This window comes from Anser brachyrhynchus, assembly GCF_964034855.1.
Source record: "Anser brachyrhynchus genome assembly, chromosome: 14".
Lineage (NCBI taxonomy): Eukaryota > Metazoa > Chordata > Aves > Anseriformes > Anatidae > Anser > Anser brachyrhynchus.
In genome coordinates, this window is record NC_137709.1 from 8,774,189 (window position 1) to 9,261,775 (window position 487,587).

The window sequence follows — 487,587 nt, forward strand, 5'->3', positions numbered from 1 at the left end:
GCAGCACTATCATCTCCTGGTGGGGACCTGGTTATCAGACAAAGGTCCCAAGTTACCCGGATTTTATTTCCAAAAGCCATATGTTGCAGTCATCTTGTAGAAGGCATTAAAACCCAACAAATGCCCCTGGCCGTTCGGCACAGGCCAGAGGTACGACCACTTCACTAACAGACTGCATGCAGGTGCAGCAGGGTTACCACCACAGCCTCTCCCCTAAGGCCTGAGAACCTCTCCAGGAGCCAAGGTGGGTCAGTCACCCCACAGGCCACCCTGCCCCAAATCTCCTCCTGCACCAATGTTCCATGGCCAGTGCTGTGTTCCCTCCACTCCTCGCAGCAGCCTGCCTTACAGCCCTTCTATATTTAGGGACATCCTGTGCCCAAAGAGAGGTTTTATCAATCCCAAGTCCACTTTTTAAAGTCAATATTCAGTCAAGTTTCTTTCTTCCAAAGAAACCTTGCAGAGAATTTCACCCTAAGTCACAGTCTGATCTTTCAAGCTGGTTGGCAGCTATTGCCTATAATGAAGGGATTATTAATTTCTGTTTCAGAGGGATAGAAGATCAGGATATGGACACGGCATGACTGTACCATCTGTGCGGTTGACATATATTGATTCATACCATCTTCCCATCTGTCCTTGACACTACAGAGCATCAGAGGTCACAATCAACTCTTTGCTGGAATTTCCCCAAAAAACAAGTTTTCATACAAGTTCCCTGTCAAAAAACACTTCGAGCCACTTTTACAGAAATGGATCACCTCTTCATCGTCTTATGAAAACCTACACGTTGTCAGCAGTTTGGTCTTCAAAGTATATACCAAGCAAGAGGTATAATAATGACCAAACAATGACAAATAGGATCTTCTGCGTCCCATAATGAAAAAGTCAGGGTAAAATATAGCTCTTGAAACAACAAGGGGTTGAAGAAGCTAAATTACTAAGGCTCTCGAGATTTACATACATACATTGCATTAGGGACTATAAGCAATCAAACCAGAATGTTGGGAAATGCGAAGTTTGGTTGCATGTGCTTATGGAAAGTGGTGGGGAAAAAATGAAAACCTGCAGCTGAGTAAATCATGAAGTATACCAAAGTCTCTGGAGAGGACCTAGTTTTGTTTTCATGATAGGTATCTTTTTTTCTGTCATTCTATGCAAATTGCTAATAGCTAAGAAATGAAAATTTTTGAAACGGCCATTTCTGGCTTTTGTCAGTGTATTTCATCTGACATAGCCCACAATATAACTGGCAGCATCAGGTGTAATCTAGGCTTAAACAGTGCTCATGTGAAACTATATTTTTAGTGAGTTACAACCGCCCCAGAAGACCCTTGGGTTAAAACATGTCAAGCTTTTTTCTCACTCCGAAGAACTGGTTGAAGAAAATCCAACCAGTTTGAACAAGGCTGGAGTTTTAAAAAGTCTGTGGTAGAAAGGAATGGCAATTACACAATGACTTTTTTTTTTCCTGTTGCTGCAGCAATGAATGCACAAGTTGATAATCAAACAATAATAAAATTTAGCCTTCGTGCAGTGGTCTTCTCTTCAGGCTATGTTACCAAGCTAAACCAAGTAAAATCACAAACACCCTCCCATTTTTTTTCACATGTAAAAATAGGAAGGCAAGAGGACAACTTGGTATGCCTGCATATCAAAACTGAGGTTTTAAGCCATGTTTTGATTTATGGCCATAGCTAACACTACTGAACTCCACCAGCATCTGTTTCGTTACTCAAAGTGTTAGCAAAATCTGAAGTTTCTCTACTGTCGTTGGAGTGTAATAGCGAGTGAATGAAAGCCAGTCAAAGAGTTCACACGAGATCCAACTTGCTAGGCCAACATGGCAACCTCAGGTGCTTGGCCAACGGCAACTTGCCAAAAAAGCAATGTATCTGGCTAGCTAGGAACTCTCGGGTGACAACAGCATCTTGGCAGGCATATCTCTACCTGATTACCTGTCCCCATTTACCAGGACAGTCTGTATCAGCCAAGAACAAGTTTACATACTTTACGGAAGCCATTCAGGCACTTTTTTTTTTTTTTTTTTTTAAAAAAAAGACACCACAAGCCAGCTCCTGAAACCTCAATGCAGTGTGCCATTGTTGTGGTTTGTACTTGATACCTCACATCTGCATCAGCTGTGCTTACCCAACTGATGAATTTTGTGTATTACCTTTTGAGCACATGGATCCAAAGCAGGTGACAGCACACTGGGGCCATGCTGCCAGCCTGCCCTGACTTTTGTCTGTACCAGACATCTTCTTTTACTCACTCGCCCCTGCCTTGAGCACGTGGTGGCTACACCTAGCATTTCTCCACATCTTTTTCTCTTCTGGGTAGGGCCACACGCTGCCCCCCACAGCGCCCCTATGACAGAGCCACCGCCTTCATGGCGCTCAGGGACTTATGAGAAGACCCTGAAAACACAACAGGGAATCTCCTTGGGCACACAGAGCACTTATACTTTCTGTGGAACAAACAACAGTAAAAGATGGGCGTTGGAGTGAGGGAAAACGAAGGAACTGCCTGAACGAAGGCACGTTAGCGCAGAAAAAAGGGTCTGACAGCACTCGAGGGAGCCACCACAACATGGCGCCTCAGCCAGGCTCCGGCGGAAGATTCCGGTCCCCGCGGCCAATGGGGCAGCTGCGGTGGCGCGAAACCGCAGTGCGCTGCCACCTTGCGGCCTCCTCCGCGCACTGCGGCCGGCAGCTCCCCGGCCGGGGCCGAGTCCCCGCACACAAAAAAGTTCCCCACACACACTAAAACAAAACCGCCACCCACGCGTTTCTGTTGTCCCTCCAACGCCAGACACTCGCGGTGGTGAGGGCTGGTGGGGTTTATACAGTCTTGAAGTGTTTCTGGATAAGAGAAGAGATTATAAACATGGGCACAGACCAACTTGCTCACAGGCTTCCTCACCCCTGTTCAGCCCCTGAGGCCTCACAGGGTGAGGGCAAACGCTTAAAATGGGAAGTAATGGTATTAATGTGAGGTAAAATATTAACAATAATGCGGCAATCTTTTAATAAGTGCATTGGAAGCTAGATACCATCCCTTAATAACTGCCCTGGAGTCGGGATATTAGAAGACAAGGTATCTCCACATTAATTTACTGTGTCCTATTCAGGTAGTGAAAGGATATCGTCAAGCAGCCAGCTTAAAAGTACACATACAAAACGAGGCTTTGGGATTTACAGTTTGACTCCCTGCCAACTGTTGAGGTTTCACAATCACATTCCTCTTCTGTGCTTTTTATTTTTTCCTCACAAATCCTTTTTTCCTCCACTCCCACTGTGGCATGTGAAAGAGGCGTACCAAGAAACAAGGAAGAGTGGAACCTTGGTCCATCTCCCATGAAAGCTCTGTGTAAAATCAGACACTGTATAAGGCTCTACTTGTATTAAACAGAGAACTTATCTAAAATGAAATGTTCTGAAAGTACTAGGTGGTTAAGTACCTTGAAAATTGTGTTTCAAGGGTATACCAGGGGATTTGTCATTGCTGAAGTAGATGAGAAGCCAGTCCTTTCAACATATTTGCTGTAGACATCACAAGAAATCAAAGTCTTGGAGCCTATAGGAGCTGAGACACTATAGTGGCTGATCAGAACCATGGGGATTTACAGTCACAACAGTTACCGACAATGAATTTTAGGTGCTGTGCAAATCCCCACGCTTTGACTAGCAAGTGGTGGCTGATAGACAAGCGAAGTACGGGGGTTATTGTGCAGTGTAAAGCCAATAAGACTGTCTGAAATTATAGCAAACAAACCAAACAAATACCCATTAAAAGGGGGTAAACCAAATGGGTCAGCTCCTGTTATTTCTCATACCTGAGTCCTTGTTATTTGACTTTGTAATAAGAGGAGACCTTTGTATTTGTTTTACTGAGATCGGAGAGGGATACATGCATCTCGAACAGCCTTCAAAAGCAAGCAGCAGGAGCATTACTGATCATCTCAGAGCTCACCTGAGGGGAGAAGCCTGAATTTGATACCAGTTACTTAGTAAATCTGTTATGACGTCTGCTGGTTCAGTCTACTAGTTTGGGTATGGCTTTTACCTGTTCGGTCTCATGTCTTTATTCTGTATGTACTTTATTCTGTCTCCTTAATGCAAGTGCTTGTGTATGTGGTTTTAAATAAAATATGAGTAAGCACGAAGACACGGATTTCTGTGAATAGGAATTCATTTTTACCTTTCCTCTACCTCAAAAGCAATAGGTCTGTCCAGCAATCAACCATCACCGATCCTTGTAACTTCCTGTAACCTTCCTGTCTGGGCACAGAAAAGATAACCTCTGCCCCAGAAGGCTCAGAGTCTAAAGTGTTTTGTCCCTTATGACCTCATTGCAGTAACCCTTTCTGCATCTTCTTTCTCCATCTCTTTGCCCTGCATGCTTTAAGAAATAATCTGAAAAGCTTCCCTACCGTCCTCTTTTGCAATTCAAAGGGAAGCAAAGACGTTTTGTGCGTGGTCAACAAGTGAATCTAGCAGAATCACAGTATCTAATGCTTGCATCTAGAACAAAAGTATCTCTGGTATCTTCCTGCTTGCTTTAAGCCAACAAGACATTCCTACAGAATCTCATGAGCACTGCTTCATAAGACAACAAAATCAGTTGACACGAGCAGGCTAAGCAACCGTAACACTGTTTTGCCTTCCTTGCAGACCTTTGAGCAGTTGAAACTGGCAGAAACTAAAACACATAATTCTGTTAAATAGGTTACTAGAAAATAAAAATAGATAGAAGTCTCATTACTTAGCATATTCATCCCCACATCTGGATGATAAAATATAATTCTTATGGAAAAAAATATAATTTTTAGGCGCTATGTTCCCTATCTGCAATTACATCAAAATCACATTAATTGAGCTATAACACTGTCAGGCCCGGCAGCTGGGAGGCACATCCATACATTCTAAAGAGATGGCCATTAATTCAGCACTTCGCAGTGTGGCAATGAAGCTGGGATGTCCGCTCCCCAACGTGATTTACTGTCTTTCAAGCTGCTTAAGTGGGAACCTCTACAAAAAGATTTAAGTTAAGTGACTCTTATGCCGAGCTGGAGCTCATTTATTATTGAATTAAGTTTTCATTTCTTTTAAAGGGAAAGAGAAATATAGTTTTATTTGAAACAAGGTAAAACAGTTCAAAGAAAAACTATTACAATTCAGAAAGCAAGAATATATATCTGTGGGTGACAGTGTCATTTCGGTTTTGCATTGGTGTAAAGATAAAATTAAAAATTTTATATATATACACTGTCTTAAAAATGCATGTGTATATGGTTTATGCACATGACCGCTTTTAGGTATATTTATGTATGCATATATTTCCAGATGCATATATATATAATACACATCTATATAATTACAAACATAAGTACATACAGATTACATGTAATACATTTATGAGCCGAGATCCTGAAACTAAACACATGCTTAATTTTAAGTCTAGGAAGTAAACTACTTTATAGGGCAATGGGGCGGTTCTGCATATAGAGCTTGCTACAACATTCATCTCTATAAATTGTATTTTGCCTCTTACCTTAGCACCATTTTTCATATTCTAGCACTTGTCTCTCTTTAAAGAATGTATTTAATAAAGATCTATTTCTGAAATTACATTAAATGTGTTTTATTCCTTAAAAAAAAAGCAGAGAAAAAGTGTTATATCTGACATTGAAGCACCTTGGTCAAATAGGGTAGAAACGGTGGTTGTGTTTCTGTGTCCTGTACTAAGGACTGGGTCTGACAGAGAAACAAATTTATCCTATTCAAACAGCAGGTACACAATTTCTGCCCTGAAATTAGAACATCAGAACACAGCAATCGATGCAATATTTGGCCCCTGTCCTCTAACCACATGAAGAAAATATATTGAGCTAAGTTTTCTGCCAGCTTAATTTTATTGAAATTAGTGGAGATTATCCAACAAAATACTTGGCACGTTGCATATGATGGGTAAAATGTGCCAGTGCAGGGACGGGGATTTGAGGGAAGGCAGTTAGTCTGCATACTTAAATTGGCTAAATATTTCTGAGTAAAATATATTTTAAAAATAAATAATTAAAGTTTGCCTGGACTCCCCATAATGGTGTCATTTACACTCCAGTCACATGAGTCTACAGCACAAGACCCTTTCATAATTAGGAATGTACACTATATAAGCTCCCTCCCTAATTAGCAAATTATGTTGAAAATAGCATCCTGCTAATTAACGGTTATTATGGCATTTCTGAAGCTGAAACTTTAATTATCACCAACCTAATGATTGTGTACAGAAAAAAACAACTTTTTTTTTCTTAAATTATCAATAAGGGCAGGAGATTATTATCAGGCGAATCTGCTGACGGCTGATTAATTTGTTTGATGCAAAGTTGCTGTGTGTTTCATATTATTTTATCGGAGTTGCAGGAAAAAGGTACATAATTTGGTTTCATTAGCAACTACTGCTATTTATCACTAGAAGATACCCCTCCCTTTTTAGTTGTTTGTTCAATTCCCTCTGTGTTTTTGCCTGCACCAGCATCAAAGTCAAGAGCAGGAAGTTTTAATTAAGTGACACTAATGAGGTCGTTGAAAATGATACTTCAGCAATTCAGCATGCTGTTAAATGTGTTTATTCTATAATGTCATCAAAGGTGATTGTTTTCCCTTGTAATAGATAAAATTCATTACCATAAGCATTGTACTTTTGAGCGTTAGAGATACAAAATGTGAGTTAGTCAGGTGTATCTGTCGCACATTTCATCTCATCTACCTCTGTAAATGAATTTGCATCTAAAACTATCTAGAAGGAAATGTACCATGAGCTGTAGTTTTAAGGTGGGTTTTTTTGTTGTTCGGAAATAGCGAGATTTGACTAACCAACTCGGTTATGATGAGTATAGCCCTGCTTTTCTGATCACCAATCCATTCACAAGTGCATCCTGAAATTCTGCTTGCAGTCTATTTTACAAGTCCTAATGAAACAACTTGTATGAATCATTTCCATCCTGTAAAATATCTGTAAACTAGTAGTACAGTTAATACTATGACTATATGAATCAAAGCGTTATAAAGATGTGATCACGATGGGCTAAGGTTATAGTAAGGCATAGTTTGTAAGGAGAGGTTGCATCTGTCATTGTACCGACTGAACGAGGTGGAAGAAACACCTTTGGGCCTGAACCAGGAGCAGTTTAGAAGCCTTGCTGCTCTCCACTGATAATTTGGCTATATAGGAATATTCTTTTAGTCCCACATCTGAACACACACACACAAAAAAAGAAAGGCCTGGAAATATTTTTTATAAGATACTGATCCTACAAAATGCACACACACACGAAAAAAAAAACAACAAACAAACAAAAAAAACACTAAACCTGCAAAACAGTGCTAGTGGATATGTATACTCATGCGTATACAATTTGGCAGAAAGTGGAGCAAGAATTCACAGTTGTACATCTTTCTTCGGTGGAGGCAGGGGTTGTTCAATAGACACCATTTATGCCAGTGCAACATCTGGGTGGATACGTCCTCAAATTGTTTGATTTCTTGACAAGTGCATTTCAGACTTCAGAAACAAACATACTAATCTTAAATTCGTTTTGCAGAACTGTGTTCACAACAGCAGCTGACTTAAATAATCTCAGCAAAGTAATGGAGCAGTTAGCACACTACATGTGCTTCGTCTGTCCTACAGCCCTGCAGTAGGTTAAAGACACGGATATTCAGCTTTACTCAGAATATAATATAGACCACAGTACTTCCTGGCAACCCACTTCAAACTCCAAAATTCACTCATATGATTAAGAAAAAGGTCAAAATGTTACTTTTCTGCTCTTGTATGCTGAAAAATAAGGAACTAAGTACATGTTAATTCTATGGCCAGTAAAAATGTAGCTAGTATTTACAGTGAATATGTTCTTTATAAACTACTACAGTTCTAAGATTATAAAAAGTTTCCCTTATTTAGATTAGCATGAAACCAAAAACTAGGAAAATGAATTTTATGGGAAAAATATTTTCTTCACTACAGAATAGAGGCAATAATTTGTTTTAAATTAAATTAATTTTTAAAAAATCAGTTTGTTTCTAAGAAAAAAAAAAAGAGTCAGATGAGGCAAACCAAACAAACTTCAAATTATTCAGTAAAGCCAAAGCACCACAAAATATTTCGCAGTGGAAAAAGTCCACTGTTTTCAATAAATAGCATTTGGACACTACTCAATTGTTAAGTGAAATACAGCATGGCACGTGCAGGCATAATACTGGAAATCTTTACTTAGAGTTCAAATTTAGAGCTTCCATTCAAAGTTTTGGTCTCTAGTCAGATCCCATTTCAGACAACTGGCCCATCCTGTATTGCTTACCATCATGTTGGATGGAGAATTCTTAAGCTTAACCAGCATTAGCTTGGCTAAGTCACCAAAGCCACCAAATTCACCTTGTCCTTTGGCCCTTCCCTTCAGGGTGATAAAGGCAGCCATGGCCATTTGTATCTGTTGCTCAGAGCATAGCCTCTGGACAACCCAAAGAGCACAGCATTCCCTGATGCGATATTACAGAAAGATGCTCCATCTCGGGAATACGATTTGTTTCTCATGGTGTAAGTCACTCACTTCCCACAGTTATTACCCCTTGCATTTTCTAACACTGTAATGTGAATACCCTGGAGGTAGGTGTTTCATCCTAACTCCTTGAAGGCAATGGCAAAACTGTTGATTTCAATGGGGCAGCACTAGATCTTTAATAAGGACTTAAACAGTCCCCAAAGTGATTTTTAGGAATACTATCTACAATGGCACCATCCAACAATCATAGCTTGTTTGTAAGACACTAAAATAATTTTTGGTTTACAGTCAGAAGGAGGGAATTAGAAATTGCCTGCAAGCTCACCCACCCACCCCCAAGGCAGGAGCCATAAATCATCATTTTGTTCACACAGAGCAAAAACCAGGAATCGTAGCAAGATATGGGGAGAGCCGCCCTTCACGCGGACAGCAGGGGACACGTCTGGGTCACATGACCCCTAACCTTATCTTTATTTTTCCATCAAGCTCCGTGACATTTGTCCTTTTTCATTCAATAAGATGCAGGACTATTTGCCATTTTCAAGTAACCACATTATACAGTATTTCCCATTGACAGACGCATCCCCTCAGTGCAAGGTGCTTTAACTCTTTCTAATAGGTTTCTTACTGGCTTCTGTTTCCCGAGTGGGATTTTATGTTTTGTTTGCTGTGACAAAAAGAAGAAAGGAAAAAAAGAAAGAAAGAAACATACCCCCTGGGAAAGTTAACCTCAAAACATAACATTTCTAAAGCAGGATAAACCACTATCGTAACTGCAGAGGACAACATAATTACAGGCAAAAGCATAGAAAAACAGATGTACTGAGCAAGCAGTCTTGGCAGTCTAAAGTTAGAAGGTCAATAGGTTGGGTTGCCAAAATTGTACCTTTTTAAAGCAGGCATTAGTTTCTTTCTGCAGATTAGCCACTTGCTGAATTTATGCTTTGTCTGAAATCACAGACACCTTCTCAACCACGAATACAACTTCTCTAGAAATGTAAGAGATGAAACAAAACCTTACCCTATCTAATACAAAATGCTAGGATGAACTACGTTTTGAAATTAATAGTTTGCATCTCCAGAAGGTTTCCACCAGCTCCACAAAATGCCTGTAAGCGATGCTTGGAGCTGCGTTGTTCCGCAGCCTTCCTAAGGTACCCATCCTAGTGTCAGCCTTCCCAGTGGCAGAGGACATCCCCTTCTATCCCTCATCTGCCCTCTGCAGATTAGGTTTGTCCTCACGAGACACAACACCTTGGTGTCCGAGTTCTGACACATTTTCCTTGAAAACCAGAGGATGTACCTACCAACGCTTCCCGTGGTGCTTAAAATTTCCCCACCAGCCCTACTTTAGAGCAGTGCCACTGCCAATTTTAGTGCATAACAGTTAGTAAAGAAGGGCTACTCTTCCTATTTTAATGGTAAGAAACTGAGCGCCAGGGAAGCTGTGTGTAAAGAAGGTATCCTAGCAAAGCAGGACATTGAAGATGGGTCTTTCAACTCACTGGTCAGCAGCCTCATTACTTTTAGCAACTTTCCTCTAACTCGACATCAAACACATCCAGCCTTCCTGCACATAAATGTCATGGATGGCTTGAAGATGGAACGTCACCTTTGCCAAGACTTGGCAGCAGACTCTTGAATAAAAGACACAATATTTTGAGCAAATCCTTTGGTACCTGCTCTCACTGGTTTGAACCATACGCTTGCTCGTAATAGATATTCAACTATTCCATTTCAGGATGCTACTGGTAAACAAGAATAGCGTTGTATCACAGGCATTCTAAGAGCATCTCCAAATCACTAAAGAGCTTTTAAAACCCCATGATGTAAACCTCACTTACTGTATTAAAGTCACGTACTCTACCTCTACAGAAAAGACTGAAGACTGGAGAAGGGATCACACACATGTATGGCACAAGACCTGATGGAGCAGAGGTGCAGTTGACATCCACAAACACTCAAGAGTGCTTCAGCCATTGCCTCTGAAGGCTAAATGCCCTCTAGCCATTGCTTGGCTCCCCTCCAGTCTCACCTCTGCCCACTGCCCCCACCCTACCAAGAAGGGAGAAAAGCATCGCTGCGCAGCCTGCTGAGCACAGAGGTGTGCTCAACACAGTCTGCTCTTCTCCCACACACACAGTAACCATAGGTCACAGAGGAGACAGGATTTCAGCCTGAATGCAAACATGAGATGTCGACCAAGAAAATGCCCCGCTGGTTTCTCCCTCCCCCCCATGTGATTATAGTCACATTCAGATTCTCTGAGAAAGGTGACACTCTGTTTAGTCACTGCAGAAAGGAAAGCACCACTGGAGGCAGCGTCACTGGGGTGTCCAAACCACATATTCAAAGAGCAGAAGTTTAGTCATTTATAGCTGACTTCTAGCACATTGCTCTGCTCATGTGAGTAGATCCACCTCTGTGGCCAGATTCATACAAATAAGGCCAATTCTGGTTCTGCTCTTTACTTAGCTTATATTTGACACATCGCAGCCTCAAATGTGAACTTACATCATGTACTGTAACACAAGAGATTACGACAGCTATGGTAAAAGGCTTACCACTAATTCTCAGTGCTCATTCTGTGCCAGTCCTTTCCAGTACCCTCCTGAAAAGTGACTGATTTGCATTAGCAACAGCTCCTAATGAGGCCACAAAGGTGGACTTGAAATAAGAAATACTAAGAGAAGCACAACTCCAGATCATGCATGATACCAATAACTAAAAGCTCTCAATGATAACAGCTAGCAAATCCATCCCATATGCTACACGTCGTAACATTTTCTGGAGGACAGTTGATGCATGCGTGCACCTGGAACAACTGTCAGTGTGATGACTTCCAGAGGAACTTGTGAGATGCTGTAAGGTCCCTGTACTGCTAGTGGACAGCAAATTAAACATGCGATACGGCTACAAAACAATCACTGAGTTGAAGCCAGATGTACAAAGGTGCCACATGATGATAAAATGGCACTGATGGGTGTGCACCTACAGCACTATGTTATCCCTGAACAACAAGGTTAGAGAAGTAGTATTGGCGAATTAGAGGGAGATGAGAGAAAAGTGACCAAAGTTTTCAATGACATTCAAGGGAAAAATAGATAAGGTGAAGTGCCAGATAAGCTGCAGAGTTGTAGGCATTCGTTTATTTTTCTGGTGATACTAATTGAATTTGTAGACTTCTTTTACAATTAAAAATGTCATAAATATAACTGTTTTTATGAGAACGGAGGCCTCAATGTATGAACTGTTAAGTAATGTTGGAGCCATTAAGAAATGTTCTCAGAGGAAGACTGTAATGTCTTTATTCTCATCAACTCTGACTGCAGCTCAATGGTTGTGCAGCACTGTAGAGCAAATATAATGCAGCCTACTCACAGGATGCTCACCAGCTACATCGAGCTGTCGGAAGACAGTCTACACTGCTTATCCCATGGTCATCAGAATTAAAGACTTGTAGGAGCATCCATCTGCTGCTCACCTTGCCCATAGGAAATCAATGTATGTTGAGGTTTTGTGCTGACATACACACAGGACTCGTCCATAACATGGTCCCCAAGAACGAGGCAGAGCACAAAACTGCCTCACAGTGGAGACAGTCCTACTAGAGTCAGCGTGACCCTCAGTCATTCAACGTGCACCAGATATTCAAAATGCAGGTCAGATTCTCAACTGATCAGTGACATTTCACATTAGTGAGTGAACATTTCTTGATGGCACTTCTTGCAAATCCTTCTTCAAATTTTTCATACCCTGGACAAAGATCTTTGAAGCAATAACAAGGCACTCTGCCTAGAATAGCTACGGGGTTGAGGACTGCAGTGCAAAATGTTTAAGAGCTGGATTCAAATCCTTGATCTTAGACACAGCAAAGACTAGTGTCACAATGAACTGTGCTCCAGGGCAGTTTACTACCACAAAGGTGTGATCTATTTTCGTATTCTTGAAATTGTTTCTTCATTAAAAAAAAAAGTTTTCATCCAAAGTAGAAGACAATTAAATGGGAAACCTTCACCTTTACGTAGAGTGTAATTCTTGTTTTTCCAGTCAACACTACTGAACTTGGCTAGTAGAGTCAAGCCTTTCCAAGGAGCTCTGGAACCAGTTGTTCATGCTGAAGCTCTTATGACCCCATTCCCAGAAGCCAACTGTATCAGATATATGTTCAGAATGCACAGCTCTTAAAAGAATGTGGTACCACACATGGATGGCAAGTCCTCTCGTAAGTTCAAATGCATCCCTCAAAAGAATGTCAGTGTCCAGTCCCAGGCCAGAGGAATGCACAGCTTGCATCCATCTAATTTCTTCGCGTCTTAATTTCCTGTCCCTCATTTTTAAGTTTTATTTTCTCTCAACTTCCTGTCATGTTCTCAGCTTGCAAAAGACAGGATGCCATTTGCATTCATGAGCTATGGTCAGATTTTTATTGAACTGTAAAAGTTATGCTGTTTGATATCATTTGGACTATATTGGCACTGGTTTGATATTTAAAGTTGAAGCTTATTATACAAGATTAGGTTTGGCCCTTTCTGGTACTTGGTATCCACGTAGGAAAAGCTAGCGCATAGGCCAGGAATCCAGAATCAAATCAGAATATTAAAGGATGCCGACATGAAGAAACTCAAATTACTCTGGATGGGAAAAGCTTTCAAATAGGAAACATACACAGATACATTCACTAGCCGTGTTTTTATTTTATTTATATTCAAATGTTAAGACCTATGTTGCACAGTAACTGTGCTTCATTTCCACAGTTACTAGTGACTTTACTACATGCAAGTCAAAGGCAAAATAATAATGTACCATATCAAGTTTGTAACTAATGCAGCTGCAGTAGTAATACCAATAGCTCAGGCTCCACGTGCACTTTGTACAAACAGTGCTTGCCTGTAATGAAAATGGTTTTAAAAATCGTGAACAGCTAAAAGTCAAAGCTTGGAGAAGACTTTTCTTTCCAAGATTAAACATGATTTTCAAGGTGGGATGTTTTTTTTTTCCTGAACCATAAGGACTAGAAACTCTTATAAGTAAGGATTGGTAACACTGCAACCAAACAACTTCTTTGTAGTCTAGCAAAAAGTAGATTTTACTCTAAACCAAACATTTGATACTGATAAAGGGCTAAGATACTGTGACTGAGAAGACCAAAAATAAGAACCTAGCATTTTAAAATAACTCTTACAAATGGGTCATGCTTCAGTGGCTTGAAATGCCTTATTTGTATAATTTTCCCCACTGGGTTAATACAATTTTAAGAGGAAATGAAGCATCATAATATAAGCTACACACTACCTATATGCTTTGTGCTTGGATGTGGGCATTATAAATATTATCAGCTGCCAAAAAAGCACCCGATGGTTTTCCAAAGCAAGACGACATTTTTTGTTTCATTCTTTCTTGATCTATTGTTGTGACCCTCCCTTTGATTGACAGGTGGCATTCTTCTCTTTATGGATGGAGAAGCAAAGCCCTTGATGGTTATCGACATAAGGAAATGTCATGTCTGAATATGTTTCAACAGGACCTTTTCCCCCCTCATTTCCTGCTCCTTCCCCTCACTTAGTTTATTATATTTAATGCCACGAAATTTCTCAAATATGAATTCATAATCCAAACACTTAATTGCAGTCAGGAATCCAAAGCTGGTATTTAATCGTTATTTGGTATTAAAAGTCACATTTGCAACAAAAGTGTCCTTACAGGGTAAAGTTGACCACATTCCCATTTCCTTTACACCTATGCAACCAAAGCACCTCATGGCCTCAGCCCTTCAATACAGTGGCAGAAGTGTGCTGTTGAGTGATGGGAGTAGCTCTGTAACCAACACATCATTGTAAATTACACATCAGGTATAATTCATTCAGAAACCAGAAGTCAGTGGGTGGAAGTGGTAAAATAGCTCAATTTGCACTGGTCTGACATAGTGCAAGTGCAACGCAAGGACAATTTGTGCTCAGTGGCAATACACTCAGTCCTTGCAAAAAGGGGGTACCACCCCCTTTTATATCCAAAATAACTCTCCAGTACTCCATCAGCAAGAGGCCTGACGCAAAACCAGAGCTGAGTTCGTGGACTGTGCCCTCCCACGAAGCCTAGGTTTGGCTGCATGATGCCAGGGTGTTGAGGTCCTTTGATTTTTATTTCTTCTCTTTTCCACTGTTCTCTTGCAGATGTAAATTATATATTATTGCAGGATGCCACACTCATCTGCTTCTACTTCTAGTCACTTTACCCCTCCACACATACACGCTTTTTGCCGGTGACACCAACCTGTACCTGCCATTAGTCCATCTCTGCTCGTTCTGCCACAGTATCAGTAACATGGACCATCCTTCCTGTCTGATCCTAAAGAACATTCCTTATTTAAAAAAAAAAAAAGTTTCTTCATGCTATGCACGAGCTTCACACTAACTTTTTCTTCGCAGTTATTCTTATTCCCCTTTTACACCCTACCTCTCCTTGCTTTGTCCTCTGAAATTAATTTGTCAATCATCATTTCAGTGAACATCTTTTTATCTGTATTGTAATGTGTCCTAACAGAACAGGAGTTGCATCTTTGGTGATGCCAAATAATAAATAACAAAAGGGCAGATTAGAATATTTTGTCTGGGATGGTGTGTCATTGCTCTGTCATGACCCTGCTTCATCTGCATAAATTTCCACGTATTTTATACACATGAGGCTGACATTCTGACCAAAAAAATTTTACTTAGGAGCTGGTGTTGTGCAGCCAAAAATAAGCATCTCTAATTTAAAAAAAAAAAAGGGAGGAAACTACTCCCAAGGACATGTTTGTACTTACAAGTGGATTCACGTCCCATACCAGGTGGAGAACCCAAAGGCAGATTTCACTTGTTACTCCATGAATAGCTTACTTCTTACCATGAGCAGACTTTAGCTTAGTGAATTGCCCTCCATCTGCTGCTTTCACTCAGTTTCACAGCAAGGTAAATTTTTGTCCATTTTCAAATTAATGCTTGTACCTGGCTTCTGTTTAATGGACAATGCTTGGGGGTGTAATGTGTTTTGGGTGTCCCTCTACTGTGCCCAGAAACAAGGGAGCCAGTCCTTCATGCCAGCCATTGATAGCCGGTCGTCTTGCAAGCTTTAGCACTCAGGTTGGTGTTACATGGAATCATTTTATCCCCACCTGGGGAGCAGATGCTGCAGGTGGTACCAATGGTACCTGTCAAAGCTCTTGAGCACAGGTGGACTTTCCTCCCCAGCTCATTGTCATATATTCCCTGACTTTTTAATCCATATGCTTTTAGGCATGCACCGGGCAGATGCTTCTCCTAGAAGACTGAATAAAGAACACCCAGGTAATAAATTATATTACTTCTGGCCTTATCTGCCATTGGATCCAATTTCATAAATGTAAGGGGAACAGGGGAGAGAAGAGCCTGTCATGCTGCTGCTACTCCATAGCAGGGGAGCAGAAAGCAAGTTCAGAGCCAGACCTGCCCAGTCTGCAGTTAGAAGGTTTGCCACAGATGCCAAAAGAATCCTCCAAACAGCACAACAGAGAGGGAGAGGGACTCAAGCCAGCTCTGAAACAATTACATTACCTCAATTGAAAGAGTATTTGGGAAGACAATCAGATGTAGGATGCATGAGCATTCCTATTTCTTCTAGTTAAGTACTTCTGGTTTTCCCTCATCTTGTCTCTGAATACATTTCTACTCCTTTATAGCCAGCCAAGCTATAAAATTCAGCATGAAGTATCCTACATGCTAATTTTGCATCGCCCTAATAATGCTCAGATTTACTGGGATCTGTTCTCTCACTGATGCATATTTGTAAGTACTATTAACGTTAATGGGACTTACCAACTAATTAGAAAGGAGAACAAAATCTAGGCTATAGGATGCAAATTAGAATAGCGCATATGTCACTTATCTTCACACTGAGGAAACAGTAGAGCAAAAGCAAGGACAGTGACTCTAAATGCTGTTGACTATCGTCTAATATCTTGCGCAAACAAAACAAAATATTTGAAAAGAAATAGCCAGCCAGGTTACTGAAATCTGTTGCATAATAGCAAGATCTCCAAGCTAGTTCTCAAAAAGAAAGATTTAAAAAAGTTTCCGCCTTGTTCACTTAAATACACTCAAAGCTCAGTTGTGAGGTGTAGCCAACAATTAATATTTTTAACAAGCTGGTCAAGAGAGCGCAGCTCAGAGTCTGTGTATTAAGAGGGCATTGTTAGCACACTGCTTGGCTTTTATTAGGTGAAACAATCCAAACCTACTTCAGCGCGTGAAGAGGTTTGGAGGGGTTTTATTTTCATCCTTAAAGTCCAGGGTGGCTTTGGCATAATAAAGGTCATATCTCCTAATCATGGTAATGTTCGCACACAGCAATATGAGCTCATTGCAGAGAGCTCCAGCACTCAGAAATCCCCGGTTAGAAGGTGTCACCGATTAAACTATCGCATTTCAAAGGCTTCCATACAGTAAATAGGAAAGAAAAGAAGAAAAGGAACCATGGCCTTTTGTTATTCAAAAAGCTACGGAGAGCGATAATTAACCCATTTTTGTTGAGAAATCATTTGGACAAAAGTCAAGGGATTGCCACCCTGTCAATTGTTAAGTCTAGATAAGGACATTATATTCCACTGTACAAAGAGTGACTGAAGAGAGTGAATAGAAAGTAGGCCACTACTATGACTTTCCCTAGTCCATCGAAAAAGAGTTCTATTTTTTTCCACAAAAGAAGTAATGTAGTAAGGGATCTCTTCCTACATTAAAAACATAACTACAGTGATTGTTTTTGCGTTTTGTTAAATATTCAAAGGTACCATGCAATTAGCATGTCATTAATGAATTATTAATTACTGCTAAAACAGCCTTCAGATTTTTTTGCAACTAAATTATTTAAAGAGCAAATAAAATAATGGAATACAGCCCCACTCCCCCACCCCCTTAACTCTGTGTTTTCATCAGCGCACTGGATTTGTAGATGAACAGGGGTTTATTAACTAAAAACAAAAAAAAAGTATTTTGGATCATGGAAAGACTCAGCTTTCCCCTCCTGTTCCACTGCTCTCATCTTCTCAAAGAAAACCAAGGCAACAAAGTGTTGTGGTCCTTGTTAGGAGTCAAAATACCCGAGATATGCTTTAGAATACTGTATTTGGACATGCCCTGCCAAAAAAAAAAAACAAAAAAACCACACACACTTTTTAAAGACTGGTCCTACCACTACTTCACAGCAGCGTACCCCAAGATTTAGGGAAAGCAATGTATTTTTGTTAATCGTTATCCACCAACTCTAAAGATGGGTCTGTTGTCAAAGTCTACTTCACCATACAGCCAAGAGTTAAAGAGAAAGTAATTTGTTGCCACTTGCAGATATACATCACTAGTAAGACGTTAGTTTATATTTATAAGCTGCACATCTGTGAATCAGTTGGCCTACCCATCTGTTAACTGCACCAGTAAACAGTAAGTCTGTGAGCTGCGTATTCCTGCATCCATCACAAATTCTTTCTTTAATTGTATGTTTATGCAACAAACCTCCACTTAAGTGTATTTGAGAATGTTTTGAACAGTGATAATTAGTTTTTATGACTCAATACTACTCTTCCTAACACTGATTCAACACTTATTTTAAATAAAGACAGCACTTTTCTCTGACAGTGTCAAAGCAGGTTTTCTCCATGGAGCTGAATTTGCCCCACAAAGATACACTGGGAAAAAAAAATCTCTTCCCAGCGTTCCCAAGCTCCCATTGTGGTATACATTTGTGCCACCTCAACTCTTCATAAACTTTTCTTTTAGAAGATGGAACCTGAAATCCATTAAGAGCTACCAGCCCAGCACAAGAAGCTGTGAAAAAGCTTGGGTTGCACTAGACTGGGTAGCAGGGGGGTGAAAATTGTAATGTTGGACACACATTCAGCAAGGTGCAGTGCAATTAAGACATGCCGGTCTTCATGCTCATAAGTTTGAACAGGTGAATGGGCTCATTGACTCAAGATAGCCACTTACATGTACTGTTGATCCCAAGTGCCGTCTCAATTCCAAGCAGATTTATGCTTGGGTACTTCACCTAATTTCTGTAAACAAAAAGCTAATGGAAGGAAAGAAAGAGCGATGAAGTTATACCTCTTACTGTATCTCATTTTACTCAGGAAATATTGCATGCACCTTTTTGCATAATAGGGGATTTTCACAGTGTTTTTTCTAATGGCCTCACAGTGAAGTTGTGTACAATATGATGTTCAACTTCATAAAGCATTTAGTTACAGCATTTATTTTGTTTGAGGAACTGAAAGTACACTTATCTATGTATCATTGTGCTGATGCAAATGGCAAAATTTTCCACATGATTAAACATCATTTTCTCAGGGTATTCTGTGTCCAACTGCCTGCTACTCAGTAAATGTTTAGATCAATGCATGGTTGATCCCAAGTCTTGCAAGCCTAAAATCCTTCCATATCTAAATAAACACATAGGTTTACTTAAGGCCAAAAAAAAAAGGACTTAGGCAGGATCTGGAAAGAATCAGCTGGGTTAAGAAAATGCTAATTTAAAAAAACACATATGCTTGCAATAATATTTTAAACAGTGAGTTACGTTTATGCGCATCTCTTTATTTACTCCTTGCCAGGAAGGTGTTTCACTTAGCGGCTCTCGGAGCAAGAAGTGCCGACCAGTGAATGACGGTGCTCTGCAGAAATCGCCATTGACTGACAGTAGTGACGCCTACTGGCACTGGTGGCCCCAGTAGCTGCCAGAAGCTCCCCTGTAGTTGGTCTTCAGCCACCAAGCTGCTCACAAGTCCAGCATCTGTTCTTTGCTTAACATGACTGGGAGCCGTATGGACACAGTCCTCCTCTCTCATTCCTAGGGGCAAATGCCAGCGTGGTCTTATGTCACTTCCAAGAGAAAGAGCCCTGACCTACACAGTAGCCGACAGACAAACCGCAATCTTCAAAAACAGCAGGCATAGCAAACTATGATAATAGTTTGTAGAGAATGCGGCAGCTCAAAGAGAGACTTTTCTCTGTAAATATTATTGTGATTTTCTACGATTACAGATATTGAGAAGTCAGATTGAAATAAGCTTACTGAGCACTTGCAGAAATAAAGAGAAGAGGAGAAAAAAAGGAATCACTCTTTTCCCATCTCCTAAATCCTTGGCCAGCCCAGCACTCCCAAATACCCCAGCAGGAAGCTTGGCAGGTCACTGGAGCTCAGTGCTAAAAATCACGCAGTCCCCAGCTTCCCTATGAAACCGATGACAAGGGCATCAAATTGATGCTTCTGCCAGAACTGGCCAGAGTACAAAATCTCATTCCTGAGCAGATGTCAGGTAGGGCGAACATTCAATCTCCACGAGGCTTGGACAAAAATGTAGGACAGCAGCACAGAGGTGAAAGAGGTTTGGTGAAAAGAACAGACCCCAAAGCTTCAGCCAAAATATTTCAAAGCGACTTCTGCCGAGGAGACACAATCCACAATTGCATTGGGAAAGAATGTCGGCTTCAGCACACACAAAAATCCTTCCACTAACATCCCCAAATGGAAAAGATACTATAAACAATGTTCACCTCACTCTCCTCCCTCTCTGTCACAGAAATGACCATGATTCTTTACTACATACCTTCAAAAACTGTCCTTTGCAGATAAAAAAAATAAAATCTAACCCTAAGAAGTACATTCAGAGACCTCCTTTATGCTACCGCTCTGTGTTACGGAAAAATGAAGGTAGAAATCTGTTGAAAAACATTTCCCTGCTGTATTGTGATTGACATCTGACAGTGCTCAGTGGTGTCCTAACTTGGATGAATTTAAATGACAAGCTTTCCTTTATAAGTAACAGAGCTCTTTTTACAATAGAACAGCACGATTACTTCATGGAAAGGAAAAAAAGGAAGAATCAAAGTTTTCCTTCAATCCCTAGGGGCACCCCTGACCTGTCACCAGGCTACGACCTTCCCTCGTTAATCCATGCAAATTGGATGGCTCTAATTTGCAGCACCGGTCGCTTTGCCACACCTTTAAATTCAGGGATCAGCTATGGGATGACGCCCACATCACACGGAGTTCAGATCACCTTCATGTTGCTGGCGTTTTCAATACGATGACAGATGACTTCCCCACCATTCTGGGACAAGGCAGACCACCTAGCCCTCCAGACTACTTTTTGATTAACATCGAGACAAAAGCCAGCGGTATTTTGCTTCTTGATACGGGATTAGCAGCATTGCTGCCATAAGCATTCCTAAGCAAGAACCCCTGGGAAGAGTATCAGATCCCAGGTCAAGGCACAGACTGCCAATATCACGGCTTCGCTAACAGTCACCCAATCGCTTTTATGGACATGAAAAAAAAAGTATTCACTGTAATAAGCACCGGTTCCAACTGCGAGATATTATGTCAGACTCTAAGGCCTGTTTCAAAACTTTCTCCATTCACGTAACTTAATACAGTTTGTAAGCCAGAGAGGGCAATATCACAGAAGATGCTCTATGTTCACCTTCCACGTCACACAAAGGCCATGGAAGCTGTTTTGTCTGGGTTAGTGCAGTATGGGAGTTAAACTTTTTGCTTTAAATTGGGTCCTTGTCAAGGATATACTTTTTTGATTTAACCCTAGCCTAACTTGTGTATAATTTTATCCCTTTTCTCCTCTGAGACTCTTGTCTTCATAGTGAAGAAAAACCGGAGATTTTCCTTTACAATGAAAAAATGCCTTAGTTATTTCTAATATCCACATATATGTGCATATCTATCCACTCAGAAAGTAAGCGACTGGAGAGAAAACTTGAAAACCATTTTCATGGAAACGAAAAAGCACAGGGGAGTGTCATTATTAATAAAACATTCAAAGAGTTTAATACATGGCCTATGTGATACATCCGTTTAGCGCATCTAACAATACACTCCATGCGTAATAATCTTATTTGCTTATGCCTTGCAATTCTGATGATGCTCAAACCTGTTAACCATCTTTTCAAACAAACACTGAAGGTTGCCAGTTGTGACAGATTTGGACTAATGTTGATGGTAGCATGGGAGTTAGTTAAAGTGATTTGATAAGCTTGTAGCAGCTTGAGGGGCGGCGTCACTCCAAATATGTAAACAACATTGTCAACAACATAGCCCATCAATAAATGCAGCCTCAATCTCACACAGTCATTATTAAGAAGAGGGGAAAAAAGAAAGAAAAGAAAAAATGGGAAGGAAGGAAGAAAGAGGAAAAAAAGAAAAGATTTTCTTTGTCTGTAGCTGCAAGTCGATGACATATAGCATCAGGGTTCACTGAAACACTGACAAATATGTCAGGAACAGTTGTTTTTTAGCATTGCTTTACTCTTTACAACTATTAGGAACCAAGTACAAGGTTATTATAGGCAACAGGGGCTAAACATACAGTGACATATTTCACAAGCTCACTCATGCTTTGCATCAAAGCTTTCACTTGCTATAGAAGTGGATTATCCCATTTTCCCATGCTGATCCAAGTGATCTCATTACTTACAGAAGAATCCTGCATACAAGGATCATTTTGCCAACCATCACTTACAACATCCCAACAGACTTTTTTAAAGAAAAACTCTCATAGTTCCCTTCTAATGGCTCTTCTATTGCAAATAAAAATAAAAACTGAAAATAGCTTCCATAGGGATCACAGCTTCCACCACTAAGGAGGCCAAATGCAATTACGAAGCCAAAATTTTTAACAGCTCCCTCTCTGATGGCCAATGAAAAACTTGGTATTCCCCCATCTCCATCCCCTAAGCAAATTGCTATATATAATCACTGGTGGGCTGCCAGAGGCTTTGCACCACAAGCATGCTCAGTGAATCCTGGCCATCTGGTTAGCTGGCTGGACCCCTGCCTCCACAGGCTGCATCTTTGGTCAGAACCAGCCCCCAGACTATCTGGGTATGGGGGAGAACCATTTTAGGGGACAATCTACCATGCTGATTGACAAGTGACCTGTTCCTTCCCTCCGTCCTCAAGAGCTTTTATCAGGGAGTGGCTCCCGAAGGTCTTTCATTGTCTTCTGACATACAGAAGCCCTTTCCATAAGGTAGGACTTTCCATAGCGGATCTCAAGAACAGACCTGTAAATTAGCAGGGGAAAGTGCTTTAAAATAAACAACAGCTCTCAAAACAAACCTAAAAGCATCCAGGCCCCAATCCAACAAAACACTTAAACACTTGCGTAGCTCTAGAGAGGGAAAGCGGCTCACCAAATACACAGAGATGCTCAATAGCCAGATTCACTTTTCACAGCTCTGCTACAAACTCATCTGTAACCTCGCACAACTGATTCAAGCCCTGCCCTGCTTCATTTCCTCCAGCTGTAAAACTGGGAAAGTAATCCTGGGTTTCATCACTACAAGTATAAGCCACTGGGTGTTTATGCAGTGACCAGATACTGGAGTAATGAATCACAGAGATGCTTATACATTTAGCTACATACAAATCCAAATTTCCCAAATACATGGACCACCACCCCTGCCAAATAGACCCCCTTGAATTTCAGTGAAATTTCCTCTCTGCAAAAGGGTTTGCTGGGTCTTTAACTCTTACAGGACATTAAGACATCATGGTTTAAATTGGCTAGGAAAGAAAGATAATTATAGAATTCTTTCTGTAATGGGCAATCCTCAGATTCTTTAGGGTTCTACAAAGTGGTTTAAAGCAAACTTTAGGGGAATTATTCCTTTAAATTCAAGGGACTTTTCACTAAGAACACAAACCATATTGGTTTCCTCCTTTTTTAGGATGCATAAAATGTCCTCAAAATATTCATTAGAGAAAGGGTGATCCTGTTAGGTTTAGGAGATAACTTGGAAAAAAAGTGATTTCTAAAGGATTAGCTTCAGTGTCAATTAGTATTCAAAGGGGAAGATCTGGTGGATAGGGAACTGGCCAGGGATTCGGGCAATGTGGGATCTGGTAAAGGGTACTGGCTTAAATACAGACCTCTTTGAAGAAAGGGTTTCATCTCACCTGTAAAATCTCAATAAAATAGCTCATCACTACAGAGGGGACAAAATCTATCAAAATATCCCAGGTGGATTTTAGATTAAAACCGAAGTAACAGGTGGTTCATCTGTGATACTCTCACTTTCTTTTCCCAGCTTGCAAACTGCACAAACCCCACCGATTCCCAGACCTCTGCCCAGACTGTCAGTAAGGTCACCTTGACAGTGCAATGACAGGATAAAGACACCTGCTGATGCCAAAAGAGCAGACAGCCCACATTGCCATAAGGGTTTAGAGTCACCAATAAGGAGCATTGGCCAAAGATGGTTCAGGAAAAGCAGAGCTAAATCACAGCTAAAGCAGCCTCCCAACAGCAGCAATGGAGAGACAGACGTACACAGTAAAAGCCAACCGTGCAACTGAATAATGCTGCCTAACGCAGCTGCCAAAAACTACTCAAGAAGCAGCAAAATTTACCATCACAGACTGGAGCAACAACGCCTGTTTCCTGCAATCAAATGATTAATCCCGATTCCAAGCTAGGGCTGCGGCCAAAGCACTCACACTGCCAGTGCAGCTCCAGAAAGCAATCCAAGGGGGGACAGACACATCCCCTGTGCCCCACTGTCCCCCAGCACTCCACTGTCGTGCCCTCTGATAACGCAGTCCTCCATCTGCGTTTTGCAGGCACCCGCACAGAAACCACCGCTGGTACCAAAGGTATCGCTGCGATCCGCACATGGAAAAACATTGTGATTTAAGCAGCGGTGATTAATTGGTATGAAGCTGTGTTCCTGCCCCTCCCATGGCATCTGAGCTGTTCTTACCTTTGAAATAGCAAGGGGTTAAGATTTGCCACGAACGTACCACCTACGTTTTTAAGGTTATAAAAATGGGGTGCTTACACTTTTCCTAACCCCTCGCCAATGACCAGACCCATATGTAAATTTCACACAGTAGTATTTAGTAGCATAATTAATCCCTACTTTATGTTATGAGTAATATTTCCTATTCCCGACCCTGCAACGTCCTTTAAGAAGATCCATGTTCCAATTAGACTAGCCCATCGGCACTCTTTTAATGAGCAGATTAATCATTCAGATGGGTACAATGGTGTCATCACAGGTTTTAAATATGATAATCTACATCCTAATGGTGCTGCAAAAGCCTTGGCTCACAGCAAAAAAAGGTAGGCAAAAATTGGTGATACTTTCTTTTTTGTTCTCTTTCTTTCTCACATGACACGAGACATGAGAATACTTCGGCAATGCAGGAAGTGCAGCAAGAAGGCAGCTCGGAGAAAGGGGCTGCTGAGCAGCGTGGTAATTCAGGTGTAATAATTGTTTTGCAAGGACAGACAGATCTTCTGGTCCCTGAAGAATCTTCTGCCATGAGAAGCAAAGATTTCAGGTCTTTCCTGTAAGCCTAAGACATCAGCTCTGCCCTTACAGCTTCTTCTCAATGCTTATTTAAAACAGATCCAAAAATGTAATGTTATCATGCAGAAAGTCATTTAGATTTTAATAAAAATAAAGGTCTTTTAGATACTCTACCATTTCCAAAAGGCAGCCTGGATATTTTTTTTAAAGCCAAAGAGAATCTATTATATTAAAGAAGTTAATTTTTTAAAATACCAGACTTCTAAACTGCATACTGTGGACTTAGTTCCATGCAAAAAAAAAAAAAAGGCGTGCACTGGTATGGATACTCTTATTTAAGTGCAATCCACAAAAAGGATTGCAGTATCCTACCACACCACCACCCTCAATACCAAAAGTGCCAGGATTGGAAAAGCAAACCATACTCCATCCCCACTCTTCATGCAACTGTTACAAATCTACGTGCTGCACCACTCCTGAACTGCGTCTGTGTACTCTTGGGGCTTGTTTTAGCAACAGGTAGGAGTTAAATTGGTTTTTCAACTCTTAGTAAGACAAGCCCTGCAGAACACCAACTGCTTTGCAGACACATTGATTTACATGGTGGTTGACTTTAATGTAGCCAGAAGATAAACCAGCAATTTCTGGTTCTTTAAAGGTTGCCTTTTAAACCCAGCAAGAAAGGGATGGTGGTGGATCCCTGTCCGTGAAAATGCCAACTATACCCAGTGAACCAGTTCTGAGAACTGTCCTCTTGTGAACAGTCCCCATGAAGTCACGGCTGAAGTCTGAGTAATTCTTTCATCACTGTCTGAGGAAGAACTGAGTAAGGGATGTAAAATTTGGACTTATCTCTAGTATGTCCCTCCCGTTCCCCCCCCCCCCCCCCCCCCCCCCCGAAGGCAACTAAGTTCTGCCTCAAAATGCCGTCATTAAAACATGTTTCTGGTACAGAGGCATCTTTATTTTGTATCATTAAAGCAAAATCTCCTCTTCAGCAGCCAAAAATCTACTCTCCAAAGTCACTGTCAACAGTGTGTCATTGTATTTTTCAAACCACATTTTTCAGCTAATTTTTCGTCCAAAGCCTCCTTGTTTTACTTGGATATGTAACTGTAGGAATCAGTCGTGCTACTCACTCAGTTAAATTGTATCCATCTTGGCCCTTCATCTTTTAGGACCTGATCCAGCTCTCCTCGACTACGAAGACTATTGGATCAGAGCCATTTTGCATGAAATCAGGAGAGGATTAGGTATTTAAGACAGGTCTTCAGGTGTGCTGCCTGAACTCAGTCTGAAATTGCCTGCATCAGATAGGCTGATACAGAAAACTGTTTGCATATAGGAGGAAGTACTGAAATTATAAAGAGCTGTCTTGTGCACATGTACTTTCTGGGCCAGGAGACATTACTCTTGCTAATGCACCTTTGCTAATGTCCACATCACAAGGATTTATATTTTTTTTTTTTAAGCATAACACTAATGTTAGTTGTCCATTAAGGTACCTGGAGTCATAATGGGCAAGGAGCCCCTACAGTGAAGGAGCCAAAGGAACAACATTCAGAAATGAACTCCTACATTGGTTATGGGGATATTGCTACAACAATTTTTATTTTAAAAAAAAAAAAAAAAACCTCTTTGCGGTGCGTTATTTTCCACTCATTTTTCAAATTCAGCAAAATTTCCACAAGGAAGCATTTTAGAAACATAGGAAAACCAGCACCAGCTGTCAGATGGTCCCCACAATGTCCCTTTTAGAGGGACCCCCTTATGCTCACCCTAGTGGGCTTTTCCACAGAGCCACAATACCGGTAAGCAACCCATCCTTCTGCACCTGACACGAGAAACTGATTTTGGCTGTCACTCTCTACTGAGGCTTTAACTAACACTATCTATGCAACTCTAGAAACCACATCAAATTGCATTTTTTCCTGATTTTATAGTAATTTGCATAACAGGTCACTGTTAACATGCTGTGCTGAAGGAGAAACAGGTAAACTGAAATCTACCTTGAACATTTCCATTAAAATGTATTTAGATTTTTCCATCTACCCTCAGTTCTGCCAGCGCAGGATTGAATTAAGGAAATACACGTGTAAACAGCTATAAAAAATGCAAAAAAATAATTATAAAATTAGTTCTAGATGCATAATCCAGTGTGATTCATGTTATGTTCCCACCGTGATCCCAGTTCCAGAAGAGTTAATCAACCATAGCAACCTTCTAATCAGAGCAGTGAACTAATGATCCTATTTCTGAGTAATACCAGTCAGATAAGGCTCTCAAAAGGTAGTTAACATCACTTTGGTGGAAAGGCATGACAAGTGCAAGTTCTAGCAGTGGGTAATGCATCATTCATGCCCCCTCTCGTTCTGACATTTTAACGTTATCTTGTTTTACTGTGTCGGCCTAACACTGCCACTGCTGGCAAATTAAACTGTGAACTTACAAAGTGGGTGGCAATAAATACAAATTATGAGAGTTCAAAAGATGTCCCTGGAGGTGTACTGCCAGACATGGAATGTCTCTGGCTTTTCTGTCACATAGCAATAGACAAGACAAAGTGTAGCACAAGCTGAAAAAAAGAATTAACTCCATCATGATGAAAAATGAGTCGAAAATGAAAAGAAAAAAGAAAAAACAAATAAAAGGGAGATGTACAGAAAGGATAGGAATGAGCAAGAGAGCACATCCTTAAAATATAAAACACAACCGTTTTGCCTTGCAGAATGAAAGCTATGTAAATTAGGAATCAACAAATGCCTCTTAAAAATACAGAATAACTATAAAATGCTGTCAGTATTATTACAAAAATAAGCGGTTCTTCCTAAAGAAACTGCAGCACAGAAGCGGTATCAGCACGACGTTACAGTGTTTGTATTTCTAGCAGAAATTCTGAATCTCGCCCTGCACTTTCCCACACTACCGAAGATTTCACATTTTCTGTTGACTTAAATATACAGGGCAAAATCCTGCTCCCATAGTCAAGAAAAAAAATACAGAGAACTGCCTGAGGTGACAACAAGGAAATCACAGACAACACAAGCACCTTGTACAGCTCTGTACCAGCCTTTCTATTTTGCACAGGGAGTAGGCAGAGAGCGGGGAAAGTGGGGTGACCCCCACACACCCCCCACTCTCAAGAGGCTGGTGACCCACTCAGCCCCCAGCGCCAGGACCCACTGCACACCACATCGATCGCGCTGCAGATTTAACATAGACAAAACAGCAAAAAATTAACGTTTCTTCCTTTCCTCAGAAAGATAAAACTTTGCATGCTATTACTGAGGTCAAAAAAAAAAACAGATTTTTAATATACCCAAGCTGTGAAGCTTATTCAACTTGGTCTAACACCACTAATGAATCTTATAAAACATTTTATCTCCCCCTCCCACATTCGCAAACCACTCACATGAGGCTTGAAAATCACAATAATATCTTCCCAAAGTGCAGATATCACTCACACCATATGCAGCACAACTCTGTTTATTTTTCCCTATAAACCATTGGTTTCATTGAAACTCATTAGCATCACCTGTGTTAATTACACTAGCAAACCAATCAACAGCTCCTTCTTAATTAGGTTTTCTTTATTAAAGCCGGAAATTGCCAAGGAGACAAAAGTCAACTGGGGAAATTATGTGAAAAGGAGTGTTTATGCCAAATTACCATACAAAATATAATAAGGAAAGGAAACTCAGTTTGTTTACAGGAATAACAAACAATATTAATTTTCAAGGTCACTGGCACAATTATTTATTACCTGTCGTATGTAGTATTGTGATAGTTTATTCTGCAAGCATAGGGTGTCTCATAAGAAATCATTCAGTGTGTGGTTGCGTTGCATTTCAGCTGCCCTGGTCGCTTATGATGACATGCGCAGTGTTTTAGGAAGTTACTTTCATGATGGAAACTCTGAAAGGTACATAAAAAGCTACAAGGTTTGACTGCTACTTTCCTCAGAGATCCCGCAGGAAGCAAGAACTCAGCTGGTGAAATCCGGGTTGTTCTTCCCTGGTGGGAGGCATTTGGGGGTGCAGGAATGTACCATGAGAAACCCCACCGCAGATCATAAGGCCCCACAGAGGTGCCATGCCCCCTCCCTTTATGTCCCCTGCTACCAGTTAAAATGAATCCCACAGCCCTGGCGATCAGAGCTGGCACGGCCTGAAAGAAAACTGAGTTTTCTGAGGCTCGGAGGGGAACACCGTAAGTCAACCCCAGTGCAGGGGAAACCTGTTGGCGCGCCCAACCTTGGCCCCTGCGCTGCCACTAGCGGGCTGCCAGGCTTCGCTTCCACCTTGAGGGTCGGGAGCTGGGGCCAACCGCATCCTGCTCGGGCTGGGTGGGATTGGGCTGATGCCAAGATGAGGTCAGGGTGCTGGGCTGCGGAGCAAACACTGTGGCTGTTACCAGAGGAAGTTTGCCAGCTGCTGTCTCTTAATGTGCCCACCTACCAGGAGAGCCCCCTTTGAGAGTTCATTACCACACTGTATCTTCTCTGAGTGTTTTCCTACGTGCCTACACGCGTGCACGCTCCTCTGTGGGACCATTAGGTGGTTCTCTGAAGAACCACTAGATGTTACCACCACAGCACTCGTCTATCGACAAGTCTCCAGACTTGCAACCATGATGAAACTTTTCAAGACCAACTGCATTAGAAGAGCATCATGCAAGCTTTTGGGCTCCTCCAAAGCTACATGGTCTCTTCAGATTGAACATCATGCAACATATACTGATTTTTCAGCTGACCAATGTGAAAACCAGTGCTTGAGCTCCACATTCTTGACCCGTCATGTCAAAGGGAACTACTAAAATAAGCTGTTTGTGAACTGTATATTATCTGATGTCAATTCACCTGGAAATGTATTTCCAAGTAACTCGCTGTGCTGCACAATTCAGTTTAGCTTTCTAAAAATGAGATGACTTTTCCCAGCCTTGCAGTGTTTGACGCATGTCTACAACTTTACAGAACCCTACTTAGGAAACACCTTATTGATTCCATTGAAAGCTCACATCCTGCATCGTCCTCATCTTCACATTTTGTTTCCGAAATGGCCATGAACATGTTCTTTGGAAATTCACTGCAGAGTTAGTGCAGGGTAACAGGCATACATGCTGCTGCCATATTATATCAGGTGTCATTCTGTTGTCTTGCAATCACTTCTACACTGACTGCAAAAATATATCTATTTTTTAATTAATCTTTATATTCTGTCCTACTATTTTGGTGCATGCATCCTTACTTAATTCCTCATCAGTTCTATTTAATCTGTTAATACTTATCCTTGGGAAGAATAATTTTCTGTAGCTTTGCAAACATCCAACATCTTAGACAAAAACTAGTCTACTTCTCAGAATAACTTTCCTTTAACCCAGTTATCTATTATACCACAAACACCTCAGTCTTCAGTAAGTCCAATTATTAACTGTTCAAATGCACATAACGTTAGTTTTATTGCACAGATCTATCACATAATAGGCAATTATCTCATTTCACAGATAGCTGCTTGTAAACTAAGAAAATTTGCTTTTCCCATGAATTATTCTTGTATGGATCATGGTTTCCTGTATGTTTTGTGAGCCTTGCTCTTACAGTTTGCAGTCCCCCAGTGACACTGCTGGAACATGCAGCAGTCACCAGTGCCAGGACACCTGCCACATCTGCTCCCTGCTTGTACAGTATCTGGCACACCAGGGCTTCAGTGCTCGACTGGGGTCCCAGACGTGATCACAGTACAAATATTTCACCTTCTCCAGTTTCTTTGCATTGCTACTTCTTTCCACCAGCAAAATTTGGAAAAGGTACAACCCCTTCTCACATGTGGTGGTGAGCGTGGTGCTGGCCGGAAGGTATCTGTGTAATTGAGGACATCTCACACAGTAGAAGCTTTCTCCTCTCCCCACTCCCTGTGGACATTTCCATTCAGCTAATCCCATTCCTGACTCTAATGAAAGCAACACCTAGAGTCTGCATTCAAATCATGCTTTCTAGTGAACCAGCTTCAGTCAGATGATAAATCCATCCCTACTTAGATCTTCACCATAGGTTGCTGGAGATTAGGCATCGTCCTGAATCGTCCTGACTTTTGGAGCACAAGAATAAGAGGGCGTGCATATGCCAAGAAGCTGGCTGGAAGAGCCCCCCAGGAAAACATCCTACTTGTGGAAGTGTCCACATAACGTTGCAGTGGCTCTCTAGGCCTTTTTCACACCCTGTGTTACAAGGGAATAACTTGTCAATGCAGACAAGTTCCTACTCAGCCTTTCTGATCAATGAACACCAACAATAGTCCAAAAAATAATAAGATGTTGCCTCTTACATCACCTGTAGTACCAAGCTGTTGCAAGACAGGGTTAACGTTTTGCACTGTAAGGAGGCTGTCTCAGGAAAGAGTTATACATCAGCAGCCCCTTATAATGGACTATTTTAGAAAAGCATATTACACCCTAAAGGTGGAGTTTCCAAGCTTTGACCGTTTAAACAGACCATCACATTCTGTTTTAGAAAGAGACGAGCATGTAGAAATGTTCATTTCTTACATGTTAGTTGGGGGGAAAGGAAATACTGCAGAAAATAAATCCTCTCTGTTAGAAATGCATCATAGTTGCAACAACTCCAGAATGTGTATTTAAAAGACAATTTAAAAAAAAAAAAAAGTATGCGATTTCCCTGATAAATCATAATGGCTCTTCAGAACCCATCATTGTCTACCATAAAAAATCATATTTAAAACATTTTTAAAATATGTATTATAAAGACTTTTTTTTTTTAAATGAACATTATTTACCCAAAAGGCCATAATGGATGTGAAATGTATTTTGTAAATCTGTATGCAGGGACTTTTTTTGTTAAAAAGGATTTTTTTTTTCTTGGCCCAAGAGATCTTAAGCAGCTTCTATGGAGCTATCAGAATTTATTGTTTTAATAGGGCTGAAACGCAGTTTGGAGCAGGCAAAATGAGAAAAGGGAAAAAGGAGGAAAGGAAGTAGAAGCGGAAGACAGAAAGGAAATGGAAAGGGGAGCTGAGAAGATGGGAGAGTGTCCACAGGACTAACGCCTAAGCTGCTCAGGCACAGAGGAGCCACAGTCTTGGCAGAAGGGCAGTGAGGGGGAGCTCCAAAATTTGCAGGGAGTTTGGGCCAGGGGGGTTAATTCTCAGGGGGACTAATTCTCACTGCTCCTGCAGAGTGCTGCAATACGACACACCAGCTATGAAGGAAATAAAAGAAATGAAAAGGTCAATTTGGGTGAGCAGGAGCTGCAAACCTGACAGCTACCCTGGGTAAATGCTGTAAATTCCTGCACAAGAGCATCTTGAGTTTAAATAGCTGGGGCTCTTAGTCTTCTCCTGTGCCCGTTAGGCAGACAGCCCACACACCGGTCCATACCGCAAACTAATGATTTAAAAGGAGGGAAAGTGAAAGGCAGAGCAGACAGCACAGGGAGCCTGTCCACGTCAGAGTGAAGGGACCAGTTCCTGATCCTTAGAAACATTCTCCAGCTGATCACTCTTAATCGTAATGATAACAACTGCGTGGTGCTTCATATCTTCAAAGCACAGCAGCAGAGATATTAACCGATCTGTCTTCAAAGTCAGACTCCAGCAAACCCCCAAGAGGAACTTATGGAGGGGATAAAGACCCTCACAGAAAAAATAGTTGTGGCTGCACAAAAAATCCTGCAGCAAATAGCAAGTTTTGCACATGCACACGTATGCACTACCCCACACACACATATACACACCCAGCACAGATTCCAGGAACCATAGCTGGTGCTACCAGATGACTTTGAGACACTGCTTTTGATTTCTGTTATCTCAGTATGTTAATTCTCACTTAGGAAGAAAATATTGTGCCTGGAATGAGACTTGGGGCTGAAGAGCCAACTACTTCCTTACACATGAATCGGACTCCAGTTGAAGCACTAAGAATGGTCCTCACTCAGTGCAGCCTTCCAGTGACAAAAGAAACTTTGCTCTGCTTAGAAAAGCCAGAAATCCAAACGTCCAGGACAGCAAGTGGCCGTGATTGTAACGCTGCTGTAGGCATAGTGTGTGACCAGAGCACTGGTCACAGCACCAAATCTAAATCAGTTCTAAAATGTTAGGTGTCATCCTTACACTTTTTTATTTAATAACTGGAATTGAATAGCAACTAAAAGCTAGCAAACATGGTACATGTTAGATATGAGTACAGTAGATATCTGTAACTCAGTGCAGTAAGATTTTCGGTGCCTGATCCTCTCCTCACATTAGTGTATTGCTACTGGTAAGGAGGTGGCTGCTACTGGTGTACACTGGTGGAAATCACCCTGCTGGAGTCACTGCGAACGTGTATTCACATGAGGGGTCCAGCTGACCTACCACTGAAATACCCACATGTCCTCCTAAGAGACAGTCTGGTTAGGTTCAGGGCAGATGGGGGAGCGAAACCGTGACTGTCCCTGGAAGGGTCGGAGCTGAAGGTCAGATGTCTCACCCGTGGTCTCTTCCAGACTTCAATTCTCTACGCCCATGACCCAGGATAACTGGTGTTATCAGACGAAATTTGGAGTGCTCTGCACCTGCAGGCCTGGTGAACTTCTCCTCCCTCTTCCGAGGGACTGGAGGGCCATGCACCTGCAGAGGGGAGACTTCTTTGGCCAGAAGCAGCCTATCTGGCTTAAATTCACAAAAGACAATTTTTGTAGCCAGTCTTCCCCATAATGCTCCAAGAGCTTAAAATACACTTTGAGGAGGGTTTCAAACACTTTTTTCCCTCTCAAATCTGTCTATGCTTTTTCACTGTGGATTCCAGAGGGATGACCTGGATTTCCTTGCACACTTTCAAACCAAATTATATCAGTCCCAATTAGGTCATCTTCTAGCTACACCTACAGCTCAGACTGCAAAATTTCTTCTGTGTATCTCCCCCCAGTTAGGACTCTGGACAGGGAAACCTTCTGTGTTAGAATAACTACTATAAAACCATATAATGCAGCCTAAAAATGTAATTATAATTGCAATGCCAAAAGCAAGCCAGTCAATATCTTCAAGATTCTAATAGTTTCAAGCACTATTACCTTAACGGTCTCACATCACAGTACTGATTAAAGAAACATTTTGTCTTTTTATCTGTATTCAATGGAGAGTGTAATCATTGGAGCGTGGAGAGCTAAAACATTTATTAGGAAGTATACATCTCGGGTCAGGCAGCAGAAGACAACTCCGAAGTGGCGAGCTGCAGCTCAGCATCCAGCCCGATTCACAGCCCCGTCCCGTCACCTTGGGACCACCTGCTGTGCATGGACCAGCGCCCATGGGGAGACTGCCCTCAGGAGTTTCAGTCGTCAGCATCGCTCGTGGAAGAGGGATGCTCAGTGAAGTCGCTAAGACTGGCACATGGAGATGAGATAGATAACTGGTCTCAAATCAGGAAAATACGTTTGTTTGTGTGGGTTTAGTTTATCGTATTTTTTTCTTAAGTGAGCAAATCTACCTTTATTGAAACTAGCACTGCTTTTCCTCCAGAATGAAAATAATGAGGCTGTGCTCCCGTTCTCATACTGATAAATTTGTTTTTTCTCTTTGCCTAATTGCTTAACAATAAATCCACACACACTCTATTATCCATAGCCTAGTGCAATATTCCTCAGGGCACATGATCAGCAATCAGAAAGCTTGAAAGATGGCCAACATAATCTTAAATATCCCAGTGTATTACCAAATCAGTATTTCAAATTTAGTGGACATACTCAGATATGTTTTCCTCTCTGCAAGAGGCATCATGTAAGTGGCAAACAAGATACAGAAGATCGATTATTTAGCATAATTGCACAATCTAATTGTATGGATTTTAAATGGAACAAGGAGGAGAAAGATTAAAATCATACAGCACAGCAGTATACTTTCACAGAGTGCATGAAATATATTTTCTCCAATTAGTGGAACAATGGAAATATTTACTGTCAATTCAGTGAAAATATTCTGAAACAAGAGTCAAGCAAAATCCAAATCAGTGCAGGGCAGGGGCAAATCATTTTATCATAAAAAAAAAAGGAGGGGGGGGGGTAAGAAAAAAAGAAAAAAGAAAACTTGCATGTTCTGCTCTCTGGGATGCTTCATTTAAGAAGCACATTAGGGGACCTTAAGAACACAGGGTCATGCTGACTTCCCAGAAGAAAGTAAAACATCCATGCCATATGCGTGAAATTTTTACATGCGTGTGCCTGTGCCCAGCCTGACTCCTGTGCATTTTGGCACCAGTTACCAAAACTGAGCCAGCGCAGTATATTCTGCAGATTAACCAAGGTGGGAAAGGCTATCTAGTCTCAGAAATTAAGTGAAAATGCTAACCTTGTCACACGCATCGGGCAAACAAAGGCAGGGGAAGTGCGGCTTCACTCTGCCGTACCATGGGTTAACTGGCATTTCTAATACTTTTCACCTAGCCCGGCTTGACAGATGCCTAACCTTCGCTGCGGAGTGGAGACAGCCTGATGGGCCTCGGCCATACAGGGGGAAAATTTTTGATGCTTCCCACTTATGACATGATTGATTTTCTTTCAGCGGCCCTTCACTTTTGGCTGTGGCGAAGGCTGCCTGCCTGAGCCCCCGCGCGCCCTGACCTCGACATATGGCCGCTGCGAGGCTGAAAACTGATGACGGCAGAAACCTAAAAAATCAATAGGCCCTGTCAGTCAGTGGGGAGGCGAACGTCTTTTAAAAACCCAATCACGACATGTACTTGCTGCATGGTGTGGATCTACTGCACACTTGAGAACACACTGAATTTCCAATTTTTTTATTTTATTTTATTTTTATTTCTGTGTTAACACACCGTTTACCTATTTATTCCTTAACCTCTTATGCTGCAAGAAAAGTGAGCAAAGCATCTTGTTAGGATCAAATCTCCATGATATTAGTAAGAAAAAAAAATCCCTGGGAATAGTATGAAATAAATAAAGAACACCTTTCCATTGCCAATATAAACACTGACATCATTATTTTTGACATTATCTGGAAAGAATTTAGATATAGGGAGTTCTGGAGTCTAAAAACATATGAGTATGAAACTGTTTTAATTTTCTTTGCAGGGGGTGAAGCATTGTTTTGGTTTGTTATTATTTTTGTGTTGTTTTGTTTTTTCTAAAATATATAAGAAAAAATTGAATTCACCATTGGTTCTACATCTCACAGACCATGTCATCCTCCCGCACACCAGAGAGAGGAAGTTATTAGGTGCACTGACATCAGCTGGAGATCCTGGTGCTCTGTGCACTGCACTTGGCCATTGGCACCCCACAGGACTGGGCCAACAACACACAACTGAATCACTTTGCTCCTGCCAGTTCATGAAAAGCAAGCATTTTATGAGAGAGACAAGCAATATAGCATACACTGATTTGATTTCTATATATTGCCCAGAAACAATCTGCTGAAAAGCCAACAAACAAACAAAAATCCAACCAAGAGAGTTAAAGAAATATGTTACCAGTGGATAGAACCAGTTTACTTTGCACTCTTGACTGGAGATGATAACGTCCAAACAGTTAACATCTCTGTGTGATTTACCTAACCTTGCTGAAGGTTTAAGGAGATGGTCATTGTTTGAAAACCATGTCTTCATGGAGAGAAAGAGAGAGGGAAAGAGAGGGAAAGAGAGGGAAAGAGAGGGAAAGAGAGGGAAAGAGAGGGAAAGAGAGGGAAAGAGAGGGAAAGAGAGGGAAAGAGAGGGAAAGAGAGGGAAAGAGAGGGAAAGAAAACCAAATGGATGAGAAATCAATATATTGCTAAGTTGCATTTTTTTAAATCCGTCAAAAGCCAGGAATATTTAAAAAAATATAATCAAACAAATAAACAAAATCTAATGCTGAATTCCCAAACTAAGACCAATTAAAGCGTTCTTTATGACTGCAAACCTGACAAGCTTACAATTTCGCCCTGTTGCAGTGGTGTGTGTGTGTGTGTTTTAATGTAATATTAATGAGCCAGGATGGAGGGTCATAAAAAGTGATAGGTTTTTGCGATGGTAAATTATAAATCGGTATTGATTTTTCCCGGCACTAATGCAGCCAGCTTATTGTAAGACACCACAGGCAAAGTGCACTTTATCAGATTAGACTGGAGCCTGGTATCAAATATACATGAGAAAAAGGATGCATTTGTGACTTAGACTAGACTTTTTTTTTTTAATGATACATGAAATTTTTAAGGAAAAAAGTCTCAGAATATTAAGAAATTAAATACCATTTTAAAAGATCTCAGATGGTAGCAAATAGATATTAATGTCACATTAGGGTAATTTGTTTTTGCACTGATGGAGTATAGGCTTATATAGGAACATCGGAATAAGTATGCGAACTAAATCCTGCTCAGATTTAACCATGTGCTTAATCAGTCCAATTTATGATTATCTCAACTGTTAATGATAAAAGAGTCCCTGATTTGCATAACATGCCTGAAGAATCAGGCCCTGCATCTGCTTATGGGTATACGTAACAAAGTCACACATATATACATCTATCTGGTGAGTATCGATTCTGCCTGTGTTACATTTTACATCCTCCACTGCTTTGAAGAAATTGTTTGCTTTTTTCCCCCATACGTATCACCCCGTTATGCCAGCTAAAGAATATGAAAGAGCTTTTCCTTGTAGCACTTTTATTGCTTAAACGCTGTGAAGCTTTCCTTTCCCTTTCATCTCAAAACGCACTGGGAGTTGGCCGCACAGTAAAACTGGGCGTTATTTTTAAAATCTGCTCTGCTTTTCATCTCCCGACCTTCCTGCAGTCGGGATTTCCTCATTAAAACATTTTGATGACGTGGATAATTGAAAAAAAAAAACCTTTTTTTTGGGGGGGGTGGGGAGAGGAAGGGAGAGGAAGGGAGAGAAGAGAAGAGAAGAGAAGAGAAGAGAAGAGAAGAGAAGAGAAGAGAAGAGAAGAGAAGAGAAGAGAAGAGAAGAGAAGAGAAGAGAAGAGAAGAGAAGAGAAGAGAAGAGAAGAGAAGAGAAGAGAAGAGAAGAGAAGAGAAGAGAAGAGAAGAGAAGAGAAGAGAAGAGAAGAGAAGAGAAGAGAAGAGAAGAGAAGAGAAGAGAAGAGAAGAGAAGAGAAGAGAAGAGAAGAGAAGAGAAGAGAAGAGAAGAGAAGAGAAGAGAAGAGAAGAGAAGAGAAGAGAAGAGAAGAGAAGAGAAGAGAAGAGAAGAGAAGAGAAGAGAAGAGAAGAGGAGGAGAAGAGAGGAGAGGAGAGAAAAGTGCTAACAATAAAAACCAGGGTTAATTTCTTCAAAGTTGCTGTGAATAGGGTACAAGCCACCTTAGCCAGCATGTCACAGCTCCCGAGATGGTAAGGGAAGGGCTTGGGCTTGCACAAGAGCACACACAAACTCATCCCTCCTCAGCAATGCCTTGAGCCAGGCCCTGAGGCCTCTGACTGCCCTCACTGCCCTGAGCAGCCTCTGTGCAAAACTCACCCTTTTTCCCCCAAGACCTTGTGTTTTGGGGCAGCTCATTAGCAAACAGCCCTGGCGCAGGCACTGAAGTGAAGAAGTGTGAAACTAAATGAGTGACAGAGGAAGGATGGGGAGGAAGCAGCTGGGTGGGTTCGGGGAGAGTTTTCTGTCGGGAAGGTGCGTGCTCAGGGTGACAGGGGCCTGCAAACCCCCGGGAGGTGCACGTGAAGGACATGGTGGCCATGTCCCACGGAGAGGCAGGTGCTCCCGCTACCGAAATCCCTCCACCAGCCATCACCACACGGCCCCACAGGAGCTTTTGTATTTCAGTTGCCAAAAGCAATGTTGAGCATCAAAATGTTTCTGAAACTATTTGCCTTCCCATATTTCAGTTTTATTATTTCTGTAAGCAAGATAAGGAACAGATGAGGGCCCAAGAGAAGGAGAGAGGGGATGCTGATTTTAATTTCTGATATACGGGTACAAAAAGTCCCCCAGAAGCACAAACCACTCAGCTGGAGCCCACAGGAGCCTAGTCCACACCTCTCTGAGCACAGACACACAGGTTGGGCCCACAGGAGCCGGCCCCACAGAGCACAACCCTTGCTGACACCACGAATTGAGCCCACAGCAAGCTATGGGGTCTTGTAAAAAATACTTATGATTAAAACAACAAAGCCACACAAACACAAAGAGTCTCATTAGCAGATTGCCAGCAACCCTGTTTGTCTTGCAGTGACGCATTATATCACAGGAGAAAAATTTGAGGCCTGATCTTAACAATCCTTTCTCAGACAGAATTACTATAAACTCCAATGGAAATTTTCTCTCTCTCAGGACTGGCTGGGCTTTCTCCTTGCAACTCTTCATACACTTGAAGTAATAAGAGGAAACTCTTTTTTTTTTTTTTTTTGACAAGACCTCATCAGGTAAAACCTAATAAAGCCAAAAAGGAAATTAGGAAAATGGACGGTTATTCCCAGAGCAGCCTGATCCTGCCTCAGCTAAAGCTCTGGCCTGAACAAGCCAGACTCCCACTACCACCCCAAGCTGCCACCCATGGGGTAAATCAGCAGTGTAAATCAGTGCTGCACCACGGCAAAGCCTGGGATGCAACAAACAGGAGCACAGGGCTGTGCTGAGGAGAAGATAAACCACAGCATCAAAATCTGGTCCTCCCCTGCCTCAGTGCAAGCTCAGTGCACTCCCAACAAAAGCAGCACCTTTAGAGTTATCGCTATAAATGTTATTAAAGTGAAACAACCCATTTTTTAAATGTATGCTAATTCCACTTTATTAGTGATGCCAAAGCCCTCATTTACATTTTTCATAAGAATCACACAGAGGTTTTTGCTGCTTTAGGGATAAAACTAATAAACAAATACATAAATTAGTATATTTTAATTAAATGTTATCCCGTGAAGTAATATTGTATCCTATTGTCTAAAACAACAACAAAAAGAAAAACTAAAAAAGCACCTCTAACTTGAAAATTTGTGTTGTATTAAAATATTAGAACTCATTAAAAACTAATTTGAAAATTGCTTTACCTAACAACCATAAAAAATTTTGAGTTCTGTATTCTAATATGTGTTATTTGTTTTCGTACAGGAGATTATCACTGTAGCATGCATTACTATTAGAATACACATACATTAGAGGCATCAAAGCGCACCCAGATTCTCCTAGGAAATAACAAAGTCAAATGTTACCTGCAAATGTATCACCACACCATTTCCATTTTAAATACCATATTATTTCCATTCTGTAACATCAGAGACCGTACATAGCAAACATAGACCCACAGCAGCACACATGTTAATTTCACTTTAGGTGCATATATCCCATTAGAATACATAAAGAATGTATGTGTTTTGGGGTGGGATATTGCATGCTATTATTATTTTAGAACGTTGCTCACATTACAAGAAATGGGACAGTTTAAGCAGTAAGGTGTGGCTGGAACTGCAGGGGGAAGTCCAACAGGCAGAAAACAATCACATCTCATTTCAAATTATTAAAGTAGTCTGCAATAATAGCTTGATTATTAAAAAAAAATCAAATGTGCTTTAGAACATGTTCACCTCATTAGGAGGGTTTCCATAACCCTGCTTTTCCTCAGAAGGGGCGCACAGACCTAGACTCCACAATCTCATTACTCTATCCCCCATTGTTGGTTTTTTTCTAAATGTAAGAATATTGCTTTTCAAGGCAGGTATTTAAACAAAACAGGCACTCCATTTAGCAGTTTCACTCAAAAAAATCTTTGTCTCCTACTTGGTTATATTTTCTGGAAATTGAAAGTTTTAATAATTAAAAAAAAAAAAAAGAACCATGAAGAGTTTTTCTGTACATAAATGTGCTTTCTGAAAAGGTACACTCATTTATTAGCCTTCCTGAAAGTGTAATTTTTACTAAAACCATCTTAGAGTACAACCTAAACCACTCGGCATCTACACCTTAAGGAATCTGTTTCCAATAGCAGTGAGTGATACAGATTGCATAGCGATGGGAAGCAAAGGGACAAAACTAAAGTAATTAAGCAGTAGGCTTGAAGACTACTTATCTTCAATACTCTTCGAAGGCACAGTTAATTATCATGTGGATGCAACAACATGGAGCCATTCAGGCGAAGGGACCACAGTGCATGGGAGGGAGGACAGATTCCCCAGCAAGGTTAACCTCCTTGAAGCATCCAAAGGAAAAGTAAACAGAGTAGTTCTGAATCCGTGGGGAGAAATCTCAGATCATTCAGGTGTGTGTTGTTTGTTTTGTTTTGGTTTTTCCCTATGAAACTTAGGGGTTTCTTATCTGCCTCAAAAGAGAAGTTTCCAGCAGCTTAAACTCCCTGAATCCTCCCCTTCTAGGGAGCTTCAGGTATTCCATCAGGGAACATGTGTTTCTGGTGGTACAACCAGCAGGTGAAAACCTGTCCAATTCCCTGCTGAATAGTAATAATAAAAATAAATAAACAATGATAATAATAAAAAGCTGTCTCCTGAACTTCTCCAGGCACTTCAAAGGCTTTAAAAATATTTTCAAAATGTTCCTTTTAAACTGGGGAGGCTCATAAGCCACTGTAAGACCAGTCTTAATGTGGAGATGTGACTCATCTGCAGTGACATCAGAAAGAGTCCAATGTCCTCTCTCACTTTACAGTCAGCCTTATCACCCCCTTGCCTCACCCTGAGTCTTCTCCATAAATATTTAAACAAGAAGCAAAGTGATACATTATGGATATCATATTCAAAACCGCCTGAGTGACTTGCTTTGAGCCAAGATCAACAAAGGTATTTAGATACCTAAACTTCAGTTTAGATGCTTAACTTTCTTTTCAAAGCAATAGGAAAGCAGCTCCTGCAGAGCGTCTAAGATCCTCGCATTTTTGTGAATTTGGCATTAGATTACTCACTAACACAGCATTTAACATCTTAGTCATCACCTCCAGAGCTGTGAACGGACAGGCTAGCAACATCACCCCAGCAGAGGCGTAGCTGCCTGGTAGAGCAATGCTGAAGGTGCATAAGGAAGATCAGCCCCAAGCATCCGATGCTTTTAAAAGCCTGCTCCTGTGGTACTGAGTCCTGAATTTCCTTTCCCCAAATGCAGTGCAGCTGGATCAGCAGCCACACAGCTGTCTGGCATCAGAAACTACCCCCTACAGCTCCTCAGGGTGGAAATCCTGGATCACAGCTCACGCTGCTCCAAGTTTTATGTGGAGGAGCTCCCAGGGGATGTGCTGCACTCACAGCAGCTACTCTGAGGTGGTCAGGTCTCCCTAAAGCTTTGTGAAGCCTATAACAGGAGTGAGGATTGCCAGATTCTTGCCGGTAGTTGTGAGTTATCCCCCCATTTCACGCAAAGATTTCACGCCGGCAATCCGCCTTTCCTCTCCCTCTGTCCACATGGCAGAGCTTTAGGGCCCTTATCACAGACAAGGCAAAAAGAAGGAAAAGGCTCCAACTGTGCTATTGCCACCAAGAAGTCCGCTCTACCACAAACTTCTTGAACATAGAGGAAATGCAAAAAGTCTCATTCCTTCCTCTCATGCCCTCATTGATTCCCATGGGATCACTCATGCACTAGGCACATAGTAGATGACTGCGTTCAGCTGTGCTTGTGTTCAGCCCTGGCCACCTCATCCCAATGACAGCGGTTGGTGCTGAACCGAGAAAAATGGAGGATTAAGCCAGGCCCTCTACTCAAAAATCATTCATGTCAAACTGAACTTCTTTGCAAAAATAGGTAGCTTTAAGCTTTCTGGACTTTCTGTAGTCCAATGTCCTTATGTCTTTCCAACTCCAAAAACAAGAGAATAGTCTCACAGCAAAAATCAGACTCCAGCAAGACATCTCTTGTCATCTGCACAGTGCTGATTTTGTAATCAGTCTGGAAGTTTTATTTTTAACTGCTGTTTCAAGGCTTTACAGAGACACAATTGTTCTTTTGAAACCTTGCTAATAGGGCTGATCACTAATACTATTACTATATACAGAGCAGAAAAGCACAGTATAATGAAACTGTACTATGAGAAACTATGAACGAAATATTCTTTCCATAAAATGAATTTTTAATAAAATATGCAAGAATTCCAGAAATTGCTCATCACACTGAGATGAAGAGACTGATTCTGCAATCGGTGGGTGCTTGAAACCTCCCCAACTCCTTCGGGCCCCCCGCTGCTATTATTCCCCTCTGAAAGAGTGCATTTGAGAAACTGAAGATGGGGATTTTTCCAACCTACTTTCACATTGAACACATGCTTTAAAACTCAGAGCCTGTTCCAAGGAACAAAGTGAGTAGAAATGCTCCCTCAGTCACTCAGGTCAAAGTGACAAGCCAATGACACATTTAGGTATTCTGTGCAGATTGCTGTGATTTATAAATTCAGTACCAGGATCAGAAATTGAGATGTGGATTTCCACAATTTGCATGCATCCTCTGCAAACCATCATTTCCCTAAACACACTACCTAAAAGCTGATTTACAAAAGCAGTTCTCAATATGGCATGCATACAAACCGAAGCCTACAAGCAAACACAGACTTTTGTGGTGTGTGATCATTTGAGGAAAGTCCATAGTTTCTCTCCCCTGAGAAGTTTGTTCTGGAGGACCCACTTCAAAATGGAGATTGTGTTTCCTGCCATGTCTTAAAATACATAGGAAAAGTCAATACTGTGAGACAGTGTTCTCTGCTGGGACAAAATTTAATATCAGTGGCTGGTTTATCAAAGGTGCCAGGCAAGCCCTTTTGTCCAGCTTCTATGCTTTATGACATGACAACTCCAAAGAGAATGAGCTAAATAATTCACATTTCCAAATTAACTCTAGAAAGCAAGAAATAAGCTAGAGTTGCCCATTGATACACGGACCAAGCTCCAAAGTTGTTTGCAGGTGATAGGGTGCTCATCGTCCTGAGCCATAAGATTTACACTTGTTTCCCTACAAGAAATTTTGCCCCATGAACTTTAGAAATTTCCTACCTCTTGTCTGCTAAATCTTCCTGAAAAACTAAGAAATTTGTATGTATATGACTCAACTCTCAGTGCAGGAATGGGAGCAGAGTCTAAAAGCCTTAATGGCTTAGACCATATCTATATTTTTTCCTTGTTACCATTGTCTAGAGTTACTGAACAGAATAGTCTCTGCTGCCAATTCAACATTTCTTAAGAATTTAAAGAAGATTAAAAAGTTTAAAAGTATTTGGAAAAGTTTAAAAAGTGTTAGAAAACTTTGCAGACAGCGCACAATTTAAATCCCTTGCTAGACTTTGCGTATCTTTCTAGGTATTTCTCTGATCCTCACCACTATGCCATGCAAGCACTTCACAGTGATTAGTGGATTTTAACCTCATAGCAATGAGGTGGAGGCACAAAAAGATTCAATGACTTGCCTGCATCCATGCCAGAAGCCTGTGGCAGAGCAATGAGTCACACACAGGACAGCTAGCTTCACTGGGCAGTGACCTAGCCATAAAAGCAATGTTCCTTGTCACAGAGAAATTATTTTTTTTCAAGTTATATTGGGAGGGGTCAAGAAAAAAATGTTATTATTTAGCACGACTGTAAAAGGGCACAGCCAGTGACCCCAAAAGTTTTCTTTTTAAAAATCACTACATTTTGAATCTGAATTTATATATTAAAAAGTCATCCCGTATATAATCCGTTTAAAAACACCCTGTATTTGCCACTGCTGTTTTTCAAGGAGGGGGGAGAGGAGAAACAGACTGAATTGTTTTGTTGTCAAGAAAAATACATCTAGCATAAAATGTTAAGGTTGCCAAGAGATGACAGTATTTGGCAGCATCCTAAAATGTTTGTCATTTTAAAAGTATTTATGCTAAGGCAGAAAATAAACTATCCAACATTTTAGTCACTTTAAGTGATTAAAACAAGTCATTAGAATTTTAGTTTAAAATACTCTTAGATAAAATTTTCCCTTACCTAACTAGCCAGCTTTCCTTCCTTACAGAATAATAACTACTTGCAGTTCTTTGCTCTTAAAGCTTGCGTCTTAGCTTTAAGTGCTCTTGTGCGATGTAGGTAAAACAAAATGTGGTAGAATATCATTTTCATTTTTATTGGAAACATTTTCAATTATTACACTGCTGAATAGAAACAACAGGAAAAAAATGGTTAGGAAAACTTTAAATGCTCACCAAAAATGCAAGAACAAGTTTCTTCGCCTTACAAAAGTAAGAGCACTTGGTTGTCTAAGTTTATATTCCAACACGAATTTGGCAAGTTTTCCTGATAGCGACTTGCTTTACTTCTATTTCTTGTACTGTGTTCAGAGTATTTACAAATGCACATTTCTCATGAAGTTGGAAGTAAGTTTGGATCTATTTTTTCATTTTATAAAGACATTGATGTGTTTTTTCTGACATGCCTCATGAACTCAGTCAATCACAAGTCTTTCTTAATGGAAACCACATGTCTGCCCAGAACTGTGTAATTACAATGCTAGGATTCTTGGCACTGCCAGGAAAAGGGGCATTGTCAAACCAATTACAGTTTATTTATTTACATACCATTTCTGGATGAGAATGTTCTTTCTTTTATGCTGATGCTGAGAAAATATATATTTCATCGAGTAGCTGTAATTTTCGCTAGATACTGTTACATTTTGTAGCAATTACATCTCTAGTTTTCAGTTAGTTTGCACGTAAGGAAACTTTCCTTTAAACAAAACAGCTGGGAATAGCATCATGAATTTTATCGGCCCAGTTTTCATTTGTTTCAGATGATGAAGGAGATGTGAGGGCAGCTGTTTCCCTAAGCTCAACGGAGTCACTATTTCCACCCACTTCCACCCTACTATGAGTTTTTCAGCGGACCAGACACGGCATCGGTGCATTCATCCTAACCCCCTGTAAGCCACTACCTGCAGCTGGCCCTGGTGAAGACACACAGTGTGTCTCAGCAGAAAGGAGCAAGGCTCCAGAAGGTGATCTGCTATACTTTTCTAAGGTACAGAGCTCTGGACAACAGGAAAAAATAAAAATAAAAATAAAAATAAAAATAAAAATAAAAATAAAAATAAAAATAAAAATAAAAATAAAAATAAAAATAAAAATAAAAATAAAAATAAAAATAAAAATAAAAATAAAAATAAAAATAAAAATAAAAATAAAATTAAAATTAAAATTAAAATTAAAATTAATAAAAGTTTTATTATGCCTCAGGAAAGCCAATTACAGTCCCATGGCAATGCAGCTATAACCTCACACCCTGCAGTGTGGCCAGAGCAATGTAGGGCTGGGTTTGGGGATGCAAACCCCTCACCCAGGCATCATTTGCCCCTCATGGGGCAGAAGGCATCACAATGCCATGTGAGACCAGAAGGTATTTAGTAATGGAGATGTACTGGGCCAAAACTCAGCCAGCTGAACCAAAGCAGTCCCTGCTGGGATGCTCCGGTCACAGGCGGCACCTCCTACCCTGAGGTTGTGTTAAGCTCTTCCACTGAAAATGCAGAGGAAGGGAAACAGCTGTAAAAATCTCCTATTTAAAGCTCCTGAATCTTCAGATCCTTCTATGAAAACCCTTCTATGGGACTCTTTCTTTTTTTCTTTTTTTTTTTTTTTATTTGTTTTTAATTGCTGCTCCAACTTTTCACGACTTCCTTGTCTTTGGAAAGTTCCAAAGCATTAAAAGGAAACATTAAGTTCTGACGCCCTGCGACATTATTTTTCAGTTTAATCATTTTTCCCCATTTTCCTCCTCTTTCTCTGTGCTGAGTGAGGGTGGGAAAGAGACAATTAAGGGAAACTCAAAACTCTCAGATGTTTCAAAAATGAAAAAGTTCAATAAAAGTTTTCCCACACATCAGCAGAGAAGTAGGCAAAACTGTTTTCTTATGAAATTCTCAAAGCCAAAATGACTGAAACATTCCTGGGTTTTGTATTCACCACTCCCTCCTCCATTTCTTGAGCCAGAAGAGTCTGTTTTATCTTGTGTTCATGCCCAAGTGCAGAGCCCTGCCCTGATGATCTTACAGCTTATGGTGAGCAGACAGATGCAGGGTGAGGGCTGAAACAGCAGCACAGAGAGGGGAAATGACTTGCCCAAGGTCGTACAGCGGGGCAATGACTCAAGTGATTTCTAATAACATAGTTGTTTCTGTAAAGGTTTAAGGAAAATGGAGCTTGATTCACTGCCACGCAGCCCCTGCCCTGCACTGCTGAATAGCACAGCCCCAACGGCTCGACAGGAGCTGCAGGCACTGTTGGACCAAGCCTTCAAGCAAAAGTTGGCCTTGGTTCATCCAGGAAAGGAGAGGGATGGGTACCTGGGTTTTGAACTATAGGTCCTGAAGAGAGAGCCATGGTACAGGCATCTAGGTGGCTACTGAAGAAGTGGCAGAGGTCACCCATGTCCTCCAGACAGAGCAAGTGTGGGTGAAGATGAGTTGACATGGGGCAGTGGTCAAAATGCTCTTCTTCTATGTTAGGCGACTGCCTTTATTCCCACTGCGGTCTGGGACCCATGACATCCTGCCAGCTGGCTTTGGGTATCCACATCCCTCCGTCCTCCGTACGTTGGGTAGCTCATCACCCTGCTCTTGTTACCACCACCTCCCCCTGGGAGGGGGAACCTGGCAGCTTATCTCTGCTGGAAGCAAGTTGCCCAGAAAGATGAGAAAGGCAAGAAAAAGATGTCCTTGGGGAGGATAAACTGCCCCGTGGAAAAGGGGCAAGAGATTTTCTGCCTTCACAAAACAGGGGACACCAGGGAGAGACTGGATCATGACCCAAGTGATATTTTCATCTCTGCTCTGTTCACAAGGTGCTGCAGCCCTCAGGTGAGCTGCTCTGAAGCAAGGTGCATCATCTCTTCACCAGGAGGTATGAAGAAGACAACCAACTTGCACAGCAAAACCTCGAAAACAATGCTGCGGTGGCTGGATTTCAACTCTAACTTCGAATTACAAAGCACAGGAGCAACTTTCCGCACGCAATTTCTGATTCTGCTTTCTATTCCTGTCTAGTTACAGCCAGAGTTTTGCCAGTGAAAAGTGCTATAAACAGCCTGGCCTAGCTGAAAAAAGCAATATGCCGTCAGTCTGACATCTACCTCGCTTTTCCGCTCATTGTCAGCACTTTGATTGATGGTGTTGTTCATTAATGTGGGACGATTGTCAGCTTTTCCTGAATAAATATAAAAAGAAACAAAGAAATCCCCACCCTTTTCAAGCCAGAGTGAATTATTTCCTATTTTCCTTTGCTGAATTCAAGCATGTAACAGTACACTGCCCTCAAAATATACTGGAGCTTTAACCACAAAGTAGGAAATTGGACTTTGGATAAGGGAACCAAAACTTTACTTAAGTAGTAGGTATAGTAATTAAATTTTACTATTATTTATTTTCCAAAAGGAAAAAAACAAGGGTATGCCCTAAAGGCTTCTGCTTTAATACAGTACTTCAATTTCGTGCAAAAGCTAAAAAAAAATCTATTTGGTGAAGACTAAAATGACATGTGAAAAGCAGAGGCAATCAGAAGCACTGCAAAAGATAGGCAGATTCAATTTAGTACAAGGCTGCATCTTAATTCTTGCTGGGGAGAAGGGAAAAAACGTCATGAAAATTCCAATACGTTTGAAGTATTTAAAAGCTGGGTAAGTTTTGTTGGGCTCCCAGTGCCCCCCAAATACAGCTCATGGCTTTTTGGCTGCTCATGAATCTCTGAGACATTTGTGAAGTTGGACATCCCTACATCCCTGTTGTCTTCTCTGTGTTCCCATAGGCAAACTACGAGAGGGGAGGGAGACACCATAAAGCCCGTCCTAAACTCTGCCTTACCATTTGCCATTTTCACTATACATTTCCTCTCCGTGACTTTTCCTTGCACTGGCACCCTTAGCTTTCTGCTTGATGGAGTCTTTCTAATCAGGTCATTGCTTACATCGTTAGCGATAGGATCATTGCTCAACATCTTTTTCAAATTGTACATTGCATCAGTGTGTATGAAACACAACAACAACAACAGCGATTACAAAATAGTAACTGGGCGTGGGGGGGGAAAAAGGGGAGAGGAATGTAAATGGGTGACCAATGATGAATTCAGCAAATTAGGCTTTGGCACAGATTTTCTTTAGAAGCAACGCGCTAACAATACTAATATTCTCGGCAAGTGCTACATTTGTAGAGTTGAATGGCAAATTATTTTGAATACCTCTGTAAAGAACAGGAAACTGAGAACTGTGGAAAAACTGGCATTATGCCACAGATTGAAGATTCAATCTGACTGTAATAGAAGGTGATTATTGGGGACTAGCAGGCAGATGATGGATGATTTCCTCCTAAAATGACAGCTCTGCTGTGTATCAGCAATCCTCATACAGCACAAATGTACAGGTCGGCTTTTGTGGCTTTTTAATTCTTACCATTGTGGGAAATGGATTTCAAACCTGTGGCGAGCTATTTCAGGCTGGCAGGGCACATTTGGATTGTTCCATGCCTTTCTCTTTCCCCTTCTTTTTTTTTTTTTCCTTTTTTTTTTTCTTTTTTTTTTCCCTTTTTGCAAACCTAACGCCAGACGCTCACTGAAGTTTGCCAGCCGTTCCCCTCAGGCGGTGGGGAACAAAGGGCAGCGCCGTGCAGCTCAAGCTCCGGCCAGCCCCGGCTCCCACCCCGCAGCACACCCGGGAGAGCCACGCAGGACGGGCAGAGGGGCTCATGGCCACCTTCCCCCCACCACAGCCCCAGTTCTGGGGCGTTCTGAAAACTAAAACATCCTCCAAGTGTGCCGTGCCTTGTTTAGCTCCCACCCTTATCTGCTTTGGTTGAAAACACACACACAGAGTGCAATCCATGTGCTAAAATCTGATGCTCTGTACCCTATCTTATTTCAGAAACATTACGGTTTCCCAGCATGTGAGCAGCCCACCAGCAAGAGCTGCACTGGGGCCCAGTACGGCCACCACACCAGCACATCTTCCTTGTTCCACTGCAGAAAAAGCAGCCCGGAAAGTCTGACAAGGTTAAAAGACAAAATATTTTAAGTTCCTTGCATGAAGCTGTAAGCTCTGTACAACTCCGTTTTAAAAGACAAGCTAATCAATAACCCCATCTTTTATTGCTGTGCCCCTCCACGCACTCCATTAATAACCATGCAGCACTTTTAGCACATCACGAAGTCACACAGAGCAGCAATAGGAAAGGCTGGCTTCAAGGAGGAAGCAGTGCCACCCGGCAAAGCACAGCCTCCTGCTCCGTGTCACGGTGGGCTGGTGCCTGACAATACCCCGGCTCCCTGGCCCTCACAGCAAATTAGGCCGGACATATGTTCTGGTGTCTGTCAAGACCCAATCCTGACACTCTGCCAGTCCTGCACAAAAGGACGGGCTAATCCACAAGAGCAGTAAATTTATCAATCAAATCCCGTAAGTGTTCCTCGCTGATAACACCAGCCCTCTTTCGAATTTAACAGGAAAGCGCGGCCTAGCTCAGTGGGACGTCACAGGCATGTTCCGCCTACCAAGAAGCCCTTGTCAATATTTCACAATGTGTTTGTCACTCTCCTGTCTATAGTCCATCCAATACTAGATGGGGCCCTCTTTTAAAGATGTGGTGTTTCTATGCCAAAGGGGAGAAAAAAGAAAAAAAAATTATTCTACCTACAGCTGGTTAATACTGGGCCTTTTTTCAAGTAGGCTGCAAAGGAAAAATCATATTTTGGCCTTTATTTAGGTCTCAGCAATGGGCAGGTAATTAATTATTAATTTTATATTTGTGTGCAATCTGCCCCATTTTTCAGTTTCTAAATGCAATTAGGGATGATGGAATAAAACAAGTAGGCCAAAGATGCTGCATAAGAACTGTGAATTAAAAATGATGCATTTTTGCTTCTCTTGTATCGCAGGTTGCGGGCACTCATTTTTTGCAACAAAACCAAGAGTATGATCTGCTGCAGTTTGGAGTCATGTTGTTGCACAAAATGATATGCCAATAGAGTAGTAGCTAGTGTTTATAGTAAAGTAGAGCAAACCATTATCAGTATGCAATGTCAATTTAAATTTTACTGGAACAGAAACCTTTTGACCCCTTCCAAACTTGATCCATTACTAGGTTTATACATGAAAGCTTAGGAGAGAATTAAATTAGAAGGAACATTGCAAGAGAACTGTATTTGCATCTATTGCACTTAAGACTGGAGATTAGTTGACCTTTGGAAAAGGGGATTAAAGCAGTTTCACCATCAAGAGAAGACAATCTGTGTTCTTAAAGCAATCAGATTGGGAAGGGTAACAACCTCTGAAAGATGAATTGAACTGAGGAAGAATCCATGCTAATTTGCATGGTTTACATGTCACTTACAAATGAATTTTGCAGTGATTTCTGCAAAAGGAATTGTACAGTGTTTGAATTATTCCACAAGTTCTTCAGTGCTGGCATGTAAATGTGGTAACTGTGTCCATTTTTACAATCTAATTTTACAATAGATTAACCTCGGAAAGGGTATCAGTAGATAGTAAAGATGCTGTGCAGTGCATTTGCCTGGAACAGCAAAATGTAGTCACAAGGAAGTTTCTTCTTTTCCATGAAGAAAAATGTCAAGAACAATAATCACCAAACCACAGCATCGCAGAAGTGCCTGCTCCAAGATAATCCGGGGCCAGACAACAAATAACGCCCGTGCTGCAAGAGGGCCTAATGTGGGGCATAAAATGAGGCTTATCACACAGGTAGCAAGCATATCTTGAAAAATATATGAAGCTGTACACATTCTCTGACAGCGTGGTCCCTGGTGAGTGATGGAGAAGAATTTGAAAAAAAAAAAAAAGGAAAAGGTGAAATGATGTTCTCTATTAAGTGTCATTAACGCTGTGGTTATACACAGGGAAAGTCTGTTCTTTCCCCAGGTCAGGAAGATACCTGTTAGCCTTATTATCTATGCCATGAAATTTCACAGGAGAGCTCATCAATTAAAGCGTAATCATATTCTCATTGAAAATTAATGACAGAAAAACCATCAAAGTTGGCTTCTTTCTTACTTTCTCATAACCAGGAAAAAGGAGCAGTGAACGCAGGTGTCTTACAACCTTTGTGTATCTGTCCAAAGTTGCACGTCTTCTGAACACCACTGCCAGGGAGAAGCCCCTTCAAATGCCTTAGGATGGATATCATTTTCTATCAACTGTATTTGGGGGTTGGGAATATAATAGGCTCTAAAATGACCAGTGCCAATACAATTTGTGCACAATTACAAGAACCAAGCAATGAGGCTGCTAAAGAAGATACCATCAATGCCATAAAGCATCATGGCACTCATCACCACGCAAATCAAGAGCAAGCAGGGGTAAAGAGCAAGAGACAAGCAGATCTCTTGGGAATCTTTGCTAAAATAAAATATCCCCATTTTCAGATATAGAGACAGACGCAACCAGACATGCTTAGGAAGCCATTTCCCAGTGTAAAGCTATTCGTCAGCAGGCTTTTAAGAAATGAGACAGAACTTTCTGTGCTGAGTATTTTTAATTTAAAGGGGTATTTCACATTGTCTTAAAGGCAGATTGCCCTGTTCCATGCCCGTAGTTACACCACCTCAAAAATAACGTCAATAATCTGGATGACAACACAATTTGCAACTTTATGTCATGAAAATCTTACATTTTGTTTATGAAATTTGGGTTGCTTTGTGTGAGGAAGAGAGCAGAGTGCTCTTTGAGAGCAAAGCAAGATACAGGTCAGAAAAGCATTTGTTAAATACATTTTTCCCCCTGAATGACCAAATGGCCATTGCTTTGATACCTGAGGGAGTACATAAACCAAATAAAACAGAAAGAGCATAAAATGAAACACTCATACCTTGAAGAGGAAAATATGTGTCAATGAAAAAAATGTCTCTTTTAACAACAAAAAAATTTCCTTCATTAAGGAAGGTTGCTGGGGACAGGCTACTTACACGGTAACATTCCTATGCAAGCTGAACACAGCTGGGAAATCAAGTATTTGGGGCTTGTTTAAAATTTTAACCACAGCATTCCTGGTTTGTAAGGAGAAAACTGGTCTGGACATGGGTCACTACCGGTCTTGCACCTGTGCACTCGTGGATCCATCAGCGAGGTGCATGGCTGGGGCTGGCCCACTCCAGGACATCAGCCTGGAGAGAGGGATGAATCCAGGGACAGATTTCCAAGAGCTCGGGCACAGCAGCCACCTCAAGCCTTTGGCAGTTCTCAATGCTTTGAGTTCCCCATCTTTTCAGAAGTTGGCATCCAAAATCCTAAGATTTTCTCAGGAAAACCTGAGGGCAACTATCTGCAGCCTAGCAGAAAAACTAGAGCAGGTATAAGAGGACATCTCCAGAGTCCTGGGCTTCATGGCACATCCACTGTCCCCTTCCAGCAAAGATTCACTCATCAAAACCCTCTGCACTGAGGACACAGGCATAAGACTTAAGGTAAAAGCAAGCCCTAAAATGCACAAACCATTCCAGAGCCACAATTTCTTCTATTAAAATGACTCCTGTCTTCTAAAAGCAAAATTATTCAGTGGCCGTAACTTTGCTCTTAGAAAATTTTAATAGAAAATGGTTAAGAGAAAAATGATAGGGAAAAGTGTCATTTTAGAAACCTACGAAGTGATGGCTTTCTCAGCCTATTTATTAAATTATTCCCTGAATGCTCAGAGAATTCACAAAGAGGCACTCAGTTGTCCTTTGCAGTACTGGCCCCTACATAAGTTTTACAGCAGCTGCAATCATATGATGAGTCCAGCTCCAGGCCAAATGAACAAATAAATAAAATAAAGATGCACCCCTAGGCTGTGTCTGACTTTTCCCATATAACTATCTCCAGGATGCCACCTCCAAAGAACCTCAGTGTTTCTTTTATATTCACCTACAGAAAACCCCTTCCTCTCCTTGCATTAAAGATTCAGCCTGCTCACAAAGACACACAGAAGGGGTCTCGCACACACACACATACACGCCGCTTTTTCAGTTGCTGATTTACAGCTTGGTAGCACAACGGGCTTAGTCTGACACTTTTAAAGGACCTGGGAACCTAACCCCTTCAGCCTCCTTGGAAAATCACAGCAATGTCCCTAACAATAACAACACACACTTGCTCAGCACCCCAAACCATTTATTACACTTGGAAAATAGGCTGGGGGAAACCAATTAGAAGCCCAGTTCAGCATCCAGGTAAAGCATCAGCAGCAAACCCAGGCTCTGTAGGTAGGTTTGCATGTCAGCTTCTTCCCAGGGGAAAAAATTATAAATTTTAAGCACTGCCAACTGCCCCTTGTTTGTGGCTGATAGGTCGCAGCTGATAGACTGGGAGCTGAGCTGGCAACCGCTCGCGGACCCTGCAGGGTGATGCTCAGGGCTGGTGGAGCAGCACGTGGGCTGGGGCTGAGCAGCCCAGCGGGTGATGTGCCATCCACACAGCTGGCCCGGGCCTGCCCCGGCTCCTCCCCGCTGCAGCACATCCCAAATTCACAGAAAGGCTGGCGCTAAGAAGGTGTGCATCTCTGAGAAAGGATGGGTGGATGGATGGATGGATGTGGACCGACAACCGACTGATGGATTTTGAAAACAAAGCTTTTGTGATCTAGACTGCTCACACCAAAAGGAACAGGCAACAATTACAGCTGCTAAACATGAGTTAAAGGGAACAGTAAGCTGGTTCGTACTGCAAAAAAAGCCGTGCCAACTTTCAAATCTGTTTTCCCTCTCTGGCCGCTTATTAAATAAATGTCCTAAATACCCACTAAATCCCTTTTTCTAATATTAATTTGAGACCACCTGGAAACACAGGGCAGCCTTTTCTATTCCTTCCATTTCCTTCTCCCCTCCTGTTCACCTCAGGATGTTCCTGCAGGGGTTGCATCAGCACATCATTTTTAGAAGTGCTTCGGCAGCATCCACAGACCGGCAGCATCCACAGACCGTCCCCTGCAAACCTCTGCCAGGGATCCCTGGGCAGAGCACCCAGGGACTCACTGTCGCCCTCAATCTGTCAGCCCCATAACTTGGGATCTGCTGTTGCTCTCTGGTTAATTGTGCCCAGATATGAGCAGCTGGGGCTGGGAAATTGGTCATTTTGGGTCCATGGCTCCCAGCACTGGAATGCTCTTTGACCATCAGCCCCTTGGTGAGGGGGGTTGAGTTTAGGACTCAGCTACTTGCCTCGGTCCAATTCTGGGGAGAGACAAAAGGGCTGGGTGTTGTGTTTTATCCACAGGTGGGAGCACTTGGGTAGACAGCTGTCAAAAGTTATGCTTGTTGTTTTAAATATTGGTATACAGGAGTATATTTCTCACATTTACATTACTTTTTGATTAAAGGGCTGGAGGAGGGGAGTAGGGGGGGAAAGCATTTAGCATTTCTAAAAAGACATGTCTGCATCCACAAGGTAAACTCCCCTTGAAAAATGTTCAGTGCCTGAATTTAAACCTTTGCATATTATTCCACTGAACATCTGTTGACCATGAAACTTCAGATAACCAACATTAACATATACAGACTGTTTGAAAAAAAAAAAAAAAAAAAGATTATTTAAAGATTATTCACACTGAATCAGCAAAGCTCCTAAAGAACTATTTTTCTGGTTTTGTTGTTGTTGTTTTTTGTTTTGTTTTGTTTTTTTTTATCCCAACAACATTTAAAAGGAGAAAAAAAAAAGAAACTTTCAGAAACAAAAAATATTTTTTAATGTAAGAAAAATGAGGCTTTTGGATTACAACTGGAATTCCACATGGCATTCAAGATCGCGTTATCAGTTTTGTGGCACCCTATTAATCTGTTACAATAAAATAAGTTGTTTTTTTAAAGGGAAACTGTCTTTCAAAAAGGGAAAGCAAAAGGTCCAACCTTGGTAGTAAAGCTTGTGCTTACTGAAAGTAACAGGAAGATCCGTGTCATCTGGTCATCTAATTGAAGAAAGATGCTAAACACAGCGCAGAACCAAGCATAATAAACATGATTTTTCTTCTAACTGAGTGTGGAAATGTTTTATAGATTTTTTTCCTCCTTTCTGTAGGTGTGTGTATGCCTATCCAGACATATATATCTATTTTATAAATATTATTTAGTACATATATAAAGCTGTCAAAGAACACTAACAAACCAGCAGGATTCAATTAGCTTGCACTTTTTAAAAACGGCCCGAAATCAGCGCGTGCCCCTGCTCCATCCCAGTGCCCGTTCCCAGCGCATAATTTCAGCCTGTGCTCGGGACAGAACACGGCTTTATAAAAGAGAACCTGAAATATTAATGCGTGTTTTGCTAAGGAAGTGGAAGTCGAATCAACTTCCTGATACCCAGAGTATCTGATTTCTAAAACGGTCTGACACTGATTGTCACGGCCCCTCCAGATGTGGGGCGAAGCACTGTAACGGAAGCCCAGGTTTGCAGCCCACTGCTGCGTCGGACGCCGAGCTCAGCGGACTGCATCCTCCCAGAGTATATTTTTGTTAGCTGGCTGCCCGGAAGCCCTCCACTGCTCGATTTGTTTTGTGATCCTGCAAGGGCCTTCCCGGCACCGATGACAGCCCTGAAATCAAGAGCGTGTTTGCTTTGGTGGGTCTGGGGACCGGTGAATGCCTGGCGATTTAATTTGTCCTGTGCAAGAGAGGTATCAGGGCCGCGTCCTGAAGGATGGGGTCTATTTTGAGAACTTGTCGTTGCAGCCTGTTGTTCACCACATACTGAAAACAATGCCTTTTTGTTACCAATCCCTCCTTCTTTTATTGCTTTGTTTATTGACATTTTCAGTGTGGGACTTTTTAGGAGCATTTCATCATATGAGGAGCAAATGTCACAAATACCAAAATTCGAGAGAGGGAGCGAGAGAAATCCCAAGAGCACTACTGATTTCATTACCTCAATTTTGGCAAAGAAATTGGAAAGGAAAACTTCTGCATTTTACTTCATTTTGTCCCCTGCCTTTCTTACACTGAAAATGTACTGGGGGGGAAACACACACACAAAAAAAAAATACAAAGACGTTTGCTTATTTCATCCCCTAAAACACAAACATTTTTAGGAGTTGGAGAGCAGAAGAGGCAATGTCCATAAAAAGAAAACACCAAATACAAAAACTATCCTCTCGCCCCTTCTCCCAGTTTGGAGCTGAAATGCCAGCCACTGTTACAGGGAACAGCCTGTCTGCTCCAGGGAGAATTACCAGTGCAGCAACGTCCTGGCAAACCAGTCCTTGTGTCAAGCTGCAGACTGGTGCACGCTGCCTTTCTTGAGTTTTCACTGAACTGTGCCTTAAATTTCATGTTTTAACTCTTTTTGTGTTTATATTCAAAAATTACCATATGTCACGCATGTTGCTCACAGAAGGCTGTGCAGAATTAGTCCTGCCTCAGTCATACAGAAGTTACTGAACTTTTATTTGTATGCCTTTTTTTTTTTTTGAGGAGTTAAAATGTATCGTTGTCTACTTAAGCATTTCTGATGGCCTTATCACTGTTAGTTCTATGCAGTGACACTTTTTTGGAGCTCATTAAAAGGGATGAAATTCTTCTCCCCGTTTTAGCCCACGCCTCAAGCCGTGTAAAGCAGAGCCAGCTGTCTCTGCAGATGCTCAGCCACCCATAGCACTGGAACACCCACCAGCACGGCAGAGACGCACCAAACTTTGGGGTGAACGCAATCTAGCCGTCTACCACCTCATCTACCGGACGAATGCTGCATGTGGAAGAATAGGAGGAGAAGATGCTGCAGGAAGAACTCGGATCAAAAAATTTGGCAGCTCACTTCTAGACTCATGCAACCCCACGGCAGCAAATCCCTCCCCACGCCTCCCCCTGTCCTCCTCTGTTCAGACTCACTTTGCAAGACCAGGACATGTGTTTGTGCAGCTCTCTTCCCACCTCGCTTGCACAAGCACTGGTCTTTCGCTTGGCAGGAAAGACAGTAATCAGAATAAAAATGTATTCCATATTCATATGTCTTGCTCCATAAATACTTAGGAGTGAATTCCTCCTCCACTTTCCAGACCCCCCAAAGAGAACAGTGACTGCTCTAGCAATAACGCAGGTCAGGTTTTGTCACTTTGCAATCTCTGAAGATGACGCAGTTCAAGCTGGTTAAAAGTCAATACATGAAATGACACAGCAGTACATGGCATGACAACAGAATCCAATTTAACACAATGTAACGTATCAGAAATGTAATTTTTCCCCTTTTCAGATTGGCTGTCTGATGGCATTTCGAGTATCAAATAGCCAACAAAAATGTTTTTAGATCGGGGAGCTGTTCCATTAGCATTGTCTGCAGCACTTTGGTATCCGCTCACCGCAGCGTTCTTGTTACTGACGACACAAAGCATATGTGCATGAGTACGCGGCTAGCAGCGGTTTCAATTTCCAAAAGAGAAAAGAAGCTTTTTTCCAAACTTTTGCCCTTTTTCATTGCAACATATAAAGTAAATCTGGTTACTATTTTACTTATATGGTTTAAATATATTCAACTTGAACACACTGTTCATATTCTCAGCTAATAAACTCATTTAAACCCTAGTGTGTGCCGTCCGGAGCACACGCATTTAAGGAAGCCACTGATTAACAAGATAACATGAATAAACCACATTTCTCAGTTATTTAAATGTCTTCCTACAACTATTGAACATCCATCATGTGGAAAAATACAGATTTACATGGAACGGCAGACTCAGAAAAACAGGTTATTCTTGATTATCACTAAAACAATACAGTAAAATTAGTGAAGTGCTATAAAAAAAATCCACCAGACCACCGTGCCAAAAAGGCTTTTGCTCGTATGCTAAATCCACAGATCAAATAAGGACAAGAAGGACTGAATTTCCAGATAACCTCCAGAAGCACGTCCGTAGCAAACGGGGGAATCTGCACACCCAGACACACCAGCACGGCCAGGTCATTGCAGCCTTCTCCTCAGCTCTGCCCTCACTGACTCAGACAGGGTATTTAGCAAACGAAAAAAAAAAAAATAGAGAAAGGCTTCTGTGTGTTTTATTTGAAGAATTTGGAGTATTTCCTGAAGTACTGCATACAAAATCAGAAAGGTACACTGAGTGGCGAAGCACTTCAAACAAGGCCTTGGGAAGCAGAGGAGATGGGGCTGAACACGCCACCCCGGTGACATACTGGACTGTGCATACTGGTCTCCATCCGTGCATATTGGTCTCGGCCATGGGACTGCCCTGGGCTTGCACTGATGTATATCTGATGTCCACCAGTGTGAAGAAGAGAAAAATCTAACTACTATCCTTAGCCCTCCACAGCCACGTAAAGATGGACTTATATTTCTTAGACCAAAATAATGCTATTTCTTCTCCTGCTCCAAAAATGCACTTTATTAAAAACTTATTAGGCCCAATTCATTTATATTTACCTAATTCTCCCACAAAGACATTAATCTTTGCACAGTTCCTCCAAGCATTTACCAGACGACTATTTGAAACAAGAGATGTCTTGTGACCATAAATGTCATGCTTATTTGTGTTGTATAACTAATTAATATCTCAGACTTCCTGCATGTATCTGGATAATGGTACTGTAAATATAAATGAAAAATAAGTAATAATTTATGAAAACCGATTTGCATTTTCAAATATAAATGTGCAAAATCCAACTAATTAGCAAGAGTGAAGGCCAAGGTGTTTCTATAGCAACTATAAAAATGCTTTAAAAATGTTTTATATCAGGCTCATTAATGTTTGTGCTCCTCACTCGTTTTGTGGGTATTCCCTCAGACACAGATTCTGCTTCGCTGTTGTGTTCTGATCAGGGAGTACCATTTAATACGTTTGGCAGAGCTCTGATACTCCTTATTTATGCTGACATTTCTGTCACATTCTTAACAAAATATTTGGTGTGCAGTACAAAAAGCATAATATAATGAGAATGGGATCCACCGGCACAGGGGAAACAGCCCAGAAAACTGAGAAACAACCCCTGAACTCATCCTCTTTCTCCCTTCTTCAAATACACCTTTTTAAATCCGACCTGCCACACGTTACAGACAGACAGACAGCGAAGTTTCTCACAGCATCCCACTCTGGGCCACTGCCAGAGCTACTCCTAGCTCAGCGCACAGCACCATCCAGCTTAACTGCTAAGCAATTCGGATTTCCCCTTCCCGAACCCTGCCTTGCAACTTTCTTACTTCGCAAATTGAAATTGAGAGTCTCATTTCCATCCACATTGTACGCGGCTCCCGGGCAGATCGGTTTCCCCGGGGGAGCGCGGCCTGGAGGTGGCAAGGCCTACCAACCGTCCCCCGGCAGCCGCGCTCGGCTGGGCCCCGCCAGCTGCTGCCGAAAGGTGCAGAGGTGACAAATGTCCTCCTAACACCGGGAGAGGGGGGACGGCGGCAAGCCATTCTTCTGGGGTTTAATTACTGAAAATCATTTGAAACCGAGGAAAAGCCCATCACTTCCACGTGGGTTATCTGAATGCAAAATAAACTTGTGCTGAATGGCACGGAGAGAGGCCACCAAATAGCATTTATTTCCAAGCCGGCTTTAATCAAATGCTAATTCCCAGCCCCTCTGCTGGGTATTAGTAATATTTCATGAAAAAGTACACAGCATTAAGTCTAAATTATCACAAACAATTGAGATAGTCGTGAAGTACTGCAGTGTTGACAGAAAAGCACACACAGTGGCTGCTCGCAGTCGTGGGCATTAACTTGTAGTGCCACATGTGTGATCCCTGTAATAATTTAATACCATCAGACTGCATCGCAACTTTAAATGGCCTTAATGGACCCGATAGTGTTTTTCAATTATAGATACTGGGAGAAGTCTAGTCGGCTCCCATTACTGATGCTAATTGTAAAATACTTGTATTTTATACACTGAGGGCACTAAAATTAGTGTTTTTAGTTAACATCCAAACCAGCACATCCAGGGTACCAGAGTACCAGTGCATTTTAAAGAGGCCTTTTTTTTTACAGTGTTATTTCAATTGCAGCACGGGGCAGAATATTGCAACGTTGAAAGGCACCTGATCTGCATATCGCGCTTGCAACAAAGCCCCATTTCTTCCCAACTTGTTAACACAAATCTCCTCAAAGGCTTTATTTTGATAGTTCCTGAATGGTGTTGTCGTGCAGCTCAATTAGAGGCTGCAGAACCAGCAGCGAAGCACGCTTCAGTGCCACCGCTCCCCTGCGCCCACCACTTCCCGCAGGACGAGCTCGGAGTGACCAGCTGCTTCCCCAAATTTGACATCAGGCACACAGAGGAAAGGCAGCCTGGGGGTACCGAGCTCCAGGGAGCCATCTCTGAGGATCAGCAGCTCTGCCTCTGCACCAAAGCCACAGCCATACCCACCGCCACGCCAAGCATCCTGCACGCAATAAAACTTGCGGGGAACCAGCTCAAGTGAAACTCTTTAAGATATATGATGAGGATTAGCCATAAAACACTAATTAAGGATGTGCTGAAGAATTAACGGGAACCTATCAGGCTCTGCGTTTTATTTCCCCATCTAAAAGTGTTGCTGCTCTCCATGTAATGAAAAGAGAAGTTGACCAAATGGATTTTTTTTTCTCTTTTCTTTTCTTTTTTTTTTATTATATTTTTTTCCTTAGCTTATTTTGTAAGGGCAGGTCATTAAAGAAGGAACACAGCCAGAAAAATCTCTTAGTGAAGGCTCATTACATTTTTCAAGCACAAATAAAGTGTCACTTTAAAAGGAAATCCAGTTACTCTGAAACATTTGTCGCTTTACTTCAGTGCGTGTGAAATGAATACAGGGCCCAATGCTGCCCTCGGCTTCTGTAATTTCCGAGCAGCTAGACGCTCAGAGACAGCGCTATGTAAAAATATGTACATTGTTTAATTTATTGCAGTACGTTACCATTTTTCTCATGAAAACAAACAAACAAAAAATTCTAGCAGCTGGTTCCAATACCGCCCACTTTGTTTAAATTTATAGCGAAAACCAGCAGCATCATTAAAAACAAACATATTGCTCTCCTCCAAGCATCCTATAGGCACAGCTCGCAGGGAGATGTGTAACTATTGTAAGAGGTCCAGGAGCAACCGGCCAGCTTGGAGCTCAGATCTGAACCTCAAGCTAGGTTTTCCAGGACAGAAATAACTGAAATTTTATTCATCAAAACAGTTTTCTGGAAAAGAACGTTTTGGACAGAAAATAACATCTTGACAGAAAATTTTCCATTTGCTGAAATGTTCCAATTTTCAGCTGAAAACTAACAATGCATCCTGTAATTGGGTTTGGGAAGCCTGTGCACTGAAGGGCTGCTCCCCACCGCCAGTCCTTGCCCCGCCAGCCCTCCTTCCCTGCGGGGAGGACGAGAGGACAGGAGGACGGATGGAGGAGGGAGAGAAGGGAAGCAAATGAAAACAAACATATTTTTTGCTTTCAGTTCCCTCCTCCAAACTGATAAATGATGTGAACATTTTCCAACGCTGTTTCAGTCGGGCTATTAATCAGATGTCTTTGAATGAGATAGATCCTCAGGCTCCTTCATGGAGGAAATAAACACGGTCTTTTCCTCATTCTTTCCTCACTGAAACTCCCTTCCACCGAATCAGTCTCCACGGACAGGAACCCTGGCAAAAGCAAAGAGATGGCTCACACAAAATTTTGGGGGAAGGGGGCAGAATCTTCCTGCAGCTGCAAAAATACCCAAAAATACCCATCGCTCTGCAGGGCCCTGCCTACAGTAGGGAGCCGCTCACACCGGGTGCACCTAAGGGCTGTCTGCAGCCTCATGCTCCCAACAAACAGCATTTGAGATCAACCATCACCTGCCTGCTGGCCAACCCAGCAGCCAAAAAGCCAAAGCAGATTTCCTTCTTGTTTCAATTTTTTCTTATCGATTCTCAAACTGACACCTGACTGTCGATAGTCTGCAAGCAACCATGAGAGGACTGACCAAGGGTTCTCAGGAAAACAAAAACAATTTGAATGCTTTCATGGGTATTCTGGCAAGGAAGCAGAATGGGGAAAAGCAAATGGAAAAGGAAAAGTTTAAAGTTTAGTGCAGCTGGTACTTGGCTGTGAGTAAAAACTTTTTGGCAACTATTCATAGGATGGTCCCTTGGACTAATATTTATTTCCAGACAAGACAGGTGGAGCTAGAACTGAAAAGGTTGAGCACCACTACTTTAAAAGGCAAAATAACATGCTCTCAAGCTCTTCAACGTTGGCTAAAGCAACAAATCAATGAGCCTTCCCAACAGAAGGAGTAACTCCCTGATTGCACTTGCAATGGAAAGGCAGATCACCCTGAGAACAGCTGTGAGACCCACCAGCAAGTGCACCAAAGTCTCAGTACCCACCGAGCACACAGATGAAAGCTAAGCCTTTTTGCAGCTCTCACCTGCAAACGTTTCCTTCAGCCTTAACTTTAGACAAGGGAATACTGATCTCTTGGAACAACTGAGTGCACAGAAATGAAGCCTAAGGATGAAGGAGAGCCTGTACGTAAAGACTGGCAAAACTCAGTCCTGACTCATAAAACACATAGAAAATTCCTAAGCAAGAAAAAAAAAAAAAAAGAAAAAAAAAGCTTTAAAGGTCCCTCCTTAACAGTGATCTAGCAGGTCAAAATTAAGATAAGTGTTAGAAACTACTAGAAATAATTTGTAATGTGAGCTTCAAGTTCTACCTTTTTCTTTTTTTTCTTTTTTTTTTTAAATTATAGGTACAAAGTACTTCAGAATTCAGGTACAAAAAAAGCACTAAAGCTCAAACCATCTCAGAGGACAATGTCAAAACACGGTTCATATCTAACTCCAGGTGCTTTGCTCCTGTTCCTGAAGTTCTCTTATTTAATTAATTAGTTCATGTATGCACTTATTCACTCATTTGCATCCCTTCATTTATATTTAGAACATTTGGGGGATTCAACTGCAAAGCTTTTTTTTTTTTTTTCCCCAGATATCTTTGGGAAAAAGTGGAATTCAGTTGCGCTATGCAACCAGCATCACACGCTGCATGAAGTTAGCCATATCACCAGTACAAATGACTTAACTTCGTATTATCCTGCTTCGCATTTCTGCAGCTGCTTTGCTCCCAAGTTACGACATTAGTTTCCTCCCTGATATGCCATCCTTTATTTATTACACCATATTTATCCATGTTTTTTTTATTATTATTATTTTTTTATTGTTGGCCTGGCTTTTACTTCTTCTTTAACCTTATTAACCCTTGCCAGTATTTGACAGCTTAACACCCTCCATTACTCCACAACATTCGCTATAAGAACTGACATGGAACTAACAGCAGCCTTTTTATATCCAATCTACGAGGTCACATGAAACTGCCCTCGTCTGAACCCTGCAAGATTTCCTATAGGAGGTTCTTCTTTTTTGTGGATTTCCCACTTAATATGTCTTTACAGATCTGTCTGAATGTAAAAAATGGAATCAGATTCCTGCTAACTTTCGTCACTGACAATATATACCTTAGAATAGGAGTTAGTTTTCCCTTTGCTGAAAGCTCCCGATAATGTGATTTGAACAACTTTGTGATATTCTTTTCAAGCATTATGTACCACTTTTTAAAGGCACACCCACAGATCTCCCACATAAAGGGGGCTTTGATTTTCCCAGCAAAGTGGTCATACCCATCCCCTGAACCTCGGCTCTAAGTAGATTAAAGCAGCAGCACGTAAGGTTGAGGTGTCTAGCTCAGTTGTTCAGCAGGTTGATTAAATGTAACGAATTTAGGCCTGGATCTTCAGGGGACACTCATCACACTGCACTGTGCAATACCAAGCTGTTGTTTATCCTCATTACTGGGTCTGTTGGAGCTTTCCCCCAGCCTGCAGAGTTGACTCTGCACTAAAATTCATGACAAGATTCTTCAGATGCAGGAGGATCCGTGTCATCAACACATCAGTGCAAAACAGCTCAAGTACTGCGTGGAGCAACAGCAGACGAGAGAGGTAAAACAAACTTCTGGGGCACTATTGCTCAGAAGAGATGCAATGAAAATACCAGTTATTTCTCTAGTTTTCTTCCTAATGGGACCTAAACAGCAGGAAATGGGGCTTTTTTTTCTTTCTTTTTTTTTTCATGCATTTATCCTTTGCCAGCATTAATGCAATTAATTTTTGCAGAAAAGAAAAGAAAAGAAAAGAAAAGAAAAGAAAAGAAAAGAAAAGAAAAGAAAAGAAAAGAAAAGAAAAGAAAAGAAAAGAAAAGAAAAGAAAAGAAAAGAAAAGAAAAGAAAAGAAAAGAAAAGAAAAGAAAAGAAAAGAAAAGAAAAGAAAAGAAAAGAAAAGAAAAGAAAAGAAAAGAAAAGAAAAGAAAAAAGAAAAAAGAAAAAAGAAAAAAAAAAAGAAAAAAGAAAAAAGAAAAGAATGATGAGATCTACAAAGCTGAGCAAAGAAATACATGGAGGATAAATTGAAATTTGGGAGACTAGGTTTTAACAGCCTTTCTTGCAGATGTAATACCTGCTTATACTAGTCTCCGATTATCTATATTAAAATTAAAAAAAAAAAAAAAGTATTCCTTCTGTGCAAATTCATCACCCTTGTTATTGCTATTCTAAGTGCAGCAAAGACCCTGGGAACTAAATTCTTCACTTGAAACTTCTTTGGGGAATGGTTCTTAGTTCAGAAGTCCACTGTTTCCCCACCCAATTTCAATTTAATAGCATGTACAGTGATAAAGTGGGAAGAGACAGACATCTGGTAGAGCTAACTAGTCATTTGCTGGTTCTGTGAAAGTTTGTGCTTCCCAGTCAGTGTCACATATGAGAAATACAGATGGTCCCAAGATAGAAAAAAAGAAGTGTTGAAACATATACAAATGTTATGAGGACTTCAAGTGCAAAATGTTAACCAGCTGTGAATGTGACATCTCTAGTTTTACTAAATCTACTGAGATACATCATTACTGCACATGAAATCTATATATTTTCTGTACTGATGGCAATTTCCCTGTTTTCCATTTGTTTCTCATTTGGGGCCAAAACCATCCAGATGAGAATATTAAAAAGATAAGAGTCCAAAAAGAAAAAGCAAAGTGCTCTCCATTTCGAAGTGCTGTTTGTAACAGCCCCAACCATTTCCTGTGATATAAGCTGTTTACTGGGGGGAGGACAGAAGTCACAAACATCTAGAGTTAAAAATATTATATAAACGTTAAAAAAAAATTTAAAAGGTTACTAATTCACACAAAGTCCTAAAGATTTAGAGTCATCCATTCTATATACAGTTCAGTAATGCATGGAATGCAATAAGACATTTAAACCACAACACAGCAGTGATCTTGCCCTGTTGCTGGCAGTATCAGTTGTTTCCCACACAAGGGCCTAAATCTGACCCTTTTATGAAAGTTTTACATTTGTAAAAATAGAACAGTTGGGAAATCTTGGGCACTTCTAGTTAAATTGCAAACAAAATAACCCTCTCTCTGCTGCTGCTTAAGCTCTGGATAATCACCGCATATCAAGACAATTACTTTTTCCCCTCATATGAGCTGTTTTGACAGAGCTTTTCAAATGTTATGTACAATGCAACCTAAAAGGAAAAGAAAATGTATGCTTCAGGATGCATTAAGGTGTACGAGGAGGAGGAGAGGCAGGGAAGCAGGCGGCGTTCCCCTCCCTTCTCCGTGGACAAAAGCGCCAAATTGCAACTCCTGACTTGGGCATCTCGCACCAGTGCGCAGCATCGCAATTGACACAGGGCAAAGAAATCACCCGTGAAAAAAACAGACAGATGCATTGCGACCTGTGAGGGGGAAAAGCAGCCGTCGCAAGGCACTGGCCACATCCCCTGCACGTGTGGTGCATTGCCCACCTCGCCCCATCCCATCCAGGGCCTCCTGGGAGAAGGGAGATGGAAAGGATCTCATGTCTGGTGACGGCACGGGCAGGAGCTCTCGGCAGGAAGGTAGGAGGGCTGCTCTCAGCCTTCCACCCCTGCTCCTCTCCTGCTCGGCTGGAAGGAACCACTCCTTCCCCAGCAGCGGGTGGCACTGAGCAGGGAGCCGCTTTGGGGTTTTTTCTCTGGTTTGTTTGTTTGGTTTTGCTAGGGGTGGAGCAGCGCTGGAAGAAAGTCAGATTCCTTGTGCCCCTTCCTAAAATGTAACTGGGAGCAGGGATCAGTCTCTTTCACCCTGAACTGCCGGGAGGCTTTTCTTTTCTATTTTTGTTTTTCCTTTTTATTTTTTTCCACAGAGGGCAGAGAATTAAAAAAAAAAAAAAAAGAGAGAGAGAGAGAAAAGAGAAAGAGAGAAAGAAAGTCCCATTTTTAACTGAACTGGTAAAATATTATACTTTTGGTGGAGTTTTACACCCACCATGGACCAGCTTAGGTGACTGCAGACCACGGAGCCCTAAGCCAGGACCAGGACATTGTGGCTTCGATGCAAGGGACAAGGAGAGTTCCCAGATGGAACAGGGCTGGGGCTTCAACTGTGATGCAAACCCCATTTCTGCAGGGAACAGAGCTGCCGGTTTGGGATCCTCTCATTAATGGATTGTTTGCCTGTTCTTATGGACTTTATTATGACATTAACTTGCTTTAAAATGTTATTTGTACAATTAGCTTTCCAAATGAGACTGTTCAGCTAACATATTTCTTTCAACACCCACAGCAAAATTATCCTGAAATGACATCATAAACTTTTTTAGATCATTTTCCTAGTGATTTGTGCATCCGAGCCAGGAAGTTTTAACCTGAACAAAGGGATGGTAGCACAGGAAGAGGTGAATTTGCCTTTTCCTATCAGTCACAGAAAGACGCATTTCTTAATCCGTCTCTGTCATGTGGTAAGGCAGCATCCAAGTGACACCAGTTAACAGCAGGAAAACACACTGGGACATCCCTTGAAGGAATAAACCCCTTTAAAGCAAACTGGGTGCATAAACACATCTGTGTGCATGAAGTTTAGCCAAAGGCCAACTTTGTGCAGGTTATTTCTGCACCTAACAACAGGAATGAATGCCTGCCAGGGTGCTGCCACCTCTTGCAGCCACTTGGGAAGCTCCACCAGCTGCCAAATCCCTCTGCAGACTTCACCCACGGGCTCAGCTCCCACCAGCAGCTTCCAGCTGGGTTTAACATGGGGAATGACCCCGCTGAACTGAGCAGCCCAGGAGGGGGGACAGCAGCCTGGGCTGCTGCTGAGCCCTGGCGGGCACCCGCTGAGGTGGGCTCCACTCCCCGAGACCAAGGCAGAGCTCGCAGCCAGACGGAGCCGCTTCCCGGCAGCGCGCAGGCGCTCCAGCAGGCCCGTTATCCTCTGGAGGTTGGGATGGAAGCCAGCTCAGCCCTCCCCGTGTGCCCAGCTTCCCCTGTTGCCCTCCTCAGCATGCATTACCCCAGGGACGGGCCGGGATGAGCTTCGAGCTCCCTGAGACGAGTTGAGGTCTGCAACGTGCTCAGTGCTGCTGCCACCGTTCACTCGGGGCTCAGGAAGCTGGCCACCTGGGTAAACGTTAGAGGATCTCGTACATATTATATCCCCATTATTTTCTGACAGACTTTTCCTTCCATTATGCGATACAGGAAAAGAGGTTTAGTATTATAACACCGAGAACACGGGTTACAAGCTCCCGCTAACTACAAGCCCAGATCCTGGATACAGACACACATAGCTATCAACAAAACAAGGTAGCACTGAGATCACATTAGGTTTTTCCTTTACATTTCATTAAAAAGAAAAAAGAAAAAAAAAAAAGAAAAACACCAAAAAAAAAGCTTCACATAGCTTCCTCCTCTTGACCTAACACAAATTCCATCAAACTTCAAAAACAATACTTTGAGATGCTGGAGGATGCAGGCCGGAAACTGAGGAAAGACTTTACACAAAGTTAGGAAATCTTTTTTGGAGGGAATACTTCAAGCTACTGAACAATTTTATCTGGATGACTAGATCTCATGGTAAATGAGTATATAATTAAATTTAAGAGCTGCGCTATTGTCTTTGAGGTATATCAGCTCATCAACAAAAGAAGGGCTGTTTAGCTATGCTAAAAGCAATATGTAAATACCATCCTCTGATAAATAATTGATTATTGCCTTAATGTTTGACAAAGCCATAAAATGCCCTGCAGATTATGTCCAAAACATTTTAAGGTGATGCGAAATCATTTTTATTGTAATGACAGTGAGCTGTCCATGGTTGACTGGTTTAAATTTTATCTTTTCATGTTAGGAAAGGTTTCTGTTTTCTTTGAGAATTTAATTATCAGAGGGTGTTTAATATGATGGGAAGATTTATGGCCTTCAGGAGCTATCCAAAAATAGTGCTATAAAAATGGACTGAGATCCCATCACAAGCAATGAAGCTGTTACACAGACTTGATGTTTGCAGGGAAAACTTTGCACATGAATGTATTTCGCTATTGTGCATAAAAGTTCCGTTTGGAGGATTTGAATTTTGACCCTAAGAGCTGACCCGAACTATGGGGTGAGAATTAAAAAAAAAAAAAGAAAAAAAAAAAAGGCTTTACAAAAGAAAGCCAAGTTATGCTAGTACGGATGTGTTAGTGTTTATTTTGGAAAATGCTCCTCACTATCAATAAATATTTCTTTTAACTTGTTGCCATTAAGATGCAGCGGGGATGAAGTTTTCCAGGAGGAGATAAAAAGAACAACAAAGATACTCTCCTATTGTGTAATAATCAGTTCACATTTCAATGAATAAGTAATATTTCTCACAAACCAAAGTTAGATAGTGGATTTATTTAACCTCTGAGGGTCAGGTAATAAATACTAAGTGAATTATTCAGACCAATGGCTAATCAATACAATTCAGTGATATATTTTTTGTGTTTCATAAAAGGTTGTACACTAAAGGCAGTGAGCAATTATGGAAATTGGGCCCGAGCGGCACTCAATTCTTCTCTTACTTGAAACCCCAGCACCACTACCTTGACAGCAAATCGATTAGTGTGCTAGTGAAGCAGCTCAGCAACCTCTGACCCCTTCCAGCTCTGTCCAACAGCCTGGAGAGTATTTTATATTTATTTTATTGAATTAACCCCCTCTTGCCTGCACAGTGTTTTACACATACGGTTACGCCACGAGAGGAAAACGACAGGCGTCTCTCATTTAAATGCTTCTCTGTAGGTTGGAGCAAGGCAAACCAAACAGACGCCTTTGTTCTAGCTTCAAAAAGGCAGATTTTGCCACAGCATAGGGTTTTCAAGTCCATCCCAAAACTAACATAATTAACAGGATGCGAAGAAGTGTAGCACAGACATTCAATCGCTCCCATTCGTGCCAGCCCTTGTGCACAGCTACCAACTTCATAAAATGTTGGAGTCACTGTTTTGCCCCCAAAATAAAAGCTCCTCAATAAAAGTGAGTTAATATTGCTATAGGTATAATATCCTGTTTTACACAGTGTAAGGGAGAACACTAGAGATTAATGGCATTTTCCACCAGGAAATTAAAACTAACATAAAGCCACATAAAGCACTTTTTTTGGACGTTTAACTCTCTAGGCACTGCGCCTGCATCCTTTGCCCACCTAAACCCCGTCTGGTCCCAGTGGGAATTTGCAGATATGCAAGGCAATCCAAGACAAGGCAATTTGAGGTCCAAGATCTGCAGGCTTTCATTTGGAAAGCACTGTGCAGGGTGTTTGCCAGTGCCATGTACCAGAAGCCCTTGCCCAGCCATGGTCACCAAGGTGTCACCTCCCTGTAGCTTTCTGCCCAGACTTCCAGGTGGAAACAGAAGCACAGAGAGCAGCCCTGAAAAAACAAACAAACAAACAAAAAAAAAGCATCTTCCTTGCCCAGCAAGCATCTGCTTAAATGCCATCTGCCTCATGTCTCCTTCTTATATATGACCAACTGAAAGTTATGTACCATCTTCATTTCCAAAAAACAGTAGCAGAAACACACAGAAAACGTGCTGAAACTAGTGCCATCCTACCCAGCCTCAAGCACATGAATAAGAACCTGACTTTTTGTGTCCTTAGCTGGAAACACAAGTACTGCAGCCCTCAGAAGGGCTCTGGATAAGACATCCATCCAAAGTACAAGTCTGTTTACCTTCTCAACAATATCCATAGGAATAAGCTGCAGTTGCAGCTATTTGAATGCTCCCCATATCACAACAGAAAAAAAAAATCCCCTGTTTCTAGGGAATTTATTTATAATGTACACTGGTATAGCTGAGAGAAGGCTCGGATCCCCAAACCCTTAAATCAGGTTTCATTAGTGCTCCAATAACAAGAAGATCTAAACCACAGGTAAATGCTCCAGGACTTGCCAGTATTACATCCCATCTGTATTACGAACTGTAAGCTGAAACATATAACAGCAAACTGTATGCAAATAACAGAACGAGAGATTTCAGGGGCAGAAATCAGAAAAAAAAAAAGAGTGAAGACATGATGCTGATCTCATTGAGGCTAAGAGGAACCAGATAAGATTTCAAATGCAGCCAGCCTGTGCCACTCCAAACGATGATAATCAAAGAAAAAACGGCATTTAGTAAGAGTCCAGAAGCTCGTGTGCTCTGTCTACAGGTCAGATTCTGTCACTTCAAGGCTGAATAAAGACTTTGTGCAAGGTACATCACTTTTAATAAGACCATTCACAGAAGAAGGTACCACTCAAAGTTCACCACATCTGACTGTGAGCAGATATCCAGCATCATCTCGAGCAGTGTATTTTATAAAACCCATATATGCTTTTATATAACACTGCATTGAGTTCTGAATTATTCTTTTCGTCTCTTTTGCTCTCAGATTCCATACAAAAGTGATTACTTCAGTCATTTTTCAATATTACTTTCATTCCTGGAAAATGCATTTTCAAAAGTTATTTATTTTTCACAGCATGTCATGTTGTTATATTATACTAGTTAAAATAAAACCACTGTAGACTTCGGCATGCATTTATGTTTCTCTTTCAATGGTGTGATGTAGGATTTTCAGTTTTTATGCTGAATGTATTCTACATATTACATTATCAATCCTTTATCTTAGGTTCGGTGTAGATTTAAAAAACAAGCTGTTAAATCAAGTTACTAAAGTAATTGAGCTATAAAACTGCCTTCTTATTTATAATCACCATTTCCCTCCGAAAAAGAGTTTTTAAAGATCAGCTGCGGTTTCTGTTATGCAATTTTTTACACAAGTTTATGCCACTGCTTCCACTTAAAACCTAATTAAAATACTGAAGCAGATGTATGGCTCCTACGCAGGCAGTGGACTGGCTCTATCAGCACTGTGGGGGCTGTGGCCTGGGGTCCCTGCCCTAGATCTTCACCCCAGGGCTGCTGGCCATGATGCTCCACCACAATTCCCGAACCCGAGCACCTCTGTCCCCCCCCAGCCCGACCACAACGATGAGAAGCTGCACTGGGACCTTCTCACCTGTGTCCCACCTCCGTCCACCAAGCCCAGCATCCCCACAGCCAGGTGTATGTCTGAGTGGGAAAGGGTCCGAAACGTAACTTATTTGGAGACCAGGTCTTTGCTTGCCATAGCTGACAGGCGATAGTAAGCACCCAGCCCCTTCTGGATGGTGACTTCTTTATAACCAACTCCATCAAACATCATGAAAATGACTGTCCAGATCTTTGCCCCCCCCCAAAAAAAAATAAAAAAAATTAAAAACCTATAGTCCTCTGGCTCTGTGGAGTGCTACCTAAGCAAAGCACAATGGCATCACAGCCCCAGCACTGATTTTCCAGGGGGGGCACAGCCAGAGCTGGGGGACACCTTCCCCCATGCAAGTGCCGCCGCCTGTAAAACCAGAACCGGGTGAAAATCCCACACCCTCGGGGCCAGGACTGCTTCAGGAACAAGATGCTCAATTTTCTTCAGGACACTTGATCCTCTAGAAAATCCTGCTTTCATTCCGGCAGGGCTGAATTAGAGGCAGGGGAAAAAAAAATAAAAAGGAAAAGCTTAAATATTTAATAAACAGTTCCACAAAAACTCTGAGTGCAGCTCTGAAATTACTATCTGCTCTACACCCACAGAGGTGGCCAGGAAAATGGCTGAGGTCCAGATTACAGGGGACTTTTTTTCTGAAATAGCGCTGGCAGAGGCCTATCAGGAAATCTTTCAGAATTGCTTTAATCTTTCATTTTAGTTTGGTCTCTGGCCACACAAGTGTGTCCAGCCCTCAGAGACCCTGGAGGTCACTATCTGCGAGTGTTTAAAAACAGGAAAGCCATTACAGAAAAATCAGAAGAGCGAGGGGAAAAAAAAGTGCTCGCTGTAAATATGTACATTTTTAATACAACACAATGGTGGTTACATTTTTCGTTCTGCTATTGCTTTTAACTAAAAAGGAAGGGAACCTGGAATGTTATAAACACCTCTGAGTTTTTAGCTCTCTGCCAAAGAATTTATCCATTAAACGCAACATGAACTATAAATCTGAATTTCAGATCCTTCTCACAGCATATGAATCTATTCTCCCCTTTGATATGCATGTGAAGTTCTCATTGACACTAATGGGAGTTACACGTGCTTATTACGGGATAACTAGACCTCTCAGTGTGAATATATACCTCTAGACAGACAGCTCTGCTCAAGTTTAAAAAAAAAAAAAAAAAAAAGAGAGAGAAGATACCAGTGGGGGGAAAAATCCATTACGGGTGTTTTGAAAACAAAAGTACCACTCTGTGCATTTTTGATCAGCAGGCAGCTTTGAGAAAACAGACATCTACAGAAACACATGCAGGTATGCGGTTGCATACACGTACCTCGTCCTCCCAGCACGCGGGGATGCTTTCGGAGACGTTCACAAGCGCACGTGGACCCACGAGGAGGGGAGAAAGGCTTCGCTCTGACCTGGTGAGGCTCCCGCTCACTGCCAATCCCAACCCTCTCAAACCAACCCAACCTCATGATTTCGGCCGAACCAGCCCATTGCCACCAGCGGAGGGCTGGCACGGGGCTGTGGGAGGGCTGGGAGCCCTGGGTCTCGCCTATGGAGCGGGCGTAACGTGGCCACCGCGCTGGCTGCTGATGGGGCAGGGAGCACCGCTATCAGCAGTTATGTCTTTTATGGGAACGCTTCCTTAGATGTGTATTTATTTTTCAGCTTGCTGGCTAGAGGTGCTCCCAGGGACGGCAAATAGAGAGGGAGAGTCATGTTAAATTCATAAACACACGCTGTAGAAAGTAAGCGAGCGTAGAAGGATAACATACGAGTGCACGCACACTATGCCCGTGTTTTATAGCACAAACGGGTGTGTGTATCTACACACGTCTGTCCCTGAAACACATGTGCAATAAACTTTAACAGTAATAGAATATTGGCACTTAATGTCAAATTTATAAATTGACCTACCAGACCAGATATACTCAGTATTTTATTTTTTTATCGAGACCCTTTACTGGAAATATTAGTAAAGGGTCAATTCCCTTCCGTGCCCCATGTGACACTTTTGAATAACTGTGCTATGCACAACGCCTTAGGAAGACTTATAGGACTGTCACAATATTTAACTACTCATTTTTGCTTGCATGATTGTGGTTGATATGACCACAGAATACTGATCTATCCAAAAGAGAAAAATTATAGAGTGGAACAGTGGGATTTATGAATGAGATATCTTTGGCTGCAAAGCATTCCCATTTATAGCACTCAGCCACCACAAAACTGCTGTGTAATTGGAAGAGAAATTTTTCCCATGTACTGAAGCTACAGTCAAACTGCCAAACAATACGAGACAGCCTCGTCTGAATTGGAGGAGTCACATACCTGATTTTTCTCCCACTCATTTAGAACCAGACCTTATTTCCCATCTCCTCCCCTCTTATGCTATGACTGGGGGTAGGAAGGCTGCATTTTGCAAGTGCCAGAGCCGAAAGCTGATTCCATTTAAGCATCTTCTCAGAATAAATGTGTGGACAAATCAGTAGGACTAGTCAGAGCTGCCAATTTTAACTTCCTGAGTATCTGCATGTGAAAACTCTTATTTTCCCAAGGAGGCACATGGGCTATTGTTATGATTATTTATTTCTGCTATAACAGGCCAGGGAAGCCACCACGAGGGCCCTGTAATGTGAGAGGACACACACGGCATCGCTGCCCCAGGGCACTTGGGAGGCGGAGGGACGCCCCCAAGGACAGATGGAAGCTCCCAGGACAGGCTGACACTCACCCACCCACTGCCTTCACACGAAGGAGCCTGGTGAGTCCCGCTGTGCCCTTGCAGCTTGCTGCAAGCCCCGGGCTCCTGCTTGCACAGCCCACCGGGGTACACCACGCTGGCTGGTGATGCGGCCCCAGAGCACTGCCTGGATGGAAAAAAGGACACACACGCACGAGCTGCTTTGCCACCTCCCCGTGGTGCCATCTCTATCCTCCCCATCTCTGCTGCCCAGCCAGGCTCTGCAGGGTCACCGCAAGGTCCCTGCCGGCACCCGCAACAGCCACCTGACGGCATCACGGCCACGTCTGTTTTCAGGAAAGGAGAGATCTCGGGCAGCCCTCTCTATGAACAGGGTGGAAAGTGGCACAGAGTGAAATCTCATCACGAGCTCCTGCCGGGAAGCACGTGGAAAGTGCTACGGAGCAGCCCTGCAGCCTTACACCCCCAACGGAAAGGAGAAGTCAGGAAGCAGGTTTACTTGCACCGTTACGGCGTGATTGCTGCTGGAAACACCTTCCTGTCGAGGTCCCTGCGACCGCATCCCTAAGCACACACGCTGCTCCGCATGGCCATCAGACCACAGCACCTCGGGAGGCAGCGTGGCCGTGGCACTGCTCCCCAGCGAGTGGGACAAATGCTCAATTAAGTGACTGCAGCTCTGCAGGGGAGCAAACACCTCCCCAGAGAGGTCCAGGTTGGGTCCCTCCAGCACGAAGGCCTTTACGCTGCACCCCTGGGTGAGGGGTGCTGGTCGCCGCTTCTGCTCCCCGACCGGCTCCTTCGGGGGTCTCGGTGTCTCTGGGAGCCAATTTGCAAAATATGGACCATGGGAAGGAAATCTCCTCTCCAGAGCTCAGGACCCCACACAAAGCTCAGGGCTGGGCACCCAGATAAATCAAGCACCCCAGTCACAAGGTGCGGGACAACATTGTCTGCGGATGAGCAATGAGGCCCAGGACAGTTCTTCTCCCTGCCTGCCAATATGTCATCTCAGTTCACGTTTTCTCTTTTCACCTCATCCACAAAGAAAATCAAAATACCAGAGAACAAATGTAACACAACTTTATGTTTTAAAGGGTTTCATGGTTTGTCAAGAGTTCTCCATTTCAAATCCCCTTTTCAAATCCATTTCAAATTCCCTTTTAACAACGGGATTTCATCTATTTTTGCATTTGAACTGTGGCGATTAACAACAAGCAGCAGAAAATTAATATGTTAAATGCAAAGCCACAAAAACACAGATAATCTCATTGCCTGGTGAGAATCCCAGGAATCTTTGAGTTTCCAGGAACAAAAGCTGCAGCTCACTCAGACTTAGGTCTTAGCGGAATTAAAGTTGCTCAACAGTAAGCACTGACTGTGGGTATTTTTACTAACCTACAATGCAGAACTTGGCTAATAGTTAAATAAATAAATAAACCTTATTTATATTAAACAAAAAAAAAATAGAGAGAGGTCACATGTCACAGGAAGCAATGAATGCTTTGGATTCAGAACCACATCTGAAAACCTCTTCAAGGTCCCCAGAGAGATTCCCAGGACGCTTTTCTGAGTCCCTTCCGCCGACCAGTCAAATTATAAATGCAAACAGTGACTTTGGCTTTTCTGCTAAACCACGCTGCTTCTACCACCCTGTCCTCCTGGTCTGTGCACCCTCTGCTCTGCTGCCTGGTGTGTGGACACCTCGGGGGCTCTCCCTTTGTTGTGCTTCTCCATTTGCCTTGCACATCGACACTCTCGTGAGTAAAGGGCAAAGTATTTCCTTCTCCAGCTCAGTGGCACGTGCTCACAGTGCAACAGAGCTCCAAGGCCTGACCAAGATCCTCTTGACGTAACGAGAAGATTTTCCTCTGTGTAATGACACGATGAGCATACCTCCTCGATGGAAATATATGGGCAAGGTGGAGGGACAAGGACCTGAAGGAGCTCAGATGCTGGCAGAAGTGATCCCAACTATTTATTTGGGGAAAAAAAATAAAAAACAAAGTGACTAACAAGTTTCTGGAATTCCTCTATCTGAAAACTCCCCTTCCTTTATATCCCTACCACAGTGCCCCATGGGTCCAGAAGGTTCATAGGGGGAAAAGGCAGAGAGGGGGCCCCAATTCCCCTTCTCAGAGCAATGAGCTCAGGGCACTTTCCTGCTTTGGGTGGAGAGAGGAGCTGGGGACTCACCACTGACAGGAGCAGGGAATCCGCTAATCCCTGGGCAGGAAGAGCACATGAAGCACATCAGGGGCAGGAGAGTCCCTCGCACATGCTATGCCCAAACAGAAATCCACAAACATGAGTCTCAATCAGCCTCCAGATAATTAATATTATCGCTGGAGCAGCCTCATAGCTCCTGCTTTGAGCTCAGCCCTGCCATCCATAGCAGCCAGGCACAAAGCTGACAGCCAAAGCAATAACATACACCAATTTCCATACGTATCCCTTGAATGCCCTATTGATGTCCCTGTGAGAAAGGACTCGGTAAAACACTGCAAATTAATGACATAAGAAACAAAATACATTCTACATCGCATGGTTTAAACAAAAAATAGCCTCAGACAGGGAGACACGAAGCAACAATATAAAGGCAGAATGAAACATTTTGATCTGCTGAACGCCTTTATAAATATTTGAGTATCATTTATTTATGTTTTCCTTCTTTTCATTGTAAAGCAAGGTTTTCTGACAAAAGCCCTCGTTTGGAGAACACTGTGCTTTATTATTTAACTTCCTAAAAGCAACATCAAAGGCTTGAGTTTAAAGCTTTAAAACAAATGAACTATTTGCAATATTTTAAAGATTTAGAGATGAGAAGAGCCGGAGTTCTCCACTGCTCAGATCTAAAGGCCTCTGCGGTCTGTGCTGGATGGGAAGACACGACAGCCCTGCCAAATGCTGGGGAACAAAATCCCTGAGATCCTTTCGCAAGCACCAGCTGCAGCATGTGCCCAGAACTGCCAAGATGCTTCAAGTGCAGCCGTCCTCCTTCAGACCATGGCATTTCACCACTCTGCTGCAATCGCCCTGCTCTCCTCTTCCAGCCTTCCCACCGTAACTGATGGGAACCACGTGCGGGTGCTGGGAGTTACCTGAGCCACCGGCAGCGGTCCCCAGCAAGGATGCTTCACGTCCCTTGCATTGCTCACACCCTGATCGCTTCCTGTCCTGGCACTGCTGTCCTTCAGACTGAACCATCCTGCCAGAAGAGAACTGGCCCACGCCAGGTCTGGCACCTGTACGCATCACAGGAACATGTGGGCGTTACTGGCATTCACACAATAAATAATGCGACAAATTGCTCCTGGTTTTCAAGGTGTCGAGACAAAGTCTGGACACTCTGCTCCAAGAAGCTTCAAATGCCACCCTGAGCCAGTCCGTGAGACAAGGGATAAGAGGGGCAAAAAAATATATATGTCATGCCTCTAACAATCAACCAGCCCAAGAAACCTTTCTTCATGAGAGGCCTGATAACCTCAAGGGGACTGCACCCAGGAGAAGGAGCCGTGCTGGAGCCCAAAGCTTTCATCCCCTCACACCTACCCCAGCTCCATCTGTTTGAGACCCTTTGCACCTGGACCCAGCATCACTCATCTAAGCTCACAGCTAATAAAATGGCGAGAAGCAGAATTTGTTCTTTGGTAGCACTTCGGACCACAGCTACAGCAAGTGTAAATCTGCGCAGCTCTATCAGTTTCAATTTTATATACAATATGAAAAAAAAAAAAAAAAAACATTTTCATTAGGTGTTAAGCTGTTTTCAAGAAAATCCCCAAATTAATTTATTCTGGGAAAAAAAATCTCTTTAAGAGAATATTAATTTTTAACCCTACGCCAAGACTGTTTCCTTACTGGTTTGCACTGAGACAACCTACTTCAGGTTCTACAAAATTAACCCCCCCTCAAACACAGTTATGGATATATTAAATTCCACCTAAACTGGCTGAAATTATGCAGGCACCTTTAAAAAAAAAAAAAAAAGAAAAAAAACAGTTTGTGTTTTAAAGCAGAATGGACTCAGCCATCCATTAAATATGACAAGGTCTGCATTTTATTTAGACATTGCCATTAATAATGAAATGATGTATGATTTCCATTCCTGCAGTTCTTCCTTCCCTACACAATCAATTATGCATTTAAGAAAATATTTACTTGATATAGAACTATTCTAATTAAGCATTACTGGTATACTAATGCGAGTTTGAGCAAATCAAGAGATGATCTCCAAGACTCACGAAAGAATAAGATACTCCAAAGAAGCATTAATTCCTGTCTGGCAGGAAAAAGAAATCCTTACAAGTTGGAGCCACACAAGGTTCAGTGCAACGCTGCAGATACAACCATCTTTTGACGTAAAGAGGCAAATCCTGCTCGCGAGAGGCTCCTTGGGGCTACTCACATTGCTAAAGCAAATAGAATTTGACCCAAGAAAAATCCCACGTGAAAATACGTGGATATGCATGCTGACAAGGAGTTCCAAAGACTCAGGTATTTCCAAGTTGCTCCAGGGTGAAGAAAGAGATCCCCAAAGCCAATTTAAGAGCAGTGAGATCATTGCTATTGTGGGGACTGCGAGCTGCAGCTCGGGGCTGCCTTTCACCCCCAGGGTGACTGTCAGGGACACCTCTCAAATTCCTCTCCCAAATACAAAAGTAACCGCCTGATTCCTGGTTCATTGATGCACAGGGGTCTTACTGTTGGTGAGGAAAACACCAAGGGAGCCCAGCAGCGCAGGTGGCCCAACTGTGCCCCAAATTCCTAGCACGAGCAGCAAGCCCACAGCATTTCCAGCTCCAATCTGTTCCCCAGGGTTCACCGGAGGCCCCAGAAAGCAGAGCTCAAATCACAGCAGATTTGGGAAAAACCTCTCTTTTCCAGCACCCTGCCCAGCCATAAACCTGTGGGGCCTAATCCTGGATCACCAAGGTGGCAGCCGAGGTACGAAGAGAAATGGAGAGAAAGTGGCTGGGGGCCAGAAAGCGGCAGCCAAGGAGATAGCAATTAGGATGCAGGAGCAGCCAGAGATATGGCATCACTGGAGATTTACTGTGCGCACACACCTCCCTCTCTGCTCCCAATGTACTCGCTCTTTCTTGCTGTCCATATACATCCAGTAAATCTTCAGTGACTCCTTATCTCCCAGTCTGCTTCTCGATCCTAATTGCTATCTATCTCTGTCTGTCTGCCTGCTGCTGCCAGGGCTCCCACCCCCAGCAGCCTCCCAGGCTCTGCCTCCCCTCCTCTTCCTCCGCCTGCATGTGGCACTCGGCCGGGCAGCGCCGTGCTGAGCCCCGGTGTGCTGGGACACCAGGCATGGGTCACGACACAAAACTCCCCCAAAGGCGTCCACCCAAGCTGCCTCCTCCTCTGGAGGAAGAAGCTTTCCTGAAGCCAACACAAAAGGTAGAACCTCAGCCAAAACTCCCCCTTCTCAACTCAACGCTATGCCCCAAGAGACACAGGGAAACGCTCTGCTCTCGGCAGTGTGACGACACCTGACCTGGTCAAAAAGGGACTCCTGGGGCTGCAGCACAGGGGGACGAGGCTGTGCAGAGGAGACAAGGCTCTGCTGCTACTTGGCCTCTCGCCGTGACGTCCCAGTGCCACCCCACCGAGCTGTCCCTGTCCCCTGACCCCGCTCTGCCAGGTGAAGGGTGCCTTCCACGAGGCTCAGCACGCCGCTCGCTGTATTTCATTTTTATTTACTACTATTCTTCACTACCACTTATTTATTCAATCCTATTTTTATTTCACTTTGAACATGGCCAGCTGTGTCATCTTGGTTTTGCTGAAAATGTAAACAAAAAGCTGCATTCAAATGCAGCCTTTCATTGCCTGAATACGTTTCCCATCCAACACAGTTCCAATGCTCCCACCCTGAAATTAAAACTTTAAAAAAAAAGGCAACATCATCACTGTACATTCCCCCCTGACGTTTTCTTTATGCACGCTATTTATTCTTTTCGAAAAACAAACATATCGAGAGTTTTAATAGCTCAGTTTGCTCTCCGCAAAGCAGGAGAAAAGAAATAAATGTAAATAAAGCTAATTTTATATTCCATACGGTAACAAACCTGAATGCCTCTGCTTTTCCCTAGCAAAATATCATGCCTGGTTTTACAGTCTGTGACACATAATTGGTCACCAATTTTTTTTTTTTAAGTACTGACTTCAGTTTTTGTCTGGTGAAATGTAACTTTAGTGATCTCTAACCCTGAGGCTTTTTGGTTTGGCTTAACAGTAATTATATGGATGTTGAGAAAGGGAAAAAGTGTTATACGCTCCTTACACTTAGCATTTTTCCATGCTTCTCAGCTTCTAACAGGGCAGGAGTATTTTCTCTTTCGCAGAGATGACGATCCAAGAGGAAGATACAGAACATACTGTGCAGAAGAAAACACCCCCGAAGAATGCCATAAACCGCAGTGCCAAAGCAGCATTTTTAATTCTGTCTTTGGCTTTTAGCAAGGGAACAATTAGAGAAAGGGGGAGAGCGAGCGGAGAGAAGACGAGGAAAAAAGAAACGAGAAAGGAGAGAGAAAGAAAAGAGAAAAGGAAAGAAGAGAGGGCGAGAAAGATTGAAAGAAAAGAGAGGAAGGAAGAAAAGAGAGGAAGGAAGAAAAGAGAGGAAGGAAGAAAAGAGAGAGAGAAGGTATAGGAAGAGGCCGTGATGCACAAGTGCCCCCGGCGCTGCTTGTTGCGACGCTGCCCACGCGGCCGCTGCCTCCCCGAGCCACGCGCCGGCAGCGAGCGCATCCCCAGCCGCAGGCAGGGCCAGCTCTCCCCGCACGCCCGGCTTCTGTTTCTGCTTTCGCTGGCGACAATCTGGAGCCAGCGCTTTTCCGTTCAGGAGGAGCTCTGCTACGTGTCGCTAACAACACCACCCCCAGCGCCTGCCCCGCGCCCCGCTGCCCGCGGTGAGCGCAGCCCCGCGGCCGGGATTTATAGCGAGGAGACAGCGATCTGAGCCTTAATTCATGGCTACCTACAATGCCACTACTGAGAAGAGAGAGGGGGGGAGGAAACACAGCCGCGTGTTCCCAGGGCTGCTGCCCTTCTCCTAAAATCCTCACCCGCTCCCTCCGCGTCGCGCACCGATGGCTTTGCGCACACAGCGGGAACTTAGAATGGAGCGCGCTCCCAAATTAGCTCTGCCATAAATCTTTTAGGCGTTTAAGTAAATAAATAAATAAATGCCATCGCTCCCTTTTGCCCTCTGTTGTTTTTTTTTTTTTTTTTCCTAACTTACAGCTCTTCACCAGCTTCAAGCTGTTGGACTTTCCCGACAGCGGTAACAGGAGACCCGTTGATTTTTTTTAAATATATATATTTTTTTTTTTTCTCAGCAGCAACATGCTGCTTTCAAACTTTTCACAGGGCTTTGGGTTTGTTTGTTTCCTCGCTTTCAAATGACATTATGATTTTAATCAAAACAGACTGGTTTTTGGAGAAGGCCAGCACAGGCTGGGGCTGGGAGGCAGATCGCTCGGGCGGTTTATAGCAGTTCAGAAGGAGGTTTTGTAAACACATGCAGCTCGGAGGTAGAAAAGCAAATACGGTGGGTGAAATCTTGGCCTCCACCGAAGGCAGTGTCACAGCTCAGCGAGGCCACTAGTTTCACATCCACACAGAACTTTTCCTCCAGCAAACACAAAGCTGACAGAGATGCAGGTAACAGAAAACAGCTCCAAATCGGTATTATTGTTGTCTAAACAGCTTGATGCTGTCAGAGGCTGGAGAGAGCAACAGAAACGTAAGCGTCGAGTGTGTACAGGGAGCAAACACCCTAAAGAGCTTTCTGGCTAACGGAGAGCTGCTGCTGCTGCCATCTGCCCCAGGCACAGGGCAGCACCATGGCCCCCGACCTCAGGCATCGCCCCTGGTGCCAGCCAGGCATCCTGCAGGGCTCCTGCACACCAAAACCTCAGAGGGGCTGAAAACAAGGGTTCAGTGTCCTGTTATTCCAGGCAGTTCACTTGTGAAGCCTGGGGAAAAAAAAAAATAGAAAATAGGGGAGAACTCAGGGAGGGGTGGGAGGCTGCAGGACTGGGGAAGTAAGCCAGAAAAGTTCACCCAGAGTCAGCGTTAGCCAAATGAGGGCACCCCAACATGTCAGAGCTCCTCAGGCTTTTCCTGCCGGCACTGAGAGCCAGCTGGCCATAGCCCACAGGTCATTACGGGAGCTGGGACCCGAGGCACGGCTGTGCTGCACGCGGGTGCTCGCCTGGCGCAGCTGCAGCACCCCGGGGTGCTGCTCGTGCAGGTGCGAGGCCCGGAGCAGCTGCAGCAAGGAGCTGCTGTGCCCCGCAGAGAGACGCCTGAGTGACAAAGATAAGGTTCTCCCAGGAGAAAGGAGGGCACTTTCTTATTAAAAAGTAGACTTTAAAGTCCCTCTGCCTGGGATAAGCCTGCCCCGTTTATTTTCCATGCCACCTAAGTGCATTAAAACACACTAAAGAACTGATGCTGTTGTAAAAAAAGGGCCAAACCATGAACCCTAAGAGACCTCACCGCATGAACAACTCACCAAGCTGTGAAGGGCTCCCAAGGCAGTCCCCAAGCCTACGTCAGGTCCAGGGTGAGGAGAAAGGTAAGGCCAGAACTCCCAAAAAGTGTGTGGTGGATCCTTACGGTGCTTCCATGATGCAGGGCAGGAACAGGGAGCTCCAGCCCTTGCATCACTGCTCTCTCAACTCTTTCTGCTGGCCCTTATGGGCTAAACAAGCTGAGCCCTGAGCCTTTCACCACACACACAGCTGCTCAGAGCCCAGGTGTGGGTGCCCACCCCTGGGTGCTGCTGGCAGGGGGTGCCTCAGAGCCAGGGAGATCCCTCCAGGCAGGGGCAGCCACAGCACGATGGTTTTCGGCACCAGCACCATACCCCATCTACATTTGTCCCCTCCTTACTACAGCATGGGAGCATCAGATTTAAAAAAAAAAAATCAAAGGGAAAACATTAATAAATAATAATCAAGATCATCTGCAGTTTTAATGATAAGCTATTTAATGAATTATAAAGTACCTATAACTCAAAGTATGAGACTGTACATTGTCAAAACTGGCATTAAAGTGTATGGAGATAATTAAGCAATAATGACCTCCGCAGAGGGCTTTTCCTGGGAATTAATGACCAGTCGGGAGGAGCTGATGGCTGAAGGCACAAGCAAGGGCCATTAACCCCAGCTGGTCATTAATACTCAGGAAATGCCCCACGCTAAGGTTGTTATTGTGAGTATATGATAAAATAAAGGGGGAGCAATTATAAATGCCTGAATCTGGGGGCCGCTCGGAGAGGTGATGGTTTGGGGTACTCAGCTTCACGCCTGCTGGGTCAGCCACCCCTGGTGCCCCCACACCAGCAGCACTTAGGGGTGCATCTCCCAAACCAGCCCACTCTGGACCCCCTGGCACCAGCACTGGGGGATCCCCCCAGCATGCAGAGCCCGCAAGGCATCTTTGTGACCAGAGCAAAGGCAAAGCATCCCAAGGGCAAGGTAAAAACAGAGGTTTTGTTTCAAGTCCTATTTTGGATTTGCAATCCTCACACTATAGCAGCAACAGAGTCGGAGTCGCGGGCTCATGGTTGAGCAACACCAGCCAGCCTTTAGGGGTGTCACAACCAGCCCCAGCCCCTATCCCGGCCTCAAGCTACCCACTGCTTGCAGCGGGAGCCCCCAGGCTCAACCCAAAAGCCTAGGCACAGAATAGCCTCTTTTCAGCTCAAACCTGCAGGCGTCTCTCCCCAGCCTCACAATGACCTCAGGGGGACTTGGAGGAGCAGGACTGTCACCTTTTGGTGGGCAGAACAGCTAAGGCCAAGATGCCTCTATGCTGGAACACAGCTGCTTTTCCGCAGGGTTGTTTTAAATGAACCTGTGAGCAGCGAAGGAACTTGAGTTCCCCACCGTAGGCCCTCTGGCCATTTATTTACCCCAGTGCTGTCTTCTTGAGCTGAAAATGCGTAAATGTGCTTGGAGGCGGCAGTCGTGTAAGGCTTTGCCCTGCAGGATCACAGCATATGTACGTTTTCACCTACACAAACAAACTCATGATGGTTGTAAACATTCCCAAATTATTGTCTGTAGCGGCCAGAGCAGGTTGCACTGTCTGTGAGAGCACAGCGGCAATGCTTGTTGGCAAAATAAAGGATCACTTTAAGTTTCCTGCAATCTGGAAAGCAACCCAGCGCAGCTCCTCCGTTGCAGCATCTCTCCTGAGCTGTTTACAGTCCCTCAGAAGAAAAATTAAGTGCCTCGCTGGCAATACGGAGTTTCCAACAATTATATTTTAAAAAACAGCTACTGGTTAGCAGAATAAAATCACTACATAAGGAAAATTAGCGCTTGTTAGTACACGTAATATTCAGAATCATGAGTAGAATAAAGGCAGCAGTGCAGAAACTGTTATCAGCAGAGAGAAAATTATTCAAGTATGCATTTGAGTAATTCTGCATTTTAATTTAACCCTTTGAAACATTAATCAAACCACGGCTAATTATAGGAATTAAGGAATTAAACGATGGAATCTTCTAAAAGATATTATTTAAAAGGCAGTTTACACAATTACTTGTATAGATGTTTGCTTTAAAGAGGGAAACATTTCTACTGTAATGAAAAGGGTCTTAGAAAATTAAATTAACAAGGGGGGACCAGGCTGATATGAAACTAAATTAGCATCAAATGCAAATTACAGGGTACTTAATGGTAGAAACAGGTGCAGAGCAGGTCCCTAAATGAGATAAATGAATAAAACATCCCTCTGCACAAATGTGGAAGCTGACACAAAGTCAATGATATGAATAATTCAGCAGCCTCAACACTGCTGTTGAGGTCAGCTTTCCTTGACCTTTGAAACAGGAAGTAAAATTCTGTCCAAATTTGAGTGACTGGAAATGCAGCAGTTATTTGTTGAAAGAAAAAAAATAGAAAATCCAGATTAAAAAAAAAAATACAAAACCACACTGAGTATGTGTATACATACATATAAGACAATAAATTGAAACACTGAATAAATGTATCAGCAGGAGAAAGTGCAGAACTGAAAACCTATAAAATGCTAGATTGACAGTGGCTGCAGAATGTTTGTTTCAGCCTAAAACCCTAAAACAACGTGTGTGTGATACACGAGCGTATTTAGGTCATGGTATGATCTAAGCATGTTCAGAGCTAAATGGTTTCATCTTTCAAAAAAATAATTTAGTTGTGCTAAAGGGGATATTAATAGAGTCAAAGTCATTATATTTCAGGCATTACAGAAATCAAATCATATAAAAGTATCTGTTCAAAGCTGAGCAATCAATCATTTCCTTTCCTATAAACTTTTTTTTTCTTTAAAATAAAGGAACTGGAAGACTTCTTTTCTGGACTTTCAACATGAGCTACCGATTGAGTCACTACTTCATTTCAAAAATTAAAAAGTCACACTATGGGACTATTTGAAATGTAAACCATCCCAACAACAGTTTGCAGCAAAGCACAGACTGTTTGCATGTGTGGCAGTGTGAGAGAACCCTTAAATGAAGAAACTTTATAGATATATCTGTATTTTATACAAATTTTTAATATGTAAATAAACTATAAATACAAATTCTTGTATTCCAAAGAATGAACGAATCTGTCTCTTAAAAAGATGGAAATCCAGAGCAGCTACCTTAAATCCAGTGAAGTATCTCCAATTTTACATCCTCATAACCAAATGAAGATTTCTGCACCTTTCCCTGTGACAGAATACTCAGCTGAAATCATAGGTCATATAATTTCTGACTAGATGTATGGTCCTAATTTCAAATTGAATTTGGCACTAAAACAGATTAATAAGGTATGACAAATAAGTAATTTCTCCAAGCTGGAATGAAAGGAAGAGCATCACCCCTGCAGCTTGTCTTCTATGGCAACAAAAGATGTTAGATAAGAGAAGTTCTCTCTGCTGCCTCTTTTGTTGTATCAATCACTTTAGGAGTTTACCTGCTTACCTGTCATCTGCAGAACACATGCCTGATATGTCTTACTGGGGGGTTAATTTTATTTTATACATTTTAGGCAGGTGGAGCCCAGCAATGCCCCTGGCAGGGCAAGTTTTTGCACCAAGTTTTGCGAGGCGCTAAGGCGAGCTCTGGCAGCAGCCACCCCGAAGATGCACGTTGATGCGCTAAACAAAATCAGCCCCAATATTGCATAATAACATGTGGCAAACGCAACGGCACTTATCTGGGGGCTGGGTTCAGGGCTGCGCTCAGCGCCGGGCTGGTGTGCAGCGTGGCTCCCTCCAAACGCCAGCGATGAGAACCCAGCTGGTTCTCATTTTGAAACAACCAGTTTCTCTATCCCCAAGTGCTAAAGAAAATAATCCCAACAATCCATGACTACACGCTTTCACAGGGACAGCAGTGAGAATTTGATTGTGGAGATAATTAAAGTCATTCCTGAAACTTCCAAGGAAAAGCAGCCGGGGGGAGGGGGCAACAGGGGCACTGATGCTTAAATTGAGCCAAGCAACCAGTTTGGCTTGGGAAATGGGGCTGGGGGGCTCCACTTTGGGGGAATTTGTTTTCCTGAAAATTCTCTCTCCTGCACTCTATTGGTTACGATATTTGCAAAGAAAATGTAATAGACTGCGGTGAGTAGGAAGATTAGAGCGAGGTTTGGAGCCTGGATGTTCCTAATTTGGCAAGAGCATCCAGAGGGAAATGCTTTCGCATTCTGGTAAACTTGAATAAAATTATGTACAGCCACTTCGATTAGAAGGGTTTAAAGGGAAATGATACCATAAAAGCAATAAAACCAACTGCTATCTGCTTCAAACACTGAAAACATCTTTTTAAAATTAATGTTTCCTGCAGCCCTGCCATGAGTTAGGTCTGAAATAATTTTAATATTAACAACACTCAGGAGCAGGTCAATCTAGAGCCAGCCATGCGACTGGGTTAGTCCTCTCCATCGTTCCAAAAACGGTGGAGCAATTTACACCACCCTGGCTGGTGTAAATCAGTAGGGCATTGCTGGCATCAGGAGAGATGCTCGGATCTGTGGATCTGGCAGCCCTAAGAAATAATCATAATGATGATGACAAAAATAAATAAATAAATAAAACACCTCGCTCCAAGCAAAGCTAATTGTACAGCCTCTGTGTCACACATCTGCTCTGACCCTGGTCATCCTGAAATGGGTGTGAAATTCGGAGATGGCAAGAAAGAGTTTAAGGCACTTGTAATCTCTCCGTCTGCACTATCTGCCTTGAGCAGGAAGGAGGGATCTGCTCAATGAGAGCTATTCAGGGCCTCTCAATTAACCTGATTAGTTCAGCACGCCGCTCTCATGAATGACACCTTATCTTGGAAACCAAGGGAAAAAAACTTCCTTCCTCCTGGAGACACCCGCGTGCCCGAAAGCCGGAGAGCGGCACCACGGGGTCGGCTCCCCCAGCCCCATGGGTGCCCGGGGACCTGCGGGTGGGTGGTGGAGTCCGGCCCCCAGGTGGCCCCGAGCTGGGGGGAACCCCACTTTTTGGGAGCCAACCATGCACACGATGGAGTCTGTGGGAGCGGGCTGCAGCCCTTAACCCCTGCAGTGCTGTCAGCAGGTTAAAGGGAGCGCAGGCGAGGAGGCGAAGCCCCCGGGACCGCCGCCGTGCTGAAGTGTGTTGTAGTCTGGAACTTGTTCCATACGTGACAGATTAATGAGCGATAACTGTGTTTCCATGGCAAAAAGCATTCCCAAAATTCTCTTTTGTTTCCCTGAGAACAGTCTCCTGTATTTTTTTTTTTTAAATCACGCCACTTTACAATAACGCAAATATTAACTAACGGCATGTTATTCTTTCAAGTGCGGGTGGCTGCGAATGTCAACAATGCTGACTGTTATATACCGACTCCAAGAATTAATCACGGAAAATAGGTGTCTCAATTACAATTATCATACTGAAAACTCAAATTTATGAATGCCCAGCCGACTTTGAAGGCATTTATTAGAAAAACTCCGATGACTCGGGAAGTATTAATGCACTAATGACGCATTAGGGCATGATGTATTAATGTTCTTGTAATTTCTGACAAATTAAGTTACCATTGTCACAGCAGGGCAATCCTTTGGAAAGAAAAAGAGAAGTTCCTCTCTCCTGCCACGCGGGATACAAGACGACAATTTGCGTGCACATAATGGGGTTTTGTGAGGAGTTTTCCTCCTACGCCGTGGTACAGTTTATTTCTTTTTTCAGAATGCCAGAACTATTGTTGAGCTCACTATGCTTTAAAGTAAATAAATGCACAGATAGATAGATTAGAAGATAGATAAAAGGCATGAGTAGCCAAGGTCTTGCCTTTCCTGATGAGGTCCTTAGGGCACAGACCGCCTCTCAATACCGCTGCGCAGCCCCTCTTGCAGCATCAGTGGAAGCCTGACCAGCCCAGCAGGGCCTCCAGACCCAACAGTGGCACCAGCCCATGGTGCCAACAGAAACCCAAGACCACGAGATAAGAGAAAAAAGGAAAAAAAAAAAAGTTTCTGTCAGAAACCTCATCTTGAGAAATAAATTCTGCCCCAGAGCCCAGAAAAGTCCCAGGTTACACAGGGAACTCCGCTGTAATGCATGGGACTCCCTTGTTTTTCTCAAAAAAGCACCAAATCCTGACACTGACAGTGGGGCACAAAACATGGCCAGATCCTTTCTCTCTCCCCCAGCCAAAACATGCCACAGGGCAGGCACATGTCTACGGCCAAATCCTGGCTCGCGCAGGAACGTGCAAGCGATGCAGAGGCGCACAGAGCAGGCTGGGGGACACGCTAACATCAGGTCTTAATAGCTCTGAGTGTGGCTAATTTTCTTCTTCTTTTAGAGCAAAGAACTTTATAATGAATACAGAATACATTTCTCCTCTTCTTGTGTCATCTTTCTACAAAATCTGAGCTAGGTAAAGTGGTTTTTAACATCCACTTATCAAAGTGACTTAACATCTGGGAAGGCAGCCAATGGTTATGTAGTGATGCAGATGCCAAAAAATCCAACTGAAAGATTATATTCAGGGAGATTACGGAGAAGACCTGACTCAACTGGGTGGAAGTGGATGGTTATCCTGGTCAGGAAAGCCTGAGAGGCTCCCAGCAAAATCTTGGAGAAAATTATGGAAAATGATTACATTTTGAATGCAGTTTCCTTTTAACCCACTATAGCCCCTGCCTGTGTCCGGTACCAAGTAGTTTTTCCAAAGCCAAGTTCTGGAGTCAGTAAATGAACAGCTTTTCTCTCTCCAACAGTCATTGAGACAGCACTAACAAGAAGCAAATCCTTTTTTACTGCTGGTCACTCACAGGGGGATACTAATTCTTCCTAACGTTTACTTTAGATAATGTTTAGCCTTTCCAGGGTCAAAATCATGTCACTTGGGGTCTCTCTCTTTTTTCCCTTTTTTTGAAAAAATGAAAAAAAATTAATCTTCGAAAAATGACCTAACCATTGAATGATGTGATTAGCTGAACCAGTCTGCAACTCTGATGAGAGAGTCAAGGTAAGAGGAGAGCCAAGAAAACCCAAGTGGCGTGCAGCTGGCTTTTGGACCCTACAGCACTAAGGCATTGCAGAATCACCTTTTTTTAACTCCATTTTTCATCTCTTTCTGGCCTGGTATAGGCACTGGAAGAGTTAAAGAAAACAATAAAAGAACAACTGAGTGTACAGGGTAGGATTTACTGGCATTTACTTTTAATCTATGGTCCTTTGCTCTGTGGCTTATCAGCCCTATGTCAGCCCTTTTTCCTCCTTTATATTTCACGAGGGGACCCACATGCTGGTACTGAGAGACAGAGCCCAAGTGTCTGTAAGCTTTTTGTCAGGTAAAAAGAGAAGAAAAAGGAAAGGAACAAGAGGAAAAGCAAAGCTAAGAGGCATCTATTAGATGTCACTAGGCTTTTGTATTCATGTCAATGATTCAGGATTAGAGTATTTGAAATAATCTTATTGAGAGAACTCAAAAGCCCCACAGAGGGAAAGCCTGCTCGGGAGCATATGGCAGAGCAGCGGACAATATCTTATTAAGGATGTGTTAGCTAACACCATTACTTTTTATATTACATTACAGAACTATTGTGCCTCAGACGGTTAGCAAGATGCCGTAGTTGAGGAATGCCACTTTGGACATCACCGCATCGGTACAAAGCCAGCCGGACCCATCCGGGTGCCTGCTGCGGGCTGTGGCTCGGCTGCCCCCCTGCCCCGACCACCAGGCAGGGGATGGGGACCCCGCTCCTCACCACGCAGGGACACCAGATCCCAGACCCCATTGTCCCATCACAGCAGGGGGCACGGGGCAGCTCCTGCTGGCTCTCCATCCAAAAATCCCAGCCCAGTGCCAAACTGGCTTCTTGTCAGATTAAAGGAATTTAATTTTGTTATAGTGAATGCTGCTAGCCTAAAAAAAATAATAATAATAAGTCTCTCTTTTCTCTTGGACAAAAGCTTGTAATTGGAGAAATCACTCTTTTTAAAGTTATCTTCATCTGCCTACACCTTTAGAGGCAGCAAGAAACCAAAGACAAAACAGCACTGTTCATAGCGCTTCAGCGGCTGCAGTGAAAGCCTCTATATCTGGGTCACCTTACGACTGTCCAGTATGTAATTTCAGTGACTTGAAATAAAGACTTGTAATAACTAAATTTATATAATTCGCATATTAACTGCACCAGAAAATATGTTTTCACATTTCCTATTTCCCAACACTATTTTTAAAAAGTGGGTAGGAAATTATTCGTTCTGCTTTAAAAACCTCTAAAATACTGTCCTTAGCAAAAAAAAAAAAAAAAGTAAACATTCATTTGATACAGTAATATATTCTGATCACAAACTACCTATGCAAAGTTGCTAATGGGACACACTGGGAACTTTGTATGGATTTCTGTACTTTTCCAGAACTGTTACAAAAAAAAAAACCACCTTGATGCTACAGAGAAAATTCATACCAGTATTTACCATTACTGCTACAGGGACGGGTGCTCTCTGAGGACAACGTAAAATCCATTTCTAGAAAATTTTCTCAGTCATGATTTACACAGAAACCTACAATTGTTTCCTCCTCTCTTTTAACTTTATTGGTCGCTATATTAAAAATATTTACTTTCAGCAGGCAAAAGCAAACTTGAATTTAGCATAGATATTTTGGTAGATGTGGCCAATTACTTATAAGAATACATTTCAGCAGCTAGAGCATGCAAACATTTATGACTGCTCACGGGAAGAAAACCACTCATACACCCGAGCTCCAACAGAACAGAGCGGGTTAGGTTCTCACCCAGTAAATGCCATGGTAGATATAAGACACTTATTTCACGTTCAGAACAATTTCAGCTAATCTGCATTAAAACTGAGGATGATCTTTGAAAGTACCTTTTCCTATTGCTCTTACTTGGCTAGTTATGTGTGCATTACCATTGCAACAGCAAATGCAAAAATAAATCAGGTGTTAAGATGAGACAGTAAATTTGCCCACACTAGAAACGGTGTGTACATCCATAGGAGGAAAAAGCCAGTATTTTTTCCCCAAAGAAATCCCCACTCTTGAAAACAGAAAATCTGACCCTGAGCTGTGCAGGGAGGTCTGTGCACCAAGCACAGCCACCCTGCTTCAAGACACAGGTGGAACTGATATTAAGGCACAGTACACAAATAGTACCCTTTGTGAGCAAAGGCAAACATGGCCCAGCCCATGCCCAAATTCATAAGGTCTTCACAATCACCTTCAAACGCAGCAGGTCCAGCACATCCCACGCACACCCAAATAACCTCTCCGGACTGACAGAGCGCGGGAAGCACGGCTGGCCTAGTCCCCAGGAGCTCTCGGTAGGCACTAAAGATGACAGCCCAATGCCAAAAGCAATCGAGTAAACTGGTCTTCAGCTTCCCTAATCCCCAGAAATTCAATGCAAGACTAAGTTTTTTGTTCTCCACAGAAAAATTTGTAAACTGTGTCAGGAGAGCCACTTCGGGTATGGGCTCATCAACCTGCCTCGGGAGCGCACAGTGCCCAGCACAATGAGCCTCCTGTGTGACAGGAGCCCCTGTCAGAGCACCACCATATTAAATAGTAATAATCAGGCATAGCATCACAGTGAAATAAAGCCCAAAACGCTAGCTGCAGATTCAAAAGGCATCACTGAGAGAAGCAAGCAACTATTAGAGTAGTGTGAAATGTTTGCAGTGAAACCCAAAACCGCATAAAACTTGCCTGGTTTGGGGTTTTATAACAAACTGAAAACTCAGAACAGGTTTTCTGAGAAATTCACAAACCTCCTGAAGTGAAGCTGAGACCAAATTAAGGTTTTGCATAATAGTTTTGAAATTATATAAAAATTCCTATACTCGGGGGTGGGGGAGGAGAAATGAAGCAAACAATAAGTGGGAGCTGTTCTGACCCTGACCAAGTTCACTCAACCCCAAGAGCAAAATAAATGAATTTTGGAGCGGCAGAAGTACGTGCCAACCCGCAGAGACTGAAACCGAGAGGGATTTTTGCAAGGGCCCTCGCAAAGTTATCCCCAGCTCTGGTGATTTCTTCACCAGGAAGAGGACGGACACTATTAGGAGCCCTGGAAGAGGCGCGAGCATTTCGGCCCGATTCACCATGTGAGAAGCATCTACTGATCAGAGTCCCCCATGTATCTCACAGAGTCTCAAAGTGCCTTTGGCTGCCTAAGTCATGTGGGAACTGTTTAGGGTAATGCTTTTCAGATGCGTCAATCATAACCAAGTCCTCGAGGATGTTTGCTGGCGTCCCTCCCCTCTCAGCAATGCACGGGTTCACAGGCTCCGGGAGCTCGCGTGAAATGCTGGAGGCCAAATTCTGCCCATCCTCTGTAGGGGCCCAGAGGGTTTCACCAGCACAGCTGTGAGACACAGCCCCACGCGGTGCCCAGGGACCGAGGTGGGATGCTACCCCCAGCCTCCTGCAGCCCCATCCCCGGGGGGGGAGCAGGACACCAGCACCTGCCCCCACCCCACCACGGCTGGGTTCAGCCACCTGGGCACAGAAAGCTGCTGCAGGAGGCAGTGATTGCCACATCCGCCCAACAAGTGCCTTCAGGGGGAGGATGCAGAGAGGGGGATGCAGCCCTGCATGTCACTTTTCCACCTGCCTGCTATTTAGGATGAAAAGATGATCGGGCCTGTAAAATACAATCCACTGCACAATGACTTGTAAAGCAGTATAACGGAGACATTGAAAGTCATTCACGCCTCTTTTCATGCCATTGCACAATGAAATCCTACCCACAAACATAAAATTTGTCAGGTTAAGGCCTGAAAGATCTCAAAAACATCTGTAGGAAAGTCAGCTCCCTCTGTAGCCGCAGCGGGTGGATGTGCTGGGGAGGGATCACAGGCAGCCCGGCCGAGCATCCTGTACAGCAGGTGTCGAAAATGCACAAGCCTTCCCGACACGTGCAGCAGGCCGTGCATTAAAACCCCTCCGTGTGATCTGATAATAAAGCAGAAAGAATATCACAGCCTGCAGTCTGTAAGTTCCCACCCCTGCTCCATTGACAAGAGCTCTGATCACCCTGGAAATGCATCAGCCACTTCTGCAAAGCCAGAGGGAGCCTTATTCCTTAGCAGCAGCACTAGAATTGGCATATGAAGAGCTTCAATGCCTTGGCTAGACCAGGGCCAGGAGGGCCCCTCGCCCTTCCCATGCTGGGCACAGAGCCCCTGGGCAGCTCCAGCACAAAGCCCAGCATCCTGCACCCTGAGGGCATCTGTCCAAGAGAGAGATTCCTGAAGTAGGTCTCATCCGTATCGATAAACCTCAGCAAAGTCGATTTCAGGTCACAGCATCAGCCTACTCACGTACGGTGGGACGAAGCAAGATCTGGGATGGAGCAGCAGTTGCCACACGGGCTGCTCACAGCCCCTCGTCCCTGCAGCATCGCGCCCTGGGGTGCAGGGTCGGGGGGCAAAGCACGATCCTCAACGCGGAGCCTTTTCCGCCACTATATTTGGGATTGCGGTGCTCATTTCTATTTTATCAGTCAATAGGGCTCCTGTTTTACTGGATCCAGCCATAAAAGGTAAGGAATCCCCCACAGGCATGGGTAACACCACTAAATACTGGTCCCCACAGTGGTAAATTGGGTTTAAGAGTTTGGAACAGAACGGCGAGAGAGGAGCCTCTTTCCTGAACCAAGGAATAATCTAAAGCCCCACTTTCTCCCCTATGTGACTTTTGTCATTATCATCTTTTCTGATTCTTACAAAGCAAACCTAATTAGGAAGCTCTCTCATTAGTCTTCCAGAAAAATTAGCACAGCTTATGCTAATTACTCCTGTAAAATTTAATAAACTCGTTGAAATGGGAATAGTCTAATGAGGTTTTATTTATTGAACTAAGATAACTATAAGGAAAAAGGTTAGGACACCAGGATATCCAGAGTGGTAATAAAACTACAATTTATTCAATTTCTTCACAGGAATTTTATTGCAAACCTTTTAAATTCAAATATGAGTTACAATTTGAATGTTAAATCAATCTAGAATTTAATTTAATAACAGGAAGTGCTCTGTGTTTTCTTTAAGTATGATTACAATACAGCCCTGCTACTGTACTTGTAGGAGGAATTGTGCATTTGTATTGTGACAATAATACCCCTTTTAAAATGAGTTCCTGTTCATCAGAGCTTCATCTGAACACATGTAACTGGATTAGTGATAAAATATACAGGCTATGCTAAGCAGATGATTCAGATACACACAGGTTTCCAAGAAACTTCCTTGAAATGACTGCTCTCTATAAGCATAAGAGATTTATTTTGTTCTCCAGAGAAAATTTAGATCGCTCTACGAGTATAAATTTCTTTAGGTCCCTTTCACTGCTATATCCGCTGATACTATAATGGGGCAAACTATAAAGCAATTTTACAAAGGATAAAGTCATATCCTGTTTCAAACGCAACTACAGATTTTTTTTTTAAATCCCACATTTTGATTAAATAAAAATATGCGATTTACTTTTCATATACATCTAGGGTTTGAAAAAGAACACAACACATGTAACTTTGAAGTTGCCAGAGAGCCTCTTCACCAAGTTAACTAAACCACCACAAAGACTGAGCTCCCTCTATCCCAAGTTTCTCTAGCCTCATCAAAGAGAATTAATCAATCCAAAATAGTATTCTGGCATGTAAGAAGAGGATAGCATTTCCATGTAAGTACATATGTCAAAAATCCCATAGATAGATTTTATTGTAAATTCTATGTTAGGTCAGACTCTGTGGATTTGTAGGATTTGATGCAAGAGTTAGATTAAATCCATAGGCAAGGCTTTATCAGACTGTAAGGCATGTGGGAGTGCTTTAGCCCAAATGGTAAATGAATTCTGTAAGCTCACATGCAAATAAAAATAGCTAAATATGGTTTTGCATATCAATTGACATAATAGGTTAAAATTGTGTGCATGCAGAAGTGACAATAGAGTACAACTAAACACATGTGCTGACTTGTGCAGGCGTTTTACTGTTAGAACAATTTCAACGGACTCATTTTAAGGTAAAAAGGCTCCACATAGATCGCTTCATCCTTTCCAAACCAAAAGGGAGGAAAAAAATGAATAGGATAAATGTCACAAGAAGCATCACTAAAGCCACTAACTGTATAAAGCACATACTTATTTGGCCTAAATTGTTTGAACTAGCCCTGGCCAAGAAAAGGTTTTAAGTACCCTACTGGGACAGATGCGAAGCGGCAACAATAGAAGCCACACTAATGCAATCCAGGTAACACAATCCTGTTTCAAAAACACGGGGAGGGCTAATTACAGTACTGCTGAGTCAAATTTCTTATACCACTGCAACCCACAGGAACAGGTCAAAATCAAATGTTATTCAAACCACAGTCATATCAACCTTCTGTATCAAAGTCACAATTTAAAACCAAGTGAAGAACTTAAAAGCTTAACCCATTCACCAGCCAAATGTGATTTAGTACAGGTGGTGAAGTAAGGCTTGTAAGATGAGCTTTAAATCATGTTTAGTTGTGTTTTAAATATAATCTTCAGAATTTGAATCTTTTGCATCGATTAATGTAAATACTGATAAATTGATCACTGCTAGGAAGTTAAACCTGATTTTTCATGTAAGAGGTTCCCTCTTTTTATAAGAAGCATGTAACAGACTGCATCTCTGGCTTTCATAATTTTAAATGATTTGCAACTAGCAGTTTTGCATACTAGATAGTTAAACAAAATATTTCTGTAAACCTGCCATTAGCATCTTAACATCTCACTTTCCAGTACAATGAAAAATTCATGTGAATTTTGTAGCTTTCATGTCGCTCAAAATGCCACTCTAACACCATGTTTATAGTGTTCAAGTCTGCAGCATGCTTATAAAACACATCTCTATACAGATTTCACAGTGGGTTTTTTTCCCCCAGCTTTCCCTGGTGCTACCTAATGCTCACAGAAGATGAAAATGCGCCTAGTTAAAATAGGTAGATACATCTTCTGAGATTTAAACATTCTCGGGATTACTGATTATAGCTAATCAAAACATCTGCAATAAGCTTCCAATGTATGCACTTTCTTAACAAATTCAACCCAGAGCTATCAATCTGGCAGCCTGCAGCAGCACAGTGCCCAGCCAGGCTCTGCCACCCCCCTCCTCCCTGCCTGGCACTCCGCGCACCGAACCCCTTCACCTTTTGTCATAAAACCGCACACACTGGCACGGAAGGCACTTTGAACCTCATATAGCAAACATTAACTCAGACAATAATGCCAGGAGAAGCACACCACTCTATACTCCCGCTCCTGTATGCATAGATAGTTTCCCTTCAGGGTCCCTGTATGCGCAGATTAGCGCAGTGGTATTGCTTGCGCCAGCTGATGACAGACAGATTCAGTACTTCATGGCCATTTAACTCTTATAGAGTAATGCTGCATAATAACCTGGTTATTGCGCACGGCTTCGTACAATGATTTTTGACAATTAAAATGTAAAAATGACTATTTGGTACCATTTTGCATAATTTGCAAGCACAGAAACTGCACATGGCTCAGAACAACTAAAATAGATGTATTGTGCTACAGTGATTTACTCGGTGATGTCAGATTAGCAATATGGATCTGTTTAAAAACACAATAATTAAGATGGGCAAAAACGAATTAATCAACTGACAATACAGTCAAAATAGTATTCCAACCAAAGAAAATCACAGGAGAAAAAACCCTTAGTTTGCAGATCTATTTTTTTAACTGTTTTTATGCATAAATAAAAACCTTAAAATGTAGATGGATTGCACCCAACAGAACTACTGTAGCTAAAAGTGATAATGATTCAAACATTTTTCAAATAAAAGTTAAATATTTATAAGCACCCAACCACATTTCATAAATCACAAACTATTATTATTTTATTCCTGAAGCTTCCCTGGCACAGCATGTGAATTGAGCCACAGAAAGTCAGAAAGAAAAATCTCTTCTTTATGCACATGAATCAGTTGCAAGCACTGGAGCCCTCCAACGAGCAGGTCGCTCCGTTAGCCTCCATATGGCCCTTCCATGGCAATCGCGATTGCAAAGCACAACTAATTTGGTATCAAAAACAAAATTTCCTCCATATATACTCCTAATTCTTCCCCATTAGCAACACAGGGCAGGTGTTTCATTCTAATGAGGAGGAAAAGGAAAAAAAAAAAAAAAAAAAAGCAAATCGAAGGAAACAATAGCAGTCCTTACCTGTCAATTATCACTGGATCTGATGGAGTCTCATTTCTGTTGCCACAGCTTTTCTTGTCACAACAGCGGCTACAGAGCAAAAGTGAAAGGATTTAGTGCGACCATTACACTGTAAAATCATCATTACGAACATGGTGGGTTCAAATTGCCGGCTAGAGTTACCGCTCCGTCCCTGCCTGGAAATCAGTCAAATGCAGTGGGTCACATATGGGTTAATTACTGTGTTTAACTTCTTGCACAGCTGGTTAACAATGGAAAATATAAAAAGAGAGGGGTTTTGCCCCTTTCACAAATAATAATTCAAGGATCATCCGAAACAGGGAGACCTGTCTTATTTGTGGTCTCTTATCCAGGGGGTTTAACAGTTGTCCCATATGCATATGCACTCAGAATAAGGTGCCTTTTCTTTCATGAACACAGCTTTTACATTTGCTTACCACTTACGTTATGTGGCCGCACAGTATTCCTACTTTTAGACAGAGCTGAAGTCTCAGCTGCTGGGAAATCTCTCCCCAAAATCCAAAAGCACAATTATTCTCCCTCTAAGAAATATTTCTGTTAAGTGGGGAGCTAAAACACAAGCACCACCGGGCTGTTATGTGGGAGTGTGCCTGTTTTCCTGTTTTTTGGAGCATGCTGATGCCTGCTCGTGCCAGGAGAGCACCGTGCTGCGGCTGGTGCCCGCAGCGGGTCGGGTGCGAAGCCGGCACTTGAAGCACCAGCTCCGTCTGCCAGAGCCTGGCGCCATCGCTGCCCTCAAGGCTCAGACTTTGAACGAAGGTGGCTCGGCGTTTCTGCAGACATGTTAAATGGTTGGGATGAGCCCTTGTTGTGGGGACTGGCCATCAGAGCCTGGCTCCTGCAGGGAGCAGAGACCCCGGGCATGTGGATGGCACCCTGTGGTGGCACCAAGTGGCAGGGCACGGGGCCACCCCCTCGGCTCTCCCTGGCTGGACGTGGGTACACTTCGCTGCTCAACAGAATCCCTGGAGAACCCAAGCCCTGTGCCACATGCCTTTGGGAATCACCGTGCTCATTCCAAGTGGTGTCCCAGGGCCTGCACATCGCCGTGTCAGCAGTTGGCTTTGTGCATCCAGCAGCAGTCGCCCGCTGCTCGCCCTCCCGCTCGGGTGGACTATTTTCTTTTCCCCAAAAGATGGAAGAACATCAGCGCAGGAAGAAGCCCGCAGAAGTGCCACACTATATAAATAGCCCTGTTGGGAGTATGACAAAGGTTCTCTTGTGTTGCTGAACAATAGAGTGAATAATATACAGTTACCCACCAAGATTAGCAATAAAGCAACTAACCACACTAAAGATAACAAAAAAAAAAGGGGGGGGGGGGGCCTTTTACAAAAACAGACTGTTTAAACATGGTTTCCAAAAGAAAAAAAAATTGTTTTCAAAGAGAGGAAAATACATAATTCTTTTCACCGCAAAAAGCTTCAAGGCAACTATTCAGGGCTGAAACTTTTCACAGTTAACACATGTGCGGTATCTTCATTTCGGTGGAAGTTACATTGTTTAGGATTGCCAAAAAAAACTGCTTAATTTTACAGCACAATACCACAATTGATCCACCAAAAAAATGCAAGAGCCTTGGCACCCAGAAAGCATTAAAATTTAGGAAGGAATAAAATATGCTGTAGGTAAATAGTCATGTGGACGTTCGGGGGGCTTTTTTGCCTATAAAAGGACTTGTCATTGGAGTGCAGCTAGAATGTGTGGGGTGAGAAAATTTACCCACAAACAAGGCAATAAAAACTGCTAATCATTTTTAAATGATTAAAATGTAATTAGAAACAGAGTTGGCACAAGTTAAGACAATGCAGTTCTTGTGACTGAAGCGAATCAGGGCTAGTCCTGACATTCTCCCAGCAGACTGCAGGGACAGAAATTGCCACACTAACGCAGGCGAGCGAAGGTTCCCAGGCTCCCCGCTGCGCCGGGCAGACCCCCGCATCCCCCCGCACCTTCCCGGGTGCTGGCCCAGAGGGAGAAGGGGCTGGGGATGCTCCAGCCCCAAGTGGGACAGAGCCACGAGGTGGCCGCTGGGGACAGTCTGGCTTGGAGAGCAGGGAGGACACGGCGCTGCTCATGGGGTGGCCTCTTTGCTTGGCTCGGGTGTCCCAAGAGGATGCCCCAGTAGGCCTGAGCCATAGCAAGAGGTCTTTTAAAAATAAAAAGTCAAGCTAAGGTTTATTAACTTACTAGTAGCAGTAGTCTCCCCGTCACCAGCAGAATTTGAGGCTTCATCTACCTTTGTTTTTCTATGCATAAAAGCAAGGCATCACACAAACCCTGAGTTTTAGATCACTTCTCATGGCACAATAAGCGTTCAGCTTGCTTCGGAAGCTTTGGCTTTTAGTGTTTGCTGAACACTTGGAAAAAGTTCCTAAACGTTCAGTGCCCTTTTTCTCCTTTCCCCAAAGGAATCTTAAAACTCCCAGGAGTTTCTCCATGTTTCCAAGAAGCCCTCCAGCTCCCCACAGGATCTGAAGGTGCAGCGAGAGGCTCCAACTGCCAGCTCCTGCACTGTCCCTCTGGGATGTCCCTCCCTGGGTGGGACAAGGAGCCAGGGCTCAGGCAACATGTCACTCTGGCTCACAATAAGAAACTGCAAAAACTGCTTGGTTTGTTTTTAAAACAAATAGTCCTCAATAGTAACGCAGCCCTCTGGGGACCTGCTGCCCTCCTGCTGCCTTGCTCCACATCTTCCTCCTCCCTTTCCCTTCCCCACGCCGGAGCATCCCTTTTCCATGCCACCTGGTCCCCACTATGGACACACAGGAGTTTGCCACCTCACCCTGGCACCCTGCACCCCAAAACCTCCCCATCCCCAAGCCAGCACAGCAGCCAGGAGCATCACTGCCCAGAGGAGCCCTGCTTTGTGTATCTGCGCGCTCGGGCTTTCTGCGGGGACAATGAACAATGAGAAATTACGGGGCGATGGCACGTGGCCAGCGCAAATGCGACTTTCCGATCATTTAGCTGCCAGGCTCTAACAAGTCGTTAGCGAGTCCGCGTGGGACATCTTGCAGCAGCTCCCGGCGAGGCGGGCTGCAGCCCACAGCCATGCGGCCCCTGCCCCAGATGGGCTCCTCGCTCCCGAGCGCGGAGGTGCGGGAGGTTCTCGACAAAACAGCTGTTAAGATTTTATTTTGCAAAGACAAAAACCATATTTTACTCCGACCTCATTCTCAGAAATCACTGAACCATTTTAGCTGAAACTTTCCAAAGAAAGTCAGCCTCGGGCTGACACCCTGCAAAGGACATTTCAGCCAGAACAGTTTAAGTTTGGCAAAGCTGTAAGCCACTGAAGGTTTCATAATGGAAATTGTTGAGGCAATATTAACTATAGATGTCCCTCCCCATGCTCCTACAATACTAATAAATTCCACCGAGGCTGTGAATTCTCCCCAGCTATTAGCATTTTTGCCAACAGCATAGATTTTATATTTGACAAAATACAATGAAAGCCTTTGAAATAAACAGCCACCTGAAGCAAACCTCAGCCCCGCTTCCCTACCACAGCCAGGACGCTCCTGTACATTTGAATTCTTTGTCTTATCCGTGCCATAGTTGGAGTATACTATAAATACCCAGCTTTGTCACATAAATGCAAAGTTTTATTGTGCAGTTAGCCTTGATAGAAAGCACTGCTGAAAGTTGTTTAGAAATTAAATATCTAAAACAAGCTATTTTAAAATACAGAGCCCTCACTATTTCATGTCTGAAATGAAGAAATTTCATCTTAGGGAGAGCAAGCTGTCTTTCACACCATATGGCTAATGGTAGTGCATAGCAATTAGCTGGGCTGATTAATGGGGAACAGACTCTAATTTTATGCTTATAATTGAGGCTGCATTTGCACCCCTGGTGCAAATTCAGCACATCCCAACTTCCACTTACAACAGGCAAGAAATCAAGAGAAACAGAATGGTGTGGAGAGAGATTTTTTTTTCCCCTTCTAGACCCCTAAAGAGCATCAGATTTGCAATTTAAAAGAGTGTTAGCAGCACAATAGATGACAGATTTGTGCAATAGGGTCAAGCGGCCTGGTAAACAAACAGCACCCTCTTACAAATGTATAGGCAGAAGAGGAAATGGGGAATATCTAATATGAGCTGTAAGAAATTTGAATACATCTCCCCCACCCCGTCAGACACACATTTGCCTACCGTGGTCAGATTTTTTTTTTTTTTTCTTGCTACCCCTCCACCTTATGCTCGCGAAATACAAAGCCAGGACTGGCAGCAAACAAATCCAAGGAGAGGAATAAAGCTCCTGATTAAGCGAATTTTAAGAACGAAAAAAAGCATAAAGTGCTTTAATAAAGGGAAAGACGGCTCCAAATGACGTAGCACATCTTTCCATGTTCCCAGAACGGAAATAATTTTATCTCAGTCAAACTATATTGACACGGCTGTAAATCTTTGATGTAGCTCTTCTGGTTAAAACTCAGCCTCCTATGTAAAGTTTCCATTTATTTATTACTCTTGATGTTTCTAAAGTATTTGTAATAAAATTAATGCATTACATAGGTAAGCCTTCCTGCTGCACTAGGGCTCGGTGAGAACGTCCCGGTGCTGGCAGGGGCTGCTGCAGGGACGGATGCTCCTCTCCTCGCTGCTGGGCTCCGACCGCTCTGCAGAGCTGCAAAAGCTCCGCTCCTAAGTTTGGGTGCTCAGCCAGAGTCGCAGGCAGATTAATTCCTACCTCAAAACCTTGTGGTCTAAGAGCCAACAGAGCACATCACCCAAGGCTAAGAGCACATTCAGGCCCCAATGCCACAGGCACTTGTGCTTAATTTCACCCACTGTTTCACTGGGCTTCTTACACCAGAAAAGCAAAGCGTGCACTTCAGCCTTATCAGGTCAGGGGCCTCCTTTAATATTTCCATGAATTGTTCCTAGCTAGGTATCTAGTGCGAAAGTGGTGCTAATTGGGCCAATGAATTTTAGGGCAATTATAAGTTGTCAGCGTGACTGGGTTTCCATTTGGAAAGGGAGAACTGGCCGGGAGTCCTTAGCAAAGCAACGCCCCCGCTCCCAGCAGCGGCAGCAGCTCCAGCACCTCTTGAAGGTCCCCATCTGCTCTCAGATGGCTCTCAACGGGCTCTCTGGTTTCCCAGAAAAAGCCAAACCTGCTGAACGAAGCAGCCTGGAAAAATAGGATATGGAAACTAAAAATCCCTCAAGTCCTGCAAGTTGTGGGGTTGCGTGGGGTTGGCAAAGCAAGAAGAGCAGCTCCCTCCTCTGCTGGCATTGCAGGGAGCTGCCCTCGAGCTGGGTTTTATCAGAGAGGAGCTGTTGGGAAGGACCAAACATGCAGATCCCCAAGAATGAAGAAACATAACTAAAAAAAAATAATAATAAAAAAATCAACCAGCAGAGAAGTTTCCATCTGAATATTTTGTCTAAGACTCTCCCCCACCAGGAAGCCCTCATCCAAGTTTATTCTCTTAGAAGTGGGTACCAGTTTTTACCCTCAAGTTACTCCTTTTTAGTAAATGTGTTTTGTAAAAGTTACAACGCATGCAATGGCATTTTTACAGTCTTAAAACAACTGATTGTAACAATGAGCTTATGCAAGAACGCCTCGTCTTCCACCAGGGAATTATTTTCTGCCATCGAATAACATGTAACAAATGAGTTTTTCAGACATGCAAAAACACCCACTAACTTTAATGAGACTGCAAGGTCAAGCTCTCCTAGGTGTCGGAGGGGTCTTTGAGAAGATGCTGCCTTCCCTGCAGCGGAAAGGAAGCAGAAGAGGCTTCACCTATTGCTACCAGCCAGAAAGGAGAAGGAAGTAGCTGCCTGCCGCAGAAGCGCCGCACCCGGGGAAGAAGATATTTGACTGTCCCGAATTTAAGCGGCCAGCCCCAGGCGGGAACGTTCAGGGGAACATAGCGCAGGGCAGGGCCAGATTTGCCTGGGGAAGTTTGATGAAAAGCAAAAAACAGCCGGTGCTGGGCTGGGGGAACATCGCCTGCTTGGCTTGGGCTGCATGGGCAGTGGGCGAGCAGCCGGAGGGGCAGCGGGCTGCAGGGCAGCCTAGCCTCGGCCACCAGCCCAAAAGCCTCCTGGCTTCCCGTCCTCCTGCACATCCACAGGCAAACAGAAATGACTGCTTTGTCATTTTTCTGGGGATGTTTTCTTAGGAATATTGGGGGGGGGGGGGGGGGGGGGGCGGGGATTGGGAGAGGCTATAAGTGACTCTTAATTTTGGTGAGGAGACCTTTCGTGGGCTACAGAGCCTAAATGCAAACCAGTAGCGTGCTGTTAAGGAAAACTCTTTATAAATTGAAAACTGCTGTGACGACTGAGACCTTGCTGCTAATTACACACACCGAACTGTGTTATTTTGGGATTGTTTAATGCAAGAAAGATAAATTTAAGTCCTAAAATAGCTGCAGGTTCAACCTAGATTTTGAGAGACAGATTCATCTTCTAATCACTAATTAGCTGGAAGCAGGGTAGCTCTTACCTGCACATTATTTCATGCGTGAGCAGAACTCGGCACATTTCTGGGTTCTTGTCTTGGCCTTCATACACTATCGCCTAGAAACAAAACACATTTTTAGCTGTGCATCAAGTGGAGTTTGGAGAAAACAAAAAAGGCATCGCAGTAACTGAGCGCGCAGCCGGCATTGCAAGCTAAGTCGCAGGGTAGGGAGACGGCGTCACCGCTGAACCTGCTAAAGATTTGTGGTTGGAAAACAACACAAGCTGAGTACAGCTAAATTCCCTCCTCGCCGTTGCACATCTCTCAAGCTGTGTGTAGGATGGGTTTTTTTAGTAGTCAAGACAACCACAATTTTCTTTTCAATTCAGAATAAAATATAAACCTAATAGCATTAAAAGAAAGGGGGGAAAAAAAAAAAGAAACAACAGCAAGGCTTGGCATACTTTGGGTCCTATTCATTAAAAAAAAAAAAAAAAAGGACAGAAAGAGAGAGCTCATGCATTTTTAATTCCAAAAGCTGCACACTGCGCAGCCCAGGCACTTTCCTGGTAGCTCCTGGAAGCGCTTGGGCCTGATTCTGCCCCTGAAGCTCACAATCCAGAGCGCAGCTCTGGAGCTGCAGGGATATAAATAAGTGAGAGGCAGGCCCTGCCAGAGGATACCAAAACAAACAGAGGATAAACCAGCCTGGGAAGTTTGACTCTGAGATAGCACGGGGAGAAGGCTTTGAGTTAAAACTATGGAAAGATGGTGCGTTCGCCTTTCAAAAAGAGTCGATTTTTGCAGCCCTCCCACCAGCAGGACCGGGAGCGACGGCGAGGGATCGGCGTCACATACCAGCAGAGTTACCACTCGCTCTAGAGAGTTTCCATCCGACTGGGACAGAGTTTTGCTTTCTGCCCACACACACACACAGCCCTGGCTTGTCACTGCTGATTCACCCCCAAAATACCAGCAGCTGGGCAGTATCTGCTCCAGGTTGTCCCATTGCCTCCAGCAGCAAATCAAGACAGAAAAGAAATTGCCTTTGCAACAGCAACTTTTGATGGCACTGAGGATCCTGAATCTTTCAGGGTGCCAGTGCACAGCTGGGATCAGATCAATGAGCCTGCTTCCCAGCGTCAGCCCTGCCCTCAGCCCGTGGAGGGACCCTGCCAGCCTCTAAAACACAGACTTAGGAAGAAGAAATCGGGGAAACAAACCCTGCAGGTAAAATGACATCTGATATGGGTATCCTTAAAGCTAACATTAAATTAGTTTTTGAAAGTTAAAAAAAAAAATAGGAGGTTATATGGAGGAAATATATTTTATGGAATGAGACAGTTCTGATAAGGAAGTGTGGAAAATACCTTTTTTTTTCTCATTAGTATCTTGATACATAATGAAGTGAGATCATGTGAACTGCTTTCCCAGTCCTTGCAAATATAACCCGCTAAAGGTAAGAGGTGTCGTACCTACAACGGAGGCATGAGTCCCAGGACACGCAAATCTGAAGAGGCAGGAGCTGATTTTTAACACTATGGTATTAGTAATGCTCAATCTTAATAATATGCATTATAAAATGATTTAGCAATTCTATAAACAATATCAGGAATGGCTCCGTGTTGTCTCTGCTAATTTAAATCCTTCCCTTTCAGTTTTGCTGCATGCATTTCCCCACAACCTGGGAGCCAGTATAATTTTGCTGCTGATGAGATAGAACAGAGAGCTCTGGTGCCATTGCGCCGGTACAGAGCATCACCAGCTTCTGCCCTCAGTCCAACCAGCAAGGGACACAAGCTGTGAACCCAGCACATGCAGGGAACACAAATGTGGCTGTAGGACACATGCAAAGCCCTCGCAGCACAGCCACCAGTAAAAGCCCTGACCCACGCTGGGACCTCGCTTCCCTGGCAGCTGCTGGATGAAGCACATAGGGATGCTTTCCCAGCAGTGCCCAGGGGCTACAGCTGATTTGGAAGATGCCCGTACAGACGTGCATGGGGATGTACGTCAGGAACTGGGACAAATTCAGAAGATCTGTATTTCCATGCCTTAAAAGAGAAGACGGGATGAAGATTCTAGCCAAAACCAGGGAACCAAAGGAACCAGCTGACAACAGTGGGATCAGCAGGGACATTGCAAAGACTCCAGAAAACCCCAGACCAGGTTGTACCTGGCAGTGAGACCGGCCAGGTACAGGCAAAGCTCAGGGCTCTTGTTGGACCTAATCAACAAATAATCAAAGAATAATCTGCTTCTGAGAACGCAGAGCAGATCTGCTTCTGAGGCCTTTAGTGTAGACATACACCTCTGGTCCCCCCTCACCTGGCACAGCATGAGATGGTGCCCAAGAGAGGACTGCTGGGCTTGGCTCCCTGTTCTTAGAATTCCAAACCTTAAAATAAATTTGCCCAGCCTGGGATACTTTGTTGCCAGTGAATTCAAGGCAGCAGTAGAAATGACCAAGCAGAACACAAAACCTACTTTCTTTTCTCCCCTGCTCTCTCTCTTCCCCTTCTCTTCCTGCTGCTATGCTTACTTAACCTCCAGGTACCCGCTTAAATAACTCAACTAAATAGCAATAATGAACGGGCAGAGTCAACACTGTGGTACATAATCACCTTGTCTGTTGTGTTTAACGTCAGTGATCCCTTCTTTGCGTGCATGACATTCTTCAGCCTTCGTCTACGTTAAGGATTTGCTTTTCACTTTGTTTGCATTTGACTACTAATATAGCACCGATGCACACCGCGGGTTCTCACTGTTAAGTGCAGGTCCTTCCATACATCCTATTCCACCAGGAATTTCTGGGGAATTTTAGGAAGCAGGAGGAATTGCCGAGTTCACTTCTCGTCCCCAACTCCCATTCCTATTTCCCAATTTGCTTGTGCAAACGGGTGTGCAAAGCACCAGCTGTTTACTCCCGTGAATGACTCCCTGAGAGCGTTACAGACCCTCTACCGCCTTTCAAACTGCACTGCTCTAAAACACTAATTCTACAATTAGTTGCAAAAGGGAAACAGGAACTGCTAAAGTTTCACATCTTTATAGCTGCCAGAAGTATTTTTACAGGAAGGGTCTACGATGTTACCGTTGTGAAAATATTTAACTTTAAGATTTGAAAAGATACTCTTTTAACAAAGCAATCTGATTTTTTTTTTAATTAATGTTCAGGCTTTGACGCAGGCTGACTGTGGCAGGAGTCCCCGCAGCACGAACATCATTGCAATTTTGTCAAATAGGGATCGCATTAATAAGAGATAAAGTGAAAGTTACAGTGTATAAACTTAGACCACAGCAGAGCTAAAAATAAGCCTGCAAATACACATCAGAGTTGCACAACAAAACACCAGCAAAGGAAATGAAAATTATAGACTTTGTTTTTCCTTTTTGTTTACTTCTTGTAGTTTTGACTCGGTGCATCCCATAAGCATTTCGAAATAGATTTTCTTCTCCTGAACTTAAATATTTCCCCGCAAAACTCAGCTTACATTTGTAAACCATTACTCACGTAAGTAACCTTTCTACAAGAAGCCCCAGTGAGTAACGATCACTCATGCACAAATGGATTTCAAAATCAGGCCCTGAAAAACTAATGTCGAAATATAAGACTCCTCACTTCCATTTAAATAAAGCTGCATTAAAAAAAAAAAAAAAGTTAAATCAAATGCAATTCACTACTTGCCAGCACATAAAAATTACTAAATTGAGCACATCCCAGTCATTTCTAGACAAGTGCATCCAACAATTTGAAAAACTTTTCAGTGAGAGTTCATAAAAAATAAAATAAAGGGGAGGGGGGTAATATAAAAGCCAAGACTACAGTTCTCATTTAAACCAGTTTTTTGCAAGTAAAGACGGCAGGATAAAGCAGTAAAATAGTTGATGAGTAAGTTGGAAAAATATAAAGGCAGATTCCATCCTTCGCTATTCCTGAATAAATCCAGATTTATGCTGGTACAACTGTGGGCAGAATCGCCTCGTAGCGTCAAGTTGCCAGTCAGGCAATCCTGCTCTCTGAGCTGGATGAGAAACAAGCTTGAAGGACTGAGCTCATGGCCATTATAGTATTCAGTTATGTCACAGCCTTGATTTTAAAAGAGGGAGAGAATGAGAGAAATCACCAGCATGCATCTAAATCCACTCGCTTTCAAATTCCTCATCTGTTTCGCAAAACAAACTATCTCCTTTACTGAAATAAAGGAGGAAAAAAAAAAACACTCATTAGAATGAGGGTCTTTTCAAAACAGAACTAAAATGATTTGCAGTGACGTATACAGACATACACACAGAGAGAAAATAAAATCCTGGCCCCACCGAATTCAATAGGAGTTTTGCAATTGACTTCAGATGGGCCAGGATTTCACCCAGCGAGGATTAGGCTTGTATCCGCTATATATCTACACAGAGAACGCTGCAAATTCAGTGCATTGCATTTATTTGGCTTCGAGTGCTTAACCCCTAATTACCCAAGTTTTTCACTCCTCGCCCAGGCAGAATTTCTACTCTTCCCAGTACGGTTTATGCCGGACAAGCAGCACAGCACTGGGTCCCCAGGAGAGGACGTTTAGTTCGTGCTGCGTCTCAGCGCACAATTCAGTAGCATCTAATTATTTTATCCGGTCTCCCCCTGCCTTTGATACACAGCCTGCTTATCGACGTATTCACACAAATTAAATAAATTTATCTCTCCTAATATGTTCATTTTTAATGGTTTTCAAACATTCACATGGAAACAGCTCTAGCGTAAATATCCCAGAACAAATGGCTGTATATTATACAGGAGGGAGCAGTTGGGCTGCCAGACTGGGAATGCACCAGGCCATCTGGCTCAGGCAGTCTCTCCAAAATCCTCAGCTTTGTTTTCACCCTCAGACTCCAAACAACACATTTTCCACTGTGATGAGTTTACATTTTCCCAAACACAGGTCCTGATCATGCATGCAAATTCCAAACTTCTCCGTTCCTCTCTGTACAAGAAAATTAAAATCACCTGCGCTTCTGACATCTCACCAAAGGAACAAGAAAGCTGCTAAAATCTGGCGCAATGTAAACTTTCCCCGTCACAGGGGTTAGGTTTTGTTTTATGTTTGTGTGAAATTTCTCTGAGTCTGCTGAGGCTCCTCTGAACTTATTGAAAACATTTTTTTCCCATGCGTGTAGCTGCCAGAGAAGGGCCAGGCTATGCACAGAATAGAGAGCTGATCAAATATCTGCATACATCAGAGAATATCATAGCGAAAGCAACAGAAAAACCATTTGCATCCAGAGTTACAGTACTGAAAAAAAAGCAAAACATAAACAGAGCTCAAGTCTGAAGGAAGGATTTTTGACTCATGAGGGTTCTCAACAATAGACAATAACTATCTTGCAAAACTTATGATTTTTAAGATGCCTGAGCCATATTACCATCCGTTATATCTTATGAATGAGAAAGGCTGAAGGAAAAATGGGTGGGGAACAAGTATTTCAGATTTATTTCCTCCATCTTTCCTAATAGTGAAATATCTCAAATTTATGAAAATACAGCTGAAGAAGTGGAAGGCATCTCTTCTCTGTAAATATATTAAAATCCTCAGACTTGCCTAAAAACTCTGCTTTTATTTGAGCAGACATATTTCACATTTTTCAGGCAATTTCAAAATGCATCATTGTTAACGCCAGACCTACTGCAGTAGAAGCTGCCGGTTTACGGATAGCAACAGCTATAAAGTTTGGGATCCTACGGGGTTTTGAACGCATTAGGAATGTGAACCCAACATAAAATGAGGTGCCAAGATAACATAAAAGAAAATTTAATTAAGACAGCATTGACGCTGAGTGTTGTTACCCTAACTGAAGAGAACTTCCCCCAACATAAACGATTTATGCGCAGTATTTACAATTTTAAAATGACGGGCATGCATTTTAGAGTCGGAGCAAGACTCCTCAAAGGCAGGCAATTACCATCGTACCCAGCACTTCTCTGGGGCCACCACCAAAGGCCAAGCACGTTACCCGGGATATAACTGGAAACGATGCATTTTGAGCCCAGTACTGCCCGAGTTTCCCGTTCAGAAGTCCCACAGCCCAGACCACCAAGGAGCACGCGTGCAACAAAAGCTCGTGTTTTGAGGGAGCGCATGCATAGTTAATACCTACACCCTAGACCTGCCCTGGGATGTAGTCGGTGACAAAATTTGTGGTTAGTTCAGTAACGCCACTACCCAGCCCCGCTTCCCATAGTGCATCGCAGCCGGGAGAAAACGTACACACGCGGCAGCACACGGCCCTCCCCGTGCTACACCTATGGCAAGGCTCGTGGACTAGTTTCTTAGTTGGGCATAGCCACATGAACAATGATAAATCCTGATTTATTCAGATCAAGAACTCCATAGAACAAGGAATATCTACTATTTATTACACACACAGCATCCAGCACAGTGCAGTCCTGCCTGTCTACCTGCTGATATAATGCATGCTGCTAATGGGACATTTAAGTTAAATCTACGAGCGGTCCAACACAGAGAAAGCTAGGTCTGATTTGCAGAATAGATTTTATTTTATCTTACCTAACTTAATAATCCACAGCTGTGCAAAACTTTGCAATTTATAATTGTGAGACAAAGAGAATATAGTTAAATCTGATATGTCCATATATATATATATATATGTGTATATATATATATGCATACTATAAGGAAAGAGCCACAGATACTTTCCTGTACGATCTGGGGAACCTAACTCATTCAAGCTTTGCTTCTGTGGGATTTTTAATTTGCCACCAAAAACCTCAGAGTAGCTGTAATTTCAGTCTGGGAATTCACAATTATTGAGTGTGTGAACGTGCGTGTGTGAGTATTGAGAAGCTACTTGCCAGCTGAAACATGTATGCTTCTGCAACAGTTTCATTTAAAAGTAATCATTTCATTATCCAATTTGTTCTGAGCGTCATGAACTAAAATACTACACCTTCAAGTAGGCTGACAATATATATTTAACTTTCATTAAAAATTAAAGAATTTTCAGACAGTCTTTGCAATATTTAATTACAGTTTGATGATTTGAAAGTTACTTGAGATTCTTCTATATAATTCACTGTCGTAAAATATAAATGATACATTCAACATTTGGGTGAGCTTCTGTCATGTGTTCACTTCACTTCCTAATAAGCATTCAGTAACCGAAGCGATCACAACTCAGAAATAATTTCACTTTTAAAAAAGAAAGAAAGAAAGAAAAAAAAAAAGAAGAAGACAGGAGGGGATTTTAGCCCCTGGCTCCCCAAAAAATATGGACAGGCACATGTCACAGTTTTGACATGACAATGCCCTATTTTTCACAAGCAATTATAGACATGCCTAAAGAAATTATATTTGTGAAACTAATGTTTGTTTAAAACATCCCTTCGCTCCCTGCTTTCTAATATAAGTTCAGAGAGCTTTTGTTCTCAAATCCTCGCTTCTCAACTCCCTTACACTTTACCCAAAATCTTTAATTTGTACTAACTTTGTTTTTGTAAGACTTCCTGAAATCAGAGAGATTTTTTCATTGTGAATGTGCTTTAAAGCTACACGGTATGTTTTACAAATAAACTGTATCTCGGGGTTTCTTTTCCCCTTTCTCTCCAAAGACCCTCTGATGACTTGATAATAATGAGAGACCAAGAGGTCAAACAGTGCCTTAGGATGAACTCTTCATATGCAAGATGCCTTTGTTAAGAAAATTATTTTGAAACCATTGCTCTACATGAGTTCAGGGATCTGTTTTCAACAGGATTATGAACAGAGGCTTTTGCATTTCCGTAATGATAGGAAAGCTATTTAAAGATAATATTTATTGATGGTCTCTCTCATATGGTCTGCAGTGAAATACCCAAGCTCCAAAAGAACTAAAGAGAGTTCACATATCAGAAAGATTTTGTTACTTTTAAGACAAACTAGACAAATCTGTGCCTGAAAAACAAGGAACGGCAGCAAACACTTTCCAAGGCTTGCTGTGGAAAAGGGTTTATTGCTGCTGTTTTAATTCCTACAGGGACTGGGCTCTGTTTGGAAGTGTATGGTTTAACAGAGTTCAGATGCATAGTGGATTGTCCAGTAAAATTCATCCAAGGTCCCCCCCCCTCCTTTTTTTCCCCCTCTCTGTTGAAAGACGGTCTTCAATAGCAGGAAAAGATGTTTTGGGACCATCAAAGAGAGTTTTCTAAAACAAACTTAGCCCTTGGAGCTTTATGTTTTGCTGTAGAAAAAGAAACCCAAGTAGAAGCCAGGAGTTTTTTCCCCTGCAGACAACTGGGTTTGAACATACAGAGATTTACTTTCTATCGGTGAAAAAAAAAAAAAAAAAAGAAAAGAAAAAAGAAAAAAAAAGCTTATTGTTTTCCTTTTTCTTAGATGATATAAAATTTAAGAAATATTTTTTTACAAGCAAAACAGATTTAGGAAAACAACACATCTTAAGGATAAAAGGGTTTAAAAACGTCCCCACTATTCAAAAGAAATGCATTACAAGGCAAAAAGATTCTGACAGAAGCAGAAGGGAAAGCTAGAGCGACGTTTTTTTAAAAAAAGAAGGGAGAATCGATTTGTTCAGACAGTCCCTTTGTAAAAACCCTGCTTTCATACCGAAAAGTGTGGGTTTTTTTACAGGTAGACGCGCACGTTATTACTCTGGAAAGCTAAAGAGCAAGCTCCAAATTCGGGTTAATCCGTTTACAAGCACTGCTGCCCTACAGCCCTGCTCGAAGCCGCCCAAGGCGCTCGCCGCTCCCCGCGCAGCTTTTTCGGGGGGCTCTTCCGACATGCAAATCCGCCCCGAGCTCCTCGCTCCTCCTTTACACCCGAGCCCCAGCGCAACTGAAGCAAAGGCAAATCCGAGCCCCGGCGCCCGAGCAGCGGCTTGTGCTCCCAGCGCTTGGTGGGCTGGGGAAAGGGGAGGGGGGGCCGGGAGGTTAATTCTGACAATTAAGCGGCTAAACAGCCCCCGGCTCGGGCCGGCTGGAGAGCCGCCAGGGTTTTTTTTTTTGCGGAGCTTCCCCCACAGCCCGGCTCCGGGCTGCTCCCCGCGGGGACCCTCCTCGCCTGCCCCGCAGCCCCGCCGTCGGGGTCGGGCTCCCCCCCAGCCCGGCCCTAAAACCCCCGGCGCTGCTCGGGTGCGGAGCGGGGAGCTCGGGCAGCCCCTTTACAATCCAGGGAGGAGCCGCTCCGCACCGCTCAGCACCGGGGGAGGGTTTTTCACCTCCTCGGGCCGCCCCGCCGAGCCCCGCCGGCCGCCCCCGCAGCACCCACCTGCTTGGTCATGGAGTCGATGAGGCGAACGTAGAAATCCTGCTCCGTCCTGATCCCTGAAACAAGGCAGAGGAGTGAGGAGCGGGGCCGGCCGGCGGCAGTGGGACCGCTCCGGGGCTCGCCCGAGGGCTCGGAGCCGTCGGGGGTCCCGGCCGGAGCCCCCCGCCCCAGCCGGGCACAGGGAGCGGGGATGCGCGGAGCGGAGGGAGCCGGGACGGCGGCTCCCCGGGTCCCCGTGGGGTTTTGCAGCCCGGGTTCCCCGAGGTGGCGGTGTCGGGGCTGCCCCCGGGGGCTCCCAGCCCTTACCGTTGCTGTAGAGCAGCTGCAGGCGGTAGTGGATCCCGTTGTTGGTCTTTTCGCTGTTGGCTTCCTGAATTCGAAGAAGACAAGGGAGATGGGGAAAGGGGGGGAGAGAAATAATAAATACATGGCGGGAAGTTTCACCAGCGCTTGGGTGCCGGGCAGCCCCGGGGCTGGACGAGGCAGCTCTCGGCCCCTTCCCCTGCCCCGGACACACGGGGGGGGATAAGAGGAGACCCCCCCCCGGCTGCCCTCTGGGCCGAGGGGAGAGAGAGGCGGCCGGGAGGCGGCGGAGGCTCCCGGGACGAGCCGGTGCCGAGGCCCCGGGGGAACGGAGCGGGGAGGGCCCGGGAGAGGCGGCCGGCTCCCCGCGGGGCCCCGGGCTACTCACCTTCTCCTTCTCCACGAAGCCCACGAAGGCGGTGCGCTCGATCTCCACGGGCTGCCCCTGCCGGTCGTACAGAGCCAGGACGAAGTGGAAAAAGTTGGATTTCCTCAGGTTGGAAGGAGGCTGCTTCTCGAAGTGAGCCCGGGCCAGACCCACTCCGCTGGGACCACAAAGAGCCGGGTTAGCGGCAGCCCCGACGGCGCGGCCTCACGCCCCCCGGCCCGCTCCCGGCCCAATGCCTTCCCCCGCAGGGGCCCTGCGGGACCCCCTTGGGTTCCCCCGGGGACCGAGCATCCCTCCCTAACCCCCCCAGGGCTCTTCCCTCCGGGCCGGGGCAAAGTGATGCTCCGGCGCGGCCACGTCGGAGCCCCGCGGGGCCGGGAGCGCGGCACGGCCCCGACCCCATCCCGCCCTGCGGGCAGCCCGGAGCCCCGAGCAGCCCCCCCGGCACCCCCAGCCGGCACCCACCAACCCTCCCCGGGGGCCGTGGCGGCTCGCGGCCGGCCCTGCATGGCGGGGAGCGCTCAGCCCCGGCGGTGCGTTGCCCCGCGGAGCGGCATGCTCCTGCCACTTCTCAAAGTCGGCTCGAAGCTGTCACCGGAGCGCCCATGTGCCTTATCTTTCAGTTTCAGTCCTGCTGAGCCTTTCCTCCCCTCGCCGGAGCGGTGGGTAAACACCGCGAGGGCAGCCGAGGAGACAACTTGAAATATTTCAGGGTTGTCCCTGCACAACTTTCCCTTCCTTAGAGGGCTCCAAAGGGAGGGGTGCGGGGCGAGGTGGGAGACACCGGGAGATGTCAACACCAAACTTCTGGGCTGCTGCCGGCTCCAGGGCTCAGGCTGCGATTCCAGCATCGGTTTTTATTTTTCCCGGGGAAGTGGATGGGGAGAAGGAGAAACGAGAGAGAAGGCGAGGCTGGGTGCAGCTCCGCCAAATCCACCTCCCGGTTGAAGGGATTTCTTTTTTAGAAATCTAAGATAAGTGGCAGTGGTTTTACAAAGAGGCTTCGAATTTAATTTCTCCTCGAGAAAGCTTCGCAAAACTCCCCGCTTATCGGGGGAGAAGGAGGGAAGCTGCTGATGCTGACGAGGATAAGAAAGAGAAGTAAAGAAATATATTTTGGAGACATTCGTGCACAACTCGGGGCTTATCGGAGGAGGAAAGTGTCATTTGGAGATCTTAAGACTAAATCAGCAGCAAACATAGTTTTGAAAACTCCTTCCTCCGCGCGAACACAAGAGACTCGAGAGATTAAAACCTATCTATCCCTACCTAGCAGGACTCGCCGCTTCCTTTATTGTTACGATGCTGATTTTTTTTTTTTTTAATAAAAAAAGTCCTTCCTACGGGACGAGAGGGAGAAATATTTAACTGGCCGCATCTACGCGCGACTCCCTGCTGGCAGCAGAGCTCCGGAGCCGGCTTTTTGGTGGTGCCGGGGGGGGGGGAAGGCGATGCCCGGGGGAAGCAGCGCTGCAGGAGCCCCGGGGTGCGGAGCGGGGCGCGGGCGCGGAGCCTGCCTACCTCTGAGCGGCCGTGCTGGCGTCCAGGACGCCGGCTCCCTGCATCCACGTCCGCACCGCGTTCATCCCCGCGCCGAGGGGCTCTTCCTTCATGCTGCTCCCACTCCGCTGGATGCTTTCCTGAATCCCAAACATGAATCAGAAACAAGAGCGCAAATCTTCCTTCTTTACTCGAAAAAAAAAAAAAAATATATATATATAGTGATGAAATCGCCAGGCGGACTGTTATGTGTGTTTTTGTTTCTCTCTCTCTCTTTCTCTCTCTGCAGCTGATCTCGGGAATCAAAGCAAGTCAGAGAAAGCAAACACAGGCACGCACATTTAAAAAAAAAAAAAAATCCAGAGGCAATCAGAGCCCGGTTTTGTTGCTGCTGTTTGCTGCGTGTGCAGTTTGTTTGGGTGCTTGGAGGGGCTTGCGGGGTGCTGGGGGCTGGCTGCAGCGCTCACAAGCCGGAGGAGTACTTGAAGTCCCTTTTGTATGAAGACACCCCTCGGATGGCAGCAGGCAAAGAGGAAAAAAAAAAAAAAAAAAGAAAAAAAAAATCTCGGCTGGCAGTTTAAGAAACAATAGGACGGACGGGAGCTGCGGCAGGCTCTGCTACATCAAGTGTCATTTTCCAGTGACAAGAGAGGCAAGTTTCCCCCCCCTCTCTCTCCCTCTCCTTTCCCCCTCTCTCTTTTCTTTCTTTCTTTTCTCCCTCTTTTCTTCTCTTCTCTCCCAGCCGAAGCGCTCTCTCCTCCCTCCTTCAGCAGCGCAGGAAGCGACTTGCCGGAGCCGGGCGCGCGCCGGGAAGGGAGCGAGAGGGGCGCACCCGCGGCGGCACGGACGGACGGACGGACGGACGGACGGAGGAAGGGAGACCCTGGGGCTCCCGGTGCCCGCGCCCCCTCCCTCCCTCTCCCGCAGCGCCGGCCCGGACCCGCCGCCTCTCCCTATGGGAGCCACTTTGACTGGCCCCGCCGCCCGACACGAGCCCCGCAGCCCCGGCGCCCGGGGGGCGGGGCCTGGGGGGAGACACGCCCCCTCCTCATTTGCATCGCGTCACCACTCCCCCCGCCCTCCCTTTCCCTTCAACCAATGGCCGCCCGCGAGGCGCAGCCGCGGGGGCGAGGACACGCCCCCTTCGTTAGCATAGCCACGCCCCCTCCCGCCCGGCCCGCACGGCCCGGGGGAAAGTTGCCCCGCGCCCCCCCCACCCCCGGGGGGGGGGTAATTAACACAGACGCGATCGCGCCTTTGTTCAGCGAGGAGGCGGCGGCGCTGCCGGCCGGGCCCCCCCCCCGCTGCCGGGTACCGGCGCTGGGACACCCTGGGGGGGGGGAGTCGGGGACACACAGGAAGGACACAGCCCCCCACACTGCCCCCACCCCGGGACCCCCCGCCCAAAGCCGGCGGTGCCCGAGCGAGGCACGGAGCGGCCCCCCCTTGGGGCATCCCCGCCCCCTGTCCCGGCACCTTCCCCAGCTGCAAACCGCCCCCCCCCGGCCCCTCCGCGTCCCCCCCCCCATCGGCCATCCCTCTCCCTGTCTCCATCCCCGGGCAGGGCGCGATGGGAGCGCACCGCTTCCCAACGGGACGGCCCGGGGGAAAAAGTCCGCTTGGAGGCGGTTTGTTTTCCTAGGGGAAACAAGAACATCATCATCATCATCATTAAAGGCAGCCCTGCCCGCACCTCTCGGCAGGGGTCCCCGCACGACCCCCCGGTGCCCACTCGGTTCGCTTCGGAGCCGCTCCCCCGGCGGGTGGCTGCTGCCGCCGGGGGGGCGCCGCCCACGCGGGCTCTCGCCGTGGAAGGGAGCTCGCTGTGCCGCCTGAGCGGGTGGTGCCTCCCCCGGCACAGCCCTGTGCGGTGCTGGAGCAAGAGATAAGGTAAAAATCCCTGCTCGCCCCCCCTCCCGGGGCAGCGTCACCTGGAGGAGATGGGAGTGGGACCCCCCCAGCCCCGCTTTGGGGTGGGTAGTCTGGGAGTTGTCCGGGTTAGGTCTGAGCTTTGGCTTTGCCTGCTGCCCCCTTTGACTCCCTAAGGTGCTGGTGATGCTGCTGGGGAGCAGAATGGGTCTGGGGGGAGGAAATGGAAGGATGCCACTGCTGCTGCCCTTCCCGACCCAGCTAAGGGTCTCGGAGCTGCCCCCCAGGACAGGCAGCCCGGCTACAAGGCACTATAGACACTGGTACGCATCCCCATAGGCGCCCCGATAGCCCTATAGGACCTGCTTCCAGCTGCCTGTACATCACCTGGTGGACAAGGGGCACTAAACCTCGCCCCGGGAGCTCTGGCTCAAAAGCAGGCACCCAGCACCTGCCAGCACCGCACTGGCACTAAAAACTGTGCCTGCCTGATCCTCTGCTGTAGGTGAGTCCACTCACAAAACACTCGCGTCCGAAATATGCCACGTTCTCATGCATGAACTGCCACAGAAAGCAAGTTTTCACATTCCCTGCAGCTGATATTTGAATTTTCACATAATCCGACTGTGGTACAGCCCAGGGATAGGTGGAAGAACACAGCCAGCCAGGCAGACGTGAATATTTACGCCATAGGTATTGCATAGGAGCAGTTTGGCCCCTGCAGTGCTCTGGCTTATTGGGCTTCTCCAGGCTGCTGCTCTATCAGTTGTATCATATCCAGCCTAAATGCCTCCGTGGTGAGATACATTTTGCAATTAAAAGCTATTTGCACCTGCACGGATTGCTCCTTTCCCAGGGCAGGGATCTGCCGAGGGAGGAATTATGCATTTGAATCAACAGACCGAGCAGTTGGCGGATTTTGCCCTCCAAATCTGTTCGGGGGATCGGGGAACCGATTCCATGCCTTCTCCTGGCTGTGCAGGGAGCAGCATCCCAGCAGCAGGCTGAGGGCACCTCTGTGGGACAGGGACAGCCACACCAGGAGTGACAAGTTCCTCGTTACTTTCTTCCTCGCATGTGCCTCTCTGCCCAACGTGCGGGCACCGGGCTGGGGAAACGCCTCACGGGCCGTCTCACAGCCACTAACTAATTGCTGCAAGGACGAAAGGGTTAAACACTGGCTCGACCCCCACAGGGGGTGTGAAAGAAAAGCAGAGCTGAAACGAGGAGAGGGTGAGAAAGTCAGGACTTTGGGAAAAGAAAAAAAAAAGGGGGGGGGGGCTGGCGGCAGGCGATGAGACTTCTGTTCTCCATCCACCCCACCGAGGCCAACCACTGTGTACTAGGGCTTTATTTTAAAGGATTCCCGGCTGCATTCAGCTCTCACTTTCCCCACAGGGGCCGGACTAAGCCCACCTCACGCCATGGGCAGGCTCAGGTGGGTAGCTGGGCTTGTCCTTCCCTTTGTATGGCAAACCAAGCGGGAGGAGGCAGCCACGTGCCAGGGGGGGTTCCTGGCATAGCTAGTCGGGACCTCAAACCTAAGCGTTCAGAAGGAAGCCCCGTCATGGCATGGCATGGCACAGAGAGGCTTCCTGCAGCCCCACACGGAGCTCTCGAGGCACAGCACGGAATAAAACACACAGACTCGCAGGCTGCCATTTGCTCCCGTGGTGGGTAAAGGCTTTGCTCAGAAAACGAGCAACCTGGTCGAGCTGTGGGTTTCATCCCCACAACACAAACCCATGAGATACAACTTCACAGCAACAGCATGAGGGGCTTAAAAACAGGGCCAGGAGGGGAGGTGGTCGCGGTGCCCCCAGTTGTGGCGGATAACAGGGAGGCCTTTGAAGGAGGGGGCCGTGGAAGGAGGCTGCACGCCGGAGGGCACACATGAGCCCTGTGAGGCTGGAGACAGAGGTCCCGGAGCACAGGAGGCTCCTGTGTGGGGAGAGGCCTCTCCCCTTCCTGACCCCATTCCCAAGTGGGCCCAAGGCCCCTTGAGCATAGCCAGGGTGTGTCCCCCACCTGCTCCCGCTGCCCCGGCACCTCAAGCAGGCCCTGAGAGGGGAAGGAGGGGTTGGAAATGGGAACTGCTGACAGAAAAGCCTTCAGCTCCCTCCTCCTGGCCCTCACAGCCGGACGGGGCACCCCTAAGGGACCGTGTGCCTTCCTGCCCTTGGCAGAAGGGTGAGCACGGATCTATGCCGATGGGGGGATAAGGGAGAAGCAGCCTCTGGCTTCAGGGCAGGTCTGAGGACAGCAGAGCACCGGGGGCTGAGCACTTACCCGCACTTTCTGCTGCTGTGGAGGAGAAAGGGGCTCGGGAACTGTTTGCTTGCATCCTCCCAGCAGAGATGCTTTGCCTGAGTGTTTTTCTTCCAGCCACGGTCTTGTTGTGACCTTTGCAGGCACAGACCAACCCAGTGCCTGCCCCCAGCAGGTGAGGGCACCGTTCAGCTACCTGGGGCCTTTCATTCCTCCTGCCTGCCTTTCTCCTGAGGAGAAGGAAAGAAAAAGACTCAGGGGACTGAGGACTGGGATGCAATGCCCTGCTCACTCTGTGAGGGGGAAGAAGCCTAGGTGCCTCCAGGACCAAACAGAAGGGTGCCGAGAGCTCACCTTGACCCTGGGTGCTGTGAAGCAGGAGCAGGAGACATGGATGGAAATGCTGCGTCCAGGAGCTTTCTCCTGATGCCCCCACTGCCCCTTGGGGACTGGGGAGGCCCCGGTGTGTCCCTGGCTGCGATGGGGGCACTGGGGCTCTCCCCCCGGGCCCGTTAACCCATACGGGTGGGAAGCAGCTGGGCACTAGGGGAAGCATTTGCTGGGGAGAGGGACACCTCAGGGTGGGGGTGCGGGACCCCAGGGTGATGCCAGGCCTCCGGAAGACCCCAGCAGATCAGACCCTTTCTGGGGGGGGTCTCACCACAACCAGACAGGACAGGACGGGGGGGGGGGGACGGGGGGGGGCAGGGAGAGCCCCCAAGAGCTCAGCCCCTCCCGCTGCCCCCCACAGCCGCCCGGGACGGGGAGGCGGCGAGAAGAGCCGTGCAGCCCCGACGGGGCAGAGGGGGGAGCCCCCAGCCCCTCACTGTACCGGGCACAGCCCCCCGCTGCCCCCAGCGCCCCCCAAGTCCTACCGGGGAGGGGGGGGGCGGAAACGGGACCGGGGGCGCCGCGCCGCGGGGTCACGGCGCCACCTGGCGGCCAAGGGGGGGGCTCCCGCCGGCGGCTGCGGGGACCCGGTGCCGTGAGCTCCGGGAGGAGGCGGCTCGGGCTCTTCCCTCCCCAAAACCCAACCGGGCAGCCGGGTTAGGGCCAGAACTGCAAAGGGTCCCCGCAAAGGGAGAGCCCCCCCCCCCCCCCCCCAGCCCCGGGCCGGTAGGAGCTGCGGAGGGGGGGCTCCGTGCAGCACTCACCCCAGCTTGCAATAGATTTAATGCAAGCTTCTATTTATTCGCTTGTTCTGGCAGGCACGGGGCATACACTACGGTTATTTTATCGCACAAAAGTTTCGCCGTGATTTCTCCTATCGTCAGTTCGGCAACGTGTTTAAAACATCGAATCAGCTGCTAGCAACCCCAGGGGGATGCAAGCGCACATCTCCGGCTCAGCAGGTGAGGGAGAAAGCCAGAGGTACTCACTCGCTGCCTCCGAGAGGAGGAGTTTAAACATGGAACGGATTTAAACAGCTCCCAAAGTTGTCACTTGCTTTACTGAACCAAGGCTGATTATTACCAAAAGTCTTGCAGTGATTCAGGAATCTATATCTGCTTCTAAACACTTACATAATCTGAGAACTTTACCTTTCGGGATTTTTGACCTTAAAGGTACACAAGCCCTTTTGAGCCATCTACTCCAAAATCTTAGAATCCCCCTTCACATAGGGGAGGGAGGAGAGACACGTGAACTTGCCGGCTTGGCAGGCATTAATTTCATTACTTCTAGGACTTAGTGGCTCAGGATTTGGCTGCTCGGTTTGTGCTGACCATTTTGAAACCTGTTTTCTCTGGAGTCCATGTTAACATCAAGAGGCCTCATGAATTCTGCAGGAGCAGAACCGAGTTCATCGTCTGGGCTCAGACATTTTGCCTGGAGCTGGATGCACATCCGCAACTAGCGAGATTTTGCCAGACTAGAGCATAGAAGCACCTTGGTTGCAAAGAAGTTTAAGATATAAAGAGGTACTCACTTATCTGTGTGCTTTCCTGGGCTTTAGACAACTCAAAGTTCAAGTTCCTGCTTTGCCAATTTAGAACAGGGAATTTCCTTGGTTTTGCCTGTTTGGGATCTCTGTGAGTTAACACAGACCAAGGACATCCACCTGGGCTTCCGATGCTCCTTCTCAGGAACTTTTCTCAAAAATACTCAGCCTGTGAGAAAAAGTTAAAAAAAATAAAAATAAAAAAGTTGTTTTGGTAAAGAGACAACCAGACAGTGCCTATGGCATGGGGAGGATGCACCACTTCCTTTAGGAATGCTGCGTTATCCCATGTTAGTTACAAAGTCTATTTCAAAGCCTGCCTTTCGTCAGAGCTAAAACGGGCTTAAACACTGACCAGAGATCTTTTGGAAGGCATTCTTCGCTACCTACCATTTGCAGAGGGAACAAGACATTGTAGTCCTTATTCAAGCACAACTCCCCGTGACTTCCATAGGAAAAGAGTAGCCTGTGTGAGCAGGCATCTGTGTATTCGTTCCATATGCACACCCATTCATTATGGATGATATACAAATGCTGCTCGTGCTTCCCGAGCAGATTGTTATGGTAAGGCTCACATCCCACTGATCTCACTGCAGGGCTTAGGAAGCATTCAGAAGCCTCCCAAAATGTGTTATAAACGATGTATGGAGAAATTACTTCCTCCAGCCCTGAAACACAGTCATTGTCATGGTGTGATGAAGGAACTGTTAAACAGACACGGCAACAAAACCGGAGCTGGATTCTAGCCAGGGCATTTCAAGCAACTTGTAAAAAGTTCCCTGATTCTTTAATGACTCCACCTGGTTCGAGCAGGACCTCTGTTTTATGTGCCTTCCAGAAGATATGTTGCAAGAGAAGTGTGTCGTAGATGATATGAATCAAACCGGTTCTTCTAACATCATGTTGGTCTGGAATAGCTGTTGACCTGATGGAGTGTTAATGGGAACATTTATTTGTTTCTTTATCACTACAAAGATGTCATATATACTTACCCCGCTGCTGCCACTGTTCCCAAAGGGCTGTCAGCACAAGAACCATTATAACATGACTGCCGGAGGTAATTTTTTTTTTCCACGCATTATTTCTTCAAATGATTCTGTAAACAGAGAAAGAACTTGGATATAAAAATTGCTGGTAAAAGGACAGTGCAGCGCAATGTAAGCCAGAGAAGCTTTTCTAATGCCTGTCGGTCTCCTCTGCTGCTGCTTTTGGCACAGGGTGTGCATGCTGCAGGGGGCAGGAGGCTGCAGTGTGCCGCTGGGATGTCCTGAGCGAGGACAGTGCCCGGTGAACAACCAGGTTGGTTTCACGTGGTGCTGCCAGAGGGCGAGGTGCTCTGTGGGTGACACGCTCTGCTTCTGTATTGCCCTGCATTGCTGGATTATGTGAGAGCACAAACGGTTTAAAACTGTTTTGGTAACACAGTCATTAGTAAATAAAAATCAGACAGAAGCTGCTGCTTTCACCTGTGGACAAAAATTTCCCGTTGCATTTCATTTGTGTTATGCAATGACTTGACAGTTTAAGGAAATTGCTAATGGGACCTTTTACTGCTAGGTCACTGGTTCAAATCTGGCTCTGTCAGTAATGACCAAGAGTATCTGATGAATGTTTGATGACGTGAGATTAAAATATGGGTCTCAATCAATTTATCAGTAGAAAAACCCTTCAACAAGTTAATGCTAATCTCGATAGCAAAGCCTGCAACGGTGGAGCACGACTGAGCCCTCTGCAGCCCTACGGTAGATCAAGGTCAGGGTGGGGGCATGCAGATGGAAAAGCTTACAGCACTGATGTCTGGGCCGAACCTTTCTGCACAAAAACAAATCTACTATTTAATGCACTGAACTCCCCCAGTAACAGTACGGTGCAAGAGAGCCAAATCCGGTATTGTTCTCCAAGGGAAAATGATCCTGGCGTATAGAGGAAGATGCAAACATTAGGAAATCCAGGATCAAGAAGTGGTTTTAACTAGTGCCAAAACTGAGAAATTCACAGTTTTGCAAGCCGAAAAGCTGTCTGGATTTCTCAATATTATAACACTACCAAAGTTGAAACACAAATGTCAAAAGTAATGGGTAAGTTACTAAATGTCTTTTTTTTTGAGACAAACTGATCCAACAGAAAAATAAGTTATTGCCTAATTCTGTACCTTCCAAACCATCCCGTGCTCTGAGAAAGCCTAAAGCCCTGGCAGAATTGGGCAGCTGCTGACAGGCAAAGGCCAGGGGCTGGTGTGTGACCAAGAGCCAGCTGCCTGCCCTGCTGAGCCCAGCCTGCTTCCAAAGCAGCGCGGGGCCAGGTGCACGCACTGGACAGGGTCTGTAGCACACGTGTGTGAGGAGCTGCCCCATAACACCTTCAGGACCCGCTCTGCACCCTGCTGACACCCACCAGCACCCTGCTTTCAAGGCTCGACCCAGTAAACAGGGGCACCACCACCAGAGACAAGGGGAGCACCCACGAGGTGCTGGCACAGCCCGGGGGGGGCCGCGCTGCACGTTCAGAAATAAAGGGGTAAGGGAAGACTCACATCCCTTGCAAAGTCACCAGGCGCTTGCAGAGCGCTTTCCAGCCGCTCAGAGAAAAATTTTAAAAGCATGAGAGCCATCTGGTGGGAGCAGGGAGGGGGTTTGACTTCATCTCGTCGTTCACTGCGCTTTTGCCACGGGCTGCCGAGCCCGCGGCAGGGTGCTGAGAAACTGGGGAAGGCTGGGGACGGGCTTGCTGGTATCCCTTACCTCGGCATCACCCCTCGCAACTCAAAGCATCCTTCTGGGGGGAATTAGGTCTATGACAACCATGTCAGTGCCAAAGCACAACACGCTTCTGCGTAAGAGACAGAGGCAGCCGCTGGGCTGGGGCACAGGGGGGACCGTGCCTGTGCCAGCACCTGAGCGATGGCTGCAGTGTGGTCACCAGCAGCTAAAGGAATGAAAAATCTGGTGAAAAATCTCCACACGTTTTGCAGGACAGGAGCAGGGCTTTTTCTGCCCAGTAGAGCTCAGCACTCACTCACTGAAGTCAGCAGCACGGCCACTGGAAATCCTGAGGGACTGGGGCTCAGCCAGAGGCTGGAGCACTGACCACCACCTGGCATCCTGCCTGCAAAGGCAGATCCAAAAGTTTTGGCATCATCCAGGAGTAGCATGGTCTGCTGCCAACAGCCCTGATCCTGCTCTGTGAGTGCTACTGCTCACCTCGGGCACCGTGCAGCCGTCTGGGGGCACCGCCTGCAAGCTGGGAAGCCGGTGCTTCGCTCTGCGCCAACGGTTCGGACCTTGGCGTTTGTAAGTAGTGGGCTCACTTTTTTTTTTTTGACCTCAATACTTTCCAGGTGGAAAATTAAAAAGAAGGCAAACAACTTCTTTCGTTATTCCAGGAGTCTCGTATACACTAGGGAAGTGCTGGACAAAGCGTGCTGGTCCTGCCGTGCCGAGGGTCAGCCCCACAGCGTCCCTACACCAGGAGCAGGCAGCACACACGCAGAACATGTTTTATCGCGTACAGTACTTTTGCTGCGCAATAGAGAATATTTTGTCCAGCTCTGCAAAGTGCACTCACCCAAATCACAGCCCACCACTTTCCCAGCCACAGCCTTCGAATGAATCAAAACCCAGAGTAAAAGAAAATAAAGATGCTGCCCTGACCCTCCAGCTACACCACATTGCTTCAGCAGTCCACCAGGCCTTGGGGTTGCAAGTATAACTACATTTTAACTATAATTTAAACTTGAATATTTTTTTCCCAGTTACACACCTTATTTTTTCCCCCACAGAACTCTGTTTCTGTGCACCTTTTCACTTTCCTGGATTTGATCCATATTGATCCGCACCTGCTTCTTCTAGGATCTTTGAAGACTGCAGAAATGACAATTTCCACACTAGTTACAAAATAATTACCCATGATAATTTAATAATGAGCTTTCCCTTTAAATTATTAACATAGGTAGCCAAGAAAATTGACAATTTTAGCAAGTTTAAATTCAAATGATAAATGCCAGATCTGTGTTAAATGACACCAGCAAATTAGCAATTAAAATATTTATGCAAGGCGGCAAAAAGATATTGTATGCAAGGGGCTGCAGAGCAGTCTCCCATTGGAGTATTTGACAATGCCTGTGTTTGCATATCTCAGCTTTAAACCCTGTGCAAAGGGAAGAGGAAGAACTATCTGAAGCTATAATTGAAGCTGGACAGTGTTGATTGGCACCCAGTGGGATTTCACCAGAATCCCAGCAATTCTCAAAACACCCCTGGGTTATATTCAGGAGAAATCCCGACCCCAATCAAATTATTTCTATCACATAAGTCTTTATCTGGGGGAAGGTCCAAAGAAAGAAATTGCTTCGTGGCCTCTAATTGCTTTGTCACTGAGAACAGACTTCCCTTTGCTGTCTGGCTTTTAAGGAAAAAAAAACTCTTTCAAGCTGAAAGAAAAATACCAGTGTCAGAGCAGGTCTCCCATCCCTGCTAAATGCAAATCCTGTTTTTCCCAGCACACTTTGTGGACGTGAACTGTTAACGGAGCATCAGCATCGTGGGGAACGTGCTGGAGCAGAGTTTCACTTGCTGTTGAGCTGGTGAATTCAAAAACAGAGGATTTTATTGCTGCTATTTCTCCTCCCCTCCGTGGCGCTCCCTGCCTGTAGCCACAGCCCCGCCGTGCCCCCCGCCTGCCTCCACACCTCCCCACTTCTCCCACTGGTTTGTAGCCCTTTTTCCCATCCTCCCGCCTCCGTCCTGCCCAGCCTGGCCATATCTGTAACTGAAAAGGAGGAAGCTCAGCCCTTTGGGACGAGGTTTTGTAGCCATCCCCATGCTTTTGGGAAGCTCGGAGTCAGCGCTGTTGCGCAGGACCCTGAGGGGCGAAGTCTAAGCATGGGACATAATTTCATCCAGACGCTTATGCAAGGGTCCAAACATCTTTGGGACATGTGTTAAAGGGCTGGATCCTCAGGAGGAGCAAAGCACAGGTTTGGTGCTGGTTTCTGCCCAGGGAAAGGTTTGGTCCCAGCCTGACCGAGAGCAGCACCGGCAGAGGAGCACGAGCCTGCTGCAGATGCCAAGCAGCCAGGGCCACCTTCTCCTTCAGATAGATACAGAGCCCACTTGTGCCTGAAACCAGCGGGAACAATCCAGGGCCCCATCAACGCACAACTAATAAAACCCCAAAAGAACAGCACCTGTATTTCTTGTCAAGAACAATCCTGGGGGCGTTGACTGCAGCACGATAACGCCCCAGACCCAACACCTGCCGTCACGGCCAGGCAGTTCCCAGAGCCCAGCTTATTTTCTTCATCCATACCAAGGGGAAAAGTGGCCCGGCAGCTGCCTTTAATTGTTCTCTCCAGCTCCAAACCTTTGGAAGAAAATCGGGAACACGCCCAGAGCAGAATGCCCCGCATGCCACCTGCACCAGGGAGCTCACACACGTGGCCACATCTTCTGCAGTGCTCAAGGAATCAAAGCCCGAAGCCTAGCGAACAATTCCAGCAGTGTTCAACAGTTTGGTCTGGGTTTCCCCCACTGGTTGCTTCTTGCCACCTGTGCAAATAAAGGTCATTTCCGGCCTCTTTTTCAGCAAGATGATCCGATCGGCTGTACCCGACACATGGACGCACGCATGCAAAGATTTTATCTTGAGGACAAGTTGTATCTTAGCAGGCTACAATTCCTCATTTCTCTTTACCTATCAACGCGCACTTTCTAACACGGAGGGCCTTTGAGAAATTAATTTCCATCTGAAAACAAACAAGGGCTGAAGCGGTTTACAGAGGAACCCATCTTTCAAGGACGTTTCCTTTTAAATTGCACAATATGGCTCTTAGCAAGGAAAATAAATAAAACTTAATCCCTCCGCATTCCAGCTGGCATTTTTTCCCCAAGCTAGCAGCAAACAATCAATTTAAAGAAAACTCAGACTATGGTCAATTAAGGAACTGTATATCATTTCATTTATAAATAGCAGATACCTATTCCGTTGATTATTTTTATCCAATTAGGCCAGTCTTACATTTTAAATTCCTCCGAATTAAGTCATTTATCCACTTCCCAGTCCTGGGCTTTTCACATCTGTTGCTGCAAAATTTTGCAGCTCTTCTGGTCTTTGGCTGTTGGTAGCTGAAACCCTCTCAGCTAATACAGATTTACTTAAGGACGTGGATTATAAGCCTCCAGGAAATGGCAACCACTGGGAAAATATGGTGCCTAATTGCTTGCAACGCTAAGAATTTTTTATTATTTTTAATTTGGGTTGATTGCTTATGCATGCAAATTGTTTCCTTTTACAGCTTGCCTATTTAGTCAAGACAGTCATCTTTAGGTTTGTGTGTGCAGACACACACTTCAGCGTTGTGTAAGATACTTGCTCCAAGTTGTAGAGACCTCCAAGTTTTGCAGGCTACCTGTTTCTCTAAAAGCCAGCTGGTGCCTTTTTTCAATAAAAAAAACAATACCTCAGAGCCACAAAATACATTGAGCGAATTGTTGATCAACTAAATGACAATTTCCTTTATGAAAAGACACGCAGCTTGCCCGGCCAGAGTCTCTGCATCAGCACCAGCTGCAGCACCGAGCTGCACGAAGGAAAGAAGTCCCCACACCTTTCCCCTTGGGCTCTGGGAGGATGCTAACCAGTAAAATGGCCATAGTCAGGTGAAAAACTAGGCATTGTCAGAAAGAAAACTGGTACCTTGGGAAGGGGAAGTGGTAAGGGAGCCATGGTGTTTAACGTGATTGAAGATGCGTATCACAGAAACTAGGAGCAGGTCGTATCTGAACTCACTCTGTAACACTGAGAAAAGTGGAGTTCAAATCGAATTAACTGCCACTTTTACAAGCGCAAGTGAAGCCAAAGATTAGGAGGGAAAGGTCTCTGTCAGCCTTTCCCACAGATGTTTCTGGGGGCGAGGTCACAGGTAAGACTTCGAATGTCTCTTCCACACAATCCTCACAGGGTGGACTTTGCAACACCTCCGGACACCAAAAGTAGCACTGGAAAATTACGTAAAGGTCTCTTCATAGACATTTAGCATACTGGAGGGGGAAAATAACCAGCACCAATCACTCTGCTTTCACAGCCCCTTTCGAAGCAGCATGGACCGGCAGCGGCCCAGAGACCATTCCCTTTGGAGGACTCCCATGGCGCTGAGTGGCGCTGTGCTGTGCTGTGCTCCCACGGACTGCCTGCTTCGAGCCAGGCGTGCTTCCCATGGGTTGCTCTCCTGACCCACACAAGGTCCAGCACCATCAGTTTCCCTCTAATTTGGTCACTTCCATTCTCAACACAGCTGCCTTCCCCCAAATATAAGGTGCTTTGAACAGCCGGTTCCACTGCCCAAGCATTTTTATTTTAGACACACAACTTTCTTGGCTTTTCTGTCTTATTTGCTAGAGATAATTTGAATTTTGAACCAAATGACTTCAAACTCCTTCACTTTCCCTTAACTTCACAGGTTTTCTCCCAGACTTATAAAACATTACGAGTTTGTTTTCAAACCTTCAGATAGTTTAAGCACAAACTCTGGCCTGCTTTAGGAAAAGGGTTAAGGTAACTTAGAAACTGAATATAAAATAAATCAGTAAAGGTTACTTGGAATAAAGAGGTTTTCCCGTGCTGGAAAACCTTCTGCATTTTAAGAACTGTCTGCCTGGGCATAAAACAAAGTGCTTCGTCTAGAACAAGGAAGGAAACAGATCCTTCGGCTGCAAAATAACCAATAGCCAAGGGAGCTGGGAGCTCTGCCATCCAAACCAAGGCTCTCGGTGAAAATTCCTAGCCACAGACTTGTTTGCTCTTCTCATGGAGTCACCTCACCTTGTGTAAATACATTCCCCTGAGCCCAGAGCAACAGACTCCATAAATCAGTGGCACTAGGATGCTCCATGAGGTTGACTAGGCACACACTATCGCACCATGCGATCAGTGCTCCCATCTCCAACAAAAACCACCCAGCCACGAAATTCCCACCTGTTCCCATTATATCACCTAGCTGGAAGCATCTTCTGGAGTCTAAATGTTCGTCAATCACACCACCATCAGGAGGAAGTCCACACGAAGACAATTTCAAGCCTCAGCCTACGGTTATACCCCCGAATTTGCATTTACTCATGCACAGCTGCAGACAAAAGACAACCAAAGCAAGCGGTGTCCAGGAGGGAGCTCTGCCCCAGATGAACCCCAGAAGCCAGGAGTGTTTGCCCAGGTGCTCTACAGCATCAAGGCAGAGGGAACGTTTCATTCCTTACCTCCCTGCTCCTCCATTGCAGCCTTCCCCCTTTTTCTCCCGTTCTCTTTCAAGCTGCACGGTTTACTTCTTCTGCAAGATCCAACTCAGCTCAAGTTTTGGCCGTTCTCGCTTCATCCCTGCACTTCCCGGCCCGTAGGACGCAGCTCGCCTGGCTTATCAGTATTTCTTTCCCACCCACCCTCATTCCGTGCAAGCTGATTTCCAAATTATTTCTAGAGCTAGCTGTGTCCTTGGTTTGGTCCAGAGCAGCATGTCTGAGTTGGGGGGGGGGGGGGAATCAAACATTACCGAGCAGTCACCTCCGCCCTGCAGTACTGCACACGCTCCCCCTCAGCTTGCTCTCTGCAGCCAACTGTTTGTAACAGTGTTGGTATCTAACAGAGGTAAGTTTGAAGTGGTACCATAGGTTCGATGACTACCTGAAGAAGTGAGGTCTCACCTGTGGTTATCTCTGAATTTTTTCTTTGACCCGTGCCATCCCTCCATCACGTTATGCCTGGAAGTTAAACCATTCATCTTTCACGAGTATTCTTGGTTGTTTCACTGCCCACAGCTCAACCAAATCAAGCACCGTCCTTGCACCCTTGAATGCTCTACTTGTCAGTGCTTTCCCATTGCTACTCATGTCATTCACTCCCACTTCCTCAGTCTGTCATCAACAGCCACCCTAGACTGTTAAAAGCCCACGTATCCACATTACTCAGTTTGAAACTCCTTTGACCAGCTGTGCCAGGCTCGATCACTAAAGATTACATCCCAGATACTCCACCTGAATCTATCTTTCAAGAGTTTCCAATGTACTCTTTAAGCTAGCAGCATCCTCTCTCCTTCCCCTCCTCTCCCTCTTGCAAATAACCTTCTTACAGTAAAAAGAAAAAAAAAAATGCATCTGAGATGCTTTCATCTCATCACACCCCTCTTACCAGGATGCAGAAACTCAGATTGCCTGAACTTCCACATCTTTGAGCGCCTTCTCCAGAGAATAATTGGTTTTGGTCCGCTCCAGTGGGAATCGTGCAGCATCATTTCTGCTAGAAGACAGCACACACCTTCCTAGCTTTTCAGGCTCCTTTCCAGTGCCACATCCGTGGCTCCGACCCACGTTCCTGGCACAGTGCATTTGTTGAATCTACTGCAGGCCTGTTGTTCTTAATGAGCAGTCCCTAGGTACACTTACCTCTTACTGACGTTGGTGCGAATCCATAGTTCTTTCCTCTAGCTTTTGCATTACCAATTAGCAGTGAATAATTTATTGGAGAAATTAAAAGGTTCATTGCCAGGAGATCAGTCAGGCTGAGAAACAGCTTCTCAGCGTAAGCAGTGAAGGCAAACTTTTTTTCTTGTTATTTTTAAACATCTCCTATGCTCATGAAAGTGATGACATGACATACTCTCTGGGACAGTGGTGAACTGAAGCTGATGATGCCTGTGATTCCCTTCTGCCCTGCTGCTCATGAGAATACTGTAAGCAAGAACAAGTTCCCCTCCTCCCTTTCTTGCATTTAACCAGAGGTGTTTGTATAGCAGCCACAACCTCCCCAGCCTTCATTTCACAAGGCTGACCAAGTCTAGCTCTTCTCACCTCCTCTTCCCAATCACTTGTGGTACCACTTGCTCCCTACCATGGAAGGGAGGTGACCTTACACAAAGGAAAAATTTCACATCACTGTCATCTTTCAGCACCCAGGGGACAGCAAGCAGGGTTACCAGAATATCCTTCACAAACATCCTCTGTGAACTAAGGGAAAGTCTTTGTTTCACAACACTCAACAGCACCCCATAACAGTGCTGCCCCAAAATAACCTACTTCCTGCCTTCACAGACTTTTAATTATGTGGCTAGAACTGAAACACTCTATATTATTATATAAGTTAAAAGCTTGGATGCATACAGAACATCTTTTTGAGAGAGATTTGATTTCAGGGAAAAACAGGTGTGGAGTACCAAGACCCAGACCACTGCAGCAGCGAAGATTTCAAAGGGAATTTTCTCACTATTTTTCCTTGTCAACACTCCCAGCTTTTAACAGCAGCTTTGCAACGGTCACTGAAGCTCGTGGCAAAGCTAAATTTCTAAAGATGCAGGGAAACAAGACTGAGATACAGAATCACAGGATAAAGCAACTGATACTCCATCCTGTCGGGTTTTGCGTGGGGCTCAGTCACAGCAGGCAGCCTGCATGGCTTCCAGGAGCAAACGTGCCTTAGCATTCTTCTGCTGGTCTCTACCAGCCAATATCTGGTGGCAAGGACAGGCGTTAAAGACCAGACCCGTCTCCGACCAGGAGGTGCCACCAGAACACACAGCAATGCAATGGAAATAGGGAAGAGAGCGAGCAAGCATCAGAAGGTCCACTGATCTCCAAGGGGAGTAGAGTGCTACTATTGCGTAAAAGCCTCTCAACACATTCTTAATCCTTGGAATTTCAGTACAAGAACCACATAACCAGGTGTAAAAATCTTCAAATGTAATTTATTAAGACATTCAGCTATGTCTGTCAGTCTACATCCAAAGTTACTACTAAAAATAAAATAGTATCACATTTCACATTAGGAATACCGACTTTGAAAAACACTTGAGTCAAGCCTATCGTATAAATAAGTGACTAATTTCTCTTCATATCAAAATTCACATAAAAAAATTGCCTGCCCCCCTACTCCCACCTATTTCCCCACCCTAGTCCCCAGTTCTACTTGAAGCCATGATGAATGTAAAAATTTAGGTATGGACATGTCCTTGTCAAAGAAAAAAGGTGCAAACCTATTAACAGCTTTAAAAGTGGCATTTGCGGAGTCTGATCATACACAATAATGTACTCATTCCCAAAGTGCAAATATCGCCAGAGTTTAATACTGTTTTAATTCAGCTGCAAGAATTAAACATTATACAGCACAGTACTGCGAGGCTTCTCTCTGTGCCCTAAAACTCATCCCACTTTCCTCCTGCACGTGGTGGCAGAGGCCAAAGTGTTCATTAGAGCTTTAGTTTACTTCATGCAGCCCAGACTGTGCCATTATTAGCAAAAGTTTCATATACATCAAAATATTGAAGACTCCGTCATAAAAGTCAAGAGTCACTATAGATTACATGAATTCAAATGCAATTGCCCCACCAAGAATACCCAAAGCATACACATGACGTATTAAGAGTGCTTCCATCTTCTAGTACAATCACCGATGTTATATCTTTGATTTTTTGCTTACGTGCCATAAAAAATTGTCAGAAACCAAAGCTGCACCTCGGTCAGAGACTAGCAAGTCACTGCATTTAACACCTCTCTGGTACCCTGGGACATGGCTGTATTCGATGCCCTCCTCCTGGCCAAAACAAAAGCTAGCGTTTTGTCCATCTGCCTACCGCCTCTCACGGACCTCCCGTTCTTCTCATCCCTCATCTACGTATTGAAAACACTCTTCCACTTCAATCTATTTCCAGACATCCTTCCTATGCCCACAGTTCAGAGAGCTTCTGGAGTCATTTTTTACTACATCTCACTGGAATTACCGCTACCAAGCAGCCCACAAAAATCAGCATGGGATATTACATTTTGACCAGCATTAACAGCTAAACTTCTTTCACAGATGCGGAAGGACAGGTTTTCTTCTGAGTCAAACTTGAATCTCTGAAATGTGTTTGTTCCTGCGTCGTCCTCTGTCACCTCAGAGCTGGATGCTAACCCTCGGGTCTCGAGCAGGGCACCTCTCTGGGGCTGCCATTAGTTCTGCAGCACAGGCTGCTCCCTGGCTGGCCTCGCACGGGCTCGTGTCCCTGTCCATGCCCCGGGACCCCTCAGTCTCAGCAGAGGCCTCCAGGCTGTCCTGTCCGTCAGCAACCTGTCCGCTGCTCAGGCTAGGGTTGTCGTCCGTGTTTGGCCCATTGTCGTGTTCAACACCAGGGGGCTCGGCTGCATCTCCAGGTCTGGTATTTTGCTCTGCACCAGGATTTGGCTGTTGAACTGGCTCCGGTCCCAGTCCTGGTAGCTGTGAAGGGCTCTTAAGTTGGCAGTGGCACAGAGGGCAGGTTTCTTGCACATACAGCCATTTCTTAAGACAGCCCGCATGAAAAAAGTGGCTACATGGTGTGATTACAGCAGTTTTCATGTCCTGAAAGACACACAAAGAAGACAGATCATATTATTTGCAGTTCCATTTCTCTCCTCTCACCCTGTATCTGCCTTGCCTCACCTAATGGGAGCAGTAGCCACAGAGCTGGCAGAAGCAGTCCACAGGCAAGTAGGAGGAACGTTTCTTCCTTCGTACTTACAAGCCTCCACATTCAAGTACACACACACCAAATACAGGCCACGGCTGACTGTTTATACTACAGGAATTAGAAATTAGGCTAAAGTCTTGTTTACAAGATATTACTACACTTAAATGAAAAGGTTTTGTAGGATGAGTGTTGCAGGATTAGTTGGCTTAGGAAAATTGTGCAAGTCAAAAACAGCACGCTTGCAGGTATAACATGTACCAAACAAGTAAGAAATTAAATAACACCTTCTCTCAGATGAGACACATGTATTACCTGTCTGGTGTTTTAAACACTGCCATTCATTCTGGCAATAGCAGTTTTACTCCTCAAAGAATTTGCATCAAGTTTGGAGTCAATCCAATTGTACCCTATTAATCCTAGGGTGGTTCTTTCTTTGTCATACATAACTACAATTTCTATCCAAGAGAAAGAGACTTTGAAGCTGGAGGTGTGATAAAGATATTACTTTCAGCATTAATTTCTAAGGTCCTTCCTTCTGCTGTCTTATGTTAGACAGACCCTTAACCTTTTGATAATTAGGTTTCTGTTATAAAACTGACATTGTACATGAGTGGAAGTAGCAGTGCCTGTGGAGACTGAGCTGCTTCTAAGGATGAATAACAAATCGGCTACTGAGTACGCATTGTCTTTCAGAATCATCCACTAATGAAGAAAGGGCACACTTGCTATTGCTATTGATACCAGCTCAACCCAAACACAAAAAGTTTCAAAGAAAGTCAAGGGCGGTTTGTTGCGTACAACTGGAGAGAAAAGTTAAAGATTGAACATACCCAAATAGTTTTTATACATTAAAAAAAAAAAAAATCAATGCCAGCACTCTAAATCAATTTACATAAAGCAGAAAAATGGGTAATTCAAATAACTTATTAAGCACAAATGTTACTCATTAAACATAATTCAAGTAACTTATTTTACTAGATGCAGATTGAGCTTGACAGACAGTCCGGAGCTATTTAAATTCAAGTCAATCTTTTGACATTTCTATTCCTACCTGGTAGCAGATGGCACAGATATCATTGTGTTGCTCCAGCTGCTCTTTTGTGGCAATGGGCAGCGATTTGATCTTGTTCACTGCATCTCTGCGAAGAAGGAAACTTTTCCACCCCAGCTGGGCCCGCAACCACACATTGTAATAGGAGTGAATGAAGATGATCACAGAACCCATCACAGTCCATTCGCCAAAGACAGTTTCTGAGACACCGTATGCCACCACACAGAGAGCAACAAGGAATTCCAGCAGCCGGTACGTGCCATTTACGTAATAAATCACATCATCCATATTTTCTACTGGTTCTTTCCTGAACTCTTCCACCATGAACAAAACATAAATGAAGAGCGTCCCAAGCACCTGTAACACAAGACCATTAGCTTAACATGCAGTTCTGAATTGGAGCTGAAGTTGTTCAGCATTGTCCATCAAGCTCTGTATATATCATGCTTCTAAATCAGACAGAGGCAGGCAAGCCCCAAAGCAGCAAAACTGTTGCTGAACCTCAAGACAAATAAAAGTCACTTCTTATCACAAAGCATTTGAGCTTTTTCGAAAAAGTGCTTCCTCTTCCAAGTACTTTCCTGAGTTGAAAACATAGTTGAGTTGATTAAACCAAAGTGCTAAGCACCATGAGGAGAGGGGGTTAGAAATTAATTATAAAAAAGTTATAACAAACACTCATAGCGCAAAACATTTCCTGTGTTTACGCTTCTATGTTTTGAGCATCAAGTTACTTCCAAATAACCATAGCTAGACTTTTTTTTCCTACTGTGATACTTAAGCCCTCAAAAGCCTCCTAGCTTTACAATTTGAAATAAACTTCCATTCACCTATGCCCTCAGCCCACCCTTAGGAGCTCCTTAGCCGCAGATACAAGGAAATTTTACATCATATCTTGTACTTCTGCCCTTTTGTCATCCTCGTTCTATTCCAATCATGTATTCCCCCCCCCTCGAGAAACAGATCACAGTTTAAGCAGGGATTCACAGTCACTACAGGGCTAATGTTCTTACCTGAAGAGAGGTTAGAATACTGCTGGAGATAATGATCAACAGCCAGAAATCCATGTGGAAAAATTGACAAATCATGTAGGCCATGTACGCGGGGAACACAAGTAAGAACAAACAGAGGCTGACTGCTCGGAAGTGCTTCCACAGACTCCTGCAAACACCACAACACGTTTTTATTTTTTAAGTCAGATGTGAGTGTCAGAATAAGAAGAGGTTCACTGCTGGACATAGGCATGTTAGATCGTTGCTGAAGGCTTTAACTTTTTGAAAGGAGTTTTTGTTTTACTTGGGCACAAACTCATCCCCAGCATGCATGTCTAGAGTATATGCGCTCTGAAAAATTCCCTCACATCTGACCTCTGCTGTTTTCAACACAAAGATTATGTGCAAATATACAGTAATTGCTATAATTGGTCAAGATAGAGGTTAAACAAATTAAGTACCTAAGATACTGGATGTCTCAGATAAAAGTCCATTAAACTAAAGGAAACTATTAAATATGTATGTAACTGTTTATACGCTTTCCTATATAAATGGGGTTCTTCTAGATTATATATTTATTACAACGATTCTACATCTTTTTGCTAACATACATGGGGCAAAGGTATTTCCTTTCATCGCCAGACTTAGCCCTCCTGCCTTTGGAAGTATATTCCCCAGTTTGGAGATCACAAGAAAAGAATCTAGTGGGACTTGAACATTTATCTCTGCCACTTCTTCCTCTGCTCCTCTATCACTTACTTCTTCCTAATCTCCCTCCCAACCTAAACACGCCATCAATCTCTTACACGCACCCCTTTGCAAAAGCTTTCAGAGCATCTCCAACAATTACTATACTACTCTTATATGTTCTTCAGGTTGTATTTTAACTTCATTTAGCTCTGGCAATGAGGTACAGAGAAAGTGAAAGTACTGGGGAGGACAGTAGCAGAAACTGAGTAATTTAATACAATCTGAAGAAACATCAGAATGCTACTGTAAGGTTTGCAATTCTCTGTGGACCAGGGAGAATGGGAGAGCTGAAGTGGAATTTATCCTGATCCTAGTTAATTTAGAACTGCCTGAAAAATTTGGCAGAAGAGAGTTAAAAATTGCTGTCACCACAGGCTGCTTGTTTAAGCTGGGCAGATGGTCATATCCTGGCTCTACTCCTCTTCCCTCTGCCAGTATATTTAAAGTTAACATTGCTGCAGGACACTGGGTACAAGTAGCCTCTAAGCCAAACAAACTCTCTGCACATAAATAAACCTCCTTTTATTTCCTCACTTACAGGCTACAGAAAGGGGAAAAAACACAAGCAATTAACAAAGATGCAAACAAACAGATTAATACAAGAAAACCAGTACCAATTAAGCTCTTTGAAACAGAAATTAAACTTAACAACAACCCCACATGATCAAAACATCTGTTACACTAATACAAAGTCTTCCGCCTCTTACTTCTTGCTAGCAAACTCTATCATTTTGGGATCAGTGTCACAAAAAAATGGGTTTCCCAATATCTAAGGTCACCCCTCGATACATCCCATCTTCAATAGCTGTTCCGAGACCACTGCATGAGGGGGAACCCTACCCAACTGCAGAAGAGGTTAAGCAAAACCTGCAAATTCTGCAAATCCACACAATAGAGCGTGGCGGGGCAAGCACAGGCACTGGAGTCCTGGATTTGCTTAACTGAGACCCACAGGGGGAGTAACCACCACGCAGTGCAGTACTCAAGAGTAGGCAGCCAGCAGCTGCAGATCAGCACGGTCTTGCACAGGCTGGATGGACACACTCCTGAGCAAGAGCAGGTGACCCAAGTCACCCTCATTTGGCAGCATACACCATGCTGAAAAGCATTGCTGTGTGCACTAGAGGGAGCAGGATGGCAAGAGGAAAAACTACAGAATTAACTAAAGATCTGCAAAGATAAGATGTGATAGCTTTACAAGCTACTAAAATCTGAATCAGGCCATTAACTACCAGTTTACCGCTTCCTAAAACGGCACTGAATAACTTTCAGTTTAGGAAACCAGTCTCTTACTTGTCTCTTGAGGCTCCCAATGCCAAGACAATGGGATCGGCAATTTCCAGCATAGACTGAAGGATGGATGCCACCACAATGAAAAGAATAATACTGAGCAGGAATGCCCGATGCACAACTTGGAGCTCAATCAAACCCGTTTGCACAGCCAGGATCAGGAGTGTGACTCCTTCAGTCATTCCCCTGCAGATCAACAAAGAAGAGAGAAAAAGAAAATCATTTTTCTGTGTGTCATTGTTGGTTCAAAAACACATCCAGAAATGCCAGGAAATAAGCTGTTTCTGCCATAACCCTGCATTGTCACTGTTTTTGACTTTTATTGATGTAACCATTAAAGCTTTAACCAGACAGGAATGTTTTCAGAAACACTGAAGTGCTGGGGCTTAGGAACTACCAAATTTCAGAAGCTTGCTCCTGAACCAGCAGCGGGTAAGGTTATACCCAGCCGAGCAGACACCACTCCTTGACAGAGTTCCCCCAGTACTGCACTGTCCCAGAGGCAGTCTCAGAGAAGGAACCTGCAGCCTCAGTGCTGCCTACACGAGTCTGAAGCAGCACTGCTAGGTCTACAGCTGGGTACAGCCAGCCTCATTCCTAGATTACCATGAAGCCCCTCTCCACCTGGTATGTTTCCCCATCACCACACTCCTGTCTGCCCTTTGGTCCTGGGGCACCCCAACTCACGTCCCCACCAACCCCCAAGCTTTAGGAAAATTAGCAGTTTGTTAATTTTCCAGTTTATTCTCTCTGTGCCTATGTTGAATACAGGAGGAAACACTGAATTTCTCCAAACGCAGCTGTCTGTTTCACTTCTTTTTGGTTAGGAAAAACCAGACTGCATTTCATGCCTCCAGACAGTGCATTTCAGCACCACTACTCGAAGCGACCACAGTACAGAGCACCTGGAACCACACAGTTCCCCAGAGGAAGCTTTTATGTAGGCTACTCTTAAGCAAGCCCAGTTCATACCCATTCTCACTTCTACATTTTGGAATCCAAAATGTAAAACATTCTTTTGCATATGGTTTGAACTTTGGCCCTTAGGTACCGGCTGGAATAACTAAAAAACACACACAGGATCCCAACCCCATTTTAGAAAAGTTGAGATGAGCATTACGAAAGAATCGGCTCCTATATTCTGGTTATTTCTCATAGTTACTTATAGGTGATCCATACAATGTTGTGTTTTAAGACTCCAAGATTAGTCATGTTTCACACATGACTGCAGGGTAAATGAGGAAGTGTGAATGTGAATTGTTTATATTATCCAAGCAAGTGGCAATTTTCCAGTGACTCACATTGATTGTCCTTAGTACCTTCATTAAACTCTGTAATTTTAAATCCCAAATAACAGCCCTGCACTTCTTACAAAAACTAACCATCTCCCAAGAAATTCTGTGACAAGCTGCATTTCACCTTGTGTCCTTCCAATGCACGTGCAGACTGGCATACAAAAAGTCTGTCACGGATACCCATGAGTTCATAAGTTTAAAAAAAAAAAGAAAAAATACAAGCTGTATCATTTCTGTATAAATACTTTTTTGTCTTGTTTAGACCCTAGACACAACGAGGCACTTACCTGTTCATAGCAGGGTCATTCATGAATGCTCGGTAACCCTGCAAGTAAAACTTGCAGAGAGTCAGAACTCCCAGAGCAACGAAGGAGACTGTGAAGACCAAGCCCAGCAATGAGTATGGAGTGCTACAGCATTCTGCAATACTGGGAGGAGAAAGAGGGAAAGAGGCAAAAAGAAAAGAACCATTAATCAAAAGCAATGTGAGGAACTCTCCCCTTGTCCTGTTAATGATGCAAGCTGGTTTTAAAGCACAATTAGACTGGCTTAATGAGAGTTAAAACCTCTACGCCACCATGGAGCCCTCCTCTTAGTTTTTTTGTTTGTTTGTTTTCTTTGCGTTTTAACACTTCTTTTTAAGCCAAAACTACAGCACAGCTCCACAGCTAGTAATGCCTTCAGGCTGGAGCTGTGGCCATGCAGTGTGGTCTTCCCGTTCCCTCCTGTCCTTCTCTGCTGCTGTGCCACACGGTGGCACTGTCCTGCCTGCATACGGTTTTCACAGCCAGAATGCACTTGGGTTATTTGCTGAAATTTCAGCCAGCTACCAGAACCACAGAGTTAAAGCAGATGGATTCACTAAGGCACTTTCCACACAGACCTGCAATAGTGAAAACAAATGTCAGACTGATAAACACTGTTAGAAGACTGGAATTTTTTTGGCAGCGTTCCCATCAAGTTGAGGTAGGCAACACCTGTCTTTCAAAAACCTGAGTCAGAAGCAAAACAATGAAGAATGTTCTCCCTCAGCTGGGTTTTTCCTTTCTTTTTCTACAGCTGTAAAGTATCAAAAGATTGAGACTTCAGAATACATTGATGACACTGAGAAAAGCTGAGTTACTACAGCTCCCTTACCTTAGGACTGCTCTTGTGCTGATCCTGGCACTGCGTTATTCGGAGCAGCCTAAGCCTCGGATGCCTTGGGCACCTGAGGAACAAGGCTGCCAGCACAAGGGGAGCACAGCGCAACGTAACACGTGTGCCAACACTCTGTAAAGAACTAGCTGTCAGCCAGGGATTAAACACCTGAAAATTCTCAGATACGTAATCCAACATAATACACTGGCACCTCCATTCCTTAAAAAAAAAAAAATCTTAGCTTGTCTAACAGGACAGTAGTCTTTTATGAGAGAAATGATAGTGGGCAAAAATGTGTCGCGCTAATTAACCAACTAAGAGTGCACCAGGCTAGCAGTCTGAAAAAACAAGTGTTTTGAGGAAAATCCTTCAAAAATTGAAGGATTTTGAAAATGCTTCAAAAATAAACAAAGCACAACCAAGAGATATTTACTTTGTCTCTTCTAATGACTACCTGGACAGGAAAACTCCTTTGAAAGCAATTCACAACTAAATTCTGAAGTGTTTATGTATACTATTGGCAGTGTTTCCAGTAAACCTTCAAATTCAGCCTATTTACTAACCTGAGCAGGGCTGATAAAGCTTTCAAATGTTCCTGCCAGTCAAGGTAGCAAGAAATATAGTATTTAAATAAGCTATTTCTGTAGAATCTTTGAGGAACTCTAATTCAAAATAAGTTATCTTGGCCTTACAACTGATGTCCAACCTTTCTTTCCTTGTCAGTTATTATAGGATTCTTCTTAAACTTTTTTCCCGATGATCTGCCGCCATGCAAGGGTCCCACAGGAGCCTAAGAGCTCCAAGAGCCTCCTGAAGAGAGCTCTGAGTGTTATACTTACGTCTCGAACACAAGTTTACAAATTGTCCTGAAGAGCTGAACACTTCAACATATCTCAAAAGTCACAGCAGTTACATACTCAAGGAAGAGATTTTGAGAGGAACAATAAGGACAATAAATGTACAGAACAGTCTTCAAACAGCAAATCAGCGAGCAAGAGCCCTCCAAGTCTGTGAAGAACAGACCTGCTGCCTCTCCCATTTTTATAGAAAAGCTAAGAACCATTTGCTCTTTTCTTTCCCCAATACGAGAATTGGGGTGCACTGAATGAGATTATATGGATTCAAACAACCAAAATGTTGTTTTCGTTATACAGACCAAGCTGAGCTGTGAAACTACTTGTGTAGGATCTTTCAAACAACATAAACACACATGGGTTCACAGGCAGACAGCAAAAACTGATGGAAGAGAAGTCTTTTGAGGATTACTGAACAGTTATTAACCATACTGCAGCTTTACTTATGAAGCCGCATGTGGGATTGGAAGAATCCAAGGAAGCGTCCAGTTTGTTGAGTTATGGGTGGGTATCTTTCCAGGCACTCATTTGTGACCACCGCTGGAAACTGGATCCTGGGCTAGATCAGTATTTGGGCTGACCCAGCGCAGCCACTCTGGTGTTCTTGTCAATATCTGACACTGCTATAAAGCACACTCCAACTGCTCTCACCTGAACTCCAGCTACACTATTTTAAGTTGTCAGTACACTCAAAGGGCACAGGTGCAGAAGTCACTCACTTTCATGGAAGAGGATGTCTGTTCCATTTTGGTGAGCAGCCAGCACTATGGTGGCTGTTGTGGCTGAACTGGGAATTTTCATGAACTGTCGTGACCTGGTACTTCAGCTCCCCCCCTGAGGAGTGAGAGGCTGTCAGTGGTACTACCCGAGTTTGTGTTTTTAAGGTGACTACGCTTGGATTTTTTTTTTTTCTACTGTGACAGAACAAACACAAAGACCATTTTCACAGTTCTTCTGTGTTTTTGCAATTGCAGGTAGAACTTCAGAGATCAACCTGTACTTACTCACTCATGGAACAAGCTAATACAAGTCTGCAAGGCAGGCTTCCTGTTTTGCCATAAATAAGAGAAGTCTAACGATTTTGGCACAGGAATAAACTCAGTTACTAGGAAAAGGATAGCTTGCCTCACCTCTGCTAACTGCTAAATGCAGTGCTCTGTTGCAGCAAAATTAAAATTGCAGCAGAGATGAACAAGAGGAACAAACTTCAGACACCATTAGTTCAGCTGACAATCAGATAACACAGTTGGTGCTTTTACATAATGCAGTATGACAATGTAAGCAATTTTAATAGTACACGCAGTAAGATCTCTGGCTTTTCTCCTTAATGACAATGAATTTTGAGAGCTTAACACTATGACATCATATATGCACGCACAAAGGCAGGCAAAAATTAAGCAGCTGGAAAGCCTGATTGGAAAACTGTAGTGATGAGTAAGTTACTCAAGCAAGTTGCTACCCAAACAGCAGAACTAATGATGTATGGCCTCTAAAGGATATGTCCTGTTACCTGCGTGTTCAGACACCATCCCTTTTCTCCCCATCCCAGCATTACACAATGTAATTTGCCTCACCCACCTTCTCCCGCAATATACCCAGTTCCTCTCTGCCCTACATGCCCCCTCCCTTTTGTATGTGGTGATCTCTAGTTAGACGAGAGTCAGCACAGGCACGTACAGCCTGGCCAGAATCCCTCAAATGCTGCCTTTCTCTCAGTGACAGCACTAACACACGCCTCTCCCCCTATAGCCAGTTTTTACCAGGCTTTTAGCAAATTGGTATTTTTAAGAGATTTACGCCTCTGCCAGATTAACCACTGGGCTCAAAAGTTACTTTAGGAGTTGGTTACTTCAGCTGACTGGATGAACTCGAGAACACGTCCCACAACAGAATGAAGAAGCAAGACATACAGGGATCAGAAAAGAACATAATCACAAATAAGGTACTGAACTAAATAACTTCAGCTGAGATATCTCAGACTTAAAAACGATTCGTATACTGAAAACAAACTTCTGGACCAAAGCTCTAATTACAGCTATTCCCTCATCAAAGAAACGTTTTGCTTTCTTTGGGAACTCCCCACGGTTGAACTAATGCTGCCTGAATGGAATCCATGCCTCTGAAGCTTAACAGGGTTTGCACACATGGTTGCTGAGATAAGGACAGGTATTTGCCTGGCACCCAAATTCAGTAAAAGCTGATCTACCTATTTAGTCTCTAAAAGAGCACACATTTCAGAACATAGTCAAAACCTAAAAACAATTATTTGCAGACTAGTAAGTTACCTTGTCAAGAAGAGGAAGAGGAGCCTCTCTCTCGAGGCAGGCTGGTCCCGTGTACTGAAATAGGAATAGATCTGAAGAGCAAACAAGACGAGCCAAAACACCATGAAAAGAACCGGGACCACCAGCTGGTTCCACAAAGACATTCCCAGAGCCAGGAGACCATATACTTCCACCACCTGGGCAAGACAGAAAAAAACGCAGTTTGTTATTAGTTCGTGTCATCTGTAGTTTGATAACAAAAGGCTGTTCACCAATAAACCACAACAAAGGTAGGGTTAATTCACACGGCATTAGCCATCTCAAAGGAGAAGAGGGAAAGCCCAGACTCAGCAGTGACACGCTACCATCTGATCATCTATTTTACTTGAAGTACGAAGTACCTGACTGTGCACCGAACCACCAGAACAGCTGACTGCCCCTTCCTGTGAATAACTGGCTCGGAGCTGCTGACTGCAGCCCTCTCACAGCAAGAGGAACGAGGACACGCGCCTCCGGTCCACGTACAACCCACTCGGACCTTTTGCCCAGCTCAAGTCACAGCGGTGTTGTCTTCTCTATAGCTACTGCCAACTCACCACACATGCTAGATAATGAAATGAGCCACACCACTTCAGCATAGTAAATCTGCTTTGCTGATCTGTTTTAAAGGAAAATATAAAATGTCTGATGTATTTAGCGTTAAGTACATCAGAACGAACATGTACCAAACTCCTGACTGCTCCTAATCAACCAAGGGTTTTGAAGTTCACAGTTAAAAGCTATTTCAAAAGACTTTGAAGCTCAATTACATTTTTTGTATTGCAAAGACTAAGTTACAATGCAGTGATTTTCAAGAAGCTGGAGCTTCATATAGCTGGACTTAATATAAAACATCAAAAGGAAATCACTCAACTGCTTTTTCTTTATCATCTCCTTCCCACAACGATGGAATATTTGCAATAGCTAGCAAACACATGAAAAAGTCTGTATTTCAACAAAACGTTAGAGAGTTGTCTACTTAGTCTTTCATGACCAGCATGAGGGATATTAACGTTCACGGGACCTGCTGCAGCATCTGCTGTGGCTGATGGACAAGCAGTATGCTGCTGGCAGGGATATGGTGCCAGGCTCCTGCTTTTAGCTTTGTGCAGACTTGTCAAGGAACTGTGTTTGCCCTCAGGAGACTCCCTTGGCCTCTCCCTTGGCCTGGGACCAATCCAAGCAATCCCACGCAGCTCCTGGCACAGCACTCCATCACATCAGAGACAGGTCAGCTATGCTCATAACGTAGGTTCATAACCATGAGGTATTTCTGGCATCTTCTGCAAGTAGGCAGCCAAGCTTCTAGACCTGCTTTTAAATTATACCGTCAGCTATAGTTTGAAATACACACACATGCAAAAAGCTGCTTTGGCCCACCTGGTAGAGCCATCCCCCCCGTGGTGCTCCATTCAACAAACACTCCTGGTGTTTAACATCCTAATATTCAGTAAGTTTTGCCGCTGATATCAAAACAGCAATCAATTCCAGCCTGCAACAGTAGTGAACTCACGAACACATCACTGAAGACTAACCACCACGCAAAGTTACAGCAATGGAATCACATAGAGGAGAACGTTCAACACAAAACAAGACAATATCCTTCTTTGGAATAAACACACTTAACTTCATTTGTAATCCCCTGCAGGCAGTTATACAAACACACACAGCGCCAACATTTTTTTTTCAGCTGTGTTTCAAGACCATATGCGAAGAGCAACAAGCGCTTTAAAAACAAAACTTTTGTTATCCCATTTCACCAATGCAAAACAAAAAACACTTGTACACAACTTTCCATTCCAATACACTCTCTACAATGTGCACTCAAAAAAGCATCATATGACTAATCAGTCTATTATAAATCCAGTGGCACTTTACGAACCCTGTCATTTTCTATGTATTTACAGGGAAGAAAAAAAACTTATGCCCTCTGCATAAGCAATTGGGAGAAAGAGTATTATCAGCATCCAAAGGCCATGCATACGGAATATTTCTTCCTCACGATTACAATCATGTAAGAGAGCCCAGCAAGATTTGAAATACCAGGAGAGGAGAAAAAAAAGGAAAATAAAATCAGAGACAAGCGATCCTAGAGATGAGAAGGCTTGTATAGCAACTTGACTTAGAATACAATTCTGACCCCAAGAAAAAAAGAAACTGTTCTCTCCCAAAATTTATTTGCAACTAAAACCTCCATATGAAGAAGTGTTTTAAACTTAAGTGTCTAATAAAAAACACTTACATGACTCAAATCCACATCATATTTTAATTTGACATCAAGAAGCCAAACTGCAAGTGTCCATGCAAATGGAAAATCGAAGTGCTGGTTTTACCCTGTTGTGAGCCTTCAAACTCTATAGAAGAGGAGGAGCATCTATTTCACACCACGTTAGTGAGTGCTCTCTCTTTAAAAGGAAATGGTAAGCATTATTTTTATATTCTCCCTGGAAAACATGGATATTGAAGCCTTGCCAGTCAGCTCCTGAATTTGTTCTTATCAGCAAATCTACAAGCTGGTTATGGGCAAGATCAGACCATGTTAGGTGCTGTACAAGCACAGAAGGATAATCTTGCTCCAAAGACCAATTACACGCAAAATAAATAACTAGACAATAATGATCAAGATGACAGGCTGAGGCCTTGGCACTCCAGACACCTCCTGCTGCCAAGTTTTTGTTTGTGTATGACAGATATGACAGCAACGAAGAGATTTAAAGAGGGCTTTGAAAGAGCTTAGCAAGTTAGTTTTCAGGCTGCTTCTGGAATGAAGAAGCAAGTCAGAAAACCAAAGGCTTGGTCTGAAAAAAAAAATCAGCAACTGGTGAGAGGAGAACTAGCGGGTCAGTCAAAATCCTCAAAATCCAGTAAGCATCAATCTTTTACACTGAGATATATGGAAGGAGACATTATCTGTATAAAAATAAGATGCGTGTATGTGAGGCATGATGTTTCTCTAACGTTAACAAAGCGTCTTTTCAAACAAATATACATTAGATGTCAAAGTGTTAACAAAATGGATACGTGTCAGATCAGTCTTCTCTGTTTCTGGTAACTCAGAGATCCTAGCAATGCTGCTGTTCTAAACCAAATGCTACAGACCTTTCAACCTTTCACATCACAGCCCCAGCCACAGTCAAGATCAGCTTCACTGTTACTCCCAACTGAACACTACCATTACAAATGCTTTTTATACAAAATATATTTCTTAAAATGAACAGCTAATGTAATTAATGCACAGGTAGTACCTTACTCATTTAATGAAGCACTAATTCCATTCTACCACAATCCTGTCTTTTAGCCTGGATTTCAAGAAGGACTAAGTGAAATCCAAGCAAAGTGGACATGCTCAGCTAGCCAGGAGCATAACTCAGGCTAATGAATTGTGCTGAATGCCTGAACTGCTTACCCATATCAATTGTAAGCTAACAAAAGTTAAAGAAAGGGGATGCTATGGATAGGAACACATTTGTTTTTCTAAGAAAACATGAGTTAGCAGACAAAAACAGATGCACAGGAAATAGTCAAACTACTTATTTTATTACTTCTTTTCTGCAAAAAAAAGCTCAGGCCAAGGACAATAAAATCGTTCCACTCAGTCTTACCTGGACAAGCTCTCTGTATGCAGACTTTGCCAAGTTATAGGGCACCAGAAGATTTGATGCCAGAAAGTAGAGAACTTCCAAACCAGTGAAAATCATGGCAAATTTGTTGATGACGACGATGGTTTCCAACGGGACAAGGCAGAGCCGTGCCAGCAGAGGGAGCATGTGGGCAGAGAAGAGCCAGATCTGTTTTGTTTTCATGACGCAGGAGCAGAGCGTACATACCACCAGCTGACCTGAAAACGAGACAGAGTCTTTTATAATCAAGCTGATTATCCCCTTCAGGAAAAACGTATTTTAATTCGTTATCTTCCCCTAACACAGTTATCAACATCCAGCATATTATGACAGCTCTAACTAGGACATATCTGTTAGAAACTGGGCTCCTCTGCATCTTCTGCTGGGTCATAAAACTTACAATTTTCAAACTATGTGAAGTGTATGCTTTCACTATACAGATTAGTGAGATGTTAACCCAAAACACGCAGAATCATATTCAGATTAATACGAAGTCCCAGGAGTAAATCATGCTGTGGATGACTTGACAAGTCACCCCTTTTTTTTTCCCCATAACATCCGAGCTCAGCCTAAATCCCACCAGTATCTTTGTGCACAGCAGAGGCTTTTCTGAAGCCCAGCTATATGACTATTTCATCCTGATCCATGCAAAACAGTAATCAGAGGTCCCAAATGGCTTTTGGAACAACAATATTTATACTGTCAAGAGGAATTACAGGCCAAGAACACTAACAGGAGACAGCCAGGTCAGCAGCTGAGACTTCAATAATTTCATAATGCCCTGGGGCAGTTGCTCAAAATTATCAGTGAAGCTTGCAAGTGACAGATAATTAACACCTAAATTCTCTTTAACAGTTGGTGGGGGCACAAGAATGTCTTTCTCACACACAGAGAGATTTGGAGGATGGTATTTCTAGAGCAGACCCCTCCCGTATAACTGCTCCCATTACAGTCAGTGGAACCTGCACCCTTTATCTCAGAGGAAGCAGACTGGAGCCAAATTTACATTGTCTGGGTAAGAACATTTCTCACTCATCATTTTGCAGTAAGAGAAATGCTTGTTTCACTGTTTAAAAGCAGAACCTTGTGAACTGACACAGGTGGTGAACATCTGGAAGCCATGCTACATGGTACCAAACCCAAGTGTTTATGGGCTGCTTTGGACCCCCCCCGCCCCCCCAACACTAATCTGTGTGTTTCGCAGCTCTTGGCGGAACCAGGAGCTAGCCTTAGCAAAGCACAGCGTAACAAAGCCAAGACCAGAACATCTCTAGGCCTCAGCTAACTCCATGTGCTCACATAACCTTATGGACCTTGTAAGCCCTTCTGGACGCCTTAGGGAGGGAAATTGGGAGAGGAGAAATAGAACCAGCATTTCTCTCATCCTGCCCAACTTCCCCACCCAGTAAAGGCCTTCTGCTTTCAAAATAACTGGAGCCAAACTGAAAGCAGACCTCTAAACTCTACCACTTAAACATACAAAGGTCTTCCTCCTTCACACTGTCCTCTTTCAAGTTTAAATCCTACCCTCAATTTGCTAGGTGTAGTTTTGAATTACCTTGAGTCTTTTCAGAACAAGCACGCTTGCTTTCAGCAAGATATATTACCGGTATTTTGGGTCATGAGCCTCTGAGAAAGTTACTCTACTCATCATTCAACAGACTCCAGCTCTGAAGCACTCTCTCTGCTCTGTTGTTCTCTGCCCACACGCAGGTTGCTACAACCCCAGTTAAGACACCACCAGCACGCTGCTGTGCCGTAACGTTCGGGGCCTGGCACAATCGGCCAGCAAGGATTTCTGCGACTCATGGTAACTAAGGCAACCCAGCTTCACACACAAAGGGACACCAACACCAGCTTCTGATATGTTCTTCAGGATTTAGTAAGCGTCGTCATCTGAAACGGAATGCTGTAACCCACCACACTTAACAATCCGGTGCTCCCTGGGATAACTGTGGGGTTCTCCAGTCACGAAATAGGACCTCTGGTTCCAGTCTCACCTCATGGAAGAGCAACCCCTGCTTTCCTCCAGGTGTGACGTGCCAAGGGTGCTGGTCATGTCTGCTAAGCATTCTCTGCTTCCCACCTCTTCAGTCTAAACACTGCTTGGAAGTCACTTGTCAGGGAAAAGAGACCTGTGCACCATCAAGTGAAACACATGGAGCACTTGCTCTTGAGGCCTTGAGCTCCCTCCCAAAGCTTGCCTTGCTGATTCTCAGCCCTTTCAGGAAGGGCCCAAACAGGCAACGGAGCTTTTAGTGACAGGTACTTCTCATTTTTAACGGGGTAGCAGCACCTTCCTTCAGGACAACCTCTCTGTGCCGTACATCATAGCTTATCTCCAAGTAGGGCTGTACACGGTGCGAGATTGCATACATGGCTGCAGTTCCAGTCAGAAGAAATTACCTTGTAACTCATACCACGTCACCAAAAAACTTAAATCCTCAAGCTACCTGCTGAGACTAGTAAATCCAGCTGAACAGTTGCACTCTGTAAACTGCGATGCTGTGGACTGAAGACTGCCAGACAGAGCTAATGAGCCCAACATCTGGAACCCTGCTGCAGGACACCAGGCTCCTCTGCTAGGGAATGAAGCAATAAGGAAGAAATCTATTGCCTTAAGTTCCTGCCTGTTCTTTTCCCTTCCCCAAACCTCCACAAATACATTAAACCGTGCTGACAGACAGCTGAAGCCTCTCAGCTAGTAAGCTAATGGAAAATGTGCGGTAAGCCAGCCGATGTGGTAGAGTCACTCCCACTTTTAGAAGGGAGCTCTTTACTTCACTCTCCGTTTTAAAAAGCTGATGTTACCAAATTCCCTGGTTACCACATTAACTGCCTGACAAAAAGCAGGATGTCTCCAAGTTAATATACGCTCCCACTACTGTGCACTAAGAACTAAGAAAAAAAAATCTTCAGGGTAGCATCACTTCGAAACCACGCAGCTTTGCAACATAACAGCTGATGTTCTCACAAGGTGGAACACTCATCCAAGAGGCAGTCTTCTCAGCTGTTTATTTCTTCCATCCAGCATGACGAGCAACTTCAGAGCATATTAGTAACCCTAGTTAATAGTTATTGGACTGAATTAGATCTGGGGGAAGAACTGACCGAGAGTGCCCATCCAAAAAGCACTAACGAATATAACCATTATTAAAGATTAAATTTGAGACCCAAGTGGCGTACTGTACTCCACCCTTTTAATTCTGACCACAGCTTTTGGGTGACAGATCTCTATCAGCAGCATGATTATTCCCCATGCACCTGCCTCAGTGCCTTTGTCAACAATGCTACACAACAATGCTCTGGCAGAACACACAAGAAAAAGATGGAGCAAGGCACCCATATGTATTAATTTTGCTGCAAAGATGACAGTTCAGTGCAGTACACTCCCGAGACATGGCAGACTGCACTGGATAAACACCTCAGTGTGTAACAAATTTGAGAAAGTATTTCATATTTACATAAAACTGTCAAGCCTCAAAGCCCACTTACGTAGGACTTCCCCAAAGAAGACCATTTGCCATCAAGACTAGAATTAGACTTTCAAGTTGACTTTAAAAGAACAGGAAAAATTAATAATGAGGACATTATTAAAAATTAATAATTTATTATTATAAAATTAATAATGAGGATACACACACTTGCTAGTACAGTCAAGCACCTATTTTTGAAAAACAATTACAATAAGCAGACACTTCAGTCTGCCCCCCAGTACAACCCGACACTGAATTGGACAAATACAGCTGTATCATCTTTTTCTAGCTCACACATAATCCACACGAAACCTGAATGATGCATCCTGGGATACTGATGGGCTACGACTCCCGGTTTAGTTTCTGCATAACCGTTACTGAATGGCATAACGCCTCCTGACCTCTTCCTGCCCGGTCCTGCCTGCTGCTTTGTGAAGCTCTCTGAGGGATTCTGCTTTAGCACGGGACCCTGCATCGCACCTGAGAGAGATTCAAAGAACTAATTACAAACATTTTCTCGCTGAAACATACTAAAGGCTTTCGCTGTACTTTGGTGTCATTCCACAAGACAGCAAAATTTAGCATACCTAGAAATTCAGAAGAGAGGCAAAGTGATCTCTAAATATTTCCTTTTCTTGGAAAACACCAACGTTATTTCTATATAAAAATATTAAAAGCAACGACAAATCCCAAATTTAAAAGTGGGGATGAAGTGGGGATGCTGGCAGGCAGGGAATGTATATATTCTGCTAGACCTAACATACTGGAAAGAAGTAAGCTCATTTAAATCTCTCAGTAGCAGCTGCAAGTAAACAGGAAGCAGCTGAGTTTTGTCAACAGTCCACGGCTGACTAAATCTGTCAATAATCTGATGAAAACCATAGACCTTAGTGAAAGGAATTAGAGAAGGTTTTTCTTCTGACTTTGTCTTTGGCTTATTTTTAAAATACAGCGCGTGCATTCCAATATCCTCTCAGCAGAGCATATGGTACGGTGTAGCAACCTTAACACTGAATTTATTCTCTTCCAAAATCCATTTGAGAGGGGAGGGTAAGGGAAGAGCGTAGAAAGCCCAATTCTTCAGGACTTTACCTAAACATCTCAAAGAAGTAGTCATCTCTGCCTTTCATGAAACACAATTTAAATGTAGTTTTGAGCTGTTACTCCTTAATGCTTTCGTTAGAAACAGCCCCGGAAGTCGATTTAAAAATAAACAGAAGTAGCCTGTAGGCCCATGCACACATCCACAAACCTATTGCACCTGGTTTTTTTTGTAAGAGCGTGAAAACACTTATCTATAAAGACAATACAGAATAAATGCCTGTACAACGCTTCCAAAGATAAAAATACTATTGAAATTTCTACAGGACTTTCCATCCAAGGAGTTTTCCAGACAGACAATCCAGTCATGCTGAACCAGACTGCGAGTCTCAGAAGAACACGGAGGCAGAATGCTGTATTTAGGAAGCGTAATTCTAGAAATAGTAAATACAGAAGTACTAAACAATCTCAGTACTATTTGTTGAAAGAAATTATATGCTATCAGAAGTGTCCTGCTACTACAAACTGAAGTGATTGCTTACACGAGATCCTTGGATCTTTCTCCTTTCATTCCTTATGCCTTGATGCTATCATAGGGATAGACAGGGATACAGAGAAAAAAAAAGCTTTCTTTTAAAAATACCTGATGTGCCTACTGGGGTAAACTAACTCCTTTAAGAACTTCTGATTTCACCCAAACTCCTGGGCATGAATTTAAAGTGCGTCTATAAGAAAATATACACAATCTACTTTCCCTACTCTACCAATTTACAACACATTTCTAATTTCAGATCCACAGTTAGGAAGAACACAGCACAGACAAGCATGAATTTCAATAAAGTGCACCTTTACAAAAGTGTAATGGGTTGATTAGGAAGCCCGTATAAATCTGAAAGATTTAAGTCTAACATTAAATTTTAAAAAACTCCAAAACAGATCTAAAGTAAGGAATTGTTGGTAAATTAATGGCACATACAGAGCCAAGCAGGACACATCTACCCTTCCATACTTCTTGCAATATTAATGAGGATCACAGCTACTAAAAGTGACACAGAAATTTGAAACCAAGAGGTGAAACATGCACAGGTTTCAATGAAGAGAATTAGGCAGATCTCTCCCCTGCATCACAAATATCTAAATCACTTACCTACTAAAGCAGTCATGAAACGATTCATTGAGAGAGGCTCCAAGTACATTGGCCCTTCATACCCTGATTCCAATTCACTTCTCACGTAATCCCTAAAAAAAAATAAAACCACAAAAATATTAAGATCCTTCTGACCAGACAAGAAGCAATTCACTCATTCCACAGACACGTAACCTCAGTGTATGTTACAGTCAATTAAGTAAATTACGAAAAGCAATATTAACACTACTGTTATGGCAGCCTCAGTGATCAAAGGATCTAACCGAAGCATGACTTTAGCGAGAGATGTATTATCTGTAATTAGACTCACTGTCACAGCTGTAAAAGTCCTTTGGGACACCCAAGCTGCTCTTCAGAAGGTGGCCTGAAACTGCTTATTGACAAAGCCTCTTAAGCACATTCCATTTTTAAGTTCCCTTATTAAGTGGTTCTTCTTCCTAATCTTAATTTCTTTTCCCACCAGCTTCATGTGAAAAGGTCTTCCAACGTAATGGTCACAGTGTTTTGCACCAATCTCTTTGCACTGTTTTAAAAAATAGCTATGAAGGCAAAGTGACAATCACAGAAGACCAGGGACAGGGTTGCTTCATAATCCTTATATCCAACAAGATTTCAAAAATTTGACTGTATCCTAGGGAAATCAGGGGGACCAACTGGATGCCCTCAAACCAAGGGACCACAAGTGGCAAAGTCTGAAAATCTGACGGGACATCTGTAACTTCTCTCAGAAGAGGTGGGCTAGGAGGGGGGGGCTCAGGAAATCAAAGAAAAAAGTAAGAACCCTAGGAGAGCGGGCACTCTGCCTGCTGTTGGTGATCATCTCATCTCCACTTTCGAGCAGGCTAACCTGTGTAACAGCAATGCAAGTCAAATACAAACTTCACACAAAGAGCAAACATTTTGCACTTTCAGAAGATAATCCTGGAACAGCAGGGCAGTAATTCTCCAATGGCTCGTTAATCCCCTGCCATGAGACAGCGGGCGATCCTCGTGACCCTGCGGATCCGCATCTTCAGCCCCTTTTTCTGCCTCGTCTTGAGACCCTCCGGTACCCACTCCTCGCATGGCTGCTGCTGCACCTCGTTGTGACCCTGCCAACTCTGCCGGCAGCAGCACCACAGCCCCTGCTCCCATCTGGCCGAGACTGTCCGGCCGTTCGCGTCCAGCTGCAGCACGTCCCAGGAATGCCAGACACACACACATTCAGCTGACCCCGCGTGGAGCTAGCAGAGTCTATTTGCTCGAGGGGCATGGCACGACAGAATTACGTATTTATTTACATCAGTCAGGCAATCCACACCTGCTGCAAACAGATGCAGGCAAAGCAAAGCAAGCAAGACTGGAAATGACAACCAATGTACGAATTGCTCTTTATACTTCAAGTGGAAAAAAAAATGCAAGGCAGTGCTACTGGAAGCATCCGCTTTTCCCCAGAAATGTGGAAAAACACTCTGGTTCTAGCATCATCTCGCTACTCCAAGCTAAGGTATTCGCATTTTCATTTGCAAAAACTCTCTGGAATTCAAGACATAAATCTCAAAGTACTAAAACAAACACTTCAAAGCCTGTTCTTCATAGCTGACAACGCTGCCTACTCACAGCAGCTTTTCAAGTGTCATAGTATATGCGAGGTATGTCGACATGGGCTCTTTAGTCTGTAACCTACAATTAAAAACACATGAAGATGGAAAAGGCAGCTAAGATGACTGATTCTGCATAGAACATTTCCCCTTGTTATCAAGCCAAAGATAAGCACAAGGGGTTTTTTCAACCTTTAAACACGCAAAAGGATGTAATCTTTGGGACGAAGTTGTGTATTTTTGTTTACGCGAATCTGCAGAAAACACTTTCTGACAGCATTTGCAAAGCAGACAGGATAATCCATCAGAGTTGGAGAGAGGAAAAAAAAAAAAAGCCCCACCACAGATTTTCTCTGAATTTGCAACATGCTGAAGATGGCTTTTTGTATTAGCAATATCATGCTCCATCCTCAAATTGAAGGTGAAAATGCTGGCTATTTCTAAATTGCTAGAAGGAAAGCAGTGAAGACATCGAGCTTTTTCTACATCTGTCAGGAAACAGGTTACAAAATCATCCAGAATACCAACTGTAGCGAGAAAACCTTGCACAACTTAGCCAAGATGTACCACCAAAGCTGCACGTATAGTTGGTTCCTTTACAGCAGGAACGTGTCTGGAGACGACCCAAATCCTCCCAAGCTACATTTCTTGCCCTTGTCTGATTCAGTCATCTGCACAGAGGACTATACTTGGCTTCACTCTTTAAGTACCTTTCTTTAATTGAGAGTTTAAGGCCTGCCAGCCTAGAGAAGCAATGCTTTAAGGTCTCCTAAATTTTTTAAACAGTATTTGTAGATGATGTCTAAATAAGAAAAAGCAGTGATTCTCTTACTACGAGTGCAAACACAAGGATCTTTTGGCACAGACACCAATCAGAAGATGCCTGGAACAGCTGCAGTGCCATACAAGATGCTGAGAAGAGCAAGTGCATGCACTCAATTTTGATCAATTAAAACTGTATTAAGCTGCAGCTTTTACATCGGGGAATTGTTCACTTTACTGCAGCAATGTAAGAAAACAAGAATGCTAAAATCATTATTTACTAGTTAATGAAATGACTGAAACTACGTTATTACTTCAGAAAATTAGGGCGTAAGAATAAAGCTGAGATCAGATCGCCTGCTGTTTATTCTGTGGATGCACTCCCAGCCTCATTTAATCAAACTGCTGGACTGTTAACATATAATCACAGCCAGCCACGACTAGCATTGCTCTGAAAAGGTAAAGAGATACAGTGCCTCACACATGACCCCTTTTTTGTTACTGAAAGCACAGGAAGGTTTTCTGTTACTAAAGATGTGCTTTGTAATTGACAGGCATAAGGAACTGGGGTTATCTGACCTGAGTCATATTGCCGGCATTTACTGTGGCTGATTAATCTTCGCTGTTAACATCAAACACACACAGTCGTAGGTATTGAATGGCTACAGATATCCTTAAAATTAAAAACATCTTTAAAGATTATCCATAAGTAATGATTCAGTCCCTCGCTCCCTGCCTTCTCCTCCTTCTCCCCCTCCCACTCCCTCTCCTCAAATCTTCTCACCCTAAGCTCTATCAGGTTCAACATCTGGAATGTAATCATAACAAAACAGCAAAACATGAAATAATCTAAGAATGTTTTTTTTTTTTAAGCATAAACAGCATGTTTAATTGCATCGTTTCTTTTCTGCACGATAACTGCATCATTTCTTTTCCCCAGTTTTATTGTTGCAACTGGGGAGAAGAAATGTGATCCTTTTAAGCAAGACATTCATGCAGCTACATAAAAAAAAGAAAAAAAATACATTTTCCTTGTCAAGAGCGGCAGGATTTTATTTTCTAAAGCTGACTTCTCCTTTTTCCATAAACAGATGGTGAATTATCTCTACCCAAATTGCCAGGCTAACATGTCACATATAAACGCAGCGCCGCCTTGGACTCTCCCAAGTGCTCATGAGCATTAGCTAATCAATCCGCACACATTAAGGTAAGTCCCAGTTTTGCAGATGAGGAAGCAAACGCTAAGAAGTTAAGTGATTGTCAAGGTCACACAGACCTGGAAGTCTGAAGTCAGAGCTTAACTATAAAATTCAGATCTTCTTATTCCTAGACTTGCAGCTGAACCACAAGCTATTTCTGGGTGGAAAAACAGCACTGAAAGCTGCAGTCTTTCAACAGCTCAGAATTTCCAGGACACTGCAGAGTCACAAGTGCCAGCTGATTTTGGTCTTGTTCTATAATTTGCATTAACCAAACTGGCCTCAATATGGGATCTCTTCATCCGTCTTAAATAGCATCCCGACTGGTAGCGTACGAGCAGTGCACTGCAAGTTTTCAGTTCTAAGCAGATTTATTAACAACAACAAAAATCAGGAACAGTTTGCACATGTGATTTCTGTATGTCTTACCATGATCAGTCTGCTAAATAGAGACGTCAGCTGGAATTGGATAGCCTCATCAATAAGAGGTACAGCTCCAGTAACAGAGTTCATCTGTGTTAGTTACACTTCACTATTTTCAGTATGAAAACTAATTGGATTCAAAAATTCTTTTGAAAAGCTAATTCAAGTGTCACTCCCTGCATTATACAAAGGCTGGTGCTGAGATCCCCTTGAACAGTGCTTCCTTCCAAACCAAGTCAGTTTTATATTTAGGGAATGGGTAAGCACACTCTAAAGTGCTAGAAGCTGCATTTGCTATGCAAAATAGCTAGGGAATACTGCTGGACTATTTGAATCTCAGACATCTTTTAATTAAATATTTTTGTGCCAGTTGATGCAAGATTTAATTAAAGTCTTTATTAACACACTCCAGAAGTATCAAGTAGAGGAAGTTTAGTAAGAGCACACCAAACAGTCCAAGCAATAGTTATCCAACATGTTTCAATGAAGCCTGTAATTCTCAAAGCGATACCAGTTATAATTCACATTACGGAGAAAAGCAAACAATAAAGAACTATTAAAATCAAATAATGTTATTCTTTAATGTATCAACCGAAATCCATACCATCTTCCTTTCTTTTGAAAGATTTAAAGATCCAAAATGGCTTAAGGATCTCTAGCTATAAATATTCTGGACCAAACCCTGTATCTGATGGGCATCTGTTACCAGCTTTACTTTTATTTCAACACAAGCTCTTAAATAACGTTTAGGCTGCTTTTTCTAATAAGTAAGCCTTTAACTCTAAGAGAAACACCCACAAACTGTATCTATAAAAACTCAGGACTCCCCTGAGGATGATAAAAAAACCCTTTCCTTCCTACCCAGTAAATAAGAGGCCATAATTCCTCTCTTGCATCCTCATCCATTCAAGAAATCATTAACTGAAACTCTGACAGCCACAACATTGACATGTCAAGTCACCACAAAGCCTTCCTTAACACTCCCCTGAGCTGCAACGTACTGCATAAGAGATATTCCAGCAAATGCTTTGGAACAACAATTTTGATGCAGAAATAGCAAACCTATTACTTCACTTAAATCAATCAAAAGCACATTTTTAAATGTTTCCCATCAGCAGGCACCAAAATAAATCAGGCTCAAGTCCACATTTTCAAAACTTCCCATGTAAAGACATTAATGTGAGGGTACTCTCTTTGGTTCCAATTAAACATCTTGTCAGTACGAAAGTTTACATTGGCTTTCAACAGATTTGGCTGGAGCCAAACAAAGGAAGATGATCTACTTTGTCCTGCCTTTCTCACAGTTTTCCAGCCTCTTGCTTTGTGTTTTAAATCCAAATACCTTTCTTTTTGTTTTCACTGTAAAATATATTACACAAAGATGAATTTAGGAATCAATTCCACCGTTACTTTACTTTTACCAACTTCCACAGCTATTTTCTCCCTCCTCCTAGGTGCCAGGAAATTGAAGGTAACATCCTGTCTGCTTTGTAAAACAGTCCAGTGTTGAAAGCATGTAAACCGAGCCATTGAGTAAGTCAGATTACTACATCAGAGACAACATTGCGTCCTGTAGTGCTTTCTCTTAGATTAATGGGCATTACACTCCACACAAAAGCAGCTCAAAACTCCTTTAAGTCAACAAAAATACACCAGAACTACTTGACAGCACATTTAATTCCATGAACTTTTTCACAATAAACGGCATGATATATTTAGGTGTCTGGCATAGAAAAAAGTGCCTCCATAAAACCAGACCTAACCCACTTGCAGAAGATATTAACAAAGTATCAGTTACATTTTTAAATCCCAAATAAAACTAACAAATCTAACCCATTTATTCCTACCTGGAAATCTGGTGCCCAGCATACAGCAGCAATGCGGTCAGAAAGTACAGGTAAAGCTGAACAAGGTGTTGCCTTGGTAAAGTGAGGAGCACAACACTTAAGATGTAACCTGTAACAGAAAGCAGAGGTTGACGTTTCCAAAAACACTATTTAACCTCAAGTCTCTTGAAATATGAACTAACAGTCAAGTTATTCAGATCTCTTTAATTGCCTTTGATTTCATTTGGTTTTAAAACTCAGGTACCTATATTTTCCTCTTATCAAAACAGCACACAATATATTTTTTTTTTTTGGTCATGAACAGAAATAGCTCTACCAGCTTCTGTAAAATTACATCTAGGTATCAAGCAGTGAATTTGACCTCCAGTATTTAAAGCCGACAATTATCATAACCCATGTAACTAGGGCAAAAGGCCTAGGTGTCTCTCTTGCTAGTGAAAATGAGCTTCGGTGTTAACAGGAAGAAAAAAAGGCCTATCCCACCTAACAGCCTCAGTTATGTGATGTAAAAAATCTTTTTATTACTTTTTAAGCAAAGGACACACAGAACACTTATCCATGCTGATTATCATTACATATTTTTTATTCTTCCACTGCAGCTTCATGGCATTAAGACATTTCACATGCCCATGATTTGAGGTAGACACAGGCTCATCTCCACAGCAGCAACGTTCGAGCACATTTTAAAGCACATTGAAGCCATCAGGATGCTGCAAATCAAGGCACCTTGGCACAACCTATGGCTTATGTGCACTGACACCAGCAGTTCCCTCACTGCCTGATAGCATTTAGCAAGATTGTAGAAAAAGACCCAATGCAGATACAGGGCTGGTCTTCAAAAACACAGCCTGGCTGCTCAGCAGCTTTTACAACAAACAGAACAATGATCCTCTCTTTCCTACATGCTTTCATTAGGATACTTTATTAACACAGTACTTTGAAGTCCACAACTGGGCGGTGATGCCCATCCTCTTCCCCAGACAGGCTGAGCAGGTCAGAGACCCATCGCATGGTGCCCTAACTAATCTTTATTTCCGATCTCACCACCACAATGCAGTGCACTCATGCTCTTTTCTGAAGGTCAACTGAAGTGCCTGGCACTGAAACCCATTTAGGAAAAAAAAAAAAAAGCAATGGGCTAGCAACTTCCCTGCAGCTAAGAACAAAACACCAAAGGACTTGGACTGTCATTTAAAGCTGTATCATACACATTACACTTCAAGTATCATCCATCCATTCAGCAACTCTGGGCACAGCCTTCTTAACCAAGTTAATTTATACTTTGAACTTTTTAAAACTACTTAAGAAGTAATGCAACTCTAGATTAAGCACTCATAAACGTGGGACAAACAGCTACTATAGAACAACTTAGGAACATAATATGTTCCCATATTTGATAAAGATATGATTTCAAAGTCAGTATTTATGTAGAAGTATTTCAAGGCTACTTAATACTTCCCACCTTCAATAAACAATCTCTAAAATTCTGTGAATACTTAGGTCTACAAGAAGGTAACTTGCAACATGCTCCTAGAGAAGGCATCAGACCCACAGGATGCCAAGCAAAGATCGATTCAGGTATGACAGATGATGATACATGTGACTATGATAGACAAAAACCATTTACTCTCCTTCTTTCCAAAAGCTAAAATAACTGACAGTTTCTTCAATTAAAATGAAATACCACTGAAGTCACCACTACTGGTTTAGATACTGAGCAAAAACTATTTTTATTTTAATCTTTCTCAAGGGACCTGAAACCCAGCACAAGTTTCTTTCTAACACTTGTTTTACACAGAATAACGTGCTTCTAGTTAATTCAATAGTGCCAACACTCCTATCTTAGGATTTCTTAGCAAACACCAGTACGCTGGAGAATTCATCTTCTCTGTTCGCCACCTTCCTTCTACCAAACAGACAAATGACAAGAGCAGGAATTTCCCAACAGAATCTCGAAGACATTTAACTAGTCTGCACCACACCACAGCTTCACCAGCTCTCTAAGCACCTGCAGACACTTTTAATATCTAGTCTCCTCTGTAATTACCACTTCCCCTTGATTGCTTAGGTAGGGACACCTCTTTGGTGCACAGCCATGCACAATTCCAGCCTTTGAGTCAAACCTCTCTAAACCTTTCCTTCTCGCTGCAGCCCGTGACTCACCTTCAGGTGGAGGAAGCTAAATGGGGTTTATTATGCAGTCTTTTATTCCTCTTTTTCCCTACAAACAGTCCAAGAGTACCTGTTCACTGTATCTGCATTCAAGCTCTGCCATCTTCTTTACCTTATTCCATCACATGACAGTCCGCTCCTAGGGCACATGATGATGTACTTGAGCAGTGCTAGGATAATTTATGTAAAAGGAAGATATTTTAGAGGGCAGTTACTGCACTGCCACACAGCCATGCTACACAGGAGTATTTTAGAAGTGACTGAAGTTCATTCTTCTCCATGTGATCACTAACTAAAGTATAGGATGGACTGAAGGAACAAAAAAAGGTCTAAATGCACATCAGAAGATACGAAGACTACTGCCCCATCCGTGCCTTTCAAACAGCCAGCCTCCCAACAGCAGGGGGGAGCACCAGGACAGCCAAGGTTACTGCAGCAGCTTTGAAGACGAACACCACTGCTCACGGGTTTGGGCCAGAATTTAAATGTTTACTTGGAAACAGGCCTTATTTGCTCTTACGGTTAGGTTTTGAAGAAGGGGAGAGTGAGAGACGTTTAAGTAGTTCCCTTTCACTCTTATTTACAGTTCCCTCTTATGACTTGCTAAGTGAGAGTTTGACACCCTCGATACTGCAATATTTGCATTTTTGCTGCAGAGGCCCTATTCCCACAGTGGTACCAGCCTCATTTTTATCTACAAGGCTTCTGCCAAAAAAAGAAAGCAAATAACTCATTATCAAACTGGCTCATTGCAGAAGAAAAGGAAGACAAGCTCAAATTCAGACATACTAGCAGTGACATTCTATTCCCTTTCTTTTCACTTCAGCAAATGATGTAATTAGTACACAGCATAAATGAGATCCCACTTCAAAACAAAGGCCCAGAAAATGAAATTTCTCACGGCAGCTTTCTCATCTAAATCATTACATTCTGTTTTCATTTGCACCTCCTCTGTCAGAAGCAAGCACAGTACTGAAAATATACACCCATCCCTTTTGGAGAGATTCTCCATGCACAAGGCTTTACAGTTTGACAAACATCTTAGTGGGCAATCTTTAGCCATGGGTTAACAGTAACTAACTGTGCCAGCCTTACAAACGCACGCTCCTCAGCACCCATTCAGGAGCACAAGGAAGCAGGGAGCTTCTACCGCCTTTTCCGGTACTGATTTAGGCCCCACTGGGGAAAATAAAGAAAAACTGTGGGGGGAAGAAAAAAAAAAATCAGCAGAAAAACTAAGTTAAACATTGCTGGATGCGAACACGTATTAACTGGCTCATGACCTCATTTCTAACTTGTTGATTCAGCTAGATGAAAACCTCTCACCGCGCAGTGCTCATTGTCAGAGCAAGCAGCAGCTCACGCTCAGATTGCCTTTCAGCACTCTATCTGCATCCCACCAAGGTGTTTCCCAGCTGCTCTCACCCCGTGTTACCTTTTTGCCCACTCAGGTGCCTGAATTTTATTGGCATGCTGCAGGCAGCGGAGGCTTCTAGAGCATGATCAAAGTTGCAACTCATCCTCTTTATGAGACATTTTAGCGCTCATTTGCATGATTACAGATCCCTCGTGTCCACTTCACATTATTAATCAAAGTTTCCTACAGGTTTAGTCAAAAAATGAGAGCTCAGCATATGAAAGCCAATTCAAGAGTTCATAACATTTCTTAGTAAAACCAAACCATCTCTTGGATGCTGCTTCTGCAGAGGCTTGCCAAGGAAACACTGCGCTCAGAAGAAAAGCAGCTCCTTATGCTGGATGCTACAAAGTGAGGAATTCATATCTGCGAGCACCAGAAAGTAACAGCACAATTGCTTGGATTGTACCAGAAATTTAATTTGTGAGGGCCTATCTGCCCACTCAACCATACCCTCTGAGGATAAAGGGCACATCTTACAATACCCTGTAAAGCGGCAAGTTGTGATCACAGAATGCCATCAAGACTCACGTCTGTCCTGACTCCAAGTAGGAACCCTGTACCACGGAGTCTGTTACTGCATTTTAGCCTAACCCTTGACTGTGCTCATTTCAGTTTATTCAGAAGATTATCTGGCCACAACATACAAGTACCCATAACAGGGGACAGACTTCTGAAAGACTGTATTTGATATGACAGAAACAGTATAACAACAGCTTGCACCTTTATTTTCAGTGAGTCTACTTCTTGGGGTAACCAGTCACCAGAACAATTTATGTAGAGATTTAATATATTGTCTGTGCCTAAAACACCTATTTCAAAAAACGACGGCTTTCAAAAGATTGGTTTTAGAGCTCCCAGTAGGTAAAGGCAAGATGTAGAAGTTACCAAGGGAGATTCCACGGCCTCTTTGGCGCAGGTTGGCTCAAGACCAGAAGGAACCACAACAGCCACTCATTTTTAAGTCACATAACAGGAGAGAAGAAAAGTTCTTGTACATCCTCAGCTTGTATTAAGAATCTTTGAAGAATAACCCAGCCAAATGGGGCCTTCTGAATTGTCTGGGACATCTGACCTGCGAGTGAGACCAGTTCTTCATCTGTTGTTAAAAAACAGTCATAGAGAAGCACCTCGCACAAGGACCTCTCCTGCATCAGAAGTGGCTCCAACAAAAAAACTTAAGCAAAATGTACTCAGCGGAAATCAACCTACAAGCCAAGCCATTCGGAGAGCACTTAATGCCTAAATCTGTATCAGTCTCAAGTAGCCACTGGGGCACAAGTGCTAGCACCACCAAGTGCATCTTTCATCTAGCCTCACGGGTGCTAGCTGAGCAGCTGTCCGAGGCAGCAGAAGCACGGTGGGCTTTAAGAGGTGTTGCTTTTTTGAGGAGTGATGTCTTTGTGTGGCAAGCCACGGCACTCCTCTCCCTCACCCTCCCACTCAGCCAGAGCTGCCCAAACAAATGTTACATGCTCCAAGAAGTTTCATACTTTGAGCTAACACTGTAAATATTTTTGCCTTTCTGAAAATATGTTGAAAAATTAGTTCTACACTGAGAAAACACAAATCTAAACCTACTCGTGCACAAGAAAATTAGTATTTACCCAGTCATGGCACAGCGTAACAATAAACCGAGATCTGAAACCATCACCAACATCTGCATATCTCAGTGAAAAGAATTCCAACAGAACAATCTGCTCGTTACTGGGGCACTGCCATCGGTTTCAACAGATGTTTCTTGAACTATTAAATGTATAACAGATTCGGTATTCTGAGTATAAACAATCCAAGAACAGGGTTCTGTACAGATTTACAGTATTGTTTGAACAAACCAATGGACTTTAGGCTCTAGTTCTGCTGTATGAGTCAGGGGCTGTTCCTATAATACAGCACACGTAACAATCAGAGCTCTGGCACTAACCACAACCACGGAGAACCTGAAGGGTCCTGCAAAAGAACACAGAACTGGAAGTGGAGCTATAAGAATATGAGCACTCACAACATATTCCGAATTATGAACACAAATTGCCAAGTTATCATTAGACTGGTGCTCAAAAAAATACAATAGTCAACAGAACCTCATCAAATCTTAAGAATCTCCTTTCAAGCAAGGTACTATTGACTTTTTTTTTTAATAAAAAAAATGTACAAGTTGTCTAAAAGAGTTACCAGTTTTGTACATAAAAGTTACTTTAAAGTATCTGTATACTGAGAAAGCTGCTTAGTAAAAGCCTGGGACACTATGGCAGCAGTATGTGAACCAGTAGTGTCCAGAGCTGGAAAGAAAAAAAAAAAAAGAGTGTGCTGAATTCTGACCATTGCATATCCTCTACTCTCTTCTGTCTTTACCAACTGTAGCACACAGCACATTTAATCAAAAAGGATAAAAACATACTAAGGTTTTTTTTTTTTTTGTAAGAAATAAAGGCCAAGTCAATGCCATCAAATTGCATTTAGTTAGAAATAGCTACAGTTTAAAATAGTAACACAAAAAATAGTTCTACTACCCATTTATCTAAGTGGTGCTAGAAGGAGGGTGACAGAAGATACAGGACAGCAAACTCAGATGCTGAATCTGAGCAGCGCCTTGTCTTTGTATGCATTTGCACATTTAGTCACACACCCTCATCTCATGATTTGGGGAAATTAGTTTCTGGAATGAATCAGCTGCTTGCTTCTTCTCACACCAAAGCTCCACATCACACTTTTTATTGCATTTGTATCAGACTGCTCAATCTTTCCTCTTAAGAGAAGAGGCACCACAAAAAGCTGTACAAATAAAAGACCGAATTAACCCATGAGAGCTCAAAGAAAGTGGGCATACCACAGCAATCAGCTACCATCAGATGGCTGCATGTTCTGGTTTCTCCTTCCACAAGCCCCTTTTCTAAAGGCATCATTCATAAGTAGTTCACACCTAGCCAGCAATGTGACCAAACGATTAAGGTAACCACACAGCGTTGTGAAAGATGATGCATGTTCCAATTATTCAAAGTGTTTAAACAGTTTCATTCCTTTCTTTCCCTGATTTTTTTTTTGTTACAAGGAATGCAGTTTAAGATAGAAAACTGCTCTCATTTTTATTCTTAGGTAAGAAAACAGACTGTGTTTAGTGCACATCTACGCCTTTAGCACGACAGTGACATTACGTTCCAAGTCTGACCATGATTACAGGTTAAGCACATGACTCTTCTCTTCCCATTTAGTTCAGAGTACTTAAGAGTTAGAACAAATAGCATCACTTTGGCCTTCACAGGAGAAAATTATGTGGTTGCAACTGTTTCCACCTTCTGCAACAAAAGAATAAAAAAAGAAGTGACTGTCCCCACGGAGCTCCTCTACAGTGTAGAAGCAAGCACTGAAGTCTGGCTGTAGCAGTGTGCACTAGCCTACACCACATAAAAGTCAGAGGAAGTAAGCCATTTTTAGCTAGCACACATCCTAAAGAGGATGCTTTAATTTATATAAAGCAATTTTAACAAAATGTTAATGAAACCACATTTTACTTTTTATATTTGTAGACAAAAAAGTTGGTTTTCTAATGCTTTTCCTCTGGTATCTTTCTACGTGGTAACAGTGTGTCAACCTACTAGAGCACCCTACCTGCACATCTATCACAGGCTCCTCATGTTGAAGCCTACTGCAGGCCATTCAGCAGCCTTTTCCACCTGCTGGAACAGTAACCACAGCACCATTTGATAAACAAAACTACTTCGTAATTTTCCAATGCTGAATTAATCTGTTTACATTCAACAATTCTAACCAGAAATTTATCTCTGCTATTTGCACTGCTTTGCACAATTATAGTTAAATTTCATCCAGTTGAACTTGCGGCAGAGAGGTTATCAGGACGGAATATTTTTCCTTCCACTAAAGCAGATAAGGGCTGTTTCATGAAAAGATATGAAAGGGAAAAGCCGTATCAAAGAACAAATTGCATCTGAGAGGCTTTTATTACATTCTCAGTACTGCTAACTGGAACATGAATCACACCTTAACATATATCACCCCACCTGACCAACTCTAATTGCCTTTTCAAACTTTGAGTCCAATGGTTGGAAGAAAGTGCCTTTAAACAGAAAAGATATTCTTAGTAACGTCCCGACTGATCCTCAGTTCCGCGAAAAGGTTCACTATATCAAGACTAGTAGATGTTATTGATTTTGATGGCTTTCTAATCAAATCATTCCTTCAGCATCTACCTGAGATAGATGCACCTGATCTCCTAAGCTGTTAAAAGCACTTCTCTGATACGGTAACTTTTAAGAAATTCAGTGACTGATTGATATTGCAAAGCTGCTGCAGCATTTGCTGATTCTGTATTTGCTTACTGCAAATATGAAGAGGACATTTTTTTTTTTAAATAAATTAGCATGCTAAAAAATATCCACAGTAAATTGTCATCCAAATTACATGCTAGCAGTTAATTTCCCCCAACATATCTTCAAAGCAGCTTTATTTCCCAAACTGGTGGAAGAATACTTGGTTTCCCTTACAAATCCAATGTATATGTTCTGATACACTATTTTAATTAAGGTTATTCTGTAAACTGTTGCAATTAAATCTACAGAAAAACTCATGCAAGTTGACTTAGCCAAGCCTCACACTGATGTAGTTTTAAGAAAAAAAGCAACAACCAAGGAATAAACACAAATCAACTTTATTTAAAGAGTACTAGCAAAGTTTTGTCACTGAAAAAAGCCTTAATATCTCTTAGCACAAGCAACTTGCTTGATTATTTACAAGCCCTTGATCTCAGCAACTACCAGTTGGAAAAGTGAAAGTACAGACACAATGCTGTAAAAGCAAAAAGTAAAAGTACTGCTGAGTGATTGTATGAAGAGCACAGAATCAGAATCCACTGGTTTAGTACTAAAATAGCCTCCAGGTGAGAAATACTTTGAAGTAATAATACTTATCTCTGTAATGCTTTTTATTAGTATATCTCAACACACTTCAGGGAGGACAAGGCTATCAAATTGGTATAAAAAAGGGCTGTGTCACAACTGGAATTTACCTTCTGATAACCTGCTACACAACTGTTAGTTTTGTATTAGAAACTGATTTGATGATCCAATTCCTAAAATGTACTTGTGTGTACACAAGTCGCATGCACAGAATGAGCAAAGCAAGAGAAGGCCAGGTATAGCTACATGCCTCCATGGTCCTGCGTCCCTTTCACCAGCAACAAACAAGGACTGTCTTCCACAAACGTATAAAACCCCATAAAGCAGTAACACCAGCTTTTTGCACTGGAAGTAGATACACTGCTACCCTTAGCAAAGTAGAATGGAGCCAAAACAAAGAAAGCCACGTGATTTTAATGACAGTGAATAACTTCCAAACAGCAGACATTTAATAGATTAAAACCAAAAAGTCACATGCCAGCACTTCTGCAGTCTGGATTAAAACCCTGGACATGCCACTTCAAAAAACCACACTCCTCTAACAACTTAACTAAAGGGCGTTTCCTTGAGCTGACTGCAGTACATTGTTATCCTCCAAGCCATCTACAAGGAAGAAACACTGCAGAATGGGATAATTACATGCTAGCCATTTTCTCTCAAAGCTAGGCAGTACTCATGTAGGTCCTCATTGGCTATCAACCTCATCAGTCTGAATCCAATCCCTAATTAACCCCCTGTGCACTCACTAGATGAATCACATACCCACCTGGAGAGCAGGTCCCAGGACAGCAATCCTTTCATCTCCTAAAACCAGACTTCTAGCATTTCAGCGCTAGACTTGCAGGCCAAGGTTGAAACCCCAGCCCCCTGAGCTGTGTTAGTAATTTTGTCCATTTATCTGCAACACAAGCAGTAGTTATGTGCTCTAATCAACTCAGAGCGTATATGCAGTTCATAGGGTTGTAAACTGAAGAGCCACGTCCACGCAGCAGTGAAAGCCAACTTCCTGGTGCTGTGGTCACAGTCAGGCAACCTTTTCCCTAGTCTTTTTTTTAATGCCAACGATATAAGTTACAATACTTTTGTCTGCACAGCATTTCCAAGCAGCTTTTCTACTAGCCGATTGTTTCCAACGTCACTGTGCTATTCTTTCAGGGCATCGATATTGTTTCCAGACACCAACTTTGACTCTGTTTACATATCAAAGCTAAATAACAAAGCTCCAGACCCTAGGCAGAGTTTATTTACGACTTACATAAACAGAGCCCCATATTAACTACAGTTCTGCTGATTATATTTATTATAATGCTATCTGTTGAAATCAATATATTGCCATGCTATTAACAATTTCTTAAAATTCTCATAGCGAGCAGAATGGAATTTACTACAGCAGCATTTTCTCTTGAATGCACGTCCACTTACCCACATAATGCATATTGAGGGCCAAGTACTTGTACTGGAAGAGAGGGTTGTTGTGCAGGCTACTTCTTTGGATCTGCTGGAAGAATGAGCTGACGTCCCACCTGTACAAGACATCCAACAGCATGATGCTCGGGACCCTCAGGGCCACATTTAATATTGCCTCCAACTTCTCCTTCGCAGCCATTCTCTTCCCCTTCCGTGAATTGGCAGCAGACTGGAAATAGCACAAGACAGAAGAGTAATCAGATCAATCTCCCTGTACAAACAACTATTACTGATCATCTGAATGGGGCTTCCTGTGCGGCCACAAATGACTGAATGAATCAACTGAGTTAAATTCACATCCAGACAGGACAGCTTCTAATGTTGCTACATGAAGATCAATTTGCTAGCAATTTTCCATGGTGATACTGTAAAAGGGGGGCTGTGGGAGTAGGTTAATGACACAATAAAAATGGTCAAAGGGTGTGCACCAAACAAACCTTTATTCTTATTCGCACTAATTCAGCATCCAAGTCCCCAGCCAAAGGACCACAGTGTACAAGATACTACATAGTGATAAGCTACTACATGATAAGCTTTAAAAACCAAACACCAACAAAATTCACAATCTCCAATGAGCTATTCTATTTCTATACACTATTCCTATAACTCTCAAATAAAATAATCACCAGCTAAAAGTTCAAACATTTTAGATTTATTTCCTCAATGCAAACTGAAATAATTTCCAATACACAAACTTATAAAAAAAAGTTATTTGTGACATTCATTAACCGCTATGATTGTATACTTTTATGGAATTGAGGGCTGGCAATTTCAAAGATTAAGATTAGTGACGCAAATATTCTGCTCATTTTAATGTAATTCACTACAAGGAATCACACAAACAGAAGACTATATCCTCTCTCAGGAGTACCAGAAGGTAATTTAATTGCGGAGCTTGAGAGCAGAGTAGATGGATGATGCAAGACAACAAAGGGCTTTTTTTAAAAAAAAACTTTTTTTTTCCCTCTTTCAAAACGTAAGGGAAAAAAAAAATGGTCCACAACAGCATCTCAAAAGGTATCTAGTCACCAACAGGACCATTTTAAAGAGCAATGTAAAGAGGATGTTTCCACATCCTGTCAGAGCACTGCCTTCAGCTGAGACCCTAAAGGAAACGTGTTGTTTAAGCACTCAGCCACCCACCCACCCACGGCCAAGCATCCACCCCAGGCTGTGTTTGTAAGCCACCAGTCATACACAGCACATTGGAGCAGTGCAGCTGAAGGCCAAGGTGGGGACGATCCCAGTGAGTGTTCATCCACAAGCAGCCATTCAAACAGATGCAGTCACCCCCAGCACCACCAGCCTGCAGCCGAGTTCAGGTTTAACCTTTTCTTATTAGAGCGATGCTTCGAAAGAACTGCGTCCCAGCCACCGAAACAGAAAAGTCTGCATTTGGAACTGCAGTTCTCAACATTTTACAGGATTTCATTCAAATGGTCATTGTGAAATTTTTTAAAAAGGCAACACGGAAGCACAGCATGAAAGGAAGTCATGCTCACACGCAGAAACCAAGAAACATTTCCTACTTGTACGGAGACACACACACACACAATCATCTGAAGCTGTATTTGTGCTGCCACAGACAAGATGCTACCAGAAAGGTGCACACCTAAAGCCACGCTGACACTTGTCAAGGCGTGATGACAAAACTAATTCAGCTCAAGAAGCCACGACAGATCGATACCGAGACTTGTCTCGGTAAACCACAGGCTACAGGGCTTCTGCTTGCCCTCGCCTAGCCCACAGCCTGGCCTGCCAGGTTACGCAGACATGGGCACCTTTTCCAGAGCCCTACAGACCCCAAAGGCAGCACAGCCCTCCCCGGCACACACCACTCCACTGGGAATTTCACATTGCCTCCCAAGGGGAATTCAAAGGCCAGCAACAACGCTGGAAGATATTTAAAATGAACAACCGAAATCATAACCCAAATAGCTTAAAGAACGCTGGTGCTCAATATTTAGTGTGAATGAAAGATGGAGTTTTAACGTATGGTGCTGACCAAGTGCAGGTTGGGACCTACATAAAGCGTTTCGGCTGTGTACGGAAGTTCAAGCCTATGCTCAGACCAGCTCAGAGGACAATTCATACGAAGACATTTCGAGCATCCTGTACTTTTTTTTTTCCCAAAAAACTCATTGGTTTTGCCAAGCATGCAAAATTAATTACTGTGAATTAATTGAACCAAGCTGCCTCCTGCTTTTCGCTAGGTTACTTTTCCAAGTGGATCAGGGCTTAGGAGTGGGCAGGAGCTGCCGTACAGGTTTTCACACCGTCATGAAATTACCCACGTAAAGTGCCAACAAGCACCTGATTTCAAGTCATGCTCCTGTAACCATCAAACCTCATCTAGTCAACAGCAACAACCAGACATGAGACAAGAAGGAAGTTTCCACTTTCCCTAAGTACTCCGAATGCAGACTTCCATGGACTTTTCCAAATACTGAAAGTTAACTGAGATTCTGCACATCCAAATTAAACTGAAGAATTTTACCTTCTACATTCACACACATGCTTGAGAATGTAAGAAAACTAGAAAGTGCAACATTTTTTTACCTACAAACTCCAATTGCAATCTTGTTAAAACAAAAGCAAAACAAACTCAGAAAACCACATTCTCTTACAATCGATGGGCCATGTATTACGAGCAGCAGCCGCTGAAACACTGCAGCATATTCTGTCACTGCCTAACAAAGCACCCAGTGCTAATAAGAAACTCTTTAAAATTAACTTCAGTGGCAATGTGGATGTGTTAAATAAAGCCTCAGTTGTAATTGCTGCCAAGTTCTAACAGAACGTAATGCAGGCAAGCAACAAAGTCCACTGCACTAAGCTCATTATATTGTAAAGAGCTCTCACAATACATTATTTTGATTGGTGTAAAAACAAAAACATTAAGCCTCTAAAACCTTTAGACAAATGATGATGACAAGAGTTGCTGGATGCTCGGACATTAGAGGAACACAGGCCACGTTTTAACATAGCCAAAAAATGGACTTCAGAGCAGGACTGGGAAGCCGTAAGTTTTTGCCCCAGAATTTTTTCCTGATGATTTCAAATGTCTCCCTGTTCCAAATCAGGACAAGAAAAAGAACAGTCTTGGGAAGAAATTCTGACTTCACCTCTTCCCTGAGTGCAAGCACAGCTGCGCTATTTGACCACAAACAGCTTTAAGAAGTCTCCCATCATAACTGATTAACACTCATGGAAACATTCTTATTTTCTAACAACACAGCACTGCTCAAAAATCCCTTGCTCAGCTGGCACAAACATTTTGTCAAAAACATATTCCTGGCTAGCTTTAAAAAAAGACAGTAGAATTCACAAACCCTGATTTATTATTTTTTTTTTTTAAAAAAAAAAAGCTATTACAAATTGGTCCCTGCTGATTCCATTAGCAAAACAGATTAGCAGCGAGCTTAAAAAACCCTCAAAGACAACTTACATTTATTTTCCCTTTAATAGGAATTTTTTTCTGAGGATCCGCCTTCACATAAAAATTTGCCACTTCATCTGAGGCTGCAATTTATGCCCCAAACCAATGTAACTGATTTATGCACCGATTCAATATTAAACTATCACATCACAGGCAGCAAATACTAATAAAGTACGAGGGGACACACAACCTGCATCCATTTATCCAAGCAGGCCCTAAGTCACACGAACAGAGTTTCTAATATTTAGAAAAGCATTACACAAAAGTTACTTAATGCTTACCAAACTATATTGGAATATTTGCAAACCTAAGAGTTGTTCTGATACTACCGACACCAAAAATCATTGTAGAAAAATTCAGTAGCTCCAACTGGGATCAGAACTTCACAACTAGACTGGATCCTGCAATGTCTAGTCTAACATCTGTGAACAAACAAGGTGCTCATTCTCCTGCAAGATTAAGACATAAAACATTTGAAAGATTGACCCCCCGCCCCCCCCCCAAAAAAGAAATATTTTCAACTTCCATTTTTCACGTCTATGAAACTCTAGTGATTTTGCATACATCCATTAACAAGCAGACTTTGATCTGTAATCTAGTTTTGACTTTAAATACTGAAACTGAAGATATTCCTAAACCAGGAGTAGTCTGGTTTTGGTTTTTCCAAAGGGTAAACACGGCTAGACAGATCTTGAAGAGGGGAAAAAATCCCGACTTGCAACTATGGAAAGATTCAATGTCACAGTTCAAAAAATTAAAATACTAAAATTAGTCCCAAAAGTGCTATATTCATGAATTTCTCAGAACCCTTCTTTCCAAGTGCCTGTCCTGCTCTTGAGAAAAAAAAAAAAAAAGGAACTTGAAGTACAGAAGAATCCCATCCTCCAGAGACTTAAATCATCAGTCTGGGAGAGAGAAAACAGAGAAGGGAAGGAACAGGACAAAAAGGTTTATCAGATGTACACTTAGAAAAGAATTTCCCTGTGTGAGCTTGTAGGAAAAAAAAACACTAGAGCTCCGGAGGGTTACGTGAGTCACTGATCCATCAGAACAGCTCTTTCCCATGCAGTCAGCAGCAAGGAAAGCAGAAAGATGCCTCACTCCTGTACAATTTAAATGAGGCCAAGTTCTGTTTTGGCTAACAAGGACAGCACTCAAAATTTCTGCTGAGAAGGCCAGACACAATGAGCATACCAAGCGCACTAATAAAGCGGTGAAACATTGCAGTCGTGTACTGTAAAGCTACCATTAAGATCCGGTCAGCATCTCCAATAATACTCCCATTTCGTATCTCACTACGTTAGTAATTTCAAGTAGTAACTCTTTACTATTTAGCATTCGATTCAAAGCTTTAGAGAGTGTCAAGTGGCAACAGAGTATTCAATCTTGCCATGTAAGAAGTTATAAAGAATAAACAATATTCCCCTCCCCATCTGGTTTGACAATATGGATTGCTGTAGAGCTGGAGCGGCGGTGGGACTGGAGAACTGTTATTTCCATCTAGAAAACAAATGAATTGCTAAATTCCTGCTCAGGCAAGACCCAGTCAGTTATCAACTGAGACATACCTGAGTTAATCATTTCAAAAAAATGCATAATATACTTCAGGAAAAACAACTTTTACCGCAAAATATGTAGGCACCACCTCATAGCTGTTCATAGGGACGTAAGAGAGCACACATTGATATTAAAGACATATTAAAATGGCAAAATAAACTAGAGACAGTTAACTCTATAGTAGAAAAATCTACATTTCCAACTTTCTATATTAGCAAGCTTTATGAGGAAGAAGAAAATCAATTCAGGAAATGAGAATGCATATCACAGCACTGTGAAGTTAAAGTTGCTTTAAAGATTTATTTCTGGAGTACTTTCATACGCTGTGAGCAGTTCCAGCACACTCAATTATATTGCAAGTGGATTATTTATAGGCAGCCTGTAAAACATCCTGTCCCTTTTAGTTTTCATAACGAGCAGGTAAGACCAGGGAACTGAACTCAGGGACTAACGCATGGTAAGAGAGGTTAACAAATCCAGCAGGTATGCAGGAAAATCTTTCTGTGGTTTCCTACGGGATCAGCTCTCTGCCTGTGTATTATCAGTTCAAACCCAGCCACACTAAGAGGGGCTATCTGCTTTTTAGACCACAGCTTATCTGTCCAGTTAAGCACCTGAAATCTAGTTCATTAAATACCTAAATAAATATATTTAAGTAAACTCTCCAGGGAAAAAAAAAATCTAGACTGAATCACCAGAAACCAAACTGCTTTCAGGTCCTTTTCCAACTCTATAGTTTCTTGTCATTTCAAGGTTCAGCTTATTAGCTAGTTATTCAGCTTTTTTTTTTTCCCCTCCCCATCACAGCCATATTTGCAAGTCTACACCTACAAGCCTGCCTAACCACATTTGTATCAGCATATTCTGAGAAAATCCGGGCAGCAATCCCAAAGCGCCTCTGCAGAGGACAGAATACCCGGGGGACCTGCACGCGGAGCAGTAATGACAGCCCAAGATGATGCAGGCTCTGACAACCTCCCTCAAAGAGCTCGTTCACAGTAGACCAGCCACACAAGTAAAGCTCAGGTACCCCCACAAAAAACCTGCAACCTGAACGTGTAACCAGGATGCAGTTAACATGACAGGATGAAATATATCCCATCCTCCACAATTGCTCATTTAGTTTTTAGCCATTTCAGATACAGACGCAGCCTATGTTTAGCGCCTGCAATGCCAACAACTGGCTACCCAACTGGTTGGAAGTTAAAATAGAAAATAAGACTTTCAAGATTTCTTTCTGTCAATACTGTAAAAGTTTCCATTGTTGCACCTTATCTATTTGAGTCCTTTAAATAAAGAGCATCGGTTTCCAGGCCTGTCAAATAGGCTGCTTAGCTTCCTGCACTAAGGGACTCGTGCGACAGGAAGATCAAACAAATGGCAAAAACACTTAGAAAAGTCCCTTTTAAAGCATGTTTAAACTCAAGACAGGCAGGCAACTGAAAAAAAATTTCCAGAAAAACTCCATGAGGTGAACTATCCACTTCTGAATGCTCCTTTCAAGTACGCAATTAATTACAAAGCAATAGGGCTTCTCTAAAATGAAAGGAAATGCTTTAAAAGTAAGTGCAGAGAAACCAACGCACAGATGTCTGAATCATATCGAAGGTGCTAGACATGAATATGCACTTAAAAGGCAAAACTACCATGACCCATCCAATTTATAATCACATCAAACATTCCCAGGTGTGTCTGGAAATAAAAATGGATTCAGAAAGAGAGTAACCAGTAACCACCAAACAATAAAAAAGCCTTGCAGCGAACTGAAATAGAAGCCCTCTGCATGTACGCATGAAGAGGAAGAAAATAACTCTAAAGTAGCAAATACAGCAGGTTTTGAAGAGTGCAACATGAAACACTAAGCAGGCTTATAGAGTTTTCCAAGGCACACCCATTCATTCAGGTCTTGCTGGCGTGATGTGCCTTTCTGCATCTGCACCCATTCCAGCAGCTGAAGCAGAGCAGACACTAATCTCCTTCCATCACCTCCAAAGGAAGGAATTTCCCAGGATTTCTTCAGACGCACACAGCTCGGTTCATCAGAATTAGGTTGCTCTAACGTCAGCAGTTCCTCCTAAGGCTGACATAAACAAGGTGAACCCTGCGTTTTGGGCAAGCAGCAGCTCGACGTTGCTAAGGTTTTTGATGATCCTCCTATATAGCGGTGGTCACAGAGATGACTGTTCCCTAACGAGTTTAGGAATTAATAAAATTAAACCCTTTAAAGACATTAGAACTTGGGGAAAAAAAACACAGCTGACTGCCATAGTTGTTAAAGCTAGCTGGAAACAAAAAGATACCCATGCACAGCCAGCTGATCGCTCAAGATAAGTGGCATAAACGAGTCCCAAGTCCACCAAACAAGTTACCAGAAACTCCTGCATTAAAAACCGCAGAAGGAACAAACACACCAACACCTACAGACTGCCAAGAAAAAAAAGACATATATATATATATATATATAATTTGGCTAAGATCACAAGCAGCTAGCACTTACGAGCCAAGCCATCAGAGAACTCTCCCTTCTGCCGCCCAACATGAGGCAGGCGATGCCGGGCTCCCACCCAGCACCCGCCGGGCCCCCGACCCCCCGGTGCCACCCCGGGGCGCTGAGGGGCTCGCTCCTTACCTCAGGCCGCCCCCACCGGGGCACGGCTGCGCCTGCAGCGCCCGGCCCCCGAGCCGAGGGACAGACGGACGGACGGATAGAGGGACGGACAGACCGACGGAGGGAGGGAGGGGACGCCACGAAGCCGGCGCCTCGCTCAGCCGCCGGGCCCGAGCCCAGCGCCACGAGCGGGCCCAGCGCGGCCCCCCCGCACCCACAGCCCCCCACCCACCCACCCACCCGGCTCGGGCCGCTCCCCACCCGCCTGGCGCCGCCCTCGCCCCCCGCTCCACGCCGGGCACTCGGGGCCGCGCATGGAGGCAGCCGGGTGCCCCCCACGGGGGCGCGCACACGCGGCGACGGGCACGGAGGGGTGGGGGCAATCACCTGAAGCGGCGGTGGTGGTCGTGGCCGCCGCCGCCTCTTGTTCCTGTTCTCCCTCCTCCTCCCGTCGGTCCCGCGGCGGGGGCTCGGCGCCTCAGAGCGGCGGCTCGGTGCCCGGCGGTGGCGGCAGAGCGGCTCCCCGAGGCACCATGGCCGCGCCGCGCCGCCTCAGGGCGCCGCCAGCGCACGGCCCCGCAGCAGGGCGGCCATGGCCCCGCTGCCTGCGCGCGCCCGACGCCCGGCGCCGCGCATGCGCGCGCCCCGCCTCCGCTGAGGGGATCGAGGGGGGCAGCGCGGAATGGCGGCGGTCGCCCCCGCGCTGTGAGGAGGCACCGAGGGGGGCTGTGGAGGGAAGGGGTCGGTGCCCTGCCCGCTGGGCCCCTCTCAAACCCGGCAAGGCCGGGGGTCGGATTCCGGTGGGACGCCGAGGCTGCAGCTCCGGCTCGGAGCTCCCCGGTGTCCAGGCTGCTGCCGGCCCCAATAATGAGTCACAGAAAGTCGCTCTGTAAAATATGGGTAGTGTCTGGCTGGAGGTTTGGAAGGGCAGATCTGCGGTTTTGATAATAGTCGGTGCTGGCCTTGCGAAACGCAGCGCTCTATCAATTTAAAATATTAAAGTTGACTCAGACTTCTCCAGCGGTACGGAATCTGTGGTCACCTGTGGTGTGATCAACCTGAAAATATCAGGCTTTTCTGCTTCTGTTGGCATTTCTCATCAGGAAACCTGCTTTAAGAGCAGCCTCTCACAGCACAGACCCCGTGTGGGAGCTCTTCACAGCCAGAGCTCACGACCCCTGAAACATCCCACCTTAGCTCAGTGCATACAGGTTGCATGGCCAAGCCCTAGCATGAGCTCTTAAGTGGTAAGGAAAAGGTGTAACCCGAGAGAAGTAATGGTTTTGACTTTAATACTTGAAAAAAATTCAAAGCCGCATTGTCTGGGACATGAGAAACTGCTGCAGTGAGGAATGAGGGAATATGCTGAACTGGAAAATCCTGTAGCTCACAGGGGTTGGGCTAGCCAACCTAGTAATTGCTTTTTTCCTGCCATCTCTAATGAGAACAGTAGCATTCACAGACATATGTATTAAAAACGCTTAGCCTCAGCATAATGTTTTTAACTATGAACAACAGATACTAAAATAAAGGCTTTGGATGTCTGTCTACGCTGCTTTGCAAAATGACCCTTCCCTCAGCACCCAGGGGTTTTCCAAACACCAGAGGAAAACAGTAGTTTGAACTTGCCTGTGTTAGTTTCTGTCAACACTGTGGTAGGGCTCGGCCCTACTGCATACACCAATGGTTGTATTTGGTGTTAACACTGGACCCTTCTCCCACATTTCTGTCAGCTCAGTAATCAGCAGAAAGGAGACCAACCAGCACAACTGACAGCTCTCCCAAACAGAAGCACCGCAGAGGAGCTCTGCATACTGATACATTTTTTCACAAGCTTCAGATTTTAATGTAGTTTTAAAAATAAGCTTTATTAAATATATTTAAAGCTTTTAGTTTAAAGCAATCAGAGAAGATGGGAAAGCACTGGCTTCACCAGGCTCCATCCATCCCATTGTTCTGCCTGGCTCAGCCTACTCGCTTCTTTGTCACTATTATTCACTAATACTTGTCAGTACTACTACACCACTTCTTATCACAAGGAGTATGAACCAGCAGCTGTCATATAAGGCATAAGAATCTCAGCTCCATTTCTATGGAGTGCTTGTATTCTCATGCCGTACATGGAAAAAAAAAACCATGAGTCACTTCTGTTCTTTGTGGGCTTGGTTCATTGCTGACTGAAGTCGGGGGCAATGGTGTAAAATGTGGAATCTGTAAATCCTACTGCCTATTTTCAGTGCTGCTTCTGAAAAAAAAATCAAGTAGCAGAGAGAATAACAAATTCACAATTGTATACAGCAATAGGTTTTACTAGGAGAAGGAGTGAAAGTTTCTATTATTATTTTGCAAGTATTTGTAACACGGAAGTATTGTAGCAAATCACTGAAGTTCTTAATTCAGTTTGCAAGCAGGCAATAGGAATCAAATGCCATTTTCGTTCATTTCATCATCTCTCATCATTTAATTCTGAAAATGTGTTACTTCACAAAAGCACAGGTTTTCTAATGGGCAAACCAGGTATGTGGCTTTACCACTGTCTTGTCAGGCATGTCTTAGAAAAAGTACCTCCACTTTGTTTCCTTTCTCTGCACTTTTAAAAGCCTTTTCTGCTTCTGACACCGAGTGGCTAAGAGTTCTGAATTCAATGATTGTTTCTCTCTCATTATTAGCAGAGGCATTTGAACTCCAAACTTTCAGTGATCAGTAGCTGAGGACTGAAGGGAAATACTTTGGTGACATCTCATTAAAACTTCCAAAAGACCTTCTAAGAGTTCAGACAATGTGGAAATTTGATTTGTGCATGTGGATGGACAACTGCCAGCACCTCAAACTGCTTACAAAGAAAATCCCTCATAAGAATTCTCAAGAGCAGCAAAATACGCTGACATGGCAGGACAGTGCATGCCTAAGGTGGACAATAACATGGGCAGTTTTATTTGAAGCTTCTTTTACAAGCAAGTGCTTCAAGAAATATTCACAAATACACATGTACAAACAAAAGAATGTCTTAATAAGCAGTAGGTCATATTGTATAATATAGTCAGAAAAAAGATAAATGCAAAAATTAAGATTATTTGTGAAACCTGACTTGGTGCCTTGTGTAGTTCTTAATACACCAATGGCAGCCAGCCCCCAAAGTCTGTGTTCTCTTGTTGAAATCTTAGCCTGTTCACTAAATGAACAAATCAACTATATAATTCATGCAGAAACACATACCCAGACTTAAGAAATGGGAACATTACTGGGTCTACAACAGACACATAGCCAGTGCATTTCTTTGTGATTTACCTGATCTTATCCCATAGCCCCATCACAGAACTTCTGCTTTTCACTATCCGTGACCCTATTTCCTAAGTCTCTCCCTGTCTCTTAGCTTCATATTGTCTCCTATTTTTCCTATCATTCTCACAGCTTTTTAGAGCTCTTTCGAGCAATTCAGCTAGTTCCAGTTTCTCAATTTCATATTTATTTTCACTCTCTTCAGGAAACCACTTCTGCAGTATCTCTGATAATTACGTATCTCATATAATTACATATATTTCTACCACTTCCTTAACACTGAAGAGCACTGACTCCCAACAAATAACCAGCTGCTGCGATTTACAACTTACCTAAGGGAAAGCCATACCAATCTCTCTACTGAGAAGCTAGAGAGCTGGGTGGTGATGTAAGGAAAGCGATGAATCACATTTTGTTCAGTGAACAAAAGAATCACAGTTCTCTCCCAAGATCCCTTGCCAGTGGGGCATAATCTAGAATACAAAGAATTGAAGTAAATAAAATAAAAATAATTGGGCTGAACAGTGGCAGAAGAATAACAGTCACATTCAGAAAATGGAGAATCATATGATATACTAGTACAAACCTCTAGTATTTATAGCATCTCGCAGTGCCAACATTAATTAAATAATCTGGAAAAACCTCCTGTGAGGAAGCTATGTAAATATTATTCTAACCTCAACTTTACTGATAAAGAAGCCGAGACAGAGACTCGCTGTATTAGTGATAACTTGAAAATGTGTTTCATTTCAAACTGGAGACATTTCCGTGTCTCCAGCTGAGCTGCCAGCTACTAAAGCACATCACATTATTGAACACTGGAAATTCAGCTCTCAGTGTTTTGCCCGGAGTCACACAGTGACTCAGAATCAGAGCTCGCATTCAAACACTGCTCTTCCTAGGGCACAGTGATGGCAGTGTCCAGAAAACCACGCTTTCTGTTACATTTAAGTGGTCGGGAACAGCACAGAAGGCTCACACACAAAAATACATTGGGCTGGAACCACTTGGACAGTATAGACTTTAAGAGCTTGCCGTTCTCAGAAATCATTGCTTTCACCGCTGCTTAGTACAAATTACAAAATAGAGGAAAGAGACGGGGAAAAAGTAATACATCAATAGACATTGCAGGAAACAGTAAAAAATGCTGAGAGGGGAAACCAAAAAGCCTAAAACAGATGAAGAGAAAAACACACAGGTACCAAGCTGCGTTAAGAATTCCTCTATTCCAAGGGGAGAAAATGGGCTCCCTTCTAGATTTTTTCCTAATGTGACTTTTCCTTCCTCCTTGCTCTGCTAGAATATACCACGGTGTAAACCCAGAGTACCACCGCAAAACAAGCTTTTCAGTACAAAGAAAAGATTCTGCTGTTTGGGCTCTGAATTGTAATTATATGGTCTTAGCCAAATTACTTTAACACTTTGCACTTATTAACGTTAGGATTGAGCACCACCATGCGTTTTCACAGCTGAGTTAAAGGACATATTTATCTGTGTCACATGAATGTTGTCAGAATCAAAGTATTTCTCTGCAGTGCCTAGCACAAAGAAGTCCTAGTTGTGACTCAGGCTTCAGGTTACTAAAAGATCAGCATCACACCAGAAATAAAATACCATGCATACTTTTTTTTTTGTAGTATTTCTCAAACAGGGAAAAAACAAAACAACACAAAAAAAAAACTCCTGCCTCCTTTCCACAAGACAGCTTTTTCAAAGCCAACCAGAAAATTATTAAAGTATATGAAAAATATTAGAAATGGAGAGGTGATCACACTACATATCATTTTCGGAGCCTGAATTTTTAAAATAGGCCTGGAGGGTGCATGGTTTTATGACAGGGCGTGACTTTAACTACTACTTGCAGCTTTGGAAGCTTTCCAGCACTACTGTACTGTGCTGCCTCAGCACAGAGGACAACTGTGTGTCATAAAAGGAAAAAGAAAACCCTTCGTGACTGAGATACATACATACTAATTGGTTTTACATGGATTTCTGTGCAGTTGGATGCTAAACCTGACATGAGCAGCCCCTACAGTAATCTCCCATTTGTACTGTTCTTTTGGAAACGGAAGTACTTTTATGCAAAAACCTGAATACAGAACAAAACTAAAAATATGTATCCAGGTAGGAAATACATGAAATTCATACCCAGTTAAGGAAAAAAATAAAAAGGACTGGAGCAAATCAGGCTTCTATGCAGTTTTTGTTTCTACGGCGCATCCCTGAGGTTTGCCAGGCTAGAAGCAGCTCCTCAGGATCCAGCAGCCCCCAACAACCCGTACGTGCTGCACGGCAGCTCTCCTCTTCTGGTCCGTCCCTTTCTGCCGCCAAACAAAACGAGAGAGCAGTTTTTTGAGAGGTCTCTGCAGGGCAAGGCCTGAGGTGAGAGGGCTGGACATTTCATTTACAACCCCCCCTAAATTTAATTCTCCCCTGAAGCCAACAGAACTGCAGTCCGTATCATCTGCACTTGGTTACGCACACGGAAAGACCACACCTTACTGCCCAACAGTTTTATTTCCTTTAACTCTGCGGAGCGGAACACCTCGGCGCACGAGCCCACCCCTGCGCAAAACGCAGCGCTTCCCCTGCTCCAGCCTCGCAGCACGGAGCGACTGCAGCTGAAGCCGGATCCCGAGAACCCCCCGGTCCCGGGGACAAAAACCTAAAAGCCAAAACGCTAATAAAAATAATAAAAAAGGCGCTTTCCCCTCGGAACGCGCGAGGAGCGGTTCCCGATCGCGCGCCGCCCCCCGTTGCCCCGGCGACGCCGCCGCCCGCCCGCAGCGCGGGAACGCGGCTCCCATCCGGGCGGCCCCGCTTCCGGCGGGCTCCGCTTCCGCTTCCGGTGCGGCGGATCCCGGGCCGGCGCCGGTCCCGTTGCTAGGGTGAGGGCCCGCAGCGCGCTGCCGCGGGTGGGGGGGGGATAGGGGGGGCGGCGCCGCCATCGCGATCATCGCGATCGCCGCTATCGCGATCGCCGGGGCACCTGGGGAGCCGGGCCCGAGCCCGCCCGTTAGCGGCGGGGACCGGAGCGACCCGCGCCGGTCGCTGGGGGGCCGCGGGCGGGCGCTGCGGGGGGGGGGGGTGCTCGGCTGGGCCCCGCTGCCCGCGGGACGGGAGCGGCGGCCCGGGGCTGGCGGCGCCCTGAAGCCGGCCCTGCCCCGCCGGTCCCGCTCCTCCTGCAGCCGCCGCGCCGCCGTGCGGGTGCCGCGGTCCCCTCTGCGCAGTGAGGCGCTCCCCGCGGTTTTTTTTTTTTTTTTTTTTTTTTTTTATGTTCGTGTTCTGTGTTGCGTGGTGAAATAAGCAGGAGCTCAAAGGTGGGGATGTCTCCGCTCCGAATCTGCCAAGAAAACTGGTGTCACGAGGCGCTGTCACTACACCAACACAACGTTAATGCATCCTCGACCCGGTGCCCAGCCGGGCTGCAGGCTGTCTGTGGGCCGAGGGGCTTGGAGAGGCTCTGACAACGTCACACAACGGCAAAACCCGAGCAAATTTCACCTGAGGAAGTTTCAGTTTCCTGTCCTGTCCAGTCCTGATGGTAGAAACCTTGAAAATCCCTGCGACTCTCTCATTGCTCCTAATGTTATTTTCTTTATAACCCTTGATTCTGGGGTTCATAATCGGTCCCATCAGTGTTCTGGCATTGAATAACGGTGTTTCTGCGTGCTGTTTCTGATAGCACCCATCTTGACAGGACTGCAATTCCATGAGGACTGACAGCGGATCAAGTGGTCAGCCTCACGGGGTGAGCCGTTCAGTCTAGCACTGGACAGAGATTTAGGAAGTTTCCTCACAGTTCTTGCCCTGGGCATTTTCTTGCAGAATAAGTTTAGGTGTGTGGTGCAGATGAGAAAGCAGACAATAAACTCTTCTAAGGTTAGAAAACTTGGTCAGGTTTATGGACGGAGAGCTTATGCATCAACATTGCTTGCTGCTCTGCGGCCTTAACCTCAGTTGGCTCTCTTAGTGCTTCTAAGGCCCACTTTTCACAGAATAACTCTATTGCACTGGATAGTACTATCCCCTATTTTATTTGGGAATATTTGAAAAACATAGATTTTTTTATTGTCATGTGATATGAGTTTTCCTCTTCAATTTGTTTTCATGGATCTTAGAGGAGACAGCGAGGAGGTACAGCTTTCAGTGTCCTCAGCAAACAGGTCGTGTCTAGTCCTGTCTTATCTGCTGTAAGCTTGGTGCATATACCAAAGGATACAGTATAAATGGGAAGTATTTCGGCTGAGAGCAGGTAACTGCATGGAATATGATGTTTGAGGAGAAGAGGAGTCAGATTTTAAAGTTTGACATCTTTCAGAATTGCCAGACCTGTATTTCTTGAAGGTGGACAGCCTCCCTTTCTTTTTCATAGATCTGCTTTCTCTACTTTTCGGGCATCAATCTTTTAAGGACATTCTTGCTGTTACTGGTGCAGAGGCCTTCTGTGCATCTCCTGACAATCTGAAACAGCTTTCTAATACCTTTATATCTCCTTGATTCTGTTTCCAAACTTTAACAGAAAAAAAACATGTTCTCTCTTCCACCTAAAGCTAAAAATCTTGTTTCTCTGCTGTGTTTAATCTAGGACTAAACCGTTGAATATAATTAACATAAATGATTGTGTAAATTAAAGATAGTGTAATTATGGTTACTTTTCCAGCACTGCAATGAAAGTGCCGTTCTTACAGTGTAATTGCATTGTGTAGGTGTTGTATTTTGGCTTTGTTTTCAAACTCCTGCTTTGATATTGCTACAGTGAGACGTGACCTGGGGTGTGTATTACTGCAAGTATTGCACAGGTCTCAGTGAAAGAGAGCAGAGAAAGCCAATGCTTAAAATAAGCTGCTGGTTCAGACCTATTTTTATATATTTTAGGTCTTTCAGACTTGCTGTTTAGTAGCTACGTATGTAAAGTTATCCGTGACTGGTTTGATTGCATAATTATTGCAGAGGAAGTTTCTGAGATTTGAAATGACTTCTCGGATGCTGCAGTACTCTACTCGGGTGCCGGTTGTGCAGCGAACAAGCTGTACCTGCGCAGAACACGCAGCAAGCGAGCATATGCTGGATCAAACGGGGAATGTGACATTGCTAAGTACATTGAAGCAGAACTCGGAGCCCCGGTTTTAGGGATGTTCCTTCTGCCTTATTTTCAACATTTTATCAACATATTTGTTATCTGTGCACGCAAAACAGCTCTTTGGCGTACAGTATAATAAAAATGTAAAAATGCTTACACTGTATCGCTTGTCTTCTAAAAAAAAAAAAAAAACTCCTATTTGTTCCTTGCGTGATCATTGCATTTTCCTCCTCCAACAGATTTTTCAGGAGCTAATACTGAACATATGCTTCAAGGATGTCTCTCTCTCTTATAATAAAATGGGGCGGACAGGAGTATACGATAACCTCACTATCAGAAGAGGACACAGTGTTGGATCTGAAGCAATCTCTTAAAGGCCTTACTGGAGTGTTACCAGAGCGGCAAAAACTTCTTGGACTTAAAATGAAGGGTAACTATTCTTATCTATTGTTTGTTGTGGATGCACATGAGATGTTTAAGGAAGTACATCCTCTTAACTTATTCGGGATGTGTACACAAAAAGAGCATCTACCTCACAGATCTAGCTTTTGAAGGAGCACACACAATATCTAGTGATATACAAAATTTCAGTGTTTATTATTGATACATCTGTATGGTCATTTTTTAATGGCTGATGTGGAAGTGCAGCAAATGTACCTTAAAAGTTAAATGGCTGTTCGCCTGACAAGCAAGGTGTTTGTGTATGGAGGATGATGATGCAGCTTGGAGTATTCTGGTGTTTCATGGGTAGCTTGTTTCAATTAAGCGTGACGTGTATTGACAGTTTGCTAAAATCTTTCTACCCAATTTAGAAAAAAAATGAACTCTGTTTACATTATAGGGAAACCTGCAGATGATGATGTTAAGCTTGGAGCTCTCAAGTTGAAACCAAATACTAAAATCATGATGATGGGCACTCGTGAAGAGAGTCTGGTAAATAGTTTACTTATTAGCTTAAAAAAAAACAGGAAAAATGTTTGTGTCTCCTCATTGTGGTTTTAAATTTTGAATTTTCAAGTAATCATTGGAAAAATAGTACAATAGATTTCAGCTGTTTTTCTGCAGAATGCGGATAGCAGCATAGTCATGAAAAATCTGTATTGTTCCGGGCTTCAAGTACAATACTACTATGATATTCTCACTGAATTCTGAAATCTTTATCAGTATATTTTAGTCACTTTTCCACTAGTAAAATGAAATCATTCTGGTCTTTTTTTTTGTTTGCAACATGCAGTAACAGAATATTTGATATCGCTTGGTTTTACAGTGATCCTAGTTATCTGTTATTATTCCTCTAGGAAGATGTCCTTGGGCCACCTCCTGATAATGACGATGTTGTCAATGACTTTGATATCGAAGAGGAAGTTGTAGAAGTAGAAAACAGGTTAGGAGTTTCAGCTATTAAAAAACACTCCTGTTACCAAATGAACAGTATGCATATTAATTAACTGTAACTTTTTGCACTGTTATATTAGGGAAGAAAATCTACTAAAAATTTCTCGCAGAGTTAAAGAATACAAAGTGGAAATTCTGAATCCTCCCAGGGAAGGAAAAAAGCTGCTGGTGCTAGATGTTGATTATACGCTATTTGGTGAGATTTTATGCAACTTGTGGGTTTTAAGAGGGCTGTTCATTTGCCAGTTCACATTTCTTGATTTTTGCTTTACAAAGCCATTTCCGTAACTTTGGCTTGCGTTGTACCGTATAGCTTCAGCGTCATAACGTTTTGGGGGTCCTCTGCTCATATTGTAAAAAGAATCAGGCTTTGTAAATGTTGTATATTGTTGATTTTAGTGTAACAACTATTTACTTTCTCCAAGATGATGCAAGAATAGGTTATTTGGATAAAATTCTAAACTCTCTCTTGATCAGCTTGTATCTTGGATATCATGGTGCCAGGACAAGCTATTGTTGTAAAATAATTATCTCTTTCTGTACGTGATTGATTCCTTTTTTGGGGTGGGAGAATAGCTTCTAATTGTATTTCCGGATCATTATTAAACATGTACAAAACCATGTTTTACCTGAAAATTCTGTCCAACTAGTTTTCTTAGAAGCCATAATTTTCCTTCTGACTTCATTTTCTGGGATGTGGGTGTGTCATGGCAGTTTGACTATAATCACTAATAGTTTGCCTTTTTCCTTTCCTTACTTTTTTGTGAGTTTTGTTTATGATCCGAAATAAAAATTCAACCTATTATTCAACATTTTTATTTACACATCTCCTGCTAGCAGAATTTGACAGCAGTTTTCTAATTGGAACAGGCAATGTTTGCATATTTGAAAGACTTGATACATGTTCACAAGATTAACTGGACTGAGTTTGCAAGAATCTCTGTTCAGTATCTGGGCAGTTAGAAATTTGCTGAAGTGCATAGATGAACTATTTGTCCTGACTCCTCAAAGATATTCAGACCCTCAGCTGTCTTATATATTAAGTAAGCTCTCAAATACCTGTGAAGATCAACAAATAAATATCCCTTCTACTTTTCTCACCTTTAATGTGGAAATAGTAGTTTGCTGTGAATTCATTCATGATTTCAAAGCGCCCCAGGGCTTCCCTTGAGAAACGTTTCAGGTCGCTGGGTAGGTAGCAAAGTCATAATTAACATCCTAAATTGAATAATGAATTGCTTCTCTCTCATTCTTTTTAGACCACAGGTCATGTGCTGAAACTGGAGTAGAACTTATGAGGCCATACCTTCATGAATTCCTGACATCTGCATATGAGGATTATGATATTGTAATTTGGTGTAAGTTTTTAAAACCTAAGACTTCATCATAAATTGTCATTTAGAGCAGAAACTCCATATGGGAGGTTTTTATATTGCTTTTAATACAAATCAAGATCTAAAACAATACATGAATGTTCATCTGTAATATATTCACCGAGAATGTTCACACAGCTATTAGAGCTATTTTACAAAAACAGTAATTCTTAGGTGAAGAAAACCACCACATAGTGCTCTTGTGAATGGATCTAATCACGGTATAACGTTCAACATCACTTTACTGAACGTTACTTTATATAAGCAAACAAGTGCTTGAAATAACACAATTGTAAAATAGACATTCAAATGCTGCTTGGTAGCTATCTTTACAAATAACCTCAGCCCAGACAATAAGTAGTGAACTACCATAGCAATAGAAAACTGGCAATGAACCAACCTCTCGTGCACAGGGATGGTTGATCATTTGCTTTAGCACAGTTTCATTTCCTGTCTAACAGCTGGAGCCAATACAGGGTTTAAACCATATTCAAATTGTATTAAAATTTGATTTTCATAGTCTGAAAACATCATTTCCACATATTCTTAGATCAGTGGGTAGCGTTGACACTTTGTCCTTTCCATGCCTTATGCATTGTTATCATTACTTCCAGGAGAAAATCCTGTAAAGGCAACATAGTTCCTCAAACCAGAAGTAGCCCATTTCTATGGCCCTGCAGACTCTGTAGTTCAGGAAGAGCTGATCTAGAAAATGGTTTTAAACATAGGCAGTGCTTAATCTAATTTTCACTTGAAAAGTAAGTTTTTCCAAATAAAAATAATCTTTCGTAACCTGTCTTTAAGGCAGTGAACCCTAAAAACTGTAACAATGGTGGATCTTTCCAAAATGAAAGTTTGTATAAAAATTTGAGAAGTGAGCAGTTTGTCTTTTTTTAAAACCTGTCAACAATTTATTTTGATAAAGAATTTTGTTTTCTCCCTTTTTGTTTTTCAGCTGCTACTAACATGAAGTGGATTGAAGCTAAAATGAAAGTAAGTTGTTCTGAAAACGCGTAATTTGTTTCCAGTCTGGCTAGCAGTTCATATAGTTGGACTCGTGCTCTGCAGTGTAGAGAGATGTAGCAACTAGGAAGGTTGCATGAATCAAAATCTAAGTTTTCTAAACCGCTGTAGTCACTTTAAAATATCTTTGCCACAAAACTAGATTAAATCTAATTTTAGAATTCTACACAGACTATCAGAGCAGTAGGTACTAAATTTAGCAGAACTAAACACAAGTCAGTACTTGCCGACACTTAGATTAGTCTCACAGCCTTCACTGTTGCTTTCATCTTACTTCTAATTATAGAGTTCTAATCTTAAGTGTAAAACATTTTTTAAAGGAGTGGACAGATGGGGCATGCTGGAATATTTGTCTTGTACCTCTTGCAGCTGTGTGGCTTTGTTGCTTCCTCTGCCTTATTAAAACATCCGTAAAAGCTCTTCTTTTGGTACTGGTTTCTTCCGTACTTAAATTGGGCAACTAGCCAGATTTACACAGCTGACTTAGTTGTAAACATATTTACAGCCAGGCTTAGCTCAAAACCTAGTGAGCTTAATAAGATGTGCTGTATGGTTGGTTGGTGGGTTGTTTATAAATCAGAACTTTTTTCCTTTTGGGGGAAAACTGTTCCAAATTTAAGCTCATCTGCCCTCTTATTTTTTTTTTGTTTATAGACTTTTTTCAGGTTGTATCAGAGCAAAGAACATAAAATCTGCAGCAATTTTTTTAAACAAAAATCCTTCAGAACGATCTCAGAAATGAGAGCCTTTAATCAGAACAATGAAATGTAATTGCTCAAGTAAAATCAGTGTTGAAACTTGCAAACACTGTACTTCTGTGCAAGTATTCCATCTCTGTTTATGTTGTGTCTGAATTCTTTGCTTTATCTGGAACAATACTACAGCTACACTTTTGTAGTACAAAACTATGAGTTCAAGTTAGAATGGGTTTGTGACTCAGATATTGGAAGTGCTTGTGGTTGTTACCCATGTGGTTTATTTTCTCGCTATATCAAAACTGTTGTAGCAGACAGAGGTAAGTGCAAGCGTGATGAAATAAGCATACAAAGCTAATCATTAACCTTCTTTTGGCATTGCTTGACTCCCTAATGTGTGTGCAAGCATCACATCTTGCATGTAAGATTTACCATTTAAAGTAAAACCTTTGTTTTGCTGCAGAATCCTTTGTAGCACTGGGGTTCAATCTAGCAGAAAACCATTGTTCAAAACTGGGCTGTTAACCCTGCATCAGTCACCTTTCCACAATTCTGGGTCACCTTTCCAGCCCTTTCATGTGTTACTGATTGACAACCTTCCCATGCCTATTCCTAAGTCCTGATCAGTTGAGATTCCCAGTACTAGAATGACAACTGTTGCTTTTCCTTAAACTGATCACACCTCTGCAAGTTTCACTTTTTGTCTGGCAGCAACGATCCCAGCAATACTTGAAGTGTTTGTTTTAAACTACAAATCAGAAACAGCATTAAAAAGAAGGAAAATCAGATAACTAAGTTTAATTTCTTATTCTCCATCTATTTATGCCCAGAATTCAGACGGTCTAGAAACAGCTAGTTTTTTTTTCAGAATAACAGGACATTGACTCAGATACCTAGCACTTTTCATTTGAGATTCACTTTTTTGTATAAAAGCAAATCAGTTAAGTGTGGCTAGATGTTTGCAAGACAAATATTACAGTGGATATTTTACCCTTGTTTTGTAGCTTTGCATATAATTTTTGGTGCACGCAACAGCAATAAAGTCATCAATGTCTATGTCATGTAGCAGATGTCAGTAGATTTTACTATTACTTTTCAACTTTGGAAAGTATTGGAAATGGAAGTGATGCCCTCTTACCTAGTTAAAGTTTTAGATAAAATTAGATCATTTTTCCTTGAAGTCTTTATTTCAGGAGTGATCAAATCTTGAAAGTACAACTGAGAGATTTCTGACTAACACTGACTGTCTAGGACTCACATAGAGGAAAGGGTAACAATGAACTGCTGTTGTATGTTTCGTCTTTGATTGGCTGTGGTTGGTTGCAATTTACAGGAATAAACAAATAGCAGAACATACACAGCTGCTATTCTAGCTATAGATACTGAGTAAAGTTGAGGCATGTAGAATTTGTGAAAGATCATGCATGAAGGTAAAGCCAAAAGTTCTATTTTGCCTCTTCTGCATAGTTGCTTTAATCTTTACGCTGACATCAGATGCTGAATTTCTCACAGTAAACACTACAAAAATAAATTCCTATCAGCTTTTTTCCCCATGGTAGAATGGTGTACTTTTTTGATTCTCATCGAATAGGAAAAATAAAAACATACCCCTCTTTAATACATCGCTGCTCATCCTCATCAGTGTACCCTTCAACAATGTATTACAATCATGTTTTCAGTTGTACAGAACTAAAACTTATAATCTGAAATTTTAATAATTAATCTTTGTGATGCAGGAGCTTGGAGTGAGTACTAATGCAAACTACAAGATAACCTTCATGTTGGACAGTGCTGCCATGATAACAGTGCACACTCCTAGAAGAGGACTAATAGATGTAAGCACCATTTTTTTTCCCCTGATCTTTTTCTACCTTTAGCTGACATGTTACCATACCCCTTTGAAATATTTAATAACAAAGTTGTGTTTGAGTTTTCATGCAAGAAAACTGGAAGAATATCTGAAGCACAGATTTTCTGCTGAAATCCTCTATTAATTATTAGTGTTTTAAGTAGCTCATATGGATGGCACTGATTTCAAATCAAGTAATAAATAATTTATGAAAAAATTTAGTACGAAGGTTTTGTTTACCATTTTGCATCCCTTCCCACATTAAAGCCCAACTAACTACCTGATAATTTTTCAGTCCATTTGAGTTTGGACTTAAATTCGTATAGACTGGTATTTTCATCTCCTGCATGTGATCTGATTTACCTGAGGTAACCTTTTATGCATTATTCTTGCAGGTGAAGCCTCTTGGCGTTATCTGGGGAAAATTTTCAGAATATTACAGCAAAAAAAATACTATTATGTTTGATGATATTGGCCGAAACTTCCTAATGAATCCACAAAATGGACTCAAGGTAATTTTAACTGGAATTTTCATGTATTACTACTTATACTTCAAGTAGTACTTTCTCATATTTTTTGAGTTATCTTAAAGAAAGGCTATTCTTAACTAGCAAAGATGCATATTTTATTGTATTTTTTATTTAAATTGCCATTTGTCTGGACTAACATTTCCCCAACAGTAATTTTAAATAAGCTTTAATTCACTATTGAGTTTTTAAGAGACTACCAAAATCACTGAAATTATTTCTGCTTAAATTGTACCTGCAAACTATAACCATGCTGGGCATTGTTGACAGGCACCATTAAAACGTGATGTTCAATCTCAAGAGTGATTCTATTCAGGAAATATGGCAAATAACAAGCTGCCATACTTTGTGTTAGCATGCCAATGTAATAGCAAGCATTCTGTTCCTGGGTAATAATTAATACCTGGAGCCATTTTGACTGCAGAACAGCAAATATTTCATTTTATAAAATTGTTGACCAGTTCCTGTTCCAAAACTTCTAATCATCAGTGCTTGTTCTGAGTAAGAATGGAACTTAAATTTCTACAGTGCAACAGTATGGTACTAAAAGAACCCCCACAAATTTCTTTTAAAAAAATCAAATACAGAAATCCAAGATGTTTCTTGGAAAATATCCATGATTTGAAGATTGCAATTGATGAGATCTATCACGGTGACATTAATTGGAACGGTATAAATATATGAGAATCAGGAATATCAAAGATATTGCTGGGAGAGGATTAGCCAGAGAGCTCCCCCTAGCTTAGATTTCAAAGATGTTTGTCAAAATGTTATCAAGAGAACTGCAGACAAGAATGTTGAATCACTAAAACAAGGCACAGGTATGATGTATTCCAAGCTTAAAGCAGTTGTCAGATAAGCTTTCTTTCTGACATCTCTTGTCACAGAAACTATGATTGTAGTCAAATGCTTTTTGTTGGAAAAAAAGCATCTGGTTCCAGTGATGCCACACAACTCAAAGCAGAGCTGAAAACCCCTCATTTCTCCTGCAAAAATATCTACGAAATCGTTTTAGAAAATGTGACAGTCCATTGCAGATCAATCTGTTGTTGTCTGACTGGGAGGGAAAGGCCTGAAGAAGCACAAGACTGACAGAACAAATTGCTTCTGGGTGGGTGTGCCAGACAAAAACCTCGAAGTCCAGATTGCATCAATAAAAAGACAAATTGGAGGTGGCCACTAATGGAAAGTTTTTCTTCCTCTTACCTAAAAGAAGTCATAACGCGGCATAGTATTGAAAATGTGTTTTAATTAGGTGATAAGTGCTATAGAATTGGAAGCGTTTTTCTCACTTGGAGCAAATGGTTATACGCAATTTATTTATTTTGTATAGATAAGGCCTTTCATGAAAGCACACTTAAATCGGGATAAAGACAAGGAGCTTCTAAAGCTCACTCAATACCTCAAAGAAATAGCAAAATTAGATGACTTTTTGGAGCTGAATCACAAACATTGGGAAAGGTAAGAACAAAGTCAAAATTTACTTCTGTCTCTCACCCCACTGCATTTTGTTTAAGGTCAGCTGTACAAAGACCAGAAACGACTGAGCTGATGAACTTTGACATCACTTAAAATTATCATCTTCAGTGTGAGTGGGTTTTTAATAAGGCTGTAGTGTTTAAGCTGCCCCTCTAAGAACTTAGGATTTTGATAGATTGGACCTTCTTTCTTCTTCAGAGTTAAGGACGAGCAATTGTTTTCACTGAAGTAGTTATGCTTCCTAAAGGGAAAAGAATTTCTGAAGAAGCCTGCTCCCTGTAAATCTCTCTTTTTCCACTCCTACAAAGTTAGACTGTCAGTTCAGATCTCAGGTCCTTTGCAGCCAGGAAACTTTTCTATTGGTTACTTCTGAGGTTCGGGGTGTTACTTGGTGCTCAGACACTATCCAAGTTGTGTGGTATTACAGTATTCATCAGCACTGAAACATAAGTTTACTGTATTACTGAGTTCTCCAAATGCTTAATGCACCAGTTACTATCCTAATTCTTGCTGTAGAATGAGTAGTTGAATTGTTTGGGCAAAGTTCTTTTTGATTTTATGCATCAACCTGAAACTTCAATACATGTAAAAAAAGAAGCATGTGTAATATGTTATTGGAAAACACTCATACAGTGCTTGAAAGAACAGCCTTATGAACAATATAATTTCCTCTTTTGTTTCTGATTAAAAAAGAACGTCAATGCTAGATTTTAAAAGCACTGGAATTTATTGGATGTTTCATAGTTAGTGCCAGTTAAATTAATTGGATTTTTTTAGGGTGTTTGCAAAGTCTTCAATGTCAGCACATAGCCAGATTTTTCCAGCTGCGGCAGTAAGAGAACTATGAGATTAGACAACAAACATTTTTCGAGTAACATGGTTTCTCTGAAGAAGTTAGTGGAAGACTATTCTTTTCAGGTTTTACTGGATGACTATTCTTTAAAGTCTTAAATTTATTTGAAGGAGTCTCATATCTAACGTGCCTTTCTATCTTAAAGGTTATATAGCTACTTTTAACTGATATATTTTTAACCTCTTAGAATTAAACAATTTGAATCTTCTTTCCCCCTTTTGTTTAAAACCTTATACAGTTTAACTAAAAATGTTCTTTGAGTTACTGCAAGATAACCAATCATGGAATTGGGAGAAGGTAAAGTCTGATAACAAAATCATTATTTGATCTTTTTTTTTGTGATTAATAACCAGATTTTTAGTGAGATAAAGTAGACTCACAGTTTATGCTTATAAAAGGCAAGATAAATTTGTGCCTGCCTCTTTCTTTTTGTGAAACTATTTTTGTTTCTTTCAGGTATCTTTCAAAGAAGCAAGGACAATAACACTAACAAAATTGCATAGCACTGAATTGAAGGGAACTTAACTAAGATCATTGGACTTTTCCTTGCTTTTACGCTAGAGTATAATAGTGCTGGACACTGGATCCGATGCCAGAATGACTGCTATACTTGGTCTTCCAGTTGGTTGGTTATGGGGTTTTGGGTTTTTGTTTATTTTGTTTTGTTGTTGTCTTGTGTTTTGTTTGGTTTTTTTTTTGGCTCCCCCCCCAAAAAAAAAGATCACAGCAATAAGCTCAAGGTGGGAGAAAGATGTCGGTTACTTTTTCTTGCTTTCAGTTCTGGTGTTACTATTTAAAATATTTTCCTCTCCTTTTCTGCTGAAGTACAACCATAACCTTTAAAGACCAAAACCATTCTGAAACTAGAAAAAAATTTAGACCAAAAATGTTGAGTAAGGAGCCAACTTTGGCAGTGTATGAATTGTATAAGCCCTCTATTCCCTCTATCTTTAGAAACAGTCTCCCTCCCATTCCAGTATTTAAATCTATAAATTACAAGTTGTCTAAGTTTGGTATGTATTAGTATATCAGTGTTTCTCTGTGCAAGACATTAAGATGGGAAGGCACCACCTCTGTGGCCAATTTACCCCAATGTGTGAACTTGTACTATAAAGCAGTGTTTACTGGAAAACAGAAGACTGAAGTTTGAGGGAGAGAAACCCACTCTTTTTGGTAACTGAAGAGCAGTCTGCCTGAAAAATTCTCATGTCAGATAAAGGGTTTAAACCTCAGATGGGAAAGTCACATTCCTAACAAAGCATGAACAAAACCCTTGTTCTCTTCTAGCTAAATCTTGTCAAAGTGGAAACACTGTGTTTAAATACAATATTCAGCCATACTGTTCTTAAAATATCATTTACTTGCGCTGCTTATGCCTGCACTATAGAAGTGTGATGTGACTGCTATTTGGCATTACCAACACTTGTGCATTATGCAGTTCATGTATTTGAAAGAAGACTGACCCTTTCAAATAAAAATGGTATATATTGTTCTTAAGGAACTATAGCAGTTGTGTAAATAATAAATACCTTTTTTTCATAACTTGTGTCCTGTGCTGTTTTAAATATTTGGTTTGCATAATAGAGAATCCATTGATAATCTTCATCTTGGGTGTTGGGTTTCTCTTTTTGGAGGGGTTCTTCAGACTCCAGAGACACTGATTTTACATTAGTTGGTAAGAGAGCAGTATATGCCACAGCAGATTAGAGCAGTGGTATTTAATAGTGAAGCATGTAGCTGCACGAGTATTGGAACCTTGACAGCAAATGTCAGAATGTCAGGACAGCAGACACAAATGAGCTGTTAAGATGAGCATGTTAGGCTCCAGCTCAGTGACCTGTCAGAAAATATACAGTTTCTTATCTGCTGCTCTTTGTGGTTTAGTGCCAACTCAAGCTGTGTTTTAAACTAGTAAACCCGAACTCTGATGCATAAAAACCTTTGTTTTAGGTAAGTACAGAGGATGCATTTGAAGTTTTGTCTCCTAGAGACAATTTCTGAACTAGAAGGCTGACTCACCCACGTACTTCCAGTGTAGATACACTCCCTGGAGTTTGAACAGGGAACTTTTACATGGAAAGGCAGCAGTAGCATTGATTTTGAGACATAGGATTTATAATACATAGTACTAGAATATCTTTCTATTTAAAGAATGTCAAGGCATTGTGCCTGATTTACCTCTAGAACACGCTGAGCCAGCCAGATGGAGAAAACAGAACTAAGGGAATGTATTTAAACATGTACCCATATCTTTTTGCTCAAAGGTGGTCTACAAACAGAAGTTTTATAGTGAATAAGTTGCGCTCCTTTCTTTTGCTTTATACAAGGAACTTTAAAAAAGAATCTCAGTTTTTGATTTCAGTAACACCAGGATTTCATCCCAGAATTTCAAAGTACTTGCTAATCTGAAACAGATGTGCACTCCCCTTTCAAATATCTTATAAACTGAACTGGAATATATGAGAATGGTCTGGATGTAGTGGTAACTCATAACTGTTGCTGACAAGTCATTTTGTCTTTTATGCCTGATATTGTTTTCCTTATCATATTTTATGTTTGAAAACTGGTCTTGCAATTTGAATAGTTTTGCAAAAGAAGCCTGTGGATTTCGCTGGCTCTCTTTGGAAAATGCTGCAGCAATTTACTTGGCTTGATTGATGTATATAAAACTACAAAGCTGTAAATAAGGAGAGCACAAAACTAACATTCACCAAATTTCACAGTACTAGAGCAAGGGCTTACTCAAATGAACAGGAGAGTGGCTTAAAACCATTAAAAGTGGCAGGTAATGATCTGGAATTTGTTGCCAGTGTTCCCAGTTGAGGCAGGTGGTATCAGCAGGTTCAGAAAGGAATTGGACAACTTCATGAACAAGAAGTCCATAGTCAAGTGCTAAAGGATATAGGCTAGGAAGCTGTAATATGCCTTAACACGAATTACAGGTGCCTAGGAAATTGGGTAGCACAAATGCAGTGGCCAGGTCTATACAACTCCTTTAGCTGCCACTGGGGACTGGGTGGGACTTTGGCCAAAGCAGCACAGCTCTTGTGTTTGTACTACGGGACTTTTCTAGGTTGTGCCTACATTATAAAGCATCATCTGTGGTGCCAAACAACCAAAATTTAAGATAACTGTTAAAATACTTTTCTGATTAACAACAAAAATGTGTTTAATGCTCATAGGTTCAGAGGAAAACACCTCTGCTGATATTCTGTTTCTCCATTTTAATAGGGGATATTTCCAAAGCCTTGGCAATAACCATCAACACCAAAGTTTAAAGCCCTGTTCTCCCTTAATTTTAGTTTCCATTTAGACTATATTAAGGTCCCTGAGACGTATTTGATCAATGTTTTTCACAATCTGTTAAACAAAAGAGCATTAAAATGATCAAAGAGAAGAAGAGTATGGCTTAATTACAGAGCTCTTTTTACTGTTCTGTGAAACTCTGTAGAAGCAATAAATGGGCTAGTCTGAGGTATTCCAAATATTTTCATGTGTCAGCCTGTACTGGACTCCCAGTACATGTCAAGTATTTTGTATGGTGTTCTGTTTGATTATTCATACCAAAAGAGACAGTCCATTTAAAAATGAAGTTATTTCTGTAAGCTCTGGATATCTGACAACTCTCATATCTCACTGTGGCATGAATGCTCATCACTGGAGGTACACAGTGACAGCTGAAGCCAAGAACTGAACTGCAAAATCTACTCCACAAATCCTGCTGCATGACTGTGAAATTTACAGCTAGTTGCCAATTTTTATTCCTGACTTGACATGCAACTGACAGCAAGTGGATGCCAAAGGGTTTAAGACAATTTTCCACTCTGTCTCTTCAGGATGTATTTAAAACTGATGTGAGAAGTGCTGAATATTTCCTTTCTTCCAATAAAATGAAGCCTAGGTAAAAACTGTTTCAGAGAGCAGAAAGTGCACAGTTCCCGGATTCATTAAGGCCGTTTAAAAACAGAAGTGCTGGATGAAGAGGTGTCAGAGGGCAGAAACCTTTGACATTCCTCTATTGTCACTGCAGCAGTCATTATAGATGGTACCCAAAATCAGTGGGCCACCACTGCACCCAGTTTTAGGTGGCTGAGGGACTGATGGAGAAAGATTGGAGTGAAAAAGGTGATGTTGAGAAAAAGCGTGGGACTAGAAGAGAAAAATACTGATCTCTCCAGGAGAAGACAACAAGTTTCTTGTATAGGTAATATTAGTGACATCTTGTGACAGACACAAGTAGCCAAAGTACTGACATTCACACTCTGAAAGGGCTATTTACTACTCAGGACATGCTTTAGGTATAAGCTACTTAAAGGTCTGAAAGAACTGCTTCATAGCTAGAAATGAGTAATTTCAGTTTGGTTAGGTTTTTGTAGAGAAGGGTGAAAAGTGACTGTCATGGCTTACAGCACTGTTTGAGTCCCAGACCACACTGCCTACCTCAGACCTTTATTTCCCAGCCCAGACGCATTATCCACTCAAGATCTCCTCTACTACAATCCCAAATTATCTTTTGGATCCCCGATAAACACAAGAGGCTTCAACCTCACCACTCCGACATCAGTCCTTCCCTGATGGTGTTGTATAACAGGACTTCAAAATGAACTATTTATATACTGACGAGCTTTCTCGAACATCCCCAAACTTCTTTATTTATACATATTTATGAAATGCACACAGATCAGGAGATTCTTTGATACTGCGAGCACTCGGATGCTCATTTTGTTCTCAGGAGTCTGTGCAGAGCTTGGCACTTTTCCTTGCCACACACAGACACATACAATGCCATGCCATTAATTTCCATGTCTCTCCTAGCAAACAGTTTTCCCACCAATTCATCTTCTGTTCAGAAATAATGGGTACAAGTCAAAGGGAGCTTGTTTTCAAATTGCATAATGCTTTTAGCACTATGGGTGGGGTGGTGGGCACAGCAAAGGAAAGTGCATCATTAACGCTTGATTTAAAGTTTTTTTTTCCCTTTCAACTGCCTAATTGGAATTGCACATCCATTCTGCTCACACAACACTTTTTTTCAAGGTGTTATTATTAAAAAAAAAGAGCAGCTCTTTCGTTTTTAGGGCCCAGTGTCAGCTGTGGCTGCTGCATGCAAGGGAGCTGGGTGACCTGGAGCACAGCCTGCCCCAGTCACCACAGCTGGGTTGACATCTCCCCTCCATTTCAGCTTTGCTGGAAGATTTTGGCTTCTGTGTTATGAAACACCAAGGTTACTACATCAGATTTTAGTGACTAAATATCTTCACCTGTGGTGCATTTAACATTTAACAGTGACAACTTTGTTCTCCACTACTGTCCTCTCAAAAAGGAGATAAGTCAAACCCTGGATCAAACCCTGCATCAGAGCACCAGGGAAGTCATGGTTCAATATAAATGCTTGAGCCAAACACCTCAACCTTCAGATTTAACTGGGATTTTCATGTCTGAGCTAGAACTTTGTTCTATTCACTGGAAAAAGAATCCCTGGATTTTGAGTTGAATCCACCATGCTTCCTCTAAACAGAGACCAAAGTCTGACAGTTTGGCAGGAGTGACTGATATGCAGGCAAGGGGCTGTTCTGAAAAGCTGTCTGGTATTGGGGGGAAATGTCCACAGATGAGTAAAAAAAAAGAAACTCAAACAAGCCCAGTTTTGACTGACACCCAGAGTTATGTTTCTGAACATGTTCTCAGTAACACTTACAAAACCTCCAACCTTTTTTTTTGTGCTCTAGGATTTCTCCCTCATTTCTTAAAAGCTTATGGATGTCTTAATCTGTGTATTATTGACATGGTGGACTCTAAGTGCTCCACAGGAGGCAGTGTGTTGTGGTATTGTCATGACAGAGTGCATTGATTTTCTTTGTACATTATTCATGGTACAAGCTAGTAGCTCCTTTGGGTAAACACCAGACCATTCCTCAGGTGTTTTCCTCAGGTCTGGGACATGTTGGAAGAACAAGCAGTGGCACAGAAAGAATAAATTTAACAAGTTTTAACAAAATCATAAGATAAGATGCTTCCTAGGGAAAACTGAGAGGGCTCTAGAATTTTATTTTTTTTTTTTTTTAAGGTTTACCAGTTCTTTACCCTCCTTTCTATATTCAGTCTACATTTGTGAGTAGTGAAAACTGCAAGCACCAGTTTAGTAGGTGAGCACAAGAAGAATTTCAAGCACTTGCCAAAAGCACAGCTGATGCCAGTGTGACTTTTGGGTCTCTCTGCTGTCCTAATGATGGATATTGCTTGAAGCAGGACCAAACTGAACACATTTTTTGAAAGTGTATTAAATTGCCTTGGAGATGAAAATGATAAAGCAATAGCTGTTTTAAAATCTGGTTAGTCCCTTGCAGATGTGTCTAGACATAACAGCTGTGTAGTAAAGCCTTTTTCTATATCAAAGAGCAACATATTAAGAAACAAAGGATTTGTGTCTAGCACTTGAAAAGAAAAATTCTGAGCTTCAGATAAAGGTGGGTTTATAACTAGATCTGAGCAGTACACCCACTCCCTAGTGAACAATAAATGAGTTGGGACAAACATTTAGAAGCTACTACACTACTTCATTTTGAATTGAAGCTGGAAGAAAACAGGCAAGTAATTGAAAAATACTGCCTTTTACAAAATAAAGTATCTTGATTTTATGTGAAGGTGCATTTCTGCTTTAAAGTAGTCCTAAAATTTAAGAAGTTAAAGTCAGCTCAAGTGTTTTTTCCCCTTAACCTGATACAATTGGTTTGGTTGGTTCACTAAAAAGTATCAAACACCTCCCTGAAAAAAATATTTGCTTTAGCTATATGATATGTAGATATATGAAAACTGAGCAAGTTCAGGTACATTCTGCCACCAGTAAACTATATAGTGCATGGCTTTATGGAACTGAATTTATGCAGCATCTACATGGTACTGTTGCAGCTGATAAGACTGAACTCATGGTTTATTACTCACACAACAGCAATCCCAGACAACATCAACACATTTGTCTGTTTTAAACCTTTGATATGCTCTAAAATACCCGCCCAGTTAAACTTACTTTGCTAATGCAGAACCACTCGTTACTCTCAGAGGTGCAGGAAGCGGAGCCGAAGTGCCAATGCTGAGTGCCCCGGGGCTCGGTGCCGATCTGGAAGCATCTCCCCGGTGCCAGGAACCGCTCTGGGGTCAGAGAAGAGCGGAGGCAGTGAGTCAGGGGCAGTGCCCGTCCTCACCTCTGCCTGCCCTGCAGCTAGCCCAGCGCACCGCTGGCAGAGCTCGCAGGCACACGGTGAGATGAAAGCACCAAAGTGAGCAGTACATCTTGTGAGATTAACATATAAAATCCCTTAATGGATATGTAGGCAACACAGATAATTATAAATCCACAGAGCATGACTCAGTCAAGCAGAGGGCACGCTTCCAGAAACTATGGAAGGAGAAGTCACGGTGTTACCTTCAAAGAAACCTGAATCAAGCCAAAAACCAGCAACAGCACCATTATCAGACCATTTAGGCAGCAAGCAGGGCAAATGGAGACTTAAGGGCAGAGCTTCCAGTGCTAGCTGATCTTTCACAAGAATCACTTGAGCTTTACAGCTCAAGCCTTGCTGTTGCAGAGGGTTGAGCAGCGGCCTTGGGCCAGGCACAGGACAAACACTGAAGTAAAGCAGGTCTGTGAAGGAAAACACACAGGAGCTTTTGAGCTAAAGCTCCTGCCAGAGCCAATTAGCATGCAGAGGCAGGATCACACCAGCTTTGCAGGGGTGGAAGGCAGCACAGTGACCTTACCTTCCCTTGCAGCGACAACACCAGGCAGGCTGGTCATGCAGCCGGTGTCACAGCCTTCCACACCCTACAGCAAGGGCCTTGCAGCAGCAGGTGTAGTTACCCAAACTGTCCCTTCACCCATGGATCGGTGCTGTTTTCCCTGCTCCCAAGTAGAAATGAAATATATATGCACAACAGGACTTTCTCAAGACAGCACTGAAGGGCCCTGAAAGCAACAGGGCAAGGCTGGAAGTGTATCCACAGGCCCACACTGTCATGAGTCTGCTTCTCTGCCCTAGACACCCTCCCCATTGACCCCATACACATCTTAAACCCCACAGTCCCCCTTTTTGAGCAGGAAGACCCCGCTGTGCTTTCCAGTTCTCATATTTCCACCACCTTTCCAGCAGCAACACAGCAGTGACAGGGCAATGGCAAGGCAGGGAAGCTGAGGTGCTTTTCACTTCATTTTCATTAACACAGTACCATCACCAAGGACTATCCATTTGCTAAGAGCTGAGGGTTTAAGGTTCATCTCTACTTACACCTTGGCATGCCTTGTGTCCCAACAGCATCGATCTGCTTTCAAGCAGAGGCAAGGTTTGGCTGGGCAAAGCTGAATGAACTGCCTACAAGCACACAGGTTGGCTCAGCTAACCTTCACTGCCCCACAGGAGACAGCTTCCTGAATTTAACTTTATGCAAGAAGAATCAAGGTTCCCCTATGTGGTAGACAGAAATATTTTTCTGCAGCATAAAGGTATGTGCAGCTGTGCCAGTGCTTTCTCCCACCAGGTTTAGCCGATTTACAGCTTTTCCACCCCAAGGGAGGTCTGTGCACCCACATCAGTAGGTCTCCCACCACAGGGTGTCTTTATCAGCTCCTTGCATTCTCCTTTACTCCTGCCCTATGCTGACCTCCACTTTCCAGAAAGGAAATTCATTACCTTTTCCTCCGTAATATGTTTTCCCACTAAATCACTTAAAGATCAAACTCCAAAGCAGAACACGGGCTGCATGTTGCAGGACACTTACCGCTACTCTTTGCTGCAGAGGGTCCCTGCTACTTGCTCAGGGGTGCCTGTGGGGAAACAAGCACGTGCACCTGCTAAAGCCCCTGTTTTTGTTTGTATTCCACCCCCCACCCCAAAGAAAAAAAAAAAAGGGCCCTAGGAGGGGGGTGCCGCACTCCTTATGCCCAAGACACCTAAGCCCCTCGCCAGGCAATGCCAGCAGGAGGGCAGAAAGCAGAGCCTGGGTTTAAGTCCATTGCAAAACAACGCTGTGAACTCTCACAAGACTTTATTCTACCTCTGAGTTTTCTCAGCCCTTCAGTCTCAACTGCCCGCTGGCCCTTCCCAAGCCCGCAGCAGCAGCCCGGTGCCGCAGTCTGCGGCAGCACCCGGTGCCCGCCGCCGGTACTGCAGCCTCCCATTCCACCTAGAGCTCTGCTGACACAAGGAGCAGCAGCAGCATCTCACCAGGCCTCGGAGAGATGCCACCAAGCCCTGGGTGATGCTACAGGGCTGGCAGGACCCTGTAGCACCAGCAAAGAGCATGGCACCATCAGCAGCAGGGTGCTGGGATCCTGCCGGTGCAGAGCACACTAGCACCGCCCGATGCCAGGGCTGCTCTCATACAAAGGTATGAAGCGGTGGTCTCATTTGTCACAGAGAGGAAGGGCTTCAGAGCCCAAGCCTCAGGTGAATTTAGTGAAAAGTGGAGCAAGTGTCACACCTGGCATCCCACTGCTGATGGCAAGTCTCATCACCTGCATCCAGCAACAGCAGAACTGAAATACACTCCCCACATCAAAGCTTCAAAGTCCTGCTAATTTCAGCTGCATCTCTGACTTTTTTTTTTCCTCTAATGTCTGCAGTAGAGGTGAGCAATGCCCTGGGGGAGCAGGATGAAGACAGCAGGCTGAGCCATGTCAGGCCAAGCAAGTCATTGATTATAGCCATCTTATTATTTTAACATCAAGGGGACCTGCTGAGACCACATTCTGTCCCTGAGCTCTTCGACGAGAGGCAACACATGCTGCAGGAGCCCAGGAAACCCATTCAGAGCACCCTGTCCCAACAGCAGCCTCCAGAGAGGGGCCCAAGGGCTGCCAGGTGAGCAGCAGTCTGCCACGACAGCTCAGTGCCATGCCTCCCTGCCCCAAGCTGCGTAATTCACTGCAAGAGCAACTGTTGGGCTCAGCAAAATAGGAACCCGTCCTGAAAAGAGCAGCTGCCTCGTGCAGTAAAACAAACTTCTGAATCTCTGCGGCTGAATAATTTTGCTGCAGTTTTTGCACAGCTCGGCTCTCCCGATTTAAGCAAACTCCGACCTGGGGTCCGGCCATCCCTCTGCCCCCCATGAGGGCCCCAGGAGGGTGCAGGGGGGACACAGGTACTCCCAGCAGCCACGAGAGGGAGCCCGGCAGCCGGGAACGAGCCGGGCTCCGTCGGCTGCAGCCTCCCGGCAGGGATGCCCTGGGCAGAGCAGTCCCCGCATGGGGCTGGGAAGAGGCTCCGGAGGCCTTTTGAAGTCCCTTCCAGCTCCTTCTTAACAGGACAGCATCATTTCCAGCGCCTGCTTGCTGGTTGCAGCTGTGGATAAGTATTCGGGTACGGCTAGAGAAGGAAGATGACAGAAAGCCCCGTGTTTGCAGGGCAGGGCCTGGGCAGCAGAGCAGCTGATGCTTCTATCACATGTGACTCCACAGAAGCCACCCTCCCAGAGAAAGGCACAAAGGGATTTTTTTTTTTTTTTTGTGAAGAAAGCCAGAACTGCTACAGCCAGCCCTTTCCACAATACCAGCATCTCTATTCACTCCCAATTAATTGAGCAATTTCAGCTTGGAAGGGGAAGCACCCCATGACACAGCACCACCACGTTTCTCACCTCCGTGGGAAAGCCTCGCTGCCTGAGCTGGGAACAAGGCCCTGCCGCAGGCACTAACGCTGTTCCTTGGCTCGGCTCTGGCCTCACGTCGGTCAGGGCAACACCCCAGGCCCAGCAGAAGCTTGGCTTTGAGCTTATCTTTCAGATCTGGGATGAGGCTCTGTCAGAGCCCTGCCCCATCCAGAACCCCCCAGAGCTGATCCTATTGAAGCTTTGCCCCCTCACTGCCCCACAGGTACTGAGAAACTCAAAGCTAAAGAGCTGCCTCTAAGCATCTTATCACTGGAGCTTTAAAGCAAGCAACTATTTGTGTGACACCTGCCTTTCCCTAGGAATGTATCTTATGCATCCCCCCAGTCTCCCTTTATGTATTGTGGTAATCCACATGCATCATTAGGAGACTTCTCCAGCACTTTTGGAGCAAATTTATAAGACACCAACACCAGCCACCATCACCACAGCTACTCCTATGAGAAGCTCCTAAACCACACAATTTATTTCGGGGAAGGGGGAAAACACCAACACCCTTGCCTATCCCTATCCCTATCCCTCTCACCACCCTCCCCCTCCGCCTCCTCCCCCCAAAGCAAGACACTCACCTTCTCCTTGCTCTGGAATCAGCAAAAAGGCCCACCTGCTTCCCCTGGGCCCCTATTTAACTCCCTCAGTGGTGGTGGGGTGGAGGGAACTGATGGCTGATCCACAGCACCTGGGGGCCATGTCACCCTGAAGCAGGCTCTGCTGTGCTCTGATCCTCAAAGGACCCAACACACGCTGACCCCTTCATGCTGCTCCTTGCAGCTGTCACCACCTACATGTTTCTAGCCCCCTGCAATACAGTTCTTCCCCCTATCTCCTGAGCAATCATTTCCCCTGGCCCCACAGCTCAGCCTTCCCACCAGTTTTGGCCCCAACCCAACACAAGAAAGATGATGAAAAATGGGAATAAGCTCAGTGGAGAGCCACAAAAGCCACTAGGGGCTGGAGCCCCTGTGAGAAGAGGCTGAGGGAGGTGGACTGGGTGGTGAGAAGAACATTTTGGGGTGTGATGGCCCATGCCCATCCCTGCGAGGGGCTTACTGAGCACACAGAGCCAGGCTCCTCAGCAGCGCGTGGCTGGGAGACAAGAGGCAGTTGAAAGGAAAGAGGCTCAGAATGGAGACATGACAAAGAAAAATTTCCTCACCGTGATGACAACCAAACCCTGGGACCAAGCCCAGGGAGATCTTGTGTTCTCCACCCTTGGAGGGTTTCAGGGTTAGAAAGGATAAAGCCCTGAACAACCTGCTCTAACCTCAGAACTGACCCTGCCATAACAGGAGGCTGGATTAGAGACTTCCCAAAGTCCCTTCCGACCTATCTTGATCCAGACTGCCTTCTCACAGGGAGAAGAGGGTGAACTGGAAGGACGACCGAGTCCAGAGCTCCCTCCCCAGCCCAGCTGTGGGAACCCTGCAGCCAGCACCGCCACCCTCAAATTGACCGTGGCAGCTCAAAAAGCCTCATCAAACACTGTGAATGTCAAAGAAAGAAGTAGGACAAAGGATTCGACTGAGTTGTGACAGGTCCACGTGCCCGTGCCGGGGAGGAGGAGGGAGCGGTGGAGCACACCAGTTAAATGGGCCAACAGCCCTGGCACACCAAATATCAGCCGCACCACTAGCAGAGCGGAGCTGTGAGATGGAAATGCATCCTTCCCCTCTGTCGGGGGCAGCCCGCTCACAGCAGGGTGCTCAGCTGCAAGCAGCATCTCTCGTTCAGCTAGAGCAACCATGCAAGGATGTAATTCTTCCTTATTTTAACTGCAGAGGGTGCTGGGTCAGGCGCAGGGAGCACGGGGCTCCCCTGTGAGCAGCAGGGCTTGGCAGCCACAGAGGTGCTGGGGCAGCTCCCACCCCAGCCTTGTCCCCGTGCCTGAGGACCTCCCTCCCCGGGGAGAGGAAAAGCTGCAGAGATGCAGAGATGCTCGTGTTATCAAATAGAGGAGAGATCTCAAGTGTTTCATGACTCACTCATCTTTCAAAGCTGTCAAATAAAACCAAGAAGAAAAAAAGCACAAAACAAACAAAAAATAATAATCTCACAACTTAAAATGTGGAGGAAGGAAATCAAAGGAAAAATACTGGCTGAACTTTTGGTTTCTGGTTGGGTACGTGTCTGGGACCGAGGCCGGACACAGCAGCGAGCTCTGCCCGAACAGCGGCGGCCACAGCTGCAGCCCTGCTCTGTCCCCAGCATCCATCGTCCTGCAGAGAAAGCAAGTGCCATGCTCCAAAATGGAGAGCAAACAGGGCAGGGACCCTTCACTTGATGCAGCACTGCCTCTTCTGGCCTCTCGCTGGGGAGGATGCCTCCGCCAGCCTGGCGTGGAGGCCGAGGCTGTGCCCCCATGGGGCCCGTGGCACCTGCCTGCCCACCCCCCTGCTGCCGGCTCCCTCTGCTCCCACTGGCAGCTGCTGAACCCATCATGACCTGAGCAGCATGGCATTTTCCTGCAGACACAGGAGCACAGCGCCTGCTCATCGCGCTGTCCTGAAAGGGACGGGCCTTGGGAAAGACCTAGAGCCAGGACAAGCACCGGGGGGATATTTAAAGACCTCCGGGATGGAGGGTTCAGTGCAACTCCCAGGAAATCTCCTCTAGCCAGGTCGGTGGGGTGTCTCACGGCCCCTCTCTTGAGCAGATTACAGCCAAACAACCTTTGTCACCCCGAGACTGAGGGCTGGGAACAGCTGTCGGAGCTCTCACGTCACGCACCCCTTGACAAAGGCACGCATGCTGCGAGCGCCCTCCCCTCCCTTGGCAAGTCGCTCCAAAACTGCACGGCCGGGGCCGTCAGGAAGAACTTCCCGGTATCGTTTTGCCTTTATACTTCCAGGTGCAATTGCATTCTGTGATTACAGTTATGAGTAGCTGGGTGATTACTGAGATCTGCTCTGTACAGACGTAATGTCACCTCTGTTTGCACAACACCGTGGATCCCCATGAACCGAGTCCTCACCCCTGAGATTGTCCTCTGCAGCTGGCAGGTGCCTTTGTGACGGACCAAAGGACAGTGAGTTGTGCCTGCTCCTGCTGCAGGCACTTGTAGGTCCATACCAGCATGGGGAAATAGTTTCACAATGTCTTGGACCCCTTTTCCACTCTGCCAGTAGAGGTGGTGCGGATGGTGCTTGGGTCTGTAGAGGTGCAGAGGTGTTTCTATGCAATATTTACACTGTCAGAGCAAAATACACGATGATTATCGAATAGGGAAGTCTCACAGCTTCTGTCCTCTTGTGATCTGTCCTTGTTACTCCAGCCTGCAGATTAAAAAGGATTAGGTACAGGGAGATGCTGTGAAGATTTTGGAGTCACTGAGGGCCACTTCAGGCATAGAGACGTCCCATATCCTCTCTCTCATTAAAACATCATTTCCCATCTTAAAAACAGTATTTTTGTTCCTGTGATCTGACTATGGTGCTGCTCCAGAGCCACAGTACAGATCACAGGACAGCTCAGGCAGGATAGGACATGGTCATCCTGCTCCAGGTAGGAGGAAGGATGAGGAAGGTCCTTCCACTCCCCCAGCAGTGTCCTTGGTGACCACCCATCCTTGTGCAGGAGGTGCTTCTCACTCCCCTCGGCCCTACCCATGCTCTGGATATCTTGCTGTTGAGTTTCTAAAGCAACAATTTGGAGCCAAACAAGGGCTCTCTCCCCGGCTATAGATCATTGTGCTCAGTTCAAAGCCTGCACTATGGCACAACAGGCAAACACTCCGGCTCTGCCCAAACACCATCCAGAGGCTGAGGTGCTCAGCGCCCAGGTGCTTGCAAAATATGTTGACCCCTGAGGCTCATGATAAAATCTAAAGCTCCCTTTGAAGGGTAAGTGTTTAACATTAAGAAAGTAATGTCCGACTGATCTGCTGCCAACGTTTTAACAAGGGGATGCCACAGGTATTTCCCTGTGTGGATTTTACACGGTGAATGGGAAGAGACTCTAGAATTTATTTTCTCACGTTTGCACAAAGAAGGATTTTCCAACCAGCATTAAGAAGAGAGAGTGCAGCAGTGTGAAAAGTAAAGAAATTAGTAAAGTTTGTGTGCATTCCCCTTCGTAAGTAAGTACAAATTCTTGTCCCTGAAAAATCAAGGGGTATGTGTGATTCAGGGGGAGTTTATGCTAGAGGTGGTGAGAGGAAACCCACAGCTTTTCTCCTCCAGGGAATTTTCTGTTAAATTACTGACACTTATACAATCTGTGCTGTTCTAAATACAATTTTATTAGCATGAGAAGTTACTTGGAACAGGAAGCTAATGCTGGTGGGTTCACAGTTTTCAACTCAAAGTTCCCTCTCAGGACAAAGAAGAAGGAGAAGGAGGACACCCAAGGATGCTGATGAAGAGCAAAGGTTCATGAAGCCACCCCCAGTGCCCAGCAGGCATGTGCCCATGTGTCAGGGGGACAGGACCAAGGAGCTATGGCAGTGCAGGGAGGAGGGCACGGCCGTGGGAATCACTGCTCCTGCCCGCGTGATGCAACAGCACAGTGCGGCAAAAGCTGCACGTTAAGTGCTGGCATGGCTGCATGGAAGCACTTTTCTGGGTGTTACGGAAAAAAGGATCCAGCCAAAGAATTGTGCTGAGTTTTGTTTTATTGAGCAGAGACAGTGGAGACAAGGACAAGCTGCTGCCATGCCCAGGCACCGGCGCCTGCAACCGCCGCTGAAGGGGGATCAGCGTTCGGTGCTCGGAGATGGTGAGGACTCAGCATTTCCCCATGTGCTTCAACCTTATTTTCCCTCCACTCCTCCTGTAAAAGGAGCAAGACAGACTCAGAGAAAGCAGCATATGACAGACAGCACGAGCACAGCAGCGTGGGACAGGGAGCTCATCCATCTGAACAGGACCATTTGCCTGGTTCGTGCTAGAGTACCCCAGAGCCTCACAGGGAGCATTAAGCCATCTTTTCCTCTCCCTGCTCCTCTCTACTTTCCCCTAGGATGAGGCAGCCTTCAGAGTACACCAAATGTTAAGGACTGATAAGGGGAAACTGATGTTTTGCAAGTCCATTCAGTCCAGAGGTGCTGACTCCTATTACATCTCCTTTAAAAGGAGAGAGCTTAGGAAAAGGCGGCTCTCCAGTTCTTTCTCTGAGTTTTTGTGCCTTGTTCCACAAAGTCCATTCAAACTTTCAACTCATAATGTGGCACAGCTCGCCCCCTGCGTTCCTCCAGACTGTTTTCTGCATCCAGAGGTGTGGACAGGGAGAGTTTCAGCCTCTGGCACACAGAGGAAGACATGCACCGATTTAGTCCATGCAGGAGGTAAAGGCAGGTACAGTTACCTCCCAGTCCCTGTGCTGTTTCTCTGCATTATGACCAGCATCATACAAAGCCTAGAAATGATCTAAAATTAACTTGCATTCTTGCAGCTCTGTTCCAAGGAGGAAATATTCCTCCTGGCGAGGACCAGGGGCTGGTCTGTACAAGAGGAGCAGCCTGGATGTGGGGCCACCCTCCATGGAGACCAGTGTTACGGACATGGAAATTGAGTCAGCTCTACCTGTCATTTTGACTCCCTCTGCTTCCACTTACAGAACTGCCTTGCAGAAGGCGCACTTGTTCCCATACGTTACGCCATCCGTGCCACAGTGAGGGTTGGACTCCCTCGTGCAGTACACGCTCCTGTTTACAAACTCTTTACAAATCTGCAAAAGGAATGACAAAAATGACCAAAAAAATCTTTCCAGGTCTCCCATACTCTCTCTTTTGCTTTCCAAATAGGAAACAAGATCACTAATGTAATTCTCTTCCCGCCCAGAGGACTAACGCAGCAGTGATGACATGGCCCATTTACATGGAAGAATAAGGCCTGCCAGAACTAGCAGAAGCACTCTTTCAGGGGAATTTTTTGCTAATTGATGAGGGAAACCGTAGCCATCTGGGAGAAACCCTGATGTCCCAAAGACATAAGTGGATTAGCCTAGGCATGTCGGAGAAGAGTCAGCATTGATACTCTTTCAGGCAGTTGGCCCCAAATCAGCTCACAGCGAAGTGGCATCACGCGCCTTGTGCAACCGCACGCGGCTTTGTGCTCGCGGAGCTCCCTGGCTCCCCGGCAGAGAGAGAGGAAAATCAGAGTCTGTAGGTCTCCTCTAGATGGGCCTAGTTTGGGGGAATAACCAGCTCTGAATATCCCATTTGTTACACAAGGGGAGTGGACAGTGGAGCAAAGTGGACAAAAGCAGTGCTGAAAACAAACCCAGCCCCGTGCATGCACTCTGGACTGAATCATGGGAAGCATTTGCTGAACCAGCTGTCCATTTCCCTGGTCTATTTGCTAGTGTGGCCACACATAACACCCCCTGTACCATGGGGAATTTCCCAAAGCGTTGGAGCGTCTTGGAAGGTCCAACCTACTCCCAGCTAACAGCAAAACCAGTTTACCACGCACCAAGATCCGTTACAAAACCATTCCTCTAGAATCAGGAAAAAAATGCAGATTCAATGAGCAAAGAGCTGCACTAACCTCTTCAATGTCTTGAGCTGCTACATCTGGAATTTAAACAAAAATAAATAAATAAACAATCAGAGATGTTATACATATCAGCATTATTTTCTGAGAGAAGCTGAACCAAAGTCAGAAATCCTTTTGCAAAGCTCAGTGCAACGTACACCAGGTTTTCCCTGCTCTGCCATCCTGTGCGGTGGAGGAGGGGGTAGGAAATACATTATCTGAATTGCTTTTCGGTATTTTGCTTTTTGAAAAAATGTTACTAAAATACCATGTAATCAGTCATTCAGCTGCTAACTGCACCGCAGACACATAAACCCATCTCCCTGGCAGGCAGCCACTGCCGGGGAAGCAGGCTGCCGTATCGGATTTGAACCACTCTCGGCAGAGATTTTCAAGCTGTATTGACTTGTAAGGCTTTTAGGCTCCTGCACCTCGGAATAACAAAACTGGCTGGTACCGTTAATAAAACCCCACCGTGGAGGTGGCAAAGGAGACCCTGCGGTCAGCTTTACAGCCATCCGCAGTACGGCACAGCCCCGAGACACTCCCGGAACAACTTCATCCCGAGTGAGACACAAAGGGATGTCACGGCGTGATCCAGAGCAGAACAGGCAGTGCCAGTCAGCGAGAGAGAAGAAACACCCGCTGAAAGCACAGGCTCTGGTCTGGAGGCTCATCAGCACATCCTCGTCGCACTTCTTCGCTGCAGAGACCGCAGCCAGGCGCGGAGCTCGAGTCATGGCCACGGGGTGGGCGAGCCTGTGGTGCCTGTGCCAGGGAGCCCAGGGAAGGTCGCATGCAGATTTGCAGGAGCTGGGGCATGACACTGAGGGACAAACAGCCAGCACCAAGCTGGGCAGCTGGGGTTTTGGCCTGGGGGCACTGCAGCAGCGTGCTCAGCACCAGGCAAGAGGATGGGAGGCCCCTGCGCTACGCCACGCAGGCTGCAAATCCCACCCACAGCCAAACCAGTACCCGTCAGCCCACCCAAATTCCTCTGCTAACTGTCGTGCCTCTCGGTGTTTTATCCCTGCCACCAGTGCATCTGTCACATTTGGGTTAGGCTAGGCTGCTTTGGGAAACCACTGTTATGGCTATCTGCATATTTACAAAATAGCTCATTAGATAGTTTTTATAAATATTACATGCAGCTACACAAGACTTTGTGAGGATGTCTCAGCATCTGCTTATTTCATATGAGATCACAGAGTTTGCTGCTATTCTGCCTGGCCTTGGAAGGAAGCTTCAGCACTCTGACGGAACCCAGACCCAATTAAGACTCAATTAGAGACAGATGAATATTTCATAATGAATAATGCGTACAAAGTAATTCACCTCTTTTCTCCATGCACAGCCCACAATTTTCTCCAGTGAATTCTTTATTCAAATTATTCACAGAAAAACAAGTATAAATAATTCTCGGTCTGCACAGTCTTCGATAACTGCCGCCACAAACCTTCCAGATCTGGGTCAGCTGGACACAAGCAATTGATGGCACTGGTGTGCCCTATACATTCAAAAACCATCAGTCAACTTCCCCAGATCATCAGAGAGATGTGTAAATCTCAAGATAAATAAATGCTGGATCGTTTTAATTTGCCCTCTTTGTTCTGGCTCCTCGAGGACATTTGAATTTAATTTTCAAGCTTTTCTCTGCAACGCATTTGGAAGCTGAAACTTTCATCTAATTACATTTCCACATCTCTAAGGAAAACACCAAATACCAGGATGCTTAGGATCAAAACAGGAGCTGATGACCCTGAGGTGTGAGTTTCTTTTCTAACTGGTTCAGCAAAACTCTCCAGCGAACATTTGTACCAAAACTCGTAATTACACTCTGCTTTGGTACATTTGCTGAAAGAGCCGCTTACAATTTGCTCATTCTGTCTCCCAGTGACACCTCCACTGTGTTATTGACTGCGGAGGCACACAGGGAGTGGAAATATGTGACACAAGTGAGCAAGTCCCACAGATATTTTCTACTTGCTCAGCTTTATCTTCAAGCCCGTCATCTGGTGATCAAGGCTCTCTGAAGTTTGCTCTTGTCAGGAAAGTTTCTTTCTAGGCTACAGGAAGGATAACTTACCCGAGAAGAAAGACAGAAGCAGCAGGCTGAGAAGCACTAAGGTGCCTGTTGCCTTCATGCTGCAGGCAGCTAGCTCTTTAGTCCACGGCAAGCGACTTGTTCGGGATGTGTTGTCTCAGCCCCAGAGCCCACAGTGTGCTCGCGGACCTGCCTTTCTGTGTATTTATGCACCCATCCATAGCTGTCCTCATTCCTCACCTTAATTGTGAGAACTTCTCCACTTCGTTTCTAAAGCCATTATTGGTCCTGTCCGTGTTTATGGTGCTTTAAGAATGCTGCCCTGTCCACATCAAACCTAGAAAGGGCTAATTATATGAGTGATAGACTCGGGCCTGTAATATCTGTTGTGTTTTTTTTTTTTTTTCCTTCTAAATAGTCACAGGATTCTCACAAGGGTGAATTTTCAAAGCGGTGATTCATCGGGGAAGCTGGTAATTTTCATTCTCTGGGTCCTCGCTGAATGCCAGCTCCGAGGCTTTGAGCGCGGCGTGATGACACTCACCAGACATTACGAAATAAATCACAGCATGAGAATGTGTTGTCTGCGAAACCAATTATACGTTGTTCCCTGGCTATTTTTGAGGATGGTTCTAAATTTGTTGGGTTGGGGTGGAGAAGGACACTGATGCTCTCATAGCTCTGTGCAGAGCCCCACATAGGACTGCTGCCTCTCCTCCCTGAACTATTTAAACTATAGCTGTCAATGTTTGCCAGTTTTTCACATTCGCAAACATATGCTAGGGCTCTGCTCCCACGGCAAGTGGCAACTACAGAATTTGATGGAGAACTGGGAGACTTGAGCTCCATTTCCAGCTGATTCAGTGCAAAGATTTGGGTTCATCTGCACCACCTGCAAAATTTCTGTTCAGATAGGAATAATCTTTTAAAATTTTAGTATGCATTCCTAAGGAGATGAGTGATGTCAGTGTACCATGTATGGAGAAATCTGCTTATTCGTTTCCCCAGTAAATTCTGAATATGCAACTAATTCTAACCACATTTGGCAGAGGAATGAAAAAAATTTAAAAAAATAAAGCACTTTATACATTTTTCTAGCAACCAAGATTTCCACTAACGTCTTCATCTGGCAAAGGAACCTTTCTGCAGGAGAGCAATGCCATGACTGCCCTACATCTGGAAAAGCATTAGTTTGCCGCTCGCTAGACATCATAAAACCCACACAGGAGAGGATCCGTGACTGACAGGTGAGTTCTCAGATGTCTATTAAGGGTGAGCTCACAACGCAGCCTCTCGTATAATTTAGTTATCAAGCCCGCCAGCCGCAGCGCCGTTCAAAGTCACGCTTAGTTCTGCCACTCGCAGAATCACTTGTTTGCCTTTTCTAGCTTCAAACGTCACTGCTCCCCACCCCAGCACTAATACCTCAGCTCTTTATCTACCCAAACGATTCATTTGCTGCAGCATAACTGATTGGGTTGGTTAGAAAATGTACTACAGGGACCAATCCCTAGCGGGCCGAAGAAAGGAAGAGACTAAATTAGCAAACAGGTGATTATCCTGATTACCCCTCTTTCCACTTCTTTATAACATGTGAAGGAGAACACTTGCTGCTGGAGGTGGGGAATTCCTCTGTCCCTCTGACTTCTCAGGAAACGGGACAGGACAAAGGCACCTGGGCTTTGCTTTCCAGTCAAATGGGTACAGTCTCACTGCTACCGAGCTGAGTATTTACCTGTGCTGGGCCAATCTCTAGGCTTATGTGATACAAACCTGAACCATTTTCTAAAGATTTTTTGTCTGGAGGCTCAAAAGGCACCTAGGATATGGCCATGTACCCTGTACTTGCCATTTGCCCCCCATTTCCCTTTAGAAGGGCAGCTTTTCTTTGAGCTTCTCCAAAGCCTTTTGAGCTCCTACACAAGTATCTGGCTTCCTCCAGCACAAACTACCATTATGGAGGAGGCTCACCATAGGATCTTGCTGTTGAAAATACTTTCCTGCCAAGGCTATAACTGCTAGTCTGTGGCCACTCAGCAAACCTCTTGGCCAACAAGAAGTTACAGCCAAGTTGTGACCTTTGCTGAAGGTCCCTGCTCACATCCACCAGCTAGAGTATTTCTTGAAATTTTCCCTCATAGGCAGGTTAGCAGTGAGCTTATGGCTCTCCAGTTTGTATTTTCCTACCAGCAGACACACAGGCATGCTGTGGTTTATACTGCTTGTACTAATAGGAGAAAAAAATTTAATGCAAGTTCCATCCCTCTTCCTAGGATGGGGCACTGCTCTGGCCTGTTATTAAGGAAAAGACAGCTTCTTGTCTTCTGGTGGGAAGCACCCATAACCTTTCTAGGTCAAGAAACAGCCTACTTCAGTAAAAAGAGGCCCACAGAAAAAGCTTGGAAGTCACAGATTTTGTCCTCAATATCAGCCTTAACAGGCAACTGCCTTTTAATGTAACAAGAAAATGGGGGGTGGAGAAAGGAAGGGGAAGGGGGCATGAGTGGGGCACTTGGGACTTTTTGCGTGTGCTGTTCGCGTACTCACTCCTTGACTCACCCAGAAAGACAGCACATCATCATGAACATTCACATACATCACTGCTCTTCCAGCGCACTTTTTAGGCTCCCACAAATATACTATCTCCATATATTACCTATTTTTTCCAGGCAGAAACCACCTTGGAGCTACCAGCACATTTTCTGGCCCTTCTTTCCTATGGCTACAGAATCCAAAACCTTTATCCTTAAGGGCCCCTTATTCTTCCTCTGCCTCAAACACCCCAAGCACAACTTTTCAGATCTCTTCTCCAAGAAGCCAAAAGCCTGAGCCCAGTCTAGTTTCTCCTCGGGTCCTCATTAGGCTCATTACAGCCTTGCCCAGCTTGCTGCAATTCTCTGCTGATCACCAGAGTCTCGAGGGACACACCCTTCAAGGAAGCAGTAGTTCCTAATTTTCTTCCCCATGAGATAGTCTCCTCCCTTTGCCATAAGCCTCCTCCTTATAACGCACTGCCAGACCTGCCCCATGCCCAGGTAGGGCTAGCCCCATGTTTCCCATTCACACTACCCCAGGGCCATTTCCCCCATGCCAAGGCTCCTACAAGGACCAGGTCCTCCAAGGCTCAGTGCTGTTACAAAGCCAGGCTCTGTCCATCCAACACAAATCCATTTATATGCTGTAAAACACAGAACTTGGGAAAGCAGTAGTATTTTATAGCAGCTTGTTTTCTCCTCTGATGGTTTGGTATGGAGTGACGTACTCTCGTGAGGGCTTGGGCTGTTGTGTGATGGGCGTTACACTTTGGTCTTTATTGTGGTTTATTTCGAAACTTCTCCTGCCTGACAGATAAGTACCTAAAAGCCTGAAGACCATTATCCCTATCCTGAAGAAGGAAAAAAAGTCCATGGCAAAGAGGGTGGCTGGTTTTGATTTATTGATGGATCAAAGCAGAAACCAATGTACAACAGGGAGCAGGGAAGAGCACACTGGAGTTGTGAGCTTTGTAAGAGAAAGGCGAGGGTGAAGGTTACGTGCCAGCACTCAGCATTTACCAGGGTGCTTGAGGGTCAGGGATCCCCGGCTCTTCCTGAAGAGAAAGAGGGAATCAAAAATTACAGATGTGGAAGTCAGTTTTATAGTCCCGCCAGTGCTGTTGCTAGTTTTACCCATGTAAGCCAACCCTCCGTGCTGTCCAAGTTACAGAGTCCCTCACTTACAGTTTCACCTCTCTCCTGGTTCCCCAAGTTACATGTTTTGTCATGGGAAAGAGATTTGGGACAAACCCCATAATTTTGGATATTCATCCTACAGTTAAGGTTTAAATTACTCTCACAGGGAGGGAGTCAGGAACACTACAAGCCTGTGAATGGGAATCTGGATTTAATTGTGAGGGGAGGGAAAGGGAGGGAAGGAGAAGACTCACTTGGGTTTAAGATCTGCAGTGCCTGCAGGGGCACAGGAGAGGGAGCGTCACGAGAGGGACGGGGAGCAGAGATGGATTTACTGAGGGGCTAACGGGAGTGCTGGGGCTCCGGCACAGCAGTGTTTTCATGGCTGTGTGTTGGGCGCCGTGTACTTACAGAACTGCAACACAGAAGTGGCATTTGTTCCCATACGTTCTGCCGTCAGAGCCGCAGAGGGGCATGTACTCAGCAGTGCAGTAGACGTCGGTGCTCTTGAATCCACTGCAGTCAATCTGCATGTTACGGAGCTACAACACATTGTGAAGCTTTTGTTCCCCGTATTTTCCTATGTCTGCTTTATGTCTATTTAATGTTTACAATATGGCAAAGCATAAAAGCATTTTTCGGGTGCAGGGCGCTGTTGTTCTAACAACTCTGAAAAGCCTAACATGCTTGCCTGGCAGAGTACAAAGTGAGAAATTGGGAAAGAAATCTAACAAATACCCTCAGAGCAGTGAAATGGCCACACCAGTACTGCCAGGCTGGCCCTCCTGCTGGTTGCTCTGCTCTGGTTCAGCAGCCCAGCAGAGAGGGGGTGCCGAAATGTGGGGTGTTACAAAGTACACGGTACAAAGTTCTCCCACAAAAGGAATCCCACCTACCGCTGGTGCTGGTGGCGGCTTGAGCCCCTGTGCTCCCCTGGGAGGGTTGAGTCTGCACCCCTTCCTCAGGCACGTCTCTTCTCCCAGTGAATCAAGGTTTTAGCATCACCTGGTTGCTCTGTTCCCAGGTCAGAAGCTGTGCAGGTGGAGACTGCACCTCAGAGACATGGGTTTTGTTCAGTGTCCTTTGACCCTGGTATACTTCAGCTGTTTTCCTCAAATCCTATTTCCAGGCCAAATATGCCAGCAGAGTGCAGGCATTTCTCTTACGTAGTTATGACTCACTGAATTTTCATCGTGTAGCACATTATAACAACAGTTCATAGTGGAGACTTCTGAACTTTACCTTGGGGCAGCTTCCAGGCATGAACAGGTCGATGTCCTCTCCATTCCTTTGGGAAGAAAGTGCATTGAGAATGAACAAGCACATCGCAGCCGCTTCAGGAGCCGAGCCCCCTCACTACCCTCCAGATATCGACACCAGCACCCAGCCACCCTGCCAGCCACCCGGCCCAGCACTCACGCCACCGCCGTGCAGAAGCTGCACTTGTTGCTGTAGGTAACCCCGTTGGTGGCGCAGAGCGGGTTGTAATGCCGGGTGCAGAGAGACTCCCGACCGCCCGTTGTTCTCATGTAGCCAGTGCAATCGACCTGAAACAGCCACAGAACGGCATTTTAATCACTCCTGTGTAACGGTGCATGATGCAAGAGATATTTCCCCTTCTCCCCATGCTCGCAGCAAACAGAGATGTACAGGGATGCGAGCTTCCAGCCTGGCAGGGTGAGGTAGAGGGAGCACAAGCGGGTGAAATTCTGCCTTGGAGGACGTGGGTGCGGCAGATCCTGCAGTATCTAGTGTTTTTTTTTTCCTGTCCTGAAATGGGTTTCGTCAGTGTCAGCTTGGGGGTTTCCACCCTGAACACAGTCACACAGGATCTGTGCCTAATGTGCCTTAGGTGGCGGCAACTTCTGCTGTGAAACGTCTGCCCCGCTTGAAAACGGAGTTTAGGCTCGCCTCAGTGTTCCCGTAATTACTCTGAGTGTACTGAAATGAAAATTGTAGCATTATGGTAAATTGCACAGCCAGAATGTTTCTTTACATTATCTCACTAATCTAAAAATAGAGCCACTTCTCCACTTCATGGTAACTCTATATATTGATAAACAAATCTTATGATAGATGTTTTGATAGAATCTTTTTTTTTCCTGTTACAAATTATGGTTTAGTCAAAATCCAAACTTCCTCTGGGAATTTCTGAGTTTTAACAAACTTTTTTTCTAAATCTAAAGGGAAATGTTTTGACAATGCTGAAGCATTATTGAAATCAAAAGCTTCTGTTTTTCCGTCAGGTGTTAGGCATAAGATAACATTTCAAAATTCACAGTTGAAGCAGATTTGCATTTTTCAAAATGAAATTAAAAAAACCTTGAAGATATGAAATTCTTCATTTTCATAAAAATTTTAGCAGTTTTGAAGTTGTATCTTAGAGTATCTTAGGATATCTTAGGAGTCGATCTTAGACCATACCTTTATGCATCTTCCGTCATGCTTTTTGTCAATCACTCTGTTACGACTAGGAGAGAGAAGGAAAGGAAGGATTAACCTGTTGATGCCATGTAGTCATCTCACTCATTAAGTCTCTCCACTCGTAAAGCCCCAGTAATTAATCAAACTTAGGAGTTTTGACACGGAAGAGACACAGCCTGACGAGATCCTGCGCACTAGGGATGGCTGAAACTTATGAAAAATCCAGCCCACCCCACGATTAGTCACAATTCAAAAGGCTTTCGTCTGCTACCTGAACCATCATTATGGGTAATCAGGTGATCTTGTACTCACAAGATTTCTCTGCAGAGCGAGCACTCGTTGGGGTACGTCACGTTATTGGTGCCACAGACCGGCTGAAAGTCCCTGGGACAGGCAAGATTGTTCCTATCCGACATGTGGTACATGCCGCAGGAGGCCTGTTAAAAAGGACAGACGTGCAGTTTCTCCAAGGGGAGGGAAGTATCTGCTCATGTTCATCATGTTTTCTAAGCATAGGGATGCTACAGGTAGTCATTTTTTTTTCCTCTGTCATTCCTCCGTGGTGAAGGGAGGGAACAAAATATGTCATTTCCTACAGTATGCATAAACACATTTTCACCATTATGACGTTCAGCACTGTAGACATGCATGACTGACAAAAGTGATCATTCCTTAGGGAATCAGGACAGGGAAGATATTTAGGCAGTTATTCAAAAGTTGTATAGATTTCCTGCTGGCCCTCTGTGCCATGCTGGCTCTCACTCTACATTATTAATTACCATCTTTTATCACCAGTCTGATAAGGTGTCATTCTCTGACAAAGATGTTTTCTTATTTTGGGGGAAAAAGAGGTGGTATAATTCTTGGGGGCACTTTTTCTTCTTCCTTCCTTGCTCTCTCCATTTTCTTTTATTCTCCCTCAAGACTCCCCTGGGATACAGCGTGAATATGAATTATTCATCTACACTTAGAAATCAAGACTAAATGAGAGAGAAGATCTACTACTCACCCATCGTTGACCAGAAACAATATCTACAAAAAATGGAGATTATACAATATAAAAGTGTTACAGTGTCCTTGATTAAAATTTCTCTGGCATTATTAATTTCCCAAGAGAGTAACTAAATACACTTTCTTACTACTGAGAATTACTTGTTTTGTAAATGTTTTATCCAGTCCAAGTAAACAAGAAGTTATATTCTATGATTAAAAATAATAATAATAATCAATTACTGGTGAAAATACAAGCTTTGACTTGCTTTTCTCCTTTTGCAGCACTATTATCCCCGCTAAGTCTAATAAGTTTAAATCAGACAGAGGCATCCTACTAGACCTGTAGTAATATTTGCACACGGATAAAGTTCATTAAAAGAGAGTTTACTAAAGAGAGTATTACTAAATCATTACTTCTCCAGTAAGCTGAGCTCTATTTTAGGATACATATATATTAAGGCATGCTGACCTATATAGAGTTCAAGATGACTAGAGATATAAGGAGAGACTATAATAAAGACAACTTACCAGAAAAGCAGACGAGAAACAGTAGCCCAAGAAGGGCAGCAGCTCTTGTTGTCTTCATGGTGGGAAAGGTTGTGTAGTCTGTACTTGCAAATCTGTTGCTGTTGAGTTCTGTAGAAATGTTTCTCTGCCTTCATTCTCCAGACTATATAAGTACATCTCCCTGACCTTGTAAAGTCATCCCATAAAGTAATTATCTGCTCTGTAAACTAACAAAACTGTATTGATTATTGAGTTGAGCCCTAAAGAATACTTGTTTGTTAGAGAGATGCCCAGAAGAATTAAACAAAAATGTGAGCTACACCCAGCTTGTTAACAAAGGCGCCCTGCTGTACAATGAGTGATTTGTACTGTCCAAACAAGAGCACTGTCTCAACACTAGATGTTGTGAAATTACATATGGAAGTTGGCAAAGCAAAAAAGCTAATTTGTTGAAAGTGTTTGAACTAGTGCACACCATGTTACATACACTACAATGTATTTGGGCTCTGGGAGACTTGTGCAGTACTGCAGAGTGATGAGATGGCAGCGTGGGACACCCTCAGCTTTTACAGAAATAAAATCCGGGGTTTGGCAGGCATCAGTGTCTTTTGAAGATGCTGCAGAGTGAACCTCTCCATAGTCTCTTCTGTATTTTCCTGGTATGCTGGATTTCTTACTAATGGGATAGCAAGAGTCATCACAACAGGGAAACATGACCTAAAACTCCAGAAGTTTGAGACATGTCTATGTACAAGGAAGAATTATTCATCTGTTGACGATCAGCATGAACCTGATTAAGAAACAATGAGAATAACCAGCCTTAAACCTGGACATTGTTTCCTCTTAATGACAAGCAAGTGGCGTTCTGTGCAGGTGAAATGGTCTTATTACCACAGTCATTCATAAAAAATTGCAGCAACTGAAAACAGAAGGTGAGTCCATACATTCCCCCCTTCTTTTCTCTTTACATGGCATTAAATAGAGAGTGTCATCTTCCCTAAAACACGACTTTCAGCTAAGTGAAGAATAAAGGTTCTATTGAAGGTTTTTTCAACTCTGTCACAGATTTATGGCAAAACAAACATTGCATAAAACACTTCTGGAGTTGAATATAGTCACGAAAGGAAGTGAGGGACAGAACACATTTGTGTTTTAGAAGATACATGCACGTGGCTTAAAAGCAGCCTGAGTTTTAAATAGAAAATCAGAATTGTTTTTCTTATTATCCTGGGAGATGTTCAAGTCTTGGCATGGGCACATAAAATCATAAAAATGTAGCTGAAAGTGCAAGGGAACCGCAATCACAAAATAGAGCTTGCAGGCTTTGGCCTGTTCGTGTCAATGAAATCATTTTCCTGAAAAATAAATGAGTAATGTTCTTTGGATCTCATTCACAAATATCAAGAGTTGAAGGGTTCATTTAAAAGCTGTTTCTGTTGTATTCTTAGCATCCTGAGTGACGTGACTGTCAAACTTCTTGAACTGATCATAAGCATATTTGGAAGGCAAGCAGTAATCACAGAAGCATTAATATTGATTTTTCTCCAGGGACAAGAACGCCTAAGCTGAAAACGTTTCCTCAGAACCCATACCAGCCATCAGAGGAGATGGCACCTGCTGGCTCTGCAGTGCTCGGTGAGGCTGCAGGAACGCAGTCCATCAGCTCTTCGGCCCTACAACCCCAGACCCTGCACCACCACCTCTAGGTCTGAAAGCCCAAATTACCAAAAACCATGCTGCTTCTCTGGTTTCCTCATCTCTCAGCCTGAAGCAAGAAATCATGCTGGTCTCTCTGGGCTTTTTTATATGGTGGGGAATGGTGTCATTCTCTTGTGTGGCCAGCACCTGCCCTTTGACTAACAAGCTCCACCTGGGAGACCCCCTCTGATCCGCCTGCTGCTTCTGAAGGTCTGGGTAGGCAGATAGGACAGCGCTGGAACTGCTCCTGTCCCCTCTTCCTCCAGCGATTTGTGCGAGGACAGAGTCTTGCTACAGGGTCGATGAGAAAGGATGGGAGCTAATTGGCAGCAGCCAGGGCAGGGCAGCAGGAGCTGCTGGGCGAGGTGTGACGTGGGATTGCACAAGGAGCTCGATTAATAAGAAACAGAAGGGAATGGGACAGAAGTAATTGCCGAGCAGCAGATGGGTTGACACAGGCATTAGGAACAGTGAAAAACAACTGTCTCAATACATTTGGAGGAGGGAGCTTCGGGAAATGTCATACACATGTTGCAAATGGGAAGAGGAGAGTGAAGTCACCTGTCAAAATCCCTGCGGGATATGCAAGTTTCATGATGGTGGGTTCAATAAAATGAGTTTGAGCATAGGATTATTTCTAGCCTTTTTTTCTGTGATATGAGATCCACAGAAAAGGTTAAATAAAACACTTCCTGCTATTTCAAGTTCTTAGATGGTACAGGTTTTTAGTCAAGAAGGTTGTGGCCACATAAATGGGATAAACTGGTAGTTACATGATGCGTCCCCCTTGCGTTAAGGTAAATTTCCAACAAATCTGTAAATTCTACCCAATTTCTAATCCAAAATTATGTCATCCCATAACAGTGATACTTCCCAGGAATCTTTTCCTCTGGTCTTGAGATTCCCTACCTCAAACGAACCCATAATCTACCACGACCTAAAAAAAATCTTCATTAATTTTCCCTGCCTTAGTTTAAAACTTGTCACAGGCTTCACTTGGCTACAAAAAGAAATAATATTTTTCAATTTGGGGGGGGGGGGGGGGAACCCCAAAAAGCTGGATGTGTGGAGGCGAGCGCTCTGCAGTCCCAAACGCAGGCCGAACGCAGAGCGCGGTGCTCGCACCCACTGCTGCTGTGCCCCACGCAGGAGGGAACAAAACAGGGTGCTGTTACCAGAGCTGTGCACGCGGGGGCAGGGCTACATCTCCTATGAGAACAGGAATTCAATTTTGGAGCAAGCAAAGCCCCTGCTCTCAGCCGCACTCTTGCAATATCTCTCCTCGCAGCTCAGCTATCTGATTGCTGCCTGCATATCTCCTGCCGTTTAAGCGCAGATGATATCACAGGCAGGAAGGGTGTCTGGAATGATTTGTCTGTCTGGGAGCTGTACGCTTACAGCAGGGCACTGAGGATCCGGCCCCTCACATCCAAATCCCTCGACAAGTCCCAGCTCGGTCTCGCTGCAGCAGCTCTGACACAGCCAGCCCCCCCCAGACAGCATCACCAAGCAATTTTCTTTCAAAACATTTTGTTTTTCCCCACATTGAGGAAGAACACAGTAACAAACCGTTTATGCCGATGAAGCCTTGGAGAAAAACTGCGTTAAGAGCAAGGTCTAGACTGGCCTGAGGTGTGCTTTGGCCAGCAACAAGTAGGATAATACACTAAAAGAGAAGTGTTGATATAAAATAGAGCAGAACCAAATAACTAAATGCAACGTGTTAATCGGTTTGTAGGGTAATTGAATGGCATTTCCTAAATTCACAAACATCAAATAATGGCACAGAGGGCTGAGGTACCACTCAAAGAATTGTACCATAAAACACCTCGGCAGGCAGGCAATGTTTCCTGCCTTGAATTTCCTGGAGGGAGAGTTAGATTAGCAATGGTGAGAGGATATTGTGTTGTTGTGGCAGGATTTTATTGAGCAGCAACAAAAAAATCGTTTTCAACAGTGCTCGTGGAAGAGTCTCGTCTTGCTTGCCATCCTGCAGAGCTGCCCATGGTGCAGAGGGTCAGGGGTGATGCTGGGGTCCTGCTGTGCCCCCGGCCACCTCCTCAGAAGTGCTGCATGCCAGAGCTCTGTGTCAGGATGGAGGATTTGTCCCCGTTCATTACTGCTCACAGTTACTCCTCAATTGCCTGGGTTATCCTGCTTAGCGGGCACGGCCCCTGGAAGATGCTCTGTGAAGACCACTGGGATCCTGAGAGCAGCTGGGAGCTCCACTTGGCACTGAGACAGCATAGCTCCTAGGGGGCCCTCCTCAACTTCATCTTCATCTTCATTCTCCTCCTCCTCCTCCTCCTCCTCCTCTCTGCTGCTCCCCAGAAAGAACAACAAGCAATGGGGCTGGTGATCTCTTACCTGACTCCCTCGTGCAGCAGAGGGGACAAACAGGAGCACGGTGCCTGCCACACACACCCCCAGCACTGCCACCGCACTGTCACGGTCCTCAGCATTGCCCTTGGCACCAAAACGCCTCCCCGCACCTGGACATCCCTCCCCCAGGAGGGACATCCCAGCCCCAGGAAGGGGCTTGGTGCTGAGTTATTGCACACACTCACGTCTTCTGGAAATAAAACGTCTCCCTCCAGAGAGCTGCTCTCTCTGGTCTCTGGAAAGTGGCACGTTGTCGTTTAAGATCATTAACTATTTGGCTGTGAGACTGCTGCCCGTACAGCCCGCTGCACTGCCGGCACTTCGCTGGTAATGAATAATAAATTAACGCTATGACTCTGAGCCCTTCCTTTCATCAGCCAAGATTTCCAGAGGCCCAAGAATCTCAAAGGATCCTCTACAAGTGGCAGCTGACGCAATTACCTACAGGCAGCAGCTAAGTGGTGGGTGAGGTGCCGAAACGGGCTGCGGAAGCTCCCGCTCGCAGTCCTCCGAACATCACCCGCACCCCGATGAGTGTCACAAGCACGAACGCAGGCAGGCAGGTGCCCCCTGCCTGGGGAAACATCCCATCCTGCTGCTCTGGGAGGCACAGAAAGTGGCTGCCAAAAGGCTTCCCCCGCCTACAGGTGTGTCCTACCCCACTTCCACAGGGGGAAATGCAGCTGGGAAGTGCCCTTCTTCACCACCTCTCTCCTCAGCTGCTAGGGAGGCAGCGAGTGTCTGTACAGGATGCCCTTGGCAGGATAAATCCACTGGAGCATTGCACCAGGTTGCATCCCCAGCTCTGGTTGTCTTTAGGAAATCTGGGTGAAGGCCCTCAGAGAAACTCATTGCCTTCAGAGATGGAGCTGATTTCTTAGTAGATCAGACAATGCATTCTCTCTCCCTTTAATTTACCCATTAATACCCACACCCCAGGACTGTTGCAGTGAAAAAATCACACAACATCTTAAGAAAAAAAACCATCATGAGACATATTATTAAAACAAGACGTAAATGCTGAAGGGCTTTTGTTGTTGTTTGTTCATTTGTTTTATTGGGCAAAGTTTCATTTCAGACTTTATCAGGAGATCTCAAAGTTCAGGATGAGGTTTTAGGGCGGCCTCTGCCATAGGGAGTATTGCCAGGGAGGAGTCTCCTGTCTGAGCTGGAGCCTGGTGAGGTGTTAGCACTCTCGAAGGTACAGCAACCTGAGAGTCCGACGGCTTCTCCTGCAGAGAAAGGAAGCAGTACCCCAGAGAAAGAACGTCTGCACTTTTGCTGTTCATCCCCCCCTCTGGTAAAGGATACACCACAGGGGAACTTAACCAAATCTGAACATTCTCAAAGCTATTCCAGCTCTTTCCTCTTATTGCTAACATTCAAAGACAAGATAAAGACTTAATTTAAAAGAAGAACAAATAGTCTGTAGGAAATAGATTTTATTTGCTGGAAGAGAGCTCTTCAGCAAATTACTTAACAGGGAAATGGAGATCTCTGCTAAATGTTACTTATGTTACTTCTATATACCTGAAAGAAGGAAATTCCTAGTAGTTCTCCCAAATTAAAAAAATAAAAATAAATAAATAAATAAATAAAAAGAATAATTACTCTTGCTAGTAGGAGAACAGGAAAACACAAAATAAAACAACTTTACTTCTCCAACCAGTCCCCAAGACAGATTAGTTAGGTTAAGCTCAGTTGGTTCACCATTTAGTTAGTGAAGAGATTTATTTTCATACATACAGAAATGCATTGCAGAATAAACATTTGTTGGCATATGTTACACCATCAGACCCGCAGTGTGGGATGTACTCCAGCGTGCAGAAATTGCGGGGTACGACGTAGTTACTGCAGTAGCCCTGTAGATAGATGCAGTGTTGTGTTCACAAAAATGCCCTCAACAGCAGACTCGTAGGAAGGGTGATGTTACGAGACACCCCCACCGTCCCTGGGCTTCCCCCAGTACTGTCCATCAGCAGATGTCAAAAACAAAAAAGCCTAGGGACAGGGCAGGAACAGGGTGGTTTGTTCCTGCTGTGCCCTTTCAGTCTCTACTGATGTAAAGCCTGTGTAAATATCATAAACGCTGCTGCAGTAACCGTGACAATAACTTGGATGCCAACTGAATACTGCACTTTTTTTTTTTTTTGAAACTATCAGATGAAAATGGCAATTTCACCCAGTAATATCTGTGGCAAATATTGTTCAGACAGCTGGATGACTCAGGATTTTCAAATGCTCGATCACAATGCGATTAGTAATGATTTATATGGAAACTGCTTTCAGGAAAGAAATGATGGAAAAAAAATAGACAGCTCTGCCCCTTACCTTCAGTGCAACGGTATCTGGAAAAAAGAAAAAAAGTCAAAGTATAACATGAATGCGATTCATCTCTTCTGTTAGTGTTGAAAGCTTTGAATGCATGTCCTGAATAAACAACTTTCAATTCAGTGGTTATTAGCGAGTGACTCTTAGACAAAAGGAATTTCAGGCAAAATTTTGTGCCATATTGGATGTTTACAGCATTGGTTCTGTACTGTAATTTTTTTCAGGAGGGTTACAGCCCAGATGGAAAAGGGTGTACAAAATGAAAGAAAAGAGAAAGTCATTTTCCATGATTCACAGGATGAACAAGGATATATACTCAAAGATAAGCACATTATTGAGGAAAACAGGGCCATAAAGCTGGCAGGTACATGGAGGCAGCTTCTTATATGCATTTCCATAATACTGCTTAAATAACAGGAGTATTTAGTGAGGTGTAACTCCTCTAAAGCTTCTACAACTGCTCAGGCTCTCACACTGCCTCTCAGTTCAGGATGACTGCAGGAAATATTCACTGCCATTCAGGAAAATAATTTGCGATTCGGCAACGTTTCAGAGGTTAAACACTGGATGTCTGAGTCGCCGGGTGGTACAACGTACATGTCACCTCCTTCATTATGCATAAACTAGCACCGAGCGCAGAGCTGTTCCCACAGTTGTTCTTACCCACTCAGTTCTGTTGCTAAAATATTACCCCCTAAGTGATAGTCTTTGATGTCAAGTCTTTTCAACACCATCTCTCTAGGAGTAAATAAGTCCTTGTAGAATGAAGCTTCTTCCAGTTTGGGGATGTTTTTGTGTTTTTAAAGGCAGCCAGCACTTAGTGAAGCACAGAGCAGGAGGCAGCAAAGCCACTCACCTGGGCAGCAGCAAAGGGCAAGAGCCAGCAGCACCACCACGCCTGCCGTCCTCATGGTGGCTGGGGCGTCTGTCCACCTTTTCCTCTGTGAATGCAGCCCTAGTGCTGCCCTCAGATCGTAATCATGCACATACGTGTGTGTGTACGTGTGTTCGCATCTGTCTTATCCACCCTTATTCTGAAATAACATTCCTGGTCTGTTGTCAGGGTGGTAAATCTTGATGATGCTTGGCAGAGGTAAGCCGTGCTGTAAGCCATAAAGAATGCCTCTTTATCAACAGGAATCACAAGAAGTTTAAATACGTTAGATACGCCCTCTGTGTCATTATTTGAAGTGAAATATATGACAGGTGCCTTCTGAAGGACCATGGAAAATTCCTGTGGGCAGAAGAACAACTGTACAAACCTAAAGAGAAAATGCTGTCAGATTTCCTCTACGTGCACGTTATCAGTGCTACACGCAGGGCTTTCTCACGAGCAAAATTTTGTTGATCTGAAATGAATGGCTTCCAGAATTAAAGGTCTTTTATTTTCATGCCTCACCCAATAAAACATCATTAAACTGTAGTAAATCCAGGGAAACTGTGAACTGGGAGATCAAGAAAGAGGGTGTCCCAGTCACTGAAGGGAGTCCTTGGACTGGAGAAGCACATGAGAAACTTTTACAGGCATCTGCAAAGAAGTAACAATTGCTATTTTCCCTAAAAACCATTAGCATCATGGGTTAGATTTGCAACAGCAGACTGATAGCCTGATGATGACAGAACAAAGCCTGTAGCCTGGATCCCAGAAAACTTTAATCCAGACTGGAAAGCTCTGCTTCATCCATCTGCCCATCTCAACATAAATCCTTTGTTTTACCACCAAAGCATCCTTTTTTTGAATGACCTCATTCCACCAAGGAAAAGGAACACTTATGGGAGACATTACTCTTTAGAAGGGATATGCCACATTTATTTATGTTTCTCTTGTGTGGATCAAAAACCCACCAATTCAATACACAAAGGACAAAAGCAAAATAATTTTCACAGACAATGCACCCATGACAGAGGTCACACTCTTAAAACCAGTAGTATATTTTGTCCTTGGATTGCAAAAACTTCTTGGACTGGCAAGGAGCATGATGCGCTATTAAGAACTAAGAGAGAAGACAAAGAGACAGGAGTAGGAACAAGCTTAAAGAGTACATTTATTTTAAAGTATGTGGAATAAAATTCCAAGATGAGGGAAAATCTAGAAAAATGTCATTTGGAGGTCCCAGAAAAACATGCAGGGCCCACTCACATGACTGAAAAATGTGGGCTTTGCTATGTCTTTAGGTAAGGGCTATGCTCAGGAGGTCAGGCATCAGCTCTGGGCTTGCCCATCACCAGGCTGAACTGCTTTGCTGGGGAAAGTGCACTAGAAATACCTTAGTAGAGATCAGCTAGCATCACCAGTTCAGAGCAGTATTTCAACTGTCTAAAAAGGGTCTGAACACTAATGTAGTCAGACTATCATTTATGTGCAAAGTCACAGAGCTGAGGTTTATGCATCTGTATTTAATTTTCTGCCTTTTATGACAGTGAGGGGAGCAAGATGTTGTTCTTGTTATATCCCAGAGCTATGAGCATGGAACATATTCAGCCTGGCATCATCATTCAACAAATCAGAAGAAAACATCGCATGAGGCAGAGCATTAAACACGACAAAGAAATGTTGCTGATTTAGTTTATTGAGAAAGAAAATCAGGAGTGAGCTGAGTTCCCCAGAGGGCGAGATGAACTGAGGTGAGATCTCTAGCTGGGATTTGCCAGTGGGGATCCTGTGGTGAATTCTCTCAGCGCTGATATTCAGCATTTTCCAAAATGGCTTAAAGTGAGAGTCCCATTGCTGTCCCTGAAAGTGAGGAGAGAGAAAAATGGATTAGACACGGAGTCCTGCGTGCTGTAATCTGTTCTTTCACTTGGCTTCTAGAGAAGACATTAGGATCCTGCCCCAGAGCCAAAAACTGGGGGACTCAGTCTCATTAGCTATTTGATTATGAAGTGAGTGAAATCATTTAACCCATTCTGAAAAATATTTGGGGGAACTGTAACGAAACTCCAAATTTAATTTCCTTTGCAATAAGCAAGAAAAACTCCTTTCGGGTTAATTGTCTTCAAACCCTCCATACTAATAAACCAGACATAGCTCTTTGGACGCTCTGATAAAAAGAACAGTAAAAACGAGCTGTTGGTACAATGCCAGGTATTTTTTTCTGCCCCGAATGCCTGGTCAGCAAAGAACGCAGAAACCGTGCAAATCTGTGCCTGTAGGAGGCAGCCGACAACGCGAACGCGCCCCGCGGTTGCACTTACACGACTGCATTGCAGAAGTTGCACTTGTTGTCGTACGTTTTGTTGTCGGAGCCACAGAGAGGCATGTATTCCACCGTGCAGGCAGGTTTGGGGTAGTCGCTGCAGTCAACCTGCAGAACATGAAGTCTTAATGCGAAGGGCAGGAAGGAGTCGATAGCAGAAGGGCTTGAACCCCTAACTGCGGCTGCAGTGCTAACGATAGCAATCTAACTAAAAATAATTAACTTCCTTGCACGATCTGATATTGACTGAGGTGTGATTCTCCTACACCAGGATTTAATAATATAAAAATAGAGCATAATTTCCTGTTTAAGAGATGTATATCACAGTCTGACTGCTGCATTTCCAAGCTGCAGCAGCAGCTTGCTCACTGAACATGCCGTGCTTACAGTCACATTGCACCATGTTCCTGACCTGGCCAGGAAATTAAATGGAAAAATGCTGGTGTCTGGAGAAGAGACAGCACTGATACCTGTATAATGGTCCAATATCTCTCCCATAGGCTTAAAATATCAGCACTTAGCTAGATGCCATGGGAGTGGGATTTTGTTTCTTTGTGAAATGGGTACTACACTTGCTGAGGGGCACTGTAGTACAGGGGAAAAAAAGTTTATGGGTAGAGGAAGAGGCTGGAGAATTTCATGGGAGAGAAGTCCATTGAGGCTCACTGGCTGCACAGCAATCACACCTAGCTGAGTTCCAGCTATTTTCAGGTGATGGAGGTTGGAATAGTGTTCAGGAAGACCTGTAGCTACTCACCCTACTTTTACTCTCTCCCACATGGTCCTTATGGCCCCTAAGAGTGAGCTCTGCATCAAGCCACCATGGGCTTGATGGTCCACTGGTCTGATCCTCAATGCCATTCTCTGTTCTTACTCCCAGTTCTGCCTTGATGGACTATTTCTGCTGATGATCTTTTACTGATCCTTTCCTGTGCATTCACCCTCTTCCTTTTCTGACACTAATGTGGATAACATGTATTGCATGTGCAGAAGGCAAAACCTTCCCTGTGCTGAAGCATAAGTGATGCTCCCGATGCTGTTACAAATACTGGCTGTGTTTCCACTGACATCAGTAGGACCAGAAGCTAACCCTTCATTAGGCAGCTCGCACTTACTGTAGCAACTTCCTTCTTACATTTGCCGTCATACTTCTTGCCAACACTGGTCCCTTGCTCTCTGGGAAGAGAAAGACCCACGTTAGGGAAATTTGCCTGCATCCTGCTGTGCTACACTCCATGTCCCAGCAATGCTGATCAGCCACAGGTACAGATGTCCAGCTTCAGCTGCTCACACTGCCTGAGACACCAGCCCTGGAAGCATCCCTGCCTCCCAAGCAAGCTCAGGGCTGGCCTCCAGGGGAGGCTGCCTTCAGCCTTCCCCCACGGGACTTGGCCTGGGTCCCCCCAGACATGGGATGGTACCCAATGGTCTCAAAGACAGAAATGCTATTGCTCTGTGGCACTGGGTCAAAGTGTGAGATATAACTGGCAGGCCGTGGCACCACCTCTCGAGCGCTGCTCTTCTGCATGATGCAAAGGGCAGGCGAGAGAACAGGGTGTTGGGGGAATCAGGAGCTAGGTTGTGTGACAATGCAGGTACACCCTAGGTTAGCTGCTGTCCTCTGCAAGGCAATATCTGCCACACAAGCCCTTTTGATTTAGTTAAGAGAAGCATTCAGTCCCGTGTTAAGTCCCCACCCAGCCCTCTACTTCTCTCTCAAGAACAAAGGCACGGTTTTCTTTCTAATCGCAAACGAAAACAGGGTCTAGTTATCAGGGAAAGAAGGGCCGGAGTCCAAGAGCCTTACAGAAGAGGCCTTGGTAGAAATCCCATGCCAGACTCACGGTTGCCTCCCCAGGCAGCTCTCACCCGCAGTACTCACACATTGTGGGCACACAGCATGCACTCATTGTCGTAGGTAACCCCGTCAGTGCCACAGACAGGGCTGAACATCTTGTTGCAGACTAACATCACTTTGCCTTCCTCATTTGTCATGTTGGGATATGTGCTGCAGTCAACCTGTTGAGGGAACATGCAACAAAGCGCCAGTGAGGGCTTGCTTGCAGGAAGCAAGTAGACCTGGAGAGCGCGTGCATCATTTGGCCTTCTGGGATGCCACCACTTCAGGAAAAATGCTTTTTTTGGGGGGTGTCATTGTGATGAAAGTTCACCTGAGGATGACCAAGACAAGATTCTGGCATATCATATGCTCTCTTATCTAGTGTTTGAATTATTAGGCAAATCAATATGCAGCTTTGGCTGCACAAAAGATGAACCTGCCCCTTCCTTTGCCATTGATTTCACTTACAGGGACAGCTTCCTTGCATTCTCCATCATGGTCTTTGCTGATATTGGTTCCGTATTCTCTGGAGAAGGAAAAAACAAATATTAGGAAGTCCAGCAAAGACTTCTTGGTGCACCCTAGGTGCTGGGAATAAGTACCTAAGACAAGGAAGGGAGGGGAGGGCTGACTCTTTGCAATTTATCTGTGTATACACATATTTGAGAAGGTAGTGCTGTCCTCCCTGACCAGCTGGCACTGAGTGGCTGGCAGGAATGTAAAGACCCTGAGACGTTTAGGACCATTTTGGATGGTTCAGAGTCGAGCATCTCCCCATCTTTTTGCTCCTTCTTGCTGGGATGAGACGTGCCCTAGGGGCTGTCATCTGGCTCATCCTTGAGATGGAGAAGAAAAGCCTGAATAAATTACACCAGCAAAAAGAGACACAGTGACTAAAGCGATATCTAGGCAACGGAGTGTCACGCAGTGCTACCCAAGCTCATTCCGAAGGAATTGACATAAGTGACACATGACAGATCACTGTTTGTTGGGAAGAGGTGCTGCCAGGAGCCCCAAGAACCGCTGTCTGCTCGCAGGATGAGCTCCCCTACGCAGTACGCACATGTTGTAGGCACACAGCAGACACTCGTTGCTGTACGTGACTCCATCGGTGCCACAAATGGGGCTGAGGTCCTTGGTGCAGAGCAACACCTCTTTGCCTTCCTCATTCGTAGTGTTGGGAAACCTACTGCAGTCTACCTGTCAAAGGAATGCACAGCAACAGGATGGAGAAGGCGTTTTATGATCATCTCTCATTTTGCACATGGCAGCAACCAGATCCAGCCTCCCCACGGTGGGTTTTTCCCTGCCACAGCACAAATGTGTGTTGGTGTGTCATTCTGGGAATAGGCAAATCCTTCCTGCCGAGACCTCTCCATGCAGAGAGGGGGGAGGAGGAGGATGAAGAAGGGAGGGTTACAGCAATGCAGCCCCCCACAGGGATAAACCAGCAGGGATCTCTCATGCTTTCTAGGCATCATTTTGCACAGGCTGAGCATGGGTCCCTCACTCTCACATTCTCATGGCCCCTCCAGTGCATTTCCGTTAATACTCTTTCTTTCTCAACACACACGAACAGTTTTAACCAAAGGAACAAGTCTAAAGGCCTGGCATTTGGAAGCTGGAAAGTCTCACAGTATTTTGTTCTTTCAGTAGGTTGTTTTGGGGTAGTTTCTGGTACCACAGTCTATTGACATCAGTTTAGAACTGGTCACATATGACCAGCTTAAAGCTTAGACCAGTTTAGAGCTGGTCAGAAATGAATTAATCCAGCAATTTTATATTACTACTGCATTATTAACATACAGCATAGATGTAGAGCGCAGAACAGCATAAATTTAATATTTTACACTGTAGGATCTGATTATAGCAACACTAATTAAGTAAGGGAAGAAAAAAAAAGAAAAAATCTCCCACTCACCTCAACCCCAAAGGCAGCATCTAGGAAAAAAAGAACAGAGGCAAAAAAAAATGTGAAATAAAGCCAATGTGATCAATAATATCTCAGTTAATTGGAAATCTAGATGTAAAATTCCAACACAGAGGACCAAACTGAGTGATTTCCACGGACTGGTTTCCTGAACTAAGTAAACCATGTATGACTTTTTCAAAATGGTGATAAGTATAATTGTTTCTTATTGCTGACTGATTAAAGGTGTTTTTGAATAGCTTTGTTCTTTTTTTTCTTTTAAAGAGATAGGTAGACTTATTAATTGAAAAAAGAATAGCTTTTCCTTCCTTATCTTTTTACACATCCGTTCTGACCCTAGAAAACAGCTATTGCATATCTGAAAAGAAACCTGAATCAATACAGATAAATGCAAATAGTCACGTACAGGATAAGCAAACATATACAGCATCTGTTGTCAGGGATATACAATCTAAAGAAGCTGAGTGTAAAAAAACAACATTTGTCTTTGATTTTGTAATTTCATGAGATGTAAATACATAAGGAGAACATCAGACTCGGGCTTGTTTGCATCTCTTGTTTCTCCATTAGCAGCAAAAGCATTGCAGGAAAGCTGCCAGGTTTCTACACAGAACTTGCCTGTACCATTACAATATTTTTGTGACTAGTTGCTGGAGGTCTGACCACCTCATTGCGGCTGTGTTTCAAACATTTATCCACTCTTTATAATTGTGCAACAAGTGTAAGCACTGTAACAGTGCCAAGAGTGTAAAACGTGCAATAACATCTGTTAGGAGCACAGAACTCCAGACACCTAGCTACAACAGCGATCCATCTAACACCATCGTGAAATCTACTCCTGCATCCTGTGAGATGCCAGTGCATCGAGGCAGCCTGGCTTTTTGTGGGAAAATCTCTATTTGATGGCCACTATCCTATTCTCTTAGAGATAGCCAGGACTCTCAGGTACGAAGCCTCTGCGGCACCCTGAGAGTTACTCACCTGGGAAGCAGCAAAGCACTAAAGACAACAGCACAAAGATGCCTGCCATGGTCGCGGTGGAAGTACTGCCTGAGTCCACAGGCTGCCCGCTGGTGCTCTGCTCCTGAGATGGTCTTTCCGAGGCAGGCTGCAAATATATACAAACGCAGTGTCTAAACTGTTCAGCTGTAACATGAAGCAGCCAGCTGAATCTGTCACTGGTACAATGAGGCCAGTAATATTTATTGAGGTCTTGACCTCCAGGTAATGGTCTGCGTCTCCTATGCAATTGATTTTGGCTGGACATTCGGTTAATAGCTTGAGACAAGTGTCACATGCTCTCATTGGTCAAAACCAAACAAACAGCCTTTTAGACCAAAAAAAAAAATTCTTTAAGACTGCACTAGAAACCTAAGTAGCACAAAATATTGAGGAGAGCAAGCTGCAGTTCTTTCATTCATTTCTGCAGTGACATCGCCCAGCAGCGAGCAGCGGAGGCTCAGGACCACCCTGTCTGCAGCTCAGGCTACAAAGCTCTGCTTCCTACTCAGTATCAGAGGGGACAACATGAATTTCTGCATTCCTTGATATTCACCACTAGGTATGAACACAGGTCAGCAAGGCTTTGCCATCAGCAGAACTGATTAACCATTGCCAGGTGAGGCTGGCAGGACCACATCTAACCTGTGAAGTTAATGGTATTTAACATTGATTTGATAATGGAAAGGGCTTGACAGTTTCACCACCTAGGAATAGAAGAGCTCAGTAGAAGACTTGAAAGCAGGTTAAATTCTGTGAAACATCACTAAAAATGTCACTTGAACCTTATCAGGAGGGAGCATTTATTTACAGACCTAGTCACAGCTAAATGAATTGATTCAAAGTGTTCTGCCAAGCAGTCTTAAGAACAAACAACTCTGAAGTTTGGGGAACTTGTTTACATTAAGGCACCAGCTATGCCTGAAAGTACAGTAGATCCTCTCCCCCTACAGACATTTCAGAAAGTGATACTAAAAACATAGAGCCTGTCCCAATTTTTCTGTCTGTCTCACACGTCCAGCCTTCACACCACCTTTCTTCAAGTGGCTCCTTCCTGGGAGGAGCTCTGGACCCCTGCTGTTTTAGCAGGCTTAGTTTTGCAGCCCTTAACCTCAAGTTTATCACCATGCTTCCTTTGACACATCTAAAATAGCAAGGACACCCGTTGTATTTTGCCGCAGGGACTTCAGCATTGTGGGAGATGCAGAGCAAGAGATGCTTTACAGGTGCTCCCTCGAACAAACAAGGCAGCGCCCATTAATCAGCCAAAATTCATCTGAAATCACTGAAAGCAAGCCTGAGGAACCGTGTTGGTGTCTGATGCATTGCAGTAGTCTAAAGGGTATGCTTTGATCTTTAAATGTACAAATCACAGTATAGTGCATGGAGTCACGTATACTGGGCACTGGCACGTTAAGGACGCCACAGCACAGATGTGTGAATATATAGATTACATTTCTACATGAAAAGATGAGTTTCCTTAGAGAGAGGAGCATTACATTTTTTTCTGCTGGGCTTGCTTCTATAAATTACAGGAAGCATGCATGAATATTTCAGAGAGATTTGGCACATCGTCAAGATATATTGTCCTTATGTGTCTTGTGGAACGCATCTCTGGGAACCAGAGATGTTTCCCCTTAGCACCTAGAGGAGCACGCCAAGACTCCTGTTGCTCGTTGCCTGCATAAGCTGATGGTTGCACAGCTGGAGGGAGGTCCACCTTTCTGGGCCAAATACGAGTTTCAGCACTGCCTTCTCTAGCAATGCAGTGAGACCACTGTGAGCTGTCCTCACCATCCTTCCTGGCCAGACCCGGCAGCTTCCAGCAGGTTGTCTCATGCCCGTGCAGTGCTGTGCTGTGCTCCAGCCTGCTCCCTGCCCCAGACAGGGCTGTTCCCCAAGGCAGGACCGACCTCTCTCCCGATGGGTGGAGAGCACCTGCCTGCCAAAGGCTGCCGTGCATTGCCTGCACACACCACAGAAAAAAATTTTCCACTGCAAGTGCCCCGGGTTCAGCGCTGGATCTGGCTCTTCCTGGCCCTGAGCCACCAGCAGGTTTCCTCAGCCCACAGCAATGCCCGTCTGTTACTCAGCAGATCAATTCCTTCGCTGGCTCACGGCTCAGCCCACAGACACACCAGGGAGACTGAGATCTACTGAATTAAGGCTGACTGGGGAGCACCACTCTCTCTTGAGCCGCCCAGGTACAAGGCACAAAAACACCACCCAGAAACCACCCGCTATCAGCACGTGGAGCAGACTCACAGCCAATATCTGCAGCCTCCCCATCCAGGGCTGCAGCTTGTCCTGGCTTTGGTAACAGCGTGGAAAAACCCCACAGTTGGTTAAGATCATTCTATAACATGGGTTGTTCATAGCTACCCCTGGAAATACAGATAGAAAGGATTTCATCTGCAATCCTGCCACTGATCTTGTGCTGCAGTTCACTGAATTACAGTCTTTTAGTCCTCAAAGTCAGGTACAGCATATGGCTAATGGCTGTTTGGCTAAAGGGAAATCCTCAGGTGTGCAGAAGCCATCACAAGGGCAGAGAACTGTAAGTAAAGACAGGGTCACATCTTAAGGTCATGAGCTCCAGATGGTCAGCAGACTGAGAGCAGGGCAGGATCTGGCCATTATGAAACATCCTCTCCCTTCTGTGCAAGGAATTTCTTGTTTTAAATTTCCCATTATGATTCCTTATTAACATTGATGTCATATTCTCTGGAAGACTGTAACTGAAGTTAGGGCATTTTCTCAGCATTTATGTGACCCCTCAGTGCAAGTAATACGCTAGTAGATGAATGACAAATGATTTAACTACACTTTTCCAAACATTCATGGGTTCTGTCACATTTTCATCAGCAATCCGCTGTAAAAAGCGGAAATAACAATGATTAGTTGTAGCTGTTTCATGAAATTGTCTCTAATCACTCCAAAATGCCTGCTAAATACAACTCAAACTACAGTTTCCATCTTTGTCTTTCTTTTGGCCACAGAGCGGCCAGTAACTATTTGAACTGAGCCACACGTCTGGAGAAATCAATACAGAACAAATGGAAGATCTGTCTCTCACCTAGTGCCTGAAGGCGCTGTTTGAGCAAAGCAATAAAGCAAATAAAATCATCGATATAATTAAAACATATCACTATGAAAACATATTCATGTGTTTAAGAACTTATTAAATAGAGTTTGCTTCAGGTAACACCAGTGAATGTTTTCCTGAACTAACAGGACCCTGGGCAGAACTTTGTACCCTGCAGGTGAATGCTAACGTGGTTTCACGTTACGTATGTGATGAATTAAATGTACCTTGCCCCACTGCGAGGACAGATGTTGACAAGTGGGAACGTGGCCAGCAGAGGCCACCAGGCTGGTCAGGGGCTGGAGCACAGGGCATGCAGGGGAGGCTGGAGGAGCCAGCTTTCTTCAGCCCAGAGAAGAGGAGGCTGTGGGGATCTCATTGCTATCTGCAGCTCCTTAACAGGGTTATAGAGAAGATGGAGCCAGAGTCTCCTCAAAGCTGCCCAGAAGAAAGACAACATTTTAACTGAATACAAGGAAACGTCCTTCACCACGAGGGTGGGCAAGCAGTGGTGCAGGGACCAGACAGGAGTCTCCTTCTTCGGTGATATTCAAGCCATGACTGACCAAGGAAGGTCTTGAGCATCCTGAGCTGACTTTGGATTTGGCCCTGCTTTGAGCAGGGGTCAGGCTAGAGAATTCCAGAGAGCCTTTTCAACCTGTGTTATTTTATGTGTACAATACTTAAACAAGTGTTCTCTCCTGTGGGTGATTTTTGTTAATGAAGGGACATAAAATCTCTCTACAGCCCAGGAGAACAGCCTCAGAGCTTTCCTACAATTTCTGCTAAAGGCCATGGGTAAGAGATACGAAGAGCTCCCAGCATATTTTTACAGGGAATGGCCAGAAATAGTGTGCATATCAAAAAGAGTAGTTTACAATATTTGTTAAAAAGCAAACAAACTCCACAAAATTATTCACGTTCAAGAATATTATTACTTCTCAATGATTCTAAAGTCTCTCTACTGCTGCTATAGCCCAGACCTCCTGCCATCACAACATTTTTGCAGTGGAGCATCAGCCTTCAAACCTACAGAAAAATTATCTGCACCAAAAAAATAAGAATCTTTTGCCAAAATAGCAACCCCTTTGCTGCAGCGCTGTGGCCTGCTGCAGACACAGATCTCAGAACCACCAGCTCTGAAGACGTACCTTTATTCCCCACCAGCTCATGCTATGCTCCAGCTCTGGGCAGGTTTCTGGATGATGAGGACAGCAGGTCAGGGCTCCATGCTATGAGGCAAGTGTTACTTGTGTGAATGCAGGCAAAACACTAGAACAAGCAGCAGAAAATGAAGGCAATAAGCAGCAGGACATTTGGCTAGGCAATGGCTCAGGCTGTTACTCTTTGGAGTACATGTACTCTAGGGAAGGTGGCTTGGAGGTAATGCAGGAGATGTTATCCTACAGCTGGCCAGAGGAAGTGGAAATCATTGGTTTAATCAGTTTTCATGACACTTCAGTGATCTCAGCTGTGCACTGCTGAGTGCTTCGTTTCGTCTTCGCCACAGCCCAAGCAGTAACACCGAGGAGGCGGCTGGGGGAAGCAGCAGCCAGCCTGGGAGGGGTGCTGCCCACCAGGAGACAGCCAACGTGGCAGCTTCACTGCTCAGGCTGCAAAAGTCTCCTTCAGGAGCTGGGGTCTGGGGAAATATTTTTCCAAAGATTATAAAAAAATAAAATAAAATTGATTCTTATCTGCATGGAGACATTATTTATAGCTCAATGCATAGTTAAAATAGAGTGAATAAGTGTGTTCTGCCATGAAAGTAAATTGCTCCGAGGTTATGTAAACCAGGGGAATAGTTGAACACGTCTCTAAAGGGCAGCAGATGAGGCATTTTTGTGCTACCAGTCATCTAGCAGCATGTGTCCCCAGAATAGCATGCAGCAGTGGGATCGTGGCTGTGTCCCTTGGATTTGAAACAGCTACATAAGTCACCAAAGAGTGGTGTTGCCAAGAGAGACTTATAGGCAAAAATAAGATATATTTATTGACTAGCTAGCAGGGCTGGAAGAAGCAATTCAGTATGGTTGGGATGAGTAATTGCTACGTGTTACCGAGCAGCAAAGAGGAATACTAAAGGCCTCAAGGAAGATCTCTTGATCCCTGTACAGCTGCATCCCACAGCTTGCTTGCAGAGAGCTAGGTGTCCTGAATAGGACCACGACATGAAGGCGATGGCAAAGCTGGCTGGAGAGGCAGGTTACAGCCTCCCATGAAACACAGGGATCATCTCTTCACAGCGATCTGCCAAGTCTCATTAATTTATCATAGGAACATGCCTTCAGTGCTTCCTGCCCTCGGTTCTGTTTCATAAGATTGACAGCAATGTCTACGGACCACGAAGCGTTTCTGACAGGAGGGTAATTAACCTTTGGTGTTTACATCTCCCTCTGCTTGGTAAGTTACACACCAAGTCTGTGCGTTTTGGGGAGGACTGGCTGCAAACAAGCGATGCTCTTAAGCAGAGGAACAGAAGCGCTGGAATAAATGTTTTTCTGAGTCCTACCTGGGCTTGTAGGTGACTGAGGAACTTTACTCACTGAGTAAATGGCCAAAGCCTTAGACTCAAGGCTTTGGGATCAGCCCAGTTCTGCTAGTGAGACCCTCCCACCACCCGTGGCCCCTTGGACCAGGACCTGGGTCCTGCTTCAGGCATGCTCAGCACAGGGTGAGCTGGGGTTCTGCCCTCCTTCGGGGAGCTAGAGGGGCAGAAGTTTATGCACAGAATAGGCAAAGTTTTCTTTCCATTGGAAACCACAGGCAGATGCAATGCAGAGAAGGAGCAAGGAGAGCGTCAGACAGAAACATGCTGCTGGACCTCAGCCAAAAAAACTAGCAAAAATTCTATGAGTAACAACATCTAAAAAGACAAATGAAGGTGGTTGCTTTCATTTGTGGAAAGAAAACTGGGAACCTCTGGATTTGGGATGAATGATGGTTTGCTTTTTAAGAAGGCTCTTGTAAATAAAGAAGCAACAAGGGATTTTCTTTCTGAGGGACAGGGTGCAATATCAATTTCATATTCTCCAGAGTGGCTAAGAATGAAAATGCACAGCTCTCCCTGGTGGGAAAGAGAAGGAGATGAAAATGAGAGAGAGCATGCACCATGGTGCTGTAAGCAGGACACTTGTCTGGAACAGGAGGATCTAGATGGAGAGGGTTTCTATGGCTGGCAGACCGTTAGGACCATAACCACCAGGTACTTCTTCCTTCATCAATAACATCAAAAGAAAGAGGAACAAATTAATTTATTCTACAGAGCTGGGCTTTAATGAGACCACTGGCTGATTCTTTGCAGCTGGACATGACTGAAGTGCCATTGATGCTGGCAGAAAGGAGCACGTTGCTGAATTAGGTGCTTTTACTACTGTACAGTTATGAGCAAGAAGTACGTAGCAGGTCTTTTACCACCTCTGAATGACTGCATTAGCAAAGTAATGCAGCTACTGACTTACTAGGCGTGTGGTGATTGCTGTGCTGTGTATGCTGCTATGGCCCTTGCACCCGCTGGCTTGGCACTGTGCCCCATTTGCAACCCGACAAAAATTCTGGTATCAGGAGAGCTGAATGCACTGGTATCTGCAGAGGTTTGGGGAGTTTCCTTTTCTGGCCTTGAAAAATGTTATGCTGTGCTCTCCTGACGCTGTCAGAGGAGGCTGTTTGTGCATGCTTCTATAGCAAAGAAACAGTTCTGTGACTTGTCTCGTATTTTGCATCTTTTTGCCATCCTTCTCTTCATATATTTGAACGCAGACTGTGGGGAATAGCAGCGTTAGGAAGCTAGCATTAAATCACTGCCAAACAAAATGTCAACAGAAGGTATACGCATCGCTTATGTCCATTCGTACGCTGCCTGCTCAGCATCCGGCTGACATCATTTGGGATGCTGCCACGGACGGCAATGGGAGTTCGGTCCGCCTCGTGCTTCGCGTCCGTTCTTATTCGCTGGGATTACTGCTGTGCCCGAGCCCCCTGATGTTTCTTGTCACTGCACGCCCTGCATTCTCTGAAGGAGGGAAAGTCTGCCATTAGAGATCCAGTGTGCCCACTTTCCCAAAGGGAGATGGATGCTGGGAATGTAAATAAACCCCCAAATGATGCAAGTGGAGGAGAGTTCATTTGAGTTAACCACTGACAATGAAGTCGTTTGAACATCTCTGCTATAATCCTATCAGTCAACAAAACTATGACAGCTGAATAAGCTGCATCATTTGGATTTCCACTCCGGCTATTTTGTTTTCTCTTCTAAATCTTCATGATATCCCCCTGAGCACAAACAGCAAGTGGAGATGGAGAAAAGGAGAATGAATCGGAAAAGCATGGGGAGAAGCCAGGGGCTAGGGGACTGTCACTCGGAAAGCATGCTCTTTCTATCGAGCTGACACATTATAGGCACGGATCCCACATTCATTGATGTAAGTGAAACCATCTGTGCCACAGATCTGGTCCTGGTCCGGCGCTTGGCCAGGGGGCCCCGACTGCCGTCCTCAGCAGTGCCCTTGTGGCTCAGCCTTAAAGGGAACAGACAAAACAAGTTTCAAGCAATACATTTCCAAATATTCCTCATTCTTCAGAGGAATTGAAGGGAATTAAAGTTTTGCTTCTATGAATGAAAAACAAGCAGAAAGGAATACGCTATGTGAACTCTCTTTGTTTGCAAATTCACAGTGTGTTTAAACTTATGGGGCTGCACCTCAGCTGGTGGAAATCTGGGAAGCCCTCCCAGGCTGAGTGGCTATGTGCCAGCTGGAGATCAGCTCCCTCCCCGTGCTGCTTTTTTCTTATCTACATCTTGATCGGTGGAGAGCATGCAACCGGAGTCCAGAGCATGGCAAGGAATCAAATACAGTTGTATCAAATGATAACAGCAAGAGAACGAATGTTTCTGAGTGTCAACATGCTGATGGACGAAATAAATGCATACCAGAATATGTACTTTTAAGTATAAAGGGCTGAGGAAATATTTTTTCAGTCCCCCAAATTATTTCCTTTACTAGCAGACAGTTAAGTAGACCTTTGCAACTAATACACTGAGTTTGTATAATTATTTCTGAATTTCCTTTACCTGAGGAACATATAGCTATAAAAGTAGTAAAAACAATATAATTGAAATATTTTTGTGCCAAGAGAACAGTTTAAAAAATCAGTGGGATGAGCTGCGTCATTCTCAAGCACCCCTCACGATCAGCAACAGAGAATTTAGGCCCATCCACACGCCTCTAGCAAATGCAACATATGGAAGAAAAGCTAAAACAAGGCAGATTATCAGCAAACAGTTTTGAAACCTATAGCTTTTTTTGGTAAAGAGTTTGAATGATGTTTAGGTACAGAGACTGTCAGTGAAAAGGGTTTTTTTCAAGTCAGATGGGTGAGTGCTGATATACACCATGCTGATAAATGATCAAAAATATCTTACAGCTCAATAGAAAAAGACTATGTTAAGTACTGTTTTCTAAATCCCACTTATCAATCAAGAAATTAAATGATTCCCCTCATTCTTCCTCCTCTTTTTTGTTGTAAGACAAATGACTACAGTCTCAGAAAACATTGATAAGGCTATAAAGATATCTTTGACAAATAAGGAAGGGGAGAAAACATTTATAATTTTACAATGTCGCCTCTGCAATATGCATTTACAAGTCACGATTCCTGAGGCTGGACCATTCTCAGTGTGAAATACATGGGAGTTCATCAGCTCCAGTGCTGCTCAGGAGCTTGGTCCCCAGAGCCAGAGCAGCTGCGAGGCGCTGTGCAGAGCCAGACCTGCTGTGTTTTAGCAGCAAATTTTAGGTGCCTGATGTTGCACTTGCAACAGGCACTGGGAAGTCAGTTGTCTTTTTTTTTTCCTTCACTGTATCCTTGCCTGAGCGCATGAGGCTACACCTGCAACTATTGCTGTTCATGGAAAGAGTGCAAAAATAAGAGTTCACTAAACCCTGCCCTTGCATCCGATCCTTTAGCACCTCTTTCCAAGTTTAATAAATACATAAATAAATAAAAGCTTAGCTTGACAATTGAAAGGTCTTTGAGAGTAACCTGACCGCTCTGAAACTGCCCAGGCTTTTGCCCCAGGTAAGTAAGAAAGTCAGGCTCAGGGTCTGCAGCATCGCGCATCTGAGAAGCGAGAGGCAGGAGGCCGAGCAGCCCATCGCCCTCGGGCTGGAGAAGGTTGCTCCTTCTGATCTCACGGGCTTCTGAGCACTGAGCTCAGGAAATGAGCTCTTGGTGCTCCCCAGCACAGGAACCTCTGGCTATCAATGGCCAAGCACTCATCCAGCCAAGTCAGTTGTACCTTAAAACCATCTTTCAGGTCTCTTCGTGACTCTGTTGACCTGGTGTTGTTCTGCCTCTCTCCCAGGCCGCCAAAATTCAATGTTTCCTCTTGAATGTGCTCTTCTCTGCCTGGCCGTTGCTTCTGTATCACCATGAAACAAAAAGAAATCATTTAACTAACAGACCCTCAGTAAGTGACCCTGGAACAGCTGAAAAACAGCAGTGCAGCACAGAAAACATCTCTGTCCATGAGACGGCAGCTGCCCTACTTTTATAGAGTGATATTGCTTCATAAAACACCCCCCGAGCCTGGGTGAATATTTAAACTCCAGTATTAGACTTTTGCCATTTTTTTGTGGTTTATTCCATTTTGTACTTTTATACAAAACCTACTGGCAAATACTGCATGGCAACTGTGTCTAATGACCACTTTGGCTTCTGCCCTGGATTGCCCTGACTTCTCCTCAACTTTGTGCTTCTCTGAGTTCATGTTTGCCTTTGGTGTCATCAAACAATGAGCTCCACAGAGAAGGATTTGGCACGTCTGTGCCTGACTAATGCCATTCAGTTGGATCCTGACTGCTTTACTGAAAAGGCCTGCAAAAGCCAGTATCGGAGCGAAGTCCAAGTGAAAGCCTGCCAAATCCACAAAAACTTTGTTCAGGTCTTATCCCTCAGGATAACCAAGTAACAGTTAAACTAGATTAAAGCAACATATGTTCTGCAAAAACACCTTAACAGCAAATGGCAAGAAGGTTATATAAACTAAAGGAACGTTTACATTAGGACACAGACTCAAGAAAAGCACAATAAGCCATTGTTAGTTACAAATCATCTTGAAAAGTACATGCCAGCCATGGAATCTAATAGCATGGAGGTGCTATGGCCTCATTCCCTGATACAATACCCACAGTATCTCCAAGTCAGGAACATTTGCCTTCACCCTATTAATCTAGCCTGACAATTCAAAGAGTGACTTTCCAAACTGGTCCAAATAATTGTGTTTCTCTGGTAAACTACAATGGGACATTGAAGGAGGGAGGCTTTAGCTATAGCCCAAAATAAATCCTTTAACCCCCAAACATTGGAATTCCAATAGCCCTAGGCTGAGGGAACCAGAGTGGAGCTGGTGGGGGTGGCCCCCATGTCCTCTTACCCCCCCTGACATCCACACAGACCCAAGTGACAGCAATTGTATCACTGCATACCAAGCTCCTTGGGCTGAAAAAAGTAGGTGGAAAAAATTGTCGTGCAGAAACGCTTTCCTGCGACTTGCTACATATTCAGTTAAATCTGGTCACAGGCAATCCCCTGCATCCTTTTCCTTCCCGAATGGCTTTAGAAGGCAGGTGGCTGCAGTGATTTACTGCAACCTGTTCCCCACCGCATGGGTGATTCAGGCACCAGGACTGAGGCCGTCCGGTAACATCAACAAATCAAGGTATTTACTTCATGCGTTGACACTCCTGCTCTGCGACCCTGAAAGAAGCTTGATATTCCCCTCCTGGAGCTTGTATCTTACACAGCACATGGCACTGAGGTCAGTTCAGTGGAGACAGGCTGGGATCACCTCCTGTGACAGCAGTTGCTGCCTCTTCCACAAGACAGGCTGCACAGGCAGTGGAGGCAGCAGGAGCCAGGGCAGGGGCACCTGTCAGCTACTCCGTGAGTTTCCCTTTCTAGCCAACAGCAAGAGAACACTCTTTTTGAGAGCAAACCATCCACCCCGCCTTAGACATTGCCCTGTGGAGGAGATGGACCATGCCACCCTTGAGGTGAACGTCTCCCTGCACTGACTAAAGAGACGGAGCCCACGATCAGGTCACACCGGGATGTTAAAAGTTAGGTGAAAGGAGACTGTGAGGCATAAGGAAATGCCAGAGAGATTCAAAGGGAGCCCAGGTCCCTCTTTGGAGGGGGAATGGCATGGACACCTGGCAGGAAAATCTTTACCCACATTGTTTGGTAGAGCAGAACATCAATAGATGAATCAATGAGCACCAGTGCAAGTACCATGCTGGGGAGAAGGGTGAAACGGTATGAAACAAAGCACGAAGACATATAAATGTTGCCAAGTGAGTTTATTGACCAAAACGCGTTTCAGGAGCTTAAGGAGACAAAACAAGCTGAAGGAAAGCTGTTGGGGAAGATCAGCCCATGAAAAGTCACGTGCAAGGCAGTTTGTCTTCCTGTGCTGGACTCCACTGCAGAGTTAGCATGAGGACCTGCTCATGAGTTTGAGAGTCCTGTTGCTCTCCCTGGTGAAAAGAGGAGAGAAGGATTAGACACAGACTACATTCAGTGCTGAAGCCCTGTTCCTCTCTTCACTAGCCCAAATGTTGGCTTAAGGTTGACAGAAGGTAAAGAACAGTCTCAAAAGTCCAAATATTTACTTTCATTATTATCATTAAAGGAAAGATGACAGGTTTTAAACATTTGATAACATCCAGCTAGTTTGGTGAAGTACTTCTCTCATGCTCTGATGAGCTTGTGGGACAAACTGCACGCTGGTGAAACTAAGCAAACTGTCTTTGAAGTTATAAAAAAAAAAAAGACACCACACAACAGGAAGCCACACACAGATTGCCAGAAGTGAGTGCTTTGCATTTTCCTTTAAAAAGCAAACACCCCACCTCCTTGCAGAAGTCATGGTGCACCAGAAATGTCCTCCACACACCCGTAAGCACTTAGTCAAAAATGCCTTACAAAAACAGCCCTACATTTGTAGCAGATACAGGAATTAAATGCGGAGAGGAAGGGTTTTATTTCTATACGTACAGGTATGCGTTGCAGAAAGTGCATTTGTTGCTGTATGTTATGCCATCAGAGCCGCAGTGGGGCATATATTCCATGGTGCAGATGGGAGAGATCTCTGTGAAGCCACGGCAAAAGTCCTGCACACACAAAGAGGACATGAGACTCTGCCTGAGAACAAACCATGTCCCCCAGCACGAGCAATGACACCCCACTGAGAAATGAAACTGCCTGGAAAATTATGAGAATAACCAACTCAGCTCCCTCCTGGTGGCAGATGTGACCTCATACTATTCCTACCCACTGCCACATCCTTTCCCTGCACTGTTACAGAGCGATGGGATGGAGAGCAGCTGTTCTATGACCAATGTGAAATTCCCAAGGGCTGCATGCTGCTCCTCCGGTTTGTGACCCAAAGCAGGGGACAGCTCCCCATGACTGTAACAGATACTGGACCTTGCTCTTTGTCCCCATCTTTTCCCACTCACTTTTGTAACGTCCTCTTCACAGCGTCCATTCTTTCTTTTGCCAAGATTGGTCCGATGCTCCCTGGAAGATTGAGGGAAAATATTAGAGGCAACCTTTACCGTTAGAACCATGGTGCAAGAGCACAGCCTCGTTTCTGTATAGCACACAGATTTTCAGAAATATTAGCTTAGCATTAGCTGCATAGCATTAGCAAGAGTGTGCCTTTACGGAGCGGGGATGTATCTTTTGGAATAAGTCAATGAACACTCTTTGTGGAGTTCTGGGGGCAATAGGCCTTGCTAAATGCCCATCTCAAATGCCAACCATGGCAAACAGGGCAACAGGGTAGACAGAGGGGACCCATCCAGCACGCTGTTTCAGATAGAGTCCTTGTGCGTTACTCAGCCCTCAAGGACGTGGTCCAACCACAGCCACTGTGGGTCCCCCCAGGAGAAGGGCAAGTACTTACAGGTTGTGGGAACACAGTGTGCACTCGCTGGCATAAGTGACACCGTTGGTAGCACAGACGGGATCGTAGATCATGGTGCAGGCCATCAGCTGTCTGCCATCCTTCAGCGTGGAAGTTGGGTACTTGCTGCAGTCAAGCTGTGAAACAAAGACAGCAAATGTGCCATGGTGCCCAGACACAAACCCCTGTTTATGCCTCTGCCTTTTAGGATCTGCCACGGGACAGATTATGGTTATTTATTAACTCATTCTTCATTGAAAACTAGCAATTTCATTTCATAGCCTTATGCTGGAGAAGACTGAATCAAGGCTTGAAGGTGCACATCACTCATTCAGCTCTGTATTTATCATGATGCCCTTATACCTTGCTGAACCTACTGGGATATTGCAAAATGAAGCTCATAAATAATCAACAAATCAAAATGGCATGATTTATGCACTTCCTGCAAGAGAAGCTGAATGTGACCAAGGAGTGTTTCACGGCCCACAAGAATTGAGAGGAGATGTGCTGACAGGCCTTTTGTTGCAAGGGGCTGGCTCTGAGTGTTGAAATCTGCCAGAAGGACTGACAGCAGTTGAAAATGATTTACACCAGTTGAAGAACTGGCCTTGTGTTTTAGCAGTCCCAGTTTCTCCAGTGTGAGGTCTTCCTCGCTGATTTATGTATCTCACCCAGCCTGAGCACAGAGTGTACCCAGGAAACAAAGGAATGACATTTCATAGTCTGTTTGTATAGAAATGAAATATCTGACTCAGAATGTTGACTCTTTCAAACACATGATAATGAGATGGCTTTGTTTTTCTATTCCCCAGTGAGTGTAAATAGTTTATAGCTGGCCAAATATATTTAATTCAGTATCTTTACAAGATTCGTTGTTGGTATACACTGGATTGTATTGTACTTACACACATGCACACAAACAAAAAAAAAAGAAAAAACACCTCAGAGGAGTTTGAATCCTCTGTTACATTAGGTATGGGAACTCAAAAAGTAGGTAATTTTCTAATTTTTGCAGCACATCCTTTTGCAAAGCAGGAGTATCTAGAAGGCACCAGGTAGCTGGGGTCACCTGCGTCCCCTTCCCATACTGCCAAAACAGGCTGCTAAGTTCCTGCAGTGGCTATGATAGACTGCTGTGGGAAAGCAAATTTTTCCTTGTAATGCTTTAAGTCATTTATGCTACCTGTTTCATAAATCATTCCTCACCTGTCCTCTTCTCTTTCGTTCCATGACAGACTGCAGGAAGTGCACAGCGTTCCTGCTGCCGGGGGGTGATGTTCACCCGCAGGAAAAAGGGCAGCAGAAGCTGCATGACCCAGCAGAGGCTACGCCATGAAAACCAACCAGCACTCCTACAATTAGGCAATAAGCACCACCTCAAGCTCTTACTTTTCTTTGGGTCCCACTTACCTGGGGAACTTCCTCTACACACCTTCCATCATGCCTCTTGGCAACGCTGGTTCCAAATTCACTGGAAAAAGAGAGAAAGCAGAGTTTTAAAAGCTCAACAAGCAACTTTGGTGATCTCTGAGAGGGTGACCTGCAGGGCTTACGTGTTGTGGGCACACAGTGCGCAGTCGTTGCTGTAGGTGACACCATCGGTCCCACAGACCTCCTGCAGGATGAAGGGGCAGGCTGTGATGGCTTCGCCGCTTGGGGTATCTCTCAGGTATGTGGAGCAATCAAGCTGGGGAGATAAAGTAACAATGCTGGGCCAGCTGCTGGGAGCTGGGAACGTGCCTCAGCTACAGTCTGCTGGCTCTGGTCCTCCAGATTTTGAAAGCTTCTGCCAGAGGAAAATCAGGGTTGGTTTTAAGTTTGGTCTTCCATTAGAAATGAATTATGTAATTGTAGTTGGGTTTGGTATTGCCTGCTAACAGAGGGAAGAAAGGAACAGTGGACCAAAAAGGTAGTTATCCTAGACTAGGATGTCTATAAGTTTCAAAACAAGCACTTGACCAAAGGAATCTGATTCAAGAAGTTTGCCATTAGGTCCGGTTTGACATTAGGTCCAGCCTGACTGAACGAAACCTGAGGTTTTGTTTCAGCATTTTGAAAACGGCAACAAGAAATTGTTTTACCAGCTCCTGTTGCAAAAATCTTTACAACCAGTTCAAATATTTGAGGATAAATAGGCAAATATCTATTGATGACTGTGGAAATCAGTCTACACTAGCTAAACATCTGACACTTCACAGTCATTTTGCATATTTTCCCCAGTGTAGTCTCTCTTATTACCCATATTTCCCACACAGTCCAAGAGCAAATTATAGCAAAGACAGCATTATAACATCATGTCTTTACTATAGAAAATATATCTCATTCCCTGGGGATGCATGAAGTTATTTTCAGTGTTTTATAGCTGCTCTGCATAAGCAGAATAAATGTGCTGAGATGTTATCAGCACATATTGTTACTGTGCATGTTTATACAGCTATTTCTGTATGCATACCTGGAAGCAGATTTTTCTTGGCTGACCACAGCACGAGGATTTTTTAGCCTGTCTGCTGCAGTGGAAATCCTAGCACTGAATGAAAACACAGACATCTAGCACAGCTTTCTGTCCTCTCCTACTGTGCTAAAATGGGCTGCATGGTTCTTGGGCTGCCTTTGGTAGTTTCTGTTCAGAGACCTTTTGTTTCCCAAGCCCTGGCCTATTCCCCTTCTCTGTTGCCCAAACGTACAGCCCCTTGGGCGCAGCTGCTACAAATGGGTAGGGAGCACTGCAGCACCAGCACAAGGCACAAGCACCCCCCAGCTCCTCCTGGAGACTGGGCAGTGCAGGAGAAAGCACTCATTCTACTTCTATTTACACTTACTGGAACGCTCTTCTCCTTGCATCGTCCATCGTGGCTTTTCCTAACGTCAGTCCCATATTGTCTGAAAGGGAGAGGCCAGTGTTAGCTTGCTCACCGGCTGAGCCCTGTGGCACCCAGCAGTCACAGAGCGGATCAAAATCTTAACCAGCGCATATGTTAGAGGAGGCATCTGACAGCTTAATTAACCAGCTTCTACCCGTCATTACCAAACATAATCCTAAGCAGTAACAGACCATTAAGATCTACTCATAGCAGTCCCATCCACTTTTTCCTCTGCCCAAATCCCACAGCCCTCACAGTGTGCTCAGGCTGGTGGCTGGCTCTCCCACAGCTCCCTGAGGAGCACAGACAGCACATCAGGAAAGGAAACGGAGGTGACAGAGCTTCAGGAGTTTGAAAAAGGAACAGAAAGAGACATGCAGACATGCCAGTATCAAAAGGGAAGCCACCTGGAGTACTAACCATGGCTAGTCACTCCAAAAGTAAGTCTTATCTGCAGTACTTACACGTTATGGGCACAGATGCCACACTCGTTGTCATAAGTAAATCCGTCTGTGCCACAGACTGGGAGCAGGATCCGTGGGCAGCGTACCATACGTTTACCACCATTAAATGTTCTTGCCGGGTATTGACTGCAGTCGATCTGCAAAAAGCAGGAGTGTTGGCCCTGGGGAAACCTTTGTTCTCCAAGACAAACCCTAGCATCATCTCCTGCTTGTCTCTGTATCTTTTACACTGGGATGCTGAAACAACACTTGTGCTGTACTTCATTTCTCTCAGAACCAGCATGAGTCAGTTCTGCACGAATCCTCTCATTCCCAGGAGGAACTACACAGCACTCTATAGTCTGCAAGATGCCAAATCACTAGAGCAAGTAGCTCAGTCAATCCCAAATGCCATTCAACTTCACTTCTGACCCAAGGAGGTTACATTTTGACCAAAACTGTTTGCAAGATATGCCAGAAAAGCAAATAAATAAATAAATAAATAAATAAATAGTCTCTTTTTCATTCTGCACTATCAAAACAAACAAAAAAAGGCAAACAAAATAGTAAAGCAAGATGGACTTTGCTGGTGATGCATTTGGAGGTCATCTTCAAAGGAGGCTCTAAACCTCCACTGACCACGTTCCATGTTTGTGTGTTTTACACGCATTGGCATGTCCTAGATGCCAGCTCTGGGACTCACTGTCTCAGTACAGAACTTCAGGTGTGCTCCATATACTACAATATATCCTCAATGCAAAAGTTGGTGTAGGTACTAATTCATAATGTAAACTCTGTGTATAGCTCTCATATGCCAGGGCTGTGCAGGCAAGGAGGACCCAAAGGACACCTGCATCAGGATGGACTGGAATATGTAGGCATCCTTAACAAGAGGGGCTGACAAGACTTAAAGGACTTGTAGAGAGAGCCAGGCTTCAAGCCTGCTCACTTTCAGAGTAGCTGTAGCCTCAGGAAATATATCAGTAGGTAGAGACAAGGGGAGAAATATGCCTTATATTGTATACTCACATCAGGAACCTCCTGCTTGCATTTTCCGTTGTGCTTCTTGCTGACATGGGTCCTCTGCTCTCTGGAAGAGGGAGACAATCAAGTTGAGTAAGTAAAAGCTTAAACTCTCACTCACACTCACATGCAAAATGATCCAGACATAGCTTAAAGCAGATACCTAAAAAAACAGGGCTTCAGCCTCTCTACAAGGTTGTATCAAGATAGCTGCATTACTCTGCTCATTAACAAGCTCCTCACGTCTGCTCATAACATCTAATTTAAAGCAATATTCTGAATTATTCCTTCCTCTGCTCAGTCGCTGCCCAGCCTACTAGACTGATCCAAGGAGCCATGTTCTGACTCTTGCAGGTTTCCTCTAATGAGAACGAAGAGGGTGTCACGGAAGGAAACTCACTATAAACCCCCAAATAATCTGTTTTTTAAACACACTTTAAGACATAGGCATAGGCAGCAACATAGAAGGGAGGTTCCCAGGACTGTGAAGCACTGCTGGCCACTTTGAAGGAGTGGGGTACGTATGGCACTTACACGTTGTGGGCGCAGATCCCGCACTCGTTATCATATGTGAAGCCATCTGTGCCACAAACTGGATTCAGGATCCTTGGACAGGCTATTAATTTTCTGCCATCTTCAGCGACTGTTGATGGGTATTTACTGCAGTCAATCTGCCAAAATAAGGAGAGTTAGCCCCGGTGGAGCCTTAGCTATGTGGGAAAAGTCAGTGGAAAACCTTTTCGTTCGGTATCCCACCTGAATGGGAAAAAAAAACAAACAAAAACCAACCAAACAAACAAAAAAAACACAGCCATCGTAGTTTCTGTGACAGAACAAAGCCCTGACACACTTAAATTAAACTGTATCAGAAATAGGCTGAATATTATCCTAATTCTTTAGGAGCTGAGAAAAAGGACCTATCTTGGAGAATGAATTCTTCAGGCAGAGGATCATGTATAAAATTGTAGGATCCCTTCTCATCAACAAAATGGTCGTGAAAACATTTTTCACTCGCTAGAAATCTGACTAATATTGTTTTGGTTTGTGTTAGTTTTCTCTCCAGTTCTCCAGCACCATTATTACTTATTAATTCTAATTCCCTGTAGTTAAGCATGGGATTTGAAGGGCTAAAAATGGCTGTCTGTCACTTGGAGAATGAACTTTCTGCATCTCCAAGTTTTTGTGCTGAAATATGTAAGTTTTTCTTCCTGAGGCACTGGGCTCTTGGCCCTGTATAAATACACAATGAGCTATACCCTATAAATATGCACGCTCATTGCTCTTACGGATCTCACTATGTCTGTGAAAGCAACCAGTATGGGAATTTTGAATGCTTGTTGCAAGGGGTGGAAATGCAAAGGGAGGAATCTCCAGAGAGAAAACTGCCAACCTGTACAGCACAATGCCAGGAAAACCTTGGGCCTCCTCTTTTGTCCCTTTGATGTGGAATATATGGAATGACCCTCTCTTTGGGACAGGGAGGATACAAAAAACACCTGCACTGGGCAGAAAGCCAGAGGATGGACTGGGACCCTTGCAAGTCCTGTCATACCATCCTCTTGCAGTTTCCTAGAGAAATCACTGGGATTCTCTCTGTAAAACAGCCCTAAGAGAGAGATTTTGATTTCTATTGCACTTACTGAGACAACATCCACCTTGCATTCTCCATCATGCATTTTGGTAATGTTGGTGTGATGTTCTCTGGAAGAAAGAGGTTCTTTGGTTAGGGAGCCTTGAGAATAACTTTTCCTGTCTCCCTCTAACCACTGGGACAAGAAAGGCCCCACCCACCACATAGGACACAGCAACTGGCTGAGTTGTCTGGATGCACCCCACGGATAGTAGGAACCACTTGCTGAGCAGAAAATGCATGGTATTTCCATATCACATGGTATTAGGAGCAACAGTTTGATCTGTTCATGGTTCTGCTCTGGCTCTTTTGTGATCCCCCTCATGAGCACAGAGAGAGAATGGGGAAGAAAACTGAAGTTGGCTGGAGAATTACAAGCAGCCAGCTTCAAAGTGATTCACCGAGACACCTGCCTTAAGAAAGCCTGGTGTTTTACAGAAGTGTTTCCAAGAGCCTTAGCTGTTGCTAATTATCCAGAAGGATGTTCTGCAGAAAAGACTTACGCGTTATAGGCGCAAATCCCACATTCGTTGTCATAAGTGAAGCTATCTGAGCCACAGACTGGTTGCAGAATCCTTGGGCAGGCTACCAGGACACTACCACCTTTTGCAGTTTGTCTGTATTTGGTGCAATCAATCTGTAAAAATAGCAGGAATAGATAAAAAAAAAAAAAAGAATTAAATAAAATTAAGTCTTTATGGACAACAGCAGAGCAAGACATTGTCTTACTGTAGTGCATACCGTAACATGATCTGGCCTGCACTCTCCATCATAGTCCTTCTCTACATTTGTCCTGTGCTCCCTAGAAGAAAGTAGACCTGTGTCAGGAATTGTGCAGAGCAGTCGTCACCTCCCGGCTGGCAGTGTCAACACCTTGGTGCTAACTCACATGCTCCTCTGCACAGCCCACCTTTGGGGGACGGAGCTGCCACCCTTACCCCAAGTCCCCTACCTTGCCGCTTCTGCGGGGTTTCCAGCAAAGCTCACCTGTTGTGGAGGCAGATCCCACACTCGTTGCTGTACGTGGAGCCATCGGTGCCGCAGACTGGCTGCAGGTTCCTTGGGCAGGCCACCCAGAGGGTCCCATCCTTGCCGATGCTGCTGGAATACTGGCTGCAGTCAACCTGTGAAAGCAGCACAACATCAGCCCCAAGGTCAGCTCCTGCCCAGAAAGGACAAGCCACACAGCCTCCCACCTCCTGCAGCAGTGCCCACAGCTCCAGCCGGGAGGAAACCCAGAGGTATCATTTTGAACCTGCTCAAGCTGTCAAGAGCAGGGAAACTTCTCTACAGAAGTTTTTGATTACGCCTTCCTGCTGGGGGTTGGTGGAGGCACGACATGGAGGAAGGACAGCTGTGGGAGAGTCGGTGCCTAACGAAGGCATCTGGTAACTGGGAGCCTGGCCGTACTCCATAGCCCCTCAGCTCAAAATCTGATCGTTTCCAATCATGCTACAGTCTCTGGTGAGTTACAGGAGTCTCGTAACTGCGTGGGAAGAACCTGCAGACAAATCCATCATGCGGACCCCGCCGTTTTCCTCAACCCAACATAAGGATAGAAAAGAACACAATACTGTGGGTCTTACCATATAGAAAAAAAATATCAGAATCATGGTCTTTGATGCTTTCAAGCATATCGTCTTAAGACAACTTTCCTCTTGAGGAGGTAATATACTGCCTTTTGACTCGGAGTAACTCAATTATATTTAAGAGTTATTACAATAGGATTGTATAATTACTTCTTGCTTTCTTCATTTTACTTAATGAACTGAAAATAGTATAAATGGGGGGGTGTTTTACTTTCTCATGATTCGGCAATATCATTCAATCATGCACTGGCAAATATTATTTGAACAGCCAGGATTTCATTAGATTTAATCCACTTGCTCATCAGGTAATTATATACTGTTTCTATTTTACGAGAAGCTCAGAATAGAACAGAATAAATGGAAAAATCTGTAACTCACCTCAATTCCAAAGGTAATATCTAAAAGAAAAGTAGAGAGAGAAAAGAAAAAAATACATATATATTGATGTGCAGAGATGACATGCAAATCTTCCTATGAAACAATTAAATTCAGCGACTTGTCGATTGGTTTATTGCGTTTAAGAAAATGTACATTACGTTAGTAAGTTAGTAAGTGGTCATAAGATGAATTAAAAGTTACTAAATAAAGTTTCATTCCACTTCTGATGGCAGATAGAAGGGGGGAGACCACATGTATTAATCGGTTCCTAAGACATTACAGGGAAGTGATATAGGCATTTTCAATTCTGCACTCTGAGTTTAACCTCTTCTAAAAGATTTTGTATTTGATTTCCAGAAGCTCAGATGTGCATTTAAGATGGCTTTCGATCACCGGCACTATCCATCCCAAGACACAAACTTCTCAGTTACCGGGGACGGCACAGTAAAGTTTACAGAGCGATTCTAGCCATTAAAGTTTGCGCTTATGTTGCTCACATGGACACGGATGCCATTGCAAACAGCTTTGCTTTGCCCTTGTACCCAGTAGTTCCACATGCAAGCTCCTGCCATGCACTAAGACTGCTGCCTCAGCAATTTCCTCCTATAAACCAAGATGAAAGCAGTCATCTGCATGAGGTTTGCTGAAACCTGGATCTGTCAGTCTAATTATTTGCTACACTCTCAGGAAGAATATTCCTTCATGGAATAAGGCTGTCCTGCACATCACAAGACCTCAGTACTTTTTTTGATCACCCAGCCACTGGTTCAGCTAAAGCAACCTATGCAATAGGACAGGAAACACTCACCTAAGAAGCAGCAGAGGGCTACAGCCGCTCTCACAAAGAGCCCGGTGGTCTTCATGGCAGACGGCAGCAGTGCCACTACAGCCCGCTCGCTCTCGGTGTGGGAGAGGAAGGGCACAGGTAGAAGTGGGAATATATAGCGAACTGTCATATCAAATGGTCCCACCTTATGATGTAACACCCAATCTGTCATCAGCACGGGAAACCAAAATGTATTTACCCAGCTCTGGATTTCTAGCTAATGATTGACGTGGGCACGTATGCCAGGAAGGGGCCTTTTGTGTGGCTTGAGGGGAACCAGCAAGTGGAGAGCGTGCCAGGGCCCCTCCGCTCCCGGATCTGCCCCAGCACATTGCAGGCTCTCATTTACCCTACGACTGAATAAATGCAATTAGGTTTTTCTCCTCTGCTGTAGTTTTCAACCAAGCTCCTAGCTGGTAGCCAAAACCCTCATTATTTCACCTTGGAGCATGATTTTGCACTCTTCACTGCTACCTTCCATGTCAGTTTGAGCCTGGGCACTTGCAGCCCAGAAGGTTACCCCATTCTCTCTGGGAGAAATCCTGTTCTTCTGCCTTTAAAAAAAAACTCAGCAGAGATCTACTCCATGTACCAACTTTCTCTGTATTAAGGCAAGGAACAAAGCCACAAAGTTCGGTCCCAAATCCATCTTTTTGGCTGTTCACTGATAACTCCTGTGGTACCCTTTGTTCACACACTACCACCTCCCCTGTTGCCCGTTCCTGACCCACCTCGCCAAGCCTAAATGACACCATCCCACGGGGTAACAGGTCAAACGCTTTTGCTGTCTGGATAGACTAGATCTACTGTACTTCCTTTATCTAGGAAGTCAGCCAACTTTGTAAAGATTGATATTAGCCCATACACGATTATCTTCCGGCACATTCATAGCATACATTAATCATTCCTTTACACTTCATGTCTTGTTTTCTTCAAGCTTCAACTGAAGGTTTGCCCAGCATTAAAGTAACACAGCTTAGATCAGTCCTGAACATGTTTTTCTCCTTTATTTAAGCAGATTTTTGTCAATTCTATAGATTGGTCTCAAAACAAGTCTCCTCAGTTGGGATCCTAGATTTTCCAAGTTTTTAAGTTTTAATCTTTCATATTCTGTACTCAGTAGTAAAAATCCTTATTTACAGATCTATTTTTGGCATGATTTAAACAGAGTGAGCTCAGCTCAGTATTATTTTTCTAAGAGGAGGACATCAACACCCTTCTCACTTGAAAAGCAAATCCACAATAACATGATTTGGGGGATTACTTAATCGAAAATTCTGTTTGCTCCTCATATCCAGGAGCTCTGCTAACATTAGTAGTTTGCAGTGTGCATCTACAAAGTTAAAGTCTCCCCAGATACCAACATTTCCAGCTATGTTGATGCCTAGTGATGTTACAGAGGTCTCTATTCATGTATCTTGCTTTCGTTACTTCCCCGAAATTCAGCCTAGATATCTCCTGCCCTGTCCCTTATCTCAACAACACCAAGTGTCAAGGACTCCAGAGCTTTGGACCAACACAGCTCTCAAGTACAAGGACCTCTATTCATCCTGATCACCATATCCATCTTTCTCAGGGCTTATTGAAGCCAACTCTATCATCAATTAATGCTGCCTGTCAGAGGAAAATGCAACTTGACAACTTAATTGCCAGACTCCGTAAAAGCTGTCACGGTCAAGCAAATCCCTGCCAATGTCCACAAAGATGACACCTGAACCTTATCGGCAAGGAGACATTATTTGCAAACCAAATCTGCAGTTAAAATAGATTGACTCAGCATGTTCTGTCAAGATCACAGCAATTGTCTTCCAGATGAGTTATTAAATTCGGGGAATGTTTGCAATAGGAGATGGATTAAAGGGACAGAATAAAAAACACCTGTCGGTGATCTAGAGGAGGAACTGGGATCTAGAAAACAACACTTCAGCCGTAGCCCATGTCTGCTGCCCCCCACCTCAGCTGCAATGCAGTGCTCGTTCACCCACATGGGCCAAGAAAGGATGTGACCCCTTTGAGGCCAGAAGGCAATGAAGCCAACCCATCTGTTTTTCAGAAATATATGCAGAATTTTTTTTTCTGTTTCCCATCCACAAACCAAGTGTGCAGATGTCAATACACCTGTGCTAACACTGAGGTATTTCTTTTAGGACCTTCAGCATCAAGGGAAAGTGTGAATTTTCATGGTGTTTTTTGTTTTTTTTTTTTTAACTTGCAACAAGTTGCATCTACATCTTACTGTTTTGAGTGACCCACTCAAGTGGAGTTGGTCATACCTTCATTTTGAGGAAAGTTTTGGAGATCTCTTCCAGCTCCCTGTCTTGTGCTGCAGTCCTGGTTGGATGGCTGGCCAGCAGGAGGTCCCCTGCAGCAGACTGGAGCAGGGCAGGTCCAAGGGCCTGGACAAGAGCTCCATGTACCAGGGAGAACCTTGCAGGACAAGAGGCATGTGCTAATGGGTGCTAAATAGGAATCCTAAAGAGAAGAGGGCCCATTCACCAGTCCCTGAGGCAAAGCAGGTGGGCCATGGAGCACAGCCTGTGATAATCAAGGGAGATAAGGTTGAAACCCATATGCAGGAGTTGTTTGGAGGGGTTCAGCATCAGGGGGACACCCAGGCAGTCAGAAGAAATGGCTCTACAGTAGAAGGCCCTCCTATGTGACTGGCGTGAGGCTTGTGCACAGGCCCTGCCGCAGGAGGTGGTAGCGCTGCCAGGCTCCAAAAGGACAGGCTGCAGGGGATTGGGAAACAGCACAGGAGTACAAGGTCTGCGAAAGGTTCTGCCAGAGTCAACAGTCCTCAGCATAAAGCCAGAGCACCATTTGCATGTCCCTTGGGGTTATGTAAGTACCTGACACTTTCCAGGCAAAAAAAAGCAAGTGGCTCACGGCCCCTGCAGGGAGCAGTTGAGCTCAAAACCCCAACAATGTTTGGGAGAACTCGAGGAAACACTGTGTGAGAAGGCAGGAGACTCATGAGCAGCCTAGAGCTGCCAATTTGTAATGCCAGTCCTGCAAAGCTTCAGGAAATGCTATGAACCACACGGGGGCCGTGCCCATTGGCAGTAAGACACCCTCAATAACATGCAATTTACAGCAAACTGAAGACGTCCCAGAGTATTAGTACCTTTCCAGGTTCATCGAAAGCTCTTTTAGTCTCGTTACAGCATTAGAGGTCAACACCAAGGGTAACCAAGACCAAAATAAAGGAGAGGGCAATATAATCATAACACCTCTTGAGCTTTTGCCTCCTCCTCTCCAGGACCCCCACGGAAATAACGCGTGGCATCACTCACATGGAGTCCCACCTGGAGCTCTGCTGCGTATGGTGCTACTGGAGCCCGTAAGACCTCAGACTGATCAGCAAAGGGAGGCTGAATGACAGGAAGGAGGGCTGCTGAAAGCAAGAAAGAGTTGCCATTGCTACCTCTGGTAGGCTCACTAACAACAGCAAAGGCGGATTTAGCAAGTCACCGTCATGGGCCTTCTTAGCAGTTTTGTAATCTGATTAATAAACCCTTATTGCCAGCTATGATTTCTGTGAATGATCATTTCTGCTGGTAGCAGGAGAAATTCAGAAGGTGCTCAAGCCCTGGCAGAAGAGGCTAGTAGGGCACCCTCCTCATCAGTTCATTGATTTTGGAACACAATTAATGCAAGTTTTATGGGTGATTATTTCAAAATCTAAATGCTTGAAATCACTACAAGTTATAATAGCGCTTTCAAGTGCACTGATTTTCATCTGCAAGAATTTATTTTAAGCCTCAAATTGTGTACTGCTTTTAAAAAAATATCACGCAGAGGTCCCTGCACATGATTTTAGCTGGAATCAGCGAGCAGACATCATCAGCGAACATTTTTACTGCCTCATATTCATCCTTCTCAAGCTGCATAAATAACATTCAAGGGTTCACCTGTTTCATCAGCTCAAAGACAAATTTTGGACCTCCAGAAACAGCTAAATAGGACCAAACCGGTGACTTTTCCCTGCATAACTGTACATGGTGGGATTTTCCATGTAGAAATAATCCGTCATAATTTATTTCTAAACCATAGTGTTTGCACACATTAAAAATCAGCATACAAAATATTTACCATTGTTTGTGTCAGAATCTGCTGATAATAAAGTCATAGACTGATAAATGTGATACATGCGGAAGTACTTTATGAGAGTAAAAATCAATTTTCATTAGCTGCATTAAGGTAAAAAAAGGAATTGTGATAACTTAATTGAAAAAAAAATCAATATATGTGAGGAGAGCCAAATTAATTGGCACTGAGTGAAATCCTGCCAAAATCTGAAAGAAAGTCACTCCAGCCTTATCTGCAACAGTGCGTATTTACAGATCAGGTCACAGCTAAAGTGGACTCAAACACTGTGTGTGTTCACTCAAGGTCTTCTGGAAACGTCCTGCAATAAAGTTTATACAAATAAGAACATATTTGCTTTAAGTAACAGCTATAAATGAAAGTACAGGAAAGGCATGCAAACCACCAATAGGTTTCTGTTAATCCACTACCACATTTTCCTTCTTTGCAAATCCCACCCAATTTTCAGGTGCATGGTGCTAATAGACCCCTAGCTAGCCCCGGGAGCATTTAGCTCAAAGACCCAACTTCATCTCAAAATAGCTTCAGAATACAGATGAACTAGATCTATCTGCAAATCAGCTAAATCTCCAAGTGAAATTTTTATTTCCTTAAATAGTTTATAAACTGTTCAACAGTCATGGAGCTTCTCTTCCCTCTCTTCCCCCTCCTGCACTGGCTGAGCCCACGTGCCCTCTGGGACTTCAGACAGCTGCACAGGACCTGCTTTGCACAAACTAGCCAAGGCAGAAAGGTGACCCAGAACCACGTGGTGGTGGTCCACAGGCCACCAAGGTGGGCTGCTGAGCTTTCTGTTGGCCAGCACAGCCTCAGAGGTGCCGCAGGCCAGATGCATGCTGTGGATCCCAGAGACCTTCCCAGCCGTGCCCCTGATCCAGCAGCCTCACGCCCATCTGACATGACCCATCAGGTGCATCTGCTCCCCAGCGCTTCTCAAAGGTGAAAGGGCTGGAAGAAGGCACTTACTGCAGCAGTTAAACTGCCTGCACACCTGGTTTAGTGTTTTAAAACAAGATTTCCCTCTGCAGGCTTCCAAATGTAAACCAATTAAAATCTCAAAACAACCCTCTGAGGTAGGTAAGCATCTTTTAATGTCTGTTTTACAGGCAAGAGAAAAGGGCCAAGGGGAGGTGAAGGAATTTACCAAAGGCCCCGCATCTCAGAGAACCCAACCCCTGGCCCCTCCTCATGAAACCCAGACCACACTCTTCCTCTCTGGGTCTGACATCTTCACTTGGCATTTACGGCAGCAGATGCACCCCAGGGGCCTCCGTGATTGCTTACTGCCCAGGGTACGCATGGTGACAAGCCGAAGCAGGGACTTGCACATCCCTCCCACGAGGCTCAGTGAAGAAAAGTGACAGGACGCTGTGGAGTTATCTTTATTGTAGAAGCACGCTAAGACACAGCGAGGCGGCAGAGCCCGAGCCGAGCAGCAACCGCAACAGCACGCATGGGGCCAACTTGGGAAGCCACCACTGGGTCCCCGCAACTCTTCGCCCTCCACCTGAGCAAGGACAGGCCCGTTTGCTGCAGAAGGGGACAAAGGTGACTCCAACAGCGCCAGGAACTCTGCAGCTCCTCTGATGCTTGACATCAACTCTTCCTTTACTTGCCCTAGGGAGACAGGGAGAGACAGTTTCTTACTGTAGCCCCAGAAGGCAAAGGATCTGTAAGGACCACCAGGAAAGCTGGGATACTCTCAAGGACTCTGTGCCACCCCTGCCTCCTTGTGACGGGGGAATAACAGCAGTCTGTTCTGCCAGCATCCTCTTGCCCCTGCAGGGACAGCAGGGGAATGGGCAGAGCCCACCACTGCAGGGACTGAGAAGTCCTCATGGAATTTGCACACTCCCATGGGCTGAGCTCCCTTAGCGGGGGCTTCCCCTTCACCCCTCCGCTTCTGCAAGGACCCACACCTTGCTCCCAGGCTGTGGTGAGGGGAAAAGAGCACACTGCAGAGCCCTTTGCCCCAGCCCTGCTGCCTGCCCAGGCAAGGTTTGACACCCAAACCCTTGTGACACACCGCCCCCACAGGACAGGCTGGCCAAAAGGGAGTAAATTACTGTTTCTCTGTACCTTTGGTGACAGCTGATCCCTGGTATTTGCTGGCAGTCTGAACTCCGTTACTTCTGGAAAAAAAAAAGAGCAAACAATAAGCCCATCCCCAAGCACAACACTGTTGTTACACTGGCAGAGCATTAGGACCTGCGTGACATCCCCTCTGGCCAGCTCAGAGGCTGCACAAATCAGCTGGGGCAGTGTGTGGCACTGTGGTAGGCAAGTTGGGTCACTGCCAGACTAGAAAACAAGACAAATTTCAGCCTGAAGCTAGGTGCTTTCCATACCCACTATCTAGCAGAGAAAGGTCCTGTTTTGTTTTTTTTTTTTTCCTCCTTCTTCTGCCTTCTTGAAGAGAGGAATAACAAAAAGAGCACTGTAAATAAATGGAGTAGCTCGTTGAAAACCTGGGATTTGTCTGTCTGTTCTTTAGGAAACAAATTAAAAATTGACATCCCCTTTTTGCCTGACCTGTTAACTAATACAGGCAGACTGGTGTCTATTGCATGGGAGATTTAGGAGAAAGAGGAGAAAGCCTTTGAACAAGAAATTAAATTGCAAGAGAGAGCATTAAAAGTGAAACATTCTGGGAAGACCTACAATTAATAAACCCACATGACACAGCATAGCAGGACATAGTGGCCAGCTGGTCTGCTAAAAAAATATCTAAGCCCTGGACTCAGCTACACTCCTCTGCAGTAAAGCAGAACCAGATCAAAGGAATTTGGTTATGGCACAGACCTTGCATGGGAGGCAGGAGCCCTGACGCCAGACAGCCCCAGGGCTCTCTCTGCAGGAAGGTTTTCCACCACATCAGTGCACGCTGTCCAGATGTACCCTTTAATGTCGGATCTCTCTCAAACCACACTGCTCTCATCCCTTCCTACAACCACCCCTCCCTGATGGCAATCTGGCCAACATCAAGGGAGCGTTGCCAGCAACTCCTGGAAATTCAGCAGGAGCTCTGCTGGCAGGTGTGGCTGCAGGCACTGAGCTGGGAAGAGATCAGGCAGCTTGGACACACATTTTGTCAGGCAACACAGCACCTCCACAGCTAATTTCAAAATAAAACTCAAGGAAAAATGATGTGTTTTTTAGTAGCAATTTATCTTTTTGAAGTTTAAAGAAGTCTTTGGTCCTTTGCATTTTCATTCTGCATATTGCAGCTGTCTAAAAGCATTTCTGATGCCAAAGGCACTGCTGGAGCTGGTCCCCTCCAGGTTTTTGTAGTAAATAGTGAATACCTGGGTTTTCATGCATTAAAAGGCATGTTACCATGCATTTCAGTGTTAAAGAATAACATTGATCAGGGTATTTTTCATAAGCTTCCAACTGAGAAATAAGGGAAGTCTTTGATGGACATGAGGTTTCCCAAGGAAATGGGCTTCCATCAATTTCTAATCTGATTCTTCAAGTGACACAATATACATAAAGAAAGAATAACTCATTGTTCAGAGGGGTGTTTTGGCCTTTTTCAGTGGAAAATCTTATCATTTTCCTTTTAATTGCTTCCAACCCTCCTTGGAATAATTTTAACATAGCTAAAATTGTCTGACTTTCAGTATATGGCGTATTGCTCTAATTGCAAAGACTTGAGAGCTTATCACAGCTTGGTAAAACATGAAATGGTAAGGAATCCCAATCCAGGCACAGTTCTGAGGGAATCCTCTGTTTTTTTCAGTTGCCATGGTACACCCAGTCTTGGCTGTCCCCAGCAGCGTGAGCACAGCCCCTGGCAGGTTTGCGTAGTGCCTCTGCTCCCAGCGTACATGAGCCAACACTGACTTTATCACACTGAAGGGCAAGACACACAGACCTCCACTACAGTCACAGGCAATTTTTTTCCCTGCACTACAATTTCTTCAGATTTAAACAGTGTTGAGAGCATTATGCTGCTTCACAGAAGAACAGGAGCTGGGTTGCTTCACTTCCAACATCTTGGGGATCTACAGGCATCCTGGCTCTGAGCAAAGGAGGGTAAAACCCCTGTGATGGCTGTTTTGCATTATAAAGCCCTTTATGCCAAGGAGGGTGGTGATACTGTTTTGCCTACAGAAACATCAATAGCAAATTCATATTAAGAAGCCAAAGTCCACATCCAAAAATTTATAGAACTTGCCAGTTTGTCTTGATATTTTGATTCACTCCAGGTTTAGAGTGGGACAAATATCAGCATTTCCCTAGGGATTATTTATTTATTTTCTCAAGAACTCATGCCAACACTGAGGTCAGTCCTGCACACCCAGGACACGCAAACCGAGAGACCCTGGCTGCAGATCAAAGCTCCGAAGGCTGTTAAGCTGCCACTGAGAAGTCTTTGAGTCATCTGCTATGGAGGAAATCACATAAGGTTCAAGACCTTTCCCAAAAGTACGTCACCTCATGAACAGTTTTCACTTCCCAGCCATCCCCATGGATATTATTTGGGAAATGAGACCTCTATGCTTTATGCAATTCTGGACTTTTTGGTGTCACCAAAGTCTCAGGAGAAAAGCTAGATGTTTTCCCAGATGTTGTGTCACTCTCTTACCATATGGTCTAGGTAAAAATATGGGGATCATGCCTCAGTTAAATCCAAGTCTGAACCTATCTGAATGCATCTTGAACATGAGTACCCCACTCCCAAGGCTCTGGTGCTCCCACCACAGACACAGTGTGCAGGCTGGGACCCCAGCACACATCTGGAATGAGGGTGCCACAGCAGGGAGGCATATTGGGTGGCCATTTTCTCCACCTCCCAACCACCCGCGCTCCAGCAAGGAGGGAAAGAAAGGAAGAAAAAGGAAGAGACCAGGGGCTCCGTTGCCCCTGTGACCCTAACGCCCTAGCTTGTTGTGCCATGTGGCAGAAGTGCACCCTCAGAGCATGGTTTTAATTAAGCCATTAGTTCAGTTAACCTGTTAGTTAACCTGCCTACCAGGTCAACATGTGGACTCCTGGCTGTTGCTGGGCGAGCACAGCAGGGCAGGTGGTCACCAATGGCCACAGCTTCTTATTTTTCACTCTGTCTCTGTGCTGGGTGGGGAAGGGACAACCTCTCCATCACAAACCTGGATCAGGGCCCCACGAGCTCACACAGTGCCAACAGAGAACTTTCACAAGGGAAAAGGAAAAGACTGATGCTCCCCCAGCCCGGCAGTGACACACTGCTTACCATTTCAGGGACAGAGTTTCGGCATTCACCTCGATAGTTTACTGTGATGTAGACTGACGCTCTCCTGCAAAGGGAGGACAAGACACTGCTTATTATTCACTTGCAGTGCCACAGCTCTCTGCCATCGGCATGATGGTCCTCTGTGGACTCCTTAATACTTTGATGCTACTTCCAATTTGATGGCATTTATTACTCCCCAAGCAATCTTATGATCGGGTAGAAGGGGAACAGGGGACTCTGGAAAGTTGTGTATCTTAATTAGCTGTCATCAGATTAATCTCAAGCATTTTGATCTATGTTTGCTTAACAGCAAGGCACCAAGGACACACTTGATAGTGAGTCATGATGTATCAAAACAAACACTGTGCTGCAAAAGACACTCGGGAATGGTGGATGGCCCTGTATTACTGAAATCTCTCCGCCTACTCACATGGCAGCTGAACACAAGTCACATTCATTTTTGTATGTTTTCCCATCAGTGCCACAGACGGGTTGTGAGGATTTGTTGCAGAAAATCCTTCCACCCTTTACCCCGTGCAGAATTCGATCACAGTCCAGCTGAAGAGAGAAAGAAATCACATTTGGTGCTGGTTCTCTTGCAAGACCTTCCTTTACGCTACTTAACAGTGCTCGCAAGCCAGGCATTGCCCTGAGGCCCCTCTGCCCTGCAGCACATCCATCACACCTTTGGCAAAGCTACGTTTGGAAAGAGGTAACACCTCCTGTTGGACCAGGCAGCCCAAATCTGGGGGCCAGAGCACCCCTGCCAGGCACAGACCTAGAGCTGCTTGCCTGACCCGCCTTGACACTTTGGTCCAGGGCACATTTACTTCTCTGAGGAACCATGAGAAAGCAAAAAACTTCTGCTACCTGTCCCTAGCTATTCTTTATTAGGGCTTTCATGCCTGTTTCTTCTGCAAGACAGCAGACACTCATTGCCAAAAATGAAGGAAAAGCCTTGACAAAGTAGTCCAGTCACCCGAGGGTGGTGCAACACCGTGCGACTTGACACCCATGGAATGAGGAGACGCAAGCACGTATGAACAGCTATGACTAAGTGTGCCCTCCTGTTTCCTCTTAGGCATGACAGCAGGAGCATCTAAACACAGCTTTTCGTACAAAGCACATGTGGCACAGCCAGGAAAAACTCAGAGCAGTAGGAGCAAGACCTCTCATGCTTAGGTCATCATCCTACAAGCACACCAGCACAGACGTTTGCAGAGCCATGGCAAGTTTCAAACAGATCAGAGATCCTGCAGCCTGCTCCCTGCCATGCAGGCCCTTCCCCAGCCTCACTGCCCACCTCTGCACCAGGGGCCAAAAAAAAGTCCAAGACAAAGGAGCGACTAATGTTTTCCCATACCCTTTCTTTCTCCAGGTCCTATACAAATGTGTCACAATGACTGCGAATGGCGCAATCAGAGAAGATCTGCAGCCAGGACAGGGAGGACATCTCACCTCCTCTCCCTGTGCCATTTGGCACAAAGAGATCATTTATTGCCTTGCTGGAGTCAACAGCACTATGGAGTGGGAAGCACCATGCAGAAAGGAAGGTTTCTTGCTGGGCGGCACAGTGGGTTCGGTGATATCGGGGTGCTGCAGCAACACCCTCTGGTTAAACGTCACTTGCTAATTTCATTAATGTGCTGCTTCCTCCCTCATCTGGGTAATCAACGATGACGTGAAGACAGACAGCGCTGACCTTTGCAATTCCCTGCCAGATGCCTTCCTACGCATCAGACACCGCTGCCTGTGGTGCGACCCACGCGTGTGCCACCACCGCCTCGCCAGCAGCACCACATCATGCAGGGACCAGCATCGAGCGCTGCCCCTCCTTCAGCTCTGGGAACTGGAGCTCCCTGTGACAAACCCCACAGATGGCCCTGGAGAGAGGAGAGGGGCAGGTTTGCTCTCTGAATCACCTCTCGTCAGTCAGGCTGATCAGCATCTGCTCCTCCTCTGGAGCTACCAGGAAATACCACTAAGCCCTGAAGCAGACTGGCGTTACTATGCCTGATGCTTCCTCTGGAATGCATTAAAACTGCCATACCAGAATAGAAAAAAAAAAAACAGGAGCTGGTTCAGGAATCTTTTTTCTAATAGCTGTCAGTGACAGAGACTTCAGAGAGTTAGGGGAGTTCATAGTCAGGTCCCTCCAGCCCCACAGAAAAGCATTTCCTATCCTTTCCAAAATGTTATTTAAATTGCTGCATTGACTATAAGTGGCAGGTCATTTTTTTTTTTTAATCACCCTAGCTCTTGGCAACACCCTGTGACAGCAAGATCCACAGGTTAGTCATCCTTTTTATAGTAACTTATTTTCTCTTATTAGTTTCATAATTTCCACTTTAGCTTCATTGAAACTAATGCATTTTCTTTTTGCGGAGACAGGGAGAGCACACACCCCCTTCTTCCTCCCACGTTACTCCATGCAGTCATTACCTATTGCTCAGTGTGCCCTCCTCCAGCACTCCCTCCCTGCGCTGAGCCTTGTCCTTGTCCCCGGTCAGCCCCAGCCCTGCTCAGGGTCTTTGACTTGATATCTTCTCAGCACTCAGCGGGGGACACCACCATCGCTTCCCTGAGCTCCAGGCCACCACCACCACCCCCAAACCTGACATACACCTATAACAAACCAACTCCAGCAGCAGAACTGGCCTTAGAGGCTCCCATATGGCCACATCCAGCCTCACACCCCTTTTGTGCCAAGGGACAGCGGCGGTGTACGGACTCTGCCACCCAACTCAAACCCTTCCGAGGACACAGGTCCCAGCACGAGTTTCGGGGTGACGTTGGGAACAGGAGCAGCCGCTGAGAAAGGGAGCTGGGCGTACCGGCTGGTAGGTGTCGGGGCCTCCGCGCTGTCCTGGGCGGCCAGGCGCCGGGCTGCAGTCCCCACCGCTCTGGGCCGAGTTTCCTTGCGGGCTGGCAGGGAGAAAGAGCACAGGGGCTGCTGACGGCACAGCCCCTGCAGTGCACAGGGAACCTGGTGCAGACCCACCCGCCCCACCAGTCCCCACAGAGCTGCTTGTGCCAAGGCAGAGGAGGTCAAGCAGCCCCTGGCCATGTACCAACAGGGATAAACTGTGCCCTGTGCTCAGCCCAGCCGCATCACTGCCCCGGGGGCTTAACTAGAGTGCTTTAATGTGAAATGCCATTATTCTGCACTTTTTTGACAGGGAGCTTGGCTTGCCATAGAGCACAGGCAGACCCTGCAGCAGGCCTCTCCCCACCTGCCTGTGGGGAAGTCAGCAGCAGGTCCCCATTACAGAGATTATCCCAGGAGAGTCAGGGAATCAGCTTTCTACGGCATTTGCTGCTACAGAGAGGGCTCTACACCCTGTCTGCCTGCTGACACTGCTGCGTTGGGGGAAACGAAGGGACTGCAACAGCCAAAACCAAGAAATCTCAGAGCTCCTCAGCAAAAGCTTTGAAAAAGCAGCAACTGATCCCTACTCAAGTCTGGTGGCCCTAAAATCCAGGGGGACTGACCAGTGCCCAGAGAGCACGTGGGACAGCAGGCACTGCCTCCCAGACAGCACGTGAGGATGTGCTGGGGCCAGGCAGCAGGACTGGCTGCCAGGAGGCAGGCTTTGATGGACAACGTGTCTTGAAAGATTTTGAGCACAGCAATCACCGCTTTGTGTACAGGAGAAGCAAGAATGCCTTTGAAAAGGAGCAAGGGTTGCACAAGAAACATGCCCTGCTCTATGCCTAGCTTCCCCATTGCAGACAAGTGCTGTGCTGAGCACCGCAGCTCTCGCTTCTCCATCCCAGGTGATGCCCTTGGGTGCAGCTGAACCACTCCCGCCCTGATTAACCTCCGAACCACCCCTAGGAGAAAGCATGCCACGCTTGTGGAAGGGGGCAGAAACCGGTGCCGAGGCTTGTGGGGCCAGGCTGCCACGCTCACCCTCTGTTCGTGGAGAAGGGCCGTCTGTTGTTCATGCCCTGCTGAGACCCTGAGCCACTGCAGCTCTTCTGCAAAAGGGGCAGGAGCACATTTGTCAACCAGAAACCGAAAAGTCTTTGATATGAGCAGAGAAGCAGGAAGTTACAGCAGCTCCCATCCTGCCCCATCCTCCTCCCAGACCCAGGGAACTGTGAGGCTGGCTCTTCCTGAAGAAGCAGCTCTGAAGCTTGCTCCATACAGGGTTTCATTCCCACCAAATGAGCTAACAGAACCATGGAGATCCCAAACCTGCTCTTTATCTCCCATGTAGCATCACACCACCGGGACAGCAAGAGGGGCTGTTCTGCCAGGTCCAGACCTGGCCACCTTTTGTATGTTCACACACATCCATCCCACTGCAGGGCTTGCAATACAACCTGCTTTGCCCCCACCATCAGCTGGCTCCAGCATCCCGAGCCCTGGGGTCACCGCAGGCTGAGCACGGGCAGTCCCTGGCCATGAGGATCCCTCAGACCCCCCAGCCCGTTCCCTGAGCTCAGGGGAGGCTCTGAGCTCGGTCTCACCTGGTTTGCACATTCTGCAGTGAGCGGTTTGTTGCGCTGGGCAATTCCACCAGACTGGCCTCCTCTTTGGGCTTCTTTTTTGCTGGAAGAAGAGGATAGGAAAAAAGAGGGAGCGCTATGGCAGTGCAAGTGCCACCAGGACCTGGGGCTGCCCCGCAAACCAACGTCATGTCATTAGGCACCAGCTGCCCATCCACAGACCCTGTTCCTGGTGGCCCTGCTCCTAATTCCCTCCCCTAAGCCTTCTCCCTTCTCCTCACCATTCCCACTGTACGCTACATCCTGGATCCAGGTGGCTGCTTTCATATCAGGGCTGCTTCTGCATATGCTCTATGGGAGTAGAGAGAGAGCATCTGGAAGGCAAAGTACACGCATGGGAAACTCCTCGGGAGCTGCCCGCGGCCGACAGCCCCTGGGGAAGGGGTTGCTCTCTATCAACCCTGCTTCTCCTCTACTCCCCGCTGCTTCTCACCTGCCCCTGGGCCCTTCTCACCAAGAGGGAGGTAGAAAGAGTGGCAATAGCCAAAGCCCTACGGCAAGAGCACCTCTCGGAGGGCCACTGGGATTCGGGACTCTCCCAGGCGTCGCCCAGGTGCAGAAGCCGCGGTTTCACAGCATGAGGTTTTCCTCTTTGCCGTTGCTGGAAGCTATACTCACAACTTCTCTGCACACATGAGACACTTGTTGGTGTGCTGCTTGCCAGAGGAATCCCGAACAGGGTCATTCTCCCGTGTGCAGGACAGCCGTCCTCCGGCCTCGAACTGGGAGCGATACTCACTGCAGTCATCCTGCACAAGGAGGGAAATGGTTAGGGCAGCCCGTCCTCCCTGCCTTGTTGACCTGATTCTTAGAAACCTGGGGTTTCCTGCCAGGAAAGCACTGAACCATCACAAGTGCATCACAGGGAAGGCTGGGTGCGAACGAGAGAAGAGGGTGTGCAGTATCAGCCACTTAGTATATAAACAGAGTGAGTCAGAAAAATGATGGGTGCCTCTGCCTGCACAGCACGTGTCAGGAGTTTTCTACTACAGCCTGACTAATTATTGTGCTCCATGTTGGGCTATCCAAAGCATGCCAGTGATGTGACCGATAGGTAACAAAGCCGTCCTACTTCTCCCGCCATCCTTAGTACACAGCTTCAGCTTTTATCCCAGATCTTTGCTCAGATAATTCCACGTACAAAGCAGTACTACTCCCCACAACCAACCACGCTTTGGGACAAAAGCACAATGCAAACATCCTTAAAAGTCCCTGAGCAGTAGAAGGCTGTTTGGAGAGAAGATGATTAATTTGTTCCCTGCTGAAAGTCACTGCACAGAAACTATGTTAATTTGCCCCCGTTATGTAACCTGGAGGGAAGCATTCGGTCCCTCCAGTTTCAGCTACTGGAGATCCTGCAACAGCTGATCCCAAATAGCAGATATTGGAGATGCATACCTGGATCCCACTTACATCTTACAAATAGGTTTTAACATTTGCTATTTTCTGCTCACTTAGTACACGAGAGGTTTTGGCCACCTTGCATTAAGGTCCTTAGCAGGTCAGTGGCCTCCTCCTTTGCCTAGAAGTCACCAGGTCTCTGTGCCCTGGGAGGATTTCCCCCAGCAGCACACCCCAGATCCCTCAGCCTCCCACTCCTCAGCTTTGCTACGGGACTAACACTGGCAGCCACCAAGAAAACCACTCAGAGCACACAAACCCACACCTTCCTGCTGCCCAACTAGCCATGGGGAGCAGAGGCACAACCCGACACCAGGTGAACCAAGCTCCAGGTGACCCCTGGACCTGCTGTTGCCTCAGAGACTGATCTGCTTTTCCCCTAGCAGCCTCTCTCAAACCCTCTCCCTTTGAACCAGTATTTCTGGAGCTTTGTTCACAGCCTGACCTCTGCTGCAAAAACCTTGCTGAGACATACATTTGCCTTTTTCATGGGTCTGTCGCATCCCTGACCCACTAATAAATGCAGGGCTTTCTCATCCTTTGTCATTTCTAATTGATGAGTAGGAATTCTCGTTAATCACTGCCTGTGTGATCTTGCACTCTGTTATTACATTTTATCTTGTTTCTATTACTCCAGGCCTCAGCACTATCCAATTAGTCCTGAGTGATCTGCTGATCCTTCTCTGCTGATGCTGCCTCCCAGCTTCGCCATCAGCAAGTTTCACTCACACTTCCATTTTTTTGTGCCAATGTCATTAGGAAAAGCACTAAAACAGGATTATCCCCAAGACTGAGGCTTAAGGGGACCGCACTAGTCCCCAGTATAGCAGAAATCAAAAGGTAAGCATTGATAAGTACCTCTTTTTTTCATTACTGAATTGCTTTCACCAGGAAAGCATCACCGCACAACAGCACAGTGGCTGCATTATGAGAGCAAAGTTTCCAATGGGGAAAGCTAAAAACCGAGCTACCCTAGAGACTGCACAGGGCTGAGCTCTCCTCCCACAACATAATGATCTTTGGAGCATCTCAGAGCACAGATTTAAAGCTTTTTGCCCAGCTTTTCTTTTTAACTTAATTAGCACCCTCAGCAGCACTGGCTTCCCCATCCTTTGCCAGATGTCAGGACAGTGCAGCACACACTTTTTTTTTTTATTCTCATGGGGTTTGTCCCTGTGTCATTAGATCTGTGGGTCAGTGGAATAGACCATAACATTCAAACACAAACTATTTACTCAGAGGATTAAAGAGCGTCAACAAGAAACAAGCAGGGAAAGCAAAGTGGATCTCCAAGTGAAATCACTAGAGACAGAGCAACTGAGTACAGTAATGCTGCCTCTTTATCTTGAATGAAAATCCAATAGAGTTGTCTATTGACCTAATACTTAAATCTCACCTTATCTTTTCTTCCTCTGGTTGTAGTTGCTTTCTGCTCATTCTCCCTTTTGCTGAAAGAGAAGCAGGATGAGAAAGTGAAGAAACTATTGCTCCAGGGAGCCCCAGTAACAGAAACAGTGGTTTTCTCTACTCACAACTTCTCTGCACACATGATGCACTTATTGCTGTGCTGCTTCCCCGAGGAATCCCGCACAGGGTCATTCTCTCTTGTACAAGAAAGTTTCCCTTTCTTGAACAGATCCCGAAACTCCCGGCACTCATCCTGCAGAAGCGCCAGAAACGTGGTTTCACATAGACATGCTGACCGCGATGCATCTCCCACAAATCCACAAAGCATCACGCGTCCAATCAATTACATTTCAAACACAATTTGTTTCCTTGAAGCATAACTCACTGGCAAGCCATAAATTGTTTGCCTGATGTGTCAGTTCTTAAACTGTAGCATGCAGCATAAAAATCTCTATTCTTAGATGAGCACATTTATCATCTCCATCCAGGGTAGACTTATTTCTACTTCTAATAGAGAAGACATGCAAGAGCCTGCCTGAAGAACCTAGGTTCTGCTCTATGTATAAAAGCAACAATGTTGTTAATTTTCCCATTGTTAGTGAGTAAACACACTACCAAGAATTTTAAAAAGCAGTGGACAGTAGAGAGATGAAGCTGCAGGCATTAAAAAAAATGCCTTGTACAGCTCACACTTCCAGGCATGCAGGAATAATAGGGGGGCATTTTTACCCTCCACATAACATTATATATTAATTTAAGGAAAGCACTCTTTCACAAAAATATTTTTGTAGCAAAACCTGCTTAAGTGTTTCAGCCTGTCCTTTACTTTCTTCTGAGCAGCTTTCGGGACAAACAAATAGGCCTGCAGCACCAGTAGCACATGCTATGTGCGAGCCTTTAGGATCCTTTATGCAGCACTTTTAAGGTTATCTGCCACGTGGTCTGTAACACATTTTCCCCCTCACAGTGCGTTTGGAAGAGATGGCATTGCAGCTTATCCCAGATCTGCAGATAGGAAAGCCCAGAAAATTACTTGCCAAAAGCCACACTGAATCTGTGGCTGAACAACGAAATGCAGGGTAGGTCACTGCCTGACGCCCTGGAGCGGTCCTTCTGCCTTTGGGACCACACACTGGCAAGTCTGATGTTTAAAAAAAGATTTCCCTTCGATCGGCTATGTTTTACAAATCATTTCAATTACCTGGACAGACCAGATCAAGAAAGCTATCCTACTTAACCAGGAGGTATAAAAAAATATATCCCTGTAACCAACACTATCTGATGAACACCAATTCTCTCCTACACAGGATGAAAACCCAAGGCTGGAAAAGACAAGTCCCTCTACATAAAGACATGCTGTCTAGAAAAACAGCTGTGGGTAAAAAGAAACCAGCCAGGTGCATCGACAAGATAAACAAGGCACAATTAGAGCCAGCCTGTCCCACACCCTGCCCTAGTCAGAGCTCACATGCACCATCACTGCTATTAATTATTTGCCGAATACCAGCAGTGTGCTTTATAAGCAGGAGACATCTTCCTTAGCCTACACTCTGGGCCAGGCACAGAACATATGTACTGTGTTGGTAACTGCCTGATAGGGACTGCAGGCAGGGAAGCACACGATGAGTGGGTTGGAAACCAACAAGGCCATGCCACGGCATCGCCCCGCTGCTGGTGTCCCACCAGAAGTAGCGATGCTTCACCTCACCTCTCTGGAGCTCACGTCCCTGTTCACTTCTCCACCACTCCCTTTGTTTTTTGAGTCTCTTTCCCTGCAAGAAAGGGAGGTGTGAGCGACAGAGCAGCATGCAGCCCTCAGACGTAAAACCAAAATAAGTGGTGATTAAAGGCCAGCCCTGCCAACCCCACCTCCCCGTTGTGCAACGCAGCGGGACGGCCCGGGACTCGGGGCTCCAGCCCCGTGAGACATGCCCGGGGTATTTAGCATCTCCTCGTAGGTGGCATTTTGCCATCTTTTCTCTCTGCCTAACACCCGGGTGTTCCATCCCATTCGACATCATCTACAGGAACAAGAAATGAAATCCACGTGTTTTTTTCTTCCCCGTGGACTTGTTCCTCACAGCCTGTGCCCCCCGCAGCCTGTACTATCAGGTGCAGAGCACTACCAGGTGCGCAGGTTTGCTGAAGATCTACAGACAGATCTGCCTGGCCCAGGGCTGCAGTGCTCGGATGGAGCCTCCCAGGAGCAAGCACTTCGCTACGGGACGAAAGGAGGCACCCGAGGGGCCGGGCGGCCAATACTCACAGCAGTCTCTGGCACATCAGGCACTTGTTGAGGTCCCTCTTGCCATCCGGGCCGTTGATGGGCTGCTTGTTGGTGGGGCAGGAAAACTTGCCGCTGCGAAGGAGGGACCAAATTTTCACGCACTCATCCTGAAACGTGCGGAAGAGGGCAGTCAGCGGAGGGTTCCCTCGGAGGCCATCGAGATCCTGAGAACAGTTCATTCACATTTCATTTTTGGGGTGGTCTGTGTGCTCTGGACAACAATGAGCTTCTCACACCAGGGTGGCTACCACGTTCCTTGCCCCATCCCTCACCACAGGCTGTGCCAGGAGCCCCTCTTGTGGCTCCCGAGGCAGAAGAGACAAGAAGAAAGTTCAAAGCCCGTTGCAAGGGCCATTATTCATGAGAAAAGGAATACGCATTTAATTTGCATACAGCTGCAAATTGCTACCCGCTGCAGGGGAGGACTCTATATTATAAAGTAATTCAAGAGCAGCAAATAAAGCCCTAGAAGTGCCAGCGGGATGTGAAAGCAATGAATCGGCCAGAGCAGAGTAAGTGAGGAGAGATTCGGGTGCAAGGGATGAGCCATAGAGAAGCACGATCTTCTCAGGGAGCAGAGCACCAACATTGTCTAATGTGGCATCAGCCAGTTGCCTCTTCTGCCGGGGAACTGCAGATGCAGGCTAGGGAGAATCAACGAAGCATTTAGGGGTTTGGGTTTTTTTGTGTTTTTTTTTTTTTTGGTCTACTATATTTTCCAAATGGGTCTTTGCTAGGGAGAGTCAAGCTTGTTTGATTAAAACATGAATAGAACTGACTTCTCGGTCATTGAATCAAATCATTTTCTGAATCTCAAAGGACTTTGCTTAATTCTTTTAATTATCAGACTCAGAAAAGGGGGTTTCTGCTGGATCAGAAGCAAATATCATTAGAAATATAGCTCATGCCACTTCTAACTTCATCCCGTAAGACTTCCAGCTCAGAGCAGTTTGGTGCACTATGCTGAACATACACTGCCAGCTAGAGCCATTGCTGATTATAAGCATGTTGTCTCTAAACACGGTGAAATTCAATCCCTGTTTTCAGCCCTAGAACAACAGTGTGATCTCTCAGTAGTTTGTCTGAATGACTTTGCTTAAAGCGGGCATTAAGCAGCGTAGTTGTCAAAACAAAAGGAGAACCAAAATAGAAAAGGTTGGACTCGCCTTAATCGAAGCTTGGCTGGCAACATCTGTGGAGAAAAAAAAACAACAATGAAACCATACAAAGTCTTTGAAAGGAAATTTTTAAAATCAAAAGCCTTTAATTAAAATACTTGATGCAGTTTCATAATCCACTCAAATACCTCTAAATAAAAGCTAATCCAATACATTATTGTACATTGATAGAAAGGACTGGGCATTAGAGACTTTCTGGAAGATTGCATTTTTTTGCAATTCAAATGCAAAAACAAATCCTTTTTTTGTGCCCCCCCCCCCCCCCCCTACTGCGTTACTTTTCACAGTCTTAAAATCCCAATTTCAAGGATTGTTTGATAACTGTTTCTCTATTATTCTACTCCACTGCCTTGGTAGTGGCATCAACCTTACCCAAATACTTTTAGCTTTCTTCATCTTCACATAAAACTGGGACACTGGAGCCAGCCCGTAATATCATTGTTTATCCAAACCTTCAAATTCCTTTTCAAGGCCCATTCCATTTGCAGTATTTCTTATAAATTACCAAATTAATGAGTCAGTAGATGAGTTGCTGATATGTTTCTTTCTACTAAGCCATTTAGAGCAAGTATAATATATTTCATCCTTTTCTCTTGCATCATCTGTGGCATCACAGGGAACCATCAAAAAATCCTCCATCAGCTCTTTTCCAGTATAAATAGGCAGCAAAGTGAAAGACCATTACATCAAGCTTGAACTCCTGCTGAAGTTTCTCTACTGCAGCCATATGAAAACACATTCACTAGCAAGAACTTTGACAAGAAATTCCCATTTTTCCAAATTCACCAAAATATACTTTTGTTCAAAATTAAACATTTTATGTGAAAGTCCAGCCAGGTTGGAAATTTGTATTCTTCCACATAAACTGGGGTGATTGGTTTTAGGGTTTATTTTGTTTTATTGTTTTTAAACTGTTAACCCTACTAAATACATTTCCATCTATTGGTGGAACTTCACCATTTTCACGTGCAAAAGAAAAAGCAATTATCAAGAATGTGTTAAATAAATATCAATCCCCTAAGTGGTACAGAAAAAATGGTCTTCTGTTGCTCCTTTTAAAGAGAAAGGGCTCTCTAATCCTCTATTTCGCTGTCTTTAAGTGCTGTACCAGGCCCAGATTTCAGCACAAAGAACAGAGTTTACTAACCTGAGAAGAAGCAGAAAAATGCCAGAGCAAGGACCACCGAGGCACCTTCTATTTTCATGGTGAGGGTGGCGGCTGTTTGCCTGTGTTGACTCTATTAGTGCATTGCTCAATGAGACCCAAAGAAAGGGCTCAGGTCAGATCACGTATATATAGATGACCAGATTCTCCGCCTTCGTTATGACATAATCTTCCCAAGAACCATCATTAGCCGCAAAAACCAGTTTGATGACAGTAGCTTTAAATTCTAATCATCCCATTAACACAATTAATTTCCATAAGGATGGGACATATTTGAGTCACTCCCTGCATTTTGTCAAGGTAAGAAAATTACAAATGGATCATTTCATTTTACCCACATGGCCGGGGGAATTCTTACTACCTTCAGGGTGGTTTATAAGACAGAGGTACTTCAGAGCATACCACTAATTGCCTTTCATATCTCAACAAAATAGCTGAAAGGGGGTTATTTTAATTATTTTGTTTCAGCAGACAACGGGAGGACGGGGTCACTCAAGACCTCTGGAAGTCAGTCGGCTTTTATTAAAGCACCTAAGTTTGAAGCCAAATAGTAAGCATCCAGGCAAGTTTGAAGAACACCAGGCTTGAGGCAGCGTTGAAAGACTGAATTTGTTCCTACAATTCACATAGTGCTCTGTTAACAAGAAAACCTTATTGCAAGATCCTCATTCATTCCTTCCCTGTTTCTCCCCATTATCTTTGGAAGAAAGGGCAGTGTTATTAGTGAAAAACCTTTCCTCAGCCCACCTGGGACCTGGCAGACCATATAGATACTGCTCCTCAAGCAGATCAGTGCTCACAGAGGTGTGACGTTATTGTTGCTAAAGGGTTCAGCAAAGCGGCCTCACTTAAGTCTCTCCCAAAGAAAAGGTGAAATAATGAAGGTGGTTGTTCCAGGGAACAGAGTTTATTGGAAGATACAAGAGAAGAAAATAAGGTTAATGTCAGAGTTTTGGAATGTGATTTACACAGGAAGAAGCTGTGCAACTTGTTCACTGGGAAAAAATAGGAGAATTTGGAGAGAAAAGTCATTTGCAAGGTTTGAAGGTGGATAAATGGCAATCCAGCAGACCAGAGCCACAAGATGCTTGAGTACAGGCAAGCAGGCAGAGGCTGCACCAGAGAGGCAAGTAAGCCTCTGAAGAAGGAAGAAAACATACTTTCGCATGACGTATGCATTTGGCCAGAGAGGCCAACGCAACTCAGCTCAAGTATAAACTCTCATAATAAATTGCTGCCACATGTTTCCCAAATCAGAATAGTTGCTACTGTTTACAACTGGAGCCAAAGCCAAACGAGTAGAAAGTCCTAATTTGGTATGTGGTCATCCCTAATGTTTCTTTTCCACTCAAAAAATTAAGTCATATGCAGGTTCACAGGGGTGAATTTGGAAAATGAAAATGCCCAAGGTCATACAGATGCTTAGTGGCAGATTGGAAGAGCTGTGTGTTGCCCTGAACCATGACATCATTTCTGTACGCATATTTAGGCATGGAATTAGAAGGGAGACCAACAGGAAAATAAAATAACTAACCTGATATAGCACGTCTCAGTAAATTTTTGGGAGAAACTGGAAAAGAACTAGGATGGAAAAAGCCAAAATGTACGGTAGTTTAGAACTGCATAGAGCTGGAAGCCTTTTTGGAGCACGAAAACAAAATACATTCTTGGCTACTGAGGTGTCTTCCCATGAGTCAGTCACAGGGTAGTAAGGGAGATGCATTTTTAGACAGGTTTTATTTTAAAGATCATTTTTTCCACTAGAAGTTCCATTCCCACAAAGTGAAAGAATGCCCTGATTTCAGACAGCTGGCTGACCACCTCATTCCTGAAGGAGGTACTGTGGGTCCTGCACCCGGTCAGACTGGCCAAGTGAGAGCAAATTGCAGCCCTGACAGCACACCTCAGGTCAAGGAAGAGGGAAGAGACCCAGACCCCGACTCTGGACCAACCCTGTGACTGCTGCATCTCACTCCCATCCTCGCACCCCTGCACCCCATCCACCAGCCAAAACCACACCAATTTGTGGGAGAAGGCCAGAATGTCCCAAATGCCCCTCGAGACCAAAGCCAGAACTACTTTCAGTACTAAATCTCAAAAAAAAAAAAAAGAGATTTCATTCTAATTACTACCACATAATTACAATCTCCTGAAAAAAAATAAAAACAATCAATGGTATGAAAAGTGACGTGAGGGGACGGGGAGAACCCTACAAAGCCATAGGATTTGAAGGATTTGCTCCTGTGTACTTGACTTACAAGAGGAAACCCAGTCACAATAACGAAGGATGACAGCAAGAGTATTAAACAAACCTTGCCTGACTCACTTGATTGCCTTTATTGATGGATTTACACAATAAAGTCTCCATCCTGCACTGGAATCCAGTCAACCCACTAATTTCTGTGGGATTTTGTATTGCAGGATCTAATCTGCTGTAGGAGAGATGTTCCTGATCTTTTAGCAATGAATTTGGTACAGCGCCTTGCTAATCTTGATTTAAAGATAATGCCAAACATCTGAAGGGCGATGTGCCACTGGGGAAAGCAGCTGGAAGCAAGAGATGCTACAAAGACCCTTTTGTTCTTTTCTCAATTTCAAATTTAGATGAGAAGTAAAGAGCGTATAAAATGGTGCTAGGTAGGACAGCTCTCACAGAGTCCAATTTCCTACGCACTCTGCTAGAAAAATTGGAGAATGGGATAAAAATAATCATGGAGGAGCAACTGGGAAAATGCAGGGGGGGGAGTGGAGAATAACGTGAAATTTAGACAAACTTGTGAGGCAGAAATCCAACAGGCTGTAAGGAATCCTAGGGACAAAACAGAACAGCAATCAAACTGGGACAGCCCCAGCGTGGGCAGGACACAGGCAGAGACATTTACCTCTTCCCTCTTCAGAGCCCCCAGAGAGTTCAGGAAAGAGTCCAATAAGCAGCCAAATGGTTCACAAACTAATAACTTAAATGCCTTGTCCTTTCATCAAATAGTTTCCTTCCTTTCGTGACACGGCACTATCCCATTTTGTATATGGGATCACTTCCTTTCTAATGGGTTCAGCATCACCTGGGGATATTTTAGTCCCTGACAGTATAACTGTTCAACTTCTCTGCCTTGGTAGTTCCTCACCGGTCAGATGCCAGCCTCCACCTCAAGCAGCTCCAAGGGTGTGCTCCATGCTTGAGAGCAGGAGCAGTGCAGCCCCATTCTCACCCCAGAGCAATTCAGTGTCTTGGCTCAAATCTCTAAAGGCATTACATGAAAACAACGTGACCTCAATAAGGACAAGCCCATGTTTCATCTGCTTTGGTACTTCTGCCGGGGACTGTCCCCTTTGCAGTGCTAAGTTTGCCCCTTGTTTTCCATGGGAAGCCCAGCATCCCTGCAATCAGTGCTGTGGCTTCAGCACCATAACCGTGACTCCCAATGACAAAAGGGGACTTTGCCTAATGTCACTGCTGGGTCCCCAGACCAAACTGAAAAAGTAATACATGCTTGCATGCGCTGCTAGCCCTGCTCACCTGCAGAGCCTAGGTCTCCTCACTTTTCCTCCTGAGCACCAGCCGAGCTCACCTTAGCACAGTCTTGCTGGTCCCAGGGTGCTCCCTTGGGCAGTTCGTGCTCTGTCACCCCTCCAGGCGCCCCCTTCCCACCAGCACAGGCAGCCTGTGGCACCAGCTGCCCTCTGCTGCTCTCACCATGTTCCAGGGAAATAAACCCCTTCATACCCAGCAAGAAATAACATGAGGAGGGAAACAATGTTTAATAAAACTACCCGTTATTCCCACCAGAGCTATTCTTTTCTGTCCCGATTGGCATGCTTTTTACCTCCCTACTGCCTTTTTTCCCTTCTCAGAGCAACTCTGTCCGCACCAACACCTGATGCTTATTTCTCTGAAACTTCTTTTCCAGCCCACCACTACATCTCTCTCAAATCAGAAACCCTCAGGGCTAAAAGAGAATAGACGTGGTTGTTTGGCATATTTAGCAAAGGAAACGTAGAGTAGATGGTATTTTGCTTCCCAGTGAAGCAGAGTCCAGAGCTCTCAACGTCAGTAGTGCTGTATGAGTTGCACCTTCAGAGTGAGATATTTCAAAACCCAAGGACTTCAAAGGCACTTTCCTATTTTTAATCAGCCTCTCAGCACAAGAGGCTCCTTGCAGCTCCTTTGGGCTCATCTGCAGCTCTCAAAGAGAAAATAAAGTGTAGAGCACTGTGCTGCCACACTAATGCTGCAAGCTAACAGTCTTTTGGGCTGCAGCTATGTGGGTGTTGCACACAGAGAGAGTCCCCATTCTTTGTATCTTGCTGCCTTGCTTAGTGCCTCGGAAAAGGACTCATCTTTGCTGTCAACAACATCAGTACCGTTTCCTCCCCTCCAAGGACACCCAGTTATTCACCCATCCCGTGCTGCAAGAGCCACAAGTCTTACCCATCTCCTCAGTGCAATTTGGGAGTCACCTCACCTGCACACATCCCATGCAAGACAAGGTTTATGACACCAGACAAAGTTCTTTAGCTTGCACCCACTTCTATGGCTGAAATCCAGTAGCTGATCAGCCAACAAGCCAGTCAGCCTCACACTAACGGAGTTAGAGTTTCCAGACTGCAATAGCCATGTGTCTCAGAGCTCCCTTGTTCATACCTGCTGCTGCCACAGCTCTCTGGCAAGCTCTGCCCAAATCTCCACGGAAGCAATCTTGGTCATCCTGAAATCCAAATGACACCACAGTCACCCAAGGTCTATATCACAGTCCTCTTCCTTCAAGCAGGATGAGCTTTCTGAGCCCAAAACTGAGCCCCACCAGCCCAACCCAGTGAAAAGTCCTTCAAGTGGCTCCTCGTTTCCAGCCCTTGTGTTGTGTGTGCAATTCAGCCCAGCAGCACACCACCTGGCTGCATTGCTGCAACGGCTGGTTGTGTTAACTCTCAGCATCCTGGAGCACTATTCCCTCTGGAGCAGGTTGCAAAGGAGAGTGAATTGCTAGAGGCCAGGAGGAGAATGACAGGAATTTCCTGACTCCTTCCACCTCTGAGAATTTCGGTTGCAGAGCAAGTCTTGCACATCCTAGAGTGCGCAGAGCCTCAGCAAAAAGTTTCAGAAGCACGTCTGGAGCACGGCAGTAAGCTTCACCAACAAAAAACTCTGGGTCAAGTGGACTCACTGCTTCAAAGGGAAAGAACAGGGATGAGCTTAATTTGGATCTGCAGTTTTATAAACCTCTGTGCACAGAGAGCATCTAACAGCTTTGCCTAAACCCAGCACCTACTGCATCCTCCTCCAGACCCAGTATCTCATTGGTCGTGCCCTTCTCTGTCACCATGTCCTTTCCTATCCAAATCCACCTTTTAGCTCTGATCAACACTAAAATCGCAAAAAGCATCTTTGGTTATGGACTCTTACATGTCATCTGCACAAACTCCAGCGTGGAAAGGTCGTGACACACACCAGGTCCCCACGTCACATCTGCAGTACAATCACAGCAACTTCCAGCACTCTGTGCTCGAGCCAGCCTTGCCTTTGCAATCCTTCTTAGGCCATGAGCCACCATGACATGTGGCTGACTCTTCTGAACAGGCCTCTGCCACTGCTGACTTGGCTTGATGATGCTGGGGAGGAGGGGGAAATGAATCAGGAAGTGAGCAACTGTGAGAGGTGTATGTCTGAAAGGCAGGGATGAGGCTAACTTTGGAAGATCACAATAACAGCGTGTAACACATGCCATCTTCAAAGCATTAATGAATCCCTACAAGGTTCCCCTGTTATTATTTGCATTTCACAGATGGGTATATTAAGATGCAGGAGGCCACATTATCCTCTGGGTCACACCTATTTCAGACTATTCATCTCTGGTCTTATACTGGTATTCATCCCTGTGGTGTGAGAGATCCTCCCACCAGTCAAAACAACAATGCTATCTCTCAGACAGGCTTGGTGTGGGAATCACTAGTATGATCTATGGTCTGATTTGCACAGCATGCTGGGCTGACTGGTCCTATTGATCTCTCCTGGCCCTGAAAACCTACCAGTTAATCAATTCTCCCCTCCTACCAGGCTGAAGGTACAAGGAGTTCTGCCTTATTGCTGGCTTGGATGCCTTTAATATTTATCTTTCTTGATGCAAAATATGACAGAAAACCAAGGGAGAGATGCATCTAGGAGCATCTAACATGCTATCCAGCCTTGATTCAGGCAGCAGTCTCAGTCTGGCCCACGGAAAGGTCCCACCTTCCAGCCAGGAGCCTCCCCACAGCTCAACAGCTTTTGTTCACAAAAGAACGAAGCTGCCCTGGGAAGTGGGCTCCCTGAGAGAGCAAAGCTGCTCCCTGAGCTATAAGCAATACCATGTGGGGCTGGGGCAACAGGATGCTGGAACCAGCCCCTGTATTCAGGGGAGATCCAGCATAGAAGCAACAAGCTCCCCCTGCCAGCTCGGGGGAAGCAGCCTGCCGATCCTGATGTCAACGCTTTCCAGGACAGCATTCGCTCATTAAAAGTTGCTGTGCTGGAAGTGGTGGGAGCTGGGTTTTGATCTACAAGGCCTCAGCAAATACCATCTGCACTGTGAAAGGACTTCCCACCCTGACATCCCATGGAGCTGCAAAGGACTTGCAGGCTCGGAAGGCCACCAAGATCCGCACTTTGATGGGCCCTACCAGAGCTAGCTGATTTTGTGGCCGTTAACAGTATTTGTAGCTTAGATAAGGGTAATCAAAATCTCATCATTCAGGGCGTAAACTGATCGCCTGCAGGGGTTAAAAAGGAATTTTACTTCATGTGCAGCGTTGCATAACTGCCTGGATTCATTGTGGGTATTTTCCAGCTTCTGCTGAGCACCAGCCATGGGCCATAGCTAGAAGCGAAGCACAGCACACCGGCTGAAAAGACGAAGTCATCATGCGCAAAAAATCACAGCCCCATTGTTTGGAGACAAAGTAGAATGTTTCTGATTCTGGCTTCAGCTCACACATGGAAATAAAAGACAATGACTGTCAGTGGGCTGCTGAAACAGCAGAATTTCAACAGAGGAAGAAAAATCCATCCTGAGATTAGTTTCCTGTGGACAGTAAGAAGAGCAGCAGCAAGCCCACAAGAACAGCACACAAAGGATTATGCAATGAGAAATAACCCATTTGAGTAACATTGCCCCCTCCCATGCTGCCAGCTGGGCCCTATAAGTGCTGCTCCACTGAGGGGTATCAATAACCTGCCCTCCAGAGAGGACCAGGCTCTTCGATGTCCTCCAGCAACCCTCGTCACCAGCCATCCCCACCTGAACAAGGAGGGACAAGAACATGGTGTTTTTCTCTCAAGAAAATTATTATTTATGTTTTATTAGCGGCAAAGGCTCTATAATGTTGGAATTGGCCACAGGGCGTGGTGGCCTAAGTGCCAGTACCCATCAGCACAGCAACAGCAGGAGGCCAAAACATGCCCTGTGTGGGTGTTGGTTGCTCTCAGATTATAGTATCACCACACCCCACTCTGCTAATTGCAGCATGAAACTCTGATCTCCACCATATGCCAGTGCCACTACTTTCAGCCATGCACGTGATCCATCACAACGCTAGTCGTTCCTCTGGGGAAACCTGCAGGAAGGCCCCCGGTTTCTTTTCCTGGAAAAAGGTAATTGAGAATATGGCATTTCCATGCACATGAAAGACTAAGAATAGGGAAGACAATAGTGGCACTACTAGATGTACCTGATGCTGTGGTTTGTGACTATAACTGCTTGAAAGTTCTCCATAGAAAGCTATCATAAAAAACATAGCCACATCTGAAGAAGTGAAGTGTACCCATGAGAACTATGGATCTTCCATAATCTTGTTTTATTTCATATTCTCCCAATTTAGGTGAAAGCACACAAATTGCACAAAGATTTGCATTTCGTGGAAAACCCTGTTTTGAAATTAAGAGGTGTAAGACATCTTCAAGGCACCCATGGGTTGCATTTCAGACACCATGCAACATTTCCCCAACCTGTGGTGGTGTGGCAGTACCTGGGTAAGATGAAACTTGTTCCTCTGTGAGATACATAATGGTTTAATAAAGGTTTGAACACAGCTGGAAAGGGAGGCATGTTGTCAAATAGCACCATTACTTTCAATCACATCTGGTTGCTAAAGAAATAGTTCATCCTTATGAAAGCTGATGGCACAATCCTTGATACTTCAGGGAAGAGGGGAAGCACCAGAAATGCATCAGGATTTTTAGGAACCACATTAGGTCTAACACACAGAAATCTTTATTCCATCCTCTCTGTTCAGCTGTGTATTCACGTGCCAAAACCTGGGTTTCATGTGGGTGTTCATACCCTACAGTCTGCTCCTCTGCACTCTGGTCAAATACTCCAGAGCAGAGAGTTTGCAGCCAAATTCCTTGCAAGCTGGTACCTGACTCCCAGCTAATATGCTCACTACTGAACAAATAAACCGTTTTCTGTTGGGAGTGTTTGCCAGGCCCTTTCTAGCAACCGTACTAAGACACTGAGCATTTCCAGCTAGCATAACTTCCCAAACATGCAGACATGAAACTTCTGGCATTGACATTCCACAGCAAAGCCCTCCTTTGTGTCTGATAGCCAGAACTTTTCTACACAACCCTTCTGGCCAGACACCAGCAGTTCCGTTTGTGCTGAGTACAGAGCTTGTCCTGAGCCACATAAACGTTAATGAGACATCCCAGCAAGCTGTCCGTGTGGCCAGTGAGCGGGGGCACACCATACACAGGACACTCCAGGTACTGCCCACCCTGCAGGTCTGGTGAAGGTTGCCTCTGGGCTCCCCCGGCATAGACATGGATCACACCTCCCAGCAGGAGTGCGAGACGCTCACCAACTGGTCACCTGCTGTGCTACAGGCACCTTCCAACATCTCAAGAAGACACTGCTGATTGCCATGGCAGTCTTGTTATTCTTTTTCCCCTCCAGCTTCTCTTCTGGAAGACAGAGAAGGAAATAAGCCATCTTCCTTCTCCACATCACAAGGGACCATACCTGTGCTGTTGGCTCCTTTTTGTTCCATGTTTCTCTGAGCTCCCATTTACTCCATGAAAGATGGGGAAAGAACTTTTCCTACAGAATTTCTGGGTCTTTCAGGCTTTTTCATCTTATTTGGTGGTCTGAAGCACTCTCCTGACCACTGGAAAATCATAGTCCTTTTGTCAACTTTTCAAGCACGTGCACTTCATGCATTTAACCCAACCACTTTCCCCAAGGGAAAGTTATAAACCACTCTTTTCCAGGGGCACTCATTCACACACAGTTCTGTTATACCTGCAGCAGGAGTGTACTCACCACAGAAGCCCTGAGGTTTACCTGATTACCTTTAACTACCTGTGGCTTTTCCCTTGTGTTTAATAACACCATTCCACTCAACACAGTAGCCTGTGTACCCATATCCAACTTAATAAGCATCCCATTGCAACCAGGTCACCAGTCTGGTGGAGGAGCAGAGAGGTTAACGAACGCCTAATGACAGCAGTGGAAGCAGCATGTTCACCAGCGGGGATCGATTGGCAAACCGGCTACTGGGAGCAGCACATGGCAAACCCCAACAGCACCCCACAGCTGAAACAAGCCCAGGGAAAGACCCAAATCGATGCTATTTCAAGGTTGTTCTAGGAACATCTGGAACATGACCTAGCCCTGTTCTTTACCAGTCAGTGCTTGGCAGAAGGGCTACACCCATAAAACATCATACAGGCACTATCCAACCATGGAGCCAAGCTCCCGTGGGCACTCACCTTTGTTCTAAAACATCTGGTGTCTTGGTTGAGTGTGCTCCAAGTGTTTGTCCATGTTGGTGAGAGACCAACAGCAACATTGTCTTTGCTGGCAGACTGCTGGGATCTGAGCCTGTGGTCCCTTCCAGGACTGGGCTTCCATTTGCCATTCATTTCCCAGCTGAAAATAAAGCCATGATCCAACATTTAGGCTGCAGAAATGGAGTCTTCCAAATAGGATTTAGTAAGTTTGTATAATTCTTGCATTTGCACCTTCTGTAGGAACAATGCATGGGACAAAGGATGCCACAGATGAGGTATTTCACTTGAGTACATCTGTACACACATTGCTGCACTTCTCACACAGCACGAGCCAAAAAGGAGACATCACTGCTGGACAAAAACAGGGAGCAGCAAATGATCTGCTACCTCAGGAATCCCCCTTTCGTTTTTCGAAATCTCTGCTTGTAACAAGGTAAGTCTCCTGCATTTGTAGAGCCCTTTTCCTTTCTCTCCCTTCTGCAGATTTTTACATGTTTACATGGTTTCTGCTGCTGCTTGTCCTTCTGCAGCCCATTCACACCACCCAGCTGATGCTGGTGGTCCATGCCTGAGCAAGTCCTTGTCTCTCCAGAAGCTGTCCACCCATCACTTGCTGCAGACTGACTCAGTAGCAGATGCTGCAGACAACTGCATCCAAAAGCTATTTTCTTGTATTCATTGCCCTACATGTTCGGCTGTTTTGCCTGGTGTACTGGCTTTAGGGAACATGCTTTGCCTTGTTAATCACCATTGTCGGCAATGCCATGGAGCCTGCTTCCAAAGATGTAGGACAGATACACCCGTGATTCACCCTGGCATCAAACACTGCACTACCTCCATGGAGCGCAGAAGTGGAAAGAACCTCCTGGGTCATCAAGTTCATCTGCCTGTCGTCACTAGTAACCACATCACTAGATCAATTAGGAGATGGTTGATTGGCCTGTCACAGCTAATGGGCTCCTCGGTCTGGCAGAGGAATAAAGGATCCAAGTCTGGAAGCTGCACCTAGGTGAAGTCAGGCTGGCAACGAGGGGTTACCATTTAACAGTGTTGGGTTTGTGCAGAAGAGCAGCAGTCCAGGGCATCCTGCATCACCTGCAAATTTTCAGTCTAGTCCAAATGTTTTACTAATACAATATTATCCAGTGGCTTTCTGCCTCGAATTCACAAGTCTCCGGACTACTGCTACAAGGTTTGTGAAAGGCAAAGAAAAGCATTTCCCATCAGCTGCTTAACAGTATGCTCAGTAAGAATTTTTATGGAATTTCACCTTCCCTGGAGAGATCCATAAGAAACCACAAGCTGAAAGAAAAGGTTTAAAAAAATCACTGAAACAAGAATTAACTCAAAGCAATTCTCTGGCTACAGTTAACTGGTTTAAATCCCACTCTAAGATCTGCATCCATCACCAGGCTTCCAAAAGAAAGCAGTTAACTGGAATTTATTATTTGTTTTTAAGGTAAGACAAAATAAAATTGAGAAGTACCATATCCAAATGCCCTGGGCTTTTTTCCACATGCTTTTGAAGATGCTCTCCTAGAGATTAGGCTGACATCTAAGATAATTAGCATATCTTCAGGCTAGAGATTTAATTAATAAACAAATAAGTCTCTCACTTACTAAGAGACCTGGGGAATTTTTGTTGTAATATTTTCTCCTAACTAAACAGGTATACATTGCATCATAGTTATAACGGTGTTAGTACACACACTGTTCACTGTCAATTCCAGGGGAAAAAATAAACTTAAAGGGATAAAATAATTTTAGGTCAAATAAAGTGTTTTTTTCTTCATTCTCGATCTTTCTATACTTCACATTTCACAAAACCATAATATTCCAGACTGATATGTAGTTTAAATAGCAAATCACTAACATTCAAAGCGCTGTCAGAATTAACGCCTTCATTGCATTTGGGGTACTTTTCAGCTTTCTGTAGATTATGAATAGTGGAGTTGCCCAGAACTCACAGCAAATTCTGCTCAAGGAAACCTGCACATGCAGTGGGAATGGAGGGGGGGTGTTTGAATCACTACGTGACAGAACATGAATTCACCTTGCTTCTGAGTAACAGGACAAGCAACCACATTTTGCCCAGCAGCAAAGACATCTCTGTAGCTTCATGCTGGATGTTTGTAGGACCTCCCAAAAAGCAACAGCCTTGAGAAAAGTGCCAAAAGCTTATCAAAATAAAAATGTCCAAGTATTTACATCTGATCACAATACTATTCATGTGAATAATTTATTCAGTCTGTTTAAAGGGTGTTCAAAGACCCTTTTCAGATCATTCCATTCAGTCCCTCCTAATGGTATCTCAAGGGCTGAGCAGAGGACCCGTGCTGCGGATTTGAGCTGTTAGACTTGCACAGCTGAACAGCAAGGCGCACATGTTATGGCTGGCCATGGGCAGGTCACACAGGTCTGTACATTGTGAAGGAAGCCCACAGACCTCAATGGCAAAGTGCCATGCCTTGTAACAAGAGCGATTAGGCTAGGGGCTTGCCGGGAGTACGACGCAGCAGTGACACCTTTAAGGATGCTGGGAAGAACTTATTTAGACCAGCAGTTCCAAAACTGCCTGGAGGAAGGAGATCCATTCTGTTGTGCTAAGAACATCCCTCTGAAGATGAGGAATTCAGTGAAAAGGATGAGAAAGGCTATTGCAATAGAAACAGCTGAGGAGCAGAACATCACTTGCCTGCTAAATGCTAAGAGGGTGGTCTCACATCTGGACTGCCCCCTACTCAGTGAGCTGGGGAAGAACTCGTGGTGTGGTCCACATGGTCTCCACCAACACAGGATGGAGGAGGAGAACAATCTTGAAGGCAAGATTTAGCTGGTAGCTAGCAGGCTAAAGGCCAGGACCAACTCAGTTACATGCTCAGAAATGCTCCTTCCAGTGCCCTGTGGAAAAATCCAGAGACATCACAAGTTTCAGGAAATAGTACCTTGAGGACAGGCTTGAATAGGCACAGATCATGCAGCAAGGATCTAAATATTAAATCCAAATGAAAATAGATCAAGGCTGCTGGCACATAAAGGAGGTCTTTTAAACTAAATATTGTAGGAGAGCCAAGAGTTTGACAAGACATGTGGTTTGGGAAAACGCAGTCTCCAGTGGAGAAGTCATGAAAATTTTGCATCCTTGAATAAAAGGATAGGAGAGTTGCCAAAAACAGTCAGGGAGGAAAGAGCAGACTGCAGCCCCAGCAGACAACAGCCCTCTCAGGCATGCAGAGCCAGAGAACAGAATAAGACAACACCATGTACGCATTTCTATCCCAGTGCCAAGGGTCTAAAAGCAAGATGAGTGAACAGCAGTGCCCTGATTTCAGATGGGACTATTAACATAACCAGCACCTTAGAAATCTGGTGGAAGGAAGATAAGCAGCGGGACATGGTAATGAGTGGCAACAAATTATACAGGAATGGGAGTAGGCTGGGCAGGTGGAGGAGCTGAGCTGTACATTAAGGAGAGCTGACCAAAGAGCTCAACAAAGTTAACTGTATCAACAAGCGTCAGAGTCCCTAGGATTGCAGTCCCATGCCTGGACATTATAATATTAAGGTTACTCCATCCACTCATCCAGAACAGGGCAATGACCATGAAACTTAAGATGAATGAGGCTGTGATGGAAATATCAGGATGCAAGCACAAGCAGTGGAAGATATCCATCTTCCCATACAGATGGTGTAAGTAACAGGACAGAAAGACATCCAAGTTTGAGAGAGGAAGCTACTGCTTCTCCAGCAGCAACTAGTGACCTCTGAAGCATTAAGTCACTTCTACAGCATGTTCTGAGCAGCGCCCAGGAGCACCAGTACTTTGGATTTCAAGAAGCAAAGAGCCACTGGTGACATGCTTAAAACCAACAGTCCTGAAGCCGCCTTGCAACCCTGTTATTGTAAGCTTCACTTGAAAACAGGAAGCTGCCTAAAAATACAGACACTTGTTTAAAGTGAGTTAGAAAGGAAGAGTCAATAGGGAAAAAACATGCCCCAGAGGCAAGATGACCATTTGAAGAAATGTTTAGTGTAAACACGTATCTCCTAACGATTTTTTTCTAAAAAAGTTAGTGTGCTTAGCAGAAAGTGGTACAAACAGCAGTAAGACAAGGCTAAGGAGAAGTACTGTCCAAATAATGGAAATAAAAACAATCTAAAATATAAAACCTTCTGCTGTGCCAAAATATACCACAAGTATTCTGAGCAGAATTTTTCAAGTCACAGGCACTAATAACAAAACAAATTTGAGTGTCCATGATCAGAGGGCTAAGGGAGCCTCCAAGGAAGATAACACCATAGCAGAAAAGCTAAATTAACTTTTTTATTCACAATAAATGGATAAATCCCATTAACACAGGGTCACAGGCAGGGACTAAATCCTCCAGCAGCACTGAAGGAACTCATAAAATTATCATCCAGCCCAAGCTCTGCACCGCGCTTTTGCAGTAAAGGGAGGAATGCTCATACAAATAGAATAACGCAGTAAGGACAGAGAAAGGACAGACCAGGGAAGACTCATGACAGGTTTTGGGGAGGAAAGTCCTGTCTTGTCATACATGAGAGTTCCACCAAGCACGGACAATGGCATTGCTTGACACAATTAACTTTTACTTCTAATCCAAACTTGAGATCCGTCCTCTAAAGGCTTCTTAGGAAACTAAGGTACCATAGAGTAAAGAAGAAGCTTCTTTGAGTTAAGTGGTTAAAAAAGAAAGCAGTAATGAAGGACAGCTGTCCCATTGGAGGTGGGACCCAACAGGAATCTCTGCAGCTCGAGTTATTATAAATGACTTGGAAAAGGGGATTAGCCAGGGGACAAATGGAATGATTCAGAAAATTTCAAAGCTCCAAATCACCCAAGAGAAAAGCGTAAGTCACTCATGACACAGTGGCTGGACAAGAAAATGGCAGATGAATTTCAGTATTGAAAGATGTAGATGGGGAAATTAGCTAGCTGTACTCTAGCTGCCTGTTATAGCTCTCTCAGGGGTGTATCTTGGAGACAATGTAGGTAGGTAAGGCCACAAGTAGACATCAGGTCAGAGTTCAGCAACCAGAAAGATTTAGCACCTGATTGGAACCAGTAAGAGGGAGAAAAGAAAACAAATTATTATCATAATAATGACTGCTGGGTCTGCCCAGATTCTACACATTTGTGGCCACAGGGCCACCCTCCTCCTTCTCCCAATGGCACAGCAGGGCTGTAGGAAGCTGCAGAAAGCCCCTGCCCTGGCCACCCAGAGGAACAGAGGTAGGAAGGGCTTTTGCCCAGAAAAGGACTAAACTCACCAGAACACCTATAGTGGAAGGCAGGCTACAAAGAGAATAGGAGTATGAGTCTAAAATAAGGAGTGCCCAGAGAAAATGAACAGGAGATGTTCGAGATTACTCATAGCACTCAAATCAAATGATACCAAATGAAATTATCATATAGTAGGTTTAAACAAACAAAAGGAAGTTTTTTTCCCCCTTCCCATACAATCTAATTGCATTGTGGAACTCATTGCCTCAGGATGTTGTGGATGCCAAACACATCAAGGGAGTCAAAAGTCAATTAAACTCATGGACTGGTCCATCAGTGGCTATTAAGCATGATGATGATGGAGATGCAGCCGCTGGCTGGTGAGTCCCCAAGCCACAGGAAGCTTTATCACAGGAAGAATTGCTTTGTGCTTGCCCTGTTTATTCCCCTCAACATCCACAACCAGCCATGGCCAGACCAGCACCCAGGTTTGGGGTTTGCTGTCCGCAGCTGCTGCAGCGTCTGAGTTGACATGGACGTTCCCAGGTCTCAGCACATTCCAGCTCCAGCCTGGAGGTCAGGACGGCTCCTTAGTCCCCGTCCTGAAGTGACACCAAACCTTCTGAAAACAGGATGGACTGCCAACATCTTGGACTAAAATTTTGGGCTTAAACCTCAGGAGATCCTGCACACATGAAGTCCAAAATCACACCCAGATGTCAGCCCTTTGTTTGAATGTCACGATTTATATTCTGAGTGACACTTCCTCTTCTGCCTCCCTAACAATGACAAAACAAAGAAGTATAAACAAATCCTGGCTCCAGATGTTCTGCCCTCATTAGCGACCAGCTTGGCTAATGCTATTTCATCAGCCCTTTGTTTCAGGGTGGCAAGCCAACATCAGCAAGTCGAGGACACTTTGATGGGCTCCCCCCCCCCCCCTCCTTGGGATGTGACAAATTCCCAGGACACTCCTGCCCAACACTCACTGCAATAACAAGCACGGGGCTGAATGACTGCCCTCGACAATGTTTGGTACGTGGAAAAACTTGTGCTTGCTAATTACCATGATTGCTCCATAAAAATCCCCCTCAGGCAGCCGCGTGCGATGCAGGTGAGTGCAGTGCCGCAGCCCTGCCCCTCGGCAGCCCGCAGCCCAGGAGGAGACAGACATCCCCACTCTTTGGGGAGCCTCCCCCAGCCAGCACTGGAGGTGTGCCACCCACTGGATCTATTCCTAGACATATCAGTTTCTATTTCTTTTCTCCACTGTTACACCAGTGCAAAGAGACAAGGGTTGAGGATCAGCGAGACCAAACACGTACGCAGGCTACAAAGCAAAGGTTTTCCTCCTCCTTTGAAGCCTGCTCTCCATTATCTGAGAAGAGATGCAGCAGATTTACTTCCCTGGGTTGAGCAGTCCTAAGCCTCTTTACTAAGCCTGCCAGCGAAAGCCTCAAAGCAGATGCCAAACCCTGCAATCTTTTTATGCATGGTAGAAATAATCTCTTAGCCTGGTGTCTGGGAGAACTGAACCCAGCATCCAGGCAAGATACTGCTGGACTGGGAGCCAGAGCAGAGCCCGCAGCTGGGGCCCAGCACCTTCTCTCAGCCACCTGCCAGTACCACACGCTCTGCTTTCACCTGAGCTCCAACCACGATCTTGTGCCAAGGTTGGAAAGAGATATGAGGATCCAACCCCAGAACCCATCAGGTATGGCCTAGGTGGTCTCTGCTGGTAGACTTGGGCCTTGTCTTCCCCAGCAGGGAGCTCTCTGCGTCCCCTCCTGCTGTGATTCCACTCACACCTGTTTTACAGGTTGAAGGGGGGAGCCCAAAGACACCCTTCAAGAGCACAACAGCTCCTGAAGCAACCCCTGCTTCCTGACTCCGAGCTAACGAGGGCCTTCTTGCTGGCTGGCTGCCCTGAGCTGACAAGGTCGAACCTCATGAGTCACGCCACCATTGCCAAATCCCCAGAACTATGGCAACTGCAGACGTTTTCAACCAGAACAAGCCGCAAGGGCAGAGGGAAGCTAGTTGTAAAAGGAATAAATCAAAGGGAAATATTTGGCACTTCACTTTCGACAGGGAGGGACTCATCAACTTTTACTGTGGAGGAATAAAGAGTGAGACGAAAGATCCACTTTCACTTCACTCCCAGGATGCCCAAGGACTTTCACATCCCTGTACTGAGAACAGCTGCTCTAAGTCTTTGCATCTCATAATGATAGATTCCTTGCTTAAAAATAAATCAGTGCAGCCTGGGATGCATGCCAACACTTTCCCCCCAGTTTTCCCACGTCCTACATTTTAAAAGCAGCTGATGAGATCCATCCTTGCTTATTCCTCATCCTTCCTTTAATAACTCCCTGTGTTCTCATTAAAACCAGTGTGCTGCCCTCCTCACCTTTAAAGTTTCCCAGAGCTGCAGCCTCTTGCCTTGGCTACTTTTGCTTCATTCTGCATCATACTACTCTACTTCAGCAACACTGGCAGCCTTGGAAGCTCCTTTTGGTAATTTCTCCCACAAGCACCGCTCTTGAACTCTTTGTGCCCTAGATCTAAAAAAAGTTTCTTCTGCTGCACTTCTCTATCTCCAAAAATAGAGGCAAATTAATAGTTCAGGGCCAGTTGAAACCAAAACACTCTTACTCTTTTCGTATTGCTCTTAACCTTCAGGTTGATATTATTCCCTAAAATTTAGAAAAGGCATCCAAAGTTTGCAAACAAGGCGCTCAAACACACCATGTTGTGCAACACACAGGCTATCAGACCTGGAATCTCATTACACCCTCTGCCTACCACTCTGGGTTGTGTCCCCTTGTTACATCGTGTTTCAAATTAGACTGAAAGCTCTTCATGCCAGTGGCAGTGGCTCCTTGTGGCATCACTGCAGCAAACAGGATTAATAAGCAAGACTAAACACAGCTCTCAAAAGCATCAAAAAAAACAAAGAAGAAACTGAAGAGATGTGGAAAAGTGAGTCCCCCTGATCTGAATAAAGAACAGCTCTCCAGATGCTAGAATAACTCCAGGACATCTGTGAACTTGACTTCTCTATGAGTTTCATTTTTCACTTCTGGCCTCGGCATTTACCAGATCAAGTGAACCTAAGTGAAAAGATGCTTTGCACGGTCAGATTCTTGTGCTGTCTTTCATCAGCATAGCTCCAAGATTTAACTAGACTATTCAAATCAGGTCACTTGCATCATAAATGACAGGGCATACTCAGCAAGCAGAGGATATAAGCAATGGAGTGACAAGAAAATAAGCAACCTGTCCCTTGTCAGCAGACAACTGTCCGAGCTCAAGGTCTCCCCCCATGAGCATGGTTTTGCAGTGCCTTACTGCACTGACTTCTGCTTTAGGACCTAACTGGAATTAAGCTATCCCTCCCGCAATAACGGCTGTCTGGGGAGGTGCTCTCTCATCAGCTTTCCACCTCTGACTTAAATCTCACCCAGAGCCCCAGGTGCTGCCCTTCCATTAGGGCACACCTGCCATTTAGGGAACAGTTTGGCCAACACCTCCTAGGGGCTTTACACCAACTGAGTAGTTTTTCCTGTAGCCTGGAGAGGCTGACACAAGTAGTGTCCTCTATCAGCTGAACTATGAAGAAAGGCAAAATTTGCCATTGGCCACAGAATGAGTCAATGGTTAGGGTAAGACACAACCTTCCCTTGAGCTGAGCCTGGGGTTCATTCCACTGTCCCCCACCAGCTCCCCAGCCCCACACACTTCTGCTGCTGAGGTCTGTGACACCAGCACTGAGGTCTGGGAGAGTTTGCTTTGCACAGCTATTTCACCCTGATGCAGTAGAGATGGGTTTGTCCCTTTTCACTGGACACGACTCCTGTAACAGTGAGCTTTCAGTGACGGGAATTACCAGCCCAGAAATTATAATGCTAATATTTCGGGTGCACAACAGCAGATCAGCCGTCACTGCTTCCCAGGAGCAGACCTACCTCTCCCAGGCCTAGCACCACTGCTGGATTTTGCTTCTGCAGAGCTTACTGGCACCAGAAATCAAGCCCCAGAAGCAATTCTGGTGACTTTCTCTAAGCAGGCATAAAGGAATTGCCCAACAGCACTGCTAGTTTCAGAGCAACACTGACAGCATTGCTCTTGCTGGCACCATGGACCTCCAGCAAAGATGGGTCTCTGGGTGGCAGAAGGAGCACAACCTGCCCACACAGGTGAGCACACGTTCATAGAAGACAACAGCACTAAAACAGAGTTGTCATTCCATAGGCAATTTCAAACAAGATGAGCTTTACTCTTTTAATCACCCTCCATCCAACTGGTGCTCAGGTCAACACTTGCAGGCAAAACTGCCTTCCCCTGCTGTTACCTCTGCTTGCAGCAGTAGCTACAAAGACCCACAAATGAGAGCACCGTATCTGCATGCCATTTAGCTTGGTACTGCAGCTTTGCTGCTGGGCAGGAGGTTTACACTGCCTGTGTGGAATAGATTTGTCCAGGAACAAAACCATTTTCTGTAGAAAGGAAGGAATAAGTTAGTTATCTCCTGCCTCCAAGAGCTTTAGAGTAAAGGCACTCACGGCAACTGCAAACAAGTGCTCAGCAGCACTGCAGTGATGTGGTTTAAGAAAAAAAAAAGTTTTTGAGCATGGAGCTAAGCAGGCCCCAGGCAGTAATGGGTACATGATGAATAACAAATCCATCCAAAGCATCAAGCATGAGTCAACCCAGATGAAGAGTTCCTTGGTTCCCCTCCCTCCCCACCCCACCCCCCTCAGCACTTTGGCTGTTCCTTGGGAAACCCATATGCATTATGAGGGTGTCCATAAAACAAACAACATTTGGCTGATTTTTTGAAGAAGCCTTGGAGAGCCCAAAACTGGCTGTGTGGGCTGAGTCCTCAGCAGGGTACAGTAACCGAAGCAAAAAAGAAGCCTCCTCCGGGGCTGCTACAGCCTTTGGGATGAGGGAAGCGGAGCAGAAATCTTTGTAGAAAAGCTATTTACATCTGTTTGACCCTTGTAAAACAAGTCCCCAGGCTTTCCCCCATTTAGAGGCATTTGGATGACAGTCTGCAACAGCAGCTGGATCCTTCCCGGGGGGGAAGGAGTGGTGCAGAGCAGGCATGGGGAACCATGGAGCAGCGGGTGCAGGCGGAGGAGCAGTCCCACCTGCTCTGCAAGGCCGGACGGGGCTGGCAGCAGGCTCGCTGCAAGGCCCACGGCACCAGCTGCAGTGCCACCTCTTGGCTCGGGTTTGCAGGAGAGGTCAATGAAAGTGAAAGACACTGGCAGCCTCCTCCTGGCTCCACCTGGCCAGCCCGACCTCCCCCTTCCCAGACTGGCTGCTTATCTTCTCCCACGCAAGGCCCTTTGATCTGCGTGCCGAGCCCCAGCCCGCTCCAGGAAGGCCGGGCAGCCCAGGTAACCGCAGGGCTGCTGCTCAGCTCCGGGCTGCCACAGCTGGGTGGCTCCATGGCTGGTGTCCCCTTGGTTTGTCCCAAACACCCAGAGTCCCACAGTTTCACCCGTCCCAGCACTCGCCCTGTCCCACGTGCTGGCTGCAGACCCAGGAAAGCCAGTCCCATGAGGTGCAGAGAACAAGAACCCCATGCGCTAAGCCCAAGAGAGACCAGGACAAACCCCTCTGCCCTTGCTGAACCCACACAGACAAGGACACAACCCACCCAGCAGGCAGGCACAGCTCTGAGCAGCTCCTGCTGCTGCCTTGAAGCCAGGCTCAGGCAGTCCCCTGCCCCATTGCTACCCAAATCCTCCCCCCAGAGACTAGCACCATCTCCAATTCTCCCTATATCACCAGAGGGACAAAAGCACAAGGACCAGGCACTACAAACCATGGAGAACTGGGATGATGGAGGCCAGACTTACGCTGTCCTACATTGAGCAGTCACCCAGCAGCTTTGTGCCATGGAAACTAGACAGCATGGCCCACAAGCAATAGCAGATAAATGCTGGCCCACCCCCGCATGCGCCATCCTTCCAGGAGGAAAGCCTCAAGTCTTTGGTCTCATTCAACATAGGTGCCAACAGCCAGGTCTGCTGCTGGCTTCTGTCACTGCTCCCCCATCCTGCAGGATGAAGTCTCACCCTGTCCTCCCCAGAAGAAAAATGCAGTTTGACCCCCTTCTCCCAGTGTGGATGCCCTGGGTACGTGACAATGCCACACCACACAGGGAGGGCTCATCCCGAGGGCTGACACACAGCCCCCCGGAGCGCTCTGCCCCCAACCCAGAGTCCCAGTTCCCCCTCACTGGGAACGGGACATCGCACCATGGCTGGGGCTCCTGGCCAGGCTCAGCCCCAGCAAGCACCAAGCAAACATCGCCACCGCCTCCTTCAGCTTGTTGAGCAACCACCAGTGGGTGGACACACACCCAGGCTAAGCACAGCTCCAGCACCACCGCCCCCACCCGCCAGGGCTTACCCAGGTCTCCAAACACATTCTTGCTTTGGGTACACCGGTTCTCACGCTCCTCCCCGGGAGGGAGCCCACATTGCTCAACCCCTGCCCCACTCCAGTTCCAGTTTCCCCTGCCTTGAACCCGGAACTCGATTTCACTCATCACAAAACACGCTGGCCCTTCTTGCCCACGCAGCCCTGGCCCAAGGACAGGGAGGACAGGGCAGTGCCAGCACTGCAGCGAGAGCCCAGCTGCCCCTCACCACGGGGCTGCAGCGCCACGGCCCATCCCTGCGAGCCAGGGGCAGGTTAGCCTGGGACTTAATGAGAAGGGAAAGGTCTTGGTGTTGCAATTGCCATACAGATCCCTCTAATCCTTGTGTTTGACTGCTTCTGAACACGGGAAGCACCTGACATCTGAACAACAGAAGTTTTAAGGCTCACAATGCCTTCTCAGCACAGCCTTTACCTCCACATGACACATCTAGCTGTTGCAATCTTGGTTAGCACTCACCTAACCTATTTCAGCTTCAAAGCACTTCACAAACATTAACCAATTAATCCTCTCACCACCCTCAGAGGGAGGTGAGCATCTTTATTTTTATCCATTTCCCCATCAGTGAGAAGGAGAGAGTTCAGAGCCTCTCCCAAGGCCATCCCAGCTGACTCCCAGTGACTGCGGCTCAGCTCCCAGCCCCAGGCTCTGGCCCTCAGATGAACGCGTGCACCTGGCCTGGTGGAAACGCTACAGCAACAGTCATGAGAGGCTAAGCAGGGCTGTCACCGAGCACCTTTGTTTTCGTCTATGCCCCATATGAGTTGGCTTCTTGAGCACCTTCTGTTCATCAACGACCTGGAAGGAAAACGATCCAAGACAAGTGGCACAGAGCTGGCCACCACTTCAGAACACCTGGGACCAGCTGGCAAACCAGGGACACACAGGCAATGAGTGTTTTTAACAGGCTGGTGAAAAGTTCTGCATTTTGCAATAAAAAGCATAGGCCAGCGGGGATGGATCCAGAGCGTGGGGACAAGCTTTGCCATGACTGACACTGGACAGAGTGTGCCATGAGCTGCTGGCAGTGCTCAGCGTTTGCTGAGAATTGGGGCAGAACATCCCAGCTCTTTCTATGCTCAAAAATTGCATTTATTCCCTCCCAAATGATTTTCTCCAGCTCAGACAGTTTGGTTTAGGGGACCTCACAATCTTTGCAGTTGTTGCTGAGGACAGAGCGCTGGAAGGGCAGCCAGCCTCCAACTGGAAGACTGCAGGAAATCAGGACATGTCACACTGGTGCGGTGTCAGCTCTCCCAGGGTGGGACACATGTCACCAGGAGTGATGCTCCCCCTCAGAGCCATCCTCTGCATCAGTCAGGATGCAATCAAACGCTGCCAGCAAGCAGCACCCACATCCACCAGGTCCATCACATGCCTCCAAGGTGTTAACAACCAAAAAAACATTGTCACCTGAAGTATTTCGGTGTTGAAGCCTACATGAAAGCCCTGACATAGGCAGCACTCCCCCCTCCCCCTGCAGGTGGTGGGCAGAGATCCCATACAGGTGGATGCTCATGAGGGGAGTAAACATCCAGGTCCCTAATGGCTCTGTGTGACCGGGGCTGGGGAGAGGGAAATCAGAGTGCATGCCTGCACAAGGAGGGGATGCCCACCAGGGCCCACCGTCAGAGAACACAATTATATCAGGGGTGTAACAACCCTCCCTGAAGGACCTGCCTGAGCCATGGCAGTGCCCCTGCTCACCCATGTCAGAGCCAGCAGGGCTGGGAGGTTGCTTATCCCAGCTCCCTTTCACTCAAGCAGCAACCTCCATCTCCAGGGCTCCCCGCAGCATGCAGTGAAAGTCACTCTGCTTTTGCAACACCGCTGACCCGGAGCAGGACTCCGGCTCCTCCGCCGCTCTGCCAGTGGCGAGAGCCCACAATTGCAGGGCTTACAAGGAAGCGTCAGTTCATTTTTCTCATCGTTTCCAGTGGCTGTGGCCTAGCACTGACTGCCGGCAATTATTCATTACCATTCATCCTAAGGTCCCAAATTACTCGCTAAATGCTGTAAAGATGTAGGGATCCCAAAGCCTTTAGGATGGAAAGGGGCAGCCTTTAAACAATGCACAGCAACACCAGATCAATAGCTGAAATTATTCCAGCATCTCACTGAAGCAGCAGGAGAATTTCAGGCAGAAGGAACAATTCTCTAAATGCAGTTCTTAGAGGCAGCGGGGGTAGAAACCTTCCTTGTATCACAGATACAATACCATCCCAAGGGAATGCTTTACTTAGTGTCAAGAATCACTCTGAATACCTGTTAAAACCAGCATAAATAATGTGCTTTAAAGGCATTGCTAAGCACAGACCTACAGCCACAGCAACAGCTTTGCAGCCAGATTCACCCACCTCTGCAGGGTGTCACATCTGCACCAGCCAGAGCTGCGACTGCCCCCAGTCCTGCAGGAGCACCCCTGGGTGCAGACACAGCCCAGGGCTTGCTCGCAGCAGACAGTGCCACCTGCTGACACCCTGGCCCGGCCCAGCCCTCCCAGCAGGATGGGTGCAGTGTTTGCTGCCAAGCAGCCCAGGATTTGGAGTCACTGCCATACCCCTGCACTGCCTGCACCATCCAGGCCACTGCTGTCACGCATGTCTTGCGAGCCCTGTTGCAACAGGCCCTAGGTAGAAACATGTTAAATCCAACCCACATCATCCCTTATTTCCTAGGAACCCACTGTAGCTGACATCAGGGACAGAGGCACAGCCCAAATTCAGCTGTTCCTACAAGGTGAGTAACCCACACACTTCCCCAACCTCCCCTTGGGCCAATATAATGATGCACAACTCCTGATCCCCTTTTCATACAGCAATAAAAGCCAGATTCTTGCACCTCACTGTTGCTTGGCGGGCTGACCTAGACCAGATAATCCCAACCCTGACACAGCCACAGGCCATTCTGTGTGCATCAAGCTTCCTTCCTCGCTCGGACCTCAGCAGGACTCCTCTGATCTCCTTGGCACATGTTAGTCCATATAACGAGTTCATCCAACAGTCAAAGCATCTGCATGGCCTCCACTTGCCAACACATCAGCAAAGCTTTTTGCTAGAAGCTTTCCCAGCGAGGCCCATCCACACAATTAAACCTCACGTGCTATTCAAAACCCCAAAGCAGCAGTACCTCTGTATAATATTCTTGGCAGCTCCTTGGGCCATTACCTCTTTCCGTGCAAGTGTACAGGACAGGCACTGAGCTGTGGACCACATGCCATCTGGCAAGGCCATCAGCATAGCATGGGATTTGATGCCATATACCGAGATCATTCTTCAGGAAGGGGAAAACTTCAGGGAGGGGAGAAGACAACAGATACCTGCCCTAGGAAGCAGCAAGCAACAATTTGAGTGTGATTTCATCTTCCTCCCTGGATGTTTCCCAGCTGTTAACCTTTGTTGCATATCTTTCTCGAACATTTCCATCATCTATTCCCCTTTTGAACCTCTCCCAACATTCTGGGGCATAGAGAGGAACCCAAGCTGCTCAAGAACACTGGGCAACAAGATAACCCCACTCTGTTCATGCACCACAATTGGATTGTACATTTGACATTGCAAATGCATAGCGTGCAAGAACCCAAGATGCCCTAGGTAATGGCTGCAGTACTTAGCTTAACCCTGTAGTGATGCAACATCCCCACAAAGTCCCTATGAACTCCTCCAGGCAGCATGTGCAGCATGGCCCAAACGAGAATCAAATCCCCAGACAAAGCCACCAGCAGCAGTCCAGAGCCCTCAGGGACCAGGAAGGTTCCTGACATTCACCACAAGAAGTTTCTTAATGTGGGTGGATTCTTAATCATGTTCCCAAACTTATTAACCTTCAACCTGCTCTTCTCAGTTAAATATGATCCTCCCCAAAAATACATTTCCTAAGCCATTTTCAAGCCCAAGCTTGCTTTTTCACTAACTGGCCAACAAGATCCTTAGGTCACATCCTACCAACACCCTTGACCAACATCCATTAACATTTGCTTTAAGAAGTGAAAGAGGCCAAATGATTTGTGAGGACAGATATTTAAGCTGGTTTACAAAAAAGTTAAAAAGGGAAAATCTTCAGAAATAATAGTGTTGGCACATTCTTTGTGTATGAACTACCATTATTACTGATTATTTACACTGCAGCAGTCACTACAAGCCCTAGTGCCATTGTGCCAGGTACTGGATAATATGCACATGTTGAAAGGCAATATTCTTTTCCACAGAAACTATAAAGAGAGAAAAGACAAAAGACAAGAGAGCATCGTTCACATGTGGAAGCAAAACTATAAATTAATTGACTAGCCAGAGTTATACAGCAAATGGCAGTACTCAGCTGTGCACACTAATTTGTGCTCAAAACGTGCTTATTAAATATATTAAAGCCCACGGGACACTGCCATCAGTCTGTATAAACAGCACAAGCCTATACTCCCCAATCCTCACTTACAAGCATACCCCCAAATCTTACTTCCTCCGCCCTGCCTTCCCCTTACAGAGGCTCTGCTCTAATTTTAGACTTAATTAAATTAAACCTCTGACTCACCTCAGATCTCTGATTTAGGCTTACATGATCTTTGCTACGAGACCTCGCCGTGCTGTTATTTGGCAGCACTCCCCTAAACACACCCGGCTGCTGCTTCCGCAGCCTGGGGACGATCACAGCAGCTCCCAGGAGCACGCAGAGGGCCAGAGCTAACAGGCAGGGAGCGCTCCCGCAGGAGCAGCACCTCCCGATGCGCCCCTGGTCCGCCTGCATGCGGCACAGCAGCACCGCGCTGCCCTGGCTGCGTGGGAGGGATGCCCACGGATTTCGTTAACATGCAGATCTCGCTCCAGAAATCAAGACAACAGCAGCCAGACCTTGCCACTGTTACCCAGCCGTCTCATAGACAGAGACCGCAGCCACTCTCTGCACTTCTCTGAGGGGGAACAGAAGCCCCCGACACCACAGAGATTTCACACAGCCCCTTTGTGAAAAGGGAAGGGAGCACATGGCCCAGGAAGCTCCCTCTCAAACTCCCATTCTCACAGCAAACGGTGCCAGCACAACCAGGAATAGCCAACTGACTTCTAGAGAGGTCACTCCCTCATGCTGCAGGAGACGTGAGCAAGCACAGATGCCAGTGCAGGTGTTAGCACAGCAGGGCTCCTCCAAAACCTGGCACGCACCAGAAACCTGCCTGTCCACGAGCAAGGCAGATGCAGACACACTGCTGGTGGAGGAGCTTGTTCCTCCAAGCCATCTGCAAGAGGCCCACCCTGGAGAGAGACACCTCTTCTAAAGTTACCTTACCAGCTCCCCAAAACACTGGGGTTTGAAACCAAGGATACCACCAGAGATCAGAGCCGTACACAAGCAGGACCACCCCTGAAAGCACAGGCAGTCCCCTACCACCCCAAATCTCATAATTACCCGGAATTTACCTTAATTTCAGACCTAGTATTCAGCCCATAGACTCCTCAAAGCACAGAAGTCACAGAAGGAGCCGCTTCTTTCTAGTGTAGCACCCAAGACACTTCCCAACACAACCTGCAACACTACCTGCCCAGCTCAAGCAGCCCCCTGCTCAGGGGCACATGCATTTATAATGTCTGCAGGAGCCATGTCCCTTGGGCCAGCTGAGCTTGTTTCCCAGATTTCTTTTCTTTTTTTTTTTTTTATTTTTTTCTTTTTCCTGTTTCCCTCCTTCAGTCAGTGCTAAGTGGCACAGGAGAGCAAAATTCAATTAACAGGATTGAAAGCAATTAAGCCCCTATTGGAGTCAGGGCTGTGCTCTTTAGGCTTGGAAAGAAACTACATGTCACTGCAGCAAGATAAGCAGCAGGTGATGTCAGAGGCTTTTTATTTCCAAGGAGAAAAATTGGTTGTCTTTATGTGTTTAAAAAAAAAAAAAAACAGTCTCATAGCATCTATGGGAAAAAGCAGAGCATTTGGATGCGAAGCCAAATTCCCCGTGGTTTGCCATGCCCACAGGACCAGGTGACAGCCTGGCCTGGGTGTGCGGGGACGTTTTGCAAGGAGGGAGCAGATCAAATCCTTCCTGCACCTTGGGGTGCAGGCAGAAAGGGGTGTCACCCCTCGTGGCAGTGCCTTGCAGTAGTTATTTTAGTTATTTCTAGCTTCCTGTGCTGTCCCTCAGCGGTCCTCCTAATTGAGGGCTTTTAACATTAACAGCGTTTAGCAGCTGTTGTCCTTCCGGCCTGGGGGAAGGCACCACATCTTTTATTTAAACTTCCTCCCTATGGAGCGGAATCGTGACCTGCACCCTGATGAAGACACCCCTCCGGTGACAAGCCTTCCTTGCTCTGCCAGGGCTCCTATTAGGCTCCCATCCCACCACCTGCCGAGCTGAGGGGTCCCTGCATCGCGCCCAAGCAGGAGCCAGGGACCCCCAGCTGGATTTGTCATCCCAGGCCAGGCTCCACGTGGTTTGGGAGGAGCTGGAGGCTCCCAGGTCCCATGCAGGACAGCAGGGAGAGGGCACTGATGCCCCAGGGGGTGATGTGACACAACACCCAGAGGGATGCTCGCATCAATGCAAAAAGAAGCCCATGTGTGGGAATGAAGGGGACAACATGCCTGGGCACAAGGACAAGTCCCGGGCAGGAGCTCTGCTTCTGGTTATTTTGTGCTCACCACAAATTCTGCTTCACTGTTATTGTGGGACTGGAGGTGGTGGGAGAGAAACCACAGATATCTGCATATCTCCCAGAGGCTCTAGAGAGCAGGACAGCGTGTCCCTCATGTGATGGGTTGTAGAGCATCTGCCCGTGTCCATCTGGAGCTGCTGGGAGCAGAAGCTGCAGCTCCTCACATCTCATGCAAACAATACATCTTCCATGTCTCGTCTTGGTCTTTCCTGTGACTGCAGTGACACAGGCCAGCTCTTGCCTGCTGACACAAAGGGAAGGGACACAGCTGTGACATGGGGTGACACCGCCCCGTGGCGGTGGCTCACCACAGCTGACCTCGAGGTGCACACGCCGCATTGCATGCGCCGAGGCGCCTCTGCAAGCCTCGGGCAGCAGGACACACGGACGTGTGCTGTGCTGCCTTACAGCCCATCCAACACCGCTCGTCGGGGCTGGGTTGGGAGCAATCCTGTGTGTAGGCTGGAGAAAGAGTGAGGGATCGGGTGCAGCAGCTCGGGCAGACAGTGCACACACCAAGCAAACTGAGAAATGGGGTGGGCAACACTGAGCTTGGTGCCTACACTTCCCAGACAGGGTGGGATCTGCGCAGCAGAAAGCTGCCCGCATCCTCACAAGAGGGCTAGGATTTAATTTTGTCAAGGACTTGAATGTTTTGAAGTCCAGAGAGAGGCAAGAAGCAGCATGCTCCAGCAGCGCCCCGGGGAAATTGCAACAGAGTCACCAGTCAAAAGCATTCAGAGATCACAAACCAGGCCCAGATGATCATGAATCACAGCTTAGAAGCCACAAATGGTTCTTAAGCCCCTTCAGAATAATGGCATTTACCAACAGGCTCCTTTGAGGTGGTTCACATCTTCCAGCCTTCTTCTGAAGCCAAGAGGCACTGGGCTGAAGGAGCAGAGCTGCTCTGCAGTGCCGGGCCTGGGCGCTAAAGGGGCGATACGGCACGCTGTCTTCTGAAGGACCCAGAGGCTTCCTCCAGGATTTTACCTCTCCAGACCAATTCTGACTTTCTAAGTCTCACAATATTGCTTCTAAATTATAACAATATAGCATTGTAAATGCAAAGCCGGGCATCATGATAATTGCTTGTGACTTACACTCCTGACCAGCGCTGAGCATTTGTGTAGAGGCTTCAATTATCATTTGTGCATCTTTGTTCTGTGTCCATAAACGTCCCAGGGCTCCGTAAGGCTGGAAGCTGAAGTTACAGGATCAAAGAAACTGTAGAGCCTGGGTCTGGTGAGAAAGGCTGCCCCTGCCCAACAGAGTGCCCAGTCTGGTGAAAGGACACAGATGTCAGGCAGGCACAAAATGAAGAAATGGCACCAGCATCAGCGGCTGCCTCTGGCGTGTCCATCACCAGCTGCTCCCAGCGAGCAGATCAGTGCTGGAGGAGAGCTGCCCCAAGCACCTGTGGGGCTGCCTTCAGCTTGGGTTTCTTCTTCTGTAGCATCTCTGAGTGTTTCCTATGGAAAATACAGCATAGCATGGGAACCTCAGCTGGCTTTTCACAGGAAAGCCAGGTTTCTTGCTAAGGGAGGTGTGAAGTTATGAGCCAGGGGCCTCCAGAAGCTCAGAAAAGAGGAAGAAATGAAGAAAAGAGGATCCTGGCAGGGTTGAATGAGGATAAGAAGGAAAAGCGTACTGCAGGCAGCAGCCATGGACTTTGGCAGACACTTCCTTGTGTAGAGGGGGGGAAAAGAAAAAAAAAAGTTAAAAGCTGCTTGGGAAAGGAGGTTCAGCAGTGGCTTATTTAATCTCCATTACCAGAGCAAACGGACCGCTCCTCACATCCCTGATGGGCTGAAGACAGTGCTTTCACTGCAACGCACCGTGCTCTCACAACCAGGCTAACAACGTACCAGGCATCAAAATAATATCACATTTATTAGGGAAGCAATTCAAGTGCAAAGCTCACCGAGGGACACGGGGAGCTGACTACTTGGAGAAATCAAAGGGAAACCCTTGATTGAAAGGAAATGTTTAGCCACTATGTTCAAAGGCTGCCTAAATCAAAGACAAAATCCTTCTTTAATCAAGGCCATTGACCAAAGCTGAAAGCACACCGAGCCACAGCGCTCTTTTCATGGCAGGGCTGCCGGCACTGATGCTCTCAGACCCTGGTGTCTTTTCCCCAAAGCCTCATAGCCACTTCCTCCTGCTGCTGGCCAGGACAGCGGCTCGTGGTATTCAAACCAAAGCACGCTTCTGGAGGGACAATAAGCAGAAGCCATCAGCTAAGGCCCAGAGCACCTTAATTCAGCTGCCTTCAACTTTCAGCTTCTGTCTTTGAGCTTAAGTGGTCATTAAGAAGCGGAGCAAGTGTTAATCGGGCCTTGTCTAACCTCAGCCCAACCCAAGGGTCAACAGCAGGTAGCTGAATTTTGGCAGTGGTGTTCAACCAACATTTGTTAGCTCTGGGGAGCTTTCACTCGGGAGGTGTGTGGCACACTGACACACAGGAGGGTCCAGGAGCATTGCTTACCCCCACCAGAGAGCAGATAGGAACAGTCAACAGGATGATAAATGCAACTTTATTGCAACTACAGCAACCAGAGTTAACAGTAGATGCTGGCAGGGGAAGAGCTCATCATGAATGTAATCCAAATTTATAAATGAACTTTTGAAAGAACATGCCATGAGCCTCACAGTGCTGCATGGCAGCGAGGTTTCAAGCAAAAGCCATCTCTGGAAACAGAAGCAGCATTTCCAACCTCGACCAAGATTTTCTCTCTCTTTTTTGACATGTTCAGGATCAGAGTCCAGCAATAGAAACACTGTCACCAGCTCTAACCCACATCCGCTACTTTTTCTTTTTCCTCCCAAAATCTCATTTCTATCAGCCTGGGGGGGAAAAAAAAAAAAAAAAAGAAAAATTCATTTTAAATTTTCTCTGTGGCTAATGGGAAGAAGAAATGTTGTCAGAAATGAAAGCCTCATTTCATAGTTTTCATTACTTTTCCCTTCCTTTCTGCATCTTTCTATTTTTATCTCTTTTTCATAGCCAGTTTTTCCCACATTGCTAAGAGGCGGAGAGGTTTCTGCTGGAAAAGCCTCATCTCCTCTAATTGTCTGAAACAGTGCAGTGAGATAGACCTAAGAGCTTCGGCCACTTCTAGCTACATATTTCACTGAAATCAGAAACATAACAGTGCTTTCCGGGGCCATGGGCCGGGGAGCAAGCCACATATCAATAGTGGTTAGCTCTGCCAGCGTAACCCATGGGATTAGCTACAAATGCCAAATGTTGCTGGGGCTGCAATGGAAGTTATTCGCAATTTTTGTTTGATTGTTTGTTTATCTACTGCATTCCAAAGCAATGGAAAGTAGTACAAAAACCTGACAGAAACTTTGACATATGTTTTCAAGAAATTAAGAAGGAATGTAAGAAATGTGAAAATATTCTGCATTTCAGGCCTCCACGGAGAGCAGCCTAAAAAAAGCTCCCGGTCTTGGGGACATTGGGTTAGTTAAGGACCACAGAGGGGACAGGATGTTGCTCGTCTGCTGGCTTTTGAGAGCTTTCGTGGAAAGCATTGGCTTGCTCAGCCAGGTCAGGAACCTCTCCAAGGATGGGGACTGCACTCTTTGGCCTCCCAGCAGTACTTGTCCACCCTCGTGGTGGATTTTTTTCATTGCACACAGTTGGGATGAGCCTTCCTGCAACTTGTCTCCGTCACCTCCCATCCTTTTTCAATGCAGCTCCGTCTTCTCCCAGTGCCCTGATCAATTCTTCACTTGCTTATAGGCAAGGTCCAGCCCCGGATGAGGCACACGTGGACCTTGGGAGCAGGGGCAGAGCTGGGCTGTGCTATGAAGGTCAGATTAGACCAGATCATCCTCCAGGAGTCCGTGACCCTGAGAGGAAGGGGTATGCCAAATCCTTGCGTATCCTTCAGCTGCGAGGAAGAAGGAGTGGGCAGGGAGGCTGCTTTATTTTGGAGAAAAATGGAGTCCCTTGCTGAGGAGATTGAAAACCGTGTTCATCCAATTATTGACCGCAGCACTTAATCGCTCTGCCCTGGATCGCCCTGGCAGCCACAGGGGCACTGGAGGTGGGAGGCAGAAAGGGTTTAATAAAGAAGCAATTTTATAAAGGAATTCTTTGATTTAGGCATTTGCTGTAGGAGTGGGAAAATGATGTTTTTTTCTCCAATAATGACAGTGAAAGCAAAAAGAGCAGAGCTCGGTGTTGTAGCTTCTGGGCAACCAACCCCACATGCTCCCATGTCCCGTGGAGACCCCATACAGGGCTGAGGAGAAGCAAGGGGGAGAGAAAACCCTGCTGGGAGCCCCAGCCCCTGCACTGCCCCTCACGTGGGATTGCTGCAGGGCAGACAGTCCCTGCAGGGACAAGTTCTGCAAGGGCCAGTGCCCTGAGACCACTGCCGTGACCAGAGGTATTCCCACCAGCCACATGCCCTCACCCAGAAAGCCGCAGCAGATTTCTTGGCTTGGTGTCCCTGCAGCGGTGGGACAGGACAGGCAAATGGGCCAGAAGCTGGGCTGGGAGCTTGCCACCACGCCAGGGAGTCGTGCAGCTGCAGCCCAGCCAATTTCAGCCAGTAATCTGTGCAAACACGTCGCCTGTCCCCAGCACATTCATCCTCCTCAGGAAGCGTTTGATTGGCATTCAGGCACAGCCTCTTCTGAACAACCCAAGCTATGATTTATGCGATGCTTTTGTTTTCAGACACTGTTGTCAGCAATACCCATCCTCAGGCGAAGCCGCCGATGCCTGCAGATTTCCAAAGGTCGTTATCGTGGCCGCGCTGCCCTTGTTGAAGGGTAACAAACAGAAGCTTTGGTAAAAGTAGGAATGATCATTTGTTAATTCTCGCCTGTGGCTATGCTCAGCCTCCTCCCCTGAAACCAAAGGCCCCAGGGACAACATTTCATTCCAGGAAAAAGGAGAAAACAAATTGATATACTGTCCTGGGCTCCAAAGAGTCTCCTACAGCTGGAGAAAATAAGTGATATTTTCACACCAGCTAGTCAGACATTTCCTTTTCCTAAACTGTCAGAGTGCTCAGTATCTGCCATGCACCCAGAGCAACAAAATAGTTTTGACAGCATTAATGACAAAGAATCCAAGACAGAATCACTATGGATTAAACAGTGGCCAAATTATGTGTTTGCTTGTGTTTATTTCTGTGGGAAATCTGTGTTTCAGCTGCAGCTCCTGGATACAAGAACAGCTGATCCCTGCACAGCGGCCAGCCCTCACCTTCCTGATGCAAAATGATTTGCTTTGCCTCCAGTGCCCAAGTGGATCCAGCTGCATCATTGCCCTTCCTCCAGGTGACCTCCAGGCCTCCCCACGGGCACCAAGGACACACACAGATTTCCTCCTCCCCTACGTGGGCTTGCCACTCCACGAGGCCTGTTCATCTGCCCTGTCTGCACAGACTGCTTTCAAAGCCATCTCAGATACCATAGGCAAGGTCCTGGGTAAACCTGCAAGCTCTGGGCCTGGCAAAGCAAGCAGATAGCACAGCTTTAGGAATTTGGACCCAAGAGAGCTTTGATAATCTTGGGAAGCATCTCTTGTAACACTCCTGGGCTTCCCATTTGCCTTTCTCCAACCTCCACTTCTCCCACCCCAAGCGCTGCCATTGCAGGGCAGCAGCAAGCCTCCTGCCTGCCCTGTTAACACAGCGAGGACTGAGGATCCTTCTGCAGGTCCCCAAAGGACGTTTTGCCTCCATGCCTCTGAAGGAAGGCCACCACGACCTCCCCTGAGCAACCAAAGCCCTGGGATGCCACCAGCACAGGGCCATGGTGCGGGGTCTGGGCTGTGCAGCCACTGCTTGGTGGCAGGGGTTGGGATGGGACTGCGGGGCCGCTCCTTGGCCACTGTCCCCAGCAGATGAGCCCCCAAGCAGCTCCAGCACCACCAGTACAAGTGTGCCATATCGCCCGTTTAGCACCCAGCACCCAGGCCCGGCACTGCAGAGCAGCTCTGCTCCTTCAGCCCAGTGCCGCTCGGCTTCAGAAGAGGGCTGGAAGATGTGAACCACCTCAAAGGAGCCTGTTGGTAAATGCCATTATTCTGAAGGGGCTTAAGAACCATTTGTGGCTTCTAAGCTGTGATTCATGATCATCTGGGCCTGGTTTGTGATCTCTGAATGCTTTTGACTGGTGACTCTGTTGCAATTTCCCCGGGGCGCTGGTGGTTTTTCTCAGTATATCAAACCTTAAAAAAAAAAAAAAAAAAAAAAAAGCACATTCCAGCCCTGGTGCAACAAGTGCTTCTCCAGCCTGTCACGGCCGGGCATTTCACTCCGCACCATGAACGGGGCTCTGCATTAGCTTCGGAGCCTGCAGGTCCTCGCCATCTCCCCACGACGGGCGCCGAGCTCGGCGAGTCGCACAGCAGGCGGGGGGAGCCGCCTGACTCATGTTTCTCTGCTCCTCCGGCTGCTGTGTTGGGAGGAACAGGCTGCTCTGACAAGGTGGCACATCACGAGAAAGCCCACACTGCTGAAGACATCTCCCTGCTCCCTCTCCCAGGAGCACCCAGCACAGTGGCGGTTCACAGCTCTTTTTCATTCCTCCCCACTCAAAAAAAAAAAAAAAAAGCCCCGAGCGTTTCTGTTTCCTGAGGGATGTAGAATATGTCAATCAGGAGAGAGGTGAAATCCCACAAAATGTGAAATCCCACATCTCGAAGGCATCTCACCGACACACAGGTGCCAGGAGAGGCGTTTGGGAAGGGAGGGCAACTGCTAACAGAGAATTAAAGCCCTCACGTGCTGCTGTTTGGCTGCAGCAGTGCTAGCAGCCCGTGCTGTTCTTTTGGCAGAGGCAACTGCCCCTAAATTGGTTGGTTTGGCTCAATTTGCTGGGGAATAATAAAGTTCAGTTGGTTGTGTTGTGTAATCTGGAGTTCCTTCAACCTGTTTCGGTGTTAAAGTGCTTGATCTCGTACAGCTCTTGGAGGTGGCACAGACGTGAAATTAAGTCACTGCAAACCAAACAGGAGCCTAAAAGAGGCGGATGAGGAGAGAAGTGTCCAGGAGGCAGGGGGAGGTCAGCAGATGGTCTCTGCTTCGTTGCCCCTGACTTGCAGAGGAAGGAAAGACGAAAACCACAGCATTATACACACTTGAAAAGTCCCAGGAGCCAACAGTTCCCATCTGCGGAGCAGCTTTCGTAAACACTGAGGATTTACCCACCAAACTCAAGTTTGGAGATGTGCCTGGATGTTTCCAAGGAATCTGAGGTAAGACGTTTCTGTTTCTGGACAATCAAAACTATCACATTTCCTGGCTAGAGTGAGGCTCTCTAAACTAGAAAATGTGCAAATATGTTTTACCATGAGTGGGCACATCCCAAACAAGGGTAATCAGAGAAACTCTTTTCAGCACTGCTCTATTTACATGTGTTACAGATTGAAAAGAAAAATCTTATCCCCAGTTGGCCTGGCGTATAACCATAAACGCCTTGGCTAAGTCCTCTTCCAGCTTTGGGAAGCGAGACCAAAGCACCTCGTGGCACCATCTGCTTTATTCACCTGCCAGGTGTGTTGGAGGAGCGATGGGGTCAGTGCTGGACCAAGATGAACCTCCTTCTGTTGTTAAAAATGACCGATTCCTCCCTCTCTTGCTCCTCAGAGGGTGATGCTGCCATGGGGATCTTTGTCCTGGGCACACTAAAGGGCTCCTGCTTGCTCACAGAGACCACAAGCACCCAGCCCAGCTGCTCACAGCTGGCTCAGGAGGTCATACCTAAAGCCAGCTTTACGCTCTGAGTTAATGAAATGAGAGAGGCTGTTAAGAGTCTCGTGTTGCTGGTTGCCCCAGGGAGAGCAGTGGGAAGCCCAGGTGAAAGCAGGGAAAGTCTCCAACCCCACATAAACAGACTCCCAAGGGACATTTCTGGCAGGGGAAAGCATCCTCCAGAGCCACGTTTGGACGGGGTCTCCCCTGGACAGTGGAGCAGCTGCCAACGTGAGCTGAGATTTCTGTCTCACAAACAGCTCCTTGAATTGCTCTTGGCATTGACTTTTTCTGTTCAGCTAATTAAAAATCTGTCTTTGAGTCATAAGCCCCCATTAGTAATAATTTGCTTTGCACTTCTCCAGTGATTTATGGCTGAGATATCAAAGTGCTTTAGAAACATTAATTAATCCTTCTAATACCCAGGGGACTGATCCGCTCTCCACAGTGCACTATTGGCGGAGTAAATGTAGGAAATCCCCAGGGCTTACTCCAACATGCAGGCAGGGAGATGGGCAGCGTCTGACCCAACGAGCTCATTTCGGCTGCCTGCCTGCCATCGGGGAGACGTGCAGGCGAAATAACAGCACTCAGCGTGCAGCCACAGTGAGCCCAAGGCACATCCAGGCTCTCTGCCCTCCGGCAGCGGTTCCTGCTGCTGCCTCCATCTGTCCGGGTGGGAAGGGGAACTGTGGCACCCCAGAGCCCCACGAGTGGCAGTGGCAGGGTCATTAATCAAATCTGCTCTACTCCTGCTGATGGGATCGAGCTCACCGATGCATTCCCCTTGCCAACCTGCCCGTTTCTACATCCTGCCTCTTGTCCAAAATCACTTTTTCCCCGTTTTGCAGTGCGGACCCGAGGCTGTCTGCCACCAGCCCCACCAGCGATAAGGATGGGGACCTCCATGGCGAGTGCTGAGGCTTTCAGCCCTGTGCGCACCGGTGCGCCATTTGCCACCTGGCCTTGTCCCTGTGTGTCAAACGTCGCCGCAAGACTCCGGGGTGGAGCTGGCCACGGAGGGTGGTGCCAGAGATGGGGAAAGTTATAAAGGTCCAGGCATGGGCTGCTGGAGGTGGGATCTCAGGGAGCTGGAGACGTGTCCTGTTTCCCCTTTGCTGTCTCCAGTCAAGTATCACCTTGACCATGAAGGCAATCGGTGTTTTCCTGCTCCTCTTCCTGGCACTCTGCTTCTACCAAGGTGAGTACAACGTTTTGCTTCGGAGCCGTTTCCTCTCCTTGCTAAAACCTCCACATCTGCCACATGGGGAGGCAGGGCTGGGAACAGGCCAGCTGCTGCTGGGACCTTGCTCCAGCCCTGGGCAGGGAATGGGAGCGCTCCCCGGGGCTTGCTGCAATGGCCAACGGGCACCGAACCGGCGGTCTGCGAGCAAGACTGATGGAAAGGCTCTAAAAGGGTGCCTGGCTCCCAAAACGAACAGACCTGCTGGGCTGACACTTTTCCTTCAGGACCGGAATGTGTCTGGGAGCTGGTGGTTTCTAGGAAAGTGCCGTTCTTTTAGAGGGAATAGGTGCTGTTCTGGTTTTAAAAAAAGCAAAGCCAAGACGACAGGAAACAGATCTATAGAAGGGAAAATGCAGATCTCGTTCCCAAAGTCAACATTTAAGCCAACTGTGTTTTCAAACTCCCATATGGTGCAGAGGGATGAGAACACGAGCTGTTGCTGCTCTTCAGGTCCCGCTCACCAGGGATTTCTGCATTAGAGGGTTCATTCCCAATGCTTCTGAAGCAAGTCCCCCGTCATCCTATTTACTGTGCCGCAGTTGCCATTGCAGAGCGGTCTGAGCATAAAATATGGCTTCCTTTTAGATGAGCTAAGCACATAGTGAGACCCAGCTCCTGGGACTAGGTGCTAGTCCAAAGTAAAACCCCTGAAACACCAAACAGCGCAGACATCAGGTCCTCAGCAGCAAACGGTCTCACTGCAGCCCCAGTGCTATTGGGCCGCACTGGCTGGTAATGTAGATGTCGCCTAAATCCTCTAAGTAAGTGACTGCTGGATCTACAGACAACCTTCTCTGTATTGCTTTTTGCCAGAAAAGATCAGGCTGAAAACACCCCCCCCAACATGTTCCACCCATGTCATCCCAGCCCAGGGCCAGTATTTCCATGGAGAAGCCCACCACAGTCACAGCTCGCTCCCACCAGCTTTGGTGTGAGACCTCAGGGTCTACTTACTTCTCCTTCTGGTAGAGTACTTCAGCAACTTTTGTTCTGCTGCCTTGTGGTACCACTGGCACCAGAAAAATCCCCCTGGATTTACTCCAGGAGCATGCCAGCACCAGCAGGGGTTTCTCAGCTACCCACGAACAAGTTATAAGAGATAACAACAGCCACCTTTGCTCCCTGGCAGCTGGAACAAACACCACGGAAAGTTGTTAGACATGCATCTGGCCTTGACAGGGAGTTGCACCATCGTGCTCTTTCTGCCAGGGGAAAGAGGCAGATGCAGCAGGGACCCAGCAGCAAAACAGGAGATGATGGGAGGTATTTATTTGGTGGGCCTTTGAAAGCACAAAGTGAAGATGAACGCTCCTCAGGCTGAAACATCTTTTGTGAAAGACGCCAGCCTGCCTGAAGAAGGGTGCTGAGGTGTCTTCTCTCTCTCTCCACATTTTCTCTAGGAGATGCTGAGCCAGACGGCGCTGCTGACCAAGGAACAGAGGTGAAGGCTCCCATTTCTGTGTAGCACGAGGGTACACCCAGCTGAGGGGAGAGAGCACTGCCCCGTGTACCGGGGAGCCACACTTGCTAAATGCAATGAAGTAATGTGAGCTGCTGGGTTGGCAGCACGTGCTGGTGCCTGGGAAACTCCTTCTACCTGCTGTGCCACAGCAAAATCCCAGTGATGGTGTTGGTTTCCCACTGCACTTCCCCCACACTCCGTGGAGGAAAACTTAATGAAGAGCTGAACGTTGCTGTTACCTTCCAAGAAGATCACAGCTCCCGTTTCTCTACAGCTTGTAATGTGACGGCAGGCATCCCTGTGGCCAAGGGTAATAAAAACTGGGGGGAACCTGGTCAAACACTGCCCATGGAGCTTTACTTGCTCAGTATTGTCATTCCCTTGGGAGTGCCAGGTGAAGTTCAGCTGGCCAAGGAATGGTGACATGGTCCCAGTGTTTCTGAGAGTTCACAGCAGAGTGCTGAGCAAGCTGGAATGGGTAACCAAGATACACAAATCATGCACAACCCTGTGAATGCAAAGCTCTTTTGGTAAGCTGAAAGCATGTTTAATAATTTCAGCATTATCTTTTTCCGTCTCCAGGCAGATTGTGGCAACTACGACTTAAGGAAAGGTTGTACAAAAATGTTTGACCCCATCTGTGGCACGGATGATGTCCTATACAGCAACGAGTGCTTGCTGTGCAGTCAGAACCTGTGAGTATCGGGACGGACCCCCTGCAAAGTCCAAGAACCCCACAGATGAGGGTACCACATGTGCCTGGGATTTCCTAGAAAGCAAGCTGCTAGCACGCAGCTGGCTGGGGCGTGGGCAGTCAGCCCAGCACATCTGGCACACATCTGGCCTCCCGCGGAGATGCTGCTCCCGCTGCTCTGATCATGCGGGCTCTGGCTGCGTTAGAGGGCCGTGGGGTGATCCTCACAGCACACGCGCTGCAGCCCCATCTGCCCACACACGGGGACCAAACGGCCAAAATCTCCCCACACCTGCAGCAGCAATGGCTTCGGCGGCGCTGGCGGGTGTCCAGGAGCTCAGACAAATGGCAAAACCCCCGAAGTCTGCCCAGATCTAGCGTGCAGGCAGGAAAATACTTTTTCGGCTGAGCTCAGACATGTGGTGGCTGAGGAAAAACTCTGTTTTTTCCCACCAGCAGTTTACAGCTGAGCTCTGCTTTCTGTCTTCTCCGCATATGAAAGGTTACAATTTGCTCTGGTTATTTTTAAGAAGCCTTTATTTAATCTGTGCTGGTGCTAGATTGCACTGACAGCAGAAGACCAGGTCCAACAGCAAGTGAAGCGTCTGGCAGGACTTACTTTGTTTCATCTGGCTCGGGCCCCATGTAATTCGGAGTGTATTTATACATTGTAAGTGCTCCATGTCAGACGAGTGAAGGAACTACCTCCAACTCGATGCTACTAGGTGTTGGAAAATCCCTGTTGGGAAGACTGAGTCTTGTCTGTGACCCGGTGCCCCAGTCTCTGGGGCTAAGGGAGCTTCACCCTTGACTTTCCCTGCTGGAGGCAGGGTTTTGGGGCCATGATCACACACTCATTTGCCACCCGCAGACATGCCTTTAACAGGAGCTCAAATTCCAGCTTTTCTGTCCCTGGATGAGTGGAGCTGTGGAGCCAAATTCTGCTTTTAGGAGCATGTCCTCCCAGCTAGCTCTACAGTAACAAGGAGCAGAGTCCAGACCACCGAAGAAAAGAGCCTGGATGAGACTTGTTGGTCTGGCTAGCCCCTCTTTCCTTCACTAACCCGAGCTCCAGCCCCATACCCTGCTCCTTCCCTGCTCTTTTACACTGAAGAGCCAAAGAAGCAGCAATCGGGCAGAGAGGTGCTGAGCAGGATCCCCTGAACGAAGGCGCCACAGTTAATGACCTGGCGCGGCGGTAATGACCGTGCTGGAAGCCAGCAGCCCAGCACCAGCTGCCGGCTGCGCTGTGCAGCAGATGGGGGTGGGAGGTTCGTCAGACACAACATCGTTAGGGCTTTGGCCGGGAACCAGGAGCGGGGGAACGAGAGCAAGGAAGGCTTCGAAGCCCGGCACACAGGGAGCAAAGCGGCGTTGAGGACACTGTATCCTCCTGGTGCTGAGCCTGGCTTCGAAGGGGATGGAGACCTCGGGGATCAAGGGAGGGAAAGTGTGGGGTGAGAAAATGAGAACAGCTGAACTAGCGGTGTATCCACAGAGGGAAGGGACGGGGGAGCAGCTGGTGCTGGTGCTCCTGCTTTAAAAATTAACAGTCCCCTCTCCTTCAAACTCCTCTTTGTACAAGCTCCCAGCAGCTGCCGCTGGAAATGAGCTGCCCCTCTGGCTCTAGGCACCAGGCTCTGCAGCTGCCCTGTGAAGATCCCAAGCAAAGAAGCTGTGGGGTTAGGACCAACAGCCGTTCGGTGCATGCAACCGGCCTGACAGCAGCTGGAGGGCTGCAAGGAGCCCGGGGATATCTACAGCGAGAGCAGCTGGCAGGCCTCTGTGCACCAGTGCCTCACCCGTCGCCTGTGGTCAGTCCACTGGCTGCAGCGTTTCTTTCCAAATTGCAAAAAGCTTGAAAATCACTTTAACAGCATTTCGCTATGCACCTGAGAAACGGGTGGATCTCTCCCAATAGGACAACATAATGATTCTGCACGAAAACAGAAAAAAAAACAGAGTAATAAGGTCCGCTACTGGGCAAAAATAATAACAGCAATTTTTTGCAGATTCCTTTTTAATATTTTCCTCACCTTTGATGCAGAAGCAGTCAGCAAGGGAAGCTGGGAGCAGGCCTAAGCCCAAGCAAGACACAATGACAGGCATTTGTCTGCAAAAACCCCCCCACACAAAGTCGTAACCTTTATCATCCGCAGCCAGGCAGGCATCAGAGGTGCCTAACATCTGTCCTTACAGCAAAAAGGTGAATTATTCTGCCAGGAGGTGGTAGGAAGTGCCAGCTCTTGAGCTTATTGGAATTAATTAACCTATGTCCATGGTAACCCTGAACTCCCTGTCAAAAACATGTGAGCTTTCCTACAACAGTGTGCAATGCTTAAATGATGACTTAGGCAGTATTTTCCTTCCTTTCTTCATCCCCTGAGCCAGACTCTGCTGTGTATCAGGCACCTGAAGGCATTTTTAACCTTTCTTCCAGGCAAAGACACACTAATGTGCGCATAAAGTACAGGGGAAAGTGCCAAAACCCGTCCCCACGCTCCAACCCCGCTCAAAACTAAAAGCGCAACCATGCTGGAGAAGATGTCACAAAGACGTCCCTCACCTCTACAAACTCCTAATAAACTGGAAGAACTGCAATGGCTTGCCCTGGGATTTCTCACACACACAGCACACCCCTTCCCCTGACATTTAAAATACCTTCCTGTAAAATGGTTTTGTTGTCGTTGGTTTGGGTTTTGTTGGTTTTTTGTTGTTGTTCTTTTTTTTTTTTTTGGGGGGGGGTGTTCTTTTTTTTTTTTTCTGTAACATCCTCAAAAAGCAAAAATTACCGCTGGAGCCCCAGGGAAAAGGCCAGGACATTCCCAAGGAAAGTTGGGCCGTGGCGCAGCAAGGCTCCCTATCGCATCCAAACTTCCGTTTTCCCTTCCTAAACTTCCAGCGGAGGAGATTTTAGCATTCTCATTAATTTCACTGACGTTTGCTGAAAACAAAGCAGTAAATCCTGTGCTCCAAGACCTTTGCCAGGAGCGAGGGTCCCAGAGGTCACCTCCACGCCGACCTCCCCCCTGCCTCCTCCGCACAGGACCACCGGCTCGAGCCTTGCCCTGCAGGTCACAACCACCCAACGCCCCGGAAAACCCCCCAAAAAAGCTGCATTTTTTTCTATAAAACAAAAAAAAAAATAGGGGGGTGGGCGGGGGTGGGCTTTTTTTTTGTTTTCCCTCCGGCGGCCTCGGCGAGCCTCGCACCCGCGGGAGGAGGTTCGGGCACTGGAGGCCGCTGTTGCTCCGCCAAGCAGCCGAGGCCGGGGCCGCGGGTGGAGGCCGGGGCAGCCCCGGGGGTGGCGGGGCGCGAGGCGAGCCCCCGGTGCGCGGAGGGAGGCCCGGTGCGGAGGCTGCCGGGGTGGAGGCCCGGCCTCCCTGCCTCCCCAGCCTTCACCCGGCACCGAGCTTCCCCTCCCCAAAAAAAAAACCAAACACAACCGCACCCCGACGAGGTGCCAGAAGCGAGGCGTGGGCTGGGGGTTGAAGCATCTCGGCGTCAGTCCCTCGAACTGGTTTTTGAGGAAATCGGACCGTTTGTTCGTGGCGGACCCTGGAGTCCGCTTCGGTTAGGAACATCTGCTCGAGTTCTCTTTGTGTTCGTTGAAGAAGCGGCTGATGCACAAAAAAATTGTATGGTCGAGCCGAGTGGAAGCTCCGGTGCTCGCTCGAAATAAGAAATGAAACCGGCTGCAGCTGGGGAGGGGCAGCGGGGGGGGGGCAATGCGGGCTCCTCTTCCCAGAGCTGCTGTGGTCAAGGGAGAGATGAAAAATGACTCGCTGTGCCCCCACGTAAAATTAATGCACCGAAGGTGGCAGCCCCAAATGGGCTTAGGAGTGCAAACTGCCTCGACGTCTTGGCACAAAGGGTGTCCTGGAAGTGTGCCTCCTGCCGCTGGGATATTTCCAGTTCTGCTGCACTGTGAGAAACGGAGCAGGGTTTTTACCCGGAGGGGTCCCTGCAGCTGGGGCTGGCCAGAGGGGAGCTGAGCCTGCCCGTGGTCACTCGCCGTGCTTGGACTTCGTAGTGCGGCTAAACCCAACCCAGCTCCAGTCGTGTCCAGGCTGGTTCCTTCCACCCAGACTCCACTGGAGAGGTTACACAAAGGCCAGCTTACACCAAGCAAAATATATTTCCTGCCCATGGCTTTTCTGGGAAACATCACCCGGTATTAGCCAAGAGCAGCTCTTGATGAAGTGAGGTGCCGCCTGAGCTTGCAAACCAGGGGTCGTGGTGGCTAGATGGCCAAGCAGGGCTGCATCTCCCCAGGCACTGTTCTGAAATACGATTTCTGTTAAATGTCAGCCACTTCTGCGCAGCAGAATCCACGTCAGGCTTGAGATAACGGGAAGCAACAGCGGGTCAAGGGCCACCCAGCAGCTACCACACAGCAGGGCACATCAGGCAGGAGGGTCTGGTTCCTGCCTGCTTTCCAGTCTGGGTTGAAACAAACCTTTGCCAGGGTTTGCTGTTGATGCAGGAGCTCTTCAAAGTGGGGTCGCATTCTGCTCAGTGTTTTCAAAGCAGTCCAGCACTCCTGGGAGCTGCCAAGCCTTCGGAAGGTGTCACAGAGTGACAAAAACCAGACAGCCAGGGACAGATGGCCCAGGGCCAAAAAAAAAAAAAAAAAAAAAAGGTCTCTTTAAAACTGAGGCTTTTCTGCCAGCAAAAATTCTGGTGAAATTCAGCTGGAGGAAGCCCTCTCCATGTCACCTTCAACAATACCCCTGTCCAAGAGGGAATATTTATTCCCATTACTGATGGCATTTAACTTTATAACGTCGTAATAAACTTTGAGGTCAGGATTAGAAATGGACCAAGGAATTTTAATGACGTGCAAGGCTTCAGCTGAGAAGAAACTCTGGTATTTTGGTAGTTTCAAAATATTCCTGTTGCGAAGAGGCAACTGGCACCGCCTTTGTCCACTGCAGCCTTCCCAGCCTTTCTCCAATATGAAAGCTTCTATATTAATCAGCTTTTCATCATCAGGTTTGTTTTTCTAGGCTGAAAATAAGCAGAGCCTTCCTTGGCCCTGCTGCAGCTGCCAGGACCACTTTCTACAGGGCATGTTCAGGTCCAGGTGACTTTTCCTTTTGGAGAGCTGAACTGAACCCAGTTTAGAGAGCTGGTGAGAGGAGCCTCCTCTTTGTTGAGACCCTTTGGGACCCCCCCCCTGCTGCAGGTGAAGGGCTTGGCGTGTGCTGGCAGTGCTGCGTGCCACCTCCTAGGTCTAGCCTTTTGCAGAGCAGTGTCCTCAGCACCCACCATGGAGCAGAGGTACAGAGTCTGCTCTGCTTTACGGGCCAGTTCTCACTATAGACCCACGTAACTGCTTCAGCTGCTGCTCTTGTGACCACCTCAAAGAGAGGTCTGGCAAGTACGAGCAGTTTTATGGCATGGGGAGAGAGCTCCCAGCACTGCTGCTGGAGGTTGTACTGCCAAGCCTAAGGCTTGAGAAAGAAAAACCAAATCGGTCTCACCCCCATGGGAAACACTAGTCTTAACTCACTGCAAGGCAAAAGTCTCGCTGGAAGATGACGGAATGGATGGAAGGATGCTTTTATACTGCAAATTTCCTTTCGTCTAAACCACAGCTCAGGCTACCTAGTGGAAAAGCTGTTCCTTAATGACTGTCTGGGAATGAGCTGGACGTGGTCCTGTGCAGCTACAGACAGGCTGTCCGTGGGGCCTTGGGGGCTGTGGCAGGACCATCACTAAGCAGAGTGGGCACTTCTCACCTGCAGGCTGAGAGCACCGTAATAGTCACAGACACAGCAAAGAGCAACGACAAGAGCTGCAGGTTTGGAGCAACAGCTTGGCTCTTGCTTTCCAGTGTCTGTGAGCTGTTAGAGACAAGTCCAATGACAGTAATGGTTTGTAATAAGACAGCAAGCTTCCAGGAATCTGGAGTATCCCAAATGCTCTGCAGCTGGGCAGATGGCAAAAAAGCTCAGCCAAGGCTTCTACACTCGTTTTCTGGCCTTCATCCTGCATCAGGCATGCTCTGCTTATAGCAAAGGGCAAGAGGGGCTGGAAGCACCAGCTCCGTGCGGGTCCCGGGCACAAAGCTGGGTGCCTCGTACCATGGAGGCCGTCAGGGACCTCCCACCAGCTCTGTGGGCAGGGGATGCTGAGGAGCTCTGCTTCCTCCCAGCTGAGAAGCGCAACCCTTGGGGGGCTCCCAGATCCTGTCCTTCACCTGCCCCAGAACAAGAACCTGTCATTGTAGCAGGGCTGGATGGCAGGCTTTTTCCAAAAAACTTAAGTGCATTACTCGATACAAATGAATACCACAAACAGAAAATCACATGTGGTTTCTGGGGAAAGTCAGGTCCTTCCCGGCACACCCTGGCATGAAATCACACAGTGATCCACCCCCACACCTGCTTTGCAGGGGGGCTGGAAAGTTCTCCCTTGCTGGCAGATGGTGCTAATGCAGCCCAAAGCCACAAAGACATTAGGTCAGTGCGAATGTCCAGCTTGGAAGTCGTAAACATCACTCTCAGGGACCAAGATCTGATGCATTAATCAGAGATCCCATACCAGCCCTATTTCCTGAAGTTGGCATCCGTACCGGGGAAGGGAAACAACAGCTTTCTCTGGGGAAGGGAGATGCTCCCTATGGAGCACCATTCCCCACCGGTGTCCTCACAGGTGCAGGTGGTGTTGAAACCCAGGAGTACGATGCCAAGGGCCAGGTGCTGGCTGGAAAACAGGGGACAAGCAAGTGCACGCAGCAGCCAGGTAGTACAAACGCCTGATGCAAACCATGCTAGAACCAGCGGATCCAGCCCCGACAAGGCACCAGACGTAGCTGCAGCTCCATCACTGCGGTCACTATTGAGCTGAAAGCATTTCTGGCCGCCCCAGCGCTCAGGCAGGCTGGGGATGCTGCAGTCACGAAGCACGTCATCTTCACCAGGGTCCAGCAGCTCTACTGGCTGCAGATCTGAGCAGATGAAGGGTGGGACAGGGCGGGTCTGTCCCTGGCACGCCGAGCAGGATGCTTTGGGGGACAGCACAAGCTTTCACCCTGCCTGGATTGCTACAGGGAACGTGCAGACCAGACTGTGCTGACTTAAAGCAAGCCAAGCAAAAGCAGGCTGGGACACAGCCCCACGTTTCTGCCCTCTAACCCTTTCCCGTCCACTGTGCCCTGAGCTCCACAACCCAATTCAACAGCTGCTGCTAATTTTGGTGCCCAGAAGCAGACCCCGATGCTCCTGAGCTGGCTGGCTCGGAGCTGCTCACGCAGCCGTAGGGGTGCTCCCTGACAACACAAGGAAGATGAAGGTAGCAAGTAAACCGCAACAGAGTTCAAGGCCAGTCTTCCTCTGGAAAATCTGTTTGAAAGATTAAGGATCAAATGGCTTGGTCACACGGAGCACCCCATTGTTCCTGCTCCTTCTTAACGCAGAGCCACAAATAGCCCCAAATCTTGGCAAAGTCCAGCAGCTGTCTAGTTACAACTTAACTTCCCCGAAAGCTATTAGGAAAAATTATTCACCTCTGTATACGCAGGAGCAGACAAGCATCTTCTGGCTCCAGTTCTGGTAAGTATCCCCTGCACCAATCCAACTCCTTTTAAAGATAATTCCTGCCTCAGAGGCAGCTAATTCACTGCTATGGCAAGTCCGTGCCTTCCCGCTCTCTTAGAGGCAAAGTGCAGGCTTTGGCCTAAATAGGGCATCGAGCCCAGGAAACGTATATTTAGAGCTGCATAGCTGAACTGCCACTCTCCGAAATAAAGCTAAGAGAGCGAGGCCTCCTGCAGCAACCAGTCCTGACAGCAGAAGTTTCCTATGCAAACAGCTCCTGTCAATGGGGATGCGAGATGGTACACGCAGCTTCCAGGAGCAGCACGGTTCACAGCTTTCAGGTTCCTGAGGTTAATCTCAGTCCTCAGCTCTTACTTGCTCATGGAAAACACTATCCAGATGGCCCACGGAAAGGCAAACAGAGGAAACGAGCTCTAGAGGATTGCAGCTGGAGGTTTTACGTGGTGGAAACAGCACAGTTGCCATCCTGAGAGCTTAGAGGGCTTCCTCATCTGAAATCCTGACACACACATATATAAGCAGCATGTAATATACGCATAATGGTCAGCAAGGCCCTAATTAAATGGAAGCTGAAAAATGGCACCGTTTCAGCACTGTACTTAGGTAGTCCAGGCTAAGTACAGCCTGCCGTGAGACACCAGCGGGGTCACGGTAAGAGCCTCCACATTTCATCTCTGCTGCTGTAATATGCTATAAGCATTTGAGTTTAGGGGATCCTTTCCAGAAGCTCCTTGACTCCCTGACCCTGAGAAATGAGCCAGAAACCAGTCTGGGATAGAAAGAGTACCCAAGCAAACTGTTTTGTTTCAGCCAATACAAATCTAGAGACGGAAAGGGACCTCGGAGGACGACTAAAAATATCCCTGCAAACTTGTACCCTGGCAGCGTGCCTAATTGGGCAGTGCCCACGTCGAGAGGAGATATTCGTGTGAAAACCTGACGCTGGGTAGCTCGCTGGCCAGGCTGCAGGTGGGAGCTCACCCGAACACCTGTCCCTGGGAAGACAGGAGGGGAAACGCAAGGGGGAGCAGCAGGAGGCACGTGTATGTAATTTTCTCTGCCTCTGATTGAGCATGCTGAAGAATAACTTGCCCATGTTGAGACAGGGTGTGAAAACCGCTTTGTCAATATATAGAAATTGTGAGGCTGTTGTGCCGGTCAGGGCAAGAGGTTTTATTTTGAGACCATCAAGGGAGACATAACTCTTTAGAAAAATCAATGAAATTTAAATGAGGACATAGAAATGGTTGTTTTAGCCCCAAAGGTCCATCTAGCCCAGTACTGCACTGCCAGCACAATATGTCCTTCATCAGGAGAACATAGTTGTGCAGTTCCCAGGAGCACCATGAACATGAGAAACATGGGGACAGCCGCATGAGGGACTGCCATCCACCCGCCTCCTCCCAGCTCCCCCATCTGACCTCAAAATTAGGCAGTTTGGGTACTTCTGCCAGCAGACATGAGAGCCTGGCAGCCTCGATTCGAGGTCTTGGGCAACGCCTTGGCGCGTAGGTCCCAGTGGACCTCGGTCCTGTCAGCGGAGCCAGACGGGAATTGGCTTGGCAGGGAGCTGCTGCCCGGCAGGGCGGTCACGCCGCAGGCTGCACAGCTGGGCGCAGGAGAGCTTAACTGTCCCCAGGGAGCCATTTGCATCACATCAGCTGGTCTGGAGGCCTCAGGCACGCTCTGCCACCCCTCCTGAACCATCAGCAAAATCCGTCTGTGCCTAGCCAAAAGGAAGCCAGTGAAGTCTCTGGTGTGCTCCTGCCCATTTACGAGGACCCTAATTAAATATCAAGAGACACTGTTTTTCTGTTCAGTTCTTACCAAGCCAACCCTCAGCCACCATGGTCTGTGGTCTCAGCTCAAGATTTCACCCCCCCATTGCTGGCTCTGACCACGTCTGACTCTGTAACTCCGGCATTGTGTCCTTCAAAAACACTACAAGCAGCTGTGTCATCTCCCTAATATCATGATAATAACCATAAACTAATGCACTATTAGAAAATAAAGCTTGGAGGAGCCTGAGGAGGTCATAGCATGACCACTGGTTTCAGATAATTTTCCATTTTCTTTCAAAGGCAAAAACCATTTCCCCATGTCTGTCTTTCTGGTTTGGCTTATGTTCATCACATCTCCTCTTGGCCATGAGAGACGGAGAGGAAAAAGCATTTTCTTCCTCTTCCCCGTAGCTTTTTACACATTTGAAGAGCTTTGCACACCTGTTTTGCCTCAGTCTTCAGTAAACAATATTGTCTTTCTGTCTCTTCTGCTAGGCTGGATTTTCTATCCCTCTCCCTACTCCTACCCTTGTCCTCTGCTCTTAACCCTAATCCAAACCTGGAATCCACTGCCAAATCTTATGGCCTTCTCATAGGAAGCTTTGACCTGGAAAGACCACACACGGTTCAGGGCAGTTCTTTGGTATTTCTGTTTCAATGACACACCACACAGCACCGTCCATTTCACCTCTACAGCTCCCAAAGCCCATCAAATTGCTCTCGCTCACAACCAGTCCGTTCACATCCCGAAAGCCCGCAGAGCAGACCAAAGCCTCACACCAAGCCCTGGTGATTTCTGGCCCTTCCAGCTCCCACGTGCACCTCGACTTGAAGGCCGACGACGTCTCTGCGAGGAAGGCACGAGGATCTGGTTGCCCTCCTGCTCCCTAGCTGCTGTCCTTGCGCCACCGCAGGTCTGGGATGTCACCAGCTGTAACACGATCCTGCACTTGTCGTGTCTGTAAATATTTTCTAAATATTTTTTTTCCATCTTAAGAATCTTAAAAACTAGGCTAAAAAGAACAACTGGGCTATTTAAGAATCAGATTTGCCTTTGGCTTTTTTGATCAAGAATGCTTTTAAATAGGCTCAGCTGTCAACACTGGGACTGACTTCATAATAAATGCCTGACATTTCAGTCATTATTCTTCAGAATTGTTATACTTCCCCCAGTGCCTGCATGTTTACTTAAAGATTCACCAATGCTGGTGTTTCCATTACAGGCCCAGGCTACTGCAGAAGGAATTAAGCTTTTTGTAAACTGCCAGCAGCCTCCGGCCAGCCAGCCCTTAGGGGGTCAGATGGCAATGGGCGCAGAGCAGGCAATGGTGCCCAGGAGGGCAGCACTGGGGTCAGCACCGCTCTGCAGGAGGCAGAAGCAACCAGCGGCTTTGCTCGTGCACAGACGATGGCTTCTGCACTTGTGCAGAGTCTCGTGCCACTGCAGGGCTGTTTATTTCATCATTTCTTTTTGGCTAAGCAAGTAAACCTTCTCTGCAGAGAAACCGCGACTCAAGAGGTCGTCAGCTGGGTTTTAGCAGCACTGGCCAAGGTTCCTGCAATGTCACAGTGGAGTTGGGGGACAGCTGGAGGGGACAGCCGCAGCCTGTGCATTGCACTTTGGGAGGTCACCACACGTGGAAATGGAAAGCCGGTGCTAGGCCATCAAGCACGCAGTAAATGCTCAGGTTCTTAAACTTTACTCTCATGCTAGCTCAATGCGCTCTATGTTTAGGGGATTTTTTTCTTTTTATGGAGCATGTGGCAGCCTAATTACAGTCATTACGTTGCCTCAAACTATTTAAAAGAAGTTGCTACATATAATTACGTGTGTGTAAGTGAGAATAATGCCATGGCAAACACCACGGCACTCGCGCACGCTGGAGCAAGCTGTCCACGTTCCCCAACACAGAGCCGAAAGGGTGACAGTTGCAGCTTGCTTGCAGGCCAAAGTGCATTTCCAGAAGCTATATCAGGTCAGTTGTCCATTGCCTCCATCCCACAATACATGTCATGACCTATGCATTGTTTGCTATGTTTAGCAAAACTGGAACAACTCTTCCTGCAGCGTAATTTTAGCAGGTAACCATCCCCCCAAAGCCACGCAGGCTGACTTCCAGCAGACCCTCAGCATGCACATTGTTCATTCAAGAGATGCCGAAGAGCTAAATTCCTGGAAGTGTTTATTACGATTGGCTGCTCTCACCGATTTCACAACAGGCTCCCACCTTTCCTAATGAAAATGAAATTAAATCGCACGCTGGCACGGCTCGCACCCGGCTGCTCCCTGGGGGAGCCCACGAGGCTGGCAGCACGCAGCGGCACAGAACACGTTTTCCCTGGGTCAGCTCGTCACAACCAGTTTGCAGTAACTTCAGCTTGCTTATTTGGCTGCTTGAGATGGGAAAGCAGCAGGGAAAGGTCTGCGTGCCCTGCAAACATCACGGCCCTGCCACACACACGAGGGGCATGGGGTCCCTGGGGAGGAGGACGCAGCCCGTGTAAGGGTAAGGACGGCTGCATGCTCAGCCCAAGGTAACTCAGGAAAACTCCATCCTCTTAGCTCTGGGACCAAGACGGTTTTTCTTCTGAGACTGACTTAAAGAACGAGCTCAAATACTATTTTCATGGCCACAAGCGCTGTCCCATTGGTTTACTGCTCCACTCCTCCATCTATTCAACAAACCGCAGCAGGGAATCGCTGCCTCCGCAGCCGCTTTGCTGCTGCATGCCCTGCTGAAGGAGTACGCTGCTTTGTTATGCAAAAGAGTACAAAGAGTCCCTTCCGTGCAGCAGCAAGCAACACAAACATTTCCTAAATGAGACCAGCCAAACCCAGAGGCAGATACTGGTTCGATCTATAGAGAGGCCAAAATTATTCCACTGCACGCTTGGCTGCCAGGAGGAGTTTTGCAAATGCGTTAATGAAGTCTGGACTGCACCAAGGCGAGGATGTCAAATTAATTCTTGATGATCTCCAGTACAAAAGGAGCTCTTCATCTATCTTTCCATCCAAGTTTCTTGTTTTGATTCTCTTCTCTTTAGGAATTAAGTAAGCAATTACGTAGAGAGAAGTAAAACTAGCAGAAAGCACGGGAGAGAAAACACCTCCAGCAGAGCGATGGAAGCTGAGAGCGACGGCCATACGGAGGCTGCTGCCCTGCACAACCACGACTCCCAAGGCAGAGTTTGGTCAATTAGAGCCTTACCAGCAGCAGACTGACTTAGCAAAAGCACATAAACCAGCTGGCCCTGAGATTTATTTTCCTCGTCTACCCTTTGCTGACAAACACAAGCCATTTTCATATAGCCCTGGGAAAGCTCTTGCTCTGCAAGTCATTAGTTTATGCAATTATGGCTTTCTCTGTTGAATGTCATATGTGCAATGCCCATTGCTGGAGGTAGGAAAGTGCCTTCCATTACCAGAAGAGGCAAGCAGGCATGCCACGCTTGCTGGAACAGGAGATATTCGTGTCCTGTCACTGGCAGGACGCTCCCAGCCAGCCAGCAGCTGCCTCTGGCTGTCTTCTTCTCTAGGGCTCGCCGTGGGACTGCAAGCGAGAAACAGGGTGCTGCTGAAGAAAGCTGCTTGTGCCATACGGCCGCACACCTGGCAGCTGTGAACAGCACCTCAGCTCCAGCAGCCCAGCCCTTACAGAGCAGCCCTGGCACGGAGCAGGTCCTGCGCTCCTGGGGACCTCGGCAGCCGAGGCTGGGAGGAAGGGGAAGCGTGCTTCCGATCCCTTAGGGGTACTGCACCAGCTTCGGATGAAAACGCTGACTGCAAATCAGGACAAAGGTCCTGCAGTGGAAAAACACCAAAATCAACCAAGCGAGTAATCGACAAATAAAAGCACAAGTGCCAGCTCTTTGGGACGGTGCTTTTGTAGCTCAGGGGTTGGGCAGGTGAGACGAGGTCGGACCACAGGCTCGGAGCATGGGGCCAAGTCTTCCCCTCGTGCTGGGCACTGAGCAGGCAAAGCCCAAGCCCAGCAGCCAAGGAAGGGCCGAGCAGATAGAGCTGCTTTCAGAGCTTCGCCTGGTGCTGTCACCGGGACCCAGCACCAGCCTGTTCCTTGGGGGCACATCCTGCCCGGGCCGTGCCCCTTTTCTTCTCATTTAGCATATCACAGAACAGGTAGAAGTCTCCCTGCTCCAAGTGACTCAAATGAGCTGTGCCTAATAGACCGTCCATCTCTTTGCCATTTGTTTTGGCATCTTTGACTGTTTTAAATCCCGCTTAGAGCTGTATAACAACCGAGATTACACCAGTCACAACTGCCACACAAACATCTCTATTACTACCTGTTCACTGGAAACATGCCTTTTTTTTTTTTCCTCCCCACTTTTCCCTTTGCTAATGCAACACAGACAGCAAATTGCACCGAGGTGGGAAGGCAGGGTGTGACGATAATTATGTTGTCCCAGCCCGAGGTACGACACCAACATCGCCTGCTGGTACGAGGCACGGTTGAAACCTGCGCAGGCTTGCAGCGCTCAGGCATACTGAGCAAGATCCGCAGGTGCCCGGTTTAATAGCTCGCTCTCAGCACTGCCGTCCAATTCTCCTCCGAATAATCAGACAGGCTTGGCTAGTGCCAGGCAAAACAGACAGCGGCCACTAATACCAGACCCTGCTGAGAGCAGCTCAGCAAGGACGCAGCCGTCACACGTGCGCACGGGGTCCGAGTGACAAAGCGAAGCGTCCGAAGGGATTTTGACAAGGTGGCACATAAACAGCAGCTGAAAATTCATCCAAGCTGCCTCGCCTGGTTGCTGCTAGTGTCTGGTGGTTTCCAGTCCCCTGGAAGCACATATTTCCAAAAAGGGCATGGAAAGTTTTTAAGATGCAAGATTTAGGGCTGCAATTTATGTCAGTTCGGTTGACCTGTCAGCAAAGGCACTTCCTTCCAGAAGTCCCTCTGCCTGCTTTGCATATCCCTTCCCAGAAAATTCCCTGCTGCACATCTTCACATGGGAAAAATTGTTTTGTGAAATTGAATTTTTATATAGAAATGCTTCAGGTCTGGTGCCTTTTCCCCCCTGAAACTTCTGATACTCTTCTCTGGATATTTGCCTGTAAAAATGGGTTTTCCCCATCATTTCTACACTTCAGAGTTGTTCTGCCATATATTTCACCAATCCCATAAATCAAAAGATTTTATAGCTCTACATAAGAACAAAAAATTCCAGATTTCTTTTAAAGGAATCAGCCTTGGAATCAGTTCCTTGGAATCAGCCAGAAGCATCCAGGATTTCCTCCTCCAGAATTTCGTAGGAACTGTTAAAGGGTGACATTTCCTGTCTTTCCCCCCCCCCCCCCCCACCAGAAACGCACTGACATCCCCAACCTCCAAACAGAAGGTGCCCCAGCTCCTCCACTGCTCTGCCATAACACAGTCCTCAAGCTGCTGTTTCTGCATGCCCCAGGGCACTTCTGAAAGCATTTGCCCTGCACATGTAGGACAGCTTTGGGGGCACTCTGTGCACAGCATTTCCCACTTCACTGCTTACATCGAAGGCGGCAGAACGATGGGATGACCCCAAAACCTCTTCCTGCAGCCCTTACTCGCGTGCGGTGCTGCAGAGCATTTGTGCAGCTTGGCCGTGTTTGCATTTTAAGAGCCTCCAAACCCCAGCTGCGAGGAAAAACAGATGTTGCAAATACACACCCAAATTGCGCAGCATGGGATGCCCTGCCAGATCTTCCAAACCTCTCGGGACACCTGAAAGGGGAAGGCTGGAGCAAGCAGGCTCCTTAGGATCTTGCTGCTGTGCAAGGAACCAGGTGAAGGACCATCCTAAAGCCACCAAAGAACAAGTGACCCTAAAGCAGGAGATCTGAGTCCTGAAAAATGAAGGCGGAAGGGCTCAGGACACCCCTGCAGCTTTTCCTGCAGCAAAGAGCTGAGCAAAACGGCTCTGGAGGCGAGAAAACAGGGAGAGGGAGTCGTGGGCTGGGTTGCAGTGCCTCCGTGCAGGGACAAAGCCAGACAGCATCCATCCACTGGCCAGCAGACATTCGGGGTGCCCAGCAGAAGGCTGCCAGCACCCTGTGTTGGCATCCCCACACACTATCCAGCCTTGCAGCCTGCCAAACCACTGCAGAGCCCGGGGAAGCAGGAGATGTACCTGGGCATGGCGAGGAGCAGAGTGTTGTTCAGCTCCCAAACTGTGCCACAGCACCTGGCCCAGAGCATACACCACGCTGGTTTTCCAGGAACAAGCACACTTAGCTCCAAACCCCCCCAAAACACTCACGTAAGGTCCGTGCACACTGATAGCTCTGCCTTCGCTGACAGAACAAGTCCAGACCTCAGAAGCCAACAAGAGGCTTACAGCACACCCAGGGCTCTTTTCTTCTCGATATTCACTTTAAAAAGCTCCATCCTTTGCATGTACCAACTTGCTTAAATGGCTCTGAATTTTCTTCACCTGCGGTCAGTGCAGCAACTCTATCAGCTGTGCCCCCAGCAGTTTGTTTGGTGAGAAATACAGAAGGAAGCATTTGTGTCTCCAGCCTCGTACGGCGCTGGCAGCCTTCCTGGTTTCACAGCAGCCGCAGCACAAGGCTGGGGTATTTTAGACCCCTCCATGCACCTGTGCACTCATTCCCAGCACGGGTAGGGGCTGGATGTAGGAAACCAGCAACGAGCTCCGTGCCTCTCCTGTCCCTTTGGGCAGCAAGGCTCCCAGAAAGCGCAACGAGCCCTCACCAAGTTTCCGGATACATCCAGGGATCAGACGCCTGGTGCATGACATTTGATGAGTTCCACGTGACTCTTGCTTAAGCGCAGCCGCCCGTGAGAGGCTGGGAGGGGATACCAGGAACTGCAAGATCTCGGCTCCCCTGTGGTCAGCAGCATCATCACCAGCATGAAACATGCTGGCAGATTTCAAGGAATGTTTTTCCCTTGAGTCCCAAAGACCAAATGTGAGGAATTCAGCTTTTCTTTCAAAACTTGGGCAACCCTGATGCTCCTAGGCCTGCCATTGTAGAAAAATGCTTATCCCACAGTAGTCCTAGGTCTAGTTACATCTCTGGATGGACAGCTGTCCTTCTCTGTGCAAACATCACTCACACCTTGAGAAACAAGCACACCATTTGAAATCACTGGCATCCCAGGGAGGTGCTGAAGCTGAAATAACGCCAGGCTCTCGCAGCCAGCTCACCTTGCAGGGACTGCAGCACCCTGAGCCATCACTGCCTGCCCTCGTGCTCTGCACACACCGGTACGTGGGCTCAGCCCTGGGGCTGCTCAGACTAATAGCATCTCTTAGGGAAACGGAGCGAGAACAGGTTCCCCAGCCCACCTTCTTCACCTCCAGCAGTATCAAGACTTCAGCTCAGCCAGCAGCCCTCCAGCCCCCTACCTGCATCCTGCTGCAGGTTATTACCATCAAGGCCACCAGGTGCTCCCCTCCTCCTCTACCGTCCCCATCCCTAGCACATGCCTAAAAACACAGCAGCAAACGCCGTGGCCCATGCTGAAGAGATTATTTTGTATGTGCAGTGCTCTGCTCCCCTCCCAGCCCTTACCCACGGGGAGATGGGGTCCCTCGGCCCACGCCACGCACACAAGTCCAGGTTCTGCAGTCACTGCCCAGGGCTGTGGGAGGAACAGGGTTTATTTCATTTCCCAACAGGTGCTTGGGTTGTTGGCGATGATGGGGATTTTTTTTTTTTTCCATAAGAGGCTTCAATGAAGGCCTCTCTCAAAAAGCCATCACTACCACAAGAATTCAGCCTGCTCTTCGCTTTGATCTCTAAGAAGAGAAACAAGATCTGCTAACACGATCACTGTTTACTTGCTTTTAGGTCCACAGAAGCAGAGGACATATGCCTGCACACAATGCCAGCGCTATGCAAGAGCCATTTCCAAGTCATCTGCTCAGATGTTTTTGCCCAAATATGTGTGGCTTGATTTTTTGTGGGGGTTTGAAGTAAAGAAGCTTTCAAAATATGCCCATGCATCCCCACGGAGAGAGGTTGCACAGTGGGTTGTTCAGATGCGTTACAGGAACTGTACTCCAAAGTGTAGGAGAAGAGCCAGAATTAGGCTCCTCAACCCAAGGAACAGCAGAACCCCACAGCTTTGCTGCCTCGGTCTGTGTGAAGGCTTCACAACCCACCTCACTACAACACAGCGAACGGCATTTTCCACGGTGCTGCAGGAGCCTGCGTGGCTGTGCAGCTCAGGCACGCTTACATGCAGAAAAAAGGCATCTTTAAGCAGAGGATCTGGATGAGAAATGCAGCACACGAGTCGCTGAGGCAAGGGCTGGAGGACAGCTGGTGGCACGTTTTGGGGGGATGTGACCTCAAACCTGGGGCAGGGGGACCCCAGGGCTCCTGTGCCCAGGCCCCGCAGCTGCAGGTGGATGGGGAATAGGTGGTGGGTGGTGATGGGCCCCCAAACACCCCCCTCTGCTGGCATCCTCTGTGCCTTCAGGGCGAGCATCCTCAGCACAAAGAAAGCAGCTTAAAATTCTTGTGTGTCACAAGGCAGCTTAAAGTCTCAATGTGCAAGTCCCTACTCAAGGTTAAAAAAAAAAAAAAAAGGAATAATAAAAAAAAACTACAACAACAAAGCAAGCTACAACAAAGCTTTCTCTTTAAGGTGAACTCCTTCTTCAAACCCTTTTATCACAGTTTCTTTCACCCAAGGAGGGGGGTAGATTGCATGACTTTAAGGACACAACTTGCTGGTTTTCTCACAGCCAGGAAAGATCCCAGCAGCAAGGGTGAATTGCTCTTCAAAGCTGCATTTTCATTCTACCTCTAGCTTGTCAACTTCCCCAACTATGCTTACTCCCAGCACCCCATCACCAAGATGAACATCTCACCTCTACATCAACTCAGTCCAGGCAGAAGCAGATGGCTGCCCTGAGAAATTCCCCCCTGACCCACCAGGAAAAAAAAATAAAAAATAAAAAATAAATAAAAAATAAAAAAATTGCAGCTGGGATTCTTGACTGTCTCCCCAAGTAGCATTAATACACCTCACCTTCCTAAACTCCACCAGGAAATAGCTGCAAGGAAGGGGCGGAGGAGGAAGGAGAACCACTTAGGAAGCATCAGCTGCAGCCTAATTAGAGCTATTAGCAAGCTTTTAGTGGTGTATATTAGCCCTTCCCAACATTGCTGAATGAAGCAATCCTGACATCAGCCTTCTGGCTTAGAAAGCTGTGCTCCAGCTCAAGGAAGAGAAGTGTTTGGAAAGGTCAGGTTGGTTATAATCACAGCTGCAGCCCTGCTAGCCATCTCTGAGCTTGTTTTGAGTTTACGGAAACCAGTCCCAGATAGGGGGACGCGCTCTGCATGGGACTGGAAGCAGATTAAGCAGTCAGAGGAGGACCTGAGAGTCCCTTACCATGGACTGTGCCCCTCTGAGCTGCAGCTTCAGTGTCTTTTACTCATTTTGAGTCGACGGCTTCACATTGCCTTCAATTTTCTGAGAGCCTGAGGCTGCAGGGAAGGGGGCGTTTTGCTCCCAGCTTCATGGCAAGAAACCATGCCACCATCCGGTGGGGGTCGCGCAGGAACCACCACCCCAACTGCATTTATCCCTGCACCCCAGGCCCCTGGGGCTCACCAGGGAGCCCTACATGGACACAGAGCAGGCAATCACCACCCGCCTGCCCCAACAATCAGGGTGACACACACTCAGGGGAAAGGCACCAAGTCCCCAGGCTGGCTCAGGACAAGCTGGCCACGAGGCTGGCAGGATGAAAATAAGATTTACGTCTCCTGATGCATGAAGTGTTTATCATTCACTGCTGCTGGATGTCTTCAGCCTGTGAACAGTTTGCCTAACACAACATATTTCTTAAATAGCATGTCATGCCTTTCAAAGGACGTGCAGCCAAAAGCTGCAGCCAAAAAAATCAAACAGGGTTAATCTTCTTGGAACCACTTAGAGTACCGTATTTCAAGAGTATTTATCATACAGAAGAGACATTTAAAAATATACAAGTGTATGTAATAAACCACGGCTTCTGCTGGCATCAAACACCCGCTACCTGGGAAGGAACAGGCAGAAGAAACCTTTGTGATTTAACGAACTCTTAGAAATAATTCAAAGCGGAGCAAATTTGCATGGAAGGAGCCTAGCTATGGGCTTGTAATGGTGAGTGCAGCAGGACCAAAACCACACAACCAGCCACAATAACCTAAAGCAGTTGGCAAATTCAGAGCACCACCAGCCAAAGGAAACATGGAATTCCTGTCTATCTTTGTCACGTACAACCATAGCTAGGTGAGATCTTTCATATCTCTGTGCCAGACAAGCTGCCCTGCTTTTGTGGTCTAGCTGCCATAGTTCACAATCTGTACAGCAATTTCCTTTTCAGATAAGCAGAAGCAGATCTCTGCCATCTCAGTGGATGGGGCTGCCTGAGGTGCCACAAATGGAAGAAGCCCAACAGATAGCTTTGACTTTAACTTACCCATCCGAGAGCCCGCTTGGTACCAGAAAAGGCAAGCAATGCTCTGAGCCTGACTCACCCTAAGCATGTTTAACACCCAGCTGCTGCAGTCGCAGTGTTGGAAAGACAGAGACGTATCTTTCAGAGTTTGTGGTTACAAAGAAACACAGCCTGTCTGCTCCTGCAATTGCTTTGTCGAGCAGCGATGGAGGATGCTACCTCTGAGACGCAGCTGATGCGACCACTGGCTCTGTGGTTTGTTGGCTGATGTGGGAAAGGAATTCGCAGGGAGCTTTGCACTGTTTCACACATCCCTGAATTAGAGATAATGAGGAAAACAGCGGTAGAACCAAAAACTTGAGCAAGGTGGAGATGAAGTAAATTGGCTACAGTGTTAAAGATGAGCTTTGGGCAGTGGCCAATTGCTGGCTGGCTCGAGGCGCGTGTCTGAGGGTCTCTAACCCGTTGCATGACAGATTCGGGCGCGTGGACAGCGCGTGGGGCTACGGGGAAAGTATATGTAGTAGTGAAAAAGGGCAATAAAGGTCTGCTGTTCAAGAGCCATCAGGAGTCTGTGTCTTGCATCCCTTCAGGCTTAGTCATGCATTAGCCACCCAAAAATAACAAAACTTGCAACGGTATCAGCACAATTTCCCCTTTCGACAAGCAGTCTCTATACCCCGAAGGTGCTACTGCAACCACAAACACCTACAAACAGCAGCACCAGCAGCTCTTTCTGAAGACACAAGGCGATGAAAAGAAACTTTAATTTCATCCTTGTTACAGCTCAGACTCCTGACTCCAAAAAACAGTCACACTCAGCAGAGACAGCCCACATCCAAGCTTTGCTCTCACCACCTGCATTTCCTTACACATCCCCCAGCCTCCCGGGTGCCATTAGATGTCTGGCCGCAGTGCTGGAAGGTGGATCCAGGTGGCAGAAGCAGCCCCAGCCCGTGCCCAGGGGAGGGAGAAGCCGCTGCCGTGCTCCCAACCCACGGCCCTTCTGCTGATGCATCCTGAGCACCTTGGAGGGCAGATGCTGCATTCCGCTCCCCAGAGACGCTGGTGAGGGTGAGCCACCAGGAAGGAAAGCGAGTTGTCCATGAGGAAATCCTGGCCCTCCCTTGGGGAGGTCTCAGACCGCCTCGTCCCATCCAGCCCCAGCCCCAGCAGGGGGGCCCAGCCCTGCAGGGAAACGCACCTTGGGCTCAGGGGTCCCTGCAGGTGTCGGTGTGAAAAGTGAATGAGGAAGGCATTCGGCACAGAGGAGTAACGGTCCCTTTGGGATCTTCCCAGTTCATAAGCAATTACAGTGAGCAGCTAAAGAGAAGCGCTTGGCATCCTCTGGAGTAAAGCCCCACAGCTCCCAGAAGCGGTAAGCGACGTAAAGCCGTGCTGGCATGTCAGGTTGCATACGATCTTGTGGTGTGCGTGTGTCAGGACATCTGCTCCTGAGACCTCGTGCAGCTAAAGCTACCTCCGCATTCACCCGCGGCTGCTGAGGAGGGTGTAGTGCGGAGGAACTTGCTGAGCTGCACCTCAGGCAGGGAATTCCGCTGCTTCATGCCAATTACAGCCAATTCAGGATTTCGGCAACTATTGTTTATCACTGGGGCTCCCTGCTAACTGTTACCACGTCAGTGAGGAGCTAGTCGAAATGAGTTTCCAAATTAGCACCTCTGCGTTCGTTCCTTTCATGTTTGCTTCCCTTTACGAGGAATGTCAGCAAATCACAGGATCCCACTCAGGGTAAATTACCTGGGGATTTTCCGCATGAGCGTTCCGCTGAGCCGCAAAGGCGGCGTGGCAGCGAGCTCGTTGTGCTGTTTGCAGCGCCTAAGGCACCACGGGGACGGAGCACAGCCACTTCCAAAGCATGATCAAGTTGGAAAGATGCTTAAAACATCTTGTGAGAATGGATGAGACTTCCTTGTGCAGCCTAGAGCATACCCGGGCCAAGTGGCCAGCTCCTGCACAATGATCCCCCCCCCCAGTTTATCATTACTGAGTGAGAGAGGACATCAGGGGCTGCTCGCTTTCTGCCTGAGTTTATTCTCTGAGACGAGATCTTTCTCTCTGGTGGAAAGCAGACTGGGGGGAGTTTTCCTTAGAACCGGAGAAATACCAGGTCTTGACTCCACAGATTTCTGGCAACAGTTAAGCCTTGGAAAAAGAGTTGTGTTGGCAGCAAAGTGAAAGACTCCCATGTGCTGGAGACCATGGATGTTTCTCCTAATCCCAAGCAGATGGAGAACATTTTCTACCCCGCGGTGCTCCGGTGATGGCTACTCCAGTATCCCTGCACTGAGTCAGAGCAGCCGGGACCTGGGGGTAAGGCAGCGGACTTGAAGCTGTTGTAGGATGTCAGTCCTCCCTGAAGAGCTGGGGGAGCAGAAGGGCCGGAGGGGACATGCTGAGGACCGGGGGCTCCATCGCATCAGGGTGGTGGCACCAGTCACATCTTTGTCATGCAGCAGTGTGGCGGTATTTTAAAGCTGGGCTATGAAGGATGAGGGATGCCTGGAGAGCTGAGAGACAATGCAGAGACACAAGGCAGAAGCACCAGAAGTAGACATTTGCTCCAGATGACATAGGCTGAAATGAAATTCTCCGTGGTAATGGCTTTCCTGATGGCCAAAGCGGAGCCGGCGGCGGGTGCGGCAGTGGGATGGCTCTGGCTGTAGGATGGTGCTGCTGGAGGAGCTCTGCAGCCTGGTCCTTCCCAGGCACCGGGGCCAGGAGGCACCATCCCAGAGAGCCCTCTCCAGCCTGGTCTCTATTTTTGCAGGGGATGAAGGCCCCAAATCCCCATAGCACGTCACTGTCCAGACCCAGCTGCCAGAGGGCAAAGGAGAAGCGTCCCCTCATGCAGCCACAGCCAGACCCGTTTGCTCTCACTGCAGAAGGGGACACTGCAGCACTGCTGCTCCCTGCTGCACATCCACACAGTCAGGGTCCTTAGAGAAAACCCTGGTGCTCTGGGCATTAACAGGAAACTGTCCTCTGGCCACAGAGAAATGATCTCCAGAGATACACTAATGAACTGTGTAGGACACAGCTCCAAATCCCAGGGCTGGCCTGTCCAAAATTCTGCTTAGGAAGTTTGGGGCTTGGTTTTTTTTTTTTTAATTTATTATTATTATTTTTTATCTTAGCACATGGCCAAAGAAAACAGTGCTGTCCAGCTGCCGAAAACAGTGCTGTCCAGATGCCTTCAGACTCACGTTACCGTTCCTTCCCTAACGAATCTTCTAGAAGCTACATGCCCTGAACCCTGCACAGCTCCCATGCTCTCTCTCTACCTTACAAGATGGCCAAGGCTATTTTCATGCTAGATTAGAAACCAGGCAGCATGAGGAGGGACGGGTGATGTTTCTTTCTGCTTCCCCCTTTGACATGACAGCAAGATAAAGCTCGCGGAGGGACCAGAGCAGAATGGCTGCCAAGCATCACTCCATACATGGTGCCTCCCCAGAAGAAGAAAATGAGATAAAAATAGGCTACTGGGACCATCTCTCACCCCGATCCTTGGGAGTGAGGAACTTCCTTCCCTGTGGTCCCGCTTCTGCTCCCACGCCACTGCTCAGCCCCCGGCCCCTGCCCAGGGCTGTGCTGCAGGCTATGCCTCAAAGGTCTGCAGCCCCGAGTACACAGACAGATGGACAGCAGGTTGGGGACTTGCACACAGAGGTGGCCCGGAGCTTCCTTTAGTGGTTTTGCACCTTTGATCTCTGGAACATGTATTTCAAGCCCAGGAAAGGCTTTTGTGCTGTCCAAGAAAATAACTACATAAAAGGATGGAGAGAGCTGATAAAGAAGGGGGTAAAAGGATTGTGCTGTAAAGGAAAAAGGCAGCCTACCCTACGTCTTGAAACGCCCAAGACATAAAGTGGGAACTGGCAAAGGTCAGGCTGAACTGGGTCTTGCAGAGAATGCCAAGAAAAATAGCAAGAGAAATTTTAGCCGTATATATCAGAGGAAAGGAAGGAAAGAAGAAATGGAGCTGCTGCACAGACAGGATGGGGCATAGATTAAAGGTGGTCTGAGCGTGATCCAAAACTAATGCCTGCTCTTCCTAACATCCTGTGGGCGTGCAGAGGCTGCGAAGATAAGAGGAGCGAGGAGATGGAGGTGGGAAATGTCAGGTTCTCCGGGACCCAGAGTCAGAGGGCAGCAAGCGCAGGCCATAGGCCGTGGCCTGCAGCAGGTTTTCATGAACGATACCTTCGGCGTACGAGTGAGTGCTGACTCTCCTTCCCTAAATGCAGCGCACGACTTGCCATCTGATTTCTAGACATTTCTAGGAAAATCCTCATCTCTGCTAAGCAGAAAGGCGAGCCTGCTACGTGCCTAATCGGCTGTGCTAATCGAATGCTGCCGCGCGGAGTCAGCGCATGCAGCCCCCCTCGCTGACATCAGAACCCCCCTGCACAGCCGAGCAGCAGTGTGGTTTTGCTGATTTGCAGCCATTTACCCTTGGAATTTGCCTCCCTCCTGCCAAGAGGCCTGCACCCCACAGCAGCAATGGCCCTGCTGCCCCCCGTGCCCCTCCAGCTTTGGGGCCGGCCGGGAAGAGCCTGGCGCTGGCGGGGCTCAGCCTGCAGAAGGGCCCGCAGGGGACTGCTGGAACCAGCGCAGCTCTAATTCAATTTCTACCCGTTTTCCCTTTTGCCTTCACTTCATTACAGATTATTATTTTTTAAACTGAAGCAAACAGAGTCGATTCTGTTCCCAATTGAATTGCCCGGGGGCTGGCTCCTCTCCTCCAGCCGGCTGATGCGATCTCTGCAGCAAGCTCCTTCCTGAGAGACCTGCAGCCAGAGGGCACGGTGCCTCATTTTGGGAGAGTCCCTCGTCCTGTAAGGAGAGCGGCACCTCATTTCCAGTCAGTGGCTATTCCTTACAGCACTTAGACTAGACAAGAAATGACTTCTATTCACGGACTTAAAGTAATCCCCAGCCTGAACTGGGACAAAAAGTTGGGATATTTTGCAGGTGAGGCATTCAGAGCAACGACAAGAAAGGTTCTCGCTTCCATTTCCAGCTTAATCTACAGACCAACCTACTTGTTATGCTGCACGAATGATAAGCACAAATTTCTAAATAAGTTGTTTCAAAGAAAAAAAAAAAGAACCATTCTCCTTTGAAAAGTGTCAATGTGAGACTTCACAAAGATTTCTAAATATAGCTACTTCAAAAGAACGAGTGCAATAAGGAGACCGGTCAAAACCTACCCTTTGCCGCGCAGGCTGTCGGCTTTGTAGAACACATGGTGTCTGCTGGGAAGATGCTGAGCTAGAAGTACTGCTCGCGCAGGTCCCTGTGTGACCCCAGCCCCACCAGCAGCCACCAGTCCCATGCAGGGGCTGTACCAGTCCCATCCCAGAGCCACCAGCTTGTCCTGATCATCACATCCCTCTTCCACCTTCTTCCCCATCACCTCGAGCTTTGGGGCTGCTGTGGGGCAAGCATAGCTCAGTGCCGTGCAAGGGAAAGGAAAGGTCTCAGCCCAGAAATCCAGGACAGTCCTGCCTTTTCTGAGCAAGTCCAGCTGAATTTCAATAAAAGATTTTTCAAGACTATTCTAAAGATTTTAATTATTCCTGAGCACTCCTTGCACGCTCCAGCCAGGTTTCAGGGGGAGCATGCTCTTCTGAGAGCACTGTTTCCTATTTTTGTCAGCACACTGAACATAGCCTCTAAATTAAAATCTTCTATTTCCAGTCTATTTCGATCAACTCCACTTCCTTCAGTTTAAAAGATACAATAAGAATAGACGAGCTCTTGCAAATTAAAAGCCTCTCTTGCTTAACAAATTGTCTCTCCGCAATAATTAATTGTCTGGAGAGAGATTCCAGCCCTAGGTTTTTGGCCTCATTCCAGGCTGTGTAAGGGGGGGAAAAAAAAAAGAAAGTACATATTTGGGAACGTGCTGCCTCTCGGCCCCAGCGATGCCCACCCTGTGCATGGTGGGGTGGGTCTGACCCCTCCGCCTGTCCCTGGCACAGCAGCATCCCTGCCGGTGTGGCTGTCACCGGGTGAGCGTACCGGGCACACCTCAGCACCCGTTTCTGCTCCACCCCGAGGCAATCCCTGGCAGGCAGCAGGTCGCTCACCCCAAGCCATTTCGGCCGCTCCCACGGTGGTGGCTGCCAGCAGCCGGTGGCGTGCACGGGCTGGGTGCACCCAGAGCGATGCACAGGCGATGCCAGGCGTTGCGGCTCCAGGCTGCTTTTGGGACTTTGTCCAACCCAAACTTCCTTGAGAAATTCCTTCCAGCACGTGAAGGACCTTGTGATGAGTAAGCTTAAATTAATCTTTGGTTTTGCAATCTAAGCCCTTGGCTACTTCTCCTCTCGGGGGAAGGCAGAACTGGAAACAGAGGTAGGTTATGGTGTCTGGTCCTGCGAAACTCTGTCAGACTTTTCTCAGGAGACACGTCCTCCAGGCCCTCCACACCCTGTGTGCCCCTCACCCATGGAGCTCTTCAGCCACGGAAGTCTCCATCAAGAGGAAGTCCTCCTGCACCCAGAGATGAGGAGGAGGCCACTATCAGCCAAGATCAACCCTCAGGAAGCCCTACCTGCATCAGAAGACATTCATATGTGGGTCAGGGTGGAAAAACTCCCCACTTCTTTACCCTCTCCCACACGCAGCAGCAGCTCCATCGCCAGCCAGGGAAGAGCAGCAGCCTGCTGCCACAGATCCCATGGTCACCCAGTCCCCTGCAGCGGGGTGTGAATTGAGGACCCTCCTTGGCCCATGGAGATGCTGGAAAAAGCGAGCCCTCAGCCACCTGCAGGATGCTTAACACGAGTGGGAAGCCAGCTAGCACTCTCCAGTCCTCATTAGAGCTTGGAGGGCTTTGTATAACACAAATAGACCAGCAAACTGGAAATAAATCTCTAACATCCCCTCTCTGCACTAAGAAGCTATAGAAATATGTCACAGACGGTGTCTCTAGTCTGACACTACCTCGCAGCAGATGGGATCCTGCTAAGTCCGATCGGGATCACCACTGCCACACCCAAGAGGGTGGGAAAGGTTTGAGCACCCTTCTCTTCTCCAGTCCCCGTATGGCAAAGGTGCTTGGGGAGAGAGATATTCCTGGAACAGCCAGAATTAGTGGCAATCCATGTATATAGCTTCAAGTAGGTTATTCCTGGCAGGATGTTGCTCTAGAGTTGGGTCACCGAGGGACAGGGCTGTGTCTCCAGCACAGGTCCCTCCCACGCTGGTCAGGCCCTGGTTCTCCACTCCCTGCCGCTGTTCTGCACCTCCTTCCCTTGCGGCCACCATTCCCATAAGTGTGCTTCAGCTTCCACATCCCCCAGCAGGAAAAGCTATTGTTGGATTAGGCAGGATTTTACCGGAATATATTTTGGGGAAAAAACTAACCAAATAATTAACAAAACCCACTTTAGCACATCTGGGAAATCCCTGACTTTTAAGTTTCACGGCATGTTCTGATGATCTGAGTGGACTACCGCCCTGTCCCATCCACCCACGGAGAGCAGCTCTCTGTGTCTGGGTAGGGATCTTTCTACAGATTTCGGTTAGGAAACAGCTCAGCACAAGTCCCACCTCCCCAGCGCAGGGTCTCCCAGCAGTGTCTGGACTCCACTGGGACTCCCCTGGCCCCTATCGAGCTGACCTGCTACGTGGTCTCCCACATCTGCCGCCTCCCTCCAGGCACACCTCCTCCACCCGAGGCTTTCTAGGAGCTCCCATTTGCCAAATCTTGCATCCCTGTTCCAGGAGTCCCAGACTTTCCCTGGCTTCTCTTACACTTTCCCAGCGTCCCAGCTCCAAGCATTGCCGTCACATTTAATAAACTGCTATTTAAACATGCGCAGGGGTGCCAGAAAACCTCTTCATTTCCTGACCCATTACTCATGCCACGGCTCTGTACAGCCCATTTGGGGCTCTCAGTCCCAGTCCATGAGTTTCTCCAACGTCTGCGTGCTCTTGGCAAGCCCCGGTGCTACCGGCAGCACAGCAGCGGTGGCTCAGCCACGGGCTCGGACGGCCCGGTCAGCATCCTGCACACAGCCTCCGGCTGCAGCCCATGGGGCTGTCGGAGCTTTAGGAGGGCTTGGATCCTCCCGGCTCCCCGAGGGAAAATGGAGCACACCCAGCTCCCAGCTGGTGTGGCTTTCCTGCCCCCCAGGCAACAGGGACTTTGCACTGGGAGGGATCAGGGTGAGGGAGCTGGGGGGTCCTGACCCAATAGCCAGAGCCCTTTATTCCCACAAGGCACTTCACAGCCTGAGACTTCCAGACCAAAAAAATCCCTCCTAGAGCGCAGCCAAAGAACAGAAGAAGTCAATACCCTAGCGACTTCGGCTGAGGAGCATTCCTCAGCAGATTTCAATCTTGTTTTGCAGGAGGGTTCTCTCCGTAACATGCAGCAGCCGCTCTGCATCCCTGCTGAACTGCAGCGCTGGCGCTCATCAGGAAAAGTCCGGAGCTCCAGCAGACCACCGGCTTATTAAAGATAGATCTGTGCTTGGAACTGCAGAGATAAACACATCAGAGGCGTTTTGCTGTGAGCACCAGGGCTGCCGGTGTCCCTCTTCGGCTGGGGTTGAGGCAGGGACGTTTTTGGCACTGGGGCATCGCAGCCTGGCTGGTGGAGGAGCCGGATCCAACTCCATACAGCCTGGGGAGCCCAGGGCCTCATCCTGCCCACAGTGAGCCACGTCAGTCCCCGGCTCTTTGCCAGGGGGCACGGAAGTGGTCAGCATTGCTCTCCCCAGCCACATGGAGCCATCGGGATGGCCAGGCTTGACCAGAGAGCTCTGCTGCTAGCCCAGCCCTAGGGGAAGAGCTGAAAGGGGAAGTAGCTCCTTGCACAGCTGTTCCAGCAGTTAATATTTGCACAATGCTTTGAAAGCCATAAAAGAAAGATATGAGAAGCAGGAAAGGCTGCCACTGCCTGTTTGTCACTTGGCATGCTCCCCCGCTGCCCCCCCAGTGGCACATGCAGGGGACAGTTTCTGCCAGTTTGGTGCAGCCCCGAGGGCAGCACCCGGCTGGGAGCATCCCTGCTGCTGGCCACGCTCTTGGAGCCTCTGTCAGGCACTGGCACGGCAGCATGGGCTCCTCGTGCTGCCTTGAGTAAGTCTGCAGATTTCTGCCCCTTTTCCCTTCTCTCTTCCCCATGCAACCAGGGAGCCTGGGCACCTCTGACACCCCCCAGCCAGAGAGCCCTGCAGCCTCTGAAGCACCTCAGATGCCCAAGCTTCAGGCTTGGATGCTTTTGGGGGCTCACACCAAACACAAAAACAGTTCACAAAAACACCAAGACCCACGGCATCAGACCTCTAGCAGCAAGCAAGCTCCTGCCTGCAGCACGGGGCAGCTCGAGGGGCATCAGTGGGCACCCAGCCCCTTGCGCCTGGCACGGCTCAGGGGAGCCCCGCACGCCGCACGCCCAGAGCACGGCTCCTTTCAGCATTTCAAATTTTGCCGGATGATAACCTCGACGTCTGAGTTCAAGGCTCTGATCCCACCCCCTTGTGATCTGACTCATGTTGCAGTCAGCGCGCTGCCTGGATATTGGTAGGCGAGGAGGAGGAGGGAGGGCAGCAGGCAGCCCCGGCTCGCACACGCACTGCTCCCCACGCAAACCGTGCCACGCGCGCCGGGGGAAACTTGGGGCTCCCACCTGCTCCAGGGACTGCGGGAAACCTGCACTGTTCCCAGGTAAAGCTTTGCCTGCTTCTTTTTCCTCTTGGTTGTTATGCTGGTGAATGGCTTTCTAGGTGAGAACTTGGAGGGGTCGGTGGGTCGGGGTGTGCCGGGCACCCCATGTGGGGCCGCTTGGCTCAGAGCGTGAGGGCGGTGTCACTCCTCACCCTCGTGCTGTCCCCTCACACTGCCCCGAGCAGAGGGCAGTTTGGGGACTTTTGCTGGTGGAAACCAACAAAACAAAAACTATCAGGGCTAGAGAGGGGTCGTGGGTGCAGCATTCCCAGGGTGCAGAGACAGTGCTCTGCCTGCCTCAGCACCTGCAGGAGTGAAGCATCTCGCCCCAGCAGCCTCCCCATGAGGTTTGCTCCTAAACCAACTTCTTGCACTTAAGCCAGTCTTAAGTGCTGGTTAAGACTGGTTCCCAGGCACAGGAGGGGGGGGGGTTGTCCCCGGGACCCCAACCCAGCCGTGGGTTCAGGGCAGCGGGCTGGATGTGGGATCTCTGCTGTGACTTGTGCAGCTAGAAGCGTGTCCAGGAGCCTGGCACCCTTGTTTTCAGTTTCACCTCTCTCCTGCAGTCACCACAGAGCAAACTTTTCAAGTGCTGCCTGCTCTCTGCCCATTTCCGCATAACCCTTGGTGCTTTCTACATTCAGAGGGCCCGAACACCCTCACCCACAGAGCCCCTGCCCTGCAGGGGAGCAGGGCAGAGGGCTGGCAACTGTGGTGGGGAGGGGGATCGTGCCCTGTCTCCCCGGCCCCTCTGCTCACACCGTAGGCAGCAAGTGCTGCTGTGCATCGGTCAGGTTTCAGGCTGGGACAGGGCAGAGAGAGCAAGAGGCAGCAGAGGGAACTGAGGAGCAGGGATAAAAGCGCTGGGGGTGCTGCCAGGTGGGACCCCCGTGTGTGCCCCCCAGCCCCAGGGGTGCAGAGGGGCTGCAAAGGGGCCCAGCCAAAGCCGAGGCTGTGGCTGCCGGCGCGTGCCTATCAGAGCGTGGGCGCATGGAGGGCAGGGGGAGATGGAGATAAGGGGGGCCAGGGATGTTCCAGGGGCAAAACCACGGGTGTGGGCGTTGGGAGGAGCACAACCCTTCCAAAAGGGTGCTCAGACATAAACCAGAAACAACCCCACACCCTCAGTGAGCCCCCACAGGCAGCAGAGCAAGCTGGCTTCCGCGGCACCCTCACCTCGCCTTCGAGCCCCACTTCTGGGGAATTTGGGTCTCCTCCGTTTGTGGGACAGGCTCACGGCTCCAGCACAGGGTGGGAACAGCCCTTTGGCAGCTCCCAGCCCTGCCTGCTCCCCACGACCAAACCTCAAACATCCTCTTTAACCCAGCAGAATTCCCCCCCGCCCTGCCACGCAGCCCTGCCAGAAGCGCCTCTCAGTGTACCCAGATGTTTAATCTCTTGATTAAACACTTGAGCACCATTCTGGAAAAAGCCATGACGCCTTGCTGTGAGCTCCGTGGGGCCGGGGAATTTGCTTTGCTCCTAAGTGACTTGTGCCAGCGCCCTGCTCAGACGCACTCCGACACAGAAGGCAGGGACTTTTCGGGTCTGGGGACCTCGAAACACTCCCCAGAACAAGCTGCCATGCCCAGGCACTTGCCAAGCATTCCCTCCTGCCCATCTATCTGCTTTTAACCTAAGCTTTTAACAGATTTGCAACGAACCTTTTAAGGCAGAAACAGAACCACATGAATGGAGAGCAGCAAACATATTACCGATGCCGTCCCATTAGCCTCACTGCAAAAGTGCACAAAGAGCTGGAACAAACAACGCCAAAGGAAGGGAAGCTGAGATGAATGGCAGGGGGAGCAGAAGAAGGGAAAGTACAAGAGAAATTTCCCATAGATAAATTGCAGCCTCCTCCCCGGAGGAGATAATTTATATTTTAAGTGCAGTGGGTCAGTCGTACACGGGCTTCCACACAGCGCAAAATTACCTTTCGGGCAGGAGACAGGAATTACTGCCAGAACTGTGAGAAGGTTAAATTGGCTAATGGGGAAGGTGGTAGGACGTTGCAACAGGAGGATCAGTACTGCTCCGGAGAAGGCTGTTAATAGAGTTCCTTAAACATTAGTCTAGAGATGAAATTTATTTAATGGTTATCCTTAGCGGTCTTGGCTCAGAAAATGGAAGTCCTTCAAGAAAATGCACTAGTGAGATGCTTGGGAGAACTTTTGAACCAGACAGGGGACTTGAAGTGCTACAGGAGAAGAACCAAAGGATCCAAAGATCAACAGAAACAAAACGGGCTGGCACAAGTTCATACGCTTAGGGGCTAAGTAAAAATCACTGCTCTGAGCAGCCAAAATAGCACAGGAGAAGTACCAGGCTTTTAGGGAACCCCGGGATGTCTGCAGGAAAACGGCTGCAGCCTGGCCAGGTCTCGCAGCAGTGATAGCATCCATCAGAGCCCCAGCACCGCTGGGAAAGGCACTACAGGGACAACCAGCAGCGATGCCCTACTGCGATGCCCGCTGGCTGGAGGGAGACTTTTGTCCAAGAACACATCCAGGCCGTGGTAATGGGGGCAGTCAGGTAGGTGTAAAACCTGCCTGATGAGACAGGGCCGGCAGGGTGTGATTTATGCAGCCCATTGCTAGAAGGGCTGCCATGGGAAACAGCCGCTCTGGGCGTACTTCGGGGAGGACATAAATTCACCCTGCTGAAATACAACGGGAACTGAGGACCCGCGTGTTAGATGAAGCCGAGCAGACAGAGTGGCAGAGGGACGGTGCTGCAGGAGAGCACCCCGAGCTGGGCACTTCTCCCCGGGAGCTCTGCAGGTCTTCCACCCTCCTCCCCGGCTCAGGTTTTGCCTTTCGAGCACCGTGCCAGGACCCAGCCCGAGGTGCTGCATCCTGCATCCGCCCCATGAGTCCTGCCCCAGCCCGTGGAGGAGCAAAGGCTTCTGGCAGCTCCGCAGGGATGGGATGCTCCACCCCCCGTGGCTCAGCAGCTCCATATCACGCTCGGAAACGGTTCCTACTCCCTGCCCAAGAAAAATAAAGTGTCTGCTTCTCACCCCGAGCTAATCAGAGAAGCAATAAGAAACGAAACTGTCCATGACCCGGCCTGCAGGGTCAGCAGAGCTGCCTGCACAGGGGGATTTGAAACATGGGGGAAGGAGCAGACCATGCCGTGAGGGTCTCGGGCAGCATAACCAGGCTCCCGGGCCCACAGCCGGGATGACCCCGGCCACCGGGAAAGCAGTAGAGCCCTTGCCCCACGGTGGGTGCTGAGCCACCAGCACAGCCCCAGCTGAGCCCCTGTGAGCCAGCAGCAGGAGTGGGCTGTTGGTGTGCAGTGGAGCAGCCACGCAGGAGGCTGTGATCCACCCACAGCGTTTTCTTAGCCTGCTACTCCCCCTATAATTTATCCTGCCATTTCCAGCGCGTTAGGAGTAATGAAAAAACATCCTTTTCACTTGGAAATACCCTTCTCTGCGAACAACCTGTTCTCCTGGCTGCCGTCAGCAAAACGGCAGCGCTCGGCTCATTCCCTGCTCCCTTTGTGCACGAACAAAGAGCTTTCCATGGAGAGAGCCTGCGCTGCAGCAGGAGGCGAGGAAACGCTCCGCATGCCGCCACCGCAGCTGAAAGCACCGCATCCAGCTCCCAGCGGGCTTCCCCCCAGCACCCAAATTCCCGGGACCCCCCATCTGGCAACGGGCTTGCTCCACACAGCAGGAGGCATCCCATGGGCTGGTTCATCACTTCACACTCACTCCCAATTCCCTCCGGAGCAGCAGGGCTGCAGGTGTCACCTCCGATCCCCACGTGGCTCCTGGCAATCAGCACTTATTTACCCTGGCACTCACTCCCAGATGCTCCCTGCCTCGGCTCGCTTGCCTTTAAACTTGAGTCAAAGGCACACATCAATTGAAGAGCAGCCCAGCCCACTCCATGCCATTATCTTTTTCTTGACAAGTGAGTGTGTTATAATCTCACCTGTGGCCTCTCCCAGCACCTTCTTCTCTCCTGGAGTTTCTTCACTTTGCCCCATCTCTGCACCCTGCAGAGAACCAGCCCCTTCCTCCCCAGCCTGCTCCCAGCCCCTCTTGCTCATCCCTGCAGTGTTTTGGTTTTTCCTCTGAGCCCCTTCCCGACACGCTCGCTGCTTGCCATCAGCCAAGAGCTGGGAGCCCTGTGAACCTAGAGCGACAAGGTCCTGGAGAGCACCCTGACGGGTTGCTGAAAGCCCTTGTGCAGGTTAGAGAGGGTTGTTGTGTGGTTTCTGCCTTTGGAAAAAAAAATAGCTTTTTGTTATTTATATCCAGGCAGAAAGTAATCATAAAATGCAAGTCTGCAAGGGCTGCTCCCCACTCTGAACCCCTGCCCCACAGCAGGAGCAGCTTCATGCAAGCACTCCCTGAAGCTCTTGGCTGTTTCAGCCGCCATCAGGGGCGGCCGATGGAGCTGGCAGAGCCCCCCCCAGCCAGCTCCTGCCGGGGTGTTGGATCACTCAGAGGGGCTCCCTGCTCCCCCTGGGACCCCAAACGGAGCAGAGCAGGGATCTGTGCTCCTGGCTGCTTGAGCCAGCGTGGCTGGTGACAGCAGGGACCAACACGTGGCACGGGACTGTTCAAAGCCCAGTTACAGGCACAGATCAGCTGTGGAGCTTCATAAATCATGCAGCAATGACTAATTTTACTAGGTTGCATAACTGAAGCACACTGCTTTCTCAGGAAAACTCTTTCCTCTTTTCTTCCTGGCCCCCTGTTTATCACCAGCCCGTAGGGACTCATTTCCTCTGAAACCCCTGCACTTTGCTCACCATCACTACACGATGTGGGTGCCCCAGAGCTGGGCAGGGACCGGTGTCCCCTGCTGCTGAGGGACTCCCTGGTTCGGGTCTAAATGTGCTGGAGCGCCCAGGGAGGCACAGATGCCCCAGTTCTGGAGGGGCTGGTGATGGGCAGCTCAAGGGACCATTGCCCTTACTTGGTGCTTTCTTTGCAGGTTGTCCTCAAGAGCAGTGAAGCTCTGTCCCTGCAGAGCACCACCAGCCACCATCTCCAGCCCAAGCACACAACGAGGCAGGTGTGAGACCCCATGGGACCCAATCTCACCGAGGAGAGGTGAAGGGAGCAGCTGAGATCCACCAGTACCTGCTGCAGGGGATCATCTCCAGCACCAGATGAGCCAGCTCACACCAGCAAGTTGCAGGGCCATGGCTTTCCTAGACCATGACACTCCCAGCAGACAAGGCTGAACATGTGAAGATGACTGCAGTGTTCTCCAAGTCACTGCAGGCCCAAAATTGGTTTGCAAAAGGGCTCTAGGGCTGCCTGGTAGAGGCTCACTCAAAGCACCCACAGAGCCGGTGAGCAGGACCGCTCCATCCATGCGACTGCACCATGGATCCGTGTAGCAACGTCACAAGCCCTACAAAACCCATGAACTTCACCCTGCAGCTGCTGGTCGGCTCCTTGCTCACCATCCTCATCGTGTTCACCCTCTGCGGCAACATCGTCGTCTGCCTGGCCGTCACCCTCGACCGCCGGCTCCGCAGCCTGACCAACTGCATCATCGTCTCCTTGGCCATCACCGACCTGCTGCTGGCCCTCCTGGTGCTGCCCTTCTCCGCCTTCTACGAACTCACCAGCGAGTGGCCCTTCGGCAGCACCCTGTGCAACATCTACTCCAGCCTGGACGTCATGCTGTGCACGGCCTCCATCCTCAACCTCTTCATGATCAGCCTGGACCGCTACTTCGCCGTCACCACCCCGCTGCGCTACAGGCAGGTGGTCACCCCTTCCCGGGTGGCCGTGGGCTTGGTCATTATTTGGACGGTTTCCTTGATGGTCTCCTTCCTACCCATCCACCTGGGCTGGAACACCAACGGGACGGCAGTGCAGAACACCACCCCCAACTGCACCAAGGAGTGCAATCTGGAGGTTAACTCTATCTACGGGCTGGTGGATGCCCTGCTCACCTTCTACATCCCCCTGGTCATCATGTGCGTCACCTACTACCGGATATTCAAGATAGCGAGGGAGCAAGCCAAGAGGATTAACCACACGTGGTGCTGCAGCAGCAACAGCCCCATGCCACCCATGGTGAAGGAGCACAAAGCCACCGTGACGCTGGCGGTGGTGCTGGGCGCCTTCGTGGTGTGCTGGTTCCCCTATTTCACGGTGTTCACGTACCGAGGGGTGCGGGGGGACAGCAGTGTCAAAGGAGCACCCATGTCCATCGTCCTCTGGCTGGGCTACGCCAACTCAGCACTGAACCCCATCCTCTATGGCACGCTCAACAGGGATTTTCGGGTGGCGTACCAGCACTTGCTGCACTGCTGGAGGACGGGGGGGCCCAGGAGCTCCCGCCTGCCACCCCTCCAGAAGGGGCGGCCCAGGGGCAGGAACTGCAGGCAGGGCCCCAACAAGCAGGAGGGGAAAAGCCTGAAGCTGGAGATGAGGAACGGGAAGGGGACCTTGCTGGATGACGGAGCCCTCCAGAGGTAAGAGCCTTCTCACCTGCAGCACCCTGGTGCTCAGTCTGTCCCCGGGAGGAGGGCAGGGGTAGGCACCTCATTGTCTAGACCTTCATTTAGCCTGCGAACCGTTAAGCACCGAGCTGGATGCCCCAGCAGCAGACCCTTGCCCAGGCATCCCTTGCTCTTTACAACCCAGGAGAAATTCAGCAGCACCAGTGGGGCCCTGCCTCCCTCTGTGCTGGCGGCACAGGTTCAGCTACACCAGGTGGCTGGGCACCACCGTGATCACAAAGCATCCCTGGCTTCTGTGGGTAATGGGGACAGTTTTACCATCAGAATTTGCTAACACAACACGAGGGTGTAGCTGTTATTTACAGCTGCTCCCAGAAGCTGGCCATGCCCTGCTTTTGGGGGCAGGCGGCTGGCACGGCCAGGGATACTCTGGAAATGTCGCTGCCTGTCACAGTGGGGACAAGGGGGTGTTGTCCCCAGGGCGCAGAGTGTCAGGGCACCTGTGGTCACGCTGCGAGTCCCTGCAGGAGCGGAGTTCTGGGTCCCCATCCGGGCTCTGCGGGTTCCCCTCTCGGCTCCAACACGTGCCCCAGCATCGCGGCTCTGGGTCACCATCAGCAGCGAGCTCAGCCAACAGCAAGTTCCATTCCCATCTCTGGAAAGAAGCAAGAATAACCAAAATCAGGTTGGCAACGGTTTTAAGAATGCAAACAACCACCCAAAACTGAAGCCAAAAAATTCCCCCAGCACCACCCCGAGCCCAGCCTTGGGGCACATCCTCACAGGGTGCAGTCGGGGAGAAGACGGGCGCGATGTGGGTGTGCTCCGTGGCACCCATCCCCTGCCTGGGTGCCCACATCCCCAAGGGGTCAGCCCGCACCTCCTTCGCCCCCCTGAGCATAAGGAGAGCAGAGACACGTGCAGTCTGCTGCCATGCAAGCTGCTGCTCCCAGGCTTTAATCTAACCTCTAGGCAGCACCTGATAATTCCCCGATAGCCCAGAAACTTTCCATCCTGCAGATAAGCTGTCCTTTCACTCCCTGTCCTCAACGTGCCCGCAGAAAAGCTGTGCTTGTGCACGTGCCCTTGGTTCCGTCCCCAAAACAGGCTCTGAAACCACGGGAAGGAGAACATGAGGAGGTGAGGCAGAGGACAGAGCCACGCGGGAGGCTCGTCCCCCATCACACTTCCCCTGCACGCCCAGACTTGGCTTGACCCGAGGTGGAAGGGTGGCTTGGGGCAGGGGAGGCTGCCCCAGGAGGCACAGCGGGATGGAAGAGGCGGAACAAATGCAAACTGCAACTCTTCTTCACTTTCCAAGTCAATAATAACGAGTGGAGAGGGACAACATTTAGCAAACACAGTTGCAGGTGTATATCAAAACATGCACCTGGCGTGGTAGCGGTGTTTCTGCAGACATACCAAAAGGGCTGTGCTGTTTACACAAACAAAAGCGCAGCTCCCCAAACTGAGAGCTCGTGCACTGGGGCTCTGCGAGAGGAGGACCTTGGTAAGCCACAGAGAGACGAGACAGAAGAGTGCAGGGAAAGTAATTAGCAAGAGGAACAACCACCCGGAGGTTCATCCTGCCAGGACCCCATCCCACCAAGTGCAGGAGCACCTCGGAGGTCAGCAGAAGTGGTGCTGAGCAGCGAGGCCAGCCAGCACCACTGTGCTGAGAGCAGGTAACGGTGGAAGGAGACCTGCACTGCTCCTGCACAGCACCAGCTGGGGTTTTAGCTATTAACTGAGCATCTCTTGCAATGCAAAACACCAGCTGGTTCCTGCTCAGAAGTCATGGCCAGAAACCCAAGGGGACACCAGCAGACACCTCCAGCAGCCCAGACAGGGTTTGGGCAGCCCCTGCGAGGGCTGGATCAGGCCCCGCGACTTGCTCAGCAGTGCAGATTGGGCCCTTTCCTAACACTCAAGTAGATCTGAACGAGACCCATGAGAAAGAGTAGCTCCCATCCCCTTCCAGTGGGACAAGGAGATCTCTTTCCCATCTGGGCTTGCTCCCACGGGAGCAGGACTTCGAGGGAAGCGGGTGAGCGGCAGCCAGCGCTGCAGTGGTACTCACAAGCAAGACCCAGGCACTGCGGCAAAGGGTGGGGGGAGACCCAAGCACAGGGATGTTTCTTGACCTTTCTAAATCCAGAAAGCTCTTTCCCATACTACCGAGCATCACTGCTGTGGTTTCTGCTCACGATCAGATAAAAGGTAGCTCAAGGGCTGAATGATCGGTTACTGCTTTTACTTTCTCTATTGCTTTTACTCATCTGCCTGGAAGTGATGCACCAAGGGCTGCGTGGGGCCCTCCAGCCCGTTCCCCCAAAGCCAGCACCACCGACACCGGGTGCTCGTCCTGCTGCTGGCAGGCAGCCGGGGTCCACCAGGGCTTCCCAGTGGCCTCAGGAGCTCCCTGAGCAGCCAATTTCACCCCGAACTGGCTCCTCTTCTCTAGAGACATTAAGAGAAAAGGCCAACATGAATCATTTCACAGCCCCATAAGCCTCCCCAAATGAGAGCAGCGATCAGAACAGCCACATGTGGTTATTCAGGGCAGAGGATTTTGAAACGCTGCCCTTCGTAACAGTTCTTTCCTGTTAAGAGGCACAAAGAAGAGACCAGCGAACAATAGTGGGAATCCTGCAGAAACGCAGGCGGTCTCAGGGGTATCAGGAACAGGGACGGGTCCAGCCCCATCTCTTCCCTGGAAAACAAGAGGCCCCAGGCACACCGCAGCCACTGCGGCACAGAAGTTTCTGTGGGTCAGGACCAGGTAGGAGGGAGCATGCAGGGCTGCGAGGGAACACAGCTGCTTCCCACCATGCACTGACCAGGGAAGGAACTCACGTAAACCCAGTAAAGGAAAGCAGAGGAGCCAGTTCCATGGAAAAGGACCTGCCCCAGCCACCACGTCCTGCCCTGGGCTGCCATTTCCAGGGGCAGAGCAGGACAGATCCCAGGCAGGCAGCGCCTGGTGGACGCATAGCAAAGCCAGGAGCCCGCAGGCTCATCCAGGCTGGCACTGACCCATCTGTTCTCCCTCTGTTCTTTATGTCTTCACGTGCAATTTCAACCTTTCCAGTGCCAAAGCCTTGCCGTGAGTCTCAGCCAGCCTGCTGCCCTCAGACACACGTCTCCCAGCCTCTGCTCCTGGCTGCCCTCCTCCAGCATCCTGCAAGGCTGAAAGGACAAAGCTGGACTGTCCTCAGGGAGAGACTCGACGGCAGAGGCAAGGACTACAGGGTGAGTACGGGGCTGGGGGTCCTGGAAGGGGCACCCGCTGCGTTCTCCCAGGACCAGCCATCTGACGGCACGTGGGGCAGAGAGGGGGGCCACCAGAGGCGCAGCCTCACTCCTGTGACCTCCAGCAGCATTTGCTCCCAAGCCCAGGGGAGGTGGCCAGAGCTGTCCCCCCCTCATCCCCCAGCTTCCCTGGAGGTGTGGGGGCACAGAGCCATCCTGTAACGACCTCGGGATGCCAGCTCCCCTCGTCCCTGCAGGCTGCCGGGGAGCTGCCTCCGTGTGCTGCAGAGGCAGCTGCGCTCAGGCTGCAGGCTTCCAGCACGCTTCATTTTCATGCAAGCCTGCACCAGCACCACACAAATCACAGGCAGCTTTTGCAGGGACTCTCACCAGGCACCCGAGGCAGGGAGCTGATGCCAGGCGTCGCCACTTTCCCCAGCAGTGCCAGGCTGGACATGATCATTCGCCACCACGCGTGGGGATGCCTCCGAGCTCCCCAGAGCCACTCAGTGCAGCCCTTCTCGGGAAGGACCAGGCAAGGACGCCCCGACCTTCACACTCTCCCTCAAACACTGTGTGCTGATAACATGGGTTCTCCTGTATTGACCGTGCCCTGGGGGCAAAAAATAAGTCACCTGCATGCTGCAGGCTGGGCGAGCACGTCTCTGCTGCGCGCCGAGAACTACTGACCCGAGCCAAGGTCATGCTGATGGCCCCGTGCATGGGTCCCCACTGGGGTGGGGGTCCCTGGGTGTGACGTGGGGGTGCCAGCACGGCTCAGCAGCAGGTCACAGCTCCCCGGGGTCACATCACCGCTGTCCCCAGCCCCTGCCCAAGGCAGGGAGCAGCGTGAGCCCTGAGCCACCGGGGGCGGAGGGGAAACCAATTCCTGTTTTACTGCTTCATGCCTTCCCTCCACGCCACACACACCTTCCGAACGACGTTCACTTTCCATGAGGCAGAGGCAAAACACCAGCTTCCCTCACGACATCACCAGCCCAATCAGCAGAGTGAAGCAATGTCAATCTAGGGAGAGGTTTGCAGATCTGAGGTCCTGGCGTGGCCACAGATTTCCTCTCTGTGACACGGGGGTGGAGACAGGAAATGTCACCCCGTGTTGGGGACCCATCGGAAAGGGTCTCCAGCAGGAGCCACGTGAAACCCCACAGCACCCACCTGCAAAGTCAGGGGGAGGCAGCACCCAGGAGCAGAGCACCGCTCACACCAGGACACCTTCAGGGTCACTTTGACCCAGTTATTTGCAGAGGTGACAATCCAGCCGCTGCCGGCTGGCCCACGCAGAGGGGAAGAGCAGGCAGAGAAAGCCACAAAGCAAAGCTCTGCTTCTCAGCAGGACGTCAGATGATGAGACCTGGGCAGCGTGAGCCTGCTGAGCCCTGCCCCACCAGCAGCACTCGGTGTACAGCCATGCTCCGCTGAGAGCATCCTCACCGCCGCATCCCTCCCAGCCGCACAGCGTGCTTAATGCAGCCTCCCTTAGGCTGGGGAGCAGGAAAATGGAACAAGGGAACCACCTGCACCCTGCAAACCCTTTGAACCCCCTTCTGTTCCCCTGCAGGATCCCTGCGCTGGCACGTGGCACTTGCTCCCTCCCCAAACACCGCCGAGGAGGCCTCTGCCTGCCACAGTTTCTTCCCGGGAGGACGGTGTGTTTGAAGAGCCACGAGAAGAGCTGCAGAAGAGCCTCTCCCTGCACCGGCGGGGCCACGACACCTCCAGCATGGAGCCCCCCCCAGCAGGCAGCGGTGCCTGAGAACCGGCACGTGCCCCCAGCAGGGCTGGCATGGAGAGGGTCGGGCAGGGAGGGCAGAGAGTGGGGAAAAGGGGTTTTGGCCACAGCCTTGGTGCCATAAGGGCCACATCCACCCCTCAGAGGGGTAGGTGACATGGCAGAAGGGCAACCGTGGTGGCTGCTGACAGCCAGGAGCACGGGACACCCAGACCCACAGCATCCTCGCAGGGGGAAACTGGTGTCCCACCTCGGGGGGAGGTTTTGGCACTGTTGGGGCTGTCACCGCTCTCCCTGCCAGCTTCACACCCCCAGCCCCACCACAAGGAGAGGGGTCCCGGAGCCCCCTGCACCACGGGGAGCCGCCGAGCAGCCGGGCTCTGCGCTCCCCGATAGCTCAACACTAAGACTGCAAAGTCAGGATGTCTGCGACTGAGCCTGGGCAGAAATCAGCGATATAAAAACCTATTTAACTCAGAGGGAAAGCGACGTGGTTGATTTCTTCGGGCCAGAAGAGCCTCCCCACCCCCTGGACCCCCCCCGTCCCATCCATCCCCATCCCTCCGCTGGGCACACGCAGCACCGGGAGGGCAGCACCGGGGTGGGCAGCACCGGCCGGACGACCCCAGCTGGTCCTGGAGCCGGTGGGATGAGGGGGACGGAGGACCCCGGGCCCGGCCCGCCGGGGGCGGTGCTGCAGCCCCGGGGCCCCCCCTCCCCGGCCCGGGAACCGGACCCGGCGGCAGCGCAGGCTCGGAGCTCCCCCTGCTTGCGGCCGGGGGCAGCCCGGCCCCGCTCCCGGCCGGGCCCCGAGGCTTTCCCGAAGGGGTCCCAGGCCGGGACGAAGCCCCCCAGCCCCTCAGACCCCCAGCCCCCTCAGCCCGGCCGGGGATGCTCTACCTCGATCCCCCTGCGGACCAGCACCCACCTCTCACTTGCACCCCTGCAATTAGCGATGGCAACAAGCAAACGGCTTGGAGAGAGCAAGGAGGGCTCGGGGAAGGGCTGCAGCCCCCCAGCACTCAGCCCAGCCCGGCTCAGAGGGGTCCAGGGAGCGCTGAGCCCCACCAGAGTGGCGGCACCACGCAGGGAAAAACCTGCAGCAAGGTGACGGCCAAGCAGGCATTGTCCCCTCCCCGCTCCTCCCTGGGGACAGGGAGCTGTGACCCCCTTGGGAGAGCCAGGGGGGAACATCCCCAGCAGGGGAGATGTCGGGGTGCCAGCAGAAAGCAGCCCAGCACGCAGAGGACTCACCTCCTGCAGGCACAGCAGCCAGGAGCAGGCCCCACAGCACCCCCACTTCACTCAGCCCAGGGAGGAAGGACTGGCAAACACACGCACCCAAACCCCTGCCACCTATGATAACAATTAGAGACTTATTTAATTGCGAAAATAATTGCAATTGAAGTGTTTAATTACCATACTAAGCAGGAAGAGCCGCTCCCGACTGTTTCGGTAGCACTCCCGATCCATCAAACGAGGTTTGGGGCTTGTTTGGGGTTGTTGGGTTTTGGTATTTTTGTTGGGTTTTTTTATTTTTGATTATTAGATTGCAGCCCTGGGGGGATGAAGAGATTTGCTAATTAGGGTCCTGGAGAACAGCCACCGATTCGCAAACACTTTTTAATTTCAGTACTAACAAGGCTGGAAGGGGGAGAAATCCAAAATGCAGAACATCTGTGGCAGTGGCTGGCTGCGGTGCTGCTGCCCCAGTGCCTGGCACCGCTCGGTGCACGGACCGGCCCGATGCCGTGGGGGTGGGCTAGAGCTGCGCCAGCACGGATGGGGTGAGGCTGATGCTCCAGGTCCCCGCATCCATCACCCGTCTGATCCCATCCACTGCCGTGGCTTTACTGGTGCCAGCTCATCCTGGTCCTGGTGCCCTAAGGGGGCAGCATCAGAAAACTTCTCCAGGTGGCACATGGTTTTGTTCTCCCCTACACAGGTGACAAAAGGGAATTAAATTCTCTCTACAAGCAGCAATTCTGGGAGAAAAGGCTTAGGAAGCTGCTAAACAACACCTGCTTTCTCAGATAGGAACTGTTGCCCTGCTAGCCAAGTGCACGGGGACACCTCCACCCCCTTGTCCCCCTGGGGACACAGGAGCCCACACTCACCGTGCTCCCACCACGTCCTTGCCACGGCCCTGGGCAGGGGCCAAACCCCACAGAGAGGAGTCGTGGGGAGGGGGAGGCACACGGGGGGGGCAGGAGCTGCTGCAGGGCTCTGCAGCGTCCCCCTCCCAGGGCGCCGCTGAGCAGCAGTGGCTGCCGCAGGCTGGAGGCAAAGGAGCGTTTTTATTTCTTTTCGATAAAAGAGAAACATCAGTAGAATAAGAAAAAAGCGTGTTGGCATTTTTTCAGGCTGCCGCGTGATTAAGCACAGAGGAGATGGAAAGGTGGCAAACAGCCCCAAGCAGCCAAAAGGATGAGAAACTTTGTTTTAGAAATCCCAAGGTTTGATTTTCTTCAATAAAATGCATTTAGAGGTCACTCACCCAGCAGTTTTGGCTCTGGGGTCTCAAGCCTCCAGAAGGGCTTTGGGGTCCATCCCCAAAGTGTCAAGAATGACACTTCCAAACCCAAACACCTTGAAGCCAAGGAGCGCTCCTCCCTTCCAGCCTGAAAGCGATGGGAAAGGAGGGGACCACTGGGGACCCCCCCGGGCTGACCCAAGCCGTTTTCTCCTGGCGTTTCCCTACTGCGTGTAAAATGCCACTGGTGGCTGTGCCAGCGGCACGGGGACAGGCTGAGCCCGGCCACCTCGGCTCCGTGGCCCCAGGAGCGTGGCCGTGGCACCGGGAGGGTGGCCGTGGCACTGGGGACGTGGCCGTGGGACCGGAGAGGGGACAAAGCCACTAGAGGGCACAAGCAGGACAGAGACGTGTCCCCACGCAGGGCATCGCCCACCCTCACAGGGCAGCGGTGCCAGCAGTCCCCAACACCCCCCCCTCGTCACCCTCCCACCCGGAGCATCCCCCCAAAAACCCACCCTTGGCTCAGGCCCTGCTAGCCCCAGGGTTGGTGTCACACCGCTCTCCGGCCCGAGGCACGCGGGACTGATGCTGGTAATTAATTTCTCAGAAGGTGGATTTACAAGAAAGCTCTGGAGTGAATGTTCTTCTTCCCCCCCCCCATCTCATCCACTTCTCCCCGGGCTTTTAGCAAAACTGACACTGGAGGAGGAGGATGGAGCATCCCCGAGGAACGCCTGCAGCCGTGCCCTGCCCGGGGCTGGGTCCCTGTGCGGGTGCAGGCAGGGTGACACAAAGGTGCTGCCCGTGGCTGTGGGGTGGGTGGCATCTGTGGCTGTCCCCACCCCAGGGCAGGTGTCCTGCAGCAGCACGTGCGTCCTCTGTGCCACGGCTCCCTCCAGGCGCTGGCGCGAGGCCGGGCTGGATGCAAATCCCGAGCGAGAAGCCCCTGCAGACAGCACTATTATGCAGGGCTCTCGATCCTTTTTGCTTAATGGGAGGCATTTTTCTGTTTCATTTCCCCTACCCTCGGAGCTGAAACCGCCTTTCTGCAGCAAAACAAGCCAAGCCAAAGAAATCCTCCTCTCCTTCCAGCTCACAAAGTCCCCTCCCTCCACGGCAGCAGCAATGCCCAGCGCACAGGGCTCCCTTTCCCCAGGATACGTCACGCTGCAGAGGGACAAATGGTCCCCAGCCCATGTTTTTCCTGCTGGTACCACATCCCAGCCTACATTTGGGTCGTTTGTACTCATTCCTGGGCTCCGTGCATGGCCCCCATCCCACTGCCGTGGTCACCGTGTGGTTTTAGTAGGATTGGGGACCCCATAGCCCCCACAAACCCTGGCCAGGCAGCAGCCCCCTGCCCCAGGGAGCCAGCACAGGGATGTCTGTGAGCAGGAGGATGGGACTCATGTGGAAGATGGCAGCGAGGGCATGTGGGGACACCCCGGGGACAATAGGGACAGGCGTACCGACAGAGCTGCGGGGTTTTGTTCTCTCCATTTATAGATCCGCAAATAGCTCCACAAGCAGAGCGTCCCCTTGGCCCCCCTCCGCCCTTCCTTCCCCAGGGCTCTGTGCCTGCCTCGCTTGCTCGGCCTGTTTCAAGGTTGAGCTAAGCCCACCGTTCGTTATTGGGTAATTAAGCTCTTAATTAAAGGGCTGGTTTCCCCTCAGAGCCCTGCCAGCATCTCTTGGCGCTCGGCTCAGACAGGGCGGGCAGACTGCAGGAGCCCGAGCCGAAGGAGCCCCCGGGGCACTTCCAGGGAGCGAGGGGCAGGCAGGGATGAGACATCCTGACCGCGAGTGATGCTTACGTCTACAAACCCCGAGCCTAGAAAACATCCCAATTTATAAGCCTTAAACAAATAAAGATGTAAATAAATCGTTATTTATACCCCTGCGACCTCAGCAGGTGCCCTTGCCCTGCCTGGGGAGTGAGCAGGGGAAGGAGGCAGCAGCACCGAGCCGGCCAGGACGTGGGATCAGCTCGTTGATCCTGCCCCAAGCCCCTGTCCGCCTCCAAAAACGCAGCGAGAGGCAGCCAAGTGCTCGTGCAGAGCCACCAGCCGCTGCAGGGGCTGCCCCGCAGCGCTCCGGGTGGTTGTGCCCTCATCGGGCATCGCTGCCCCCGGCTGTGCGGAACAGGGCATCCCCCTCACCCCAAAAAACACAGGGGGGCAGCGGGGCTGCGGGTGCACACCCGGCATCCCCGTCCCAGGCGTGCGGAGGAGAGGCGAGTTTGGCTGAGCCGTGGGGAAGCTGACGGCGTTTCATTGAGGTTTTATCTCTGCAACTGGCAAGGCGCTCCTCCAGGAGATTTAGTGGGAAGCTGCCCGCTCCCTGCCAAGAAGGCTGTTTTTTTCTACAGAAAGCACATTATGCATCAAAGTTGAAATTCAAATCCCTTTTCCTCCTCTCTCAGCATATATTTACGAGGCTCCAGATATTCCTTGGTGCATCTTTGTTTGCAGAGGGCCCTCCGCCTGCCCTCTGCCAGCGGTGCAGGAGCTCGGGAAAAGCTCCCGAGATCAGGCGCTGGGCGCACAGAGGCAGCTGAACTTCCCCTCCTTGTCATTCTCCCTCTTGGCTGAACTGTTGCTGGGCAAGCAAGGGGCCAGCGAGCCCGCTGCAGCCCCTGCTGCCTGCGAGTGCTGGCTGCCTTTTGCCTGTGCACAGCCCCAGAGCTGCTGAACCCCCCCACGGACACCCCCAGGGCTCTCCCCACCAGCACTGCTCCTCTCCCAGGCCGCTTTGTGCTTCTTGTGCCTCCCCAAACCCTCCCAGCCCCGAAAACAGATGTGCTGTGGTTTTTTTTGCAGTTGCATCCTGGATGGGGTTGGCAGAAAACAGACCGTTTTTACCCAATAATACTCTGGTTCGCCTATTTTGGGGTGTTTTTCAAACACGGCCACACCAAGGGGGAATCACCCCGAGCCTGGAGCCTGCACTTGGGCAGGGGTCAGAAAGGAGAGGGGGGTGTAAGATGAGGGCACCCATGGGTCCCCAGCCCTCGCAGGCATGCTGCTGGCAGCCCGGGGGGCGTGGGGGGGGCTCCTTCCCCCCCAGCCTGCCTCGATGCGTCAGGACAGGCCCCGTGCCTGCAGTCACTGGAAAATCACGCTCCGTTTCCAAAAGGGAAAGCAAAGTGTAAATCTCTCTCCCAGACACACATTTGTTCCTCTGCAGCGAGAAAAGTGGTGAAAGCTTTAATTTCAGAGCTGGGAGAGAGAGAGAGAGAGAGAGACAATAATATATCAGCAGCACCCCGATCGCCGAGGAAGAAACCATCGATTGTGGGATTAGAGGGACGGCCGCCGGGACGTCTCCCTCCCTGCCTGTCACCCAGAAAAGCTGCAGGTTTCCCTGCCGACCCCACGGCTCTTACCTCGCCGCTCTCCAGCTGTGGCTGGGGGAAATTCGGCCGCCTCCTCATCGCGGTGGCGATGACGATTATCTCACAAGTGTTTGCCCAGGAGCGTTGGGACCAGGAGGGGGGAGGCGGCTGGAGGGGGAGGCAGTGATTTCTCTCCCCCCCCTCCCCAAGCTGGGTTTGGCATTCAGCACGGGCCGGCCGCGGCGCTGAGCTCTCCCCTGAGGTTCCCTTCATAAGAGGGAGCAAATTCCACTATCTGTCGAGGGGAAAATTTGCATTTGAAATATCCTGCCTCCAAATGTCACCCGGTTTGATCCCCTAAGCTGAACAAATGCGGCGGAGCGGGGAGGGGGCCGGGGCTTGCCGCCGTGGACCGGCGGGGAGAAAGGAAAAGCCCAAGGTTAAAAGCATCCGTGGGTGTTTGATCCGGGCCGAGGTCGAGGATGCAAGTGAGCACAGCAGTGGTCTTCCTCCTCTTCCACCCTCGGTCAGGCAGGACCCGGGGGAACGGGTATCGGAGGCTCAGCCACCCAGGATTAGGGATTTGGTGTTCGAGATTTTATTTACACAATAAGACTTAAGCGATTGCTGCATGAAGTGTAGGTGGATTCTCTCCGATGCCTGCAGAGGGATTAGTGCCTATAAGGCAGCCAGAATGAGCTAAAAATTGGAGAGATCAAAGTGCGGGAAGAGGAATCCCACGTTCCCAGTGATGCTGAGGGGAAGGGAGCAGGATACCAGTGGTCAAGCCTGAGAAGGTTGCAGCTGGCGGCCCAGGAAAGCTGGGGGAGAAGCATGAAGGGATCGTCCCTCACCCCTGCTCCCTGTCCAGCAGGACCTCCTGCTGCCAGGCACGGGGGAGTCTCAGGGTCCCCCGAGGCGGAGGTGACACCATAAGGGGGGGACACGCTCGCCTGGCCCCGTCCCCGCAGCCCCCAGCCCGCCGCCTCCTGCGCTGAGCCGCACAGCCGAGCCTTCTCCTCCTGACCTTATTAAAGCCGCCGGGCTGCATGGGCTGATTCGATTAAAACGGGGCACAAAGCACCGTCCCCGGCAGGCGAGCAGGATGGATGGATAAGGCGTGAAGTCCCCTTGCCCCCGGCGCCTCGTTAGCCGTGTCTGCACGCCTGCACGCCGGGCACGGCAGCGTGCCACCTCCCTGCGGCCCCACCAAGCTCTGCTTGGGGGCTGGGGCAGCCACCGGGGTGCCCAACACGTCTGCCAGCTGTGGGCCACAGCCCACAGCCCCGGGACAGCTCTGGGGACCTGTGAGCCCACACCCTGGAGAACCAGGCTCGGGGGGTCCTGGTGGCAGCATCTGCAGGTGGCAACATCTGCAGGCGGTTCCTTTTTGCTCTTCTGTACCTGCAGGGACCAAGTTTGCTTCATCGCTCGGGTTTCGAGTGCTCAGGCAGAGGCAGGGGGTGCGTGAACCCATCGGGCATCCCCAGTCCCCCCCTGCCTGAGCCTCTTCCACTCCCAGGCGCGGGACAGAAGTTTCACCCTCATCCCCTTCCTGAAATCCGCATGCAGTCAGGCGTTCCCTCCCCGCTAATGAGTCTGCAACGGTTTGGAGAAGGACTAATTCCTTCCCTCCTTAATGCATGGGAGCTTCTTACGCTAAATCTATACGGGCACAATTAGCATTATTCATATTCCATATGCTCCGCTCGCTGGTGATGAATATTAATCTGCTCCCCGCTCCCAGGCACCGGAGATAACGGCGCTGCACTGCGCCGCGGCGGCACAGACCGAAGGAGCGCTGCCGCAGGTGGAGGGAGTTTCCCTCCCGCGTCGGGAAGGGGAGGCTCTGCAGCTTTTTGGGGGGGCTGCAGGGCTCCAGCCGTGGGCAGAGTGGGCTAACGCGGGGTGTTTGCTTTGCTCGTGCCGATCCGGGACCCCCAGGGCCACCCCCGTGCCCCCAGCAGAGGTGGGAGCTGAGCAGGGAGGGGAGGCCGGTGCCACCCGGCGCAGGCACGTTTTGGAGGCCTGGGGAGTTTTTGGGGATCCTGCCCCTCGCCGGCAGCTTGGAGGGGCTGGAGGGGAAAGGTCCCTGCATCTCCATGGGGGCTGCTGAGCCCTGAGCTCCCCGTGGGTCCTGCACAGAGCCAGGAACCCCTATGGGACAGGGCAGTATCAGGTTATAGGGTGTCCCCTCACCTCTGGTGGGTGCAGCCCCACAGCTGGTCCCTCTGCGGGCAAACCGGGATGCAGGCGCAGCCACCAGCCCGTGCACAAAGCCCAGCTCAGCCCCACGGCACGGATCCAGCCACACCAAACCTCCCCTCTGCCCCTGACCCAGGGCCGGCGGCACCAGCGCTCAGCCCCTTTAAATCCCTGCGCTCGCAGAACGCGCTGGGACGCCGTACGGGGAAAAATAAGGCAAAGAAATGATTTTCTTCTCGGCGGAAAGCTTGGAGAGCTGCCCGCTCCTCGGCAGCGCCTTGCCAGCCCTCCCACGCACCGCGCGGCGAAGGACTGCAGGGGCCAGCATGGGCCGGGGGGGCCGGGGGGCCGCGGGGGGCCCGTCCGGTGCCGGGGGTCCCTTCCTTCCATCTGTCCCCTTCTCCGGGGCCATTCCCCATCCCTGCCATCCCTGCAGGGGCCCTGGGCTGAGACCTGCTCCCGAGAGAGCTTGCTGCTCTAAAAAAGCTAAAACTTACCCCAAATCCCTGCCGGACTTACCAGGCTGGTCCCACAAGGAGTTGCAAAGTGGGGCCAAAGAAATGCAGGGGCTGGGGGGTTGGGGGGGCAGGGAGAGAAGCCCCGAGCACCCCCCAAGGTCACTCTCCCCCTCCGCCTTCACGCCAGGATGGCTTTCTTCATTACTTACCCAAGCTGTAAATTGTCTAATTTGGAGCACACCATTTATCCCTGATGTGCACTTGAGCAGCCAGATTTTGTTTTCAGGTGTGTAATTAATTTTTTTTAATGTGATTTCTCTCCTAGGAAACCGCAAACACAGAGCTCTGGCTTTTGGGGCCGGGCTGCTGGGGTGAGCGGCGGGGCAGGGCGCGGGCAGTCGAGAGCAGAGGCCGGATCCTGCAGGGTGCGAGGGGCTGGGGCTCTGCACCCACTGCCCGGCTTTTTAAAGCTGCATCCTTCAGATCCTCACCACAGCAGGATGGAGAAGCCTTTCCCTCCTCTTTTTTGGGGCTCAGAGGGTTTTCCAAGCGCTGGCCACGCTGGATAACACCAGACTCCAGGCTCTGCAGGGGCAGGACCGTCTCTGCCCCGCTGCCACCCACCAGCACCCGGCCTCCCCCGTCACTGCCACGCACCCCTGGCAGCAGCGAGGGGAAGCAACAACCGCTCTCCCCGCTCCCGACTCAGTCTGCTGGGAATTACCATTTTTATTAAAATCTACCATGTCCTTGGCTGCGGGGAATGTGATTTGCTCCTGGAATGAGATTACGGAGCTTCCCGAGGAGCTGGTATCGGCCTCGGCGACTTCTGCCCTCGCGGCACGTCCCCATGCCCCGCTGCGTGCGGGTGCCGGTGGCACGGAGGGGACGGGGACACTGCTCCGAGCCCAAGCCGCTGTGTCCCTCTCTCACGGATGGTTTTCTGGATGAAAGGAGGTGAAAATCCCTTCCCTTTGCTGGGCAGGGCCAGGCAGGGGGCTCTGCGGGGGCAGCGCATCGGGGCTGGCTTTGTGCAGGTCCGGGGCATGAGTGCAGTCTGGGGGAGCAGGACTGGGGGGCAGAGCAGCCCCGAGGGTGCCCCCTCCGTGCAGGGGACGCCTTGTGCTGCTGCTGGCACGTGTTCCCTCACCGTCCCACCGGCAGCAGCCGCCTGCAGAAAAAGGTCACTGCTGCATCCCCCGGGGATGAGGATGCCATGGGCCTGACACCTTGGGGGGGGTTTCTGCTCATTCGTTTCCCTGCTGTGACTCCCCAGGAGTGGTCCCCAGGCCGTGGGAGGGGGCTGAGCACTCTGTGCCCACCCCATTTATTTCCCTTTGTGCTGGGGAACTGGCTCCCAAGGAGCTGCTTAGCATTCGGAGCAGGTGCCCGCGCTGTTTCAGGGCAAAAAACTCTCGAGTTTGGCTTCACAAACACATCCATCTTCTGTAGCCTGCCATAAAGGGCGGCATCTCCGCACCCACCTGCCAAAACCAGTTAACAGCAGAGGGTCCCAGCGCTGTAGGGCCGGGCTCGGCTCTCCCAAACCCCCGAACACTCGGCCACTTTCTCCCCAGCACCTTCTCCCACAAGGTTTGGGCCATGCCGAGCTCATCTGCCTAACGGGCAGAGCTGATTTATCTGCCTTCCCTCTCCTGATAAGGGCCTGGCTACACGCTCGCCGGCCTGAGGAGATAATACTTAAATAGCTTCTTTTCTTACACTTCACGTGGGGATTATTACGCCTGTCTTGAGTCCCCCCTTGCTGCCAGCACGGGAAAAAATCCATCGCAGCGCACCGCCAGCGCGCAGGGCAGCGCCGCGGGCTGTCCCCTCCCACGTCCAGCCATGGAGCTGAGCACCCCCTGCACCGCCCGCACAGCACCAACGCTGCCACCAAGGTGAACCCCCCCCCCCCCCCCGCGGGAGCACGTTTCCTGCACTTTGCTCCAAAGTGTTTGCTTAGGAGCGGCTGCAGCTGCCCCGGAGCCCAGCTGCGTGCTGTGGAAAGGAGCCACGTCCCCTGCCAGGGACTGGTGGTGGCCCCGCATCGCTGTCCCCATGGTCATGGCAGAGCCACCAGCTCCCCGATGCCTGACTGCCATGCTCCAGCCTGCAATTTTGGAGCTGACGGTCTGGTACAGATAAAGGCAAAGTGGGAGCCCCCCCCCCCCGGACAGCACCTGGCCAGCTTCTCCTGCTAGGAGGAATGGCAAGGCCAGTGGCTCCCCTTAGCAGGGTGAAGGCTGGGGAGAAAAACGACTATTGATCGCCCTGCGAGTTCAGCAGCGAGGCTCACACGGCCCGCGCCTGCGATCGATAGTGCTGGAGAGGTGCTGGGGCTCGCTGGGGGTTCTGCTTCTGCCTGGGGTGTGGGGATGAAGCCCGCACCCTGGCAGCACCCAGCACAGCCCTGCAGGGTGCAGCCCCCACCGTGCAGCCCCCCCCAGGCTCCCCATTTCCATCCTGAGGAGGAGGAGAGCAGCGATGTGCGCTCGGGCACGGCAGGGGAGAGCGGGCAAAGCAGCCGTCCCATGGCCAGAGCTCCCACCCTGGTGGCACAGAGACAGCCCCAGGGACCCTCTGCCAAGGGACCCGGTGGGCAGCCCACCTTTGGGAGCTCAGCCCCTGCCCTGGCTCCCCGTGGGTCCCTTCTCGTCCCCATGCACAAAGGTGCCTGGTGGCAGCGAGATTTCCAGCCCGCTCACCATCCTCAGGGCCAGCTGCCCCGCCACCCGCAGGACACCCAGCCTTGGTCAAATGGGAGGAATGGGGTGAAAAGCCGAGATTTTCATCCTGCCAGGGGAGGATGTGGGCAGAGAAGGCAGGACTACACTTCCCAGAGTGCTCCTGGCCCTGCCTGCCGCCCGGGGAAAGGCTAAGGGACCCAGCCACCAGCTCCTCCCTGCTCCTAAATTATTCTGATTATTATTTATTTGTGGTTTTTCTGCACTTAACTGCCTGCCTCGTCCACTTAATCGGGGGATTATTGCCCTACCTGCCCGTCCGCCAGAGCCCAGCTCATTACTGGGGCTTATTTATTAGCAGCGAGGCAGCAGCAGCGCACCCTGCGGCTCCGTCTCCTCCGGCGCAGGCAGCTGGAGGCGATGGAGGGAAGCGAGCTGGGGCCACGGCAGGGCCACCGACAGCGACAGGGCCACCAGCAGCGAGCACGGCCACGGTTCTAATGGGAAGGTGTCGCAGCAGCCTCCTCCCGTGGCTCACGTCAGCCCAGGCCGCGGGACACCGCCGCTCTTGGCAAAGCGCAGGGGAAACAGCGAGAGCCTGGCTGAGCCTTCAAAGTGCCGGGGAAAGGTCAGAGGCACGGCGCTGTCCTTCTGCTTGCAGGGAGGGACGCGGGCTCCTCAGCACGGAGGTGGCAGCTGAGTGGCAGCCGTGTGGCAGGGTGACAACGGCAGGTCACCAGAGCCCGCAGTGGCAAGCAGAGGGGACGGTGCCCCCGAACCCGGGAGCAGCCGCAGCACCCCCGGTCCTTATTCCGACTGCTGCTCCCATCTGCAGGCAGGAGCATCGGGGAGGAACGTGGGATGGAGCGCACGAGCCTGCCTGTCGAGCACGCCGATAAATAAAACATGGGGGGAGGCAATCAGAGCTGCCCGCTCGGCCGCGGGCTGCGCGGGGGGGATCCGCAGCCGCACCTCCCCAGCCATCGGGCCCGCGGTCCCTGCGCTGCTCGGCTGTTTGCAGCCGCGTTTTGCAGCCTCAGCACCGGGGGGGATTGATTTATTCATCAGCCGCTCCATCCTGCACCAGCGTGCTGGGCAGGAGCGGCGCCACGAGCCGCGGGTGATGTGACGAGTGGCACGCAAGGCAGCAGGGCTGGCAGACCCCGCGGGTGGCTTCTGGCCGGCCTGCCACCCCCTGCCACCCCCTGCCACCCCCTGCCACCCCCTGCCACCCCCTGCCACCGTGCCAGGGGCACAAGGGACATGCTGGGGAGGGAAACGAGAGCATCGCACTGCCTCGGGGCTGCGGGGTGTTAAAGCAGCTCCATCCTGGACCCCCTTCCAGGATGGAGGAGCGGGAACCCCTTTTTTCAGATGATCAGCGACACTGAGGGACAAACCTATTGCAGGGGCGAGGAGCAAAAAAAGGGACAGAAAGTCCCTGTCCCCTGCCCCTCCACTCCCTCTGCTCCCCTCGGCCCTGCTCGGACCACTCCACCTCCCTCGAGCTTGGTTTTTGGACACCCCCCAGCACTTTGCACACTGGGCCCAGGCACCCGGCACCCCCAGGCTCAGAGGACCCCGCGTCTCCGGGCGGCACCCGCCCAGCCCCACGGCCAGCGACGGGCTTCAGCCCCACGGGAGGGGGAATGGACGAGCCGGGGGGGGGCAGAGAGAGAAGCGCTGGGCCCTGGGGACGGGATGGATACGGGGGGGATTTCTGCGACAGGTCGGGAGGGATGGGCAGGTACCGGGGTGGCAAGAACTGAAGGTACCGGGGGTCGTGGCCGGGTACGGGGGGGGGGGGGGGGACTGCAGGGGGCAATTGTAGGGAGCGGGGACGTGGGCAGGGGCCGGCAGGGAGGACCCGGCACCGGCGGGGGCTGCCGGCGGGGGCGCGGGGCGGGCCGGGGGCGGGCACGGAGCCGGCCCCGCCCGGGAGGCCGTGCGGCGGAGGGGGAGGCAGCAGCGGGGCTCCCCCCCCCCTCCCCAACCCCCCCGGACCGCTCCGGCTCCCGCCTCCCTTCCGGCGGCGGCTCCTTCCCTGCGCCGGGGGCGGACGGGGCGGACCGGAGCCGAGCCGAGCCGAGCCGAGCCAGGTGGGTGCGGGGCCGGCACCGGGCACCGGGAGCGGGCGGCCGGGGGCGGGCCCCGCCGTGCCGCAGAGCCCGGGGAGGGGGGGGGGGGAAACGGGGCCGGGGATGGAGACGGGGCCGGGGATGGGGCCGGGGACCGGCCCGCCGAGCCTCCCGGGGCCGCCGGCTTATGTAACGGGGCGGCGGCCGCGGGGCTGCGGGCTGCGGCATGCGGGCTGCGGGGCGGGCTGCGCTGCGGGGCGGGCTGCGGCTGCGGGAGGCAGCGCTCAGCTGGGCCCCCCCCCCCTCCTGTTCCCCGGCTGCCCCCCTTCTGCATCCCGTCCCCTCCCTTCCCTCCGCCCCGCAGGTCGGGCTGGGGGCCGGGGAAGGGCTGTGTGCCCCCCCCCCCCCCCATCACACGGGGATGTGGCGCACGGGGGCCCCGCAGCGCGGGGCTGCGGGCAGGGAGAGGCGACCCGCACCCTCTGCCACCCTCTGCTTGTCCCCGGGGGCAGCTCCCGGTACCCTGCCGGGCTCTCCCCACGCCTCCCCATCCCCATCTCCCTCCCGGGGACTCACAGCCACTCGTGGGCCACCCCTGCTGCACGGCAGCTCCGGTCCCCCGGGGTGCCATCCGTCCCCTCTCCCCGCCGCAGCACCCCTCCGGCGTGCCAGCACCCCCACGCTCCATCCCCGTCCCCCCGCCGCGTCCCCGGGGCTGCGGCACGCGGGGCAGGTGGCTGCCGGGACCCGGGCCTGGCAGCACGCGGTGGCAGTGCCACCCGCATGGCAGGAGCGTGACCGGGTGGCCGCTGCCCCCAGGCAGGCGGTGCGGGGAGTGGGAGCAGCAAAGCGGGGCTGGCGCCTTCGCTCCGGACAGGGCTCGTGGCTCGGGGCTTCCCTGCGAGCCTACGGACACCGGGGAGAGCTCTGCCGGGGCACTCCGGCCCAGGAAAATGTCTCGAAGTCTCCCTTGGCTGCGGGCTGAGCGTTTGTTTCTTCGATTGCTTCTCGCATGCTAACATTAGTATTGAAATGACCCCAAGCAGGCAGAGCTGTTAACACCTCGCAGCGCCCGGAGGATGGCTGCGGTTCGCACCTTGGCTCGTCCCCGGCTTTCCGCAGCCGCCCGCTGCCAGGCACAGCCCGCCGGGCCCGCTGCTGCTCCTCGGGAGCCGTGCGGGGAGCGGAGGGGCCGTGCGCCGAAATTTCCCATCACCATTTTAGCACCGGCGCCGAGTCCCAGCAGAGGTCAGGTCCCCGCCGGCTGGCTGCGGAGGAACCACCCGGTGTTCACCGAGGGCATGGCCCCGCTCCAGTCCCACCGCTGGGCACCTGCCTACCCCAGCTGGTGGCAGGCAACGTGGCACCGGCCCCACCACGGGGACCCTGCTGTCCCCGAGGCTGTCCAGGCACGGGACCGCAAGAGTTCCTCCTGCCCGCGGCCTCCGTGTGTTCCCTGGCAGACCTTCCCGCTTGTTCCTACGCCAGCATTATCCCCGAGTTTCACCGATCCCTCTCCCTCCCCGGTGTTTACTCGCCGGGTGTATTTATAGAGAGCAATCAGGCCTGCTCAGCCCGGGTAAACAAGCCGTGCTCCTGCGGGCTGCTCTCGCCTCAGCGCTCCTGCTGCTCGTCCCAGGAGCTTTCCCCTCCGCCTCTGCCAGCTCCACGGGGGCCCAGACCTCGTGCCCGACCCAGGCTCTCCGGGCTGTGCCACCCGGCCCCGGTCTCCCCGTCCGTCCCCAGGAGCCGCCGTCACCCTGCCCGTGTCGCCCTGCCCGTGCCGTTGTGTGCCGCAGGTGCCTGCTCCTCCTGCCGCCAGCGGGTGCAGCGGCTCCGGCCCTGCCCAGCTGCTGCGGGAACGCTCAGGACCATTTTTCACCTCAGCTCAGCCCCTGAGCCCAGCAGCGGTGGGATCCGGGCCTGCCCTGGCGCGTGGACAGATGTGCAGGAAGCGCTGAGGTTTTTAAGGCTGAAGGTTTGGGTTTGAGGCACGCGGGGTGGCTCAGGGGCAGGGCACAACGTGGCACCTGAGCGCTCTTGTCCCCGCGTGGCAGGCAGGATGGGTGCTGCTGCCCTGATCCTGCCCTGACAATATTTCCCCCGAGCACAGAGGCTCTGTGCCTCCCCCCTAACACCCAGTGCCTGGACACGAAGCTGCTGCCGGCCCCGAGCAGGTCACCAGGGCAACTCCTGACACAGAAGAAACGCTTTGAGATGCGGCCCCGCGTTTCCCACCCCACGCGCCCGCTTCTTCCCGTCCCCAGCCCACCCCCGGGTGCCTCAGACACCGCGGTAGCTGGACGAGCTGAGCTCCGAAAGCGGGGTGCTGAGAGCAGGAGGTGCCAAACGGGGGGGCTGGGGGCTCGCCAACGGCCTCATCTCAGGCCTCAGCTTCGCCCTGGGGGCTGCCTATGGGCAGACCCTCGGCTGGGTAAAAGCAGCCCCACCAGCACCCACCACTCGCCCCGCTCTGCTCTTCCCTTCCTCTGCCTCGCCTCTGCCTTTGGTTGAGGTCGGTGTCTGGACAGACAGACAGACAGACAGACAGCCTGAGCTGCTGCAGTTCTCCCCGTGAGCCGCCCAGGTGAGAGGCAGCTCTGTGCTCCTGGCAGGCTCTGCTGGTTGCAAAGGCGGGACATAAATAAATAAATACATAGACAAACAAACCCCGCACTGCTCTGGCCCAGAAAAGCAGTGCCCTGCAGGAACCCGACCGGCACAGCCCCCAGCAGACCCCCAGGGCCCTCTGCATCTCCTCGGGGCCCCACGCAGGGAGTTCCCCCCCTCTGACCACGCTGTGGGGTTTCAGCAAAGGACAGCAGCTGATTTACACCCCAGGATGCGGCCGGCACAGCAGGGACTGATCCTGTCCCAGCTCAGCTCCTCTCCCTGGTGCTGAGCTGCCTGAAAACCCGGCCGCCCCCGGTCCCCATCCTCAGGGTGGCCCTGCAGCCTGTCCTACCCCGCTCCGAACCTTCCCACATCCCGCAGGAGGCAGCGCCTGTCCCCAGCAAAGGTCACCTTCACGCTGCCGCCGAGCCCTTTCCAGGCTGAGCTCTCGGCGCCGCGTTTCCCGGGGAAGCAGCCGCATTTCGGGGGTCTCCACGGGGGTCCCAATGGGGTGCGAGGGGCTGGGTGCCCGCACGGTGCCCTGTCCCCAAACCCAGTGCTGCACCTGGGGGCTTGGGGTGTCCCCTGCCCCTGGAGCTGGGACCCACTTCCCTGCTCCCCAGTGCAGGAGGGCGTTTAATCTCTTTTTAAATAAAAGGCAGGCGTTACCCCCGGCAGCCCCCCGTCCCCCGGTGTCGCCGTCTGAGTGTGTTTTCCCCCGGCTCCCCTGGGCGTTTATCTACAATTTGCCCTGGAAATTCCCCAGGGCTGAGGAAAGGAGCTGGCTCTGAGTGAGGATAAATACGTGACTTCCCCAGGAACCTGCTCCCTAAATCACGCAGCCCACGCTGTGCCCGTGATGGGCCCCAGGGTGGCACCAGCTGCTCCGTGGGGACAGGACACGGTGCCACCCCGAGACACAGTGGCGGGGTGCCCGGGTGTCTGCATGGCCCCGTCCCACGCAGCGTCCCCCTGGGAGCATCCCCTGAGCCTCCCCAGCCTGACAGGGGCATCTCAAGGACATTCGGGGTAGGGACAAGGAAAAATCCCAGGCAGAAGCTTCCCGAAGTTCAGCCGAAGTTGGGAGCCGGAGGAGGGAAAGGCTTCCTCAGCCTGCAGCCTTTGTTAAGGGCTTTTGTTTGCCCGCTTGTTTTAACTCGCCATTACCTTCTCCAAAGAAGAAATTCATCATCTGAAAGCCGAGGAATGCAGAGTTAATGCGAAATTTTAAAACCCTCCAAGAGTGAGAGCCCGCTAAATAATTAATGCAGGCATCCAAATTGCCGGGTGTCTGCAGAGAGAGCGGAGCCCTCGGCCAGGAGCCCTCGGCCAGCAGCAGTGCTGGCGTCCTTGGTCGGAGAGGAGCGAAGCCCCCGAGGGGCTGCCACCTCCTGGTGCCTGCTGCCCTCCCGTGTCCCCGCTGGGCTCCCCCCTTGGTGGGCCCTGGCAGCGCCTCGCTCCCGTCCTCGGAGCTTGGGGTGCGAGGGGTTGGGGGGGGTCCAAAAAACAGGCAGTGCGCTGCGCTCTCCATCACCCGTGGATGAGGACAGCAGCTCCGTCCTCATCCTCCTCCTCTGGGGGATGAAGGAACCCACCGCCAGCCCTCATATGCCTGTGCTCCAGCCGACTTGGTGGCCTCGGCCACACTCCAGCCTGTGCTGTGTGGGGTGTCCTGTGCTGTGTGGGGTGTCCTGTGCTCAATGGGGTGCCCCCTCCGGCACTGATCCTCTTGCTGCCGGTGTCTCCCGCAGGTCCCGCTCTCCCTGCGATGCCCACCCGCCCCCGCGAGGCCCTCGCCGCGCTGCGTTAGGTGCCGAAGCCCGCGGACGCCCGGCGCTGCACGCACCAAGGTAGGCAGCGCAGCGCGGCCCCGCTGCGGGCCCAGCACCGCGGGGCTCAGGCCTGGCGAGACCCCAGCGGGGGCAGCAGCTCTGGGGTGGACGTGGGGCACGGTCCTGCCTTGGGATCCTGCCGGGTGACGGTGGTTGTGGAGCTGGTGTGGGGAACGGGGATTTTTTTTTTTCCTTTTTTTTTTCCCCCTTTTTTTTTTTTTCTCTGAAAGCCCCCAGATGGGAAAGGTAGGAGCCAAACCCCGCTGGAAGCAGCCAAGAATGATTTTCTGGCCAGAGCCCCAGCAGCTCTTGGAGCGGCGCCGTGCCCATCCAGCGTCACACCGCAGCGGAAACCCCGAGCGCAGGCGGGCTGGGGGCGGCTTCGTCCTCGCCCCCCCCCCCCCCCCCCCCCCACCCCGAGCTGCCCTCCGGCACAGGGGTCTCACCCTCCCCGTGCCCTGATCCAGGCTCATCCCGCTCCCACCGAGCCGCAGCTTGGCTGGAGCCCCGACACCCAGATGTCCCCCCCCCCCCGCCGCCGCTGAGCCCCCCACCGTGCCGCCATCTGCTGCCGGCGGAGGACGGGGTGTCCCCGGCGCTGTGACCCTCGGTGGCTCTGGGGCATCTCAGCTCCCAACCCTGCCCTCTGTGGGGCCGCCCCCCCAGGGAGGAAGGTGCTCACCCTCCTTTGTAGGTGCTCCCATCCCAGCACGGAGCCTAGGAGAGGGGCTGGGGGGGTCCCAGGCATCTGCTCCCCACCAGCCCCGGCCACCTCCACCGTCACTGGCCCTGGATGTCCCCTGCCACGGCAAGGGGATGGAAATAGGGGACGTGCGCAGCCTGGCTCCTTCCTCAAGGGCGATCGCTGGGGCTGTCGGGGCAGGGAGCGCCGGGGAGGCACCGTGGGGGCTCGGAGGGGGCTTTTGTTGGCTGCCCGCGTGGTGCCGGGTGTGTTGCGCCCAGCTCTGCTCCGCACCGGCCCCTGCAGAGCTGTGTGGTTGTGTGTGCCTGCCGTAAATATTGATGGGGTGGACTTGGTGCAAGTGTGCCTTTCTGTACGGCGTTTGGGATGTAAATGCGCCGAGTACCTGCTGTGTGCGCTAGGGAAAGCCGCGTAGGTGCCGGGCACCGAGGCTGAATGCACGGGGGCCTTACAGGGGGAGGTGGAATTCGCCCTGCTGGAGGTGGGAAGGGGCTGGGGGAATAACCCCGGGGGTCCCAAAGCTGCTGGGCGAAGCGGCCGTACCTGCAGCAAGCCCTAAACCTTCCGCCAGGGACTGCAGAGAGCGGTCGCTGCTCCCCCAGCCCACTTCCCACGCAGCCCAGGCAGGATAAACAGCGAGGGGCTGCAGTGCCTCTGTTTAATAATGCACGGCACAGAGGCACCGGCCGCACGCTGCTCCCGGCAGCCACGGGGACGAGGAGCCGCCGCTGCAGCGTGCGGCTGAGAGGGTCGATCCGGCATCCCCGGTGCTCACAGGGCAGGGGGTGGCTGCAGCGGGGCTGTGTGCCGTGGTGCTGGCAGAGCCGTGGGGATGTGGCCACCTCGGGGCTCTGTGGGGGCTCGTGGGGGCCGCCAGCTATGGGGAAGGCTGGGGGAGCCCAGCTCCCCATCACAGCGCGCAGAGCAGGGCGAAGCCGAGGCTCTTGGTCATGCGGTGACTGGAGCTGGGACCCGGCCCCAGTGGGAAATTCAGCCCCATGCGCATTTTAGGGCTGCAGTGGGAGCACTTCTCCCCCTCTCCGGCACCTTCCTGTTTTCTTTTTTTTTTTTCCCAGCTGTGCCGGGAAAGGCTGGAGGCAGCGGGCTCGGTCCCCTCCTTGCCCCCCAGCTCTTTCTGCCGCAGCCACCCCAGCTGGCACGCCGGCCCGGGACAAACAGGCACACGTGCAGCCCTGCGGGCACGGGTGTACGCACAGCTCCTGCTAACAGCCCCCGGGGGGGGGCACACGCGGCCCTAATTGCGTGCGGTGCCACCACCCGGCCCCGCCACCCATCTGCCGCAGCAGCTCCCCGCCACCCACGGCCCGGCGCACGCTGCGCCCCGCGGCACGGAGCCGCCAGCACCCAAACCGCTGCCATGGACGGGCTGGGGGCACCCCGTGCACCCCCGGCCCCAGGGGCAGGAAGGAGCCCAACGCTCGGGGCCAGCCCATCGGCGAGAGCGCTGCGGAGGGGTCGTGGTAGGGGTGCAGCCGGGTCTGCGGTGCCGACGCTGGCGGGGCTGTGCAGGGCACAGGGAAAGCTGCGGTGTTGGCCCCGAGCATGGCGGTGAGCACGGGTCCCCCCTCGCATGTGCACGGTGTCACTGCGGGAAGGACAGGGGGTGGCAGGGGCTGTCCCTGCCCTCTGCGTGCCCTGACCTTGCTCAGGAGGGTCGGCTCCGAGCTGATTCTGCAGCACTCCGGTGGCTGTCCCCATCCCTGTCCCTGTCCCCATCCCTGTCCCCATCCCTGTCCCTGTCCCTGTCCATCCCTGTCCCCGTCACTGCCCGGTGCCAGCCCCAAGGGGGCCAGGGCTGCTCTTCAGAGCTGCAGCTGCTGCCTGTTTTGTGCTGCCTCTTCCCCTTCTCCCCGCTGCTGTTTTTGTTTTGTTTAAGAGGCCGGGTTACGAATTTTAAGCAGGCTCCTGAAAAACCCAATTACCTCCAGAAGACAACCTGATAAAAGCTGCCTAAGTGGCACTGTGGAAATCGCCTTGTGCAGCAGCCGAGGGAAAACCGACGTAACAAAGCCTTCGGAAATGGAGTTAACCACTTTTAATCCCTTGGTGCGATGAGGAGGGCCAATAATTATTTTCTGCAGAGATTGGGGGCGGCGGGGGATAAATAAAATAACTGCCCTGTGCTGCTGAGGGGCTGCAGCAGGCCGGGTTGGTGGCGATGCAGCAGGGATGGGTGCAGGCATTCAGGCACCCTGGCTCTGCTCAGGAACTCTGTGAGAGCCCGCGGATGCTGTGACCTTGCAGGGTCCCCGTGTAGCTGCAGGGCCTGGGGACGATGCTGGGGCATTGCTGACCCCATATGGTGGCTGATGCAGCAGCAGCCAGCCCCGTGCCCGTTCCCCAGCGGTGGCAGGGAGCAGAGCGAGGTGCTGCTGGGGTCCTGGCACCCGCGCCAGCTCCGTCCCTCCTGCGCTGCCCCCGCGAGCCGGCACGGAGGCGACTTGCAGGACTTGGCAGCGCCGAGAGCTTCCTCCTCCATCTGGCCACGGCGCTGTTCCCCCTTCCCTCCCCGTCCCTTCCCTTCCTGCCTCCCCTGGCCAGCACCAAAGACTCACCGGGCAGCTCACCCAGCGCCACACCAGGGACCAGCTGCACCCGAGGCTCTCCCCAAACCCGCCACCACCTCCCAGTGCCGCCAGCATCCTGCAAACATCTGCCGGAGCCCGTGGCGCGGGGACGGAGGCGACGCTGCCCCAGCTCCCTTCCCGCGGGGCAGAGCTGGGTGCCCGCCAGCCCGCCGGCTGCGGGTGCGCTGCTGGCACCGGCAGCTGGAGCGCCGGGGCGGTTGGCCGCGGCTGCCGGGAGCCTCGTGCTGCTTCGCCCACCTCCCCCTGCTGCCGGCACCCTGCCTGGGGTCCCACGCTCGGGGACGGCGCCCCGGGCAGCCCACCCGCCGCCAAGCCCCGCGGCGTGAAGGATTGGCCCCCGCTGGCATGGCCAGAGCTCCTACTGGGACCAGTCCTTGGGCACGCTGGGAGCTACTGGGGGAGGATGCGCTTAATGAGCCGAGGCATCTCCAAAGATTGAAAGACTCGAGGCCCCATCCCAGGAACAAAAGGAGGCGTTTGTCAGGCGCTGAGAGACGGGCTCGTTAATTCCTCCTGGCTGTCACACTTATCTGTAATGAATTTGTGCTCCGCTGTATTATTTTTAATACAATAGGAGCGGTGCCGCCCGCCCACCGCCCGGCTGCCGGGAGTGCTGACGTCAGCGCCCGGAGCGGGGCTGCTGCGGGACGGATGGACGGACGGACGGGTGGACGGACGGACGGACGGGCCAAGCGCGTGCCTGTCCCACCGCCCTCATGCCCATCCCGCAGCTCGCATCGGGCGCAAGGGCAGGAGGAATTTTTGCATGGAGGTGGAAAAATGAGTTGCTGGTCGGGGTGGGAGGAGGCGGAGGGTTTGGGGCTGGTGGAGGAGTGTGCGGGGGGGGGGGGGGGTTTGGGGTGCTGTGAGCAGGGGGTGAACAGGAGGAACGCGTCCTCCGTGCATTATCCCCGTGCTGAGAGCCGTCTGCCCCCGCAGCCATGCGTTGTGTTGCTGAGTTGCACCCGCGTGGGTCCGTCGGTGCCGCGTGCCCCACGGGGGTGCGGGGGCTCTGGGCTGTAGCTGCGAGCATCCCCGCAGGGCAGCAGCTCCAGGGCCTCGCCGTTAACCACCAGAGATCCCCAAAGCCACGCTCGGAGCTCCGCTCATCTGATTTGCAAAGAGCTCGCCTTGTCTCTACCCGCGCATGGCCGGATTCATCGGCAGGCGCCGGATGCCCCTCTGCGGGGCGTGGGGGTGCACACCCGGCCCAGCGCCTCCGCACCCCCAGCTCCCCTGCAGCCACGTGGGCGTCGGGGCCGCGAGGCCACTGCGCGTCCCCAGCACCCCAAAGCCACCGCGCGTCCCCAGCCCCCCCAGGCCACCGCGTGTCCCCCGCACCTCGTGCCTGGGCACCCCTCGCCCGCCATGGGACCCCCTGGGGGGTCAGCGCCCAAAATTCCGAGCTGGGGGCTCTGCATGGCCACGGTGATTTATCGGGGACGTTAATAGCTCCCGCAGCCGCCCTGCGCCTCTGCAATTAAGCACGGCTGCTCCTGGAGAGCGGCGGAGTTACCGAGGCCTGGCCGGAGGCACGGAGGCTCGTGGGGGCTCACGGAGGCTCGTGGGGGCTCACGGAGGTTCGCGGAGGCTCTGATCCCCTGGGACCGGGGGGTCCCGGGGACAAGCACGGGCTGGGGGTCAGGGTGCCGGGTCAGGGTCAGGGTGCCAAATGGGGGCGGGGGTCTGGGTGCCGCTCGGGATGTCCGGGGGGGGTCAGCTCCCCGCCACCGCCTCGCTCGGGCCGTTCATTGCGGCGGAGGTGAATCATTGCAGCGGGGGGGGGGGGGGGGGGGGGGAGAAGCGGGGCGGCGCTCCCCGGTCCCAGCAACGTTCCCCGGGGGGGGGGGGGGGTCCCGGGGTGTGTGTGTTTGGGGGGGGGGGGGGTCCCGGACCCCTCCCGTACCACCCCCGTAGGCGCACGCCCGCACTGCCCCGGTGCCGGCGGGGAGCGGAGCGGAGCTGGGGGCGTCTCCCGGGGGGGTGGAGGGGGGGGCCAGGCGTGCCGGGAGGGGGGGGGGGGGCGGGATCGGGGCGGGGCGGGGCGGGGCGGCGGCAGCCGAGAGCCGCGGCGGAGCCGGTGAGTGCCGCGCCGCCCGGTGCTGAACGGACAGCGCCGCCGCTGCGGCACCGGGCGGCACCGGGAGGGCCCCGCGCCGCAGCCACCGGGGAGGGGAAGGGCTGGGGAGGGGGAGGTCGCCCCCCCCCCCCCCCGCCCGAGGGTCCCCGCGCCACCGCTGTCCTCCCCTTCCCGCGGCCCCGTCCCGCGTCCGCCGGGTCCCCCCCGCCGCGTCGCCCCCCCCCCCCGCCGCCCGGTGGTGGCTGCATGCCCGGTGTGCCCTCCCGTGGGTGGCCGTCCCCGTGTCCCTGCCTGCGCCCACCCCCTCGGGTGTCCCCCCCCCCCGCGGTGTCCCTGCGCCCCGCTCCGTGGTCCCGCTGTCCCGGGCCCCCCCGGTTTCCTTACCCACCCTCCGTCCTCGCCGCTCGGTGTCGCCGCGTCTCCGGTGTCCCCTGAGCCCCCCCCAGCTGCCGGTACCGCCGCGGAGCCCCGGGCAGAGCAGACCTCCCCCGTCCCCATCCCCGTCCCCGTCCCCATCCCGGTGCCGTGGGGTTCCCCGGGGCAGGGACCAACAAACTTCTCCGGTACCAGTTGGTGGGGGCCCCCCCGCTGCCCGCTGCGGGGTCCTGAATGGGGGGGGGGGGGGACCCACGAGGCTGCAGCACCCAGGGGGCACACACGCACGCCGCCACCTGCACACACAGTGCCAGCACTGCCTGCACCCCCAGCACGCACAGGGCACACGGGGGGGGGGGACACGCACACATGCATGCCCGGCCCCCCCCGCACAGCACCCCCGCAGCCCCCCCCACGCGCTCCCACCCTGCAAGCAGCCTGCAACACCCCCGCACTCACAGCACGGTCTGCAAAGCGCCCTGCCCGCACCCCCCCAGGCCGCCCGCACGCCCCCGGCCCCGCACACACGCACAAACCCGGCCCCCAGCCCCCCCCCCCCCCGGCGTGCAAACACGCGCAGCAGCACGGCCGCGCGCAGCACACGCGCGCAGCCTGCAAGCCCGTGCGCGCGCACACCCGCCGCCCCGCAGCCCCTACCCGCACAGCTTGCAGAGCCCCGACGTCGCGCACAAAGCTTGCAAACAGCCTGCACGCCCCCACCCCACGCCGCGTGGGCACACGCAGCCTCCGGCCCCACAGATTTGTACACACACACACGCCCGGCGTGTAAACACGGCCCGCGGGCGCCCCGCAAACGCCCCTCCTGAGCCACCACAGCCCGCACAGCTGCGCGGGCAGCGCTGCGACGCGCCCAGGGCACACAGACGGCGTGCCGCGTGAGCGCCCAAAAAGTCACAACCTGCCGGCAGCTGTGACTCCTTCCCTCCGCAGAGCACAGGCATTGCGGCACCGGCTCGCGTCGTCCTCCCCAGGCTGGGTCTGTCCCCGCCGTGCGCGGGGACACGGTGGTGGCACGGTGGTGGCACGGTGCGTTCCGGTGCTCCCAGGTCCGTGCCACCCACCGAGGGCAGCGCCGCGGTGGGAAGTCCCTCTGGAGCTAAGTGCAGGGGCACACCCTGCAGCCCAAGGGACCGGCGCGGTGTCCCCAACGCCACCCCTCTCTCCCTGCCCAGGTGGCCCTGGTCGGCGAGCGCGGACGGCAGTGGATGAGCGCTGGGCACCGGCCTAGCCACACGCGCACACCGGCACCATGGACTTCGTCATGAAGCAAGCGCTGGGCGGTGAGTGGGGGTGTTCCCCCCGCCCCCGGGAGCGATGCCGCGGGGTGACCGCACGCTCAGCACCCCGGGGAGCGCGGTGCAGGCAGTCGGGGAGGGCCACCGCAGGGGATCGAGCAGCCGCTGGAGTCCTCCGGGGTTCCCGTTCCTGGCGCCGGCAGCGCCTGGCGGGGGATTCCCAGCTCTCCTGCCGCGAGGTGGGATTCCCCGACGGGTCCCCTGGGTGCCAGCGCCGGAGGAGCTGCAGGCATCTCCCCGGGCTGGCGCTGAACTAGGGCAGCGCAGGCAGCCCGCGGCGCTCCCATCCCCGCAGCCTCCAGAGCCCCTCTGCAGCCGGCTCCGATGGCACTGGGGACGAGGGGGGCCCCGGGTTGTCCTTGCAGGCTGGCTCCGTGCCCTGTGTGGCTCTGCAGGGGCTTCGGTAGCCAGCCCCGGGGTCTCGTCCCGCACAGCTGAGGGTCTCGTCCTGCACAGGGGCCACCAAGGACATGGGGAAGATGCTGGGGGGCGAGGAGGAGAAGGACCCCGACGCGCAGAAGAAGGAGGAGGAGAGGCAGGAGGCGCTGCGCCAGCAGGAGGAGGAGCGGAAAGCCAAGCATGCCCGCATGGAGGCCGAGCGGGAGAAAGTCCGGCAGCAGATCCGCGACAAGGTGGGCGCACAGCTCCCTGCCCCGCAGCCCTCTGCCCCGCAGCCCCCTGCCCCGGGGGCTGGCTGGGAGGGGGCCGGGACCGATGGGCAGCAACGGGCACGGGGCGCAGGGCAGGCGGTGCCCGCTCCCTGCCCCGCTCAGGGCCTGTGTCCCCGCAGTACGGGCTGAAGAAGAAGGAGGAGAAGGAGGCGGAGGAGAAAGCAGCGCTGGAGCAGCCGTGTGAGGGCAGCCTGACGCGCCCCAAGAAAGCGATCCCGGCGGGCTGCGGGGACGAGGAAGAGGAGGAGGAGGAGAGCATCCTGGACACCGTGCTCAAGTACCTGCCCGGCCCGCTGCAGGATATGTTCAAGAAGTAACGGCACCGCCAACCCTGCCATGGGGTGCTGGGGCACAGGCGCCCTCCTCCCTCCGACTCCTCCATCAGTTCCCTTGGCCCCGGGGGGGTCCCCGCACCCCCTCCCCACCTCCCTCCGCCCCGTCCCCCGACCAGACCAAACACCCGCCCCGTCCCGTCCAGGCAGGGTCCCCCCCCCGACCATGTCGTGCCAAAGGGGAGCTTCCCTGGCCGGACAGGGCGATCCGGGACCAAATGCACTGATGTAACCTCGCGGCAGGCTGGGGGCACCCCAGGCCCCACCGGACCCCGGGGCGGCTCCCCGTGCCCCCGGCCCTGCCTCTCTGCCCACACCGCCTCCCTCCCACCCACCCACCCACCCGCCGGGGGGCCCGGGCAGGCCTCCGTGCGCCCGCCCTCGTCCCCAGCACTGCCACCCTGCCCCATCCCACCCTGGGCCAAGCCCAAAGCACAAAGCCAGGCGCCCTGCCCGCAGCTCCCCCATCCCCGGTCCCCGGGCGTCCCCCGGGGCTGCCCGGTGTGCCCCAGCATCGGGGGGTTGGAGGGGACCCCCCCCCCCCTTCCCCGCATCTCTGGCCCCATAGTTAAAGCCATATCAGTTAGACTGCAATACTTCAGCACCGGGAGGAGCGGGCGCCGCGCTCCGCCGACCGTGTACAAAGGCGCGTGCGGGGCAGGGACCCCCCCTGCCTCGTCCCCCCCAGCCCCGTCCCCGCTGTCCCCCCACCGCTCGCTCGTCCGTGTCTCGGCCCCGCTGCCCGCCCCCCCCTGTTCTCGCATTGGTGTCCGTGTGCCAGGGTGCGCCCCCGTTGCTCCATGCGTCCTCGTGTCCGCCGCTCACGCCTCGACCCCCCCCCCCGAGCCTCCGCTGTCCCCGGGGGGCCGCCCGCGGCGCCGAGCCGAGAGCCCCCGTGCCCGCGGGCTGCAATAAACCCAGCGCGGGGCTGAGGGCTGCCCCCCACCCCGGCGCTGGACACACACGGGTCCCCCGGGCCTGGGAAGGGACCCCGGGCGAGGCAGCCCGGGTACGTCCCAGGAGCCACCGCTCGCGCCCCGACGGGGGGGGACGGGGGGCACGCCACCGCCCCGGCCCGTCCCTTGCCGCGCTGCCACCCCCCCGACCCCCCCGTGCTTCCTCCGCCACAGCCCCCAGCCGCTCGCCCCGGCCCTTGCAGGGAGGCGGCGGGTGGCTCGGGGGCCCCGCAGTCATGCTGTGACCATCCTGCTCGAACTAGTCTTTGACAAACTAATAAAATAAAGGGATTTGTACATTGCTCCGGCCTTCGCTCAGCTGTTACTGCCCTGGCACCCTGCACCAACATCTCCCATCCCTCCGTGCCCCGTTAGGGCCGAAACCTGGCTGCTCGTCACACTACGGGGTGCCACAGGGCTCATCCTCACCCTGCGCGGCCCCCAGAAGCGCCCAGGCTGGGCCACAGGGGAAGGGAAAGGTCTCCCTGGCTGACCAAGCCCATTCCCGCTCCCATTCCCCAGTGCCTACCCTGCAAGCACCCTCCGTGGGGCTGGGGACAAGGGAAAAGGCTTTGGGGCCCGTCCCACAGAGCCCTGGGTATGGCAGGGGGGGCTTCAGCCCTCCTCCTGGGCTCTGGGACTCCCCCCACAGAATACGTGGGGACACCCACGGGGTACAAGGGCTCTTTTTCTGGTCACAGCCTCCTGCCGTTGAGGCCGGAGACGCCCCAAGTTCGGTCCCCCAAGGGCAGGAGGCCCTGGGCAGTGGGGTGCCTCGTGCCCCCCCACCCCCCCAGCCCCGCAATCCTGACGTGGGCACGGCCCTGGAGGGCTCTGCCTGCAGCCAGCCCCAGCCCCGACCGATTTGCCATCGTTTAACAGCAAAGAGCTCAGCCGTTACCCAGGCGGCATCAGCAGAGCAGTCACCTGGAAAAGCCTCTGTCAGGAGGAAATATTAGGCGAGGAAATGATAAAGATCATGCAGGCAAGGTCTCCATCGCAGGCAGGCTGCGCCAGCACCTCCTCGCCGTGCCCGGCTGCGACGTGACCCGGCCCGGGGTGGGGTGAGGAAGCCGCTCTGCTCTGCTGGGGGTGCGGGGACGGGGACGCGGGGACAGGCAGGAGCCACCTGCTGCCACCACGGCCCTGCTCCATCCATGGGGGTGCTGCCGGAGCGGAGCGGGGAGGGCAGAGCAGGGGGATACAGGATGGGGACGGCCCCATGGACCTGTCCCCATCCTCTGTGCGGTGTCCCTGGTGCTCCTCGTCGCCAGCGTGGGGGCGCAGCGCCCTCTGGTGCGGCGACAGCACAGGAGATGGGGACACGGGGATGGGGATGGGGACAGGGATGGGGACAGCAGCTCAGCACCTCCCTCTTTCCCCCACTCACCTCCTCCTGCCCCCACAACAGCCACAGGCGCCTTCGTTACAGAAGAGGATTTATCAAAATTATAAAAACAACCACACATACAAAAAAAAATGCCCCAGCGGGGGGGGAAACATCCCCCAGCCCATGCGTCCCCACCCTCCCCGTGCTGCCCCCCTGCTGTTCCCCCGCGGGGAAGAGACGGGGGACGTGTGGGAGGGGAAGGGGCAGGCCGTGCTCCGGGGCTGCCCTCACCCCCGGGCCGCGAGGGTGGAGAGCAGGGGATGGTCGCAGAGCTTATCGCTGCCGGGGAGCTGGGTGCCGCTGCCCTAGAGCAGTGCTCCTGCCTCGGGATGCTCCTCAGCACTCACGTTCAGTGATTTTCTTTGGCCACTTGCCCTTGGAACAGGCCCTACGTGGCCTGGAGACAAAGGTAGCCCCGAGACAGTGGGGGGGGCTGTGCTGGCACCCCGCAGCCTCACTGGCACACAAGCTGCTTTTTACAAATGCTCTCGAGAGCGGCACACGCAGAGCTGGGACAACGCGAGGGCACTGCCAAGCAGGCAAGGAGGGGAGCGACCTCCTCGCCCCGTCCTACACTACCTAAGCACCCTCCCATCCCCGGGAGCAGGGAAGCATCGCCTCCCCGGTGCCCTGCCCCGCCGCCGTTTCCTTAGGAGTCATTGGGGAGCCCAAAGAGCTTGACAGTGCCCGCCTCCCGGCTGCTGTCGTATTTGCCATCTTTGTCGTCACAGGCGAAGGCCAGCAGAGGCCTCTTCGGGTGCCAGGCCACTGTGAAGGTGGGGGACTCGCACTGCACCTCCCAGAGCTTCTCTCCTGCACGGAAAAGGGCCCACGTCAGCCGGGAGAGCCTCCAGCCCTGCGCTGCGCGCTGACCCGTGGCGCGCAGCAGAGCCAAGCACCTGCCTCCTCCCTCCCACGCAGGGCAGCGGAGGAACAAACGCTGCTTCAGCGCCTTTTAATCACCTGGTGACAAGGCTCAGACACAACACGCATATCTACGAGGGATTAGCGAGGCAGAGGCTCCCTCTTCTGGCGCTCTGTTGTGCGCAGCCAAGCTCCTCCAGTGCCCTCCCAGCTCCACCAGCACTTCTCCATCCGATTCCCTCCGTACTGTTCCCCAAAAGCAAGCCGTTACCTGTCTCCACCTCCGCGATGTCAATGAAGTGATCCTCTGACGCCGACGCCAGCATCTTCCCGTCGTGGCTGAAGCTCAGCGTTCGCACAGGCCAGTCCAGCCTGCAGCGGCAGAGCAAAGCAGAGAGTGAGCGATCCCCCCGCAGCCACGAGAGAGAGGAGGCAGGGAGCGTCGGGCCAGCACCACCTACCTCGAGAAGCACCTCACACACACCAGCTCATCCACATCCCAGAGGCTGACGAGCGCGTCAGCGCTGCCCGTGGCAAAGTACTTCCCCATGGGATCAAACTTGATGCAGATGCAGTTTGAAGGATGGGCGTTGATGGACTGAATGGGTTTCAGCTCCGGGTAGCTGCAGAGATGAAGGGAGAGGGCAGGAGGCAGTGAGAGAAGGGTAGTGTTTGTGTGTGAGTGTAAGACACGCCGGGACTCTGAGTGAAGCAAAACAGTGCAGGGCAACACTGTTGGTAGCCTCGAGAGCCGGGTGAAGGAGACAAAACCTCTGGGTCACGCACAGGGAGCCCAGCCCAGAAACGGGGCAACCTAATTCCAGACAAGCTTGTTCCCACCACAGGACTGGGGATCACTGGGGTGGGGGACTTCCCAAAAGCAGCAGAGGGAGTTGCAGACTGCCTTGGATGACAGAAACGCACCAGGGCAGCCAGCCCAGGTACCCGGCCCACCAGTGCCACGGGCACCCACCTGAGGATGTTGATGCAGCCGTTCCCGTTAGTGAGGAAGAACATGTTGTTATCATTGTTCCAGGAGATCTCGTTCACCTCAAACTTGAACTGTTCCTCAGCTTTGGAGCGATGTGTCTTGGCATCGATGAAAGTGACGACATCATCCTTGTTCCCCACTGCAATGGTCTGCCCATCGGGGCTCCAACAGATGTTGATGTTCTCCCCTAGAGGGGCAGAAAGGCAGCAGGTCTCATTTCCACACAACAATCTGCAGGAGCCACAGTGCGTTAAGCAGATAGGCAGCTTTTATTCCTGATCCAAGGCCCCAGTCTGCTCCACTAACTCTGAACCACTCCCAGATGCGAAAGACTGCCAGGTCTGCAGTTTAACTCAAACTCCACGCAGTAACTGTCCAGCAATACGTGCAATGACTGAAAATTAAACTTAGCAGAACCATAGCTTCAAGCCAACATGACTGCATCACTATCCTGTTTTAGCCACAGCAACCACCAAACAAGATCAAATCAAAGACCCTCTTAACTCAGCGATCTTCAATATCCAGAAAAAGCAGCAGCCAACAATAAATACACGTGAACAGGGGTAGGAACAAGGCAGGCTGCAGTTATGCCACCTTACAACATCATTTCCAGCTCTGACAATTAGAAGTCAGAGATTTTCTAGGCCAGAGATGGTATCTAGGTCAATCAACCCATAAATTTGAAGAATCGCTTTCTAAATCCATGTAAACCTTGACTTCCACCTTGTGTCTCTGCTTACATGCCTTCCCCAGTCTCCAGCCTTGCAGCCCCCAGACTGCAGAGACGAGATGAGCCTGCAGGACGCTTTAACAGTCAGCTGCGTATTTCAGCAGTTCCTCAGTCCTGACACCAGCATAAGCCAGCCCTCGTGGTCGCTGCTGCCCCTTACACCAGCTCAAGTTAGACGAGGGCAACACTAAACCAGAAGCAGCAACAAAGATGCCCTGACTGTCAAAACCAACAAAAGAGGCCAGAGAGCGGCATCGTTGCAGAGGGGTCCCACGCAGCGGAGGTGCTGGGGGGCCCAGCAGCCCCCGGAAGGCAGGGACCCACCTTTGGTGTTGACGGTGGCGATGCACTTGGTGGTGCGGACGTCCCAAATGCGGATGGTCTTGTCCCCGGACGCCGTGACGAAGAGGTCGGGGTTGCTGGGGTGCCAGCAGAGCTGATCCACGCTGTCCCCGTGTCCCCGGTAGTTGTTCTCTTTCACCTGGAGGAAGAGGACGGTTAGCCAACGGGGGGGGGAGCAAGCCCCAGTCAGGTCGGCCCACCCCCGGGGACTACCCATTACCGACCCCAGCACCTCCACCACCACTTCGGCCACGGTCCCCAGCCTCCCCTACCAGACCACCGACCGGTACCGGCCCCCATATCCCGGTACCGGCCCCTACACCCCGGTACCGGATCGCATATGCCGGTACCAGCCCCCACACCCCTGTACCGGCTCCCTGACCCCTGTACCGGCTCCCTGACCCCAGTACCGGCCCCCACACCCCGGTACCGGCCCCCACACCCCGGTACCGGCTCCCTGACCCCGGTACCAGCCCCCACGCCCCGATACCTCCCCCGCACGCCCCTGTACCGGCCCCCAGGGTTGCTCCCCCCCAGCTTGTGTCTCTCCGCTGCCTCCCCCCGTCCCCAACCCCCCGCCCCAGCGGCCGGCCCACGGGCAGCGGCCTCCCCCGTCCCCCGTCCCCTCACCAGCCGGTCCTTCTCGAGCAGGAAGACGCTGGCCGTCTTATCGAAAGACCCGGAGGCCAGGCGGCGGCCGCAGCAGCTCCAGGCCACCGAGTGCACCTTGGCGCCGTGCGCCGGGAACTCGCGGCTCCGCGTGTTGGCTCGGAACAGCTCCTGCATGGCCTGCACGTAGGGCGACACCGCCATGGCGGGGCCGACGCCGCCGCCGCCGCCGGGCCGCCCCCGGGCCGCCCCCGGCCCGCCCCGCCGGCCCTGACGCGCTTTCCGCCGCCGGCCCGGCGCTAAGATGGCGGACGGCGCCGTGCTCCTCAGCGACTCGGGCTCCGAGGGCGGCCGCTCCCCGCCGCCGCCGCCCCCCCAAAGCCGCCGCCGCCGCCGCCGCCGGGCGCGCCCCGCGGTGAGTGAGGGAGGGAGCCGCGACGCGGGACGCCCGCCGAGAGCCCCCGGTGCTACCGGGGAGCCCCGTTACGCCCCCGCCATCCCCCATCCGTCCCCGGTCCCCAACGGTTTTGCAGCCCCCAAGGCCGGGGAGCCGCCTCGGGGGGCACCCCGGCACCCGGCCCCTCACAGGGCGGGGGGCTGAGGGGCCGTTTTTTGCCCCCCCCCCCCCGCCCCCGTTCTGAGGTGGGCTTCAAGCCGTTGGAAGCCGGTGGCAACCGGTGGCCCCCCCCCCCCCCCCCCGGCCCGTGGCTGCGGTCGCCTCGCCGGGGCTATGTGCGGCCCCCCCGGGGAAAGGCAGCGGCCCCCGGCCGGGAGATGCGCGGATTTCACTTGATTTTCTTGCTCGCAGCCGCCTCAGCGCCGGCATAGCTGCGTGCCCCGCCATGGACGCGGAGGTAGCGCTGGGCCCCGGCTGGGTGCAGGGCTCTGCTCCCGGTTTCTGTCCCCAGCCCCTGAGGAGTGAGCCCCCGTGCCCCCCCGAGCCCCCATGCTCCCCCTGAGCCCCCGTGCTCCCCCTGAGCCCCGTGCCCCACGGCTCTCCCGGCCGAGCAGGGGCAGGATGCGCTGCTGTAGATGTCCCCCCCCAGGTGCCCCCGCTGCTGACAGCGCTGACCCCCCTCTGTCCCCGCAGGAGATCATCGATCTGACCCGCGAGGACGCGAGCACAGAGCCGGTGCCGTGGAGCAGCATCACCATCATCGACCTGACGAAGGAAGACACGTGCAGCCCTCCTCCGCCCACAGACTGTGCTTATCGTGAGCCTGCTGCCCCGGCCCTACACGTGTCCCAACCCAGGCTTTGCTTCACCACAAAGCAAGAAACGGAGGCGGCGGCGGCGGGGCTGAGCCCTGCAGCGCCCCAGCATGACGCTCCCACGTACCCCTGTGCTGCCGCAGACATGGCAGGAACGGTGGAGAACAAGGGCTGCTTCTCTCCTGCCTCCAGCCCCCACAGCTCCTTCTGCAGCCCGGAGCAGAACTGCAGCACCACCACGTTTAACAGTGACTTGGGCTCCCTGGCCAGCATGCCGCTGGACACAGACCTCTTCTCCCTGTCCCCCTCCAGTATGGACAGCAGCGGCAGCTGTGGAACCTGTGGCACAGAGGAGGAGACCCCCCACCCTTGCCAGCTAAGGGAGCTCCCCGAAAGTCTGAGCCCTGTCCCAGGCAGCATCAGCACAAGCCCAGGGAAGGCCAGAGGGCCTTTGCTGGAAGCAGGGGACTCAGCACTACGCAAAGCAACCCAGCAAGTGACCGCAGGCGGGACCACGGCTGACAGCAGGGTCTGGCTGAACAAACTGCGCTATTTCAGGAGGAGCGGAGTCCACCACCTCTTCCTCCACGGCTTAAAACACAACAGGGAAACGCTGCAGGTAAACGGGGTTCAGAGCAGCTGCTGCCCAGCTGAGTCTGCTCAGAGCAGCCCTCGGAGCAGGGGATGGAGCGGGGGCAGCCCCTGCTCTGCTTGCCCTTTCAGGGGAAGCTTTGCCAGGCGATCGGGATCTCTGGTTATTGCAGTTCCTTAGCGGTGGGCCCCGCATCACAGCTGGGTTCCCCTGCACCAGAGGGAGCTGGTTTTCAACCTTTGCCTTGTCTTGCACGCAGCAGAAAGCCGAGCTCATCCCCAGAAGGAAGATGAGCATGGTGCACACCACCATGGAGGAGAATTTCCTGGAGGGCACCTTGCATTTCCTGAGCGACTTCGTCTCCGGCCAGCACTGCCCCCCCAAAGAAATCATCTCCCACCTGATTAGGCACATCCTGCTGAACCCCCACCAGGGGGAGATCCTGAAGGACACCTACATGCTGCTGATGAAGATCCAAATGTACGTGTTCCCTTTGCCACCACACCCTGGGGCTGCCTTCGTGCCCAGCATAAAGGTTATCCTCCGTGGTCCTCACCCACAGAAAGGGGAACGGTTTCCTCCATAACCCAGGATGATCCTTCCCCCGCTCCCTGTTATCAAAACTGATGCAGGCCGCCCGAGGGCAGGACAGAACCACTGCTGGCCTAGACAGCAGCCACTAAACACCCAAATGGGTGGAGGATGGGGGGATGAGGGAGGCAGGGGATGCTGAGACAAGAGGGAAAATACCATGAGCACGCGTTAATTATTTAGAAGCAAGCCAGGTGCAGGGAAAGCCTTTGACACCAGGAAGTCCTCTAAGGCAGAGGAGCCTTTTTCCTAAAGAGGTGATCTCGCTCTTCCCCGCAGCAAATTTGGTGAGAGGGGAAAGGGAGAGGGCAGAACTAGAGAGGAGGCAGTGCGGGCACGGGAGCAGCAGGGACAGGGGAGGGCCTGGGGCAGGGGCTGCCTGGTCAGGCAGGCGAGTGCCGGCAGCCAACGCTGTCCTTGCAGGCTCCATCCAGCCAACACCGCCACTGTGGGATGGGACTGGGCGCTGCTGAAGTACGTCATGGAAGACCAGGTACTCAGCGCTGCTTCGTGTCACATCGGGCAGGGATCAGCCAGAGCGCGGTGCCTGAGGCTCAGCCTGGCCCCAGGGCCTCGCCTGGCCTTGCTCCACTGCACGAGGGGTCGGCCCAACATGCAGGTTGAGTGCAGCTGCTGAGGGCAGCAAGGGCCAGGTTGGGTCTCCTGCTTTTATCCATGGTGCCCCTTAACCTGCTGCACAGCTGCAGGCAGGATGTCTCACCTAAACACACAGCCGCAGACAAAGCCTCTGTGAACTGGAGGGATGTGTGAGGGCCACAGCCCCGGGGCTGCGGTCAGACGTCCCCAGCCAAGCCCCCAGGGCACTGCCTGAGCCAGGCAGCCCTCTCCCAGAGAACAAACGTGCAGTTCCTCAGTCACATACATTCATGCCCATTCCCAAAACAGCCAAATTCCCTGGTGTTCCTTGCCCTGGGGCTCCACCAGCCTCATACCGTCTGTCTGCCCTCAGGAGAAGCCCCCTGGCCGACTGCTCTTCCTGCAGTACGTGGTGCAGACCCTGGAGGATGACTTCCAGCAGAACCTGAAGCTGCGCCTGCTGCAGAAGTCAATTGCCAAGAAAGTGCTTTCCTGTGACATGTGCTTCAACAACGTGAAGTAAGGGATGCCTCTTCCTCCCCTCTACTCCAACCAGATGGGGAGAGGCAGGGGCTTGGGGAATACTTCTTCAGAATCCAGGTCACACTTTTCAAGAAACAAGCTTAGGAAAGAGAGGAAACTATAGGGGCCAAGTATAAGGAATAGTAGCAGGCTTATGGCAGAGGTTTATGACAGCAAACCACCAAAAATGATGCAAGGCATTTCCAACCACAGCCTAGCAGGCTTTTTTTTCAGGAATGAGATCAGATTTGCCTAGCTCAGTACAGGAATGAGGAGGCAATCCTCTTGTCAAGCACATAAACCTGCTGCTCAGCAGAGCTATTCCCCAGGCCACCCAAGCAGGTGGGACATGTCCTCCATCCTCGGGGTCTTTCCTCAGCCTCCAAGCAGAGCTAGAGGTCAGAACACAGCAAGGCCAGGCCCATCCCCACTAACACTCCTGTTTCTGTCCCAGGGAGGTGGTCGAATGGCTGGTGGCAGCAGTGACAGGAATTGGGTTCTCCCAGCCCCAGGAGCCAGAGGTGACGCACTGCTCCGCAGAAGCACGGGCTGAATGCAGCTCATCCGCAGCGAGGCCAGCCAGCGCTGACCCGACAGAGGCGCTCCCACCAAGTGTCTTCGCGCAGAAGTAAGCCCCACAAGTCCTGGCTTCCCCCTGTCAGTAACACGGGGCTAGAGTCAGGGAGAAGCACAGCTCCATCGCTGCCAAGTGAGGGAAGCCAGGCTGTACCTGTGACCAGCTTTACGGGTGTTTCCTCTGGGGTAGAGGGACTCGGGGAACAAGAGGCTCCCTCACTTGGTAGAAAACCGGCTCAGTGAGCATCTTCCTCTTACATAAGGCTGGAGCCCGCAGCTCAGACTGCCCCGTGCCACTCCACCAATGCTCAGGACAGCCACAGAGACTTTCCTAGGGCCCTGCTGGGGATTAACTGCTTCCAAGAGCATCAGATTCAACAGACACCAAGAGACACCACAAGGCTTCACAGGAAGCAAATCAAATCTAACCTGCTCCATTCCCTGACAGCCCTCACTGCAAGGCACAGTGCTGAGCTAGATCCCCTCCCCAGAGCTTTGCAGACTGAGGGGTACTGTCTCCTAATGTTGACTCTCTCTGACCTAGGGCAATGCTCCTGCTCCAGCGGATGTTGTCCATGGCAGTGGAAGTGGACAAATCTCCCAACTGCAGCTCCTACAAGATCGCTGATGTAATATTTCCATTCATTCTGAATATTCCTGTGAGGAGCCAAAGGTGAGATAAACGTGTGCAAAGCAGCGTCTCCTTTCTGGTCAGTAGTCTTATTCCCAACTTACACCTAAATCTGAATGCATAAGGGAATATAAGGTATAGAAAGACGGGCTCATTTGTGACCCAGCCAGCAAGAGCACAGCTGTTGGACTAACAGATGCCATCGGCATCACCAACTGAACCCATCTCCCCTGTGTGTTGCTGAGAACAATTGATTCTCCTTGTTAAAGTTGCAGAACCTTACAAATGCAAAAAGCAGCACTCTGCACGAGCACAGTCAAGTCCCAGCAGACACCACTGATTCCCAGGAGCTACTGAGAAGCTCCTCAGAAGTGACACTTCCTACAGCTCTGCCTGGACAAGCTTTTGTTTGCTTCTGTAAGAAGTGCAGTATCTGAAGCCAAGGCACAGGGCCCGAGTGGCTCTGGCACAGACGTGAGACCACAAGGCACAGATGTTTCAAACCCTTTCAGATCCTTTCAGCAGAACTCTGAGCACAGACTGGGGCTAAGCAAGCCAAACTGATTCTAGCCAAGCTATCACTCATTCAAGGCAGATCTCCTAGATCCAGCTGGCAGCTGACACCACTTTGCACTTGCTTGGCTCTGCTCCCCGTGAGTCAGCAGGAATGGCTAACTTCTGCACAGGCTGCTGGGCAGGGTGAAGTGCAGCAGCTCAGCTTGTTTCACAGACCGTACCCAACCTCGGGTTGCCAGAGATCAGACCTAAGTACTGTAAGCACGCCCGTGGCCGAGCTGCCCGACAAAGGTTTGTCACATCTGGTGGGCTCGCTTCCACTGTCCTTGCGGGCAGCCCCTACAGTCACCTCACTCTCGCACCAGATCAGCACCAGCAAGACACCAGAAAAACGCTGAAGCAGTTGCTCCTGGTCAGGCTGTGCCGTCTCCCCCCACAATAAATCCCTTTGTCTTTCAGGGAAGCTCTGTTAAACACCATGGACAGCCACCTCCTGCGCTGCAAACTGCTGGAGATGATGTTCCAGCACAGTTGTGATGTGCCCACAACCTTGCCCTTGTCTCTGTCCAAGATCCTGTATTTCCTGGACCACTCCTCTGTGCTGCTTCAGTACCAGGTATCCAATCCATCCTCCCCCTTGCATTGCTTTCTCCTGAGAAAACCTCTCCTAATAACCAAACCCTGTCTCCTGTCATAGGATGAAGTAGCAACGTGGCAAAGATGGGACGAAATGCTGCAATACTTGAGTTTGCTGCTGCTAAGTTACCAAAACGTAATACTGGGTAAGCAGCCTGTTCTGGCCTTAATAAACACAAATTGATCAAGAGGCTGCTGTGGAACAGCCCAAATACTTCCTCTCACCACTCCTGAGCTCACAGCCACAAAGGCTTAGAACGATGACGTGCTTCCATCCTTCCTGGGAACTATTCTCAGCAGTCAGAGCAAAGAAGTGATACTGCATCGAGCAGGGAGCACAACCTGCTTTGCCACGTTTAGCTGCCAAGAAATTGCCGACATCCTAAAGTATCAGTGCCAGCCCTGGGAAGCGGGTAACGGAGTGCTTTGCACCCACTATTAAGCTGCAGGCACAGTGGGCAGAATTGAGCAGCTTAGGAGGAAAAGCAGAAGGCAGAGGGGGTGGTAAAGCCAGGACACACCGAGCACTTACACTGGGCAGGGAGCACCACCGCCAGCAGCCCTGGAAGGAGCACTATTTCTGACCCCTGCAGATTGTCACAGTCACAAAACACATTTTATCAGAAAATTTTGAAAGTCCCTTACCAAATTCTGCTTTACCAGGGTTTAGGCTCTCAGATAAACGCAGAGAAACCCACAGTCACATGTGCGTAGTGTGCTAATCTCCCCGAAGCCTCAGAAGAGCACCATTAAGCTCTTTGGAGACCATCTTTGCAGCTGGACAGCTGTCCAGTCTGCCGCTAGCACTGGCAGAAGGGATGCTACAGCCCTGCCCGCCCCTCTCCATTTCTTGGTCTCTCTCCGTGCACAGAGTGAGCTCCAGAAGGGGACAGTGCCTTCTTCCACCAGGCTAGTCTTGTGCAGAAGTGCCAAGGATAACCAGGAAGGAACCTGCACAGTTCCCAGCTGCTCTACCGCTGCACGGCACTGCCGGGGGATGCTGCGGTCGGTCCCTAGGAGGTCAGATGGCCCATTGCATGTTACCTCTTCCCAACAGCATTTCCTCTTGCAGAGCACTTACGGAGCTCACTCCATGAGCGGATGGACTTGATCATTCAGAAAGCCAAGCCCAAGCTCCAGGATGACGATGAGATCAGCCACCTGGCCATCCACCTGAAGATAGAGGACTTCCTCAGCCGAATGCAGCAGCTCCTGGGGCAGCCCTTCCCGCTGCAGATCGAGGAGAAAGTGTGCATGATCCAGCAGTTGTTTCTCATTGTCACTGCTACCTGATGGAGCTTCGTGTTTCCTTTAAAAGCTGTGAACTTAAAACCCTGTCTCATGCTGCAGTCTCAAGTGTCATGTCATGTTTAATATATTTGGAAAATCTCTTGTTTACAGTTTCAGAATTTCCTTCCAAATCTGCCTCATCCTACAGTTCTAGGAAGCACTTTGTACACCTGTAAAAAAAATAAATTATTTTTGTATTTGTTGAGCCTCTTCCTTCTTGGTGCCCAAAGGAAGCCCACAGCTCTACTAGCTGTTCCTTGGGATAGCATCAGACTAACGCAGCCATGAACTGACAATAGGTTGCACAGCAAAATGCCGTAATACCTGTTCAGTATTTAGGAAAAGTTGATGAGCTTTTCAAAACACACAGCTGTGGAATACAGCGAGGGGGTTCACAGTGTCAAGATCTCTAGGACACGCAAGGGATGAGCTTTTCTGTTCCTAAACAAACACATCGATGTGACTTGGAGCAAGGGAGCTAGCCACGTCAAGAAAGGCGTGGATAGCAGTTGGAAGGGCGGCACTTCTTCCAGAATGCGCTGTGGCTGCAGTGCAGCCAAGTACGCATTATCAGGATGAATACTGGATTCAAATCCACTGCCACCAATTCAGATCCATAATTCAGCTGGGCCATAGTTATAGTTATTTTCTGATTCTTTGATCATATCCCAGGAACAAAACTTGAGCAGGATACAGAAAGCAGAATGGGAGTATCACACCAAGAGACCACCCTTTAACAACAAACAGCCTTTTGAACTAAACTGAGGCGTAACCACGACCTGCAGCAGCAGACAGTACGAGAGCATCTAGGTGCTTCAGGATCTATTCCACCACTTCCAGCTCTGCAAACATTCAAAGAAAAACAGAGCCAGTGTTCAGCTCAGTCATCCCCAACCCAGAACTGCGTGCTCTGTCAGGAGCACTCTGACAGCTCTAAGTGCCACAGCAGCACTCGAACCAAAAGGAGGAAGGCAAAGCCAGGAGCTGGGCATCACTAGGCACGTACCAGCCTGGTTCCCACATCTGTGCCCACCTCCTTGGTGCAGGTGCAAACATTCATCTGAACAGCCCAAAAAACTACAAGGTTTCATCAGCGAAAGGCCTAAAACAGGACTTAATCTGGCTTTAAACCTAGTCTCCCTGTCAAAAAGGAGTTTTACACACAATAAGTATTTACCACGGTGAGAGTGCTGTTAGCCTTATTATGCAGAGCTTGGCCCCACGCTTGTTGGCCAGCAGCGAGAGGCCTGGTAGACGCTGCACAGCCCCACATTTCTTCCACAGATGCTTTACCAGCACTAAAAAGCAAGGACCTCCGTTCACAAGGATTTTATTTTCTTGTAACAAAAATCATACACATTTAAGACATGAATACAGACAATAAATTAATGTCAAATGAGAGATTCTGATCGCCAAGGTGCAAATGACTGGTGACAGCGGTAACTGCTTGGTTGGGTGGGAGACTTTCAACCTAACACCACTGGCAGTGCTGTTGAAGCTTGAAATGAAGCAGAGCCACAGAATATAACTCTTCATAGGGCAGCTAACCAAGTGAGCCAGTTCTTCCTCACCCTCATGAACGAACGGTTGGAGCAGGCAGAAGCTCCAGATCACAACCTCAAGTCACCTCTGTAAAAAGTCCTTGTAACAGAAAAGCTTCTAATGACAGATGCGAGGCCGCCGCTCCCACCTCAGCACCACAGAGAACTGTCTTCCGGCTGAGGGAGCTCCGCAACACAATCATGAGATCAAGTAGAGTCCTGATTGCCACAGGACGGGTGACAATTACACAGCAATGCTGTCTACAGATCAAAGGATTAGATGGTAGCTAGGAGGTCCCTCCACTTTTCATGAAAGCAAGTGTTAACTGTTTGCAGTAACTGGTAAAGACTAGGCCAAAAAAACTATACGTCACTGTATCACAGCACGGAGGAACGTTGAGCCTTGATCTTCCACTCAGTCTTCCCCCAGCCCTGCAAAATCTGTTTAATGCTGATGAAACAAAAGACCCTTTTGAGAAGTGCCACTGGTGCCCAATACACTTCTACGTGATTCATACAAGATGCTAGAAAAACAATGAAGCAGCAACCAGAGTGCCAGAACTACTGTACGTCTGCCGAGGACGAGCCAGGACAGCGTTGCTTTGCAGAAAGAAAAGAGGATTACTTGGTTCAAGCCACACCAGCTCTGGCCATTTCTACCATTTCTGGAGGAACCCAAAGAGCTAGGAGAGAAGCAGTTCTCTCATTACTGCCAAGCCTCATCAGATTCTTCCCCCTGTCTTTATAATAAGAGTATCTTATAACAGGCAAGGCTGCGCTCTTCCTTTGAAATGAGCCCAGGAACAAGCAAGTTACTAGATGTTCAACTGTAAGGTCACAACAGACAGTAAGGGAGCTGCACATTTAAAGCTGACCTACCACATTCCCAGAGCAGTTTTCCTCCTGGCAGCTAACGGTCCAGCTTTTGGTCCGTGCTTGTTTTCATCATTTTCTACTGTTCTGTACATGACAGACGACCACAGTCCTTCTGAGGGTACTTCAACACTGAGCAGGACAAGCCAACCAGACTGCACGGAGACACGCCAGCCTACCTGCACGCCCCACGCAGTCCTCTCCCACAAAACGGGGCTCAAGGTTTTACTTTAGCACAGCGTACCGGGAAGCGTGTCTCGTAGTGCAGCCTAGCAGACAGAGCTGGTGCAGCACAGCAGAGAAGATGGTCTGCAATGATTTAGTACGAGTGCAGGAGTTTTTCCAAGACTGATTCAAGGCTGGCATTAGGAGGACAGTCACAGCTATTTCCTTTTCTGAGATGAAGAGCTGGAAGGGAGACATTCCTATTTTACTGCAGCACAACAGCACAGGGACACCTTGTAGGTAGGTACTAAGGATACCAGAAGCTTTCTTCCTAGAACCCAGTTGGAGTGAGCACATTCAGATCCCGTGGTTTGATATTATGGGAACGTGGAGATTGTTTCCTCCCTTCTGTGACTGGAATGTCCATTTTGGGTGGCTTGAAGGTGACCGGATCCTCTGACATTCTAGTAGCCTGAGCACGCATCAGCTCCATTGGGGATGGCTTCTGGGCACCCTTATAGGATTGGATGGTAAATCCTCCTGGTAAAAAAAAAAATCACAGCAAGTGAGAGCTAGGAAAACTAGCCAAGTCCTTTCTCCACTCCTGCCAGTACTGAGTATCGTACCATTCTGTTTGGCACAGAAACGATACGAATAGCACACACTCCCAAGGTGAATAGGAACAGCTAGCATTTTTGCTGTCTAACAGTTCTCCCCCACCTCCTGCAATGCGGGAGATTTTAGAGGACATACCTGGATCATTGGTGGATTTCTGGATGGCTTTGGGTCCAAAAAAACTCCATCTTTCAGATGGCAATCTGTCCCCACCAGCTTCCATGGCAACAAAGTCTGGGCCAGTGATAGCAGCAGAGGATCCCTGACTAAACCAACTCCTATGGAAAAAAATCACCGCAACGTATGAAAAAAAGACAGCACTTCAGGTGGGCCACACCACACCGGAAACTTTACATGTAGCTGCTAGGGACAATCTGAAAGATCTTAACAGATTTGCCAACACCCAGGACAAAGATATGCACGCTGAAGTTCCATAAGCTTCCAATATATTTAGTTCTGATACAAATCCACAGCAGTCCCTGAACTCCACCCTTCAGACAGTCCCTCACACGATAAAGGGGATATTTGTAGGAACTCCCACCTCAACAGCCTGCAGGAAACCACAGAGGCAGTGATCTGCCAGGGGCAGGGTACCTGTTTTTATGCTTGGGAGAGGAGTGGGGAGTGCTGCTTGGAGTGGACTGAGCAGAAGAAGTCTGTTTGTCGTCTTTTGTCATTTCTCCACTCTGCATTTTTAGCTTCTGTTAGGAAAGGCAAGACAAACACAAGCGACAGACCTTAAGTACGTGGCATAAGAACACAGTTTTACTGTCAAAACTGGACAACTGTTTGTATCACAGATAAGGGATTTCAGTGTTGTTTCACCTAGTTACACTCAGTATTACAATACTTGCATACAGCCCTTAAGCTTCTTTCCACGTCACACACAAACATTTCATCACTATGCTCGTGCAAGTGGACACATCCTGCAAGCTGAAGGAAGAACACCACGTAGCTCACTGCAGTTCAGTCACTACTCAACAGCAGCACGCTGCTTAAATACCACTTAAATACGCACTCCTAGGAAGGCTGCCTCCAATACAGCGGAGCTGGCTGAACTGCTGGCTGCAGGGTGACAAGTCCAAGTGCCACAGCAGCCGTGTGTCTGGAGCACTGGTCAGGGCAGAGGCTTCAGTCCCACAAGTTCTCTAACGAAGGTGAGACAAGGCCTTGCACAGAAGCCTAGGAGTATTAGACACTGAGAATAATTCACAAACAAGGTGAAAGCACTGCACTAGAACAATAAGTTGAGCTGTGTTTGAAGAATATGTCCAGTCACACGGCAATCAGGAACTGGGTACGTGTGAACCAGGCTATTACAAGTCATCCTGTACAAACAGAACTTGAAAGAAGTCACTTGAAGGGCAGTTACAGTTCAAACGCCAACTGCACAGGCACCTTCTCAGAACATATCCTGTGGCTATCCAAGCCACACCAACACAACTCACTGACATTGCTACTGAAACTCTGACCTTGCAGGGGTACGCTTGGAAGGCTCACTATTGAAATCCAACTGCAAGATTACTGTGGGCAGCTGAGCTCACCAGAAACATGTTGACTGAAGACCTTTGTCTTCATTTCCAATAAGAAGCAAGCCCAATTTCATTTTCTAACTTCCACGTTAGAAATGCGTGGTTTACAAGTAATCTAGTTCTGGCTTGTTTCAAGGAATAGGTAACCCAACTAGAACAGGACTTATTTTGAGGCTGCTGATTTGTACTGCAAAGTTAGCTCAGTACGAAGTCAAAACAAAGGTCCAGAGCTTCAGCACTGCTGTCCAAGTGCACCAGGAATTCCTGGATTCGTTACAAGACTCAAACGAGGCTTGGCATCACTAAGGCAGCAGTGAGTAGAGTTCTAAGTTCAGTCCGTTCACCACTTAACCACTACAAACATCCGATGAAGTACCTTCTGTACTTTGCATCTTAATGCTATGGAAAAGTAGCATTGGAAGAGATAAGGGTAATTCAAGATCATCAAAGTAAGCACCAAGCTGGAAAATGTGAACAGGACCTTTAAAATTTGAGAAGTTACTTGGATTTAGGGATAAGACTGAAGACCAAAGCTCAGCAAGCATGTTTATTTCAGGTGTCAAAGGCCTTCTCTGCCCTACCCTCAGATTAGTGTTGCTCAGCACCGTAAGATCTGGGAGTGCCCCATCCACTTACCAAACAGCTAAGTTCTTTCAAAATTACATCTTCAAATAGAAATATATTGAACTTCAAATTATACCTTCTTTAAAACAAACGTGAGCTGGCAAGCTTCTTCCAATTCTTAAACAGAAGAACCACAGTAGAGACAAGTGTTTGCAGAGAGACTCGTTGCCAAGCTTTGCCCTCAATACCCAGAAGGCTAGCATGTTGTGTAAGCTATCCCCGGAGAGATGACGCTGGGACAAACACTTAGAGTCCACTGCAGGGCACCCCTGAGAGGCACAGCAAGAAACTAGGTTCTGTACAGAGATGTCCCCAGCTGGAAGTGACTGTGGAATACTGCAGTTTTCAGAACAAACTGTTTCAGAACTATAAAGGCCAACGGCAAGTTTAACATATGTGGGTAATCTTTTTACACAATAAGCTAAAAGCCCTCAGAGTAAGCAGTTTAAGTAGTCCTAGCAACATGCTCCCGAAGTTACATCAGACAGGTGTCGAGCTAGTACACAGCCAACAAAAAAGCCCAGGAAAAGAAGTCTTACGTGCACTGCCTCAGCCACTCGGTGATACTTGGTCTCCTCTGTAGTGAGGCCTTTGTGGGGAGTGTAGCCAGCTTCTCTCAGCCCTGCCTGCTGCTCAAAGCGCTGAATGCTCTCCTGAGTCTGCTCTGGAATGGACAAGAGCACACGTTTACACAGAAGAGCCGCCACAAGCAGTTCTAGCAAAGGCAACTCGAGTGACCACAGGTAATTTCACCCTTCATACCTACTGTGACGAGTCGACAGAGGCAGCAAAATGCAACTAAGGAGCTGTTCTGACCAGAAGGCTCTCCTGAGCCACAGGGCTAAGCGAGTCAGATAAGCAGTGATTTGTCCCGAATCACAGGATGTGTTACAAATGCAACACTTGCATTTAAACCCACTCAACCCAACAAGCCGCGTCACTTCTAATCACAATTTCCCAAGTCTATAAGACCCCACAACAAGCTGGATATTTTAAGTGGTCCCCTAGATTTTTCAACTTTTTTACCAATGAAAAAGTAAGATTTCCGAAAGACTGCCCACACCAGCTAATCGGACGATCACAGCCTTGCAGAGCAGGTGGTAAAGACCCCCACAGCAATTCTAGCTCAGGTAAAATAAGCTACTTCAGCCAACCACAGAGCCTCCAGCCAACAGACTGCTATCAGTTCAGTTCTTGAAGCGAGCACCTTTCTACTATCAGCATAGGAAATTGTTCTTAGTTTGGCTAGTGAATCAAAGTTAAAAGGAATTAGTACACAAGAAGTTATTGTCTTTTTTAAAAAAACTTCAATTTTAATGTTCAAGTTATTCGCAAGGATAGTGCATTGTAGGAGAGATCTAGAAGGCTTTTGTCTATTTCAAATTTGCATCTGAACATCTCTCCTGGGAGAAGCAGTTCAGAGTTCCTGACTTCTTACTGCATAAGAACAGTTTTAGGCCATCATGCTTTTATCTAGATAGTTATTTTATCATTGTACTAAAACAAAAGCTGCTTTCCAGCAGAAAGCCCCTACGCCTGCATGGTATTTTCCAATATGATGGTTATTTTTGAGCCACAACAAGGAACAAGCATAAAGCTATTCCAAAACGCTGGCCTAAAACCTATCTAGGAGTCTTTGGAAACATTGCTTGTAGGAAAAAAATGAATCCCAGATGTTAGAAGAAGAGGCAGCAGGCACAGAGTAACACGCTTAATTTCCCTTGCTGCAAATGAGCATGTGCTCTCTGCAAACATAACTGACCCGATTTCATTTTAAAGCTTCGTGATTCATGAGGTTTGTTTTTTAAAGTCTGGCTGTTAGCAAGACACCTGCTGCTGTTAACATAAATGCCATGAAGTGCTCCATTAGCTCAGCACATCAACTGTCCACACAGCTTCAGGTAATTGCAGAACTCTACCCAACAGCAACAAATACCAAGTTAATGAGCAAACAGACAGCAGCAGCAACAGCAGCCTCTGCGCTCCAGCGTAAGGCGGTGTGGACCGCAGCGTCCTATCAGCACAGCACATTCCCTGCACTCCCCTTCACCACTTAACTCCTGCGCCAAGAAACACGGAGGCTGTAAGGTGGCCTATCCCCTAGTTCCTTGCTTCCTTCTAGAAGCGTCCTCTAATAATCGTGTGGTTTAAAAGCAGAGTTACTCTGAACCCACAAACCATCCAGGAACGCTGGTAGTTACCTCGAGGCATTACCAAGCTGAACCACACTCCCGTGCCCACGCCCCATCAGCCACCACACTACAGAAAGCTGAGCTCTTACTTGTGATGAGAGAGTTCATGATGATATGGGTGGCCTTGGCCTTTACCACGGGTACCTTGTTGACGCTTTCGGTGGAAGATGAAGGAGTTATGACAGGTGCGTTCACGTGAGCATCCCCCTCCTCCATCTGCGCAGAAGAAGGTGTAGTTTATGGTGAGAAAGTACCTCAGCTCTTTGTCACGACACATCTCTAACTACCCCAACGAAACAAGGCCGAGCTGCACTAGCAGCAAGACTTTATCCCATCGAAAAAAACATCGTTCTATCCACAACCCAGGAATGCTTATCGCTTGAACCTTATTCTTAGTAATGAACGAGCAACTTTCATTCAACATTCGAAAACATGCTGGGCTCAGAGCCAACAGGTCATTAAGTTTAAGTTCAAAAAGGTCAACAGGAAAGCAGCTAGAACATATTTATGGCCATTCGCATAGCTACAAAATGGACTGCAAGGTCAAGCAGGCAGGAACTTTTCCAGACAGCTCAGAAGCACCAGCTGTCTGCAAAATGACAGTTACGTGGATTAGAGGCTGGTGATCAGCTTTTCCCCGCCTCATCCGTTATGTTTTCAGTTTCTTACTGAAAGCACTTCACGCTTACAGCTCTACCACTGTTGACAAGGCCCCAACAACAATGAACCAGGCAGTAAATGCTCAAACACAACAACTCCAGTGAAACACTGACCTCCTCCTAACACTGGAGTTACTGTTCCCTGACTGGAGAGTTTGCTTTTTGTGCCAAACCACAATGTCAGGGTTTCTTCCACAAGAAAGATTTTGAAAGAAGACGAGACGAAAAGCGGAGGGTAGGCTTACGGCTATTTAGTTCCGTTCGAGAGCAAGGAACTTCACGTCAAGACTCAAGGAACAGACCCTAAGAGCTGCTCTTGCACTGGAGCACCCCCACAGCCATTTAATTGCATCTCGTTACCGCCTGAAGGTTTTTTTTAGTGAGATTTTCAGTGAAACCCCGTACCTTCAAGAGCTCCTGGTACTTGCGCTCGGGGATGACGGGCTGCTTCCACAGGACCCCGGAGCACAGGTCGGCGGGCGGCGGCGTCATGGGGGCCGTGTCCTCCAGGGCGTCGTCGTAGCTGAAGGCCCGCCGGGGGACCCCGAGGGGCAGCGACATCTTCCCGGGCACGGCCCCGCCGCCCCGCTCCAGCGCTGCCAACACACGCACCGGGGCTCAGCGCCGCCGCCGCCACCGGCCCGGGCCGCCGGGGAACGCGGGGACGGGGAGAGCCTTACCGGGGGCGTCCGGCTGCCGCGAGCTCATGGCGGCGGCGGCGGGGAGCGGTTACCGGGCCGGGGGCGGCGGGGAGGGCGGCGCCATGCCGGGGCAGGAAGCGCCGCCGCCTGAGGCGACGGGCAAATGGCGCCGCCTCCCGCCGGGACGGGTTTTATGGCAGGGCGGCGCGCGGCGGTTGGCGCGGGGCGTGCTGGGAGTTGTAGTTCGGGTGGGGGTGGGGGGGAATGGGGGGTCTGGGGGGGGCCTGGGGGGTGTGAGGGGATGGGGGAGGAATGGGGCTGCGGGTGGGCACTGCTGGAGGTGGTGGGGCTGGGATGGGGCTCGAGGCTGCTGCGGGGGGGGCGGGAGACACGGGGCTGCTCCGCCATGGCCCCCACAGCCCCCATGTCCCCCATGTCCCCCATGTCCGCCATGCCCTTCATGTCCCCCCCGGCCCTCGCTGCCTGCAGTCCTGCCGTGAGTGCTGCCCTGGCACCCGCCGCCATCCCCTGCCCCGCTTCGTGCCACCTCGGCCAGCAGCACCACTCAGGCCATGTCCACGTCCCCCCCAGCGGGGTTCGGGGCCTCCTGCCGCCCCGCTGCAGCCACCCCAAGGCTGGGATCTGGCTCGGGATGAGGCCACACGGCTGCCCGCAGCAGGGCCCGGCCTGGGGCCATCACGTGCTGTGTGCTTTTAGTGGGACAAAGCAGCCCAAGGGCAGTGGGCACAGTGCCGGGCACCGTGGGCACAGCATGCCAGGCTGCCGGACCCACTGTGGGGCTGGGGGCGGCTCGTAACAGCTCCAGCAGCAGACACACCATCGCCTCCCGCCCTCCTTCCCTCCCTCTCCCCATCTCCCCATGCCCCTTCAGCTCCCCGCCATCCCTCCTCCCTCTTCCCTCCCTCCATGCCTCCATCCACCCACCCACCCACCGGGCCCTCTCCCAGCCCTCCCAGCCCTCCACCCGTCCCTCGATCGGGCTCCGATCGGGCTCCCGTCGTCCCCTTTAAGCTCGGCGGTGACGCTGGGGGCGGGCGCAGCCGTGGTGTTGCACATCTGGCAGGTTGCAGGGCTGGCAGGTTGCACATCTGGCCGCACCGCTGGCTCCCCCGGCCCTGCCGCACGGTGCCGGTGCTGCATGGCTCCCCCCAGGGCTCTCCGGGACCTGACCTTGGCCCTGGGGGCCGCCGTGGTAGCGCTGGGCTCCCTCCTCTTCATCGCCTGGAAGCTCTACTTCCGCGACACCGAGCTGGGCGCCAGCTGGGACAGCTGGTGGGAGCGGGAGGTGCGGGAGCTGCGGGACCGAGCCCCCGCCGGCAGCACGGTAAGGAGGGAGCCGCTCGCTGGGACGAGGAGCGGGATGGTCACCCGCCGGGATCCCCGCAAGGACGGGGAAGGAGCAGGGAGTTCCCGTAGCACTGAGCCCCTCAGGCTGGGGAAGGTGCACGGGGTCTGGGTTCCCCTGGGGTGTTCCCCAGGACACCTCCACCCGCAGTCCTGGGGTGTCCGAAGCACCCTTGGGTCTCACCCAGCTGGAGAAGGGGGTGTAGGGTGTGGGGGGAATCGCTGTGATCCCCCCGGCATTTCCAGCTGAGCAAGGGAGCCGTCTGGACACCCCATGGCTCCATCAGGCTGGGAAAGGGGGCACAGGGGCTGTGGGGGCCCCCTCGCTTCAAGCGGGTCCCTGAGGCAGCCCCCCGCCATCCTGCTGCCCCCCAGGTGGAGTGGAAGCAGGTGCTGGTGCTGGGGCTGGACGGAGCGGGGAAGAGCAGCGTCCTGCACTACATCTGCAGCCAGACGGCCAGGAAACGCATCCCTCCCACCCTGGGCTTCAACTCTGCCCAGCTGCACGTCGAGGGGCTGGAGATGGACCTGCTGGAGGGTAAGGCTGGCCCAGCCCCGCCGGTCCCTGGGGAGGCTGCGCGTTCCAAAGGGGGCCACGGGGATGCGGCCGCCCTACTCGCCCCTACACGCCGGCACTGATCCTGCCTGTTCCTCACAGTCGGCGGCAGCCAGAACCTGCGAGCGTACTGGTCCCACTACCTGAGCGAGGCCCACGTGCTGGTCTTCGTGGTGGACTCTGTGGACAGGTCGCGCCTGCTGACGGCCCGCCAGGAGCTGCACGCGCTGCTGGCGGAGGAGCCCCAGCTGCCCCTGGTCGTGCTGGCCAACAAGCAGGTGGGTGCCCCCCAGCAGCTCCCCCGGGACTGTTTTGAGCCAAACCGCCTCTCCCCGGACTCCAAAGGGAAATCTTAGTGCCCCAAATCCCCCAGCTCTTGCAAAATCCGTATTTGCGGGGCCTTTCTCCCCCAGCCTCTGTCACAAGGCGCGGCTGCTATTCTTCGTGTGGGCGCTGCTCCTCTTGCCCCAGCTGACAAGTTTCAGGAGAGCAACAGCGTACCAGCTCCCGAAGGGGTGATAGATCGCCCAGGCAGGCAGCCAAGCGCGTGCCTGCTGCCGCTTCCCGTGAGCTCGCGCCCAAGTGACTGCCCTGCAAGAGCAAAGCAATCCCTGCCAGGACTGCCCAGCGGGACGGGTTCCTGCCAGCCACCAACCGGCCTGGCAGCCGGCCGTGGGGCTCCCAGCCCGCGGGCTCGGGGCCACGCAGCCCTCCCGAGCCTCCTCCTCTCCCCCCGCAGGATAAGAGCGATGCCCTGAGCACAGAGGAGCTGCAGGAGGAGCTGGCCCTGCACTCGCTCAGCGGCCAGCGGGAGCTCTTCCTCCTGCCCACCAGCGCGACCTGGGCCAGCCTGAGCACGGCCACCAGCGTGCTCCGCGTGAAGAGCCTGCTGGTCAGCCTGCTGTCCCAGCCCTGAGCCCGGGCAGGCTCCTGCTGGGACGTGCCGGGAGCTGGGACTCGTCAGCAGGTCCCGCGGCACGCACCCCGTGAGGTTTGGGATTGAGCTGATGTGCGGCCGCCCTCGGGGACACGAGCAGCAGGCTCGCTGCCACGGGGAGAGGGCAGCCGCCCCCCTAAATCGGGGGGCAAAGCCGCCATTGGGAGGCACCAGCAGCACCGTTACCTCCTGGTGAGCGGGAAACACAGCACGGGGCAGGGCCCTGCACCTACACGGCAGCCCTGCAGGATATTGGGGCTCAACTACCGAGCTAGCTGCCCGGCAGGCTCCCCTAGGGCAGGTGAGAGGCGCAGAGCGGCGTGGCAGCCACGAGGAAGCTCTCGGGGGGCAGGAGCAAGTCCCTCGCCCTGCTGTGATGGCAACAGGGGCCCAGGCAGCACAGCTTGCGATGCCCCTGGCCTCCCTGGAGCCGATGTGGCTGCTGCAGCCCCAAACAAGGGGAGGAAACCACCCCCTGCTCGCAGCTTTCCTGTGCTGATGAAGGCTACGTGGGGTCACCTGCCCAACAAGCAGGCTGAGGTGCTGCTCACGCAGCCCCGCGCCACAGCCCTGCCGCCCAGGCTGGCCTGGTGCACAGCGGTGGGAATAACCAGCCGGGGCTGCGCACAGCTCGCCCTCAACCTCTGTTTTAAAAGTCCTGTTGAGCAGAGGTGGAAGCAGGCACCGCGCAGCCCTGCTCTGCTCCTTCACCCTGACCAGGGGCCGAGGACGTGCTGCTGCTTGGTAGGGATTTGCCCCGCTGCGCGTTCTCCCTCCTCAGGGCTCAGGAGCCGCAGACAGCCCTGCCTGCAGGTGGGCAGGCTGCTGCCAGGCACAGCGCTGGGCCCTGGGAAACCGAGAGAAGCTGGGGAGCGCTCTGGGGGAAGGGACTGCGTGCCGGCCAGTCTCTGCTGTGAAACCCTTTGTACGGTTGCTCCTTCCTCTTGTCAATAAACGAGGCAAATCTCTCTGCTCTGCCCTCGTTCCTCGGCAGGGAAGGGGCCCCCAGCCCGGTCTCCTGAAGCTGGAGGCACGGAGGTCGCTCTGGGGGAAGAGCGCAGAGCACCCACGCCCCTGCTGCTTACAGGGACAGCGGCAGAGGCCCCAGCACTGCCCACCCCCTGCGGCCCCAGCCCTGTAGCCGCAGAGTACGGCACACCCTGTGCCTGTCCTGCACGTCGGCACCAGGAGCTCTCAAAGCAGGAGTGTGCCCAGCGAGAGCAGCAATGGAAGCCCAGGCAAGACATTCATACCAGCATGGGAGAGTAATTTATTTTAAAAAAGCAGAAGCAGCGCTGGCGCCTGCTCAGAAAGGGAGCAGCACAGCACATTCGGTCCCAATGCCACGAGCCGCAGCCAGGAGCCTTCTGTGCCTGGTTATAATTGTCTAATGAAGGTTCTTCCTCCTTCGCCAGAGGCTTCGCGTAGCTCAGCTTGCCCTGGCCCCAGAAAGCAGAGCCTGTCAGCAGCCGTCACCTGTCTGGCAGTGCCCTCTCAGTTCATAGAACGGTAGCGCCAAGCCTGCGCTTGCAGGCAGACCTGAGGGGAAAAAAAAGGGGCAGTCACTGCACATCCATCTTCTCCTGCTTGAGCGATGCAACAAAATCCTTGTACTCCTCGGGATAGAAGTTCTTGTACACGTTGATCTTTCTCTTGATCTGCTTGGGAGTGTCCTGGTAGTAGTTCTTCTCATCGCGAGCCATTTCCTGTGACAAAGGGGAGAGCACGTCAGGGGAACAGCCCCGTGAGCAAACACTAAACCAGCCCAGCCGTGGCAGCCACGTCCTGGGGGCCCGCCCACGCAGGCTGTGACCGGTGCCAGAGCCAGACGCAGATCTGGACAAGGTTCAGAGCACCACTTCCCCCCAGCCATCAGCTGACTACAGAACAGGAGCCAAGCAGGGACGTTTGGCGACTCCAGCCCCGCGGAAGAGCCAGGAGCGAGTTGCTGCAGGTGCTCCTTGCTCCAGGGCAGCCAACGCTTACCTTGTAGTTCTCCCCGTGGTTCTGTATCATGTACCGCACGTAGTCGATGAGGTCTCGTGAGAGCGTGTTTGACTTCTTCTCCGGGAGGCTGGCCTCGTATTCCATCTCTAGGCACAGGACAGACACCGCGATGAAGGCAGGCGGGGGGGGAGGAACGCCAGCAGCGCCTCGGAGGACAGCAGCCAGCCTCCTCCAAGATCAAGCCCTGCCAGTCCTGCAGAAAGGAGGCAGCTCCTGCCGCACAGCTCCGTGCTTGCCCAGGACTGCTGCCGAGCACGACCGGGCAGGAAAATGAATGAGACAGCAGCTCTCTGTGCGCGCTGCAGGCACCCAGCCAGTGCTGCTGCTGCTCCCCAGCTCACACGGTGAGGAGAAAGCTGAGCTGCTGCTGCCCCTGCTAAACCACCACTAAAGCACTCAGAGCAGGACAGCTGCAGTTTCTTGTCCCGCTGGTGTGAGACTCCAGCGAGTCTCAGAGTGACAAGAGCCCTGGTGGGGCTGCAGGGAGAAGTTCTATAAGAAAGCAGCACGGGAGGGAAAGGGAATTCACGAGACTGAGGACACGCTGGGAAGGATGAGCTGCCCTTCTGGCTCCCAGCTCAGCTCCGGCCCGGCTGGGAACCCCTGGCTGACTGCTGCCGGGGGGCACCCTGTGCACACTCACAAGCCTTAAAACCTCTGCAGCAAGGACTGCGCAAGAATTAACAACCTGCCCTGCCCCAGCACGGGACGGCCACTAAGGACAGTCCTGCAACACAGTGCTGAGACACAAAACAACTCACAGGGCCTCGGGAGAGCCCCGAGCACAGTGAGAGCAGCACGGTTCAGCAGGAAACCTGCTAAGGCAGGCGAGGCAGCCCCCAGGGAGGACGGAAGCAGCACTGACCATTCAAGACGTAGGGCTTTCGCACAATCTTCTTCCCTTTCTCCTGCCCATCGCTCTCCACCTCCATTCCCTGTGTTGAATGAGAGAGAAGGCAACTCAAAAAAAGGCCATTTTGAAAACAACCGTCCCCACAAATTGCTCCCAAAAGTCTTAACAGCACCACGAACCACGACATCCCCCCCGGCTTAAACAGAGCCTTTTCTTTGCACCATTAAGCTTAGCTCCTAGGCAGGCCCAGGTGGCACAGCGCTGCCCGGCACCTGAGCAGAGAGAAGTGCCTGCAGCAAACGAGTGCTCCTTCACCAGCGTGATGTTCTGCAAGGCCACCTGTACCCATCAACGCCGGCCGGGCTGGCTCCGCTGTGCCCACGAAGGCATTTTTTGTTACGCGGGGCAGCCAGCCCGCAGCGCTCCCGATCCCGCTGCTCAGGCACGTCCTGGGAGGCCGAGTGCCAGTCATCAGCTCCGTCCCATGCCCCGTTACCCCTGGGGATGCCCCAGATGTTGATGGGGGCAGCCACCCCGGCAGCCCCCGCTCCCCATCCCGCCCGCACTCACCAGCAGCCCGCTCTTGGCGATGGGCAGGGCCTTGTTGGGGTCCTTGGCCAGGCCCATCTCGGCCAGGTTCTGTGCCACGGACTTGGTGCTGTCCCACGCATGGCGGATGTGCGAGCTGTGTGGGGACGGGCACCGGCTCACCGCGGGTGTCCCCCCACAACGGGTGACCCCAGGAGCCCGCCGAGATGCACCCACCCCCAGGGCCCTCACTCCCACGGCATTGCACCCCCCCCCCCAAAACCCACGTCCCCCCAAACCCCTCCCCACCTAGCCCACATCCCTCCCGCTCACTCAGCTCATGCCCCCCCAGCTCATGTCCCCCCCCCACAGCCCCCTACCCACACAGCTCATGCCTCCCCAAAAACCCCAACCCCCCCACGACCCCAAAGCCCCCCAGACCCCCAGCCCACGCCCCCCAACGCCCCCTCAGCCCCCCACATCCCCCCACCCCCGATCTCCTCAGCCCCTCACCCACCCCCACATCCCCCTACGACCCCTCACGTCCCCCCCACGACCCCAAAGCCCCCCAAACCCCCAGCCCATGCCCCCCCCACCCCCTCAACCCCCCCCACCAGGGTCCCTCAGCCCCCCCTCACCTCTACGACCCCCCCCACCTCCCCCCACCCCCCCTACGTCCCCCACGCCCCCTCAGCCCCCCACCCCCCATTCCCTCAGCCCCCCACCCCCATCCCCTCAGCCCCTCCATGCCCAAACACCCCTCTACGACCCCCCAGGTCCCCCCCACGACCCCAAAGCCCCCCAACCCCCCCCACGCCCCCCCACACCCCCTCAGCCCCCCCCGTCCCCTCACCCCCGATCTCTTCAGCCCCCCCCCCACGTCCCCCCTCGGCCCCCCCGGCCCCCCCGTCGCCCACCACTCGATGCGGGGCGCGGCGCGGCGCCGGGCGCTGCGGTAGAGCCGCTTGCGGTTGACGCCGTAGGCGAACTTCTGCCGCCGGTTCTTCCCCTTGGCCTTCGGCATGGCTGCCCCCACGCCGCGCTGCGGGCCCGGCCGCAAGGCACCGCGGGAAGCGGAGTCCGGCCCGCGGGCGCCGCCGCGCTGATCCCCCCGTTCTGGACTACAACTCCCAGCAAACCCCGCGGCAAAGTGCGGCAGCGCCGCTCCGGGACTTGCGGACTACAGCTCCCAGCGTGCCCCGCGGCAGGCGGGCACCTTCACCGCCCGGCTACGGCAGGCGGGAAGGGCCAAGCTTGCGGCCGTCCCCGCGACCGCAGCCATGGCGGCCGGGCCTCCCCCGCCGCTGGAGCCCCGCGGGCTGCCCGTGTTCCGCGAGGAGGGCTTCGGCGACAAGTTCCTGCGCAAGACCCGCGAGAACCCCCTGGTGCCGCTGGGTGAGGGCCGGGCCGCGGGGGGGGGCTGCGAGGAGGGAGGCTGCGGGGGCTTGGGGTCGGGGTTGGGGTCGGGGGAGGCTGCGGGGGAAGGCTGCGGGGGGATGGGGTAAGGGGGGAGGCTGCGGGGGGTCGGGGGAGGCTGCGAGGGGGGGCTGCAGGGGTTTGGGGTTGGGGGGAGACTGCAGGGGAGGCCGTGAGGGGTTAGGGTCAGGGGGGAGGCTGTGGGGGGTTGGGGGAGGCTGCAGGGGTTTGGGGTTGGGGGGGAGGCTGCACGGGGAGGCTGTGAGGGGTTGGGGTTAGGGGGAGGCCGTGAGGAGAAGCCGCAGGGGTTTGGGGTCAGGGGAGGAGGCTGTCAGGGGAGGCCGCAGGGGTTTGGGGTTAGAGCTGGGGGGCAGGCTGCAGGGGGAAGGCTGTGAGGGGGGAGACTGTGGGGGGAGGCTGCAGGAGGAGCCGGGCTCCATCCCGTCCCCCGTCACCGCCTCGCCCCGCTGACGCTGTCCTTTCGTCCTCCTCCGCAGGCTGCCTCTGCACCGTCGGCGTCCTGACCTACGGCCTCATCAGCTTCAAGCGAGGCCACACGCGCCGCTCGCAGCTGCTGATGCGGGCGCGGATCCTGGCCCAGGGCTTCACCTTCGCGGCCCTCCTGGGGGGCATGGTGGTCACGGCCCTGAAGGCGAGGAATTGAGAGCCTCCCGCGGGGCGGCTGCGGCGCGTTGGCGGAGCCGCGTCCCCGGGGTGTTGGAAATGCGGTTAATACACCTGCCGTTAACCTGAAACCGGGGCCGTGGCGTTTCTTTATCTCGTTTATCCTCCTGGAGCGCTGACGGGCTGCGTCTCACCGAGGCTTTCCGTCCCTGCCGGACCTCCCGGTGCTGCCACAGCCTGGTAAAACGGTTTCCTTTGTCCCTGCGGCAGTGCTCTGTGCCGGGGTGTGGCGTTAACCAGGCTGCACTGAAAAACCCAAAACGTTTCAGAAATGAGCTGCTCGGGTGGGAAGGAACAGCTCTGTTAGTGCCTCGATCCCGGCAGGACAGAGTTCCTAGTTAGTGGGTGAACTGTGTGGGGACAACACGTCCCCTGGTTGCAGCCAGCGAGCAATAAAGCCAGCTGCAGCCAGACTCAGGCTGCCAGTGGCTCGCAGAGTGCAGAAAAGCAAACAGTGTAGGAAGAGGTGGGAGCAGGCGCTGCCGCCTCAGGCGCGGTGAGGCGAGTGGGAGGCGGACACGCAGCGCCTTGTGAAAACAGCTTGGGAACTCGGATCCCCAGAATGGGGACTGGTTTTCCTCTCTGGGGCGTGCTGGTGTTTCAGCTGCTTTTACTGTGAAGTTGGGCAGCGAGGCGGCGAGGCTTTCTCCCCTGTGTCAGGGCAGGGCTGTTTCCCAGCTCTGCTCCCTGGGTGTCCGCATTTTGGGGCCCGTGCCCGGGCTCTGGCGGTGCAGCTGCCTTGATGCCAAGCTTTCATCAGCGCCCAACTGCGTGAAACGGGTGAGCCCCACCGCAGCACCAGGCGAGCCTGCAGCTCAGCCTGCTGCTGAAAGCACGTCCAGGCTGCTCCCTGCAGCTCCCTCCCTCCCTTCGTTGGCTGCTCACTAAACCTGTCCCCGAAGGAACTCTGCTTTTGGCTGCCTCGCTGACACTTCCAGCCCGGGCAGCTGCAGGCAGGTGTGTGTGAAGCAGCCACTGTGCAGATCTGCGAGCCAAATACCTCGGCAGCCCCCGCAGCCTGAAGACAGACGTTCCCTGGCCGGACGGGGAGCTGCGGGACGGCTGCGGTGCTGCAGGAGGCTCGGGAGCAGTTTGGCTGGCTGCTTTCGACACATCAGGACCAGCACAAACACCCAGCTCCCCGCGGGCAGAGCACGCTGCCGCTCTCCTGTCCTGCTGCCGCTGCATGGGCCAGCTCAGAGCAAACCCTGCGGCCCTTCCTCGCTCCCTTTTTTCCTGCGGGATGTGGTTCTCCCACGGCGCTGCCCTTTCTGCGGGTGTGGGTTCTCCTAAAAGCGCGCACACGCGTGCCGCTGGAACATAAAGACACCGCTGGAACATAAAGACACACCGCTGCCCCGTCGGATCGGTTTGGAGATGTCGGTTTATTGTAACGGGTGATTTGAACGGGCACATAATACCGAAGCCGAGGGGACGGAGAAGAGCTGTGGGCACTGCTCCCCGAGGGCTGGAAGCCCCTGCCCAGCACAGGGGACGCAGCAGCCAGGGCCGCGGGGCCAGAGCGCAGGGGGCTCCCGGTCCCCGGGAGGCAGCCAGAGGCGATTCAGCTGCTCTGCAGGGAAAGGCGGCCGCGGGCAGCCGGCCCTGGGCATCCCGCACCTGCATCTGTCCCGCCCCGCAGCAGAGCTGCCGACACACCCTGGGGAGCGGGGCAGGAGGGAGCAGCCCTGCGGGAAAGGGGCCCAGTCGCAGCACAAAGCACTGAGTTCCTTCCTACACACCCATTCCCCTTCCCGCCCCGCTGCCAAGGCCAATAGCGGGGTGCCGCGGGGCAGCCAGGCAGCCCCAGGGCCACCGCCGAGCCCGGGGCTAGGGGTGCCAGGTCATCCCCCAAAGGGCTGCAGCGGGAGGGCAGGCAACCTCCTGGGTCTGCGGCTGCGGGGCAGGGCTCTGCGCGCTGCACCGGAGCAGGGCTCCGCAGCGAGGCTCTGCCAGATGACCGACGCGCTTTGCTCCGTGTTCTCCCCAGCCGGCTGCTGCAGACCCTTCCCAGCAGGAGCAGAGCTGCCGTCCCAGCCCGAGGGGCGCTGCCAGTCCTGCAGCAAGGGGAGAGAGCAGGCGGCGGGCCGGAAAGCGGCCCTAAGGGGCGGGGAGCGGGCCCAGCATCCTGCCGCGCTGCCTTTGGGGCGCGAATCCAGTGGGAACTGGGCCGGAGAGAAGGCAGGGGGCGGCGGTCCAGCTGCAGACACGTGCACGTTGTTCTCTGCACAAGCCTCGGCACCAGAACTCGGCCCGGTCCTGCTCTGGGCCCCTGGGGTGGGGAGCTGGAGGCTCGCCCTGCCCCACAGCAGCCGGACCTCGCTACCCGCTTCCCTGCGGCCACTCCTCCAGGCAGGGGAAGGAGCGGAGCAGAGCCAAGGGCCCCCAAAGCCTGGCACCCCAACAGTCGGGGGCGCCGGGAGAGGCACAGGGAGCACCCTGCGCTCCTGTCCCGTGCCCCCTTCCCAGCGTCGGGTGCCGCAGGGCTGCCTGGCACCGAGAGCCCCGCAGGACAGGACACGGACACCCCAACTGCCAATTTTTGGGGTGCCTGCACGCCCACTCCTCAGTTCCCACTAGCCCTGGGCTCCCCACAGGATCTCGTGGTGCGGAGCAGGGTCTGGGCTGCACCCCCAGCCCCTCGGCCCTGCCCTACACCCCGCAGGAGGGCGGTGGGGAGCCAGCGCCCCTCCGGGAGCTCTGAGGCAGGCAGGTTTGCTCCAGGCACGGCCCCGGGTGAGGTGGGGAGCACCGAGGGGGTGTTCCCCCTCTCACACAGCCAGGCCCCCGGGTGCGGCTCAGGCTCGGGGGGGGGGGGGGGATCCCCTTGCTAACTCAGCTCCGCCGCCCAGCGCCGCTTCCCGGGGAAATGCCACAGTAATAAATATGTGTAAAAAGAAACTGACGCGCCTTTAAGCCAAAGGGAAACCATGGGGAGAGTTACAACCGCTGACTGGAGAGCGCGGCCGAGGTGCGGGTAGGGCAGGGGCCCCTCGTGGGCCGCCCCCACGAACCCCCCCACCCCGGGCCTGGCCGTGCCCCGGCTGCGCCAGGCGGCAGCTAGCGGGACAGGGGCGTCTGTTTGAGGGAGATGAGCACCGAGCGCATCCGCGAGACGTCCTTGCTCTGCTTGCTGCTCTTGGGGTTGAAGTCGCAGAGCTGGGCCACCTTCTCCCACTCGGAGCCCGGGGTTTCCTCCTTGGACTCCTTCAGGAACGCTTCCTCCGAGGCCCTGCGGAGACGTTGAGGGGTTGTCAGCGGCAAAGCCCCTTCCAAGGAGACCCTCCCCTCCCCCCGGGAACCCGTCACGTCCCCGGTTCCTGCCCCACCGCTCCAAGCCGACGAGCTCAACACCCTCCAGGATCCGGAGACCCGAGGTGCTCAAGGCCGCTGCCGGCTGCGCTCACCAAGACATCGTCCATCCAAGGACACCGGGCTGCCCGCCCGCTCCCGACACTTCTCCACCCTTGGGGCTGTCCCCAGAAGGCCCCGAACCCCACAGCTTCGCCTCCTCGGCCAGCCCCTGCAGGGGCGATTCCCAGAGCTCCGCTTTCCTCCTCCTAAGCCTCCAGCATTTGGTGCTGCCGAGCTGCAGCATCCTCCCTCTGGGACCTCGCCAGAGCCCGACACCCCCCCCAGCCCCCTTCCCCTGACTGGGCAACCACAGCGCTGGGGCCGTAGTCGCAGAAGCCAGGCGCCCAGCCCCTGCGGGAGGCACGTACACATAGCCGATGACATCGGCGTCCGGCTGCTGGTAAAAGGCTTTGTCAGCGATCCTACCCCGAGGCGCAGACAGAGAGAGAGCGCGGAGCAGACAGGCAGGCAAAGGGTTAGAAAGAGAGAAACAGAGAGGGGGGTTAGCGTCCTCCCGCGCAGCGTCGCCCACGGCTCCAGAAAAACCTGCCGGCACCCGCGGGGCTGCGCCGCGTCCCAGCCCTGACCCGAAGCGAGGCCCACACGTGGACGGGAGGCCCCGAGATCCTGCTGTGGCCACCAGAGCTGCTCGGCGTGCTCGGGCCTCTCCCCGGGCAGGGGGAAGTGCTGGTTCTGCGGGGCTGAGCCCCGCTGCGGTGACAGAGCCACCCCGGCCCCCCGGGAGGGCAGATCTGGCTGCACAGCCGCTCCCACTGAGCCCTGCCTCAGCCCCCAGCCCCTCCGCGTACCTGTTGTTTGCCCGGTTCTTCTCCATCTGCTCGTTCTGACGCAGGTTCCACTCCTCCAGGTCCTTCTTGGCCTTCTCGCGCCACTCCTGCTCGGTCACCTTCGAGGCCGCATCTAGGGCCGGGGTGCGACAGCTCCCATCAGACAGGCCGGCAGCCCCCCAGCCTGTCCCCACTCCCCCCTAACGCACCCACGGAAAGGCATCGCCGCCCCCAAGGAGGGCCGATTTTTGGCACGAGGCACCTCTCGGGTGCAGCAGGGTCACCAGCGGGCAAAGGGCCCCGAGGAACCCAGGCGCCACATCTCGCAGTGCCACCAGCGCGGCCACGCGGGGCTCGGCTCTCACCCAGCTCCTCCAGGCGCTTCTTCTGCTCCTCCCTCCACTTGCGGATGCTCTCGGGCTCCTGGGTCAGCCGGTCGGCCTTGGCTATGGCCGCGTAGGCGTCCGTGGGGCCGTTGGACTCCTGCGGGACGCAAGCAGCCCACCTTCAGCGGCAGCTCCCCCCGGGCGGCTGGCAGCACGGGGCTGGGCTCCTCGCCCCCGGCGCTAAGCCGCCATGGGTCGGGCTAGTGGGGGTGCCCCGCAGCACTGCTCACGCTGCTGTCCCAGCTCTGTCCCCGGGATGAGTGACGTTTACGGGCTCGTCACAGGCTCGCCAAAAAGGACAGAAGGAGCCCAGGCCCCAGGGAGGCCCCGCTCTGCAGGCAGGAGCAGCTCCAGACCCAGCACCGCGCTCTGCACCTCTCCTAAAGCCTCCCGCTGGCCGGGACACCCAGCCTGACGCGGCTCAGCCATGGGATTAGGGCTCTCCTCTGAGATCCCCGATCTAATTAAGTCCGTCCCGTCTCTGATACGATTAGGATTAGGCACAGGCGATGCCCGTGCCGTGCTGCTGGGCACCAAGCGGGGTGAACGAAGGGTTTGTCGGGGGCTGGCACAGCTCCTGCAGCCTGCACGGCCTGCCTTCAGGCTCCCCGGGGAGCTGAGACCCAGGCAGGCGGTGCCCTGAACCCCTCCTGGCCACGGGGAAGGGGGGTTTGATGGGAGATGAGATGCTGCTGGGCTCCGTAGCCAGGCCACAGCTACGCACCGGCACGGTGAGTGCCCCACGGCAGCCCTGTGCTGGATCTGAGCTCTGCCAGGAGATGCTCCCGAACACCCCAGGGGCTTCCAGGAGATGGAGAAACAGGGGCTTGGGAGGGGAATGGAGGACGTGCCATCTTCTCCTAGGGCCCAAGCACTCCTTCAGAGCACAGGCCACCTGCAAACAGGTTTGGGGCAGGACCGGACACAGCCAGAAGAGGACCAGCATGGGTCAGCCGATCCCAAAGCCTCCAAGCCTCGGGCTGTGGCAGTGGAACCAGATCTTCTCTTTCAAGCAGGGGTGAGAACAGAGCAGCCAGGAACCCATCATGAGACGGACGCAGAAATCCAGCAGCACCACAGCTGTTCTGGGGCCGGCGAGCACAAGCCATCCCAGGGGCCGAGCAGCAGAGCGCTGTCCCCCCGCCCACGTAATCCCCCTTAGCACCACGGGGCTGGGATCTCACCTGGAAAACATCTCCGTTGACAGTGGCTCCCCCGTTCTGGAAACCAGCTAGAAGAAAAAAAAGGAAGAGAAAGATGAACACAACTACGGCAGCTGCAGGCGATCCCAGAAGGGCTGCTGCTCACGAAGCGGTAACAGACCAGCTCCTGGAGGATACAGCCGTGCTGCGTCCAGCCCAGCACACCCATCGCCACAGCCCCACACGTGTGGGCCACCAGCTGAAGACCCCACGCTGGCCTGAGCGATGGACACCAGCAGGGCCACGTGCTGGAGCTTACGTTAGGGCTAGCAAGGTGTCAGGGTCCAGAGCCTGCCCGGGACAGCGAGGGGAAGGAGGCAGCGTGCTGCACTGCCTGCATTGCTGTCAGAGCCCCTAACCCACCAAATCCTCCCCGAGCTGCTGCTGTAGGGAATATGTGGGGGTCTCCTGCCACCCTCAAGGAGGGGGCTGGGCCAGGATCTCTGGTCTCCTGTCCTTGGAGGGATTCAGCCAGCACCTCTCTCCCAAAACAAGCCTTTCTGGGCGTTTTATGCCTTTATGGCATTTTCACTCCTTTTTTTTTTTTTTACTCTTATCTGAAGATTAGGGAAACTGTCCCAGGCGCAGGGCGGGAGGCAGTGCTCTGCCTGCACGCAGACAACCTGACCGCCCCCAGCTCTGCAACAGGCACAGGCTGCCACACACACACACACGGGTGAGCCAGGAGCTGCCGGCCAAGCGCCCAGCAGAGGCAGGGCTGCTCCGTGCCTGCGACAGAAGGCAGCGCTGCGGGGACAGAGCCCACAGCGACACCGCAGCGCGCTCTGCCCGCAGGGAGGAGGGCAGGCGGGCATGCCTGGGTCCTCAGGAGCCCGTCCGGGGGGAGCGAGCTGCAGGGTTAGGGCCGGGGATGAGGTACCGCGGACACCCACGGCTCAGGTACGGCCCCACGAGCTGCACACCGGCACCGCAAGGCGAGCCCCAGGGTGCTCAGCTCCCTGCTGCTGGGCAAAGAGGCTTTGAAAAAAGCACTCTCCGGGCTCTGAGCTCTCCCCGGCGATGACCAGGCTCGACCACAGGCCCTCGGCTGGCCGCAGGCACAGGGAGACGCAGCGCGGCTCCGGAGCAGCTCGAGCAAGCACGGTCCCCACGGTGCTCGCCCTGCAGCTCCGGCTACACCCAGCTCCAGCCTGTCTGACTGCATTTACCACCGGGGCTGTCAGCACCTCTCTGGGCCAGCTGTGACTCCGCAGGTCCCTGTGGGTGGAAAGGAGGAACCACTGCAACGGGGGCAGCACGGGGAGGCCCCGTGGGCCCGCCTGCGTTAGGGGCAAGGGGGCCGTGGCAGCAACGTCCTTGCGCTCGTGGGGACAGGAGACCTCGGAGATCCTGCTGCCTACCGAAGGCCCTGCACGGAGGCACGAGATCAGGATTAGCACCTTTCACCTGCAGGGCCTGGGCTCACGATGCCCCCGGTGGAAACGCCTTCCGTTTTGCCACCTAAGCCATCCTGTCGGCGGTCCCAGCGGCAGGGCCGTCCGTCCGTCCGTCCACGGATGGCTCCACCCCGCCTGGATGCCCCCCCCCGCGCTGCCCCGAGCTGGGGGCACTAAGACACGGAGACGGGGTCCTCGTCTAACTCAGGGGGCCCAGCACAGAGAAGGAACCGCCCCCCAGCCATCAACCCCAGGCTCGGGGCTCACCCCGCACCCTGAGGTTGAGGGGAAGGCACCCCAACGTCCCGGTGCCCAAGCACAGCCCCTGCCTGCCCATCGCAGGCACAGCCCTGACCCCGCACACCCTGGGGGTGCCGCAAAAACCCACGGGGAACCCCAAAACCCCCCGGATCCCCCCTTGTCCCGGGGGGGGGCTGCCCAGGGCCCCGACCCCGCCGTGTGCCCGCGGCCCCCCCCACACACCCGGAGCCCTGCGGCCGGGGGACCCGGGGCATGGCGGCGCTCACCGGGCTCCTGCGGGGCCGCCTGCCCGGGGGTGGCGGAGGCCGCCTCGCCGTCGGCGGGCCCGAAGCCCTCGTCGTTCTCGATGCCCGCGATCTCGCTCTCCTGCTGCGCCAGGAAAGCGGCGGCCGGGTCCTCCTCGGCGCCGGCACCCTCGGACGAGGAAAAAAAACCGAAGTCGTCGGCCATGGCCGGCTCCCCCCCGCCCCCGCTGCCGCCGCTCGGCTCGGCTGCCTTCGGCTCGGCCCCGGCGGGCCCGGGCGGAGCTGTCACTGCGGCGGCGGGCGGGGCGGCCGCGCTGACATCAGCGCCGGGACCTCCTCCCTCCCTCCTTCCCTCCCTGCCGCCGCCGGGAGCCGCTGCGGAGCCGCCTCGGCTTCCCTGCGGGCTCGAGGGGCCGGCGGACGCCGGCTCGGGGCGGCTCCGTTCCCCCTTCACGCGCGAGGCGGCGCCGGTAGGCGGCCCCGGGGCGGAGGGCGGCTGGCGGCCGCCATCTTGGGTGTGGGCGCCGCCGCCGCCATCTTGGGGGCAGCCCGCAGCCCGCCCCGCCCTGCGGACTCTGGCGGCCGTCTCCGGAAACGGCCGAACGGCTTTCGGCACTCTTCGGAAGTCTTCGCGAGCCAATCAGGAAGGGCCGAGCCCCCGAGAGCAGCGGATGGGCTTCGGGTTTTTCCGGAGATCTCCGAGAGCGCTTCGGCTATTTCCGGAAAGCGCTCGTGTATTTCCGGCGGCTGACGAGCAGCGGTTCGGCTTGTTGGCCGCGGGGAGGGGGGAGGAGAAGGGGGGGCGGGCAGCGCCGCCGACGTCATTTCCGGCGGGTGACGGAGCGGCGGGTCAGAGGCGGCAGCAAAATGGCGGCGCCTGAGGAGCGGGAGCTGACGGCGGAGCAGACCGAGAAGCTGCTGCAGTTCCAGGTGCGCCGCGCCGGGCACACCGCGGCACCGCCACCACCGCCGGGCCCCAACCGGCCCCAACCGGGCCGGGGGCGGCGGGCGGGCCCCGCCCGGAGCGGGTGCGGGGGCGCCGGGCCTGGCCCGAGCCGGGGCCGAGCGGCGGCCGCCCGGTGCTGGCGGCCGTGAGGCGCTCCCCGGGGCCCGGCGGGGCTCCCCCGGGCGGTGCGGGCTCCTCGGGGCCCGCTGAGGGGCCGGCGCTGTGCTCGGTGCCCGTTAGTCGGGGAAGCTGCTCGGTAACCCCCAGCCCCCGCGCGGGGACGGCTCCGCGGCCCGCCCCGGCCGTTTTGCGTAAGGCGGCTGAGAATTTCCCCTCCTTGCCCCCAGCAGCGGGCGCGGGCCTTTCCCGGGGCGTGCGGAGTTAGCCACGGCTCCCGAGGGGCCTGCGGCTTCCCAGAAGCTGTCGCTGCCCGTCCCGGTCCGGTGGTGCCTGCTGGGGGAGGCCCCCGGGGGCTGCAAGGATCCAGTCTCTGCGTATCGCGGGCTGCGTCGCTCGGCCTTTGGTTTGCCGGGCTCTCGGGACCGCGCAGCACTTGAATCGTTAAAAAAAAAACGAAGCCCAGATGTGCTTACTGGGGAGAGAACTGCCCCAGAGTTGAAGTACTCAGGGGTGCTCAGTGGAAAAGTAATTAAGCTGTTGCTGGCCAATTAAAATTATCTTCAGGTGAGTTGGCTTTGTCTCTGAATTGTGAGGCATTCTGTGGTGTTGCCCAGGCTGTGCTTTTCTTCTATAAATACACCGTATTTCTAGAGCTCTTTGCCTAGCTTTTGTTGGTTCATATTGATCTTTAAGGATGTATTTTGGATTATTTTTTTTTGTGCCATGTACCTCTAGTTTATAGTGTTTAAAGGGTCTGCAGAGGCATCCAGTCCTGCCTCCCGTGGCAAAGCGAGGTGCAGGTGCTCCTCATCACTTTATCTTGGAGCCAGGGGGAGCGAGCAGCCCCCTGAAGTCATCAATGGCAGCGTTTCTCTATAGCCTTAGCTTTGGGAGATCCCGTCGGCTTTTAAAGAGATCCTCTCTAAACCTTTACTGCAAATTAAGCTCCTTGGGTGATCTTAATTCTCCGACAGATGAGGTGCAGCAGCTTTAACGATTGCTTTCCCAGCATTGCTGTTTCCCTGGTAAGTGGATGAGATTTAAGCCATTGTCTTGCGCTGCACGTATATGTGCACAAACTGCCCTGCGGCTCTCACTGCGAGCTATCGCAGCTCTTACTAACCTACACGATCCAGACAGATAGGGCCAGCTGCACTCATCAGTTTCCCTGTTGCTATTTTCAAAGCCCTGTGGGCAGCTGTGAACCTAAAGAATCCCGCGTGTTTCCTCCTGCTACCTGGTATTGCCACGCGAGGCGGCGGAGGGCTCGGGAGGAGGGAGCCTGTTTTAGCCCGGTTCCTGATGGGCCCTGCCTTGAAGCGGAGGCAGGCAGGCTGCAAAGGGGAGAAAACTTGTGGTTAGGAGATGGCTGCCGCCCAGAGCCTGGCACGAAAGATGTCGTCCAGAAGGTTTTAACGCCAGGATCCCGTTGTTCCCTCTCCTGGGGTGTAGAGGCTTAGCTTTCCCCGGGGCTGCGCGATGGCTGACTTCCCTGCTGCTGCCTTTATTACCTTCACACCTGGCTGAGAGGGGCTCAGCTGTGCGGTCCCGCTCCATTCTTTCTAATGGGGGAGAGTAAATTCGCCCGTCTGGAAACGTACGGGCTTCTTGTTTCCTTTAGCTGGGTTCCATTACATAGCAGCTGCTGTTTGGAGAAGATGGCTCTGGCTTGCAAAAACCATTTGTACGTCGCTGTTGCTGCGAAGCACTGCTGCAGCTTGTAAACCTTCCAGGGATTTGCACTTAAGTGTACAGCTCACTCTGAGAGCGCTTTCTTTGTGAGCTGCGGTCGTAGTAGGTAACTGGTGCGATATTCTGTGGCGCAGAGCGTTGCGCCGTCACAGAAGGCATACCAGTACCGTGTAAATAAAGTAGGAGGGGGATTAGGGGAGAAGGGAGTGGGACGGCAGATGGGGAAGGCAGTAGTAGAAGGCCCTCGGTGTCACAGCTAAACGGAGAGCCGAGAGGAAAGCACAGAGAAAGCCGCAGGCTGTCACTCACCCGGCGAGCAGGTGCTCCGCTCGGGGACGCCGCTGTCCTTCGTGATTAGCCTGCCTGGGCTGCGGGCGGCTGCTCCAAGGCAAAGCAGTGAGGGCCTGCTGGCCTGGGTCAGCCTGCTTACGGTGCCGCTTAAACACGTGCTCGTGCAGTTCCCGGTCTGCCTTCATCCTGTCGATGCTTGCCTGATGTGCTCCCCTAAATACTTGTGCTGGTGATGCTGTGCAAGTGGCGGCTGGCTTCCTGCAGATGGGGGGGGGCAGCCCGGTTGTTTGCCACCCGCCCTGATCGGTCAGTGAGAACTTAAAAAATCCCAGTGTGGAGAGAGAGAATGGGGGGAAACGGGGGATAAGAGCACCAAAGCTCTCTGGCAGGCTTTAAGCCTCCCATTTGCTGCCGAAGCCTTGGCTAATGTAAAGGAGTAAAGGTCCCTAAATCTTCATCTGTCAAGGCTTGATGATCTTTGCATCTATAGAGAAACCTCCTGTGCGGGCTGGGCGATGCAGCTCCGCTGGGGAGGCGGAGGAGACAGCACAGCAGCTTCTGTGGGCTCCCGCTATCGATCCGTGCCCATTAGTTTGGGCCGACGAGCTGGGGCACTTGGAATATGCTAATCTGGAGTAATGGGGCTGTTTGCGAAGGGAGAAGTTAGTGCTCGTGATACCATCCCTGACTTCAGCTGGGGAAAACGAAATGCTCGGGGCTGGGAACGTCTCCCCTTCGGAGAGGAGAGGGGAACAAGGCGCTCCCGGGACCTTTCCTCCTCTGCTGTGCATCAATCGGAGCCCTCGTAAATGCACTCACTGTAACAGGCAAAGAGGAACTCTCTCACCGGGGGCTTTCTGCTGCTCCAAGTCAGACGCTCTTTACCCCTGGAAGCACAGCTCTCAGGCATCTGGCAGTGCGAGGGGAGTTCAGGGCAGTGCGGCCGCAGCCCCACGGCTCCGCACCTCGCGCGCTGCGTTTCGCCGCCGGAGCGGGTCTGAGGGAGCGGTTTCGTACGCGCGGCGCCCAACCTTTGTCCGCTCGGGGTGCTCCTGTCGCTGAGGGGCGGTATGTACGTCTCGCTGCCGCGGGGGGGGAGACGACTTCAGCCTTCTGAGCAGCGTCTCAAAGGTGAGGGGTGCTGAGGCTGCTGCTGGGTGTAGTTACTTGTGTGTTCTGGAGCGGTCTCCTGCTTTGTGGGGTGCTTGGGAAGGCAGCGCTGAACTTCTGTGGTGTGTGGTGGCTTGTTCTAGATGCTGGTGTTGAGTGTTGAGCTTGGACCTGCGCTTCTCCGGAGGTTTGTGTGAGAGCACTAGTTCAGTAGGATGAATTTCATTTTTACATACGGGGATCTTTTTATTACTGTGCCTAAGAGGTACGCGCTCTGAGGGGGCTAACGAGGGGCTGGCAGTGAGCCTGTCCGTTAGGGCCCGGTGTGCAGGTCCCGGCTGTTCCCTGCACCAAACGACACCGAATTCACGCTCATTGCCGCGCCCGAATAGCACGGGTTGCAGGACGGCCCCAAGATCTGCCAGAAATGCCCCGAGTGGCCTGGGAAACGCGTTGTTCCCAGTCCCTGATCTGCTTCTGTGGCTGAGGTGAGGCGGTGACTGTAGGAGGTGCTGAGATAACGGTGCGAGTGGTGGTTGGGCTGCTAGCCACCAGTATCGGCGTTTCCAGCGAGCGGTGCCTGCCCCGGCAGTTGAACTGCCTCCGTGCCGCTCCTCGCGGGGACAGCGGCTTGTCCCCAGCAACAGATGTGTCTTTGAGAATGTCCCCAACCTGTGGGGCTGCTGTCTTACGGAGCTTCGGGAGTCGTGTGCCACAGGGTGCTCAGCTGCTAGTGGCCTTTACCCGGGGGTTTCTTTTTCTTGCCCCGCAGCGCTTCCTTGTGCGGCTTCCTCGACCAGCAGTGGTGGGAGCCGCACCGGTGCGGTGTTCGCGCAACGCTTGTTGCGGGCTGTGGTTACCTGCGTGCTGCTTTCTGACCCGCAGCTGCTACTGCGCTTTGTGTAACTTAAAAAGGAGGGGCTGTGCCTCCGTGATGTCCTGCTAAGGGTGCCCGGCGGTAATCCTGGCACTTGGGGACAGGTGTGAGTGAGTTTCTGAATCCCCAAAGTTTTGTGAACGCAGCAGGATTGGTGGGGCGTTAAGGAATGGTGGGCAGGGACTCCCAAATCTTTGAAATACACACGCTGTGCCTCCGTTGTTAAATCAAAGACATCTAGGGTTTACATGAGGTCCTTTTAAAAGGCCTAGTAAGTGTGTTCTGTAGGAGTTTAAAGGTGGTTTTTTTTTTCAAAAAAAGGCAGCTGAAATGAAGCACATCTTTGTGTAGGTTTTTAGTTTAAGTATCTTTAATGAAACTGACTTACAAACAGAAGTGTTGTGGCAGCAGCGGCCAGGTGCACGGAGCTTCATTTTGTCTAGAACTCGCGTGCGTAGTGCCCCGCTGCAAGGCCCTGCGGTACAGCTATTGCCGTCAGCATACACCGCCAGGCAGCGACCCGCAGTGCTTTCTCGGAGGCTCCAAATGCGGAGTTAATGCCGGTAACCCTTCGATCAGTCCGGTTCTGTACAGCAGCGTGACTCTCCCAGGAGACTGGGAGAAGGGAGAGATGAGGGCAGGCGCTGTGAGAAAGTAGCCGAGATGCTCCGAGTGAGCTCAGGCCCTGAGCGGGGCACTCGTCCACGGGGTGACCTGGGGGGAAGCAGCACGTGGAACGGCCGAGTGGGGGAGAGGGAGGAATATGTGCGCCGTCCTCTCCAGTGAGATCCCAGTTCAGTGCGTTAAATGGTCGGTCGGCTTGTCAGGACAGCCTCCGAGGTTTGAAATGCAGCAAGGAATTGGGAAAATGACGAGCAGAGGTGGGAATGCTAACAACGGGTTGGCGCACAGGGTATAATGGAAGCTGCACACGAGGCTTTATGAAGCTCCTGCTTTGTGTTCAGTTGTCACAAGCCGCATCCTGCAGGGAGGCTGCGCTGCGTGATGGGCGCGGGGAGCAGCACTCCCTGCTCCTTGTGGAGCTCCCGCAAGGCTCACGTCTCCTCAAGTGCTGCCCAGAACTGCGCGTGGAGCTGGCACGGCTCTCGTGTGGCTCGGTTCACACGAGCCCTCGCTGTCACAGCACGTGGCAGCCCCGTTCCCTGCCCTGGTCCAGCCCTGTGCCCTTGTTGATGTGCCCCAGCTGGCTGGGGACGTGGTCACGGGCTAAGGGTGTCAAGACAAACATAGCAGGTGAGAACATGGAGCCTTAGGGACCTGCGGAGTTCTCATCAAGAATGCCCTCGCTGGAGGAATTGTCATATTTAAATCGTATTTAAACAATCTTATATCATGGGCGCTTACTGAAGTTGTTACGCTGCTCCTGAGGGTTAAATGAGCCCTGTCATTGCTGCTTCTGCCGTGTATCTGAGTTAAATAATTGTTTCTGAAGGTGTAACTTTTTTCCAATTGGGTAAATGGCAAGGCAAGAAAATTTTACTCTCTTTAACTTTAAAATAAGAGCAGTTTCCTTCAAATCTGCCTTCTCAAACACCGACTTGAGAGCCCGGTAGCTTTGAGGTCTATGGGCATGTTTGGGTTGTGTTTTCTGTTTGAGGTTCTGTTTCTGTTGGGCAGGACTCGTGTTCTGCAGAATACTGGGTGCTTCTGGAACGTGCTGCCTTCGTTAGGGCCCGGCTCGTTTTGGTTTTACTTTCTGTTTGTATTTGCAGCAAATGAAGTAATGGGCTTTGGGGGCTTTCGGAAATGCTTTGCCTGGCTCTCAAGGGGATGCTCTGAGGCGATGTTTGAGGGCATGTCCTTCCAGAGCTGAGCTCACGGGTGATGCTGTGTTAGTTTCTGGACCAGGCTGAGCACAGCTGTAGTTAGATGTGTGCTGCTGACACTTGGCTAGTGGGAAGAGTGCACAGGCGTGTTTGAGGCCACCTGTGTGTCCCCAGGTTTGGGTTAGCTCAGGTTGCTCCCTTCTGAAGTGACAGCTCTCTTTTTTTGAGAGCTCTGCTGTTTCCTATGTTGTAGTGTCTGTGTTCTTGCATAGCACAGAACTGTAAAAAACGAAAATAAAAAATCCCGCGCTTCCCTGGCACTCATTCACTTTTATTCTCCTTCCTTAGGACCTGACCGGCATAGAGTCCATGGACCAATGTCGTCACACGCTGGAGCAGCACAACTGGAACATAGAGGTACCGCTTCAGAGTAGCCTTGTGGTGGTTCCCCAGTTGGACTAAACCGAGTGGTGCGAGCGGGGTTAGACCTCACCTGTTAACCCCTGAATTTGCACAACAGTATCTTGATGTTGCTAGAGAGCTGGCTTGGAAGTATGCAGCAGAGTTCCTACAGCTGCAAACAATCACTTGCCTGGCACGGTACCTTCCTGCAGTGCTATGCGCAGCCTGCCATGGAGGTTTTCCGTGCAGAAATGAGCACTGGTGTTCCCGGTTCGTAATGAGGTACGCCTCTGGAGTGCTCTGAGTCTGGGGATAAGTAATGCCTACTGCTAGGGACCAAAATACTTTAAAAATAAATAAACAAATAAATAAAATCCTGCTATCCTTAAATGTCTGAAATGTTCCTTTGCTCCTTCTTGTGTTAAAGGCAGCTGTACAGGACCGACTGAACGAGCAGGAGGGTGTCCCAAGTGTCTTTAATCCACCCCCATCTCGGCCGTTGCAGGTCAATACAGCCGACCACAGGATCTACAGCTACGTTGTCTCAAGGCCACAGCCAAGGGCAAGTTATCTTACGGTGGATTTTGCCTTGCTGCTTTGTTGTTCACAGAGTAACCAATGTGCAAGCAGGGAGAGGCGTTGTTTTCTTTGTATGCTGTTATCTCCTTTCCAAAAGGAGATTTTTTTTTGTCATCTAAAAATAAAGCGTAGAGCTATTCCTTCAGCCTCCAGTATTACTGCGGATATTTTCTCCGTGGTGTAATTCGCAGTATGAGACCTTTTTGTTTCATAGAACATCTTCCTGTGACATAGTAAAGCTTTTGATTGGTTCAGTTGGAATGGAGGCAGAGTGGTGGAAATAATGATCTTTTATTCTTTTTAGACCCCCACCCCAGAAAAAAGTGTATTAGCTCGAATACTCAAGCATTCAATTCCTTACATTCACGTTTCATGAACAAATTTGCACGTGCCCTTCTAAGACTTGGTGTTATTAATCCCTTTGTACAGTTAAAAAAAAAAGGGGGGGGGTGCAGAGGAAAACTATTGCTTTTAGAACTGGTCACTGGTGCCAGTCCTCAGAAGCATCACGCTGAGTTCTGAATGACCCCTGTCAGTCACTTAATTTGATTTGACTTCTCCGAAGACACGAAATGTTGCTGAGTTTTTTGTGGTGGGTAGAGCCTCTGCTACTTCCCTGAATGCAATGTGTTTGATGCTGGTGGACACGCTGCTTTAGCAGGCCTGTTCCTGCTTTGGAGACTGTTCTGATTCCTTGTTTGTCATTGCAGGGCCTGCTAGGATGGGGTTACTACTTCATGATGCTTCCATTCCGATTTACCTATTACACATTACTTGATATATTTAGGTAAGTGTTTTTGTGCTGACTCATGTATCGATCGCATCAACGCGCACGCTGGCTTAGATTTGGCTGTGCCTCTGTCACTTGAATCTCTTTGAGTCTAATGACAGATTTCTCTTTCCATTTGTTTGCTCAACTGGCTTTATCTGTCGCCTTGTAAAGTTCCTACAATGCTTGGCAAGAAATAAATCTTACTGCAGAGAAAACGAGCGCTCTGTGGCTTTGCAAGTGAAATATTTGATTGGAATTTGAACTTCACATGGCTTTGCAATTTGAGTGCCGTGCAGAGGGGACACACGAGGCAGTGTCAAACTGCGTCCTGTTGAGCTAGGCTCCAAGTTAACCTGTCCTCATCCCCGTATGTTACTTGGCAGAGCCTAAACTGTCGACGCAGTTGCCTTTTCCCCTCTGGTGTCTGTACCTGCTCCTGCCTTTACTGCCCCAAAAGGCCAGTTCATCTTGTCTCCTTGTAGAGTTGATGGAAGAGGGAATGCTGAAAGGTACTGACTATCAAGCAGTCCCGCCATCTGCGTTGGTTTGGCTTCTTCCGTTGTGGTATTATTTTTTCCCTGAAAGTCTTGTGACTGGGGCTTTTCTGTTGCAGTATCAGTTTGGAGCAGGTGGCAATTTGGGATGTCATTATAAATGTTCGAGGGGCTCATCTGTGACGTTTTTCCTTCTTATGAATGCCAGTAATTGCCTATGGAAAAGAAAATCCTGTTCTTCAGCAAGTCAGTGAGCTGAATTCCAGTGTCCTTTCCTTCCTCCCTAGGTTTGCTCTGCGTTTTATACGCCCTGATCCTCGTAGTCGGGTCACTGACCCAGTGGGTGACATTATTTCCTTTATCCATATGTTTGAGGAAAAATATGGGAGGATACACCCTGTCTTCTACCAGGGAACTTACAGCCAGGTCAGTGTCACGTGTTGGTGCCGAGATACTGGGGAGGTGAAGCGTGGGGATTGTGCTGGATGGTATCAGGGCCTACGTGGCAAAACCGTTCAACAAAGCCCGGTGTTTTTTTGTCTCCGAACTCTGTAGCAGGGTATTGGAGAGCTAGTGAGCAAGTGTATTAGAAAACCAGTGTCTGCCAGGCTTGATGACACGCCAAGTCTGCAAAGTTGGAAAGCAAAGCTGCTCTGACTGTTCCTCGACCGTCTGTGTGGCTCTGTAGCCAGCAGCTATTCTTTGTAATCCCGCCTTTGTTTTTGTAAACTGACGTGGTGAGCCAAAGTCTGTCCTTCTGTTCACCAAATTGGGATTGACTGCCCGGGCTCGTGTATCATAACGCAACTCCCGAACTTGGTGCAAGACCTCAAAATTGAAAGAGGGAGCCACGGAAGGAGGAACGTGAGGTGAGAACTGCAAATGCCAGGTGTGGGCTGCTGGTGCTCTCTGTTGAGGAGACCTCTCCCCGGTAGCACCTCTGCTGCAGCCTCCTTCAACCTGGCCAGGAGGAGGGCCTCCTGCCGAGTGCCCCAGTGGACAGCTGGACCAGCTCTGCTTCCCGAGTGCCAGAGCAGGATGTGGAGCCTGTATCTGCTCCGCACTGCAGCGATGGAGCACGCTGCCTCCACAGCTCTTCTAGGCCCCTCCGTCTTGCCTAGAGACCCAAACTTAAATAACCACGGGAGGGTTAGGCTACTGAAGCTCAGTGCCAGTAAAACAGGGAGCCCATTCTGCGCTTACTGTGTGGTCTTGTTAAGAAATGCTCCGGGGTGGGTGGAATCCAGAGGCTGGAGCTGCAAAAAGTTTTGTTTTGGTTTTGTTGGGGCCTGCAGCGTTACTGAGTTGGCCTTTTTTTAGCAGCACTTTCATTTGATGTGGTCTGAAGATTGCGTCCCGTACAGGCTGCCGTGGAAAGCTCAGCCTTACCTGCTGGGAGGCTGAGGGACGAAGGAGGGATCTCCACTGCCAGCTGAGCCTGGGGGGGAGGTCTGGGGGGGGGTCAGCTCACGTGGTGGTGTACCTGGCTCTGCTCTGAGCTCAGCGTTCTGCACAGCCACGTCCCGAAAGGAGTGGGGCAGAACATGATCCGAGCCCTCTTAAAAAAGGGTTGGGTCGCAAGGGCTGGTAGGCTCATGCTCCGTTTGCTGCTTCCTTAAAACCAGTTCGTGGCAGAGTAATGGCCCAGATAAATGTTGCTGAGCCGTTTCACGCAAGTCTTGTGGGTGCTGCCTTCCCTCTAACTAGAGCCCCTGTAACTTTACCTCCTCTGCTCTTACGCCAAGGCACTGAATGATGCCAAGCGGGAGCTGCGCTTCCTGTTGGTTTATCTGCATGGAGATGACCACCAAGACACAGACGAATTCTGCCGGTAGGTAGGAGAGTTTTCCAAATCACGGTCCTCAGGCTGTCAATGCAGGTTCACTGATGTGATCTCTTCTCATCCCCTAGCAATACGCTGTGCGTACCTGAGGTGATCACCCTCATAAACACTAGAATGCTCTTCTGGGCTTGCTCAACCAATAAACCAGAGGGATACAGAGGTGAGTGTGTCCCTCCTGGGCTTTACCTTACACCCTTCGGTTTCTGGAACAAGCCAAATGCTCTTTGACAAATTTACACGTTTGAAATGTTGTGGTGGTTTCTGTGAAAAACAGATGAGGTGGTCACAAGACTGCATGGGGAAATACATGCTGGTTTGTGTCTGGTATCTGAGAGGGCCTGTTTGGAGCTGGGGAATACCTTCTGCTCTTAACCTCAACTGTTTCACATGTTTCTGGGCAGTCCTGGTTGCACGTTCTTTGCTGTGGGCATTGTTAATGGGAGTTGGTGGGTGTGTGCTGAGGATTAAACAGAGTGCAGGAACGAGTATCTAACGAGCAGTGCTCTTAAGGCTGGCTCGCATTCTGCCTGGGGCCAGGAGTGACTTGTGAGGTGCATTCTTTCCCTTTGTGAGACAATCATCTTTACTCCACGCCCAGTCTCTCTGTCTCCTCAAAAGTCCGCAGTGAGGTCTCAAGTACTCTCTTTCCGGGGCTGCTGACACCTGGCGTGGCAGCGTGTATGGTAGGGTTTTGCTCCAAATGGAACCTTTTCCTTAAGTTCTGTTCATGCCTCCTGTGTTTTTTCTGACCTCTCCTGGTTCATGGCAAGAGACTGGGAGTTCTGCTCTTAAATTTGGATCGTTCCTTTCTTCATAGTTCTGCTACCAGCTACCAACACCTTGAGAGAATGGCTTTCTAAGCCAGCATGCTTCTACTTAATGCTGTTTCATTGCTGTAACACTTACAGTTATGGTAGAGATACAGGCTAGAAAAAAGGGGTGGGAGGGATCGGGGCCTCATTTAGTCCATGGGGTGTTCGGGTTTAGTTCGGAAGGCTCTGTCAGTAATGATGGTTCTGAGTTGTGTGACGTGCTGTGTGTGTTTGGAGGAGGTGGTGGTCAGCTGTAGGGAGGGTTTGCATGCCATTAGTTGTAGATGAAAACGGTGAACTTAAAAGCCCCTGACCTGCTCCATTCCCGCCTCAAGACAGAGTCTGCCTCTGGCAGAAATGATCCAATTTTCTTCTGAAATGTCCGGGATGGACACTTTCCCCGTGACAGTACCTTCCAGAGTCTGGCCATCCTTAATAGTAGCAAGTGTTTAAACTCTGTTTCTGCAGTTTAAAGCCAGGGCTTCTTGTCCCTTTCTGAATGGGCATTTGAAGCAATCTATTTCCTTCTGCTCATATTCAAGAACCTTTTTAGGTACTTGAAAGCTTTTTATCCCCTCTGTGCCTGTGCTCCAAGTCACCTCTCCTTGCTCTAAGTTATCAGGTTTCACTTGACAAAATAGAGGCCTTTTCTGCCTTGGACGAGATGGTGGCTGTGGAAGCTGCTTTCTAGGCCCCTGGTGATGGAAGTACCTGTGCTGTAACGCTTGTTGACCCTTCTGGAAGGGATGATGATTGTGCCTATCTTCCAGTCTCCCAGGCTCTGCGAGAGAACACGTACCCATTCCTGGCTGTGATCATGCTGAAAGATCGCAGGATGACGGTCGTTGGGCGGCTAGAAGGCCTCATCCAGGCCGATGACCTCATTAATCAACTGATATTCATCATGGATGCCAACCAGACGTACCTGGTGTCTGAGCGCCTGGAAAGGTATGGCAGGCCCTGAGCTCCAGTGACACGGACCTTGTGGAGGCAGACTCTGCTCAGCCCCCTCCCTCCCCCCAGATGCCGCACGTAGCTCAGCTCTGCGGCTCTGTAACACGGCCCGTGGTCTCTCCTCTTCCCAGTGGGAGCACTGGTCTCTAAGTTCAGGACACCCTGTAGGCGGGGAGGTGGATGTGTTGCCCATACAGGCCTGTTACTGGAAGGTGAGGCTGACTGCTGGACTGCTTGCCGCGGCTGGAGCAAACCTTAAACCTGTAGTGCGCTGGTGTCTGCAGCCAGCTGGTGGCCGGGTGGTGCTCCCAGGCCGGCCGGCCTGAGTCTGACGGCATTTGCTGCGTTGCTGCTGGTGCCTTGCTAACGGGAGCTCCTGCCCCGATCCCTCTGTAGGGATCTGCAGGCCGTGTCCAAGGTAGCACGGCACCTTCTGGTCTCCTGTCTGCCCCTTCTCTGTGGGGGATCCTGTAATGGGTTTTGATGCTCCTGGCTTCTAAAAATGTACAAGGAGTTATCTGATGGAGGTAGAGCCATGAAGAGTGTCAGGTGTGGTGCTGAAATCCCGGGCACTGCTTATGCGGTGTCTGTCCGCTCCGTCAGGCTGCAGTGGGTGAGAAGTCTTTGTTTAGTTCTCTGCCACCCAACCTAGGGAAACAGTCTGTGTGGTGGGGGCTGCAGAGACTCAGCTTGCCTTCTAGGAGCGTGTGGTACTCCGCGCTCTAAATGAGGCGTTACCTGCTGTGTGTGCTCTCGGGATTTTAAGGCTGTACCTGCACCCTCAGGTCCGCCCTCAGCCTGCCTTGCTTTCCCTGCGGGGCCTCCTAGCCCTGACCGCCCCCCTGCTCATCTTTATAGGGAAGAAAGAAACCAAACCCAAGTCCTGAGGCAGCAGCAGGACGAGGCGTATTTGGCATCCTTGCGTGCAGACCAGGAAAAGGAGCGCAAGAAGAAGGAGGAACGGGAGAGGAAGAAGAAGAAGGAGGAGGAAGTACAGCAGCAAAAACTAGCAGAGGAGAGACGGCGGCAGGTGAGAGCAAACTGAGTGCTGGAGGGGCTGCTGTGCTCTCTTGGGTGCTCACGGTGTGTAGGAGCAGTGCCTGTAGTAGGGTTTTCCTGTCAGACTGGAGTTGCTTGTCTTGCTTGGGGCTTGCACGTCCTCCGACCTGGAGTGGCTGTGCTGCGAGGGACAGCCCAGCGCACGCCCATTGCTCCTGCTCCCTCTTTACGTTGCAGACGCTGCAGGAGGAGAAGGAGCGGAAGTCAGAATGCCTTCCTCCTGAGCCACATCCTGATGACCCAGAGAGCGTTAAGATCATTTTCAAGCTGCCTAACGATTCCAGAGTGGAGCGGCGATTCCACTTCACACAGTCATTGACGGTGAGCTTGGGGCAGAGCTGACGGGCTTCCCGGAGTGGAAGAGGGTTGAGTTTGGTGGCTCACCAAAGCTTTGGCTCCATTGGCCTTGGTCAAATGATGACCTTTGCCCTAGAGCCTTAGCAGGCAGAATCCTTGCTGGGTGAGGAAGGGTGTCTGTGGGCCTGGTCTCTCCACTTTGGAAGAGAAAAGATCACAGGAAAAAATAGAACAAATGTGCTCTTCTCCTGAAAAGCTGAGATTCTTATCCCTGCCTGTTAAATAGGGGTATGGGAAGAACCATAAGCAGCACTCCCCAGGTGTTCTGTGACAAGTCGAGCTTCATGCACACTAATAAAATGGCTGTACTGTCTACAATGCAGTGATGGTGCAAATCTGCTGATTTAACCCCTCCCCTGTGCGATACCACGGATGCAGCCTGGCTGTGTCATCGCTCCCCGGGCTGGCAGTTATTTCTGTGCTTCTTCCCCAGGTGATCCACGACTTCCTGTTCTCCCTGAAAGAAAGCCCTGAAAAGTTCCAGATCGAAGCCAACTTCCCTCGCCGCGTCCTGCCCTGCCTCCCGACAGAGGAGTGGCCCAACCCACCCACGCTGCAGGAGGCCGGACTCAGCCACACGGAAGTCCTCTTTGTGCAGGACCTCACGGACGATTGACACTTTTCCAGAAGACACAGATTGGAAGAGAAATTCATATTATTATTATAATACGATATTTTTTTTAAAAGACTGCGTACAAACAAGGGATCAGAGACCACATCGCCTGTGCCAGCTGTGCCGCGTGCGCGTGCTGGCAAGAGGAAGTGTGTGCACGTCCTCACACACCCATGTACACAGCCATCCCCTACACTTGGAGGGCAGAGAGGGAGGGGAGCGGGTGTTGCCCCTCCGCCCTCCCTGGGGAAGGACAGGAATGGCAGCTCTCGGTAATTATTGCTTTTATTGACAAGAATAATAATAAAACCCCAACAACCTGACATCTCGTGAAGATTTGATCCTCTGCTGCTCCTGACAGCCAGAAGACCAGGCACCTGAATGTGCTGGGAGTGGGGTGGGGGAAAGGGCTGGACAGAATCTCTTCAGCTTCCCTCTGTGTATAAATACCTTTCTTTTAATATTTCTCTTGCTTTGTAATGACCAAAGGAGAATGGGGTTGACTATAGTATTAACTTTTTGATAAAGAGCTGGTTCGATTCTTACCCGTGTGGGATCTTGCCCAGAGTTCTTAGCCTGCATAGTGTAATAAACTCTGCCTCTAGCATGTCTGTGCCCGTGCTTCCTGCTTGTGCCACCCGGAGCGTGCTGCCCAGCTGAAACTGAGCACTGGGGAGGGGGTTCCAGCTGCTGGGGTTCTCTGGCTACTGCTCGGGGGGGATTTGCTCAACTTGTGGCCTGGTTTGAGGCCAGCTCTTTCACTTAATTGTTTTGTGACAGATGAGCTGCTGGAGTAAGACACAGACGGTGTGTACGGCAGGGGGAAGGAGGGCTGGGACTGCTGCTGCCCTGCATGCGTGGGGCAGGAGTGTTGTGGGCTGAGGTGGGGCGGAAGGGAGAGCTCCTGTCCTTCACCTTGATCCAGGAGGGTTGTCCCTGAGCAAAGGTGGAAAAGGACACCCAAGATGTGGTGTAAAGGGTGGGTGCAAATTGCTGCTCCCTAAGAAGCCTCCTGTTAGTGGAGCTGCGAAGGGGAAAGTGACAGGAGGCTGTTCCTTCCCTACCCCTGCCTCCCAGTCACCTTTTGGGACAGGTGGCTGTGGTTTTTCGCTGAAGTACGGCGCCCGTGTCTGCATGGAACGCTGAGGGGAGAAAGGGCCCCTTCACCCCCCCTTCCTGCTCACACTGCTGAAGGGTTGAACCTGATGATCTGTCTGGGTCCCTTCCAACGTGGCCTATTCTGTGATTCTACGGCTGCAAGCTGTCCTAAGGCAGCCCCCTCCGCTGCTGCCTCCAGCACCCTGCGCACCCTCTTCTTCATCAGGGAGGTACCCCCCCACCCCGTTCCTCCCGGAGGAAAAGCTGTTCCCTTTGTGGCCACAGAGCCCTTGGGAGCCGCGACCCCGGGGTGCCGGAGCTCTTGTGCCTCTCCCCAGCCCTGCCGGCCCCGCTGAGCTGGGCACAAGGGGGACCTGGGGACACCTCCACCCCCCGGCCCACGCCAAGACAAGAGCCGGGGCACAGCGCCTTGGTATACATCATACATTTATTAGTGAATATCCCTCTCAAAATCAGCCACAACATTAAAAAAAAATAATGATTGCACTACTTGGTCAAGCAGAACTAGCAACTTTCATTTTAAAAAAAGTACAAATCTGTTAAAAATTTCAATCAGTATAATACACATATATATAATACAACATACTAGTTATGTTAAATGCTACAAAACCAATATGATTCCAATGGAATGGAAAAAAAACAAACACTTTTAGAGCTTTAAGAACCTTTTTTTTTCTATATATTAGCCTTTTTTCAAATACATACATGGGAAAAATGAGGTAACTGTAAAATGTGCAAGTAACAGAGCAAAAAAAATTATATATATATATTTATATATATATATATATATATATAAAAACTTTCTAACACAGAACACACGTCCTAGCACCTTCCGGGGAGCCGCGGCGTGGCGCGGCGCTCCCGCTGGAGGGCCCGGGGACTGGTATAATAGAACAGTAAACAGTCCACTATCCCACCACAGGAAATCATTGGTAAACAGTGGTATCTACAGCGCAGTCAGCAATCACAAACACCCTAAATAATTGTTTTTTTATTTTTTTTTTAAGTATGGTTTTTTTTTTTTGTCTTTTTTGTCTTTTTTTTAAATGATACTTTTTTTTAGCTGCTCATTGGAATAAATTCTGCAGCACACGAGCTGTGAGCTTTCGAGTCGCCGTCAAAGGACCGTAAGGCTTTCCTGGCTCCCTGGGCACCGCGAGGGCGGGAGGGGAGGTTGGGGTGGGTGGGGGGGAGTGGGGGCGTCTCCGGGGCGCGAGGCCGCCGCGCGGCACGGGGACTCCTTTGGTTATCTGTCACTGAGCGAGGGGCACGGGGAGGGGGCCGGGGTCCTGCCCAGGGGGCACCGAGCCCAGCGGTGCCAGCACCCGCGGCGTGGCGGAGCTGCTGGCGGAGCTCCCCCCCCCCACCCCGAACCCCGGGCCTCGACCCGGTGCCGTGAGGCGGCGGGGAGAGGCAGGCGGAGAGGGGAGCCCACCGGCAGCGCGCCCCCCCCCCCCCCCCCAGCCAATCGGGAGCGGCCGTACCTCAGCGGCCCCGTGATTGACACGCCCCTCCGGACCAATGGCGTGGCGGCGCGGGGGGCTCCGTCCCGCCCGGCCACCTGCTGGGCGCGGTCCCTCTCCTCACACCTCGCCCCACCGCCGCCACCCCCCCCCCGGGGCCCAGCCCCGCCGCCGCCTGCCCCCCGCCCCGCGGGGAGCGGCCCCTTGCACACGCCGCCGCCACCCCCGGCCGCCGCCGCCGCCGCCTCCCGCCTGGAAGGGGCGCAGGCCCCGCGGGGAACGGCCCTGAAAGCCTCACGGTCCTGCTGCGGCGTTGCGGACATGTGCAGTACAGTGCATGGCAGTTATCAGCTGAGCACAAAAACCCCTCTCCCCACCCCCCTCACCCCACAGCCGGCTAGACGTAGTAGCCAAGACCACGTTCCAAGCTGGTCAGACATGCATGCATATTTGTGAACATTTACATAGGGCTGGCGGCCGCGCACGGAGGCTCCCAGGCGTCGGCGACGCGGGGAGGGCGCTCCTCTCCTCCCCCCGCCACCTCCCGTCACCCCCCCCCCTCCTCCTCGCTAATTAATCATGCAAAACGACTTCGGCCACGCCGCCCGCCGCCGCCGCCGCCCCGAACGGCCGGCACCCGCTCCCCCGGCCCCGGCGGGACGCGTCCCCGCGCACGGCGTCCCCGCGGCGAGGGGCCGGGGGCAGCGCTGAACGGGCGCCGCGGTCCCGAGGGGAAAACACGCCGCGAGATCACGGATAAACCCCCCCCACCCCCGCCGGCCCCGCGCTGCGCCGTCCAGCCAGCAGGACGGGGGCGCTCGGGGCTCATTCGGGTTACGACAGCGGGAACCCGGCATGCGGGGCCAGGAGGCGAAATGGGGGGGCTGCAACACGGCCACGGGGCTCCCTGCTGGCCTTGGCTGCCTCGCCGGGCACCACGAGCCCCGGCCCCGGGAGGGAACGAACGGGGAGAGGGGCTGGGGCCGCGCCAGCACCATCCTCCCACCTGGGAAGGACACCGAGCAGCCGGCACCGCCCTCCTGGGCGCCCCAGGGGAAGCGGGGCGCAGGCGCCGGTGCCCCGGCATCGCCCCGGGTTGCTGGTGTCCCGCCACGGCCGCACCGCGCCGGCCGGCTCCTCCGGCTGTCCCCCGGGGGGCCGCCGGCCCCCAACCCGCGGCGCTCCCTCCTCTCTCCTCCCCGCGTCCTCCGCGAGCAACGCCGAGGGGAGGAGCCGCGTGCCGCCGGGTCGAGCGGCCACGAAACCAAAAACGCAACGGAAAGGGAAAGGAAACGGAAGGGTGAAAAAAAAAATCTAAAAAAAAAAAAAAAAAACGGAAAAAAAAAAGTTCTCTAGCAGAGTACGAAGACCTGGAAAGTGATGGAGCAACGACAGCGTCTTTGGAGTGCGGAGGACGCGGCCACGCGCCGCCCGCCACCGGCACTACACGATTCGGGGCCCCGGGAGCGCGGCGGGCAGGCGTCCGGCCGAGTCCGAGCCACGGCGGAGGAGGAGGGCTGGCCGGGAGCCCGGGCTGCTCAATGCTCACCACATCCGAGGAGAGGCTTTGGGGAGGGGGGGTAAGCGCACGGTCAGGCCCTGGCAGCGGGCAGCGGCCCCCGCCCCTGGCCCGACGTCCTCGTCCTCTAGCGAATTGTGCGGCACAGCGCCCGCCAGCCTCAGTCCGCCTCCCGCTGCACCTCCGACGCATCCGCCCGGCAGATGGGGCACGTGCGGTTCGCCTGCGAGGGCAAGGGGAGACGGGGGTGAGCAGGGGCCCCGCGGCACCCGGCTCCCTGCCGGAGGCTGGCGGCATCCGCAGCGCACGGTGCTCTGCACCCGCACGGCACCAAGGCCGCCCAGAGCACCCCGAAACCCCCCCGGGAGGTACCTTTAACCATTTGTCGACACACTTGGCGTGGAACTCGTGGTTGCAGGGCAGGACGCGGAGAAGCTGCCGGGCCTCGAAGTCGCTGAAGCACACGACGCACCTGGGGGAGGCAGGCAGCCGTCAGAGCCAGGCCCCGCTGCGGCCCCCCTCCCCCCCGGACCCCGACCCCCCCGCCCGGCCCCCCGGGCCCGCTCACAGGGTCTGCTCGGACTGGTGGCTCTCGGGGTTGAAGCGGTAGGACGGGAGGTGCTCGATGTCTGCTTTGGTGAGTCCCCGCGGCTTGGCCTCCCCCAGCCGCTCGGCCAGGTTCAGTAACGCCTGCGGGGAGACGCGCACGGCTCAGCCCCGGCGGAGCCACCCCGAGAACCCACGGCGGGGTCGCCCCGCGGGGCGGCAGAGCCGACGCACCTCGTAGTTCTCCATCTCCACGTCATCCACGTCCAGGTCCAGGCTGATCGTGGGCCCCACGGCCGTCGGCGACACGGGAAGCATGGAGCTGCGGGGGGAGGACGGGGCGGTCGGCGCGGGCGCCCTCCCAGCGCAGGGGGAGCGGGCTGCGAGCCCCAACCTCCGCCCTGGTGTCCCGGGGGTGGGGGGCAGAGGCACCGAATCAGCCCTGCCCCCCGCGTCCCACGTCCCCCCGGTACTCACAGGAAATAGGGCAGGAAGCCCGGGTAGTACGGGGGGGGCGGCGGAGGGGGCGGCGGGGGGGGCAGCGCCTGCTGCAGCCGGTACCGCTGGGTGTTCAGCCGCCGGGGCATCATGTGGGGATATGGCTGCGGGGAGACGGGGGGTGGGGGGCGCTCAGGGCCGTGCAGCACGGCCCCCCCCAACCCCGCCGCGTCCCCCCAGCCCCGCGCCGTGGCGAGGACTTACCACGCCGAAGGGCAGCTCTTGGTGCAGCGGGTCGTGGGGGAGGTAATGCAGCGGCACGGAGGGGGAGAGCGTGGGGGCGTGGTGGGACGGGGGGTACGTGAAGCCGGCGATGGGGTGCTGCTCCCCTCGCAGGTCCACGTCATTGTCTATCCTCTGCAGAGGCTGTGGGGGAAACGGTTAGGCTGGGGGGGGAAAGGGGTGGCCAAACTTCATCCGCCGGTGCTAGCGGGGTGTAGGCAGCCCGGGCATCCCGCCCAGCTCACACCCACGGGGGGTGCAGAGAGAGGGGACCCCACACCAGCTTGTCTCGGGGCCCCGTGCCACTGCGGCCACGCGGCGCAGACCCCCCAGCCCCCGCCCCGACTCACCATGCGCGGGTGCTGGGCTTGGAGAGGTACGAACTGCCCCAGGGGCGCCATGTGGGGCGGCTGGTGGGGGGGCACTGGCGGCGGGGGCGGGTGCAGGATGTAATGGTCGCTGGAGATGAGGGGGGGGAACGTCTGGTAGGAGACGGGGAGCTGTTGCATGGCGCATGCCTGGATCAGCTGCGGGGCGGGGAGAGAAACGTGGGTCAAACCCAGCGCGGGCACAAACGCCTGCCCCCTCCCCAGGGCCCCAAGCAGCCCCCGCGCCCCCAGCCCTTGCAGTCCTCTGGGCTTGGGCACCCCTGGCCCAGGCTGTCCCCGGACGTCCCCGCCGGTGTCCCCGCACTCACCGGGGGCGGGAGGCAGCAGAGCGGGTAGTGCTGTCCGCTGAACATCACTGAGCATGCTGGGAGCTGCTGGGTGCTGCACCCAGGGATGTGCTGGCCGGCGTGGATGGGGAAGCCTTGCGTCGTGACGGTGGTGACCGTGTAGGAGAGAGGGACGGGTCCCTGGTGCACCTGGGGATGAGGCACCAAGGGCGCAGTCAGAGGGCACGGCCCCAGCTCGGCTGCCCCCGTCCCAGCAGGGCGGCAGCAGGGCGCTGAGCACCCGCTGCTGGGACACGAGCACGTCACCGTCCCACCAGCGCACCCGGAGCGGTGCTGAGCAGGGGCTGGGCTCCACGGGGGTTTTGGAGCCCGCTTTGCACCCAGTGGTCAGCCTGGCACGGGCTCCGACCCCGCACCACCCCCCTGGATGACGTGTGGCAGCAGTGACAACAACCGTGCCAGGGGACTGCCCCCACCCCGAGGGACAGGGACCACCCTGCGCAGCCCCCAGGCCGGCAGGGCCCTGGGATTTACACGCTCCGAGAACAGAGCACCGGCAGCCTCGGGGCTGCAACCGGCCGGAGGGGACCCAGGGACACGTCTCGGGACCCCCGTCCCCCTGGGCACCAGCCCGGGGCCACCATGAGGTCGCCCTCGGCAGGGCGGCGGCACCTACCTGGTCGTGCAGATCCACCATGAATGGGTTCTGGTGGGGCGGGTGAGCGGCCGGGTGCAGCATTCGTGGCGGTGTGCTGGGGAGAGCGTAGGCGCGGGGCTCATCTACAGGGATGTGCGGCTGCTGGGGGAAGGCAGGGTGCAGCTGGGTCTCATCCTGGCCCAGCAGAGTTGCCAGAGGGCGGTCGCGTCGTCCCCACTGACGTCTGGCAGGGGGGCTGCGGGGCCACGGCGGGAGAGAAACAGAGCAGGAGTGACCCCCGGGCCAGGGGGAGCGCGGCCCCTGCCCGGCTCCAGGGGGGGCACGCTCAGGGCTGGGCTCCTCGTCCCGCTGCCCAGCTCCAGCTCCTCCGCTCGCCCCGTGCGCGTGGTTCTCGTCCTCTGCGTGAAAGGGACCCCCGCGTGCCCCGACCGGCCGTGCCCACCAGACGCGCTCCCCCACCGTCAGCCGCCCCCCCCGAGCCCGCCGGGTGCCGGCGGCCGCCCTGGCGCACCCCCGGAGGCGGGCACGAGCGCCGCCCCGCGCCCCGTACCTTCGCCGGAGGTGGTCGGGGCTGCTGCAGGGTCCCCCCGAGAACCGGCGTTGGTTAAAGGGGGCAGAGGGAGGCCGCCTATTCACTGCCAGTTCCCATGGTCGCATTGGTGACGTCGGGAGGCGGATGGGCGCGCACGCGGGACCTCAGGCTCCGGGGCAGGGCGAGACACCAGCACCTTGGATCCTGCGGGAAGGACAGCGGGTCACGGCCCCCGAACCCCCGGGGCGGCACGGGGCTGGAGCCCGGCCGCGAGCCCCAAATCCTCTCCCTGCTGTGGGAGAGGGGAGGGAGGAGAGGCGCGGAGCCGGCCCCGGGCAGCAGCCGTGCCCCGGGATGCGCCGGGGGGGGGAATGCTGGGGCCGGACGCCCGCTGACCCTGCCTCTGCCCCTCCGCCCCCCCAACGCGAGACCCGGACACGGGGTGAGAGAAGCAAGCACGTGTTTTTGGCACGGAGCGAAGCAAGCGGCCGAGGCCCTCGCGGCTGCGGTGGGGTCGGGGGCTGCGCGCTGGCTGAGGGCAGCCCGGGCTTTGCGGCGCATCCCTGGTGCAGCAGGGCTGCTCTAGGGGCTGCTGGGTCCCGCGGGCTCCTGCGCGCCCTACGCTGGGCTCAGGCCACCGAGCGCTGCCTGAGGCTCAGGCCGGGCACAGGGGCTGCCCGCTGAGGGGGAGCCGTGCTCGGGACGGGGCCGAAAGCGCGCCGCGAGCAGGGTGTGCGCGGCTGGAGCGGGGAACCGCGGGTGCGAGGGCAGGCAGCCTTCCTCCGTGGCCCCGTGCCACCGGCACCTGCGCGGGGACGGGGCTCGCGGGGACACTGCGCCAAGGCCAGGCCCCGCCAGCACCCCGCCTGGCCGTGTCCCCACACCGGGGCCACGCAGCGCAGCCCCCGCAGCACAGCGCGGCCCCCGGCCCTACCGGAGCGCCGCGCGGAGAGGCTCCCCAGAGGTTCACCAGGCTCCGCGTGGCCCCGGTTCCCAGGGGACGAGGCGGCCGCCGGTCGCCCCTAGGTAGCCCAAGCAGCCTCCTGCTCACCAGCCTCCCCCTGCCTGCGCCGGGCAGCGGGGAGCAGCCCCGGCCTTGACGCCGTGCCCCCAAACCCAGCCCGCTGCAGGCTGCCTCCTCCTCCTCCTCCTCCCCCCGGTGCCCATTGCAGGCCCACCCAGCCCCGCTCCACGGGACCGGGCACAAACTCCCCGCGTGGGCTCAGGCCTCAGCGAGGACAGCGGCACCCGGGGGGGGGGTGCCGGGGGGGTCCCCTCCGGGTGCCAGCCCCGCACACGGCTCGGCCGCTCGGCTCGCCCCGTGCCACCCACCGGGGCACCGGGTCCTGCTGTGCGTGGCCGTGGTTCCCCCGGTGTGTGCCCCCCGCCACGGTGCCCAGGCCCTGGGTGACCCCCGGGCAGCCCGGGGGAGGCGGCGGCAGCAGCAGCCCCGGGCTCGGTGCCACCGGGCCCCCCCCGGTACAACCTCCCGGGACCCCCGGACACGGCGCGCGCCCCCCGGGCAGCAGGCACAAAGTTAGCGGCGTGCCAGCGGCTCCCGCCCGCTGCCATCTGCCGGGGGCAGCGCCGGTCCCCGGGGAGCTGCCGCGACCCCGCAGCCCCCCCGTTACCCCCCCCCTCCCCCAACCCCCTCCCGGTGCCCCGGGGGTCCCGGAGCGGCGGGGAGGGGGGGGGGTTGAGCTCGCAGCGTCGCGCCCACCCCCCCAACACCCCCGGGGGCCGCCTGACCCCGCGGGCCCGGCCGTGCCCGCAGCCCCCCCGGTGGGGGGTCGGGACCCGCGGTGTGGGGGGGCTGAGCCCCCCCCCGGTAACCGCCCGGTGCCCTCCCGGCGGCGCGGAGCTGTGGCTTTAAGAGCGGCCGCTGCGGGGCCATGTGCTCGGCGCCAAACAAAAGCAATAACAAAGGCGGCCGCCGGGCCCCGCCGCCGCCGCCCCGGGGCAGGTGCCCCCCCCCCCCACCGGGCCCGGTACCGGGAAGGTACCGGGGGAAGGAGGGGAGGGGCGGCGGGGGGATGGAGGGGGGGGAGGGGGGGGATGGGGGGGGCGGCGCCCGCCCCGCTCCCGGTTGCCCCCCCCCCGTCCCTTCCGGACCTACCTGCACCGCCGCTCCGGGAGCCGCTGCGGCGCCCCCGCCCCCTCCCGCCGCTCTTTGTTCGCCGACAACGGGGGCCCGGGCCTGGCCCGCCCCCCCCCTCCGGTTCCCCTCCCGGTCCTCCCCTCCCGTCCCGTCCCTCCCCTGCCGTCCCCTCCCGCCTCCCTCCCGCCCCCCGCCGGGCCGGCCCCCTCCCCGCCGCCGCCGCCGTTTCCGGTGCCTCTTTTGTTGTGCGCGGCGGTGGCGGTGGCGGGGGGGGGGGAGGCGGCGGCGGGGGGCGCCTGCCCCTTTAAGAACCGGCGGCGGCACGCACCGGGCCGGGACGCGGCACGCGGAGGGCGCGGGGGCGCGCGCGCGGCTGGCGGGAGGGGAGGGGGGAGGGGGAGGGAGGGGGGAGCGGGCGGGAGGGGAGGGGGGGGGGGGAGAGAGGGAGAGGGAGGCGCGCGCGCGCGCGCGGCCCACGTGACCAGGCGTGTCACGCTCCGCGGCCATCTTGGAGGCGCGGGGCCGGGCCGCCACGCGGGGCAGCGGCGGGCCCGCCCCGCCGGGGGAGGGGAGGGGGGGCGGTGTCCTAGCAACGGTATCCAAGGAGGGGGGGCCCTTAGCAACGGGGCCCGGGCCTGGGCCGGCCCCGCGGGAGCCGCGGAACCGGGCCGCGGCCCTGCCCCCGGGGCACCGGGCTGCCCCCCGCCGCCTCCCCGCACACCCGGCAGCAGCGCAGCGCCCGCGGGAGGCCCCCAACGCCCCCAGGAGCCCTGCTGGAGGCCGGGTGCCGCCCCCCCTCACAGCCCGGTGACCAGGCCCGGTCAGCCGTGGCCGGGTGGGAGCGCGGCCAGCCCTGCTGTGATGCCCTGTGAGCAGCCCGCCCCCGGGAGCCGGGCTGTGGGGCGCTACCGACCAAACGGGAGCTGATTAATTTGCAGCGTCACCCCCCCGTAAAGGAAACCTCGGGTGGGTGGCGATGGTTTAACGGCTCTGCAGGCTCAGCAGCACGGGAAGCACGCTCAGCCCCGTCCCGTCCCCACGGGCAGTTCGCCCGCCCTCACCTCCTCACCCCACACCCGGGCACACAAGCACGAGAGGAACCGCAGCGGCCTCACGGATCCCCCGGGGCACGGGGTGCCGCGGGGCGGAACTCCCTCCGCCACAGCTCCGACAGCCAGCTGCTTCCATCCCCCCGGCGGGGGGCACGGGGCAGCCCTGTGGCAAGGGTCAGGCCCCCGCGCTCAGACGGGCACCGCAGGAGGGGAGAGCCAAAGGGCGGAATCGTCAGCCCAGCCCCGACAGTCACCTCTCGAGGTCCGCCCCGCCACAACCTCTCTGCGCTTCCAGAGCCGGGGAGCGGAGGGAAGAGGAGGCACACGGCACCCTGCGCTCTGAACTTGCCCCCGTCTGCTGGCAGAGGCAGCGTCGCGCCTTCCCGAGGCCGCCGGGACACGGCGTGATGCCGGGCACAGCACAAGCAGCAAGGCACCGGCCGCGGGCAGAGGCCACAGGCCGGTATCTGCGGACACTCCCTCCCGCCGCGCTCCAGCAGCGCCAGCTCCCCTGTGGGCAGCAGCTATCGATGTCCTTGGGACGGCGGTGGGAGAAGCCATCGACGGAACGTGGCTCTGCGGTGAGGCGATGCCTGCGCTCCGTGCCCCAACAGGCCGGACGGTTCCTGCCGCAGGGCCCCGTGCCTGCCCAGCCAGCCCCTGCCGGGACGGGGCTCCAGGCGTCCAGCCCCCACCAGGACACGGCGTCTGGAAGTGGCTCGGCCCACAGCTGCCCTGCTGCCTTGGGGACAGAGCTGCGCGCACCGCCACCAACGCGCCACGCTGCCCCAGGGCTCCGCCACCACACGAAGGCCGCTGGTGACCACGGACCACCAGTGCGACAGCATCTCTGTGTGGGCACAAGGCTGGAGGAGCCCAAGGGACACCCCACCAGTGCTACAGCAGGGCCAGCCGTGCTTCTGGGCCAGGACGAGGGGTCCCGGGTCCGTCCACCCGCTCTCCTCAGCTGATCTTGACCCTCGCCCCAGCCGCCGAGACCAGAGGAAGCTCCCCAGCTGCGGGGGCTGCACGTGCCCGGCTCCTGCCCCAAGGGGCTGCGCAGGACGAACTCGGCTGCCTCGCAGCCGGCGGGAGGCCCGTCCTCTCCCTCACCGGAGCCAGAGGTCGGCGGAATGGAAGCCAGCCCGAGCCCGGGCTCTTTACGGCACCATCTGCTGCTGCAGACGAGCCGCCTCCCTGGCCCCATATATAGGTCAGGTCTGCCACGGGATTAGCCGGGGGGGTTCCGGCGCCGTGAGCACGACTCCCGCTGGAGAGACGCTCTGCCCCATCCTCCCCCCGACACCCACCACACCGACAGCTCGCATCCACGTTCTCCCCAGCCTCTCCCCCAGCTCCAGGGAGAGGAAAACGCCCCAGATCCTCCTCTCCCCTCCCCAGCGGCTGCAAAACAAGTGGGAAGAAACCGGCGCCACGGAGCCCCCGGCCTGCAGCGGGGCCCCGCAGGAGCATCCCCACCCTACAAACCCCCCCGCAACAAACCCCGGGGGACGCGGGACACCCCGACATCGGCGGGCGCGGCAGGGCGAGGTGCTTCTCGGCCGCGGAGCCGGGGGGAGAGGAGCTCCCTCCCCGCTCGCAGGCCTGGCGGAGCCGAGTGCTGGCAGTGGAGGCAAGGACGCCTCCGCCGCGATCGCGCGCCACCCACTCACGCCCCCGGGCTGACAGCGCTCCCGTCAAACGCCTCCAGCCACGCACACGTGGGGAGGCTGACATGAGGAGCGAGGAGAGCTGCACAGGCAGCGGAACCGATAGCGCCCGGCTTCCTGCCGATCTCTCCCACGTGGATTCTCTGATGTCTAATAGCGAGGCTGAGCTGCACTGCAGAGGGAGAGCGAGCAACGCCTTCCCCCCCACGGGGCAGGGGCGAGCCCGGACCTCAGAGACAGCCACCACGCTGCTGATCCTAACTGAGACCGTCCGGCACGTTTAAAGCAGAGAGAAGACTCCCAAATAAACAGTCAGCCTGCACGAGCCTTCATCTCCTCAGGACAGGGTAAAGGACCTGCAGGGCCATCTCCCCCTTTCCTCGTTTGCCCTGCGAACACCTGCACGGCCCGCACAGCACGGCCAGAAGCGGCGCAGCAGCTCGGGTCCCGCTGGAGCTCAGCAGCACCAGGCAACCTGAGGTGTCCTCTGCTCTGCTCCCGCAGCCTGGCCCAGCCCGCGGGGCGCTCCGGCACCACACGAACAGCCAGAGAAGTGTCCTCGCAGTGCGGGGAGCCCTCAGCAGCCCCTGGAGGACAGGACCCCCCTCCCACGGATGCTGAGCACCCCGCTCACCTCTGTCCTTCCTGGCATCGTGCCGCAGCCCGGCCGCACGCGGCTGGGAGGAGAGGAGCCCAGCGGCCACATTCCCCCCCCAGCCCTCCCGCTGCTTCCTACCGCGGGCTTCAGCGCTCCGCTCCTCTGCGCGGTGGTTCCACCCAAACCCCTTTCCTAAAACGGGGACCCCATCTCCCCCCGAGTCCTGGGGAGCAGGGATGCAGCCCCCTCCTCCTCCCGAGTCCCCAGCTCGCCCGTCCCCCCTCCACAAGCACCCTGCCCAGCACGGCCCGCTCTCTCCCCGCCTGCCAAGCGAGCGGCCGAGGGGCTGGCCTGCAGACACCCCCCCCCGCTGCTCCGCCGGGCTCGGGTTGGCCCCTCTGCCTCCCTCCTGCCGCCGGGCACGGGCAGGGCCAGGAGCGGTTCCCTTATCGCCCAGCTAAACGGAGCCTCTTGAGAGCGCTGGTGACAGCCAGGAAGTTGGGCCGGCTGCTTTGTTTTGCATTTTAAGAAGCCTGCAGGGCCCCCGACAACCCACAACGTTCGTTTTCGGAAAGGAGCTCAGAGGAACAGACAGTTTTCAGCAACTGTTTGCCCTCTCTCGTCCTTGATTGCAAACCTGCCGAGAGGCAGCTTGCAAGGTGCTCTGAGGCAGGCGCTGACCAGTGCCTTAAGCACGGAGGAAGCTTGCTGCCCTTCCTCCCTGGCACATCGCTCATGGACAACCCCACACCGCTGCCTGGGGACGGTTTTAAGAGGAAAAAAACCAAAAACTAACAAACCCCACCACCACCGTGGTTTCCAAGCAGGCAGCCCCCGTGCCCAAAGCGCGACTCTGCGGTGGCAGCAGAGCCGCCCGGGGCGCAGGAGCTGGCTGACCTCTGCTACGGTTCTCGCCGGCAGATTTTTGTCGTTCACCGCTTGCCCAAAGCGCGGGCACGGAGGGAAAAGCAACCGAGGCGCTCGGATAGAAAGGCAAACACGGCCGGGGAGCCCCGGGCACCACAGGGGAAAGGCAGCCTGCTGGGGGGACGCGGGGCTCCTCCTGCCAGGCCGGGGCAGGGGGAAGGACCCCAGTCAGAGCCCCGGTTCTCCGGGGAATTGGGCGCTGAGGTGCCGCAGCCCGTGGTCACCGCGATGCAGGCTCCCCGAGAGGCAGCAGCTCCCCACAGGCGGCACAGCGGGCCGGTCCCTGTCCCCTGCGTGCTGGAGCTGAGAACCTGCGCCCTGCTTTCCCGCAGAGCCAGGGGAAGCCCGGAGCTTCAGCGCGGCAGCTGCCGAGGCCGGGTCTGCAGGGACAGGGCCGCAGCTGGAGGACCGGACCCCGCAGGCGTAACGCCTGCCACGGGCGCTGCGTGCCGGGCACGGCGCTCTCCTCACCCTTGCCACACGCGCACGGCCAAGCAGGGACCTCCCAAAACACCCCGCCCCAGGAAACCTGCGCTGCCCCCGGGCACGAGGGCGAAGGAAAGGAGAAACACCCTGGGCTGACGGCACGGCCCCACGCTGCTCCCCTCCGGAAGCGACCTTCAGGAGAGCTGCCCGGCACCCCAAACCTCCCCAGAAAGCCTCCTCGGGTGTTTCAGCAGCCCGTGACAGCCTCACGCATCAAACAGGCGCCCCGGCGCTGTGCCTGCCTGCCCGAGCACCTCCTGGGGCGAGCAAAGCCCCAACCGACCGTCGCTCCGGCACACGGCAGGTGACAAACCACACTGCGCCAGCTCGCCCCAAGCAGGGGGCCAAGGGCCAGCGGGCGAACGCCACGCACGACGCCTCGGTTCGAAGCTGAAAGCCCCGCGGCACCGAAAACCTCCGCGCTCCTCCGCCGAGAGCTCAGCGGCGGCCGCCCAGCCGTGCCCCGCGGCCAGGCTCACGTGACGGCCGAGTGGCTGCACACGGGAGGAGTGGCCGTAGTGACAGCCTGCCCGCTCCCGCCGGACGCACGGCTCGGCCCAGCAAATCCCCGCGCTCTGCAGCTCTCATTTACAAACCCCACACGCTCTGCACGGGTACGCGCAGGCTTCGGAGGGGGCTCGGTGCCCACGGCCCAGTGGAGACGCCGAGGGAGCAGCCAGCACGGGGCTCCCGGACCCACCCCCCCCCGTGCCCACCTGCACGAGGACGAGCCCACCCCGACCCCGGGGCAGGGTTGGGAGCCCTGCTTCGGGCCGGGAGCCCACCCTGGGACACCGCTGCTCCAGCGCCAGCCCCTCTGCGATCTCAGCGCGCTGCTCCCCACGGATGCTGGCACCCCGGGAAGCGGGGACGCCCGGCAGGACACGCGGGACCCCGCCACATCCAGCCCTGCTCCAGGTGACTTGGTTTCATCCCGAGGCGCTGCCCCGGGGCTCAGGACCTGGCTGGCTGCACGCACCTGGAAGAAACGCCGTGAGCCAGGGCCCGGGCCCTAGCTGCTGGCTGTTACTTCGTTCCTCTAACAGCTCCATAAAGCAGGGATAATTAAATCTCCCCTAAACTCTCTGCCATTTAAAATAAAAATCCATAGCCCCCATTTCATTAGCTGGCTCTCGGTTTTACAGCTTGATCAATTCCCCTCGCGGAGCCCCGGCCCCAGGCGGGCAGACACAAACGGCGAGCGGCTTCCCCCGGCGGATCCACGGGGCCTCGCCGAGCCTGCCCTCCCCTCTTTGTTCTGCGCTCCCAGCCGGGCGCCGCGCGGCGTGTCAGGTAGGGGCGGCGTGCTCCTCCGCTCGAGGGACCGCCACCGCCACGCGCTGCTCCACGACTCACGGCAAGAGCAGAGGCGGCGGCGATGCTCCCTCCGGAGTTGGGGCAGCCCGGCAGGGACCCCAAAAACGCGGCCCCAACCCTGAAGGCGCGGCAGGCCGGGCGGCGCGGCGGTACCGCCGCTCCTCTCGCTCCGAGGCGACGCGGGACGAGGCCTGGCTCTCGCGGAGAGAAGCAGCGGCTGCCCCGAGCTCCTCCGTACAAAGCGGAAGAGCGCGAGCGCCGGGACCCAAGCTCACCATTTCCTGCCCTTCCCGGCCCGCCGTGCACCGCCTCGCTCCCCGTCGGGCTGCCCGGGCCAGCCGGGGCTCCGGATGGCTCCTGCCGCCCCTGCGAGCCTCGCTCCCGGCAGCAGACGGAGGGAAGCGCCCAGCCAGCAGGGCGCCCGCGGGGCCGGGATCAGCACCTGCCTGACGCCCCGCACGCCGGCACCCAAGCCGCCGGGGCGGGGGATGCCGTCCCCGTGGGGCAGGTCCCCGGGACACCGCTCGGAGCCCGGCGGGGCCGTGACCCCCGGCACAGCACGGGTCGGGCAGGGGGGTCGCCCCGAGCCGCCCCGCCAGCTTCGAAGCGAGCACCCAAAGGTGCCAAAGCGAGGCGCCCGGCGGGCGCTGCGCGTTAGCGGTATTTTTAGCCGCCGCTGTGGAGCCGGCCTTACTACTGCCCGCGCAGCCTGCGCACTTACCCGCCCCGCGGGCAGCAGCCGGCTCCCCTCCGACAGCCGCCGCTCCTCGGGGGCTCCCCGGGACGGGACGGGACGGGACGGAGCCGGCCCCACGGCCCCGCGGGGTGCCCGGGATCGGAGGGGCGGCACCGGGCGGCGGGGAGCCGAGCCCAGCGCCGAGCTCCGTGCCGGGGCGGCCGTCCCGGGGCACGGCCGGGGCTGGGGCAGGGGGACACCAGCGGGGCGTGCTCGGGGACGGCGCCCGCCTTCCTTCCCGCACCACCGCGGCCCAGCCGCCGCGGGGGAACGCGAGCCCCGCAGCACGGTGCCGGCACCGGGCCGCGCACACGGGCCCGGCCCGGGCCCCGCAGCCCAGCACCCCCCGGCCGTGCCCCGCCGGTTCCCGCCCCCCCCCAGCGCCGACTTCCCCCGGACTTTCCCCGCTCCCCCCCCTCCCGGCCGGGCCCCCGCCGCCAGGCCGCAGCCACCGACCCGGCAGCCCCCGAGCGGCGCCCCCCGGCCCGCAGCCCGGTACCGGGGGCAGCCGGTGCCCAGCGGGGGGCCGGGCCCAGCCTCACCCCCCGGGGCCGGCAGGGGCCGGCAGGGCCGGGCACGGCCCCGGGGCTCCGCCGCCGCCCCCCCCGGTACCGGGGGCAGCCCGGGCGCCGCTCGCTCCTTCCCCCGGTGCCCCGGGGCCGCCCCCCCGGTCCCGGTCCCGCCCCGCGCCCCCCTCCCGGCCCCGGCCCCGCCGCCCCCGCCCCGCGCCCGCGCCCCGGGCCCAGCCCCGCACCTACCGGCGGCGCCGCCCCCGCCGCTCCGCGCCCGCCGGGGCCGTGCCGCGGCTCAGCCCGCTCGCATGGCGCGGGGCCGGGCCCGCCGGGCTCGGGGCCGCTCCCGGTGCCGGTGCCGCTCCCGGTGCCGCTCCCGCTCCGGCCTCGGCCGGCCTCAGCCCCGCCTCATGGCGCCCCCCGCGCCTGCCCCGCCGATGGCACCGGCCGCGCCGCGCCCCCCCCCCCCCCCCGCGGGCTGCGATGGGCGCGTCCAAGCCCCTCCTCCTACCGCCGTAATGCCGCCAATAGGGGCGCAGCCGGAACCGCTACCGTAATGCTCCGAGCGGCGGCGCATAGGGGTAAGGCAGCGGGACGGGGGTGGGATGGGGGTGGGATGGGAACAGGAATGGGAACAGGTCGGGCATGTGGTCAGGGATGAAGATGGGAATAGGGTCAGGAATGGGGATGGGGATAGCATGGGGTGAGGGTTGGGAATAGGATGGGGTCAGGGATGGAGATAGAAACAGGGTCAGGGTTGGAAATAGGATGGGGTCAGGGTTGGGGATGGGATAAGGTCAGGGTTGGGGATGGGAATGGGATGGGGTCAGGCATGGGAATAGGATGGGGTCAGGGTTGGAAATAGGATGGGGTCAGGGTTGGGAATAGGATGGGGTCAGGGTTGGGAATGGGAATAGGATGGGGTCAGGGATGGGAATGGGAATAGGATGGGGTCAGCATTGAGGATTGGAATAGGATGGGGTCAGGGTTGGGCATGGGTATAGGATGGGGTCAGGGATGGGAATAGGATGGGGTCAGGGTTGGGAATAGGATGGGGTCAGGGTTGGGAATAGGATGGGGTCAGGGTTGGGAATGGGAATAGGATGGGGTCAGCATTGAGGATTGGAATAGGATGGGGTCAGGGTTGGGGATGGGAATGGGATGGGGTCAGGCATGGGAATAGGGTGGGGTCAGGGATGACAATGGGAATAGGGTCAGGGTTGGGGATGGGAATAGGATGGGGTCAGGGATAGGGACCTGGGTGGGGGATGCAGGATGCTGCGGCATGTCCTGCACCAGCCCTCAGGATGTCTGGGGGGCCTCCTGGGTGTTTTGCAGTGGGATGCCCTGCACCAGCCCCAGGGGGCCTGGGGGGGATCCCAAGACAGCCTGTGCAGGGCACGGGGTTATCCCGGACCAGCCCTGGGGGGTTTCGCTGGGGGAGTCCCAGGCTCCTGGCCTGGGCATGGGGAGAGACAGGGACCTTGGAGCAAGCGGGACGTCCTGGGGGACCACCGAGCTGCCTGGCCACCCTGACCCCTCGTGTCCCCACTGGTGGACGGGGCTGAAGGAGGCCAGGGTCACACAGGCGGGGGTCCCGGGGGCCCCAGGGCTGGCTGTGCCCTTGCCCCCCCTCCTCCCAGCCCTCTTCTGCCTGAGCAGAGCTGCACAATCCGCCCTTGTCCCCAGCGGGTCCGAAGTAGGTCAGGGAGGCTGGGCCGAGCCCCCTGGGCCACCCCGGGGAGGGGAACTCACAGGGGGGTGCTCAGGGCCCCAGGCACCCACCCCAGCGGCTGCTTCACCGGGTCGGTGCCCACCTCTGTCCTGGTGAGACCCCGGTGCCCCCAACCCAGGGGATGCCGGGCATTTCCCCAGACCCTCCCCAGTCCCCGGGAGCGGTTTGGGGTCTTCCTGCGCCCCCTCAGGCTCTGCTCCACTCAGGGGAGCCGGAGTCCTTGGGGCGCGGGTTGGGGTGGTCGAGTTGCGGGGTCCCCAGGGGCTGCGGCGGGGAGCGAGCGTGGAGCTGGGTGGGAGCCGGGCGGCGGTGACGAGCACCAGGGAGAAGGAAGGAGCGAAAGGGATTTCTCACCCCTTAATTGCAGTTAATCATTGATGAACTTGGGTACAGCAGGAGGCAAAGGTCTCCGGTGGTGTCAGGGTGCAGGCGGAGCGCAGCCTGCCCGCAGCATCCCCAGCGAGGCGCCGCAGGTAAGGGATGCCGGCCCCCGGGGCGACGCGCTGCAGCGGGTGGGGGTCCGTCAGCGGGTCCGGGGGTCCCCGGACACCCCCGTGGTTGCCAGCACCCGGAGGACAACCCCGTCCCCCCCCCCGGCGCCGTGTCCCCACGGAGCCTGTCCCCAGGCTCCCGGGGGAGCGCAGACCCCATCGCAGTCTCTCCCAGGTGGGAGCTGTCACCGGGACGTGCCCCAGGTTCTGCGCCGAGCGCCGCGGGCTCCCGGCAGGATGGCGCAGCCCTCGCTGCTGCTGCTCCCGTTCCTCCTGGCAGCGGGTGAGGACTTTGTTCGGTGCGGGCACGGGCTGCGGGGAGGCACTGGAGCCGCTTCCAGCTCCCCGCTGTGCGATCCCGTTTCCCTGGGGGCAGCCGAGACCCCCCCCCAGGATTGCTGCCTACCCCGTGGGCACCCTCTCGGAGCCCCGGTGGCGGTGGTGGCACCGCGGGGCAGGGCTGGGGGGGGGGTGGCAACCAGGGTGGGCAGGGGGCTGCTGCTGGTGGGGAGGGGGGGGAGCTGGGTTCCCCCGTGCTCAGCTCACGTCCTCCTTGTAGCTTCAGGCAACACGCCCCCCTTCCTCAACATGACCATCGTGTACGTGCCCGAGGACCTGCAGATAGGTGAGCGGGCGGCCTCGGGGAGGCTGGGGGGGCCGGGAGGAGCGGCCGGCCAGGGCTGACGCTGCCCTCGTCCCCAGGCGAAGTCGCTTTCCAGCTGATAGCCTTTGACTACGATGGGGACCCGCTCACCTACACCATCCGCGACGCCGATGCCTTCTACTTCAACGTCGACAAAGACACGGGAGTAGTGACCCTGAGGAACCTCTTGGACCGGGAGGTGAGGGCACGGAGCGTGCTGCTCCGCCTGGCGCTGCCCCGCTCAGGGGGACGGGGTGGTGGGGGTGGGAGGCAGAGCCCCCGGTGTCCCAGGATCGATCTCTGATGGCCCTGACCGAGCCCTGCCTTGTGTTCCCAGTCCCAGGCCAGGCTCACCATCACCGTCACGGTGAACGACGGCGTCAACGACGAGGTGAGTGCTGGGCATGGGCTGGGGGACGGGAGGGGGCAGCGGGCTCTGCGGGGCCACGCGTGACCCCCCGGGGGTGATGCTGGCTGGCTCCAGAGCTCCGCTGGACACCGCGTCCCTCCCCCTCCCCTGCCCCCGGCAGGTCTCCAAAAAGCTGACGGTCATCGTGGAGGACCGCAACGACAACGCCCCGGTCTTCAAGGGCCTGCCGTACGAAACCTCCATCCCCGAGGTACCTCCCGGGCACCTCGCAGCCCCGCGGGCGGTGGCGCAGGGGTGATGATGGGTGGCTCCGCAGCGTGGGCGTGCCCGGCCGTGCGGTGACGGTGACGGCATGCCTGGCCCCGCGGTGACGGTGTTCCCGGCGAGCTGCTCCCGGCAGACAGCTCTGTGCCAGCGCAGGCTGGGACTCTGCCCTCGCCGTCAGGGAGTGCCCAGGTGCCGCTCAGCCTCAGGCGGCGTGACGCCGGCTCGGGGTGTGTGGGGCTGAGCCCGACCCCCTCCAGCACCCCCAGCATCGGGGTGCAGCTCCCGGGGAGCCCCCGGGGCAGGGAGGCGGGTGGGAGGCAGCCCGAGCAAGGGCAGAGCTCATCGGGGCAGCGGGGTCGGGGCGCCCCAAAATGGGGCCGGCGGGGGTCAGGGCTCAGCACCCAGCCCTGCCGTCCTGCGTGACCCCCCACCGCTCATCTGGGTGCCCAGAACATGATGGCAGGCAGCATCATCTACACCGTTTCCGCCACCGACGCCGACACGGGGAACTCAGCCAAAGTCAGCTACAGCATCCTGGAGGTGAGCACCGCGCCTGGGCACCGGCGCCCCGACACCGTCCTCCCGGGGGGGTCTGCTTGGTGGAGCCTGCGGGGCCGGGAGGGGGCTTGGGGTCCCGGGACCCCCCCCAGCAATTGCTCTGCCCCACTGTGAAGACCCCGTGGGACACCAAGGGGGGGTCCCTATGGGCCAAGCCTGGCAGAAGGGTGGGTGCTGAGCCCCCCCCCCCCTGCGGGCGCCCCTCCGCTGCTCCCTGACGCGGGGCAGTGTCCCCCACCCAGGTGATCCCCGACAACGCGAAGAATTTCTGGCTCTTCTACATCCTGCCCAACGGCAGCATGGTGCTCAACGGCTCGCTGGACTACGCCACCAACACCTTCTACCAGCTGAAGATCCTCGCCAAGGTGGGGGGCAGCGTGGCCGGGGCGCGGGGGCGGCGGGGAGGGCTGCGGGGGGACTAACGGGCCCTCTGCCCCCAGGACGGCGGGGGGCTGCTGCACGGGGTGATGGTCGTCCAGAACAGCACCACCTACCTCTCCATCACCGTCCTCGACCTGCCCAACCTGAACCCGCGGTTCCTCAACGAGCCCTACTCCGGCTCCGTGCCCGAGAACTGCCCGCTGGTGAGGATCCCGCCCGCCCCGGCGGCGTGGGGCTGGGGCTGTCCCCACGTCCTGCCCTGACCTCCCTGTCCCCGCAGGGTGTCACCGTGCTGACCGTCACCGCCATGGACAGGGACACGGGGGTGAACGATGAGATCTTCTACAGCATCACCAGTGAGCGAGGCTGGGGCAGGGGCGGGTGGGCGCGGCGGGGAGCACCCTGGGGACCGCCCAGCACCCTGGGGAGCGCCCCGGTGGAGGCCCAGGGCCGGGTCTGCCTCCCCGCTGGCTGCAGCCTGTTCCCTCTGTCCCCACGCCCCAGACGCCAGCGTCCCCTTCGCCATCAACACGACCACGGGCATCATCACCGTCAGCGGGTGGCTGGACCGCGAGCAGCTGCCAAGCGAGGAGGTGCTGCTGGAAGTCCAGGTGAGTGGGGGGCAGCGGGGAGAGCCCCCTCCTCTTCCTTGCCTCGGCACCGCCTGACCCCGCTGCCTCCTCCTCCTCCTCCTCCTGCCCAGGCGCGTGAGAAGAACCTGGACATCCACGGCATGGTGGCCCAGGCCACCACGCTGGTGACGATCTTGGTGGTCGACGTCAACGACAACAAGCCCGAGTTCTACCAGTGCTCCCTCCCCAGCTGCAACTTCACCGAGAGCCAGAGCAACTTCACGGGCAGCATCATCGAGCACTCCTCCTCCAAAGTGCCTGTGTCCAACCTCAGCATCGTCGCCCACGACCCCGACAAGGTGGCAGCCTGCCCCCAGGGCCGGGCCGGGCTGCGTGTCCCTGCCCCAGCTGCCCCGCCGCCCTCACCCCAGGCCTCTCTCCCCGCAGGGCATCAACAGCACTTTCGAGCTGTACCTGCAGGGCGGCAGCGCCAGCGCCTTCACCGTGTCCCCCACGAGGATCGTGGGCACGGGGGAGGTCCAGATCCTCGTGCAAAACCCGTCTGCGGTGGACTACGAGATCAGCCACGTCATGGTGGTGCAGGTGGGACCGGCTGCCAAGGGACGGCCCTCGCGCCCTGCACGTGGAGGGGACAGCAGGGACACGGCCCTTCCCTGCAGGCTTCGCCCCGGCAGCTTGTTTGGTTCAGGGGAGCTGGGCCGGCGTGACGGGGGGGCTGGGTGACATGCCCGGGGACCCACACGAGACACTGTCGCTTCTCCACCCCGCAGCTCATCGCTAACGACACGGGGAACCCCGCGAACTGCTGCTCCGTGGCCACCGTGACCATCGACCTCATCGACACCAATGACCACTTCCCCGAGTTCCCGCAGAGCATATACAGCCTGAACGTGATGGAGAACAGCCCCGAGGGCACCGTCATCGCCCCAAACATCACGGTCAGGCACCGGGCAGGGCACAGCGCGGCCCCCGGGCAGGGCGCTGCAGGTGCAGGTCACCGGCAGGGACTTTGGTGTGGGGAGAAGGTGGCGGCAGGGTGGGGGACCCTGCACCCCTCCGGGCTGCATTTTTGGGGTGCTCACTGCCCACGGCCAGTGCCGCAGGTCCCTCACCACCCCGGGGGCTGATGGAGATTCTCGTGATGCTTCCTCCTCTCGTTCAGGCTTACGATCCGGACAGCGGTGCCTACGGCCAGATCACCTACCAGCTGCTCCCGGAGACCATGTACGTGGGGGTGCAGCCGGGGGGGTCTGTGGGGTGCTGCCTGCCCGGGGCCGGAGCCCCGGTGATGGGTCCGTGTGTGCCGCAGCCACGGAACCTTCACGGTGAACGCCACGAGCGGGGCGGTGCTGGTGGCAACGGGGGCCTCGCTGGACCGGGAGACTCGCTCCATCTACTACGCCAACATCCAGGCCAAGGACGGGGGCGGCATGGTGAGCACCGCGCTGCTGGAGATCTCCGTGCTGGACGAGAATGACAACGCGCCCATCGTCACCGGCTCCTACTTCATCTCTGTGGAAGAGGGGCAGAACGTCAGCACGCAGATCAAGGTAGGTGCTGGCCGGAGAGGACAACGCCAGGGCTGTCAGAAAGGAGCCAGGGACCGTCCCGAGGGGTGGGCAGCCCTATTCCAGCCCCCCCGGTGCTCTCTTTTCAGGCCATCGACAACGACGAGGCCGGCACCCCCAACAGCAAGCTGGGCTTCAGGATCCTGCCAGGGCTGTTCAGCAACAACTTCACCATCAACGAGACCACGGGGCAGATGCACAACACGGAGCCGCTGGACCGCGAGGCGCTGGACGACAAGGACGGGCAGCTGGTGGTGACGGTGGAGGTGTACGACCACGGGGTGCCACCGCTCAGCACCCTGGTCAACGTCACCATCACTGTGGGGGTGAGCCCTGGGCGCAGCAGGGTGGGGGCGGGTGCAGAGGTGGCACCCGGCCGTGGCACCGTGTCCCCAGTTGATGCAGGGAGGCAGAAGAGGGCTCCTGTCCGTGCTCCTGCCCCTCGCCTTGTGCCAGACCCCCCCCCACCTCCTTGGATGGTGGCACTCAGGGGCTTCACCTCCCGCAGGACATCAACGACAACACGCCCGTGTTCCTCGAGCAGTCCTACGAGTTCTCCATCTTTGAAAGCTCTGCAGGTAGACGCTGTGGGGGCAGGCTGCGGGACAAACGGTGGCCTGGGGTCAGCACCCGCTGGGCACTGAGCGTCCGTCTGTCTGCAGATTCCTTCGTGGGTAGCGTGGTGGCCACGGACGCCGACAAGACGGAGATCAATTTCCGCATCTCCTTCCGGCTGCAGAGCGGCAGCGGCTCCAGCAACTTCTTGATCCGCTCCTACAAGCTGGGGCCGGGCAACTACAGCGGGCAGCTGTCCCTGGACCCCGACACGACCATGGACTACGACACCCTGCAGCAGAAGAGCTTCTCCCTGGTGGTGCTGGCAGAGAACACAGCCACAGACAGCATCAGGGACGCCAGCGTGCCGGTGGTGGTCCACATCCTAGACGTCAACGACGAGCCGCCCTCCATCGTGCCGGCCTCGCAGAACGTGACCGTGAGCGAGAACGGCACGCAGCAGGGGCTGGTCTACACCGTGGGCGCCGCCGACCCCGACACCAACCACTCGCTGGTCATCGAGAAGCTGCAGGTCACCTGCCTTAAGGATTCGACAAGTGCCGGGGACGTGTGCTGGGACTGGTTCGTGCTGCTGCCCAACGGCTCGGTGCTGGTCAACAGCTCGGAGATCGACTTCGAGCTGTGTGACACGGTGAAGCTGACGCTGCGGGCTGAAGACCTCTACACTGAGAAGGGCGACCGCTACAGCAAGAACGGTACGGAGAGCACCCGCACCTCGTGCCATCCGCTGGGACCGGGGCAGGGAGGGAGGTGGGACCTGCAGCTCCTGCCCCCCTAGAGGAGCTGGCCCAGTTGGAGATGGAGGGAGGATGTCCCCGTCCCTCTGGTCCCTGCCACGGGGACCTGAGCCTGTTGGAGGACGGGGCTCCCGGGGGATGCAGAGCAGGGTGACCAGTGCCTTTGGGACTTTGGCAGGAACCCTGACGATCAACATCAAGGACATAAACGACAACGCACCGGTCTTCCTGCCTGTCTCTGGGACCTTCGGTGAGCAGCACGGCTGGGACGCAGCACCCATCCTGTGCTGCCCGGCTCCCCAGCTCAGCCAGGGCTGCGAGCGGTGCGGGGTCCGGGCCGCGGTCACCCGGTGCCCTCCAGGGAGGGCAGCACAGGGTGCTCGTGGCTCCGCCTGCGCTGCTGAGCCCTGGGTGTTCGGGGGCTGCAGCACGCCTGGCTGCGCAGCGGCATGACCACGCTGTCCATCTGTCTGTCCCCCGCAGTGGTTGTCCCCGAGATCTCTCCTGTGGACCTGCAAGTGGCTACCGTGAGGGTGAGGAGCTGTGCGCGCACTCCTGGGGAGCTGGGCTTGCCCGTCCCCACGGCGGGCAGGGGGTGAGCCGTGCCCGTCGGTGCTCCTGCCCCGCTTTGTCCCTGCAGGCCACGGATGTCGACTCGGGGCTCGGAGGAACCATCACTTTCTCCATCTTCAAAGTGGTGTTCATGGAACTCAGTGGGAACAATCGGACCTTGGAGAACCTCTTCAAGGTGGTGACCACGGTCGAGCAGAACAACTACAGCGGGAGCATCCAGTAAGGCCGTGGGGCTGGGCTGGGGCTGTGTGGCAGTGGCCGTGTCCGTCCCTGCACGGCATTGGCACGGGCAGGGACGAAGGGACTCGGCCCCCTCCTGGTGCAGCCCTGTGGGATCACCGATGTTCCCGTCCCCCCAGGGTGGCCAGCAACCTCGACAGCACGCTGAAGGGGCAGTACCAGGTGACGGTGATGGCTCAGGACGGCGCGGCACCGCAACACACGGCACAGACTGTGCTGAACGTGAGTGTCACCCCCATCCCCTGCCCGCGGATGCCCCGCACCCTGCCCAGCCCCGCTCACTCCCGCTGTCCCCACGCAGATCTTCGCAGTGGACCAGAGCTACCGCATTCGCCTCCAGTTTGTGACATCGGTGGAGGAAGTGCAGAGCAACTTGGAAGAGATCAAAGCGTAAGGGCTGGTGGGGCTGGGGCGGCCGGTGGGCTGCAGGGGCTCCGGCCGCTTCCCGTGCAGGCACACAGCCCCTTCCCCCCTTCCAGGGCCCTGACCCTCGCCACCAAGGCCGCGGTTTACGTGGTGGGCATCTACAGCGCCGAGGACAGCCGTGCCGCCTGGTGAGTGGGGCGCGGAGGGGCGGTGGCGCTGCCTGAGGTGAGGACACAGCACCCCGCTCCGCGCTCACCCCGCACTTCTGTCCCTTCAGGGCGCAGGTCAAGTCGGTGATGGAGGCGTACTTCGTCTACAGCAACGGCACCGCCCTGGCCGTCAATGATCTGAGTGGGTGCGTGCCGGGGAGGGGAACGTGCGTGGGCACTGCTGCCTGCACGGCCGCTCACCCCCGGCTCTGCTCCCCTTGGCAGGATAATACAGAGTGACCCGCAGCTCCTGGCCGCCCTGGTGAAGCTGGGCCTGGCCGTCATCGTGAGTGGGGCTGGGCAAGGGGCACAGGGAGAGGGCGCCGGCCCCCGGGGGCGCCTGGGGGTCCCCAGGCCTGCTCACGCCTGCTCTGCTCCAGGGCCCCGGGGAGGTGACGGAGCCCAGCAAGGAGACGCAGATGATCGGCATCATCGCGGGGCTGGCGGCGTTCCTGGTCCTCTTCATCCTCATCATGACCCTGGTCTTGGTTTTCACCACCAGGAGGTACCACGCACCCCACCCCGTGTCCCCGTCCCCACCCCAGCCCTCACCCCCCTCACCCGCCCCGTCCCCGCGCCCCGCAGCTACAAGAGGAAGCTGAACTCGATGAAGGCGCTGAAGGCGGCCACGACGCTCAGCCCCGCCGTGGCGCAGCAGGGAGCGGGCATCCCCGGGACCAACCAGTACAACGCTGAGGGGTGAGCGTGGGCGCCCTGCTGTGGGGAGAGCCCCGACACGTCCCTGCCGCCCAGGGGACGCGGCTGGCCCTGCGGTGCCAGGGCCGGTCACTCACCTGCCTCCCGTCCTCGGCCAGGGCCAACCCCATGCTGAACCTCCCCATGGACCTGTCCCACGACCTGGGCTTCCACGAGGACACCAGCTCCCTGGCCAGGTGAGCTCTCTGGACAAGCCCTGAAGGCCACTGGGCTGTCACCCCGTGTCCCCACACCACCGGTGCCTTGGCCATCGCTTAACCCACACCCTCCCCTCTCCACAGCGTGAATTCCCTGGATGAAAACAAAGTAGATTCGCCCAAGGATAACAACCTCAAGACCAAGGTACCCGGCGGGGAGTCCCGTGTCCCCTCTGCCCGGCCCCTCTGCTGTGGCACAGCGGCTGCTGGAGCCCTCGTGTCCCCTTCTCTCCATTGCCTTGGCAGCTCTGGGGAGGGGTGGGGGTGTCGGCGTCCTTGTCTTTGTCCCTGTCCCCAGCCCCTGACCACTCTCCCCTCCTGCAGCTGGGCAAATCACATCCCACGGACCCCACTGAGGACAAGGTGCTGGTGGCCGCCCTGAACACGAAGGAGCCCACCAAAGTAGCATTCATCAACAGCACCTTCAACACCACAGACTTGTGAGCGGGCACCTGGGGGCCAGAGGGGCCAGAGCAGGACTCTGGCAGCTGCTCCAGCGACATCCTGTCCAGATGCCAGCAATAAACCTGCCACATGTGGGTGACAGCGTCCCGTGGCCACCAGCCCCTCTGTCTGCGCTGCCCACTGGTGCCAGCCAGCGCAGGGTCCCCTCTCCTGGCAGGAGGGGAGGCCAGTGCCACCGCGGGGCTCAGCACAGCTTCGTGCCACCAGGACCCTTCCCGGGGCCACCCCGCTGCCCGTCACCCCACAGCCCCCCGGGGAGAGGTGCCTGCAGCCCCGCTCACAGCTTTCTGCAAGGTTTTATTACCCAACACCCAAATTGACAAGTTTAGTCCTCCCTCCCCTTCCTCCCCCCACCCCCCAACAAAAAAAGAAATGAAGAGGAAAAAGAAGAAAGTCGGGGACCGAGCCGCAGTACCGGTGTGCTGCAGCGCAGGGCTGGAGGGCAGGGGACAGGCGGGGATGCCGCACGGGCACGGGGCTCCCAAGCAGCCCCCGTTGCAGCCTCCTGCAGCTCAGGTGCTCGCCCAGCTCCTGGGGCCCTGTGGGACCAGTCCTCTGCTGGGGCCGGGCTGGAGGGAGGACGAGGTGCCGGGTCCCACAGCGCAGCAGGGATGCCGCGGTGCTGCTGGCAGCTGGATGCTCGCCCCCCCGGTGCGCCGACCCTTTGCTCCCAAAGCTTCCCAGCACGGCAGGGACGTAGGAAAAGTGTTTCAAAAGAGCCACGGCCCCGCAGGCCGCTGGGGAGGAGGTGGCTCGCAGCTGAAAATGTCTCTTAAAAAGCTCCAAAAATGCAAACACGGTTCAGTAAAAGCCCCCTATCCCCACCACCCCTGCAAAAACCCAGTGGTAAAAAGTGGCAGCGCTTTGCAGCTGGCATGGCCCTGGCTGCTGGCCGGGAGAGCAGCAAGTGGGCCCGGGGACCCGCACAGGGACACGCGCCCGGGGCATCTCGGGCACCCACCGGGGTCCTGCTCGTGGCAGCGGGGCTGGGCAGGCAGGACGGACACGGCATCAGGGCGGGCACCGTCCCCACCGCCAGCTGTGACGGGGACAAGGATGTGCCCCGTGCTCCGACGCAGCCAAGGAGGGCGGGGGGCCATGGGGACAACCTCCCCGAGCGCCTCCAGCCACAGTGACGGGGACAAGCAGCCCGTGGCCCCGAGCACACGGGCTCCGTGTCCCAGTTGTGGCTGGCCCCACGGTCCCTCCAGCAAATCCGTTTTTTGGGGTGGGCACGGCCAGGGGCGGGTGGCACTGTGATGCAGCAGCATCTCCAGCACGGGCAGCGACGCTGCTGCCCGCGGTGCGGGGCTGGAGCTGGGGGGAGCCGGCAGCGACCTGCCCGTGTCCCGCTGCGAGCCCCTGCCACGTCCGAGAGGTGCCACCAGCATCGTGTCCTCGGCCACTAATGGCGGGGGGACCCCCGGCGAAGGAGATGCCTCGTCCCCGCCTGCAGCGCTCCGTCGCCACCCGCCCCGGGAGCCCTGCACACCGGCAGCAGGCGTCTCGGGACAGCGGGGCAGGGTCCCCTCCCCGAGTCCCCCCCATCCAGCCGGAGCGGGCACCGGCTCACTCCATGGCGGGGCCGGCGCGGGAGCAGCACCGGGGCCGCCGGACGTTTTGCAGCAGAGCCCGAAAGACGCTGGGCTGCCTCTTCGCCTCGCCTTTGCGGGGGGCTCCCTTGACGGAGCTGGCGCGGGTGCTCTGCGGGGTCGTCACCACCTGCCGCCCGTGCTCCTCGATCTGCTTCTCCAGGTGCTTCTGGATGGCCATGCCCAGCACCTCCACCTCCATGGAGGCCCCGTACACCTCCCACGTCATCCCCTTCTCGTCCCAGCTCACCTCCCGGATGGGCTCCGGAGCCTCCTCCACCGCCCCCTTCACGTGTACCTCGGGGTACGAGGCCTGCGGGGACTTGGCCACCGGCGTCATGGGCCCGGTGGCCACCGAGCGGGTCTCCACGGGCATGGACACCTGCATCTCCGCGTCCTTCTTGGAGGGCGCTGCCCCCGGGTGCGGGGCGGCGGCGGAGCCCGGCTCTCTCTTGGGGAAGGTGAAGGCGCCAGCCCCGTCCGGGGGGCTCATGGGGCTCAGGGCCACCGACACCAGGGACGCTCGGCTGTCCACTTGCGTCCCCATGTCCTGTGTCCCGGCATCCTGAGGCGGGGTCACCTCGAACGAGTAGGACTCGCACAGCAGCTTGGCTGTCCGGGGCTGCTGGCTGCTCTCGGCGTCCGCGCTCCCCTCGGCTCTGCCCTGACCCCCGCCGGGGGGAGCGGCCGTGCCTCCCTGGGGGGGCTTGGGAGCCTCAGCACTCCCCGCTTGGGGGGCAGCGCCCGGGGACGTGTCTGTGCCGCCCTGGGGCTGCTCCTGGCTTGGCATCAGGGGGCTGCCGGTCCCCGGTGCTCCCGTGGCCGGCTCCAGGAACGCCACGTGCTTGGCCGGAGCCGGCGCGCTCCCCGCGTCCTTGCTGGGCGCCTTGAGGCAGGGCTCGGGCAGGGGGGGCACGGGGGCAGCTTTCTCCTTTGGGGTGCTGGGGCCCGCGGGACCGCAGGCAAGGGCGGTGCCGACGGGTGCCCCGCAGCTCCCCGCCGCGCTCCCGAGCGTGCCAGGAGCCGGTCCTGTCGGCACCGGCACCTTCTCCGCCGGGCCCGGGGCCTCGGGCTCAGCCCCGCAGCAGTTCCTCATGGCACGGCCACCCGCGGCGCAGCCGGAGCTAGGCAGGCGCTCACCCACCGACGGGCAGCCCGGGGAGCCGGCGCCGGGCTCGCAGGCGTCCTCGGCCTCGTGGCTCAGCAGCTGCAAGCCCTCGGGCTCCTTAGCACTGCCCATGCCCGGGGAAGGCTTCTCCCATGCTAATCCTGCAAGAGAGGGGATGGGGCGGTGAGCGGGGCACTCACCCCGGACCCCCGGGCTGGGGACAGTCGGTTGCCGACTGTTCCTTTCCACACCGCCTGCACCAACAGGTCCGGCACGGGGTGCGCGGCAGTGCTCAGCGCCCACCCCGGGGAAGGGAAGAGCAGTGGCAGCCTCTTACCGCAAAAGCCAGCCTTCCCCCGGCGCGGTCGAGCCAGGAGCGGGATTCAGGTGCTGCTGCGGCTCCCGGGGCCGCGGGGACGTGGCCTGGAGACCCTGTGGAGGGAGAGCAGCTCGAGAGCATCTGCCGGTGCCCGGCAGAGCACCGGGGCTGCTCGGCACGGCGTGGGGCGAGGGCACCCTTTTGGGCCATGCACGCGGGCAGCCTGCAGTCACTGCGTGCCAGGCGCCCTGGGGGCACCACCGGCCCCCTCCCCTTTGCAGGTGAGAGGAGGGCCCGGGGGGCTGCAGAGCGTGATGTGGGGCTCGGGGCTGTCAGAGCCTTGCCCCGGGCAGGGCAGGGGTTGCCAGCTGGGCACCCCGCGCCCTCACCCTGTGCACGGCATCCTCACCTGGATGGGCACGAGGCCACGCGGGGTGTGCCAGGCGCCGGGGGGACACCAGCCGGTGTCACACAACCGGCCCCAAACACCCTGCAGCCCCCACGGGGGCAGCCCCACCCCACAGGGCTCGTGGAAGCCCCGAGCTCTCCGCACCCCAGCAGCTCAGGCAGTGCCACCAGGAGCGGGCACCACGCCGCCACCACCCCCTCCGTGCCCCTGACACCCCGGTGGTGCCCATCTCCCCACGCAGCCCCCCACTGCCCCCCGTGGCACCTCCCCTCGGGGCCGGGCGGGTACCGGGCACCCTGAGCCCACCCTGCGGGCACCCAGGGGGACTGCGAGCACCCAGCGGGGGGGTCGGTGCCGTGTCGCGAGGGGGGGGGGGGGGGGGGCGCACCCATCCCAGGGGCACACGCGTGTGCACGCCCGCAGGCACGAACACGCGTGTGCGCACACACGCGCGCCCGCCGGCTCGGGCACGCACCCGCGGGCACACGGCGCCGGGCACACGCACCGGGGCACGCGGACACGCGCGGACACGGACACGCGTGTGCACGCGGCGGCCCCGCCGCGGCCGGCCGAGCCCCGAACAAAGCCGCCCCCGCCGCAGCCCCGGTGCCGCCGCTCCCCCCCCCATCCCCCCCCCGGTTACCGGAGGGGGGGGGGCGCCCCGCCACGTGCGCGCCCCGGGGCCGCCGTTACCTGCAGCGGCGGCGGCTGCCGCCCGGTCCCGTCCCGTCCCGTCCCGCTCCGCTCCGCTCCGGCGCGGCGGCGGCCGCGAGCATGCGTGGGGCGGCGGCGGCGGCGGGGGCGGTGCCGCGCCCCGGGCCGCTCCCCCCCCGCCCGCCGCCCGCAGCGGCACCCCCGGGCCGCGCCCCGCTCCGGTGCCGGGGGGGGACCGCGGTTTTGGGGGGTTAACGGGGATGGCGAGCGCCCCGGTGCTGTCCCCAAATCCCCGGTTGGGGGCCGTGGCCAGCATCCATCGCCGCCACCCCGTTGCCCGGTCAGCGGACCCCAACCCCGGGGACCCCCGCCGCAGCCCCCCAACACCCCGGGATGTGGGTAGCCGTCAGCCCGGCACAGCCGCCCCGGTACCGCCAGGGCTGTGCCACCCCGACGCGCCCCGCTGCTATGGGCACGTGGCCGGCACCGTGGCCTGGCCGGGGGGTCCGTGGCACGAGCCCCGTGGCACCGTCCCCGGGGTGGGATGGGGGTGACAGCGACACGGAGCCCCTTCCCCTTCCTACCTCGTGCTGGAGATGGACGCTTTGCTCCCGGACATCACGGCGGGGCCGTCGGCATTGCCCCGCTGCTGGCTGCACCCCGCGGCCACCGGCCCGAGGGACGGGGACGCCGGGGCTCCCCGCTGCCACCGCAGAGGGGACGAGGAGGGCTCCCGCACACCCCTCGCCCCGGGGGAGGACGGGGAGGGGAGAACGTCCCCGTCTCCCTCCCGGCAGCGCTGCCTCTGCTCCCGGGCTCAGGCTTTGTCTAACTCCTTCCCACGCACTCCCGCTCGCGCTGCGGGGGGGAAGGCGGCCTGCTTGCCTCGCCTCGCCTCGGGGGGCTCACGGCCCCCCCGGGGGGTACCGCCTGCCCCCCAGCACCCTGCGGGGTCAGCGTCGCCTCCCTGCCCCAGGGATGTCGCGCTGGGGGACGGGCACTGCCCCACGCACAGGGACATGCGGTGAGCCCCCACCGTGTCACCACGGCTGGCGGTGGTGGGGGGCACCATCACACGATGTGGGGCACCGACCACCGTGACTAACCCGCGGTTCACCCTCCGTGGTCCCCCCCACAGCAGGGGGGGCCGAGGGAAGGACAGCCACAGCCACCAGCCCCATCCCAGCCCCATGTGCCGCTCCAGCCACCTCTCCTCCATCCTGGCACCCATGGGTGCCACCGGGCTCCCTTTGGAGAGGATGGTGCAACAGGTCCATGGAGCATCCTGAGGACTGGTCTGTGGGGCAGGAGCTTGGGGCCGGGGGGTTAACATAAACCCTCAGTTGGGGTTTCCCCATCTTGGGGTTAACATTACCCCCCCCAGCCCTATAGATCTATAGGGTGGCACAGCGCCGTCGCGATGGGAGCTGGCACACCTGGTTGCCTGGAGACAGGGGAGGTTGGCGGTGGAAATGCTCCTTCCAGTAAACAGCGAGGCTGGAACAAAACCCCGAATGCTAAAAATAGGGAGGAAGGATATCAAAATAAAGAGCGCAGCCTCGCCTCCCCAGGGCACCGCCACGCCACCGCCGGGCACCCCAAAAAGCCAGGGGACGGATGGGGCACACTTGTGGGCAGTGACACGAGTGGGTCTGCGCTGCTGTGGGATCCCAGACCCCCCGATCCCAGACCCCATAGCAGCCAGCACCTTGCCTGGATGGCTGCGTTGCACCAGCTCGTCACACGCGGTGCACAACTGGCGCACTCACAGCCCGCTGGACGTTTGCACGGCCACAGCCACACGCTGTCCCCACCTCTGGGCTGTGCCCCACAGCCTGTGCTGGTCCCAGTTCTGCGCCTACTGGTCCCAGTTGCCCCCCCGTACAGCTGGGTAGGGTGAGGGGCACCCCAGCTGTGGGTTTACATCTGGGTTTATGCTGCCCCATGGGGGATTGAGCCCAGGCTGGGGACAAGGAGGACAAGGGACACTGCAGGCAGAATCAGGTCCTGGCAGAGGAGAGGACCACGGGGCTGTAGGGCCGCTCTTGCCCTGACCCCCCTGCTCTCCCCTTCCCCATCAGCACCCCGTGTCCCAGCCCCTCCGTGTCCCCACGGGGCGGCCCTAGTGTCATGGTGGGGGGCTGGCGTGCACCTCTCCCCTCCCTGCAGCCAGCCTTCCTCCCCGGCCAGCTGCCTTCTTCCTCCTCCTCTCCCCACCCGGGCACCTCCGGGCTGGCAGGATAACAATAGCGAGGAGGATGAGTAAGATGGTCCCCATTGCCTTGGCAACGCACTCCCGCGCTCCCCGGCTCGCGAGGAGCCAGGCAGCTGCCTGAAAAGCGCATCCTCCCCGCGGGGAGGGGGCCGCGGGCGCAGGTAGCGTGGCAGCCCCCTCCCTCCGCGCCGCGGCCTGCCTCCCACGCGCGCACGGGCAGCGCCACGTGAACGCGCCAGGCGCGCCCACGCCAGCCGAGCCCGCACCCGGCACCCACAGCCCCGGGGGGGCTGACGGGGGGTGCCCCCGGTGCCGGGTCCTCGCCACCAAGCCTGGGCTACACGCACGGGGCCGCACGCAGCCCCCTCCCCAGCCAGGCCGCATCCCGGCAGGCGGGACACGCTATGGGGCTGGAGAGCCACAGATGCCTTGGGGCAGCACGAATGCTCCCAGGAGGTCCGAAAGCACCGAGCGCCCTCAAAATGGCGCTGCCTCGGCTCCATGACGCTCACGCGTGGCTGGCCCAGCCGCGTGGCTGGCCATGTTGGGGGCGGCAGGGCGGCCATTTTGAGGGCAGCGTGGCAGCCATGTTGAGGGCAGCGGGGAGGCTGCGGGGCCGTGGCGGCACCGGGGTGCTGCCGGGGCAGTGCCGGGGTGAGGGGAGCCTGGCGGGGGGCAGCCCCGACGCCCCCGGGCTGCTGGCCATGGTGGAGACTTTCTACAGGCGAGCGGCCAGCCTGGCGCTGCAGTCGGCGGCGGGGAGGCCGGGAGGGCTGCCCTGGCTGCGTGGCCTCCTGGAGACCATCCGGCGCTGCAGCTACGTGCTGGAGGTGGCCTTCCCCCTGCGCCGGGACGGCGGCACCTGGGAAGTGGTGCAGGGCTGGCGGGCGCAGCACAGCCAGCACCGCCTGCCGTGCAAAGGGGGTGAGGGCGCCGCGGCCTCCGCCCCACAGGTCCTCCCCACGCTTTGGCTCACCTCACCTGCAGCCCCCTCCGGATGTCAGTGTGTGGCCCGTGGCCATCCCCGTATGCGTTTGACTCCCTATCCTAAATACCACGCGCTCACCGAGGGCGTAACGCACCCCAAATGTGCCCTATAGTGGTCACAGTTGTTCCCGAGGGGGCTCAACCTCCTGTCCCCTCCCAGGGGTGCTCTCCGAAGCAGTCCCATGTCTGCAGGATGGCTGCTGGTTAGGAAATTGTTTCCCATTCTGTGGTTGTCTGGAGGAACGAGCCCAGCTGAATGATTTCTGATCACCTATTGTGACTGGATGCTGCTGTTTCAGAAGAGTCAAAGCCTTTCCTACATTTCCTCTGTGCCGTTTGTGGTAAAAAAAGGCAGGTACTCTTCGCTTCTTCTCTCTCTTTTCCCAGGGGTTCGTTTCAGCAGTTCAATCGGCGTCGATGAAGTAAAAGCCCTGGCTGCATTAATGACATACAAATGTGCCGTGGTGGGTAAGTACGAGAGGAACGTAAAAGCGTGCGGTGACTTGGGCATGGGATGGGGCCATGGCGCAGTGAGTCAGAAAAGCTCGTTAGGTGCTTTGAAAATCAGAAGCGCTCTGGACGTGCAGGATGTTCCTCCGGGCACAGATGTGCGAGGGCCAGGCTCGCTGCGGCTGCAGAATGCACCGCTGGGCATCCGGGACATCGGCGTTCATCGGGGAGCGCCAGGCATTGTGCTTCTCACATACAGGCTCCGTGTTGTCATGGATTCAGCTCTGCCGGGTGGTGGTTGTGGCAGGCTCGGGGTCCGTATCCTGCCTCGGCTTCGGTTTTCTTGCACACAGGCTGTTAGGGGGGAGCTGTGCGTGGCAGGGGGGTGCGTGCTTGTCGGGGGCAGGTAGAGAACATCTGGCTGCCTCACCTGGTCTTTTCCAGATGTTCCTTTCGGTGGTGCCATGGCGGGTGTGAGGATCGATCCCAGGAAATACTCGGTGAGTTCACCCCCTCCTTCGCCTGCTGGCGGCCCGTAACTCACGCTCCATTTGCACAGCCCTTCCTCTCCGTATCGCAGTGATGCGCTCTGACAAGCGGGGGGAAGCTGCTTGCAGGGAGTAACACTCACCCAGCAACTGTGAAAAGCAGCTCTGGGGGGAGACGGGGGTGGTGAACTCTGATTTACGGTTCAGTGCATGCAGACAGACACAGGCTGAAAGACTCCGGAGCAGGGACGCTCCCGTGCTGCTGCGGTGCTGGGGGAAGGTGCAAATCAGCAAGGGGCTGGGAGGGAAGGGGTCAAAGGGACCCCGAGTTCACACATCTCTTTTCTGATACAGCAAGGGTCCTCAGCTGCTGTGAATTATCCCCCTGCAGACATCGGGGTGTGCTGTGTACAGGCGGGGAAGGGGAGCTGTTGGGTGCTCTACCTTGGCTCCCTGATTTTTCTTGGGGCCTGGAGTAACAACAGCGTTTTGATGTTTTTGCACAGGAACACGAGCTGGAGAAAATAACGAGACATTTCACTATAGAGATGGCCAAGAAGGGATTTATAGGTGAGAGTGGTTTTGTCCCCGTTCCGTAAGAAGTGAGTGGTTTGCAGGCAGCGGAGCAGACAGCGACCGCCCGGCTGGGCAGGGCATAGAAGCTGCTGCTCAGGCACTGCCTGTCAGCACTGGTCACAGCCCTGCTGCTCTGCTGTCAGTTCACTGCTCCTCTCTGTCTTGGCTGTGAATTCGGAGCAGGGAGGGCCCCACACAGCACCAAACACAGCAGCGGCAGGCCCAGGCTGCACTGTAGGTGCTGCTGATCAGCGTGGCCTGGGCACTGCCCTTGGTTCCTGCTGGCCTGCACGGACACAAGGGGAGGAGGGAGAGTTTCTCCTGCCTCCATGTGTGATGGAGAGCTCAGCGGATGCTAGTCACAAAACAACCACCTTTGTGTTCCCAGTTTGCTTGAAAATGTTGGGAAGGGACGTGGCAAAGACCCTGCAAAAGCTGAAGATGCTAACCCTGAGGGAGGCTGGGAAGACGCTGGTGCATGGGCAGCACCAGGCTTTGGACGGGGCATTCCTTGGTGTGCCCAGGAACACAACCAGCCTGTTCAAACCATATGTACATATGCCAATGGCTGGAGCAAAGGAATTGAACTGCAAAGACAAGATTTGACAGATTTTCCTCCTCCACAGGGCCTGGGATTGACGTGCTGGCCCCTGATGTCAGTACCGGGGAACGGGAGATGTCCTGGATAGCTGACACCTACACCTACACGCTGGGGTACCGGGTAAGCTCCAGCGCTGCTGGTTTGGAGCCCAGGGTGCCGTGGGTGTCACGAGGGTTTGTGCCCAGGGGACCTTGCCAGGGAGTTGCTGCAGTTTTAGCTGAGGCTCAGTGCTGGGTGAGGGACACCAAGGCTTGGGGAAAGCACATTTAGCTAGGGGTGCTTCTCTAGAGGACTCAGATCAGGGCAGACCTTAACCATTGCTCTTCCCTGCCCGGCCTCGCAGGACATCAATGCCCTGGCCTGTGTCACCGGGAAGTCCATCAGCCAGGGAGGGGCCCACGGGCGACACTCTGCCACCGGGCGCGGGGTGCTGCATGGCATCGAGAACTACATCAACAACGCACACTACATGGACTGCATCGGCATGAGCCCCGGCTTGCCCGGCAAGACCTTCGTGCTGCAGGTGAGTGCCCTGCCCACCTACAGCTCTGAGGAGGGCAGTTCTTTGGTGTCTTTCTGCCACTTCTTCCTGGGAGAGCTTTCAGCCTCAGCTCCTGCAGCACTGTCCGGACATGATTTCCTGAGCCCCTGGCTCCTGAGCCCCTAGCGTGTCACCTCCACATGGTGGTGACACGTTACAGGTGATCTGTTCAGCACCAGGCCCACAGAGCTGGCCCACCCCTGCTTTGCACATCAGATCTTCCTGCAAACAAGACCTCTGTAGGGTTTCAAGCAGAGGAACTCACCAAGGCAGCCGGCATAGCCAAATTTGCGCCTTTGAGCAGTTTTTCAGACCAGCTGCATACAGAGGTCTGGGGGGCAGCGCTGCTCACACTGTGCAGGCATTTCCAACGTTTCTCCATAGCCATCCACTATAACAACACATAAATGGGAGCTGCAACAAGCCCTGGTCTGTGCAGCAGCAGAGAGGACAGGAGACGGGATACGGAGCTCTGCCGGCCTGCGTGGAAAGAGCTGGTCCCCGTGAGAGCTTCGTGTTCCTGTCACCAGCCGACCGAGCTCCAACTTTCCCTGCTGCAAAGCTTGTGGGTGCAGCCCCCATCTCTTGGGGTGCTCTGTGGGTCTGGGAGCAAGCTGGGACCTCAGGGTGCCAGCCCAGCCTCTTCCCTCTCCTCCCAGGAAGGGCCTTCCCTCCCCTGCAGCCAGGCCTTGCTCACAGCCGCGGTGAGGTGCTTCCCCCTGCTGCATCTCCTGCAGCTGCTGCTCTCGGCCGCTGCTGCCCCGACACCGCTGAGCCACCACCGCTCTGCCTGCAGCTTGGCCGGCCACATTTTCTGCTGAGCCCAGTGCTCTTTGGAAGGAGAAATGAACTAAGCACCGTGCCACCAAAGTCCTGTCTGCAGCCGGCACGCTGGAGCTGGGCTGCCTGGTGGCAAGGTGCTCTCCTCGGGATGCTCGCTCACCAGCACAGCTCCCTGCCATGGGGAAGGGGGCTCTGGGGGGAGGCTGCACTCAGCGCTGCTGCCCACCACCCTGCCTTTGGTCGTCCCTGCCCTTTCCCCCCATTCTCTGTTGGCTGATGTGGCAGAGGGTGAGAGGGATGAAGTCCTGGGCTACTTGTGTGTGAAATGGTGCTGTCTTTGGGGGATGTTCTTGCAGCCTTAGGAAGCAGTGTTGTTTTCAAGAGCTGCAGCAAGCTGGCAAGCACTTTGGGGCAGACAGTGCAGAATCGTCTGTTCCCATAAGGAGAACCGGGCACCACCAAGGCCCTTCCCCAGGCGGGTGCTGCAGCACCCCTCAGTGCGAGGTGCCGGAGGATTGCTCAGATTGTGCCTAGGCGCTGCGTGGTGCCCAACAAAGGGCTGCGTTTCTCACTGCATCTGTTTGCTATTGAGATCAGCTCGTAGAAACTGAACAGCGTGCTGTGCTTGGAACATCACGTCCAGGAGCTCTGGAGGTGATAAAGACAGGCTGAGCTGGAAGCTGCTGCCCCACAGGGTCTGCTTCGTACAACCCTGTAACCAGCCACGGTGGTCTCTGTCCTGCCAGCTCCTTGTCTACCTCCAGCCAAGGCACTCACCAGGGACTGCTAGATCAGGGATGCTGTTTCTGTTGCACAGCTCAAGGTCACGGAGAGGGGCCCGTTACCAGAGCAGTGGGCCAGTGTTCTCTGTTGGGGCCCGTGACTTCCCTCTGTCCCGAGCTGTCGCTGCTCTGTGTTGCTGCAGGGCTTTGGCAAGGTGGGTCTGCACACCATGAAGTACCTGCACCAGTTTGGAGCCCGCTGCATCTGTGTTGGGGAGACGGACGGGGCCATTTACAATCCCGGTGGGATCAACCCCAAGGAGCTAGAAGACTACGAGAGAGTGAGTTGAGCCTGTTCTGAAAGGGTGGCGGTCGGTGCTTATCCTCAAAGCGTCCGTGGAGCAGGGGCTGCCCCTCGTCCCCTGCAGAGCCCAGCTCAGAGGGCAGTGCTCAGCCCTGGCAGACTGGGCCCAGCAGGGCTCTCCTTCTTGCTCCAGGGCCACGGCACCATAGTTGGCTTCCCGAAAGCAGAGCCCTACGAGGGCAGCATCCTGGAGGTGCCCTGCGACATCCTCATCCCTGCCGCTATTGAGAAACAGCTCACGAGGGAGAACGCGCCCCGGGTGCAAGCAAAGGTACGGAGTGCCCGCACCGTGTGCTCCCCCTGGCCCCGTGTCACCTGGGGACCTGCTGTGTGCAGGTGGCAGCAGCCCAGCTGTGCCTTCAGTTTGGGCACTCAGCACCCCAGGGAGGTGTCACGTCACCGCACTGACAACGTGCCCACTGTGCCAGAGGGACAGAGAGGGAGGCAGAGGTAGCAGGTCACGTAACTGAGGGGAAGAGGGAAGCCCAAGCCCTTCCCTTTGCTGGCAGGAGCAAGGACCATCGAGTGGCCTCGGCTGGCTCTGCTGGCATCCTCAGTCTTCGTTGCTTTAGCACATCCTCCCCCAGGGCAGGGGAGATGATATCCTTGAAGGTACTGGGTGTTACAGTGTGGGCACTGAAAATCAGAGGCAGCAGATAAGAGTGAATGAAGCAGGGAACTGCTCCAGAAAGCAGCTTGCACCCTTCACCGTGAGCTTTAGGGACCAAAGGGACAAGGCATGCTGGCACCTGGGACTTTGTCACAGCCAAGGTCTTCTGCAGCCTGAACCTTTAATCATCTCTTGCAAAACACGAGGTCTGAGCGTCTGCGGGCCCTGAACAGCCTCAGTGGGGAGGCGAGCACTCAAAACTCTGCCACTAGAAGTGAGCTGGGGGGGGGGGATAACAGAGCAGCCCAGGCGTGGTTTCTCCTTTCATTTCTTCCGTCCCGTGTCACCTGTGCTCTGCTTGTGCTTTCAGATCATCGTTGAAGCTGCCAACGGCCCCACTACACCCGCAGCACACGACATATTCCTGCAAAGAAACATCCTCGTCATCCCGGTACGTCCGTCCCCAACGCGCGGGGAGGTGGCAGGCTCACAGCTGTCAGGGCCGCATGGTTTTGTCGGCTGCACTGATGTGGATCCAGCCTGGCTCTGCCAGGGTCTGAGATCAGGCAGCATTAATGGTGCTGCCGCAGTTGTTTCCTGCTCCCGCGCAAATCCGGGGAGCTCAGCTTGCTGCTTTCCCTTCTGTACCCTCCCGGTTCTTGGCCGCAAGCGGTGGCAGACCCCAGGGCTCCTGGCTGTCACCAGCAGGTCCTGCAGTTATGTTGGGCCAACAGCAAGCTGCCACATCGCATGGGGTGTCAGCGCAGCTGGTGTCCCTGGTCAGAGACACTGCAGCCCTAGGATTCAGCCATCCCAGTAACCTCAGGGCTGTCCCTGAGGGCAGGAGGGGGGAGGGACTGCAGGCAGAGGAGGAAGGACCCCCAGATCAGTCCTGGGTCTCGGGGTCACCCTAGGCAGCAAATGACGAGCGTGTGCTGCCCTTGGCAGGACGTGTACGTGAACGCCGGTGGCGTGACTGTGTCCTTCTTCGAGTGGCTGAAGAACCTGAACCACGTTAGCTACGGCCGCCTCAGCTTCAAGTACGAGTGGGAGTCGAGCCGCTACCTGCTGCAGTCGGTGCAGCACAGCCTGGAGCGGTGCTTCGGCAAGGCCAGAGGGGAGATCCCCATCCTCCCGTCCCCCGAGCTCCAGGCCCGCGTGTCCGTAAGTGCCTGCAGCGGGGTGGCTGTCCTGGCTCACCGGTTGCACAGCCCCAGGCACTCCTGTCCGCTGCCCCCACGAGGGTGTGGGACACGGGGTGTGCGCGGTGCCGTGCGGCTGTGGGTGGGCGGTTGGGTGGGCGGTTGCCTTCCCTCGGTGTCGGGACAGCTGGGACAGGGCACAGGGTGTCCCACCGTGTGGGGCTGTGCTTCTCCTGCAGCACAGAGCCCCCCGCACCAGCTGAGGGTGCTGACCCGTGGTGGTCTGTGGGGCTGCGTTTGATAAATCAGCCCAGCCGCCCCCACAAAATAAATTTGCTGTCTCCCTCAGGGTGCCTCAGAGCGGGACATCGTGTATGCGGGACTGGCCTACACCATGGAGCAGTCAGCCAAGGTACCTCCTGGGGCTCCTGGCCTTACCCCAGCCCTCGCTGCGGGGGCTCTGTGCTGTGCCAGCAGGGTGCCCGCCCTCGGCACCACTCCCGCTGGGCCTGCGCAAGGCCTGGGTTCCCCTTCCCCTGCTGGCTGTGTCCGCAGCTCGGGTAAAGCCTCTTGCTCAGCAGTCCCCTGCTGCTCCTGGCGCAGAGGGAGCACCACCTGGGTCCCTGTCCCCCTGAACCTTCAGGTCCCATTTCCAGGGTTGCCTAGATGGGCCCCGACACGCAGGCTGGTGCTGGCAGTGCTGGGGGAGGCCTCGTGGCACCCCTAGGGGCAGTGGCCCTGTGCCGTGCTCAGCAGCGCGGGCCGTGGGCACCCAGGGGCGCAGGGGCTGCCCCAGGTGGAGCACTGGGGGGCAGCAGTTTAGCGCACCCAGACCCACCTGGAGACAGCTCCAGCCCCCTTGGTCATCCGCAGAAGGTGGCCTCGTTCCCTTCGGGTGCTGCTGTGGCTTCGGCTTAGTCCCTGTGTGCATGGCGCTGTGGGCACCCTCCTCTCTGCCTCCCCCTTGCCCCCAGATCTTTCCAGCACATGCCAGCCTCACAGCTCCTCTCTCTTCAGCAAATCATGAACACGGCTGCAAGGTACAACCTGGGCCTGGACCAGCGAACCGCTGCCTACCTGTGCGCGCTGGAGAAGGTGCTCACCGTGTACGACGAGGCCGGCTTCACCTACTGACAGGGCGCCCGCCGGGCTGCACAGCAAGGGCCAGGCTGCCACATGGGGAGGGACACAGGTCTGCTGCGCAGAGGTGCCCCGATACCGCTTGGTGCACAGAGGGGAAGCCGCGGTCTCTATAAATGGTTTATTTGAGTGGTTTATGTTCTCCGCACGGTGCCTGGCTCTCAGCTCTCCATGGGCAGGCTGCAGGCTGGATTCGTCCCTCCACACCCGCTCTGCCCCAGCCCCTTTGCAGTCTCGTTGGTCAGAGCAGGATGTCTGGCTTTGCCCCGGCTGCCCCCGTGCCACACTGCTCTCCTGCCCTCCTGGGACCGCTCTGCCGCATGCTACAGGACTTCTTGGCAGGCTAGGAGAGCTCTTCCAAAAAGCTGGGCTAAAACAGGTTGCCCTCCTTCTGCCACGGGGCTGAACCCCTGCAGCGCTGCTCCCTGGGGACCCACTGCAGCAGAGCTGGTCCTGCAGTAGTCCCAGCCTGGCTCTGGGGACACAGCTCAGGGGGTCCCACGACCCCCTGCAGTCTCTCACCTTCAGCTGCTGCCCGTATCTGCTTCCCTCCCAAAACTGTGCTCCCAGGCGGGTGGGAACAGCGCCAGCCCTGCTCCCACTGGGGAGAGCCACAGCTCAGGCCGTTTAACAACGTGCCCAGCAGTGCATGGTGAGTGCTGCAGGCACTGCTGCAACTGGTGCAGACACGGGGATCGGAGCCAGGGCAGGGATCTGCAGGCGTCAGCAGACCTGTTGTGTGCCTGTGCTGACTGCTGCAGCTTCGCTCCTCACCGGCAAAGCTGGTGAGCCAGCATGGGTGAGGAATTTCATACAATACGCGCAGGGGCAGACTCAGCCCAGCCTCTCCCCACTGCCTGTGCTGCAGCCGAGGGGCTGAAGGCTGGCTGGGGACCCAGTCTGGGCTGGGGGTCCTGCCCTGTGGGAGCTGGAGGCCCAAGGATTGCCCCCTGGGGTGGGCGCAGGAGGTCCTGCTGCGGTGGGCAGTGCTGGGTGGTGTGTGGCAGCAACCTGCCCTGCAGTGGTCACGCTGCAGCCGGGAGCCACGGTACCAGGCACGTCCCCAGCACCCCGAGGGGAGCAGGGTCACGTAGGAAGGTGGGGGACAGCAGAGGAGAGGTTCCCCTTTGCTCCGTGCTCCTAGCACAAGGATTGGGGTGCCTGTCCAGGAGGCACCTTACTGCACATCCTGCTGCTCTGGGTAGGCGTGAGCCTGCAGGAAGCCTGTGCCCAGCACCTGAACCCCCTTTGCTAGCACAGCCTGTGTCTGCTGGCAGCGCCAGGGGCCAGAACTGGAAGGGAACCAGTGCTTGAGGCCAGGACCGTGTCCGTCCTCCTCCTGGCTTAAGGTCCTCAGCCCCAAAGGTCCCCTCCATTCACAAAGCACTGCAGCCAGCACGGGGATGCTGCCAGCACCCCAGGCTCAGCCAGAGCGTGCCGCCTGCTGCCAGAGCAGCAGCAAGCACACAGGGAGGAGTTTTGTCTTCACGAGGACCTGCTCCCACGGCCTGCCCCAGCCCCTCAACTCTCCTCCCTCAAACCCGCCAGGCCTGGCCAGCCCTGCCACCAGGGAGTGGGGGCAGCCGCTCTCCCCAGGGGCCCCACAACCAGGACCAGGGGGCTACAGACAAGAGTTGGCTTTATTCACGGACACGGGGGCAGCTGTGTCACTGGCAGCTGCCCTCGTATTGCACATCCAGCGACGGGGGCGAGGGGATATCCATGCCACGTCACAACACAGCGTCGGCACTACGGGACCTCGGGGGGGGGCGCGGGCACCGTCACCACCCAGCAGGCTGGGGAGCGGGCTTGGGCGCCGAGGGCTCACAAAGGCAAAAGACCCGTCCACCCATAGATAGAGATATATATATAAAAAAAAAATAGTTCCACGACGACCAGAGCAGAACCACAGGGACACGCGTGCAAGCGGAATGTACAGCAGCCCGCGAGCAGGTAAACATGCTTTGTACAGACACGGACACGCCGGGAGCAGCCGGGTTTATGGCGCTGGGAGGGACACAGAGCGATAAACCCGGGCTTGGCGGACACACACACGCACGCACGCACACCGGCCCCTGCGGGCAGCGCCCACGGCTCGGGCACACGCCGGGGCTCCGGGGCTTGGACACAGCGGGTTTCTCACTGCTAGACACGATACGGAGACACGGACACGGTCCCTTGGAACGGAACTGGAGGAAGAACTTGTGAGCGAACGGGGCAGGGGCACCCCTGCTCCTCCCCGGCACGCGGGCACCGGCTGGGGCAGGCTGGGGAGGAGCAGGGGGCTACCGGCGGTTCGTTGTGCTGCTGGTGGAAGAGGCAAGGACGGGGGTCCATTATGCCTCTGGCTCGTATTCCTGGTATTCCTCCTGCAGGATGGGCAAAGAAAAAGCCTGTGAGAGAGTCCGCCTGGGGCACGGAGCCCCTGTGCCCCCCAGCCCCACGCCAGCCTGCCCTCGAGGCTGCAGGGCTTAGCGCAGCCACGCCACCCGCAGTGCCACCCCGGCCCCTCACCTGCGGGGGCTCCTCGTAGCTCTCCCCCTCCGGCTCCAGCAGCGGCTCGACCAGCGGCTCCTCCACAGCCTCCTGGGCCACCTCCTCTGGCTGGGGGCGAAGCAGGACGGTCAGTCCCACACAAACAGCCCCCCACATGTCACCCACGCACCCGCCCTGCCCCTGCCAGACCCGGGGGACCTGGCGGAGACCAGCCATGCACCCGTGATGCTGGGAGCTCCAGTTGGGGGCATACCAGGGGAGTGGGATCAAGACAGGATGGTGTGGTACGGGGCAGGGCGCGGGGGGCTGCAGGGCACCCTGCACTCATAGCAGCACACCTAGCTGGGAGGTGACACGGAAAGGGGCTGTGGGAGCAGGGCCCGGGTGTGCGTGGCCCTGCAGTGCTCCCAGCCTCATCCCTGGGTGGATGACGTGTGCTGGCACCATACGGCCCCTTCGGGCTCTGGCGGGGCTGTGGGAGCATCCTGCGTCCCCAGCAGGGCAGGGTGGTGCCGGGAACCCCTCCCCGGTGCTGGCAGAGCGGCCGGCAAGAAGCAAGGAGGGCGGCCGATCCCCCCCGCGCAGCGGCGGTGCCTGCCGTGGCCTCATTTCTTCAGCTGATGCTATTTTGGGCTAAGCTGGAAGCGAGCGGCTCATCGGGGCGGCGAGATGCAAAAAGCCTGCCGCCCCTCCCGGCCCCGCGCTCCCGCAGCTGTCAGGTCACCTCGCTGCCTGCCCCAGCGCCGCCACAACGCCGGCCCCACGCCGCCCGCCGCCATGCGGGGCCCCACGCACGCACACGTCCGCGGCACACGCATCCATCACGCTGGGGACAGTGGCATCTGTGTCCCCCCCCCCCCCCGCCAGCCCCAGGCACGCTCAGCCGCGGACCCTCCGGCGAGGCGCTGGGGGTGCCACCGCATCCATCCTGCGGGGCTGGGGATGGCCGGGGGGGCTCCCCGCTGGGCCGGGGGCCGTGGCAGCCCCGCTGCGGACACAGCAGTGCCGGAGGGCGGGGGGCTCACCTTGAGGTCCGCAGGGAACTCCTCCTTCTTCACCAGCCCGGTGGCCGCCGCGATGTTGCCGGCACCCGAGAAGGCGGCTTCGCCCAGCTGGGACGCCTGCTCCTTCGCCTTCTCAGCCACTGCAAGAGGCGGGGGCGCGCGTCAGTGCCCCCCCTGTGCCGGGAGGGGGGCCTGGCCGCGGCGCAGGGAGGCGCTGGGCAGGATCAGGCCCTTCCCGCCTGCGTGCCCGGGCGCTGGGGAGGGGAGGGGGCCGGGACGGCGCTCTGCAGCTGGGCACGGAGCGCGAGCAGTGCCGCAAATCCTTTGTTGCGGGCCCTGTTATATAAGAGGCTTTAGCCGGGTGACATCAGCCCCTCAATTAGCCCCTGATCTCGTTAGCAGGGCCACGGTCCTGGGGACAGAAGGGAGCCAGAGGGGCCGTACCTGAGGTGACGCCTTGCACCACGCCTTGGGTTTTGCTCCCTGGGGGTAGAAACAGAGAGAGATGGGGTTAGAGAGCCCCACGCACCGCACCGTGCCCGGGGTCCCGGTAGCGCTCCGTGAGCCGGGGCCGCATCCTGCCCGCACCCCAGGTGGGACAGCCGGGGGCTGAGCGCTCGCCCAGCACCCTACGAGGCTGCTCCGGTCCCTGCGGGAGACCCAGGTCGGGGCAGCACAGGACCAGCACCACCGCGCACCGGGCAGGACCGAGGCCGTGCCGCTGCATGAGGCGTCCCGTGGGAGCTGGGGTCCGTGCCCGGAGCTGAGGCCAGCACAGCGCGGGCACCTCCTGCAGGACGGGGCCTCGGGGTGCTCCAGAGCTCCGGACCCCCCACGGGGGCACGCACCCTGGGCAGGATGAGCCCCCGCTGCCCTGCCAGCCCGAGGCACGGCTCAGCACCGCTCCTGCCCCCCGCCACACAGCGCTGCCGGCGGGACGGAGCGGGACGGAGCAGCCAGCGCTGCCCCGGGTCCTGAGCAGCCCAGAGCCGGCCACGTCCCAGCAGGGGAGTCCCCAAGCCCCCGGACACCAGCACCAGAGGCAGGGCCCGACCACCAGCACCCCTTTGCCCCGGAGCATCCCCGGCAGGGCCCCTGCGGGTCGCAGCGCTGGGGGGGGGGGGGGGGGCGCAGGGGTCCCAGCCGCGGGGGTCCCGTCCCCTGCACCCCGCACACCCCCGGGGCTGGGCCAGGGGCTGCGGGGGACACTGGGGGGGGGGGGGGCGGCACGGGGACAAGCGGGGACAGCAGGGGGATGGGCAGGAGGCTGCAAGGGCAAACGCAGGAGGATGCAAGGGCAGGCGCGGGGGGGGGGGGGGGCGAGGAAGGGGGGCAGGCCCTTACCGACATAGAGGACCCCCTCCTTGGTCTTCTCGGCGGCCTCGGCCACCCCCTGCTTGGTCTTCTCGGCGGCGGCGACCACCCCCTCCTTGGCCTTGGACAAGCCCTTCATGAACACCTCCATGGCGGCTCTGCGGGGAGAGCCCGCACGGCTTCACCCCGGCCCCGCGCCCTCCCCGCCGCATCCCCGCGCCCTCCGGGCCCGGCCCGGCCCCGCCCCGGCCCCGCCGCCCCCCCCCCGGGGCCCCGCCGCCCCCCCCCGGGCCCCGCCGCGCCGCCCGACCTGGTTCGGTGGCGGCGGGGACGGGAGGGGCGCGGAGCGGGCCGGGCCGGGCCGGGCCGGGCTGCGGCGGGGCGGGCTCAGTGCGGCTGTGCCGGGGCCGCGCCGCGATGAGATGCGAGGGGGGGACCGGGCCGGGCCGTGCCGAGCCGGGCCGGGACCGGGCAGAGCCGTGCCGAGCCGGGCAGAGCCGTGCTGAACCGTGCCGAGCCGTGCCGAGCCGTGCCCAGCCGTGCTGAGTGCGGGCAAAGCTGTGCCGAGCCGTGCCGAGCCGTGCCGAGCCGTACCGAGCCGTGCCCAGCCGTGCCCAGCCGTGCTGAGTCCTGGCAGAGCCGTTCCGAGCCGTGCCCAGCCCGGGCAGAGCCGTGCCCGGCCGCCCCCCAGCCGGAGCAGGTCCCCCCGGCTCGGCTCGGCTCGGCTCAGCACACCTTGGCTCCGCGCTGTCCCGGCTCGCCGCAGGGGAGCTGCGCCCCGCGGGATGCTGCCCCACACAGGCCCGGCACCCCCGCACTGTCCCGTCACACCGCACCCTCACCCCGTCCCCGGGTGTCCTGAGCCCGTCCCGCGCTGTGCCCATAGCACCCCGTCCCCATCCCACCCCGTCCCCGTCCCACCCCCAACCCACCCCGTCCCCATCCCGTCTCCTCCCGACCCCATCCCCTCCCCACCACAACCTGTCCCCATCCCATCCCCATCCCGTGCCCTCCACATCCCACCCGGTCCCTACACCACCCCATGTCCCCATCCGCTCCTCATCCCATTCCTTCCTCATCATATTCTCTTTCCACCCTGTCCCACCCCATCCCTGTCCCACCCTGACCCCATCCCATCCAGATCTGATCCCATCCCAACCCCATCCCATTCCCACCCGGCCCCATCCCACCTCACCCCCTGCCCCAATCCCCCACCTCCTCCTGCCCCAGCCCCCGCCTTGCCCCCTCCCAGGCCCCCCACCCCTCCGCAGCTGCAGTGGGCACCCGCCCCCTCCCGCCCAGCTGTGAGCCCTTAAAAATCCTGGGGGCAGCTATGGGGCCATGCTGGCCACCATGGCTTCAGGGGAGCAGGTGAGTCCTCTCCTGGCCCTGCTCAGCCCCTAGAAGGGCTGGGACCAGCAGCGGGGCATGGGCAGCCCTGCTGTCCCCTTGGGGCTGTGGGGTGGGGGCCCCGTGTGCCCTATTGGGGTGGCCACAGGGCTCCTGGGGCTTGTCCCTGCTTCCCCAGAGGAGGCAAGAGGAGCGGCGGCGGCGGCGGAGGGCCCAGCAGCAAGAGCTGCTCCTGGCAGAGAGCCTGGGCAAGCACCCCCTGCAGAACAGGTACGGGGGGGCCTGGCCGTGGGGAGCCTCCCCCAGCACCAGGAGGGGAGTCTGGGGGGGCTCCAGCCCAGCTGATGCCCCCCTTCCCTCCCCAGGTGGGCGCTGTGGTTCTTCAAGAACGACAAAAGCAAGATGTGGCAGGCCAACCTGCGCCTGGTCACCAAGTTCAGCACGGTGGAGGACTTCTGGGCGTGAGTGCCTGCTGGGCAGGGGGGCGACGGGACCCTCGGGGGGGGTTCCCCGGGGCACCGCTCCTCACTGCCTCTTGTCTCGCCCCCCCCCGCTGCAGCCTGTACAGCCACATCCAGCTGGCCAGCAAGCTCACCTCGGGCTGCGACTACTCCCTCTTCAAGGTGCGACACCCCCGTGCCGTGGCACCCCTGTGCTGGGGGCTGGTGGGGGGGAGCCGGACCCCGAGCCGGCTGCGGCCGTGTGCTGGCGGTGCCTGAGCGTCCCCCTGCCTGTCCCCGTCCCCAGGATGGCATCGAGCCCATGTGGGAGGACAGCCAGAACAAGCGCGGCGGGCGCTGGCTCATCACCCTGGCCAAGCAGCAGAGGCACACGGAGCTGGACCGCTTCTGGCTGGAGACGGTGAGCGCGGCCCCGTGCCCGCCCGTGGGGTCAGGGTGGTGGCGTCACCCCCTGATGTGGCTCTGAGCCCTGGCAGGACCACCCCAGGCTCCCTTTCTCCTCCGTGCAGCTCCTGTGCCTCATCGGGGAGATGTTCGATGAGTACAGCGACGAGGTGTGCGGGGCCGTCATCAACATCCGCGCCAAGGGGGACAAGATCGCCATCTGGACCCGGGAGGCGGAGAACCGGGAAGGGGTCACCCACATCGGGTAACGTATGGGTAACGCAGGGGGGAGCGGGCTCCTGGTGCCAGCCGGCCCTACAGTGGTGGGGATGTCACCCTGGTGCTTGCCCTGAGCTCGTTCTCTGGGGCGGGGGCTGGTGATTTGGGTGTCCCGTCCTGTCCCCGGGCAGGAGCGGTGCTGCCCTGGCCCTGCAGCCCCCTCTCTCCTGCAGGCGTGTCTACAAGGAGCACCTGGGCCTGTCGCAGAAAGTGGCCATCGGCTACCAGGCCCACGCGGACACGGCCACCAAGAGCGGCTCCCTGACCAAGAACAAGTTCGTGGTGTGACTGCGGGGGGGAGCGGGGCCCCCCTGTCCGACCCCACAATGAATGGCTGCAGCTCAGCCGGCTCCGTGTGTGTGTGCTGGGCACGAGGGTCTTCTGGTTTTTTGTTTTTTTGGGGGGGGTCTCCTGGGATGGGGAAGGTGCACGGCCTCATCCTGCGCCCCTCCTGCTGGGTGAGCGGGGCTGGGAGCGCAGGGCTGGCACTGTCGGGGTTGGGGATGCCGCGTGTCCCCTGGCTGAGGGCCCGGGACCGGGTAGGGTCATCCCCAAGGGGGCTGTGGGGACTGAGGCGGGGACATGGGGGGGGTCTGGGGGGGAGCAGCCCTGCTCCTCCCGCTGCACTGCCGGCCGCTGGCCACGCGGTGG

The 487,587-nt window shown here is 50.7% G+C and overlaps 27 protein-coding genes and 5 long non-coding RNA genes across 85 annotated transcripts in view; 13 read left to right on the plus strand and 19 right to left on the minus strand.

Annotated features, from left to right (window-relative positions):
• Window positions 1-117,630, minus strand: part of EBF1 (EBF transcription factor 1) — a 312,537-nt gene extending 194,907 nt beyond the window's left edge. For 2 of the 16 annotated variants that reach the window (XM_080555793.1, XM_080555795.1), the window contains exons 1-6: window positions 116,482-117,624; window positions 114,961-115,117; window positions 114,576-114,639; window positions 114,270-114,325; window positions 105,040-105,113; window positions 98,548-98,616 (exon numbers count right to left, since the gene is read on the minus strand). In XM_080555793.1, coding sequence (XP_080411919.1) covers window positions 98,548-98,616; window positions 105,040-105,113; window positions 114,270-114,325; window positions 114,576-114,639; window positions 114,961-115,117; window positions 116,482-116,615 — 554 coding nt within the window. In that variant the 5' untranslated portion in view covers window positions 116,616-117,624. Of the gene's footprint in view, window positions 1-28,312; window positions 28,787-98,547; window positions 98,617-105,039; window positions 105,114-114,269; window positions 114,326-114,575; window positions 114,640-114,960; window positions 115,118-115,425; window positions 116,460-116,481 lie in introns of those variants that run through there. The other 14 variants (XM_080555785.1, XM_080555799.1, XM_080555794.1 and 11 more) reach the window with 13 other exon arrangements.
• LOC308177905 lies at window positions 105,856-109,794 on the plus strand. The gene is made up of 2 exons (XR_013939477.1): window positions 105,856-106,227; window positions 106,656-109,794. It is a non-coding gene; the product is annotated as an uncharacterized lncRNA (long non-coding RNA).
• A 15,607-nt stretch (window positions 117,631-133,237) lies between the features above and the next one.
• RNF145 (ring finger protein 145) lies at window positions 133,238-177,981 on the minus strand. Of its 6 annotated transcripts, none has more exons than XM_080555802.1 (12): window positions 177,727-177,971; window positions 169,691-169,904; window positions 159,770-159,878; window positions 153,959-154,050; window positions 152,065-152,250; window positions 148,277-148,512; window positions 144,657-144,832; window positions 140,665-140,805; window positions 139,086-139,268; window positions 137,064-137,211; window positions 136,051-136,407; window positions 133,238-134,890 (listed from the first exon to the last, which is right to left on the minus strand). In XM_080555802.1, exons 2-12 carry the CDS (start codon window positions 169,872-169,874, stop codon window positions 134,447-134,449), a joined length of 2,256 nt encoding a protein of 751 aa, XP_080411928.1. In that variant the 5' UTR covers window positions 169,875-169,904; window positions 177,727-177,971; the 3' UTR covers window positions 133,238-134,446. The 6 variants fall into 6 exon arrangements, with proteins under 6 accessions (XP_080411928.1, XP_080411929.1, XP_080411927.1 ...); XM_080555803.1 differs by lacking the exon at window positions 177,727-177,971 and adding an exon at window positions 177,361-177,536; XM_080555801.1 differs by lacking the exon at window positions 177,727-177,971 and adding an exon at window positions 177,229-177,249 and having other exon boundaries at window positions 152,083-152,250.
• Window positions 177,982-183,351: 5,370 nt separating this feature from the next.
• Window positions 183,352-196,437, plus strand: UBLCP1 (ubiquitin like domain containing CTD phosphatase 1). Of its 2 annotated transcripts, none has more exons than XM_080555806.1 (11): window positions 183,352-183,506; window positions 185,941-186,131; window positions 186,543-186,634; window positions 187,000-187,085; window positions 187,177-187,292; window positions 188,356-188,454; window positions 189,425-189,462; window positions 191,924-192,022; window positions 192,432-192,548; window positions 193,897-194,024; window positions 195,352-196,437. In XM_080555806.1, the coding sequence occupies exons 2-11, from the start codon at window positions 185,978-185,980 to the stop codon at window positions 195,377-195,379; spliced, it is 957 nt and encodes a 318-aa protein (XP_080411932.1). In that variant the 5' UTR covers window positions 183,352-183,506; window positions 185,941-185,977; the 3' UTR covers window positions 195,380-196,437. The 2 variants fall into 2 exon arrangements, with proteins under 2 accessions (XP_080411932.1, XP_080411933.1); XM_080555807.1 differs by lacking the exon at window positions 183,352-183,506 and adding an exon at window positions 183,871-184,162.
• LOC308177915 (uncharacterized protein) lies at window positions 188,461-208,936 on the minus strand. Of its 8 annotated transcripts, none has more exons than XR_013939486.1 (6): window positions 206,124-208,931; window positions 203,668-203,713; window positions 203,178-203,261; window positions 202,654-202,792; window positions 201,923-202,537; window positions 188,461-189,174 (listed from the first exon to the last, which is right to left on the minus strand). XR_013939486.1 is itself a non-coding variant. In XM_080555815.1 (6 exons), exons 3-6 carry the CDS (start codon window positions 202,688-202,690, stop codon window positions 189,021-189,023), a joined length of 450 nt encoding a protein of 149 aa, XP_080411941.1. In that variant the 5' UTR covers window positions 202,691-202,792; window positions 203,668-203,713; window positions 206,124-208,927; the 3' UTR covers window positions 188,461-189,020. The 8 variants fall into 8 exon arrangements, 4 of the variants coding, with proteins under 4 accessions (XP_080411941.1, XP_080411943.1, XP_080411944.1 ...); XM_080555815.1 differs by lacking the exon at window positions 203,178-203,261 and having other exon boundaries at window positions 188,461-189,092; window positions 201,923-202,044; window positions 202,319-202,537; window positions 206,124-208,927; XM_080555817.1 differs by lacking the exon at window positions 203,178-203,261 and having other exon boundaries at window positions 201,923-202,044; window positions 202,319-202,537; window positions 206,124-208,924.
• Window positions 208,937-209,770: 834 nt separating this feature from the next.
• LOC308177916 (serine protease inhibitor Kazal-type 6-like) lies at window positions 209,771-215,090 on the minus strand. Its single transcript, XM_080555819.1, has 4 exons — window positions 214,114-215,090; window positions 212,040-212,065; window positions 211,106-211,218; window positions 209,771-210,321 (listed from the first exon to the last, which is right to left on the minus strand). The coding sequence occupies exons 1-4, from the start codon at window positions 214,169-214,171 to the stop codon at window positions 210,276-210,278; spliced, it is 243 nt and encodes an 80-aa protein (XP_080411945.1). The 5' UTR covers window positions 214,172-215,090; the 3' UTR covers window positions 209,771-210,275.
• A 2,397-nt stretch (window positions 215,091-217,487) lies between these two features.
• Window positions 217,488-223,464, minus strand: LOC308177914 (ovomucoid-like). Of its 3 annotated transcripts, none has more exons than XM_080555813.1 (9): window positions 223,392-223,464; window positions 221,688-222,342; window positions 221,176-221,198; window positions 220,479-220,603; window positions 220,167-220,212; window positions 219,162-219,289; window positions 218,985-219,030; window positions 218,154-218,284; window positions 217,488-217,660 (listed from the first exon to the last, which is right to left on the minus strand). In XM_080555813.1, exons 2-9 carry the CDS (start codon window positions 221,743-221,745, stop codon window positions 217,615-217,617), a joined length of 603 nt encoding a protein of 200 aa, XP_080411939.1. In that variant the 5' UTR covers window positions 221,746-222,342; window positions 223,392-223,464; the 3' UTR covers window positions 217,488-217,614. The 3 variants fall into 3 exon arrangements, with proteins under 3 accessions (XP_080411939.1, XP_080411940.1, XP_080411938.1); XM_080555814.1 differs by having other exon boundaries at window positions 221,688-221,893; window positions 223,392-223,438; XM_080555812.1 differs by having other exon boundaries at window positions 221,688-221,795; window positions 223,392-223,417.
• Window positions 223,465-226,775: 3,311 nt separating this feature from the next.
• On the minus strand, window positions 226,776-229,120 carry LOC308177918 (ovomucoid-like). Its single transcript, XM_080555820.1, has 4 exons — window positions 228,934-229,120; window positions 228,078-228,094; window positions 227,493-227,608; window positions 226,776-226,978 (listed from the first exon to the last, which is right to left on the minus strand). Exons 1-4 carry the CDS (start codon window positions 228,986-228,988, stop codon window positions 226,933-226,935), a joined length of 234 nt encoding a protein of 77 aa, XP_080411946.1. The 5' UTR covers window positions 228,989-229,120; the 3' UTR covers window positions 226,776-226,932.
• A 1,509-nt stretch (window positions 229,121-230,629) lies between these two features.
• LOC308177913 (ovomucoid-like) lies at window positions 230,630-245,576 on the minus strand. 3 transcript variants are annotated; one of them, XM_080555809.1, is made up of 9 exons: window positions 245,427-245,576; window positions 236,026-236,152; window positions 235,032-235,055; window positions 234,178-234,310; window positions 233,583-233,640; window positions 233,157-233,293; window positions 232,390-232,450; window positions 231,273-231,382; window positions 230,630-230,811 (listed from the first exon to the last, which is right to left on the minus strand). In XM_080555809.1, the coding sequence occupies exons 1-9, from the start codon at window positions 245,559-245,561 to the stop codon at window positions 230,766-230,768; spliced, it is 831 nt and encodes a 276-aa protein (XP_080411935.1). In that variant the 5' UTR covers window positions 245,562-245,576; the 3' UTR covers window positions 230,630-230,765. The 3 variants fall into 3 exon arrangements, with proteins under 3 accessions (XP_080411935.1, XP_080411937.1, XP_080411936.1); XM_080555811.1 differs by lacking the exon at window positions 245,427-245,576 and adding an exon at window positions 240,280-240,533; XM_080555810.1 differs by lacking the exon at window positions 245,427-245,576 and adding an exon at window positions 236,263-236,364.
• Window positions 245,577-247,473: 1,897 nt separating this feature from the next.
• LOC308177919 (ovoinhibitor-like) lies at window positions 247,474-258,010 on the minus strand. Its single transcript, XM_080555821.1, has 16 exons — window positions 257,831-258,010; window positions 257,023-257,042; window positions 256,043-256,179; window positions 255,797-255,857; window positions 255,559-255,692; window positions 255,066-255,126; window positions 253,960-254,096; window positions 253,432-253,492; window positions 252,424-252,560; window positions 251,918-251,978; window positions 250,652-250,785; window positions 250,509-250,569; window positions 249,099-249,235; window positions 248,650-248,710; window positions 248,186-248,301; window positions 247,474-247,665 (listed from the first exon to the last, which is right to left on the minus strand). The coding sequence occupies exons 1-16, from the start codon at window positions 257,976-257,978 to the stop codon at window positions 247,620-247,622; spliced, it is 1,512 nt and encodes a 503-aa protein (XP_080411947.1). The 5' UTR covers window positions 257,979-258,010; the 3' UTR covers window positions 247,474-247,619.
• A 2,113-nt stretch (window positions 258,011-260,123) lies between these two features.
• LOC308177922 lies at window positions 260,124-261,826 on the plus strand. The gene is made up of 2 exons (XR_013939493.1): window positions 260,124-260,689; window positions 261,108-261,826. It is a non-coding gene; the product is annotated as an uncharacterized lncRNA (long non-coding RNA).
• A 1,495-nt stretch (window positions 261,827-263,321) lies between these two features.
• LOC308177920 (serine protease inhibitor Kazal-type 5-like) lies at window positions 263,322-279,238 on the minus strand. Of its 4 annotated transcripts, none has more exons than XM_080555822.1 (14): window positions 279,106-279,238; window positions 277,947-277,972; window positions 276,760-276,944; window positions 276,202-276,265; window positions 274,619-274,746; window positions 274,483-274,534; window positions 272,304-272,434; window positions 271,647-271,728; window positions 271,084-271,151; window positions 270,005-270,095; window positions 267,601-267,728; window positions 267,171-267,234; window positions 264,035-264,087; window positions 263,322-263,572 (listed from the first exon to the last, which is right to left on the minus strand). In XM_080555822.1, exons 1-13 carry the CDS (start codon window positions 279,161-279,163, stop codon window positions 264,082-264,084), a joined length of 1,083 nt encoding a protein of 360 aa, XP_080411948.1. In that variant the 5' UTR covers window positions 279,164-279,238; the 3' UTR covers window positions 263,322-263,572; window positions 264,035-264,081. The 4 variants fall into 4 exon arrangements, 3 of the variants coding, with proteins under 3 accessions (XP_080411948.1, XP_080411949.1, XP_080411950.1); XM_080555823.1 differs by having other exon boundaries at window positions 276,760-276,887; window positions 279,106-279,234; XR_013939491.1 differs by lacking the exon at window positions 267,601-267,728.
• Window positions 271,907-272,297, minus strand: LOC308177923. The gene is made up of 2 exons (XR_013939494.1): window positions 272,119-272,297; window positions 271,907-271,999 (listed from the first exon to the last, which is right to left on the minus strand). It is a non-coding gene; the product is annotated as an uncharacterized lncRNA (long non-coding RNA).
• A 6,668-nt stretch (window positions 279,239-285,906) lies between the features above and the next one.
• Window positions 285,907-306,378, minus strand: LOC308177921. Its single transcript, XR_013939492.1, has 4 exons — window positions 306,000-306,378; window positions 291,582-291,787; window positions 288,866-290,188; window positions 285,907-288,058 (listed from the first exon to the last, which is right to left on the minus strand). It is a non-coding gene; the product is annotated as an uncharacterized lncRNA (long non-coding RNA).
• Window positions 306,379-315,596: 9,218 nt separating this feature from the next.
• Window positions 315,597-321,112, plus strand: LOC308177436 (pancreatic secretory trypsin inhibitor-like). The gene is made up of 4 exons (XM_080554716.1): window positions 315,597-316,154; window positions 317,600-317,640; window positions 318,244-318,356; window positions 320,796-321,112. Exons 1-4 carry the CDS (start codon window positions 315,989-315,991, stop codon window positions 320,875-320,877), a joined length of 402 nt encoding a protein of 133 aa, XP_080410842.1. The 5' UTR covers window positions 315,597-315,988; the 3' UTR covers window positions 320,878-321,112.
• A 568-nt stretch (window positions 321,113-321,680) lies between these two features.
• Window positions 321,681-360,696, minus strand: LOC308177437. Of its 3 annotated transcripts, none has more exons than XR_013939113.1 (4): window positions 360,544-360,696; window positions 354,788-354,942; window positions 336,549-342,989; window positions 321,681-326,419 (listed from the first exon to the last, which is right to left on the minus strand). It is a non-coding gene; the product is annotated as an uncharacterized lncRNA (long non-coding RNA). The 3 variants fall into 3 exon arrangements; XR_013939114.1 differs by lacking the exon at window positions 321,681-326,419 and adding an exon at window positions 330,335-331,252 and having other exon boundaries at window positions 331,332-342,989; XR_013939115.1 differs by lacking the exon at window positions 321,681-326,419 and having other exon boundaries at window positions 330,335-342,989; window positions 360,544-360,679.
• Window positions 346,701-359,774, plus strand: HRH2 (histamine receptor H2). Of its 2 annotated transcripts, XM_080554714.1 has the most exons (4): window positions 346,701-347,840; window positions 352,799-354,299; window positions 357,379-357,539; window positions 359,119-359,774. In XM_080554714.1, the coding sequence occupies exons 2-3, from the start codon at window positions 353,197-353,199 to the stop codon at window positions 357,395-357,397; spliced, it is 1,122 nt and encodes a 373-aa protein (XP_080410840.1). In that variant the 5' UTR covers window positions 346,701-347,840; window positions 352,799-353,196; the 3' UTR covers window positions 357,398-357,539; window positions 359,119-359,774. The 2 variants fall into 2 exon arrangements, with proteins under 2 accessions (XP_080410840.1, XP_080410841.1); XM_080554715.1 differs by lacking the exon at window positions 346,701-347,840 and having other exon boundaries at window positions 347,866-354,299.
• Window positions 360,697-372,342: 11,646 nt separating the features above from the next.
• Window positions 372,343-386,316, plus strand: CPLX2 (complexin 2). 3 transcript variants are annotated; one of them, XM_080555144.1, is made up of 5 exons: window positions 372,343-372,548; window positions 376,892-376,990; window positions 383,933-384,040; window positions 384,512-384,687; window positions 384,846-386,316. In XM_080555144.1, the coding sequence occupies exons 3-5, from the start codon at window positions 384,010-384,012 to the stop codon at window positions 385,041-385,043; spliced, it is 405 nt and encodes a 134-aa protein (XP_080411270.1). In that variant the 5' UTR covers window positions 372,343-372,548; window positions 376,892-376,990; window positions 383,933-384,009; the 3' UTR covers window positions 385,044-386,316. The 3 variants fall into 3 exon arrangements, with proteins under 3 accessions (XP_080411270.1, XP_080411271.1, XP_080411272.1); XM_080555145.1 differs by lacking the exon at window positions 376,892-376,990 and having other exon boundaries at window positions 372,422-372,548; XM_080555146.1 differs by lacking the exons at window positions 372,343-372,548; window positions 376,892-376,990 and adding an exon at window positions 382,322-382,364.
• Window positions 386,317-387,436: 1,120 nt separating this feature from the next.
• On the minus strand, window positions 387,437-391,144 carry THOC3 (THO complex subunit 3; the record flags this gene model as incomplete). Its single annotated transcript, XM_080555140.1, has 6 exons — window positions 387,437-388,217; window positions 388,540-388,640; window positions 388,730-388,891; window positions 389,242-389,446; window positions 390,314-390,470; window positions 390,962-391,144. 6 exons carry the CDS (start codon window positions 391,142-391,144, stop codon window positions 388,054-388,056), a joined length of 972 nt encoding a protein of 323 aa, XP_080411266.1. The 3' UTR covers window positions 387,437-388,053.
• An 84-nt stretch (window positions 391,145-391,228) lies between these two features.
• On the plus strand, window positions 391,229-400,128 carry SIMC1 (SUMO interacting motifs containing 1). 3 transcript variants are annotated; one of them, XM_080555123.1, is made up of 10 exons: window positions 391,229-391,355; window positions 392,031-392,771; window positions 393,004-393,224; window positions 393,759-393,828; window positions 394,306-394,451; window positions 394,909-395,082; window positions 395,575-395,703; window positions 396,637-396,793; window positions 396,875-396,959; window positions 397,871-400,128. In XM_080555123.1, the coding sequence occupies exons 1-10, from the start codon at window positions 391,245-391,247 to the stop codon at window positions 398,104-398,106; spliced, it is 2,070 nt and encodes a 689-aa protein (XP_080411249.1). In that variant the 5' UTR covers window positions 391,229-391,244; the 3' UTR covers window positions 398,107-400,128. The 3 variants fall into 3 exon arrangements, with proteins under 3 accessions (XP_080411249.1, XP_080411251.1, XP_080411250.1); XM_080555125.1 differs by having other exon boundaries at window positions 397,886-400,128; XM_080555124.1 differs by having other exon boundaries at window positions 393,007-393,224.
• KIAA1191 lies at window positions 399,418-407,136 on the minus strand. The gene is made up of 7 exons (XM_080555141.1): window positions 406,985-407,136; window positions 406,710-406,900; window positions 405,735-405,861; window positions 403,993-404,117; window positions 401,892-401,998; window positions 401,436-401,575; window positions 399,418-401,222 (listed from the first exon to the last, which is right to left on the minus strand). Exons 1-7 carry the CDS (start codon window positions 407,010-407,012, stop codon window positions 401,014-401,016), a joined length of 927 nt encoding a protein of 308 aa, XP_080411267.1. The 5' UTR covers window positions 407,013-407,136; the 3' UTR covers window positions 399,418-401,013.
• A 757-nt stretch (window positions 407,137-407,893) lies between these two features.
• ARL10 (ARF like GTPase 10) lies at window positions 407,894-410,772 on the plus strand. Of its 2 annotated transcripts, XR_013939271.1 has the most exons (5): window positions 407,894-408,290; window positions 408,686-408,848; window positions 408,969-409,144; window positions 409,606-409,852; window positions 409,958-410,772. XR_013939271.1 is itself a non-coding variant. In XM_080555139.1 (4 exons), the coding sequence occupies exons 1-4, from the start codon at window positions 408,105-408,107 to the stop codon at window positions 409,780-409,782; spliced, it is 702 nt and encodes a 233-aa protein (XP_080411265.1). In that variant the 5' UTR covers window positions 407,895-408,104; the 3' UTR covers window positions 409,783-410,772. The 2 variants fall into 2 exon arrangements, 1 of the variants encoding a protein (XP_080411265.1); XM_080555139.1 differs by having other exon boundaries at window positions 407,895-408,290; window positions 409,606-410,772.
• Window positions 410,773-411,053: 281 nt separating this feature from the next.
• Window positions 411,054-414,294, minus strand: NOP16 (NOP16 nucleolar protein). Its single transcript, XM_080555149.1, has 5 exons — window positions 414,109-414,294; window positions 413,234-413,348; window positions 412,676-412,745; window positions 411,790-411,896; window positions 411,054-411,509 (listed from the first exon to the last, which is right to left on the minus strand). The coding sequence occupies exons 1-5, from the start codon at window positions 414,213-414,215 to the stop codon at window positions 411,366-411,368; spliced, it is 543 nt and encodes a 180-aa protein (XP_080411275.1). The 5' UTR covers window positions 414,216-414,294; the 3' UTR covers window positions 411,054-411,365.
• A 126-nt stretch (window positions 414,295-414,420) lies between these two features.
• On the plus strand, window positions 414,421-415,362 carry HIGD2A (HIG1 hypoxia inducible domain family member 2A). Its single transcript, XM_080555148.1, has 2 exons — window positions 414,421-414,586; window positions 415,105-415,362. Exons 1-2 carry the CDS (start codon window positions 414,472-414,474, stop codon window positions 415,269-415,271), a joined length of 282 nt encoding a protein of 93 aa, XP_080411274.1. The 5' UTR covers window positions 414,421-414,471; the 3' UTR covers window positions 415,272-415,362.
• Window positions 415,363-416,657: 1,295 nt separating this feature from the next.
• Window positions 416,658-423,635, minus strand: CLTB (clathrin light chain B). 2 transcript variants are annotated; one of them, XM_080555142.1, is made up of 6 exons: window positions 422,946-423,496; window positions 421,004-421,050; window positions 419,799-419,916; window positions 419,455-419,566; window positions 419,014-419,067; window positions 416,658-418,523 (listed from the first exon to the last, which is right to left on the minus strand). In XM_080555142.1, exons 1-6 carry the CDS (start codon window positions 423,127-423,129, stop codon window positions 418,352-418,354), a joined length of 687 nt encoding a protein of 228 aa, XP_080411268.1. In that variant the 5' UTR covers window positions 423,130-423,496; the 3' UTR covers window positions 416,658-418,351. The 2 variants fall into 2 exon arrangements, with proteins under 2 accessions (XP_080411268.1, XP_080411269.1); XM_080555143.1 differs by lacking the exon at window positions 419,014-419,067 and having other exon boundaries at window positions 422,946-423,635.
• A 62-nt stretch (window positions 423,636-423,697) lies between these two features.
• FAF2 (Fas associated factor family member 2) lies at window positions 423,698-438,239 on the plus strand. The gene is made up of 11 exons (XM_080555138.1): window positions 423,698-423,854; window positions 430,096-430,164; window positions 430,577-430,711; window positions 431,439-431,515; window positions 432,282-432,420; window positions 433,740-433,825; window positions 433,906-433,997; window positions 435,420-435,597; window positions 436,462-436,633; window positions 436,840-436,983; window positions 437,453-438,239. Exons 1-11 carry the CDS (start codon window positions 423,792-423,794, stop codon window positions 437,633-437,635), a joined length of 1,338 nt encoding a protein of 445 aa, XP_080411264.1. The 5' UTR covers window positions 423,698-423,791; the 3' UTR covers window positions 437,636-438,239.
• A 1,495-nt stretch (window positions 438,240-439,734) lies between these two features.
• Window positions 439,735-454,673, minus strand: RNF44 (ring finger protein 44). Of its 8 annotated transcripts, none has more exons than XM_080555129.1 (11): window positions 454,508-454,673; window positions 444,884-445,069; window positions 444,352-444,568; window positions 443,697-443,864; window positions 443,350-443,526; window positions 442,982-443,143; window positions 442,757-442,881; window positions 442,514-442,601; window positions 442,302-442,423; window positions 442,106-442,205; window positions 439,735-441,956 (listed from the first exon to the last, which is right to left on the minus strand). In XM_080555129.1, the coding sequence occupies exons 2-11, from the start codon at window positions 444,988-444,990 to the stop codon at window positions 441,894-441,896; spliced, it is 1,329 nt and encodes a 442-aa protein (XP_080411255.1). In that variant the 5' UTR covers window positions 444,991-445,069; window positions 454,508-454,673; the 3' UTR covers window positions 439,735-441,893. The 8 variants fall into 8 exon arrangements, with proteins under 8 accessions (XP_080411255.1, XP_080411258.1, XP_080411259.1 ...); XM_080555132.1 differs by lacking the exon at window positions 454,508-454,673 and adding an exon at window positions 453,735-454,099; XM_080555133.1 differs by lacking the exon at window positions 454,508-454,673 and adding an exon at window positions 453,053-453,722.
• A 789-nt stretch (window positions 454,674-455,462) lies between these two features.
• Window positions 455,463-465,030, plus strand: CDHR2 (cadherin related family member 2). Its single transcript, XM_080555122.1, has 32 exons — window positions 455,463-456,469; window positions 456,663-456,770; window positions 457,047-457,112; window positions 457,190-457,329; window positions 457,468-457,521; window positions 457,661-457,750; window positions 458,218-458,307; window positions 458,568-458,690; window positions 458,766-458,909; window positions 458,987-459,062; window positions 459,211-459,317; window positions 459,410-459,637; window positions 459,726-459,881; window positions 460,070-460,237; window positions 460,462-460,523; window positions 460,609-460,849; window positions 460,957-461,193; window positions 461,376-461,445; window positions 461,530-462,138; window positions 462,359-462,430; window positions 462,664-462,713; window positions 462,821-462,972; window positions 463,113-463,215; window positions 463,295-463,383; window positions 463,473-463,547; window positions 463,637-463,714; window positions 463,794-463,854; window positions 463,949-464,073; window positions 464,154-464,267; window positions 464,384-464,461; window positions 464,567-464,627; window positions 464,807-465,030. Exons 2-32 carry the CDS (start codon window positions 456,725-456,727, stop codon window positions 464,924-464,926), a joined length of 3,885 nt encoding a protein of 1,294 aa, XP_080411248.1. The 5' UTR covers window positions 455,463-456,469; window positions 456,663-456,724; the 3' UTR covers window positions 464,927-465,030.
• A 196-nt stretch (window positions 465,031-465,226) lies between these two features.
• GPRIN1 (G protein regulated inducer of neurite outgrowth 1) lies at window positions 465,227-469,854 on the minus strand. Of its 2 annotated transcripts, none has more exons than XM_080555137.1 (3): window positions 469,614-469,854; window positions 467,985-468,079; window positions 465,227-467,808 (listed from the first exon to the last, which is right to left on the minus strand). In XM_080555137.1, exon 3 carries the CDS (start codon window positions 467,777-467,779, stop codon window positions 466,517-466,519), a length of 1,263 nt encoding a protein of 420 aa, XP_080411263.1. In that variant the 5' UTR covers window positions 467,780-467,808; window positions 467,985-468,079; window positions 469,614-469,854; the 3' UTR covers window positions 465,227-466,516. The 2 variants fall into 2 exon arrangements, with proteins under 2 accessions (XP_080411263.1, XP_080411262.1); XM_080555136.1 differs by lacking the exon at window positions 469,614-469,854 and adding an exon at window positions 469,069-469,165.
• Window positions 469,855-471,481: 1,627 nt separating this feature from the next.
• Window positions 471,482-479,783, plus strand: LOC308177590 (glutamate dehydrogenase, mitochondrial-like). Of its 2 annotated transcripts, XM_080555127.1 has the most exons (12): window positions 471,482-472,168; window positions 472,619-472,699; window positions 473,126-473,181; window positions 473,676-473,739; window positions 474,372-474,466; window positions 474,690-474,869; window positions 476,596-476,733; window positions 476,890-477,027; window positions 477,737-477,817; window positions 478,315-478,530; window positions 478,858-478,920; window positions 479,526-479,783. In XM_080555127.1, exons 1-12 carry the CDS (start codon window positions 471,649-471,651, stop codon window positions 479,640-479,642), a joined length of 1,749 nt encoding a protein of 582 aa, XP_080411253.1. In that variant the 5' UTR covers window positions 471,482-471,648; the 3' UTR covers window positions 479,643-479,783. The 2 variants fall into 2 exon arrangements, with proteins under 2 accessions (XP_080411253.1, XP_080411252.1); XM_080555126.1 differs by lacking the exon at window positions 471,482-472,168 and adding an exon at window positions 472,405-472,434 and having other exon boundaries at window positions 478,858-479,783.
• Window positions 479,784-481,270: 1,487 nt separating this feature from the next.
• On the minus strand, window positions 481,271-485,219 carry SNCB (synuclein beta). Its single transcript, XM_080555147.1, has 6 exons — window positions 484,773-485,219; window positions 484,493-484,620; window positions 483,593-483,631; window positions 483,170-483,288; window positions 482,163-482,252; window positions 481,271-482,017 (listed from the first exon to the last, which is right to left on the minus strand). The coding sequence occupies exons 2-6, from the start codon at window positions 484,611-484,613 to the stop codon at window positions 481,985-481,987; spliced, it is 402 nt and encodes a 133-aa protein (XP_080411273.1). The 5' UTR covers window positions 484,614-484,620; window positions 484,773-485,219; the 3' UTR covers window positions 481,271-481,984.
• Window positions 485,220-485,786: 567 nt separating this feature from the next.
• Window positions 485,787-487,280, plus strand: EIF4E1B (eukaryotic translation initiation factor 4E family member 1B). The gene is made up of 7 exons (XM_080555150.1): window positions 485,787-485,833; window positions 485,991-486,082; window positions 486,178-486,273; window positions 486,372-486,435; window positions 486,560-486,673; window positions 486,783-486,922; window positions 487,110-487,280. The coding sequence occupies exons 1-7, from the start codon at window positions 485,804-485,806 to the stop codon at window positions 487,222-487,224; spliced, it is 651 nt and encodes a 216-aa protein (XP_080411276.1). The 5' UTR covers window positions 485,787-485,803; the 3' UTR covers window positions 487,225-487,280.
• The last annotated feature ends 307 nt before the right edge of the window (window positions 487,281-487,587 follow it).

Coding starts and splice junctions, on each gene's coding strand:
- RNF145 (XM_080555800.1), bottom strand. Junction 154,051..159,769: donor GCTGGGCACCAGATTTCCAG/GTAGGAATAAAT, acceptor ATTTTTTTTTAG/GGATTACGTGAGAAGTGAAT. Junction 134,891..136,050: donor TCTGTGCCATCTGCTACCAG/GTAGGAATAGAA, acceptor TGTGTCTTTCAG/GACATGAAAACTGCTGTAAT.
- UBLCP1 (XM_080555806.1), top strand. CDS start 185,978: ATGTCTCTCTCTCTTATAATAAAATGGGGCGGACAGGAGTATACGATA. Junction 186,635..186,999: donor GCACTCGTGAAGAGAGTCTG/GTAAATAGTTTA, acceptor TTATTCCTCTAG/GAAGATGTCCTTGGGCCACC. Junction 187,293..188,355: donor TGTTGATTATACGCTATTTG/GTGAGATTTTAT, acceptor CATTCTTTTTAG/ACCACAGGTCATGTGCTGAA.
- LOC308177915 (XM_080555815.1), bottom strand. CDS start 202,690: ATGACCAGCCTGCCTGGTGTTGTCGCTGCAAGGGAAG. Junction 202,045..202,318: donor TGATTCAGGTTTCTTTGAAG/GTAACACCGTGA, acceptor CTCTGACCCCAG/AGCGGTTCCTGGCACCGGGG. Junction 189,093..201,922: donor AGTGGTTCTGCATTAGCAAA/GTAAGTTTAACT, acceptor TTGCCTTTACAG/GATTTTCTCCTGGAAGTAAT.
- LOC308177916 (XM_080555819.1), bottom strand. CDS start 214,171: ATGAAGGCAACAGGCACCTTAGTGCTTCTCAGCCTGCTGCTTCTGTCT. Junction 211,219..212,039: donor CAGCTCAAGACATTGAAGAG/GTTAGTGCAGCT, acceptor TTCCTTTTGCAG/ATTTGTAAAGAGTTTGTAAA. Junction 210,322..211,105: donor GCCTTCTGCAAGGCAGTTCT/GTAAGTGGAAGC, acceptor CTCCTTTTACAG/GAGGAGTGGAGGGAAAATAA.
- LOC308177914 (XM_080555812.1), bottom strand. Junction 218,285..218,984: donor TGCCTGGAAGCTGCCCCAAG/GTAAAGTTCAGA, acceptor AATGTGTTGTAG/CTCCGTAACATGCAGATTGA. Junction 217,661..218,153: donor CACTTCTGTGTTGCAGTTCT/GTAAGTACACGG, acceptor CTTTCTCTTCAG/GAAGAGCCGGGGATCCCTGA.
- LOC308177918 (XM_080555820.1), bottom strand. CDS start 228,988: ATGAGGACGGCAGGCGTGGTGGTGCTGCTGGCTCTTGCCCTTTGCTGC. Junction 226,979..227,492: donor TTATTCTGCAATGCATTTCT/GTATGTATGAAA, acceptor CTTTCTCTGCAG/GAGAAGCCGTCGGACTCTCA.
- LOC308177913 (XM_080555809.1), bottom strand. CDS start 245,561: ATGGTGATACAGAAGCAACGGCCAGGCAGAGAAGAGCACATTCAAGAG. Junction 233,294..233,582: donor AATGCAAGGAAGCTGTCCCT/GTAAGTGAAATC, acceptor TTCCCTCAACAG/GTTGACTGCAGCACATATCC. Junction 232,451..233,156: donor ATGCTGTGTGCCCACAATGT/GTGAGTACTGCG, acceptor TTCTCTTCCCAG/AGAGCAAGGGACCAGTGTTG.
- LOC308177919 (XM_080555821.1), bottom strand. CDS start 257,978: ATGACAGTTCGCTATATATTCCCACTTCTACCTGTGCCCTTCCTCTCC. Junction 250,570..250,651: donor GCACTGTGTGCCCACAACAC/GTAAGCCCTGCA, acceptor CTCTTTTTCCAG/TGAATTTGGAACCAGCGTTG. Junction 249,236..250,508: donor GTGTAGAGGAAGTTCCCCAG/GTAAGTGGGACC, acceptor TTTGTTTCACAG/CTTGACTGCAGCAAGTACCC.
- LOC308177920 (XM_080555822.1), bottom strand. CDS start 279,163: ATGAAAATAGAAGGTGCCTCGGTGGTCCTTGCTCTGGCATTTTTCTGC. Junction 277,973..279,105: donor ATTTTTCTGCTTCTTCTCAG/GTTAGTAAACTC, acceptor TTTTCTCCACAG/ATGTTGCCAGCCAAGCTTCG. Junction 271,729..272,303: donor CTCATGTGTGCAGAGAAGTT/GTGAGTATAGCT, acceptor CTCTTCTTCCAG/CAAAAAAGAAGCCCAAAGAG.
- LOC308177436 (XM_080554716.1), top strand. CDS start 315,989: ATGGGGAAAGTTATAAAGGTCCAGGCATGGGCTGCTGGAGGTGGGATC. Junction 317,641..318,243: donor CTGCTGACCAAGGAACAGAG/GTGAAGGCTCCC, acceptor TTCCGTCTCCAG/GCAGATTGTGGCAACTACGA. Junction 318,357..320,795: donor TTGCTGTGCAGTCAGAACCT/GTGAGTATCGGG, acceptor CCTTTCTTCCAG/GCAAAGACACACTAATGTGC.
- HRH2 (XM_080554714.1), top strand. CDS start 353,197: ATGGATCCGTGTAGCAACGTCACAAGCCCTACAAAACCCATGAACTTC.
- CPLX2 (XM_080555144.1), top strand. CDS start 384,010: ATGGACTTCGTCATGAAGCAAGCGCTGGGCG. Junction 384,041..384,511: donor CATGAAGCAAGCGCTGGGCG/GTGAGTGGGGGT, acceptor CGTCCTGCACAG/GGGCCACCAAGGACATGGGG. Junction 384,688..384,845: donor GGCAGCAGATCCGCGACAAG/GTGGGCGCACAG, acceptor GTGTCCCCGCAG/TACGGGCTGAAGAAGAAGGA.
- SIMC1 (XM_080555123.1), top strand. CDS start 391,245: ATGGCGGACGGCGCCGTGCTCCTCAGCGACTCGGGCTCCGAGGGCGGC. Junction 391,356..392,030: donor GCCGCCGGGCGCGCCCCGCG/GTGAGTGAGGGA, acceptor CTGTCCCCGCAG/GAGATCATCGATCTGACCCG. Junction 395,083..395,574: donor CCAAGTGTCTTCGCGCAGAA/GTAAGCCCCACA, acceptor TCTCTGACCTAG/GGCAATGCTCCTGCTCCAGC.
- KIAA1191 (XM_080555141.1), bottom strand. CDS start 407,012: ATGAGCTCGCGGCAGCCGGACGCCCCCG. Junction 404,118..405,734: donor CATGAACTCTCTCATCACAA/GTAAGAGCTCAG, acceptor TGTCCATTCCAG/AGCAGACTCAGGAGAGCATT. Junction 401,223..401,435: donor GAAATCCACCAATGATCCAG/GTATGTCCTCTA, acceptor TTTTTTTACCAG/GAGGATTTACCATCCAATCC.
- ARL10 (XM_080555139.1), top strand. CDS start 408,105: ATGGCTCCCCCCAGGGCTCTCCGGGACCTGACCTTGGCCCTGGGGGCC. Junction 408,291..408,685: donor GAGCCCCCGCCGGCAGCACG/GTAAGGAGGGAG, acceptor GCTGCCCCCCAG/GTGGAGTGGAAGCAGGTGCT. Junction 408,849..408,968: donor GGAGATGGACCTGCTGGAGG/GTAAGGCTGGCC, acceptor TGTTCCTCACAG/TCGGCGGCAGCCAGAACCTG.
- NOP16 (XM_080555149.1), bottom strand. CDS start 414,215: ATGCCGAAGGCCAAGGGGAAGAACCGGCGGCAGAAGTTCGCCTACGGC. Junction 412,746..413,233: donor TCGCCAAGAGCGGGCTGCTG/GTGAGTGCGGGC, acceptor CATTCAACACAG/GGAATGGAGGTGGAGAGCGA. Junction 411,897..412,675: donor AAAGCCCTACGTCTTGAATG/GTCAGTGCTGCT, acceptor TCCTGTGCCTAG/AGATGGAATACGAGGCCAGC.
- HIGD2A (XM_080555148.1), top strand. CDS start 414,472: ATGGCGGCCGGGCCTCCCCCGCCGCTGGAGCCCCGCGGGCTGCCCGTG. Junction 414,587..415,104: donor GAACCCCCTGGTGCCGCTGG/GTGAGGGCCGGG, acceptor CCTCCTCCGCAG/GCTGCCTCTGCACCGTCGGC.
- CLTB (XM_080555142.1), bottom strand. CDS start 423,129: ATGGCCGACGACTTCGGTTTTTTTTCCTCGTCCGAGGGTGCCGGCGCC. Junction 421,051..422,945: donor GGCGGCCCCGCAGGAGCCCG/GTGAGCGCCGCC, acceptor TTTTTCTTCTAG/CTGGTTTCCAGAACGGGGGA. Junction 419,567..419,798: donor GAAGCGCCTGGAGGAGCTGG/GTGAGAGCCGAG, acceptor CCCCGGCCCTAG/ATGCGGCCTCGAAGGTGACC.
- FAF2 (XM_080555138.1), top strand. CDS start 423,792: ATGGCGGCGCCTGAGGAGCGGGAGCTGACGGCGGAGCAGACCGAGAAG. Junction 435,598..436,461: donor GTGTCTGAGCGCCTGGAAAG/GTATGGCAGGCC, acceptor TCATCTTTATAG/GGAAGAAAGAAACCAAACCC. Junction 436,634..436,839: donor CAGAGGAGAGACGGCGGCAG/GTGAGAGCAAAC, acceptor TTTACGTTGCAG/ACGCTGCAGGAGGAGAAGGA.
- RNF44 (XM_080555129.1), bottom strand. CDS start 444,990: ATGCGACCATGGGAACTGGCAGTGAATAGGCGGCCTCCCTCTGCCCCC. Junction 444,569..444,883: donor CCCGACCACCTCCGGCGAAG/GTACGGGGCGCG, acceptor GTGGCCCCGCAG/CCCCCCTGCCAGACGTCAGT. Junction 443,527..443,696: donor TCTGCTGCCTCCCGCCCCCG/GTGAGTGCGGGG, acceptor CCCGCCCCGCAG/CTGATCCAGGCATGCGCCAT.
- CDHR2 (XM_080555122.1), top strand. CDS start 456,725: ATGGCGCAGCCCTCGCTGCTGCTGCTCCCGTTCCTCCTGGCAGCGG. Junction 460,850..460,956: donor ACGTCAGCACGCAGATCAAG/GTAGGTGCTGGC, acceptor CTCTCTTTTCAG/GCCATCGACAACGACGAGGC. Junction 462,139..462,358: donor CGACCGCTACAGCAAGAACG/GTACGGAGAGCA, acceptor GGACTTTGGCAG/GAACCCTGACGATCAACATC.
- GPRIN1 (XM_080555137.1), bottom strand. CDS start 467,779: ATGGGCAGTGCTAAGGAGCCCGAGGGCTTGCAGCTGCTGAGCCACGAG.
- LOC308177590 (XM_080555127.1), top strand. CDS start 471,649: ATGGGGCTGGAGAGCCACAGATGCCTTGGGGCAGCACGAATGCTCCCA. Junction 474,870..476,595: donor GCAAGACCTTCGTGCTGCAG/GTGAGTGCCCTG, acceptor GTGTTGCTGCAG/GGCTTTGGCAAGGTGGGTCT. Junction 477,028..477,736: donor CGCCCCGGGTGCAAGCAAAG/GTACGGAGTGCC, acceptor TTGTGCTTTCAG/ATCATCGTTGAAGCTGCCAA.
- SNCB (XM_080555147.1), bottom strand. CDS start 484,613: ATGGAGGTGTTCATGAAGGGCTTGTCCAAGGCCAAGGAGGGGGTGGTC. Junction 482,253..483,169: donor AGTTCCCTGCGGACCTCAAG/GTGAGCCCCCCG, acceptor CTTCGCCCCCAG/CCAGAGGAGGTGGCCCAGGA. Junction 482,018..482,162: donor GCTACGAGGAGCCCCCGCAG/GTGAGGGGCCGG, acceptor CCCATCCTGCAG/GAGGAATACCAGGAATACGA.
- EIF4E1B (XM_080555150.1), top strand. CDS start 485,804: ATGCTGGCCACCATGGCTTCAGGGGAGCAG. Junction 485,834..485,990: donor CCATGGCTTCAGGGGAGCAG/GTGAGTCCTCTC, acceptor CTGCTTCCCCAG/AGGAGGCAAGAGGAGCGGCG. Junction 486,083..486,177: donor AAGCACCCCCTGCAGAACAG/GTACGGGGGGGC, acceptor TTCCCTCCCCAG/GTGGGCGCTGTGGTTCTTCA.